At 47.5% G+C, this 564,829-nt stretch overlaps 2 protein-coding genes, 1 long non-coding RNA gene and 1 pseudogene across 13 annotated transcripts; 3 read left to right on the forward strand and 1 right to left on the reverse strand.

The window, feature by feature from the left end:
* Positions 1-10,514: 10,514 nt before the first annotated feature.
* CCDC182 (coiled-coil domain containing 182) lies at positions 10,515-10,976 on the forward strand (the record flags this gene model as incomplete). Its single annotated transcript, XM_081270518.1, has 1 exon — positions 10,515-10,976. One exon carries the CDS (start codon positions 10,515-10,517, stop codon positions 10,974-10,976), a length of 462 nt encoding a protein of 153 aa, XP_081126644.1.
* Positions 10,977-76,911: 65,935 nt separating this feature from the next.
* MSI2 (musashi RNA binding protein 2) lies at positions 76,912-444,762 on the reverse strand. Of its 10 annotated transcripts, none has more exons than XM_081270296.1 (14): positions 444,571-444,762; positions 444,228-444,268; positions 443,789-443,870; positions 442,977-443,061; positions 438,983-439,024; positions 318,539-318,631; positions 212,186-212,234; positions 151,118-151,200; positions 135,406-135,520; positions 126,402-126,476; positions 107,660-107,722; positions 85,556-85,710; positions 83,764-83,836; positions 76,912-81,328 (listed from the first exon to the last, which is right to left on the reverse strand). In XM_081270296.1, the coding sequence occupies exons 1-13, from the start codon at positions 444,630-444,632 to the stop codon at positions 83,795-83,797; spliced, it is 987 nt and encodes a 328-aa protein (XP_081126422.1). In that variant the 5' UTR covers positions 444,633-444,762; the 3' UTR covers positions 76,912-81,328; positions 83,764-83,794. The 10 variants fall into 10 exon arrangements, 8 of the variants coding, with proteins under 8 accessions (XP_081126422.1, XP_081126420.1, XP_081126419.1 ...); XM_081270294.1 differs by having other exon boundaries at positions 85,556-85,764; XR_014019236.1 differs by lacking the exon at positions 444,571-444,762 and adding an exon at positions 104,160-104,209 and having other exon boundaries at positions 81,179-81,328; positions 444,228-444,333.
* LOC308635780 (N-acetyllactosaminide beta-1,3-N-acetylglucosaminyltransferase 2-like) lies at positions 355,207-356,017 on the forward strand (annotated as a pseudogene). Its single transcript has one exon. The product of its transcript is annotated as an N-acetyllactosaminide beta-1,3-N-acetylglucosaminyltransferase 2-like (transcript).
* Positions 381,186-387,796, forward strand: LOC308636411. Its single transcript, XR_014019398.1, has 3 exons — positions 381,186-381,304; positions 381,758-381,808; positions 384,913-387,796. It is a non-coding gene; the product is annotated as an uncharacterized lncRNA (long non-coding RNA).
* Positions 444,763-564,829: the final 120,067 nt, after the last annotated feature.

Genomic DNA, 564,829 nt, shown 5'->3' on the forward strand with positions numbered 1-564,829 from the left:
TAAATATTAATGGAAGACCAAGTGAAGCCGCTTTTACAGGACACGCCAATCTGATTCAGCTGGGACAAAGACAAGCCTGGGCTCGTGTCTATGCCCGGGCTGGTGGCTCATGAGTTGAGAAGGGATGATGTCCCTGTGCCTGGAACATTGGAAGACACTAAATCAGTACCAGGAATTGTTATGATTTATTTTTAATCAACTATCATTCACAACACGCCGCTCACTGGATGATTATTCCGTGGTGTGCCCAGTTGGGAAGAAAGACAACCCAATTCAAGATCACCTGGGAAATGCTGAAAATTATCACAGAAGGAAGCATTCCAAGAGGGGGGGGGGACAGTGAGAAAGGGTGCCCCTCAAACATGAAGTTGCTTGTGCAGTTTCCGTCTTTGGATTCTTATTTGGGCTTTGAGTAACTGTGTTGAGAAGGAGGAGCCACCTGGAATGTCAAGGCCAGCCAAGGTGGAGCTTCCAGAAGGAAGGTGGAAAGGTGGCCTTGCCCGGGCCTCCTCTTCTCTCCTCCTCCCAGGCAGGCTGCCATGCGTCTGAAGAGTGGGCCTTTGGAGAGGGTGTAAATGCCCTCCCAGGGTCACTGGGTCTGGGGCATTGATGTTCTCTCTCCCTCCTTAGCTTCTTGGGTTGGCCAAGTTCGCCTCTGCCTGGCCCAACTACAGAGAACTCCCTCCTTCCTCTCCTTTAACACATGGTCCTTGAGTAAGCCAGGCCGGGAACTCTGGCCAAACCATCCAATTCATGCAAAAAGTACCCAGGGAAGATCTAGGGAGGAAGAAGGAAGTGATTTTTAAATTCTTTGTATGTGTGGTCCTGAGAATGAACCCAGGGGGCACTTTTCCACTGAGCTAAACCCCCAGCCCTTTTTATTTTTCATTTTGAGACAGGGTCTTGCTAAATTGCTGAGGCTGGTCTCTAACTTGCGATCCTCCTGCCTCAGCTTCCTGAATTGCTGGGATTATAGAAGTGAACCGCTGCGCCTGGCTTAAATTCTTTTTGTTTTCTTATGGTGAGGGGGATCAAACCTAAAATAGGATGAAGGAAAAGCAAAGAAGAGGAGCTTCTGCTTTATTTTTCAAGCAATAAAAAGGAGCTGTGACAGGGGTTAAGATTATAAATCTTGGGGTTGGGGTTGTGGCTCAGTGGTAGAGCCTAGCATGCGTGAGGCACTGGGTTCGATCCTCAAAACCACATAAAAATAAAATAAAGATATTGTGTCCACTTATAACTAAAAAAATAAATATAAAAAAATTATGTTTGTTCAGAAGGTTTTGGTGTTTGGTGTTACTCAGAGTCTCAGGTGTTGATTAGCTCAATGACTCTGACAGTTTAGCAATGGTCAGAATCATCTGGAAGGCTTGTTAACACACAAGACGGCTGAGTTCCACAGCCGGGAGTTTCTGATTCAGAAGGTCTGGGTGAGGCCTGATAATTTATATTTCTAACAAGTTCCCAAGTGATGTGGACAATACTGGTTTAAGAACCACATTTTGAGAATCACCGGATTAGCTCCTTAGAGGAGGGCATCAGAATTATTCGGGGAAATCATGTTAAAAAACAGCAACAATATCCAGGCCTCTTGTAACAGTCAAGTTGTGTTGGGCTACCATTGACAGAATACCAGATGATAGTTGTTTGGGTAAGAAAGATATTTGATCACATATCAATTAGACTGGAGGTAGATGATTTCAGGTGGGTATAATCTCAGTGATATTATCATTGGAATTGTTCATACTTAGCGCAGCTGAATTTTTATCCTTTGATTTGTTGCCTCCTGATTGCAGAATGGCTGCCACAGTTCAACCTTCATATTCTCAAATAACCGCATCCCAGGCAGAGAGACCTCTGTCTCACTTCTTTACTCCAGGTGCAATATCCTTTCTATAATCCTTCCCTTTGCAATTCATTGGTCACAAGTAGGTCATAGGTTCACCTTAAGTTAAAAAAAAAAAATCAGCCACAGGGAATGGGATTACCAAATGATCCACAGTTGGGTGAGTGCTCACCTTCCCTGAGCATATTACTATCTGATTAAAATTGGGATCCTATGACTCGAAAGGAAGGAGTGTTATTGGTCAGGGACTAACAGTGTCTGCTCTAGTTGGGGTGACCAACCTGTCTTGATCCTTCTGGGACTGTCCTAGCTTTAAGTGTGAAAGTCTCACATCCTGGAAACCCCCTCAGTTATGGACAAATCAAGATGATTGATCACCTTAACTTCTGATTCTCAAGCCCTTCTGAGTTAGAATCTCTTGGGAGTGAGACCTAGACCTTATGAAATTTTTTTTTAAAGTGGTAGAGCACTTGCTTAGCATACATGAGGCTCTGGGTTTAATTCCTAGTGCTGCCAAAAAAAAAAAAAGTTTTTAATACTCACCCAAGATGATTCTAATGCATGACAAAGTTTGAGAATCTCCAGGCTTAAGTTTTCCTGGAGCCAAAAGGAGACTCAAGTGTGACCTCTTTCCAGCATCTGGACAGGAGGAGAGCTCAGATGAAGTGAAGCAGGTACAGCTTGAGGCTGGGGATACTCATGGAATCAAATTGAACCCTGAGATCTTTGAATTCCATCCCCAGTTTGCTTCCTGTCTTTGATGTCAGAAGGGACAGTCTAATTCAGAGTTCCTTCTTGGGGTGATCTTGATGCCCAGGCAGCCTCTCCGTCAGGCCACTTACCATGCAGACTTTTGAAGCTGGACTTGGGAAGCTGTCCCCTGGGATGAGTTGCAAATTACTCAGGATGGAGGCCCTGGATGAGGCCTCTTCCATCCTGAGCATTCAGCATCAGGCCTGGTCTATCTCAGTCATTCGGTACGTGTGTGCTGAATACATGAATGAATGAGTGAATGAATGAAGCATGCTATACTTTTGAATGGTACAAAGAAAAATTCAGGCCACTAGACTCCAAACCAACGCTTGTAAGAGTCAAGTGGTGAGGTCTAGAAACCTTTCTGCCTCATTGGTGAGTGGGCAGGACTCTGGGTGGGACCGGGTGGGGCGTAGGAGTTGGGGCCCAGGTCTTCTCCAGGACGCCAGACAGCTGTACTGTCTCCCTGGCCTGGGCTCCCCAGACTTCCACTGGGAGTGGGTGTGTCTGCTGCGGTGCTGGGTAACTTTCCAGTGTTTGAGCTCATTACTCATCATTAGGAGTCCTGGTGTCTGGGGTTTCGCAGGTGATCAAAGCCTCTCTGTCTGGAGCGGCCGAGCAGGCCCTGGTGTGTGTCACCGGTAATCTCCTGCCTCGCCAGGCAGACAGTTAAGTAACCCGGGAAGGAGGGGATTTGGTTTTTAAGCTCAAATAATTCAGCCTGACACCCCGACATGCAGACAGTAGCTCCGGCTCTGCCCTGAGGAAGCTGTCCCTGGGTGGAGGGGTGTGGGCTAGCAGGAGCAGCAGCTTGTCTTCACCAGAGGTTATTTTGGAGTCTATGGGCGGCCGTCTCCACCTTGTTCTCCTGGGAGGGGTGGAAAGGAGAAGCTGTCAATCTCATGGCGCCTGGTGCTCCTTTCCTCCTCCTGGAGCTTGGTTTATTCTCCCCCAGAGACTCAATTTCAAACATCCCTACCTCTTGCTCTTCCAGACTTGAAACTCCTAATAGGGCTGTGTGTGTGTGTGTGTGTGTGAGTGTGTGTGTGTGTCTCCCTGGTCTCTGGCTGGGCTCAGGTTCCAATTTGCCTTCTCTGCCCCAAATCCTTCAATGCTCCCCACAATTTATGTCATTACACAGAAAATGTGCTGCAGGCCTGAACCCCAGAATTAGATCACAGCACCTGATATTTGTGCAGTCCTGACATTTCAGTAAGAATTGCAAATTCCTTCAATGATGGGAGAAACAAATTTAAGGATGCTTAGAACAATTTGCAAATATTGCATTTCTTGTTTTTTTTTTTTTTTTAAGTTGGATGGGAAAATGTGGCCTAGAAACATTTTTTCCCCCTGATTTTGCATAAACTTTGTGCAAAAGATTTAGCTCGTCTCTGCCCTAGTCGATGTGTCTCTACCGCTCTTCCTCTCTGTGTGGAAAGCAAAGTCTGAATAAAGAATACACTTGGGAGCTTCTTGGTCTGGGAACTAGGAACAGCTTTGCTTAAAGAGTTATATCCACATCCAGGGGCTGCTTCCTGGTGGGTCCTTTCAGCAAATCAGTGGGGCTGGCAATTGGGGTGATGTCTGTCCTTCCCAGCATGAGCAAGGAGTCACCGTGCTGGCCCCTGGGCTTGGGGTGGCTCTCTCGTGCAGATATTCTTGCCCCAGCTAAGTTCTGTGCCCCTGGAGTGTGTGGATGGTGCATCTTGGACATCACGGCCCCCAGCCTTTGGGAGGGTCCCCTTGACGGTCCTATTCCTCCTGGACTGGAGAAGGGCCAGCCCCAAGGGTGGGCAGGCCTGCCCTGCTCCTGTCCAGGGCGGGCTCCTGGTGTCTTTGGACCCAACCCCCACCAGAATCTTTTACATATTTTAATTAAAGTGACACCGTAGGCTGGCAGGGCCTCTGATAGATGGCTGCAATCCGAGTCACAGGGTTGCAGGGGTGTGAGGCGGCTTCCCAGATTCTCTCCTGCTCTAGAGAAGGCTTTGGCTCCCACCTCTGGAGGTGGGTCCACGGGGTTCCAGGAGGACAGGCAAACTTGGCAGGCGGTGGGCAGCAGGGGTGGGCAGGTGGCAGGCCCATCCAGGGTTGGGTAAGGCAGAGCTTGGGGAGGGGAGAAGAGTTAAGGTAGGAGCCCTCCGTGGAAGGGTTCAAGGACCAGCTGGCTGGTGGGCTGCAGATGAGTCCAGTTCTTGCCGACACACAGCCCTGTGGACACTCCTTAGCAGTGTCAAATTATGACAAATGGCATGACTAAAAGTTGCTGGGTGGCAGCTGCCGCATCTCAGAGGGAAGCAGGTATTTTTAGCACAGTGCCTTGGGGCTCTGGCGCTGGGTTAATTAATCATGGTGAACAGTACCAAGTTTTGTTTTGGATCCTGGTCCCCATCCCCAATCCCAGTCTTGTCCCCACTCCCAGACTGGAATTCCAGCTGCAGAGGCGAGAATTGCACCCAGTCGAGCAGCCGGCCACTGGGGCTACCACCCCCTTCTTGGCCCCTGTCAGCCTTCTCCTCCCCTCTGGCTTGGTGCTGCCTCCAGTCCATGGACGGGTCTCCTCTGAGTTCCTCCAGCCCGTTCCAGGCCCTTTAACTTCTTGTCCCTTCTTGAACATTCTGCCCAGCTCTCTGCGCCTTCCTGTCTTACCCCAGCTGCCCTGCCTCACAGAGGCCCTCCCTAGGGGCCTTTCTACCATCTTGCCCAGATATTTCCTCCAGGGACGTAGCCACCAGCCTCAATCGCCTTGTGCTGAATGCTTACTTTATTGTTTGTCCCCTTCTGCTGAAATGCCCACTCCCCAAGAATAGGTTCACTCTTGACCTAGCTCAGAGGGCCTAGGGTGGTGACTCCATGGCTGTCCCTGAGTAAGTGAACGGGTGAATGGATGGATAGGCGGATGGAGCCCTGGCCGGCTGGCTAGGGGGCTGCATGGGTGGAAGGCTGGATGGAAACCCTTTATGCCACACCTGGGAGGGTGCTGGTTGGCTAGGGGTATGCTTGCCCACCACGGGAAGCTCAGGACCAGGGGACTCTGGGAAGAGTGGTTGACTCAGCCTGGAAGCTCTTCCCTCTGCGTTAGAAACGTTCAATCACATGCTTCCGGGGTTTTGTGACAGATTGTTCTGAATTCTGGCCATTCTTTTTTAATCTTTTTTTTTTCTCTTGGAAATGGAGGAGAGAGAGATCAATTTTAAGGGACCCCTAGAAGCCTGTTCCCCGACTCTGCCTGAAAGCTGGCATGAGAAGTCGTCTTCAGGGATTGAGTAAGGTCCTTTCACTGAACCGTCTTTTAAAACACACCGATTCTTTATGGGAGACATGGTTGGTTGCCCACCCTCCCCCTTTCTTTTCTTTTCCTTCCAGTTGGCAGGGCCAGCTGAGGCTTTATTTTGGAAAAAACCAATGAATTGGTTTTGAGTTGAGGGCACAGGTAAGAGGGGGCAGCCCAGGCAAAAGAGGGGGTACCCCAAGGCTGGGAGAGGCCTAGGGCTGGGCCTGGGGTATGTTCCCCTCGATAGCTATTTCCACTGCAGACTCTGGGGCAGCTGCAGGGGCAGGGGACCATCCCCTCCGTTTCTTGTTTGAATACCGCACCCCCCCTACTGCCCACTGCCATTTGGTTCTGCACCAGCCTCAGCCCTGGCCCCAGGAAGGGAACTGTGGTCCTTTGAGCCACCTCTGGGCATTTCTGCCCCCTTGCCAGTCATGGGTTTGAAGGGCCAGAAATGCCATTCCCACGAATGGGACCTGGGGCTCTTCCAGCTTCTGAGCATTTTCTCCTTTTCACAAAGGTACACGTCGGAGGAGCACATATGTCATGTCCCTGCCGATCCTAAAAAGGATCACGGTTTACTTCATTTGCAAAGGTGCAAACACCCGGGGGTGGGGTGGGTGGGGTCCCATTCTTGGGTGGTGGGCTGGGTCCAGCAGGTGTCCAACCCATGACCTCTTAAAGCCTGTCCCATCCCATTAAAGTTGAATCTGACTCTTGGAGGTGGAACCGGGATCTCTGCTGGTACGGCATGTCCCTCACGAACCCTGTCATCCTGAGACACAGGAAGGCTGGGCCCTGCTGAAGTAGACCAGAGGCAGGGGCCCTCCTGACAGTGGGGTTCAAAGCACAGAGATGTCTGGAGGCCTTTCTCCCAATACCTGAGAGAGAACAGATGTGTCAGCTTTCTTCCTGGCTGGGATACAGGGGAGGCAATTTTGTGAGGAAGGCACAGATCCTGACCATGAAACCCCAGGTAGAGAACATTCAGAATGTGCACGCTGAGCTGCCCAGCTGGGGTCATTGTCCAAAAGACTCAGGAGGCCACCACACCAGGGGCCTCTGGTGACATTGCTCACCTGCTCTGGGTCTTTGCAGTGGCCTATGTGGAAATACAGTAGTGCCCCTCTATCCACAGGGGAAACATCTAAGACCCCAGTGGGTGCCTGAAACCATGAGTAGTACTGAACCCTATGTATAATATCTTTTTTTCCAAAATTTATAGGTTAACAATAATATCTTATTGACCTAAGAGCATGATTTCCCTTCTTTCCTCATTAAGGCAAGAAGTTTTGCTTTTTCACATAAAAGAAGCACTTAACATCTTAACATTTTTTTTTTTTTTTTTTTTGCATATCCACACAGCCAACATCACTACTCTTGTGCTTTAGGGCCACCACTGAATAAAATAAAGGCTACTTGAACATAAGCACCACATACCACAACAGTCGATCTGATAACTGAGATGGGTAGCATATACAGCATGGATATGCTGTACAAAAGGGGTGCTTCACATCCTCAGTCCGACAGAGTGGAAAGGCACAAGATTTTTATCACATTACACAGAATGGCACACAAGTTAAAGCATATTAATTGCTTACATCTGGAATTTTCCATTTAATATTTTCAAACCTCAGTTGACCATACTTAACTGAAATCACAGAAATCAAAACTTCAGGTAAGGCGGGGACTATACTGTCCTTCCCTCTGGCTCACAGAAGCACGTAAGAACCTCACTAAAAGGCACCAGGGAAATTGAGACGTTGCTATTCCATTTTGACGGTAGCTACTTTTCTTTCGCAGTTTTGATTGTGAGTTCCATCTTTCCCTGTGGGAGACAGAGGCAAAGAGTTAGAAAGACAGAGTTGGGGGGAGATTGGGTGAGAGAATGAGAGGCAGAAACCGAAAAAAACAGAGTAATAGAAACTGGAAGCCAGAGACACAGCCTGCCTTTCACTAATTCAGGAAATATTTATTGAGAACCTATTATGTGCCTGACATGCACTGCCACCCACCACCGACCCCCAAATTAAACACATTCCCCAAAACACAGGCTGTTTACATCATCTACCAAATCCCCATCTGGCTCTTAGGCAGAATTGGGAAGTTGCTATTTCTGCTAAGACCAGTAGGTGTCATCATGTCAGCAGAAAAGCTAAGGGTGCCTGCAATTTGGAAGCCACCTCCAGAAATTTGATTTCATCTAGTTATCTGAGTGCCATTATTGGTAGACACCAGGCAGAACACTGGAGGGTGCACAGAGTGAGATGCACATGGCCTCCATTGTCACTGTGCCTAACAGGTCCCAAGGAACAAAAAAGAGGGAGAAGGCAGCAAACACACCGTGTGGGTTCTTTGAACATGGTAGCCCTCAGAGGAGCCATCTCCCACCTCCCCACATTACAGTGAGGGAATAGGCTCAGAGATAGGAGGTGATGGACCTGGGATCACACAGCAATTGGATTCCAGATCTCCTGATTCCTAGACCAGTGAGTGCTCTTTCCACCAAATTTTTTTTTGTTTGTTTCAATACTTAGAGTTGCTTTTTCCATCTTGTGAATCACAATTCCACCTTAGTTTAGCCATGAACTTCCCTGCAAAATGCCCTCTTTGGTGCCTGCATGAGTCTCCCTAGATGGTCAGTCTGCATCTCAGAGAGAAGGCAGTAGCCCCCTCGTCATGGGTCCTGTGGTGCTTGTACAGGCTCAGGCAGGCTGATTCTAAGCCTCTCTTCCCAGGAACATCATGTTGGTAGCTTGCAACTGGCTGCACTAGGAGTATTTATTCCATGGAAATTGGCAATAGCTATAAATCAGAGCTTAACTTTTTATTTTTCTCCCCGAGAGCAGCACACCACTAAATTAGTATCCCTACATTACAGATAATGAAACTGAGGCTCAAGGATACAAAGTAACCTGCCAAAGAGACCTAGCTTATAGGTGATGGACCTGGGACTCCGAGCAGGTACTTTGATGGTGGAGTGCTCAGGGATGATAGATTGAAAAGAACTTAGAGCCACTTGGACGTAGAAGCGTCTAGGTTGATCCCAGTCGGCTTACTCTGCTGTGTTCTGCTAAAGCAAAATAAAATACTTGAGGCTAAGCAATGCATGAAGAAATTTATTTCCTTACAGTTTTAGTAGCTGGAAAATCCAAGATGAAGGTGTTGGCATCAGGTGAGGGCCTTCCCATGGGAGAAGCACAAAGGGAGAGAAAGAGAAAGAAAGGCGGGGGGGGGGGGGCAGACTCACCCTTTTTATAAAGAGCCCATTCCTGAGAGCAACTTTAAGAGGGCTCTGCCTCTTAAAGTCTCTCACCTCTTCATAAGGTCACAAAAGCAATTAGGATTTCAGCATGAATTTGGGAGGGAGCAGGTATTTGAACTGGGGCACTGGTTTCTCAGGTGAGTACCAGAGTGGGTGTTGCCCTAGGCTGATGTCATTAATCAGATAGCAACACCAGAACAGGAACCAGTCTGGGTGAAGAGGGAATCGATTCAGTTTTGGATGGACTGGATTTGAAGCTTGCTTTTGGGAAGATGTTAAATTTGGAGCCCAGGAGAGAGGTCTAGGCGGAGTTTGCAATCTAAAACATGGAGTTTGGTTCTTGGCTAAGCCCAATGTAGATGATGTTAGAAGCATTTTCTGAAAGTATAAAAAGTGCAAGGTCCACCTTTCTATATATATATATTTTTTTTTTTCTTATATGTGTCAACATTTGGGTATGGTGAGTAACTATGCACTCTTGTTTACATTTGTTCCCTGGTCCCAGTACACAGTGAACACTCAGGAAGTATATACTGAATAAGTGTGACTCATTTTCACCCTGCAAATACTGATTCAGCTGCTGTTCAGGATCGTACATCAAAATTAAATACATTTGCTAGGCACAGCGGCACATGCTGTAATCCCAGCAGCTCAAAGTTCAAAGGCAGCCTCAGCTACTTAATGAGACCCTATCTCTAAATACAACAACAACAACAAAAAAAAAAAGGGTGGAGTGGGGTGGGGTTGTAGCTCAGTTGATAAGTGCCCCTGTGTTCAATTTCCCCCACCAAAAAAATTAAGTATATTTCTCACAACTCAAAGAAAATCTAGAATTCTGGCGTAGGCATATGGATTTGGAATCATAACACTCTTATAGCATTTTAATGCTACATGTAGAACTAGGCATCCTGCCTGACAATGTCCTTGTTTTACTGGTCAGCCACTGAAGACCAGCTACGATGTCAAGACCATCCAGGGACAGAGACCACCGGGTCTTGGCAGCCAGTGAGCCTGGCTTGCCCTGCCATGTCTTGCCAGTTTTTCTCCCCTGCTCTGTGACTTGGCTTGTCCCTGGGGTTAAAGAAAAGTTTAAGCTCTGATTCTAGAAGGATGATGAACGAACGAGCATCGAATGAGCATCCACATCTCAGGAGGGTTAATTTGGAAAGATAAGTAGACGTCACTCCAGGTTACCAAACAAGAAGTAGCCATATGCAAATGAGCAGATTGTGGCTTTCCTCCTGGTTGGCCAAAGGGGTCTTGATGTCACAGTGCATAGGATCTCTGCACTCCAAATGATTGTGCCTCTAGGCGAAATAACTCCCTGATCTGGCTGGTCTTTGGGCTCCCTCTCTGTCCATCGGGGAAGCAAGGCAATGGATCCACTCTATCAGGCTGGGTCCATCCTCATGAAGGTGAATACCTTACAAGGGAAGAAGATGGTAGAGAGCGGCCTCCAGTCTGGAGACCTCTCCCTCTCCCAGTCATGGCCCTCCTGCCTCCCACTGCCGGCTGACTTGGAGATCCTGCAGCAGAAGGTGATTGGGATGCAACTGGAGCTGGAGGACTTTAAGAAGGAGGCGCTGAAGGCCATCCACTACCTGGAAGATTCCTTCTGCGAGATGAATAGCATCCTGGCGCAGCAAGGGGAGCAGGCGGCCCGCGTGAAGCAGCGGCTGAGGGAGGAGGAGGACCGGGGCATCGTGCGCAACAAGGTCCTCACCTTCCTGCTGCCTCGCGAGAAGCAGCTCCGGGAGCACTGCAAGTGGCTGGAGTACATGCTGCTGGGCAGGGGCCGCTATACGCTGGGTGCTCTCAGGAAGAGCCTGGTGGACTGAGCCGCCTGGGCCACAGCAAAGATTGTCACATGGAAGATTTTTTTTTTTTTTTAATGGAAGGACAAACCTAAGTCCCCACCCACTTTCTTCTTTTTCCTCCATTCCCTTTGCTTTCCTTCTACCAAAATAATACCTTGCTGAGGGGTTAAAAAAACCTTGGTTTTCAGACCCCCGTGACTTGCACCTGGAACTGTTTTCTGTTTGTAATGGTGATATGGCTTTGGATGTACAGCCTTTTTTCTTGTATATTCTTAAACTGATTGTGTTGAACAGATATTTACCTTTCTTGGGATGACTCAAAGCTCTCATGACTTGTTTCTTAATGTCTGGTCTCCCCAGAGGGGTCGGGTCCTGTGTCCAGGCCCTGAGATGTTCCCCAGCTTGCTCTGCGTTTGTAATTCCTGTCTTCTTTCACTTTTCTCTGCCTTTGCCCACCTCTGCTGCCCTCCATTTAGCCTGCAGACTGGCCCATCAGATGGACAGAGCTCGTTAGGACCCTGATGGGCGGAACTCTCTGGGCTGTAGGGTGCCGATGAGGCGACACCCATAAGATGGCACTAGACAATAGTGATGCCCATTTCCACGTTTGACTCACGGAGCAGGAATTCTAACTTTGCCCAGATATTTATCAGCCAGTGCACATACCCTCCACACGACTCGCCTCCACCGGCCCTCGCAGGGCACAGCGTAACACCAACGCAGGAAGTCAAGTTCTGTACCCCAGATCTCCATGCTGATAAGTCACAGGAGTGGGCTCACTCATCGTCCTGCTCACCCCCTCTCTGACTTGGGAACCACATCAGTCTGGTCAAGGACCTGTCGTGGAGGAACGAGATTGTCACGTGGGTGACTGGGAGTTCATCATCTGTCCCTGTGCCTTTAATTTCCAATTAGCCTTCTGTTTCCTTTCTGTCCTTTCTCTGGACCCCCCACCCCCAAATGCTGCCGTGCAGCAGAACTGAGCGGCCTGGAGGCCAGCGCCTTAGCAGAGTCGGCCTCTGTCTCTCCAGCCCAGGACCTACAGCTCGTCTATGCCCTCTGGCCTTTGAACTCAGCCTCAGCCCCCTCCTCTTTCTTTCACAGACTCTCCAAATAAAATGAAAACATCTGGAACTTGGGTTCAACTTTACAAAAGGCCCCCGTGAGCCATGGTTAATTTCAATATCCATCCATCAAGCAGCTACCCCAGAAGGGCTGCATCCCCTACTCTCAATTTAGGTCATTTCTACCACAGAGGGCTTAGCTGAAGTGATAGTAATGGTCGTACCAGCAATATTCACCTTGCTACTAATACCATGGCTTAGAGTCACCAAGAATATCATGTATTCCAGGCCCCACGCATGACTCTTTGTTGGTATCTACTATTAAAAACTTTTAAGATTCTGAGGAAACTAAGGTTCAGAAAAGCTAAGTAAGTTGCCCAAGGTTACACGGTGGGTGGGGTTGGGATTTGAACCTAGTAATGTCTAGCTTTAGAGCCCCTGCTTTTCACTAATATGTAGTATTTTTTGGAAGTTGTCTCATAAATACATCTGGACAAATACACAGGACAAATTGTTGAGCAAGCTCTTGGAGAAAGGATTGTTTGATGGAGGAGATACCCAAACCTCGTAGGGCATGTGTGTGTGTGTGTGTGTGTGTGTGTGTGTGTGTGTGTGTTGGGTTTAATGTATCGGAGAAGCAGAACTTTGCGTTCTAATAAGAGGTTTAACAAATATCCACTGTCCATGCAGAGGTGAAGGATCTAATGTGAATTCATATGGAAGACTTGAAGAACCCTCAGGTTCAGCCCTCTGCAACTGCCCAAGAGTTAAGTTCCTGGGAACATGAGAAGAAGTCAAGGGATCCCCATCCGTCAGACTACATTTGGAGTCATCTGTGTTTAGTTCTGATCCAACAGTTTAAGAGGGTCCTAGACAGCCGGGAGTGTGCGCAGAGGTTGGGAGAGACCAGGGAATCTGAGGGAAGGGCAATGCTGGACGACCTGGGGAGTGGGCAGGAGACATTTTGAGGGGAGATCCTTCCAAACACTGGAAGGACGGATTGTCTTTTGGGGTGTGATGGGGCTAATGTCATCCCTCTTTTTCCTGCTTGCGTAAGGAACCATTCAAGGGATAAACACAAGAGCCAGGCAAAATGGAGACAAAATATCACCTTTCTAGCTGAAAGAGCTGCTTGAGATTGGGGTTTAGGGTCTGTCAGTCACACGGACCGGCAGAGACCTTGTCCTTGAATCTGACCTTTTCTCCAGGCACAGTGCAGGCAGTGGTGAACAGCTGCAGGCTTCTGTGGAAGTGTGGAGTCATCTGTCTGCAGAGGGACAGCTTGGGAGAGAGGAAGGAGTATGCCAGGTGAGTGCAGATCTGACTCCAAACCCACCAATCAGAAGGTCCCTCCCCTTCCCTGGAGAGGAGTAGGTTGCTGGGGGTGGGGTGGGGTGGGGGGGAGAGGCAGCAGCTTGAATGCAGGTCCTTCCATCATAAAAGAGGAAGGGGAAATAAGAGCTCACCCTCAGCCAAGAGAAAAGGGGTTAGGTGAGCTGATTCAACAGGGCAGCCCTAGTGACACAGGACAGGTGCTTGCAGGAGGCAGACCTCAGCCCCATGTAAGAAACAAAAATGGCATTGGATGCCTATTACATCTGGGGGCCCCAGATGGGTTGCCTTAGCAGATTTGGGATGAGAACATCTTAGAAAACCTTACACATTTCAAAGACTCCTAGGTGATACCCTCTAAACCCTTGCAATATACTGCCTGATGGGAGTATCTTTGTTTCCCTGGGGTCTTGGTCTACACCAGATAGTTAATGCTAACAATGTGATTTATGGTGAGGTCCCTGGGTCATGCTATATCAGTTTGACCTCTGGAGAAGCTGCAGACTGAATAACTAAGGTCAGCCACGCAGGCACTCCATGCCTATGTGATAAAACACCTATAAAAACCCCGGACACCAGTACTCAGAGGAGCTGCTCTGGTTGACAATATTTAACACATTGCTGGGAAGTTAAGTGTCATCCATACAAACAGTGGGAGAGGGCAACCAGAAGCGGGCCTTGTCTCTCCTTGACTGTCCTATGTACCTTTTCTGACCTTAATCTGGGTCCTCCAGCTGTCGTAGACTGTAACCACCAGCACAACAGCTTTTCTTAGCTCTGCAACTTCTAGCAAGTTACTCTTGGGACCCACAACACAGAGTCAGATGCATTTGACCTGTGCTAAGGGGTTGTCCTCACAATAGCTATGTGAGTTAGGCACTGTTACCCCCAGGACAGAAGATGAAATTAGGGCACAGAGAGGTTAAGTTACTTGTCTAGATGTCCCTAGTGAAGATTCCAGAGTGCTCTCTCTTGACCACCACCCCACTCCAAAGGAAGGAACTTGGAGTAATGGGGTGTTTCCCCTTTGCTGGAAGGTCCTTTAGTGGGTGGCCCCATGGCCCTCCAGCTCCACATGAGTCCTGACCAGGTAGTGCTGGAGGAAGGGCCTGGAGGCTCATGGATTTCCTGTCTTGTGGGGCTCAGGTGTACATCTGTCCAGGTTGGGTTAGGTGTCCTACCTAGAGACCAGGCAATAGTCTAAGTGTCCTCTCACAGTCTTCTCTGCTACAGGGTTGAAAACCTTATAATTTATCGAGAGCTTTTGTTCTAAGCCACAGGATACCCATGACACTGACTTTATAAAGGAGTGTTGTTTTTTTTTTCCTCCCCATCTAACAAGGCATCCAAAGTGGATGTCTGATTCAGTGACTCAATAATGACGGTGCTGTGGGTTGCATTTCTCTCTTTCCTATCCCCCTTGTCTCAGGACCACATGATGGCTACAAAAGCTTCCAAATTGTGCTGCTGTTCCACCACTGCCAGAGAAGGAAAGCAGTGGCAGGCCTTTCTTTGAAAGCCATTTTTTTTTTTTAATCAGAGAGGAAACTCTTTTCTAGAAGTTTTCCATCAGTTTACGTTTGACACTTCTTCGGCCAGACCCGGGTTGCTCACCCACCCTAAACCAATTATGAGCGATAAGGGAAGCAATTGTCACAACTCAGCTCCAGGGTCTGGACACTTCAGTTACCCATTGTCTGAACAAAATCAAGTTCCATTAATGAAGCTGGCTGTTAGGTGGTGACCAGCCCTGCTGCCATCGCTCAGTCCTACATTCCCCACTTAGTTGATACTAAGGGCCCAGAAGATGAGACCTCTGTGTGCTAGACAGAGCTGTGCAGTGTAGTGGGTTGGGTGTTGGTGTAGAGGGACCTCAAGACCTTCGCTTGCTCCACCCTCATCTTCCTGATACTCAGCCTTTGTCCTTGAAGACAGAGGCTTGAGATGACCCAAAGGACGCCAGGGAAATTAAAAAACCCCTCAGTGCTTAAAATAGGCAGCCGCTCCGAAAGATGCAATTCACACATGTCTGCCGTCCCCATCCACAGTGACCAACCTGTCCTGGTTTAATTTTAAAACTGAAAGTCCCACTGGGTGTGGTGATGCATGCCTGTAATCCCAGTAGCTCAGGAAGCTGAGGCAGGAGGATCGCAGGTTCAAATCCAGCCTCGGCAAGTTAGCAAGGCCCTAAGCAACTTGGTGAGTCCCTGTTTCAAAATAAAAAATAAAAGGGACTGGGGATGTGGATCCGTGGTTAAGCACGCCTGGGTTCAATCCTTGGTACCAAAAAACAAAAGAACAACAACAAAAACTGGCTGGTCGAAGTGGCCCACGCCTGTAATTCCAGAAGTTTGGGAGGCTGAGGTAGGAGGATTGCGAGTTCAAAGCCAGCCTCAGCAACAGCAAGGTGCTAGGCAATTCAGTGAGACCCTGTCTCTAAATAAAATACAAAATAAGGCTGGGGATGTGGCTCAGTGGCCAAGTGCCTCTGAGTTCAATCCCTGGTAACCCCCACTACCACCAAAAAAAAAAAAAAAAAATTCTAAAACTGAAAGTCTGACATGCTAGGAACGTCTCAGTCCTGGGCAAATAGGTATGGTGGTCATCTTGCATTAGACAAAAGACACTTTGGGATGATCCAGGTGAGGCTGTGGGTGGGGCACATCACAGGAGGTCAGGGCAGGAAACAAAGATGGTGGTGGCCGTCTGCCAGTCAAGTGCATTTTTTTTTCTCTTTTTGGCAATGCCGGGCACCAACTCCGGGCCTTGTGCATAAACACTCTACCATGGAACCACACCCCCAGCCCTGGATGATGGAGCTTTGCATATTTTTAAGCACATTCAGTGAGCTGCCCACGCTGTGGCAGGAAGCACTTGTCCTCCACTGACTCTTGGATCATTGTCTGCAAGCTCAGGTTGGCAAGGAGGTTTGAGAGCAAGGCTTTTTTAAAAAACAAAAACCAACAAACAAAACATGGGGTCTCCCTATGTTGCTCAGGCTGTCTCTGAACTTGCCATCCTTCTGCCTCAATCTCCTGAATAGTTGGGATTATGGGCATATGCCACCATGCCCTGGCTGATCTGTTTTTATTTTATTTGAATTTATTCTTTATTGTGGTGCTGAGCCTTGCACACGTTAGGAAGTGCTACACCCCTGAGCTCTACCTCCAGTCCTATTTTGATTTTAGATGGAGTCTTGCTAAGTTGCCCAGGCTGGTCTCAAAATCTTGGGCTCAAGTGATCCTCCTACCTTAGCCTCCCGAGTAGCTGGGACTACACGTGGGCACCACCGTGCCTGGCTGAGGGACAGGCTTTTCCTGAGCAACTTTTGATATCCTTCTGGGAACCACTGGGGTTCCTGATTAGGTCACATCTTGCAGCTAATACCTAGTCCTGAAGGACAGAGGAGATTCACAGTAGCCAAAAAAGCCAGGGAGAGAAAGGTATTTTTGCAGCTTTGGAAGAGGTACGTTCCTCACTCCAACCCTTCTCCTCCCCACTGTGAACAATGAAGTTGAGCAGCCCAACTGCTCACTTGCTCTGAAATTCTAAGACAAATAGAAGACAAAATAACAGATGGGTTTCTCCCTGATGATAGCCACAGTTCTCCAAGGTTTCCTCCAAGCTGTGATACTCTGCTTGCCCCTCCTGAGCATTCCCAGCAGTGAGAGGGCTGCTGAGACTTTAGTGCACGGTTCCATCTTGCAAAACCCACAGCCGCTAAGGGAACCCTCCCTGGGACCGGAGTCCTGTGTCTGCTGCAAGCTGGGATGCTTGGGTGAGCAGAATGACAGCTGGGCGGGGGCAGGGAAGACAAGCACGGTGCTTGGCTTGGGGAGGTGGGGTCGTCTTATCTTTACTACTTAATTGATACCCAGGTCCAGGAGGAGGAGAGCTCTGGGGGAGAAGTGTGGCTGGGCAGCGTTGTGTAGTATGGGGATAGGAAACAGAGGCTTGGATCTGGAGCTGGCTTCATTGTACAGCAGAACTCTGCTTCCTGATCAGATCCAATCCATTTAGTGACCCACAGAGTGCTAAGAATAGCAAGCCTGGGCATCACACCTGACACTCACCAGGTGTCAGTCTAGGTGGCTTTCCCTGGGTTCAGATTTATTGGGTGTGATTTACATAGTAGACTCAGCAACTCCTTCCAATGTCAGAGGGGAGAAGGCACAAAAAGACTCGGGAGTGTTTGGCCATCTCCCTCCTCTTCGCCTCTTGTCTACTTCAAAAGTGAATGTGGTTCAAGTTGGTGCCCAGCAAGGAGTAGGTGCTCAGGAAATATTTGTTGCATGGAATAGAAAGTGGCTGCATCTTCCTGGCCTGTTGGTACCAGTGGTATTTATAAATGCAACCTTTGAGAGTGACTTCGGGTCATTTAACTGGAGTAGAAGTCTCTGAGGCCACATTTCATGACAGAGTATGGAGCTTCCGGTCAGAGGTCCTGAGTTCAAATCACGACTTTGAAGTTTCTTAGATACCCATGTAAGATGTGGCCCTTCATCTAGCATTCTTTACTTCTGTCATCCAGAGACTTCTGATTTTTCATTTGCAAAATGGGATTAGGGGAGTCCGTACCCCAGGCTTGTTTAAGAGTTAGTTGAGATGAGGCACAGATGCAAGTGACAAAAGAAAAGGCGTTAATTTATAAGATATTTCAGTCTTTCACGCCCAATCATCTGGGAGGGTCAGCCCAATTTCTGGGCTTTTTGGATACAGAACTAAAAAAGGAGGTTGAGGGTCTTGCTTCAGAAAAGGCTGAGGCTTATTAGTGGGGAAGAAAAAATAGACACAAGTAGAAAGAAACAGGGAGAAATAAGAAAGAAAACCCTGAAAGGCTCAGGTTTTCAAAGAGAAGTCTTTTCAGTGTCAGTGGAGACTGAGCCCCGAGGATGAAGCTATGCAGGGTTGGCCTGGGAGAGTGGGGTGATCTGGTGGATTGGAGAAAGGTGTTAGGAAGTGACAGGTGTGAGAGCTAAAAGGACCAAACTCTCAGAAGGAAACAGGAGTAAACCTTAGGCACTAAAGGAACAAGCAAGAAAATAAAAAAGCAGGTAAATCTGACTTCAAGATGAAAAGCTTTTGTAGAATTAAAATTGGCATATACAGTGGTACCTGCATACCGATGTTTACAGCAGGCAATTCCCAACAGCCAAGTTATGGAACCAGCCTAGGTGTTCATCAACAGACAAACGGATAAAGAAAATATGGTGTATATGCACAATGGGGTTTTACTTAGTCATAAAGAAGAATGAAATTATGTCATTTTCTGATAGATGGATAGAACTGGAGAACATTGTGCTAAGTGAAATAAACCAGACTCAGAAAATCAAGGGTCAGATGTTTTCTCTCATATGTGGGAGAGAGAAAGGAGGAGGAGGAGGAAGAGGAGGAGGAGGAGGAAGAGGAGGAGGAGGAAGAGGAGGAGGAGGAAGAGGAGGAGGAGGAGGAGGAGGAAGAGGAGGAGGAGGAAGAGGAGGAGGAGGAAGAGGAGGAGGAGGAGGAGGAGGAAGAGGAGGAGGAGGAAGAGGAGGAGGAGGAAGAGGAGGAGGAGGAGGAGGAGGAGGAGGAAGAGGAGGAAATACAGGAGGAGAGAGGAAGGAATGAAGGAAGAAACTCACAAAAATAGAAGGGAGACCTATAAAGTAGAGGAAAGGGATTAAAGAAAGGGAGGAGGAGAGGGTAAGGGGAAGAGAAGGACTGGGGAACAAAACCTACCAAATTATGCAGAGTCCATGTACCACAATGAGTCTCGCTTTTATATAATGCACTAATTAAAATAATAATAATACTAACACTAGAGGAGAGATCAGTAGAGTAGAGCAAGCATTGGGAGAGGGAGGAGGAGAGGGAAAGGAGGAGTAGAGGGGAATGAGATGGATCAAATTATGTAATGTGTGTGAATAAATATGGCATAAGGAATCCAACTACTGTGTGTAATTGTAGGATGCCAAAAAATTAATGGAAGGACAGAATAAAAGAGATTTAAGACTTTTGTCATGCAAATGATGCCATCAAGAAAACGCAAAGGGTCTGGGGTTGTGGCTCAATGGTAGAGCACTTGCCTGGCATGTGTGAGGCCCTGGGTTCGATCCTCAGCACCACATAAAAATAAATAAATAAATAAATAATCCATTGACAACTAAAAAAAAAGAAGAAGAAGAAATAAAAAGATAACCCACGGAATGGAAAGATATACTTATAAGTCAAATGTCTGATAAGGGACTTGTATCCAAAATATACCAAGAATTTTACAACTTCATAATAAAAAGACAATTAAAAAGCTGGCAAAGGATCTGAAGAGAGATGTCTCCCAAGAAAATAGGCAAATGATCAATAAGCACAGACACAAAACAAATGCTAAGCAGCCTTGGTCACTAGGGCAATGCATTTGGGTTATAGTTTTACATCCACTAATATTGCTATCGCAAGATACAGACAATAACAAGTGTGGGTAAAGATGTGGGAAACTTGAACCTTCACACATTGCTGATGGCAATGCAAAATGGGGTAGGCAAGCACTTTGGAAAATAGTTGGCAGTTTCTCAACATGTTAACAACACGTTACCAGATGACCCACATCAATGAAAACATATGTTCACATAAAAACTTGAACACGAAGGTTCATAGTGTCATCATTCACAACAGCCTAAAAGTGGAAACAACTCAAATGCCCATCATCTGATGTGATAAGCAAAATGTGGTATGTTCATACAATAAATGTTATTTGGCAATAAAAATAATAAAGTACCGGCACATGCTATATCAAGGATGAACCGTGAGAACATTATGCTAAGTAAAAGGAGCATGGGCGTGGTGGTGCATGCCTGTAATCCCAACAGCTTGGGAGGCGGAGGCAAGAGAATCAGAAGTTCAAAACCAGCCTCGGCAAAAGCGAGGTGCTAAGCAACTCAGTGAGACCCTGTCTCTAAATAAAATACAAAATAGGGCTGGGGATGTGGCTCAGTGGTTGAGTGCTCCTGAGTTCAATTCCTGGTACCCCCCCCCCAAAAAAAGACCACATATTTATTACAATCCCATATGTATGAAATGTCTAAAATAGATAGACACAGTGGAGAACTCGAAAGGGGGATCTATAAACACAGAGGAGAGTTGTAGTAGCTTGGGGCTGTGTGATGGCAGAGGAAGAGGGACTGCTAAGGGTATGAGGTTTCTTTTTAGAGAGATAAATATATTCTAAAATTATTGAGCACTTTATATAAGTGAATCATATGACATATAAATTACATTTCAACACAACTGTTCAAAAATAAGGTGTGGGGCTGGGGATCTAGCTCAGTTGGTAGAGTACTTGCCTCACATGCACAAAGCCCTGGGTTTAATAATCTCCAGCATCACAAACAAACAAACAAGAAAAAAAAATAAGGTGTAAGTTCCTATGCGCAGTGGGAAAAAAGAAATGATGCTATGATTTATTATAGAAGCTCCTTTTAATATTGAGAGATTTAAATAAAGACTGGGGTTCTTTTAAGTTGTTTTTAGTTTGTGGACAAAATTCTGGAGCCACAAGGATTCCAGAAATTATTTAAGTTATACAGGTAAAACTGCCCGATTCAGAGACTGGCACAGGACTGGTATGTCATAAATGATAATTGGATCAAAACTGCAGACCAAAGGCCCTGATTGTCCTCCACCATCTCCAAGCAGTCTCAGGAGCCTGACAATGTGTGTCAGACATTCTTTGTCCTGTGGGCTAGACTCTGATTCTCTGGGGACACAGGAGATAGAATCGCAGGAGAGAGACGAGCCCTGAGCCTCCCTCCTGGCCTGCCAGGGATCTCTGGTGGGGTAGAACGGAAGCATCACCATCAGGTGGCCCACAGTGCTGGTGACAGCTGTCATCAGACCAGGAGGCAGTCAAAAGGTTTCAAGCTTTCCAGGGGTACTGTCTCTGGGGTGTCTTCAAAAGTGTGCGAGGTCTGGACTATTCCCTGAAGACCTTAAAAGAGCATGCTACAGGGATACTGCCACATCGATGTTCATAGCAGCACAATTCACAATAGCTAGACTGTGGAACCAACCCAGATGCCCTTCAATAGATGAATGGATAAAAAAAAATGTGGCATCTATACACAATGGAGTACTATGCAGCAATAAGAAATGACAAAATCATAGAATTTGCAGGGAAATGGATGGCACTAGAGCAGATTATGCTTAGTGAAGCTAGCCAATCCCTAAAAAACAAATACCAAATGTCTTCTTTGATATAATGAGAGCAACTATGAACAGAGCAGGGAGGAAGAGTAGGAAGAAAAGAGTAACATTAAACAGAGACATGAGATGGGAGGGAAAGGGAGAGAAAAGGGAAATTGCATGGAAATGAAGGGAGACCCTCATTGCTATACAAAATTACATATAAGAGGTTGTGAGGGGAATGGGAAAATAAACAAGGAGAAAAATGAATTACAGTAGATGGGGTAGAGAGAGAAGATGGGAGGGGAGGGGAGGGGGGATAGTAGGGGATAGGAAAGGTAGCAGAATACAACAATTACTAATAGGGCATTATGTAAAATTGTGGATGTGTAACCGACGTGATTCTGCAATCTGCATTTGGGGTAAAATTGGGGGTTCATAACCCACTTCAATCTAATGTATGAAATATGATATGTCAAGAGCTTTGTAATGTTGTGAACAACCAATAAAAAAAAAAAAAAAGTGTGCGAGGTCTTTGTTGACTTCTGGCCCACCTGTACCTTTCCGTTCGAGTTCCCCTCCACAGCAGGAGAGGGGAGTGGACAGACAGACTGAAGGAATTCAGACGCCAGCTCTGCTACTCAGTTTCTGTCCGGCACAGGGATGCGACTTTACCCTCTGCTGCGCTGTCCGACAGCACTCTCTCTGTGGTGAGGGGAAATGCTCTATCATTCTGTGCTGTCAATATGGTCACCATTAGACATGTGGGCCTGTTGAGCATTTGAAACACGGCTAGTGGGATTTAGGAACTGGGTTTTAAATTTTTATGTAATTTTAATTAGCCATATGTGGCCAGTGGCTACAACCTCAGAGTCTCGATTTTTCCCTTTATCCCTCGTGAGGTTAATGACACTCCCTATGTCCATCTGGGAAAAAAGAACGCAGGGATAGCAGGACTGAGGTTATTAATTACACTTTGGTTTCCTAACATAAGAAGACAGGCCGTGTTCCCTGCCTCAGGGACCCTTGTTTGCTGGGTCCCAGACAGATGTTGCCATAAACCTAGAAGGAAACTTGGCAGTTGTACTTAGAAGCCTAGATCATCGTGAGGAATCATGCTGGATCCACCCAGCGTGCAAGGGAAGAGAAACAAGTGGTTCCATGTGCAGGAAGAAGAAGAGGCATGGTCCCAGGGAAGCCAGATCAGGCCCCCAATCTTCCGGTCCATCCTGTGGGCTGGGCTGTCTGTGTGGGAACAGGGTAGGCTTTTTTCTCAGGCTAAGGCAGGTTGAGTCACTATCTCTGTCTATCTCTGTCTCCCTCTCTCTCTCTTCATTGAAGTCATACCAATAAGCACACCAGGAGGATTTCTTTAAGAGACAGCCATCCTGTTGTCAATTAGAAAGGCCACGGAGCCAGAGCTCATTGGGGCTGAGGATTAAAGCCAGGGACTGTGTTCCTGAGCCAGAATTAGGAACCAAAGGGCAGATTACAGAGTCTGAAGGTCACAGTTTGGTCGTGATAACCCCTCAAAATAACACCTTGGGAGCAAGCAGAAGAGTTTCTGTGGTTCCCCTTTGGGGGTGGGCAGCACCTAGTGACCTTGACCTCCAGACATCCATTCTTATGGGAAAGGTTCTCAGAGGAGCTCTGAAAATCTGGAGTAAGACAGCTATCTGGGCAACCAGGAAGGCAGATTTTATCCCTGAGACTCAGAGCAAAAGACATAGGTTCCAGAGTCCTTGGCTTGTCTGTCACTCTCCTAGATGGTTATTGCTTCAGGAGGGGTATGGCCCCATTTCTGAGCTTGACAGTTCTGGAGAAGTCAAACATGTCCCAACTAAATAAGTTAGATCTCTCCAGGGCAGATCAATATTTAATGTGGGGCTTAAAAAGACTGACTCAGGAAATGAGTTTAAAAGTAGAGAATTTGCCTTAGGTAGCAATTTCTGAAATACAGTGGTATCAGGGGACAGATTATTCAAACCCAAGCCATGGATGATATAAAAACAGTTGAACAAACCAAGTTCGGCTTCCTGTGCGTCAGTGATTCTGAAGCCTTGGGTTTTCTGCGTGCCACTCACAGCCGACTAGCGCCAAGTCAGAGGAGGAGCTCAGAGAGCATCTACTCAAGGGAAGGCTCATAACCGCCCAGCTGCCTGACACCCTCACCTGGGGCAGACATCACTAATCAATCCCAGCACTCTTTCCTTTTAGTCATATGCAGTTTCAACTGTAGGCAGCTACAGTCTTTTAGTGATAGTGGCACTTGATATGACATATTTTTCTTACTGAGACCAATTCCTCATTTGGCAAAGGAGAATCTCAAGGTTACACAGTGAATTAGTGGCTGATACAGGACCAGGGCTCGGTCTTCTTGTTCCTAAGACAGACTTTTTTTTTCTACCCAGGAATGCATTAGAGGTTGGGTTCCATCAGGGACCTTTTGCTGACATTGCTGTGAGCAACACAAGGCTTTCTCTGAATGACATTGAATATTTTGTTCTAGAGATAAAATTATGACATTTCAGAGCTAGTAAGCAAATTAGAGATCATCTAGTTCTATTCTTTCCATCATGGGGAAATTAAAACTCAGGTCAAGGGACTTGCTTGGGGACATGTAACTAGTTGCTCTTTTCTCTATATTAACAATATCCAGGGCTGACTCAGTGGCAGAGCTCTTGCTTCATCACATGTGTGAGGCACTGGGTTCAACTCTTAGCATCGCCTATAAATAAAAAAAAATTATAAATAAAGGTCCATTGGCAACTAAAAAAACAATTAAATACACACACACACACATACGCACACACAAAACACAACATACATCCCATTCTTAGAGCTTTAATTTGAAGGTAGACAAGTCAAATTTTTAGAAAAATCTCATCTCAGTAATTTAGACTCCTAAAAGGCATATATTTAAGAAACACAGCATCTATTTTAAAATATATTTTTATGCTTCTGATACACCTTCAGATTTACCTTTTTGATTATATTTTGGTTTGGTTGATGCAAAAAAAATGGGTTTTTATGCCTTAAACAAATAATAACTGGGAATCTAGATTTGTGCTAGACTACAGAGGATTGACAGCTTTTGTTTCTATTTTTGTTTTTCTTACTGGGGGATGAACCCAGAGGCTCTTCACCACTGATCCACATGCCCAACCCTTATTTGTTTTTGAGACAGGGTCTTGCAAAGTTTCTGAGGGTCTTGCTAAGTGGCACAGGCTGGCCTTGAACTTGTGTATCCTCCTGCCTCAGCCTCCTGAATAGCTGGGATATCACCAGCAGGATCCACCATGCCCAGCAGTGGGTCAGTTTTATGTGGAAATCTTTCTAATGACTTTGGAGTGAGCAGAAAATGATAGTTTCTAAGGCAGAAAAGAATTGTTCTCTTTCTGGAGTGGAGGGGGCAGGTAAGTGGGTTTCTAGTCCTAGGTTAAGACCATTTCTGTGGCCTCTATTTCCCCATCTATAAAATGACAATAATGTACTTGTCTTCACGACCTCCCAGCAGATTGTGAAGGTCAAGTGGAATCGGGTTTGTGAAGGAATTTTGAAAAGTAGGGGATTCCAGAGCCAGCAGGTGGAGGGGGGTGGTTCTTAGGAGGGGGGGGTGTGGGAAGGAGGGGGAGGTAGACGTTGCTTTGGGCTGGAACGCCGGCAAGAATTCCCATGTCCTCATTACACTGAGTGCTCCTGTCAGATTTAAACCAGCCCGTTTTACAGTTTGAGATGTGGCGATATTTTAGAAATGGCAACCCAAAGGAAGGCCACATTTTAAAAAGGTCTCTTTCCTGAATTTGCCACCGGGTATTATTTTTATGCTACTGTTCTGTTACCCAGCTTCAAAATATAGATCATATTTGTATTGCCTCTGCTAAGCATATATTTTTATTTTATTGCTTACTATGGGGGTGACATTTGGTTATTGAATGTCTAGAGAATTGGACCCGGTTGTTGTTTTTTTTTTTTTTTTTTTTTTTTTTATTCTTCCTTTCGTAAGTGCTCTCTCTGATGTATTAATCTTTACAAAAGGAATGAGACAGGGACACATGAGCCTTCGCAACTCACACACACACACTAATCACATTGCCATTTTATCTCACTTTGCGGGCTTGTGGCTACATTTATAAGAGCCGACAGATCTGAAATAGGTGGTCTGAACTGATTCAGGTGGGGAGCAATGATGCCGGCAGCCTTCTGGGGAATCGGCCCAGGGAGGGAGCAAGGGAGGGAGGGGGGGAGAGCCTTTTGTCTTCTCATGGTGAAGGACACGCCAGGCATAGAGCAAGGAGGGAGCTATTGTAAGTCTGTGCTAGAAGGGACCCAGGGGATGTATTTATAAGTCTATAAAAATATAGACATATGTTTTATAGATATTTTATATCTTAGATATCCATATATCTATAGAGCATCTCGCAAATTCCTGATCCTGGGCTCCGTGAATGGTGATTGGATTAAGGAACAAAGGATAGTTATATAAGCCATTGCTGGAGGTTGTACAATGCAGGGTGCTTCACGTGCACTTTCTCTACCATTCCCAGCAACCCCTCCAAGTGATTTCATTATATCTATTCTTAAAATAAAGGAAGCTGGGTTCCTCAAAAAAGTTAAACACAGGATTGTTCTATGACCCAGCGATTCTACTCCTTTTTGGGTATAGAACTGAAGGAACTGAAAACAGGCACTGAAATAGCTGCTTGAACGTTAGTGCTACGACAGCACTATTCACAAGAACCAAGAGGGGGGCACGTTCCTCATGTCCAACACTGGTGAACAGAGACACAAACTAGAGCAGTTGCATGCAAAGGAATATTATTCAGCCGTAATAAGGAATGAAGTGTAGACACACGCTACAACCTTTGCTGGACCTTGAAAACCCTATGTTAAATCAAAGAATCCAGACACAAAAGGTCACATATTCTCCGTTTACATGAAATAGCCAGAATAGGTAAATCCAATAAAGCAGATTGAAGGTTGGCCAGCAGGGGCTGTAGGGTGGGAAGGGAAGTTGTAGGGTAACAGCTTCATGGTACAGGGCTTTATTTTGGGTGGGGGGGATAAAAGTTTTGGAACTAGAGACAAGTGGTGATTGGGTAACAATGTGGAAATACCACTGAGCTGTTCGTTTTAAAATGGTTCGTTTGATGTTATGTGCAATTCACCTTATTTTTTTTTTAAAGGACATTGAACTTAGAGGATATATGGCAGGTAGTTAAATTGAGAATCTGAATTACTAGAGCCTGGGTGGCACAGCCAAGGCCTTCCCAGATCGGCTCACCCCAGCCAGTCTGCCACCAGGGAGCTCCGCCAAGATCAGCCACGCCTGGCTCACCAGAACCACCCAGACTCAGAAGAGGGAATCACTGGGTGCTGTTTTAAGCCATTAAGTTTTGAAGTGGCTTGTTTGGAAGTAATAGCTAACTGAAGCAGAGAGGTTGAACAATGTGCCCGAAGCGTCACATTGAGTAAGAAAAGGTTGAGCAGGTCCCAAAGTCCAGTTCTAAGGCACTGTTCCACTTCGTGGTCACCTTCATTTTACAAGCCAGAGAGATGAGAGTCAGAAGGTTGAGGGTGATTGTAGAAAGACTTGGGGGGGAAGTGTTGTGCATGTTCTCTTTCTCTGTCCTTGGTAATGAAGGAATGTCACCTGCAAACCCTCCCAGACCTCCCCCCATATCCCAGCATGAGATCATGGAAAGACGTTGAGATGCTGGTGTGGGTTTTCAATTTGTGCTTCAAGTGGAATCTCTGTAGCTTTCCTCGGTGTTTGGCAGGGCTGCTATGGGCAGTGCCTCCGTGGTAGAAAGATAAGAAAAATAACTTACGGAGGTACTATTCTTCTCTCCTAAAATGTCTGCTTTGCCCAGACATTAGTATGACTCTTTCAAAGCTTTCAATTCTGCAGAGAGTTGCTAGGGTAATAGTTGCCCTAACAGCTATGGGAGCAGAGTCCTGGGAAGAATGTGAAACTCACGTGGGCTACATGGTTTAGTGCACCAGGATCCAAAATTATTAGTGTGGTGCTCTTCCGGACACACCTCTCATTCAAATCCTGAAATTTCCAGCCTGCTCCACCCCCTACCAAAAATGTTCCTTCTTGTGGGAAAAAAAGCCAAGCTGATCCATATATTAAAAGTGCTGGAGGTGATAGGGAGAGGAGAGGGGAGAAATTCATGGGCTGGGGGGCCAAGGAGCTTTGTTTTGTTTTGGTGCTGGGGATTGAACTCAGAGGCCCTTGACCACTGAGCCACATTCCCAGCCCTATTTTGTATTTTATTTAGAGACAGAGTCTCACTAAGTTGCTTAGGGCCTCACTTTTGCTGAGGCTGGCTTTGAACTTGCGATCCTCCTGCCTCAGCCTCATGAGCTGCTGGAATTATAGGCGCGTACCACCATGCCTGGCTAGGAGGGGATTTTTTAAGGGGCTAAGGAGAGTCACACCCAACTGCAGGAAGCAGATAGGACAATGGTTGGGATTTTAATAAGTGCTGCTGGAATCCAAGGATCTGCATCGACTGATGCTAAGAGAAAGGCATGGCATTGCACTGAGCTTCTGGGTCAGGATAGTGTTCTGAGACAGCCACGTGGCTCCAGATTTTGGAAGGGTTCCATTAGGCATGGAGCTGATCCCACGGTGAACTGGAGATGATAAGTGGGAATTCTATCCCCGGGTCATGTTCTAGCCACCATCCTGGCACCTGAGTGTGAGAAGAGTTAAAAATGTGAGGGGCTCCCCCTCCCACTGCCTGCTTCTGGGCCTGGGGCTCTGCCCATTCACAGGGCTCTCTCTGAGTCTCATTGGCCTTCCTGAAGCTAAATTCCCAGGTTTTGGGGATTTCTGCAGCTGAGAAAACTGGCTTCGCCTTGGTGGGGGGCACTGTGCCCGGGTTTTCTGTCCTGATGATGATTCCTGTGTCACTGTTGGGATGGGATGCCCCTGGTCTCAGTCTGTGGTCTCACCCACAGGGACAAAGGCTCCTACAGAGCCCAGACTGAGCTGAGAAACCAGAGTGGGCACAAGAAGGACTTTCTCTTTCCCTCCTCGTGCCACAGTCACTTATCTCATACCTAACACCACCCAGACACCACCCCCAACCTCACAGCAGATCATATGCACCTCACGTATTACTGGCCACAAACATAGCATGTGCCACAAATCACACGCCACAGCACAGCACTCCTCACACACACCGCATCACATATTAAGTACATGCCATGTCACCCACAGACCACACACTCTGTGCCCACATGTCAATGCACCGCACACAAATCACCCCATCCGTGTCCCACCTACAAGATACACCTGTAACACAATATGCACACACACCACACCCCCATGCTCCACACCCATGTGTCACTCGATGCCATGTCCCCTGCTCACAGCATCTGCTATGCACACTCACCCCCTCCCCCAGTTTCTTCTAACCAGAAAGGAAACTACAGGCATCTTTCTGATTAGCCTCATGTCACAAGACCCAGCGAGCAAGAGGGAAATGGTGGGGAGAGGGTGATGCATGCAAGCAACTGCATGCTTTTGACATTGGGCAGCCATCGGGTACGTTGAGCCCTTTACAAGCTGGGGCATTTGGGGGAAGCTTTTGTTTATTTTAGTCAAAATGACCTTTTCTCTTCCCTCAAAATAAAGCCACGGGTGCTGCCTTAAAGGGCTCACCAGGTGGTGGGGGTGACTGACAGGTAAACAGGTGACAAAGTCATTTCAGACACCTGGGGACTCAATGCTCACCTGACACAAGCATCTGCTTGAAGAGACCTGATAGAGACCCAGAGGACATGCCTGCTCTGGGACTTGCAGCCCAGAGCTTAGGGGCCAGCACAGAAAGCTTGTGAACACAGAGAGATCAGCCTGCTAAGGGGTGCCACGTCATGGAAGTTGACACAGGAAGAGCAAGGTGGTGCTGGAAAGGTAGTCTCCGTGATGGCTAAGGACGAGGTACTGGGGTCATAGTGCCCTGGGTCTTGACCCTGCCACCCAGTGGGGCTGGGCTTTGGGTTTTTACTTAATCTCCCTGGACTTCAGTTTCCTCACCTGAGAAGAAAGACAATAATAATAACCTACAGTTAAGGATCGTACTGAGAACTAAATCTAAAAAGAGATGATCCATGTGCCTGGTACATATCAATCATCAAGGGATTTTGGGAGAACAACCTTGATGATCATAATGTATAGCCCTTGGGGTCGACAAATGTTCAGCTCTATCAAATCCACCTGCTCGCAGACACAGCTCTCGAAGGAAGCTTTCCTGGGCCATCTCACCTCCTGGCCAGAGAGAACTTGTGTTGCCAGAGCACCTTGGCTCTCCTGCCTCTCGGCCTTTTAAATGTCCTGTTGCAATCTGCAATCTGCAGCCACCTGCTGTCATCAGACCATGAACCCTTTGGGAGAAGTTTCCGGGTTATTCTTATGTCTTAGTATCCCTGTACCTGGCAAGCTCTAGATGCTCAGGTAAGTTTATGCAGAGCCGGGTGAGCACTGGACGTCAGGCTTAGTTATCTCTGGGGTCTTGTCCCCCTCTAGGGCTTGGACGCTCTCCTGGAGTGAGGGAGGGGTTGGGCTCCAGAGCTGGGTTGTGGGACCTGCTTGTGTCTGGGGTTATGGGATGCTGAGGAGCCTCTCCTGGCCAGTCCCAGAGGATATGAGAATCTGAAACTGGTGAGGTGGCTAAGAGGATGGACGGTCAGAGGCCTCAGTCTCCCTGCTGAAGGTCAAGGTTGATCTGGTCACTTTCCCTGACAAATGTGTCCTTTTTCTCACTGGTGGCCAAAGATGGTGGCTGACACTATTCTCTCTTGTCACCTAGGGGTCAAGAGATGGGTTGGTGACAGCTTTGGCAACTGTCATTGTTGTCAAGATAGGTAAGTCCCTTCCTTCTCTGGTGAACAATGGGGTGGGACTCAATGGTGTGAGATGCTGGGACTTTTTCAGGATCTGAGGACAAGTGCAACTCTCTGCATGGTGACATGCTGCCTTGCTTGGGACCCAAGCTTTGCCTCCATGGTGACACACACTACACGGTGGCGGGCAGAGTATTCGCACCCCATTCCTACCTGATGGGGCAGGTGAACCCCTAAGGCTGCCCTCTCCCATCCTGCCCTCCACTTCCCAAGATCTGCTCCATGGCCCCTTTGGCTGGGAAGGTTCTGCTCAGAAACTGACCGAGTTGTTTTTTGGGCCCTGACCCTGAGAATGGAGCAGCCTTGGTTTGCAGCCCCCGGTGAGTTGAATCAGAGTGGAACGAATGCTCGGTGGTGACTCTGTCTCCTCCTCCAAGGCTGGTAGTAATTTGCAGAGGCCACCTCACAGTCCCAAGACCACAGGTTCAGGAAACCCTTCTTTCCCACCATTGTGACAGCACCCCCAACTCTCCCCACCATCCCCACCCTTGGGCATCTCCTGGTACTCCTTAGGGCACTCCTGTTTGGGGACAAAGAGCCAGCACTTCCTTGGGCCCAGCCAAGCCCAGGGTGGCAGAGACAGGTGGCAGTCCTTCTCTTCTTCCAACAGAAGCAATCAAGTCATCAGCCCGACTTTCTAATTTTTTAAAAAATCAATTCCCTTGACAAATGGGTCTGTGAAGGATGGCAGCCCGCCCCGGGAATTCTGTTCTCCACGGAGGGCAACAAAAGGAGCTGGGTTCATAGAACTATAATGCACTATTTGAGCATATTTCCCAGTAACTGGACCCTGCAGTCAGGAGATTGCTGGTACCCCCTGCCATTAAGGGAGCTGCTAACCCTTCACCAAGCACAGATGGGGCTGCTCCAGAGCCTCCTCTTGGGACCAGGAGCAGGTTTGTATGCTCGGCTGAACAGAGGGTGTTTGGGGGAGGGAATTGAGACAGTCAGGAGCGGGCAGGAACCCCCACTCCCAGCGGCTGCATGACCAGCTTGTCTGGACATCGGTTTCCTTGCCTAGAAATGGATTTTGTAGACATTTTCCTTCTGGGTGGTGAGAAATACACGCGTCTGGCACAAAGAGGACACTCCAATCCACAAGGCCTTTCTTTTTCTTTTTTTTTCTTTTTTGGTAATAGGGATTGAACTCAGGGCCACTTGACCACTGAGCCACATCCCCAGCCCTTTTTTTGGTATTTTTATTTAGAGACAGGGTATCACTGAGTTGCTTAGGGCCTTGCTTTTGCTGAGGCTGGCTTTGAACTTGCCATCCTCCTGCCTCAGCCTCCCGAGCTGCTGGGATGACAGGCCTGCACCACCACCATTGTGCCGGCTCATGCCAGGCCTTTCCATGAGCTTGAAGTGAGAGGGAGATTGGGAGCCGTCACTCCAACCCGACATGCAAAGAACTGAACAAACTGAAACCAACAACTCTTCTTAGATGCATCCCAGAATTGAGGTCACAGGGAAAACTGCTGTCCCCAAATTGTATAGACAGATAGGAAGATCCCAAGAATCACAGCCCGCCAATAGGAACCCCTGGAAGCCAGTGCTGGGGTGGGTAAACCTGAGCGGCAATTTGTGAGTTGCTCTGGGTTCAGTGTGGACAGGCCCCAGAGGTTGGAGCTCCAAGGGACCCAATCATAGACCTGGTTCTCAGAGTGAATAGTGGAGAAATAGTCCCCAGTCCCCAGTCCTCTGGCAAGGCAAACAGAGGAGGAGACATCTGAAATGCCCAGAACTTTCTGTTTCTGCCAAGACCTGTCCTTAGGGGAAACTAGTTCACCAGTCAAGCCTGGTGGGGTTTATCAGAGCCTCAGCTACGAAGGTGAATGGAAATAACCAACTTCAGCCCAGCTAGCTTCCTGTGCCACTAAGGCACTGAAGACCTGAGAGGCTCTTGTGCAGTTCACAACCCAAGACATAGGTTCACTAAAAGGCTAAGCCCTAACCCTGGGACTATAGAGCACCTCCTCTCCCAGCGCCTCCCTGAAGGCCTGTGCTCATGGACTCAGGCTTACAGACTGCATGCTCCCTCCTCCTCACCATCCTGAAAGAGGGGTGGTCACCTGCATTGTCCAGATGAAGAAGCTGATTCTCCCAGGGGAGAAGGGGCCTGCCCAGGCTCCATTCATAGCTAAATGGGAGCCAGAACCCAGACTGCATCTTCTTATTCCTAGACCTAGAATGGACAAGGATGCTCTGTTCTTTCCGTCAGCACCATATTGGATCTTTCTTGCTCTGGAGGAGGAAATGCCTCTAGGTCATTCACAGCTGCTCACTCCCATCTGGTTCTGCAACAACTCCAGTGAGTTTGGGCCCTGCTATTGGAAAGAGGTCTCAAAGGCATGGCCCTGCTCCTCTGGGTCACACCTGCCCCAACTGATGTCCTGTTCTAACCCCTTGGTTCATTCTGAATATCCAACTCAAGTCCTGGGCCAGGGGCTACAGAGATGCCTCAGCCAGTGCTCACTCCCTGCTCTCAGCACCAAGCAGACCAGCCTGGGGGCAGATGTCAGGAGACGGCCCAGGCCCTGATGCTCACAGCTGACCCTGAGCTCCTGGATAGATGAAGTCTTCCAGAAGCAATCTGTGCTCCTTGGCAGAGACAAATGGGTAGACTTCTAGGTTTCCTGCCTCTTTATCTGGAACAAGTAAGGAGACTAAGGGGCCTAACAGCATAGGATCTGATATTGGGCCATCTGGGTTCAAGTTCTGGTTTCTAGCTGTGTGACCTTGAACAAGCTCTCTATTCTCGGTTTTTCCTTATGAAAAGTGAGCATAAACTAGGCCAGGTGGCTTGAAATCCCAGCTACTGAGGAGGCTGAGGCAGGAGGACCGGCCTCAGCAACTTAGTGAGACCCTATATCAAAATAAAAAAATAAAAAAAGGGCTGGGGATGTAGCTCAATGGTAGAGGGCCCCTGTGTTCAAGCTCCAGTATTTTTAAAAAAGGGGGGATCATAATTACAACCAATTCATAGCAGCTGCCCTGATATAGCTCCCAGCAGAAGATGATTAGAAAGAAAACCTGTTATTTCTATAGGTGTTCCTTTCTGGGACATCTTTGAAGTGATGGGAAAGAGTCCACAATAACAAAACCCACTAACTTTCTGCTGGGTGACCTTGAGCCAGTCTCTGCCTGGCTGGCACAGGGGAGGAATGACCTCTTGCAAAGGCTGCTGTGCCCACCACAGGCCTGAGCGCCCTGGCAGGGCCTGAGAGAGCAGGGGAGCGGGCTGAGTCCTGGGGAGGCACCACCCTGCCACAGTCCAGGATATTATTGTTTGTGAGTTTGAAATTTCCTGACAGACAGGACGAGCCATCTGAAGCGAGAGTTTCATTTCCTTTGTCGTCCGACTCAGCCTCGGCCGTCTCCCGGGGAAGGCGCTGGAGTAACAAGCTATAATTAAAGCCTCCGCCGAAGTCCTAGCTGGAGGACAGTCTTGTGGTCAGGCGCACTGGCGAGGACAGGCCTCTCTGTCTGCAAGTCTGCAGGGACCTTCTCTTTGGCTGCTCCGTCTGCTGGAGCAGGTGTCCCCTATCCTTGTGACCTTTACTGACCTGGCAGGGGTTCCCACACTCCCAGGCTTCCTCCATCTGTTCATTTTCCCCAGAAGCCCTGCAGATCCACTCTGGGACCCTGCGGAGACCTTTGTGCTGAGACTCCAGGGAGACCACCTGCCTGGGGCAGATGGCACCTAGGAGACTCGGCAATCTGCGGTGGGGACAGGATTGCTCTCTCTAGTTCTGCTCTGCCTGCAGCTCCGGGGCATGCCTGCGGAGAATGGGGTACCCCTAGACGGAGGCTTCTAGATGAAGGGTTCCTCCCTGTCAGATGGGGCTGCTTGTCTGGCCTTGCCCTGGTCACCGCAGGGGCTATGTGGTTGGTGATTTTTTTCAAAGCACCAACCCTTGGTGTTTCCCTCTCTCTGGGGTCTTACTATTTCGTTTGTTCAATAAATATTTACTAGGGACCTGTGCTGTGCCCCAGAGACAGAATGCAAACAAGACAGACCTGCCCCCTCCTCCCCCCAGCTGAAGGGGAGACAGGTGACAACAGGCTGAGTCAGGCAGCTCAGGGCCCACACAGAAGTCCTGGACAGGGACTTCTGGGGACAGGCCCCTCCTGAGCCTGCAGGGTGAAGGGCACAGGGCGGGGTGAGCTGCTCTGTTAGTCCGCCGGCAGGCCGGTGGCATCTGAATCCCCCGCCACCACCTTACAGCCCCACTTCCTCTCCCCGTCTCCAGCCTGGGCCCTACTGTCCAATTGTTAGGGGCCATTGCGTCAGTACCCCGTCCACGCCCTTCCCCAGGTCACCCGGACCGCTGGCCTATTTCTGCCCACTGTGATTTCTCTATTTAGTTATTCCTTGGCAAGGAAGAAATATTCCTGTTTTACACGGGGGACGATGAGGCTTCAGGTGAGGAGGAGAGGAAGGGTGTCCCTGGCCACAGCCCATTCCTTTCTTGCGCACTTGTTTCTTTGTGGCACGTACAGATACTCCCGTGTCATTTTACCCAATTGTGGTGTCCTCATGAAACTCTAGGTCCCCAAGGAGCAGAAATGTTTCCTCCTCCCCTTAAAGAATTCTGATCAAACCTAGGTCCTTACATGTGCTAGGCAAGGGCCCTATTTTTGAGCTCCATCCCCAGCCCTGCCTTCTTTTTTGGGGGGTCCCTTCCTGAATGAGCATGCTGGAGGGGGGACATGGGTCTGTGCTGGGCAGTCCCCAGCTGCTGTTAAACCAGAGCGACTTCTGCAAATTGCCTCACCCTCTGCCTCTTGTTCCTGGGCTCCCTGTTGCCTTTGGCTGATGGGAGACACTGGGGGGCAAGGGGAACCCAGAGGAAGAAGAGAAGGAGACAGGGGTGGAGACATTTGTTTGCCCAGTTTTATCCCCTAGGGACAGTGATTGCCAGTAGCTGGGTCACCCGGCCTGTCAGGCAGTCCTTTTCCTGTGGACTGTTCCTCCGGGACTCCTATAGTATGTGCCCCGGGAGGCCGTTTTCTAGGGCTGCCGTAATAAAATAAAGCCAATAAGGTGGCTTCCAACAGCAGGATGTCCTGGAGACCAGAGCTCAGCCTTGACTTTTTCACCCTTAAAGTGGAAATGATATTCACACCCGCCCTACCTTTTTCACCATGTCGCAGAAGTCCAAAACCAAGGTGCCAGCTGGACGTTCTGAAACCCGTGGAGGAGGTGCTTCCTTGACCGTGCGTGCCCAGTGTCTGGGGCGCGCTGGCCATCCTTGGCTTTGCTTGACCTTCCCACTCACTTGCAGCGGCAGCCCTTCATTCAGTCACATCATCGTGTGCCCATCCCCATGCCTCTTTTTTTTTTTTTTTATAAGGACACCAGTCATTTTAGATTAAGCCCCTTCCCCAAGCATGACCTCATCTTAACTAATTACATCCCCCTCCCCAAAATCCTATTTCCAAATAAGATCACAATCGGAGATATTGGCCGTTAGGATTTCAACACATCTTGTGGGGACACAATTCACACCTGCTCTACCCACTTTGCTGTGTGGCTGGGATCATTATCATCCCTGGCATGGTACACAGGGCCACTGGGAAGGGCTGGGTCTCTGTCATTCTCTCTGAACAGAGCACCATGAGACAATACGTGCTCAATAAACGCTTCTTGTTTTTGATGACAGTGTCCCCTTCTTCCTGGCCAGGGCCTTCAGAGCATGGGCACCAGGCTTCTCCCCAGAATACAATTCACCCAGGAGTGGATTCTTAGGGTCCTTTTGGTTTGGCCTCCAACTGAACCCTGACATCACAGGAACCTGCATCACCAGTCCTGGGAGAAGCCAGCATCCCCCTGAGTGGAGCCCTTACTTTTAGTGCGACAGCTATTTTATCTGGGCCTCAGGGAAACAGAGATATTTTAAGATGAGTGTGTCAGCTGGGGTCAGTTTCCGGCTCAGCTATCGCTGGTGCTGTCAGGAAGAGAGAGGTTTCAGCTGTCCGGCGGGAGCCCATCAATCACTCCCGACAGCCCTTAATCAGACAAAGGAGCCCTCGCCACAGTGTTGCACAGAGAGAGAGAGAGACTGTATTATTGCTCACACTCAACAAATAATTTTGGACAGGAGTTTTAAGCCCGTAAATAAGACCCGTTGTATCTTCCAAGCATTTAGGTCCCTCAGGTAGCTGACGTCCTTCTTCTCTGATTTGGGTGTGTCCCACTGGTCTCTCCTTTCCCCAAATAAATTCATTCATTCATTCATTCATTCAACATTCACTGAGCTCTGACAGGTGTTGGGAAGCAGCAGATTGAGAAGCCCATAGTCTTCTAGAGGTGACAGGCTCATCAACAAAGAATCCCAATGGCCCACGAGAAGCTCAGGAGTTAAGACAGGTAGGGAGTGCTGGGGAAACCCAGAAGGAGTGCTCCCTCTCCAGGGAAGGTGGAGGCAGAGGCTTCATGGGGTGGCACCCTCAGCTGGGCTGAGGTGGAGTGAGGCATTCTGGGAAGAGAAAACATCAAGTGCAATGTTACAGAGACCAGAGGAGCACTTGGGAATTTTGAGGAGCTTGGTGGGACGAGACAATCTGAAAGGCAGGTAGATGACGCTAGATCATGAGGAGCCATGAACTTGGCAGAGTCCAAGTCCCACCTTGGCAAGCATCTCACTGCCTTGCTCACTTAGCCTTTCCTGCACCCGGGCAGCGCCTGGAAACTCCACGCATGTTCACTGAACAGATGAAGGAGTCATGAGTTCCCGGCAAGAAGGCGGAAGCCAAGTCAACCCTCCGTTGCTCACTTTGGTCTCATGATTCTCCAAGACTCGAATCAGCCATCTAGTAAAGTTCATTCCTCTCCTGTTGCTCTTCAGGCCTTTGTTTAATCTATCTCCCACCCTGACTCCAACTGCATGTTCTAAGTCAGGACTTGGCATGGACAGAGGCTGAGTCTGGCCTACCATCTGCTTTTGTAATTATTTTCGGAACAGTATCATCATTTGGATATGAGGTGTCCCTCAAAGGCTCTTGTGTCAATGCATTACTATTCAGAGGTGAAATGATTGGATTATGAAAGTTGTCGTAACTCTAGACAGGTGGAGTGTGGCTGAGGAGGTGGGTCACTGGGGGCATGACCTGGAAGTGTTCATCTTCTCTCAGCCCCTCCCACCTCTGTTTCCCAGCTGTCATAAATGGAACTGTACTTCTTCACCATGCCCTCCCACCATGACATTCTGCCTCGCCTTGGGTCCAGAGCAATGGAGTTGGCCTACCGTGGATTAAATCTCTGAAACCATGAGCCAAAATAAACTTTTCCTTCTCTAAGTTGTTCTTGTGGGGTATCTTTGTCACAGGTACGAAAAGCCGACTGACACAGGTATTGGTACCAGAAGTGGGGTCATTGCTGTGACTGACCTGACTGTGTCATTCAGAAGCTTTGGGAGCTGGTGTATGGGAGAAGTTTGGAAAAGTTTAGAGATACAAGGTGGAGAAGCTTTAGTATGATGTAAGTGGAACTTAATAGGCAATTCTGGTGGAAGCTCAGAAGACCAGAATGCAGACAATAAAGACTGTGTCCATGAGGTTTCAGAGAGGAATGAGAATTCTTTTGGAAATTGGACAAGTGGCAATTCATGTTATATTCTGGCAAAGAACTTGTCTACATTTTGCCCATATCCTGAGACTATGTGACGTTGAATTTTAAGATGGTGGACTAACTACTCTGGTGAAGGAAATGTTCAAGGCAGCACAGCATTCAGTCAGTAGCATGGATTTTTCTGGAAGCTTTTAGCCAGACGAATTGGGAGGAAAAAAAGCAGAGCTGAAGAATTTTTAAAACTTGCAGATTGGGAAGAAGAGGGCCTTATAAAACTGGGGATAAGGAAGGTGTGGTTATTGAGGAGATTATATCCATGAAAGACATGCTAAGTACTTTGTACAGAGACAATAGAGAAAAAATGCCTTAAGGGTTTTGCAGTAATTTGCAAGACCACAGCCAATACAGGCTCAAGGATATACAAGGGAAAATTCCTTTGAGAAAAGATCATGGGGGTACCCTGAACACATGGGGGTGCTTAGGAAGTTGTTTCACTGTGTTCAGCTGACCAGGCACTCAGAAGCCACCAAAGCCCTGGTTTCAAGGAGCCCAGTTATTGTGAGAACTGGTGGCACACTTTGGCATTATCCATGTGGTGCTGGTTCTGCAAGAATATGGGGTGCTAGAATTTAGAGGTCATAGAGACTTCCACTGAGATTTCAAAAGAAGGCCTGGGAGCCCAAGCAGAGTGTGGCAGGATTGGAGTCCCTGTGGGCTGCCCCTGAGAAGGTGATACATGAAGCTATGAAAGTAAAGCTTATGGTGGGATGGAGACCCCCCAAATTAAGAGATACCAATAATGTGGACTGTCTTCCAAGGAAAGTTGCTGGCTGCAGAGAGAGTCAGGCTAAGAGGGAGGCTATGAACACTATGACCAGCAAGGCCAAAGGGGTGGGACAGCTGAAGCCCTGTGGAGAGCACATCTCACTATCATGTGTCCTAGAGGCTGTGTTTGGAATTATGGGACATGTTAGCCCAACCAGGTTTGGGTCTTGTTTTAGTCCCAACCCTAATTTCTTTTTCTTTTTTTTTAAATGTTTATTTATTTTTTAGTTATAGTTGCACACAATACATTTATTTATATATGGTGCTGAGGATCGAACCCAGAGCCTCACACATGCTAGGTAAGCGCTCTACCACTGAGCCACAACTCCAGCCCCTCCAACCCTAATTTCTATGCCTCTATTCCTCACTTTGGGATTTGGAATGTTTACTTTATGCAATTGTATATTGGAGATATATCTCTATCTATCTATCTATCTATCTATCTATCTATCTATCTATATAATTTGCTTTTGATTTTTATAGGGACACATGGCCAAGAGTCTACTTTGCATCTCAGAGGAGAATTTGGATTGGACTCTTGGGCAATGCTGGAACTGTTACGACTATGGGGACTCTTAAAGATGGACTAAATGCATTTTGCCATTGTGAGATAGACGTGTGCTTTGGGGGACCAGGGCTGGAATGTTAAGGTTTGGATATGAGATGTCCCCCCCCCCAAAGCTCTTGTGTTAATTCAGGAATATTCAGAGATGAAATTATGAGATTATCAGAGATCATTAGCGCTTCCCATCCCAGTCTGAATGAACTAAGTGGCAACTGTAGGCAGGTGAGGTGTGGCTGGAGGAGGCGGGTCCCTGTGCCAGGCCCTGAAAGAGTTCATCTTCCTCGGTCCTTCCCTTCCTCTGCTTCTGGTCTCCTGTGAACAGAGCAGCTCCTCTCTCACGCCCTTCCTCCATGATATGCTGCCTGACTTTGGGCTCAAAGCAGTGGAGTTGGACCACCATGGACTAAATCTCTGAGACTGTGAGCTCCAAAAACTTTTCTTCCTCTAAGTTGTCCTTGTGGGGTGCTTTGCTCACAGCAATGAAATCTGAGTAACACAGTCAGAGTCTCACTCTGTTGGCCAGGCTAGCCTTACACTCCTAGCTCAAGAGATCCTCCTGCCTCAGCCTCCTGAGTAGGGGGGATTATAGGAACACCCCACCATATTTGGCTTATAAATAATTTTTATTGTCACATAGACATGCCTGTTTGTTTCATTTGGTCTGTGGCTGCTTCTGTTTCACAAGGCAGAGTTGAATAGTTGCAATAGAGACCTATGGCCTGCAAAGCTAAAAATATTTATTATCTGGTCTTTTACAGAAAAAGCTTGCCCACCCTTGTGCTACGTCTTTGAACCTAGCACCTTGAACATAATAGATGCTCAATACATAGTTGTTGAATGAATGAATGGATGAATGAATGAAGGATGAATGAATGAATGAAGTTGTGTAAATCAATTTAATGGAAAAATGCACCCCAGCTCTCACCTCACATGTTCCCCTACCTTTTGGCTCAAATCTCACCCTGCACGTGTGGCCATCTCTTACTGCCTGGTGACATTTCGGCAAGATAAACAGGAGACAGGGCTGGACACTTGTCCACCTCTACCCCTGCCGCCCCCACCACATGCACAGAGCCAGGATAGGTAGATCTCAGGAGGCTGCATTTAGGTGCAGTTGCTGATGGAAGTTTCCTTCATCTTGAAGGTGGGCCGAGTCTGCCGGGCCAGGGAAGCCCTGTGGCCATGAGAACAGCTGAGATCTTGGTCAGGACTCTGAGTTACAAGAGGCAGAAACTCTCTATTAAAAACAGCTTAGGAACAGGGGATTTGTTAGTGGGATGGTGGGAGCTGGTTTTCAGCTCTGAAGAAATGCTGTAGGAAAGATCCAGGGACCAGAGTAGAAGAGCCCATGAACTTCACACCATGGCTGAGTCTAGAATTTAGAGTTGGCATTGCTTCAGTCCCTCCTGCTTCTGCTTAGGATTTGTCCTGGGAACAGAGATGGGTCTGAGCCTGTAGGACTGAAAAACCAATCAAGTGCGTGTGCTCGTGCGCGTGCGTGTGAACTCGGAAAAGCACTATCTTTTCCAAGTGCTATCTTTACCCAAGTGCTGTCTTGCCAGGACCGGCAGAGAGGACTCGCTTCCTTTGAGTGTTAGGGTGCTTACAGGTAGAACATGACAGAAAAACCAAGCCAGAGGGGCTTAACCAATCAGGAAAATGTGTCACCTCCCAAGGAGAAGTCTCCAGGTGGAGGTTAGTTCAGTGCCTTTTCCATCTCTGCAAAGGTGTCCTCCACATTGGGCTGCTCATCTAACGAATGACCGATTCCTCAAGGTGCCCAGAGGGCTGCTACAGTTCCAGACCTCACATACTAACTATGTTTCAAGGTGGAAGAGGGGCACGGTGGGCAGCTGCGTCTAGGGCTTCTTTTTAAGAAAAAAAGAGAACTTTATTGGAAACTTTCCCAATGTACTTGCTCCCATGTCTTCTTGTAGGATGTGCGGTTTTCAAAAGTATTACTGGTGAGGTGAGAGGAATCCCAGTTATTTGCTTAAATTAACCAAAATTTACTTCCAGGGCAGGGGAGAGATAGAACATTAGCCCTGAATTCAAATTCTGACTCCATCACTGTGTAGCTTAACATGAATCTCTTAATAACTTGATATGAATCAGTCTGTTAACATCATTGAGCCTTGGTCTCCTCATCTGTAAAATGGGCTGGGGATAGTGTCTGCCATACCCGTGGTTGTACAATAATTTAAAGCATCTAGTCCAGTTTCTTGTACACTTAATAAATGCTATTTTCTTCTCTTTCTTCCTTCTTTTGATCTGAACGCTAACTGTGCCACACTGGCTTCTATCCAGCTATCCCTTTTGCCTTTAAGCCTTCTTTCTCGCATCTATGTTTAGGAAACATTAAAAAAAAAAAAACCTAACTGCAGGAATTTACATTTATCCCTTTTACATGTTTTCAGCCCATTATTTCAACCTGTCAAGATGTTTTTGAATCTCGATTCTGCCATTCTTTCTATTAACAATCCCCCGGCTTTGTGTCAACTGCAAATTTGATAAGCATGTCTTCCATTCTGCTTCATCTGAGATGCCAAGAAAGAGGCCGAGATGGACAAGGTCAAGGGCCGAGCCTTGGAGTATTGTTGAAGATGCCGGCTGAGCTGAAGGGGGCCCCCACCCCGGCTTCCTCTCTACCTGTGCCCCAGGGCAGGCCACTCTTGGCCTTCTTACTCAGGGCTTGGAGCGGCTCTGACAGATGTCTTACTGCAACGCTGCACCGTGCCCTTTGTCGAAGGCACCCTCGTCCCCGCTCTCCTGGGAGCCCCTTCGGGAGGGGAGTTCCGCTGTGCGGGGCTCAGTCCTGGTGAACTCAGGCTGGCCTTGAGGGACGGCTGATTTCCCCTTCTCTAAGTCCTTACTCTGAAATTTACTGGTGATTGTTATCAGGCTTGCCAGCATGTAACTGTGAGTTCATGTTCGATTTTGTTCTAAAATCAGAACATGGGCTATCGTAACTCAGTATTTCTTCTCTCTCTACATGCCTGCCTGGAGTTTTCTAGTTCCCCCTGAGCCTCTTGCCCTGGGTCCTTGTGACCACAGTACTGAAGTCCTGATGTGTCCCAAGTGTCTCTGAGGTCTAGTCCAATGTCTTTCCCTTCTGTCCCCCTTCTTCTTTTACCCTTTACTCCCTTTTTCTTCCTCTCTCTTTCCCTCCCCCGCTCTGTGAGCAGATGGGAGGCTGGGAGATGAGGAGATAAGAGAGGAGGCGGAAGGATCACAAATTTAGAGGCCAGCCTCAGCAACTGAGCAAGGCCTTAAGCAACTTAGCGAGATCCTGTCTCAATATTCAAAGTAAAAAGAGCTGTGACTGTGGGTGGCTCAGTGTTTAAGCCCTTGAGTTCAGATCCCCAGCACCAGGAAAACAAAACAAAGGAAAACGTAGATGGAATTGGGGAGTTGGCTCTGTGCATGTGGTAGGCTGGCATTACCCGGCCTCTTTACCCTCTTCCTTTTGTCCTGTCCCCACCCTGTGGGGTAGAATATTTTTTTATACAATCTGTCTAAGCACTGCCGCGCAAGGTGGTCAGAGTTGGTGGCAGAGAGACTGCTGTCTTGGAGCTGCTTCCTTTTGAGAAGTGGGGGTCTCAGGACCACTCACCACCAGATGGGAATCAGGAGAATATCTGCCCAGAATGTCTCAGCCTCAAGAAGCAAAGACCAAAGGAACTGGTTCCTAGGGGCGGGCTGAGGGAAGAGAAGGGAGAGACGGGAAGGCAGAGTAGAGGCGGCTCTTGGGCCTCATCGGAGGCTGTCTGAGAGCAGGGCCCATCGCTGCCCAGACTCCTGGTTCAGGGAGGGAACCCCCTGCAGCTTCCCTCCCACTCTCAGTGTGCTCACAGGCAGCAAGACCCCGTAGCTGGGAAGGAGGAGGACAGTCCACGTAGACTCCCAACAGGAGAGGACAGGAGAGTGGAGAAGTAGGGAAGGGGCTGTGGTACAGGGAAGAGGAAGGAAGAGGGGTAAAAGGGAAATAGGGGACTCACACAGGGGCCTCCGGTAGAACCTGGTAGAAGACCACTGACGATGAGGTGGGCCACCCAGAGCAGTGGTGGTGGGGACCGTGCCTTGCGCCTGCGTCTCACCTGGGTTCCGCCAGCTGCCCTCTGTGTGAGTTCGCTGACATCTTTCCCTTCTTGGAGCCTCAGTTTCCTCATCTGTGCAGCAAGGAGGGCCGACCTGCTGGTCAGCCAGGAGCCCCTCAGCTAGTGTCTCCAACGCCAGGGGACCCCTTCTCTGTGCAGCCCTTGGGGGCCGCCCCCAGCCTCAGCAGGCCTGCAGCGGTGGCCCGTGGCCCATTTCCTGGATGTAACTACCCATGTCACAGAGCCACTCTCTACCAAGCTGGGGCTGTGGCAGCTTTATTATAAGTTTATTACATGCTAATTCAAGCAAATAAATTTGCCCCAGCTGTGAAGCAGAGGAGATTAATAACCTCAAAGATTACTTTGCTGCTTTGATGAGTTTCTTGAGCAGAGTATATTTAGGAAGAGAAACTAGATTAGTCAAAACCCCCTTTAATTATTAGTGACACTGTGCGAACGGCTCTATACGACTGGAATACCAACGACTTCACTCCCTGACCTTCCTATTCAAATAAACACGTCTTATTACAGCAACATGCCTCCGGAGTCCATATACCATGGTAACTGCTGGCCTGGGGACCTGGCAGTGGGACAGCTGGCACGAGGACTCTGTGAAGGGTGGGATGATGGCCTTAAAGGTGTACGTCCTCCTTTCCTTATCTTCACCCCTGGGTTGGCTTGGGGCCAAAGGGAATGTTCTGGATGTCCTGGAGCTAGGAGAGTTGATTCTCAAATGAGGGGAAATGACTTGCCCAGAGTCTTGCAGTGAGTTAATTCCGTGGCCTCTGTGGCCTGCCACCTGTGTTTCCTCTCCAAAATCTATTTTGCTGTAAAAAGCTGAGTCTGCCTCCCATGAAGGTGATCCAGTACAGTTCCAAGGACACTCGGCTTCCTCTCTGTCCTCATCCCTACCTAGATAAGTGGGGCCTATCTTATGCTCTCCCTCCACCAAGCCTTGAGATGCTTGGGAATCTCCCCCACCCATATTCAGAGAATGCAGGGTTGAGAAATCATTTAGATGGCAGAGACGCTGGCATCTCTTGCTGGGGAGGTACAGGGATGCTCTTTATAAGTCAGCTTTGCACATGGTGGTGGGTAGCCACAGTGGGAATGCATGCAGGAAGAAGCAAGGATTCCATCTTAAACCAGAGCAGAGAGAAAGAGGTTGAGCAGGGCAGGGCTGGGCTGCTCCTTTTATAACAACCCTCTCGGGAGAACTACCAAGAGGGTCCCATGAGAAATACCTCAAGCCCCCCGTGTCCCAAGGACCTCCCATCCCACTAAGTCCCACCTTCTAGGAGGTTCCACCTTCTCCCAACAGCACCCAACCTGAGGACGAGCCTTTAATCATAATGGACCCTCCAGGACGCTCAAACTGCACCCAAGCCTCAGGTGCTCCTCTGTCCTCTGCTGTGCAAAAAACCCAGCACAAGACTCTGGTGCAGGTTCCAGCCACAACCTGAAGGAGGCACTGCATCATGTTTACTGGAGGAAGAAGGTGGCACTTGGAAAGCCTAAGCCCTGGGCCTGGAAATGCCCCTCCTACGCTGGTCTACCTGGAAGGCACACTCAAGACTGACCCTCCTGACTCAATTCAAGTGTCTCCTCCTTTGTGAAGTTCCCCGCATGTTCAGGTTACACTTGATGCTGCAGGTTTGGTTCATTTCCTTTTTCTATTGCCTCCTAAAAGCAAGAATTGGGTCTCTTTATCTTCACATCCTGAGATGCCAGACAAGCACCTGGTCTGTACTAAGCACTCAACCAACACTGACACAGACTTAGAATTGCCCCGGATAATCTTGGTCACATGGCAGACTATGCAAGGCCATCTGCCCCAAATCTGACTATACTAATTAGCAATTGAGAGAAAAAAAATAGCCCTAGTTCCCTGATACTATTCAATAAAAATCTTAAGTACAGAAGAAAAAGAAATGATAAAGAAAAGAACTGCAGAAAATCAATCTCAACATGTATGTCAACTCAAGTGGAAAATGACTTTCTCAGCATAGAAACAAAGGCAGATTTCATAAGAGATAGATTTGGCTATGTAGAAATTCAGGTCCCCCGCCCCCCCATAGAACAAGGGTAGATTGCCCTGTCATTTTCTGTCTGCTTGTATTCCTGTTTGGCCACCTGTCTTCATCCCAAACTTAAAAAAGTATTATCAAGGGCTGGGGATGTGGCTCAAGCGGTAGCGCGCTCGCCTGGCATGCGTGCGGCCCGGGTTCGATCCTCAGCACCACATACCAACAAAGATGTTGTGTCCGCCGAGAACTAAAAAAAAAATAAATATTAAAAATTCTCTCTCTCTCTCTCTCCTCCCTCACTCTCTCTAAAAAAAAAAAAAAAAAAAAAAAAAAAAAACCTTACTGGTAGAAATGCTCGGATCTTAAGATGTTCTGACTTAGTATCCAGAGGATATAACAGAGACAGTCCCCCTCTATATCTCACTCTCTTTTCCTTTTATAATAGAACTCAAAATTTAGCTGAACATCTGCTTTTGAGGAAAAAAAATTGTATTTCCCAGTTCTTCTTATAGCTAATTGTTCAATGGCATAGAAATAGAAGTTGTATGTGCCACAGCTTCAGGAGAACTGGCCTCCTCTTCCAAGTGGCTCTTTGCTAGCTCTGAAGTGGGGATGTTATGACAGGACCCGAGGCATTTGTGTAGATCCCAAGAAGGAAGCCATATGTGGAGGGTACCAGAGTAACAAGAGTCATCTATGTCGTCAGCCTTGGAAAGCCTAAGAACTGCTAAGTGAGAATGCTACATTATTGCTATTTGAGGGTCTCTATCACAAGGTCAAGTCAGTATTCTAATTATAGAATAACTGAAAATTGCGTAGAAGGTTGATAGTATAGAACCACAAGATTCTATACTACTCTGAGCATGATTAAGAATTTCTTTAACTCGAATAGGTTGGAATTTGAAGACTTCTTTTAAAACTGTACAAGACTCTGAGTTCAATCCCCAGCACCCCCTGCTCCCCCCACACACACACAAAAAAAAAAAGAAAAGAAAAGAAAAGAAAAAACCAACTTGTTCTGGTGAGCTGTGGTGGTGCATACCTATAATTCTAGCAACTCACAAGGCAGAGGTGAGAGGATTGCAAGTTCAAGGCCAGCTTCAGCAATTTAGCTAGCCTCCTATAAAAAGTAAAAAGGACTGGGGATGTAGCTCAGTGGTAAAGCATTTTTGGGTTTGATCCCCAGGACAGAAGGTGGTGGTGGTGGTGGGGGAACTTGTTCTGTAAACTTGTTCTTGACTTTGGAACTGTGAAAATATGTTTAAATAAATCTGTTAAAAGTTTAGAAGTCTAAATTGCAAAAGAAAAAAACCTGTGTATTGATTGGTATGGTGGCATAATGAACACAGAGGGAAGAAACTCTGTGGTGATGATCATTCCAACTAGAATCTGGGATGTACCCAAACAAAAGTAACTGCAAAAATTTCTTAAACTGCTTATCGATATGCATGTTGGTGCTGAAAGTGCCTGCACTGTTAATCTGAAACTGTTGGACTTAGAGTGTGAGATAGAGGAAGTGAGAAATTATGTTCCTTTCATTGGGAATTGGAATTTTCATGAAAGAAAGGAAATACAGGTGTAAGACATGAGACTAAGCCCTGGGATCTTAAATTGAAAGCATCAAAGTGAAGTCAGGAGTTATAGCATTACTTTCTCGTTCTGCCCATGTTCTGCCTATTTTTTTTTAATCCATCGCAAAGACCCGAGAATAATAGCCAACCCCATAAGACTGAATAATTCTAGAGACTGGATTATTACCGAATCTTTCTTTTTAGAGAAATAATACATTCTAGTCTAGGACACAGCATGTCCAAGATGAGCTGGAACATCTTGTTACATCAGAAGCCATCAAAGATTACTAGTTAGTAGCAACTTGAAGAGGTTCCTACCAGCCAAAGATGGACAATGTGATCATTGATAAAAATAACTGCAATGCATTGAAACAGGTCAAATATGTTTCAATCCACGAGTTTTATAAATCATTTTTTAAAAAGGAAAAAGAAAACCCACTCATTGATTATGCTTGAAAGACGTTCAGGTAACTACTCATCATTTTAAAAACTGGCAGATAAAGAGAAGGAATCAAGCCCTTACCTTTCCTGTGTGAATCACAGGTGAACCCACGGTTGATAAAAAGTATCTCTTCATAATCAAATTTGAATGATGTCATTTTGTAACCCTTCATGGATTTATGGACAACCAGTTATGTGCATGGGATAAAAACTTATGAAATTTTGTTGCCCCCAAAAATTGGACCTGAATTGCATCAACCTCTAGATGTAAATACCAATTTCTTTTGAAGAGGAGGAAAAACATATGTAAGGACAGAGGGGGTACAGTCAGCAATTCCCAGCTGTGACAAGACTACTGGATGAAGGACCCACCGTTTCCAACCAGCAAGATGGGTGCTTGTGTGGGATGTGGGGGTGGGAGGCATTGTAGGCATCAGTCAGCCCAGAGTGTCAGAGATGGAGCAGGTAAGAACGGTGTCCCTGTGAGGGGCAGATGGCAGTGGTTCAGGGTCCAACGTCAGGCCTGAGCGTGGTGAAGAAGGTATCTCTGTGGCACGGTGTAGGGGCTGCAGTCTGCTCTGGAGAAGGTGGGTTGTAGAGCCCATGTAGAGGGAGGCGGGCATCCATGTGGGAGTGGGGTGATGGGCCTGAGCAGGGGGAGGACTGTGTCCACACGGGAGGAGCATCCTGTTGGGAGGCCCAGTGGGGCACATGCTGTTGGAGCCTGAGGGGGCTGAAGTGGGACTCTCCACGGGGCCGAGCTGCTGACAGCAGGGGCCTCATGTGGGATCTTAGAGGCAGAGTTGGATAAGGAGAGTGTGCCTGTGCGGGTCCCCCCACAGGATGAGAGATTGGTTACACACCTGGGTTCATCCAGTAAGTGCGTGTTCAGAATAATGGGAGCCAAGTGTCTCAAGGTGAGAGGGAATCCCAAATATGGACAAGGGGGAGGTGAGAATGAACGCTGGCATAGGATTGGAATTAGAGGTGTAATGTGAATTCGTGTTTTCCAATATTTGTCTCCATATATGTGCATATGAACACAGATGTACGCATGGGTATGGATGTATATGAATACCTCTGCATGTGAGCGGGTGGTTCTTTAGCTCTTCCCATTGGGAGGGCCGAAGAAGGACAGCACCAATACGACCGGGTACAATAGTGCCCAGGTCTTGATTTCTAAGTACCATTCCTACTAAAAAGGAGCCAGGACTCCTTGGAGAAATGGATGATTCCAGGACTGGAGCAGATGAAGGGGGGCCTATAAGAGTATCCTGTGCCAGAAAGAGAGGAGGTGCACAAAAACCTAATGGTGACATATCAAAAGAATGCAGAAGTCAGCTTGAGGGGGGTCCCACTGGCTAAATCAGGGAAAATCAGAACATAAGCATAAATAATGATAATAACTGTAATGTCCAATTTAAATCATCAACTTGATTGGATTAAGAAATGACAATGAGGGCTGGGGATGTGGCTCAAGCGGTAGGGTGCTCCCCTGGCATGCGTGAGGCCCAGGTTCGATCCTCAGCACCACATACAAACAAAGATGTTGTGTCCACTGATAACTAAAAAATAAATATTAAAAAAAAATTCTCTCTTTCTCTCTCTCTCTCTCTCTTAAAAAAAAAAAGAAATGACAATGATCAAGAGGATTATGGGTGTGTTGATGAGGGAGTGTCTAGGAATGATTGGCATGTGGGCTAGCCAACTGAAATGGAGATCCCCCCTAAGAGTTGGAAGCACCAACCAATAGGATAATGGCTTGGACGGATTAAAGGTTGGAAGAACAAAGAAGTCGCAGCAGTTGAAGCTTGATTCTTCTTGTTTGGGTTCTTGTTTGCTGCTGCGATCATCTAAGGATATCAGATTCTCACTTCTTCACTTTTCCAAAGTGGACTCTGACAGGTATTCTCCAGAGGCTTAAGTCTCAGACCAGGGTGGCACCATTGATCCCTCTTTTTCTGGGCTTCATCCTCTTGGACTGTGCAGCTGCTGGTTCTCCCAGCTCTCCAGCCTGCAGATGGCCATGTGGACTATCCAGCTTCTGGTCCCATAAGCCAACCTAATAAGTATCTGTTTTATAATTATACTTCCTGTTGATTCTTTTCCTCTAGAGAACCCTAATACAATGAGCAACTGTAACACTTTCAGTAAAAATCTCTGAATCCATATTGATACACATAAATACATTTCTCTCAGGGTAAAATACCAATTGATAAGTGTAGAAGGAAAGATACAATTGAAAATTCATATTTGGCTGCCATCGTAGGAGTAATGAAGTCAGCCAAGTGGTCTTTGTTGATGCTAAACTTAGAACTTGATGGAGAATGGATATGTACTAGTGTCAGAGTGTCTCCCCAAAATATATTTAATAATTACAAGGAAAAAAAGTAAGTTTACTATGGTATGACCTAGCTGTGTTAGTCAGCTTTCTGTTACTGTCACAAAATACCTGACATAAAAAAACTTAGAGGAAGAACAGTTTATTTTGGCTCATGGTTTCAGAAGTTTCCATCCGTGGTTGTCGGACCCTGCTGCTTTGGGTCTGTGGTGGCATAGGACATCATTGTGGGAACAAGTGGTAGAGGGACCTGTTCTCCTCATGGCAGTCAGGAAGCAGAGGGAGACAGGAAAGGGTAAGAGATCCAATATTCCCTTCAAGAGCACATCCCTAGTGACCTGCTACCTTTCCACAAGGTTCTGCCTTCTACAGGTTCTATCACCTTCCAAGAGCATCAGAATCTGGCATGCAAGCCTTTACCATATGGGCCTCTGGGAGATGTTAAAGATGCAGACTACAGCACTAGAAGACCCCACCCAATCAAGCGATCAAAGTTAACATCCTGATAATAGGACAAATAGAAATCAAGTACCACCTGACAGGGCGCAGGTGAACATGCCATTGGTTCTGTGAGATTTCTGCTGAATTTACCATAGTAAATTTGCTTTTTTCCTTGTAATTATTAAATATATTTTGGGGAGACACTCTGACACTATGTATATATCCATTCTTCATCAAGTTCTAAGTTTAGCCTCAATGAAGGCCACTTGATTGACTTAATTACTCCTACCTGATTCTTATCATGAGGAATCATTCAAAATAATTGAAGGACTCTGAACAATAACTTTCCTAGAATTTTCCAAAGTGTCAAGGTCATAAAAAGTCAGTGAAAGATAGAGGAGCTATTCCAAATTGAGGGAAACTAACAAGAGGAATGTAATGCATGATCCTAGGTTGTTTCTTATACTCTAAAGGACATTATTGGGACGATTGGTGAAACTTGAATGAGTCCATGGATTATCCAATAAGAATGAATGGAGGTTAATTTCCTAATTTTGATGGTTATATTGTGTTTGTAAAAGAGTACCATTATAGGTATATACTAGATGTGTGTGTGTGTGTGTGTGTGTGTGTGTGTGTGTGTGTGTGTGTACAGGGGTTGTTAGTGGTGATGAACAGCCATGCCAGCCATTCTCTCTGAAATGGTTCAAGGAAAAAAGTTTCATTGTGACTATTCATGTGAAATTTGTTTGTAAATTTGAAATTCTTTTAAAATTGAAAAATATCTTTAGCATTAAAGAAGCAAGCTGTTTTATAAAGTTCAAAAAGTGGAAACAACAACAAACAAGTATCGATAGACTTATAACAACTGATAAATGGGTAAATATGTGATGTATCCATTCAATGGACTGTTATGTAGCAATAAGTAGGAATGAAGTGCGCACACACACTACAACATTAATGAACCTTGAAAACATGATGTTAAGTGAAAGAAGCCAAACACAGACTACGTATTGTATGATTCCATTTACATGAAATATCCAGAATAGACAAGTTTATGGAGTCAGAAAATAGATTAGTAGTTACCAAGAGATGGAGGAAGGGAATAAATAGGGAATAGTGATGGTGGCATCATCTTTTGGGGGTGATGTGGATGTGGTGGGCACCACCCTATGAATATACTAAAAACACATTGAACTGTACACTTCAAATTTAAAAGTGCATTATATGTTTACATGAAGTATATTTCAATAAAGTGTTTCCAAGGGACAAAATGCAAACTGGATGTGCATGATCCACCAGTATTCACTAATTTATTCACCCGTGAAATTCCAGTGTAATCCCAATCTGGTGAGATTTTTTTTTTAATTTATGGTGGGGGTGGGAATTTAATTAAATTCAATGTGTATTGATTGAGTGCCTACTTTTTACAAGGCTCTGTACCAGGAGCTTGGGGTTCAGAAATCGGAGACTCATGCCATCTATGCCCTCCAGGAGGGGCAGGTATGCAGCTTCACTGCTGTAGGGGTCGCTGGTGTCACAGAGGCAACATGAGGCAGGGGAGCCCAGTGGAGGGTGCTCCATCCACCTGGAGCATCTAGAAAGCATTTCCAGAGGCAGGTCTTGGACGGGGCTAGAGGGTGAGGAGGCGCCCAAAGGCAGGAGAGGATCCTGCTGGGAAAGACTATTGCAGGCAGAGGAAGCAACACGGGACAAAGGCCTGGCCCTGCCTGGGAAGGAGCAAGCATTTAGCGGAGGCAGGGGGTGGAGGAGGTACCCCGGGATGGAGGCCACTGTGTGCTTGGTAAAGGGGCCCTGAGAGTTCAGAACCCACCCTGCAATCAGAAGATGGCAATCGAAGGTCATTTTCAGCTTCCAGAATGCTAATGGCGAGCGGGGAATTAGAAGACAATTTATGAACCCACTGAAGCAGAGCGGGAGGCCGCGGTCTTGAGACTGCCTGTCCCTCCGTGGGTTAACTGGCCCGCCCTGTGCCCTGCTGAGCTCCCCAGGCTGAAGGCTCCTCTGTCACTATAGATCACTCCACCAGATTCGGGCTTGCCAGCTCGGTTCCCTGGAGTCTGGCTGTCACTTGATTCCCCTGGATGCCAGCTGCTGTGCGTGGAGGGCGAGCAGAACAGGGTTTCAGGGACAGGTCTTTGTGCAGAGCTCACGTCCCTCCAGATGGGATGCCGTCTTCCTCCCTGACCAGAATGTTAGCTCACCTTGGCTGCATAAAGAGCCCCTTTGATTCTTTGCGGGAGCCCAGAGCAGCGCCCCAGGTCAGGAGTCGGGGTGGCGGAGTTTGTATCGCCAACTATTCTGCAGAGGATTGTGAAAAATATTTACTTTCTCTTCCTATGGTGAAGCCAGCAGGGCTTTTAGAAAACCCGCCCTTGTCTCTGGTACAGTTGACACAAGATTCTCACTTCACAGCGACGCAGCTGAGGTCGTGCAGAGAGGTTCAGGTCAGGAACCCGGCTTTCCACCCAGGAGCACACTGGATTCTGAAGCCAGGGAGGGGGCGTGCAGGATACAGGGCAGGAGAGTCTTGAAGTCTCTTCTAACCCTACAGAACCAAGGGAAGCGTCACAGGAATGCTAAAATCCAGCAGCAGGCCCTGAAGGGGTGGGGGAAGGCTTCAGAGAGGGTGGCCTGAGCTCCACTTCTGAGAATGGGCTCAAATGTGGCCAGAGGGTCCGTCCAAAAGGGCTCATTCCATACATTTTATTTAAGGTTTACCATGCACCAAGAGCTGTTCTTAGCCAGCCCACACCCTTGCTGGGTTCAGGTGCGGGAGGTGAAAACTTGGTAAGCTGTGTGCCTTCTTACCTGGAGGCTGGGAGGAGCATAAGAAGCTCAGGAGGGCGAGTGCGCTCTGGTCCCAGTAAGAGCCAGAGAGTGTGGGAGCTCCCCAGAGGAGGGCTCCCAGGGGGCATTCATTCCCTAGTGGAATGCATTCCTGTGTCCAGGCCCTGCAGGGTCATGTCTGAGAGTAGATCTTTTTCTGCTCACTCCCCCAGCCCTTGAAATGGAAACTTCCAGAAGGCCAGCTTCCTGGCATGGTTCATGTCAGCCTGGCAAGCCAGAAGACAACCAGGGTGCTTGGCAAGTTACCAACCAGATCAAGGGGAGCTGGCTGAGCAAATGTCTAAGTGCAACAGCTGAGATGGGTTGGTGCTTTGTCTTTCAATAGAGGAGAACACCAGAAACCCATCCCTGTGCCCGCCCTCCGCCTCCAGCCTGCAGATGTCCACCCCATGGCTCAACACTTGGAGTTCACGGTTTAAGACATCATTTCCCCAGGAGGATGAATAGCCTCTTGAGACTCTCCTTTGCTCATGGCTGCAGGATGCTCCTCTTTCCCACCTCCTATTTTTATTTTATTTTAAAAAAAATTATTATTTTTTTTATTGTTCTACTTAGTTGTACATGACAGCAGAATGCATTTCAATTCATTGTACATAAATAGAGTGCAACATTTCAATTCTCTGGTCATACACAGTGTAGAGACGCACCATTCGTGCAATCATACATGTACCTAAGTTAATGATGTTCATCTCATTCCACCATCTTTCTCACCCCCCATAACCCCTCCCCACCCTCCCCTTTGCCCAATCCAAAGTTTCTCCATTCTTCCCATGAGCCCCCTCCCCTCCGCCAATCATAGATCAGCATCCACTAATCAGAAAACATTCAGCCTTTAGTTTTTTGGGATTGGCTTACTTCATTCAGCATAATATTCTCCAACTCCATCCATTTACCATAATTTTATTCTCTTTTAGTGCTGAATAATATTCCATTGTGTATATATACCACAGTTTCTTTATCCCATCTATTGAAGGGTATCTAGGTTGCTTCCACTGCTTAGCTATTGTGAATTGAGCTGCTATGAACATTGATGTGGCTGCATTGCTATAGTATGCTGATTTTAAGTCCTTTGGGTATAGGCTGAAGAGTGAGATAGATAGCTTGGTCATATGGTGGTTCCATTCCAAGTTTTCTGAGGAATCTCCACACTGCTTTCCAAAGTGGTTGCATCAATTTGCAGTCCCACCAGCAGTGGATGAGTGTACCTTTTCCCCTACATCCTCACCAATAGTTATTATTGCTTGTATTCTTGATAACTGCCATTCTGACCGGTTTCCCTTCTCCTATTTTATAGTTTGATTTCTCAAGAAAGATCTTGATCCCTTAGTTTGCAAGCCTTTTATTGAAGCCTCATAGCAACTAATCCTCATATGGACATACCCAATAACTGATTCTTCAAATGACAAACTCGACTAAATGTGACAAATTCTCTCTCTCTCTCTCTCTCTCTCTCTCTCTCACATATACATACGCGCGCGCACACACACACACACACACACACACTTACCCATACCTTGTTTCTATAATTCTTTGTGCAAGAAGATTATCCTACCCCTGCTTGTGACAGAACAAGATCTCTTTCCCACAACATGATGGATAGCTCCCTGGGGAAGTTGGATTGATCCACAGGCTTTTCCTCCACCCTTTAAGCACATCTTCCTTCATGGGGCCTGATCTCACAGCATGAGCGGCCCATGTCTCTGCCACAGAAGAGATCTTGGGACTGGCTTTCTTGAAGTAGATCCTTTATTGGTGAGTTTGAAAGAAAACTCTGACACATGGTTGAACCACCTTGCCTGAGAAGTTGCTTTCTCTTCTGGGCTGGGCTGTGGGGAGCGAGGACTCCGGGGTTCTGGGGGCCTTCAGACTCTTTCCTCACCCATCTGTTTTCCCACTTTCTGCCCCAGTCTCCCTCCCAGTCCCCAGTCTCCATCTGCTTGTGCCTTTACTCTCGCACCAGCTTGGCCACTAGGCTGAGCTGTGAGCTGATTTGAAGCTCTCTCTTCAGCAGAGGGTCCCCGGATCCTGCCTCACCTCTATCTATCATGATGAAGTCAAAAGAAACAAGCAAAAAGTGAGTGAATACAACCCCGGTGAAACCTTCAGAAGCTATTAAAATTGTTTATTCGAAGCTGATTACTGAAAACTTCAATAATAATGATAATAAGCAGTTTCTAACAAATGTGTTAACCTTGGCAGATTGGGCACTTGGATGATTGGTCACTCAGCATATTGGCCTGCTGCCACGAGGAGATGACAAACCAATCCCATGGGAAGGGCAGCCTGGAGAAGTGGCCTCCTGAGCTGACAGAGGAGGGACACCTGTACCCTGGACTCAAGATTTTTAACCTGGGTTGTGACTCTGGTGGGTCCCCAATTGTAGGGTGATTTGTAATGAAGAAGAGTCCAAATGCCAACCATCTTTCCTATGCCCATAACCCCTCCCCACCATTCCCTTTGCCCAATCCAAAGTTCCCCCATTCTCCCCATGCCCCCTCATCGTAGATCAACATCCACTAATCAGAAAAAAATACTCAGCCTCTGTACTGTGCCACATACACCATGCGCATCACAGGCAAGGCCCTCTGGGGGGCACTTCTGTCATTTAGTACTTGCTTTCTGGGGAGACCCAGCCATGGAGCTGCAGCTCACAAGGTGGACTTGGTCCCAAGGAGGAGGCAGGTGGGTGAATCCAAGCTGTCTGGGTGGGTGTGATGTGGGATGCTGGAGCGGGGTGAATAGGGAGGTGGGGGCAGCATGGGGCGGGAGGCCAGTCAACGGCAGGGATGGCAGGACCTATGCTGTTACCATGGCAGTTCATACTATAGACACTGGGTTCATGGTGCCAGGCCTGGTATGGGGTGGGGAGGGGACAGCTCGGTTGTCAGGCAAGGAGGGCTACAGCAGCAGACAGGCTGAATCAGAAGAGTCTGGAAGCCTTCCTAGCAGATTTAGGCAGTACCCCTTGAGCCTATCTGTCAGACTCAACACCTTCCTCATATAAAAGCCTCTTTTATATAACATCTAATGACCCTTTATCAGCCTTACAGAGAATCACCAATAACATAACTTGTGTACATATGTAATTTTAAAAAAACTTTAATGTAGGTATACTAATGCTTGATCTGTAGTATAAAGGAGAAATGTCATCAAAATGAAATTAAATGCATTTTTTAATATTTGTTTTTTAGTTGTAGTTGGACATAATACCTTTATTTATTTATTTATTTTTATGTGGTACCAAGGATCGAACCCAGGGCCTCGCACGTGTTAGGTGAGCGCTCTATCACTGAGCCACAACCCCAGCCTGAATTAAATATACTTTGATAAGTAAATATTTAGGGAGTCCTCCTGTCATTGCGACTACCAAGATACCTCTAGAAAATTCTCAAAATGTTTTTCAAAAATTTTTTTTAGTCATAAATAGATACAACGCCTTTTTACTCTTATTTACTTTAATGCCATATTGAGGATGGAACCCAGTGCCTCACATGTGCTAGGCAAGTGCTCTACCCCAGCCCCACCTCTATACCTTTCTAGACACCAATGTCGAGAATGGGCTTGAGGGAGAGGGACAGGGTGGGGCTTGTAGTGTGGAATGCACCTGGCTGCGGCTTGTGGGGTGGAGAGGACAGGCAGCGGAGGACACTGGTGGCCATCCCATCACTGAGAGGTCAGCAGTGGAGGGCAGGGGGGCTGTCTGTAGCAGAGCCTGTAATATACTCTGGACTCCCCGACTCCTCAGACTCATGGACCATGAACAGGTATGGGAGGGGCGGGTAGGGAAGGAAAGGATTGGCAGGGTGACATTCAGGCTCTGGCAGAGAGAGATATTCTCTTGGGCCTGCAGTTCCACAAAGTCCCTGCACTGGGTCCTTGACGATGGAGCCCTTGGTCCTGTGGCTAGGTCCCCGCACTGGCTGCATCATAACCCTACCCCATCTGTCTTCCATTCCCAGCTCACAGACACAGCCTCATTTGCCAGCCTTCTCTCTCCTGGGGAGAGCAAAGGGGGCGCCTAGCAGAGATAAGGGCAGCTGGCCCCATAACTCAGATTCAGACCAATTCATCTTTCATCTCTCAGGGTTGGGAGAAATGCACCATTGCCCTGCTCCTTCTGGAATGTTCCAGCATCTCTATTAACTCCATTTGGCTGGTGTGGTGGGGGTGAAGGCAGAGGTATTGGCCTCAGGTTGTTCTGGGGCTGACTTCCCAGGTTGGGCTCCAACTGTCCCTGATTCTAGAAATCCCTTCTCGGGGGACCTGGATGAAAGTCCCTGGCCCTAAAGGGTACCACTCTAATGGCCAGGTCTTCTGGCTCCTGACTTCTTATCCCTGTGACCACATGGGGGTGTATTCAAAGAGGTATCTACAGCCAAGTAGCATTGAAAGGCAATTTAAATCTTTCCTGAAGGGATTCAAAGAATGTCACATGGTGATGCTATCAAAACTTCTTTCACCAGACAGTGTGTATTTTAAAAAAAATTTTTTTTACAGGTTTCTAAAATAGAATGCCATAGGCTGGGGTGTTTTAAACAACAGACATTTATTTTTCACAGTTCTGAAAGTTGGAAAGTTCAAGACCAAGGAACCAGCAGGTCTGGTGCCTGGCGAGGGCCTGTTTCCTGGTTCATATGTTTATGAACCTTCTTTCTGTGTGATCCTGTGGCAGAAAAGGGATGAGGGAGCTCTCTTGGGTCTCTTTTATGAAGGCTCTAATCCCACTCACAAGGGCTCCACCCACATGACCTAATTGCTTTCCAAAGGCTCCACCTAACACCATCACTTTGGGGATTTAGATTTAAACATATGAATTTAGGGCTGGGGAATGCAAACTTTCAGACTGTAGCAAAGTCTGGGTGCCTTTTAGATCTCACAAGGTAGACACACACACACTCACACATACATACTCACAATCATGGTACCTGCTTTCTAACACACTCGACTTTCTCCTTCTAAACACAGATCATCTCCCCCAGATCCATCTCTTATCTGTTCATTTCTCTTTTGCCTGTTAAAGAGACTCTGTTTGGGGCCTTTGCTGGCCCAACTCTCCCACTCTCCTTCATCCAAATCTGCTCAACTGAGGTCCAAGTTGGCAAAGACCCAACTCTCCTTGGGAGCAGGCCAGCCAAGGAGACCTTGACTTTTTGACAGGGTCATTCTTTGGATGTGGTGATTGACAGTGTTAGACTCACACCAAGCCATGCTTCCCCACGCACACCAACACGCGTAGTCACGCTCACTCTCACAGAAGCATCTACCTGTGCTGGTTCCTAACATTTCCTTTGCCTAATTTTTCGATGGGCACTTTTACACTTGGTCAATATAAATTCTGATATTCATAACCAGGACTCTGATTAGTGCAAGACTTCAAAGTACCTTTTGACTCATTAAAGAAAGATTAAATTATGTTCAGGATAGTTTCAGTATTAAGTGGGGCTGAGCTCATTTGGATTCTCAGGAAATTGGCAAGATGATAAATTTCTACTTTAGACAATCAGCGCATTCAGATTAAACCCACGTAAAGCCCAGGCCAGTTAGCCTGCTCCAAATAGGATGTGAGTCCATGGGAGACCACAGACACACAGGCACATCTGGGAGCAGAGAGCCAGAGTCCCATCCAGCCAAACGCTGTCACTACCCCGTAAATCTCCTGAAAACCTAAATAGCCCTTAACATTCGCCAGTGTTGTAAGTCATGGTTTTACACTCACTACGATCTCTGTGGGCTGGGCTAGGGAAGGGGTCATTTGGTTAATGCAGGACTCCATCTTCATGGCTTCATAACTAGTTTATAATCACCAATGATTGCTGAAACGGGATGCCGAGGGCCAGCTTGCCCGCTCTTTCCTCGGAGAGTGCCCATTGATATGTCATAGCAATTAACCAGAGACCTGTGGGAGGGGGGGCGGTGGCAGCAGGAGAGCTGGGCTGGCTGGTGCAGACACATGTCCCATCCTGTCTCCCAGAGGCCTTCCAGGACCTTACTCAGCTTTAGAGTGTTGATGAAGGACGTCTGTTGGCCAAGAGATGCACTCAAAGAGGCGACTGTTCCAATGATTTCTTTCAACTTGCCCAACAATTTCATCTCCCAAGGTGATAGAAGATGACCAGCGGGTCAGCCACTCTGAAATCATAGCAGAATCGATGGGGCAACTACAAGTGATGGGAATCTTGGGGGAAAGGGTACAATGTTACAACCTTCGTAATCTCGTAGGTCATGGTCACTGAGGTGGGGAAGGCTTAGTACGTGGCAGTATCACTAGACTTGAGGAGACAGAATACGAGATGTTCAAAAAATGATATATATTTATTCCTTCATATTACAAGACTCTGAAAGGGAGAATGATGTGAGAAGGTTAGAAATTTTACAAATGTACTTCTGATTGGGCAGTCTCAAATGACCCCCATGAGGAGATGGGGAATGTCGTGGGGATGCCTTTGATAGCTGAACAAGATTACCCATGTAAAGCACGCATGTGTGCACACCCATGTGAGCGCACGCACTCACATTCACATGTGCATGTGCGCACACACACACACAGAGCCTTGTATATAGTTCCATAGCCTTTTGCAAGAAATTAAAAGGAGTTTTAAGGAGAGCAACGGGGTCACAGGGTTGAATGGAGAGGGAGACTTTTTCCCCCAGTATTTGTTGACTTTTAAAACATATTGTTGTATTACCAATTTAAATAAATACATCAAGATAAAATGGAATAAGGAACACTTGTAAAAGATGGAAATCTAAGGGAGAATGAAGGAGGGCAGCCCAAATCCACACAACTAGACCCCAAATGGCTGGAGCCCTGGTGAGTGGTCATACAAAACACACTCAGAACTTACAAGAAAAAAGGCTTTAATAGGAATTCAGAGGAAGATACAGATCAGAAAAAAGACAGGCCTGCTGCTGGGGTAACGCGATCCTAGGACACGGAGGTGCCTTCAGAATCTGGGAAAGACCCGAGTAGAGAAAGGAGGGGTAGATGGGAGTTTCAGGAAGAGGGACCTGGAGTGTCTGCAGGCGGACCAGGGAGCCCCCGGGGTGGGCAGGGTTCCCTGGGGGGTGTGCGGGTGCCCAGCCCTGCTGGGTAGGGGGAACCGGCAGCAGAGGGAGGAGGGTCCTCCGTAGTGGAGTTTGCCGTCAGCTCTATGTTGTCCTGTTTTCAGATCCTTACCCACAAGCAGGAGCAGGGACTGTGGCTCCTCTCAGAAAGGGAGCAGAAAGCAGACTCCCTGCACATTCGCCGTCAGCTCAGAGACCGCTCCAGTTTGTACCCATTTGCTGAGTGACGGCAGAATTCTGCTGAGAGGCGTCTGTCGCAGAGCTTGGGGAAGAGTGATTAGACTGGGCGAGCCAGAGAGAGGACGGAAGTGATGAGCGAGAGTGACAGCGACTGTGAGAGCAAGGATTTGTGTGAGCCGCGTGTGAGTGAGTGTGAGTGTGTGGGTGAGTGGGTGTGCATGGGTGTACATGGGAGTGAGTGGGTATGAGCATGAGTATGAGCATGTGAGTGGGTGTGTGAGTGGGTATGCATGAGTGTGAGTTTTTCTGAGTGTGTAAGCATGTGTGTGGGTGTGCATGGGTGTGAGTGTGTGAGCATGTGAGTGTGATTCAGTGTGCGCAAGTGGGTGAGAGTAAGTGTGAACACATGAGCAGGTGTGAGTGTTAGTGTGTGAGTGGGTGTGTCTGAAAGGGTGAATGTGAGGCTGAAAGCAGGAGTGAGTGTGGGTGAATGAGAATGTGAGTCTGTGACGTGAGTCATGTGGGATTAAGAGGAGATTGGCCTGCACACGTGTGTGTTAGAGAGGCTGTGAGTGAGGGACTGTGTGTAGTGTGTTGGGGATGGAGAATGTGTGAGTGTGTGTGTAGAAGTGACGGTGTCTGGTGAGGCACTTCCCCATCTCACTCTCGCCACATCCCTGAGGACCTGGTAAGATCTAAGCCTGGCCCTCACGCCTGTCCTCCCATGGAAGCTGCAGAGACAGCTCTGATTCCGTGGAGCCTTCTCCTAAGCACCTACAGCTGCATTTTAAATGGCTCATGCATATCAGATGAGCAGAGAAGATGTAAATTCAAAAGAGTGTAGGGTGAATCAAAAGTGTGGGGAAGAAGGATGGGTGGGACCAAGTGAAGACAGAGGTCATACCACCCCTTTGCTCAAATCCACCAGGCCATTGTCCACTCACCAAATTCTTCAATATGACATTCAAGATTTTGTAATCTTGCTGGGTGTGGTGGTGCATGTTGTAATCCCAGTGACTCAGGATGCTAAGGTAGGAGAATTGCAAGTTCAAAGCCAGCCTCAGCAACTTAGCAAAGCTCTAAGCAACTTAGCAGGACTCTGTCTCAAAATAAAAAATAAAAAGGGCTGGGGATGTGGCTCAGTGGTTAAGCACCCCTGGGTCCAATCCTTGGTACAAAAAAAAAAAATTTTGTAATCTTGAGGAGTGAACATGACTTTTGGCACATAATAGGTGCCCAATAAATGTTGGATTGTTCTAATTCCACAATCTCTCTTGGATGCAGAGGAAGTTCCTACTGAGGAACAATGCCAGTCGTTGGCTTCACACTCAGCCTACCACACTCTGCTGTGACATTGCTGACTTTGCCAGGCCCTGTCTATGGGAGGTGTTGAAGGACACCACAGGGCAAGAGATCATACTACTCTTCTTCCTATCTGCTTCCTGTTCCAGCCAGCTGTTAGCAGCAATGGGTTCCAGTCTCTGGGCCTTTTTATTTGGGATGAAGCAATATTTGGATTGAAGTTTTGTGTCTCCCTTCATTCAAAGGCTAAAGCCTTAATCTCTAGTGTAGCTAGAGATGGATCCTCTAAAAGAATAATTAAGGTTAAATGAGATCCTAAGAGTGGGACACTGATCAGATAAGATTATTATTATTATTTTTTGTACCAGGGATTGAACCCAGGGAGGTTTAACCATTGAGTCACATTTGCAGTCCTTATCATTTTTTAAATTTTGAGGCAGCGTCTTGCTGAATTGCTGAGGCTGGCTTTGAACTCCTGCCTCAGCCTCCTGAGCGACTGGGATTACAGGTGTGCACCACTGCACATGGTAGGATTAATCAGGATTAATGTCTTTCTCAGAAGAGATGCTAGAGAACTCACCCTTCTCTCTATGCATGTACAGTGAGAAGAGGCCCCAAGACGATCCAGGAGGTGACCATCTATCAGCCAAGAAACGACCTGTTACCTATACCCAGTGAGCCAGCACCTTGATCTTGAACTTCCAATATCTGGAACTATGGAAAAGTAAATGTCTGATGTTTAATTCCCCCAGTCTGTGCTATTTTGTCATAACAGTCCAAGAAGACTTCATGCAGGGAGTATCCCCCAAATCATTCTCATGAGGCCCCTCCGAAGTTCTCAACCAATTTCTCAAGTGTGTGTGTGTGTGTGTGTGTGTGTGTGTGCACGTGCGCACGCGCTGGGAACCCAAGGGCGCTTAACCACAAAGCCAACTCCAGTTTCTCATAGTAACTTCTCTTTGTTCACATGAGTCTGCTTCTGAATTCCTGATTAGATCCTGATCACTCCAGAAGCTGTTGGGAGAGACAGGAAGGGACATACCCACTGGTCAAGGTGGCCTCATCTTCAGAAAATGGAGGGAAGCGAGCCCCAGGTGACAGCAGGATCTCAGCATCACAGTTCCACCAAGATGCTCCCGTCCTCATGGATAACAAGAGCACGCAGCAAAGGTGGCTGCCTAGGCACTGGAGATAGAAGCCACACTCCCATGGCCCCAGCTGGAGGCCAGAGACAAGAACTTTGAGGCATTTTTCTTATCGGGTCAACGACGCTCACGGCTTTCCTGCTGCTTCCTTCAAATGAACCAGTCAGGCAAATGCCCGTGAACTTAAAGCGACTTACACTCTATTCCTCCAAACATACTCTACCTCTAGTTGTCATGCTCAGTCTCTCCCCCGGCTTGACTCTTTATTCCTGCCTCGTGTGATCCGGTAACAGGGGACTGTCCTCCTGACTCATTTCACCCTCCCTGCCCAAAATCTATAAGTAATTAATCTTTGGACTTATTTCCTATTGCAGTGATGCTTTGAATTTGAGCCAAGGCAGGGAAATACAAGGCAGGGTTTTTCCCTAGGATGAGGAGGTTGGAGGGGGACACAAGGGACAGTTGCAGAGCAGTGGGTCAGACTGGCATAAACTGGGTATGGGTCAGAGGAAAGCCACAAGGGCTCTGAAAGCATAAGCAAGTGGCCTGTGTGAGGGACCCCACTGGTCACAAGTTGGAAAAGTAGGAATCAAGCCACCCTCCAGGTAAAAGAAGTATCCCATGAAATATGCACCCATATGCAGCTCCCTTTATTTGCTGTTAGTCAGGGTGGCTAACTGCTCTGGTATTGGAACCCCAGTTTAGATGGGGGCTCCTCAAAACATCACCTCACATGGTCCACAGGTCTCCATAATTCCTGGCCTCAAATTGTGAGCAAAACTGTACCCAACAAAAAGGCTTAATGTTGCTAAAGAGCCATCACATCCCTCAGCTGAGTTAGTCCTGGGAAAAAGGCAGGACACTGAGGCACACTCACTGGCTAAACCATGCAGCTACTTAGCAACAGAAACAGGCCTGGTGCTCTTCTCTCCAATAGGCCTCTCCCCTCCCACAAAGACCGGGGGGGTTCCCTGCCTTCTCCCTGCTTTTAATTCAGAAAGTGCTCACTATTAGCTTGCTGTGTGACCTTTTGCATGTTACTTCCCTCTGAGCCTGGATTATCTCCTTTGTTAAGTGAAGGAGATGGACCAAATATTCTCAAAGTTTCCTTTCAGCTATGACCTTACTGTGATTTGATAACTTTTCCTCAATAAAAACCAAAGGGTTCAGTTTATCTCCCCAAATATTTTTCATGTTCTGTGCTTGCCTTTGATTGGTGTAATTATAGCACTTGTATTTAGTGCAAATTCACTGCATGAGTTATTAATTATTCTTGAGCCTTGACATAGTACTCACTGAAGCTTAGGGTGTGCATGTTGATTAAGACCAGGGATAAGTCAAGCATTCAGATGTGTCTGGGACTGGAATTAGTGAAGTCAGGGAGTTCATGGAACTTAACATTCTGGATAAACCAAAAGGGGGCTGGGATTCCAAGGCAGGTTGGAAGCTGATGAAAGACCCTGATCTGCTTACCCCTCCCAGGGTTGAAAGAAACAGTGATCATTGGGCTGGGGATGTGGCTCAAGCGATGATAACACGCTCGCCTGGCATGCGCGGGGTGCTGGGTTCGATCCTCAACACCACATAGAAATAAAATAAAGATGTTGTGTCCACCGAAAACTAAAAAATAAATATTTAAAAAAAAAGAATCAGTGATCACCTTAGCATGAATGTACTTTAATATATATCTTAATATTATTTACACTTACCCTTCTTCCAGAGGTGTTTAGTCAAAAGTGAAAAAACTGCTAACCTTCCTGCAGCCTGTGAAAACATGAAGCCCAGACTAGATTTTATCACCCGTGGAACAAAAGTCTTAACTTTCTGGAGGAAGGAAGATCAACTGGACCATGAGGAATTCCTACTACTAGGGAAAGGTGGATCACGGATGCCCAGAGACACAGGGCCTAAAGTTAAGATTGAAACAGAAACACCGGGCTGGGGATGTGGCTCAAGCGGTAGCACGCTCGCCTGGCATGTGTGCGGCCCGGGTTCGATCCTCAGCACCACATACAAACAAAGATGTTGTGTCCGCTGAAAACTGAAAAATAAATATTGAAAAATTCTCTCTCTCTCCTTCTCTCTCTCTCTCTCTCTCTGTTAAAAAAAAAATCATTACTTAAAAAAAAAAAAGAAACAGAAACACCAAGAAAAATCCTTTGGCAACTTTTCTTCCACCCTAAGAATAAGAGAGAGATAGAGGAACTTGAAGCTGGTGGCACACTGAAAGTGACATCCAAACCCAAGCAGCAAAACCCAAAGCCAGGTCAACTTCTGATTAGATTGACTCAGCTACCTCCATCAGTGGTAGGCAAATTGTGTCTTTCAAAGGCCTGATAGTAAATATTTTAGGCTTTGTGATCTCTGCTGCAACTACTAAACTTTGTTGTTAAAGCATGAAGCATGCATAGTCAATATGCAAACAGCAGGCATTGTTTGCTCCAATAAAACTTCCTTTGGAGACATTGAAATTTGAGTTTCATGTAATTTGCTTGTGTCTCAAAATGACATTCTTCTTTTTATTTCCATTCAACCTTAAAAAAAAAAGTAAAGACCATTTTTAACTCAAAGGCCATACCAAAAAAAAAAAAAAAGGCAGTACACCTGATTTGTCCCATTGGCCATAGTTTGCAGACTCCTGGCCTAGCAGAAGAAAATGTATACTTATTTACTTTATTCTACTGTTCAAAATGATGTTAAGTTTTCAATTGAAACTCATGAGACACAGAATAACAAGGCAACACAACCCACTGTCAAGAAACAAAGCAATCAATAGCACCAGATTCAGGTATGTCCCAGGGAAGCTATCAGACAGGGAACTTAATATATTAAAGGTTGTGGTGGAAAAAATGAACAACATACATAATAGATGGAAAAATTTTCAGCAGAGAAAGGAAAACTACAAGGAAGAGTAGCTATGGGGAAAAACAGGGAAAAGATGAAGACTCATCTCTGAATTTGTGGCTGATCAGTAGACTTGATACAATTGAAGAAAGAATCAGTGAACTTGAAAATGGGCCGGTAGAAATTACATAAACACAAGGAGATAAAAAGGGTGGGGAAAAAAAGAGGAAGTGGTGTAGGACAAAATCAAATGGTTTGGGGCTGGAGATGTGGCTCAGGTGGTGGCGTGCTTGCCTGGCATGCGTGCGGCCCGGGTTTGATCCTCAGCACCACATACTAACAAGGATGTTGTGTCTGCTGAAAAAGTAAAAAATAAATAAGATTCTCTCTCTCTCTCTCTCTCTCTCTCAAAAAAAAAAAATCAAATGGTTAAAATCTCTCTTTAAAAAATAAAATGGTTAAAAATCACCTAGCACGGGCTGGGGATGTGGCTCAAGCGGTAGCACGCTCGCCTGGCATGCGTGCGGCCCGGGTTCGATCCTCAGCACCACATACAAGCTAAGATGTTGTGTCCGCCAAATACTAAAAAAATAAATAAATAAATATTTAAAAAAAGTCACCTAGTACATATCGAAGCCCTGGGTTCGATCCTCAGCACCACATAAAAACAAATAAACAAAATAAAGGTATTGTGTACAACTAAAAAATAAATTTAAAAAATTCCAAAAGATGAGACAGAGAATGGGGCAAAATAAATATTTGAAAAAAATAGTAAACGAGAATGACTCCAAAATAATAAAAGACATAAAACTACAGATGGAATGCCAAAGAACCTCAAGTAAACAAAGAGGAGGGCTGGGGATGTGGCTCAAGTGGTAGCGCGCTCGCCTGGCATGCGTGCGGCCCGGGTTCGAACCTCAGCACCACAAAAGATGTTGTGTTCGCCCACTGAGAACTAAAATAAATAAATAAATATTTAAAAAAAAAAAAAAACAAAGAGGAAAAAGCTCATGCACGGATCTAGATAAATTATACTCAAACTGCTGAAAATCAAATCTAGAATAAAGAGAAATAGAGGTACATTTTTAAAAAGAGTAGGTAGATTTATCTTCCATGCAAGCTGGAAGACCATGAAGGTACTTTAAAGTGCTAAAAGGAGATAAAACCTATCGACACAGAACATCCCCAGAAAAATTCTTTATCAAATGAAGGAGAGACAAGTAGTTTTCCAGACAAACAAACCTTAATTACTAGTATATTTGCACTACAAGAAATATTAAAGGAAATTCTTAGGTGGAAAGAATGTAGCAATTCTTTTTTCTTTTTCTTTTCTTTCTTCTTCTCTTTTTTTTTTTTTTTTTTTTTTGCAGAGTGGGGGTACTGGGGATTGAACTCAGGGGCACTCAACCACTGAGTCACTCCTCAGACCTATTTTGTACTTTATTTAGAGACAGGGTCTCACTGAGTCACTTAGCAAGCCTCACTTTTTGCTGAGATTGGCTTTGAACTCTCAATCCTCCTGTCTCAGCCTCCTAAATGGCTGGGATTACAGGTGTGCCTCACGGTGCCTGGCTAGAATATGGAAGTTCTCCAGGTGGGAGAAACATTCCACATGAACTTGGATTTACACAAAGAAATTAAGGTCTTTTGAAATGTTTAAAATAAGAGATATATGAAAAATGTGTTGAATCTACAAAGATTTGTGGATTCAACACAATCACAACCAAAACTCTAGCCAGATTTTCTTGTAAAAATCAACAAGTTCAGTTGGGTGCAGTGGGGCATGCCTGTATTCTCAGGATTACTGGGGAAGCTGAGGCAGGAAGATGGCGAATATGAGGTGATCCTCAGCAACTCAGCAATACCCTGTCTCGAAACAGAAAATAAAAAGGGCTGGGGATGTAGCTCAGTGGTAAATTACTCCTGGGTTCAATACCAGTAATATTTGCATCCCTAAATCAACTAGTTTATTCTAAAATTTAGCAAATGAACTAGAGTAGCCAAAACAATATTGTGAAAGAAGACCAAAGTTGATGGAGTGACTCTACCTGATCTCAATGCTTACTTTTAAAGCACAACCAAGACTGTGTGGTGTAGAAGAGAGAACAAGAGAGAGTAACCAGAAAGACCCATACAAATACGTTCAATTTGAACCCAGGGGAGCCCTATCACTGAGCTTCATCCCTCATCCTCACCCAGCCTTTTTGTTGTTGTTGTTGTACTGGGGATTGAAACCAATCCCCACATTCCCAGCCCTTTTAATTTTGAGACAGGGTCTTATTAAGTTGCCCAGGATTAAACTTGAGATCTTTCTGCCTCAGACTCCCGATTAGCTGGGATTACAGACAGGTGCCACTGTGCCTGGCTGTTAATTGAGTTTTGATTATAGTACAAAGACAACTGAATTCAATAGAGAAATGACTTTTAAAAATCATGATGGAGCCAGGCATAGTGTCGAATGCCTGTAATCCCACTGGCTCAGGAGGCTGAGGCAGGAGGATCACAAGTTCAAAGCCAGCCTCAGCAACTTAGCAATTTAGCGAGACCCTGTTTCTAAATAAAATACAAAATAGAACTGGGGATGTGGCTCAGTGGTTAAGTGCCCTTGAGTTCAATCCCAGGTACAAAAAAAAAAAATGGTACTGGAGCATTTGGATTTCAATACATGAAATAAGAGAAGACCCTTAATCCATACCTTATACCATATATACAAATTAACTCAAAATGGGCCATGGACCTAAATGTAAAATGCAGGACTATTAAATATAGAAGAAAATATAGGAGACAATCTTTTGCCTTTGAATTAGACAAAGATTTCTTTCATATGACAACAAAAGTATGATCCATTAAAAAAAAAACAGTAAATTGGATTTTAAAAATTAATAACTGTTGCTCTTTCAAAGACTTTGATGCCAGGCATGGTGGTGTATTTCGTAATCCCAGCTACTAGGGAGGCTGAGGCAGCAGAATGGCAAGTTCGAGATCAACCTGGGAAAATTAGTGAGAGCTTGTCTCACAATAAAAATAAAAATTTTAAAAAAGGACCGAGGATGTAGTTTAATGACAGGATGGTGGCATGCTTGACTAGCATGCTCAAGGATTTGGATTCAATCTACAATTCAGCAAAAGAAAACAAAAAGAATAAAGGAACAAGCCAGACTGGGAAAAAAAAAAACATTTGCAAGCACATATCTTATAAAGGACTTATATCCAGAATATATATCCTCAAAAATTAATAAGAAAACCATCCAGTTAAAAAATTGATCAAGCCATGGGCTGGGGATGTGGCTCAAGTGGTAGCGTGCTCGCCTGGCATGCGTGCAGCCCGGGTTCGATCCTCAGCACCACATACCAACAAAGATGTTGTGTCCGCCGAGAACTAAAAAATAAATATTAAAAATTCTCTCTCTCTCTCTCTCCTCTCTCACTCTCTCTTTAAAAAAAAAATTGATCAAGCCAGGTGCAGTGGCACATACCTGTAATCCCAGCAACTCAGGAGGCTGACGCAGGAGGATCAAGACTTCAGCGCCAGCCTCAGCAAAGGGAGCTGCTAAGCAACTCAGCGAGACCCTGTCTCTAAATAAAATACAAAATGGGACTGGAGATGTGGCTCAGTGGTGAAGTGCCTCTAAGTTCAATCCCCAGTACCCGCCCCCCCAAAAAATTGACCAAAAGATTTGAACAAATACTTAATTGATGAAAATATACAAATGTTAACAGCACCCAAAAAGATGCTCAACATCATTACTCGTTAGAAAAATACAATGAAAATCACAATAAGATAGTACTCCCTGCTACCAGACTGACAAGCAAACTGAAGAATCAATAACAACAATAAAACACAAAACAACCAAACAAACCTAACAACACAACACTTCTTCCTGAAAAGAAATCTGATCCTCGGCTGGTGGGAATGTAAAATTGGGCATCCACCTGGCAAACGACTTGGCTAAATTTAAGCATTTGCTTGTTATAAAGCTCAGTGTCTTAGTTCTAGGTATTATTTAAGAGAGATGAAAACTTACCTTTCCCCCCAAAACTATCCAGAAACGGTTACAATGGCTTTCTTTGTAACCGCCCCAAACTGGGAACAAATGGAGTATATTCATATGATGAAAAAACCAACTCAGTAATAAAAAGAAATGAACAATTAACACAAACACTGACAGATCTCAAAGCATGTGCTTAGGAAAAAACAGAACAACAAAGCAACCAGATATGAAGAATCCATTCTACTTGATTCCAGTTATGGTTGGCTCTAGAGTTGGCAAAGGTAAGCTATAGTGACTGAAAAACCAGTTTTGTTGTTTTCCGGGATCAGGTGTGAGCATATGGGACTAAGAGATTTTTACATTGATGGAAACGTTCTCTATTTTGACTATGGAGGGAATTACACAGATGTGTACAATTCAAAATTCATTAAATTGTACACTTAAAATGAATGGATCTTACTATATTTATATTATATTGAGGTAATTTATACCTCAGTATGTTTTTTTAGAGATTACTATCCTTGTCTCTGGCAGGGGGGAAGGAAGGTGCCCTTGATCCTGTTGTATTCGGTGTTCACCTGAAGCCAGGTTTTCCCACAGGGGCGTCACTGCCCCAAAATGTAGACAGAGGGCTGGGTTGGTGGCTCAGTGGTAGAGCGCTCTTCTAGCATGTGTGAGGCGCTGGGTTCGATTCTCAGCACCACATATAAATGAATGAATAAAATAAAGATCTATTAACATCTAAAAAAAGAAAATATTTTAAAAAATGTAGACAGAAGAATATACCAGGAGGAAAAAAAAAAAAACCACTTACGTCCATAAACACTGCATACAATCTATTTTCTCCTCCCATGGACTTTCTTGAATTCCTTGTTTTAGACAGATAATTTAAAAATTGATTTTATTTCGGCTGAATATATAAAGCCATGCTTATTTGGGAGAGTTAGAAATTATAGATAAAGCCAGAATTCTCTTTGACCACTTATCTCAATCTTCTTCCCATTTCACCAGTCAAGATGCAATTGTGACCGGAATGTGGATTATTCTAGCTTTCTTTCTTTCTTTTTTTTTAAATTTATATTTTAGCTTAGGGTGGACACAGTATCTTTATTTTATTTGTATGTGATGCCGAGGATCGAACCCAGTGCCTCATGCATGCTAGGTGAACGCTCTACCACTGAGCCACAACCCCAACCCTATTCTAGCTTTCTTTTGAAAATATTTTATTTTTTGTTCTTTAATTTAAAAATTTAACATATCATGCTAATTTTTGATAAATTAATATTGCAACTCTTAAGCATTGTTTCCCGGTTTGCATTCTCTTCACCCTAGCTCATTTTTCGACTTCAGTCTTCCTTCTCATCCTGCTCCCATACCAGGTAACCATGTAAACAACATAGATCATACCCCTTTTTTGTGCTCATGTAATCATGTATGTAAGGTACATACATATATGTGTATTTCCACACGTGTACATATGTAGTTTTTTTTTAAGTATTGGGGATGGAACCTGGGTGTACTCTACGACTAAGTTACATCTCTGCCTTTCTCTTATTTTTTATTTTGAAAAAGGGTCTTGTTAAGTTGGCCAGGCTGGCTGCAAACTTCCAATCCTCCTGCCTCAGCCTCCCAAGTAGCTGGGATTATAAGTGTGCACCACCTACAAAAGGCTAATAGCCCCTCATGTGGGCAAGATTACAGAGCAACTGGAAATCCTCTTTGGTATTTCTGAGTATATAAAATGGACCCAACATTTTGAAAAATAAACTTGCATTTTCCATTTTTGTTTCTGAAATTAAACATAGACACCAAATGTGAGTCCCCAAAATTCCACGTTTTACCCAAGAGAAGTGAAGACATAGGTCACAAAAGTAGCATTTAGTAACATTTTATTCATAATACCTAATATTTGTAGTTTGGAGTCTACAAATAGAAAAGTAAATACATTCTGGCAAATTTACCTATACATTGGGTAGTATTTAGTGAAGTCCTTTAATGCCTACTGTTCCATGTACTATGAATTAATAATAAAACAAGATAAATAAAGTTTATTTAAATAAAAAAAATAAGTGTACACCACCATGCCTGGCTCATACGTAGTTTGGTTGGCTTAATCTGAACAACAACAACAACAAAAAGCATTTAATATATGCATTTTTGTAGCTAGTTTGCCTTATTCAATAGTACCTCACGAATTCCTTCAAGTCATCCATTATAATCTAGGTCTCTTTTGTTTTCATGGCTGCCTAATTTTCTGTGGTATGGATGTACCATACATTATTCGACCATCTTCCTAGTGTTGGGGAGTTCAATTATTATTATAGAGCATATATTTTCTTATAAAATTCATTCCTAAACTTTTTTTTCTATTTCCATTACTAGGTGATTGTTACTGGAGAGCAGGGCTTTTTTTTTTAATATATTTATCATGCATTTAGTCATCTTCCCAAGTTTAACATCAATTTCAGTGGCAATTTTCATGTGCTTATTTTGTTTTACTGGTGTATCTTGAAGTTTCTAGGAATATAATCACATTTTTGTCTTTTCCTTCTAATGTTTATGTATTTTATTCTATCACCTTTAGAAACTCCAAGACAATATTAAATATTACCAGTGACAGAAGCAACCTACAAATTTATTTTAATTAAAGTAGTTTGTTTTACTATTTATGATAATAATTAATGTTGTGTTTAGAAAATAGTCCTTATTATGTTGTATATAATTGTTTTTTGTTTCAACTTTTTGTGGTGTTTTAATTAGAAATAGCTGCCATATTTTTCAAATGCTTTGTTAACATTTATGTCATGACTACTTTTTTCTCCTTTAGATAATGGAGAAAAATAAATCCTTCCTTATATAATGGATTGTGATCAGAGATTTCTTGATATTGAAATATGCTTACATTCTTGAAAGGACTGCTTCATCTTATTATATTATACCCTTGATACATTGCAGTAGTCTACTTACTAAAATCATATTTGGAATTTTTGCATGTGAGCTCCTAAGTGTGTAGGTGTACTTTTTTTTTAGTACTGTATTGAGTTTATAGAAAAAACAACTAAATACATGAATAAAATAAAATGTTTAAAAATTTTTTTTTGAGTTGTAGATGGACACATTTTATTTTATTTTTCTGTGGGGCTGAGGATCGAACCCACACGTGAAGCAAGCACTCTACCATTGAGCTCCAACCCCAGCCCCTGTATTGAGTTTTGACATCAAAACATGTGCTTCATGAAATAGGAGTGCTTGCTATACCTTTCTATCATTTGGTTTATAAATGAGTTTGTTTAAATGGCATTGTAGTTATCAGTAAAATAAACTCGTTTGGCTACAGTCTGTTTTAGATCCTTTAATTACTCCTTCAGTATCCTTTGAGGTAATATCCCAGTTTTCTACTTATCTTACTGGTTTTGGTAATTTATGTTTGGCAGGATATTTTCTGATTCCTCTGCACTTTTTAGATTTGTTGCCATTATGAATTCTTTCCTCTGTTATCAATGACTTATGTTTCCTTTCTTGTCCCTAATATTGTACATTTTTGCTCTCTCCCTCTATTTAAGAGGATTTATTAATCTTTGTAAATATCCAGTTTTATGTTTATTTGCTATTTCACTTTTGGCCTCTATCCATTTCTCCTTTCTGGCTTTTTAAAGTTACTATCTGCTACCTTATTAATATGAATCATGCTTCTTTACTAAAAAAAAAAAAAGTTTCTCATCAAAGGCATTTAAAATATACATTTTCCTGAGTACAGCTTTGGCTGCATGTTATAGGTTTCCATACACTGTGTGCTTATTGTTGCTTTCTAGATAGTTTGTAATTTTCTTTAACTTTCCTCTTTGACCCAAGAATACATAAAAATTGTTTCTTAATTTCCATGCAGTTACATATGTATAGCCACATGGATAGTGATAGTGGAAGTTGGGCTGTAAATTGCTACCTATTTAAATCTGTTTTTTTTTTTCCTGCAAAATTTACTTGAGTAAATTTTTGTGTATGTTCTATGGATATATGTAAAAATAGATATTCTCTATTCAAAGTTTTATCACTGCTCTCTTGTTTTTAAGGATTGTGTCTAGGGTGCTTGCTAAAAGTTAAGTTCTATCCGGGTCTGGTGGTGTACGCCTGTAATCCAGTGGCTTGGAGGCTGAGGCAGGAGGTTCACAAATTCAAAGTCAGCCTCAGCAATTTATTGAGGCCCTAATCAACATAGTGAGACTCTGCCTCAAAATAAATAAAATAAAATAAAATACAAAGGGCTGGGGATGTGGCTTAGTGGTTAAGTGCCCTTGGGTTCAATCCCTGGCACCAAAAAAAGTCAATTTAAAAATAAAAGTTAAGTTCCATCACATCTGATACTGACACTTCAATTCCTGTCTTTTATTTTGGTTTGCATTTGCCTATTTTCTTTGTCACCCTTTTATTTTCAGCCTTCTTTATCACTTATATGTGTTTCTGTACCCGACATGGAACTGGGCTCTTCCCCACCAACTCCTCCTGCCACCAAACTGTTACTGTTTTGTAACAGTAGCAAATTCAATCCATTAGTATTGAGACAGTGCTGGATTCACTTAATTTCATTCTTTCCATCTTATTTTGTATATTAAATTGCCTATTGTTGTTTCTTTTCCTTTCCCAGTTTTTGATTTTTTTTCTATTCTCTTTTTAATGTTTCTCTATGAAACACTAGAGTGTTTCCTCTAATTGGTATTTTTCTACCTCTTCATTGGCTTAGGTGGGCACTTAGGTTCGAGGCCCCCACCCACCCCACCTCCCAGGCACACCCAGTCCGGATGCTGACACTGGTCACCAGCCTTGAACCCAGGGACAGCAGGATGTCCTAGAGATTTCATTCTGACCATGGACAAATTACCTGTTATTGTTTGGACATAAGGTGGCCCCCAAAAACTGATGTGTGAGATGACACAAGAAGGTTCAGGAGAAACGATTGGGTTATGAGGACCTTAACCCAACCAGTGAATTAATCCCTAATGGGATTAACTGAGTGGTAACTGAAGGGGATAGCATGTGGCTGGAGGAGGTGGGTCACTGGGGGTGCGCCTTTGGGGTACATATTTTGTGTCGGGTGAATGGAGTCCCTCTCTGCTTCCAGATCACCAGGTGAGCTGCTTCTGCCCACTGTACCCTTCTGATGTTCAGTCTCACATTGAGCCCTGGGGAATGGAGCCGGCTGTCTATGGACAGAGACCTCTGAAACCATGAGCCCCCAAATAAACTTTCCCTCCTCTAAAATTGTCCTTATCAGGTCTTTTAGTCACAGCAGTGAAAAGGCTGACTAAAATATGACCTATCTTCTTTGTAGACAGGCTCGCAGCAGGTGCAGGACTAACTAGATTGTGACCCGTCTGGCTCACAGCTGGTGTGCCTGTTCCCTGTGCTCCCTCTCTCTAGGCTCCTGGGCTGTGCTTCGGCCTCACCTTCCTTTGAGCTGAGCCATCAGAATGAGGATGGCCAAGATGGCCCTTTTCAGGTCTCTGGCCCACTCGGCTCAGAATTCCTGGAAGGCATTTCTCACATCAGTCCCCACAGTTCTTCTGTCTCTGGAAGACAGCAGAGATGATCCTTCAAGGTAATGGGACACTGGAGTGTTGTGGCCCTGTCTATAGACACACAGGAGCTAGCGTGGCACCCAGTGCTACTCTCTCCAGCCTCTCCCTAGGTCCTTGGTATAGTGGGGATGCTCATAAGATGGTTGTTAAAGCAGGAAATCAGAGGAGGGACCCAAGAAGGCCATGTCCTGGGGACCAGGGCTTTTCCTGAGGCCTTGAGGGAGTAGCAACAGGAATACTCTAAACTGTATGCTTTATTCCATACAAACCCGGTGCCTTGGCTGTCTGTGTCTGGGGCAACAAATCGGAGGAATCCCGCCAGGTCTTTGTCCTCAATGAGCTGTCGCGGTTCTTCTGCTTCTTCTCAATTGCTTGGTAAACAGGAGGTTGCAAACACTGCAGAGGATCTCTCTCTATACCTTCAGTTTTGTGATGCTAGTTATTTCTGTTTGGCAAAACTCTGAATTCCTTAAGGACACAGGCCAGGCTTCCAGTCCCATTCAGGCATCTGGAGTGTGCCCTGGCACCTTTTCCCACATACTGTTGGAAACAAGCAGAGGCAGGCAAGAGGGGGTCACTTAGCTCCTTCTATGCTGTTCCCCACTTCTGGGTCCTACAGTCTCATAGGACCTTTGCCATGTATTCCTGAACTCCCAGGGATTCTGAGCACCTCCACTATTAATCTGCCCTACTTTCTGGCCTGCTTTTCCACCTTAATGGTCTCCAGTCCCTCATTACAATGGCTCAACAGGGAAAGGACTTCTTGGTTGGAGGCCCCCAGATCAACACTCAAGCCAAAGGGCGAGGCGGGGCAGGTGGGACTCGGTGATATCCTCTCCCCAACCCCCAAAGCGGCTCTCCCCACCCCAGTCCTCTCCCACGGTGCAAGGACACCAGACAACTCTGTTCAAAACAGTTTATTTTATTTTATTTTTTGTCAGACAAACACATTGATTTCTGGACCACAGTAGAGGATGGAAACCTTTCACAAACTTATTTATTTGAAAATACAAATATAAAATTATACTTTCCACATCTGTGATGTGAGAGACTGCCATCCACATAGTAATTTTTTTACAACAAGGGCTTTAAGAAAGCCACACACAAAGACCTGAAAGATGCTTGAGATAGATATATATATAGATACATATATATGTATATATATAAAAAAAATACTCACTACCAAAGTTCTCATCGGTTTCATACTAAAGTATAAAAGTAAGGGTGAGGTCAGCCACAGTGCTAGGGAAAGTTTTATTTAGATACATTTATGTCCACATGAAACGCTTAGACTTGCAACCTATTACATATGGAATTCCGAGTTTACAACACACCGTGAACGGCAGATTGGCTAGTCCACGCTACTCAAGAGCACACTCACAGACTCCACACGGGATGGTACAGTATGTACAGAATACAGTAGCAGGAGCCTTCCACTGAGGCTCTGGAACTTTTGTCTCTCAGTCCCCGTTCCCTTCCCCTCTCGCTCCCTGCCTCCCGGAAACGAAATCCTGTCCGAGACAATACATTCTGATTATTAGATAGCCGGGTATTTGGATTAAGGTTGCTCCCCGAGAGGGGTGGGTTTGATTCACATGATTTTTGTATTTTAGTTTACTTACTTATTATTATTCTTATTTATTTTTTTTTTTTGGTGAAAGGAAAAAAAGAAAAAGAAAACGAACACATGACAGTATTAAAGTATTGCTTAACTTCCAGCATCATCTGGTGTAGTGTCCGTGCCCAGGACTGGGCTGAGCTGACCTCTGCTTGTTTTCTGTTCTAGGGTGAGGGTGGGCAACTCCCCAGTGTCTCTATCCAATGTGCTTGCCTGCAGCCGGTCCCTCTTCTCTACCCTCTACCCTCCTGGCTTTTGTCTTCCTTGGAAGATCACCTGGCTGGTAAAGCACATTCAAGATAAAAAAAAAAAATTCTCCCCTCCCCACCTGTTTCCCCTAGTCTCCCTCTGTCCCTGTGTGTCACTTCCAACTGATAAAGTATGAGTTAGTGTTTCTTTTGTAAACAATTTCATATGCAATATAATACAGAAAGCATGGCTGACCTTCAATAAAAAATGTAGTAAACTATATTGCTTTATTCTTGAATATGCTGCAGTGAGTGAATGGCAGAATGAAGCAGTGTGGTGGTGGTGGTGGAGGCTAAGTCCCTAGCCCTCGTTTGCACTAAAGATCAAAATAGGTTTTGTTTTTCTAGTTGGAACCAAAAATAAAAATTTTCCCCCAAAAAAGAAAAAAAAAATCCCAAATAAAACAAAACAAAATAACCAAAAATAAGAAAACTCGAAGATTGAAAAAAAAAAAAAAAGGAAAACAAAAACTGAACACCTTTCAGGTCATTAGAACCAACAATTACCCAATGATTTTTATACTAGTCTAGCAAGATGTGTGTAACATTCACTGGCTGTGAACTGCTGTGCAGTGAGACATTAAATCCACAGCAATTGAGCCATGCTACCTTAAAGCCCAAGCTACAAGTTCAAATTAAGATGATGGTTATGAAGGATAAAAATGCAAGGCCTGTCGGGGCTTCGTTTGAATCAAGCCAATGAGCGACTGGGATACAGCACGAGGCCGTCTGGTGGTCCAGAGCGGGATGAGGAAGGCCACCAACAACCTCTGCAGAGGCTCCTGGAGAGGAGACCCCAGCTTGCCAACTCCATCTACCCCACGGCCACTCACTCTCCTCTGCTCAGGAGAAGAGGAGGTCGGGGCTTCCAGCAGATGGATCTGAAAGCCAGGGTTCCCGGTGGCTACACCAAGAGCCATCAGCCAAGAGGGTTTCTCCCTCAGGGTAGGTGAAAGGTGGGTCCCAGGTTCGCCATTGAGCTTAACTGAAACAAAGACGAGGCGGAACATCAGTGCTAAAAGAATTCACAAAAATCATTTGAAATGGACTTCTAGATGAGGTGGGGGGGACTAACGTGAACCTTAACCTAGGTAGCCACATTAAAACATATCAGATTTCCACGAGATTTGTGCTATGGGCTACTGGGTCTCTTCAAAAGGTATATAAACATCTAAAACATATTCACACAGATTATCAATTTCTTCTGAGCATTCTTAAAAAAATATTTTTTTTCTCTTAGTAAAATCATTTTAATATACCATGCCTCCCTCTTTTAAAAAATAAATTAAAAAAATCCAGTTTTGCATATCTAGCATTAGCATTTAAGGTAGTATGGCACACCCCTTCACAGTGAGGGGGGGTGGGGGATCCACAAAATGCCGTAGAGTTGGTCGGCATTTGAACATTGTGAGACCTTGGGTTAGTTGAAACCACATCAGATCAGGAAAAATAAAAATTAAACTTGAAATTGAAAAAAAAATTAAAAGGAAAAAACTGCCCCCAAATTATCAGCATTTTTTTTTCTTTTCATAAATAAGAGAAAGTTCTATCCTTACTGGTCCTAAATCTGAATAACTATGTCTAGTTTTTTTTTTTTTTAAACCTTAATTACATTATACCTATCAATATGTACTAGAAGAAAGAGGAGAAAAAAAGTCACTACACTAGTACCAGGACAGCACGCTTACAAGATAGCCATTTTATACATTATTAACAGACAATGATCAACCAAGAATCTTCTACGAGGTGATGGGGATGCAGAGAAAAGGAAGGGGATACAGTACGTCACCAACATGGACAAAAGTAACTAAATCCCCTTGCTAGACACTGAATCTGGGAATTTATTGTCTCTTTTTTCTTAAAATAAAACTTCTATTTTGTTATTTTATGATTTGAGGAAGTTCTGATATTTTAAAAGCGTCCAGCATTTTACTTAACCTGGTTGTTTGGAAATTAATACATTTAAAAAAAAAATAGAAAGGAAAAAAAATCCCCCCTCCCCCCGCAAATCTCTCCAAACAACCTAATATTTTACTGGAAAAACAAAGAACATGATTCTCTCTTTTAAAAAAAATGCTGTAGCTGTTTAATAAGGATTGAAAAAGGCTTTTTTTTTTCTTTCTTTCTGAGTTAGTATTTTGAAGTCTTTAGTTTAAAGATGCTTTTGCCCTACCATGTCTGTGAATGTCTACATTAGTCTACTTTGTTAGTAAAATTTATAAAAATAGGAGTGCAGCAGCTCTTTATAATAAATGTCGCATTCAGTGTCTCATACTGGCTGTGCCTTAAGTACCAAATTTATAAACGTAACAATTTAAAAAATATTAATAAAACGTCAATATCACATCTTTTAAAAAGAAAAAAATATATATCCACACTACAATATGTTTTAATGCCATCTATTGAGTTGTACTTCTATAAGTTGCTGTTGCTGACCTATTACCAATATTTAAAAAAAAGTTAAATTAAAAAATATCCTTCATCATAAGTGTCTTTCCCCAACCGAGGACCATATATTATAACAGCCAAATGTTAAACATGTGCAAACAGGAAACTGTCAGTTTTTCCCACCAGTCACAGTGCAGTGATGTTTATACTTTTTATTTTTAAAATTCTGTTTACATCTACAATAAATTAAAAAAAAAAGAATTCTTCCATAGCCTCTCTGGTGATACTTGCAGCACTGAGGTATTAAAAAAAATATATAAACCAAAAGGTTGCTTTCCTAATTTGTAAATAGAAAGTGAATGGAGAAAAGGTTGTATTCATGCAGGTGTATCCACTCCTGGCCCAGGGGCCCCCAGATCTGGGGCTGGGGTCGGCAGGGGAGGGGGAGGAGAGAGGCAGAGAGTCCTAGGAACGTTTGGAGGTACTGAAATGATTGGACGATAGAAAATGATCAAATATTTAAAAATTAAGACTGAAAAAGAATGTCCCCTCCCTGACCCGCCCCCAAGCCAAACAGGTGTGCTTTGAAACTTTAAATATGTTAAATATTAAAATTGTAGCTTTGTCTTTAAAAAACATCTTGGGAAAAGCAGTTTTTCATATTTTAAATAAAAATCTAGCTAGACGGTAACATCTGAAGCTGTGCACAGACAGAGAGGTTGATAGGCTGGTAGGATACTAGTACAGTTCATAGGTCTATCGCACTGACGACAGAGCTCGACAGCGCCCTCACTTGTCCGGGGTCGTCCTGGCAGCTGGGTGTTCCTCAGTCTCAGTACAGGACTTGGTCAACCTTCCATCCATCCCCTCCTCCTTCCCGAGCATCAAACTGCCTGGGACGGACTCCCTCACAAAAATATTTTTTTTTTGATTCTCTCTTTCTTAATAGTTTCTATGTAGTTAATGGAATTGTATTTACAACATTTCTTTTTTTTTCTTTTTTTTTTTAGAATTCACAATTTCAAAAAACCTTATAATATGACCTCTTTCAACAGAAAAAAAGCACTTATAGAAAAGGAGGACACCCAAAACATGGTCGTCCTTACCTTATTGCCGAAAATAGATACTTAGGTTAACAAAGAGACATCACAAAAAAAAGAACCGCTAGAGAGTCTGTTAATTAGCCTACTACATCTCACTTCATCTACAACGCAAAACAGAAAGTTTACGCCCACCTCCCGCTCCCCTCCTCACAACAGCATCGTGGTGTGCTAAAGTTCCACCTGAAAAATTCATAGTCTCAGAATTGGTACCAAAATATGGAGAGCAACATCACCATCTCAGCATCCTTTAAAAGTGAGAACAGAATCAAAACGAGCAAAAAAAAAAAATTGTTTAAAGAAAAAAAAATATAACTCCTTAATATAACAATTATACTATGGTTAGCTTTTGACTAGATATTAAAGCTAGGTGACTACTCGACTAAGTCAAAATCACTACCAAATTGTGATTCAAAGAGATTTTAAAAGGAGGCGGGGAAGAGAGAAGGGGAAGGGAAACCATCAAGAAAAACAAAACCAAACCAAACCAAAAAATCATGGATTATATACACATTTAAAAGCTGTCGTCGTATATTACAGCAGATTTGTGAGATGAGATGTAGTCAACCCTCGATCCGAAGTGAGCCATCTCTGGTTGGGATGAGGAGTGAGGCTGTGGGGGTCCAGGTCTGAGGACATCACCTAAACAAAGGGCCACTCAGAAACTTCGCCCAGTCTTGCCTGGACATCCAGGTATGCTCTGCAGGGCCGGGAAGGTCAGAAGGATCCCGAAGAGAACAGAGAGCAGCGGGGGGGTGGGAGGAGAGAGAAAAAGGGTCAGGCAAGGGTGTGACTAACTGCAACTGTTCAACTACGATGAGTTTCCAAAGGCCTAGACTGGGAGACTGGGCACGTGTGACCAGGGTGGGGCTAACACCTTTCTGAGATCACAGCCTGGGAAATCTGAAGTCTAAGCCACGCCTGATGCCCAGGTGAGGGCAGCTCTGTGACTCCTTCGCTGATGGGCTACAGGACTGGAGGCTGCTTGTGGTAATGGCGGGAAGGGTCTCGCCAGCTAACGGGTTGTGTTTGGACTTCCAGCCAGCTGGTCCAGCTGCACATTGACCAGATACTTTTTCTTTTTAAACTGGTTTTCAAAACTAAGTGGTAAAGAAAAACTTTTGCCTTTAGTAGATACCCATGGATAACTGAAAGTGCAAATGTATACTAAAAAAAATTCATATTATATACCAAAGGATTGAAGGTTGGGATACTTAAAAAAACAAAGTACACAACAACCCACTCGGGAAGACCAAAACTAAGTACAAGACTCAAAGACTTGCTGACTGGGTCGCCCTGAATTGGCTGTGGGTCTGGGCCCCTCTTTTATGGATGGCACCAAATGTCAGAAGGGCACCTCTGCTGGGGATAAAGTGTATGTCTGGCTAGTCCCCAACAGCCACGGTGTGATCCTGTGACTCGACTGACTCACTTAGTTCCTTCTGGAAGGGGTAGGTTGCTGCCTCCATTCTCTTGGCTACGCCAGCCTTCTTTGGAAACTGAGTCCTAGAGTCGGGTGAGGGAGATGAGCTGACTTCTGCCTATCCCTACCCCTTGGAGGGCGCTGGGGGGAGGAGGTCCACACTCCTCTTCTGGGAGAGGAAGGGAAGGAGGAGCACCAGCATCTCTGTGGTGCCCAATGATTGTTTAATTCCCTCTTCATCTGACTCCATGGGGATGGGGGCTGGAGCTCTCTTCAATCCCCAGTCTTTGGACCTATCGGTCCTCCCTGCTCTACAGAGAAACCTCTCTGGGCCCCCAAACCCAGCTTAATTAGTAGCAAGAAGCTCTCCTTCAAACTGTTAGTGGCCTCTGGCTCTGGCCAGCAATGGCTGGGTCAGTGCTTGAAGGGGAGTGGAGGTGAGGGCTGGGGAGAATTCACACACATGGCTTATTGGGTTAAGAGAGGCAGCTGCGTTAGTTGAGGTGATTCCTTAGCAGCAACATGAGAGGAATCCAGAGATTTGTGGAGCTCAACTCAACCTGGTCCCCAGCTGGTCCCACCAGACCCAGTCCTGGCTGACTCAGGGCTGGGAGCAATCACTCTGCACCAGAGACCCAACACAGGCCTTTTCTATCCCACTCCAAGAGCAAAAGGCTCTTGTGCGCCAGTGGGATTTCTCCAGTGGAACCCATTCTCAGGCCTCAGCTGTCGCCCTCCCACTACAAGGAGACCGGCTGGTGTTCCAACCCACCCCCCTCAACCTCATGTAGTAATGCAGCACACATCTAGTGCTTTCCAGGATAACCCCTCTCCCTGCTTGGAGTTCTTCCCAAGAATGACAGACACTCATTTTTGAGGAGAATGTGGCAGGAGGCTTGCTCACTGCCCGCCCCAAACTCCCTCTCCTCTGTCCCACCCCCTCCATATCCCCATCAAAGTGATTTAAAAAAATGTTTAATTAACTTGAGCTCAGTTTAAAAGGTTAGGAAACTGGCAGGGATCCAAATCCACGTTATGCAGGTGATGTCGTTAATTTAATTTGCTTTTCGTGCGGTAATCTGGATAATTACTCAGTAGTTACTGGCAAAAATGTTTTCTTTTCACTAAAAGATGGAGTCTGGCTGTTTGACTGCATGAATCCCATTGGCTGAGCCCCAGACAGCCCTGGAGAGCTGAAAGGGCCCAGCAACCCACAAGGTCAGCTCACAGGACCTTCGGGAGTGGCCCTGGTCCCTGCCTCCTATCCCCAGGCTTGGCAGAAGTCCAGAAGTTCCCTACCTCCACCCCCCACCCCGCCCCATGGGCATAGTACAAAATCGCCTTCCAGTTTCCCACACTCTTGATTGTATTTCAAGACAGAGAAAGATGACGGTAGGGACGATACAGAAATGGAATCGAAAAAACCAACTGAAGAACCAAAAAAAAAAAAAAAAAAAAAACCCAAATAAAAAAAAAAAAAAAAAAGAGAGAGAATAAAAAAAGGTGAGGTCATGATTAAAAGCTGGAGGAAGGGATGAGAGATTAAAAGACTGGATTTGTTCTTGCCCCCACCCGCCTGAAAAGGGGTCCAGAAAGAGGAGGGAGAGATGTTGATGTGATGAGACAATGGCATGCTCATACATGTATGACCAGTGCACATACATGTACGGACACACCGGCAGGGCGGAGACACATGGCAGAGACGGTAATACCTCAGAGTGAGATGGCAACGAAAGCACCTGCTCAATGGTATCCATTTGTAAAGGCCGTTGCAATCAAAGGTCCCTAAAATTGCACAATTGTTAAGGTCATCAGTGCGCTATACATGGGAACAGATTGTCATATTCTGGGAAAGAAAATTATCTCTAGGACTAGTCTGTGGTTGCCAGCATGAATATGTAATTCTGAGACACCGTGCCATGAGGGACTAGGATGACATCCTCTCCAGCTCCAGTCCCTCCCTCCCCCATGACCCCCACCCCAGCCTGTCTGCTTACACAAGGGAAACCAAGAGCCAGATTCAAAGGGGTGGGTGTGTAGTGGGGCTCATGCCCCAAATGATGGGCATGGGGGCCCTGACCCCAAAGGGCAAAGATAAGGACCTGTGTCCTGGGTTCCAATGGTTCAAGCTGGGGAGAAGAAATCCCAGTGCAGACAAACTATGTTGCTATGTGGGGTTTTTCAGAGAAATCACTGTAGCATACGGGTCCAAAGACTCAGGTTTTCAAAAAACAAGTAGGGTCTGTGTTTCTGGACACTGAAAATGGAAATGAGTCGTGTTCTGAGTGGTGATAGACGGTTCCCCAAGTCGATGCAGCTCTTGGATGAATAATAACATTCTGGATTTGGTACTCCAGTTGATCCGAAAGGATTAGACTCATCAAACTACTGACTCAAGTGATACTGTCTTGGGAGTGAAACTGAACAAGGACCCAGGCAGCACAGATAGGACTGGCAGATGAGTGTGTGTGTGCAAGAAAGAGAGAGATGGGGAGAGAAAAATGTGTGTATGATTGTGTATGCACAAGTGTAATGCACGGGGGCATGGATGGGGCCGCCCTGGTGCCCCAGACTGTCTGCACAGGCTCTGTTCTCCCCAGCATAGCCCTTAAGGCAAAGCTTGCCCGCTCTCTCCCACACGTGAAGTCTGACAGGGACGTGACCTGGGACAGCAGTCACTCCCATCTCAGCTCAAAACCAAACTGCCTCCAAAATGCCGAGGTGGGCTAGGGCAGGGGTTGGCCAGTTTTCTGTTTCCAAAATGGAAGGGGAAGCGAGCAAGTGGGGCTCAGGCACATTCATGCTCACACACCAGGAGGGAGAAGAACAATACAATCTGAAAACAGCATGCAAATCTGTTAAGCAAATTTCCATTGCCTGGATTAGTCAGATTATAGAACCACAGAGCATTACAAATATCAAATGCATCTGGCCTTCGGGGGGCCACAGCTAAAGAACGCAAATGGGAACTTACTTGGAACCTGGAAACTGTAAGAAATGTTAGCAAAAGAAATGGCCTGGGAGGGGGCTCGCCCCCCACACCACCTCCCAGGTACCAGAGCTGCCAATGGACATCAGTCGGGGACTCTGCTGACTAAGATGACTACCCCTGATGGGAGGGGGGTGGCTTGACACTGAGGACCTACTATGTGCGGGGTGCACACTGTTTCTGCTCATTCTCACCCAATGTTTGGAGGGAGGTAAACTATTCTTGTTCTGCAGCCAGGTACGTGAGGCTCACGGGGTTATATAAGTGGTTCAAGGTCGCAAGGGCTAAAGGTGACGGAGTGGTGACATGAATCTTAACTGCTCACATACGTTCTAGTTCATCACAGGGCCACTTAGGAGGTCCTTGGTATATGTCTAGACAGAGCAGTGTCAGCCTTCAGTAGCTGGCGTGACCGTTGATGGGGACCCACTGTCCTCTCCTCTGCCCCTAACTCATGGGCTGCAAGGAGTTGGTCAGGTAGCAGGAGGCAGGAGGGCAGGAAGGCAGGTACTTACAGCTATGCCGTGGCCGAAGCCCGAGCCCGGCTGTGGGCTGGCCGCGCTTATGTAATTCCCCACTCCGGAGTCCTGGCTGGCAGGGCCATAGAGATCGGCGACAGGTCCTGGGCTGTTGGCCCCCGGGAAGCCTCCGGGCCGCGCCGGGTTGGAGCCTGCCGGGGAAGCGGGCGCGCCAAAATTCGGTTGAGCACTGTAGCTATTCAGGACTGGTGTGCAGAGAATAGAGCTGGGTATGAGGCCAGAAGCCAGGCATGCACCGATCATTACAAGCCAAACACTCGAGAAAAACAGCTGAGGCCCAACTTCTAACACTCAACCAAGGCCATGCGAAAACATGAGCAGGGACTCAAGAATACTCAGCCCAGGCTACTACTAAGAAGCTTGGAGCTCCAAAAATAGAGAAGAAAAAAACGATCATTCAACACACTACGGCAACCAACCGGAGGTGCTTCACTGCCCACCAAATTATCACAATAGAAATAGAGATATATATGGAGGAGAGAGAAAGAGAGAGAGAGAGATTTTTTTTTTTCACATCTGAATTGACGCTCATGCAGTCTTCTAGATTTGGGCACGTTGAGACAGCATTCACATCCCATGCAAACTACAAAGGAACTAGTTTTAGACTACACATTGTGTTAATATTGATATTAAAACGTGACAGGAAACAAAGCAATTTGTCTAGGAAAAAAAAAATCTTTGGGGAGGGGATTTTTAAAATTTTTTTTTTGTGTGTATGTTTCATTTTTCTTTCTTTTCTTTTGGATCCATTAAATGACAAATTTGTTTAAAGGAAAAAAAAAGACAAAAAAAGATCTCCATTCTGCATCCCTCCCCCACCCGCTCCCCCTCCCCACTGGCTACTCCCTCCTTTCCCACCCCTCCCATTTAGATCCCTGCATGAAAGTCATTAATACTGAAGTGGTCGGAGGATGGGTTATGTCATGGAGAGTTCGGGCATCTTAACGTAACGGTAATGATGGCGACAGAGGGTTCCCTTTTGGGGTGGAGAGCAGGGGATGGAGGAGGGGATGGGGTGGGGATGGTAACCTGAAGGTTGGGCTAAAGCTGGGGTGGAGCCAAAGGTCCTACAGGACACCCACACACTCACCTCCTGCAGGAGAAGGAAAGGGGGGATTTAAACCTCTTTTTCCTTTTGTTTAAACAACAACAACAAAAAAGACAAAGAAGTATGAATGCAGCATACCAACTAAACCAATTTACAGCTAAAGCTTATCTGTCCGAAATGCCTGCTCTGTTAGTTATCCTCAGGTATAAGCTCCACACTGAGAAAAAGAAAGCCTGGAATGCACCTTTGTGACAGAGGACCGACCTGACACCCACACACCTGGAGAATGGCAGGTTGTGTCTAGGAATGGGGGTTGGGGGTGGGGGGAGGCAGAGCGTGACGCTTCCTCAGGTTCCTCGGTCTGCCTCCCCCGAATCCCATCATGCCCTTCCCAAAGAGGGGCACAGTCTATCGACCAGATTAATTTTATCTTTTCCCTTTAGTAGTTTAAACTTCATTTTCTTTTCCAAAATGGAATAAAACAAAACAAAAGAATCACAAACTCTTTTCAATGGTAAAAGTTAAGTTCTCATTTCAACCTCAAGGTGAGTCTGGGGCTGGCTGCTTCGGGGCAACAGTCTGGTAGGAGTGGCCGGTCTCAGCATCACACACCTAGATATCTTTAGTTCCACAAGGCTGCAGGCTCGCCTCTCCCTTCTACCTCCCTCGGCATCCCCTCTGTCCATGACAGCTGCCTTCCAGGGCAGAAAGGAAAGAGCATCTGAAGTGGACAGCAGAGTCGCTCTTGCCTTGGGGCCTGTGCAGAGGCCCTCACTTCTCCTGGGGCTTTGAAGAAGCTACAAGTGGATTGATTGTCACCCACTTGTCACAGGTGTGGGAAGAGACTGATGATACCCCCTCACTGCCAGGCTGGCAAAAGACCAAGTGGGGACTTGAAGACACAAAGGAGACCAAACCAAGCTGAGCCTGGATCCGGACTCAGCAGAGAAAATAGAAACTGTTGCCTCTGGAAGCCCCAAGGTGAGCCCCTGAAGCTGCAGCCCATAAATGAACAAACAGGCTGATGGAGAGAAGAGGTTAGAGAGAAGGAGAAAAAGAATTATAGCTTAGAGCAAGCGAATGGCTTATTTGGGAATGTGCTGGAAGACAAAGGGGACTAGGATGTTTGAATATATAAGATTAAACTTGCAGATAACATTTGGCCCGTCTCACTCACGAAGGCAAATATCAAGCCGAGATATTCAAACGGCGGTATTATCTTGGTAGAACACCTCCCCCACAGCCCTCAGACATTGGACTTCTGGTTTCCCGGGCATTGGAACCCCTCCCTCTACAAAGAGCAAACTCCCTGTTCTGTCTTAGGGTTGGAGGGTGGGGTGGGCTTGGGGAGGCACAGTGTGATATGAAGGGGAACATTTTCACCTCTGGTGGGATGCAGATCCAGGAAGATGCTGGGCAGGAACACCTGTCTAGGGGGTGGGGAGGAGGAAGGTTTTGGTGCTGACTCCTTCTGGCAGGAAAAGGGCCCTAGATACTAATCCAGCCAGAGTAAGGAGCCTTGGAGACAGGACGCAGCATGGCCATGGAAGGACTACTGTCCAGAGATGCCCGCCTGCAGAAGCTCAGAAGGTAACCTGTGTGCACAGAGACCTGGCGTCTAGGAGTCGGCCTGAAGGGAATTTCATAATGAGCAGCTCATCTTAGGTCTGGATCACCCCTCCCTGCTCAGTCATCTTCCATCAAATGACACTAAAATCACCGTGGAGAAGGCGCTGTATTAGAATGCAGCTTTTAAACCCCCAAGTCCCATTTTATTATGCACTTGCTCATCACAATGCCTGAGCCCCAGCCCAAAGTCACCTTGCAAATATCCCTCAGCCAGGGGCGGGAGACTGGGCCACTGGGTCCCCACCAGAGGGCGCAATGGGCAGGCTATCAATGCTAGCTGTGGGCGGGTCTCCTCCAGGGGCAGTGGAAACTGCACCCTCAAGGGCTGAGCACCCAGGAGAGATGTCTCCAAGCTCCGCAGTCACCACCTGCCTCTGTCTCTCTGTGGCAGAAGAACCATGCCCCAGGGAGCGTGCTCAAGTTCCCCGTCAAGCCATCTGAAAATCCAGGCATCTTTGGGAAGACTCAAAAAACCACGGCTCTGGCTGGCAGGACAGAATGAGGATGGACACTTAGCACATAAACTTGTCAGGACTGTGCCTGCTGTCAGATGTGGGAAGCATCAGGGACAATGCGATTTTCTTCTTTCAGGAAGTCAGTGTCATTTCACGTATCGAACACTGGCTGGCTATATGGTAAAGGGGGTCATCTGAGGACCCCCTCTCCTGGGGAGCCAAGAGAGATAGGGGGAAGGCCTGCCGCTGAGCAGCATCTGCCGTGAGGGTGCTTTCTGCGGAAGCCACTCTCCAGTCAATCCTCAGTGTCCTAGGCGGAGGGCACCTTCCTCCAAGCACGTGGCTAGAATTGGTCCTATATACTAGGATCAGGTTAGAAAGAGGACAGAACATCACTCTTAATGGTCAAGGGCACCTTGTCCACTGCTCTGCTATGGTGTGTGTGTGTATATATAGGGAAGAAGCAAATATTGTTGAATAAACAGTGTTGAGATTGATAAACTGGATATTATAATGCCTGTCCCAGAAGAGGGCAATGTCTTGCAAATACCTTGGCATTTCTGCAATATAAGCTGTGAGTGTTAAGTGGCTTGGGACAAGCCTTATACCAGGCTGGTCGTTTGGGGGCTCATTCCTCCATCATGGGCTCTGGGCAGTGTCCATAGCAACAGCCTAATCCTGGGCAAGTTCCTTCTGAACCCCACACCTCTACCACCCAGCATCCTCTGGGCTTTCCCAGTCCAGGCAGTACCTTCAGGAGGTGGCTACAGTGTAGAGAAAGGGGGCACTGGACTTGGAGTCAGAAGACCTGTGTGTGACCCTGGCCCCGACCTTCCAGCTGTGTGCCTTGGTCCAAGCCCCTCCAGCCCATGCCATTGTTTGTAATGTGAGTGACGTTTGCCTTATTCAGCCTGACGCTGGGCTGCTTCGAGAGTGAAGAAGAGAAAGTGCTCTGTGACTTGTCAAGTTTAAAACAAATACTCTCATTTTTGAGATAGTTGTGTATGCAGAGCCCAGCAAGGCAGGTGCCATATGCAGATTTAGGAAAATCTGATATAGGAAAATGCAATTCACTTGCCATACAAATCAGGAGGTGATTTACAAAAAGATCCAATTCATCTGATTCATGCATATAATCATCTTGGACCTGAAGGAAGGACTACAGGGGTGGGGGAGGGAGACAGGAAGCAAGGACACTAAATCTCACTGAGGACAGCAAGAGGAAATGCACTTGAGTGAAAGGTGGAGGCATCTTACATGGACCAGAAGGAGGGGCTTCCTGTCAACCAAGGAAATGCCCTGATGGCTGACCCAGGAAAGCCCAAGAATCTTATCCTGGAGACCTTAACAGAGATGGGTGCTGTAGGCTCAGAAACTCAACAGTGCTAGACTGAAACTTGTGGGTCCCTTCCCCCAGGGTTAAAAAGAGCTGGGGGAGATGCGTGTATAGTCTGCAAGTGGCTCTCTGCCTACCTGTGGTTAGAAGGGGCTGGACTGAGAGTGAAGTTACTCTTAAGGGTAGGGAAGTGGTGGGAGTCAGAACAGCTTCGCTTAGGTCTAGGAACGGTGTGGAAGTCTAGACAATTCTATATCCTTCTTAAATATCTTAGGCAAAAAGCTACAGCCAAGGATCCTGGGGGGTACCCCTGGAAAGGTACCTCTGGTGCTAAGACCTGAAAACCGGACTATGAATGATCCAGAGAAAGCTACTGTGACAAAATCCTCTTCAGACGAGCTCAGCCCACATATCTGTGACAAGCCAGGGGTCCACTGAGTTCCAGCCCTAGGCCAGGCTCCTGGTTTGGTGGAAAACATGTTCAAAACAAGTTCAGGCCAGCCTCAGTAAATTAGCAAGATCCTGTCTCAAAATAAAACATTAAAAAAGGTGGGGATGTCACTCAGTGGTAGAGCACTACCATTGGATTCCCCAAAGGGCATAGCCACCCTCAAGACATTTCAGTCATTTGCTTTGTGAATCATCCATGACTGCCAGGTTTCATTTCAGGCAGGGGACCCTGGTGACCCCTGGCACTTTTCTAGGACAGAACCTCTTCCCTGCCCAGCCAGATGCTGCTGCTCAGGGCGAAGCCACTGCAACGGAGAACCCAACCTCTCTAGGTCCAGGGCAGAAGGGAACGTGCTACCAAAACAAAGTTAACTGCACTCTGCATTTCTGAGTGAAGCAGAAGGGAGTCTGGGCTGATTGGTGTCATGGTCCCTGTTCCTGGCCCCCAGCTCCCAATGGAATGGGTAACTGAGTGCAGGTATGGTCATAAGTCTGTGTGACACTCTTAGAAGGCAGGGGTCATATTAATCCATCAAACTGGATTTTTAGGGATTTTGTTTGTTTTAGAGAAATCGAAGAAACTAATTAAATCATGGCCCCCCTCCAACACTCACCTTGGCCTTCATCTTGTCTACATTGTGCTTCTATATTTACCTTGGCCTGAAACTCCACAGTGGCAGGACTGTCTCCTTGTTAGCAAGGAATTCCCAAGGTGGGCTATGGAGTTGTCAAGGTTCTTGCAGGACCAGGCAGGTTCCTTGATCAGATGGCATGGTCTCTGGAGCAAGATTGCTCCTCCTCTATTCCCCTACAACACTGGACACTCAGTGGATGCTGTGTCCACAGAGCCTGGTGGAGGCTGGTAGCAGAGACCTTCATAAGTCCCTCTCAATAATCAGCCACTCCTTGAAAAATGGCTGCTAAACAGCCCCAGACCCTCCCGGGGAACAGAGCTGGAGAGGCCACAGTGTAGTCTCCTTAATGCATCCTCTGAAGGCAGATGGGCAAATGGCAAGGGTCAGCAAGGAAAGATAAACCCGTAAGGGAAGGACAACACTCGGTTGTATGTGATCCCAGAGGGTCTCACGCAGAGCAAAGCAGAAGTCTGCCCAACCAGTATGTCCCAGGGATCCTTGACTCCAGCTTTCCTTTCAGAGCTTAGCCTGAAGGTAGGAGACACAGACAGTGAAGGCCAGCAATTTGTCCAACCCGGGGAAACGGTAGGACACGCTAAATTAAAATCAAATCAGTTCAGGGGCCCAGATGCAGGGACAATCAATTTTATCCACAATATATTTTTAAAGCTCTGCTGAAATTCAGGCAATTTCAGCTGAGAGAGGGAAGAATACTTTCAAATGGGGAGGTGGTGGTGGTGGTTAAGAGAGCAAGGTGCTGGTATTACTTTTCCATGGTCTCCATATGTGAACAGGTACGTTACAGAGAATAGCAAACTCAGCCTGGTGAGAATATCATGCCAGTCGTGGTGTACCCATTGATACCTGGCTCATCTGCATGCTTTGTGGGACACAAATGAGAATCTGCCCTTTCACATGCTAACAGGGCAGTTGTATGCTGGTCCAGATGTGGTTATAATAATGCCAACCAACCGCAGTTTCCACTTGTTTTCTTAAAATTTAGCCCAGTTCAGACCACTGTGGTTGGTGTTGATGCCTGCCAATCAATGTCAGCAGGTCTCAAGTAGTGAACCTAAGACTTGCTGGCTAATTCTTTTGTAGGAAGATCTTAGCTTCTGGTGAAGTCACACCTCACCCAACCCTCAAGAGCTAACTTCACTATCAGTGGATTCTAAAGCCCTCCTCTAACACAGTGATCATAAAGCTGGGGGGTTCTCACTATATTCAGAGCAGAATGGACCCATCTGAGGAAGGCTTTGTGGTTAGGACGATGCACTTTATATTGAGATTCAACCTTTTCTTTACAGCTTGATGCTTTTTCGTTATCGGCTCTGATCAGGGTCTGTGAGTGTGTCTCAAGCTCACAAAGAACATGCTGAGTGGGTTCTGGGTGGGTTGGCTGGGAAGGTGGGTGAGGGGAAGATGGAGGTTATCTGTTGATGGTATAAATCCTGGGAATGCAGCAACCTTCAGTGGACCTGGGCCTAGGAGTCAAAGAAACCAGGCCTTTTAATCAAGAGGGCAAAGAAAGATATTTCTGGAGTCAAACTCAAGTTCTTGCTTCTCTTAGCCCCCAGGGGACCTAGGGGCTCAGTTTGTCTACAGGGTTCTAGAAGGAAGAGGCCCTGGGAAGGGAAAGAGAACAAGGCCCTGCTGGTGCCTGAGCATCATGGAGCCTGTGACTGGCACTGGCACAAGAGCTTGCCCTTCTGTGTGAACTGTCTGACAAACATTTATGGTTCGGTTGAAGTGGGTGGGGTTTTAACATGAACACCTGCTACGTCTTCCCCTAGGCTAATTGACTTGAGAGTCCAAGCCTACACTGGTTAGAACCTGCAAGGAGTAGCAGACAAGGAGACCCAGCAGAGACCACAGCACCCTCGTACTGTTGCATTAAGCCATCCAATGGCTGGGCATGTCACCTGAGGTGACCCAGAGCCTGTGCTTCCTCACCCAGCCCCCTGGGCCCTGAGAAGCAGAAGGAAATAGGGAGCATGGTGTCTGGAAACAACTCCCTCCTCTCTCTTGAACAGTCTGGTGGCTCTGAGTCAGTCCTACTTCAATTCTGAGAATGTCCCTTGCTTTGATCTGGTGACTGCCTTTCTCCTCTCTCTAACTTTCAGAAAGAAATGAGTCTGGCTTTGCCCCATGTGTCCCCAGCCATCTTCTCTGTGCTCAGTATTTCCCACTCTTAATGCCACATCCCTGTCCCCACCAGAGGGGTCAGATCCTTACTTGTGTCTTGCACACATTTTCTGTACGACAAATACATTAAAATACTATGAAATCCAAGGCCAGGACTACAGGCTTAGGAGTTGGGCCTCATGTATTCTCCATCATAATGAAGTACTATATAAGAATCAGATGTCACCCTGTAGCTGTTAAGAAGCATGGGGCAGGGGACAAGAGAGGTGAAAGTGAACGAAACCAGAAGCACTAATCTTCTAGAAGCTGTGGCTTCAGAGGATGCCACCCTGCAGTGACAACTGAGACTTACTGGGCACTTCTGTGTTCCTGTTGGTAGGTTCTTCCCACCATTTTTTTTTTTTTCATTCACCTAACTCATAAGCTGGGCTTTATTAGCTGTGTGTTAAAGAAGGAAAGCCAGGGTTTGAGCAGCTAGGGAACATATCCAGTGCCACCCAGTGTCTCAGACAGGCCTGCACCCAGCTCTAACGTGAAGGCAACTGTGTTACACAGGGAGGGAGCTGTCCCTCCTGGGATCACGGTTGAACACATTTCTTCTGTTCAGTTGGATCTTTCTTTGCTCCAGAGAAATGGCAGATTTGAAGGCAAGGAATTAACTTCTCAACCCTGGTGTGGACAACCTTGAAGTGGGCTTGGGCCTTGTACCCTTTCCAAACTGGGAGCTCCATGGTAGTGCAGATGTGTTCCCCATCAGACTGGGGACTCTCCAAAGTTGGGTAGTATATGCCAAATGTGAAAGGGGACTTATCTCTCCTGAGGACTAGACCTGACCTGCATCGTGTCACATCCTTAGGATCAATGAGCTTCCGAGCACAAAGCAGCACCCAGTCAGTACTGATGGGCAAGGGCCCTGTGAGAGGGAATGTAAGCCCTGGACTAGCCTGGACTCCTGCTCCCCTCCCTGAAAGTGCCTGGACCCAGTGGGCACCCAGAGGGCTGATCTCAAGTGTCAAAAGACCACTCCACTCTGCTGAGGGCAAGTCCAGTGGGGAGCTGGAATACCCTAAGACTGATCAGCGTGTACTAGAAGCTGTGGTTTCAAAGGATGCCAGTCTGGAAAGTCATAACCAACAGCAACTCACTGCCCTGGGCTCCAGCAGCCAGGGGGTAGGGTGGGGAGGATGCCCAGGGGACAGCCCCTTGAGAACCTGTACAAAAGGCTTTCCACTTGAGCAGCCCGTCTTTAATGATTATAAAGGCACAGGAGTTTAATCCATTTTTGATGTAAGCGCTAATAGCTCTGTGTCCTTGAAGTTCAAAGCGGGTGCATACATGTCACTAATTAGCCAAGCATGGAGCCATTCAGCTCCCTCTCATGTTTCTAATTAGGTCTTTAATAACAAACAAACTCCGACCTTACCAAAAGGCCCCATTCGTCAGACAGTCAAGGAGGCCGGCTGCTTCCCTGTTTATGGTTGTATCAGGCTGCTTGTTCTATGTGTATAATGCTGCTAATTTCAGCCAGGACAGGCCTGTCCCCAAGAGAAGCAGGGAAGTCACTTAAGAAAAAAGATACCTTAGCTCATCCTGGACAGTGGTCTTCCTGGCCCTACTGTGAATACCCATGATAGGTGGGAGAGCCCTGGGCCCAAGACTGTGGGCTAGAGACCCTAGACCCAGGCAGGAGGTCTCTCCTGCCTGCTGTTAGAAGAGGCTGGGGTGCCAGTGACAGTCACAGAGATGATGTGAAGCTCTATGTTCAGCAAGAACCAGGTGGCACTTGAGCCTGTGGTTACACACTGCACTTGCCTGGGGTCCACCCTGACGGATTCTGATTTGATGGCTTCATAGTGTGGCCTGGATACAGGGAAATTAAAAAAAAAAAAAAAAAAAAAAAACCTCCTCAGGTGATTCTAACATGAAGCAAAATTCAGAACTATTGCACTGACTCCAATCTCAGGGCTGATCTGCTCATCACCAACTATTAACAGGCCCATTCCCCCCCACTCCCCACTTTTTGGGTACTAGAGATGGAATTCAATGGTAGTGCTCTACCACTGAGTGACATCCCCACCTTTTTTAATGTTTTATTTTGAGACAGGATCTTGCTAATTTACTGAGGCTGGCCTGAACTTATAATCCTCCTCCCTCAAACTCCCAAGTAGCTGAGATTACAGACATGTGCTCGTTGCTCAGCTAACAGGTCCACTGTTACTAATGAGAGTCAAACCCTAAAAGTTTCAATCAACTGCAATTAACGATGGAAATCTGACAATAGATTTTAAAAGCAATACACACAATTCTGGAAATATTCAGTCCCTCCCATTTCCTTGTATATTAAACAATGCATGACCATGTTCAAGTGCATCCCCACCAAGTTTCCTATCACTTGAAAGCTCATGGCTTTCTCCCCACTACCTCCTCTCAGATCTTAAACCACTGTCATTTGCCACTAATTTTACCCTCAAGGACAAGAAATTGGAAGCTTTGGAAACAGCAGCAATACAGAGCTGTAGAGTTGAAATGTCCCTGCCCCCTGACCAAAAGTTGGGAGTCAGAATCTGACTCCCCCTGGGAGTCTTCTGACTCCCAACTTTTTCTTCTTTTTCTCTGCACTTATGCTGCCTGCTTTTTTTTTTTTTAAGCCATTTTTCATCCTTATTGGATTAATCTACAAGGCAACCTCTCTCCCTAGGAGGGGGAACGGTTGTAAGGAAGAGAAACCTCTCAGCTGTTTGGACCTTAAAGGTCAGGGCATGGATAGTGGAGACAATCCCTAAACATAGGCCAATCCCAAGCATGTCACTCCCAACCCGAACTGAATGCATTTTACAAGACATGTGGGCAGGGAGAAAAGGCTGGGAGCTACTTCAGTGGAAGGTGTTTAAAAGACTATCGAATGAAACTTGGAGAGCTCAATAGACAACAGCCAGAAGAAAAACGTGGCAGGAACATAATAGCAAAATTGGTTAGGGGCTTCCTGGTCTATGTTATCTGGTTTTGCTGCTGTACTTAGGGTCTTTTCTTTGGAAGAGGGTGTGGCCTGGGTCTGTGCCTTACTGATCCCTTGATTCCAGGGCATTGCAGATCCTGTGTGAGTCTGTGATGCTAAGCTCTTCTCCCCAAATTCAGGAAAAAGTCCATCCTCTCCAGGTTAATTTCAGAAATAACTTCCAGAAAGAGGAAACAGAGCTGGGGAACCAGGCTGGGAAATGCACAGGGAAGCTGGGCCGGGCAGCTTTTCTCAGCCACGTTAGCCTTTACCACAGGCACCCAGGTTTGCATTGTTTATCACAGACCTGGACAGACCATTTTATTAATATTAATAAGTAGCCAGGAACAAAGGGCCCCTTTATTTTTAGCTTTCTCTAATTGTGTAGTAATTACTCATCTACAAAACAAATGAACCCGTGCTCGCTGTTACCATGGTATCAGGAATCCAGCCTCCCTGCAGAATGATTGGCTGAGGAGCCCGCTGCACCCTCCTGTGGACCCGCCCCTTTCTCCACCATTGGCCCAAAGCAAAGCCCCAGCAACTGGGCAGCCAATCGCTTCCCAGCGCTAGGGCTGGGCTGTGTTTCCCAGCGACCTTCCAGATGCAGTCCTCGCAGCTGTATCTAAGGGGATGTTGACTCTTCCCTGCGGATAACGTCGGTCTTCCCAGAGAATCCCTCCCAGGTTCCACCCCCTGGTTTCTTTTAGGTTGTGGCTAACTTCCTTTGGCCTTGTTTTTAGTTTATAAGGTTCCCTTCAAATAATTCCTTAAGCTCCCTCTTACTCAACCACGCCTCCTCTGGACCTCCACTGGCTGCCATTGGCCTGAAAAGATTCAGGGACCAGAAGTCAGACCAGAAATGTCAGCCAAATAAGGACAGGCAGAATCATGGCATTAAGTCTGCAATAATAGAAGCGGGTGCAAAAAATACCTATAATGCCTTTTGAAGCCACTTGTAAATGATTTGGGATTCTCTCCTAAAGATATTAAGAATTGGGAGCAGCTGTAGGTTTTTTTTTTTTTTTTTCTGTGCAGTTTTAAAGTTGCAGTCTTGTTCAGGCATTGCTGGGCTGGTACAGCAGAGCATCTGCTGATAGTGTTTGAGACAGGCTGAGGCTCAAATCCTATCCTATCTCTGCTACCTCAGATAAGATACTATCTTCTCTAAGCTGCAGTTTTAATCTTTAAAATGGGAATGGGAGTTGGGCACGGTGGCAAATGCCTGTAATCCCAGCAACTTGGGAGGTTGAGGCAGGAGAATCATTAAGTTTGAGGTGGCTTTAGCAACAGTGAAACCCTGTCACAAAATTTTTAAAAAAGCGGGGAGGGGGCTGAAGATGTAGTTCAGTGCTAGCATACACTAGGGTTTAATCCCCATTGCCAGTGTGTGTGTGTGTGTGTGTGTGTGTGTGTGTGTCTAATAAAAAGAGAATGGGAATGATAGTGCCCACTTGTGGTGTTATAAGAATTAACTGGGATAAGGCAGGTGAGCTTGGTATAGTACTCCTTGCTTTCAAATAACAGGTGAGCTTTTATTAACATATTACTATTATCACCATTTTATTGAAATTGGCTGGGCAGTGTCTCTAGCATTCGATCAACCTCTTTCAAGATAGCTTTCCTTTAAGGACTGCCCAGGCAGGTGTGAATTTTAAGATGCTGGCCAGAATCCTCCATTCCATGCCATGGAGTGGATATCATCATGGCTCTGCCATCCTCTGACAGACCTAATCCCAGCAGCTCAAAAATATTATTTGCCCACTTCCCAAACTAGAAAAGTGAGACCTTTTACTAAGTTTTTAAAAAACTTTCTTTTATAGTTGTAGATGGACAACATGGCTTTATTTTACTTGTTAAGTGGTGCTAAGGATCAAACCCAGTGCCTCACATGTGCCAGAGTAAGTGCCCTGCCACAGAGCTATCGGCCCAGCCTCCTTTTATTAATATCAATACACATCCAGGAACAAAGGGCCCCATCATTTTGTGCATTCTCTAATTGCATACTCATTATTTATCTATGCTAAGAACAAGGACTAGGCTGGCTCTGCTTCCTGGAGGACTGATGGTTTACAGGGTTGGGAAGGCTGTTGCTGACCTGAGATATATGTAAAATGTCTTTAGAGGACTTCTAACCCCACCTGTCATTAAGAACCAAGCAAGAAAAGAACTTAGGACATGAAGCAAGGGAGAGGATGCCCAGGTAGGACTAAGCAGGTGTGGCTTTCTGGCAGTCTGAGTCAGATTTTGAGGAAGGAAATACAAAGATAGAGGGAAATTAACTGGCAGGAAGGATGAGGGCAGGGGCTGCTATGTGAGCCAAGGAACCAACATCTATGGATCTATGGGTACAGAATGAATAACAACTTGTTGGCAGAAGCCAAGCAGATTACAGGAGGGTTCAGGATGCAGCTCAGTGGTAGAGCACTTTCCTAGCATGTGTGAGGCACTAGGTTCCATTGCAAAAAGTAATTTAAAAGATCATTTTAAAAAGGTCTACTATGATTTTAAAAAGGGGTTCATGGGAAAGTAAGGTAGAGTCCCCATCAGAGAGTGCTCTCCAGTCTATCTTCTCAATGCCTCACTCCTCTCCTCTTGCTCTGGGTTACAAGCCCAGCCCAGGACCCCTGGTTCAAAGGGGTCAAAATGTTTCATCTGGTTCTGCTGCACAGGTCATCTTCCCTACATGGTTCTATCCTTCCCAGGTTCCGCTCCTGTCAAGAATATGGACTTCCCTTTTCTGCCAAAGTGACCCTATTGATCTGGCTTTTAAGGTGTCCCAGAACCTTGTTGTCTCTACCCCCACTCTAAATTCCTCCAATGTCTATGCCACGTGTCACCTTCTGCATGGAAGAAGGTGGGCCCTGGCCATCTGTGTGCCCTGGCCCTGCAGGGACCCACCTATATGACAAGGTAGCTTTTACATCAGTTGTGTACTTGGTCTTCCTCAGAAGACGGGGAGCTCTGGAAAGACCACGTTGTGTAATTCTCCAGCATCCCACCCCAGATGCCAAAGGGCCAGAGTTAATCATCTAATGGGGGAGGAGCAAAAGCCCCACTGCCCACTGGGCACTTGCACACTGACCTGTATTGGGTGTTTATAATGTGCATGAATTATTTCTAACTTGTCTGCCAGCCTCCAATGTTGAGAGCCACAGCCAAAGGGGCCCCAGCAAACTTCCAGCTGCCAGCAACCAGCTGCCAGCTGATGATTGGCTCACAGCGGCCCCAGCAACATCTAGCTGATTGGCTCCTCTGCGGTGATGTTCATTGGGCTGTTTCCCTGCCCTTCAGACTGCCGGCTGATGATTGGCTCACAGCAGCCCCAGCAACATCTAGCTGATTGGCTCCTCCACGGAGCTGCTCATTGGAGGACTTCTTTGGCTCCGCCCACGCAACCCAGCCAATCGGCCTCAAGAACAGGAGGATTGTGGGAGGTGGTGAGGGTTGTGTGGGGGTGAGAGGCTTGTGGGAAGCCGGTGGTGGCAGTTGGGCTCTGAGGGGTTTTTCCTGAGGAGCTGTTTTGTTTGGCATTTGTAGTTCTAAAAATAAAGTTTGTTTCTTTTGACAAGTGGCTCCTGAATTGTGCCCAGCCAGACTGCGGCACTCCAATTCTGCCTCTCCAATCTCCCTGGGCACCATTGCCAGGACTTGTCTAACATGCAAATCCTGGTTTCAGGCCTCTCCAGGCTCCTTAGCATGGTACCAAGCAAGGACTCTCTGCTGTGGGCTCTGTCCATATCTGCTTCTCTTCCCTTACTTTATTTAATTCTCCAGCCAGAATGAAACTATTTGCTGGGCTTCAAATTCACTCTACTGTTCTGGAATATGCTATCCCCCCTGGCCCTTTGGGGAGCCATTTGTCCACTGACAGTTGAAATGTTCACTCCCCTGTGAAACCTTCCCTGACACCCAAGCAAAGCTAATCACTTCCTCCTATGTGCTACTTCTGTACATAGGACAGGTTTATGTTATTGGGCCTATGGCATCATACTGTCGTTGGTTACCTGTTAGTCTCCACGCTAGGCTGGTGGATCCTCAAGGTCATAGACAGTGCTTGAATTCATCCATGAACTTTCAGGGCTGGCTGTGGTAGATACCATTGGTTATCTCCTCAACACCATTTTCCCTTCCCCCTCTTATCAGAATACAAGTTTTCTTTTGGGATTTCATCCCCCATCACAGTGTAAGAGACACTCAATTTAGAGGGAGATGGATCCCTCAATGATTGGTTCTTGTAACCCAGGCCTTCGCCAAGCAGCACTAAGCTCTGAACTTTTGTTAGAATTCTGAACCATCTGACCACCTCTTCTTTAGACAGGACAGTGTGATGCAAGAAACAGCTGCAGCCATTTTGCCACCATGAGGGAAACCAACATAAAGATATTATGGGAGTTCGGAAGAGGGCAAAGCTTACAGAATTACAGAAAAAGGACCCTGAACAATCTACACATGGAGGATATTCGTCTAAGGATCTTTCAGAATATCAGCAAACAAATCCCTAACCGCACTGAGTTGGGCCTCTCTTATAGTCCAAAGTACCCTTGAATCAGGCATAGGAAAGTACCTGCCATGTGTAATAATAAGTTTTATACATTCGATAAATAGTTGGTGGAGTAAAACTCCATGGCAGATGTGTCCAAGGCCTAGTTCTGTGATCTTTGCCTGCAAGGTCTTAGGCTGGAGTCACAGCTGACCCAGAACCCAAGGACAGTTGGGCACTCCCAACATGGCCTTCATAGATGCTTGTGTCTGGGCAGCAGGTAAGTCCATCACAAACCAACATAGCTCCATCACAGGATTACTTTCTCCAGGGTTTAAATCCAGAGTTCTGCTTGACCAAAGTCTTGCTTTGCAGATAACTAGGTGTGTGATTCTAGTTTAGTTATATAACCATTCTGCAGTCCAGCTTTCTCACGTAAAACCAAGCCCCAAACTTCTGCCTTCCTCTCTACCTCAGGGGAGAGCTGTGGCAACCGATGTGATGGTGTCTGTATGATCATCAAAACTCTGCAGAAATATAAGGAACCACATAGGTCCTGGCTTGTCCTTTGATGGTTCTCATCAACTGTAAGGGGGGTGACTAGCTTTTGGGACTTCCTGGACCCAATAATATCCTGACCCAGTGTGGGGTGCAAGGAGCAGGTCTCCTGGTCACTCTCTAATGTGCTCTCCTAGCTTCACAGAGCTGGACAGCTGGGCCTGAGAGCTGGCGTGAGGGAGAAGGCCAATGAGCTCAGGGGAGGAGGCAGGAATGTGTCACCCACTGATTTAAGAGACCATTAACATTCTCCCACTCCATTCACTTTAGGATTAACTTATACTTAGGTCTGGGCTGCAAGGCAAGTCACTAATTGCACTAGAGTTGATTTATCAAGTGCACGGTATTTCTATTACAAAATTATTGATTGGAGTTGATGTATTTTATCCTGAACAGGGTTGGTCCAAAAGCCCTGGGAAAATGAATGAAGCTGAGGTCAGCAGCGGGTGCCTGTGCACATAATTATAAATTCACTGGGGTTAGTGAAATCCAGTGCTGGACTCTTCATGGTAGAAAGTCCTGGCCCTCCCAGAAATGAAAATTTTAATGACCCACTGGGATACAAAGTGCCATTCCCCACAACCAAAGGCTGTAGACTGAAAGATGTCTGTTCAGGTAAGAGACTTTGGGTAGGTCTGGATGGCTGCAGCAGCTGGTCCTAATGGTCACAGATTTGCTCTTCCTCGGGTCCACTGTGCTGGCTCTATTCCATGGCCACACATGTGGCTGCACCCTAGCTCAAGGGTGTCCTTGTGACCTTGCCCTCAGATGGGCCATCCTGGCATCGCAGTCGGCAGGACGCTTGCTGCCTGCACAGGGAGGCTGGTTGTGTTCCCACCTCCCATCCCCCCTTCTTGCTGATGAGGTACAGGAAAGCCACTTTCAGAAATGAAAAGTATCCATTTCCCTTCTTAAAATGAAGCCAACAGCAGACATTATCAAGGCAGAAACAACACATCATCTCCTACAATAGGGACTTTCAGGGAACACAACTGGGTTCCCAGACCACTGAAGGCAAGAACAGCTCTCTGTCTTTATGTCCCTTCGTTTCTGGAGTAGCAAATCCTCAATAAATGCTCATTGAAAGCAATAGCTGGGAACCCTGAAGCTGGCGCTACAATAGACCCCAGCAGCAGCAGATCCTCCAGCAACTGGAAGAGTTTTCCAAAGCCTCTCCCCAGAGCCACACAGAAGATTGAGGCAAGTTGGGAGGGGCGCTGTGCTCTCTGTCTTCTGCTGCTACCAGCTCCCCGCTTCAGGTCAGGGTGCATCTGCAGCAGCCTCGAAGACTAATGATCCTGGTCATTTCCCTCATGCCACCAACCCCCAGGCCGAGCCAGGAGAAGAATTCTTTCCATATTCCTCTGCCTGGAGCCTCAGTGCCCTCATCCAGCAGTCCCTGTGCATCCTGACTCTGCAGGTGACAGCCAGGGCAGTGTGGCTTCTCTCCATGGAGCTAACATTTCACTCTATCTCAACACATTCTTTGAGGACTTCATGGGCTCTGTGACCTTTTGTTGAGTTCTGTCTCCTGAAATACATAACTTACACCCTAAAGGTGCAAATTCCTCCTGTGTCCTGTAGCATTGGGTCAGGATCACTGACCACCTTGAGTTAAAGGGGCAAGTCCTACCTTACTTGACACCAACTTGTGCAGAGGAAAGGCACCTCCAAAAGCTCTAAGATTCCTCTGGCATTCCCTTCTGGCTTGTCACCACAGATACAGGAAAGACAGTGTGAGATGGCTGACTACACATGCCCCTGAGTGGAGGGCAGAGACTGCAGGACTGTGCCTGTTCTCCTTCCAGAAGGCTGTCCTGGAGAGACACAGGGAAACTGCAGGTGGCTCTTTTATGGATGTTCCAAGCCCTCCTCACTTCCCCTTCCCATGAAGCTGTGCCTGTCATCTCCACACTAGGATGCCACTCATCCCACGGGCCTCCCTCACCTTCACTAAACCTAAGAGCCAATGTCAACATCCACCTCCTGTGGATGCATGCCCCGTCTGCAGGATGCGAGCTCTCAATCCCTTCCCTACCCCATCTCATGTCCCTCCACTCCAGGGAGCAGACCACACAGACATGGCTTCCACCTGGACCTGTATCCCTGAAAGGCTGTGAGGGAGCTCACAAAGAACTCAAGGAGCAGAGGGCCTTCAGGGAGGCTCGCTGGTGAACCTAAAGAAACAAGAAAAGATCCGTCGCTCCGTTCAAGAACAGTACGAAGAACCCAAGAACAAGGAAGAACTTGGAGACTCCTTCCAACCCTGGTTCCATTCTCTTTCACTGAAGTTGGACCATTCGAAACAGATCTCAGTTGGGAAGGCTACAATAGAGGGTGGTGACCCAGTTCTGGACTGGGGGAGTGGGGAGCGTGAGGGGAGGTGGTGGTGGCTGATGGCGAGAACATGGATCCAAGCCCCTTGGCAACATTGAAAATATGGAGCCCCTTCTCTTCCTGGTCCCCGTGCTATCCTTCGGACGGCTGTGCTGGGCCGAGCCGTTGGAGACCCCTGTAATATCAACTCAACAATGCATGTTCTACAACTACAGCTACAGCTACCGGTACATCGACTACAGTGCATGCATTTAGTCAGTCCCACAGATACATACAATCTAAGAACAGGCAGGGAGGTGTGAAATGTTTTACTGGACAACAGGTGTTTTGGAGTTGTAACTAATAAAAAAAAAATCGAAAACGAAATTGTACAAAAAAAAGACATTTCTCGAGAGTTGGATATGAGTTTGTTTCTTGAACTGTTTCATCTGAACAAGCAAAAACATGCAAACCAGCTGGTACTAACAGGAAGCTGGACACTGAGAGAGGATTAATAGGTGTGGACAAACCTTCCCGCTGAGCGTGCTCAGAAGAGTGTTTGAGAGGAGGTGTGCAGATCCTAGTGTAAGAGAGGCGGGAAAGTATGCCTCAGAGACACTCTCTCACCGCAGCCCCAACCAAGCAAGAGAAAAGACAACAGAAACATGACTTCTCACACTCACCACCAGCATCGGGAGCTCACGTAACTAGATTGGGATAAACTGGCAAGTATAAAGTACAGTAAGGGGTCCTGGCTGGGGCTGGAGATGGGGTTGGGGGGGCACGCCAGGGGGCTCAGCAGCTCTAAGATTGATACGTGGGCCCACCCATAATGTCACCCTGAAATAAAGTAGCCCGAAAATCTGAACCACTTCCCTCACATTGGGCGGGGAGGGGGGGGGGAGTCGTTTACCAAACTGGATTTCGGATTGGGTGGGACATGATGGGGCCACTGGAACTGAATGAATACGATCAAAATAAACAAACAAACTCTTGACTGAGCACAAGAAAAGATGATATTTCAAACTACCAGGTGAAGGTAAAAGAAAAGTGACCACTGATAGTGAAGTTATCTAGGAGTCGGCAGGAACCTCCCTGGTGGGGTCGCCCGAGCCCTGCTCACCTCACGTTCTGGAGGAATTAGGCAAAGGTGGGCAGGTCGGCCCAGAGGAGTGGGCTGAGGTAGGTGCAGAGCTCAGGCCCCCCCCGGACCTCCTACCCTGACACCACAGCCCTGACAGAGACAAGTTGCCACCCGGAGCCAAAACAAAGCTGCCTCCCACCCCACAGCCCTTCCCGCCTCAGGAAGGGCCCCCAGTAAGTCAGAGTGGAAGGGGGACACAAACCAAAACGGTGGAGCTAGAGAAAAATGAAAAACAGAACAAAACAAAAAGGGCCTTCTGCAGGATGCCCAATCCCTCAACCAAGCCTGAGAGCCCCTGGGGAGCAGAGGCCACACTTGCTACTGTTTGAAGTCACCTGCTAGGTTAGCATGGTACCAAGCTCCAGGGAGGCAGTCAGTGGACTCTCTCTGAACAGGCACTGAGTTTGTGATGACCTCTCATCATCAGGCCGCTTGCTCAGGAGGCTGAAGGAGCATCCGGGTCCCCTGGGGAGGAGTTGGGATGTGTGGGGCAGGGCCACAGGAGTTGGTGCAGGTGGAACTGGGTCATCAGCATGCAGTGAGCCCTTCGGGGCCTGGACTGATGCCACCTACCCCAGAGAGTCTGTGTGGCCCCCTCTCAATTCATAGCAGAGAGCTTTTGCCACTCACAGGTAAGTAACTTGCTAATATGCGAGGTTTGAAGTCCAGGCCACTTTCCAGAGGCAAGAAGGTGACAGCTCCCCTATAGTCAAAATGTGTTAAAAGAAAGAGAAGGGCAGAGGCCTTTCTTCCCCAGCTTGGTTACCCTGCTCCAGGTCCACAGGTGCGGCTGGAGGCTGGGGTAGGTACCCTGTCTACATACAAGCAGGCCAGCCCAGGTTCTGACCACAGCAGGCAGTCTAGCCACTGCCCGGGGCACACCCCAAGTCCATAACCCCCAGGCAGTGCCGGGGACTTCCCCACAGCTTCTTGGGCAAGCCTGCACCCTGGGGGTGGGCATCTTGAGTTGAGGATTTACCCCTTGCACTAACTCAGGCTGGGGTGGGGCAGGTGGTCTGGGAGCACACTCCTGAATACAATTCACTAGCAGTGCAGGATGAGCATGGCTGACCTTGAACGGCCTGTGGGAGATTGCGCTCCCAATGGAAATGGCTACAAATAAAACACCATTGATCCTGGAAAAAAAAATGTGTGGTTGGAAATGACCTTGGAGGGTTAGGAGTTAGAGGATGGGTGGGACTCCCGCCTGGCTCTGGGGTCTGTGAGAGGGTGGGGGTGACAGAAGGGGGTACAGCCTGTGGGGGAGACCGCTCTCAGACTCACAAAGAACCCCATGCTGCCCTTTAAACTTGCCATGAAGTCAAGGAGAACAGGGTGGGGTGGGGAGAGAGGCAGGGTTAATTTTGGGTTAAAGTTTAGTTTCATAATCCAAGTTACAAAAAAAGAAAGAAACTGAACGAGGAAACAACAACCAACAACACTCAAAAACCTCAAGATGGTTCTTGTTATCTTTCCCCCATCCCAGGCACAGGGAGGACCGAGGCTTTTTTTTTTTTTTTTTTTTTTTTAATGATATCAAAAAGCACTCAAGTTTGAAAACCAAACGGAACAGGGAGACACGATGCAGCTGTGCACCCCACCCCCGGGGCCCGGGGTTGGGGTGGGGTGGGGGGACGAAGGGACACTGGCCAGAGGCAGGTGGGGCCTTTGGAGACCTGCTGGGTCAGATGGGAGTGGAGGGTGCCTGGCTCTCTGGACCTGCCTGCCCACTTGCTGCTTGCCAGCTCTCTTACAAATGCGCCTCAGCAGCCCCCCGAGAATTCCTGGGCCCCCTCCAACGAAAGCCCAGCGGATGATTCGGGGGAGTGGATCCTTTGTAGCTCCGAGGCAGTGCCAGTTTGCATGGAACGGATTTTTACTGATGTTTTTCTAATGGCCTCACTGTGCCAGTTTCTCATCACCCAGGGTTTGGGTTCTTGGCATTTGCCCTCCAGGCTTTTAACGCTCCATTTCCTGGTCCCCTTGCAGCACCCGTGCCCTGCCCACCCTGCCCTCCTCAGAGCCCAGTTACATCCAACTACAGCGCTTCCCCGTGCTCTGGTGCTCTGCCTAGGGAGAGGGGACCGGGAGCCAGCTGCAGACCATGGTTTAGGGAGGAGCAGGGTGGTGGAGGGAGGCTGGGGACAATGGCTACAAGGGATCCCAGCACAGGGCAGAAGCCCTGGCACCTTAGGAAGGCAGAGGGCACTGGGCAGGGGGACCTCTGGTCTGATCTCATAGAGCCACTGGGAAAGTGTTCCCACATCACTTGCAGGACTCTGGATCTCTTAAAAGGGTTGAATTTAGAGACTGAAGGGTTGGGGCAGAGAAGGCCTCCACTCCCTTGGCGGCTGGGAGCCCAGGGAGCTTGCTGAGAAGAGTCTGGGGGCAGCAGGGCTCCAGCAAACAGCAGCTCCATTCCTTCACCAATTTCAAGGGTTGGCCCTGCATCAGCCTTCGGGGGACCTGGGGGTTTAGCCAGAGCAGTAAGCCCACTTACTGAGTGCAGCAGGGGCCCAGAGGCCAACCCTGTACCTCTCTGGCTGGGTCAGAGGCCCAAGGAAGCCAAGGAGGTTAGTAAAGCCCACAGGTGCCCAGAAGCCAGTCCTTAGGTGAAGGAGGTCCACAGTCAAAAGGAAGCTGTTTTCCTTTGCCAAAGGGAGCATAACAGTCTACCTTCGGTGCAGTCTCGTGACTGTGACTGACCCCTGGTGGGAGCTGCCCTGGGTGGCCAGGCTCACCCATGCCTCCCTGTCCCCACCCCCTCCCCGGGCCGTGGTGAGGGGCATGTTGGACAGACGCAGCCACACAGATCCGACAGGGCCTTTACCTTCCCCCTGCACACTGGGCATGCCTGGGAGCCGCCTGTCCCGTACACCTTCCTACCTGATCCTCGTGCCGCTGCCACTGCCGCTGCCGCCACTGGTCCGTAAGCTGCTGCCGGGAAGCCTGGAGAGAGGGAGGGGTCAGAGTCAGGAGGCGGCCCGGCAGGGCCCTGGGCAGACCCTCTCACAGGGCTGCCCGACTCCACTCCAGCTTGCACACAGGGGAGGGGTTTGTGGGCAGCTCTGGGGGAAAGGGGGACGGGCACAGGTCAGTGGCTCTCAGGCTTCTGGAAGGCACAACAGCTCTGGGTGTGTTTGATCCTCACTCGCTTCTCAACAGAGAAACTGGTCCTGGAAGGACACAACACCTCAGGAGGAGGAGGAAGAGGAGGAGGAGGAACTTTCTCTTGAGAACCTGACTGAGCTGCCTACTGGCCCTGCACAGATACTTGGTGACCCCCTAGTGCCTGTCCAGAGCTGGCTAGGCATGGCTGGCCAGCCCGCTGCCTCTTGCAGGGATCCTAGCCGTGTGGTCAGCAGAAGCCACAGGCAGGAGGCACTTGGGACAGCCTTTTGACAGAACAGGGACTGTGGCCAGGAGACGGATTAACACCAGCTGTTCTCCAGAGGTTCAGCCACCTTAACTCTAGACTTGTCAAAACTTTATGTCAGCCGTGTCAGCCCCAGACCCGAAGGGTCCCAGGAGACTGTGAACACACGGAGCCAGATGTGGGGGCGCACGGGCTCTAGGTGAGATGAGCCCCGTGGCTTTGTTTGATCCCTCTCCATGTTTCACTCTTCCCAGGCAATTATGGGGACTTCGATGTGGCCCTTCTGTCTGAGCCCCAGGGTCAGATGAAGCTGGCTCCTTAGGGGGTCTCTGGAGTCCTTATTGGTCAAGGCTCATGTTATCTAAAAACACACTGGGCCACGGGAATAAGTGAGGAGGCCAAGGCGCAGGCCTACAGAATGTCCAGGTGAAGGAAGCAGCAGGCCAGGTCCCCTCCTCTCAGCTCCTCTCTGTCACTAGCTTGTGCACGCACAGCCTCGCACTGGGATAGACAGAGCCACTCCCACACATAAAGACAAACTTCCTCGGCCCTTAAGCAGACACTTTGGAGGCCGACCCCAAGACCCATTTCCAATGGCTGTGGTTTTTTTAATGAGGTGCCAGAAGCCAGCCACAAACTCGACAGACAGCCCCCAACAGAGCCACTCGACTTTAGCCACTGCGCCTTTTCAATAGGGGATTTCTACAGGAGAAGAGGGAGGAGTACATGCACCATTAATTAAGGGCAGGGAACAGAAGAGGAAAGAGGAGAGAGACACCCTCCAAACAGAGTGAACTAGGAGCCCACTAGATTCTAGGACTACAGTCCTAGCTACATGGTACTACTGAGGGGAAAGAAGTTCAAAAGGGAGAGAGCTACTCTAGAGAGGTCAGGCTAAGCTACTTAAAACGTCAATGAAAAGACACATACTTGCATTTAAATATGGTAATAGGGCTGTTGAAGGGGGAAAAAGAAAGATCCAGGTGAAATAAATGTTCACAGTTGTCCCAGGCTGGGAACAGCTCTCCCAGCTCCCACAAAGACTGTGTGACCCGCCTGGGGGCTGCTCCCTTCCCGAGAGTCAGCAGGAAACCCACGGGGGGGGGGGGGGGGGGGGGGGAGCAGCCCAGGATGGGACCCTCCTCCTCACACCTAGCCCTCCCCCCATGTATTCCAGGCAGGATCTGGATTTCTGAGGATGTGGATGCTGATGGAACATAAGTTAGAAGTCAAAAAGATTTTTCTCCTGGTCCCAACCCCAGTGTAACCTGGGCACCTGCTCAGGGCTCAGGGCATACTGGGGAAGGGAGGTCAAGTTATTCTTCTGCTGTTTCTTACCAGGACCTTGACACAGAACGTCTCCTTAGAAGTAAGAAAAGGTGGTGGTGGCTGGGGAATTGGGGTGTGGTCAATAAGAAGACTTATTAACAAAGGGCCTATTTTCCAGAGCTGGGCACATTTTGGACAAAAAGTTTAAGGGGAAGAATTAAAAGCCATATTCAATAAATGAAATCCATCCTCCATAGTCTCAGACAAAGGCTTCTCTTGGAGCCTGGGCACCAGACACGGCTGAGAGCTGGAATCTCCCCACAGCCTTCCAAATGGAGGGTGAGCCAGATGCTGGGCAAGAAGAGGCGGCGGCAGGTGAAGAGCCACCCTGTCTGCCCCTCGGCAGCACAGCCCGCAGCTCCACGGGCACCACGCCACGCCACCCCAGCCCCCTCCTTCTGAGATGCCAGGATCACTGGCCCTGGACCACTACCCCCTGGGAATGGGAACCTTCTAGGGAGGAGACAGTGCCAGCCCAGCATCCTGCACCAAGCCACCCGCCTCCTGCCCTGTTAGGCCATCCAGCCTCACCGGTCACCCTTCGCCCCAGAGGTGCTCTTCCTGACCTGGCAGGTGGATTTATGGGAGACGAGCGAGCACAGATACGGGAATGACGCACTAGATGTGTGTTCAGTGAGTTGTGTGTGTGTTTATATGGGGGTGCGTGTTTTGTGTAGCTGGGTGTATGAGTGTGGGGTGGATGTGTATGTGTGGGGTGGATGTGTGTTGGGGTCCCAGAGGTCAAGATACAGCATGGTGACTTCACCCTGAAGTGTGATGACAGGCACAGCTGGTCTCCAGGACAAGCCCTTTCTAGGAAGTCCTGGTGGAAATGACGCTCCTGGGCTGGCAGGGCAAGCTCCTCCCCGGGCAGCCAGAAGAGGGCCGCCCTAGGAGGGGGCGGTCGGAGGAAGACTGCACATGTGCAGGGTGGCAGGGATGTTGCAGAGGTCTGTGGCCCATGAGGGTCCACACTCATTGTAGCACCCTATGGCCTAGAGTAAGGAGGACCATCACACTCTGCTGCTGAGACTGGAGTGGGGGTCTGTCCCCCATACAACTTCTCTGGCCAAATCCATAATGGGGGCAACTGGGCTGCTCCTCATGGGGCAGGTTAGCACAATAAATAAGCACAGATTAGGAACCAAATAGGTTCAAATTCTGCCTCAGCCATCTACTGTGTGACTCTGGGCAGGTTGCTTAGTCTCTCTGTACTCAGATACGATGATTAGTGCAAGATTAACATACGCAAAATGCTCAGATGAAAGCCCAGGAGCAAATCAGCTTAAACAAGCATTAAGCTGAGGCTTATCAAATCTCTGTCCAGCCATCAGCTCCATCTTCAAGACAGGACTCTTCCCATGGCAGATGCCATGCTCAGATGGCCGTAAGCACACAGGGGCCTGAGTTCCTGACTGGTAGCAGTGGCCTGGAATCCTTCACAATGTCCCAATGTCATTATGGTAGGACTAAATTTCCACAGCTCCACATGAGAGCATGTCTCCTGCTCAGCTCTCCCGATGACAACTGGGCCAGGCAGACCGGCAGGTGTAGACCCAACAGAGAGGAGGAAAACGTTTTGCTGATCCAATCTCAGAAGGTCTAGAGCCACAGGCTGGCTACCTGCAACTCAGGAATGCAGATGGTTCCCCTTGTTTGTAACATGCCTGGGTACAAAAAAAATGAGGTGCTCATGGTGGAATTTCAGGCATGGACAGGCTGTCTGGTTAATGGAGTCAGACCCAAAGACCTGTCTTGCTAGCCTGAAGCTCCTCTACCCTGCGAGTGGGATAACAAAAGGTATCAAAGTCTGGCTGACCCCTGCTTTGCTGTGTGACTTGGACACAGTGCTTCACTTCTCTGGGTGCTGAGCAACTCCTCTCTGCTGCAATATAGTCTCTTCAGTCCTCTATAGTCCTCTATAGTCCCTTCTATAGTCCCTTCACCTCAGGCCTTGCCCAGGTCTGTCTAAGAGGATGACAAGCCTCCGTCCTACGGGGCTGGGGGTTATCTGACAAGTAACATCATGAGAAATGTGGCCATTTCACTCACAGCAAATGACACCCTTTGATGGACTCTATGGAGCTGTGATGTTTTACTGCTGATCAGAAGTCGATAGGCATTTCGGGGTTTCAGGTTCTTTTTTTTTTTTTTGAGAATTATATGATATAATACTTCTGCTATTTTTTTTTTATTGCTTCTGTGCACTTGCCGGTTTTTGCCTTACCTAAGCACAGTTATTTTTATATGCATATCTTATTTCGCTTGCTGGGTGACAGACTCTTCTGGGGCAGGGACTCAGTCCCACGTCCCACTGAGGATCCAGCTCAGAGTCTGCCCCCAGAAGACTTTTCCTGACACCAGCTGGTCAGGCCGCACGGATGCAGGGAATGAGTCAGGGCTGGGAGTCGCTGCCGCTTGGGTCAAGTGAGGCAGAAGGCAGCACCACCTGCAGGTCTGGCAGCCTCTGCTGCCCCAGGGTGGCCGGCTCAGACCTCCAGGAGTGGCCTGAGGGTGGTCAAGCCAGTGGAGGGTGCTAGGGCTATGGAAATGGGGCGCCCTGTCCCGCAGAGGCACGGATTCTCCCCCGTAAGCTGAGAACACAGGGCACCACCTGGGAGCAGCAGAAATGCTGATGGGGGGGGGGGTCAGGTTATGTGGTGCATCTGTGCAGTCTGTCACTACCTCCAGATGAGAGAGGAAAGGGCCTCCCGAGGGTACCATGGAGGATCTAATTCCTGCGACCTGTTTCCTCCGAGAGTCAGGGCAGAGGTCCCCATTCAGGGTCCCAGTCCTGCCTGGAAGATCTTCAACAACCCAGAAGCCCTGACCCCCCCTAATGGACAGAATCAGGGGGAACCCAGGTCTTTCAAGGCCTTTCTGATACCAGTGCAGGCAGAGAACCCCTGGCTGAGCACGCTCTAGGGGACTTGACTTCACACGAACACTGTCCTCTTGCGGGGGATTATTAGGTCACGAGGCTTTCTCTTTGTCTCCTCTCCCCTTTTTGGTATGACAAGACACTGGTCTGGGGGCCGGGGGTGGCTGCCTGGGGTCTGGTTCTGGCTCAGTCAATACTTATTTCCCCTGACTTGAGTCCATAGACCCCTCGGTGCCCCTCTCAGAAAGAGGGGGTGAGAGAATTTTGTGGCTCCTTATGGCTCCCAGAGATATGATTTTGAGGGGAATCTTTAAAAAAGTCCATTACAAACAATTTTTCTTATGCTGTGCTTGCTGAAAACACTCTCCGCCCCCTTCCTCCGGCACGCCCAGCATCTCCCACCAGCAATTTCTATAGATGGTTCAGACATTCTTGGCTAAATCTAATGTTGCTTCACTGAATCCAAACACTAAAAAATAAGCAACCAAAAGAAGAAACTGTCACCCAGAATGTGGGAAACATGTCCTACAAGAGTTTGGAAACACTACCATCTGTCAATCTGGCTGGCCCAGGATGCTCCCTCCTCCTGGGCAGGCCTGCTCGGGGTGCAGGGCTAGTTCTTTTATGGGAAACGTACAGCTCTGACTTCTGAGCAGAAGAAAGGGGGATGGTGGCTGTCAGCAGGTGAGGCTGGAAGAAAGCGGGGCGACACATTTTTGGAGTAGGAGGATCCAGGGATTCCCATGGGAACGGAGAGTCTAAAGAAGAGGCAAAATTGATCACTAAAGGGACACATTTACCTGATCAATGTAATGTTTTGATTTGATGGAAATGGATGTACATCCATTTGAAAGATAACAAAACAAGCCCTGAGTTCTTCACATTCGAAATAGGAATCTGACTCAGACACACCTTTCTAGGAGTGAGCCCAGCTTCTACAGAGGGTACCAACAGCATTACGCTGTGAAGACCCCTGGGCAGGGAGAGGGTGTGGATTGCTGCTGGGCACAGTGGCACACACCTGAAATCCCAGAGACTCAGGAGGCTGAGGCAGGTGGGTTGCAAGTTTGAGGCCAGCCTCAGCAACTTAGTGAGGCCCTGTCTCAAAATAAAAAGTAAAAATAAAAAGGGCTGGGGATGTGGCTCAGTGGTTAAGTGCCCTGGGGTTAGGGTTAGGGGCTCCAACTGTGGGACGGGATGGGGGCAGGGTCCCAGAACCAGGCTGCCCACAAACTGGCTCCCGGCTAATAAGCTGGGCCTTGGGGGAAAGGGGCTGTGGCTTGTGTGCCAGGAAGGTGGGAGACCTGTGCCTTGGAGTCCTTGGCTATCCCAAGGGTTGCTTGAAAATGGAGTTTTCTGGCAGCCACCAGAAAACTCAGCACTCAGGGACAGGAGGCTACTTGGCCCTCAGGTGGCTATTCCAACTAACTCCCTTCTCCAAGATAGGAGGGGGCGGGAGGAGAGGGAACAGGGGCATTCCCACGGCTGATCCAGCTCCAAGTTCTCCCCATTCCACTCCACTCAGTTGAAAGCATCACTGAGCTGGGCCTTGTGACACATGACCAAGACACAGATCCTTTAAATTCTCTCCGGCTATGACCTACAGAGTTGAGGGCAGAGGACTGGTCCTTGGCTCTGAGAGAGGACCTAGCATCACCCAGTCTCATTCATCCTCCGCCTGATCACCAGGGCCTTGGGGATGAGTGAGGCCTGAGGCCCAGTCTCAGGACCAGCCTTGGTCCTGGGAGTGCCAGCTCACTGCAAGGGCTCCTGGCCCTACTCTGCTCAGTGTGGTTCTCTCTCCAGCAGGATGTCAAGGGTGAGGATGGCCACATGGAGCTCACTCCAAAACCGGCCCTCCCTGCCCTCTGCCTATCACCTTTAGCTCTAGGCTGGCCCAGGAGCACCTACCGTGCAAACCTCTGCCTTATCTTTGAGACCAAAACCTTCAAAGTGAAGGGATTTCAGACTGCAGTTTCTAAGCAGGTGTCAGCAGACTATTTGGAGACTTTTTTTTACCCCTACCTGACCTTTCATTAAAACATCAATTTCTGATTTGGAGAGATTTTCTCCGAACTACTACCAATGGGTGTCAAGGACAAATCACAGCCGTGACCGCTGCCCCTCTAGAGCACACTACTCAAGTGGTGGGTACACGGTTTCCTAATTTCAAATGCCAAATCGCCAAAGGCAAAATCTTGCTCGCCCCAAGGGTTTCTCACCAAGTCACTTCCACCCTCAAATCCCACGTGCCTGCTGCTTGCTTCTCTGCTGCATTCCACATAGACTCGCCCGCGGATCTGCCCCAGCCGCATGCCCACTCCAGCCCAGGCTCCCACCTCTGCCACCAGGACAGCAGAACGCTCAAGTCCTGAGCACCCAGCACGGCCGGCAGAAAAACCCCAGGCGTCCATCTTGGCCCCATCCTGGGGGAGTGAGTCAAGAACCCTGGCAAGCTCAAGGTCCCTCTCCTGGGAGATCGAGACCCTCCACCAGTGTCCCTGAGCCTCATGTTTCAGGAGCTGACAGACCACCCATGTGCTGAGCACTGGTTCTTCTGCAGGGGACCTCAGGGTGGCCAGGGAGTCGGGGGTCAGCACCAGTGGTGGGGAGGGCACAGGGAGAGGGGGGCAGGGCAGTGGTACAGAACTAGTACAGAAAAACTTAAAAATGTTCAGAGGCAGCAGTCGTATGACCGCCCACCAACCAGCTCTTGTTGCAAGGGCGAATGGAAGATGGGCCTCCTCTGGGCCTTGATCTCCTCACCTTGAAATAAAGGACTTGGCCTTAAACGTGAGAGAGCAACCAGGACACTCAGAATAGTACCAGCGCCACCACGGAGTGAGTCCTATGGAGAGAAGTTTCCTACACCGCCTTACTCCCAGAGCTGGCCAACCCTCCAACAGATGCAGGGCTCCCGCCCAGGCCAGTTAGGGAGACAGTAGCCAACATTGCTAAAAATCCCATCTCCCACCTTCCTCCCGTGAGACCCGAGACCAGTTACTTATTGCCCCTCTCTGCCGCCTTTTCCCTCCTTCCTAAAGCCTCCAGGATTCAGGGAGATGAGGGCGTTAGGTGCTCGGCACAAGTGAAATAATTTTTATTCCTATTATTATTGTTCTTATTGCCCAAGGTAACAGCAGTGGAGCTGGGAATCCCGGAGAAATCCCTTCTGTGCTTCCAATTCTAAAATCCTATTAATTTGCACGACATTTGGGCTTTGTGAATGATAAGGGCAGTCTTATCTCAAGTGCAAACTAACCTTGGTGGGGTCACGTAAGGATAGGAGGCAAGGGTCTTAAGGGCTCAGGGAGGGCCTGGCTAGGGTGGCCAGAGCCCTGTGACACGGGCCACAGGTGTGAATGTGGATTGCTAGCCCCAGCCAGCCTGTCAGCTGGGTTGACAGTCTCTACCGCCCTCTAGCCTCGACATGCTGTCTTCCCAAACATCCTTCCCAGATCCTCCAGTGAGGCTGGGGTTAGAGGAGTCTTTCTGGGTCCTTCCGTCAAGTAGAATCCTGTTTGCTCCTTTGCGCCTAATAAGTGACCTATGAGCCTATAAAGGCAGAGATTCATCTTCATTCATCACCATCACCACACCCAGCACAGGGCCTGTGCTGTGGTGAGTGCTTAGTAACCCTGTGTTGAACATATAAGGGAAGGGTGGGTGGAGGGAGGCAGGCTTTGGACAGATGTGAGGGGGTGGGGAGAAGTGTTTTCTCCTGTTCCTAGTCTTACTTGAACTGTAGCCTGTCCGAGCTGGTCCCTGAGGTCAGAAGCCTTGAGAGGCCTGAGCAGGTATCATCAAGAGAGCTGCAGGGCTGATTCAGACCTTCCCTGCAAAACCAGGGGGCCCCTGGGCCAGCCAAACACCTTCTCTCTCCACGGGAGAAGTACAGGCTGCATTCATCTCTCCCTCCAGGATTGAGCAGGTCTGGGCAAGGCTTCCCACCTCAAAGAAGGCAGCTCCGGCCAGCTGGCACCCAGAGCCAGGGCCTGTCATCAGCATTGATAAAGTCCAGTTAGGGAACACCCTCCTATGGCAAGGGTGAGGTCAGCGTCCCTGCCTTGCCAAGTGTCTCCAGGAGGCTCGGGTCTTATTTGGCTTCCCAATGCCAGTCTGTTGTCTTGCTGTCTCGGCCAAGGTACAAGGACAGCATCTGCCCAGGTACAAGGACAGCATCTGCCCATAGGATCAAGAGAAGTAGGAATGTGAGGGAGGGAGGACATGCAGTACCTTCATGACTTTGCATCTGCAGGTCTAGGGAGACCTGGAATATCCTTCCCTCACCTTCTGCCTGCTGAACTTACACTTTGGAGGCCCCTCAGGATCGAGATTAGCATCTTTATAAAAGAGACCCCAAGAGAGCTCACTAATGGCTTCCACCAAGAGAAAATGGCCAGCTGTGGACCAGGAAGTGGCCGTCAGCGGACACTGACTCTAATGGTGCCCTGTGTTGTAGACTTCCCAGACTCCAAAACTGCGAGGGACATATTTCTGTTGTTTATAAGCCACTGCTGTATGGAACTCTGTCACAGCAGCCTGGATGGACTAAGACTTTGCGGCCCACTGAAAGCTGTCCTGGCACAGCCAGGGGCACCCTCTCGGCACTCATTGCTCGTGCACTGCTGCCATCGTGCTGGTCAAACTAAGGGGACACCAGGCTACTCATGGAACGCTCCTCAGGCTCTGACTCCTTGCTCCCTCGATCAGTGTCCCTGAACCCTCCTGGAAGGCCCTGCTTGAGACAAGTGCTGCTGATTGTCTGCACTGTGACTCTTGCTCTGACTGTAGGGACACAGAGCAGAGGGGATGACTCAGGCAGCTAGGGTCTCAGGGGCAGGGGGACTTGGTGGAAAAGTGTCTGAGCAGGACTCTTCGTCCTGGGCGGCAGGGAGCCTTTAAAAACCTCTTGCTCAGCCTTAACGATTCCGAAGGCAGGAGCTATCCCCTGCCTCAAGCCAGGCACCGCTATCTGCCCAGAATTTCATACTCTGAGTAATTGATGGGTTTCGTTGTTTTGTTTTTAAGCTGCAGGCTTTCACTTGCTTTTGCTGATGGAAATGAAAACTGAAGGCTTGAAGAAAGGTGATTAAGTTCCTGCTGGCAGATTTAATGGGGACTTTGAGGCTGGTCATGCAGACACCTAAGAAGGTATGGGGAGCTGCAGACTGTGGGGGAGATGGGATCTGGCCAGTCCTGGGTCTCACCCACAGCCTCCTCCGTCTCTCTACTCCTGGTGCAGGGCAAGGATCAACAGCCCTGTTAGACAGATGGGGAGACTGAGGCCCAGAGGTGACCTTACTCTCCAGCAAGCTAACAGCGAGGGCAAGAAGTCTGTTTCCCAGCTTCCCCCCAGAGAACGCTGAGCTCTAGGCTTTGCCACAGGGAGCTGAGCGCTCACTTAGTCACATCCCCTCACTTATTGCAGAAGAGCTTCAAGAGGCACAGAAAGCTGATCTCAAGTGAAACCTGCAATTCCTGTTGATTCCGATGGCTCCAATTCATTTCTGCAAACAGTTATTAAGTGCCTATTAGGCACTGTGCTCTGCTTTCATCTGGGAATAGAGTCAACTCCTGATTTTCCACGCCGAGGGAGGAACACGGCGACAGGGCACATCCACAGAGCCCCCACCTCCTCAGCAAGCCTCCAGCCAGGCCCGGCTGGATTTGGGGTGTACTGCTGAATTTTACTTCTCCATCTTCTTCTCCAGCAGCAGACGGGCCTCCTTGACTGAGCTCGCCTTTAATATTCAAATGAGAGGATAAGTCCCCAGCACACACAGGGCCAGGTGGTGCAGGAGGGAGCTGGGAGGGGACACTGGCTTGGGATTTAAAACAGGGTGGAAGGGGTGCACAGATTAGAGGGCGGGGATGCGACAGATGTGTGGGGCGAGGGAGGCCCTCCGACAGGGGAGCACTTCTGTTTACAGTGCCGTAACATCTAGGGGGTACTCACAGGCCTGAGTCTCCGTTACAACAGAATACCTGCAAAGCCAGCCTGAAATTTCAAGGTTGTTCCCCAGGTGGTGAGAACCCAGCCAGCCACTGCTCACTGAGCAGAGAGGGAGTGGGGCAGAGCCTGAGGGTCCACCACATTAGGGGTCCAACAGAATTCCCACCGAGGACACTTCTGGGGTGGTGGCTGAGGAAAGAGCTCCTTACAAACTGAAGTGGGAAGAGAGTCACGGAGCATGTCTGTAGAGGCAGGAGGGCCAAGAAAGAACACAGGAGGCCAGGAGAGGTCTCACCTCTCCTGAGCAGGGGCAGATCGCAGGGATCTCTGCCACTCTAGGAGGCTGGAGGAAGAGGAGGAAGGAAGGGCCCCGGAGTCACTCCCCCCCCACAGTGGACCAGATGACCACATCCTGGTAGAACCCCAGGTCTCTGGCGTGGCAGGCATTAGCACTTCTGTCACCTGGGCAGCACCGACAGGGCTCAGAAGAGCTGATCCAGCATACGGCCTGCTGCCGCGGCCAAGGCTCCTGAGCCATCCTGACCACTGACGTTCTTTGCGTGGCTTCCCACATTCAAGCAGGGCCCCTTGGGACACCCTGGGCCACGAAGCCTTGGTCTTTGCTCAAAGACCAGATCACTCAACCCAAGTGTACCAGGCAGCAGCCTGTCCTGATGATGGGCTAGAGGGGCCCCGCCCCTGCGGAGGGACGGGATGTCCTGGAGCGATGGCACCTCCCCTCAGACCACGGTTCCATGGAAACACTGGGTGGCTGTCTTTTTCTTGGAGTTACTGAAAGTCGGTCAACACAAGCAACGGCCACTAGATGGGAATAAGGAAGACAAAATAGACGCAGCCGGGCCCCGAGTCCTGAGGCAGTGGCTACCTGGCTTGCTCACCCCCGCCCTCCTCTGCTGAGCCAGGACTCGCCTGCACAGTCTGCAGCCAGTGCTCTGGGAAACCATCGGGAAGCCAGACCCCATCAGCACCTGACACCAGGCCTGCCTTCCATCGCCGAAGTGGCAGAGGCATGTGCAGGCATTTCCAGAACCAGAGCCCAGGCCAAGCTGGCTGGAGAAGGGTCTCCCTACCTGTGACTGCATGGCCCCTGCTGCGGGCACAGTGTCTTAGGGGGAGGCCCTGGGCCAGGAGATGCTGGCCCAGCTCTCCAGGCTGCCCCGAGTGCTCTGTCGCTGAGGCCACACAGCCAGCTGTTGAGACTTCTAGGCAGTCGGGGCTACATTAACCCTGCTGTCCCCAGCAGAGGTGGGAAATCCCAAAGGGCCACTAGCCAGCCTAAGGCAGGGACAGGAATGGGGCCAAGAGAGGGAGGGATGGAGCGGACAGGAGACGGGCGCGGACAGAGGGACATTCTGTGCCCCCCCAGAAGCTTCTTCACTGCCTCTGCCTCTCCACATCCTCCGGCTTAGTTTGGAGGTCTGACAAGATCCCCCCTCTCCAGGTGCTCCTCCTGCTTCACCTCAGGGACCCACTCTGACTTCCTGAGCCCGACAGGAGACCCAGCTCACTCCTACCTTACACCCTGCCTCCTCCAAGACTCTCCGGTAGCTCCCAGTACCCAGCATGCTCACGATCCCTCAACCTGCAGTGCGTCCTCTCTTGGGACACACTGTAGCAGAGACTGTCCCCTAGGTCCTGTTCCACTCTTCTTCCTCAGTATCAGAATTTTCTGTTTTTAGTGAGGTATACTGTTACCTGGAATGGAGACATTTTGGACACTTTCTTGCAGCTAAAACTGGCCACATGACTCAGCTCTGAGCAGAGGGATATAAGTAGAATGTCAGGCATGAGCTTTAAAATGTATTATTAAAGGAAAGAGGGACACTCCTAAGGGAAGAGTATGTGATTGGCTGGAGCTTGAGCAGCCTCCTTAGACCAGGAGGTAGAGTCTTACGCTGAAGAGGGTAGAATGACAAGAAACAAAAAGAACGAGGACCCCAATACTGTGCAGCCACATCCTGACTCCTTTTACACAGGAAAGAGAAACAAATTCTTATTTTGTTTAAGCCATAATTATTACTTATTACTTTTGTCTTTTCCTTGCTTCCTTCCTAAAATTATCTGATTTGATGTCCAGGCATGTCATTTCTCTGCCTGGGATATACCTCTTTCCCTTCTTTACCAGCCAATTCAAGACAAATTTTCAAGACCCACTTCTTACATCACCTTCTCTAGGGGGCCACTGGGTAAGTAGACAGCCTTTGTCTCCTGAATATCACAAAGAACTTTTCTTTCTCTAGCGGAGCACCTGCCCCATGATGCCTGGTTCTCTCTCCCTTAGTTGCACCGTGAGCATTTTGAAGGAGTGGGCCAGATACCAGGTTCCTAATCTAGTGCTTGATAGTGAAAGGGGAGGGCGGGGTGAGGAATGCCAGGGTATAGGGTGTGCAGAAGTCCCAGCCACTCTCTGGCTTTAACTGGGGATCCTGGACCACACCCTTCACTGCTGAGCAGGCCCAGGGAGCATCATCAGGGAGAAAAGGACATTCTCTTCTCCTCTCTCTTATACATACACACAATCCCTTAATTTTAACAACCTAACTAACCAGGCACTTTCTTTATCTCAGGCCTTAAAAAGTTATGCAACTTGCTCAAAGTCATCTGGCTCCTAAATGGCCAAGTGCAACCTGGAAATGAGCTTTCGACCTTCATGTCCAGCAACATTCCACACTGTCACCACAGGTGTCTCCTCCAGCCTGCACTGCTCCGGGCACTTAGGAAAGCAAGCGACCTGCACCCCCACATGCGGGCCCCCGTGCACAAGCACGTGCATGAGTGCGCACACACCCCTGGCGCACAGATGTGAGGGGCTCCAGATATTCCAGTGGCGTTTTCATTTGGGGGTGAAGTGATGGCAGAGGAAGGGGCATGGGGCGGGACCGTGCAGCTGGTGCATGCAGAAGCTCAGCCACTCTGCTCAAGGGCGGATCGCCCTGAGCAGGAGAGCTCTGGGCTCTTGAGGACCAGGGCGCAGGGAGGGCTGGGAGCAGGCGGCAGCCAGGGGGAGTGGACATGCACTGGGCTGGGCTGTCGGTGGTACTGGTTATTGAGTGCATTCACCTCCCCCAGAGCGAGAACAGGACACTGTCAGGCTAAGAGACGGCAGCACACAGCATGTCCATGGTAAACAATTTATTTTTCTACCTCAGTTGCTTACAGGGGGGAAAAAATAAAACGTCATTAGGGAGCAGCACAGATGAACTACTTACAGAGATGGAAGAAAATTCACAATGGCTGTGAGGCCATTGTGAGGCCAGCACATGAGGACAAGTTCACCAAAGCAAAGCAATTCATAGCAAACCAAAATAAGGAGCGGGGTGGGGGGAGATCCACACAGATAAAAAAAAAAATACTCATGAAAAAGCCCGGGGGAAAAAATAAAAGGAAACTAACCAATTTTTACATCAAGCATCTTTAATGACATGAGCCAAATGCACATGCTGGCTCTCAAGGACACGGACAGGCACAGGTATGGATTCGCTCACATCAGATGCACCAAATGGAAGCGCACAGGTCATTTCTCACAAACTAGGAGCATAAAGGGGTGACTCTTGAGGGTCCAGCCGAGCTGTATGCCCTCAGCCCAAGAGAGAGGGTGTGTATATCAAAGGGAGGATGGGGGGGGGGGCTCAGGATCATGGGAAAAGATCCTTCTGGGGGTGACCATCAGGGGTACCAGCCCTGAGATGTGGCCTGATTAGGGTGGACCCTCAGTGCCCCGTCTTGGCCTAGGACAGTGTGCACTGGCACCCGCGTGCCCGATACAGCGCCAGGGCAAGCCTACTGTCTCTTCTCAAAGACGGATGCTTCTTACGGTGACAGTCACTGAGAGACTGGCCACCAAACAAGGAAGACACTCAGACAAGCTGTTACAGTTGCTCTTCCGGATTACGTTTCTCGCACGTTTTCAGAGAGGGGTCTGTGTGTGCGCTCACTGCCACGCCCACCAGAGAGAACACAGATGCTCTGAGTCACACAGCCACAGCCCTCTGAAATGTCCCAACAAGCCTGTTTTGTCATTATTTTAAACACTTGACACCTTCTTCCTGGATCCCCCGAGGAGTCTCTACGAAGTTTGTGAGAAGTTCCCTTGGCCCCATTACATTCTGGGGAGCCGGGGGTGGGGTTGGTCACAATGTGTACAGGGGCAAACAGGAGGGGACTGGAGAAGTTAAAAAAAAAAAAAACTGTGAAGGAACAAGGTCTTTGCTAAGAATTAAATTACAGGAAAAAAGAATATTCATTCAAACAACAGGCAGCAGGGACATAGAGTCTCAGTCAGTGGGCACTAGCAGCAGCAGGGGTGGCCCAGGCCCGGACTGTGTCCTCTCTCTAGAAATGGTGGCAAAACCCCAATTTGCTATGCCTCTCTTAAGAGCTAGTTGATAAAAATAATGTCTTGTGAAATCGGCAAATAGTCTGCAAAGTGAAATAAGAACAGAAATTAACAGATTAAACTGAAATGAGAAGCCCGGATGGGCAGAATGAGGGGACCACTGATCACACTCCTCACAATTCGGACTGCACACCGATCCTGAGGCTGCTGGGATGGACACCTTGCATGGGAAGAAGAGACACTGCCGGTCAACACCCAGCCTTGCCACAAGAGAACGACTCCCCACTCAACTAAAGGCACCTAGCACTGGCCCCCTTGGAACACCTATCTGTTCTCAGAGTCCCGAAGCTGGGCACAGGTGTGGCCTGGGATGATGTGTTGCAAAGAGTGATAATGTGGACCCCCAACCAGAGGAGATGGATATTTGGAGCGGGTGAATGCAGGTAAAAAGGAGGGTGCTTTGTAAAAGGATTAACTGCATCTTCCTAAATGCTAACTGGTGTGAGTGACAGCAGAGGGCGGAGGCCACAGCAGCCCGGGGACCTGGGTGGGTTTGTTTTCCTTTCTCTTCACTAGCTGCCTCGAGTGGCCCTGCCGAGATGAAGGGGCTTGGGGGTGTGGTGTCCACACACAGCATTAAGGCAGGGCTGGAGGTGGGAATTGGGCACACAGTGAGGATACTGAGAAGACCACAGAGAAAATGGTTTAGTGGTGATGCAGCAGCTGGGCAATGTCACAAAGTCACAGGATTCCTGGGGTCCGGGGACAGGTCAACAGAATCCACCAGATAGGGTTAGGCTGGGCTGCTCCAGCTCTGGTCCCTGCTTTGCACTGTGCCACAGAGGCCAGAGGTGAGAGAGGGAGGTCAGAACATTCCAGAGTTTTCTTAACCCAGCTGCTAAGGAAGGGGTCAGAGGGAGAAAGCACCCACCAGGCTCTTGACTGGAGCAGCACAGTGGGCTGCCCCTAGCTGGGTGGTTAGCATGGATCTGCTTGGGGAGGCATCTGGGACTTGCAGCAGAAAAGTGCTCTACAAGGGGCAGCTCCTGCAGGATGGGAGCTGGGAGTGGGAAACCGGCCTGGCTCTCCACCAAGAGTGGTGGTGGCTCAGTTCAACCACAGGGGCCCCTGGGCCACCACTTCCCTGGTCAAGGCCACTCACACCCTCACCCTTCCTGAAAGCAGGTAGCTCACGCTTGTGGTCATGGGGCCCTTTTCTGGTTATTAGGTTAAGAGAAGGGTGTGAATGGGAAGGATGGAGACATGGAAAGCTGAGCAGCTGAGAGGGAACGGCCCCCCACAGCAGGTCAGGATGGTGTGGTGGTGATGCAGCAGCTGGCAATGTCACAAAGTCATGTCCACCTGCATGTCCACCTCCAGTTCCATTCAGACCCAGCCAGGGCACTAAGCTCAGGAGCTGGAACAGCATGAGCTCTGGGAGCATCACCCACTCGACCCCCAGCTCCAAGGCCTTCTTTGCTTTTGGTGAAGGGCTGGGCTCAGGGAGGCCCACTGCATCCGCCCACCTTCAGTCTGGCCACTCTTGCGTGCCTGTCTGTCTGGAGCAGAACTAGGGATGGAGGTCCTGGAGACAGTTTCTTGCCAGGTTTTCTGAAGCTGGCTCATAGGGTCCCCAAGAGTAGCCTCTCCGATGAGCCAGGGGCCTTAGAATGGGGTCCACTTTGTTGTTCCCCAAATGATTCCACACTAAGTTCTCCTGACTCTGCCCTCTTGGCACACACTAAGGGGCAATGGCAACCTGACTGTGAAGAGAGGCAGACTGTCAAGAGCACAGATCAGGACGGCACTCCCAGGGAGCCGAGCTGAGGGAGGCTGGGCACGTTTGTGTGGACAGCATGCCAGCATCGGAACCACTCTTCTATTAAGATCTGGAACAGTACTGTCCTGCAGAACTTTCTGTGATGATGGAAATGTTTTCCAATCCATACCATGGGTAGCCACTGGCCACACGTGGCTACTGGGTAACTGGAATATGGCCAGTGTGGTTGAGGAACTGAATTTGGTTTAGTTTAAATCTCAATTTCAGTGGCTGGTGTTTCCATCGTGGGCAAATGGATGTGAGAGAGATGGTGGAGTGTGGGTGCACTGCCTGGCTTCAAGTCCTGGCCCTGCCTCTGGCTCGCAGGGACCCCGCTGGACAGGGTTTGCTATCTCCCTGTGCCTCAGCGTCCCCACCTGCAGGGGAAAAGCTGCCTGAGCCTGGCTCCTCTCCCGGCGGTGCCTCTGGGCCATGCCCCTCTTTGCTGCAGGCTATAGGGAAGGCCTCCCCTGGGAGGCCAAGGATTCTTGCTAAGGGTCCCTCCCAGACAGGGAAACTCCCTTGGCCCCAGGGGACACCTCAGGGAGCCAACCCACTCACACAACTGACCCCAGACCTCCTGCTGCTCTAGCCCTCTCCTGGCCTGTGACCCGCACAGCTGGAGGGGTACACAGGCCCAAAGACCCCTCTCAATGCTTTGTTCATAGAGAAGAGAAGTGAGACCCAGAGAAGCTGAATGACCTGCCACTGACACCAGGCCAGTCAGTGTCACAGCCAGGACAAGTACCTGGGCTTCCATCCTGGGTGGAAGGTCACAGCGTGTAGCTCCAAGTGTCCTAAATGCCTCCATCCCCCGCCCCTTTCCCCACGCACAAGTGTGGGCTGAGGGCAACCCCCCGCCCCAGCCAGCGCTCTGCCCTCCTGCCCCTCAGCCTCAGAGCAGCCCACCCAGGTCACATCTCTGCTCCCTTTGTTCCCTGTTGTGCTTAGAGCCTGATGCTCCCAGGTGGCCAAGTCAAGGCGAGGCCACAAGCCTGGAGTGAAACTCCCCCAGATGTCCAGTTCCTGGGTGGCACCTTCCCTTCAACAGAGAGCCCACAGAGGACAAGACTGTGCTGAGCTCTTCTACACTCCTCAGCTGACCTCGTCCCTTACACCCTCAGGCACCCCGATATACTCTCATCTAGACCCTGAGTCTGGGGAAGGTGGGCTCATTTCTGTAGGGAAAAACAAAGCCCCATAAGATATCACTTCTTCAGCATCCTCCCCGAGCCCCTCCCCATCGACCATGCCCACCCTGGCTGGCCCCAGGCTGGCCCCAGGCCTGCCAGCTACCTCAAGCCACAGCAGCCCAGATGTGTGAATGGGCATCACCGTGCACTCTGCCTCCAGCTTTTGATGCCCAGAGAGAGGAAAGGGGACTCCACCCAGCCCTATCCAGGATGGACAGCAGGCCCTAACCCCAGAAGAACACCACCAACATACTCCAGAAGGCTCCCGAGCCTCGGTGGCCAGAGTCAAGCTGGAGGAGGAGAGGAGGAAGGAAGGAAGGGCAGGACCTCAGGCATGTGGATGCAGGGACTGGGAGCAGGCAACAGGGTAGTGGGGGTGAAAGAAAATCCTGGGCCTGGAGTTCAGTCCCCAGGGAGAAGAGACCCGAACAGGCTTCAGATAAAGGAGCCAGGGGGTGGGTCTCCTGCCTTGGTCTCTTCCTTTGCATTTAAAAGCTGTTATTCTCAAATACCCAGCACCAATGAAGCACTCCAGTTCATCAGAAATCCTGAGGCCCCTTGACCCTGGGCTCCAGTGAACTCAGAAGTCAACAAACATAGGGCATCTCTTCAATGGAGGCATGTATGTGTCGTGTTCTCTTTTAGGGTTCTCCTTCCTCCTCCCAAATGCAGTCCACCTCCCAAGTTTCCAACACCCCGGGCACCCAAGTAACTCACCTGGGAACTGATAGCCATAGCTAGGAGCAAATCCGGGGTAGCCTCGGCCATAGGTTGCCACAAAGTTGGGATAACCTTGAACACAGAAAGAGAGAGCTGTTAGTTGCCTCTGAGCTGGGTACATCCCAGGGTGGATGGTCATAAGGAAAAGCCTGAGTTATTTTCCTTCACGGAATGATTTGTCTCTGGGGAGGTCTTTACCCAGGACCTGGGCCACCTCTCTCCTGTGGCTGGGGGTGCTGCTGTCGGCCTGCTGGTAATTAACCCATATTTGGGCAGCCAGGCTTCCCAAAGACCATGCACTTTCTCAAACCTGCAGAGTAAATGTCATACATTAGCACCAAACATGGGGCCTGCGCCTGGCTCTGACATTTGGAGAGCTTACCCTCAATGTACTTTGCTTTAAAAGCTGTTGACAGTAGGAGATTAAAGTCCTTGTAATGCCTCTTCCCAGGGTAGTGGACAGTAGGGCCAGCACCAAACAGGTCACGGGTACCCAGGGATCACAGTTTAGTGAATAAACTTCGAGATCAACCCTGTACTTGTGGAAAATGCTGGGCTTAATGAGCCCTGGCCAGGGGGAGGGAGGAGCCCAGAGACCCACTTAACCAGCATGGACATTCCACGGTGGCATCAGTGTCTTTGAGAGTCTTGAGAAGCGGGGTTGGCTATATCAACATGTGTACCACAAAGTATGGCCCCAACTCAGAAGCCTCAGGCCACGTGTCTTCATGAGCATTTCACAGTGGTCAGTTTTTCCAGATCCTCGTCTCAGCAGATGATCTACAGGTGACTATCCGTGGGTGGGTACTTGGGGAAACTGCTGCTGGGCTGGGCATGGGGTGCAGAGAAACCCCTGCTGGTAAGTCCTGATGCAGATGGGACCTTGTCCAGTGTTACTAACGCCCTCACGAGATGTCACCTTAGCACCAGGACTTTGCTGCTCATATTCCTGCCTCTTCACTCTGGCTACAGTGAAGGTTGGTGCAGCCTCCCTGGACTGGAGACCAGTGAAAATGGTTTCACTGGCCACAGGAGATCTGGGGCCATTTCCTGTCCCTGCCCCACCAGGTTCCCTTTTACTTCCCTCCACTTGGGTGTATGATCAACTTAGGTCATTCATGCTCTTAAAATGTCACCACGGCTCCCCATAACCACTAGCCAGACTTTTGCTTTGTCCTCCAAGGTGGATGTCTGTGGTTGTTTTCAGGCTGCCCAGGACCTGAGCCTCCACCCTCTTGACCTGGTGAGAGGCCCGATGCCTCCTTCCAGCTTGGAGCTGGGTGGCTGGGAGGCAGCTGGTGAACTGGGCCCTGGACCAGTGGAAGTCTTCCCTGGGATCTGCTACTGAGCAGTGGGCAAAGAAGGGGGTGGCTCAGAATTTACCCTGGCACAGCTGCAGGATCCAGCAACCAGAGGTGGAAGTGGTGGTTGCCTGACCAGGTCATTCCTGGGCTGAACCATTGGCTGGGGCTGGAGCTTTGACCAATAGCTCCTCTAGCTCCTGCCTGTCTCCTGAGTCCTGTTCCACCTTCCTGTCAATCTGGGAGCACTGCCCATGCACCTTCCAAGAATCTCCTTTGTTGCTTATAGTTCGCTGCTTGTTGTCTGCCACCAAAACACTGGTGAGAAGTCACTTTGATGGGTGGATTTAGAACAGACTCCAGGTTCTCTCAGTGTGACCTTAAACAACACCCCTCAATGCAAGCCCTTGTCACCTTCCTCCTCAGTGAATCTTACATATCACACCAAACACTTTCTGACCTTATAAAGGTTACCAAAAATTCCATCTTTCTTCACTCTGCCATCATGAGTCAAAGACTTGACTGGTCTTCCTGCTGCCCATTCAGTGTTTTTGTGCCTCAGAGATCCTGGGACAGGACCCACTGTCCCTCTCCTCCCTGTGGATGTTGGTGTTGTGGCTTCTGCCTGTGACCAGTGGACCTGTTGTCCAACCCAGAACAGGACCTTACAGGTCTAGGAGTCAGAGGACAGATTCATTCCTGCCTCTGGCCTGACCGTGCTCTTGGGGGTTACTACGATCTGAATGCTCGTGTCCCCCCAAATTCCTATGTTGAAATTCTAACCCTTAACAGGACAGTATTAGGATCTGGGGTTTCAGGGAGATGGTTAGGTCACAGACTAGAGCATCATAAATGGCCCCAGAGACCCTCACCCCTTCCAATAAGTAGGACCCAGCAATAAGTGTTGTCTATGAAGAATGGGCCCTTGATGGACATGGAATCTACCAGTGCCTTGACCGTGGATTTTCCAGCCTCCAAGAACAGTCATAAATGTTTATTGTTCAAAAGCTGCTCAAGTTGCCCCAGCTAGAGAATTTTTTTGTTCCAGCCTGACACAAAGATGGGTCTTCCCTTTTCTTTTGGAGCCTGAGTTTTGCCACCTGTAGAAAAGTCTTGCAGGTCTCCTGCAGCACTGATACGCAAATTCTCAACGGAGACCAATTATGGTGTCTTTGCCTTGCTTCAGTCTCTCCAAATCTGTAGTCACATCAAACCCATGGGCTCAGTGAACTGTCTTCCAACGGGACCTGGCTACCTGTTCTGCTCCTGGGCCGCTATTTCCCAGTGCATGGTGTTTCATGCACAGATGAGATGGAATGGCCCAGAAGCTTTGCACTGACTGTTCTCTGAAGGGAGGAGCCCAGGGGGACCCTGAGCTCAGGTCCTGAAGGAGCAGTAAGAGAAGAAAAGGGACAGCAGCCAGAGCTAGATGCCTTAAATAGATGCACGCAAAATGACTCCTTCCTTGGTTATTTATTTCATGGCTGGGCAATTCAATTCTCTTCCAAATTAATCACCTGCTATCAAATCAGATCTTTCAGCACTAGATTTCTTATACCATTATTTCAACAATATTGATAAACGGATTATATGCAAACAGCCAAATCACTGCTGCCTAAGGGCTTTCCTAATGAAAAATGGCTCCTTTGCTTCTAACTTTAGAGCTGGGGGTCTTAAATATTTTAGTGTTAATCTGACAGCAAAAGCATAAGCCCATGTGTCACCTTCCCTTGGTGTGGGAGAGGACGGTAGAAGGGCCAGTGCCTCCCTGTACTCAGGCCACTCGCACAACCTGATTAAAACATGCTTTCTTCCTGGCATACCCAAAAGTCTCCAACAGGAAAAAAGAAAAGTGTGGTCAAGTTCACCCCAACTTTGGGCCTCACCCCACTCTTTCCAGACAGGTCCATACCATCGTCTCCTGAAGGAGGAAGATGAGAATTTGGCACCTGCCAGAGTGGGGGATCTCATCTCCATGCCCCCATCCCTGAACACCCTCGAGGTCAGGCAGATGAAATTATAAATTTATAATACAACATTACTTCAATTTTCCTCTTCATTTACTGCTGTGCAGCCCAGCTCTGCTCCAACGGCTCACAGCCCCAGCCACACGGGGGAAATTGGCTGGCTGCATATCAATAGCACATTACTGCAGACCCATGGACGCTCCATCAAGCCCCATTACAGCGGGATGACCCAGCCGCCACTTCCATTAGCAGCCGGGCCCCTCCCGCACTGGCCACTGCACAATTTATTTGCTCCAGTACTCTGGCCGCCTGATCAATCCCACAGTAATTATCTCTTGTCACTAAAGTAAAAAAAATCAAGCCTTCTGCCTGGATGACCACCTTTCTTGCAGATCGGCTTTCCATTGTGGCAGCAAAATCAGCAATCAACAACAGAATTTGGCTGTGCCCAGGGGCTCCTTTTGGGACTCATTTTGGGAATGCAGGAAAGGTTTTCAAGATTGTGGCTCTAGATCTTTGCTCCAAATCTTGAAGAAGAAATGCTTGTATTCTAGATGATTCTATGACTCATCCTGTTCTTGGCTCTGCTACTCAGCCACTCAGTCATGGAAAACTGCTCCCATCAAGCCACTGACTTGAAAGAGACCAGAGACTAGGGCTGTTTATCCAGGGAACTGCCACAGTGTGACATCTGCTGTATGACGTCCGGAACATTGCCTGGAGCATCACATCAACTCCATGAAGTCTGCAGGCAGACAAAACATCAAGTGCCCAGAGTTCTTCCTAGGCAAGTACATAAAAGCCAAAGTCTCTAAAGATGCTTGGCCCTTGGAAACATCCTGAGTGGCAAGGGCTCCTCCAGACCTGTGCTATGCAATTAAAATTTAATTAAAACTTTTATCTAATGAAAATATCAGTTCCTTCATTGCATAAGTCACATCTGAAGTGCAACAGTGAGGATGCACATCAGACTAGTGGCCACCGCGTTGGCTTGTGCAGACACAGGAGGTTCCCACCATCACAGCTGGATTAGACCGCACTGCTCTAGAGGGACGAGCGGCACAATTCTGACCTTCCTCTGTCCACCAGAAAACAGCTGAACAAACAGAGACCTACTTGGGAATGGCCCAAACAGATAATTTTAGGAAAGACAAATCCTACCTGAAATTATAAACGAGTCTCGAGGTGTGACTAAGTTCCTGCTGGTCTCCTGATGTGTTAGCGAATGCCAGCAGATCATGGCTCCTCAGCCCTACTCAATCAAGGATGATTGATTTACATTTTGCTTTTACTTCAGATGGAGCTTAATGCTGGGGAACACTGGGCTGGGATTTCATGGGTGCTTCCTGGTATAAGAGTGCCTAAGAATGCTTTTGGCTAAAGGGTTAGCCCATCAACAGTATCTCTCCATGCCTGGGCCTGCCAGGGTGAAGCTGCTCTGCACGCCTCAGCAATGTGCTATTTCTCTACCAACACGTTAAATAAATAGTATGTGCCCAACAAGGCCAAGAGAGTTAAAAGCAGTGGGATTATGGGGCGGAGGGCAGAGAAGGCCAAGAGGAATCAGATATATCAACAATCAAGTGTTTGCTTTTATTAAGTCCACTTTCATTAAGAAAAAGTGGAGGGTTGGGGATGTGGCTCAAGCGGTAGCGCGCTCGCCTGGCATGCGTGCGGCCCGGGTTCAATCCTCAGCACCACATACAAACGAAGATGTTGTGTCTGCCAATAACTAAAAAATAAATATTAAAAAATAAAAAAAAAAGAAAAAGTGGAGACTCCCAGATAACTGTGGATGCCGCTGCGACTGCAAGGCAGTGGGACAGTCTCAGGGGCTGCAGAAACACCTTCTCTAAGGGGCACAGTGGCTTTTGGTTTTTGTCTGGCTCCAAGGCAGGGGACAGGGCCTAGGATGACCCTTGTCTTCTCTTCTCGCCTACATTCTTTGTAAGAAATTCCCATTGGGCTGATTATTCCACAATTCTATCAAAAGCTGTGAAAGCTGAAACCCAAACCAGTGGAGGTTTTCCCAGAGGATATTTGCAGCCATATCAAGAGAGATCACAAATGAATAACTGGACAACTACACCTCATCGGTCCCCCTTTCATGAGGCCTCCCAAAGCATGAGGAAATCTTGTGAGGGATATTTGTAAAGTAGTTCAACAGTATCCAAGTCATTTATAGATCAGTATACTGATGGTCTCAGATTTCTCACCAGGACGTCAGCGTCCTGGGATCAGAGGCCCTGTTCCCTGCTTATTCCCTAAGTGTGTAGAATGGTGTCCTGGCCCTTAATAGGGACTCAGGAAATAACTTGTTGAAGGGATAAATTTTAATGGTTCATAGTTTGACTTAAGATCACAAGTTCAAGGCCAGCCTGGGTATCTCAGTAAGACCCTATCTCAAAATTAAAAAAAGAAAAGAAAAACGGCTGGGGATGTAGCTCTGTGGTAATGCAACCCTGGATTCGATCCCTAGTACTGCCAAAAAATAAATAAACAAAAAAATAAACAATCCCTCCCAAGGAGGTTAAGGCCCTGATACCTCATCTCATTCCATTCACTGATGAATTTTAAAAAAACATGTTTTTCTGCAGGAGCCAAGTTCATCAGCCACACTGTTGAGGGTGGTGACAGCACCGGTTCCAGGAGTGACAATGCGAACAGTGCACCATGGAGGTGGTGACTGGTGTGATCCACGGACGTCAGGCACCCTACCCAAGGATTAGACTCTGCTGAAGTCACACTGCCACTATAGAGGGAAGAAGCCAAGGGAAGCCATCTTTGATGAGGGACTTAAGGGCTTTGGTTGCAGCACAATGGTGGCAGCATCACAGCCTAGCAAGCCGAGAGGCTCAGTGCGGAGCTGAACCACTGTGCTCACTGAGAGCAGCCAGGGAGGCTGCAGGGAGAGTGCTGGAGGAGGCTGGGTGGGAGGTGCTGGGCTGCCTGGAGATGTGACAGGCCAGCCAGACCCCAAGTGCATGCATTCACCAGATGACTCTTCCTGTACTTTAGCCTGAGCTGGTTCCTGGTCTGGGGACACATTTTGGGACCTCTTAGGAGACCCTGCTCTGCAGGCATCTGGACACCTCATATAGTGGCTGGGAATTCAAGAGGCTCGGAGCTGGTGCTGCCTGGAGTCTAGCATGTGGATCTCTGGATCATCCCTGAGTAGCCATCTTCTGGCAAATTCCTTGGGTGGAGGCTGGGGCTGGAGGAAGAGGCTGCAACTGCCACAACACAAGTCACATAAGTTTTTTAACCATGGACTACTGGACTTTATTAAATCCTAGATGCCATGACTAATAAGATACACCTTCACGTATCATTCAGAAAGAAAAGAATGTGCTGGTAATTAAACTGCATGATGCTCTCTTATCACATGGACTGCAAATGGGTCCACAGAAGTGTTTAAAATATGGAGGCAAAAATGTGTGTCCTCTAATCACCAAGTTGTAGTAGTATGCACTCAAATTGGGAGCTGTTATTAATAAGGTATTAGGGAGCCCTGGGCAAATTATTACCCGGGTGAGGGCTGGGGACACAGCTCAGCAGCAGAACAAATGCCTACCATGCACAGGCCCTGAGTTCAACCCCAGCACCCCACCCCAACCCAGGATGGGGCCTGCAGTCGGGGAGTACAGACAACCTGCTGGTGAATGCCTCCTGCTCTACCTAGGCTCCCACGATGAAGCCCTGGTGTTCGTCCATGTGGGGACTCAGGCCAGGGTGTCGGTGGAGAGGTGGCTCAGAGTTGGGGATGCTGGATGTGGCTGGGCTTTTGCTTTTTATCAGTTACATGAATGGAGCTGGCTCTGCTTGACACCTCTGCTTCTCCCTGAAGAAAAACCAGTGCCTTCTTTTCCAGCATGCTAAGATGGTCAAGTCCCACTTAGGTGGAGCACTGTCTGAAGATCTGGACCCCAGAAAATCCCCTATGCACGCCCTAAGGCCTTTATGCTCATTTCAAATTCAAGACTCCCAAAGTCAGCAGATGGTAATGCCATCAGCTCTTTTTCTCTTAAAGTCTGATTTCAGCATTGAAAATCAGTACCTCATGTGGAGTGTTTCTGACATATGACATCAGATGAAGACCAAATAAAAATTATTTTTTAAAGCAAGAGCTAAGCAATTTTCATATTGCAACCGGGAAATGGTTCTCACTGATTTTAAAAAATAACAATTACTCTCACATAGAAAATATTTATTTTAGGCTTTTTAACTTTTTTAATCAACAAGTTTTCGTATTTCCATACATTCCTCGACTTACGATGGGGTTACATCCTGACATTGTAAGTTGAACATGTATTGAACACACCTAACCCACTGAACACCTGGGCTTAACAACACAGTATGCGGAGTCTCCACTGTTTCCTAGCCTGACAGACAGCGAGGCCGGCCAGAGCTGTCACTCACTACTGCCTCCATCACCTTGACAGATGCCAAGCTCAGCAAAAGAGCAAAGTTCAAAATCTAAAGCATAGTTTCCAAGGATCTATACTGCTTCCTCACCATTGCAAAGTAGAAAATTCCTAAGTCAAGTCATCCTAAGTTGAATACAATCTTGTGTACCACATCTTTAATTATTGCAGCTTTGTGCTATGTTCTGGTATTTGGTTAAACACCAGTTTAACCAAACTCTCATTTCTCTGTATTTATTCTCACCTATTTCTTCTTCCAAAATAAGTTTTCAGAATCATCTGCCCAATTTTTTTAGAGAATTATAATAGATTTTTTTTTCTTGGAAAGTCCGTTAAATCTTAAAAAAATCAATTTCAGAAAAAGTAGCCTCGTGGCCACTTTTAATATTCTCGATGGCATCCCTCTCCATTTTTTCAAGTTCATCAAAATAGCTATGCCTGCCCTTGTTATTTTCTCAGACAAGGAGATGTGATTCTTTATAAGATAAACTAGACCGCTCATGTGCCTGAATGGAATTTTACCATTAACTACCATTTATCCCATTTAATTAGTATTTTCCCGACACACAATAACTTGCACAAAAATACCGTTCTCTCGCCTTGAAATTTCTAATTATTGTTGCGACCCACACCATTACGCATGCCCCGGCTTTCTCCATCTTTCATGCCATTTAAGCGGTGAGATTTTCAATTATCTACGCAGGACGGACAGAGATACCTTTAAGGAAAGGGGCATAATATGCAACTCAATTTCTCTAAAAGCCAGGAGAGATCATTTTTAGTCAGAACAAACACACTTTGTCTTTCATCATTTTTTTTTTTTGCAAATAAAGAGTAAAACAGGCTATTTAAAACATCCATTTAAATGCAAATTTTGATATCCCAAGAGGAAAATGTTAATCATTTAAATAGACAGGATTATCGCCCACCCTCACCACCTCCTCTCCTAAGTTTTAGAAAATGTAGCCTGAGCCCACCCAAGCTAAGCCCACCAGGAGCCCAGAGGTCTGAAGAACTCCCGAAGGGAGAGACCTGTTCTCCTTTTGAGGAAAGGGTGGAAAAAAGAGGAAACAGTATCAAGTACCCTATGAGCCGGCTGGGGCAGGATGACTGACAGGTGGGCTCATCGGATCATCATGATTGTCCTGAAGGGGAGTGATTATCCTCATTTATATATAAGAAAACAGGCTTAGACAGGTAAACTGAGGCTCAGACAGTCTGCCCAACAGATAGGGGACCCAGGTGAGCCTACAGGTCTCCATAGCCCTCCCGGTCCACTGTGACCCCCCAGTCACTTGTCTAGACTCACCCAGCATCCCCATGCCAAGCATGAACGCATCCATGGTGTAAGGCAGCCCCCGGGCCCGGCCTCTTGTCCCAGGTGGGAACATGACTTCTTTCGGCTGAGCTTTCTTACATTCTACCTGTTAAACAGAGAGGCGAACAAATGAGATGCAAATGAATTCCACGTAAATGTCAAATGCAGAACCGATCTGGTTACAAGCGAAGTTATTTTTAGCCTTGCTCCTTACTCACTGTAAAAATAGCCTTGCCGAGGTGAGTAAATGGCCTGCAAAATAAATATTTAAGAAAACGCACCACTTGTGCAAACCCTACTTTGGAAAAACCTACAAGGATGAAATTAGGTTCTGGAAGGGCAGCAAGGACATAAGCTAAAGATACACACACACAGGCCAGCTCAGATGGAAGCTTGTGCAGAAAGCATGACAGTTAAGGAGGCCACCAATGGCTGAGGGATATGTCTGTGAGCAAACAGCAATAATCACCAGCCTTCGCGGTCATTGGGCCCTCTGTACAAATTCCTCTGATGTTTCTTCAGGCCAGGGATCTTCCCATCAAGCCATCAGATTCTCTCTCTTATAAAGTAGACAGGCCGCTCAGTCTTAGCTCTATCTCATAGATCAGAAAGCCAAGCACTGGAAGGCTTGGGTATCCTGCTGAAAGCCATCTCCAGGAGGTGGGGGCCTAGAACCCAGGTCTTTCAAAATTTCTAGGTTAGCAATGCTGCCATTTCCATAAAACCCACATCACTGCTCCCCTGAGGGCCGTCATAGAATTAAACACTGATCCTGATCATCTGGATTATAGGGTCTCTTTTTTTTTTTTCCATCTACACCTTCAAGCAGTTGCTCATCTTTTCTATCTTTTGCCTCTAAAATGTTTTATTCCTATAAGTGCACACCCAGAGGTCACTTAATTTAGCAACCTAAACTATACGAATATGACTCGGCAAATATTGCTTTGGCCTGATAAAGTTCCTACACCATTTTACCAGGGCACCTCAAGTCCTTGCTCAGGGCTTACTTGCTCTTTGAGTTTAAGGACAAATTTAACAAGCACTGTTAGCTGGTGATCTACCCGACTGCTGATGAAGATAGGCTATGGCAGAGGAAGGCAGGGACGCTTATAGCAACAGTAACAGCACGGCAGCCTGGCAATGACAGAGGAAAAAGGAACCAGGCATCTCATTTAAAAAGCAGTCTCGGGCAGGGCACAATGGTGCACACCTGTAATCTCAGAGACTTGGGAGGCTGGGGCAGGAGGATTACAGGTTCAAGGATTACAGCAAGTTAGTAAGACCCTGTCTCAAAATAAAAAATATAAAGAGCTGGGGATATAGCTCAGTGGTAGAGCGTCCCTGGGTTCCATCTCCATCAACTCCCTTTCGCCCCCACAAAAAAAAAAAAAAAAAAAAAAAGCAGTCTGGGGACATGGTATAGAAGCAAAAACTACACTTAGTATAAGAGATATGAGGTTTTGCTGTGACTCAGAAGACTGCTATTGCTCAGAGCATGCCTGAGATGTCAAGAGCTAGCTAAACTGTGTGCAGTATATATTGTTTAAAAAAATGGTTCACATGACTAATGACCAATGTGGTTAATACAAAGAGTAATTAGGAGATGGGAAGAGATGAGATGAGCATCCAAAAGAGAAATGGGTAAAAGACATGAACAGGAAATTTACAAATTGACAGTGACCACAAGAGTAAAGAAGCACACATTCTCCAAATAAGACATTTTTCACCTATCAGATTGGCAGTGATAAAGGACTGTTTGAGTAAGAGATCATGAAGGTATGGGGAACAGGGATAGGAATTGGAACATATTTTTCTGATACATATCAGAAAATGATACATCAAAACCTATAAATGTGCACATTCTTTAACCTAACAATCCTACTTGTAGGAATCTATACTGCACACATTGATGAGGCTGTTCACCAGAAGTAACAGTTTATAATAGTAATTTAAAAAATCTCCCGAAAGTTCTGAAAAAATTGGTTAAGCTGATTTTGGCTCATCCACACTGATAGAAGGCCACACAGCCATAGAAAAGCACACTGGAAAACAGAACGGATACAGGAAACCCTTAGTTCCAGGCAAACCAGGACAGCTGGTCACCCTAACGGTAAGATGAGATTGATTTGTAACTGTAAATTACCGTGACTTTGTGGACAACAAAAAAATGCATATAATGGAGAAAAAAATACTAAAAAGACATACTGAAGTGTCTCAGGATGGTCTTTTAAATAAAAGTTACCACTGTAAATTTTTTGGATATTTACTTTCCAAGTTTTTATAAGATAATGCAATAGCTTGTCACCAATAGGCCTACTAGGGTATTATTGCTGCAAGTAGGGGAACAAGGAGGAAAGGTAATTAAAAATAAATAAATTCACCAGATTAGCTCTTTTAGGTTTCTTTTATAAGCCTAGGGGTGGTGATTTGCTCCGGGACTCCAGGGATTCAGAGAGAGAAAGGCAGCTGAGGAATCTTATTTGCGTGAACCTGCCCCAGCCTGGGAAGGTGGGCGTGCCCTGCACAGGCAGAGAGATAATTACCTAACGCCAACACCAGGATGGGGAATAATACTGCTAACCAGCTTGCTTCCTAATAGCCCTATCGGTGACAATCTATTCCATTGTCTTATGAAAACCTGCTGCTGGTTCCTAGGCAACCTGATCAACGAAAATTTCAGGTTTATACAATTTTCATTTAGGGAACATAAAGGTTAACTGACTGTAATGGGAGTATTTTAAACAAACCCACCTACTCTTCCTCTCAGCGAACAGGGCTGGCGGCTCTGTTTAATTCTGCTCTATCTCTGCTGGTGTCGCTTTGGGCAGCACCGGCCACAAGAGTTCTGTCAACCACCTGCTGTGTCAATGGTAAGTGCTCCCTGAGGCCAGAGGCCATGGCATACGCACTCTCTGGGGGACCCCAGGCCCTTCCTGGGCATTTGAGCGACAGGGAGAGGCAGCGGTCACAGCAGGGCGCTTGGCCTGTACTGAAGGCTTCTCAAAAGATTTCTCCGGACCAGAAGGCCTGCCCACACTGCCCCCCCTCCTCCTAGAGGTCCAGGCTAAATTAATTCAACCATGCAGAGGAACTTGTGCCTGGTAAGAGTGAGGCTTTGGGGGACACGATGATGAACAAGGTCAGCCTCTACCTCTGAGAGCACTCCACTCATTCTATTGAAAAAGAGCCGGCACGGCCTGTCTTGTTCTCTGAAGATGAATGCAAGTATTCACACACCGAACTGCCCCTCACTACCTCTGGGCTTGTCATTCAGCAGCCTCTGGAGTTAAACCACATTTGGGTTTTCCTCCCTGGGGAAAAGCCAGAGAACTTGGCATGATAACCGGGGGGTAGAGTTGGACACCAACTGGGAGAAACCAGCCGACTCCTGGGCCCTGGTCATGGACTCGGGTCCTCTGGCTATCCACACGTTCCAGATTATCAACTGCTCCAAGCTCGGCGGCTTCGAGCGACCATTGATCATTCTTCCTTGTGGTTCTGAGTTCACTGTGGTCTCTCACGGAGCTGTGGTTGGATGGTGGCCAGGACTGAAGCCAGGGAAAACCTCGACTATGCTGGAGCCCAAGTGCTGACAGGGGCACCACCCACGGCTTCTCCAGGGCATGTGGTCCTCTCACAGCGTGGCAGCTAAGAACTGCGAGGGAACAGGGAACGTCCCAAGCACGAGCATTCTGGAACGACTCAGGCAGAAGCTGTAAGGCTCCTCCTAACCTCGACTTGGGATTCACCCCAAGCCACTTCCACCATCTACTGGTTCCACTGGGCCAGCCTAGATCCCTTGTGGGAGGAAAATGCACAAGGGCATGAATACCAGGAGGCCAAGACAGTAGGTGCCATCTTGGAGACGGCGCTCGTATGAGACCAATGAAGGGCTGTGAGCAGGCAGGGCAGGGGACACATTACTTGTACCCTGGTATTCGGCTGTCTGGGTTCTTTGGGCAGTGGGCATGGAGGGCTGCTCTTACATAGGGAAGAGGGCAGGACCTGGTGCTCCCCTTCCCACTGCAGCCCCAGAGCGGCCTGCCAGGCTCCCTGCAGTCATCAGAAACAGGTGGTCCTCACGGTGGCCTGGCCTCTTGCTCCAGCTGTCTCCACACCACCAGCTAAGACCCCTCTTTATGGTAGAATGCTCCTAGCACTCACACGGGAAGGAAAAGCACCCTCCCCAAGTGCTTTTCACAGGGCAGCCTTGGTGGCAAAGTCTGGAGGAAGGAACACCTGCAAGTCTAGCCCTGAGTCTGCCCCCAACAACCACTTTTCACAATGGCAGCACTGCCACTGTTTCTATCGGCAACTGAAGACAGCAATGGGATCAGCAGGCAAGAAACGGAGCAGGATCTTCCACAGAGAGTTGTGCTTGTGAGAAGCCTCAGAGGCCCCCTTGTGCCCAGCTGCTCACACCAGAAAGACTAGGCCTCCATTTCCAAATCCCACAGCTGGCAAAGCCACAAGACAACCCCACACCAGGGGCGAATGCCAGGGACGTGTCAACTCCCCCAGTGTGGATGGGATTTGTTTAAAAATTTCCTTCTCCTAATCTGCCGCCTTACTTGACAAACTGGCCTTGGAGGGAAGGGAAGGGCTGGATTCCTTGAATTCCCTGTGGTTATGGTTTTAGGACAGGGACCCAGTGGAAGTCCTTTACCCCTGGACAGGAAGCTCCTACAGACAACACATCAGGGCCTGCTGTGAGCCTGCACCTGTGGTCACTACACCCTTGTGCATGCTGCTTATCTGGGCGAGGGGACCTCTTCCCATCACCATCCAAAGCAACTTAGTAAGGGGCTTCTTGTACTGAGTGCTCTTCACCCGATTCAGCCACTGCTAACATTGGGTCACTTCTGCCTTACCATTTACACACTATGTCTGTATCCATAGGTTGTATTTTTTTCCCATTTGAGAGTAAGTTACACACATCATGGTTTGCCTTTCCTATACACGAGGGCATTTTCTTAGGGAACCACAGCTGAGTTATTCATGTCAGGACAATTAATGCTGATACAATAATTTACCTTTTTGTCAATGAACCCAATAATGCCCGTTATAGCTATATATATTCATCTTCTAAAACGGGAAACCAAGGCCCAGATTTCAGACACCTAGCCAATAGTCCAGATCAGTACTTGTGGGGCAGGGCTGGGATTTAAACCCAGGTCTGCCTACACCCACGGCTCATGCTGGGGAGCAACCCCTATACTACACCCTCTCCCTGGGGGGATGCTTGGCATTGGCTTTCAGGGAAGGTGCGGGAGCTTCTGAGGGCATGGCTTCCCTGCAGGCACTCTGAGTGGCCACTCCTGCCCAAGCAATCTGAAGGCCCTGAAGAGGCAAGCTCACTGCCAGGGTGTGTTTGTGGGAGAGGCGGGTAGTCAAGAGAGGAATGCCAAGCCCTGGGAAGTGAAAAGGCTTTTGTCTCTCCTGGTCTCTACACACAGGGCCCTAGTCAGCACGCAGCCCCGAGGGCTGGTGGGAAACCCAAGCACTGCACCCGTGGCCTTGATGTACCCCCAAGACAAGGAGGCTCTGTCTGGCCTGAAGAGGCCTGTGTTTGCAGCTTCATCTCTCACTGCAAACAGGTCCTGTTAGGAACTATTTGCTCCTCCAGGAAGAGAGGGGCCTATTTCAAAGGATAGAATTCCCCAGTACTGCAGACATGGACCTTGACCGTCTGGCTGTCTGGTTGAAGGGAAGGGAGGGAAGCAGAGGACCAGGCCTCTTGGGGGAGGGGAGGGCTCAGGGAGGGTGTCTTGTGGTTTCCAAGGTGGTACCTTCATTTCACGGCACTTCCTGAGAGATCCAACAACCCGGCCAGGCCTGCCAGTGATCAGGTTGCATCTCCTCTGCAGTCAGCTCTGGTGGCCTGCAGGTGAACACTGCTTCTCTGAAGCCCGATGTTGACCGAGATCTCCTCTGGCCATTAGATCTTTAGCTCAGTCCAAGGAGATTGGGAAGGGAAGGGGAGAAGACACCCAAGTGCAAAAACTCGGGACCTTGACTAACCCAAGTGCAGAAACTCGGGACCTTGACTAGAGTCCAAAGCCAGAGGCAGCAGTGTGCCAGCCTCGAGTCCCAAGACCACACACTGCCATCTGCCCACCAGCCTCTCGGCAGCCTCGGCCCCTCTTCTTCCCAGTTACTCCCTCTTGCCCTGCTTGTCCATCTCTGAGAGACCCCTTGGAAAGCAAGATTCTTTGTGGGGCTCTTACAGGTTCATTACCAAGATTCAGAGATCTGCCTTCAGGGAACTTGCAGGGCCAGGAAGTCACGCCCAAGGTGAGCTCCTTAAACCAGCCTTCGCTCCACCAGGGTGGGCTGGCACTATGCCTGGCCTAGAGCGCACCCGGAGCAGGGCCAGCTACAGAACGCTACAAGAGATGAGGGGACCCTGGTTCAACAACTGCTAAGAGTTTCAAGATGGCAACAGCAAAGCCATTAACCAGAACAGTTAATGGGCACATGCAGCTGCTCAGGTCTCACAACCAGGACGCTGGTCAGGCCAGCAGCAGAGGCGAGTATGGAGCAGCCATGTGAGTGGTGGCACGTGCACCAACATGTCCCCCCAGGAAAGGCACAGAGGGCCTGGAGAAGGAAGGAAGGCAGGACCTGAGGCTTTCTTCTTTGCACGTGGTACTCCTGCTTGAGATACATATTGGCCACTACTCTCTGTGTGGTTTTCAGAGTTAGGTCACCTCTTCTCAGTCCTAATGTCTCTCACAAGGTTCCAAATCCATCAAGATTCTCTTCTCACCCAGGGCCAGAGGCAGGATAAGTTCACAACCAGGTGAGTACAGGGCTTGGGAAGGGCAAGTCCTTGAGACAAAGTCATTGGTTAGGGTGAGGGACGGTGATTTCACTCCTGAAAATCCTGACAGCTACGCTGAGAAGCCCTGGCCCTGGAATCCAGCAGGGGAAGGACATTTAACCATTCTGCAGAACCTCTCCCATGGCACCAGCCCTTCTGCCCTCTGCAAGCTCAGCTGGGCTTCCCAGCTGGCTCTGGTGACACTGGAAGGTGAGCGCAAGACAGTTCTGTGTTCTGTCCCTCTTCTCTCTCCCCAGGCAAGCAAGGCACTGTCCTAGTGACCAGAGACTAGCACTAGACCAAGCACCAAAGCCCCTGGTGGGCATGGACCCCAGAGTCTGTGGAGGAAGAATTACTGTGCACAAAGCAATGGAAATGCCAGCACAGGAGGTGGTGGCGGCCAGCAAGAACATCTGTCTTCAGAGGACACATACCTGTCACAAATAGCCCGGACCCACTAGTGACAAGCACCAGGAGTCCTATGGGATTTAGGATCCTGACTCAGCAGGATCCCTCTGGGGAGGAAGGAGCAGAGTTTGTTGCACCCCACCCACGTGCTACATCACAACATCCCTGTGTACGTGTGTACGTATGTAGCATTCGGGAGATCTTCACAGGTTATCTTACACACATACACGATGGCTATCAAGCACAGGGAAAGGCACACAGGGTTCTCAAGGGACGTCTCCTACTCTCTGTTCCCTCACTGCACTGATTTCCTCATCATTAGTCCCCTTGTTGACAAGGAAACAAGGCTTGGCAGAGTGTCCTGCCCACAGTCACAGGCAAATCCAGGATTCAAATGCAGGTCCCCAACTTCAAAATCTCTGTTCCCTCTTCTGGGTCCTGCCCTCTCATTCCCTCCCTGCCCCTGTCTCCTCAGCCTCCAGGCTCAACTGGATGCTATTTCTCCCACGAAACCATCCCCGACTCCAGCTTCCAGAATTAATTTCTTTACCACTTATGGAATTAATTTCATCCACTGTTTCCTCTGCTCAGTGTTTTATTAAAATCAGTGATGGCAAAGTGAAGTAGGTCATAAACTAATAATAGTAAGCACCTACTATTTACCAGGCAGGCAGGCTGAGTGTGGACACGGATGGGAACATTGGGGATGTGGCTCTTCCCTGGGGGGTGCTCAGAGTTTGGCAACAGGTAGAGAGGAGCTGGTCCCCAATACCGTCCAAGACCCCCACTAATTGCATCCCCCCCCAACCCTGCCCCGATCGGAGGGCAAGCAGGGACCTCATCCATCATGAAGCAGTGTCTGCCAGTGGCCAAGTCCCCCAGCTCTAACTCTCTGCTGCACCTGCCACCTCCCTGAACTAAGAGCAGCTAACTTCTCTCTCTGCACTCAGCGTTCTCATCTGTAAGTGAGAGTGACAGTAGTGCCTACCCCACGGGGCTGTCGGAGCTGAGCCTACACAGTGCTTGCCCTGCACCAAGTTGGCTGAGACATCCCTGACCCTGCTCCACACAGAGCCCAGGTGAGTCTCTCTGAGGGTGATAATGCCAGCTCAGGTGTTCATGTAAATCCAAGAGACAGGAGTGAAAAGGAGAGCAGCTACCCCTCCCCCATGGTCAGCCTTTGTCCTAACCTCCCCCACCTGCCAGCCAGGTAGTCCCCACACCATGCATCAGCAAGGTGTGCTAAGGGAGCCTTGCAGGCTACAGTATTTGGGGAAAAAGCTGACGGTGGCAGCAGCAGCTGTTCTCTTTATTCCTGGGCACCTGCAAGGGCGTTTCAAAGTGAAAAGAAATTTTAGCCTCCAGCAGGTGCCCAAATCCTGCCAGGAGAGGAAGTGGGCGTCTACTCCAGCCCATGGTGGGCTTTGCGGGAGACCCTGCCAGGAGAGCCTCACCCAATTATTTAAAAGAGAGAGAACTTAAGCATCAGGCGCGACCCTCCCTGGATGTCAGGTGCAGCAGCTGTAAGGAGAGGTTTAAGTAAGAATCTGCAATAAAAGTCCTAAGCTATCAGGAAGGGCAGAAGAGAAGGGAGAGCCCCTCCAATGGTCTCTCTGCTCTCCCCTCACAATCCTGGACCTGGGCAGCTAGTGGCATCAGGTGTCCAGAGGCGCAGGACACCCACCCACCATGGCTTTCTCTGTGTAGACTTGGCCAGGACTCACACCTGGGTGCCCCCTCCCTGCAGACCAAGTGACTTCTGCCTAAAGAGCAACACGCCCTGACCCCCTCCACCCAGCTCCCTCCATCCCTCCTCCAGGGGCCCCAACACACAAATCACTCTGCTCCCATTAACTCTGCCTGTACACAAACAGTCCCGCGCCTGCATGCGTGTGTGATGCGTGGGCGCAGGATCTCTCCCTCTCCCACGTAAACACGGGATTCATTTATTAAATGCCTCTCTGGCATTTCCTTTTCTGCCTTCATCCTGCTTGTTTAATATTGCATTTGACATTCTCATTTTATAAATGGCAACAGAAGCAGAATGGATGGCTAAAATTAGCTCACGAGTGAGAGCCATGCTACAAACAGGAGGGTGAACACAGAAGTCCAGTTAATCCCACCCACATCACACCCCCCCCCCCCACTGCTGCGGGGCCGGTTCCCAACAGAGTTCTCGGTCTTCAGGGATGCAGAGGAGCGCTGGTGGGAGCCCAGTCATCCTGCACTCTGCCAGGGGCTGAGGCCCTCAAGCCCACCTGGCCTGGGATGACTCCTTCTTCCCAGCACCATAGTCCTGAGACCCAGAGGCCAGCTCTGGACTCTCCTCGCTCATCCTCCTGGCCCTCCCTCTCCAGAGCCCTGTCTGAGGCCCAGTCCCGAGGTGTGCCCTGAGCAGAAGAGGGCAGGCCTGAGATCTCCCTAGGCTTCGCTCCTGGAAGTGCTTTTTCTAGAACTTCCCCAAAGGAGGATGTGGCTGAAGAGTCTGCCTCAGCTTGCTGGGATCAAGAAGGTCTCAGGGTGCTTCTGCTGTGCTCAGAGGCACTGACATTGTCCCCTCCAATTGGGGTACTTGGGACCAGCCTGCACGCTACTCACTTCTTACCTGACAAGCACCTCCCCTACCCTCCCTCCCAGGGATTCCATATAGGTCCACTCAGGATGATTCTGAGAACCAAGGTGACTACACTTAACATCTACCCCTTTGGTGGAGGGTGCTGTGGCCCGGCTGTTCCAAACCCTTTACAGGCCCTAAGTCACCGCACTCTCTGAGCCAGGCAGTAACAATGCCCCTTTCTGTAAGAGCAGCTAGAGAGCCTGACTGATAGGAAGTCACCTTGCCCAAAGTCACAAAGTGGCAGTGAACTGTGGGAGGGCTTGTGGCACTCTGGGCCAGCAAGGCCTCTCAGTTGGCAACACCCCTGTGCTGTACTTCCTCCTGCTCAGAGCTTGGGGGGGAGTCCTAAGAATCAAGGCCCTGAGCTTCCCACAGGCTGCTATCCCAAGCCCCGGTGTCTGTCTGGGGTTCCCCTCTCTTCTTTGCCTCTGTCTAATAAAACACTATTCAATAGTGAACCTGGCCCCTGGAAACAAGCAGCCCCTGAAACTGGCTGGCTTCCTGCTTGATTGGTTTAGGCCCAGAGTTGCATACCATGGCCAGCAGGCCAAATCGGGCTGGCTGCCGCCTGTTTTTGTAAATAAGGTTTTATTTGAAGGCAGCCACGCCTGCTCATTTGCATATTGTCTGTGGTTCTGTTTGGTTACAATGGCAGAGCTGAATAGCTGTGCAGGGACCATATGGCACTCAAAGTCTCAAATATTTACTATCTGGCCCTTTACAGAAAGTCTGTTGGCCCCTGGCTTAGGCCAAGTGGAGGTCACTTGCTGTTACCAAGTGGTTTTCAGCACGCCTGACTCTCCCAAGCCTTCCAGATTATAGATGCAGCAACCGAGCAGGCGAGACAGGACCTGAATCAAGGCCTTAGAGGAGCCGTAGCAGGCAGCAATTCTGTGTTCACAATTTTGCAGAAAAGGAACCAGATGCAAACACGTTGGGAACTCAGTGGTGGTCACAGAAAACCAGTGGTGAACCCTCAGATTCAGTCTTGGGTTCCAAACCTCTCAGTGCCTCTACATGACCCAGCAGGTCCCAACGAGGGGACAAGGACACGGGCACTTTATCAGGAAGCCAGCCTACAGCTGTGCCTCATACATCGGCGATGCTCAGAGCACTAGACAGGCCTGGGGATCCAGTGCCAGGCCCAGCGAGGCCAGGCTTGCCCCAGCTCCACACTCCCCTCCCTCCCAGCTACCTTCTTTCTGACGCTGGATGAACGATTTATTACCCACAGCTCCCACATTATCCATCATTAGCAACGATCCTCGCCTGGTGCTTCTCAGACTTTAATGTGCACACAAATCACCAGGGGCTTGTCAGCGTGTAGCTCCTGACTCAGGGGTCTGGGTGGGCCCAGGCCAGCTTCCAGAGGCTGCCAAACTGCTGGGACACGTCCACCTGCTGACCACCAGGGCCAGGTCTCCTTTCATTTAAAGACAATGGGCCACCAAACTAGTTGTACCCACCAGTTGCTTAGCAAATTTCTGAAAACCTGACCACCTTAAAGGAATAAGAAAAAGGACTAAAGGAATCCTGTAATAGCCCTTCTATGAAGTGAATAAAATCTCTTCCTCATAGTCAGTTATCAACCCAGATTTTTTAAATATTACGTTTGCCAAGATGGCAGCAGGGTAGAGCGGGAAGAGCAGAGTCTGGAGCCAGACTGGCATGGGTTCAGATCTAGCACTGCCACTCAGAACTGTCCCACTGTAGCAGGCCCTTCTTCGCCTGAGCTCTCGTGTCCCATAGTCGGGGGGAACAGGACCCCTACTCAGGATGCTATGAGGACAGACAGGAGAGGGCATGGCTCGTAAACACTCATCCCTTCTGCTGAGCCAAGTCTAGAAGGCTCTACCCAGGCACCTCCCTGACATCCTTTTGGGGAAGGCCGTGCCAGGCCTCTGAGGAAACCTGGAGCTGGCTCTTTGTCAATTCCCACCTCCCTCCCTGCAGCTGCCCGGCTCCTCGGAAGCTGCCTGAAGGCTGGGCTCTGGCGACTAATCAAGCAAGTGTCCCTGCTGCTCAGGGGCTGTTTCAATCAGGGGAAACGGCGGGAGGCATTATTAGCTGCACCCGCCATGGGGCTCACAGAGTGGCCAGAGAGGACCGCTCTCAGAGCATCACTCCGTGAGTGCATTTGTGCCTGTTTATTGATAAAGAGCCACATTTGCATTTCCCTCTGGCTGGGGCTGTCTCTCGCTCTCGCAGGGTTGGGCCTTGAGCTCAGGTGGCAGGTAGCTTCCCGCCCCTGTCCCTTGCCACTGGCAACTCTGTGCCAGTGGGAAGAAGAGGCTGAGAGATCCGTGGCTGACTGGGACCCCTTCAGCCCCCAACTTGGCCCTTCTCCCTAGCCAGGAATCGGGCCCCAAGGGAGCTTGTCTCCTCTGCCCTTCTTCTAGAAGATCAAGGAAAAACATGGGCCACAATATGGCTGAGGAGGAAAGGAAAGGACACTGACTGGCCATGGGAGGCCCAGAGGCCAACAAGAGGAACTTTAGAGTCTCCTTCAGCCCAGACATGAAGTATGGCCTGGCAATACACACTTGAGCTCTGGAGTACGGCTTTCGGGCCCTGAATTCTGGGGCTGCCACTTACTGACTATGTGAGCTTGCCATCTCTCTCTGCCTTGCCTTCCCTATCTGTAAAATGGGGGTAATGACTACATCAGAATGGACATGATCATCAAATAAGATACGTAAAGCAACACGTTGGGTCTTTCTGGACGTCCTCCTGCCCCATCCTAGAGACCACACACCTTCTTGAGGCCTGCACAGGCAGTGAGGGGATGAAGTCTTATGATCCCAGCTTCTGGAAGACAGCTCTCCTGGGCCTCAGCAAGCAGGAGCACTAGGGCCTGCTCTGGTTGGTTGGATGGTACAGAAAGGCCCTCCGTTTTAAAAATGCCTGGGAGACTTATCGACGGGATTAGCCTGGAAATGGCTTCAGTAGCTATGACGTGCCTCACTGTCATGTGAACCCTCACTGGGTCCTTTATTCATTCCACAGTTACTCATCGTCTACCAAGTGCTGGGCACACATGATTGAATTAAAGGTCTGGATTCAAGTCCAACCTCTGTGACTCATCAGCCATGAGACCTCTCCTAGTAGGAATATCAGAATACCCTCCACTGCAGGATGCTGAGAGGGGCACAGCCACCTGCCAGCTCCTCTGAGACCCAGGGAGATAGCGAGGGCTGTAAGAGACTGGCCTTTCCAGTGTCACAGCACCTTCCAGCATACCAAACACACTACGAACATTCCAGCAGCCACCAGGGCTTCTGGCTGGTGGTCTCCGAGTTCTCTGCCTTTCTGGATCTCTCATTTGAATTCTGCCCATAGCAGAGTATAAATGCATTTCCTTTCTTTGGGTCTCAGTAGAGAATTCAAAGCAACTCAGGATGCAGGCTCCTCTACCAATCCCCTTTCAATCCCACCCTTTTTCAGAGGAGGGGGCGCTGGCTGGAGGAAGATCTTTCAGAGACAGGTGACCTGGACAATGGCAAGAGCTCATGTTCATCAAGCCTGCGCCCCGAGACAGGCTTCATGCAAAACTCTATGTTCATAGCATCTCCCACCTCCAATGACCCAAAGAGGTGGCACTGTTGCTAGCCCTGCTTTATTTATGTCCAGTCGCCTACCTCCAAATTCCCCCCCCTTGGGGCCCATAGTTGGTGGGGCTGGGCTGGGCATCGGGATCCTAGTCACTCTGCCCTGCTTCCTCCTCTTTGTCTACTTCCATTTCTGGCTTACCTCTTAAAGAGCATGTACTAGCCCCAGATTCAAAAGAAGACAGAAACTTTTACACCAGACTCACCAGTTACTCACACCTGCCAAAGTTACCACTCACCTGAGTGGAAGAGTCACCTAATGTGGGCGGAAAAGAAATGGCCACAAACTTCTCTGGCTTCTCTTGGTCACCTAGGGTTTGCCTTTCACCCCACACTCAGACAACTGTACAGTTTATCACACTAAAACTCAAGACCTATGGTCCTACACTCTCTGGGCAGCCGGGGCCTCAGTTTCTCCACTGGAATAGTGAGGAGGATAAAGTCCTTCCCTGTCTGGGTCTCAGGCTCGTTTCCAAGCCTGTCAATAGTCAAAGGCTGTATTTGCATTCCAGGTGGCACACAGAGCTGTTCTTCCTGCACTGGGCCTTTCCCGATGAACCATGAAGTCCTGGCAGGACAGGAAGGGCATCTGCCTGCACTCTCCACTGCTCCTTCTATTCCCTGCTGCCCAGGCAGCCTTCAGCAGAGCCTGTCAGTAGCATGCTCTGGCTAGGATAAACAAGGCATCCAGGCACTGCACACAGGTTTAAGTCCTCTGTCTCTCTAGTCTTAAAAACATCAAATAGTGACCTAATGAGAGAGAAAGGTACCATGGAAAGGCATTGGCATCTGAGGGACAAAGCCTACAAAGGGACCAGGGGTATTATCTCCTCGGTCTGTTTTAAAGCATGCACTGACGTCTCCAACATGCAGTATGCAAAGAAAGAGTATTTTCATTTCAGATGCGTATGATGGCTAGGAACAATATGAACAATATTATTTTAGTGCCCTGGGAAAAAATTAGCAAGTCAAATATTGAATCAGGCCTGTAGCACCACATGCTAAGCAGATTGCTTTGATCTTATCCACACTAAAAGCTCTATTATTGAATTTAAAGTTGGTGAACACACATCAGACCAATATACAACTCATATCTAAATGTATGTTTCAGAAGCAAGGAATGTTTTGACAAAAGGGAGAAAATATCAAAGTTATAGCGGAGACTGAAACATGAATTTGCCCTCCCTCTTCTCTGAGGGTTGGAAGCTTTGCTGGCCAACCAAAATGCTGGTGTACCAGAGGACTTGCGGATGGCTCCAGAAACAACTTCTGGAGCTCCCATTTTGTTCCAGAACCAACAAAGAAGGGGTTTCTCACCCCCTACCCAACTTGAAGAGAGGAGCCTGAGATAGCAAATAGGCACACACTGCATGGCATGGCGCCCTCTGGTGGCCACTTCTCTGGGAGGCCTACCTGGCTCCCCAGATCCCATAGTCCAACCTCCTCCCTCCTCCAGAGGCAGCTGTGGCAGGAAAAGGAACTTCAAAGAGCCAGAGGGAAGGAGGGAAGCAGCTGGTCCTGAAGGCAGACACAGTCTAATTGACCACCAGGGGAGGGGGTGTTAATTACCCAGCTGGGCCCAAAGAGAACTAGTTTGGTAAACTTCCTATCTATATGCTCCTCCACAGACTAGCGTGGAAAGCACATTGTAAACCAGGGGTCAGCCAACTACAACTCACAGGCCACATCCAGTGCCCCTGTCTGTCCTCGCAAGGCCCAAGAGTCAAAATGGTTTCTATGTTTTTAAATGGTTAAAAAAAAGATAGTATTTGGTGGGCTGGGGATGTAGATCAGTGGTAGAGAACTTGCCTAGCATATGTGAGGCAGGGGATCAATCCCCAGCACCACGTACACATAAAGAATAAGTAAATAAATAGATAAAACGGTAACACGGGAAACTTCCATGAAACCCAAATCTATAAACAAAGCTTTATTGAAACACAGCTCCACTTATTCACGGGATATACAGCCAATGGATGCTTCTGTGCCATGACTCAGGAGTGATTAGTTCCAAGAGTCGGCTGTGTGGCTACAGAGCTGAAAACACCATTTGGCCCTTTATAGAAGAGCACATTCCATCCCTGAGCTAAACCATTGCCATCACGCACAGAGCTGAATCCTGAGACTCTAGCCAGACCTTGTGCCCACCCCTGCCTAGCCTGCACACGATGTGGGGTGCAGCCAGGTGGCAAGCGGTGTGCGCTGGGGAAGGGGTGTCCCATATCACAGCAATCCCCCCAGACTTACCATTTTATTATTGATTTCATGGAAATGAATCTCACAGACTTTCTCCACAACATCTTCATTCTCAAAAGTGACGAAGCCAAACCCTGAAGGGAAAAGAAGGAAGAGAGAAAACAAGAGAGGTGGGGTGAGTTGGGCTGGGCAGGCCCTCCCGGGGGGTTTCTCTTGACAGCCTGCAGTCAGGATAGGCTCCTGATGGGGTGGGTGGGCGGGGTCCCTGGGAGGACCTTGAAGTCCAGGCAAGGATTCTAATTTGTACCCAGCTCCCTTCCAACAGCGAGGAAAAGTTAATGATTTCACCCACATGCAGCGGGCACTGTGTGGTTTACATTTGCCCCGAAGCAAACAAGAAATTGACTTGTCTGTTATTTACGAGGGTCAGAGCCCTGCGGCTCTGTGCGCAGAGGCAGGCGGGTGGGCGAAGGGCAGCCTCGCGGATCACTGCGGGGCCACGCTGGCCCTTTCCGGGAGCTGGAATGGTCAGCCCTCGGGTCGGCCTCCAGACGGAGGCGGTTATTTGTCCTTTTCTTCCTGAATTACTTCCTCTAATACCTCATCAGGACATCCTGAGGCCTGGAAGAAACTATTAAAAGTTGCAGGCCTCTGTTCTGCGCAGGCATCCTTTTTCTACTGCCGCTTCAAAAGCGCTGCGGATTTGGGGCAGTTTAAGGCTATTTGATGCCTGCTGTCAGCCGTCAGCTATCCACTGTATTTACTCGGCTGGAGACCGGCTTTGCTAGACAAGCTGCACTGAAGAATTTTGGCAGGCGACCGCGGCTCAGCATCCTGAGTGTCTCTCTCCACCCTCCTGCCCCTTCCTTTTTTCTCTTCCCACCCCCGACCGCTTTTCCTGCATGTGGCCGCAGCTGTGACCCGACTCAGTAAGCACCTCGGTCCCACATAGACCCGCACGAGGGGCACGCCCTGCATGGGATGGAACATGCGCAGTGCCGGCACCAACATGGGGAAGGGAACCGGGCAGAGGTGCAGACGCACCAGGGAGCCAGAGGGCCTGGGTTCCAGCTGCGACTGTGCATCTTGTCTCTGGGTAACCTGGAGAGCCCCTTCCCCTCTGGGCCTCGCATTATGCACCTGCAAATTTAGGTGGTGGGACTGGACAGGAGGTGCCCACACATTCGGCTCTCTGCTAGGGACTGAATGTGCTCTTGTCCATATGCCTGTCCCTCCCTATCCCCTGGTCCATATGTGGCACTACTTCCCAGTGCCACAGTGTCAGAAGGTGGGGCCTTTGCCAATTGATTCCATCATAAGGACATGAGGATGGAGCCCTCACAAAGAAGCTTAGTGTCCTTATCAAAAGCCATGAAGGAGCTAGCTTTCTGTCTGCCAAGGGAGGCTCAAGAGAGCGGTCTTCTCTAAGCCAGGAAGTGAGCCCTCGCCAGAACCAGCCATGTTGGTCCCTGATCTTGGAGTTCCAGCCTCTAGAACTACTGGGAAACTTGTGCTGTTGGTAAGCCAGGGTCCTCTCATATAGCAGCCCCCACAAGACACTGTCCTCCCCAAGGTTCCAAATCTGGCTGAATGCAATGCTGGACACACCAAACAGGAAGAAAAAAAAATCAGAATGACTTTGTATTATGCTCATAGTGCTTTCTATCCACGAGAAAAACAGATGCTTCCCATTCAACCTGGTACCCAAGGTGGAGAACGCTTCTCCCAAGTCCCTTCTGGCTCACATATCCAACTCCACCACACCTTGTCAGGAATCCGAGGTGCTGATACACAGAGCCCTTACACACAGCTCTTGCAGACTCTTCAAGATCCTTCAGGAAAAGATGAACACTCTCTGCTCTCAAACAATCTCCAGTAAAACAGAAGGCTGGGACCACCACCCAAAGGTAATCAGGACCTTCAGAGTGTGCCAGTGGTTACTATCCACCAAACACTGGGCCAGTGCTCCCAGGGCACACAGCCCAGCTCATGTCACACACAAGATGGACACCTGACCTTCCATAAGGAGGACACAGGCATTCACTACAGGGGCTCAAAGAGGACAAATTTCACCCAGTATCACTGGTAAAAGGTGGGTCCTCAGTTACCTCTGAGGCCTGAGGCAGGCAGGAGATACACAATGGGGTTATAATGAAATGAACCTTTCTCCAGGTTCACGCCCACTGCCCTCCTCAACCAGGTCCCTGGAGAGAAACAGAGCCACAGTGCTGCTGTTGGTTCCCCTCTCTGGGCGGTTTTCCTTGGCCTTTGGATGCGTCCCACACCCAGAGGCAGCGCCCACGGCATTTCTTTTGCTGTCATGTGTCTGCCCCCCTGCTTCCTTTGAAGGTTCTGAATGATGCTCAGCTCCCCCTCCCGGGGTTTGTTTCAGGAAAACTGGGTGGTAGGGGCTTTAAGACCATCAGGTTAGAAGTCCACCCAGGGAGGGTGCCCTTCCCTGCATCTCTTTGGTTAAGCCCCTTCCTCCTGGAGCTCAGATCCTAACTAGCCCTAGGAGAAGGGGTGAAGACCCTCGTCCTCTGTGGGGAACAGGGGAAGCTCTGCAGAGGGTACAAGAAGAGCCAGCACTAACTCAAGCCCTGGGCAAGGGCAGGGCTGGTGCCTCTTCTTGGGTCCCAGGCCCCTAACACACTGTGCTGAGTGAATGGCTGGCGGACCCATTTCTGTGCCTTCAGGGACAGGGTGTCTTGCCAATCCACGTGAGTCACTGCTTTGCCTCCAAATTGATGGAGCCTTCCTCCTCCTGCACTACCTGGCCCACTTCTGTGCCAAGTGCTGTTGGGGACACACAGAGCAACATGATTCTTCTTGAGTAGTTCACTCTTTAAAAGGCTCGCTTCAAGCCGGGTGCTGTGTTGCACACCTGTAACCCCAGCCAACTCGGGAAGCTGAGGCAGGGGGATCACAAGTTCACGGCTAGCCTGGGCAATTTACCAAGACCCTGTTTCAAAATAAAAAATAAAAGGGCTGGGGGCATAGCTCAGTGGGAGAGCAGCCTGGGTTCAATCCCCAGTACTGGAAACAACTTCAACAAAACAACGCAGCAAACTTGAGTCAGAGCATCCCTCGGAGAAAGCCTTTCCTAGGATGGACCTCACTTTCTGATGTGTCCCTCACTTCTCGCCCATGGGCTGCATCTGTCTTTGAAAGCCACCCCTCAGGCCTAGTCCCAAACCCAGGTACCTTGCAAATAAAACAAGCCTAAGTGGACCAGTTTTTCAGGGATTTCACTGCTAATCAGGGTGAGTGTAGAGGCTGGAATGTGGCCCTCCAGATAGAGATCCATGTCCTAATCCCTGGCAAGCATGAATGTGACCTTACTTGGAAAAAGGGTTCTTGCAAATGTAACTAAGTTAAGGATCCTGAGAAGAGATTATCCTGGATTTAGGGTGGACCCTAATTTAAATGACAGGTGTCCTCACAAGAGACAGGAGAGGGAGATTTGAGACTCAGAAAAGAAGGGCGTGTGAAGGCAGACATAGGCCAGAATGGGGTGATGCAGCCACAGACTCAGAAAGAGCTGGAGCCACCAGACACCAGAAGAGGCCAGGAGAGATGGTCTCCCACAGTTTTTGGAGGGAGGACAGCCTCAACCTCCAGAACGGTGAGCATCTATTTCTCTCCTTTGAGCCACAAGTGGTCATTTGTTATGGCAGCCACAGAACCCTAGCGCGGTGAGGTTACAGGTTTCAGCTGCCCCCAGAGAGGCGGGTCATGCGCCACCCCCTCCAGCTGACCCACCAATTATGCCACTCTGGACAGAAGGCAGGCGTGTGGATGTGTGATGGGGACAGAAAATGAAGTCAGGGCCGGAGAAAGACACCACTCACTCCGCAGGCCAGAGGACAGCCTGGCCTGAAACACATTTGACCCTGGGAGAGAGGCCAGGTTTGTCAGGCCACCATGGGGCCCAAGGCTGAGCTCCCTGTCCTGGATGCTGCATCTGTGCTCCATCCAACTCCTTCCCAGCCTACTGTGCAAAGCACGGGACCCCAAGCCCCTACGGTTTAGAACTCTTTGCTGCCAAACTTCCTCCTCTGCTACCACGCCCAGATAGGAGGGAGGGCAGCCGAGCTGAGGGACAGGAACTAAAACGCAGAGGGTTGTGGGGGCGGGCGCAGGCCTCCTCCCAGAATTTTAGGTTCTGATTCCCGTCCCTTCCCCAGTCCCACACGACTCAAAATGTGAATATCACAAAAATGATTCTCCTGACTAAAGGCGAAAGCCTGGATTTCAGGCCCAATCCGCCCTCGATGCAGAATAATTCAGTGATGTCAAGACTCGTCCATGGGATTTAAAAGATCTATATCATCTCAACATCCCTCTCTGTTAGGTCTGAAGGGAGAAAACAAACTTGATTATGTCTAAAATATTTATTTATTCCATTTGGGGAAGCAAGGAAGCAATGAAACACTTAATTATCAATAAGTGTTATTCCTTAACGTATAATCGTTTTTATTTCACAGGTGTATTATCATTTCCAATGAATGAGTAACTCAGTAGCAAACAACCTCCAAATAAATTAAACTGAGGAGTGGAGGACAAAAAACAATGGGGTCAGAAATTTGGGAGGGGTGGGTGGGTAGTGAGAAAACTCATGTTTGGTGTTAGTCTTTTCTTCTTTGAAATAAAATGTTTATGGTGTAGAAAACTCATGTTTGGTGTTAGTCTTTTCTTCTTTGAAATAAAAATTTTATGGCGTTAAAACAGACGTAACATAAAACTTACCATCTTAACCACGTTAAGGGTAGAACGAAGGCAGCGGCCACCACCATCCATCCCTCAACCTGTTTCACCATCCCAAACTGAAACTTTGCCCCCATTAAATAATAGCTCACTGGGTGTGGTGGTGCACACCTGTAATCCCAGTGGCTTGGGAAGCTGAGACAGGAGCATCATGAGTTCAAAGCCAGCCTCAGCAACCGTGAGGCGCTATGCAACTCAGTGAGACCCTATCTCTAAACAAAATTCAAAATAGGACTGGGGATGGGGCTCAGTGGTTGAGTGCCCCCCGAGTTCAATCCCTGGTACGACACCCCTCCCCGCTGACAAATAGCTCCCTATCTCCCTCTCCCAGCTCCTGGCAACCTTCACCTATTCCAGACACCTCGTATGTGTTCAATCATACGGTATCTGTTCTTCTGCGTCTGGCTCAGTTCACACTGTTTTTCAGGCTCTTCTGAACAAACCGCTGCACAGGTTCAACAAGGGCCTTGGATGTGGGGGGTGGGCAGTGGGCAGGCGTTGACAATTGAGTGATGATCACCTGCCACTCTCCCCAAAGAGAATCAGAAATGGAATCTTCTGAAGGCCCATCAAACTAAGGCACAGTAGCCAGAACAAAGAAACACAAGTTCTCCTTGCTCAAAAGCAAGGGCCAGATGAACTAGGCCCCCTGGAGAGTCCCTTGGCCTCTCTGGGCCTCTCAAAGCAGGCACAGCCTGGGGTCTGGACTGATCGGGGTGAGGACTCTGATCTGTGAGCATCCACAGGGGCTCACACTCCACTGGGGCCGTTTGGGGAGTCCATGAATACTGCCTGCTCCATTTCTCTTCTCCTTTGGTGCTGAGACACCACCCTGGAGCCAGAGACCCTCACCCTAGGTATTTAACTCTTGAAAGCCACCACTAAGAAGAGAGAGGTGCTCCAGAGACTGATGACACAGAGGGGCAGGTGTCAGGGCCAAAGCTTGGAGGATAACAGACCCATGTAGCAAATAAATACTTCTCACCTGTCCTCAGCAAATGGCACCTGCCCATCCTCTCTGGAAGCCCCCACCTTTAACTGCACCCCACACTGCTAAGGGGCCCCAGGAGCCAGCAGAATCAGGGGGCCAAGAGGGTGGTGAGGTTAATTCCCAGTACAAAGGGATTTCAGAACACACATAAGTAGGATAGCAGTTGACAAGGGCCATTTAAAAACAAAATTCTAGCATTCTCCTGAATGAAGCTATTATTGGAAACTAACAAGAAAGCTCTATTTAAGAGATAAGCATTTAACAGTCAAACCTCTTTTCCCTCTTTTATTCAAATGAATAAAACTGAATATTCATCGGAACAATGCAAGGTTTTAAAACGCAAGTGCGCGTGCACCTGTACACACACACACACACACACACACACACACACACACACACACCAGAAGAGACCATAAATCTGAAAACAAGATACTCAAAATTAAAATGACCTGGGGCTGGGGTTGTGGCTCAGTGGTAGAGTGCTCGCCTAGCACATGTGAGGCCTTGGATTCGATCCTCAGCACCACATATAAATAAATAAAATAAAAGTATTGTGTCCAACTACAACTAAAAAAATAAATAAATATTTTAAAAAATTAAAATGACCTGCTCCAAACAAATATACATTCATGGAGAAATGACTGATAGTTAACTTACAAAGATTTTTTTTTTTAAGGTCAGGGAGGGAAAGTTCTAGCCTCAAAAATTATTTTCTTCTCTTATCATATAGGTCAATGAACACTAATAGGCAATCAGATAGGGCCTGATGCTCCTTCAGTGGGAATCGATTCGAGCATGACTTAACACACTGGGTAATGGAGGGAAAAGGGGAGGGAGAAAAACCCCCCGATTGTCAAATTTATCTGAGTATCCCACGTGGAATTTAAGGTATGAGTATGCAGGAATATTTATAACACACGCAACCCGCCCTCTCTCCCCGGAAACCCAGGGCTGGGAAAGCACTGATAACTGTGGGTTGCTTCCTCATACACACAAATTTCTCAGGTGTGGGCCTGGGGAGAATCTTCTGGTTTTAAAATGCTTCTCACCCCTCATCCTAGTTGGTCCCCAAGGCAACCCAGCAGGAGGGGAGGCAAGACAGGCTCCGTCACTGTCACAGTGCTCGACTGCTCTGCACAGTTCAGTGGCTTGTCCACCGTGATGTGGCCACTCAGACCAGACCAGGAGTCATACTTTCATATCCACCCCCTGCTTTTCTGGAGCAGATTGTCTGTCCTTGGATCAGAACATTCAAAGGTGGATTTGGTGGCCACCTGGCCCAGAGAAGGAAGCAAGGGTGAGCCGGGCCACCAGGCATGGTGGTCTGCAGGCTCCTTTGGAGGCCACCCTGGATGGCCGTGTGTCCAGCATCATTCACCTTGGCTGCCCCCACCTCCTCTGGGCCACCTAGTGGACTACAGCGCCTCTGACAATACCCCATCTTAAGAGAATCCAGTTCCAGCTGCCAGTAGTGTTTCCCGGGCATTTTTGGATGTGAGGCCTTGGGCATGTGCTGGGGTGGCGGGAGGCTGGGCCTGCTTTCCCACCCAGACGCTACTGTGCACTTCAGAGGGGCAGGAGAGTCATTTCCCATAGTCAGGGACTGGATTCCTTCAGTCACCGCTCAGGCCTGGCACCCAGGGGTGGCTGTTCACTCTCAGTCCGCATTCTGCTTGATAATGTCACAAAGGGAAGCCCCTCTACTTGTTGAGCAGTTATTCCGAACTCAGTCCCCACCATGCCCTCCCCATCCATGAAGTTAAAGATGAAGGACGGTGGCCCAGGTGGACCCTGTGTCCTCCCCACCGAGTGCCCTTCTATGTGAGGTGGACTATCACAAATGTGTCCTGCACCCTGCTCCTCCAAGCTTCTCTGCCAGAACATTTATGGAGTAGGGAAGAGCCCCTTGTCCTAGCAACGCAGCCGAGAGAGGCCATCCCAGGGACACGCTGCTTCCTGGGCTGCCTGACTGCTCAAGCAGAAAGGCAGGGGGCGGGATGGGGTGGGGGGCACGAACCCGAGCCTTTTCAGAGAAATGTAAAGTAACAAAGATGTTCACAGAGAAAACAATGGAGGTATCTCCTTGGTCAGTCTGACCCGACTGGACATGGGCTAAGGGACCCGACTGGACATGGGCTGAGGGACATCTCTGAAGCCTTCTGGACCCCAACCACAGAAGTAGGGCCAGGGTGCCCAAGACGTGGCACACTGACCCCCCCCCCAGTGAATCAGCAGCCTCAGGGGATAAAATGAACCTCTTATTTCTCTAGCCTTATTAAGAACAGGGACGGGCAGGCTGACCCCTGCTCTGCCCCGGACTCAGTACAGGGGCTGAACAGAGCTGGTCAGGACAAAGACTTCAGGTCCAGAAGCCACTGGAGGCAGATGTTTGCTACCTCCCACCCCTGCAGTGGCCAAATAAGCCTGGAATGGGGCCTGCAGACGCCCCTCTCCTCCCACCCCTGTCCTCCTGTTGGCAGGAGCCAGCAGGCCACACCGCCTCTCAGAGCCCCATACCCCCCTCCCCACCTGGGCCCCTTCGGGTGGCATCATGGCATCCTTCATGCACCTGCTTCCTCGTTTACACCCGTAGTTTGGCAGCTGGTTGCTGTAAACTATAATAAAATGCCTTTCCCCAAAAAATGAAGGAATGTGACCAGACATGCCAGACATCATGGTATTAAAGCCGTGTCAATTAATTTCTCCCCTGCTTGATAAACGAGCCCCATTCCATCTCTTAATAATGAGGAGAGAAACAAGAAAAGTTGACACTTAGTTTAATTTATTTTCTCAACTTGCCTGGTCATATTTCTTTCTGCCTTGCAGAGCAGGCTGGGGCTGTGGGGAATCTCAAGCGGCTCGTGCGCGCAGGACGGGCAGCGATGGGTGTGAAGAGATGCGGGGCTCCTTTACTCCCTCACACCACTAATCAGGAGCGGGGAGCGGGAGATTGGCTCGGCGCGCCAGCGCACACCTGCGCCTCTCCAGCCACCTTTGGAGGCTGAGGTGGGAGGGTGTGGGGAGGCAGCCATCTCAGGTATTCAGGGACTCGGGTAACAGAAATGGCACTATCCGATTTCCAATCTAGTCCAGTGGAGCTGCACAAGCCTGGATTCCCTAAATTAATATTAAGCTGCGTGGGTGGTATTTGCCAGAGGGGAGCCGATTTCTCAAATGGAAAGGTGCTTTTCTTTCCTTTTCAGTTGGAGGATGCTCCAGCCAACACTTGACCTTGAAATGTGAGGACAGACCTTCCACAAGTCAGGTGCCCGCCAGGGACCAGCGAGTGTTTCTTCAGTTACAAGGAGCTTGTACTGTACGGTCTACCCTAAACTCAGGACCGTTCGGGGACACTCCTGGAACTCTCCTGGACCATACATAAGCCCAGGTGGGGTGTGCCCAAGTGTGCTGGGTGTGTCCTGCAGCAGGGCCTTCATCTGGGGAAGAGCTGGTGAAGATCGCAGCTCTCTGGGCTCTGCCTGTCTCCTAACGGGCAGGAATCTACATTTTCATCCAGGTTTCTGGTAACTCCGGTGCCCATGCATGTCTGAATGCTCAGTTTCCCAATTTAGGATGAGCCAAGCAGATCACTGGGTCAAAGAGAATCTGGAACTTTCCATAGGAAAGAGAATTCTCAGGATCCCTCTTCTATGAAACAGAAAAACCAATGATGTTTTTAAGAAGCCTCTGACATCCTTTTCATGGGCAGTCCTCATCCAAGGCAGACCCAAGAGATCAAGGACAAAGCCAGAACTCAGAAGCCCGCTCATACTACAGTGTAAAGGGCAGATCTTGCTTCCACTCCCAGAGGTATTGAAAGGCTACCTGATGGAAATCCATATGCAAAAGCAATTAAAAGCAGAATCAGGCACTGTGTGTGTGTGTGTGTATGTGTGTATGTATGTGTAAACTGCTGAGGGCACTTCCCTGAGTGTGTGACACTATACAAGTATACACAGCTTTCCAACATAAGAGTGAGAACCGGGATGGAGTACCCTGAAGACCCACCCAGGAAGGAGGAGGGGGAGGTTAGAAAAGGCAGGCCGAGTGGAAGGGAAAAAGAGAGAAGGTGCGTTGGGAGCAGGACCTCTGCTATCCCCAAACCGTTTTTCCAAGAGCAGAATCTGCCATGAATACTGATGGTGCGATTTCAAAGTGCCTGTGGCTGCAGGGAAAGGGTGTCTCATCCCAGACTCTTGTTAACTGAGAGGCAAAAAGCACCTGTGGTCCAGGCCAGACAACCCCAACCTCATTTAATTCCGAGTGCGCTCCATAGCAGCGATTCTGTGAATGACACTTGTCAGGGCGGCAGATTAGTTCACAAACCTATTTTTTTGTGCGTGGTGTTCCATCTTGGTCGGGAAAATAGTCAGTTCTTGGCGAGAGAGACACATATTACTGCTGTTAAGTGCCAATATAAACTCTGGGACGCAGTGGTAAATTCACCAAATTAAATCGCTAGACAACTGGCTCGGATCAGGACCCCGGCAGAAGGTGCCAGGACTGCAGCGTGCGCCCAGCGGGGTGGAGGAGGCTGAGGTCGGGCGCGCAGCTGGAGCAAGGGCACGAGGACGTGCCGCCTCCGCATCTGCTCTGGAAACCACAGAGCCTGGGTGGCTTCGGGGGCTCCACATGCTGGAGCGGGCCTTCCAGGCCTCTCCACCCCAGGGCTTTCTAGGCTCAGGGGATATGGATGCTGGCTGGAAGCCCTTCTTTAAAAAGAGGTGGGTGTTTGGGTGGGTACCCCCCAGCCAGGGTCCCAATGAGTGGATTTCAAGTCTGTCCCCTTTCCTGGCATTCACCCTCTAGCCTCATCCACGTAGGGAGAGACCCTGGAAAGGTGAGAGGGAGTTTCGATTTACTTAATGCCCCCACTGAAGTGTGTGTGGGGGGGAAGAGCTTGGACTTTGAAGCCAGGTAGATATGAGCCAGGTACATATGACTTCCTTTAACCACTCTGACTCTCAGTATCCTCTTCTGAGAGACAGAAATAATAAAATCCACCTCATCGGCCAGAACAATTGTTTGAAAATGCTAGGTACCCTCAAGGGGCTTAGCTACCCACTTCCACCAACCAAATGGGACTTCTGGCCTCTCCCCTGTGCCAACCTCTCTCTCCACACTCTCTCACCTTTGCCTCTACCCCAAGCCCCACTCATTAAAATTCATCAGCCGGGGAGATGGAGAGGTCTATAGTGCTTTTACCAGCTACCATGGTGGGAATGAGATTCAGGGGAGGGATGGGGCAAAAACAAGCCACAGGGTAAATTCCTGGCCCATCTTGTAAGCTACAAAGACCCATCTGTGTATTCAGTTTGGTAAAAAACGACAAGAGAATCACGGATCTTTGAGCATGGTGCCCTGAGCTGGCCGCCCTGACTCACGGGGCCTCCCCGCAGCCATCTCAACATGCCCACTTGCCTGCTTCTGACACGTTCTCGGGGAACAGTTACTGGCTGCAGATAAGGTTCCAAAACTCCATCAAAAAAACCACTGCTTGGAAGCAGGTTTTCAGCTCTGCCACAAATTATATGACTTTTATTATGAGGTATGGTTTCAGAATAGTCCCAACTGACAGAGCCCTGGCTGGCTGCCCGCCTCTCCCTCCGCCCCCCTCACAGGGTCATTTCTGCCGGCATCTCATGCCCCGGGCCACTGAGCTGCCAGCCAGCCCCATGGCAGCCCGCGGGTAGGTGGCTGCCCCTCAGGTGCCTCTGTCGGGTGGTCTGCACAAGACGTACACGCTCGCTCGCCATGGGGTGGGGGCTGCCTATTTAGTTTTATTTTTCCGGCTATTAAGGAGCTGTTTCAACATCTGGAGGCCAGATCTCTCTGAGAAGCGGAGACCAGCAGCCCAGGCAGTCTGGCTGGGGAAGCAGCTCCACAGGGAGGGACTGCAAATCTGCTCCCTGGTCCCTCCTGACCAAAGCGTGGGGCAAGGAGAGGAGAAAGGCAGTGGAGAGGCAGAGGGGTCCAGCCAGCAGCCTGGCTGGTTTGCGGCCACTCGGGGTGCTCTACCCGGGAGCATTAGCACCCCCTGGAAATGAGCTGCAAATGCAGAAGTCTCAGGCCCTACCTGGACCTACTGCACCCAAATCTGCCCTTTTAAAGTTCCTCAGGTGATGTTTATTAAAACTTAAGAAGCATTGCTCTGGAACAGTGATTCTCACATCAGACTCAATTAGGAACTTTGTTTTTAAATGAGGCTGATGTCCAGGTCCCCATCCTTAGAATTGAGTTAGTTAGGTCTGGGGTAACACCCCAGCACCTGCATGTTTAAAAATCTGCCCCCCCCCAGGCGATTCAGACGCACGGTTAGGGTCAAGAAACATTGGGAGAAGGAAAAAAAAAGCATAATGCTTAATTTTTTTTTCTTCTGAAAATAACTGAGGCTTCACTAATATTTAACATATGGATCGAATGATTCTGAGGCCCTCGAATCTCCACGTCAGAGACACACTTGTCTTAGACAGCAGTTTATAAATTGATAAACGAAAAGAGGAAAAGCTACAATGGTGCCCAGAGGGGCACCTCATCTATTCACCTGCAGCAGGCAAAGCTGTCACTGACTGTGTGTTGTTCACATGTGACAGTAAAAGGACATATAGATCATGTGACCTGGCTTCAAGTATTCACAAGGAAATGTGGATTGGAAATAACACGATGATAGGTGCACAGGCTACCTACAAGAAAATGACAGCTGACCCTCTTCTCCCTCTTAGCAAGGCACGTCACCAGCTGCACCAGGCCCCCAAACCATGTTCTGATCAGAAGGGACAAGGAGCAAGTAGCCGAATGAGTGAGGAAAAACCTGGTGCTGCAGAGGAAGCACTTGGAAACCCCAAGTTTGGGAAATATTTCCCTTGTTATGTGATTTTGTTGCTAAAAACGATGTAACTGGGTCATTCGCAAAAGCTCCTAAAATCTGTATACTTTTAAAACCCGGAAACAGAACTGTAAGGACCCATTTTTTAAAAAATGAAATGTTTCAGTGGATTCTGAACCCATTTGTTAAAAATATAAAAATGCAACACTTGATTAGTCTGCATGAAGAACTGATTGACATCAGGGAAGATGGAAATTTACAAGCTGAATTTCAACAAAATCCTTTGCATAATTGGAGGATGGGATTGAAAAATTAGTATCACGATTTAGTCAGCACGGCGAATGTGCTTCTTCCACTGGGAGCTGTGTATCTCGTGAGGTGTAGTTTTCAGTTGGGCTGGGCATGAAAACCATGTAGGAAAATAAATGACACTGAGAACCCACATTTGGAGCTGGATCACCAAGTGTTAAATTGAGAACATTTTTTTTTTTAAGCAGCATATTCAATCTCATTGTTCTCACAAAAGTATTGCTTTTAATTATTAATAAATAAAATCCTAAATATGGCTCACTGCAAATGTATCCTATTACATTCCTATTTCTGCAGGTTTTAATAAGTAGGTGATATATTAACAGTTGTATCCGTATATAAATGGAATATTAAATAATATACTGGGGGTGCATGCACTCTCTGTGTCTCTGTCACAATTAAGACAGTTTGGAAACTCTAGTTTTGAAAGATGATGGGGCCTTACGTTATGAACTCTGGTTCTGCAGTCATCCCTGAGCCAGAGACTGCTAAAACCAGGGCCGGGGTAGGAGCAGGTACCTTCAGCAAAGGCCAGCTGGTGTGGACCCCTCCCCACACCAAGGGAGGGCCTTTGGATGAGAAATTCACGGGAGACAAGAAACAGCCCATTCTAAACCTCCTGGGTCCTTCTGGGCTTAAAAGCATCTGGGGGCTTCCCCCTTCCAACCGAGACCCCTGCCTCATGCACGTTAGTGGCAGCCGTACCTGAATTCTTCTCAATAAATTTTTCATAGCATTGTATCTTCATTAAAATTTTATTCTATTAGCATTCTGAATCCAAACCACTAAGTACATAATTGCTAAAACATGTGTTAAGCGCTGACTTACAAAATGCCGGTTTTATCATATTGTTAATTAACAGAAAGTAGGATTAATACATTCACAGATCATTAGGAGCATTTGATGCTATTTCACTAGCTCTTTGGCAGGATGGGGGGGTGGGGGTGGGTAGCAACCCTGGGACTTCAGAGCAAGGGCAGCAGTACTCCCTGGGGTTCACCCTCAGCCCCAGATTCTGGGAGTGTGTCGAGGAGAAAGCCAGGAGAAGACGGTGACTCGAGGTCTAGTTTTCCTAAAGGAAATGATTCTAACCAAGATCTGATGTCACTCAGTGCCAACTCAGAAGGGCCCACGTGGGAAGGGTTTGGGTGGGAAGAGAAAGCAGCGCTTTCTTTAAAGCAGAGGATTGAGCCTCTAGTGGGGGTGGGATGGGACTGGGAGAGTTCAAATCTTGATGTGGTAGAAATTCTACTCGTGCTGCATACTGGCCGTGTGACTTGAGACAAGCCATTAACCTCCTTGACCCTGTTTCCCCTCCTGCAAAACAGGAATAAAAGAGGCTGACCTCACAGGGCTGGCACACGGATTAAATGAGATAATGCAAGCTCCCATTATCGTGTGTGCACAAGGTTGTAGCTCTTATGTGAGGATTTTGTACCCAGTATTGCTGGGAATAAGTTGGCCACTACCTAAGACTTGAAAATGCTTTAGCTATTGATAAATGTGGGCTGTGGAGGGATGGGATCTAATGGGCTCTACCCCGAGGTACCAAAGTCAAGCAACTGGGGCGTGTGTTTGGACGCACCTTGCTATCATCTCCAATGGAAACCTGGTCACAAGATCCTCAGGCCAGAGGGGGTTTAACTCAAACTTCTTGCTACCCCGTCCTGGGAATTACAGAGGTATCCAGGCATGAAATGGACTAAATGTCTTCTCTGTTCCCAGCCGTCCAAATTGCTTTAGCCTGGCCCGATGGTGGTGCTCCCAATTCTTCACGCTTAATAATGAAACAGCCCACTGGCTGGGCAGCAAGCAAGACCAGCGCTGGAAGCCAGGAATGGAAGAGCCACAGGCGGCCAGGGTGGACGGAAGGGGCCAGGCGTGGGGTGAGGCCTCCTGGAAGCTGGGGGCCAAGGCAAGATCGGAAGCTAGAAGCCACGGCCAAACGGAAGCTGAGGGCGGGAAAGGGGAAGCAGCCACTCAGCCAGGAAGTGACCAGGGTTGCTGCCTTGGCCATCATGCTTAGGGCTGGGCAGCAAATCTTCCCAGAGGAAGGAAGGACAGGGCCACAGCAAACTATTAGGAAAGACAACAAGTGGGATCCCCTTGCTGGAGACAAGCAAAAATCAGAGCTACAGGAAATCCAAAAATTAGGACAGACGAGCCTCGGTCAGGCCAATAGGAAGGGAAGGAGACCCAGCCTCCAGGTTTTTTTTTTTTTTTTTAAATTCCTGGAGCACTTAGTAATTTAAAGGTTTCCAGGGGCAAGACCTAATATGTGGGGTTTTATTTGTGGACAGTGACTGGAAAGAACCCCCTTATCTGTAGACCGTGAGTGGCCAGAGCCTGGGCTCTGCGTTCAGACGGGGCTTGTAACCTCAGGTCCACAGCTCACCTGCCTCAGTTCCCTCATCTATAAAATGGGATCATAACATCACAGAGTTGCAAAGTTTAAGGAAGGTGGTGTACACAAAGCTTCAGAGGCCGACACATTAGTGCCTCGCTGGAGATCTGCTTCCCTTAGATACCGACTTGCAGAAATGACTTAATAATTTGCCCGTGGAATTAGGGCTCCAGGAAATGCTGCGTCTAAGGGGGAACTGTTTGGAGTAACGTCTTCTCCACCGACGAAGTGGGGGCAGAGAGGGCTGGGGACGGAGCGGCGAAGGGTCCAGGGATGTCCTGACACTCTGCAGGGTGCTTGCTGCCCTTGACTGCAGATAGCTCTTTTCGTGGCCCAGGAGGGCCTGAGGGCACACCTGGAAGCCAGGTGCAATGGCAAGGCCTGGCTTTCCACCAGGAGCCAACCCCGCCTCCCATTCTCAAAATGGGAGCCAGATCTTGTCTGTGTGCCCCAAAGTCAGCAACCACAAGACAGCTGAGCTTGTCCCCGGACTTGGAAATCACAGTGCACAGACAGCTTATGTTGTGGCCAGTCTGCCGTTCGGCCGCAAAGACCAGTAACTCCAATTTATTTGTGTCTGGGGCCTTAAGGAACCTCAGCTGTCATCCTTTCCTCAGTTTATTACCAAATTTCTAAAATATTACATTCTTTATTATATCCAAATTCACTTTATTGCACTTGACAATACAGATAATCACATACCATATGCTCTAATGTTTTGAAACCAATGCATGTTGACAGCGGTTTTTATTCATGATGCATAATTCCGTCCTGAACTCACAATGAGGCATCTGAGCACCCAGCCTGGTGTTAAAAGACTTTCGCCTAATAACAGATTAACAATACAGCAAGTTTCCCAGATGCGCCCCTCCCTCCCCATTCTCTATTTACAATGCGAAAATGTACCTGAGCTGAAAAGATGGGTTTATGGTGTGTGTGGGGGGGACCCTCCACCACCACCCACCCGCCCTTCCCAGAGGGTTTATAATGATCCGTTATTGTTCCACGCTTATGAAACTTGATATTGAGAAGAGGAATTGGTCTTGCGCCAAGCGGCAAGGAGACTAATCACAGCAGTCCACGCTGCTGGCCCCCCGAGCTGCGAGCACAGAATGCCCCCCCCAGCTCTCATTTGGAGCCTTTCTTGTTTTTACTCTTGTCTTGCTACAAGCAAATATTTGTCACTCCTCTACCTTGGTGAGACCGTCCCTCTCTCGACCCCTCTTCCCCATCCCCTGGGCATCCCTTCTGTTCCCAATTAGCCCCAAGCTTCCAGGCAAAATGGAAACAGCTGGGGGTGGTTCCTGCCCTCAGCACCGGCACCTCCCATATGGAAGGAAAGGCCAGGCTGGCGGGAAACGTCTCTCCGACTCCTTCAGCCCCTCGACCTGCGGGCGGCTGAAGCAAAGGGTGGATAATGGAAGGGATGATCCTCCAGCTTCGTGGTGGTGCCGGGGAACAAACAATGCCATTTCACGCGTCCCCTAACTAAGCACTTTCATTTGCTTCGGAGAAGCACTCAGACGACTGTAAACCCATTCGGTTGTGTCCGACGCGGGAGGGAGTGCTGGGTGCTGTCACCAGCAGGGAATCAACTCAGATTTACAGATTCTCAAAGCTTTAATATATAGATGTTCGTCTTCCCCTGCACCTAGAGGAGGGGACCTGGGCAGGGGTGGAGGCGGCAAGAAGAGCAGCCCACAGCTCAGTGGCAAACAAGCCGGGGTTTCGCAATCATTCTCCCGGATAATGGGATTTCTCTACCAGGGGAGGGGCCCTGGGAGGAAAGTTGGGTCCTCACTTTGCTGAGCACTTGGTTGTTTTTCCCAAGCTTAGTTGGGTAGTGAAGGTGGAGGATCCAGATCATCAACATCCTCTGGAGGACCCAGTGACCTTCTGGGAAAAAGAAGCCCCATAGGATCTAGAGGGGCCTGGCATCAGAGGGCTTGGTCACCTACAAAGTGACTTAGCCACCAGCAAAGCAGGCCACAGGAATGCAGAGACATCTTCCCGTAACTCCTGTGCAGCTTGTTATAACCCCTTTCCACAAGAAAAACCCGACTTCCTTCTGGGCTTATACCACGACTCCAGGAAGAGCTTTCTCTTTTATTTCTTAATCATCTCCAGCAGAGAGGGGCTCCCTCCTCCTACCTCAAAGGATTTGGGTATTTTTATTTGTTTTTTGATGTTTGTCCTTTTGGCTTGTCTATCAGGTTTCGAGCATGGCCGTACATAACTAGTAGTAGCTCAAACCGATAACTACTAGAAAGACCAGAGCAAAAAGATATGATTTCATAAAAAATCCTTTTGAAATATTATCCAGGTCTCTATGGACTCGGATCCCTGACAATTGGGGCCAGGCTGGGCTTTCCTAAGGCAGGACCCATCTGGCTGCCCATCACTTCTATTCTCTGTTGGCATACTTCTGGGGCCACGGATAATACTCTTCCCTATCACTTCACCAGGATGGCCTGACTAGCAGGATCAGGAAATCCTTTATCCCAAGCTTCTTCACTCTCTTGGTAACTTCCCATGTAGCCATCTACAATTGGGAAAGCAGCCCCGGTCCCCTCCCAGAAGCAGACATGGCCACCTGTTTCTTCTTACTCTAGTCTCTTCTGGTTCCTCCAAAATTGCTCATGTGGTGTTGTCCTGGTCCCCATGGGACCTCTGTGTGGACTACCTTGCCAATGTCCCTCTAACACAGAAGCCTGGAAGGGGAACCCGACACTCCACGCGGGGTCTGAGCCATGCAGATGACCAGACGCTGGACTGGACTTCTCCATACACAGATTACACAGATGTCGGGGGCGTGCTCCATCACCCGCTCCCTCAAAGAAAGCTGACACTCAAACCCAGGACTCCTGGAAACCTTTACTGAAATCTTGCCTCACCCAACCTTCATTTGTTTTCCTCTCTAAAATAAGCTTTGGTTGTCATCTTCTAATTGTGACAGTAATGCTCAGTTTTGTCTTAGACAATGTGGAAACACTGATTCGTAATATACATTAATGAAATACCTATGATATGGGAGGAACGATGGAGAGTAAGCCCCCGCCTATCTTCAAAGGGTGGGAGAAACACATAACCCATAACCCCTACAGCCAGTAGGCAAAGAACAGAGTCACTGAGTGGGAATTCTAGGACAGGCGCTGGTCTGGTTCACCTCATCCCAGCCCCTTGATCAGTGCCCAGCACACAGCAGGTGCTCAGCAAATGCTGATCACGGCAATGAATGGCTTTGGAGGACGGCCCCAGGCTGCCTCCCTCTCTCACAACAAATGGGTTTTCCTTTCAAAGACCAAATCAGTTAGGACCAGAGGCAGTGAGTACCAGATCAGGTTTGAAGTATAAGAAAAGGAACCCACAGCCCACTCCTAGGTCCAACAACACCTTCCTTTTCAATTTCTTCCCACAGTCTGGTCCCCAGGTCAGAATCTGCTTCGCTAAGGTCTGAGGTGCAGAAGGGTAAGAGAACAGGGAGCAGAAAGAGGAAGAAGGAAGTCAACCCTAGGAGTCCTGGACTTGACCAAACAGAACGGGATAAACCAGCATCTCTGCTGTGCTTGGCGGAAGGCAGAAGGCAGCACAGAACCCCACTCAGAGAGCTGACCCAAAATACGGTGCCCTGTACAACATACCCAGCCTTTCATTCCAGGATGACAGCCCTTCATGAGAGGCTGGCTGGGTCCCCAAGGGGAGAGGGAACCCAGAATACCATTCCTAACCTGGCCCCTCTGCCCATGGGCCTAGCCCACCCCTCTGAGGCAGCCGCTTCCTCCCCGGGGCCTGTGCTTCAGCCTCATGACAGCCTGCATTCTGGTTCTTACTTCCTGGTTTTCTGCCAGGCAGAAGGCCTAATGGACCTACTTATTTTATTTCATTGGCTTGTAAAGAGACATAACCAAGTGGTGATGGAGAAAGAAGCTGGCAGTGGCGGAGGCCTGGGAAACGCCAGGAGTGAAGTAATGCCTTGGCCCCGACGCTCTCCCCAGAGGACCAGCAGCATGGCTGGGGCTGAGCTGGAAGGATGAGCCCTGGGGCTGGACATCCATTCTCATCCCAGACAGAACAATCCTGGCCCTGTGAGGCAGAAGCAGGGCTACCTCCTGACGTTCTCCTCCAGCGTGAGCCGCTTGCCTTTCCCACCTGGCTTCTTTTTACCAGGTCATCATCATTATCATCACACCCCCACCGTTTATTCCGCAGGAAGTTAGACTCAGCCCTTGCTTACTATGCATGATATCTAACCCTTCCAGCTTGCCCCGGAGGCAGGTAATGTCATCCCATTTTGATAAACAAGGAATAGGATACTCAGCAAAGTGAAGTCACTTGCCCATGGCTTCTCTCCATCTGTGAGTGGCAGAGCTGGGATGCAAGCCCAGGTCTGTCTGTCCCTAAAGCCTGGCTTTCCTCTCCATTAGCCCTCGGAAGGGCAACCAAAATAAGCAGAAGGCTTAGGGCTAACACAGCTCTGGAGAAGCTGCCATGCAACTGAGGCCAAATGACTGATCACTTGTCCCTGGGGCTAAGTGTGGGGCCCAGGATGCTCAGAGGGTCTGCGGGGAGGGAGGATTGACCCCCCCGGAACCACCTTCCTAGGCTCACCCCGAACAACTCACAGGACTGCAGCAGGCTCACTGAGGGCAGAGTTCAGTCTAGATGTTTCACAGCTGCATTCTCTGGTGCTTAAAACTTGCACTCAGTCAACACTTGTCAAAATGAATGAATGAATCTGAAAAATGGAAATCCCAGTAATATCCTCCCTACCAATGAGGCAAAGTAGTTGAGCGCTTTGCACAAAGCATGGCCACATTAAGAGATCAGTAAGAAGTTGCTGGCTACCAATACACTTATCATAGACTACTATAATATTACTATTAGTGCTTCACAAGGTCATTATAAGTAGCAACGCATTTGTGAACTTTACATTACATAGTAATCAATGCTGAAAAATGAGGGCAGACCTGGATGGTGGTCACCATGAACACGATGGAGCCCAGCAGAGGTGTACGGAAAAGCTGCCCTTACCTCTCCACTGCCTGTGTACCTGTGAGCTCTGCCCAGGATCACTGAGGCCATCTGGAATTCTCGGGCTGAACTGCTGCACTTGTTCACGTTTGCATGGCCAGTCCAGTGAGCATGCTTAGAATCACTGTGCTGGTCACTAACACCCATAAGTTATAGTCACCTTGGCCAGGTCTCTGCGTGGCTTAGTTAAAAATAGAGTTTACAACAGAAACCTAAATCCAGACTCCTCTAAATCAGGGCAGCGGGGGAGCAGGTGCTACCCAAGTGTGGCGCCATGGTGACGTGCAGAGGTGGAGGACGGCTCCCAGAGCCAACCCCCGAACTCTGGCGCAAGGAGAGCTCTTTGCACACAAGGTAGCATACTCTAAAGTACTAACCTTCTCAGAGCCAATCAATACTGGTTTAGCACCTGCTTATGTGCCAGGAAGTACCTGGGGCTAAATCAGCCAGGCCTCAAGGTGTCAAAGTGGACAGATAAGCAAGCACACAATCACTCTAATTCAGGACAGATTTCCCTAAAGAAAAGGTAAACAGATTGGTCTTAAGTAACTCCCCAGAAGCTTGAGTTCTGACCAAGGCCCACAGAAGCTCCTGGGTACCCGCCTTGGGGGCTCTGCCAATGCCTCTCATCCTGGAGGCTTATGTGGCAAGTCCCAGCTCTTTTCCAGGCTGCTGGTGCCAAATGCCATCTTGCTTAGCAAACCCAATGCTTCCGGAACAGGGTGAAGCTCAAAATAATTTTCACAGTTAGACTTACTGGGACCTAAATAGCTTTGCTGATTAAACCTCTGAATCCTTAACCGAACCTGCGACATTCCTCCTGGGTGATGCCAAATCCTTCGCTGATTCCCAGCAAGCTCTGGCCTGAGGATCTGATTCTGCGGCACACACCTGTTAAGGTCACCTGTCTTTACCTGTCTATCCACTGATCTCTTTGAAATGGCTGATCCTCTTTCCAGCTCTCCCACTTCCCCCACCAAAGCAGAGAAGAATGATTATTTGCCCAATTTATACAGCATCCTTCTCTGGGGCCTATAGAACAAGGATAGTTGTGGGCAGGTTGAGCGGAGATGGAAGGAAACAGGCACTTGCAGGGAGGCCTTGGGCTTTGGGAGGTGAGAGGCACATGGTCAGCTGTTCAAAGTATTGATTTTCCCCCTCTGGTATAAACTGCTCACCTGCCCAGCTGGAGGTGGAAAGAAAGAACTGACGAATGTCTGGATTTGCTCTTGGGTGTCATTATTATAATTACTGTTATAATTTAACCACTGTCTTTTCAAAACCATTCCCATAGGTTATATCACTGTAGTCCTACAATCATCCAATGAGGGATCTCAGAAGGGATGATTAGCCCTATGTCAAAACAAGAAGAAACTGAGGCATGGAGTGGGTGCCCTTGACCTTGGCCACATCATGAATCAAACGACAAGGACAGGAGGAGTCACCTCTGGTCTGGCCTCTTGCCAGATATCCAGTGTCCAGAGATAAAGGCAAGATTGACACCCTCAGGTCTGCTGGAAACGGGGCCTTCCACAGGGAGGCAGGCTCCTCAGGTCCTGGTGGGATGCCTTGCTTCCTCCGGGCACAGACTCTTGCACTCCCTTCACTGGGTCCTTCCTGCTCATGGTTCCACTCCCTCCCAAGTCAGGCTACTCCACCTGGAGAGCATGGGGAGACTTAACAAGTATCAAGATTTAACACCCCAGGTGTGGATGGATTCTCCTCTTGCAGGGAGCCTAGCCCCCTTCTCCACTGTGACAGGCAGCAGGTTAGTGGGGTGCTGCTTGCCTTGGGGTCCTCAGAGCACAATGATTAAATGATGTTGGGAGACTGGGCAAAAGCTCCATGCCCAGTTGTAGCTACTGTAGCTCCAGAAAGGAGACGCTGCTTGGCAGCCTGGCCCTCTGCTCAGAAGCTCTGAGCTGGACCCAACACATCAACGAGGCAGCCAATGATGGCCAATGATGGCACTGAGCCTCATTGGTGGGCAAGCAGGGTACCCAGCTGTGGCAGATGAAAGGCCCTCCACCCACCCCATGGCCCACGCTTTGCTTAAATCTGCAGGGGGTGGGGCCTCCAGAGGCTGTCCCTGCTGCCCCAACCCCCTTCTTCCTCACAAGTCCCAGGAGGAAGCCAACCCAGCTAGGCCTTAGATGCCTGGTCACCCCAGCAGCTTATCAGGAAGCCCCCTTAGCTCATCCCAGCACACATCCCACACTGTCCACAGTGGTGGCCCATGATCTCTGATCACATGCACAGGAGAAAAGGCGGAGAGGACTTTGTTCCAGGTTTCCCAAGGTCAGGTTTCCCCCTTTGTCTCAAGTAGGCTGTTTGTTTTCCTAATAGATATTATAAAAAGCCATTATGGCCCCATCACTAAGTGCACCAAAAGAAATGCCCAAAATAACAGGACTAGGGACAAGAAGGAGGGGCGGGGTTACAGAGCTTGACCCGGGTCTCCAGCACATTCCACCCTTACCAGTGGGCAGGGCCCTCATTGTAATTATGGCTCTCCAGTTCCCTGAAAAGTCCTGGAAAATTTCTAAGTGATTAAGGCACAGACTTGAACCCATCCCACGGCTCCTCCGTTGGAGAAGCCACTGGCAGCAGATTGGTGCAGTCATTCCCAGGCCAGCTGCACATCGGAGTCACCTGAGGGGGGGGTGAGGGGGGCTCTAAAAGACACCGACTCCAAGAGCAGTGGTGCCCACCTGTGACCCCGGCTATTCCACAGGCTGAGGCAGGAGGACTGTAAGCTAGCTTTGGCAACTCAGCAAGACCCTGCCTCAAAATGAAGTAGAAAAAAGGGCTGGGGAGGAAGCTGAGGAACGGAGCACTCCTGGATTCAATACCCAGTCCCAGTACTGGGCAAAAAAAAAGGGGGGGGTACACAGATACCCAGGCCTCCCCAGGTCCCCTAGAGACTGACGACTTGTTGTGAAATAGGGCCTGGGAATTGGTATTCTCTAAGAGCTCCCAGGTGATTCTAATTCTAATGTGATTCACAGTGTGTATAAATTTTATAGCTTTTTTCATGCAATATTATGTCATCAGCATTTCACATGTCATTTAAAAACTCTCTGTAAACATCATTTTAATGGATGTGTAATAATCCATCATATGAACATCCCATAATTTCCTTTCAGTTTGCTTTTATAAGTGTTCTCCTGAGCATGTGTCGTACATGGCTCGTCTGCAGACAGAAGGCCTCTCTCCAGCTCTCTCATGGCAGGCTATTTCCTGGCCCTTCCCTGAGGCTGCCAGTCAGCCTGGATGATGGCACAGACACTCAGGGCCCACGGGTGGCTATCAGGGTCATACACCATGCCCTGGGATTCTTTACCAATTGAATAACTGGTTATTTCTTCCATGAGGATCATCTTGGTTCCATTCACCCAGAATGAAGGCCTGTGTGGCAAGATTAATTAGGTGTTAATTCACTGGGCTCCATGTTTCCTGGTGAGATCCTTGTGCAATTTCCAGAAAGCTCTCTGCTTTAGGGTAATCACCACCTTAAAATGCATTTTGAATTGTTTTATTTTTGGACCAGAAATGAGATCTGGCTGCAATGAGTTGATTCTTCATCTTTCTGTACCTATGCCTCTTTGCTTCTTTCTCTGAGCATCTTAAAAACCCTGCCTCTCCCCACAAAGTGGAGCCTTGTCACCCCAGGCCTATGAGGTGCCTTGTTTTTGAGGTTCAGGCTCCATCCTGGAAGTTCAAACTCTAGGTCAGGTCCTACCAAGGAAGGGGGCATTTCAGAGGACTCTCCGGGTTCCTTTCTCCACCAGCATGTCCAGCATTCAGAGGATCCACCAGCAAGACAGCTGCCTAAGACTCCAGGCTGGGCAGAGATATCTCTTTTACCATCCTCTCTCCAGATGTTCTAGGAAGGAGCAAACACCTGGCAAGCAACTACAGCCCACTTCCAATTCGAAGCTACTTGCTCCCCACCAGGGAACTCTCATGCAAGGCCTTCCATTTCCCACTCCGGGAACATCTGGCAAGTAGATGATTAGAAGCACATGCTGGCAGTTACTAACATGCTTCCTGGCTCAATCCGAGCTTAGTCCCAGGAGCCCTATCTTCCCTCCTCTTTCTAATCCACCATCCCACCCCATTCACCTCCCATCCCAGCTCTGCAGAGCTTCACTGCCAAACAGATGTTGCACCTGACCCAAGATCTCCCAGGTGCCTAGCCAAAAAATATTTTAAAAAGAGGCTGCAACATGAAACAGTCTTCCCAAGTCCGAGATAGATCTGTAAATCTCACCCTCGGCCCCGCTTCTTCCCCCTTTACCGTCCAGGCCCAGGTGTGCTCATTTCTGCCTCCCGACCTTTTCTCTCGCCAATAAACACCATCGCAGCTCTCCAGCCTCCTGGAGGCCCGCAGTGGTGTAAAGCTAGTCATTTCCACTCAGCAGGCATGGCAATAACCCAGCTACAGGTACTTCCCCTTCGGTTGAGATTCTATGTCAGGTTTAACATGAAGGAATGTGTTGAAAAGAACTTGCTAGGAGTTTAATAACACTCATTTCCAGTAAACTGGGTTGAGTTTGAAGGCCTCTATCAAGAAAAAGAATCTCTAGGGAAGAAGGGAGACTGGAGGCTGGAGCTAGGGGTTAACTGTCAGGAGTTGAGCCATTAAAAGCCTCTAAGAAAGTTCTAGAATACGAATGATCCAACCACCTCCTGCTGGGAGGCTCTTTGGGGCCTGCCTCTCACACACTTCATATTGTAAGGCAAGGGAATCTTTGCTCTTGACTGGGGAAAGACTTGGGGGCTGGGAAAGGCCATCACCAAGGGATCAGGCCATGACCAACACTTCCCCTGAGGCATTCTCTTTATCCCAAACTTGGGTTGTTGTTCTGTGTTCTGTACCCACATCACTCCAGCTCATACTCAAGGATTTCAAGGAATGAAAATATGGTTTAATAATGATTTGGGGGCAAAATAATCCAAAGTATGATTCACTTTCCATTCAGATTGCTCCGTGGACTCTCCCACATCCTCTCAGAAGAGGGAAGACTCAGGTCCTCAGCTGCCTTTACAGGGAGCAGAGACCTCTCTTGCACCCAGTCTCATGCCCAATCTCCAGACTTTATTCTGGTTTGTTTCCCAAGTGCAGAAATGCTATGAAGGAATATGGGTTTGGGAGTTAGCTAGACTCAGGCCCTAGGACCTTAACAGGAGAGGGACTAATGAACAGTCCCAACACAAACCAGACAAGGCTGTGATGGGGGTGGGACACAAGAAGCATGGCTGCCTATGAGAATGGAGGAAAGCTTTCAGGCAGATGTCATCTGGCCACTCATCCCCTCAAGTGGAGTCCTGCACAGAAGATGAGGCTTCCAGGTCAAAGAGGCAGAGGAGCGCATGCCAGGAAGGGGTGAGGGCAGGGCAAAACTGAGAGGCCTCCAGGAGCACGGTGTGTTGGGATACAGTAAAGGCATTCAGTAAAGGCATTTGTTGTAATGCTGAGCATACAGCAAGGTGCCCAACGTTTCTGTCTCCTCCCTCCACCTCCCATAACCTGTCATAACTAGACACTCACAGACACTGGGGCCAAGCAGCAGCAGGAGCAGGACAAATTCATTCCACCTCTTCCTGAGGACAGGTAAGCAGCTCACCTCTGAGGCAATGGCTTCATCTATCAGAAGGACACCCAACTTTCCAATGCCTCTGCAAGCCTCAAAAGGAGCCCTGCCACTCTGTCACCTCCGGGGCACAGCCCTGTTGTATGAAGCACACACACCACGCTCGAGACAGAGAACTGGCGGTCGCTGGTTAACTGCCGGTTAAGGCAGCTGCACTTTACAGTAACCCAGCATGGACAATATTATGAATGACACTTGCAAGCTGCCAGCCTGGGGACTCATTACAGTCAAGGTACAACATGGCGGCCTGCCAAGCCCCCGGCTTTCACACTCGCTATGCCAGAACATCCACACACAATTTAATTGCATTATAATTTCAAAAGTGCTTTTCAAACTGGAAAAAGGCATTCCCTGATTAACCAGCGAAGAGCAAAATTGTTTATGAAATTGAATACAAAAAGCTACAGAAATGTAATTGGGTCGTTCTAGCACCTAATTTTCAAGCCATTTTCCCCACTTATTTAATCACGAGATACAAAAGGAGCGACTGAATTGACTTCATACTAATTAGATTACTCCCTGCGATACTCCGGGCTTATATTCCAACTGGTTGATAGCAATGTTTTAAACAGAAACGAAAATGCCGCAGCAGCTTGACCGTGGGACGGAAAGGATTGTTTCGAACAGACCCTTCCATCCGTTAATAAGAATGAGCATTTGTCCCCAAACCTCCTGAGCTCCCTGCTATATGCAAGTGTCCTTGGAGAAACATCACCCTCCAGGGTATTGATCGGAAGAATCTTCAGGTCCCTCTCCCGCACTCCCTGGAAGGATGGGTCTGAGCATGTCCCTTCTATTAAACGCTGCCACCTCCCCAGCAGGCGCGGCTGCTGCAGAGGCGGCAGAGAAAGCCACGAAGCGACTCTCCTAATTGGCTGTACAAGGCCCTTGGCGCGCCTCTGAACGCTTTTCTTTTCATTGTTTCATAAACCGACTGGTGGCCCTGGCTGCATAGGTGACAGCCTCATGGCAAGCAAGCTCTGCTGGCTTCTCGTCTCACTTCTGCCCTGAGCCTCATGAGATGAGCCAGATCCTCATTCCCTCAGTGACAGAGCGAGGAAAACCATTTTCATCTCAGAAAGCAATGCTGTGCTACATTCTGTGCCTCGAAATGATACCTTGGGGGTCTGGATCCCCCGCTTCTGAAAACACAGGTGCGGGAAGCTACAGTGAGCGGGGGCACAGGTAAAGGCACAGGTAGCTGCCCGGCTTTGGTGCCTGTTTGGGGCATGAAGGGCTTCTTTCCACCATCTGGGGACCTTCCTTTGAAGTGTGATTCAGTCTTCCCATGCCTTTTTTTTTTTCTCATTTTAAGAGTTTTATTAGGAGAAACATAATTGATTATATAATCAAATGTAAAACGTACATTATCAAAATATCTGAGCACTTCACAGGCCATTTAATCAAGACATCTGGGGCTATGCCAAAAGGAATTAACTTACATTAAGCCTCAAGTACGCATTACTCTGTCGTGTTTGTTTTCATGTTTAAGATGGGTATGAGAACAGAGCTCATCCATCAAGGACTGAACCGTATACAAGCTCTGGGTCTCAAGGTCCTCTGTGCCACTTCTCAACTTCTCCAAATGAGAGAACCACCCCCCCCCCAGGCCGCTCTACCTTGAACCCTATCTGCTGATGTTACATCTTCACACCGTCCCCGATTTCTCCAGTCTGTGAGGATGTCTTTGGGGATCTGCCCAAGTGCCCCAGTAACACACAGGCAGCAGAAAGAAGGAAAGGAGTTTTCGCTTCTGTTCACTCATCATACACTGCTACTCTCCCTGGGAAAGTAAACAGATATCATTTAGGAGGCAAAAGGGGTATCTCATGACTACAGCCAATTTGCACCAAACCCAGGGAGCCTGGGAAAGATGAGAATAGCAAGAAGGGGACAGCCTCAAGTGCTGTCCCCTCCTCTGGTTTTGAAGCCCAGGCAGATACAGCATCAATTGGCCACAAAGCTGCTCAAACTAACCTGTTCACTCAGGAACCGTCTGCTGAGCCTGGCTGGGATGCTGGTGTTAGACCTGACAGTAGAAAATAAAGCCAGGTCCCTAACTTTAGAGAGATCCCTGCCCCTTAACAGGAGAAGGACCAGTGAACAGTCCCAACACAAACCAGACAAGGCTGTGATGGGGGTGGGACACAAGAAGCATGGCTGCCTATGAGAATGGAGGAAAGCTTTCAGGCAGATGTCATCTGGCCACTCATCCCCTCAAGTGGAGTCCTGCACAGAAGATGAGGCTTCCAGGTCAAAGAGGCAGAGGAGCGCATGCCAGGAAGGGGTGAGGGCAGGGCAAAACTGAGTGGCCTCCAGGAGCACGGTGTGTTGGGATACAGGAGGCAAGACAATGTGGCTTTATGGGGCTAGCGTGGCTGGGAAGACTGGCTGGAATGGAACTCAGAGCAATCTCAAATGCTATGCTTATCCTGTCGAAAACTGGAAGCCCGTCATGATTCCTCCTCCTTCTCTGGAAGCATCGACGCTATCCAGGAGCAGTGCCGGGCGGCAGGGATCGTATAAGCACTCCTAGGATCCCAGGCCTAGGCTTAGAGCCAGGCCACCATGAATGCAGACTGTGTCATCGTTGGCAGGTAACCACCTGCCCACTGCCCCTCTGAGTCTCAGTGCCCTCACCTATCAAAGAGGAACTGTATGAGGATTAAATACGGTAAAGCATGTATGGCACTCCAGAAATGCTGGTTGCTGATGAAGTGAAATAAGACACACACACAGAAGGTAACTAAAAACCAAGGCATCATGACTGGCACCAGGAGATATCTGTTCAGTGAATAAAAGGCTGTGCAGAAGTGCTGGGAAATGTAGGCGAGAGCTCAGACGGTTCACTGCAGTACAGTACCAACTATGCGCTTGCACTATTTATTGAATGAACAAATTTAGACACAGACATAATGAGACTCCCAGTTCTGGAGGGAAGGAAAACACTCCATATACCTAGAGCTCCATAAACCCACTGGGTCATGTACCAGGGTAGCAGCTCCATCTCCAGAGTCCCCCAGTACTCAGCCTCCCCAGGACTGCAGCCCAGCTATTGAGTGTCCCTGAGCCTCTAACCTCAGGCCATGGCCCTCCCCAACGCCCAACCTCCTGTGCTTACTGGTGGTTTTCAGGCCACCCTGTTTGGATCCACTGAGGCCCAGAAACTCCAGAGCTTTCCCCCCAGCAGTAGAAGGACCCAAATATCCAGAAATTACTCAGGCAAAGAGAAAAGCACCAGAGGGCAAAGGAGACAAGCCAGCGCCACCACCACTGTTGATTCAGGAGTCATGTTATGCCTGGTCACTTGGCTACCTTCTGGGCTGTCCTGGGCCAATGTCTATAAATATGTTAGCTCCTGGGCAATTCTTTTTTATTTTTATTTTTTTGCATATTTTTATTGGCGCATTTTAGTTCTACATAATGCTGGGATTTGTTGTTACATATTCACACATGCACATAATATAACAATATAATTTGGCCAGTATCATTCTGCTCCTGGGCAATTCTTAATTACTCTATTGCACTCAAACCCAGCCATCTGTGCCCAGATCCAGCAAGAGGTCCACAAACACGTGGCATGCCTCTCAGACAGGTGGAGAGGATGGGCAGCTGGGGACACAGGGGTCTTTGTGTCTCCAGACAACGGTATGGCTATACAGTGAGATGCACACCAGGGATCGTGGTCAGAAAGGACATCCCATCCATCGGCTGTGCTTGGGAAATGTGACACGTGTCACAGGAGGCGCCCAGGCCTGTTCTGGCTCATGTGGGCTGTTCAGCAGAGCGTGAAACAGGCTAGACAATGGGATCTTTCTGAACTCCGTAACCACAGCATCCTCGGGGAGGGCAGCAGGCGTGGGGGAAGGAAAACGCAGAACCTGGATCTGGGGGACAGGGTTCATCTGCACACAGAGGGCTGTGTCCATGCATGTGTGCAAGTACGTGTGTGAGTCTAACAGAGAGAGGGAGGGAGGCAGAAATAGAGAAAGCCACTAATGTGGGGCCATTATTGATGTGTTAAGGCCACATCATCTGGAAGGCCACAGGACATCAGGAGGGATCAACGACTTCCTGGCAATGGCCGAGTCCTATCCGTTGCATGCTATTTATGGAAGTGGGTGGTGCAGTGGGAGGAAAGAGGCTTTGGGATTTGAGCTGAGCCCTGGGCTAACCTCCTGCTTCAGGCTGGCCTGCCTGAGGCCTGGGGTGAGTGCCAGAGCTGCTCTCAGTTCTTTCTATCTCTAAGAGAGGTCCCTACCTCACAGGGCCAGGGAGAGGCCTGACTGAGTGAATGTCCCCTGAGCAAATGTCCTCCAAGTATAGGGCTGGAGTGCAAAAGAACCTTCCATGGAACCGGCAGGAGGAACAATTAAAACACTAAAGAGAACAAGCGTCTAAGGCCTGCAGCCACTGGTATTGAAAACAGTCGCTGTGCCATTCAAACAGCAAGGCTCCTCTCTCCACTATGCAGGCCCCGAGGATCCGATCTGCAAGCCACCAGTTGGCTGTCGGTGTTAGAAGGGACTGCATTTTTCATAGCGGTGAACTAAGAACAGAATTATTTCCCCCCAATTTTTTAAAAGCTGGATCTGTTTCACCCTCCAGAAAGCTAGCCACCATGTGCGGGATGGGAGCATTCTACTGGAAAGCCAACAGCCACCTCCGCCATGTAGCTCTTTACTTCCTGTTCCCTAGAATAGTGCCATCCCTGGTGAAGGCCACAGGCAAAGCCAAGAGCAACACCTAGGCCTGTGCTAGGTGTTGGGGGCTAGCTGGAAACCGGCAAGCAGTGCCTCTGTGGAGAATGCTCCCTCTGTGTACAAGAGCTCCACAAGAGGAGACCATTAGGCCTGGGCAGGATGACCTTAGAGATGTCTTTAGACACACAAGCTTCTATTCCAGGATCCACTTTTAAACTTTTTGAGTGGTCACAGCACTAGGCATACAATAGGGGCTCAATAATTGCTTACTGGATGTGTGGATGAATGAATGAATGGGCAAATGGATGGATAAGCAGGTGGATTGGCGGGTAGATGGTTGGATGAATGGAAAACAACTGCTGTTATTTACTGGACCCTGTTATACTGCAGGCTCTCCATATATTCCCCCTCATTTACTCTGCAGCAATTATCATCCAAGGGACACCTCTTATCCCTATTGTAGAGACAAGGAAATGAAGGTTTAGAGAGGGTAAGTGGCTTACACACAAAGTAAGTAGAAAGAACCAGAACTGAACCCAGGCCTGTTAGGTCTCAAAGCTGCAAATTCAAATGATGAATGAACTAGCCCTCTCAGGATGTTAGTGTCCTCATCTGTAAAATAGATGGATGTGGTGGCACATGCCTGTAGTCCCAACAACTTGGGAGGCTAAGAAAGGGGGATCGCAAATTCAAAGCCAGCCTCAGCAACTTAATGGGGCCCTAGGTAACTCAGTGAGACCCTGTCTCAAAATACTCAACAAACCAATAAATAAATAAAAATGACTGTTGGCTGGGGTTGTGGCTCAGAGGTAGAGCACTTGCCTTGCATGTGTGAGGTACTGGGTTTGATTCTCAGCACCGCATATAAATAAATGAATAAAATAAAGGTCTATCAACATCTAAAATAATTTTTTAAAAATGGTTAGGAATGTGGTTCAGTGGTTACCCTGAGTTCAATCCCCAGAACCAAAAAAAAAAAAAAAAAAAAAAAAAAGCTCAATGATGGGTTGGGCATTGGGCATTGGGACTCATACTTGTAATTCTAGCAACTTGGGAGGCTGAGGTAGGAGGATCACAAGTTTGAGGTCAGCTTGGGCAACTTAATGAGGCCCTGTCTCAAAATAAAAAATAAAAAGGGCTGGAGATGTAAGTAAGAGGTAGTACCCCTGGGTTCAATCCCCAGTAACCCCCTCAAAAAGAACCCAAACTGCCAAGTGTGGTGGTGCACGCCTGTTATCCCAGTAGCTCAGGAGGCAGAGGCAGGAGGATCACGAGTTCAAAGCCAGCTTCAGCAAAAGCGAGGTGCTAAGCAACTCAGTGAGACCCTGCCTCTAAGTAAAATACAAAATAGGGCTGGAGATGTGACTCAGTGGTTGAGTGCCCTGAGTTCAATCCCTGGTACCCCCATCCCCACCAAAAAAACCCCAAAAAACCAAACTCCCTGTTGTCAGCTGTTGCTTTATAAGTGCACCTTCTGGTCCCCAAAAATGCCAGAAAAAGGCAGACCCCCTCACTGGATGAAGACTGCGCATAGTGACACATGCTTGGGCAGCAGGCTGTAGGTTTCCTAGTCTCTGTCCTCTCCACAGGTCTCCTGCCTTGGGGTTTCCGGTCCATGCTTCCTCATGAGCACAGCCACCTACACAGAGACCCAAGCAGACGACTCAGCATCTGGGCACACAGTTCATTCTGCTGCTAGTCTGCGGCCTGGATGAAAGGTCAGGTGGGAGTGGCCGTGGGAGACCCTCTGGCCCACAGGTGCATACACACTTCACACGGGATTTCTCAGCATAAGCCACCCAGAAATGGATAGGTGGGGATGGAAAGCAAGAGGGCAGGGGCTTCTACGATACCCAGGGCCTGAGACCTTTGGGCGGCCAAGATGGGCAAAGCATCCACATACAGACAGACTGCATCCCAGACAGGTGGGCAAGAACATCAAAAACTTCACCCATCATCTCAGCAGTACCCAGGCCACCATGATGGCATCTACCCATCTCGGGGCCCTGGTTTCCTGGCTCCCCTTGTGGGTCACGGGGTAGGTCTCCCCACCCTCCTCAGGCAAAGTCAGACAATGGAAGAACAAGAGGCTGACTCCCTTGACGAGCAGATCAGCTGGGTGGAGGTCTCTCATGGGGCTGCCGCCCTCACCACCTTTGTTTCCTCAGTGGAGTGAGCCCTGGGAAGTCACAGCCCCACCCAGCAGGACAGAGGCTCCCATATGGCCAAAGAAGTGGTGAGCTCTCCGTCCTCCACCCCACTTCCACTGGAGCAAAACTGGCTTGCCCCCTTTCCTGGGATGCTCACAGAATAGAGCCCCATAAGCCATCACCTGGTGGACCAGGTACCAAAATCAACCTGCCAGGCACCCGCGTGTCTGTGCCATCCACCACCTTTACTGAGTCCTCAATGGGCCTCAGCTGGGACTCCTGAAGTCAGGCAGTCTGTCAGGATCTTGCTTCTCAGTCACTCTTCTCCTAGAACATGGGGCTTTGGAGGTGGTAGAGGAAGTAGGGCACTAGAGAGCATCCATGCAACAGACCTGTAAGTCCCCGTGGGGTCTGGTTTCAAGCTCACCCCCGTCCTACTCCAGGTTTCCACAGAGGATCACAGGACACTTAGGTCCCCATTCCTGGATTTCTGTAAAGGGGCCAGGGCACAGAACCTTTCTCCTCTGCCACCTCAAAAAGTATTTCCAAAGAGCAAAGTTTCCTCCCCACCAAAGCCTAGGAGGCAAGCCAGCCGGCAGGGTGAACCACGAAGATGTCATTACACAATGAGCTGCTTCCACATAGCACAGCATAAAAGGTTTTCGTATTTGCTCCTGTACTCAGAGATACCAAACAGTGATTTTAAACCGTCTCCACATTGCCCCATCTCTAGTCTTCCACAATCACAGATTCTGCTTTAGAACCTGTTTACATGGTGTGTTCAAAGCACAAATCCAGATGGCCAGGCGCCCTCCGAGAACCCAGAGCATTCTGTTGAAGGACCGATTTTTTGAAGCCACCAACCAATCCCAGCTAAGGAGTTAGACTGGCAAGGTGGCCCCTGCCCAAGTCTGAGCTCCTGCTCCTGCTTTGTGAAGCCCCACTTCTGCAGGGATGTGGGGCAGCCTTTGGGGATGCTGATCCCTGGGCCACTGCAGCCACTCTCTCTGGACCTCCAGCCACCTTGGCCTGGACATGGCTGGTTCTGAGTGGAAGTTGGAGAGACACTGGGTTCAGCTGCCTGAGAGCAGGAGGAGGACGAAGCAAGAGCCTCAGGAACAGGCATCCTTTGGGTCGCAGGCTGCCATGGGTCCCTTCAGTTCTCCTCACCCCCATACCTGCCTAGCCAGTGGCTCTCAGGGATTTACATGTTCACCTCTGGGTCCGAACGTGCCTGTGGGCAGGGCTGAGAGAGCGCAGGAGTCAGAATCACACTGCTACCCAAGCACCATCATCTTCTGCCAAGGCCTGCTCCCATCCAGCCAGCCCCAAGCAGAGCAGCTGGGTTGCAATGGGACTGCAGCCAGCTGGATCAAGGTGACTTTGTTGTCTGGGACAGCAGAGGAGGGAGAGGGAGGTTGATAAAAGTACACTCGGCTTGTCCATCTTCTGACCACCATCCCATTCCACTGGCCTCATATTGGTGAGTCTGAGCCCAAGGGTTCCCTCTCAGTGGGCAGAGCAGATACCAGTCCATTTTGGCACTCGGTCGATGTCTGTGTGGTTCGGGGGCAGTTAAGTAATGTCCCTTTTATGGTTCTGAATTAGAGAGAGTATGAACCTCAAAGAACCTCTTGACACATGTGAGCAAAACAAAAGGACTGGAAGGTGCTGTGGGCTCAGTACCTCCACCAGGACACAGTGGAACCCAGTGGGCTGCTTCTGCTCTGGGCAGCTCGAGTGCTTCAGAACTGGCCTAAGGGCCGGTCTAGCCTCAGGAAAGTCCCAAGGGATGGACAAGGGACCTGAGATGGTGGCTGAATGTTGTCATGCTGCCAGGAAAGATGGCTCCCAAAACAGGCAGTGACACACATACACAGTGTGGGCCTACAAGGGCTTCATTCTTATCTGCAGGCAACCGGCTGGGTCTCACTTGGATCCTGGGGTCTCCAAGAACTCAAAGCCTTGGGGGGAGGCACAAACATCCCTGCCCCAATGCACTCACTCCAGGACATGGACCTAACAGGAGGCCCTAGAGGAAAATCAACCATCTTTGTTATTTGTTGGGAAGACACTATTTAAAGCTCCAGATCGTTAACTGCCTTTTAAAGAAGACTTTCTTGGGGCCAACTGCCTTTTAAAGAAGACTTTCTTGGGGCCATTTTTAGAGCGCCTGTCTTCCTCAGGAAGGCTGAGTGGTGACTAGAAATGGCAGTGCTGAATACGTGTAATTATAGGCGCACCGAATACATGCACTGTAAGTGCAAGGGGTCTCTTGAAAATCGAGGCATGTCCCTTCCCCCCAGAGCCTTTATTTAAATATTTTGTCAGCTCCCCAGGCCAGCAGGCCAGCTCCATCCCTGGCATATGTGGAAAATGGCAGGGGGCTGTGGTGAGAGAGCTACTCCTACCCCGTCCTTGGCCTTCTTGACAAAACACATCGGGGAGACCAAAAAGGGGGCAGTGGGGACGGCAACGTGAGCCTCAGCCCGGAGGTGCTGCAGCCCCCAGGGAGCCCCTTTCTGGAATGCCAAGACAATCCGCTGACTTAGCTGCCTTGGCGATAGACCTGAACAGTCAGAAGACATCTTTGGTGCCCAGGAAAACAGTGCTGTTTTGCCCCATTAACTCTGACCAAAATTGGGGCTGCTTCTCCCTCAAACAGTGCTTTGGAATCCCGAGAGACACCCTGTGAGACCTCCACTCCCCCCCCAAAAAATGGGGACTGGTGAGAACTAGTTGTGCATTGCATCTGGGAGAGGGAAAAATATCCTAAAGATATGTGAACCTACTCAGTGCCACGCTCCTTTGCCTGGCTTTTCTCCTGAAAGGGAAGGCGACCGAGGCTCTCTTAACGGCAACAGGCCACCCAGCCAGTCTGTCCACTTGGGAAATCAATCATATGACCTTTTCCCCACAAGGGCCACACAGGCTCTAAGCGAGTCTGATGACCAGGAGACTGTGATGTCACATGATGCCCTGAACTCCCTCTCACCTGCAAGACTGATGTCGCCTAAGACGCGTTCTGCTTCATGGACCCACAGCCCTCGTCTGTCCACCTCAAGGAAGATGTATTCTTGCATTTCTAACTGATGTCTCAGGGAAATAATTAGATGTCACTACTCCAACATTACATTACAACTTCCCTGCAGATCCTGGAGGAAGGGGAAATGAGTTACGACGAGCAAACCCAAGCTAAATACAGTTGGTAATTGAAAAAGTGGCCAAGGAAATCAGGAGGGGAAAAGCAAGCGAGCCAGACCTAAACGGATTATCAATCATTTCCTTTTAGGGCAAGCTCCACTGCAACTTAATCAATTGCTATTGCTTCCCAAATTCAATAAGAAAACTGATACTGTGGGGAAGAAGCAGGAGGAAAAAAAAAAATCAACTCACTAAATGTTTACCATTACATTCTTGATAGATACCGGACACCAGCCCCCATTCAATTCCAATCCAGTTCCAAGTTTATCAGCATAAAAGAAATTTACAAGCAACAAAACTCAGATAGCAGTCTAACATTACCAATAAGAGGGCAAAGTGTCTGAGATATGGGATCCAGGCATTACTGGGACCTGGGGTTTAACAGTCACAACACTAAGTGGCAGGTAGTCTGAGACTGGGTAGCCTGTCCTGGCTGCACAGATGGGGCTCAGAAAGGTAGCAGTGTGACCTTGGGACCTATAAGGACTGAAGCTTCTGTTGCCATAGCGACCTGGTGAGGATGAACACTATTACTCTTCCAGTTAATAAACAAGTGCCGAGCACCTATTATGTCCCTGGTGCTGGGGACACCAAGAGCAATAGAACAGTCCTACCCCTAGACTCCTCATAATAACTGGCACAGAGTGTACAAACGATGGGATGAAGGGGCGTTGGTCAAAGTTGAGGAGTCAAAGTTGAGAGAGAACCTGGTGGTCAAGGAGCTGCCAGGGAATGGGGAGGCAGATAAGGCTGAAAGTGGCGTCCTGGAAGCCACTGTAGGGTGTCTGGATGGGACATGATCTGAGTCACAGTTCTAAAAGATTCCCTTGGAATGGACTGGAGAGCAGCAGGCCTGGAGGCAGGAGCCCCCAGAGTCACTGCAGTTGCCAGGAGGGTGATGGGTGCTGTGCATGGCTGAGGATGCAGGACAGGGCAATGTGCAGCTGGACCAAAGGCCGGCTGGATATGTGGCAGGCAGGGCCCAGGATGAGGCCTCAGGTGTGGCTTGTCCAGCTGGGTACCTTTATCCAGGAAGTGGCCACTGGTCAGTGAGGAAGCCTGGGGACCTGAGCCTGCAACCCTACCTCCTCTCATGTCCCCCTCCTTCTCACCCACAGTCCATTAAAACAGACACCAGCAGCCCAAGGCTCTCCAAGGAGATCAGCACAGTGCCCACATCTGCTGTAGGGAAAGAGCATGAAGGCAGGGGCCCAGGCTTCCTGCGGAGTCCCAGCATGTTTGGGCAAAAGATCCCAGCAGGGCTTGCTGGAGTTGCTCCTGACTTTAGAATGACAATTACAGCATCCAGAGTAGGGCAGGAAGGGGCAGCTCTTGAGTATGTCTATAAGATTTGGTCCACAGGCCAAAGACCAGGCTTCACGGGCCACACCTGGGTTCAAATCTCAGGTCTGCTACTGGCTGGCTGTGTCCTCACAGCCAAGTTCCTTCCCCTCTCTGTTCGTTCATCTAATGAATGGGCATAATACCAGCTACAGGGCATAGGGTCATCGAGAAAGTGAAGTGAGATAAAGCAGGGGAAGTGCTCAGCCTGGTACTCCCACACGGGGACCGTTTTCTGGTTCGAGATAGTTATTGTCTATCATCCTTGTTAATAACAAGAACATCCCAGAGGTAAGGCAGGTGTAGAACATTCCCTCATACCTTTCAACACCAAGCAGGCAGGAAATAGAGCTTTTTGACACTTTCCAAGCAAGTGTGTGCACACACAGCGACGATTCGCTGAGGAGAGAGGGGGGACGGTGTCTCAGGACGCAGCGCCCCAGTTCACCAGAGCAACTGGCGGCAGATGCTGGCGGCTCTTAGTGATTATGCTGTTCCTTGTACTTGATGGAGGGTGACTTTGCAAGCAACAAGGCTCTCTAGTAATGCTCCGTAAAACTACAAATTTACTTTGAGAGCACCAAGTCTAATTACCTCGCCAAGACTCTCTGCATTTTTAAGAACCGTTTCCCCCCCCTCCTTAAACTCTTGATCATAAGGACTCTTGTTAGCAATACTCAGTGTCGTTCTTGTTTCGCCTGTTGCCATGGCAACAAAGCAGTGTTTACCAGCCCTTCCAAGCTGGTACATCTTTATTAGCACCCGATCCCATGAGGAGCAGGAAGCAGCGCAGAGGTTTAAAGAGCATTAATCCCCTTAAGCTTTGCAAACCTCTCTAGTTAGGGAGCCCAGAAGGGGGGGAAATTGAGGTCTCTGCCATTTGCAGGGCCCTCCTCGAATCGTTAAGCCTACATGAAGCACCAGACGGAAAAAAACTTATCTCTCTGGAGCTTCACTTTAAGTTTCTTCTCTTGAAAGAGACAAACTTGTGGACAGTCTTGGCTTCACAAGAAAAGTTTGCAAACCATCCATCAGAGAAGGGTCTCTGGCTCTGTTCTCACTGCCTCTGACCACGCTGCTGCACTCTCATGATAACCACAGGACTTTCAAAAACTGTTATCTCTTGGCCAGGCGGAGGGAGAGCCACAAAGCGCCCCCCCCCCCCCACAGCTGGCCCACCCCTGCACGGTCCTCTCTGCCCCTCTGTGATGAGAGCCGACAGATGATTCAGAGCTGAGATAGATTTCCAGTTTGTCCCCCGTCCCCACCAAAAAATAAATAAATAAAAATAACAATAAAGGAAAGAAAGAAAGAAATCCAACCTCAGAAAGTGGCGCAAGAAAGCTTCCCCCACCTGCTTAGCCTCTGCCTGTCTTGGAAGGTTTTTCAAAGTCGGCGTCTGGGCAGAAGTGGAGTTAGGGAGGAGAAGAAAGGGTTTATTTGCATCATTTAAAAGCAGTTCAGTGTCCCATTCCCCCTTCTGCCAAATAAAGATCTCTTTCATCTTTCATCACAGCTTAGGGAATCAAAACCCTGCTCGGGGGTCCAGGAAGACCTGAGGCTGAATTATGGAAACTTACCCAAGTGAAAGAGGATGCACTAACACTCGCTCGTCTCCCCAAATGGCATTCAAATGGGCAGCTGGAGCTGGCCTAGCCTTGGCGTCCTGCATGGTCCCCAGTTTGGTGCTCTTGATTATCAGTCTGGTTCAATCAGGGCCGCTCAACTAAAGACCAGGAGTCACAAAGAGCCTGGCCGTGTGTGTGTGTGTGTGTGTGTGTGTGTGTGTGTTGGGGTCCTCATGCTGGCTGGGGAACTAGGTAACAAAAGTTTTCAACCTGGCCATATTCCACTTTTCAATAGATCAGGTATCTCCTGTTATTCTGAATGGTGCTCAAAAGTCTTAAAACAACAACAAGAACTTCTTCAGTTATTGAGATCCCTTTTCATCTTCTGGTGGGGTAAAGAATTCATTCAAAGACGAGGGTCATTCAAAGACGAGGGTCAGCCTCTCAAGAGATAAGGCCTGCCCAGCCTAAAACCTGGGACAGCACGGTTCTCCCATTCAACAGACTCTAGGTGCTGTAGCAGCCATGGGATCACTGGGGTTTTCACACGTTGGTTACCACCTGTTTTCTAAAAATACTTGAGGTGTCTTATAATGCTTAAGCATGTGCAAAACAGGACTATCAAGACATGAACCAGTTGGGCATGGGTAATCCCAGTTACTTGGGAGGCTGAGGCAGGAGGATGGCAAATTTGAGGCTAACCTCAGTAACTTAGCAAGACCCTGTCTCCAAACACAAATAAAGGTCAGGGGATGTAAGCTCAGTGGTTGAGTGGTTGCCCGGCAGGTGAGGAGCGTTGGGTTAGATCCCTAGCACTACAAAAACAGAAACAGCAGAAAGCCAGTAAACAGGAGCAATCACATAAGAAGGGATTGATGGACACCAGTGTCAAGGTAAGGTTCTCCGGCTAGAGAAGCTGAAGACAGAAGCTGAATACCAAGTTTCTGTACCAACCCAAGGGAACTTGCCAGACTGTCTAACCTACAGAGCTACTACCGGGCAACAGGGCTTAAAACAGACTCAGGGCTAAAGAAAGCCCACCAACCAAGACCTTCACAGGGAGACAGGGCCCGATCAGTGACACTTATCTGGCCCAGCCACTTCAGGCTTAGGTCAGAGAGCACCTCAAGAGAGAAGTCCCAGGGCTGGGGATATGGCTCAAGCGGTGGCGCGCTCGCCTGGCATGCGTGCAGCCCGGGTTCGATCCTCAGCACCACATACCAACAAAGATGTTGTGTCCGCCGAGAACTAAAAATAAATATTAAAAATTCTCTCTCTCTCTCCTCTCACTCTCTCTTAAAAAAAAAAAAAAAGACAGAAGTCCCAGGGTCTGCACTCAGCAGGGCAGTGAGGTGTAGGGTTGGGCTGGGGTGCTGGCTGGCCCCAGGCTCAGAGACAAGAAGCAGGCAGAAAGCCAAGCTCGGTTCTCAGAAAGGGAGTCAGGAATTATAGACCGGAGAACATGACCCTGACTTAATTAAATGGCTGCAACTCCCCATGAATTACGTGGGTTAGCCTGTGGCAAGGATGGTCTGAGGAGCCCAAGAGGAAGCAGGAGGTCTGTGCCCTCAGGTGTGGCCAGTCTTGGGCCAGTCTGGAGAGAGGCCTGGTGAAGGTCACGTGCCTAAGTCCTCAGGAGCCAGGACACAGGAGCCTAGGTTCAGGTCATTCTCCATCACAGCACAAATGCCTCTGAGCAGCAAATGCGGGAGGAGCCAACCCTTCTGGAAGCTGGAGGACTCAAGGAAGCCAGGCTGCTAGCGTGGTCATGGTGACATGAGGCTGCTCTTTCTACAGGAGTGGTCAGCCCACTAGTCCACCTCCAGTAGACCCTTGCTCCCAGCCTTGGCATTTGTGGACCTTTTAAAACTTTTCCTTTCTGCCTTTGGAGCCCAGTAAGAAGCCCCTTGAGCAACCGGGTGACCAGAGGGTTTTTATCATTAACCTCAACAGTTGCACCGGAGCAGCTGAGCAGCAGTGGGGGAGGGGAGGCAGGTTCAAAATGCCAGGGTGTGTACAAGTGTGCCTCACAGATGCACGCAGATCAATAGCCAAAGCGGCAACCAGGGCGTTTCACCCATCTGATTTCTTCCCTTGGCTGAAACCCAGTTCCAGCCCAGTCCTCCTTCATCCTAGGCTGTGGCCAACATGCCTCCTCCACCAGCTTCCTCTCCTCTGGGCAGCCACAGTGAGCTCCCACCAGGTTGGGCATCCACTGTGGACCATCTCACTCTCCAACCCCGGGGGCTCAAGAGGGCCAGCCTCTCACTCAGGAAGGCAGGAGGAATTGAGGACGGAGCCAGGCAGGAAAGGTGAGCCCTTGGGTGCTCAAGCTCAGCTTCTAAGGAGGTCTCACTTGAGAGGGAACATTGTTCCCTTTGTCCCTTGCCTATTTACCTATAGTCACCACAAGAAGGGCATTTCAATTCCTTCCCAGTTCATGGCCCCATCCAGGGCACTCCACGGAAGCAAACCAAAACACTTGGAACAAACCAATGGAAATCCTGGTTTAAAAAAAAAAAATCACCAGGAAAGTCTGTGGCCTAGCTCAAGGCCTGGGTTCAATCTCCAACACAAAACAAAACACAAACAAAAACCCACAAGGAAAAAGGTCATTTGTGTGAATAATAGCCATTGTTTCTCTTTAATCAGTATAATAAACAAAGTTTAACTGCATCTTCCAAGAGCACCCCCCCTTCCCTCCTCAATTTCTACTTTTTAGTTGGATAGAAAAATAGCTCCTAACATATTCTGAGAGGTAAGGCTGGGTGAGCAGGGTGGCCCACCATGTGGTGTCCTTGTTCCCTCGTTCAGGACACTCTGAAGCTGTGGATTTTATCAGGCCCTATGCAATGGGACACTGGTGTGCACGTGCACACTGGTCTCGAAAACAGCCCTAAGCCTGCACTGGGCTTTTCTTAGGGAGAAGAAAACTGTCTAGAACCTCCCCTTGTTCCAGGGCTGAAAATGACCATCTTCCAGTCAGGTTCAAAACTTGTCACATGTTCAAAGACAAGAGGAGGTTAAGAAGAACAGACAGAGAATTGATCTGGATTTCTGCCTAACTTTAGATTCTGTGCCCAAAATTACTTTTGGAAAAGATAAAGGAAAAAGAGGCGTACGCACGCACACACACACACAAAGTTAAAGAAAGAACAAGAGACATTGTGGTCTTTCCCTATGACCCCCAAACCTTGCCCTTCTAAACAGAAAGAGTGCAGTGTGCACAGGGCACGCACCGGCCGAGGATGGCACCATTTACCTTGGGTTTCCTCTTCCAGCTCAACTTTTACTTCTTAAGCATTTCTGCAACAAAGGAGAAGAAAAAGGCCCAGATGGCTGAGCCTCAAGGACACCTGTGATTGCAGTGATCCTGAAGGTCGCTGGGACACTGGACCATCCTCCCCAGGTGCTGCAGGGAGGCCTTGCCCAGCACAGCCCTGTGGCCCCTCCATGGTGCACCAGCACTTACAAGAGGCTTCAGTGTGTGGCAGTGACTCTGAATCCTAGTGTGCTCTCTCTCCTAATTGGCTCACTGAAAACTGAGGCTGGGGGTAGTGGGGCAGGGGGAGAGCAGGCAGGGCAGCTTTCCTTCCTCAGGATAACCATAGCCATGGAAGATGCGGTGCTGTTCCAGCATCAGCCAGCCTCCAAATGGAGTACCAGTCCAAGGTCCTCAACCGACCTCCCTCTAGCTGCTCTTGGACTCCTTTCCCCTGACGGCCTGGACATCGGCTACCCTTCCTCTAAGGCCAACTGCAGTTGTTTGCCCCCAAGCATAAATGCAGGAGCCCCCTGGGGGTCCAGGTGATACCTTCACTTTCAGAGGCAGATGGTCTTACAGGTGAGGATGGGGTGAGGGTGAGGGGGACAGGAGGCAAGCTGCTACCACAATGGGGCCAAGGCGGTGAGGAACTACCAGAAAAGAAGGTCAACAGGATTCCTCCCCACACACTCCACCAAGACCTGAACTGCTGAATGGCAGGCCATGCCAGGCACTGTGAGACACAACCCACTGGATACAGATGGGGAGGTGAGATTGTTTTCTCAGTCCACAGACACCTCCTGGGTGGGGAGCGGGCACCTATAGCTGGATAAGTCTTAGATGGAGTCATGAATAAGCAGGTATGTCATGTATGCTCTTTAGCCAGTCTGTCTTTGGAAAAGTCAAAGTCTGGGGTCCATGCATGTGCAGGATAACTGCTGGGAAGCCAAAGACTGATCTCTGCTTTTTTTTTTTTTTTTTTTTTTTTTTAAAGGAACAAAAAGAAGAAGGAGGAAAAACTGAACACACAAACTGCTGAATGCCCGTGAGATGCTCTTCTTCCTGGGGGCTACTTCTGCTGTGTCCTCGGGTGACATGCATGGCCACTGCACCCAGGAAACCCAGACCCTGTTTCCTGCCGAGGTGGGGTTTGAGAGCAATCCGTCTCCCCCTTCTCAGCCCCTCCCGTCCCCAAGCTCCCACCCCAAACTCACTGGGCCCTAGTGTTTACAGCTCACTACACCACAAATCTTTATTTCCCGTCACCCACTGGCCCAAGCTGTCCCCACTCCCTGTTTCTCCCAGACAAGTTAATAAGACGGAAGGCTCCCTCGAGGCCTGGAGCCGCGAACATTATCACTTGGAAGCAAGGCAGAAATCCTGACACATCGGAAATGACTTCAAGCCTATTAATTACCCTTTCTTCTTTGGCAGATCTTTTGAAAGAAAGCTTGACAAATTGAAAGGAAGGCTAGCACTGCCTCTCCGCCCCAATTAAGCCCCCACTCCCACCCTGATATCACAAATCTGATTTCTGCTCTTTTTTAATTTTTTTGGGGTAACCAACTAATTTGTCAGAGTGTCACCCACCCTGGGTAGCTCCACCTGTGGTCTGCATGGCAAGAACCCAAAGGGTGAACCCTCTTTACAGATCAAGTCCTTGAAATCTGAGAGACCCAGGGGGCTGGGAAGAGTAGGGAGTGGTCAGGGCTTTGGGCCCAGGGGTCTGCCTTCCAGTGACCTTCACGGAGAGCCTGACTCCTCTGCACACACCCCTGAGAGGATGCCACTGAGCACAGTGAAGGCACCCACACTCCCCTTGGGGCGGGTGTAGTGATGCTTTGATTCTTGGGTGCAACAGCTTTCATCAAACCCTCTGCATGAATCACAACAGGAAAACACAGGGGATTTGGGATGCTGGGAAAACTGGAGCATTTAGGGAATCCAACAGTCACTCCATCTCCAAGATGCACTGTCTCTACAACAATGATGAATTCAAGGTCCCCTCAAACAGTCCCTTCCTTAGAGAGGCTTATGCAAAAATAATTGGGTAGGTTGTTTTAATTCTCTAGAGACTTGGGGATATTAGTGAACAGAACCCCCATACCCTCAGCTGCTCCACTTGAGAACCTAGGATTAGATCTAATTTCCCATGGCCCACAACCAATCATAGGAGCCTGTTGCGTCTTGTCTCTGAATGTGTACCCCGAGATCCAGCTTCTTCCCAGCTCCCCAGCTCTAAATGCACCTCTGCAATGGATACAAGTGGCCACTCTTTCCCAGCATGCACTGCTGCCTCCTCCTCAGTCCAGGGGCCGGTGGGGTCTTTCCAGAGCACAGCCCCATGCCTTGCCTGGCTCACCAGTACTTCATGCTCCAGCCCCTGCTGACCTCTCCACTCATCTCTGCTGCTCTCCCTCTCAGCGCCTGGCCTTCGCCTGTCCTAGTACCAAGCCAGATCCTTCCCATGTCATCTGCTTCACAGATGATGGCCTGCTCCTTGGAATGTCTTGCCAGCAGTTCTTTGCCTCCCAATTCAAATGCCCACTCCTCAGAGAGGCCACTCCCAGGGTCCTACCTCAAGGAAGCAGGGCAGCTCTCCTGCCAACAATTCCCTATTTTATCTTCTTCTTGGTACTTAGTAGCACCTGAAATTATGGGATGTATGTTCCTTCTCACCAAAGAACACAAGCTCATGGGGGGCTGGGATTTGTTCCACCTTGTTCCCTGCAGCGTTGCTAGAACTGGCACGGCTCCTGGAACCTAGGGGGGCTTCATATCCAGCGGTTCCAGGAGCAAGTACTAGGGGCTCACTCTGCCCCACAGCTGAGGCTGCAGCCCTATCAGCCTGGGGAAGTGCAAGGGGAGCACCTGGATGGATCAGTGCACCCAACCCATTCCGGGAATCATCAATGACTTGAGTCGGAATCCACCCAACGCCTGAAGGGTCCCTGACAACCCGGGAGAAGCCTTTCTCACTATTCCACACAGCCTTCCAAGGGCGCTCTGGATTTGAATCCCCACGCCTGGCTCTGATAAAGACAAGGCCACCCACCAAGGCCCTACTTTTTTCTGGTGCATTTCTCCGGTATCACATTTTTAAACTCAAACAAAATCTTTAAACCATTACCCAGGAAATCATCATTAAATCATTTGTTCATTTTTATTAGCATCCCAGTAATTAAAGAGAATCATATTTCAGAAATCTTCAGCTGCACTTATCAAAACCCACCCTCCAACCAATCAATTAGTATTACAATAACCGCGTTCCCTTGTTGCCGCCGCTATTAGCATTTTGATTGAATGTCTGTTGAAAAGTGACTGGTAACAGAAGATTGTGTTCAGAAAGTAATGTTTCTTTATTCGTTACCACCGAACCTTGTCTGGTTGTCTCCAGTCTCCACTCAAAAGAGACAAGGCAGTTTCCAAAAGCAGTCATTTTGGTGGTGGATTATATTTTCATGAGGTGTGTGATAAATTGGGCAGAATCGCTCCGGAATCGCCAGTTCCGGGCCTCCCGCACCCAGCAGCTGCACCTCGGCTGTCGAGCCCTGATGGGATGATGAGTGTCCCTTCTGCCGCCTCGCTCTCCCCCACCCCAATAATCTAGGGCCATAAATACCAGGTCGGCACACATGGCACTTGAGGCGACTCAGATATAATAATGCCTGTGGCAGATCCGCCGGGGGGCCACTGTTATTCCCACTGAAGATCATCATCATTATACACCCCCTTCCCTGCCAGGCACTCGGGAAACCTGTTATTCCAACATTCAGACTTAAGTTTCCCAGTCGTCATAACAGTAATAAAAGCACCAGTCAGTACAGAGATGGGTGAAGGAGCTCCGTTATGTGGAAAGAATGGCTGTCTTCTCCAAGACACAGGAATTAGAGACAAGAGTTCATCAAATCACTGTCTTAGAATTTAAACGGCCTGCTACGTCAGACAGCTCTATTTACTGATGCCCCCCAGTCGCTGATGTCTTTTGTGGATAAATGGAGAGCTCCAGACACACAACACAGTCAAATCAACACAAAAAAAGTCTCAATCTTCCTCTAGCAAGTCAGCCTCCATAGCTGCTGGTGCTAAAGGAGATTCCACTTTGACTTGGGTGGAATGGAACTGGGTGGGGTACAGGAGTGGGGGGTGTCTGGGGCTGGGAAGGACATGTGCTCCAAACTATAAATATGGTGGCTGTCCAAATGTTATGTCTGTCCCTCCATCCACTCAAGTATCTATCCAGCTCCAATCCACAGTAAAGTATATATATAAGCTTCTTCTTCAGTGCACATGACCTTGGCCCCACGACCCTGTCCCTGACCATCCAGTGGTGAAGAGCATTGATGAGGCTGTATTAATGTGCCATTTAAAAAATATTTTTTTTGTTTGTTTGTTTTAAGGCTTCCAGAATTCAGTGTGGGGGGAGAGTGCAACCCACTTCCTGTAAAAATCTGTCCCTTCTCTAAACTCAGTCTCCTTTTTCTCCTCCCCAGCTCTTGTTTCCTCCCCTGGCTGCCAGCCAACATTTTATAATAGTGTCAGGTAGCAATTTCATTTTTAAAATGCTCTTATCAAGGATTTAAGGTGAAAGATAAGAACAGCGCAGTAAATCATCATAAAGGAGTGTAGTTCGAGGCATAGTATTTTACAAATCAAAACAGTTAACAAAATGAAAAGGCAAGGACAGGGAAACAAAGTGAGTTTAAGCATCGGCTGAAAGGGGGAGGGTAGAGGCCAAGTTAAATAGAAAGATCATCCTTCAGATTTCCGAGCTCCCTTTGGTAATGGTCTTGGCATATTTGCTAAGAATTGCATGCACAGTCCAATTTCCATTTTAAAACAGGATGTTTTTAGAAGGCACATATATCGTCAAACCATTACGCACACTTAACTGGGGGTTTTCATCGAAGTCATCTGACCTGCAAGCATGTGTTGCTAATATCACTGCTTTATTATTTATCAAATCAATTTCTTCATGGAATGACTAATAACACAACCACAGCTGCTCTCCTCTCCCCTCCCCAGCTGCTGCCACCCTGGCAGCCACAAGATTTGCTAGGCTACCTGCGGTGCCTTTCTCCCCCACTTTACTCCTGTCCTTATAGAAAGAAGGAAAAGATGGGGGGTGAATTCAGGAGGTGCCAGTTCTCACTAACCACGTTGTGGAAGCCACTTTACGTGACCCTGGAGGAGTTAACACCAGCACGAATGACCAGGCCAGGGCACTGGTCTGTATTTTATTGGGGGATTTTAATCCATTTCACAATCAAAGAATCACAAACATAAAAAAAAAGTCAGGAGCTGGCACCTACTTTCCTACTTCAATAGTTCACAATGTCTTTGATTCTAGTTTTTTTTTTTTTTTTAACAACCAACGGTCACATGCAACTCAAATGTATCCACAACCTTCAACCTATACACAAACACACACCTGCATACAAAAACACCCAGAGGCATACATCCCACAAGGCCCTCTCTCTCTCTCTCTCTCTCTCTCTCTCTCACACACACACACACACACACACACACACACACACACACCTGGGAGGCAACCTCCAAAGTGGCTTCTAACTCCTAAAAATAAACTCCTTACAATGGCGTTTACTCTAACTCTTTACATATGCCTGCCAATCTCTCCGAGACCTACCTGCAAATTCACAATAAATACAAACATGCAATTAGATGATTTCCTATTTGCCAAGGAAATGATTCAATTGTCCATTAAAAGCTAGAGTTCTAAAAATAACATAAAGGGAAATTATTGGGTATTGTGGATACACATCTCTGTTGTAAAACAGATTTGCACGATGGGCAAAATACAAAGCCTCTTTAGTAAATTTCACTCACTTTATTTTTTTTTAAAGGTAAGACAGAATGGGTGAGGGAGCAAATTAAACCATAATTTTCAGACTACGTTTTCTTATTGTCACTCAGAAAAATTGCCAGGTGTTTCTGCATAGTTTATACATAAATATACCAGCTGAATCAGGAAATCTCTTTCCAGGGCAAATGAATCAACTTAATTAAAAGAAGACTTCAGATGCCAAGACCAGGGGTTTTGGAAGTGAGGAGGAAACTGAGAACTCCAGCCTGACGTGCATCCCTTTCTACCTGGCTCTGAGAGGGAAGCACATAATCTTTCTAAACCCTGGCGCAGACTCCTGGCTAACGCACAGGCCCCACCATCACCAGGGCTGCAGCCAGGCCTCAAGGGCTCAAGGTAGAAGCACAGAACTTTGAATTTTAAAATCAAACCAATAATTTCAGTCTCCGCGCCCCCTTCCCCAAATCAACTGTAAGAGGCAGCTACAATGAAACCAACGACATCTCTTCTTCCTTCTAAGCAAGTAATAACTCTGCAACAATTGCTAGATCCCGTAGGCACCAAGATGGGTCCTAAGGAAGAGAGGTCTTGACCTCAGGGTCCACGTGCAGGTGAGGGTCAAGGACCTGGTCCACAGAACACCAGGTCCACAGAACCTTTCAGCTATAAACCCCACCAAGGCAAGTGGGTTTTATACCTGGAAGGTTCTTGGTGATCATCTGACCCAGGCAGGGGTCCGGTTCCCAGCCCTGACTGCATATTAGCACCAGCCGGGGGATGGTAAAGACGATCAATGCCAGGGCTCTACCCCTGAGCCTCCCTTAATTGACCTGGGCTGGGACCCAGGCATCAGTGTGGTTTAAAAACTCCCCAGATGATGCTATCATGCAACCAGGGTCGAAAACCACCCATCTAGTCCAAACCTCGAACATGAAAACCATCGTTCATCACGTGGAGGATCTAAGGCTCGAATGTGGGACGAACCAAACCTTCCTAACTAACACCATGTCCATATGAGGACATAAAGCTAGCCACAGGAGTGAAACATAGTGATCTAAATTCAAAGTGGAGGAATGGAATGGGAAAGATGAACTCTGGGTAAGATCCCCTCTCTGCTTTCTTGTGCCACAGCACTGAAACATATTCATGGTCTTCTACTAAGGGGTATTTCCAGTGCGCTCCCCGGGTCCACCGTGGTTCCTGCTCAGAAAGCACACGGCAGCTGGGTGGGAGGGAGTCCAGAGCTGTCGAGACACACGGAACAGGGGCCACTGTGGCTTCTGTGTCTATTCTGGGACCAGAATGGATGATGTCACCTCCAGCAGCAGTGGAAAAGCAGAGTCATGAATCATCCATGAACCGGCGGCCCAGCCCTCTGAGATAATAAATCGGATGTCAGCGCTGCCACGTCCGCCGCAGAACGAGTGTGGAGGTGCGGCCTTGCCCAGGCTGCGGGGACACGGGCACATCCAGGAGGAAGGAGGCCCTCTCCGTTTTTTTCCCTGACAGCGAGATGGGTGGCAAGCGGAGGAAGAAATTCCAGATTTGTGGGGAGTGCTGAAAGGCCCACAACTTTGATCACTTTACAATCATGGCAGTTATTTTTATGCGCTGCCGGGTGTGCCAACTACACGCAAGGATTAACAGAAGCGCATCCCACGACTGCTATAATTACTCACTACCGCTGCGCCCACCGGCTTCCTTACAACCGGAGACCCGTAGGTGCTGCCATCGTGACCCTCCACCGCTCTAATAGCTGAAAAACTCACTCCAGGATTGAATTTGGCAGATGTTCCTGCCTGAAAGGGTTTCTGGGACAACATAAAGACATCAAGAAGTCTGTTTGGCAGCTTTTTGAAGTTCAGTGTTATCTTGCTGGGTTTTCTGATTTTTTTTTTTTTTTTTTTTTTGGTCGGTGAAAGCAAAGGCAGGTAGGTAGGGATACCAAGGTGGTGTTGCCATATGCATGAGCATTCCTGATTTCTTTTTTCTTCCTTCCTTTTTTCTTTTTAAAAAATATGCATTATTTCCCTAAATAGCCGAGTTTGATTCAACTGGAAACGGTGCTCTTGGTGAGTGTGGTTCGTACCAAGAGCGCCGGGGATTCTGACAACTCCTAACTCCTTGGCTTCTGAAGAAATGGCTGAGCTCTGGAATCCACTGGGCTCTACAAGGTCTTTTCTCTAATTCCTCCTGCACATAATTTTGCTGGGAGAGGACATGGATAGGAACACAGAGGGAGAGAGCTGTGCTTGGCCTGCAAGCTGATGGCGAGCAAGGGGAGGTGATGGACAGAAAGCACTGCGTGGCCCTGTACTGTTCTCCTAGGGCTGCTCTAACTAAGCACCACAGGCTGCGGAGCTGACAGCAACAGAGATTCATTCTGCCTCAGTTCTGGAAGCTGGAAGTCTGAAGTCAAGATGTTGGCAGGCCATGTTCTAGGAGGGCCCTGGGGGGAAGCTTGTTCTGTGCCTTTCTCCTGGCTTCCGGTCCTGCCAGCACTCCTTGGCTTGCAGCTGCACCACCCCAGCCTCTGCCTGAGGTCACATGGCCTTCTCCTTGCAGGTCTCTCATCACATGTCCATTCAGTCACCCTGGATTCACCTACTCCAGTAAGACCTCATCTTGACTCGATTACATTTCTAAAGAGCCTATGTCCAGATAAGATCAAGTTCTGAGCTACGAGGCATTAGTGCTTCAACATATCTTTTTGAGGACCCAGTTCAACCCATGGTGACCCCCGCTGTGGAAAGCTCCATAGCATCTGCCTGCCAATGGCTTCTAGAGTGCTAACACTGTCTCCAGTCAGCAAGCCTGAGCCCACACCCACAAGTAATGACACTAACAGTACTCTTCTTAGCAGTGAAATAACAATAGTTAACAGTGGGATAATAATAAAGTTAACATTTACAGTCTCCCTAAGCAACAGATGCTTTGCATATATTAACTCACTTAAATGTTACACAAGTCCACGAGTTAGTAACGTTTAATAGATGAGAAAACCGAGGTTCAGAGAAGGTTAATAACGTGTCCACCGTCACTCAGGCCGATTAGTGGCAGCTCTGGAGGTTGAACCCAGAGTGTGACTCCAGTCTGAGCTCTCTTCCTTTGGACCAGGCCTGGACACTTCCTCTGCTTCCTCAACAGGGTGGTGCCTGGACTCTTGAGCCATAAACAACAGAGACACCGAGGAGGAGTAGGCATGGGTCGCACTGTGTAAGGTTCCCACTTGTTTACTAACTTAAACTTAGGGTAAGAGAATGCTTAACCTTTGTTTTCCAGTTAATTACAAAGCACTTTGAACTCCAGGATGCAGGGCCTCCCCATTCTGAACTCTCTCCCCTCTGTCTTGAATCAACTTGAGCAAACAGGCTGGTCTGCAGATGGCGTGTGTGCAGAGCCGGGTTGGGGGGGGGGGGAGCAATCTGACTATTCTGATACTAGCACATTGTCTGGGAAGACCAGCAACTGCGAAGAAAATCCTCATCTGTCTATCAGATTCTGTGTATGGAAAGAAAAAGATGGAGGTGCCTCAGATGTAAAAGGCTCTCAGACATAACCACATCTTGTGGGTCTGGAGCCCTGGGGTTCTACAGGAGGCAGGATCCTTACCCTGCTCTGCAATGTACGAGATTCTACAGAATATACGAATCCCTAGATTCGTAGATTATAACCAACTTTAAAAGCATGTATGCATATGTCAGGAACAAGGAAGAAATGACAGTAGTTACTGTGTTAGGGTCCTAGCATCAGGTGAATTTTTTTCTTTTGAAAAATCTCTTTCATGTTGACATATCACTACACTGACAATTCAAACTGGGATGAAATTTTAAAAGCTTATGTTAAAACATAAATGTTTGAATATGTAATAAAGGTACATGGTACAAAAATCAAAAGGCAAGTGAGAATACAATAAAAAGTATACACCTGCCTGGGTACTTTCTGGTCATTAATCCTTAAGAAGCAAATGCCATTTCCTATGTCTGTACGTTTGCATTGACTATGTGAGTACACATGTGCATAAAACACACGTGAGTGTTTATTATGGCCAGAGAGACTGTGCTAAGCACTTTCTACTTATTAAATAATGTAAAAGCCTTGGGCTAACCCAAGGTCATTTTCCTATTTTATTTATCTTTTATCGTGCTGAGAATTGAACTGGGCATCGAGCATGCTAGGCAAGAACTCTACCTCTGAGCTACACCTTCTGCCCCTCACCTTCCTAATTTATAGATGATGAATCACGAGTCACAGAGAGGTTAAATAACTTGCACAAGGTCACACAGCTATTAAGATGTAGAGCTTACATTTGAACAACTGTCCGGCTCTGGAGTGTGCATTCTTAACCACAAAGCCACTGTAATAGTTTGCTACCAGTTTTGTGGCTGGCCTTTCAGAAATACCATATGTATAAGCAAGTATGTGTGTTGTGTGCAAAGCGGAAGACATCCATAAAGAAGTTTTATTTTTAAAGACAAAGATCCCTCAAATTCAAACAGATTTTAGTTAGTTTTCCTAGAGAAATTTAAGCAACTGTCTTATTTGAAAGGGAGGGGGAAGAACAAGGCCACTAACGTCACTCCACTTGCTGTGGACACTAGGCAAGGTGAGCCACCTTCCAGGCAGGTGTACAAACTCCCCAAGGGAGCAGTGAGGGGCTCAAAGCCGTTTGGCCACCTGCCTGGGGTCACCCATGGGGAAGCTGGGGTTCAAATCCAAGTACGACCAACCCTGAAGCTCTGGCTCTCTGTAGCATCCTGTGCTGATACAGAGGTACAGATGGGCTGGCGTCTGCCCTCTGACCTGTGCGGCTTAACACAGAAGCTCAGACCCAGAGCTCAGCTGTCATGAAGGGGAGTGGGGGAGGGGGGATGGGACTCCTTTGGGAACCTCTAGTCCCAACAGGAGAGCAGCCACCCATGGCTTTGGGTGACCCTTGGCCCATTCCTCCACGGCCCCCAGCAGCGCTAAGGGGTGCTGAGGAAGGAATGCTTTTAATCAAGTCGCCAACCCAGGGGTTCCTTTCTCTCCAGACCCCCACGCTGGCTGCACCCTCACCGAGCTCTCAGAACATGTGAGAGCCGGGGCCTCCGCCTCCATGGGAACGGGACCCAACAAAAGATGCATTGTCCCTCTCCACAAAAAAACCATTTCTGGGTCAGCGAAGTTTCTGACCCTCAGCCCACTCCCTTTCTGCTTCCGTGGGCCACAGCCAGGGGAAGGCAGGAAGGCCCATTAGCTCACCGCCCTTTTGGTGCCAGGGCTTTTATTCCAAAGGAAAGAAGTTTAAGATTTATACTTTGGCTAAAGAAAAACGCAGCTCCCCCAGGATGCTAATTCCCCTTGGCTCTGCTGCTCCCGCTGGCCCTGGGCACCCTGTCCCCAGCCCCGTTGCTAAGGAGTAGAGGGCTTTGTATCACTCCCTGTCTGCAAAGAAAAGCAGGTGAACAGAAACCGAGCTACTGTGTTGATTAATATCTCCAGAGACAGCGCCGGAATGGGCGCTTCCGGAATTGAGTTAGCTCAGGGGAAAAAAAAAATTAAAGCCCAGTCCTTGGTTTCCTGTCAGAAATAAAATTAAGGTCTCAGATCAATGTTGCCAGGGCTGGGGCATCTACAGGAATTTCTAATGGCCTCCTTTACATGTTTTCAAATTCTCATTCCCCTTCAACCCTGCCCTTTTAATTGGTTATTTGCGAGGTCATGTTTGCACCAATTTCTCGGGAAGGCTAATGGTGTTTATTTAACGAGAAAATAAAATTTGCAGACAGCTCTGGGGCTGGGGCTGGTCTCTGATCCTCGGCTCAGGATAGAGGCTGCGGCTCTTCAGCCTGTCCCACCTCCCCCTCAGAGCTACACGGGGGTGGGGCCTTTGGGGAGCCCTGTGAGGGAGTCACAAGGCCCCTGTGCCCTGCATGGTGGGGGACACAGCACGCCCAGCCCTTCATACAGCCTCAGTGTTCAAATGCACCCCACTGTAGGCACAGAACCTGGGGTCCTAAGAATCTAGCAGAAAGGAAGCAACTGTCCCTTTTTTGCCTCTGTTGGACTCAAGGACTCTCCCTCATTCCAACTGAACTGCACACAGCTTCCAACAGACTCTCTTCAAGTACCCAAAGGCATCCACATCCCTACTCCCCTGTTGTCTAAGCTGGAGCACAGGAGGTGCGGTCTTATGGCCTTTCTGCCCCATCCTGAGCATCCTCCCCTAGATCCCTGGGTTTGGCAATGCTTTTCCTAAGCAGCTGCCCCACACTGGGAGAGGCCCACTCTGAGAACAGGATTTTCACCTAACCCCATCCAGACTCCATACTTGCCTAATAGCCTAATTGACATTTTTTTGGGGGGTGGGGGGGGGGGGCGCTACATCACACTACAGACTAGATTGAGAGCTCTGTGAGACCAAGACCCTCAGTTGTGGGTGGTCTACAACAGACTGGCTGCTTTCTTGTTAACTGGATTCCAATTTGGGTGCAGCATTTGGAACAATACCAATAGCGATGACTATTGGTTTACAGGTTTTTAATAAACCCATGAACACACCTGAGACCTGGGACAGAATCTGATGGGTACTTAGCACTATCTGCCACCAACACCAAGGATGCAAGCAGATTCAAGAGGTGAGAAATTACCACTGGCACAATTCTAGTAGGGCACACCGGCAGCATATCTTGCTTAGATCCCCAGGGTGGGCACTGTGAGCACTGGAATTTTGCAGAGCGACCTCTTATCACGTCAGCTCAGGTGTCGCTCCCAGCTGAGATGCTACATAACCTCATTAGGCTTTGCACCCCACTGACCCTTCTCTTAGACTCAACTTAGGTCAGACACCCTTCCTTCCTCCAGCCCACAAAGTCACATTTGCAGCTTGTAAACCTCAGACAGCTTCCCCAGGTAATTGAAACCAGAAAACCAGAATTTCATCAGGAAAACCACACTTACATTGTCTTTGACATTCTACACTTATGAATGAAGAAATGCTTTAAAAAATTTTTAAATTTAATTTACGCCTTCGAGTAACTTTTCTTACATGCCTCCCCCCTCTACTTTTTTTTTTTTTTGAGAAATAGGCACCAAAAAAAAAAAAAAAACCCAAATAATAATTACCGTGCGATTCCTAATCATCTTTATATAGTATACATGAAAGAGTCAATCGGGACTTCAGAGGTCAATTTCAAAAGTGAGTGTCTGGCAGGTATTCAAGACATTAAGGGCTGTTTTTTCTCCTTAGAAAAGCATTATCTTCTATCACAGCTTCAGTTACATCTTACTGGCACCATTTTAATAAATAAACTGATTACGCAAATTATGGAGACCTTAAACTTGGCCAATGGCTTTCGGGACGGAAACTCTGAGCAAGCTTCAAGGAAGAAGCCAGGCTTTGGGCCCAATGCCCTTGAGGTGAGTGTGTGGAGAGTCCCTTCCTCTGGCTGGATTTGCCACTCCTGCACCTCCCCAGCTCCAGATAAGGCTTAACCACCCTGGGAAAGGACCCTCTCTGTCCAAGGGCTTGCTGTGGTGGCTTAGGGGAGGGGCCCTTTGGGAGGCTGGGGGGCTGTCTGGGGGACTGCTATTCCTCTCCAAAGCCATTAGCACTGCACTTAATAAGTGACTGCTGACTGTCGGGAGAAGTCATCCATCACACTGATCTTTATTTTTTCTCAGTGTATCCTGTTCCTTCGCCACTGGCAATGTTCCACAGCCAACAGGTCCACTGGGTAATGGCAGCTACAGGGATGTCCGTGGCCAGAAACCATTCAGACTATGTGATGAGCTTCAGAGACTTACTGCTCATTTCCCGTTGGTCCCCAATCAGCCCAGCACAGTGGGATTCAGGAGCCCAGGGCCTGGGGTCAGAGGGAGGGATGGGCTGAGGTACCCCTGAGTGACCCTTACGCTGAAGGACTCCCTTCCCCAAAAGGAAGTAAGAGTAGGATGTTATTTCAGCAACCAACACATCCACATTCCACTTTCTCAGGCAGGGCCTAGGTTGCAGGGATCATGCAGAGAACAGGGATACCCTGTCCCCGTCTTCGTGTCCGTCCCCCTCCCCCCCCCGCCCCCCTCCCGTGGCTCTCCATTCCCAGCTCCTGCCAGCAAAAGACCAAATTAGAAGGACAGCACCTTGCTTCCTCTCTCCCTGCCCCTCCCCACTCAGCCCCACCTCAGGATCAATACCTACTGCTGACTTCAAGATCTTATCTGAGTTTTGCAAGGATAAAGCGATAAACTCCCTGATAAACTCCCTGCACAGCACCCGCTATGCTTAAATCCTTTGATGATCCGCCCAGTATTTTTCAGACCACCTCTAACAACTTTTAGAGAGCAAATGAAATGACTGAGGTAGCCACCATTCCCTCTCTCCCCCTTGGGCACAAATTGTCTCAAGGGATGAAGTGATGGGCAGGGCCAAGGACGGTCCCAGCTTCTACCAGTAGCTCAGCAACTTGTGTGGCTCCAGGAGCCTGCTAAATGTCATCCTCAGTCGGTATGTGTCTTAATTTCTCCATCTGGAAATAGATAGCCCTGTGGTCCAGCAGGAAGGCCTGGGGTGCAGAGGAAATGCTCCAGCTCCTGATGTCACCAACTCCACTGCTTTTTCACAAGGGCCTCACATAGCACCAGGCCTGCAAAGTGGCTAAGAGCCTGGGCAGCGGGTCAGACAGGCCGATGAAGTCCCAGCTCTGCATCCACCTGCCTGCGACTCTGGGTGACTTGGTTCACCTGTGGCCACTTGCCCTACAATTCAGCCCCGTGTGCAGGTATGCGCTGGCTCAGCACTTGTATGGTGAGTGCACGGAGAGCACTGGCTACGTCCACTAAGATGGCTGACTTGGCCTGCTTAGACAGCCACAGAAGCCACAATGGCAGAAACCATGGCGGGTGTGGTGACAGAAGGCCCGGATAGTCTTCTAGAACGAGGGAAATCTTCCCCAGCTGCTGGGAGTGCGGCTAGGGGACAGTCCCAGCTATAGGTCCCCTACAATAGTTCCCCAGCACAACGAAACCAGGTCACAGCAGCTTCACTGGTAGCTGCATCCAGTGACTGATCAAGCGCATATAAAGGATTCTCTCACCTCAGGGGGGACAGGGGAAGGACCACCCCATTTTGGGACCACAGGGTGACTTCTCCCTCCCTCACTCCCAATCAAAAGCATGTTCTAATAAATCTCCTATACCCCATGTCCCCTCTCAAAGGCACCTTTCTGGGGAACCCCATTTGCAACAACTGCTCACACCACCCCACCTTATAAATTTTTTTAAAAAGTTTAAAAAAAATCCTCAGTGGCTCAAAAGCTAAAGTCCAGACAAGTACTTGGGGTCCTGGGGTTCCTCAATCCTAGCTCCTGTGTTTTCTCAAGGAAGAACCCCAGATGTTGGTTAGGAAGAGTGCATCACACAGCGAGGGGAGTGCCAGCCGTGCTCCTCGGGGATGGGAAGACCCCACACTTGTACCGCTCCACAGTGTGAGGCGGAAGCCGAGCTCTGACCTCAGCCTGCTGGCGGGACACAGCAAACACATGCAGGGAAGGCTCGTGGTCTCCCATGCCCAGGATTCTCTCCCTCAGTCCTAGCGAGGCCACAAGATGTACCTGAGGGCATCCCCGCTCACACAGGGACAACACCGAGCAGGGACAGGAGGTGGCCACTAGGGGCAAGAGTGGAAATTCTGCCCTGACCCCTGGCTCCTAATGTTGAGTATGGCCCAAGTGGGCTCAGTTTCCCTCAAGTTGTGGTGCTCTGGCTCTGAGGGCACACCTAGAGGTCAACATTCTGGGCCTGAGGATGAACTGGTACCCCAGCTGCCCAACAGGGCCGGGTGAGAGGCTTAATGAAGTGCCCACTGTGCTGTGTGTGTGACAGCACTCTGGATCATGGCTGGGCTTCTTAAAGGGGCTGGGGATGCAGCTCAGTGGTACAGCATTAGCCCAGCATGCACAAGGCCCTGGGGTTCAATCCCCAGGAGAAGGAGGAGGAGGGGGAGGGGGAGGAGGGGGAGGAGGGGGAGGAGTAGAAGTAGTTCCTTCTTGATGAGATGACAGCAGGCTGAACACTGAGCAGGTGGAGGTGAGGCTGCAGCATGGTGGCTACAGGACTATCTCATTCTCCTGTGCTCATCACCTGATTCCAAGTGCACACTCCCTCAGGCCTCAGGTGTGGGGCCTGTGCTCTATACACATGCCTTGTGCTTCTGCAGTGATGTGCTCTTTTCTCGCTGCTTCCCTTACTGCTCTGAAATTCAGGGCCCCGGCTTTAGCATCCAGGCCAAGAGAAGCTCCTCCTGGGCTGTTCTGAGGGGATGGAAAATGTATTCAAGGGTAAAATTTCCACCTGCACAGAAAGGACCCTGGGGAGAAGGGAGGCGGGTGCTAGGCCTTTCTTCTAGAAACTTCCCAGCACACCTTCCCCCTGCCTGCTCTTCCCTCACCCACCAGCACCACACAGGGGCTCACAGGCTGCATCCACTCAGGCCGGCTTGATGGTGTGCAGTTTTAAGCAACTGCACATGGCCTGCTCAGAAGGTTCTGCCTGGTTTAATCTTCTGTGGTCACCTCGAAATTCTTAATCATTTTTTTTAAAGAGGCCCCACCTTTCCTCTTGGTCTGGGCCCCATAAATCATAGTGCTGGTCCTGCATCTACCACAGGGGGCTTAACTGCTCACACAGGCTCGGCCTGCTCACCAGGCTCTGCCCAATCTTCCCCCAATGCCCACTGGAGTCTGGACTCCAGAGGGTCAGTGAGGACATCCTGAAGCCACTCTGAGCCCTAGCACTGAGAGTTCTCCACCTCCTAACAGGCAATATCTGCCCCACCAGTCATGGATGGACTGTCACCCCACCGCTACACCCAGTGCCTTCCTGTCTTTCTCCCCTCTGGAAACAGAGAGGCGGTTTCACCTCCTGCACGAGGCTCTGGTTAGCGGTAAGGAATTTTTTTCTGGCATCCTCTGGGCCTTTGCCCAGAAGTCCCATATCCTGAGTGAATCTTTGCCACTTCCTACCTGTGGGACCTCAACAAGTCACTGGCCTTCTCAGGATTCTTAGATAACAAACTTCTGTCCCTGTGTCACTGTGAGAATTGAGGAGATGATGACACGGTGGAAAGGGCTGGGTGCAGAGCAGATCAAAACCAATTTCTCCCACTGACCTTCAAACAACAAAGTCATGGGGCTGGGTGGGTAGCTCAGTGGTAGAACATGTGCTTAGCAGGCTTGAGGTCCTGGGGGAAACCAGCACAGGGGAGAGGGGGGCATAAAGAAGAAAGAAAGAACAAGATCATCCCCGGGGGTCGCCCAGAAGCCTTCCAGGTCTGTGAACCCTAACGCTGAACACTGGGTGCCACGTTCAGCAAGGCAATGCTCGCCTTGAAAAGAAATGGATGAAAATGCTCTTCTTAACAACCCTGGCCCATTGATTTGGACATCACAGAGGGAAAGCAGAATTTGGAATTAGCAGCCGTGGGTTTGAGCCCCTGCTAGACGGGGTACATCAGCCACCAACCCTCCCAGCCTTGATTACCTCAGCCCCCAAAATGGAGGTGACAACAATGATAATAACAAGAGCTAACATTCACACTCATTCCAGTCTGTGTCTGGCATTGCACTCTCCCAAGAATCCTATGTCACAGATGAGTAAACTGAGGCACAAAAGTGAAGCGATTTTTCCCTAAAGTTACAACCAGCCTCCTGCAGCTCTGCAAAGGCCCAAATGGATGGTGCATATACCACAGGAGCTTTGGAATCCATAATGGTGGACGGACACACTGCAGGTGATGTCCAAGGGTAATTACAAACTGCCCATCACCACTCTCCTCTCTCTCTTAGCTCTCTCTCTAGAGCAATGCACCAAACAAAGACTCACCACCCTCCCCCTCCCCCGCTGTGGGTCCCTTTCCCTCCACAAACACTTTCTGCAACTATGTCCTTCTGGCTGGGTACATGAGAAGCTGGGTTACCAGGCACAATGGGAACGTGCCCAGCCTTCTCCCACCCCCCGCCAGCAGCCACTCCCCCTTCACTCCTCCTGCCCCCCCCCCCCCCCCGTTTTTGCTCAGCTACCTTCTCCAAACAGGAAAGACATACAGTTAGCACCAGGTAGCTGCTTCTAATCACAGGTGACAGCAGGAATGTAAACAACGCAAGAAACATAGGAATGCAATCCAAGTGGCAAGGAAACACGGCTCATCCACAGATCCCTCCCTTGAGAACACCCTGCACCCTTTCCTGCCTCCCCCTTCAGAAGCTTTGCTCATTAACACCCTCTTAATAGGAACCCCAGAAACCTGGGGCTTCCGGAGAACAGGAGAATGAGACGCTAAATCCTAACCTCCTTTGACTACTCTCTCTGGGGAGGATTTTCTAGATTCCTCCAATGTTTCTGTTCAAAGCAATAATTTCAATGTGTTCTTCTGGGAGATGGTGGTTGGAGAAGTCGTGGGCAATCTGTCCAATGCTAAGGGTCCTTTCCCAAGAGAAGTGCATATCATTTCAAAGGTTCTTGAACTACAGGTTGAGACCCATTTTCTGTAATAGGGATGAGACAAGAGGAGCACAGGAAAGAACATACACAAGTACAGACTTCCTGTAAGTGTTCTGAGGTGCCGCAGAGTATTTTCCACATCTGCAATCGCTATTCATGGCAAACAAACCCAAGACAAGGCTTCTCGGTCTATCTCTAGATGGACAGTCTGCTTCTAAACCACCTCCTTTCAATGCAAGTTGAGAACTCAATTGAGTAATTGCTATGAATAATTTCCACTAAGATCACTTACTGCTGAGGTTAGCAAGGAATTTAAGAAAGCCAGGATCAGAAAGGTGTATATAAACACGGGTGCTGGCCTAGCTCTGTGATTTAACCAAGGTTCCCATGCCAAGAGAGAAGGGGGCTTTGACTGTCCACTATCTGCTTTCTTTGTGCTTTGATAGCCCTCCATGAATGCAGATCCTCAAAGATGGTCACCTCTCCCTGCTTCATTCTGAACTCTTCCCTGTATCATTTGTCAGTGACTCTGGAGGTGAGAGGAGGCGAAGGCTAGAAGAAGGTGGAGGGAAACACTTTGTATGCTGGGGTCATCTTACCTCTGTGCCTGTTGGTGGTTTTATCAAACATCAGCATCGCATCCTCCACCTGCAAAACACAGAAAAGAGGCTGTTTTAGGAATTTTCAAAAAGTATACATTATATATATACTTATACTGGGTGTTGGTGGAAGAGGCGGTTTCCATTACAGGAAATAATAGTTGCTCATTAAAGAATATTTGAACATACCAAGAAATAAAAAGAAAAAATACTGCTGATTTTAATACTGAGCACAGTTACAGCTAACATCTGGTGTATTACCTTTTAGTGTTTGCTTTAAAAAATATATATGGTTTAATATGGTCTAAATTATATTGTATGTGGAATTTCTTTCCTAGTTTTAGTGTGTGTGTGTGTGTGTGTGTGTGTGTGTTTTCTTACCAGTAACATTAGAAAATCACAAATAATTCCCAGGTTGCTACATCATAAATACTATCTTGCTTACTGTATAGCATTTCACGAAGCAAGATGCCATGGCTTACTTAATTATTTCCCTTCTGACAGATATTTAAATTGTTTCCCATTATAAACAATGGAACTCAAACATCTGGATTGTTATCGGATAAACTATATCCTCCTCCAAATTCACATGTTTAACTCCTAACCCTCAGTACTATATATAAGACTATATTTGGAGATTGGATCTTTAAAGAAATAATTAAGTTAAAATGAGGTCATTAGAGTGGGCCCTGAGCCAATATGGCTGGTGTTCTCACAAGAAGGGATTAGGACACAGGCACACATCAGAAAAAAGGCCAAGTGAAGAGACAGGGCGAAGAAGGTCATCTAAGGAGACAGGCCCTAGAAGAGACCAACACTGCCACACCTTGATGTTGGACTTTTCACTTCCAGATTTGTGAGAAAACAAATTTCTGTGTTTTGTTACAGCAGCTTTAGCAAACTCATACATTGGTGCTGGGACCTTTCAGAAAACATCAAGGAAAATACCAAAGTCATCCTCTGACTCCCTCCCCACACATTTTGTAACTGTTTGGGATATTTCTAGTAGGAAGATTTCAGGATCCACACTCAACTCCCATGAACATCTCAAGAGACTCCTTCTTAAAGAACCAGATCTGGCAATGAAATCCATTCTTTTTGTTTATGCCCAGCCCTTTGTTTCACAAGACACATCTGGAGCACAGTTCTCTGACCTAATCAACCAGCTACTCACTATGGGAGCACCTGGTCTGGCCAGGTGAGCACTTTTGTGCCCAAGGCTGCTGCAGCAGAAACATACCCCGACCTGAGGGATTGTGGGTGGACAGAACTATTGCCCAAGGGCTCTGTCCCTGGAGCAGTTTCGGCCAGGGATGTGGTTGAAAAGGACTGAGCACCCTTGATTTGTGCTCAAAGGCTCACAAATGAGCCTGGGACCCTGAGCTAAGCAGCTGGGAAAAGGAATCACAGGCTATTCATTCCTCACTCCTGCCAGAGAGGACACTGGGCAAAGCAATAAAATGAGGCTTAAAATTTTTCTATGTCATCAGATAAAAAAGAGGGAAGAGCAAAGTCCAGGTAAGAATGAGAGAGCAGGTAGGCAAGCCAGTCACCAACCCTGAAGGGACTGGCCAGGTTAAGAATCCCTTCTGGATGCAGGGCCCCCCTTCTGTCGCTAAGCAACCAGGCCTGAACAAATGGGTTCCTGGGGCCTTCCCCTCCTGGTCCCCACCCCTGAAGTCAGTTGCTGGGAGGAGAATAGCCTTGCCCTCCTGGTGACTCCTCCAGTGGGGAACTGCCCTCTCTCGGACACCAGCTGATAGGAGTAGATGATGCCAGTTTGGGGATCAATGAAACAGGGGTTCCTTCCCAGGCCCCTCCCGGGAGCCCATCCCAAGCCGACCTGAGGAGTCCTCCAGACCCTGCTGAGGTCACAACACACAACAACCACCCTGCCTATGAGGCCCTGCTCCAGCAAAAGCACCAGATCAACTGGTGTGTCTGTGCTCAGAGGAGTCGTCACACTTGAGCATATGGCAGCTCACACTCAGACCCTGGGATGGGAAGAGAATTCTAACACCTAGGGTGCAGGCAGGGGCCAGAGGGCCTGCTGAGGACCAGGCAGGTAAATGGGACATCTGTTTCGCACCCATCTCCACAGTTTTCTGAGATGCTTGCCAGATCCTTATTTTGAGCTGAAAATGCCTAACGGGAAGGAAAACAGCCCCCCTTCTGTGTTGGCCATGTTTTGGTACAGCAACTGAGATCCCCTTAGGAAATAAATATTTTGAATGAAAAAAAAAGTATTTTCAAAACCCCCTTTCAACAGGGCGTCATTGGCTCCCTCTTCTTCTTGCTAAGTTTGGATATTTTCTTACTCAGCTTCCCAACGCTCCCTCCACCCTGGTGAGAGTGGAGGAGGATCGGGGGCTGTTTTAGGGGCAACCATTGTCGAAAAGAATAGGGCTCCCCCCCTCTGTAGTCCAGCTGTACAATGGGGCTTGAAAAGACCCCCTCAACAGATAGTGTCAGGGTGAAAGAAAAATTCTATTAACACTTTACAAAATACAACATCTAAGAAAGTGGCTAGAGAGGAAAGAGAAAGGGGAAAAAAATCAATATGGATAAGTCCCAGTGCTTGGGGGGAGAAAACTTTTCAGCGGTTGCAAAACACTTATTAATTCAGAGAAGCCATCAATGCGATGGAAATCTGGCAGAACAGCAAGAGCTGAAACTAGAATTTGAATATACAAAGACTGAATAGAATGAAAAACACGGCCTCACATATGGGACTGTTTCTCACGGTTCTATGTGAATCAAACAGAAGCAGCTTGTGTGAGTCTCCATCAAGGGGAAGTAAGGGGCATGGCTGAGGTAACCGGTATCAACCCTGCAGCCAGCAAGCGGGTAACCACCTCAGTCTGGCTCCGTCTCATGCACATGCGCGCGCACACACACACGTGAACCCCAGGTAGATGAGGTGGCTGTGCAGAGTCAACACCAAGTCACAGGCCAGGCCTCATTCAGAGACTGGAATTTCACCAAAGGGCTGAGGGCTGCAAACAGGAGTTTTTCTGACGTGAGTAGAAGATGCCATTAACCTTGTTCAATACTCCTCAAGGGATACCAGCCTCATCCTTAGGACTGACGCTGCCATTACTGTGTCATGTGCTTTATAGATTTCTTCGTACCAGATGTGGAAACCTGCAGGCCTACTGGTCTTGTGAGTTCCATGAGGGAGAGAGGACAGGAGGTGTCTGAACCTCAGTTTGCGTTGTCTCAAGCCCTGGCATAGGCCTAGCATGTTTGGGAAGGGCTTACTCCAACCTTAAGATGCACCTGGTAATAACCAAAGGCAGGTTTATCAAGAGCCCTGTATGGTGTACCTCAGTGGTATACCCTCATGAATGAAAATACAAGGTGCAGTGGATAGGAATGGGACACTCCCAACCCCTGCTGGGCTTTGTCCTGACAAAAGGTTCTGTATGTATATTTCTGGCTATGGTGAGGTCCAGACTATGCTGTGCTGGGGTCTCCAGGGCCAGAGGGGTTGGGACAGAGGTTGTCAAATTTCATCCACATCAGAGTCACCCCAGGCTTTGCAAAGCTGCCTCTTGGGCACCCCCTAGGAGTGTCTATTTCAGTGGTATCTACCACTGCAGCTACTGGTCCATGGACCCCTCTTTCCAGTGCACACCTCTGAGGGGTGGGAAACAAGACACCGGTCAGAGGTTGCTTCTTGTAACATATACCGACGTTCAACACATGGACAAAACCTCTCGTTCAGAGGGTCCACTGCAGGGTGGCTGGCAGTAGCTCCCTCTCTGTTATTCCCCTTTTCTGGACATTTACACTGTAACATTCTGAAAGTGGGGGAAAGACAATAAGAAGAGGAATTTCTTAGTGGCAATCAAGCTACCCCTGCACCCAAAGTAGGAAAAATTCAGGTTCAGCTTGGATGTTATACAAACTTTCCTTCTAGCTGATAAACTCCTGCTAATGTGTACCTCATGCAGCCAACCCAATCTTGATTAGAAATTCTAGCTAATGGCAACTTTATTTACTTTTATGCAACCTATACTCATTAGGCATTCACTACTTGCAAAGCTTCAACCTAAATACAAATAAGAGGCAAATTACATAGTCCTATGGTAGACAAGCATCAAAGGCCCCCACAGCCTGTAGGCGATAATTTTGCTGCTCCCTTCCCCAAAGAGGAGAAGTCTATGTCCCCATCCCTTGAAATCTGGACTTGACTTGTGGTGGCCAATGAGGTGGAGAGAATGGTATGCCTGTTGGGGGCCTGGCCTTGAGGAAATCTGCACATTTCTGCTTTTTTCCTCTTGCACCTTTGTCATTATCATGAGAAAGGCATAACCAGGCTGGCTTCCTGGAGGGTGAGAAGCACAGGGCAGGGTCAAATCCCCCAGTTCCAGCTGAGGCCAGTCTAAGTCAGCTGACAGCCAATCATCCTGACACATGCAAGTGAGGCTCTACATGACATAGTTATTGACTGCCACCAAGGTTCTACAGTTTGTTACATGGTATTCTTGTGGCAATAGGTAAATTATATGTGTGCCCTGTTTGGATTTGTTATTTGTGTGTGTGTGTGTTGTTTTTTTTGTTTGTTTGCTTTTAGTACTGGGAATTAAACCCAAGGATGCTCTACCACTGAATTATTTCTCCAGTCCTTTTTATTTTAAGACAGCATCTTGCTAAGTGGCCTAAGTTGGCCTTGGACTTGTGGTCTTCCTGCCTCAGTTTCCTGAATAGCTAGGACTACAGGCATGACCACCATGCCCAGCTACACGGTCAGTCCCTGTTCTTTAAACAAAAACAAAATATCTCTTCCATTCCATAGATAAACAGACTGTCTGGAATAATACTAGAGAATAAACAAAGCAAAGAAAGAGGCAGAAAGAGAAGAAGTGCTCAATGTGAACCAGATAATAAATAATCAGTATTCCAAATGGAACACATTCCAAATGGAACCTTCCAAATGGGACCCAGGTATTAGGGTGTGGAGTGGACGCTTCTAAATCTTACTCTGGCAGCAAGGATGGAGACCCAGATCCTGGAAACACCAAGGGAAACTGGGCAACATGTTCCTCCCTAAATAAGCACCATGAAAAATCGGCAATAATTACCAGTCAAGTCCATGGGTGATGCCTCTCTAATCGTAATTCATTTTACAAATAAGCAAAACCTCTTTTGAATGAGTTGAAAGATTTATTGTGAGCCAGACATTCTTGATGGGGGATTCCAGAAGTAGCCAGATGGTGTTGACCGTGTCCACCAGAGGTTAAACTTCAGCCAGTCCAGCTCATGAACTGGCTGAGGAGGAAACTTTTAAAGTCACAACGCAAAGACACTCCTAGGAAGGGAGGTCAAACATTGTATTTGTCCAGTTTGTTGGCCACAGGCTGTGACCTGAGAGTATGGTCCCTCAGAACACGGCTTCTTCTGTTCAGGTTTGTGCAGTTTGGGCTCCACAAGTACAGAGTAGGTGAGTGATGTGAAGACACAGAAAACTTGTTCCCAGGAGATGGGCTAAAAAGGAGAGCTGCTGATAATGGCTGAGCAGGTTCTGGGGCAGGCAGCGCTGCTCGAAGGTGCCATTCCCAGTTCCACCTGCATCAAACAGAGGACAAAAAGCCCTTCCCTTCTTTGTCTTTAGGTCCCATCTGTGAAAGCAGGGAATTGAACTAGATGGTTCCTAAGATCCACAAGTAAGGACTCTACCTAGAATGCAAAATTGGGCTGCAGAGGCTGCTGGAATAACATCTGGGAGCATCAAATTCCCCACTGGTCCTCTGCAAACTCTGTTCTGTGAGGCTGTTCCAGAGCTTTGCTGTGGTCAACACACACCCTAAGAAATTTCCTACTCCTCCCAGGATCCACGCACCCACCCACACACCACACATATCAAGAACAAAGCAGGAAATGGCACTTCAAATGATTCTTAAATCATCTGGCCAAATACAAGGAGGGAGGGGAATGAGAAGAGGAGAAACCCGGCTCTTCCAACTCCCCCAGAACAAATGTCCTTGAATTTCTCTTCCTGCTCCCACTCAAACGCTTCAAGTGTTAGTTTAAATAAACACCCTCAAACGCAGGACCATGATATTATGGTGCGTAGGGTTTACAGGCCTTATTAACGCTCCATAAACTTGACACACTAAAACTGCAGAGCAGAGGTCTGTTTGATGTGGTGGACTGCCTGGGACACAGGTGCTGGACCCTGTGTGGTGACAATGGCTGTAGGTCCCTGGTTCTTTCAGAACATGGAAAGACCATGCTCACCAGATCTCCCTGGCCATCCTGGACACAGGGAAAAATCAGTGCTGTCCAGAAAGCTCAATCATAGTGTCTAATGTATAAAAATATGACTTTTCAGTATGGCCCTGCCTCATAAAAAGAGGGGTTCATCGTTGTCTAAAAGGGAGAATGGGGAGAAGAAATAGCTTGGAAAATCCCGTTGGTTCATGCTGAAACCCGTGCCTTTCAACCTGTGGAGCCCCAGAATCACCTGAAGAGCTTCTGCATCGCCTGCTGCGGGGGCCGCCCTGGCCTGGTAAATCAGCAGTTTTCAAGTTCCCTGTGATCCGGGGCAGTGCCCAGGTAGAGAACTGCTGTTCTAGATGGCCAAGGACAGCTGGGCTGAGCCTTAATCACAGCTTCAGGCCCCAAATAAACAAACAGGTACTTATGGGCTGTCTAGAGGAGGGATATCCACTCCCTGCTGGAAGCCAGGATCAGGCGGGCTCCATTAAGCATACTGCTTTCTTAGGGCTCTCCCGACAGAGTTCTGTCCTGACGAAGGTCAGAGGGACCAACAAAGAAACACGGGACTTTTAAGAAAACCTAATGGCAACATTTATTTCATTCCTCACTGCCACCAATACTTCCACGGAGATCACCACATCACCACAGCTTATGTCATTCATATATATATATATGACATAAAATTTACCATTTTAACCTTCTTTGGTCTTCAGGTCAGTGGCATCAAGTACACTGCCTACACTCTTCACAGAAGCCTTCCAGGTCTTACTATAGCCAGAGTATTCCACTCCCCACGAGCAGGATGCTGCTTTATCAGCCCTATTTTTCCCTTTTATTTATCTCTTTTTTATTCCCGCGGGCCATTCCATTTTCCCATTTAACTTAAATAAAACCCAATGCCAGTGTTTATCAGATTGCAGTTAACAAAGGGACACAGCTGCCCACAGGGACCATCGGGCAAGGAGTCTCCAGAAAACTCTACCCTGGAGATTTAGGCGGTTACCTGCCTGAGGCAACAGCTCCTGTTTGGGGATTCGGACTGCACCCTTACTTATCAGACTCGAGGTTATGACGCGTCTACCCACCCCCAAAATAACGATTATTGTAATAGCTACCATTTTACCGCAGCTTAATAGGCAATTTGCAAGGCTCCCTTAATTCTTCCAGTAGCTCTGAGGTAGATATTATCATACCCATTTTATAGGTGAGGAAATTGTGGCTCTTTGAGATTAAGTGACATCCCTAGGATCACATGCCTAGTAAATGCTGGAGCCAGCTTATAAAACTGGACTCATCCCTTCATTTCCTACTAGGCCCCCTTTATTGTGTTCTAGTTTTTAAATCCCTGGGGCTTAGTGTAGTGCCACGGTGCTGGATGAACCAACAAACGCTGCCTTAAAACTCGACAAGAAAGTTAAGAGACGTGATTAGGTAACCTTAAGAGACCAGCGTGTTCTGCCCTGGCAGGCTCAGAGGAGGCAGGCTGCCTGGAGAGGTAAAGGAGGAGGAGAATTCAGGGGTCTCTTTTGTTTAGATAGGCAGATTTTGAAAGATAGAGATCACAGGGCAATCTGACAGCAGAGCTGGAATTGGTAGGGGGCCTCTGGGCCTCAGTCCAGGGCTCAGCCCCTGAGAATTGACATTGTGCAGTGAGACCAGGAGTGCAGAGTGTCTCCCACCCTAGAGTGGGGAGGAGGGCCTATGTGGTAGCAGTGAGTGCCTAGTACTTGGAATGTGCTCATCAGAACAGATGCTGGCCCAATTCACTGCCCCACCAGGCAATCCCCTTGCTGAACAGGGCATACACACCTGCACATGCGCACACACAGACACACACACACAGACACGCGCACACACACTCTCTCTCTCTCCATTAGTTAAGCTGGGAGCAATACCCAATGCTGTATGTTTTCCTACTGCAAATGGGTCACACCAAGGGACAGCCACTAACAGGATTAGCATGACTTCGGGGGAGCAGTCCCAGGAGGCATGAGTAAAAGTCTGCACGGTTGGGGCAGAGGCTCCCTGTTAGCTTTGCGGACAAAGCCTGGGGTCCCAGCACCAGCTAGTGGGATGGCAGGAGGCTCTGCTTGGGGTTATCTGAGCTGAGGCTTGGAAAGGAGGAGGCAAAGGAAGGGAGGTAGTGGAGAGGGACACAGAGAGTCCGGGCACGAGCTGTTTGAGGAGAGGCAGTTGGATCCGGCAGGCTGACAGCTGTCACATGGAAATGGCATCTGGCCTAACGGCCTTTTGTGTGTGAGGCTCCTTCGAGTGGCGGCTGCTGTGCTCTGGAAATCCAGGGCCTGTTTGCAGCACTGGTTTGGAGTGCGTGCGTGCGTGCATGCAAGTGTGCTCTGGGGGAGGGGAGTGGCAGGCAGGCTGCCTAATGCTCCTTTCTCCCCCTCTCCAACCTCTCCCCATCAGGCCTCACCTACCGTGAAAAAGGCCCAAACCTGCCAGCTCCAGAGGAGAGAGGCAAATCATTAGGAGAGCACTGATGTGCCGTAACACTCTCTTGCATTCCCATTAAACAAATACTAAACTGCTAATTGCCAAAATGGATCTCCACGACTCTGACCGAACAGGGGAAGGGTTTATAATTACCAAGTGTGAAAATGCACAGCCTGTAAATAACCACCTCATCTGTCCTAATACGGGCTGATATTGATGGGCATGAAATAAACATCAGGACCAAATGGAAAAATCATCCACATCTCCTGTGGCCAATGCAATCGCAGACGGTGACAAGCGTGGCCGCAGCCATCCGCTTGGGAAGGGGGTGGGGAGGAGAAAGGAGTTTGGAAGGCTCGGAAAGTGTAGGTCCCAATCCCAATTTCTGTCCCTCCGGCCACTGGCTGCTTCTTTCTGCCTTCGAAACAGGGAGGGTACATTACATGGCTTGATGATGGTGTGGAGGGCTTGTCTGCATCTCAAAAAGGCTAGGACCCCAGAGGCAGGGGACTTCTGAGTGTGCGTCTCCAATGCAAGGCTCAGACACCCTCAGCTCTGCTCCCTAACAGACTAGCTGGTGAGAGTAAAGACCAACTGAGAGGGAGCGCTTAGCCAAGGTGACACATTATTCACTAAACTAGACTTTATGGGGGCTCTTCTGCCTGCCCAACAGAGCTGGCTGCAGATATGAAAAACAAATGTGGGTTTCTGACACCTTCACACCATGCCCCCATGCCTCCCTATGCCCTACTGTCCCTTTCTGCCACCCGGATGGGAGGCAGGCTCTGGGTCCATCAGATTCCAGAGCCCACCACCTGCCTTGACTACACGGAGGGAGGGGGAGGTGACGTGCCACAAGGGAGCTGCGATTTTGATTATCTCAGCTGGGACTTGGGGTGGATGTCAGGAACCAGAGGAGAGGAAGCTGCATCCGCCTCAGAATCAGAGACTCAGAGTTAAAAGTGACCCAGGGGTCAGCCCTCCACTTCCCACCCAGCCAGGGAATCCCTTCTCCAGAGGTCCTGGGGGGCGCCTCTTCTAGAGTTTCAAAGACTCAGAGCACCTCAGTTCCACCTCCCCCCACCCACAAGCAGTAGCACTTAGATGCCCGAAATAGCGGCTTCCTCTGTTCCACAGCCCAATTTTGGCACAAGGAAGAATTCTGTGAACTGTACAGCACCAGGCTCCCACCCCACCCATCCCGAAGGCCTCTCTGTTGGGCTTTAATGGTGCTCAAATTAGCTCCTGCTCCTTCCCTTTGGGTGCCTGATGGCCAGTCTCCCTGGCCCTCTTGTCCCTAAAGTCATCCCCAGAGTCCTGGGTCAAAGAGTCACTGGATTGCTCAGTTCTAGTCCTGACCCAAAGACCTTGTCAAAAATTAGCAAAATGAAGCAGCTCAACCCGACAGACTTATTTTTAAAGGCATTCTAGCTTGTTACTTTTACATTCCTGAGCATCGTCAAATAACAGCTAACATGGTGCTGCTGAGAACAAAGTTCAAGTGCATCTACAGGTGGAGGATTCGGGCACTTGGCAAAGTTACTTCTTGTTCCAAGAGGATCATAAAATCTCTGAGGCGGAGAGAAGCGAAAAGATAGAGGAGCCCAGCCCACTCATTCTCCAGAGGAGTAAATTGGCTCAAAGTGACTCTACAGCCAGGGGCAAAGCCACAGGGGAGAGTAAAGGGAACTTGAGGAGTCCTGGGTTCAAATTCCACCCCACTATTTCCACTTGTCCGTGGTCTTGGGCAAGGCTTCCCAAGGCGCTCGGTTTGAGACAGATCATCACTGTTTACCTTCCCCTCAGCCTTGACAAGTAGAAATTATTGATATCACACACAGGAAGGCATTTGGTCAGGGGGAAGTGACTGCCCTATGTTATTACCAGTTTATATCCCAGCCCCAGATGCTCGGCAAATATCTGCTAGGCAGAGGGCTGCACAATGGACTCACAGACTTTGTATTGATCAGTGCACATTCCAATTTAGTGAAATCAGTATGGATGAGTGAGGTCTGACCTTGTCAGGGTGCCTGGCTTTATGAACTGTGCTGCAGCGAGCTGTATGCAAATAATAGTATTTTAGAAGCACAAAAGGAACAAACAAACAGGGGTCCACCCTACCACAGAATCCTCAAAATAAAAAAGCAGCAGACCACTGGTACACGACATGGAAGGTTCTCAAGGGAATCATGCCGAGTGAAAAAAGTCAATCTCTAAGGCTCACGACATGCTGCATGACTCCATTTCTACAGCACTCTCAAAATGACAAGATTATTGTGCTGGAGAGCAGATCAGTGGCTGCCCGGGGAGGAGCAGGGAGAGTGTGACTATAAAAGTAAACCCAGGGAGCGTCCTGGTGCCAGTGGAGCAGTTCTGGGTCCCAACTGTGATGAGGCTCACTGGAACCCACATACAATAACATTTCAAGGAACTGTGCACATACATGCCCCCCACCCAAAGTACTTGTGAAAACTGATGATATGAGGATGAGCCAACATTGGTTTCCTGTTTTAGCAATATGCTAAGGGTCTGGGAGGTGCTATCATTGTGGGAAGCCGGGTGAAGGGCACGCCAGGGGCCTCTGTACTATTTTTACAACCTCTTGTGAGTCCTAAACTATTTGAAAATAAAAATGTATAATAATAATAAAAAGAAACCACAAGGGGGCTCATTATTTCAAGAAATTCTGGCAGATCGGTTTACAATGCAAACAATTATGCCCTAATTTCCGTTGATTTGGATAAAGTAGGCAAACAAGGCCCGCGTGTACTATAGTAGAAAGATATGTGCATCTTACCTGTTTCTGGTATTTGGCACGCATTATTTGGTCCCATGAACCTCTGTGTTTGCAGTCTCTGCCACCCTAGTCTTAGGGACCTTTCACGTATGGCCCTACATACCCTACCTAACACCTCCTAGAATACAGACGTGCCCAATAAGTGCTTGAGGATCACCAAGATTTTGCAGGACGAAGAAAAAAAAAAATTCAGAAGAAAGCATCAAATCTAGTGGTTTCCCACTTTTTTTTTTTTAAGACATCAAGGTTGTTTCTTTTTCGAAAGAAACATTGTGTTTTGAGATACTTCTTGTACCCAACAAAATGAATTTATTATCTTAAGACTACTGAGGTATAGAAGATTGCTTGTTAAAACACAACGTAATCCTCATGGAGGACTTTGGGACAGGGTGGGATGGAGCAGTGTCTAAAACAAGCACACTTGACCTGTAGTTGGCCTTTATGGGGTCTGGGGTGGGGATCCCAGGTGCCAGAGAGATTTCTTTTGAAGTCATGAAGTCAGCCCTGGGACCCTGCATTCCTTCGGTGCCCCCTAGGGTGGAAATCTCTAGCCTGCTCTTCATGTGGAAACCATGATCCAGATCACTATAAATGAGCATTGGCAGAATAACCAACTCCCCTTCTGAATCCCCAAGCCACACAACTCCCTAAAGGGGAAAAAGGGAAGGAGAAGGAAAAACCTACAGCTACCCTTAAAAAACAAACAAACAACAGGGGGGAAAAAAAAGCACCAATTCAAGCCGCTTCAAGACCCAACAAGCATGTTTTTCTTTCATTTATTTCTACATCAACACTCTGAAGGATAAAGATCTTTCTCATTTCAAGAGCTGTCAATTTGCTTTACTGCCGTGTTTTTCATCTGTTTGAGGTAAAGAGGAATTACAAAGCAGGCAAATGAAATAATGCACCACAATCTAACATATTTTGGCAATTCAAATTGGGACCAGGGAACAAGGAAATTAAACAAGGATGACAGGCCACATGGCACACCTGTGCTGTGCCCGCCGGCCCGCCCCCCGCCTTCCCTCTATGCTTGCTAACTTTATAACTTGATGAAGTCCTCAGTTCTCTGCTGCAAACTGTACAATGTGCTGCACCCTAATTCTTCCAATCATTTCTATACGCGGTACAACTCATAAGATATTTTGCCATCTGAAGCAGAAAATCTCAAGCTGCTGGTAAAGAGTCAGGTGCTGTTACTTTAAATACCCCTGTGAAATAGCCCAGGAGCCGGCAGCCTATTCCTGTAGATTTACTACCCTTCCCCATATAGATTAACAGAGACAAATGCTTCCCACAAGCCAGACTGTGTGGGAAATCCTCAGCCCACGAAGCCTGGGGGTTTGATTACAATGGAACTTAAAAATAAATAAAAGGAAACCATAATCTCCTCCTCTCAGGGTCCTCCCCTGCCAGAGAAGGTGCCCCATGAAGACTTTTGGCTAATTCATTTACATTTCCTTTTGTTTTTAATTAAATTGCTCTTCAGCTGCTCAGATCGGTAATTTTTTTCCTCTTAAGCTCCAGGGCTGGGATTTTCTAAGAGAATATAGAGACTTCTGGAGCCAAGATGCCTCCGCAGACCTCAGGCGTGGTGTGGTACTCAGGAAACAGCCCCTGGCTTTCACAGATAGGCCACAGGAATTGGCTAGAGGGTGGGAGAGCGCCAGGGACCAAGCGCCTTTGGGTTGCCACAGGAGTCCCTGGACTCCCCCAGTCACCACCAATTTAAAAATCAAATGACCTCCGGGATAATGGGCTTGAAGTACTGACTTCTGCAGAAGGCCATCTGTGTGCCAGGCTGGCCAATCCACTTCTGGGGCTAGACCACTCTCAAGGGGAAAGCACAAATGGCTCTGTCCCTCCCTGGACCAAGTGGTGGTGGTGATGTCCTATAAAGTCTCCAGGATCAATGCCCCCAGAAAACCAACCACCCAAGAGGCTGCAAGTCCCATGGGACTGAGAATGAGGAAGGAGAAGACAGGGATGCTTCATGGGACAGAGCAATGGGTACGATAAACAACCCAATTTAAGAATGAATTGACAATGGACAGGCAGACGCAGCACCTGTCACCCACATGCCATCTCTGCCTCCTGACCGTGTTGGAAAGGCTGGTGGAAGCAGACATTCAAGCCAATGGACCAAAACTGAGGCTGATGATGGCACAAGAAGGTGCTGGAATGGAGAAATTACCTTTTGGCCAAAATTCTTCGGAACTGAAGCCTGTCTTGAAGGATGGGAATATTCTAGAAAAGCAGAAATGACCTTGGGAAAGGGTTCACATGTGGGGACAAAGGAGTCCAGGAGGTTGGTAATGCCTTGGGCCTAGATCTAAGGAAGAGGCAGAAGAACACAGGGCACCCCCAGTCCATCATCGTAGCCGGGGACTCAACACTCCCTCCTTGGGGGGCCAGGCAACGCAGGTGACAAATGCTCCTTCAGAACTCTCCCCGCGCCTCCTTTCTCCTCGAGAGAAAAATAGTTAAGAGAAACCCTCTTCAGTCGGCTGAAATGTCCCCCTCACTAAGCCCCATTTAGTTATTTATCAGAAGACTTCAGAGAGGTTATTTTCAGACTTCCACATGAAATAGTAATACTTAGCACTTCCAATTCATCTTGCAAGCAGTTTTCAAATGCCAGCTCATTAATCGCCAACACCCCTGAGAAGCTGTGCTCTGTCCCATCTCGCAGACTGGGAAGATAGAGGCAGGGCTTCCAGAGGATCCCCGTCCCTTTCTCCATGAGTCAGGCCCTTCTGACTCAGGTGTTCTCTCACCTGGACCCCAGGAGCCTGCTCCACTTTAAGATGGCATTGTACTGAGGTCCTGAGTACTCTGTTCTAATGAATGGATCCTGGTCACAGCTCAGTGGCCCCTAACCCCTGCTGCATCTGCAAGAATCCGGAGACCTGCTCCTTTAGCACTTCACTCAGGCAGGTGTGGGTCTCTTCTCATTGAACACTGGCTTTCATAGCAGGTGTCTGTTAGCTCTGGACTCCTGTGCCCCCGCCATGCAGCTGGCTCACCTGCATATCTGTGTGCTGGGAGGTGCACTGTTTCCCCGACATCAATGGCAGGTAGAGCTAAAACATCACTTCTGGGACAGACCACAAGCTTCGAAGGAGGTCTCCAAAGGGGGACCCAACTCTTCTGGCATGGCTTCCCTTCTCTCCCTAAAAGAAACACCTCTGGATGTCTTCAGAGCCAGCACCAAGCCTTTCAAGCCCCACTGAAGACCCAGAACTTTAGTCTCCCAGTGTATTCTGCATTTATCACTTTAAAATGAGATGTAAGATTCCTGTCATCTGAGTCTTTACTCTGGTTTTTTACCCCTTGGAGCAGGACTTCAATGCAGATCCCCCAAATTCTGGATCCAGTGGGGCCTGATGGCTGAGAAAAGTCCATGCCTGGTGAGGGCGGTGGTCGGGGCAGGGTGGTCACAGTGTGTGGCCTGGAGGCGGAGCTGGGAGGCAGACTCACATCAGGACAAAATGGTGCCCAGTCCACTGGAGGTTCCTTCCCAGAGCTGCAGGCCAGTAACTGCCCACAGGGGAGGGCATGGCAATGAAACACTCGGGGCGGCCGTCCTTCACCTGGCCTCTGGTGCCACCACATACAGCTCCTGCCAACCTGCAGCAGCAGTTCCGAAGGGGCAATTTCTGCTTTTGATGTGCTCCCCAGTAGGACTCCACTGACTCACAGTCACCCTGCCCCTTTATCTAGCACCAGTCCCATGCGTGATGCAGAGCAAAGATCAAATAGAATACAACCTCTGGCTTGTTGCTTCCAGAACACAGTGGAATGGCCACCAAGTGGCCACTATCTCCTTCAAACAAATCACTGTGGAAGGCCCTGTCTTTATTCACTAAGTTGTTTTTTTGGGGGGAGAGGGGATTCCCTTCTACTCTATTCCCAAGTCATGCAAGACAACTAGTCTTATTATTTTATAGTCTTACTGCATTGTGGTCCAAAAACAGCATAATCAATCTTGGCCACAAATCATTTGGAGCTAAGGCTGGTGATGGTTTCCAAAAATTACATCCACTTTCAAAGGCCAAAGATTTATCACCAGTGAGGATATTCAGAAGAAAATGCCAGAGTCTGAATGTGAGTTCACAGTGAAAGCTTTGAAAGCGCTCAGCGTAAAGGCGGGATCTTTGGAATAAGCACACAGCCTCCCACTTTGAAGAGGACACATTGCATCTGCAGGAGAAAGCCCTGTCTTAAAGCTTCCAGTCATCACGGGGGCCGGGGAAGGAGGGAGGGAGGGAGACAGACAGACAGACACACACACACACACACACACACACACACACATACACGTCGCACGGAGAAACTGAGAAAGACTACATGATCATAAAAGAATCCTGAAGGTGAAATAAAAGGAAGAAAGAAATAAGAACGCATTCTTTGCAGCCTAATACCGAGTAACTGCAAGAACACATTCACATATGATGTACAACAAAATTAGCATCCCCAAGATGTATTTACCAAGCAGCAGGGAGACTTGTGAGTCTGGGCTAAAACTGAAATTGCTTGAAAAAAATCACCCTACAGACCCCCTGGCTCCAACCCACACACCATTCACATGCATTTTTTTAGCTGTCAGAAGATTTAGGCAGCTGCCTTCCTAAGATGCCCGGGTCTAACCCTTGCTGTCCCCGCAACCTGTATGTGGAGGGGGACACAGGAAGCTTTTGCCCCTCGACAGACACAAGAAATGACCTAATCTAACAGCATGAGCACATTCAGGTGTCCAAAAAGCTCTGGCAAAAGAGGCAGCCCTCCTCAGAGCATGGCCTTCTCCCGTGTGCAGCCTTCTCCGTGGCCCCTGGAAGGCCAAGGAAGACCTCTGAACGCAAAATGGCTGCTCTCAGGGAGCAAGGACCACAACACTCCCAGGGAGCACGACATCAGCAGCAAACCAAGGAGAGGACCCGCCGCCAACGAGCCAATGAAAGAAGGGATGTTTACCCCTTCATGAGACATCTGGAAAATGAAAGAGGCCACGAGCCATCTTTATCACATCTCTGTGCATACAAATACACAACGGAAAATTACAGATCCCTCTCATCTACCAAGTGAGCCATAATAACCCCACAGGTTTCCCAGAGTCCTTAAGACACTCTGCTTCGCACATTTATCACAGGGGAGACAGGCGTGGGGCTAACGAAACAAAAGAGGAAAGGCGAGGGCTGTCTTTCCAAGGGACAGAACCGGGGTACTGAAGCTCTGATCGTGGCTAATTGCCCTGTCAGGGTCTTGCCCGGACAGACCCAGGTGAGCCTGTCTGAAAAGAAAATGTCCAACCTCGGTGTCCTGGAGATATCTAAGGCCTGCCCACTGTCTTTGGTAAATGCCCGCTGGGTAAGTGTGCAGATAAGACGAGTATTACATTATGATGCTTCCTCATGCATGAAAGTCTATTTTAAAGAGAGTCTGCAGGGAAGGGGGCCTGCAGGAAGGGGGACGTGGCCTAAGGAGGGGAGGTAAAAAGGAAGGCTGCTTTATTTAGAAAAGTCTCAGCCATAGAATAAAACTGTGCTTTAACGGCAAAGGAAAACTCATTAAAGTTTCTCTTCGGTTCCAAAGAAAAAGATCGACAGCCCCTGAGCTTCACAGCAAACTGCTTTTATGTCCTACATGCTTGTCACCTTGTCCCCTTGTACCATCTCCTAACTCACAAATTAACTCCTGCATAAATACATGACACTCCCGCCCCTAACCAAGATGCCACTCAACCACACCAAAGAGCTCCTGATATAGCCTTTACTTTCAATCTCATCCTCTCTCTGGGTTCTGCCTCCCCTTGCAAAGTAGTGCAATCCTACAGAGTTGTAGGAGTATCTGTTTAATCAACTCTGGTGAGGCATTCTTTTGGAAAGCAAAGAATACATGAATAAATTAGGGAGGAGCAGCTTGCCTCTTTAATTTATTCACGTAAGTCTAGAAGACCTCCCCCCTTCACATTAAGTAGGAAAACTTAGAATTTACCCCGAATCTCAACCCTTCATTATACCCAGTGTTTCTAAGCAGCAGGTGCTCTGTTCCCCTATCTGTAACTTTTCCTGGATCTCCTTTCTTCTCCTGTCCCACAGATTTCCAAATTGCCATCCACCCTGCACTATCAGCTACCTTGCAGTCTCCACCTGAGTCCTACTCTATGCAAGAACACAGCTTCCGCAGCCACCTGGTTCTCTGTAGTCTCCTCCCATTCCTGTTCCAGAGCGCCAGCTTCACTTCTCTGTGGTTGGTTCTCTGCCATGTGGATACCCCAGGACCTTAAACACCAGCATGTCCTATACCCCTTCCCAACTCCATTTCTGCACCTTCCCTGGGCTGAGAGCTTAACAACCTCATAGTCTCTTCTCATCTGCAGTTTCAGTTTCCCAGTCAACCTGGGTCCAAACATATAAAATGGGGAATTCCAGAAACAGTTACTCTTAAATTCTGAACTGAGAGCCATTCTGCATAGCAGGATGAACTATAGCACCATCCTACCCAGACTGTGAATCATGCCTTGGCCTAGCACATCCACACTGTATATGCTGCCCTCCTGTTGGTAGCCATAGTTGCTGTTATCAGAGCAACTATTGTGGTATCACAGCACTTCTGTTCAAGTACCCCATATCTTATTTAACAATGGCCCCAAAGCACAAGAGCAGTGATGCTGGCGATTCAGAAATGCCAAAGAGAAGTCATAAAGTGTTGCCATTAACTGAAAAGGTAAAACTTCTTAATAAGAAAAAGAAATTCCTCACTGAGGTTCCTAAGATCTATAGTAAAAAGGTGATCTTTCTCCACAAAATTGTAAAGAAGGAAAAAGAAATTCATGCTACTTTTGTTTTATACCCGACACTGTAAAAGTTATGGCTATGGTGTGTGAAAAGTGCTTAGTTAAGATGGAAAAGACACTGAGTTTGTGTATGAATAGGAAAAGTCATCTGTGATTTCAGTAATTCATGGGGAAGGAGGTCTGGAATGTATCCCCCAAGGATTAGGGAGAACTACTGTATTTCTTCTTCTGATGTGACCCTGACCCACCCTTTCCTTGCTTTTTCTATATTTTCCCTAGTTATAGGACCTTGTCACCGTGTCTGGACCTAATGTGAGATGACCTCCTTCCCAGGATTGACTGCTACAGGTCCCCCTCAGTGCTGCCTGGTTACTCCTCCTCAAGACCACTGCAAACCTTCCATGTCCCCACTGTCCACAGGGAAATGTCCAAGCACGTGTAGCCTGAGGTCAGCTGGACTGACCCACCTTGCAGCCCTATATCTCTACCCCCCACAGGTGCATGCCCCTTGGTGCAGTGCCCTCGTCTTCTGCCCTCTGCGATTCCCTCCAGCCCCTCTGCTTATGGGAAACATGCCATGGTTCAACCTGCCGTCTCCAACAGTCGGGGAGACAGAAGACAGACCAGGAGGAGGTTCCCAGGGAACCAGCTCCAGGAGCTATTTGATGAGGCCATAATGGCTGGGCCCATAGCCCCGGGAGCTATCCACAAGGAGGCCGGAAGTGAGACCCCGGGAGGAGAGGGGATTGTGCAGAAAAATGCTGGATGAAAGGACAACACCCTGGCATTAGCTCCCTTTGCCTGTCACGAAGGAGACTTGAGAAGCAGAAGCCAAAGTGGGGAATCTGAGAGGTCAGGGCCATGGTCAGCAGAAGAGAAAGTGTCAATAAAAACCTCCCTCCCTGAGCCACTAGCACCTGTGAACAGGAATGGGACTGCATGCCTCCTCTGTCCCTGACCCCAGACCAAGGGCTCAAGGATTATTTTTTGACTGACTGACTGATGAAGGGCAGCTCAGGGGGCTGAACAATTGCTCTGAGACTTTAAAGACCCAGACTCGTGATGATGTGCAGAGTGACCTTGGGCTAGTTGACAAATGTACTGTGCCTAATCTGTCATAAAGGAGGGCTTGCAAAACATTTTGTTCTTTAATACATGCATTACATGTACATAGCAGAAACCACCAGTAGGCAAAACGAGGAAAATACAAATTACCACTTGTTAACATTTTGGTTTTTACTTTCCACCTTTCCTTAGCAAACTGTGTGAACTGTGTGTGCGTGCATGTGTGTGTGTGTGTGTGTGTGTGTGTGTGTGTGTGTAATAACATCTTTAATAAGAGAAATGAATTATGTGGGGGAAAATATAGTAAAGAATATTATTAAAGTAATTCATGCTCTGAATTATCGAGACTTCACCCCCAAGAATGTGTCACTCTTGGGTAGCTGAAATGTAACAAACCTTCCAGTCAGCTCTCTTTGATTCCTTGGACTCACATCAGTCTCTAGGCCACCCCTAAACTGTGATTTATATGACAGCTTGGGAAAAGCCAATTGGGGACAATCAATGGAACAGACGGAGACAGGCCTGGTGAATGTGCATGAATTAAAAGGAAAACTCCATTGTAATAGGAACAAGATTCTAATCACTACACCTAATTACAAAGAGGAGTAAATCACGGGGAAAAAATTAAGTGTCTCATACAGAACAAACAAAGCAATTAGTCATAAACAGCTCAGGTTCTGGTGAACAAGCCGGGACCCAGACCCATGCCTGGCTCTGCATCTGCTCCCAAGGCCACCTCAAGGCCATGGAGGGTGGGCTTGAAGGTCAGGCTCCACCCTGAGTATGTAACGGTGCCGGGGAAAGACAGGTGGCAGCCCCGGCTACACACGCACACACTCACGCACAGCCTCAGCACAGCCCGGCTACAGCAGTGACCCCGCATTAGGTGCTAGAGTCTGGACCTTCCTGGATGGCAGAAATGTAACTGATTCAAGAATGACCCGGCCACCTCCATTCTCGGCTGCCATTTCTCAGCTGTCAACAGCAATAACAGCAGCTAATTCTTATTACACAATTACTGTACACCTGACACTGGGCCAGGCATCCGACAATGTTATGTGGTTCAATTGTCACATTAAGCCTTCAAGGGAGATGTGATCATCACTATCTGTGTTTATAAGTGGGGAAACTGAGGTCCAGAGTGTTGAGCAATCTGTCTACACTCACCCCACTTATGAAGTGCAGAGCCTGGATTGAAGCCCAGCAACGGACTTTAGAGGCCGTTCTATTGAATCCCGAGCCACATTGCCTATAAAGGAGGAAAAGTAATGCCTGTATGTCACCAAAGCAGGACCCAGGAGCATAGTGAGAAGAACCTGGGCAGAGACCTCACCATCAGAGTCAATCTGGTTCTCAGCCCCTTTCCTCTGGTCGCCCCACCTGTCCTCCTCCCTATCCCCTAGGGTCTCCTTTCTTGCGGGCCCTTGGTGTGTGCCAAAGTCACACTGGCCTCTCTTGTCCTCTGCAGCCGGGGAGAGCAGGATGCTCCTAGCAACTTCCCATGCAACCTGGAGGTGTGTTCTGAGAGTCTGAACTCAAAACTCCACTTTTGAAACAGACCTATAGTAAATAACTGCTTTGTAAAGGTGACCAGAGTTACTTTAAATGTATCACCGGACACAGAACAGCTAAATTTCCACGAGAACCACAAGCCATGTGATGACTGGTACATGGCAAGCTTGCTCAAAGGGTCTGTAAATAAAATCTCCAGGAATTGTGGCTGCTGTAGGTCCCTCTCACTGCCAAAGGCCAAACCTGGGCTGACCCTGATGTCCGCAGCAGAGCTAAGCCAGCATAACGTGTACACTGTCCGTTTGGTTGTTCCAAGGAAACTTCCTTGGCACGGCAGAATGTGTTTTAGGCCCTGAGAGGTAGAGCCTACTAGAAAGACCTAACAACACTCTGTTCACATGCTGCAGGGAGGGAGCTACATGAGGCTGAGTCATCTCGGTCCTGGCCTAGAGTGGTGCATGTAGAGAGGTAGTGCATGTGGAGAGGACATCAGGTCCCAGTTAACAGGGCTTCCCCTTCAATCTAAACTCCATACAAGAGACACATGTGGCAGCCAACACACGTGTGTTTTTGACAAGTATGGTCAAGGAGCTCCAATTAACAGAGAAGCCTGCCACAGGGTCCTCGGCTAAGCAGCTTCTCCAGCCCACTTGAACATTAGCAGAGTGGTCAAGGGCCCAGACTGAAGGACCACAGAGATGGGACACTCTGGAACCACACAGTGACCTTGGGCAGGTGACAGAACTAGTACTTAACCCTCTGAGCCCCAGTTAAGGGAGTAAGTGTTCCTTGGCAGGGCTCAGTGGCACACACCTGTAATCCCAGCAGCTTGGGAGGCTGAGGCAGGAGGATCTCAAGTTCAAAGCCAGCTTCAGCAAAAAGAGAGGTGCTGATAACGACTTGGTGAGACTCTGTCTCTAAATCAAACACGAAAAAATAGGGCTGGGGATGTGACTCAGTGGTTGAGTGCCCTAAGCTCAATCCCTAGTTACCCCCCACCTCCTTTACATGTAACTGATGTAAATGTAAATCAGTTACATTTCTGCCATCCAGGAAGGTCCAGACTCCAGCACATGTGCGCACCAAAAAAAGTTTTCCTTAAAAGGGAACAAAATGAGACTGAGATAGTGACTATGGACATGAGCACCCATGGAAACACACCAGTGGCTTCTAATTCTCCAACTACTATTACTAATAATAGTGGATCATTTTTTATTGAAAGGTTACAGTGGAACCTGTCTTGTGCTGAGCATCGATGCCTTCAGAACTGACAGCCTGGCTATCGCACACCCTCTGTACATCCAAGTGGCTCTTCCTCACCTGATGGAACTAGCTGGTCTCCCAAGGGGGCACCTGCCCATCCTTTTCCTCCAGGCACACCCCTCCCACTAGTCCACCCTGCCTAGCTTCTCCCACTGCACCCAAGAACCAGTAGGAGAGAATAAAGATGCAACTTCTCTCATTCAGTGCTGGAAAGGGATCTGAGAAGAAAGCCAGTGACAATCCCTACCTCACCGGGGCTCCTAAAAAATGTCATCCAGAGGAGCTAAGCGGAATTGCCTTCTTTCCCCCCACTATGTTCTTCAGGCAACCTGGAGGGGTTGGCTGCTGAAGGTTTGGGTTCAAATTCCCACTTAGTAATTGAGCGACTCTGCAAACTACCTCTCTGGCAACAACACTCCCTACCCCATCCTAGTGTCTGAAGGTGACCACATGTGCCAGGCTTTATTTTCCAGAGATGGCCACAATTTCCCGGCGCCTCCATTCTTCATGCTATCTCCAATGTGATGCTGATTTGACCAATATGAAGGTAAGATCCATCCATGTTCCCTCCCATTTATTCTTCTTGACTCTGAGACTCACTTGTGTTGTATGACTTTTGAGGCTAGGTCAGAAAAGGTGAATACATGTCCACCTCATTCATGGGAACACTTGTGTGGAAGCCCTAAGCGGTTATTATTAGGGCTCTGACTGCCCTGAGGCCACCATAACGTGAGGAAGCTCAGACCAGGATGAGAAAAACACAGATTTATACTTAGCCATTGCAAATAAACACAACTGTCACTGAATGAAGGCTGTCAATATGCAAAATGACATCTCAATCCGTCAGTGGCATTCTTTTTTGTTTTGTTTATTTAGTTAATTCATTGATTTTTGTGGTGCTAGCGGTTGAACCCAGGGTCTTACACATGCTAGGTAAATGCTCACGCAGACAGACCACATGGAGAAGTCCTGAGGCCACAGGAAGAGAGAGTGGTGCTTGGCCAGACCTCTGGCCTGCCACTCTGGCCACCATCTGACAGCAACTGCAAGAGATGCTCCAGGTCAGAACCACTTGTAGAGCCCCTCCCAGATTTCTGGTCCACACAAACCACCAGTGATAACATAATGACTGGTGTTGTTTCAAGCCGACAAGGTTTTGGGTGAGAGAAGCATCAAAAGACAACTGGAACACCATGAGCATAAAAGCATGCTATAAATTGACGGGTGTAAGTGAAGAACTATGAATGCATCATAAGTTTTATGATTATGTCCCCTTTAAGTCTGTCCTTGATTTTGTCTTTAAGACAATATGTATGTTGGGGACAGGATGAGAAAAACACATATTTATACTTAGCCATTGCAAATAAACACAACTGTCACCACATGAAGGCTGTCAATATGCAAAAGGACATCTCAATCCGACAGTGGCATCCTTTTTTGTTTTACTTATTTCATTAATTCATTGATTTCTGTAGTGCTAGAGATCGAACCCAGGGTCTTACACATGCTGGGTAAATGCTCTACTACTGGGCTCTACCCCAGCCCTGGTGACATTCTTTAGAGACAAAAGTTCTATGAACTAATTAAAAATGACACATAACCAGAGCATTTCTCCCAACAAAGCCAAGCTAGTTTTATGCAAAGACCCTCAAACCCTGCCATGCTGTGTGCTGCTGGGAAGGTGAGTCCCTGTACAGCCTAAGAGCCCACCTCATCCACCCAAGGGGCACGAGGAGACTCGTGGCTGGTCGGCATAAGGACCAAAACAAGAAGTCTGGTGTTCTGTCCCACACTTTGGTACTGGAGTGAGGGAGATGTCCTCCACCAACCACAGAATGTGCGTGCCTAGGTGGCCACCTGCCTCAGAGCTCAAAACCACAGCACTCCCCATTCTCACTGCTGCAGTTCCGAGGAGCAAATTGAGATCGTAAGGCCGTCAGCGGCCTAGGCGCTCATCATCTTGACAGATACTTAGCTATTCATTTAAAAACAAGTGAGAGAACAAGCGTCAGCTGTATTTTTTAATTACTCCTGGATAGGACTGGGAATGCTTTGGCATAATTGGGGTATTGAGATTTTTTTTTCCCCTTTGAAGGCCTTGTTGCAGCAAGAAAAATACTGTGTTTATTCTAATTAAAACCAACCCTTCTTTTAAATAATCTTAGCAATGGGGAGGCAAAGGGTGACATTTACTTTGTAGTGGGCAGTGGGAGTTAACGGCCATCGGGGCCAGCTCTATCACGAACGTAATGTCCTTGGGCACAAGTTACTCTGAGTTATCAGTTCTCTCATTTATAAAACGGGAGATGTGAAGAAAATTTCCACATGTTCCCTTTGGCTCTAATGTAATTCAAGGACAATGCTCCCACTTCCTGTCACCCCAGCCCAGTGGGGTGTAAACATCCCCAAGACCAGCCCCCCACTCCCCCCCCCCACACAGATACAGAGGATTTCAGGACACATGGTATGCAAACTCATGGAGCTATCATCAGCTGTCCAGAGTGCATAGTGGTTCCCAGCCATCTGTGTGTCCATGAACCACACCTGGTAACCCTGTTCCACACACAAAGGTGAAGGTGAGGTCAAATTTAGCCACCAAGGAAGGAAGTTGTAAATGAGCCCCAGGCTGTGCCTCCAGAGGACATGATGCAGTGCTCCTGGGGTGGGTCCAGGTATGTTCATTCTGTTTAAGGGCCCTGAGCTCCTGCTGCTTAGGTATTTAGAAGGCCATACGTTGAACTATACAGGGCTGGCTAAAAAGCACAGCCTTTGGATGCTGAAGGACTTGGTCTCAAATCCTGTCCCTTTGACTTCCCAGCCACATAACCTCAAGCAACGTACTCCACCTCCCTGAGCCTCTCTGTTCCTGAAGATGTACAGCCTCCCAGCACGGTGGTAGGATTGTAGGAGAAATGTAGGCAAAGTCTCTCATCCACTTCCTGCCACATAGAAATGCCCGGCCAAGACAATTCCCTTTCTTTTAAAGTGGGGCAACTCGGAGTCACTTTTCATAAAGCCCCAGCGTGACCACCTCTCAGAAGACAAGTTTGGCAGGAAAAGTCACATTAAAAAGGACTCAGTGGAAAGCCTCTGACCTTTTAAAATGGCCACATCTCTCGTGGTTGATGGTAAAGGTGAAGGTGAGGTCAAATTTAGCCCCAGGCAGGTGGATAATAAGCTGTAATTGAGCCCCAGGCAGGTGGATAATACAATAATAATAATAATAATGGCTGCTATAAAAGAGCCTTTCTCAAAGCCTCTGGGTGCCTGGCCCTGCCCTGTTCTGGTCTGGAGCTGTCATGCTCCCACCAGGGCCCCTCAGACTGGACTCGACCCCTAGAGGAGTGTCAGAGCCTGGACTGATGACTGGTGCACTGGAGCCGGGGAGGGGTGCACAGGTGCTCCGGGCTCCCAGGCTGCCAGGCTGCCACAGCCTGTCCCGTGGGAGCAGATGGGGAAGCGGTTTACCTGAGCACGCCCATCCGCAGCCAGACACCTGGGCTCGCCCCAGCCCGCTCTGCAAACAAACGGCTGACAGAGCACATTAGCTGGCCTCCTTCGCTTGTCAAAACAATTAGACTCTGGAAGGTGGTGGCAGCAGCACCACCACCGGGCCGGGAAAATGCAGTTAGCGTATCAGCCTATTCATCAGCCTTGTGGATGGTGCTGCAGGCCAGGAGGGCAGAGGACCTGGATGGGGGACAAGGACTGGGCAGGCGGTGGGACATGGGAGTCATTAAAAACATCTGGCAGAATCATTATAAGACTCAGAAGCATCACACAGCCACAGATGAAAAAAGGTCCCCATTTCCGTGGCTCTGCAGGGCAGGCAGCCAGCAAGGTGCTCAGGAGAAGGGGCGGGAGTCCAGCATCCACCGGGTGACTGACAAGCCGGCCCTCCCGCACTTCTACTCTGCTCTAGTAACTACCCATATTATGCTGAAATGACACCAGCGACAATAATTAAGCCGAGATCTCTGTGGATCGTTCGCAGTGATAATTCCACCTTTGTAATTCAGCTTCAGATAAACCCCTTTTGTTCTGCCTTATAACACAGATTCTAGTATCATTCAAGTATATTAACTGTAGCCTATTACTGTCACAAAAAATGCTCCCTGAGCCATAGCAAAAGACTCCCCAGACAAAACTTTATGTCATGTTAATCCAAGCTTTAATAACTATGAGGATATATAACTGTATTCTAATTGTGCTCTGCATTCCCGCATACAAAAACAGTAGATATCAAAAATGACAGCCGCAGCTCTCTTCAAATAAAACAGCATTAATTCCCCACTCTAGGCAGTGGGATGCGGGAACGAAGGAATGCAGGTTTATGTTAGGAAGGAAGAGCTATAGGGCTTCGGAGGGTGGGGAAGACTTTGGGACTATTGCAGGACCTCTGGAAACCAAGACCACTGAAGCCGAAGGCCAGGCTGTGGAAGAAGGGGAGAGCAACGCGGAGACTTGGGAGTGGAACCTGTGACCTGTCAAGAGAACCAAGCCAGGGATTGCAGAGGACACAGAGGCACCAAGGCAGCTGTCTCAGTGTGTGACACTGGCTAGGCTGGCTCCACTCACCAGGCCTCCCTTTCTTCCTGAAAAGACGGCATCACCTCAAACCCCCATGTGCCTCTGCTGTGGCTCACTCCACCTCCTCCTTTGAGCTCACTCCCGAGATTCACCTGGACCAACTGATGTCAAATCGAGACCTTGGGGCTCACCTTAACCAGCTGATCAAACTGCAATCCGCCCCAGGGCTCCGGATCGCCTTCACCTGCTCCACTGTTCTTTTAAAAATGGTTCTCAATATTTTCTAATGTGTTGTGTCATTTACTTCTTCTCGTATTTGCTGTTTATCAGATATCTCCCTCCACTAGAACTGAGCTCTGCTACTGGCCAGGATTTGTTTCTGTGCTGTTCACTGATCTATTCCTGGTGCCCAACATGGAACGCGGCACACAATATGTGCTCAGTTTACTGAATGCTGCCATGGTACTCCCACGGTCCAGGCATGTGGCCTGGGACAAGCTTCTTCCAATCACTGAGCCTCAGTTTCCTCAAAGTGAGGGAAAAAGAGGAAGATTCCTAATTCCTAGAGGAAAAAAATTAAAGAGCTGATGTGAAAACAACTGGAATGGTGCCTGGCACAGCAGAGGTGCTCAGGGCAGGTTATTTGTGAAGAAAAACAAATTTTCCCTGAAGGCTACGGATGCAATTTCATAGCTCACACCAAAGGCAGGCCCCTATACACTTATGTTCTCATGACCCTCACAATGTCCCCTTCTTAGGAACCTCAACTTTCTCTACTTCTCCAACACACAGTTCCAATCCAGGTGCACTGTGTGGCTCTGGCACCAGCAACAGACCAAACCCATTAGGCTCTCTCTTGTGGGACGCTGATGCATCATGGAGACTTCTGGCATGGGAATCCTGATGCCCAAAATTAATTTAGGCACAAGAGAAACCTCTCAGCCTTGCAGTCACCTTCTCTATAAAACGAGGATACTATTTAATGGGTATTGCTCACTGCAGGTGGTACAACGCACATGCTCAGACAGGAGAATCATTACTCTCAGCTGCTTGGCCTGAGAGCCTGCTTTCCTTACCTGTGGAGAGGGGTACAACAACTCTCGCCGCCTTATCGCAGGGGGCAGTCATGAAGACCACAAGTGCCGGTGGAGGCTTCTGCTCATTAGAGAGCAACCAGGGGCAGAATGTCGGCAGCCAAGGGCACTCAGTGGGTGATGTGGAGACTGGCCATGCAGTGCCAGTGCCCAGACTCATGCAAATGACTTCTCCAACGAACCAGTTTCTTCCTCTGTCTAATGGGGGTTAAGACTTTCCTACCCACCTGCCTCAGTGCTGAGTAAGGCTGGGACAGGCACTTTGTAGCCTGTCAATCACTTTCATGCTCACCGGTGAAGGACAAGATCAAGCCCCCAAGGGTAGAACCGCAGTCCACCTCCCACTGCAATGTGGACCACTGAAGAGGGTTGTAGTAATCTCAACAGGCAATTGAGAAGATTCTCCCCCACCCCAACCCCAGCCACAATCTTCAGACAGTTCAAGATACATTCCCACCTGACCTTAGATCCTAAATGCCTTCTCCTGGTGGCTGAGACTTAGAGGACAACAGGACATAAAACTCTTTGGCATGTCACAACCCATAGGCAGGCAACATGCCTGTCTGTGCCAGATCTCCCCCAGGCAAGCGCTATCCTCTGAGATCTGAATAGCTAGCCTCTTTATTGATATTCTCTCCGCACTTAACCACCAAAGAATAAAAGACTAAAGGTGGCAAGCGAGGGCGGGGATTTCATTCGTCTTTTCCGTCTTTCTTTTTGCGGCAGATCAACTATACAACCAGATTTCATCAACTGTGCAATCAGATTTTATCACAAGACAAATCAGAAATCCCCAATGTAACAGGGCTGGGGTTGTGGCTCAGTGGTAGAGGGCGTGCCTAACATGTGTGAGGCACCACATAAAAATAAATAAAATAAAGATATTGTGTCCACCTACAACTAAAAAAAAAGTCTCCAATGTAACAGCATCGTGCCTTTTACCTGTCTTCTGAGTTAAGCACCCCGGGCTCCCACTCCCCACACATCCCTGAAAGGCAAACAGCTATTGGTGGAGGATGGAGGAGAGACAGTTGCTCTCTAGATCTCTGATGTGCCCACCTTTTAGTCTGCTGGGAGCTCAGAATTCTGGGGTCACAGTCCAGAGGGGAGTCCAGATTCCCTCCTGTTAAACAGGAGCCTGAGTTCTCTCAGTACCAATGGGGTCTGTAGTGGGCTCATTTCTCTGCCCCTGCTACCCTGGCTCATCTCATTTCAGTCAATTTTCAGCTCCCTAAAGTGGACAACTAGTAGAAAATAGAGGGGGGGGGAGAAGATATCCCCCCAAAGAATCCAAATGGGCCTCCTCTCCCACCCACAGGCTGGCTGGGGACATGTCACACACACACGGGCAAGAGGCCCACTTAGCTGCTGCAATCACTTCAACACCCATCAAAACTATTTCCCCTCGCCTCCCCAGCACTGGCTGCCAGCAACTTAGATATCTATTTGAAAACCCTCAGTATTGATTAGGTCAAATGCTGGGAGGTTTTTATTTCCTGATTTCTTAACCTTAAAGGGTCCCGAGGGACTTACCCAATACTGTAATGCCACCGTGAAAATAACTGTGGGGAGGAAAGATACTGGGTAATTTACACCGTCCTGGCTTTCACTTGTCCATCATCTCAAATGCTCATGTAGAACGTCTCACGTATCCTTCCCCCATTTTTCACAGGGATTACTGAGACCCTGACAACAGGACGGATGCCTCGCTTTACTAGAGGAATACTGTCGGGAATTACAAATGAAGGACTTAAGCGATTTGGAACATTATAAATCAGACACTATCTTTTTCATCTTTGTTAATATGTGAACTCCAGGCAGCCAACCTGGTGTTAAAAAAAAAAAAAAAAGGAAGAAGAAAAAGCTTTAATCACAACTGATTTAGGTGGTATCAGGAACAAATTAAAACCCTAATACAGTCCTCAGAAAGAAAACTAAGTTTTAAAAGAGCAAAATGGTGACTTTCAGAACAAAGCGCATCTTCCTTCTGGCCAGTGATGTGAATTCTTCATTCAGGGAGGAATATGGAGGTGAAGCCGCCAAGACAGAAAGGCTGAATGAATGGCAGCAATGAGGCTTCATGTGCCACATGAAAACAATCATCGTTATGGGGCTGGCCTTCCTCCCGCCTGCCACAGCGGTCACTGGTCCCTGCCTTCCCAAACACATATCTTCTCTGATGGGTAGAGGCCCAAGTCCACTTCATCTGACCCCAGGCCCTCCCAGGGACCTCCACCCCCGCAAAAGCCCAAGCCCCTCTGACTGCCAGAGTCCTGCACTACGAGGTGCGCCACGCCTACATGTACAGGAAGCCCAAGATCAGCCACAACCAGGCTGGCTGCCTCTGCCCCGAGTGTCCTCCAGGGCTGTTTTCTGGCACCTCACCAAGTCTGAAAATCACTTTTGCATGCAGCAGTCCACTACTGCCTTCTCTAGCTGCCCCGAGCGTGCTCTCTTTCTCAGAAAGGCCAGGTCTTCGGATAGAGAAAGGAATCAAGAAGGTGGTTAGGCCCCTCCATGGGAGAATCAGAACCAACTGCAAGAACACTCGGAGGTCCCCAGGGTAAGCCCTTTATCCTGGCGCTGGGGCAGCCACAGCTGTGAGTGGATGGCCCACGAGGGCAGTGTGGCACCTCCCAGCCTGGAAGCCTGGCCAGGTGGTTGGCAGTTGTTGCACCTTGGCTCCAAGGAGTCTGAGCCATTCTAAGTGACTGGCTCCAAGCACTAAGCTACTGCCCATGGCGGATGGGAAACAAACACAGAGTGTTGGGGGGGGGGGGGGAGAACGAGTAGGGAATGTCACCCCTCCTCCAGGGCATGCCCCACACTGAAAATCTGGAAGATGAGTTGGAAAATGGGGGCAGGTGAATACATTTCATCGAACTTCTTTGGGGATGTTCTCTACTTTTGTCCTACAGAAACCAAACACCAGGGTACCTCATCAAGATCATGGTCACTTTGGGGCCTGAGACATTCTGAAGCATGAGCCATGGCATTTATTCTACATGTACCTCCTCAGGCAAGGGTGATCACATGAGGGACCCCACCCCAACCACTCACTGGCTCTTCCTGGATGAAGGGGGTGTGACTTTGAAAGCAGGGGTCAACCATCAGTGTGAGGAATTACTTATTCCTCAAACTCTCCAGGCTCTAATTAGAAGTGTCTGCAGAATTCTTGCCAGTGGAGATGTGAAAAAAATGAAATTATGATACTTGCCAGGGACAAGCAATTCAGCTTGGTGGCCACCCCAAGACACCTGGCAAGTTTCGTTGGGTGTTAATAATAGGTCCAAACATCCTGAGCCTATGAGGACCATGGAGAGGTCTCCATGGTGCCTACAAGGAAAAACCACTGCCAAATATTATAAACAAGCAAAAGAAAGGACTAGCCTTTACTGAGTGCCATGCATGTCATGTACATTATTTCAGACACACATCTACCACAACCCTCCCAGAACAGCCCAGTGATCCCAATTTTGCAGATGAGAAATCAAGGCTCAGGGAGATGACTGCTTGCTAGGGAGCTCCAAGGTCCTTGCTCTCCCTGTACAGATTGCTCCCCTTGGGCACATTCTAGTTTCCTAGAAATGGAGGCTAACAGTGCTCCCATCAGAATCAAAAGTGAACACAGTTCATTCCTGAGGTGCCATCATCATCTGGACACTCCAACCACCCTCCCTTGACCATCCTGCTCAGCACAATTCCTCTTTTTTCAAATTATATGAAGTGTCACAGTTTCAGTGCCCACCTGGGCTATCAACCCCCACCTCCCCAGGTCCTAGACTTACAAGAGGATCCACTTGTTGCTTCTCTTCTTCTTCCCCAAGTCCTGTTTCTGAGAAAGGGCCTCACTGCTTGCAGAGTGGAGCTGGAACAGGGCATTCTGGGCCCCCACTCCAGTGGGTTCCTGCCTCTCCTTTCCCCATGGCTCAAGGTTTGGTGGTAACCAGGACGGGGACTGCATGGCAGCTCTGTCGCTGGTGTCCAGCCTGGCACCCAGGGGTCTCTTACTGATGCTGCTGGTGGTAAGTAATGGAGATGCTGCACAATTTAAGGGGAAAAAAGGTTCTAGGGATGGAAGGAAGTGGTTCTGGGAAAGCCGCTGGGTAGCACCAGCTGGCCTCTATGAGGCTCTATCCACTGAAGGACTGGCTGTGCCAGGAGCCTCTCCAGTCAATTTGGAATGCCAAAGGTCATGCTTGGAACCCCAGAGCCATTTGCCTCAAATTCAGGTGTGACTTCTTCCCTGCTGAGTGAACGTGCTGCTCTCTACACACCTTGCTTCCCTTATCACCTCCAAAGCAACTGAGAGCACCTTCCCCTAGACCCCTGCAGCCTCAGCCTTGGTCACTGGCCTACCTGACCCTTGCTGCTGCTCACTTCTCCAGTGCCACATTCTCCCTCGAGGGGTCCCACAGACTCCAATGTCAATCCCATGCCCCAGGGTCTTTCACAGACTTGTGGAACTGTGAAGCTGGAAAGATCCTCAGAGATTGTGTTCAAAGCCCTCCTTTGATAGATCATAGCTACCTGTGCCCCAAAAGCCACATGGCTTGCCCAAGGCCACTCAGCCAGTTGGCAGCAGATCTGGGACCAGAACCCAAAGCTCTTAATGACCCTTAATGGCTCTGATGACACATAAATGAGCACAGAGCTGAGAGTGAAGGCCTTGGGCCCCGCTGGCTCCTGGCAGAGCCTTCTCCCCCACAGAGAGGCTCTCACAGGAAGGACGCTCAGAGCTCAGCGCCAGCACATTGAATTTTCTCCCTTGCCATGTTTGCTCACGGCCCGCCTTGATGCACAATCATTCTGCAGGATCTGGACACGTTTATAAGCTGCATTTCTGGCTCTGAAAAGTGCAAGGTACACCCCACTGGACCCCCCCATAGGAAGAAGGATCAGCAAGTCCCCCAGTCTACATGCAGAAGTCCCAATGATAGTAAATAAGATTGGATATAATAGGACAGTAGGAAAAAAAGACCTGCCCAAGGAGAGGAAATTTCAACCCATTGCTGATTATCTTTCATTATTCAACTGAGCTTCCGCAGATGCTGAAGAGAGGCGGATGTTTAGGATGTATGGAAATATCATTTCCTCCTGGGACAGGAGGAGGGAGGCAGCGGAGTTATACACAAATGAGTTTTCCCCTGGTTGTCTTCTCCAGTGATCTCAGTCCTACCCCCAGGAGGAATGAGGCGAACTCAGAGACCAGCACGATCCTAGGGGCAATAAGAGGCTTGGGCTGCCGTCCTGGGCTTCTTTCTTCCAGGTCCCTCCATCGACTCCCTCCCAAACACATCTGCTGGGGGCTTACCACACAGGCCGGGGACAGAACTAAGCACTGGAAGGAGCTCACTGTTTAGTGATAAGATGGACAGGCCAAAAAACAAAGCCAAAGACAAGATGAAGGATTGGGCTGTGTGCACAGAAGGGGCAAAAGTACCACGGGAAAGGAGAGAGCGAGGCACAACTGCAAGCACTAGGTGGGGGAGGAAGGAGCGGGCTGGCAGGCCTGCAGATGTGCGCTGGCATAAGGATGGATATGGGGAGAATACAAAAGAAGAGTCCCAAGCAGAGAACACAGCCCCCTTAAAGAGACAGAGTAGAGAGAGAGTGCAGGGTACATTCCCTCTGGCATGGCTAAGGCTGGGTGTGGGAGAAGGCAGGGTGGATGCTGAAGGCCTCCCCTGCCTCGCCAAGGACCTGAGGCTTTGCTTGGGGGATGACAGGAAACTGAGAAAGCAGCTGGCCAGGGAACTGATGTGGCCAGCCCAGCCTTTCAGAACCATCCCTCTGGCAGCATGTAAAAGATGGGCTGGAGGAGACCCCAGGAGAAGGTCAAGAAGAGTTCTGTTACACGTAGGATGAGTGGGGAGGAAACAAGTGCCAATGGAAGATCAACTGAAGAGAGGCACGTTGTATTTTTAGGGTGCAACAGAACGTCGGATGACTGCAGATGTGAAGGACAGGAAAAAAGGAGGAGAAATTGAGAGGACTCCATTTCCAGGGACCACGGAGATGGAGGACACAGGAAGGATCTGACTATGCCCCTCGCCTCGTGGAATAGGGTCCCTACAGTGGAAGCACAAATCCTGGCTGAATCACAGAACTGATCTCTTGCAAGCACCTCCTCCCTTACTCTGGGATCCTTAAGTCCCTCTGCACTTCCCACATCTGTATCTAGGGCCACAAGGCTTCTTCTACCCAGTGAAATGCAACTTAGCCTTCAGGTCTAGCTCCAACGTCAGCTCCTCCCTCCTCACCTGAAAAGATTTATCTCCTTTTATAATCCCAGAGTACTGTGCACACACCCAGTTCTCTTGTGTTATTGGGTCTGTTGCTGCCTCGCCCATTAGATTCTGTGCTCCCTGCAGGCAAAGGCATGGACGGCTTGGTGTACCTCTGCAGCCCCTGTGGAGCTTTGGACAAACTAAGTACCTCCTCAGTATGTCTTGGCAATACACTGAAATACCATAAAAGACAATAAGCAATGTAGGCAGTGGAGATCAAGGTGTTCTTTTTCAAACTATCCTCATTACCGCACTCCGCACTGGCCATGGTTTGTATCCTCCCCAACTCGAATGAACAACGGAACTCAGAATTTATGGCTTAAAAGACAACTTCCCCAGAGCCAAAAAGAGAAGGCTGCTCACCAGCAAATCAGCTTTCCAAACACACATCCTCATGAAAGAAGATGAGTTTGAAAAAAAAAAAAAAGTGGGTGAAATAAACCCTACATATTATTTGCATATAATGTTAAGGAAATCACTTTCAAGTTCTCTGCAAGAAAGAGGTTATATAAACACCATTTCTTTCATGATTCCAATGACCTAAACTATTTTCAGAGTCCTATTTTGGCAGGAAGAAAGCCTTACTTTTGCTGGGTTGGGTTTCTGTTTTGTTTTGCCCTTCCCTATAGAAAGGAGACTCAGCTCATTTGGATTAAGTGAAGTGAAAAGAAAGCAATATCTCTGCTCTAATTCCACAAAGCTAGGAGAGCCCCTTATAAATGCATTTCTGGTTCTCAGACAAATACTCGTGAACCTGTTGATTAGAGGAAAGGTATTGCCTCGTTTGCTAGGAGAAAAAAAAAATGCCCCTGCCATGTCCCTCATTCACCAACTGGACAGATGAAACGCTGCTCCCACCCATGGGTGCTCAAAGTCAGAGAGCGATTTGCATGAGTGGGAAAAATTCATTTCAGAAGCAGCAGAAGCTATTATTCTGACACTACATCCCTGGGAGGGTGGGAATCCTTGGGACTGAGTGAGCAAGCCTGTTTGGAGAAATAGAAGCCCACCTCCACCCCAGGCTTTCCAGAAATCTGAGGGGAGGAAAGTGAGTCCCAGGCATGGGTGTGGGTGTGGTGCACTGATAGGATTCAGGCAGTCTCAGCCTGTTAGTTGGAATGAGCTCAGAACATGGGTGTAGGTGTGGCTGCCATTTCTCTGATGGCCTCCTCCACCTACTGATGCCCTCCCTCCCTTCCATGGCTGGAGAAGGAGGGCCGCTGGCCAATCTTCAGCTTGGTCTCCTCTCTCTCTCCTTGATCCCTTTGGTGACACAGTTATTATGGCAACTTGTCTCAGAGCTTGTTCCAAGGAACGCCAGTCTCATGAACTATACTCCTGTGGTCAAACTGACTTCACCTGGGGACTTAGCACACAGCTAAGGGTTCAGGAAGCTCATCATTGCAGGGTCTAAACACTCTGTGACCAGAGGGCTCTGCAGGAAGGGAGCCTGCTTAACACACACTTCCCAGACTTGTTACAGGACCTTCCTTCCCAGAACAGCTCCAGTTCTCACAAGAAACAAGCACTGGGGGACTCAGAACTGCTCCCTTCCATGTGCCCGGCTCCCATCTGCAGAAACCTTTGTTTCTACTTGTGCAAACATACCTATTGTGTTTTTCCCCCCTTTAAAGACACAGGCAAGTAGGAGAAATTAAAAAACAGATCAACAAGAAATTTTCTTAAATGAGCCAGGCAATCTCCAGAAATGAAAGGATTTTAAACTCCTGATTTGGAAGACAAGAAAGCAGGGTAGCAAGACCCCCAAGACAAACCCCTCTCCGTCCTACCATAGATTATGTGCCGAGACCAACAGTGTGGCCTGTGGCTCCACACCTAGGCCACTATTCCTGAGGCTGGAATACCAGCTCGAGGCTGGGCAGGAAGATTTCTGAAATGGCAAACAAAACGCCCTCTGGGTGGCACACATGAATTGGAAGCACCTGGTTCTGCAGTGAGCCCACACTAGGTACCAGAGCCAGAAACAGAGACGACTTGAGTCAGCTTGGGTGAAGGCTCCCCTTGCATCAGGCAGAGAGCAGGTGTGTGGGATGAGCACAAACAAAACACCAGGGAGACCGCAGACAGGAGACAATGTTTATCTGGGGGAGAACCAGGGAGGGCTGCCCCGGAAAGGCACAGGCCAGCCACGGTAGGAGTTCTGATGGTGTGGACATGCTGGCACTTCTGACACAGTTGATCTAGGAATTCTGGAACAAGTCAGAAGAGCCACCAGTGACCCACTGGGGCTGGAAAGGTTGGAATTGTGACAGGAACTGCAATCAAGCTGAATAACCAAATAATAACCAAAAGGATCACCCACCAAGAGATAGACACCTGCTTTCTGACGGCCTGAGCTTTGTGCAGAAGCATTTTCAAGGACAGAAATGAAGGGAACAAAGCTAGTGGAGGACTATTTCTCCAGTCTCTGTTTACTGGACAAAGTGAGAAAGAGGAGAAGCACAAAAAGAAGGCCACAGAGTCGGCTGCTGGGCCAGGGTCAGCCGAAACCATATTTCACATTTGAAATAGTTAAAGAGTTTTGAGGCCAACAGTACCAAAGTCAGAGAAAGAAGAAATATCTGAGGTAGCTGCAGAATATTTCCAGAGGAAATGTCCAGGAGATCACTAGATTCCTGAGCTCAGCATCCCCAAAAAGCAGTGAAGGGGAGAGGTGCAGATGCGATGTGGATCCATTCTAATAAAGGTGATGGTGGAGAGAAAGCAGCTCCACATAGAGACTGGTGGAGGGATGGAGGCCTTGGGGCCAATTACTTGGGATCAAATCTCAGCCCCGCCACCCGCTGGTCAGGAGATCTTGGGAAAGGGCCTCATTTTCCTCACCTGGACAGACAGCTTCATCTCCAAATATACCAACCTTTGTGCCTAGTGCTGGGACCCTGCAAATCTTTCTGCTTTGCCACTTGGGAGACCCCAAGGCTGCAGGAGGAAGGTCTTGCTCACTGGTCGGCTTCCTGGGGCCTGGGGACTTCCTGTCAGCCTGTGGTTCCTGAGCATAGCCCCAGGAATGCCTTTCCATCCTGGCATTTGGTGTTACAATACTGGCATCTCGAGTTCGGTTTGCATTTCTCCCGCTGGCTGAACCAGCAACATGGCACCCATTCCCCCAGAGACTCCAGCACCCGGGGCCAAAACTTTCTTCTAAGACATCTGGGCCCCCAAATATCTATGCTTTAATCATCCCAACTTGGTCAACACTCAGTAGGAGAGGGATTGGGGTTACTTCCCGCAGTTGCTATCTCTGCGGCACGTTACCACGCTGATTCTCAAAATGTGGCCAGCAACATCCGCATCAACTTGAACACTTGTTAAAAATGTGAATTTGAGGGTCCCCAGAAGCTCTGGGGCATGGCCCAGGAATCTGTGTCTGAATAAACCGTGCACATGCTTCCTGATTTTAGAGAACATGTCTCATCTCAGGATTCTTTTTTGCCCTTTCACTGACCTAGTTACTGTATGTCCCAGCGACAATGCTTTAACCCTTGGTACCAATAATTGGTATGGTTTCTGTTCCCTGACTGAATCCTAACACGTCCAATAGGGATAATAGTAATGGCCTCATAATGCTAAAACTTAGTATCACTAGTATATTAAGACACAGGAATCAAGAGCAGAAATAAGGGCAGGTGATGATCAACAGAATCAAATATCAAAGACACTGGGATTAGGTTATTGTTGCCCTTGCAGATCAAAATTCTAAGATCTGATTGGGGTAAAAAAAAATACCCTAACATACAAACACAGCCAGGCGATTAGAAAATGCTTCCTTTTTAGCCAATTCCTTCATGGCTGCCAAGCAAAAACTACTCCATCTATCAAGCTGTCAGAATGAACTGCTACGTTCTTTATAGTTCCACTCACATAAAATGTCCACATAGTCCAATGCATCTGGGGTTCTGGCCCTGACTTTCTAAATGCAGGCACTTTCAGATGGCCTTTAGGTCCTCCTAGTGGCACTGCTGTCCACAAGAAGAGAATCATTACAAATTACAGGCATGGAGTCCAGGGATGTTAAGAGAAGGAAGGGACCTCCCAAGTCATGCAACCCAAACTCCTCATGCTTCAGAGGAGGACACCGAGACTCCAGAGATGCAGGAACTTTTCCAAGGTCTACTCGTTACCAATGTCACAGCCAACTTCAGTACCAAGTCTCCTAACTCCCTTTGTACCCAAACTCCCTTTCAACTCCATTAGACATGAGTGACAAGTTTCGCCATAGCATTCAAATTTCTTAAGTACAATAATTTAACAAGCAGCAAGCAATCACACTGTAAATGGGCAGAGAACTACAAAAGTAAGGCCGGGAAGAGCTTGGGAAGGAGCATGACTGTTGGCAGGCTGCTTTCTTTGCCCATCAAAATAATAAACGAAGTCAGGCATTTACTGTAGCGTGGATGCCAAAGCGACTGTGAGCCCAGAGTGTTTCCAACATCTCTGGAGACAGGCACGCCACTGCAAGACAATGCATTCTTAACGCGTTCTTAAACAGATTCTGACTCAAACCCTGAGACGGCTGGGTCTCTTCCAAGAAATGTGAGATATCTCTTTCAGTTCTCTCCAGTAGATCTCCTTGGAATTTGCCAGATAAAGAGGCAATTTATCATGTGGCCGAAGGTTGTATGTAATGCATTATCTGCCTTCCACCAGGATTTATGCATCTCTGTTCGGCCCCTGGTTGGGCTGGTGGACCGACCCACTTCCATCTTGAGGTGCCATAGCAACATGAAATCAACAAGGAGCGAACTGTTAAATGAATAATTTACTGATTTCATAAGAACCTGTCTTGCAATTTATACTTCTATTATCTTTCCTACCCGTGTCTTAACTCCTCTGTATAAAAGCCGCAATCAAGCTGAATAACATCTGAGAATCTAATAAGCATATACAGCCCTGTACTCAAGCCGAGAGGTATAGATTGATTCTGACAGCAGTTATGGCCCTCCGAGGCCGAGTCCTACTATGGTTGCCTGAATTTCTTTGCCCCTTCTGCAAAAGGGTAAAAGTTAGGGAGCAAATGACCTCCACTAAGCTTTACGTTTTCAAATGCAATGTTTCTCTTCCTTGGGATATTTGAGGCCAATCAAGTCAGAGCTGAGTGGCATTCAGAAGTATTACGTGGAAGAAATACTATTGGCTACAATCTACCAATTGTCACTTTAAAAATTCCCAAAGAGACCTAGTTACTAGCAAAGGAGGGGTGGGAGCGGGGGAGCAAAGTATAGTTTCAATGACAATTGTGGTATTTTAAAGGCTTTTTCAATATCATCAGTGATACCATTTTAGTGGCAAAAGCACATCTTGTCATTCAGCTTCAATTTAAAGGATATTTATGGAGAAGACAATACAATGAAAGCAGACTTATTTGCTGACTTATTTATTTGGGTGGAATGGGTTACAGATTATTTCGGTGCTGTGCTTTTCAGCAGAACGGATATATCCTTTGGAAATGCATTACCTGCCAGCTGCGACTCCTGCAATCTCCCCCAGGAAACCAACACAAACGACAGAGAATGCAGACTTTAACACCTTGTCACTGCAAACCCAGACTTCCTCACCTCCACAATGGTGAACAGCCTCGGGGAGATCCTTGCAGATGTGCACAATTATCACAAACCCGGAGGAAAGGGTCTGTTTCCCCAGTGCGTGTGCACTGGTCCACCTTCTAGAACGAGCTGGTGAAATCTTACTGAGTTTCCCCATCACTGTCATCGTCAGCCTATTCCAAATGCAATGGCACTACCAACCCACTCCTTCCTCTCAGCATACTGCTCATGAACAAGTTCTGTAAGTGTCTTGGTCACATTTAGGGCAGAGGTTAAAGTCACCTTGTCCATGGTCACCTAATGGTAATGAACTATGCTTCTGTGACTGGGGTGTGGCCAGGCTGAAAACTAACTCTCTCAAGTCAATGTGTGGAAACTTCAGGGCCCTGAGAGTAGGACAGCTTGGCCCCAAAAGTAGAATGTGGCAGTTCTGAGAACACAGGACTGTTGTGCTAAGTCTCTTCCCCACATCTATTTATAGTTCATGCAGCTGAGGTCTGAAAGCTAACCAGGCCCAGGCAGGGGTAGGCCTGTTCATATGATCCAGTCTCAAAAGTTCTGCGTACATTACTCAGGGGCTCCGGGTAAAGCAGATACTCTGATGAAAGTGACAAGGATTCTCTTCCCTGGCTTCAAAACTTTCAGGCTGCTGGCTGGAGCCTGAATCTTGGCTAATGTCAACATGGAGTCTGTTTATTAGCTTAAGAAATACTATGGAAGTTATACTTTTTATTTTTAATTCTATTTCTTTTCAATGGTCGCTGAACGAATGCTAACACAAATTCTTCATATCTTGGGGGCGGGGGGCACTAGGGATTGAACCCAGGGGTGCTCTGCCACTGGGCTACATCCCCAGCCCTTTTTATTTTGAAACAAGGTCTAAGTTGCCGAGGCTAGACCAGAACTTGCGATCCTCCTGCCTCAGCCTCCTGAGTGGCTGGGATGATAGGTATGTACCACCACACCTGGTGAATTCTTTATATCTTAACTTCAGGCTCTGGTCAGAAATAGTTCTTTGCCCAGAAAGTGGAGCTCAGTCAATTGGTAATGTGAAGAAGGGTTCCTGGCCTTTCAGTCATTCTGCCCTGGGTTTGAATGCTGGCAGAACCTTGGACACACCACTTCATCTCCATAAACCTCAGATTCTCCATATGGAAAAAAAAAACATCCCACCTTCTCAGACTATCAATGAGGACCAAATGGACATTATATACAAAACTCTTGGGAAGGTGCCTGCCTAGCACATGACAGGGGTCAGTAATGACAACCTGGCTGTGGTCACTAGGACTTCGCTAGCCAAAGAACTATGAAGAACACATGTAAATCCCAGGCCCCGTGGCTCCCACTAATGCTCACAACCACGGTTGGGCTATCAGCCCAACTTTCCTGGAGCACCCAAATTCCTGATTCTGACAATTACAAATGTCCTTCCTGCTCTTCTTTGGAAGAAATGTTGAACGACCCATAATTAAATAGGATATGGCTTGGAATTAAAACTTAAATGTGAAAATGGAGTATTTGGGATGATTTATCCAAAGCAGGAGAGAGAAAACCAACTCTATTCCAAAAAAGCCAACACAGCTGGGACCACCGAGTCTGGCGTAGAGTCAGGACCAAAGGCCAGGGTTTGGGGGCCTTGCGGCAACTTGTGCTCCAGGCAAAGTGACCCATTCCCATTTCCAGATCTCCCGTGCAGGCGTGAAGAGGAGCTGCCGCAACCCATATCCCGACACTCAAAGCCCCATCCCCACCAACCAGCTTGAGACCACAGGACTGATCTCAGCCTGCCCTTTATTCATGTTGCCATCAGTCCTCCGAGCTCCCTGCTGCCCAGACTCCCAGGTCACTCCACAGGGTTCCATGAATCAGGAGGTGGCACTTGTCAGAACACTCCCACCCCTTCCTTCCGGGACTTTTCCAGCATCCCTGATCCCACTATCTTCTACTGGGGCTGGCAGAGCTTTGTCAGCACGTACGCTCCATGCAGGCTGGTCCCGTGCCTAGAAGGACACTGGCACGTCGCAGACACTCAATGACGATCTGAATAAATGAACAAACGAAAGAACCATGTGCAGTAGCAAAGAGACTAAGTAGCAACTCTCTCAAACGATTAAACAGCTGAGTCCTTGCTTGTTTTCCTGAGATCCGTATTTCAGGGATGGGAAGAGGGAATAAAGCAATAAATTGCTTGGCCTTTCGCCCAAGGCCAAAAACCAGGCTGCTCTACACCAAACCCTCTGCCGGCTTCCTGAATTCCTTCCGACTGAGAACCACTCTGGGCTTCTCCTAGAGCAGGCTGGGGCCTCGTGGCGGCCTTCATCACATCTCTGGCTCAATGTGAGAATTCAGACACCCAGTGACCTAACTGCTGCCCTTGAATGTAGCCGAGAGACGTCAGTGGTAATCTGTCTGTCTCCCTTGGTTTGGGGGAGTAGATAGTATTATAACACGTTTCTAAGGCCTGTGGCCTTTTCTTTCTGGAGAAAAGAAACAAAATATTTGGCAGTGCATCCTAAAGGCTTCGAGTCCTATAATTTGAAACAAAACAGAGAATTAAGGAACAAAGGCTTTTTTCCATCAGACATTGAACCTGGGCTTTCATACTGGGAAAATATCTTGAAGAATGTGCACAGAAGCCAACAGGGCACCAAGGATTCTAGAATCTGGGGCCCACTGGGCACCATTCATTCTGATACACGGATTCCGACAATTGGCCTCCTCTCTTCATCAGAGATCAGGCTCCGCCATGAGGAGGCCACCTGGATGGACCACCTATTGGCTTCTGGTCTCAGCTAGGGGCCTGTCTTCAATGTGCCAGGAAAGGCACACCCCCTACTGAGATCCAAGGCCAGTGAGGTGAGACCCCCAAAAGCTTCTCTGGGAGAGTCCTCACATGACTAGACTGGGCAGGGGCTCTGAGACTCTGCTTCCTAAATTCACCCCAAGCGGCAGCCAGCTTCCTTGCAGAAGCAGAAGGGAAGGTAGGTATGCCCCACCTCTACACTCCAGGCTGCCATAGGAGGGGCTGGTCAGGGGGACAGGACCAGGACCATGCCAGCCTCTGGCTTCAATCCTTCAAATGCCTCCCACTTATGAATGCCACTTGCTCTCAACCTTTCTGCCAGAAATACCCCAGGAGGGACAGGCATTCCAGATCCCCAACATCTAAGGAGAGAAAGCTTTCTCCAGGAGCCTCTGGGGACTCAGGGGCTGTTCTTTTTGCTTACCTCCCTTCTGCCCCCCACCACACAGAGCAGAGCCTCTTCCTGGGGCCTCCTTGGCCACATCTGCTCCCTTGGGTAGGTTTTGTATCAGTGCATAAGCAAAAGCCCCATTCTGAGCACTTGGGAGCTCTGCGGGGATGTGTGCAGCCTCTGCAGGGCTGCCGTGTGCGATCCCAGTTCCATTTTCTCTGCAGATGTCAACCAGGACATTTGCTTGCAGGAGTGGGGGGCAGGAGGAGGAGAATTCTAGGAGATGCCGAGGGATGGGTTTCGGTTAACTACGCTTCTGTTGTTTGATCAAGGCCATGTCGGGAGCAGTGCAGGGCGTCAAAAGGAAACCCATTTGTGATCGGTAGTGTCAAGTGCTGGAGCAGCCGGGCTCATTGGCAGTCGTCGGCTTTCGGTGGAACTGCCAGACTCTGAATCCATTAACAGGCAGTTGTGTCAGGAGAAAGCCCAGCTTGTCAAGAGACTCCTTTTGTGGGGCCCACATGCTGTGTTTAGCTCTCCAGAGTTCAGATAAACAGCTCCCCGCTTCCCGCCCCAAGCATGTGTGTGTGCGGCGCACACATACACACAAACACCCCTGAGGCCACAGGAGGCAGACCTCTGCACCCAACAAGGGCATGGTCTAGGATTCCTCTCCTGGCCCTTCTCTGCCTTTCCAAAGTTAAGGCCAGTCTCAGTGTGATGGAATTCCTCTGTCTCCCCTCCAAGCAAAAACCCCCAAACCCAAGACTGTCTAAGCCAGGGATAGCCAGCCATGTGAGTTGAGGCCATTGGTGGGGAAAATAATCTTGTTTTTCACATTTTAAATGGGAAAGAGGGTGAGAGCCAGCATGTCTGCTAATGTGGCTTGTGGGAGGGCAGGGGTGGGAGAATCAGGTCTTTCTCTGCATGGCTCTGGAACACTTGTACCTGTGATGCTCCCACAAGAGACCTGACAAGTGACTTGACCCAAGTCCCAACTTTCCCACCTGTAAGATGAAAACACTGCCTCTTTTAAAAGCTGCTTGAGGATTAAATGAGATACTAGGTCCAAAATATTTTGGCGATCAGCATCTAGCCACTCTGAGACCCTAAGGGTTGGCAAAGCCATAGACAGGGGGATCCTGGGTGCTTGTATCAGTGTGTGGAAGAAAAATCAACCAGTAACCCCCACACTGACTGCTTAGTGAGCAGGAAACAAACGCCTATCGTGTTAAGCACTGAAATTTAGGGTGTCGTTATCTCAGCAGCTAGCATTAACCTAACTAATACAGGCGGCAAAGACAGCATCTTGTTGTGATTTGTACCCAGACAGACCACTCCAGATCCCCTACTCTCAATGACTACAAACCTGCTGAATGGACGAAGGTTCCCCTCCATGTGAAGACTCCATCCTGAGCCCTCCCACCCCATGCCACCCCCGCCCAGGCTCAGAGGAAGGACACAGGAGGTTGCAAGTGGTTGGAAGGCAGTGTGGGTGCAGTGGAGGGGAGGGGAGCCTCGTCTTCCCCTGACTTCTGCTCAGGGACCCCCAGGAAACATGCACGGCTATTAACCAGAGGGAGCTGCTGATGCAAATCAGCCCGGATGGCCCTATATGTTGTGAGTGGCAGGCACTAACCGTCTGCATGACAAACCTCCTACAAGATGCCGGCTAAACTGCCCTTTTGTGCCAATTAAAGATTCTCCAGAACACAAAGATTACACACCATTCTGCGGTGCTGACAACAATAAAACAATTTTAAAGGCTATTCAGATCCTCAGTTCACAGCTGACACTGTCAGGAGGGGGAGATTGTCTGTGGCTTTGTTCTTTGTTGTTGTTGAGTCTTAAGACTTAACCAAGGATTTCTGGGGGAGGAGGGGAGACTGGCAGGCAGGAGGGGTCTGAAAAGGTTTCTTGAGTTTTTAAAGGAGAAAAATGAACAACCCAATGCTCTCTTCTAGTGTGCGTGTGTGTGTGTGCATACACAAGCCTACACACACACACACACACACACACACACACACAACTCTTTCTCACCAGCACCTCTCTGGAGAGCCTCAGAACAGCTCCCAAGGAACCCTGGTCTCTCCTGGGACGGACACCTTGAGATACCAGGTTATGGGTAACACCAACAATAACTGTTTGGCACCAATTAATTGAAACTACAAGGGCAAAGGCCCAGAAGCTTTCCTCATATGTTTGTTTTAAAGGCAAATTTCCAGAAACAGAGAGAGATTAAAACACACAAAAACAACCAACCAAACAAACAAACAAACAAAAAAGACTGTGTGTTTCAGAAGTGAGAAATGCATGTGAGCCTCTCAGAAGAACCCAAAGGGGCAGATTATTTCAGGTGACAGTATATTGCCTACAAGGTGCTGATGAGGAATGACCAGGAGCCCCAGAGATGTCATGTGAGTTTTATTCTTGCCTCTCCTGGTGTGTATGCGTGTGTCTCTGGGGGCACCCTCAACATTTGCCCAGGTTCCTTACCATCTGACCATCCAAGAAGTGAAAATGTGACCAAGAGGACCAAATGTCCTATTTTCTACTCCACAGACAGCCTTTCCGGTATTTCTTTCAGCTCCCGGGCACCGCAGGAAGCTCCTGCCTGTGGTTTCACTCTTAGCCCCAACACCTTGCTCAACACACAGCTGTGATGTTTGTTGAGTAGGTGCAGCACCTCAGATGTCCACCGATCACATCAGTATTCGCGTTGGCACATAGAGCAACAGGGCATGGGGCAGGTATGGGGTAGAAGAAAAACCATGGGTTTCAAGTGGTGGTTCTTAACTGGGGTCCATTTTGCTCCCAGGGGACTCTTGACAGAGCCTGAAGACATTTTTGATGGCCATGACTGAGGTGGGGGTACCATGGCATCTAGCAGGTAGAGGTGAGAGATGCTGGGAAATCTCCTACAGTCCACAGGACAGTGACCACAATAAAGAAGCACGTGGCCCACAGTGTCAGGAGGCCCAGGTGGAGAAAATCTGGTTTAGAGTCTAACCTGCCTGGGCTGCATACTTTCTCCCTGTGGGCAGGATATCTAAGGGAGATGTGGCTTCCAGATACGTACATTAAAGACACTTAGAGCAACTCTGTGGAAGGACAGAATGAGATGGTCAATGAATGAAGACAGCCAGAGCCAAAAGCCCAGCTGCTGGGATTACCGGTAGCCATCTAGAGGCCCAGGGACACCACCAGTGGCCCACTGTGGAGGAAGAGGAGGAGGAAGCCACCCTGGATACCAGAGGCCAGGGAATACCCCCAACTTTGCGTGACAGTCCCTGCATTTAATCATCTGCCTCCATCCTGAACTCTGTCCTCTAAAGCAAATCCCATTCATAAAGAAACATCTCCCCCACAAGGAAAGAGAGTGGGAGGGGAAAAAAAAACAGCCAAATCTTCAGAAGTCTGGGTCCGCTCCCATCAGCTGGTTGTGATCAAAACCACATTCATATTCTGTCTGTCTGTTGGGGCTAACAGAAGTCCTCAGACCATCTCAGGAATGTGAGCTCCCAGGCCACCCTTCCGCCCCCCAATTTACAAGAAGCAGCTTCCAGAGGACCAGGGAGGAGGTCTCTCTCCTCGCCATCTCTGGGCACTTGCCCGGTCATGGGGGAGCAGTAGCTGGATTCCAGGGGCACCCAGTCATCCTCCACTCTCAAACAGCCCCTCCCCCCCTACTTCAATGGTGAGAGGAAGATTCCGGAAGAGAGGCCAGAGTCGTTTCTGCCCATACCCTCCCCACAGAAACAATTAGTGAGCTCAGGCTATGGCTGCCAAGTTCCTCTGTCCAATTTGGTAGATATTTTAATAGAGGAGGAGAATTCCCAGGGGCCCCCCAACGGAAATGCCCCATGTCAGGGAACGTTTGTTTTCATTTCCTTTTGCCGTCAATGAATTCTACTCATGGCAACAGCTTGGGGCTGGATCAGATCCACACAGAAGCTAACCAGAAGCATTTGTTCCTTGAAATAAATCTCTCTTTGGGGAATGAGTTATATATACATCTGTGGGGGGGACCTACGCACACGTACTCACACAGGCATATATATTATGTATTACAGACAAAACACATGTGCAAATCCCCAGGCAGACAGCCCTGAGCTTCTGGGAAGGGGAGGCGATCCGCTGGTTGGCTTCAAAGGCCATTTAAAGAAAAGTGCCTTGGTGGGAAAATTCAATGACGGATAGAGCCCTGTGAGTGGGAAAACGGTCCGTGAAAGCAACCCTTGCTGCAGGGTACAGAGCAGTACTGTGTGACGGAATGAGTGACAGCCGCTGCCACTGCAGCCACACAGTGTTTCCTGCATGCCAAGGTCCACACTGAGCGTCCACACACATCGCCTCATACCCTTCCAACAGTCCCAAGACAACAGAGGCTGTTGAGTACTGCTTCCATTTCACAGTCGGGCAAAACAAGGCTCAGGAAGAGGAAGGGTCCTATTGAGGGTCATAAAGCTGGTGGGTGGCAAAGCCAGGATTCGAACCCCAGAGTGGCTGGCTTCAAAGGCAGTGCCCAACCTCTAAGACACAGCGATCCCCTTCCTTCCCATGGTTTCCTGAAGAGGGTCAGAAGGCAGCTCCTCTTCCCTGCCCACCGTGGCTGGGTATCTGTCTCCTGGACCCCCTGATCGCCACTCTCTCGCTAACAGGAGAAAAGCCATTAGGAAAAGCAAACAGGTCATGCTCTGCTCGGTTCAGCTCACGAAGGGCAGTCCTGGAGGAGTCTGGGTACACTGGCACCTGCCAAGCTACATGGGAAGCAATGCTGACGCAGACCTCATGAGTATGTCTTAAAAGACCACTTCCATGAGATGCCAATTCTTTCCAGATTTGTCTTTGTGGAGATCCATCACTTCAGCTCTCAGCCTTGCTTCAAGCAGGGTTCATTCATGAGCAGGAGCAAGCAGCAGCTGCGGTCTGTGGACAGACAGTCTCTTCCACCCACTCCCAGGGGGTGCTGCTGGAGGCGAGCACATGCCCATCCAGAAGGAGAGAAGCCGCCCAGCTCCTCATCAAGATCTACTGGACAAGCCTCTCACGGCAAGCCCCTGAGGTTCCGAGAGAGAAAGGGGCCAGGCATTTGTGACTGAGAACATCTCCCCTTCCTCCTGACTCTTCCCCTCCTCTCCAGATGCTCATGGCTTCCCAGGAAGCCAGTGATTTGAGGCATGAGTGGATAAACCTTGAAGTCCACCACACAGTCAAGTATTTGCCTGGCAGCTGCATTGCCCCCTGCAGCCGCAGGCCTTGAGCTGCCGCCGGGCTCAATATCCTCATCAGAAAAAAAGCAAGAAGAATACCAGCATGGCTTACCTCATGGGATAAGGGGCAGACCAAATGTACTCTTCATGGCATTTGCGGCAAACGGGTCATCTGTGAGTACAGTACTTGTGCACAGAAGGTATTCCATAAATGCCTTAGATCCACTGGCTGAGTCTGTTAGCAGAGCCGGTTTACGAGAAGCCCTGGGCTGAGCTAAATCAATACAGAAGGCATACATTCAAGTGCCCCAGAGGCCAGGTTGGCGGCACAAATGAGAGAATGGGGTGTTAGGGTCGGGGCCACCTACCTAAAAGGGCAGCTACCACCCAGATGGTCCAGTACCACGTGCAAACACTTTCTTCATGAAGGCCCCAACCTTTGCTCTAAGCAGGGCCTTCAAAGGGCAAGCTCCAGCTGGGCCAAGGCAGCAGAAGGGCCATAAAGAAAGGCCTCACTCACCTGATGGTCATGGCCCCAGGCTCTGTGCATTTCACTTTGACTCTTACCTCCAATTCCCACAACAGACCTGTCCAGTGGGCACTTTGATTAACCTGGTTTGCAGATAAGGACACTAAGGCACAGAGAATTTAAGTGACTTGCCCCAGGTGATGAGTGGGATGGGATTTGAACCCAGGGATGCTGGGGGAGAGGTGGGAAGAAAAGTTCCAGACAGAAGAGCAACATGCAGCACAGCATCACCAGGAAGCTGCAGGAGGGCTACTGGCGGAGAAGCAAAGTGCAGGTGGATGGCCCAGGACAGGAGGCTGCCACAGGGCCACTGGGTCCTATCCCAGTGTGGAATGCAAAATTCGACGTGTGCTTTAGAAGCTGGAGATGTGCTGTATCCCGCCACTTTAAAGAAAACTTGGGCCTCCTGCCCTTCCCATTGGGGCCCTAGCACCCCATCAACTCTTCCTTGTCCCTAACCTCCCTGGCTCTGCACACGGGAGGTTCACAGACCAGAGTCCAAAGATTAACACAACTGTAGAGGCAAAGAGGTGACCCCCAGGTAAGAACGGAAAGCACCCTCAAGCCTTAACCCTTTCCTCGGCACCGGCCACGGTCACGCACTCCCCATCAACTGAAAGCTGCTCAACAGACCACTGGCTCGGCACCCTTGTCATCTGTGTCTAAGTGTAATGGAAAAAATTGACTGTTTGCTTGGTGCAATAGGGCATGACACTGTTTACACAGAAATAATAGCCCAACTGCGATGGGTTCTAAATCTCCATTACAGTGAAAGATTTGAAGGAGCAAAGCAGTTAGAAAAATAATTGGTTTTCTTGTTTAGTTTAAAAATCCTTTATGCTTACAGATCATGGACTTCACACCTCCCTTCTTAAGGACTTTAAAATGGAAACGAATGGAGCTGGGAGACTAAGCAGGAGTCCAGAACTTGTGTCTTTCTGGAAGGATCCTCAGAGCTCACAAGAGCAGAGTTGTTCTGGATTTCAGAGTACCAGGAGAGCTCTGGCACTGGCTGTGAGCTCCTGGGGTGAACACCAACCTCAAAAGCAGCTTCTCTCTGAAGCAGAAACAAAGGTGAGAGCTGGTCCGGGGCAGTCGTACTGGGGTCTCTCCCCCAAAGAGGCACACACGCTGACTGCTGGGACAGTCTGGAGTCTTTGCTTTCAGGGGAGGAGAAACTACCAGAAAATCCTTTACAAGAACAAAAGGAGAAGAAAAGATGCAGTCCTAGACAATAAGTGAGCTAAGGATCCCTCTCTCAGGGCACTTTCTAGTATCTTCCCAAAGCTTGCCATCCTCCTCCATGTTCCTCAGAGCATACAGGATGCTCAGATCAGGCCTGGGAAGCCACCAACACACACACACACACACACACACACACACACACACACACACACAGATCCCTGGTGACAGCCCAGGATGCTTCAGCAAGCTGTGTGCCCAAACACCATCTCAGCAGCCCAGGATTCTTCAAACCTCTTCCTAGGAGACACCAGTTCCTCTACCTTCCATAATAATAAATGCAACATGCTGGCCCACTGATGGCTTCCAAAGACTCTGTGCATCACTCACAACACCCTTAGGAAGAGACTCCTTCCCCCATTTTACAGACGAGGAAACCAAGGCTCCAAGAGGTTACTCAGCTCACCTAAGGTCACACAGGAAATAAGGGGTGGTCCCAAGGATCTAAAGGCAGTTTCACTGGCCACTAGAGCCTGGGCCCTGGTCCACTCTACTCCACACTCCCAGCTTGAAGCGACTGCCGAGGCCAGCAGACCACACTGCCCAGATGACCTTTGTTGTCTGAACCCAGAGAGGACACCTCTGGCTCTTTAGCAGAGACCGTAAATACCTGAGTCATGAGCCAGAGCACATGGGCAGGTAGGTCCTATCACAAAGGGAAGAGGCAGAGGGGCTGGGGTACAAGTGCAACACATGCTTTCACCATGAGAATGGCCTTGGAGGGTCAGTCAGTCCAGGCAGCTATAAGGAAGTATTCAAGGAGGACAGGTATTGTCCAACTTCCTGGCAGTAGAGTCCAGGTCACCTTTCCACAGCTTTTAGGAGCAGGTCCAAGGAACGCCCTTTGGTTGGGTACAGAATGAGAGAACAGATACTACAGGGGCAACCAAGAGCCTACCATCTCTCCGTTCTCCCTTCACCCGTCATCCACCACCCCTCTATGCATCTGCCCTGTCTTTCCCATTAGCCATCCTTCACCTATCCTATTCACCTATCCATCCACTGACCATTTAGCCATTCATCTATCCTTCCTTCCTTTCATCCATCCATCGGCCCACCCATCTGTCTTTCCTTTTTACCCTTCCTTCCATTCATCCATCCATTCATATTTCTTCCATCCATCCAATAGTCTCAAGAACCTATCGCGTTCCATGTACAATCACTGCACCTGGTCAGTCAGATACCTGGACCCAGAAATCCAAATCTACATGAGAGTTCTTCCTGGTAGGGCAGAGCCTGTCTGCAGGGGCTAGTATTGGGTCCATCTGAGCGTTTTCCGATCTGTACACTTTTATCCCAGTCTAAGCTGCTAGCTCCCCGGAGGCCTGACCCAAGGTGAGCAGTCCTGGCTGAGTAAGTTTCTGGACAGTGACTCCACATATAAGATATCACTCCCTTCTGCTCCCTTTGAAAAGAGTTAATAGGATGAAAAATCACAGCAGCCAAGACTCACTCCACCCAGATCTCGGATGAAGGAAACAGACCTCAGGTTGGTCTGACTTAAGACCAGTATCTGAAATATGATTTTCATTTGAAAGTTGGACCTAAATGTTGCCGACAGCAACTTAAAAAAAAAAAAATCAATAAAGAAAAGAGGGGATGAGAGTCTAGTGAGAAAAATGCAGACACTTATGAGTTCAAGACCCTGCGGGACACTCCTGAATATTTTAAATATCTTGGGGAAAAAAAAAAACGAAAACAGTTTCTCCCAACTTAAACCAGAGAAGGGAGTCTCTTTCTAGTCTGTAAATCCTTTGAGGCAATTCTTTAAATTATTTACTAGCTTTTTGATTATATTTTATGGTGGGGTGGGTGGCAGGGGGAGGGAAAAGAGCTGGGTAAGAAGTAAGTGGGGGAACCAGGCCGCTGACATTTTCAATATCTGTCTGGGATATTTTAAAGCCGCAAGGCCCTTTGAAATCCCAGTCTCAGGCAACAATGGATGGCTGCCTCCAGCACTTCTTTAGGTCATATTTGCATACAAAAGACCAGCTGCTGAGCAGCTATTATGCTGTACAGCCACAGTGGGCCTGGGAGAGGCCAGGTTACCAGCAAGTGTAAAGAACCCACAGAGACCCCATTAATTTTTCAGGAATTCTCAGGCCCTGGCCTTTTAAAGGCCAGTGGGGAGAAATTCCAGTTTGAAGCCTCCCTACCGTCCCTGCCACGAAATGTTGAGTCCAAATTGAGAAATGAAGAGTGACAGGGCCTCTTGCAGAATTCAAGGGGCCTCCTATTCCTCGCGGCCGCAGCCAGCAGCACCTCTGCAGAGAGCTGTGTGTGCAGGGAGCTGGGAGAGACCCCCATGTGCGCACCCAACTCTCCCTCCGAGGTCCAATTTCAGGAAATTTATTCCAGTTGTAAGCCATTAGGTGCCAATTTTTCAAATCAACCTTATGATACCAAAGCCATGAAAGCATTTGCCGCCTAATAGACTTTGGAAACCTTCTATGGGGCTCGGAGCTGAGCGAATGTTCTCTAAAAGCATCGCAATAACGCTTCATCTTCTTCAGCATTCTCAGGTCTTAAAGATGCACTGCTAAGCACAGGCCTGGCTGCTGGGCTGCTTGAACCCAAGGGGGTGCAGTAGGGAGGGGGGCGGGAATGCAGGAAGGGAAGGGTGCTCAGGCTCAAAGGGCCTGGCCTCAGCCCACTCCAAGGCCTACAGGACCTTCTGTGGCTGCTGGAGGACAGGACCACACCTGCCCCCGCCATGGGCTTTGGGTAAGATCTGAATTCTGGATACAGAGCTAGCAGGATCCGGTCTCCCTTCCCCACCCTCAGTCCACCCCAGAATCCCAAAGTCCAACAGTTGTTTGGCCTCAAGAGCACAAAGAACAAGGAGGCTTCCGATCAAACCCAGACGGGTGTCTACCTCAAGGAGAGGGGTCCAGGAAAACCTCCGCCTTTGAGAGGGAAGTCTGTTCTGTGTCTCAGGACTGGCCCTTGTCCCAGCAAGATGCCTCTTCTGTGCCAGAACCAGTCACCCCAGCAGGCTAAACAGAAATATGATAGTAATGAAAGGGAACAGCTCAGTTCAGCTCAGGCCTGCTATTCCTGGTGGTTCCGTCGGAAGAATTACTTTTTCCCAGCTATGGGACACATTCAGGTAGTCCAAGATGGGGGGCATTTCCCAGGGGATATATGAGGTGGCAAGTGCCAGCAAGAAGCAAGGAAACCTCCCCATGCACTAAGGAGGCTCCAACACACTTTCTCCTACAGCTTCTCACACCAGGTGCACACTAGCCTGGGTCTGTCCACATCTAAGAATGGAGATAGACTAGTTTTTTTTTTTTTTTTTCCTCCTCCTTTTCTTTCTCCTTTCTGTGCCTTCTTCTTTCCCTCCCTCCCTCTTTTTTATTTTTCAGTGTGGGGATCGATCTCAGGGTCTGGTGAATGCCAGGCAAGCACTCTACCCCTGAACTCCAGCCCCATCCCAAGAGGGAGAGATGCTCTCTGCTCAGAACCGAGGACTTCCTGGCAAGGTCTGGCATCTTCCTGCCAAGCTGAAACAGAGGCCCTGCAGCACACACTGCACCAATCTCAGGGAGAGGAGGCAGGGACAGAAGACAGTGGCCTACTAGGAGCCCTCGGGGTCCCAAAGAGTAGACCAAGGGGCACCAGTGAGGGATGGCATTTCCTTCTTCTGGCTAACGAGGCTGGCCCACACCAGGGATGAACCAGCTGCCCTCTTCTTCACACCCTTTCTCCAAGAAATGGATCGAACCATACGGGACTCAGGGGACCCTCCGCTTGAGAGCCGACCACTTCTGGAAATGTGGCCTGTTGCTCTACCGTGCTTCCTTTCCTTCCACTTCTAAGACAACTGTGCCCTTCCACCTATAGGTCACTTCTTAATTTCTGCCTCCCTCACCCTCCACCCATCCCATTCCTCAAATATCAACCCAGGAGACAAAAAAAATTGTAAGTCCAGGAAATACTTATGAGTGTGTGTGTGTGTGTGTGTGTGTGTGTGTGTGTGTGTATTAAACTAAACTAAACTAGGAGGAAGGACAGAGACAACTTAGGGTGATAGAAGATATTCAGAGCATCATCTATACTATGTGGGGTACAGCCTACAAATCCAGAAAGTGCCAAATGAATGACAAAGGAGAGATGTGTCCTGTTGGGATCATGCAGAGGATGCTGGGGCAGAACTGCTGCTGAAGGATGGGTTGAGCCTGACTAGATCAGGAAGAGGCCAGTCTATGCCAGGCACATCTGATGCGCTGGGTGGGCCCTGGGGCAGACCAGGATCCTGGGGCAGTGGGATCACACTGTGGATCCCACAGAGATCAAGAAGGGAAAGTGGTTGGGCAGGACTTAAATGGAAAGGGCTGGAAGGCCAGGTCACAGCATGACCATGTGAGGTAATATTCATGGGGAAGCAGAGAAGCTGCTGGGGAGGAGGCCTGGGGTGGTGGGTGCCCAGGGTCTGGACCAGCCTTAGTGGGAGAGGCCCAGGTAGAGGGGAGGGAGATCTTAGAGACGGAAACTGGTGACAAGTTTGAAAGGGGGAGGCTTTTTCGAAGCCCTGAGACGCCTCTAGGTTTTACTCATACTGGAAATTCCCCAAGAGCAAATTTTTTCAAGTCATTTCAAAACTACTGGTTCTAGTCAGACACAGGTTCTACCCAACCTGCTTGTCTGTCACCCCTAATTCCTACATCCATGATGCTGGAGGACCCACCCCAATGCCCCCTTCAGATGGAAGGCAAGCCATCCCTGGCAGACCAGGAAGGCCGGGGTCTTGGCAGAAGAGAAGGCGAATGGATCCAGGTGTCTGTCTGGAGCGCGCCAGAGTTCAGGTCTAGGGTCCACCGAGCTGCAAGCAGGGAAAGGGATGCTCACTGCCAGGAAAGCCACAGCTCCTACATCCTGAGACCGGTGGCATGAGGCCCCCATGACCCCCACGGAGATCCAAGGGGGAGCCATCTAGCCTCTCGCCAGCTCTGGTACCACACAGGTGCCCAAAGAAGAAGTGACACCAGGAGACAATGTGCTCTTGAGCAGGACACCAAGTGCAGCAGGAGGGTGCTGCGGCATCCTGGCAATTAACAGGGAGGCAGGAACTCCGCTACCCAGAGGCCTCTGCTACATTACAGGCTTAATGGCCCATGATGCTTTGGGGGCCAACATTCCCCTCTTGTTGAATTTCACCTTGGCTAGCTCTGCACTTCGCCTAAATGGATTGCCTCTGAGGAGGAAATGCTTTAAATGATAAGGCTCATTCCGGGGAAGTCCCTGCCCTGTACAAGAATTTTTTTTTTTTTTTTGATCAATAAAAGGAAACTCTAAAGTATGCAGACTCACAGAGATACCTTTTTTTCCTGTCTACACCCATGTAGCCCTGCTTGGAACTGAACCCCAGATGAAGGACTTCTTCAAAATCCAGTGAGAAAAGTTTTGTGTGAGAATGGCGGGAGAACCTGTGGGCTGGGCTGATGCGGGCTGACACCCGCCACTGCAGAAGGCAGGCGTGAGGCTGACTCACAGGAGGACACCCACCCATCTCTGCTGGAGGGCTGAGACCCCCAAAAGATGGTGAACCATGAGGGTAGGACAGGGGAAGTGAGAGCAGAGAGACAAGGAGAGAGAAAGGTCAGAGGGAACAGAATGAGAGAGAATGAGAAGGAGCTGGGGAGACAGAGGAGGGTAAAAAGAAGAAGCAAGGGTGGCCGCAGCAGGCTGCATGGTGTCCCCTCTGAACTGGTGGGTTGTGATCCTAACCCCCAGGACACTAGAAGGTGACCTTATTTGGAAATAGGGTTGTCGCAGATATACTGTTAAAATGAGGTCATGCTAAAATAGAGAAGAACCCTGATCACATTCAACTGGGGTCCTTTTAAAAAGAGGGAATTTGTCACACACGCAGACAAGCACCATGTGTGAGAAGGGACAAGGCTGTGTGCGTGAAGACGAAGCAGAGACTGAGGCGGCGCACCTATAAGCCAAAGAACAGCCATGGCCAGTGACCAGCAGCGGTGGAGAAGGCCAGGCCCACCCCTCAGACTTGGGCTGGCAGCCTCCAGGACTGTGAGGCAGAACATCTGGGGGGTTGAGGCCACTCAGTATCTGGTTCTGTCATGGCATCTCTAGCAAAGTAACAGAGAAGAGGGAGGGGAAAGGAAGAGGAGGCGAGAAGGAAGAGCAAAGCGGGGAATCTACACAGAGCTGCCATCTCCTTCTTCAACCCGACCTTGGTGGGTGAGGCTGCAGGCTGTGCCACTGTTCCCACAGCGGGAGGGCCAGCAAGAGAGGGCCCCCCGACACTCCCTTTGCCTGCCTGCCTCCCAATCCCCTCTGCTAAAGCCACCTTTTAGGAGGATTAATTTTTAATAAATCAGCACTCTATTTTTCTGTACTTATTAAAATTTAAGACAATGAGTCATTGCACCTGTAAGGCTGGGCTGACTAATTACCAGCGAACAGCTGCCTGCCTGGCCCTGTGGCCCTGGGGGAGTGGGCAGGAGGCTGTCCACGCACAGAGCTGGGAGAAGAGCGGGTGACGACGCTGCTCTCATGTGATCTGTGTTGTCCTTCCAAGGCCGGGTCAGGGTCAGGGAGCAGTCAGCTGGCTAGTGGGTACATGTGCAGGTGTCACAGGAAGGTCACCCATCTCCCAATTCAGAGGAAACAAGAGGCTGAGATGAGGGGTGACTTCAGCCCCTGCCACAGGCTTATAGGACCTTCCAATCTGCTTTCCACTGAAGCACCCACAAGGTGGGGTACAGCCTCTGCCAAGAGAGGTCCTCAGCGCCGGGCAGGCTGGGGAGCAAGGTAGGGGAAACACGCAGGTTCCTCCCTCGTCTCTGGTCACCAAGTCAAGAACCACCCTGGACCTGTCACTCTCCCAGGACCATATCCTGCTCTCAGCCAACCTCACCTACTGTGTGCAGACCTCACCCTCTGCCTAGAAAGCCCTTCTCCTTTCCCAGACTGATGTGACCCCGCCGATGAAACTTGCAGAACCACAGCTCTTCTCTCCTGTGGATAAATACAAGCTTCCCAGCACCACGGAGGCCTGGCCACACCCATCTGCACCCCTGGGCCATCAGCCCCTGCTCCCTGAGCACCCAAGGAATGGAGAACTGCTGGCAGGTCTCCAAATTCATACTGAGTTGCCTCTCAAGGTCTCTGCATGTGCTGCTCCGTCTCTCTGAACCACTGACCACTGCTGGGGGAGGAGGAGGAATGTGACTTGTCCCTTCTGCTCCTGTCTAGTCCTCACATCCGTAATGCTCTCCCCAGATGAGTTCTTCCATCTCTGCATGTTTCTCTGCCCCTTAGGTGTTTTCTCTCACACACACCAGACTACACCACTGGTCCTGATTCTGCATGGCTCCGTCTGACCAGGAGGCCCAGAGGGTCAGATCCCTAGGACCTCGCACTGGGTCTGGCTCCTAGTGCAGGAATAAACAGACACATGATGGCAGTTACCGAACACCACTCTCACTGGGCATTAGGGTTCCAGTCTAACCCTAATGGTTCCCTGGAAACCTCAGGGGACTGATGGACCTGAAGCCAGGGTCAAAGGTTCAGGACCTGATATCACTCTGACGTCAGAGGACCAAAAGCCACAGATGACTCACAGCTCTCTCCCCACGTCTCTAGACCAGTGATACCCTTTTCTAGAACATCTCAGGGAACGGCCCTGTCCCAAATCTCTCGTCACCTGCCTCAAGCTCTCACCTCACTCCTTTCTACCTCGACCCCCCAATACAGCAGAGAGGACTTCTAGAGTGGACAGGGACCCCAGTTTAACGCAGAGGCAAACTACCAAATGTCTCAAGGATGCTTGTGAGAAACACTTAGCCTGAGTCCCCAAACACCACAAAAGACCTTAACTTCTAGGCCACATAAATACCCTAAAAACAAGTTTTGCTCAATACTCATTAAACAGGGGGAAAAAACATGAAATAGCACAGGCCCGCCTCCGCAAAGCTTCTATCCAGCTCTCCACAAAGAGGTGGGCATTCTTCTGAGCAGTGCAGCAAAACGGCCAGAGCTGAGACTGGGTCGAAATGATCTGGTGGCAATTAAAAGGAGCTGCCATAGTTACCCAAAGCAAACAACCCAACACACTTGCCAGGTGCCCAGCAACCAGAGCGCAGGAACAGGCAAGGGAATTCTCAAATTATCCTCCCGAGGCCCGCACAGGGAGCCTCACCCAACACCAAACCTGGTTCAGAACACGATATCAGGAGCAATTAAGAGCCCAATTATGTTCTGGGGTTTACAGGGCAGCTATTCTGAGTTATGGGCTAAAGCCATGGGGATTTTGGTCACTCCGAGGCAGAAACAAAGAGAGGGGGTCCCCACCCATGTATCCAGAGGTTCCAAGTCAGAGGCCTTGATTCTTACAAAAGACATCAACCAGCAAAGCTTTGCCAGCTTCCAAAAGCCAACCAGAAATTGCACAATGACCCCAGGGTCTCTGCTTCTGACTGAAGCATTAGTGACACTGGCCACCTGAAGCTCTGCTAGTCACTGAGAGGTTTTGTATGTAGTATAGAATATATCTCTGTACTTGCACATGTGTAAGTACACATCCACATAAAAATAAGCATGTAGGGCTGGAGTTGTGGTTCAGTGGTGGAGTGCTCACCAAGCATGTGTGAATCACTGGGTTTGATCCTCAGCACCATATAAAAATGAACAAAAATAAAGGTACTGTGTCCACCTACAACTAAAAAAAAATATTTAAAAAAAGTAAGGGTATATATCAAGTAGATCTATTTTATTTAAATATACACCACATGATGTCTGATATGTATTTATATGTCAGATTGACACAGACATATCTGACTTGAATCTACCAAATCAGAATTCATGACTTCCTGATATTTACTGAGTACTTGGTATTCCAGAGGGAAATCTATTCTGTTAGGACTGAGGGTCTCTAAGAGAAAAGTAACTTAAGACATGGTGGGGATGTTAAGAAGATTCAAACAATCCCTACTGTGTCACAGCTGGGGACTCTGAAGTCTTAGGACAGAAAGAGACTTAGTAAAGGCTCTGTGAAGTCCTGCATTTAGGGGATGTTTAATTTGGCAGCTGCTCCATCTATTTGGCTCTAGAGCCCCTGCGTTTTCTAACAACTCTTGATTCCTTGGAGAAATGTGGAACTAGGGAAATATCCAGTCCTCCATTTGGAGTCCAATTCTGCCCAGAGAAATGGTGAACTTGGCAGAGGTGGCTACTCTGACCCTACTTACAACCCTAGGCCTTGGGACAGGATGCTGTCAAACTTCTTGACCTCTCCTTACCAACAGCCCGGAACTCTGCAGGGGGATCCCAGTAAATCCACAGACCCAGAATGCACAGAGATCGGGAAACATGATGCCTTGTGCCCAGCTCAGAGGGTCTTGGTCCACTCAGGCAAGTTCTCCTGCCATGGATACTTTAAGGGCTGAGAAGCACCTATTGGCAACTGACTCCAAGATGACACAGCTCTGGGAACACGCCAGCATTCTGCAGTGCAGGTCTGCTGACCCCACAGCAGCAGGCCTGGCATTGAGTTCATTATGCCCCTGAGTGTGACCTTTGTTTATAGCCCTTGACCAAGACTCAACCTCCAAAACGACAGAAGTCAGGGGGCCCCTCGCTCCCTCCTAGAGAGGCTGTCAGGCTAAGCGGGGACATGAACATATCCGTGCCCCTGGGATCTCATCTCCCAGCCCCTTCTTCCCCTTGGTATCACGCGCTCCAGGTAAAGAACAGGGCTTGCTCTTCACATCTCTGTGTCCCCAGGAGTAAGCTCAGAAATGCTGATCTGCGTTACCGTTAAATGGTGCAAACGGTGCTGTTTGTTCCATATTTTTATTTTGCTGCCCAGAACCCCTCCCTTTGGGATGCTGCTTTTGTTGAGGGTCCCAGGAGGGCCATATCTGTGGGGTTTCAGGTCTATCTTCAGATGCAGGAAGAAGCTCATGATAAAAACCCTCTTGGGAATGTTTCTACCACACCTTTCCCCCCAGTTAATCTTCAGGGCTTTGTCCAAGGAACCTTCAGGGCTTTGTCCAAGGAACCTTCAGGGCTTTGTCCAAGGTACATGTGCATAACGTCCACAAGTGGGCATCAGCTGGGATGGGAGGGTGTGTGGAAGTGCGCTGGGGAGAGGCGAGGCCCAAGTCTCCCCAGGGTTATGCAGCAGATCAGCAGGAGGCAGGCGCTGCTGAGCGCGCCACCTGCCCTACTTCTCAGAGCGCACACAGGAGGCCAAGGATTCAAAGCTGCACCCCTGGACTCTCCCTCCCTGTGGCCTCTGCTGCCCTGGTCCCCCTGCTGTCTCAGGTCCCGGCTCACCAGGACTCTCAAGAACATCACTGTTTGTTTTGGACTCACTACACACAAAAACTTAAACACTCAGGGGGCATAGGGAGAGGGAGCTGTGGTTGTTTACAGACGATCTCTGCAACGGCTGTAATCTTTAATTCATAATGGCCCCATGAACCAGGCGAGCGTGGACAAGGGCCGAGAGCCACCCCCACCCCCACCCTTCTAGGGTTTTAAAACACAAGCGGCTGTACAGGAAGTTGGTTTTCACAAAAGCAAAAGAGAGAAAAACATGCTAATGCACAAGCAATGGCTTCAAGTCCTGGGATGGCTGCCAAGGGGTCCAACTGTGACCACAGCTCCCTGTGCAAGAGTTTGGGGGGCAGAGGCTTTTCTGCATTATCCAGGGGGTGACCGCAAAACCTTCTTCGGTGCAAAGTTACCACAGAGAGCAACCGTTGCGTGTGCAAGCTGCGACAGATTGCCCAGGCGGCTGGCTGTGCTCCAAAGGGAAAGGAAGTCCTAGCCCGGGCCCCAGGGCCACATGGAGAGCATAAGAGAGAACTCGGGGGCCAGTGAGCATCTCCTGAGCACATTGTGAGAACTTGATAAGTGGGGAAACCCAGGCACTCAGAGGTCACAGCAAGGTGACAGCGGTGGCAGGGTTTCAGCCAGGCCTTCTAATCCCAACACAGGAGCCACAGCAGACAGGTCCAGTCTGGAGAGATGGGCTGGAATCACAGATGGAGCCCGCGAGCACCCTGCTTCCAGGGCCAGAGGGCTGGACCATCACCTCTGCAGGCTTCAACCTAGTGAGGCATCCAAGGGTCCCATGTACTCCCTGGCTATGAAATAGTCCTTAGTCAAGGTCCCAAGCCACAGATGCAGGTCTTAAAAAAAAAAAAAAAAATGCCTTTGGGAACAATGAGGAGGATGAGGCAGGCTGGAACCACTCATGACCCCCCCTGAGAATAAATGGAAGCACATGGCCACCGCACACCAGCACCATTGTTGAGACACAGGAAGAGGGTGGGCGGGTGAGGACCCACAGTTCCAGGCTGTCCTAGGGGCCACCAATCATCGCCTAGCCCTAGATGCCTTCAGTTTGGTCCTGAACCTAAAGATTGTGCTCAAGATCTGCAGAGTCCCTGCAAGAAAGTCCTCTCCACACAGCCCTTGAGGGTGCGATGATACTCCACTGAGGGCTCACTCAGGGAAAGAGGGCCATCTGGGTGTCAGCCTAGGTAGCCAACAGCTGGGTAACAGGACGCAGGGCTCACGCAGCCCTTTCTGCTTAATGCAAGACCTCATCCAACTTGCAGTGGTTTTTGATGAGGAGCGGGAAGACATAAGCCCTGGGGTCAGACAGGTGGGATCTTGGCTCTGCCAACCGCCAGCTGTGCGACCACGAACAAGTCGCTCAGCTTCTGCGCCTCCATCTCCTCGTGCATAAAGTGGGAACAGTAACAGGACCTACCCTGATGATCACGGCAAGAATTACCCGAGCTGACAGGGAAGGGCACCAGGCATAGGACACACGCTCTTCTCAGGCCCGCACTCACTTCTGCTGGAGCCACTCTTCAGTGTTGGAATGAAGCGTCTCGTGCTCCCCCTCTCCTAGGCTGAGATGAGTGACGGAATCGCATGTCCCATGAAACCGCAGACTCCGTTCCACAATAACTTTTAGGGGCATGGCACAACACCAAATTATCAGGTTACAAATAAGACTGGGGTGCTCATCCTCTGGATGGCAAGAGAGGAGTCAACAGGCCTGGCAACTGCCCCCAGAGGCCCTGAAAATCTAGAAGGTGGCATTGCAGGGAAGTGACTGCAAGCCAAGGTGAGAAGTCCCTAGACCAGACACACCCCTCAGCCAAGGCTGCCCATGCAGTTCTGTTCTCTTGAACCGAATCCCCCTCCTAGCAGAGGTGAGACCCTTCGTCCATGCCCTAGCTCCCAGAGTCCCTGCAGGCAGGACAAGAACCCTTCCTGGTCCTCACCTGTAAAACGGGGATGACCTTATGGAGTGGTTAGAAGAAACAGGTAAACTAAAGCAAAAAAGGTACTTTGTTGGCATCGGGCACACTATAGGGATTGAATAAATGTTAGATTTTATTATAACTGCAAAATTGGGAGAATTTAGGCCTTTCTTCAGAGGAGAGTCATCTTAGATACCAGCCTTTTCGAGTACAAGGTCCTCCCTCCTCCTCTTCCCCCTAAGTTCGGAAAAGACAATCTATATTTAATCATGCAAATCTACAAAGAGAGAAAGTAAGCAGAGTGCACCTCAAAAGTCCAGGACCCACAGCTAAGGGGCTCCTGGCCTGAAGTGGGGCACATGCAACCCACGGGCAGAAGGTCTGACTTCTAGTCCTCCTCTGCCACTGGCAGACTTGTGGGCAAGGTGACCTGAGCAAGTCACTTCCCCTCTATGAGAAGGGACACTGTGGTCCTTACCATCCTGGTAAAGAAGAGAAGAAAGGTGCAGGTACATGTCCCAAAGAGCTATGGTGACGCAGGCCTGATGCCCCCGTCCTTCTTTCCAGGTCACAGCTGTGCAGACCTCCCCTGGGCATGAGGGAAGTCAGCTGACTGGTTAACAAGGTTCTAGTGATAGAGACCCTTCCCATGTTTTCAAACTGGAGCCTGATGAGGGTGTGGCCAGAAGTGCCCATCCTCAGCACAGATGGACTAGGAGGGAGGGAGACTCACTCTCAGGTAAGAAAGAGAGGGGCCATCAGTCATGGGAATGGCCAGCAAAGCTTGCAGGCCTCAGGGCTTCTCCCTGGCCCGACAGCCCCATGCCTGATGCTTGTCTTCCCCAGGCTTCATTTCTAGGACCAGAGAGGCAGCCGATGGCCCTCTTTCTGAAAGGCCCAGCTGGGCAGCAGTTGTGAAGAGTTTTAAAGACTGTAACTCACAGCCTGTGAGAACGAAAGCAGGCTGGGAGGCTGAGCCGGTCTCCCTGCTTTCTAAGGACCCACAGCTTCTGCTCTTCACCTTAAATCTCAGAGAGCAGCACAGCACCGAGGCCGTTCTCAGCCAGCAACGGCAGGAGCAGGTGAGAATGAGATCAGGGCCTGCTTCTCTGGGAAGACCCAGCAGCACCGAGGCAAAACTTCTGCTCTTGGAAAAAACTGTGGAGAGGCCCCAGGCTGGCATCTGAGACTGCAGAAATGTCACAGGACAGATGGGACAGAGGGAACTACTTTCAGAAGACCCTTGGAGCCCACTAGGGCAAACCAGCCTGCTGCTTCAGAGATACCAACTGGTTCTTTGAAGGTGCCTTCCTCAAGCACCAACACCCGCTGACCCGTTTTTGCTAAGGATCTCATCTGTCGGCCTCAGGACCAGCTTATTTGCTAGGGAGAAGGCAGCTTCCCCAGGAAAGCCCTGCTTTAAATGTGCACCCCCTCGCGGGCACACCCCTAGGCTCTCACATTCCCACGATCGAGCCACACAGTGGACAGGACTGCCCTGCATAGCTTCAACAGTCTTCGTTCTAAGGAGAGTCAGGATCTTGCTAAAGGCAAACAAAGCCTGAGCCTGAATCCCCAACACTGTTGACCACATCCCTGCATCTTTCACACCACCCCCCTCCCCAGAAGCAGCCTAGATTATGAGCAAGGGGAACTAAGAGAACTGTATAGAGACAACTCCTCTTGTAGCACCATCCAACCCCCTGTTAAAGAAAACCATCCTGGTCCATCGAATAGCACTCTTCTTCTGGCCACTGTCAAAGAAGAAAGAGGGTAAAATTTTGGAAAGCCTACAAAGCCAAAGATAATGCATTATGCTTGCTGAGTATATAGGTTAAAAAAACAAAACTGTACAAAAACAAAGGCTCTGTATGAATATTCACCAAAGTAAGAGCAAGTGGGGCAGGGGGAGGGGCAACCTGTGCAGAGGGGACCTGCACCTTTTCTATAAGGTTCTAATTTTTTTCAAGGGAGACTGACTTCCTGTACCACTTTATGCAATTTAACGCTGCTGCTCTTTTTTTTTAAGCTGGGGAATGCCATTTCCAGTAGCCACTTAGCCACAAAAGGAAATAAATCTTTTTTCCTCCCTCTCCTTTTTTTTCATTTTGAAGAAAGAAAAGAAAACCCTGTTCCCCTCGAATGCTGAATTTGCTGAAGGTCAAATTCTAGTGCCAATAAACTTTGATAATGTCTCTATAATTTACTGTTTCTTACAGGCTCTATAGCTTTTAATAGCAAAAGCGAATAATTTTTCACTGCTCATTTGCAGCACGCAAAGGGGAAAAAAATCTGTCGTGTCTGACGTGTCTAAGCTCAAACACTTCATTTTCCTTTCTAGTCAGTAAGTGAACTAAAAATTACTTCTTGCAAATAGATGCATATGTCTATAATGGACGCATAATGTATGTGTCTAAGATCAAGCCTGGGGAAAAACAGAATAAAACAAAGATAGCTACCCAGAGAGGGGTCGACACCACCCACTAACAGGGCTATACTTTATTAAATGCTTCTGTTTTTGAGAAACTCCTGGCCTACAAGGTCAAAGATTTGGGGGTGGGGTGGGGGGGTCAACTAATAAAAAGAAATAAATTCTAGCAATCCCAGTCCTCCACACATGTGAAAAAAAAAAAAATCCCAAGGTGGGGAACATCTGCCACTGTGGATTGACCCACGACAGGGGTGGAGAGGGGCTGGGGCTGGAGACAAGGTCAAGGGGAAGAATAGCAGCTCCATGTCTCTGAAGGGAAGGGCTTAACTCATGTCCAACAGCAGGCTGAGTGGGTGCATTTCTGCTCTCACACAGAGCGTTATGTTGGCATCCCTGCAAAACAAGACTGCAGGGGGCAGGGGTGGGGGTTACATCACAAAAAGGGCACTAGCCTCTGAGTTAAGTATCTACTTTCAATCCCAGTTTGGCCTCCAGCCAATGGTGCAATAATGAAGCCCTGAAGGATGAAACAAGAATATTCAACATTTATTGAGCGCTACCAAAACATATGTGCCAGACATGGCGCTAAGCAATCTGCATGTATGATCTTGTGGAATCTTCACTCCAACCCTCCACTCAACACCATCACCCTCATCTGCAAGATGAGGCTTAGGGCGATAACACAGAGGCCAGCCCGAGGTCCAAGCTTGTAAGAGGCAGATGGCAGCAAGACAGTACCACCTTAGCCCCTCCAGGCTTCCTCTGCTGCCACTCCCCTGGTCTGGGGCTCCCGGAACTAACATAAACTGAAGGTGAACAGCCAGGTGCTACCCTCCAGGCCTCTGGAGGTGAGGCCCAGAGACAAGCACACCCACCACTCAGGGAAGGTCAAGTCTAACAGCTATTCTAGGGAGGTCTTGACCTTGGACTGGTCCCTCACTGTCCACTCCTCTCCCTAACTCCTGGGAGCAGAAAACCAGAATGGAGTGATTGTTATTAACAGCTTTGGCAGCAGGAACCCATGCTTCCCGCCACCGTGTCACCAGAACGAGGATAAGGGCAACGGGAAGAGAAGCACGCTCCACACACCTACGGGCAGGCTCCCTGCCAAACCCGCCACACACTGGCTTCCTGTTCATTTTGCCTCATGGATGATTTTTAAAGCTTTTTAATTGTCCTTAATAAATTACCTACACGTGAACGATTGTTACAATAGTTTCATTAATTTTTCTCGGTGCATCTAAGCTGTTTATCACAGAAGTGTTAATGGAAAAGAAAAACATGTCAGGCGGGCTTTTTCTCACACACTCCAGGCTTGGGCAAATTAATGCTTATGGGATTGCTTTCCTACACCACAAACAATTAGGGACATCTTTATTTCATCCCAGCAAACCATCTTTCAGGAGGGCAAGAAGGAGTGTGCCCAACTGAGCGCCCTGGACCTGCCCGGCCTGCCTCGAGCTCTGTACCATGCAACTTTGTTTCCACTGTTCCTCGGCTGAAATCTAAACTGAGTCCATCCAAAGGGAAATGTCAGTGATATTTCAGACACTTGAGGCTTTCAATCCAAAGGGAATAGTCGGCGCTGGGGAGAAGCCAACCCTGTCATCCCAGAACAGCAGTGGCAGCGTGGTGCAATCCAGGGGACTGGCTGGCTGGTCTTTCAGTTGCCTGAGGAAGGGGGAGGGACTGACAGGAGCTTAGCTATAAAACTTGAGGCTCCTGGTGTTGTTCCATACTCTTACCACCTGACCAGGAGCTTGACGGGACACCTGGGCCACTTGGGCCTTACTTATATGACAGCAGGAGCCAGGACTGGGATACATATGGTGCTGGGTCCTCTGTGACAGGTCCCCACCTCCCCGGGAGTCACCCTTCCACAGCAGGGTGATTTAAAATTCAAAACTTGAATGGTTGGAAGTTGGCTTCAGAGTTGTGGGAGGGATGGTCCATCTCCTTGAAGCACATGGACGCAGGCAGAGCTTATAAGGGCGTAGCTACAGGACAAGGCCAAGCTGTAAGGCGTGCCTCGACCTGACCCCAGCTCTTCTTCCCCAAACTCCAGCTCTTACCATACCAGATCATGAGCCATTCCCCTAAAAGGCCAACCCCTTTAGCCAGTGCATGCTCCCTTTGCTCTTCTTACAAACTCCCACCCCTCCTCCACAGCCATGTTTCCCGTCCCCAATGGAACCAGAGTCATAGATACCCTTACTACATGTCCCTGCATCTCCTTTATAGTACAGCACTGTAAGAACACTCCCTCAGCAGGACGAATGGCCAACCTTATCCCCAAACCCCTGGGGCGTCAACTCTCAAGCACACTGCTGGGGCCTGAAAAGCTCACCTCCTGGCACCTCTGACATGGAGAACACGTGACAGAGTCCCAAAGGGGTCGTTGGTGCAGGGACAAAACATCCCCCTCTCTCCTGGCAACAGATCCTGCACTTCTAGCTTCTCAGTGCACTCACCATGAACCCAAACCTCCTGTGGTCCCCTGCAAGAGTCCACCTCTCCAGTCTCTTTTAATTTCTTGATCCCAGGATCTTTCAGATCCACTGCCCTTGCTTCCAAAGCTTGTTGTCTCGGGGACCACACGGGCCATGTCACAGTGCCTGGAAATCCCTGTCCTTGGATGGTTACATGGCTCAGACAGGCCTCTAAGCCTGTTCTGCCTAAAGGAGCCCCCTGCAGCCCCCTCTCTAATCCCTCTCCAACCCAACAGGATGCTCCATTTCCTCTTTCCACTGATCAGTGTCTGTAAGTAGTGCATTTGTGTATTTGGTATTTCATTTGTCCATTAGACGACATACTTCATGAGAGCAAAGAACTTGCTCTCTTGTCCCCAGTCCCAAAACAGTACCGGCACATAGTAGGGACTCCCAAATATTTGTCTCGTGAATAGAACTCATTTTGTCTCAGGACAATGTTTGGTCTCCTAAGCCCCTGGAGAAGAAGCTTCCATGTCCTGAAAAGTGGCCTGCTTCTGCTGCAGGAAGCCGGGGGAGCACACTAGGATGAGGAAGACTTTGGATTTAGGGGACACACCTCTGGGGAACACTGGTAAATACTTGGCATGAATAAACAAAAACTAGTTGCATGTTAATATATGCTGCCTCCTCCTTAAACAGCTTATGAACACTATAATTTTCTTCACTAAAACACTGTCTTACAGAACCAACTCCCCTAATTACAGACGTTTGTATGCATTATAATCTTTACACAATTAAACCTCCTAAAAAGAATAAATGGTTAAATGCCCCCTTGCCCTGTCGCTAACCCATCCCTCCCCAAGCACCAAAACACAAACAAAACAACAACAACAAAAAATCCCCAAAGGTATGGAGAGAGAGCACTAAGCTGAGTTGTAAACAGAGAAAAATCCTAGGAAATTGAAATTCGGGCTGATGCAGAACTTTGTCACTACAGGGGGCAAAGTCAACTTTCAACTTCAAACCCCGGCATCTGACAGCTCAGCATCTGCCTTCTGTGTCACATAAAAGGCTTGTCTGTACTGTACAAAATGTCTATCTCATTTCAGGGGCAAACATCTTCCTCACGCAATTCATCTCTAGACACAAACACACAGCTTGGTGACCCGAAGGAGGCTTTTCTAGGATCATCTCCGAAAAATTTCACAAAGGCATTCCTGGCCCAGGGGTATTTACCAGGAAGTCTGCGGCGACTGCTCTGGAGCCAGGCAGGTTTAACTGATACTCCTCTCTCGGGGACACTGACTGTGCATCCTGGGGAAAACACTCACTGTGGAATGCCAATGAAAAGGCCCGGCCTAAGTCTCCCTTTATTTTTAAGGTTCTGCACTGTGGGGAGAGAAGCTGGAGAACTGAGCTGGGTCCTCCTGTTTCCAGCACTGAAAGAGCTCTGAGCACAAAGTCCTGTTATCTGAACCCCTGAAAAGCTGGTGCTTGAAGAGGGCTGTGGGCAGAGAGGCTCCTGTATGGACCTGCCCCCACCAGGCCTCCTGCCACTCCAGGTGCTAGGAAAGGCCCTCGTTCCTGCCGGGGCCACATGCAACCCAAAGCTGCCCAGATGTGGCAGCCAGAGGCAAGAGAGGACACGAGGCATCAGAAATTTCACAGGGTCACTGAGGCCTTGGTAATGCTTGGCCCTAAAAGGTGCCTTGGGTCTCTTAGTGACTTGAAAGCAGAGGGGTTCAAGTAGGGGAAAGGGAGCAGAGTACAAGTATTTAGGTTAACCCGTTTTTCTCCTGGGTCTGACTTCACTCCTGGCTCTGCCCGCTGCAAAGGCCAAGGAGACCCCAGCTGCAGTTCCTGAAGTGTCCATCAGGGCATTCGATACAAACACTATTGGATTTATGGGGAAAGAGGCAAAGTGGCTGCGGCTGAGGTTCACTGCCCGCCAGCCAGGCACGTCATCCCGGGCTCTCCTCCAGGCTCACAACAAGCCTATATAATAGGGACAACACCTATCCCATGTAACTCTGAGGGAAGTCAGGCTCAGAGGTGACATGGTTTGCCTAAGGACACACAGCTAATGGGTGACAGTTTCCAGCCTGGGACCGTAAAAAGACTAATCTTGGGGCAGGCCTGCCTCACAAGGGCAGAACAGTTCCGTTCCAAGGGACTTCATGTGCTCTTTGACCTTCGGTGCCACTCCTGACACCAGGCTCTCCCCTTTACAGAAGAGGTTGGCTCTTCCAATACTGTCTTGTGGATCCAGAGTCACCAAGTTCTAGGGCTTTTCTGCACAGCAGCTTCTCACCCCAGCCCAGCCCAGCCCGCAGCACCTTCCCAGGCCTTCCTCGGCTGGTTGGGTACAGGTTGGCAATTGAGGAGAGATGCCACCACAGCTGCCAGGAAGTCTTGTTAGTCAGCACCAACAGCTGCTGCCCCAGAACACGTGGCACCAACAGAGGCATGTCTGAGACCCTGCTGAACCTTGTGGGTGGCTGAAAAGTGGGAAGAGCCAAGACTCCAGAACCTCCACGGGGCTCACTGTGCACCCCTTCTTCACCCATGGCAGAAGGCATGACTAAGTCACCTGAAGCCACAGGCCCTGTCAGCCCACACCCCCCAGTCTGGCTGGGTTCCTAATCAGGAATGGGCCCAGACACACAGACAGGCCTGAGGCATCCTCAGCCAGACAGAGAAGACGCAGAAGTACCACGCTGTCCCAAGGCCCTGCAGCCCTGTGTCCCCAAGGCTCAGGAGTTGGCCAGGTAGGAGGGGACTCCAAACTCACTGAGATTAGTTTCAAAGAGTCCAAGCCTCTCTAGTTACCACCTTTCCTCACCCCTCAAGTTCTGATGAGGGAAATTTCTATAAGCATTCTCAGGCTCTCCCATCCTCAAAGCATCCAATTTCCGGCACTTCTGCCAGAGATATCCCAGGTCCCGTGACTGCCAACAGGAGATGCCACTCAGCACACCTGTCAGGAAGAAAGGAAGGGGAACATGGCCCCAGGCCAGCGCCTTCCTGGCTCCCACCCCACCCAGCTCTGGGGGCCTTTCCAGGGTCTTTTCAACATCCTCTCAGTTTTCATCCAGTTTCATCTTCAGCAATACAACCTGGGGTTGTGGCTGTTTCCCACAAGAAAAAAAAAAAAAAAAAAAAAACACTGAACACAAAACACCCATTTCTTCTGGGAAGAACTGGAGAGGAGATGGCTGGCTTGTCAAGTTGCAGAAAACCCATGGAAGCCAGCAAGCGCAGTGCTGTTTAAAGAAAACAGTTCCCAAACAAAACCTCTCCAAGTTCCAAATCTACAGCAGCTCCCCTTTAGGGGAGGGAAATTACTTGGGCTTGAGAACCAAGAAGGGAAATGCTAGAACACCAGAGAAGGTTTAACAAAATTGGCTTTGTTGATGTATAGGCCATGAGCTGACATGGAGCCTAGTTTAAATGCCCAAAGATTTCAAGGGAGGGGAGGAGGGTGGGGCTGCTGCTCTTGGGTCCCTCCACCCTGGGACCCTCCCCCTGAAGCTAAAATAGTGAAATAAATAGTAAAATAAGAATGAAAGAAACTTCAGGTACGGCCTTCTGAGCAGGCCATCGCAAAGGGGCTTCATCTCCCGTGGTCCCCTTCTTCTGAAGCAGGTCAAGCTCTGCGAAGTTCAGAGGTTTACAAAACTGGGGAGTCCTGAGGGTGAGATTTAAGCCCAGTTCCACGTGACTGCAGAGGTCTGTGTCCACAGGACTTTAACACTTTTCTAATACCTGCCTCCCTGCAGTTAAAAACCAGCCCGGCTAGCTCTGGCTGCAGGGCACTGAGTGGCAGAGGCTGTGCAGGGGTGGGGGGACTTTCCAGGGGGTGCTAGACCCCTTCCACATCCAACTCCAGGCCTCCCACTACTCTGGAGCCTCGGGGCCCACGAGGAGCACTACCTGGATTGGAGAGTCAGCCTTGGGCCTTGGAGGGAGTGCCAGTGAGGTGCCCTCCCTCTCACTGCTTAGCCATCTTGTCTGCATGAGTCACCAGCCCAGGCAAGGGTGTGGGTGGTTCCGCAAACCCATCCCCGTCAATGGAAATAAAACATAAAGCCTCCATCCTCACATTTGTGAGTTACCAGCGTCACTGCCTCCTACAAAACATCCGTCTTTAGCAAGGCCAGGGACCCGAAGCCCCAGGGGAGCAGCAGGGGGCAGTGTTGACAGGAGTGAGCTGGCCAGAGAGTGGCCCTGACCTGAGGCCCGCCCTAAGCCCCACACCTCTCCAGCTTCGGTTTCCAGGTTAGTAAAAGGAGATCATCTGGCCACTCCCTTGGATGTTCCTGCAGCTCTAACAAACCAGAGATACCAACCCTCTGGGAATCAACAAGGGGAGACAAAAGGACCAAGGTACAGCCTGCGCCCCCACCTCTTCACTTTGGAGCGGGGGCAGCTGGGAAACCGTGTCTGTGCCCACAACACTGGCACGCTAATGAGCACCCTCAGGCCCGGCACACGGGTACGCGAGCCATTAAAGTTCTGTGGCAGCCTGCCAAATTACAGAGACCTGTTCGTTTTTAAGATGACCAGCTCTTCAGCCATTAGCAGTGGTGTGAGTCCTGCCTCCTGTTGACCTCTAGATGCTAGATGCTCCACAGACAGCCCTGCACTGGCCCAGCCAGGAGAGCTAAGCTTAGGCCCGCGTGTGTACGCAGCAAACCCGGGGAATGGCCGGCTGACAAACAGGATGGACTGATACTAAGTCCACAGATCCAAAGGCCAAAGGGCCTCCAAGTCATATGAGGGCAAACAATAAGCTATTTAAAAAGCAATGAGGGCTGGGGTTGTGGCTCAGTGGTAGAGCGCTTACCTAATATGCATAAGGCCCTGGGTTTGATCCCCAGCACCACAAAAAATAAAATAAAAAGGAATAAACAGCATGGCTTCCCATGCCCCAGCAAGCACCTGGCAGCTGGGCCCAGAGAACCATCCCACTCACTTCTCAGCCCCCGTAGTGTCTGGGCACCTTCCGCTCCTCCTCAGCTCATGGCAGGATGAGCCCTACCTCTCCACCCTTTCTGCACAGCCGCTCGGCACTCCGTGGCTTTTAGGTGGAGAACACTCAAGGGTGATCCTAAGCAGAAATAACCACCCAACTTGAGAGACTGAACCATACCACTCACTTACCCTACTACAGGTCTCCAGCCAGGAAACCCTGCTGGTCTTGAATCTCAGCCAGAACAGATCCCTGCCCCACTCACACCCAATGTCAGAAGTTTGCAGTGTTGTTCCGATCCCTGGAGACAGGCACATACGCCTTCATTTGGTCTGGCTATACTAACAATATACAACCAGCGTTTATGTTTGTGTGTGTGTGGGGGGGGGGGGGGGATCCTTTACCCACTGGGTTGTAATAAACCTCTAATTTTCTCATCTCCAACTCCCCCTCTGGCTCGCACAAACTAACCCAAGACTTTGGACGATCCCAGAAGAACCCTGAAGTTTATTCACTTATGGTAAGGAGTAAAGTCCTCGGAGATGGCCCCAAGTCTGGCCTTCTTCTGGCCTCCTTTGAGCCCAAGTCACCCTTCCAGTACTAGTGACAGTCGCACTCCACTCGATGACTGAAAGTCACCTCCAGGTACAACTTTGCGTACTGATGCGGAAGGCTTGGGTTGGCCTAGCTCTTTCCCCTCAAGACACCCAATCTCTCTCCTCGGCCAAGAGCTTTCTAGCTGGGGCCCAGGGGGTCCTCTGAGTCAGGCGAGACCACTAGGCAATGCCACAACCCAGGGCGAGTGCAAATCCTCACCCAGGTCTACAAACACCTGCAGCATCCCACAGATCACCCGGCTTGATCAGAGCCACGGAAAACTGCCCGCAGCTGAGAATTCACAGCAACCAACCAGGAGGACACAGAGCCGAGCCTCCATTCATGTCTCAGGAAGGTGACACCTAACCAAGGTGCCCTCTCCTTCACCAAGCCCCAAGGGACTTAAATGTAGAGACACGCAATGCCATTCCTTCTAACAGGAGAGCAAAACTCTCAAGCCAGCTCAGACCAGGATTCCCACGGTGTTTCCCTGCTCCTCGGATTAAACCCCTCATCTCAACCCACTTTCATCTTCCCCCGTAAGATACTGCACTTAAAAAAAAAAAAAATCCTTAGAGGGAGTGTTGTTGTTTCCTCAACTGAACAGTGGCTTTCAAAGTAGTCCTGACCTTCCTGCCCCTCCCCCTCCTTGTCACCGAGCAACAGAAATTAAATTGATTCCCGCTATCAGTGCTCTGCATCTCAGTGATTATGCCCAGCCACCAGAAAAGCCAGCTTTCTGCTCCATCCCCCGAACAGAAGCCCCGTTGCTAAATCCAACCCATGGCTCAGGAAGGAGGGGAACGCAGGAAGAGGGGGTACCCAAGGGGCACAGGTAACAATTTATGGCCCCCTTGTCCCTGAGGTCTTATCTCTGCCGTCAGTCCCTTCTAAGAAATGGCATCCGTTACTGAACCCCGGGAGGGCTGTCCCTCAGGACCCAGATGTTTGGGGCAGGTGGCCCAGCACACAACAGAAAGACTGCCGTGGAGAACCGCCATGCCCTGAGTCAGTCCCCACTCCTGGGCACACCACCACACAGGTGTCCCAGCTCAGGCAAACCTCCCACCACAAGAAGAGAAGGTTAAGCCTCCCCGGGGAGGCCCTTCCATAACCGCTCTGTCCATGCTCAGTCCTACTTTCCCCCTCCGGAACCACCCACTGTGCTTTCCTTTCAAAGCACCCATGACAATCTGTTATTTCACATGCATGTGTGTCTGTCTAATGTTAGTCTGTCTAATGTCAGTGTCCCCTAACAGATTAGGCTTCGTGAGGGTCAGGCCATGGCTGCATTCTTTCCCACACCATCACACACTCGATGCGTGCTGAAGAGGTAAGTAAAAGAAAGAGAAACTTAGCCGGGCATGGTGATGCACGGCTGGAATCCCAGAGGCTCAGGAAGCTGAGGCAGGAGGATCATGAGTTCAAAGCCAGCCACAGGAATTTAGCAAGGCCCTGAGCAATAGTGAGACCCTGTCTCCAAATAAAATAGAACCAGGGTTGGGGATGTGGCCTAGTGGTTAAGTGACCCTCGGTTCAATCCCTGATACCAAGTGTGTGTGTGTGTGTGTGTGTGTGTGTGTGTGTATATATACATCCAACAAATGCTGCCTGCACCCTTCCCAGAAACGTGAAACTCAATAGATGCAGTGGCACACACCTGTAATCCCAGTGACTTGGGAGGCTGAGGCAGAAGGATCATGAGTTCAAAGCGAGCCACAGCAATAGCAAGGCATTAAGCAACTGAGTGAGACCCTGCCTCTAAATAAAATACAAAATAGGGCTGGGGATGTGGCTCAGTGGTTGTGTTCCCCTAAAGTGAATTCCCAGTACCAAAAAAAGAAAGAGACGCTTTACTGCAGGGCACGAACTTAGTTTTCATTGGGCCTCCTTGGGGATCGTCTGATCCCCACCATAAAACCTGCAAGGCACTTTTTTCTTTCCTCATACCTTTCCTTATCTTGGTCTGCATAACAAGCCAGAAAAATGCATCCCTGCCCTGCACAGAAGAAAAGATAGAGCCAAGGACAAATATTTTGGGGAAAGCTTTGGTGCAGTGAACAATGGAATCCTCCACCTGGCCACCCACCCAAGCATGCTTTCCCTGTCTCCCCAGGCCTTCGTGCACATCCCCCTTGATCCCAGGAACAGCAGTCTCACTGCCCAGCCCCTCCCAGAGCTGGAATTTGAATTTTGATCTGACCCAAGTTCCATTACTGGCATCAGAGCTGTCTGGCTCATCCAGTCATCCTTCTGAGGGCCCCAGACCAAAAGCCAAGTGACTTCATTTATTTATTTCTACCTCATTTTGTTCCAAAAGGGATTGGAGGTGTCTTACAAAAAATGCCTACAACACAGAGTCAGAATGAGTTAGGATGGAAAATAACAATTTCAAAAAGTGAGCCCCCCCACCTCCACCCCAAAGCATGCATCCCACTAATAAAGGCATTCCCAAGAAATCCCAAATTCCATCCCTGTCAGGATGGTGGGCAATCCTTCAGCTGATCTTCAATAGCTACTTAACCCACCATTCAAATGTCTCAGTTCAACCTTGGAGATTCATCCACAAGGCACACACCAGGCTCGGGGCTGTAAGTGTCTGTGACGTCCTTGAGTCGGATGTCAAATACCTCTCAGCTGGGGAAAGCTGCCGGAGTCCACTCAGGAGCAGGGACAGGAAGGGTGGGGGAAATGTTTCTTTCTAAAACCTGAGCACTCTCCGCTCATCTCTGCGTGCACGATAACCCTGCCTGACCCTGGGCAGGGCTGGATGCTCTCTTTGTCCTTCCAATTCTAGAACGTTTATGATTTTGTGATTCACCACTGTCATATTTACAGGAGTGGCACTCCTGGAACGTCCACAGCAATCGGCTATCTGTTACTTCCAGCTTCGTCTTGACTTCCCAACTCTGCCCTCGTCCCTCTGAGGATGGGCTGCCCAGGACCTCGGACGCCTCTGTCCCAGACTCTTGGGTGGGTCAACCTCCATTTCCCAGACCTGCAAAATCCTCCCCCTTTGGCTGAGCCTGATCCACACTGGGTCTCACTCCCTTCACCCCCTGGCTGGGTACCAGGGGTTGGTTGTGTTCTGTTTTTTTGACCTGTGCTTTCCAGAGAACCCAATACCCAGAACACGAGCACAAGTTTTTTCCCAGAAATTTATGCACTTTCTTCCTCCTTCTATCATCTGTTCCCAGTCCTTGTTATAATAGAAAATATTTGCGGAGTGCATATCCTGTGCTACGCCCTCTCCAGTGCCCTTTTCGTGAATCCTCTCATTCAGCCCTCACCACATCCCAGCAAGAGAGCTGCTTTACTATCCCTCCTATCTCACAGGTCAGCACACGGGAGGCTCAGTGAGGTCAAGTCCCTTGTCCGAGGCCACACCAGGATTGAAACCCAAGGTTATGTCATTGCAAAGCTCTCACCTACTATGCCGTAGACTCATGTCTGTTTCCACATCCATTAAGAACTTTCTGGATCATAACTGCTTCATCCCTGGGCTGCCAATTTTTCAGACATGTGTAACCTCCACAAGCTAAGCCTGTGGCACTGTGGTACAAGGAAGAGACTATGGGCTTCCTGAGCTTATGAGAGGCCACACAGCCTGTAGCCTCCCAAGTGGACCCCCCATGTCTCCTTGGGCCACAATTTGGTTACGGTAGAAGTGTGGCAGTTCCAGGACAAACAGATTTTTACCTGTTCTTAAGAACTCACCTCCCATCCCTCCGTCAGCTCCACACAAAACATAAGCCCATCACTTAGGTCCCATCTGAAGAGCAATGGATCCATCACCGAGGACCTCAGGACACTTTAAAGGAAGCTCGTGTGCAACAGAGCTGCCCCAGGCCTGCCTGGCCATGCAGGCCTCGTGAAGGCACGGAAACGATTTTCTAATGAAGTGTTAAGTGTGCTGTATTGACTTTTAAGGACAAGAGGAGCTCAGAGGAAGATGTTGGATCAGAGATGTGTGACGCAAGGATTGAGCTGGGGCATCAAGGCCAGATTGCCTTCTCTGGCCCTGGCTCTCCCCGCTCGGTCTCTACGAAACACACGGAGTGGCCTTTAGAAACACTGATTCTGTCGTTTGGCGGCTTTAAACCTTTCAAAGCTTTCCACTGCACTCAGAACAAAACGCAAACTTCTTACTATGACTCACAAGACTCTACATGACCTATCTGACTTCTTCAGGTACCATCACACCTGTCCTCCTGCTGTTTCTTGAAAAATCAGGATCTTTGCACTGCCATTCCCTCTGCAGGCACTACTGAATGCCACTTCTGAGAGAGCCTTCCTGGGCACTGCATCAGAAGCAGCCCAAAGCGCTCTCTATTCCATGAGCCAATATTATTTTCATCATAGAAAAGGGCACAGTCCGGTATATGTATTTTCCTTTTGCTAACGGAGTGCCTTCCCCTCAAGTCTCCACATGTGTTCCATGAAAGCAAATCCTCATCCATTTCACAGCACCAGGCATATGGTAGCCACTCAACAAACACCATTTGGGAGCATGCTCAGTGCAGCACTGTTTACAACAGCCAAGACATGGAAACAACCTAAGTGCCCATCCAGGGATGAACGGATAAATAAAATGTGCATATGTGTGTATTCACAATGCAATCATTACTCAGTCTTTGAAATTCTGTTACATGTGACAATGTGGATGAACCTGGAAGACAATATGCTAACTGAAATAAGCCAGCCACAGGAAGACAAGTACTCACAATCTCTCTTATATGTGGAATAAAAGTAAACAGTGGTGACCAGCGGCCTGGGAGGGTTGGGGGCTGCTGTTGGGGAAAGGAGAGATATTGGGCAAAGGGCATGAAGGTTCGGTGAGCCAGGAGAAGACAATTCTAGGGATCTATCACAGCATGGCGATGACAGGTAAGCATACTTCAAAAGGGCTGACAAAGGAGACTTTTAAAGGCTCCCATCACAAAGAAGTGATAAGTGTGTGATAAGTATGAGAGGTAAGGCATCGGCTGATTGCCTTGATTGAATCACTCCAGCACACACACACACACACACACACACACACATAACAACATCACACTGCATGTTAAATACACACAATCATGTGTCGATTATAAATGAATTTGATTTTAAAAATCACAGTGCCCTCCGCATTTTAATTTTAAAAGTTATACCATTAAAAAAAAATGTTGGTGGAAGAGAAGGAGGAGGAGGAGGAGGAGGAATGAGCAGGACACATGGAGAGTGGGCATTTCTTCAGGGATGAAGACGGATGCTGGGTAATCCTCACAGTCCATGTTTCATGGGGAGGGTCCACACGGGGGAAGTCCAGGTAGGGGTGGGGTAGGGGTGGGGGTCTGTGTACAGTGAAAAGATCTCTGGACTTAGAATTAGGGGGCCTGGTTTCCACACATAGTCTCACACTTTGTTTCCTAGGGCTGCCATAATGAAGTACTGCGAGCATGGTGGCTTCAAGTTCCAGAAACCTGCTGTCTCACTCTTCTGGAGGCAGGAGGTCTGAAATAGATGCGTTGGCAGGTTGGCTCCTTGTGGAGGCTCTAGGGAGACCCTGTGCCACGCCTCTCTCCTACCCTCGGGTGGTTTCCACCACTCCTTGGTGTTCGCTGGCTGGTGGCCACATCCCTCCCATCTCTGTCCCCATTTTCACAGGGCATTCTCCCTGTGTGTGTCCTCTGGGCCCAAATTGCTCTCCTCTGCTAAGGTTATCACTCACTGCATTAGGGCCCACCCTTATCCAAGACGGTAACTAAGGTATTATTTTCTATTCCCAGAGAAGGTCACACGCTGACGTTCCAGGTGGACATCATTCAACCCAGAACACCCATCGACGTCACGTGCAACCTCAGAGAAGGCACCTGAGGTGTCCCGGCACCTCTCCCCGCATCATTCCATGGCAGGTCTCAAATCCTTTCCCAAAAGGCAGGTGGCAGCACTGGTCCTCACGCCCACCAAACCAAAGAGGCACCTCTGCATGCACGGACTCCAGGGACTATACTTCTGCTATGGCGGGAAGAGGGAGTCACTACCGGTTGGGGAGCAGAGGGCGGTCAGTGCACTCAGGGCCTAAGGAAGACACGGCTGGTGGGGAGGTCAAGACAGATTAGAGCTGGAGAGAGCCTGACAGGCAGGGGACCGTGTCAGAGAGCAGAAGTGGTTCAACCTGGCTTGGCACGAGGACAGAGGGCAGGAGGAAGAAGAGGTGAACACAGGAGGCACCTGGAGGTGAGCACCAGGCGCCAGGAACAAGTCAGGAAGAGCTCTCAGTGATGCCACTGTTCTCCCAGACAGGAGAATCTACAAGGTGAAGGCGGAATGGAAAGGCCCAGTAGTAGGGTGGTGGGAGTCGCAGGGAGAGGGGCGTGGCTGAGGTGAAAAGTGAGGGAGAGAGAGGGAGAGAGAGGGACAGTGGCTGAAGCCACTGTGGATGAAGGGGTTCTGGGGACAAATATCTCTGCAAAAGAGGCCAAGGGCAAAGGTGGACCCAAGGACAGCCCGCCTGACACCACACAGGGGCAGCCTTCCCAAATGCCCGGTGTGCACGTCTCCACCTAGACCACCTCCAACTGTGGGAGCGACTAGGAAAGCACCCCCCGCAGAAACCTGAGGCCACGGAGCATCAGGAACGGAGCCTGCTCCACCAAGTCCCATGTGGCAAGCAGACACACCAGGGCTCCGACGAGCCTGGGGGTGCCTCGGAGCCTAACACACCCGCCATGTCACAGCTGAGGAAACTTAAGACCCTTTCCAACGCTGAAATTTAGTGGTTCTCACCCACCAGAGCCACATTAAGTGCCTGGTAATTCAATAATTCAATTAAGAAAGCTCAATTTTTTTAAGGCTTAATATTTAATGGAAGGGTTATGAAGTGCGACACAATCCACTGTGATTAATAGTCACAATTAAAGGCTGAGTGCATTGAGGAGAGAGGCGGCTTAGTGGGAGCACACGGCTCTGCAAGGGGACACAGGGAGTCGCACCTACAGCTCAGGGGAAGCCTTCCCTCCAGGTTCCATGTCCAGCCAAGCCCTGGCCAGGGCTGCTCCAAGGGAGTGTTCTGTGTACAGAATCATCTGCAGGCTCAGTCAGGTACAGCTGAACACTACTGGTGGGAAGAGCACCCAGTAGGATCCATCCCCATCTCCCCCACCAAACCAGATCTCGCTCGCTATAGAGCTGGAAGGGTGCCCACCCTGAACGGCGGTCTCATCCTCTTTCATTTCAATCACGTGTTCCAGAAGAAGGAAAGTCAGAGAAGGAATACAATCTGTTGGACAGGAAGAAGGGACAGCTGAACCAGTCCAGGGGCTGCCAGAAGTTGCTGATATCTCTGCCTTCTCATGTCAGGGAGACCCTCACGCCAAGACCACTGGTGCCTCCAGCCTCCAGCCACCCAGAGGCAGGGTGCATGTGAAGACATGCCCCCTGGCCATGCTACAACACACCTGGCCTCCTGGCCTTACTGATACCTGTAAATTCAAGGGAAGATGTGGCCAACCACAGTGCAGGTACTCAAGGGCTGATTCCATTCATGACCCGTTTGATATTTGATATCTGAACCCAAGGCAGCGAAAAGTAACCTGCTGGGATCTGTCCACCCCTAACCACTTAGAGGTAAGTGCCTCTACTGGGCCTTCCAACTTACCATCCTCCAGTTGACCAGAAGGGCAGGGAACTGCTATCAGTCACACTTTTGATATTAAATGGGTTTCAGCAACTGGGGTCACTGATCTAACAGTGGAATAAAGAACAGGGTCCCCAAAGGCAGAGCAAATGAGCTTCTGTTTGTAGTTCCCAGAAGCACCTTCTCCATGCTTCCAAAACCACAGCTAGAGCCAGGTTCAGGAAGAAGAGGCAGGCAGGACAGCCAGCCCGACCCTCCCACCGTGAGAGCTCCTCTGCCTCTCTACTCTTCAGATCCCTCACCCACCCGCCACCTCGGCCTGGCCCCACTTCCTCCACTTCCCCAGTATGGCGCAGCCACCCTGAGCGAGAGGAGCTAAGATTGGACAAGCACAAAGGCCAGGGAAAATGACGAGTGGGTGCCCTGAGCCCTTCAGCCTTGAGAAGACAGATGAGGAAATCCGTTGAGTGCAGCCACGGAGGCTCTTTCCACGGGAAGGTATGGGGAGAAGGGGGGTGGACCAGAAAAGATCATCCCATGAAAGAAGCCTGCTGCCTGAGGAGCACGTGTGTCTGTGTTAGGTGAAGACCTCTGAGCGAGAGAACAGACAAATGGACAGCTGTCCCGGACCAGTAGCATATCTCGGATCCAATTCACCAGCTGAGTCCAAAGGAGAAACACCATTTCTGCCCACGAGGAATATGCCCAGAGGCAGTATGAACCCTTAGTTTCTGATATCAGGGGGAAAAAGTGAGCTTGGATTGGGCAGAGGAAAAAAAAAACATTTAAAAGCAATACTAATTAATTATCATCACTGATGTGAACTGTTTGCCATTCATCCCTAATTACTGTGCAGCAAAATGATGGTGTTTACCATTAAAAGTGCATCACATTAAAACTGGGGTGGGTTTTCTCCGGTGGCAACAGACTTGCCAATGAATGGGCAATTCATGGTCATCTGCTAACAACTTCAAGACTCTGGAGGGAGTCCCATCCTTATAAATAATAAGACACACATTATTTAAATAAGCACCGTATGGAGCATCACTGTGTGTGAGGTCTTCTGCTAAAGACTTAAGAAGAGTTCCAATCCTATAAAATAGACTCTATTTCATCGCCATTTTATAGGTAGATGAATTTGCCCAAGGTCACACAGTTGGGATGTGAGGGGGCCAAGAACTGGCAGCCAGGCCCGCCTGCCTCCAGGGTGCACGTTCATCACCAAGATGACAATGGCAAAGCAAATGCACAGAAAACAAGTCTGGAAGAACACATCCCCAAATTCTAAATGTGGCTGGCTCTCCACAAGACCCAGTTCTTCCTTCTGCTCAGCTATTTTTACGTAATTTTTCATAAACATTCTATAAGGAACATGAATTACCTGGGGGGTTGGTTGTTTCGCTGACTTTGTTTTTTAAAGACAACAGCTCTATCAGCCAGGACTCCCGTGCACCAGGGGCTGAATCCACAGTGGGGTGGGAGTCGGGGCACGTGCGGCACGAGAAGCCCTAGCTGGTCATCTAGGCCAACCTTCAGTGTGCTGCAGACGTCCTTGCTATCTGGTCCCTAACAGATGGCCCTCACTTCATCGCAGCCTCCCTGGATGTCGGATGAGTGGATGGAAGCTCCAAAAACATCCAGCCAGGAAGGACAACGGCAGTGAGAATCACTGGATCATCAGTACAGACGCTGCCCTGCGACCAGCTTTCCCAGCACCCAACAGCACACCATCCGCCTTTCCTCCTCTTACTGGGAGGGCAGAATGACTGAGACATAAGAAACAAAAACAGGTTCCAAAATTGAGCTCAGCCTTCTCCCCTTCCCAGGATCTTAGAGCAATGCTGCATGTTTGGTGGTCGTGTGGGATCAGAGTGAAATGCAGGGCTAGCTCAGAAGAGCTCAGGTACGTCTAAAAGGTCCTACCCAGCTATCTTAGGACACTATCAGATCCAGAAGGGCAGGTCCCCACTTAAGGAAGAGCAGGATATGGTGGGAAATACCTAGACGGCATCAGGGTGCAGCCTATATCTAAGGCACTGCATTGCTGAGTCGAGTCTGCTCCTTGGGACACACTGGATTCCCGACGCCCAGCTCTGTGCCTGGACCATGAATGCATCACAGGCACAGACTGACTCACAAACATATGCTGAATGGCAAAGAGGTCGTTGCCCGGGAGAGTGAAGGGCACTCAAATTCACAAGCAGGAAAAAAATGACGTAAACGGGCACAATTACCTTGGAAAACAGATAATACAGGAGGCACAGCAGGCAAAGGAAACCTCATAACTGTGCTTACGCCATTAAGCTTCGTGATGACAGAGACAAACATAAGATTTCAAATCATTACACTTTGGTTTGAGACCTAACTTTCTGCTACTCGGTTAATTGTGTGAACCCCTGGAAGAGGAAACGAACCCAACTGGTCTAAATATGAAAACAGGGAACCAGAGATTCCCAACCTTAGCTGTGCAACAGGGCTCTTAAAAACAGATGTCTTACCACCCAATCTGCAAAGACAGGCCATGAGTTTCACTGTTATTAAGGACTCTTTAGATAATGCTGACATTAAAAAAAAAAAGAACAGTGATATATCAAACCATAGATATGACATCTATTTTCTGTACCTATATCTATATATCTGGTCTATAAAATATCCTTATCTATATATATTAAAATACATATGTGGAAAGGGGGAAAGCTGTTCATGCAGAGAGCTCAAAAGGCCAAAATCAGGGGCTCCGTACCTCAAGCAGGGAAGCAGACTTTCGCTCCTGAAGATTCTTCCCCAAACCTTTAAATGCCATCAAAAGTGGAGGATGATACCTTAGGTTCCTAACAAATAAAATTTGTCGGAAATAATGCAGACAAAATTCTTCTGGACTTACATTGGAATTCACCCTGATTGGGTTTCCATCTGGAGAGGTTGGACTAAGGAAATTTTTAGTCAATGTATTCCTAATTGCTGGGGCCCTAACATTAATTAACCCTTGCTGTGTGTCAGGCACTTGGATGGTCTCTGAGTCCCTAGGACCACATGTTGAGGAAGCTGGCCTTAACCCTTGATTCATGAGCTGGTGAGAGCATGTCCCTTCTACAGCCATCTACTCCCACTGAGCTGTTTCCCCACACACCAGCCTCTGTTCATGCCCATCCTTCTCCCAATCAGAGGCCTTCAAAGCCATCTGAAGTCCCTTCTGCAGGACCCAGCCCACCCTGGCTAGATTCGGAAGCAGAGATTTCAGCACTCAAAAGCCCTGGGTCCTGCAAGGCCTCTGGCACTGCCTGCTTTCCCACTGGATAGAGAGAGTTTGTTTCCTCTTAATCCCTTTCCCAAACACATCTCTGGCAGGCAGTGCTTAACTAAAACCTTCCCTCTGAGCCTGAAGAGCGCAGGCCACTATTGAAATCGGGGCTCTGTGAACTTTAAACCTTTCTCTGGAGAAGGTTTTGATGAAATGCAGATGTGGAAGGTAACGGGAGATGAGAGAGACCGTGTGTGCCCCAGGCCTGCACCCTCAGCCTGCTCAGGGCACTCTGACACAGTGTGGAAATCCATTCATCGCCCACTCCCTCTGCTCTGCCTGTAGCTCCCACGAGGGTGGGGGCACTGTAACCACACCAGTCACCTTAGCACCTGGTCTATCAAAAGCACTCGGCAATTTATTTCTTTCACTCAATAAATGAAAACAGACAAAAGATCAAAAACATGACTACAATGGGAGAAAAGTCGCCCAAGAGCTTCCAATGCTGAAACTTTGTAATTGGAGAAAAGTCCACAGCATTGGCCCTGGGTGTCTGCTGGGTGCAAGGCGCTGTACCACATGCCACAGGGGACACTCACAAAAGCAGCAGTCTGCAGTCCCCACTAAGCTGGAGGGAAAAGATAAACAGGGAGCAAGCAGAACCTTTATCTTAAAAGAGCAATGCAAAATTTAAATAACAATAGCAATGCTTTCACAAGGCAGCATGTAATTGCCAAACGTATTATATGAAGGGGGAAAAAAAGTCACAATTTGTCTTCAGTTATGTCCTGTCTAGGACAAAACTGGTACGCAGCTAAGAACAACGATCAAAAAACCCACCGAAAATCATAACTAGACATACCCACTTGAAAACATTTTATCTTGAGCCATTTTTGTTTCAAAATGACAATCTGAAAGGCAAACTCAACTCGGATCCTATCCTGAAACAAGTCAAGGTTTCATAGATCATTAAGGAACAGAGAGGCGGTGTAAAAGCATTGAAAAGTCAAGGTAAATCAGATTCCTCACTTTTTAATATGTTGTTGTTGGTTTTTGTTTTTTTTTTTAAATCATATGACAAATTTCAGAGGAATGCAAATTTTAGAAAACTCAGGCATAAAAAATCCCAAGACCAAAAGCACAGGCTCCCAACGACGACAACACGGGTAGAAATGTAAATGAGTACAACCTCCCTGTGGGGCAGTTTGGCAATAAATAGCAAATTGTAAAATGTATTATTATCTCCTTATTGTAAATGAATTGCTGGGTCAAAGTCTAGCAGGCACAGGAGAGAAATGCATTCACAAGGGCGGTCCTGACAGCACTGCTTATAATTCCAAATAATGATCCTAATGATACTGGAAACAACCTAAACGTTCCTAACTAAGGGTTTGAGGAAGTCAATCACGGTACATCGATATCACAGAAACAATAGGGCACGCTGACATGGGGAGATGTCTCTGACACACTGTTGATGGGAAAAGCTGCCTGGCAAACACCACGCGCCATCCCATTCCTGGAGGAGCGCACGCCACCGCGTTTATCCACGCGCAGACAGGCCTCTGGAAAGCTGCACGGAAACATCACGATGGGTTCGCTCAGAGCCATGAAAACAGAGGGCACCTGTCAGCTCTTTGTTTACTTCTGCCTTTAATTTTTTTTAGGGTGCCTTTTGTTTTTCCAACAAAATCATAACACAGTTAGAAATAAACTTCCTTCATTTACAGATCATCTAGGACTGTGCAAAGTGTGGTGTTTTCTTCACCTCTGAGCCTAAGAGCTCTTCCAGAATGCCTCCAGGCAACCCACCTACCTTCCTGGCCCCTCTCCTCCTCAGGACTCCAAGTGATGGGACGTGAGGGCAATGTCACTCTGCCACTTGGGAAGCCCATGGTTTCCAATCATCACAAGTGTCCTGATCGAGGCACTACCTCCTACAGGGTGGGACACACTGGAAACAGACTCTGTCCCTAGAAGGAGATGGGGACCTCGCCAAAGAGCAGAAGTAGGGCCTCAAAAGACGGCTCCCAGGCCCAGCCCCCAAGGAATCCCAAGAGGGTCTGCAGGCCAAGGTCCTTTCCCTTATTTCTAAGCCACTGTACCTCCAAGCAAGGGGAAACTACCACCTGCCCTTAAGTCAACCATCAGACACAGAGGCTAGAAGCAGTCGGAGGGGGTTGGCAGGGGCTGCTGACATCAGCCTCTACTATCCCCTGCAGGAAGCACTTCCACCCACCTGGTATTCACCTGACAGGTGCAGCCTTCTGAAAACCACAGGATGCTCTGAAGCACACCAGGAGGTCCAGAGCCCAGCAGGCCATGACACCAAAATAATGCAGTTAAGAGTTGCTAAGAGTGGTTGGGGGTGTGGTCCAGTAGTAGAGTGATACCTTGGGAGAGGCCTGGGTTGCACTTCCAGCAAAAACCCAAACAAAAACACCAAACATAGTTCACAAGTCTCAGATCACATGGAGTCCAGGAGTCCTGGAGGCAGCTCTGTCTTCCAAATTTTGGAGTTATGAGAACGGCTTCAAAGGATCCTCAGAAGAAGAAGAATGAAAGGGGGAACCTACAAATCAGAATCCCCACTCTGAGGGAGTATGGATTCCTCTTAGCACTCAGGAAACAGAGCTAAGAGAAGAGGGCACAGAGGGCTCAAGGGCACAGAGCCACTAGTGGAAGGACTTCAAATGTTTGTCTGAGTTTGCTCTAAATCCCACAAGTCTCCCTTGCAGTACGGGAGGGACAGCAATTTTTCTCGCCCTGATTCATTTTCTCCTTCGTTCTTTGGTTTAAAGAGCTTAACAGAAGGTGTCTACAACCCAGGGCTCTTTCCTTTCTGGTAATGACGCACACTGAGCACGCCCCGGATAGTTCAGGGTTCATGCCGCCCCCAAAGGATCTCCTAGAACCAGCTCTCCACACAAGCAGCTGGAACATCACAGTGATTGCCCCTGCAGGAGATGTATATAATAAAAATTGAATGCTGCAGCATGAACTTCATACATACTTGTCCTCTTGGTTTATTCATCAGAAATAATTATCTGTGCTTGCTTTCACAAGAGCACATATTTTATAGGGTACATTAAAATTTAATGGATTTTTAATAATATTGTAACTACCGCAAGAGAGAAACTGGAAAAAGCCACACCACATGTCTTTGCTGCATTTTGGTGGTTTGGCGGCTGCAGCCTCGCAGAGGAAGAACTAATTTGGCAAGGAGGGGCAGGCGGGGAGGGTGAGGAACTCTGATGTCACACTCAGGGTGGGTGTGAAAGTTTATAGCTGACTCCTGGCATGAGAGAACCGTGGTCAAGGAAGACAAGACACCAAGTCAACAGACTGACAGAAATCATGCTGGACTTAACCGGAGAGGGCATCTTGGGACCCAGATCAGACCCAGAAGGAGGTTAACAACGAGGCCCCATAAAACAGACACTTCAGAGGTGGAAAGTCACTTGCAGGCCCAGCCAACAGAATGCAACCCTAGGGCAGGAACAGATCTGAAATGTCATTCAACTTCCATAAATCCAAAATGTATGGAAGGGAGAGCCAAGGACCAGAGAAGGATGTTGCTGCTCAAAGTCACAGAGGAAATTAGCAGGAGTCTGCATGGGGCTTTTCTATGGCCATGCATGGTGCAAGTTAAAAGGATATTCTTTAATTCAACTCTGATGACACAGATAAATGTCAAGTCTTTAATAATTATTTATTATTTTTATTATCATTTAATAATAAATCTTTAATAATATGCTGGATGATCAAAGTCTCAAATTTTTAGTCACTTCTGAAAGCAATTATTTTTCATGGGCCACCTCATGGTTTCTACTTTGATACGCTTTGATAAAGAACACTATTTGAAGGCTGGGACTGTGGCTTGGCAGTAGCGCACTTGCCTGGCATGTGTGAGGCACTGGGTTCAATTCTCAGCACTATGTACAAACAAATAAAATAAAGATCTATCAACAGCTAAGAAAAAATTGTTAAAAAAAAAATTTTAAAGAACACTATTTGAAATTTTTCAGGAGAACTTCTCTTTCCCCCATGGGATTCAAGCCCACACAGATGAAGAATTCTTTAAAGAAGAGTGTCCAGTCCAGAGACCAAGATGAGGCAGCTCCTGGGTCCCTCGTGCAAGGCTCCACAGGTGCCCAGTGCAGTTGCCCGGGGCCTCCTGACAATGTCACCAGCACAGAGACCAGTATCTATTTCTGGCCAAGGAAAGGAACACGTGGTCCCTGCCACCAATGAGACACCACAGCCAGGCTGACTCACCCATTGGCAATCGTGCTGCCAAAAATAACACCTTGCCAAATTTATGTTTCCTAATCTTTGACAAAGTTAATATCCAAATTAAAATGAAAAAAGGCTTAAATGTTAAGTGATGATGGTGATTTATCTTGTACTGATTGACATAATGCGCCACATCTGGAGGGGCAGATTTTTCCATGACATCAATTCAGGCCACAAGCAGGATGAGCGATGACCATGACGGCTGGAGAATCGCGATGGATTTGCAGCCCGCTAGTCCTGAACTATCTTCCTCTTCCTCCGCAGCTTCGCACCACTGCGCATGCGCCCTTCTGCCCTGAGTCTCACTTCCCTTACATGTGACAATGGGCACAAGAGTATCTGCCTTGCGGAGGTACTGTAAGAATTAAGTATTTATATGTTAGCAAAAGCCATCAGCGGGGACTGGGGTGGTGGCTCAGAGGTAGAGCGCACCCCTAGCCTGCGTGAGGCACTGGGTTCAATCCTCAGCATCACATGAAGTAAAATAAAGACACTGCGTCCACCTATAACTAAAAAATAAATATTTTTTTAAAAAAAGTCATCAGCACTCTGGCTACCACACAACAGAGATACGATTAATGATAACTGTCATTAAAAAATGCCTGGAATTGACTACCACTAAATACGATTTGGATGGGTTGATAGTTCCTTCTACTTTTCATATCCAGAACTGCATAAAAGCAAAAGCCATGTCATATTAAAGCTCCAAATATTGAACACTGGAGCAGTAACTGCCCAAGGGTCCCCCACAAGCCACTTCACCAACGTGTGAGTTTTATTTATTTTAAGTACTAATACAATGTGCCATTTTAGGAAGAGGAGACATGGAGGACAAGCAGGAAGAATGGGTAGGAAAGACACAGTGAGGAAGGCCACCAGCAGTCTAGAAGGTTCTGGACGCCCAGGCCTTGTCTTCTACTGTTTCTTGCAGGGCTCTCCTTCCGGCCTCCACACTGTACACACACCAGGCCTCCTCCAGTGATCCCCGTCCACAGCCCACATAAGAGCCATAACTATCTCCAGCTAGAGACACTAAGTCAAAGTAATCGCGCGACCTCTCAGTGTCAACACGCGCTTCGACGAAGGGCAGAGGACTGCCACGGGGCCATTAAGTGAGGACATTAAAAGCGTTGATGTAGCTAAAGCACATTAACCTGTGGAGGAAGCCAGGCTATAAGCTGCAGCTCCACCGACATAATAAAAAGTAAAGAGGCCTCGGTAATGGAACCAATATTACAGCCATTGATATAAATTATACCTCAGAACAGGGGAGAAGGGGGTGGGATGTAAAAATGGAACAAGTTCAAACTTCTTTTATTGTAATAGTCTCCAGTTGAGCATAATCACCAAAGCTATAGTGCGATACGATTGCCAAAACCAGACAAACATCTGTGAGATGGATTCATCTCCAAGGGGAGGCCAACAGCTTGTTATCATTAAAGCGGCGATGCTCGCTCTGCGATTGAACTGCAGGCCGCCTTGTTACTGCGTTTGCGGAGGCAATTGTACCAGATGTTGGCAACTATCTTCAGATAGATGACAGGCACCTGCTGTTGAGGAAATTAAGCTCCTCGTTGGCCTCTCTGATTTGGAGAGAGACAAGAAAGAATGACCCTCCCACTCACTCCATGGTGAGGCACCATCCTGACCCAGGGGGTGGGGGGGGCTTTCTGCCCCATGGCTCCCCCAGCTCCTCATGCCAAACACCCAAGAAGAACCCACGAGGTACAGAGGGAAGGTGGAAAAGTTTGGGAGGAATCAAATTCCGGCCCAAGACGTAAAGAGCTCTGCGTGATCAACCCCCTCAGCAGGTTGCTCTTGGTAACGGTCTCGGAGACTCTTCAAGAGATCCTAAATTTGAAACATGGCTATGGACATTAATCATCATTAAAAGCCAAACAGGCAATTTTCAGACCATGTCATGCTGACTCAGATGGAGACAAAGGCTGGGAGAAGGGGGGAGGACGAGGATAAGAGAGATAAATACCCCCCATGCCACCGTGGACAAATAAAAATCATGAGAGCCCGTAATTCATTTCTCAGAGCTCGGCCACGGTTACCTGACAGCAATGATTCACGCCAGAGTCAGCAGGGCTGGCCTGGGTCTACCTTGCTGAGAGGTGGCCCCGTAGAAGGACACCCATAACATGCAACCGCAGAGGCCCTGGGCCCTGGAGGTATCACCTGACTCCTCCTTAGAAGAGGGCCGCCCACAGAGCTGCTGAGGACCAAGCACATGGCTCCATCCCAGAGGGCTGAATTCTGCTGACAAGGTCAAGTCCAGTCATCTTCGCCTTTGCTAAAATGTATTTATGTGGCCCCTTGGATGACCATGGAGTTATTTCAGAGCGTGGAGTTGATTCTCCTTCCTCTTCTATGATCAGAGCTAAACTGGAATTGGGATATCCCACACACATGACTCATCCTATGGTGGTGGGGGCTGACCCAAGGACATCAGTGCTGACGACTTCCTCAAGAGACAGTAGCAGGCACTTGGGTGGGGCAGGCCCAGCCAAGCCCCAGAGTGTTCAGACACAGGTGGCTACCACCTTCTCTCTCTTTTTTTTTTTTTTTTAATCTTCATTTTTATTTTTTTATTTTTTTTTTTATTGGTTGTTCACAACATTACAAAGCTCTTGACATATCATATTTCATACATTAGATTGAAGTGGATTATGAACCTTCTCTTGACCTCGGTCTTCATCTTGTGAAAGGCTCTCCAATGCTCCCTCCAGACTCACACAGCTAAGAGTCCTAAGCTGTGCTAACCACAGCCCAAGAGATTAAATGACTTGGTCCAAATAATTGAAAATTTAACAGACATGTTAAATCCTAAGTCTCTACCTCTACTGGAAGTCCAATTTGGACTTACTCTAATATTTCGCCACAAAGTAAAATGAAATATCCTTCTTTAGCCTGTAATTATGGTTGTTTCGTGTCCTTAACCAATAAGGACTTCTTTGCTCTGTTAAAAAAAAGGGTGGGGGCGAATACTTCAAAGTTCCTAGGACAGAAATGACAAATTTTCAGAGAAACACTTACCAGAGAATACAGAAATCAAGGCATCAATTTAATTTCACACTCTACCTGCCTTGGACTAATTTGTGTAAATTACATTTCATACTAAGAACCTCAGCCCACGTGACCACAATGGAGAAATAAGCAGCTTGCATCAAATTGAGTTTCTTCAGGTATAAATATATAGCTCTTTTTAGCATGTGAAGGTTTAGCTTAATTTTCAGTACAGGTTTTATATAAAAATTTCCAAGTGTTAATTTCCACATTTTCATCCACACATCAATGTCATTAGGTTTTTACAGAGAACTTAGGAGTGCAAATTAATCCATGTGAATCCAGTTTTATCTTCTATTAGGAAAATGATGATAACCAAGTTCTCAGCTCACGGGCGTGAGTTAAGAGCCAAGGAGCCATTGCATGAAGCTGCACGAAGTTTCCACTCGGGCTTTCCATGTTCAAGAATGCAGGTAGACAGGTGGAGCATGACGTGCGAGCCTCTGCACATGGGTTCCTGGGGAAATGCTCTAGCCAGCGGCTGCCACAGCCACCCAGAGCACCTATCCCTCAGCAAGAGCACCCCATGGCCCTAGAGAAGCAAAACTCGAGGACCATCACTTCTTGTCATGTGACTGACATGGGCTTGCATCTATTCTACCCACCCACTGCCCAGTTTCTCTATTTGCAGCTACTTTAAAAGATTTTTCTTCAAATGAACTGAAGAGGTGGCAGCAGACACATCTTTCTGATGCATGTTTTAAAGGACTATTTTTCCACATGGGTATACCCATGTCTATGACTAACCCTACAACATCCTCAGTTCTATGAAATCGCTGAGTTCTTTGGGACTCAAGTTGGGGCGTGGGAATACGTATGGCAGTAACTTACGGCCCATGGGCCAAATGCAGTCTGCCGCCTGCTTTTGTAAATGAGAGTTAAATTGGAACACAGCCACGCTCATTCATTTGCATACTGTCTGTGGCTGTTTTGTGCTACACCAGCAGAACTGAGTGGCTGGGACACAGACTGCATGGTCCACAGAGTCTAAAGTATGTGCTATCTGGCCCTTTACAAAGTCTGTCAACCCCTGGGCCATACGAACATGGTGCTCAGAATAGGAATATGAATACTAACAGGAATAATAAACCACTATAATCCCTAGACACTGAGAAGAGTTGACACGTGAAAATAACAGAGTTTCTTTTCGTTGTCTTTTTAAAGAAAAAAAAGTTTTTTAAAAAGGTACAATTGATTTGGGACACTTTATACAAACTGTCACTGATGGCGTCTGTCATTTTCTCCTAAGTGCATCCTAGGTCCACTTCCTTGGCAGCACTTCCTTGGGCTGCCAAGTGCCTTCTCCGGCAGATTCCATGTGAAATGCATGGGGGAAGCAACAAAGAGACTGAATTATAACATATGTCGCCTGAGTTTGTCTAGCACTGAAGAGACGGTGTCCACGGCCCAACTCATGGGTCAGACAAGCAACCCTGGCTTATAGCTTCTGGTCAGCATAAAGCACAAGATGGCAAAGATGATATGGGACATGGCAAGAAGGGGAGAGTGTTTAAAATCTGGGCTGTGTCCTCAGTGGTTAACACACTTGGGCAAGGTGGAGGCAGGCACTGGGATATGAGCTCCCTCCTGACCCTGCTCTCCACCTGACCTCAAAGAGTCTCTACCTCAAGCTCACTGAAGTGGACAATCTTCACTGGGTTCTTTCCAATGTCGTCACAGGCAGGGCTGCTCTATCCAGGGGTGTGTGGGGCAAGCCAGGCCATGAGCTTCCTCCTACTCTCCAGGCCGACTTCTAATGCAACCCAGAATAAATGTGTGTCAAGCACTTTTCCAGATCAATGCTCAAGGCCACATGACCTGCCTTTCCAAGGTTGCCTTTGGAACCAATGAGATGGCAGACATAAAGGATGGGAGGCTCAGGAGCTCACAGCAAGTCCCCACCCCTCAGCAGCTGCTGCTGTCCTCTCTACCCTTTTAGACCACACCACAATTCTGTTCATTAGAATTTCCACTCCCTGCCTGCACGCCTCTTGTGGGCAGGGACTCCGCCTTGCTCATCTCTGTGAGCCCAGCATGGTGCCTAAGACAAGCACACCAACCAGGCGCATTTCAACATGGCAGATGGAGACCATTCTCCTCCCCTTCTGGCTGTTACCATGGTCTCTAGCATCTGGAGAGCTCCTGACCCTCCCCAGAAACTCCCCCCACTCAGCAGAAAGTCTCTGAGCAAATGCATAGAAGGCTACCCAGCCATGTGGAAACAGCTGAGGAGAATCAGCATAAAGCACCCCCAAAAAAGCAATTAACAACAGAAGAAGCTCTTCAACAGAGTGGTGTCAAACACACCCAGTCAAGAAGGGATGCTACCAGTAGTTTTGAAAAACTCTCAGCCTGCCAGCAAACAGCAACTTCTATCAGAACAGGCCTTATGCAATCACTTGCAAGGGAATTCTAGCAGCAACTTCCTATGGGAGGGGAAATTATTTTATGCGGCTTTCCTGTCTCATGTGCCTCCTTAATCCAAGTCATATGCAAGAAATATTTATGGAGGGTGGAAATCTCCCCATAGGTGTGTTTTAAGAGCAGGCAGCTCTGGAGCATTGCAGTTAGCTTTATAAAGCTGCCTAAAAGAACATTTTCGGTACGTGGTCTCATTTGCTTTAAACTGATTCCTCCTTGCAAACAAACCAACCCCCTTCAAATATCTGCTTTCCTGTGCAGAGCAGAGGCCTCTGCTGCCAGGCCTACACGGAGTACTTGGGGACACCACCATCAAGATGGTGGCTTTCCGTAGAAACTTGGCATTTATCATAGCGAGAGCATTATCTTCTCAACAGAAGCTGACAATTTGTCCCCTTCTTCCCTCAAGAGAATCCAGTGAGATCACATTTGCTTCCCCTGCATGCTGTTTCTCCTACAACAACATTTCTTTGCCTGGAAAGAAAATATTGTGACTCCTTGCCATATTCACTTCATTAGCATAAGAGGAGAAAAAGCCAAATCCTCCCATCGGCCTCCCCCCACCCCCCAGGAGCTCCAGCTGGGTTAAATCTAGCTGGATCTTAGATGCAGAATTTGTCAGAGAGCTGATGGTCGGGGAGCAGGGACAGGGACTAGGAACAAATAAGAAACTAGCCCCTTAAAAATTCAAACCCCATTCATTTGGCACAAGGAAGTGCTTTGTGCAGATGAAGGTAAGGAGTTTGTCACAGGGGGTGAACGTGGTGGAAGCCAACAATTTGGAAGTATAAAAACACACGGTGTGGGCCAGGTTTTTAATTCTAGCGACTCTGAAGGCTGAGGCAGGCGGATTGCAAATTCAAGGTCAGCCTCAGCAACTTAGTGAGACTCTGCCTCAAAATATAAAATAAAAGGGCTGGGTTAAGTGGTTAAGCACGTGGATGTGTGTGTGTGTGTGAGAGAGAGAGAGAGAGAGAGAAAGCATGTGTGTGAAAGAGAAGCAGAGAGGGAAAGAAGAGAGATTATCATTGAGCACCCAGGTGCCAGACACTGTCTCTTTTTATAATCCCCATAAATGAAATTATAGCCCTGTGTAACAGACACACAAGGTTCGGGGCGTTAAATCAACAGCGAAAGGTCACAATGCTCATGGCAAATGGGGATATCTGGATTCAAACTCAGGTCTACCTGATCCCAGAGTCTAGAGTGTTCGACATCATCCCATGTCATCCACACAATTCCCAGGAGTCTGGCAGTGACAATGATGTCCCTCTGTTCTTTGGAAAGGGAAAACACACCCGCTAAAGCATCCTTCTGATTCACAACCAGATCTTCCAGCGTCAGAGATGTCTGTCCTTGGGCTTACTGTCGCTGGACCCATTTCCATTCCCCAGCCTTCTGATCAACCAGTCTGAGGGAGAAGCACCCAGTGCCTGCCTAGACGCCCACCCTGGAGGGCACATACAGCTACAAACCTGGATGAACCAAGACTCCCACTGGATTCTAAAAACCTGTACACACCCTGAGACCCTCCACTCAGCAGGTCCATGGCTTTCCTTAGACCAAAGACAGAAAAAAGAGCAGGGGAGAAGACGACACACAACCTGATGCTGGCCCTCCCCTCATCCTTCCCTTCTCCTCTGCACCAAGACCTGCCTGGCAATCGACCTGCTCTGGAGGGCTTTGCTGATGAGCTCACCCTGCCCAGACATCCCCTGAGTTCTACTCTAAGTTTTGGCTGTGGGGTACAAATAGCTCATTTATCCTGATCAGCAAATGAATCATTGGCTCTACCTAAGGAAGGGCTCCAGATAATAATCCATTCTCTTGGGAGCTGGGGTTGTGGCTCAGCAGTGGAGCACTTACCTCGAACATGCGAGGGCTGGGTTTGATCCTCAGCATCACATAAAAATAAATAATAAAAAAAAAATAAAGGTATTGTGTCCAACTACAACTAAAACATAAATATTAAAAAAACTCCTATTGAAAAACATCAACAACAACAACAATACATTCTCTGAAAGCCCCATTTTAAAACAAAAACCCTAATTTTACTTTCAGAAACTCCTTCTCCAATGACTGGCATAGCCTTACCACTCTGACAGGGAGGATCTGTTTTTTCTACCAGGTGCTGGGCCACCCTGGGCTACATAGTCATAAACAGACCCAGCCCCACATGGGTGGAATTTGCAGTCTAGTGAGGCAAAGGGACTACACACCTTCAATTTTTTCCTTGATTCCCTCTCTCATGTTCCCATTTTGGATTCTCTCAGCTCCCGTGTAGTTCTTTCCTTTCTTATCTTTATGACACAATCTGTAATTATTTTTATGATTTAGTGCTTGCTTGGGGCTGACCCTTCCCCATCCCTCTCCAGGCTAAAACTTACACTATAGGTAAGTACAGACCTTGTCTGATTGGTCTACTAATGGGCTTCTGGCTCCTAGTTCAGTGCCTGGCATTCAGAAGATAATCAAGACCTGCTGAATGAATCAATGAACAAATGAGTGACACGTGAGGCTGTGGAGGCCATGCTTCCTGGGCCTAATGAGGACGGATGGTTGTCTCCCTGTACTAAACGGTCCCACGATGTGCCGCTGTATAAGATGGAAGGCTCTTTGCTTTTATAGGTTTCTCTCCCTCCTGCTTTACACTGACTTTATTAACATCTTCCAACCCCTTAATCTTTGCTATGAATTCACAAGAAGCCAGAAAGCCACCCTTCTGAGAATCATATGTAAAAGGAAAAAGAAAACTAAAATGAGGAAGTGAAAAGTCTTCCCAGAGGCAAAACAAATGCAATAAACACATCAGTGGGTCAATATATTTAAATGTATTTTAATAAACATCCGCTAAGTGATCCTGGGACGATTTCCAGATAATGCCCTTTACCCCCCAAAAGTTGTCTAATTATTCAAAAAAGTGAAGAGTTCCCCATGGGGTCCAGCCACAGGAACGCTCCTTTGGCCACCCCAGGTCAACATTTTCCACTAAAGCCGGAGCAATCCAAAGATCAGTTCCAAAAACTGGAAGCATCTGAGTGGCTAGACTAAACCTTGAGGTGCCTCCTACCAAAGATTACACCCCCAGAATTGGTGGAAGAACTGAGCAAGAAGCTCACCTGGGAAAAGATAGAAGAGTGTGTGTGTGTGTGTGTGTGTGGTTACATTAGCAAGCAGGCTTCCTGCTAGATAGGACTAGCGAAGCACCCCCCAGAATATCAGAGGACTGAGGTCTCAAAGGGGGAAAATACAACAGCAGCTAATGTTTCTAGTGTTTACTAAGCATGTACTCCATTTCTGGCCTGATGCTAAGAACTATAGGTACGTTAGTTCCTTTAAGCCTTGTGACAATTCTATGTGTTAAGTACCATCGTTGTCCCCATTTTTTCAGATAAACAGGTAGAAACAAGTGGAATGACCCATCCAAGTTGACAGAACTAGGAAACACATGAGCTGGATTTGACACCAGACGGTGTATGTGTAAGCAACCCAGGTCCCTGTCACCAAGCAATTTGCTAAACCAGGGAGTCAAATCTGTCGGCCTCCTTGTTTTTGTAAATAAAGTTTTTTTGGAACCCAGACACAGCCATTCATTTTCATACTGTCTTTGGCTTTTGTGATACAACAGCAGAGCTAAGTGGTCGTCAGAGACCCTCTGAGCCACAAAACTAAAACAGTTACTATTTGGCCCTTTACAAAAAAGTTTGCCGACCCCCAGGCTAGACAATAAACAGCAGTGATTCTCAACTTCTCTACTCATATACTCCTAAGGGCCAAGGAGGCCAGGTACAAAGACTGATGTAGCCAGCAGCTATCCCAAAGTGTCTCCAAGTCTCATTTTTTCAAAAGGAATTATGCGAGTTTTGTATTCTTGGCCCTACTTACTCAATATAACATGTTTTAAATAAAAAGCCATAAAGTAACAGTCACCTTCCTGGAAGATGTGCCGTAACAAATCTATAGCACTGCACACTGCTGGAGAGGGCACCCCACACACCCAATGGAGGGGTCCCTATGTGAGCAGCTCATGAGGAGCAACAAACCCAGAACTTCCTGCCAGCAGCTTTGACCCACTTCTATCTGGCCAGGGCGCCTTGAGAAATTCATTTAAACCCTTCCACTCTTCCTTTCCTACAAAAGGAGGACAATCTGTGAACAACCAATAAAAAAAAAAAAAAAAAAAAGAAAGAAATAATCACTGAAGGACCCAAAAAAAAAAAAAAAAAAAAAAAAAGGAGGACAATCCTTCTATCTCACAGGCTATTGGGACAATTATAAGCCAAAGGACACATGAAAGGTTAGGGCCAACAGGAATCCCTGAATCTGAACATAGGTGTCAATCTTCCTTTTCTTTTTTTTTTTTTCTTTTTGGCTACTAAAACAGATATATCAATAAAAGAAACAGGGTGGCCTTTTAAAAAGATTAAAATAAAAAAACACTTGTCTCTACATCAAAGAATCTCCGAGTTCCCTTACAGAGAACTCCAGCACTTCATCTCCCAGAGGCTTACCATACCCTTCTGACATTCCATAAGAAAGCTGGGAAAAGGTCAGCAAGCCTGTCTCTGATCATTCCACACTCTCATTTATTTTTCCTTAAGTGAAAAACACCTTAAAATGTTTTTTCATATACTAACATGCTGTAAGCAAGTCAGAAAATATTTACCTTTGCCGCCAATTATAAAGGACCGTTAGCGACCTCAACAACCCCAAATCTCTAATTCACAACTAATCCACTTGCACAAATTACATCTTCTACAACAGACCACCTAAAAACCGACTTCCTGTAAACAAACCACTCTGCTGGATTTTATTTTTTTTAAATCTAATTAAATCCTTATTTTGCTCTTAACTACAAGAAGCTCCCTTTTCACTATAGTGATAGGGCAGAATTTTTTTTATTTTCAAGAGTCAAAGAAATACTCCCTGAGCAGGAGCCCAAATGGGAGCCTGAAGGGGTGTGACCCTCCAAGTCAGTGGCGGGCCACTGCTTGCCCCAGGGAGGGGACCTCCAGTCTGGTTTCCCTGCCTTCCACTGGCCACTTGCTCACTTAACACTTACTTGCTTGTACTCAAGCAGGTCCTAAGCCAGCTCCTGTCTCAGTCACTGGGTTAAGTCAGGAAGGCAGAATGCAAATACGTATGAAGTGACACACACAGGAATATCTGAATCTGCCTGAAGGTGGTCACAGAAGGCATGACCCTCCTAGAGCACCAAGAATCAGACCAGGTGTCTTGATCCCCCCTTCCTTTACTTAGGGTGACAATTCATTTTGAGTTGCAAGTCTTCAGTCCCAGGCACACCAGGACAACTAGGCACCCTACCCTTACCCTGCCCAGCTTGTAGGCAGAAGTCCCTACAACCAGGAAACCATCAATAATATTGAGATTGCCCCCAAACAACAGAGTTTGATTTCTATGCCAAGATGACGTGAACTGGCTGCCTCTTCTCTCTCCTGTTCCTGTCTACAGCATCCTACTTAAAACAAGCAATCGTCAGCCCTTCCTGGCAACAGACCCTCCATCCAGAGGAACCTTCCACCCTGGAAGCACCCTGGTCCCACAAAGGACCGCCACCTAGGCTGTGTCTGTGGCCTTAAGGCAAATCAAATCCCACTTTGCCAGAAAGGCTACCCTAGGAAGAAAACAGCGTGGAGGGAAAATGGAAGCAGCATATACAAATTCAATCTCTCCAATCTCCTATTTATTTTATGCAAAGTTTTCCTGGTGCTTATTAATGCCAGCTTTCCCTCCACCATTTAATCTCTGCTTCTATTTCATTCTTAGAGGCCTGTGATTATTCTAATTCAGCATTTGGATGACTTCATTTCCGCTCAAGTACACCCAGGTCAACTTGGATAGAAAAGAAAGAGGAGGAGAAGAAAAATAATCAGCTAAAAGCTATTAAATATCAGCCGTGTGCCTCCTGATTGGTTTTAAAGGCAGTGGTGAGGTTAGCAACAGTCAGAAACTCAACCCTCCTGCTTCTTCCTGCATATTAACATTTTTTTTTCTGGGTCTCTCACTATTATGGCTTCGAATGTAAATAAAGCACAGATTGGCAGCCCACTTTGAGCTAATTCACAAATACCAAGTCTGAAAATACAGAGCTGTAAAAATTTAAGAGGGCAGTAACTTGACAAATCCTGCCCGTTCTACAGAGAGACTATTTCTCTGAGGACAAAAGAAGGGGGGGAAAGGAAGAAAAGAGAAAAGCATCCACAACCCATGTAATGGGGTATCCTATTGACAGGGTTGGGGGGCGGGTGGGAATCTCCATATCAATGTTCACTCCACCAAACAACAGAGTTCGATTTCTATGCCAAGTCTAAATGAACTGAGCTTTCTCTTCCACAAGAACCACCCCTTGCACCCACTGGCACAAGCCTGAACCGTGATTCCTGGTACACTTTGAGTTCCCACTGGACTACACTGAGGGAGAGAAAGCTTTCTTTTCTCATGCTAACAACTCCATTGTAAGTGACCTCTTCAGAGGCCTCCAGGAGGACTCTGGGAAGGTGAGCCTTGAAGTACTTCAGGCCCCCTTCACCCTCCCCTACCCAGCACCAGCCTCATTAACTCCTTTGTGCCCAAGGGGCTCCCCTGTCCCTAGGCCTCCCTCCTCTGGAGCCCACAGAAAAAAAATTAAGTAAAGCTAAAGTGTACTGGGGAATGCAGTTAAACAGCAACGTTGGAAAGTTTGGGCCTTGTTCCTCTACCTACTATGCAAATGAGCATGGCATTTGATTAGCATAATCTCAAAGTTTTCCCAGCTTGCTACCCAGAAGGCATCCTATTTTTCTATTTGTATATTTTAAAACACTGTTAACAGAGCAATAATAATGTCTGATGCCTTTGCCTAACAACAGCTGGCTATATTTTATACACTAAAAGGGAAATGGGAAGTTTTCCTGGAAACCCACTATCTATTTCAGGAACTCCTTTTTGAAGAAAAAAATAGGAAGATTTAGGCGAAGTGAGGTGAGGGTGCTGACTCTATTTCTAACTCGACAACCTCCACTGGCTGCGGCAGTAATTGGTCCAGGGAGGCAAAGCCAACAAGGAAAACACGAAGTTGTTCGGCAGCAAGAGGATATCTCAGCAAAGCCCAGGGATCGTGGTCCTCACGGGTGACGCCAGTTTGCTAGAGCCACCTGGCCTAGAAGGTGCAGGCAGGTGGATGAGGCAGCATTCTCCTGTCTGCTGAAGGGGACTTTTCCCATTTCAGGGGGCAGATAAAGTTCCCTCCTCACTTGACACACTTCCAAAGGAAGGGATTGGGACAAACTAGACAGAACGAATAAGACATGGGGCAGGGCTGTCCTCATTCTGGCTATCACGGGAAGAAAAATAAGACCAAAAGTAGCCTTTGGCATTCACAGCTGGGGAGGGGAAAATGATCCTTCCTGGTTCCTCTGTCCCGCTGTAACTGAAGAAGGCTGAGGAACATGCAGACTCTCCAGACTGAGGTCCAGCAGGTGACAGGCAAGCTAACTGTCCATCTCCCCGTCAACCCACCTGCACAAACCACTTCAGAAGACAAAGGCCTCCTGGGAGCACTGAGGCCCACAAAGGACACACACAACTTTGTCTTCCAGGCCTCGTGTGAGAGAACCACACACAGCGCAGAGCTCCATTTATCTGCAACGCACATTGGGAAGTGCTAAAATTCCACCTCGGGATCACAGTCCACTTCCAGGAGTATAGTAACTTGCTTATTTATTTTCTCACAAATCTCTTGCCTTTCAACTTCAAAGGCTTCCTAATACTTTCATTCTAGGTACTACTCTCCTCGCACGCACCGTATCAAAAGGACTATCTGAGCATCGGCTGTGGACAGGCCGCCATCACACCTGCACCTAAGACCTGTGGCTGGGAAATCACAGGCACCCACCCTCCCTCAGAGCATGCGCACCCTCCACCCCCCACCGGGGGAATAAATGAGTAGGTCTCCTATGTTAAAAAGCCAATTCATTCTTGTTTCCAAGTTTTCTTTTTTCCAAGAGGCTTTCGAGCACCACTCTCCAAAGCTCAAGTTAACTTTCGCAGGCCCACCCCCCAGCCGAAATCTAACACAGGGGGGTCCAAGGACCCTTCCACCTCTTTTCCCCAAGAACCGAATTCTGAACCACAGCCTTGCAGGCCTTTCTCCTGTTGCCATGAGAAGGGCTGGCCCAGGAAAGGGTTAAAGCCCTCATGTCAACCACAAACTCGGGCACTGGCCCAGAAGGGACATGGGAACCAGAGCAGGGAGTGATAAAGGCCGGATTGTAGCAGCCCACTGAATTGGAAATGACTTGTAGGCCTAATGAAACAGAACTCTGGCAGTAAAACAGAATGAAAGGAATGAGACAATAAAAGGCAGGACAAAGGGTGCAGAGTCGTTTCAGCTTAGCAAAATAAGCTCACTTTGTTGTTGGGGAAAGCCAAAGCCGATTAGGATAAACCAATGACTAAGCATAAGTCTTCCAAACTAATTACACAGTTCGCCATGTGAAGTATAATTGGAAGCCTCCGGACTCGGGCCGCCTGGCTTTCATGGGAGCTCTGTGGAGCGGCAACACCTTGCAGGTCCAGCGCCCAGGCAGCCGGATCATCGCTGAAAGGTGTGGAACCACTCCATCGGGGACGAGGCGAGGCGGAGGATCCATTAGGTGTAAAGGCCTCTTTCTGATCTCCAAATCCTATAAGTGAGGATGGGAGACACCAGTACTTGGAGGAGGGGCCTGCAGGGGAGAAGGGGCAAACCAGTGGACATGGAATCTCTCTGATCCAGTGAATGTTAATCACCAAGCTGGGCTGTTCTGGGTGGCTCTGTGTGGAGAACAGGCCAATTCATTGCCTGGGTCTGCGTGGGCACATCAGACATTTACCTGCCATTTTTTGGAATGGCCTGTATACATCATTCCTGAACGTATGAAATCATGATCACAGATAACATCCACTAAGAACCCAAGGCAGTTAAATAAATTACTGTAGATCAATGTTTTTGACAAATGAATAAAACCTGCTCCCTGTGAGAGGCTGCTTGGTGCCCAAGTGGGAGCCCGGGTGTTATAAACAATAGCAGAGGAAAGGGGTTGGCTGTATAAAAAAGAGTGACCATCTGGGCCCTACCCAGCATGGACTGCAGGACAACTCCCCCTTCTCGTCGCCTACATAGCAGGCACCCCACCTACCTCCCTTGACACCCCCGAGAAGCACATTTCAAAACACATTCCAAAGCTCAGCACCTAAGCACGCGTAACTAAAATTTAGAAACATGAACACACACTCAAAGCATCTTCATAGTAAAATCTGATCCTCATAATCCTGAGTTCTGTTGATTTCAATCTAGCACACGAAACAGGGAGATGGAAGTACTCTACAGCAGTTTTTCTGGGTCTTACTCACAGGATGAGGATTCCAGTTTATAAATAGTGGCTTTTTCCAAATAAAGAATCCCTTCACTTGTCCCTGTATCATGAAGTCTGAAAATAAATCCTAACATAGTTAAGTCTGTTTTGCTTATTACATGCCATGCTCACCACTGTTGACAATGTATTGTTTTTGTTACCATCTATAGATACATTGAATTATAACCTATTTAAACTTCCTGTATTACTGACTTCTCAAGGTTAAAATATCTTAGCAATAACTCAGTCCAGAGGTCAGCAAACTATGGCCCACAGGCCAAACCCAACCCACCATCTGTTTTTTTATAAATAAAGCTTTATTGGAAGACAAGCACATCCAACTGATTACTTGATGGCTACAGCTGTTTTCACCCTAGGAGAGCAGGAGTGAAGAGCTGCAACAAGGACCAGAAGGTTTGCTAAGCCAGAACTATTTACTCTCCAGCCCTTTACAATTTTTTTCAGAAGAGTAACTGAGGCCAACGAAGAAATAACTTGTTAACGTGTCATGCAAGGGTCACCCCACTGTCAGGCCCATCGCGAAGGCCTGGAATACCTCCTACACGACCCTTCTCCTAGGACACCACCTGAACAGCTCCCCAGGGTGAAGGACAACCTTTTAAGTTAGTACAGTTCTCATGCCAATGGCCACACTTCACGACCTCACCTTAAACATAGTAAGTAATGACGTCTCCAACCCGAGGGGGTAAATATTCTGGTAGGAAGATGGGAAACAGCTCAAAAGGAAGCCTCCAATTTGAGTTATTTTGAGCTCCCGGTGTGTCATTCTAGACCCACTCCACTCACCAGTAATGATATATTTAAACTCCCTTAGCTCAGCCCCTTGATGCAGTCATACCCATCTTAACTGCCACCTGAATAAACAGTTGGAGCAGCTGCCACCTCAGGCAGGATGGGAAGAGGAAGAGGCGAGGGGAATGACGATGAGAGACCCTAAAAAATGGCACACCTCCCATGAAGCCTGTGGAGGGACAAGAGTTCTGGACGGGGAGGAAGAGGAATTCTGGCTCTTGCACTGCTTTACCTGGGTGACCTTGCTGAGACTTACCCTGTGCACCCTTGCCAAATGGGCTGGGTGACACCGATGAATATACACAGACCTTGACCTGCCAAAGGGACGCCACCTTTTCCTCTCCTAAGCCACCTCCCGGCCCTAAGTCTTTCCTGAGGACTGATCAGCAGATGGCACCAGGCACAGAGTTCAGGTTCTGTTGTCAGACATGCCTAGGGACAGGGGGTCTGCATCCAACTCAGGAGGTTATAACCTGAATCAAAGACAAAAGCCCACCAAAACCCCATTTAACAATCTGCAACCTGAGAATACAACCAGCAGCCTCCCACAGGAAAAAATTCAACAAGATAATATAAGTGAATGGCCTGGCTCAGAATCTAACACTTAATGAGCACTCATTATCAATAATAAAATCGGACCTCACTAATTTGCAGTTGGTTTGAAGGTGGCCCAAAACAACTTCACATGTGCATGTGTGCCTGTGTTCACGCACGAATGTGAGTATACTTCAGGTGAGGGCCCACACAGGGGGCTTCCTTCACCCAGAATATAAACTGCCAAGAGGAAGAGTCAGTTTCTCAATTTATCTGTTACCTCTCTTCTCAGCTGCTGGATTTACTAGTGGCCCTTAAGGCCTAGCAGCAGACTCTCCGTACTTTGATCATCCTGGATTCAAATGAATTACACCAGAACCCTGAGAGGTGGTGAGCCCTGCCCAAGGGGCCAGAGACGTAATATTAGCCACCAGCAAAGGAGAAATGAGCTCTTCTGAAGACAGACTCAGATAATGTACAGAGCATATGTACAAAACAAGCTACTAACATGTGAGCGGAGACTGTTATGATTCTGGTACATTCAAAAGCCTCCTTAGTCCTTTAATGAAACACTTGATAAGTTTCTACATCCTCCCGGAATCCACAAACCTTAGTGCAAAATTAACTGGGCGGCGGCGTCAGACCCGGAGAGTGCTATGCCAGGGAAGATGGTCTGTGACTGCTTCCCAGACAAAAGGACAACTGTTCTCCGTGCAGCGATGGAAGCTGCCATGGGCATGGCCACGGCCGGCAGAGCACCCCCACTGCTGGCATCCTGAGTCACAATTAAAAGTGTTAATGAAAAACAACAGAAAGGGAGAAAGGAAGAGAATAAAGTGAGGAAGAAACTGGGCATCAGGGACGTGCAGAGATGTACCGGGTGCTGGCAAGTATGAGCCTGCTGGAACACTCTAAACACCCATCTGGGCATCGGCAACTTCCCTGACACCTGCAGGCCCAGGAGATTCCAAGGCAGGTTATAGCTCGACAAAGAAATCCCACCTCGTGTTTGCAAACACTACCCCTGGACTTGTTTTAAAGGCAGCAAAAAGGGCTCATCCTCCAGAGCTTTCCATCATGCAAAATGGACCTGTCTCATTTAATTACTTCCAATTCCTCTCCATCGGCAGGGTGGGGCCAAGTGATGAACAAAACCCCCTTGGTGCTTTAAATCAGTCTTGGGGAGAGAAGCACCGTAACAGGCATGGTCACCAACACCCTTAGCTATTCCTAGAACCAGCCAGAATGAGTCAGCCCCCAAATAGCAATTCCAGAAGGGGTGTAGGGAGGGCCTCTTTCAAAACCCACCTGGATGGCCAATTCAGTGCTATTTCAAATACACGTCTGGGCTGGAAGGAGCTGGTTCTCCTTGTTGCTTGGTCTCCGTCCATGCAGAAATAGATTAATGCTGGAGACAGGAAAATCTCCATTTCAAGGTTAACTAAAGGTCATGGCCCTCACCTGGGAATGGAGTCATAGCTGCCCATTGCCTTGGGCAAACAAATAAAAAGCACAGAACCTTCAGGCTGGCCAGTGGGCGACAGTGCCCGTGTCCTACCCGTGGTAAGTGTAACAGTCGCCGTGGGAGTAAATGAGCGACAGGGGTTAGAATACCGCCATGTCCTCTCAGAATGCCATGGCAGTTCTGCCAGGCCAGCCCTTTTAGAGAGAAGAGGCAGACTTGTTCAGGAGATGGTCACACACCTGGCCTCCCACAACAATGCCCACAGTGACTCAGAGTTGCAGGAAGCAGAAGGCCAGCTCAGTCACTCACCTGCCAGTCTCCTTGGACCTGACATTTCCACAGAAGCCAGAGGAGGGAGACTACAAAAGAGACCCCTGGGGCAACAAGGCCATCTGAGGAACTCATTCACTGCCTCCCCCAGCCAACTAGCGAGAGGCATGAGAACAGGACCCTTGGGTGCTCATCCTGTCTGTCTGCTACTCCATCTGTCACATGTGCACCTTCCCACTCTGTTTCCTGGCTGATTTGGGGATCTTGACCCCGGCCTGCACCAGCAGCAGAGCTCAGGCCATCATTTCGCTGCTGTCTCACAGACACGCAGGTCAGAGAATGCTGACAGGTACGGACTGGCACGTCTTCCAAGTCTCCTTGGGCATTTAACAGGGAGAATGCTGCTGCCAAGTGCCCCAGGGAGCAGCATCTCTCAACGCCTTTGCCAGAAAGGCACAGAAGGAGGAAGCCCCCGCTCTGTGAGTCACAGCCCCGCATCCCTCCCCAGTCCAGGCCCCACGTGGGCAGCAAATGCCTGTAAAGCCACATTGAAAGGCCACTCTGTCTGCTCCTGCTGGCATGTGAGGCTCTGTGCTGACCACAAGCAGACTCTTCCATTGCGGCTCCTGCAGAATTTCACTTAAATCATGATGGCCAAATTCAAGGAGGACAGTCTTCAGGACATAGCTGTGGCAGAGGCAGGGGCCACAGCGGCCTCTCCTAAGGACCGGTGAGGCTACCTCTGGCCTGTAATATCCAACCCCATGCAGTGCTTACCTTGCCAAACTGCTCAAAATATTGCTTTACATCTTCCACTACTGTGTTCGCAGATAATCCGCCTACAAATATTTTCTTTGTTCTTGTGACCATCTGCAAGAAATAACAAGAGGAGAGCACAAGTTAATAACCAGGTTATCTGAAGTAGTGTTCAGTAAGATGCTGAAGCAAGCCACACTCCACATTTATCCAGGAAGACAATTTTAAATCTGTGCAAGCTTCATGGTCCAGGCCACTGGATGTCTAAGGATGCTGGAGTCTGTCACTCTGTGTATCTTAGGCATTCAGTCTATCACCTAGAAGCCTGAGCTTGCCACAGGCTGAGGGGACTTCAGGACTTCAGTGGCCATAAGCCAGTTTCATTCTGATATGACCAGGATACAGAGAGCAATCCTATATCAAGCTACTTCAAACTTCAGAAAAACAAGCAAAGCAGAGCTACATGCATAAAAACTGCCGCCCAGAAATATTCCCAAAATCTTATTAATAAGAATTGCACACATAATTCAAAACTAAGTGTGGGCTCCCTGGCCTCCACTGACCTGATGCTGTGTCTGCAAACAGAACGCCACACACCCAGGGACCACCCTGAAAGCTCTGTCCTGTACTCCTCCCCCTCCAGGTTTTGTGTAATTCATCTTTACTCAAAACCCACTAATCCCCAGGTTTCCACATCTTTGTGGATACAGGTCCTTTCCCCTGGAATTCCTCTCTATTCCTAAGTGTCCCTGTGGCAAGTTATAACCATTCTCCAAGGTCCCACAACCTTCTCCAAAATTCAAAATATCTGCTTGGGGTCCCAGCAGGGAGCTATTGCTCCCTCTTCTGAAGTCCTCTAAGGCTGGATCCATCTCCTTATCAAGGCACTCACTACTCCATCCAGGTTCCTCCTGTCTGCGATGCAGAACACAGAGTCAGGCACAAAAGAGTCCGTGCTGAATGCTTAGTGCGTGCAAAAATGAACACATATGGCCACGTGTGGGGATCCCATCAGTTTCAAATGCTCAGAGTAAGGACCGAGAGTCTTAGACGTAGTGTCCAAAAATTAAGGAAATAAGCATCATTCTCTGAAGGCTGAATTTAGGCTGTGTGTGTTGGCTTTGATTTTAACATCAAAATGAAAAACTGAAAATTTTAGTGGGTGCAGGGTTCCACCAGTTGGGGTGACTAACAGTAATTTAAAAAATGCCATCTGTATCTGTCACAACTGGATGCAAGATGCAGAGCCCCTGGCTGCGTGGACTGGTCATCATCGGGACTCCTGGCAAGTTAGCCATGTGAATGAGATGAACTAACCCACTTCCAACAGGAGATCATCTGAGTAACACCAGTGAATTGCAGGAGTATAAAGGTACTAGAAATAGAACATCAGTGTCTAACTCTGGGTGTGGCCCTGGATGGGACTCATCTCCTTGGGTCTATTTTCTCCTCTGCTCCATGAGGTGCTAGATCAGAATCCCACATCTCCCCACTGCAGAACTCTCATGAATCTATGATGACCCAAGGGATAGAGGTTCCCAGACTTCCGGGAGCTCAGGTTTCGGATTAGTGGTTCCCAGGATGTACATAAGTTAACATAGCCCAAATTGGAACAGCTGGGAAATGGACTTTCTGCACAGTTTCAGGACGTTGTCCTAGCGACCGCATACTATCAGTCACCTTCCTTTTGGGAGTACCATGCAGTGGCTCGTCTAAGCATCTAAAGCTGTGATTTATTGACTTCCATCTCTTTTCAGATGACTGGGGAGCTTGATGAGATAATATGTGTGAGGACTTTCTACAAAGATCCCACCAGTGTCCACACTTCCCAAGTTCCAAGGTCCTCTCATTAGCAGGTGGGCAGCCCACTCTTGCTCCTTCTTGTCCATCTCCATTCCCTTCCATCCCCTCGTCTCCCTGGCAGATCAAGGTTGCCTTAATGGTGAAGCTCCATCAGGCCCTCTCCAGATTTAACTCTCTCATTAATAATCAAATTTTAGTGAACCTAACTTTCCTAATGTATTCACTCCACAGACACATTAAGTGCTAGGCACTGGAGCTTACGTTCTAATAGAACATAGAATTCAATCCACTATCAAATGTAGATATAATAATTAGCCTACCACACAAGATGCCCATTAGGGCTAAATTAAATAACCTATGCCAAAGAGGCTAATAGGGCACAGTATAGATGATAAATAAATGGTCACTGTAACTAAATCCAATGTCAGTTACTAAATTCACCCTCTAAGCTCAGAAAAAAATGTGCAGCAGGAAGATGTATAATACAAATGGCTTTGAAAAATCAACTCTTATGGCCCCATTATCTTCCCCTAGAATTTCAAAAACACCTCCCTCCATCTGTATGGTTTTCGATGCGCAGAGACTCCTAACAGATTAATTTTAGAATTTTTATTTATTTATTTTTTTTACCCTAGCCAAGTAACTATCCATAAAGAAACACTAACATGACCTACCAACATGCGCTGCAGAACTCGACCTAAGAAACTCTGGAGAGGCATTCTACAAAAGGAGCCCTGAGGTCTCCCTCCTGCATTGTTCAGAGCCAGGCAGGTCGACCACGGCAGCCCTATCTATCTTCAAACATTCGCGTGGACCCCAGAGAATGAAATGACCCCCGTGTCTTCATTCCAAATTACAGGAGTCAACCTAATGCTCGTTCCCCAGGAACTGGTTAAGAGAAAAGGCCTCTGCACACACCCTCCACTGTCGCCTTGCAGCCATAAACATGCCAAGACAGAACCCGCTACATGGAGGCAGACACCCAGCTATAAATCTACACAGGCCCCCAAAAAAGCCTTTAAAACACTTAAAAAAAAAAAAAAAAGAAGAAGAAGAAGAAGAAGAAGAATGAGAAATTCCAGGCCCCAGACAATGCACCTAAGTGTCTGCATTAGTAAAACATCCTCTCCGGGAACCAGCTCAGATACAGTGATGGATCCCACTCCCCAGCAACACTAAGGGAAACTGGTTTAATTAAAAGCTTCCAAATGTGAAAAGGCCGGGGGAGATGCGCAACACTCGGTTAGCTGCTCACCGGTGTCTCGGCTTCAAGAGATGGGAGCACAGCTGGGGGCTAGTGGGCTGTGCACAGTGACCTCTCTCCTGCCAAGGCCACATGGGGGTAGTGGGAGGTGAGGGTCATCAGCTCTGGGAATCCTGACACCATTACTGCCAAATGGACTGTGGACAGCTCTGTGATCTGCATTCTGGAGCCAGAGGACCCTAGAATCACGTTCGCCTCTTCATTTTCCTTCCATGGCAAGGTTGGTGTGTGCAGGGGCGGGGGGAGCACACCCCTTGAGTCCTGGCTTATATTTACCAGGAACCGTCCAGTAGCCCCCTGAATTTTAACCTTCTCCTGACCTTAGAAACAGTGAGCAGGACAAGGGAACATTGATCCCCTGGCTCTATAGTCCTTTGAGTTATAAAAGGAAAAAAAAAAAAAAAAAAAAACCTCTACACCCAATGGAAGGGGCCATCTCTGTTTCCTTTCACCATGCCCTTCAGTAACTGATTCCTAACCTTCAGCCTTGACACCAGTGCAGCACTTAACCCCTCGGGGTACAGGAACACCAGACACTGCACACCAAAATGCTGGGACAGTGCCACTTGGCTCCCATAGGACACCAAGATGAAAAGAGCCGCTCAGGGGTTCTAGAGTGCTCAGTCCAATGCCCACTAAGAAAGTGATCTTAAACAGCCTTTTCCGGGGGGCGGGGGGGTGTTGGGTGGCCAGGTTTCAGGAAACCCTTTTGTACAGGAGTGCTTTCTACCATTGGAGACACTCCATATCTCCCCAAGATCTGTGCATCCCTGGGCTACAGCTTCCCCAAGAGACCCCTCCCTTTAAGGTTTAGGGTGTCACTCTGGAAAGCGAGGGGTGTGTGTGTGCGTGCGTGTGTGTGTGTGCCCGCGCTCTTGCCAGTTTGCACGCAGGCAAGTAGGGAGTGGTCAAGCTCTCACATATCCCCACTGCAAAGTTTTGCATCTAGACCCATAATTTAACTAAATACCACTGCTCTCCACACGCCCCTTGGCTCCACAAAGAAAGCCCCAGCAGCCATGCCAGTTTGGAAAATTGCTGTTTACACGTAAGTACTGGCCAAAGCCAGCTGCTAACTACCACGGCAAAGAACCCCACTTTCTTGCCTCTAGCTGAGAGCGGGCCTGTTGGGTTTTCTTTTTAAGTATTAAAAATTCTCTTTAAAAAATATGCTTCTAGCTGGACTAATCATTCAGAATGGGGCCATTCCTTTGTATTTTTATGAAATATGATAAAGCAAGTGGTGCTTATGTGTGAGTGTGTGCACGCGTGTGTGAACACACAGGCATGTGCCGAAAGCAGAGAGGGTAAGGAGAGGTTAGTAAAAAGAAATCACTTAATTTTTTGCAGTACTGGGGATTGAACCCAGGGATACTTTGCCACTAAGCTACGCCTCCCAGCCCTTTTTATTTTGAGACAGGGTCTTGCTAAATTGTCCAGGCTGGCCTCGAATTTGTGAGTAGCTGGGATTACAGGCACACCCCACTGCACCAGACAGAGAAACTTTCAAGAAGAGAAGAAGGGGAAAACAGCTATGGCAAAACTGGCCCAAAGATATCAGTAAACACAGAAGAAAAAAACAATATCAGACAAATAAAAAAAATAAAATTCTTCATCCTGACCAATGAAGGGAAAGGCAAGAAATGGCTTGATGGGGAGGGGAGAGGCCAGAGAAATCAAATCAGCTCCTTCTATTATCATACCCTGAAAAGAGTTCAAAGTCCCCTTGGTGTAAACTATGAGCCATCTTTACTGCCAAGAGCACAGGCCCATTTTCCAACGCTCTTTCACCTATGGGGACCCAACGTAGACAAAGCAGAGGGAAAAGGATACAGAGAGGGCTAGTGTGGGATGGGATCTTGCAAACTTTCTAGGCCACCAACCCTGATCGTGCAGATGGAAGAATCGAGTCCCAGCAAGAAGAACTGATGCTAGTTAAAGGCAAGGTGGGTGGTTAGGAGGACTACATCCCTGGGGCCCAGACAAGGGCTCTGTCCACTACCCCATACTGTTAAGTGACCACGGAGAACGAAGATGCTCACTAAATTCAGAGTGAGGCATGAAACCCCTGCTATCCCCCAGCATGACAGTTCTCCCCCACTGCACTTGAAGATCAAGCCCCGTCTCTATATGGCAAAGATGCTGACTGAGGTCTCAAACTGCAGGTCCCAGTCTCCAGGGTGTTCCTCCAAGGGACATACCCTCTACAATTCCTATTTCTTCTGGGATTTTTTTTTTCCTTTCTTACCGTAACCTTCCACAAAATTACCACTCTCACCACCGCTGCCGCCACCACCCTTCATGCCACCATCAGGATTACTGTCACCATGACATGGGAATCCAAGGGTAGAACTCACTTAGCAAGCAAAACTAGAACATGGGGCAGGAATTGGGAATCTTCTCCAAATGTTTCTTGAGTCACATGTCAAGAAGAGACTAGGATGCATCCCCCTCCCCCAAATTCGCGGCCACCCAGAACTTCAAAATGTGGCCTTCTCTGGGAAGAAGGTCTTTTCAGATGTAATTAGTTAAGAACCTTGTTAAGAAATCCTCTTGGATGTAGGGTGAGTCCTAAATCCAAAAACTGGTGTTCTGCTAAGAGGAGGACAGGATATTCCGACAGAGGAAAAAGGAGGTCATGTGAAGATGGAGAAAGACCAGAGGGACACTTCTACAAACCAGAGCACCAAGGATTGCCAGCAACTACCAGAAGCTTGGAGAGGCCTGGAACCTATTCTCCCCGCAGAGTTTCCAGAGGAGCCAGCCCTGCCCCACTTCCAGGCTCCAGATCTGTGAGGGTACATTTCTGCTGCTTACCCCACCTGTGTGTGCTCATCCATCCCAGCAGCCCCAGGAGAGACCTGCACAGGAGAGGCTCTGGGGAACCACGGCCTCGGCCGCTCCTCTCCATGTGAGGTTTCATCTGGAAGCTCTGTGTGGTGAGGGACTGGGGGAATATGTTACTCCCACACGTGTGACAACTGGAATCTGTCCTGCCAAGGCAGGCAGGTGGCACCCACCACCTGTGTCCCCACTGCAGGGGGGGGGGGGGGATGCAGGGAGTCTGCCTCTGCCTTCTTGGAGGTGGGTGAGTAAAGAGAACAAGGCACCTTAAGTAGAAGCCGCCCAAATGCTGCACAAGGACCTCAGGCCCTGAGACAGAACCCAAGATAAAGAAGGGCCGGGGTTTACACAGGGCAGTTTCCTGCCAGGTAAAATCAAAGAGGAGAAAGGTCCTGTTCTCCAGGGAACAGCTTTCCTGCTTCTCTTTCTATGCTTTGAGTTCTCCTCCTTCACTGCAGGCCCTCTGTGGGCCAGGCCCAGGCTCTGCCCCTCCAACCAGTTCCCTTCGGTCATCCACACACCCCAGCTGCATCTTGCGCATGGAAACGGACGCTCAGGGATCCTAAGTATCCCAAGTCAACAGTGCTGCGCAAACAAGATGGAGGCCAAGACCACCCTTTCTGGTCACTGAAGTCCCTGGTACCTTCATTGGCAATGACATCGACTTCTTTCTTCCCAGCAGAAAAAAAATCACAACTGGGGAAAGAGAAGAACTGAGGCCACCATGAGGAAGACTTCGTGTGACTGTGCCCTTTTCAATTTTAAGGCAAAGGTGCCAAAATGACAAGTCAGATTTCACTGGTGGAAATGTAAAATGGTTTGGCTGCTTTGAAAGCAGTCTGGAGCTCCTCAAAGGATCCAACACAGAGCCATCAGAGGACCAATGGTTCTGCTTCCTGCTATACACACAAGAGGAACGAAGACTCTTCCATCCTAAAACGTTTAGTTTACACAAATGTCCACTGGCAGCACTGTTCATAACAATCCCAAAGCAGAACAGCCCTAATGTCCCTCAAGGGAGGAATGGATAAACAAAATGTGGTACATCCATGACAGGACGGTATTCAGTCATAAAGAGGAAGTGCTGTCAGATCCAGCGACACAGATGAACCTTAAAAACTTCATGCTAAATCAAAGAAGTCAGTCACCAAAGACCTCACAGGATTCCATTCATGCAAAAGTCCAAAATAGCAAAATCTATACAAACAGAAGTAGAAAGTGATTACCTGGGGTTAGGGGAGAGGAGGAGGTGACGGCCAAATGGTACAAGGGTTTTTATTTTTCTTGGGGGGTTTGGTGGTTTTTTTTTACCCCCCTTTTTTTCCCGGGACTAGGGATTGAACCCAGGGATGCTCTACCACTGAGCTACATCACCAGTCCTTTTTAATTTTTGACTTTGAGACAGGCTCTCACAGTTGAGGCTGGCCTCAAACTTGTGATCTTCCTGCAGCAGCCTCCCGAGTTGTTGGGACAATAGGAGTGCACCACGGCTCAGGCTGGGATTTTGTTTTGTTTTGTTTTTTAAGATGGTGAAAATAATCTAAATTGACTGTGGGAATGAGTGTACGTATCTGTGAATAGACTAAAAACCACTCAGATGTACACTTAACTGTACAAATGTATGGTGTATGAATTGTCTCAATAAAGCTGTCAAAAAGGTGGGGGTCGGGTGCTGGGGTAGGGGCTCAGTGGTAGAGCGCTTGCCTCCACATGTGAGGCACTGGGTTGATCCTCAGCACCACATAAAAATAAACAAAGGAAAGACATTATATCCATGTATAACTAAAAAATATTTTTTAAAAGGTGGGGGGCAGAGACCTTGAAGCCAAGAATCTGACCATTAAAAGGGCTTGAAATCCACTTCAGTGTCCAAGAAAATGTGCCTTATTGCTTCACCTTCATCTAAGTCCATGTGCCTCGATTCACCCACAGGTGACCACTGGGAAAAGGTGTAACAATACATTCTATTGCCAACTGCGGAAATTAATTTAACTTCAGAGGAAACTAATTACAAATATAACTCCAAATGCTTCTCCAACTTCTCCTTCCCCATCTATAGTTATTAGCCAGAGAGCACTAGGGTTCAAACTACAATATGGCATTCCTTCTAAATAGCTTTAAAATTGAAAGGAAAAAAAAAAAGCCTTCATCTATATGGGGCTTGAATATAAATTTACACACAATTATACAACATAGTCAGGTTACAACATTACCTCTGATTAAAACAACAGTAACTCACCAGCGGGAGGACACGCTCTCTCCTAATGAACCCATCAAGACGCGTCAGCAGGGAGCTCCCGATCCTCACCCTCATCCCAGAGCCCTTTCTGCCTGGCTCCCTCCCAGACTCATTTTAAAAATACTACTTCCTTTTACCCTTGGGGGGAAAATTGCAGCCGCAGGGGTGACCCGTCCACAGATTGTATCAGAGACTAATATCCTAGACAGTAGCAGTGAATCTTATTGGGGCCTGGGGGAGGGAAGAGAGAAAGGTACAGAGATGTGTGCTGCTTTGGAAAGCACAGGAAATTAAGGAGCATGATCCATGTGTCAACTGATGCTGAGCGAGGCGGCTGGCCAGCTGTCATCCCAGCCACAGGCTCCAGGCTGCTCTGCAGAGGTAGGTAGTTTCCTCCCCACCACTCCTTCCTTCCCAGAACACCCCTCTCCCGTCACCCAAAGCTCACCACTCAGTGAGCCAGACTCAAAACAGGGAAGGCCCCAGCAACTTTCTCCAGTGCGAATGATTGTCAATACGTCGATGCAGGTGAAACCCATCATCTTCTGCAGTAGCGAGATTAAGCAAAATTAAATAAGTACCCTTTATTGTTGCTGAACCTTCAAGGAGGCCCGCATTTCTGCTTACCAAAGGGGCGCCACCAAAGCCCCAGAAAGGGACAGGCAGCCAAAGCTGATTCTTCACAAACCTCAGAAAGAGGAGGAAAAGAGTGGGCCAGACAGGGTGGCGGGAGGGCAGGAACTCAGTCCTGGCACCTGTGCCTGTCACTCTGGCAGTGGGAGCCCAAGGCGCCCACCCAGGGCGGAATTCTGAAGATGTGTAGGATGACTCACAGGGAAGGGCAAAGCCCTAGAAATGGAGACACAGATGGTCTCGGGGCCCATGTCTACAGCACAGGCCCAAGGTGATGCAAATAAAACACAACCACCATAAAGAGCTTAAAATATCTTCTATCAGTCTACACGTGTGTGCACTGTCAAGCACTCTGTGTGTGCTGGGGCAAGCTAAATAACTAACCCTGGTTTGTCACACAGACTGGGTCAAGTTTCTTAACAGCTCTGGGCCTCATATCCCCTTCTTCTATAAAATGGGTATAAGACCCGGTGTCAGTAACACCCCCTGAGACAGGCAGTGTGACTCTGTAACTGGGAACACCCACAGTTCTCCCCCTCCTTCAGCACAGGCACCAAGGAGAACCCTGCCAGCTGTGTCCATGTCTGCTCCCAGGCAGCCCCCCCCCCCCCCGGGTCTACTTCCAGGCTGAACAATGCCTAAGGCTCCCCACACTGGAGGCCAGGCCACATACAGGTGGAGGGACTTGTGAACACACACCCTCTGGGAGACTGTAGAGCACCCTTCCTGCCTCCCTGGGGGGGCTCTTCTCTTAAAATGCTGTAGGTTACCTGGGTGGCCAGTAGTAAGAAGTTTCTACACAGAAGTTGCATTTCAAACTTCCTTGCAACCAGAAGGAAATCCCTATTCCTTGCCTACCATCTTGAAAGGCACCATATCCTCCCCACGACCTTCAGAAAACACCCAGGGAGGGCTGAGGAGCCATATTAGGAAGAAGCCAAGTCAGACCATGCTAGTCATGGGGTCAGGACTGCAGACCCTCGGATACAAGTTCAGGACAAACAGGTTTTAGGACCTATCACTGAATTCTGAGTACGACTGCCCACGAGAGGATGTGTAGAACACGTTCCCCCGGCAGCTCGGGAGCCACCTGCAAGAATGTGGCCTGTCTCGTCACCAATACGCTGACCTGCTCTTCTTCAGACAGAGAGAGAACAAAAACTTCGCTGGTAGGTTTTGAAGCCATGACATCCCATCCCCCAAACCCTCCAGTTGATTTTGTGAAAAGAACAAATGGCAGCCTTAACCCTTAGCCTTGATTACCGTCATTACCATATTTTAGATGTACATGGCAATCAGTTCCTGATGAGCGAGCTGTACCCACCTCATCCACAGCGCTGAGCCAGGCTGCCGCCACCGACACTCCTGGAGTGTGGCTGCTCAGCCCCGGCTGCACATCAGGATCACCCTGAGAACCCTGAACCAACCACCCATGCCTGGGCTCCGATCTCAAGGACTCCCGCTTCATGGGACCACAGTAAGGCCCGCGCATCGGTCTTTTTAACACTCTCTAGAAGATTCTAAACACACAGTCAGGGATCTACAAGGAGCTGCCTCTGTCTTCCCAGGGGAGGAAAGGTGAGGATGGGTGAGGATGGATGCCTCAGCAAAGGCCTGGCTCTCTCCCACCACCACCTTCACTGAGCATGAAGGGAGAAAGGCCACGGATGAATGGAAGGGACTGGGGTGTGCGCCAGGGAGAGCTGGGCGAGAGTCCCAGCTCAGCCTCCTCCCTTGCCGTGCAGCCTGGGATGAGCCACGTGGACAGTGGGGGCGATGATGCCTCCGCAGTAAGCACCACCAGAGAATAGTATGTGAAAGCCCGTGGAGAGCAAGAGTGTAGCCCAGGAGGGTAGGGTGAACGGCAGAAGAGCGTCGCTGGTGGACAGCCATAACCACTCTCTCATTCTCCCATCCAACACGGTCTCAGTACTACTATGTGCCAAGTACTCTGTTCCACTCAGTGGACATAAAGTCCATGAGACCCCGTCTCTGCCTTAGAGGTGCTTACAGCCAAGTAAAGGGCTGCACGTTGAGGTACAGGACTGGGCATGCCCTGCAGCCTGGAGGTCAGCAGGGGAGAGCTGGGGAGGAAAGGGGAGAAGAAGAGCCTCCCAGCAAAGGCTACAGCATCTCTCCTATCCAGCAGAAAGGCTGCTGGCAGCAGCCAGTGCAGTGGAATGTGAGAAGTAGGCAGGTGGACAGGGAAGACCTGCCGGCCAAGCTAGGAAGGCAGAACTTCCACGGGGGGGGGGGGGGGGGGGGGGGGGGGGGGTTAAACAGGGGGAGTGATTTCCCAATCTGGTTGTTAAGGAGAAAAGCCCCATTCCCCGGGCCGGAGGGGGGAACCTGAGTCATTATTAATGTTTAGATGTTGGCAAAAAGATTTGGGCAAAAGAAAGGAATGAATCAGAAGGAAGGGACTGGATACCATCCCAATGACCAGCCTGTGGCTTGGGGTCAGTTTCCCACACACAGATCTCTTCCAGCTCTGCCATTCTACTGTTCTAGAAATGTCCCCAGGGGTGGGAGGGAAGCAGGGGGCAAAAGGAGAGATAAGCACACTGTACCCTTGGCTCACTGGCCTCTGAAACTCAACCATCTGTTAAGTCATAAATTTTACCTGCCAAGGGAAAAAAAAAAAGTCTATCAACCTCCCCAGGATGTGCTTATGTGGTTCCCCCATCCTCCACAGTAACTTCCTTTGGGGAAAAAGGGGGAACCCAAAGAGGTGTTTATAAGTAGAGAGAGAAACCAAAAGAGTCATGAGCAAGAAATTCACCCCTCAAAGATGGAAGGTGATTTTCCTACACCCAAGAGGGTCCTAGAGGCTGGAAAGAACACCAGATTCAGAGATTTAGGACATGGCAAGGGCTGTGCCAACCCTATGAGCAGGCCAAGTGGTAGAATAAAAAGAGGAGAAATTGGGGGCGGGGGTGCTTCTGTCATGCATTTACTGGGTGGCCATGGCAAACGACTGAAATTCCCTGAACATCTGCTTCTTCCTCTACAAACCAGCCTTAAGAGAGTTAGCTCACGAAACACACTTCACCTAGGGCTGCAATGGCAGGCACACCGGAAGTTCCTCTTCCTTCTCCCTCCCACCATCCCTCCCACCAGTGACCTCACCTCTGTCTGCCTATAAATGGGGATCAAACCTTCCCTGCCTGGCCCACAGCCAAGCAGTTGGAAAAGGCACAATGCACACGTCCTTCATTTAGTGACTAATTATCATCAACCCTCCCTCCTTGGGTGTCTCAAGCGCTCTCTTGAAATCAGCCCACCTTCAGCCCTGGTGCTTGGCAACAGAGGCATTCCAAGATTTAAAATTGTTCCTGCAAAAAGGATGCTGGTGTGGTCCATGTGAGGCAGGGCCTTTATCTGCCTTAACCCAGGCAGCTCCTTGCCCTCTGGGGGGGAACTGATTGCCCACCACTTCGAAGGTCCTTCTCCACAGGAGATAGAGCTGCCCAGGCCTCAGAGGTAATATTTCTCAACTACACCAACATCCTAATACAGCATACTCTCCTCACACCAGAAACATATTTCTATAAATCCTCACATAAAAGAAAACTTTATTTTCCAGGGGGATAAACAAGAGGAAAAAAGGAAACAACCATCACAGCAAAAACATCACCAATCAAACAGAGCTCGGCCTGCCAAGAACTTTACTAAACACACAGTGTTACAGATGTTTTATGGCCGTGATGTCCGTTCTATTAAAAACACTTGCACCAGGCCAATCAGATGACGAGAGGGAGAAAAGGGAGAGCTGCGTTCCCCAGCTCAGGCCGGCTGTTTGTTGAGGTGAAGAGGCAACAGGGGAGTCGTAGCTGTCGGCCAAAGTGTGGAGGGCTCATTTCGCAGCTTGCTCCAGAGAGCTGTCAAATCAGCCACAAGGCCAAGCAAACGGCACCTGGCTCCCTCGGGGGAGCACTTCTGCCAGGAAGACCAGGGTCTTCTGAAGGGAAATCACTCTGCCCCTGGCAGGCGCTTTATGAAATCAAGCTCCCTTTCCCTCAGGGAAAAACATCTGCCCGGCTAAACCCCGTCCACCCAACAACACTAATTCATTCCCTCCAAGAACATTGGTTAAGGGTCTGCTATGTACAAGGTGCAGGACAGGGGTACATGGTCACATCAGCCATGGTCAGCAGGCCTCCCCAAGACAGAAGCTTCCTGAGTGGAATTGGAAACTTGGCTCTCTCTCCAACTTGTTCACCCACCATTTGAGCACTTGGGTACCAGTACATAGTAGGCACTCATTAAATATGGATTAAAACACGAATGAATGAGGGCTGGGGATGTGGCTCAAGCTGTAACACGCTCACCTGGCATGCGCGGGGCGCTGGGTTCGATCCTCAGCACCACAAAAAAATTAAAAAATAAAGATGTTGTGTCCACTGAAAAATAAATATATAAAAAAAAAAAATGAATGAATGAGTGTTCCCTGCTCGGGATTACTTTGAAGATGATTCAAAGTCCTGGGCACGTCACTCGCTTCCTCTTTCCTCTTGCGTAGTCCACACACTTGATTGCTGAGCTGGGCACAAGTCACGAGCCCCAGGGAGATAAAAGGCTTTGTTCCTAAGAAATCTCACTGGCCAAAGGTCTGTGCAAGAGCCACCAAGGACACAAGTAGAGAGCAGTGCTGTTGACAGGTCACACTGAGTCAGACCAACCCCTTCCTTGCTATTCAGACACACACACAGCTGGCCGCTTGACAGAGGCATCTTTACATGTAAAAGACAACCAGTGACTCTTGATGAGAAATCAGTTAAGGACCGGGGCTTGGCTCAGTGACACAGCACTTGGCTAGCTAGCATGCCTGCGCCTGGGTTCAATTCTCAGTACCACAGAAGGGAGGGAGGGGTTAAGGTCAGGTAACCCAGGAGAGAGGCCTAAAATCACTGGCATCCACAGATCTGGTGTCATTTCGAGTCGGCTGTGTCACCTGTGCTTGATAATTCCTTAACACCCACCATCAGTGAGTAGGTGGTCCTTACCAGGTCCAGGGAAGTCCTGGGACCCCAAACTAAATGATTTGGTTCTCTGTCCCTGAAGATCCCCCAAGGGCCTGACTAACACATACAGCAGTCTGAGAATAGAAAAGAGACAGAGGGAAATACAAGGAGCTCTGTTGGCTGAGGCAGGGAAGGCCTCACAGAGGAGATGCCCGACTAGGGTTTGAAAGAATGAGCAGGAGTTTTTCAGGAAAAATCAGGTGAGAAGGGCAGGCAGCGCCACAATGGCTTGTCTCAGACTAAAAGTTTGGCAATGCTAGAAATCAAAGAGGTAAGGACAGAGGCACAGGCAAGGTCACATCCCACAGAGTCTTGCAGACCACAACTGAGGAGATGGAGCTCAACGTGTGGATAAAGAGTTGGACCTGATCGGCCCAGTCAGTTCCAGCCTGGGGTGATAAGGCAACCTATTCTAACAGCCCTCTCTTGGCTTTGGCAAAAGCCCTCCTTCTGTTGCTAGGCAAATTCTGAATTCCTGAAGCTTGGGACACATCTGAAACTAGGATCATCAGGCAACTGGCTCTCCAAGTGGCATCTGCAGATCAGCCAACAAGTCTCTGAGTCTCCACTTGCTGGAAATGGGACGTCCCTCTCCCTGGTCACAAGTCCCGTCCTTCTCAAGGCCTGGCTGGTCTTCCACCCCGTTCCTGCTCACTGCTCAGAGATCCTGGCTCTTCCACTTTGCGTTGATCCAGGGCAAAGAAATGTGCAAAAACCCATGGGCTGCGCCCCCAGAAACCCAGCAGAGAGCTCTGCCTGAACCAAGAGAGACATAAAAACAGAATGAGAGCTGGGATACAAGGAACCCAGAGAAGAGATCTGAGCGCATCAAACTTTTTCTCTTTCAAAAATCTCTTCACAAGAGATTTTTGTCCCCTCATCAGCAGAGTTTTGGAGAAGCTCCTGGGAGTGGATAAATACTTGTGGGGAGAACAGAAGTCACAACTGGGACTGCTGTCCTCATCAGGGAGACAAGACCTCTGCAGAGATAGTGACAATCATCATCACAAGGTTCAAAGCACCACCACACTCCCATCTCCCACTCTGCTCTCCAGGTCCCAGGTCCCAGACAGGTGCTCTGCCCGCTGCATGCACCTCCACACCCCCAGGCATTACCCTGGCTGGCCCTGCCCCCAACAATACCATGCCCTGGTTATTGCTGCCTATCCAGATTCCCAAGCCCTAGAGCCTCAGGCCAAATGCCTTGACATAAATGTCACTTTCACCACTAGGTCTTCCTAGATGGCCCTGTTTAACACTTCAACCCCACCCCACACCCCAGCACACCTTCTCCTGGCTTCTCATTTACCAATACACCCTAAGAGTCACTTCTTTTATTAGAACCTGTCTCCTTCCAACTAGAAAGTAAGCATCGTGAGACCAAGATTTTTCTGTTTTGTTCAGAGATACATGCCCAGTGCATGCAAAACACATCTGCTGAATGAATGAATGACCGTTCTGAAGCACCCCCCACCCCCCTCAGTCACCCCAACCTCTCCTTTCCCTGCATCGGCCCAGGATGGAAATTGTTCCTAAAAGAGTGGCACTTTATTTCATTCTGCTTCCTATTATCATGAGATATTTACCCATTAGTTTTAAGTTCCTTGAAGGAAGAGACCACATCTTATTCATCTATGTATCCCCCAAAGCACTGGTGGTGCTCAAGTGTATAATCTTTTAACTTAAAAATCAAACTGCATGGAAAATAGGCAAAGAATACACAGGCTAACGTCGCAATAACTCTATATCTAAGTGATTCGTCTCATTTGGCAGTACAGTGTATTTATCAGGCTTTTCTGGTAGGCAGAGCCCAGTGCCAGGGCTGAAAGTACAAACATAAGGGAGACACACATCTGCGACAACCAACAGTCACCCGCCACACATAGCTACTGAAATTCAAATTAATTAAAATTAAGCCCCATTAAAAATTCAATTCCTCAGCCACAGCAGCCATACTTCAAACGCCCAACAGGCACAAGCACTAGAATGAGAATTTCTCTCTAGCAGAAAGTTCTATGGGACCAGAGTGAATTGCAAAGCTCTTGCCCTCCCCATGTAACTCACTAGTGAGGCACACAGGAGGGGAACAGGAAAGACCAGAAGGAAACGGAATGTGAGCCAGTCCGAGGAGAGCCAGTGGAAGCTTGTGGGGATAGAGAAAGAAGGCAGAGCTGTCTTCCTGGCAGAGAGGAAGCATGCAGGAGAGACTTCGAGAAAGATGACCCTTTAAAAATGGGGGGGGGGGAGGGCGCGGCAAAGAAGGGGCATCCTTCTGAGAGCCTGGAAAACAAGGAGAAGATCCAGGGCATCTCATGGGGCAGCATACAAGCTGAGCTGGAAGAGCCCAATGAGGACAGAATCCCCATTCCAGACTCCTGGGCAGTCAGGGCAGGGAGAAGGATGGGAGACAAGTGGTAAAAAGATGGGCCCCCAAAGAGAAAGCCCTCCATTAACCAGAAGAGAGATCTCAATATAGAGCAGATAGCAGCAAGCAGAAACAGAAGCAGGAGGTAGACCCACGTGGCAGGTAGCAGGGATAAGGCTAGGCAACTAATTATCCTCAGGGTGACAGATGTGTAAATTCAATGGACCCAGGGTGCTCACAAACAGGGAGGCCTCCTGCCCTCTTGGATGTAAGTAACTAAAAGGCAAAACGCACGTTTGCTTGGCACTCGGGTGGGGAGTGCACAGACTGCCCAGTCCTGCCAGTTCCCCAGCACAAGTCCTCAGAACCCCACTTCGACCAGACCCACAGCAGCCAGCCCCCGGTGGGCTTTTCCAGCAGGCCCCGCCTTTGCCCCCACGGTTAGGAAGGCAGAAGGAGCAGGGTCTTCCATGTTTCCACCCAGCTGGCGAGCACCACTCCCTGCCAAATCCAAGTGTGGAGAGCTCAGCCGGGAAGCCTGGCTCTGGGCAGAGGGGAACACGCTCTGCTCTGTTCCACAGGCCTGCCTCCCGCCCTGCCTGGCCACCCACTGCGGGTTAAAGACTTCTTTATGCACACTCTGGGGGCTCAGTGTGGACCGATTCCAGACGCTACTGCACAGGGCCTTAACCAGGTACTTAAGATGCAGGGCACAACTTGGTTAATGCTACTGTGGGTGGCTCCGCAAAGCCTTGGAAGCGTTTCACAAACAGCTAATAATAAGAGCAGGAGGAGGGGAGAGGTGGTAAGAGTCAACCTGGCATCTACTGGGGCTCATCCTCCTCCCACCCCCCTGCACGGGCACCTCTGTGACAACCTGCTTCCATCTCCAATTAGCCTATTTTCAGCAGCCAATACCCAGTATGCTGGGCCCTCTACTCAAGAGCCTTTTATCCAACATGCACATACTTTCAGAAAAGAAAAAGGAAAGAAAAGAAAGGATTTCTAAAGCTGCCAGACCAAAAAAACAAAGAGGACTGGGGAGGTGCTGTATTCAAGAACAAAGAAAACTCTGGAAACCACTGCCAGGCCCCTGCCTACCTCTTCCTATGCAACAGCCCAGAGCTGACCTGCACTGGACACGTGGCCACTGAGAGGTGTCAGAGGGCAGGGGCCACAGCAGGGGCCACCAGCCTCTCCCCATGGCCTCCCCTTATCACCAGCCTGCAGGACAGAGCGGGGCCTCTGCCTGTTTACAGAGGAGACTGCGGCAAGAGGTAAAGGAGGGAGAAGCCAATCCCAGAAACAACTTCCTGACAGGCTGACAGCTGACATTCTTAACTGAACACAGGATGTGCCAAGAAATTATCAGGCCTGGCTTTTCTCTCTCTGATAGATGACAAAGCAAAAAAAAAAAAAAAAAAAAAGAAGAAGAAGAAGAAAAAAAACCGAAAAAAACAACCGCAGCCCCACATGTCTCATAAATCACGACTTTTATTGAATGTTTCACCACATAACAGCAACAGTCAAATTAAATAAAGACACCCTTGCGCAAAGTTCCAGGGGAGACCACGTCTCCCCCAGCCCAGGGCCCTTGGGAGGAGAAACTGGATTCTGAGACAGAGATGAGTTTGGGGAAAGCCGATGCTGTGGTGCAGACAGGTGGTGGGTTTGTTATGTTATTCTTAAAACAGGGAGAGCCAGAAGCCAGGGGAAAAGAGGTGAAGCAGGAACAGAGCCACATGGTAAAGGTGCTAGGGTTTTGTTCCTTAAGGATCTGGGGACATGCTTGATGAGAGGGATAAAGAAGGAAACAACCACCTCTGGATGGGTCTGCCCAGTGTGCGTAGATGGTGGCGGGATGCTGACCCAGGGGTGTCAGAGAGGGGTGCGGTCCCGGTTCACCGTGGGGACGTGAAACAAAGACAGTCACTCACCCCAAGTGACAATTTGAGCCCATGTGGGCATGAGAAGAATGCAGTAATCTTCACAGGAGGCTGGTCCACTCTGGAACCTTGTCTCCAAGTGACCACATTCAAAGCCTGACATGCCAACAACCTTAAACTCAGTAAACTAAGAAGCAAAAAATAAGGGAAGAACTTCCCACAATGCTTCAATCACTGAGGCAGGATGAAGTGACAACATGAGAAAGTTTACCTCTCTCCTCTTCCATCCCTACTCATGGGGGGTGGGAGGTGTTTAAAAAAACATGCAAAGAAAGAAAATGAATGTATTTCTTCCTAAATTGGACCATTTGCAGAATCCAAGGAAATATATTTATGGTCCAATATATTTGAATTTACTTGTGGTAAAGACGACCACCTTCACAGGGCAAGTCCCTGCCCAGGTGAATAGGCACTCAGCTCTGTGCACAGCAGGCCCTCCACCATCTGCTGCACTTGACTGTACCACACTCACCCGCCACTGCCCCAGATTCCCTGGCCTTTTCTTGACCAACACGGAATTCCGGGTGAGTAGCCGGTCACAGTAACACAACGTGAAAGGGTGCTGTAACAGGGCAGAGGCATTTCTATGGAACTGCTGTGGAGAATTGAACGCCCTGATCCAAGTCAGAGTTAAAGACGAACTTCAATACCCGAGGTCAGCTTTGGTTCATTCCTTCCCTCTCCGACTCTCTCCCAGGAACCTTAAAAAGGGTATTGGGCCAGGCCCAATGGCATATCCCTGTAATCTCAGTAATTTAGGAGGCTAAAGCAAGGGGATTGCAAGTTCAAGGCCAGTCTGGGCAACTTTATATCAAAATAAAAAATAAAAAGGGTTGGATAGATATCTCAGTGGTAAGGTACCCCTGGGTTCAATCCCCAGTACCAAAAAAAAAAAAGGTCCTGGGAGGTCAAAAGGGCAGCCAGAATAACCATGAGCCTCACCTCCCAGTCCAGGGTGAAAGGAGCTGGGGAGGGTGGATCTCATTCACAAGCGGATCTTAGCAGTCCATGTGTCCCCAGGCAAAGGGCAGAAATTCTTGGGTGTGGAAAGCAGTGGCAATGCCCCATTTTCCCAAAAGATTAAGACTCTGCTTCTAAAATGTGAACATTTAGCCAATTAGCTACTGATAAACACAAGCTGTTCAAGGAGGTTAGGAAGATGGGGTGTGCACCTCAGAATTCAAATTCTAGAGAATTTTAAAATCCAACCTAAAAACCAGACCACCAGTGAATCCACCGAGCAAAAGTTTCTCCAACTCCAAAACACAGGGTCTCAAGTGGTCCACATCTCACATACCTGTTCTTACTTTCCTTTTTTCACCCTGGAGGTGAGGGGTAACTAGGGATTGAACCCACAGGTGCTTACCACTGAGCTACATCTCCAACCCTTTTATTTATTTATTTTTAAATTGTAGATGGACACAATACCTTAATTTATTCTATCTATCTATCTATCTATTTATTTATTTATTTATTTATTTTTATGTGGTGCTAAGGATCGAACCCAGTACCTCACACGTGCCAGATGAGTGCACAATCGCTGAGCTACAACCCTAGCCCCTATTTATTTTTAATTTTGAGACCGGGTCTCGCCAAGTTGCTGAGGCTGGCTCTGAGCTTGTGATCCTCCTGCCTCGGCCCTCCCTAGTACAGGCGTTCACCACCGCATCCAGCACATACCTGTTATTGAGCCATGGGACGCTGTGCTTTTCAGGGAATCCCTTGGAAGACAGAAGGGATCTGGCAGGTGGAAAGAGCAACACTGTGTGGTTGTATTGAGCTGTGTTGTGTTGAGGAAGCTAACACAGAGTGTGGGAACACATTTGTTGAGTTGAACTCAATAATAAATCCTTACCTGAAAGCCAAATCTAAGCGGACACTGGCTCAACCTGGAGGAGAGAGCAATGGGCTGGATCCCAGACCTGCAGTTTGCTGACTACCTGGCCCTGAGCAAGACCCTTGATCTCCCTCAGCCTTAGTTTCCCCATCTATGAAATGGGATGCTATTCCTGGGTATTCTGTGATTTCCCTCTGAAGACCAAATCGGATCTCGTGCGAGTGTGCTCAGCAAACCTGAAAAGGCACCGGCGGTATCAGTCTGTGTGGACTTGCCAAGCAACTCAGCCTTCACTTGTTTCAACATGTGACTGTTCTATCACAGACATCCTGTAACGGGGCCTCAGGGGAAACTGGACAGAGGCAGCTCTAATCCCATGCTGGCATCAAATAGCTGATCACCTGAAGGGAGAAACCTTCCCTGGGGAAGGTAAGGGAACCTACCTATCATCTAATTAAAGTAAGCAGGTGAGCACGAGTTCAAAGGCAGGACCTGCTGACTCAGTGGGCTGCTCCTAGGCGGCCAAAACCAAAATCAGCAAAGGGGGTTCACGGCTCTTGGCTGTGGGAACGGCAGCCTCCAGGTGTACGGGCCACACACATGAAAGGAGAAGGTGGGGGGGGGGGGCACAGCCAGCCCCTCATCCCTACCTTTGTCCTTGTTTGCACCCAACACAACTCTCCATTCCCACCAGGCTATTGTATCTGAGTGCCCCAAACATGTCCACTCAGCGTGGCCTCTGTGCCCACATTCTTGCCTGAAACACACGACCTAACGTCATTATTGGCTCTTAATTGTGGGATACTGTTCTGTCACCATGTCCTCCTCATCCTCAGCTATTCCAAGAAGCCTGCCTGGCTTAACAGCCCGGCTCCCAACCTGCTCAGCCCCTGGTCTCCACAGCTACTCAGAATTCCACGCCATCTGACACACAATTCTGTATTTCACCACAGTTTCTACACACTCAGATTGGTTTCTAGCTACACCCACCTGAGGAGTAAAGCAAACGACTCTGGAGTAGAACCCCATCTGCTCTTCCCAAGGCTTCTTTTCTCTGGGGCCCCTTGTTCTGGACCACCCAGGAGAATGCTATTCATGCAGCCTCCTGGGACAGGCTGCTGACCTACTTGACCAGCTCAAGCCTGGGAAGGCTGCTAATCACCTGCTAGTCTAACCTACACAGCCATAAATTAAGGCTCCAGCAGATTTTGTATCTTTTGGTGTCTTTACTCAATTGCTAAGTAGACAAGGTAAACGGGTGCCCATTTTCCATTCCAACCTTTGAAAAATTAAGGATCACTAATTCAGATTGCCCTGCAGCTAGGTATGAAAGGGGAAGTGGGGTGTTCTGTGCTTTAATTGCTTCCTCTGGCAGCATGGTGAGGGAGATGCTTGGTTATTCAGCAGCAATGTCCTGAGTCTTCACTGACCACCACCCCCACATGGCCAATCTGTTTTTCTGGACAGGATCATGGCAGGGCCATGGCAGCAATGGAAGTTTCCAGGTCAGAAAGCGTGGTGACAGTGGTTCTGAACCCATCAGCGGTTTTATCAGCTTCCTGATTTGGAGGGACTGCCAGTGACTGTCGAGATTAACTACTTTCAAGACCTATATTTCTAGCTGGGTGCACACTTGTCATCCCAGCAGCTTGGGAGGCTGAGGCAGGAGGATCCCAAGTTCAAGGCCAGCCTCAGCAACTGAATGCAGCCCTAAGCAACTCTGAGAGATCCTGTCTCAAAATAAAAAGGGCTGGGGATGCTGCTCAGTGGTTAAGTGTCTCCATTTTCTATCCCTGGTAGCCCGCCCCCCCCCCCAAAAAAAAATAAAGCCAGATCTGCTGTGTGGCTCTGAGGGGGGGCTCCTGAAAACACTGCCAACTGGTTTCTCTCCCACTTCTAACGATTCCTGCAGACATTATAAAGCCCTCCAACAATTTCTTTTGTGCTTACCTAGACAGGAACGGATTCAATTCTGCAAAAGAGACTTTTCTCTTTAAAGGCTGGAGGTATAGCTCAAAGGTAGAGTGCTTGCTCCAGCACTGCAAGAAGTTAAGTATTTTAAACGACATAACCCAGAACCTGGCATTTCAGTTTTGTTTCAGACTGGCTAACTGACCTGACCTGGGCAGGCACTTACTAATGTTTGAACTTGTGATCTGTAAAACGAGAACAGGAAACTAGATGATGCCCTTTAAAATCCGAATTTATTTTTGTAATTGATTAATCAATATAATCAATGCATCTCAGTGGGGGGAAAAAGAAACTGTTCTCGCTTCCTACTTGAGTGGTGACTTTCAAAATCATGGCCTGGGACAGACTTTCACCTGGCACTGAACATTTCCTATGAAGAAAGGGTACACATAGTAGGACTAGGAGGTGGAGGCAGAGGGTGTGGATAGCACACTTGAGAGTTTCTTCTAGAGAGAGTAGTGGTAGGACTTGTTTCTGTGTGACTTGTATTTTTTTACAAAGGAAAGTACCTGTTGCTGCTATGTATGATAAAATATAAAATACACAGAAAACAGGCAGAGCTCCCCTTGCAATCTGTTGATCTGTATGCCCTCCCCCCACCAAAAAAAAAAAAAAAAAGAAAGAAAGAAATATATCAACATGTTGACCATGATTCTCTGTGCAGTGAGACTGCAGGTCACCTTTTAATTTTCATACTTTTTGGCATTACCCAAATGTAAACAGAAGAGGGTAGGTAGAGCCTCCTCACACTCCCCTCTTTTCACCACGGTGGTGGTAGTTTCTGGGGATGGTTACAACGAAGGTTCTGATTCAGAAGAAAACTATTTCCATCCTCAAGCCTGGATAAATGTTAACCAAGTAAGATTCGCAGGTGGGTAGGCCAGTGTGCCAAAGATAAATAAGCAGGTCAACAAGCCCGAAAGAAAGAGCTGCAGGCCACACCGAAGGGGGGCAATGAAAGAGAATACACAACTGTAGCTGAGTTGAGAAATGCCCGTCTTTTAAAAATTCAGCTTTACTCTTTAGCACAAATGAAGATGCTTACCATAAACTTTTTTTTTTGGGGGGGGGGGGGTGCTAGGGATCAAACCCAGGGCCTCGCACGTGCTAGGCAAGTACTCTACCACTAAGCTATATCCCCCAGCCCTATTTATTTATTTATTTATTTAGAGGCAGGGTCTTCCTGCTTCAACCTCTGCAGTGGCTGGGATTACAGGCGTGCACCACCACGTCCAGCCCTAGATATCACTTTTATAAATACTTGGTTTTTTTTTTAAAGAGAAAGAGAGAGAGAGAGAATTTTTTTTTTAATATTTATGTTCAGTTCTCGGCAGACACAACATCTTTTTGTTGGTATGTGGTGCTGAGGATCGAACCCGGGCTGCACGCATGCGCTACCGCTTGAGGCATATCCCCAGCCCCAATACTTGTTAATATTTAAAAATTAAGTTAACTTTTGTGCCAGACATGGTGGCATACACCTGTAATCTTAGTGACTCCACAAGCTGGGATCTGAAGATCACAAGTTCGAGGCCAGCCTCAGCAACTTAAATGAGATTCTATCTCAAAATAAAAGTAAAAAGGAATAAAGATGCAGCTCAGTAAAACAACAGTCATGGGTTCTATCTCCAATGCCAAAAAACAAAAATAAAACTAAGTTACTCCTTCAAGCCTTTGGTTATGGTATAAAGTAGCACCCTTTACCCTTATGGGAGCAACACGAGATTAAAAATGAGTTTTAAAAGATTATATATAAATATACCTATAAAATACAATATGGCTATTTGGATATTTTTAAACATAAAAAGATACGTAATGTCATATAATTTTATTACACATGCACACACACTTATGTGTGTGTATATGTATAAAACCCCCTTTAAAATATGCATAGCCTTAGGGCTGGGGATGTGGCTCAGTAGTACATTAGTACTAGCATTCACAAAGCCTTGGGTTCAATCCCCAGTACCGAGAAAAAAAAATGGCTTTTAACCCAAAAATTCTACTTCTAGATGCCTGTTGCAGGCTGATGTAGTGGCTCACACCTGTAATACCAGCGGCTTTGGAGGCTGAGGCAGGAGGATTGCGAGTTCAAAGGCAGACTCAGCAAAAGTGAGGCGCTAAGCAACTCAGTGAGACCCTGTTTCAGAATAAAACACAAAATAGGGCTGGGAATGTGTACCAAGTGCCCCTGAGTTCAATCCCCTGCACACACACACACCCCAAAAAAAGATATCTGTTGCAAGGAGGGGACCAGAGATGTTGGTAAGGGGTATTGTACAAAGATATTCCAGTGTTTTATATAGTAATAAATTATTAACAAGCTAACTCAGAGTAGGCTTTGGTCACAAAATATAACCGTTACATCACAATACTCCACAGATAGTAAGAACCACATCATAAAAATAGCAAATGGCAGGGGGAAAGATTCATGATATAGCTGTAAAAGCAAATTAGCAAATAATCTCTATCTCTCTTTCTCTCTCTCTCTCTCTCCTTGAAAAGAAAAACAGGATGGCGGAAATGTTAATGATGAACACCTCTAAATGGTTAAGTCCTGGGGTTAAGGGAACTTCTACTCAGTTTTGGTGGTTTTCCAAAACGTCCCTACATTTTTGTAACTGGAAGAGGAGGGCAGAAGCAGTAATCAATGTTCTAAATAAACAAACGACCCAAGTCTCTCCTTTCTGTCAACGTCCAAGTTGGAGTGGAGAGTGGTTTTTATCGCAGGCCGATCTCATAAAGTGACCCCATCAGCTGTCCCAACGGAACAAACATTACACACTTGCCATGTGTGTGGTGGGAAGAGTATTTTATCCTATTTTTTAATTAATTGATTGCAGTCATGAGCATTTGAAATGTGACTATTTTATGGAGCCAAAATTTACATTTATCTCCTTTTTTAAAGCCCATTTAGCAAATTAACAAGAAAACAGCAGCACTCAAGGAAGTTACCGAGCCTTCCCGCATGTGTCATGTATAAAATAACTATATAATGGACCTCACAGGAGTCTCCTGGGGATCAAGTAAGACCATCTCATAAAGAACTCTGGAAAAAATTAAACGCTGTGCAAGTCGGAGTGAACTACTAGGATCATCAACAGCCCGCCTGCTTCGTGACTTCACCATGGGGTTTCTTGCCTCTGGTGAGGTCACCCATGTCCGGCACCAAGGATCTGCCCGGCCCCAGCCTCAGTGCAAAGCTCCCTGTGACTGCCACAGAGCATCTCTCTGGGTGAAGGGACCACCAGCTTTCGCAGGATCCACCAGCGGGGCAGGTTACAACCGCAACTCAGAAACTTAAATTTAACTGCAGCTGCTGCTAAATTGCATCTGGGCAGGGGTAGCAGGGTCTCTGCTGAAATCCCAACAGAAACATCTTGGGGTCAGGTGGCCATCACTGAATATCCTAGAGGTCTTGCTCCAGAGCAGATACCTTGGGGCTGAATCTGGACTCCCTCCCCTAGGACATGGCCTCTTGGGGCAGAAAACATTATCCAAGAGCAACAGAAGCAGCAGTTGACTGTGGCCTGGGACCCAGCACTAGAAGCCAAAAGGGTTTTGAAAAGGGTCCTTTCTCCCCACTGGATGCTGTGATATGGGGCAAAACAGTGGCATTTCTTCCATTAGGAAAGGTACAAGTAAATCCAACCCCTCAGTGACTCAAAGAGTCCTTTCCCATGATCTGTCTGAATTTGTGAGGTTCTGCCTAATGTTTAAGATATTCTGATTAAAAATGCAAACAGCAGCACCAGTAACTGCCAAGGCAGGCCCGAGCAGGAAAGGGCACACAAATTCCCCTTCTGCTAACTGTGGTTTTCACAGTGAACCTAAACTGATGGCTGGAAATTAACTCACTCGGTTAATAATTCAAACTCATGGGCTGGACAAGTTTTAACGTTTCAATGTGGGTTTACAATTAACCCAGCAACAGTGTTTAAAAGTGTTTGATTTTTAATTAGTCTATTGATTTACCAGTCTGGTTAACAATACTTCATTCCCAGGCCCTTTATCCTGTCTTCTATTCTTGTCAAGAAGGGGACAGTGAAGGTTATTCTGGCTCCTCTCTCCCCTGAACTCCTCCACACTACTGGTCCCCGCTCTCCCCAGGGACACAGGATAAGGTGTCAAGACCAGGAGGCATGAAACCTGACACCTGGATCCCGTGTGGCCTTGGCCAAATGCAAGTAACCACTCTCTGGCTCTGTTTCTTCATCCGTAAAATGGGATGACTACACCTCATAGAAACGCCGTGACCATTAAATGAGATGAATCAAAACCACTCAGAACAGTGCCTGACGACTACACGGGTCATGCAGCCTCTGGAAAATTCCACTGTATGCTGGCGAAAGGAGGAGAGTAAAAAAGACTGAGTCTTAGGATGATTATGGGGGTGGGATTTAACACTACAGACCCCATGAAAGGGTGGCAGAGATGGCCAGGGATTTCAAACCACAATTTGCAAAGCACCTTTTTAGTTCATTCATTTGCAAGACGTTGTTCTTGGTGTCCTGGGGGCTGCTTAAGAACAGAGTCTGGAGCTTACATTTTTCTGTGCTCTGAGTTCCCAAGCTGGTGAACTGCCTTTAACGCCACCCTCTCTGAACCCACCTAAGGCCAGAAACCTACAAACCAAATGCGGCTGCTTGATGCTGGAGGAGGATCTGTAGACTCCAACTGCCACTGGGCCTTTGGGACACTATACAGCTAGGAAGGGGGCGTCCCATGGGAACTGCGGGCACAGCTCTTACCATGGGTGACCTCTCTAGGAGGGACACTTCTTCACAGATAAGCAACCTGGATGACGCTCAGGGCGTGTATTTATAATGGCTCCTCCTGGAGCGCTCAGGGTACCTTATAGGTAGGGATTTAAAACCTCCTGGTTGGCCTCCCACAAGTCCCTCTTAACAAACCCCTGGGGAGAGACCAGGAGCTGGGTCCTGTTCCTAGGCTACAGGAGCAGTGTGAGGAAGCGAGGAAAGGGGCTGCCGGGGCCCACGCGGCCAGTTGTGGAAGCATCACTCTCTCCAAGGCCTGGGACTCTCCCAGCGTCCTCCTGCCCACGACCAGGGCACCCCAGGGCCAGTTCTGCGCAACATGACATCTGTGCCCGCACACATCCACCATGACCTCAGAGTACTTTCTATCAGCAACCAATTTCTCATTCTCTCTCCTGATACAGCTTAAAATTAAAGAAAAAAAAATTAATCACAATTCAGGAAAACACACCCACGCATCTCGTTCACCCAGCGTGAAGCCATCCCCCTCAAGCATAGCTCCGTCTCTGCTCCACGGCTGAGAGCGAAAGAGAAGGAAATGCCATTTTTGTACCAAAATGCTGCCTCATCCCTCCCTACAAGTCCCCTACCTGGGTGTGCGTTTGCAAGTCTAATTTGGATATCACTATTTGAATACACTTTCGAGCTGGGAAAACAAGCCAAGAGTTCAGAGGATCCAAGGCAAACTCAATCTGACAGCCACAGCCCTGACGGCTGCCAAGTCTGATTGACTAGTTGGATATATTTAGATACGGGGGAGGAAGGGGTTGAAACACTGTTGGGCCTCCGAACTCAAGAACACTGTGTTGGTACCGACAGACTAGCAAATAAACAGCCAACAGCCATTCAACCACATCAGCTGGCATTCCGGGCACAGGATCCTCGCCCCCCAGGGACTACGCAGAATTCTAAAAGCCACCTACGCCATGGGGGGGGGGGGGGGGGGGAGAGACAGAGGAGGAGGCAATTAAAAAGGGTTCTGCCGTGGCATCCCCACCGTCATACCTTAGAAATAAGCAAATATGATCTATTCTTTTGCCCCCAATCCCCTCTGCATTCCCGTTCTAGAACAACTTCAATATGGAGCAAAGACAGGCCACTGTCATCCAGTTAAGTCTTGGACCTGGCTGCCACTTGTGCAAAACTTCTGTTTGGAATCTGACCCTCTCCACCACTAACTGTTTCATGTGGGGTATTTCTTCTTTCTTTCAAGAGATGAAAATACTGACTTACGGTACAGGGTATCAGGGTTGTTAATTACAGACCCCAACACCAGGTGTGCACACATCATTCCTTTTAGGTGAAGGTAAAAGGCCCAGGTGGGGGAGATGGACAGACTCCAGCACCAAAACTGATCTGTTCAGAAGCCCCAGACCTAGAACAAATTCATCACCCCCTGTTGGCCTATGTTTCCCCAAATAAAAAGTCAGGATAATAATACCCATCACAGGGACGAATGGTGTAGTCATTCAACAAACACTGCAACTCTACTGTGCACAAGGCACTATAGAAGATACTGAGGTACATCCAGGAGCAAAGTATATAAAGTTCTGAATGGCACCAGGAACACAGTAAGTGCTCAATGCATGTGGGCTCTAATCTACCTCTATGACATGAGCCACCAGTCACCAACCTTCTCATGCCCTTTCCTCCCCCCATGTGCCCTTTTCTGGGCTTTTCTAGTACACGGAGCTCTCGAGCTTGCTCCTCCAGCCCTCCTGACCTAACTCGGTTCATGCTAAGTCCTTCCTCCCATGCAGTCACTCCTTGAAGCTCCCAACAGATGCCCCTTGGACTAGGCTGTCATGTCATTCCACCATTTCCTCCAGATACTCTGCAGGTTGTACTGATGCGTCCACTTGTGGCTTCAGCACAGTGTCTGTCCCCACACCTCCCTATGGGCTCCATGCAGGCAGGAGGAGCACCCTCCTTTCCTCTTTGCATTCAGAGAAGCAATAACAGTACCAGTGCATACTTGGTGGGACAAATAAATAAATGGAACCACCATTTAAAGGAGGGATCCCTGATGTGTTCAAAGGTCTCTCCTCCATCGGTAGGAACAACCCAGAACTTTTCCCAAGGCAAGCCATCTAAAACCACTGCCCCTCAAATTTCTCATCTGCAAAATAAAATTCTGGTAAACAGTCAAGACCTGCAAATTTTTCCCCCCCAAACTGGGTCTCAATACAAGAGATATTTCTCTGAACATGGCTGGACCTTAGGAGACAGCAAGTTATTTTTGTTAGTTTTTTTGTTTGTTTTTGTTTTTGTTTAAAAAAAAAATAAAAGTAAGTTAGTTGGGTATCAACTGCTAACAGACAGGAAGTACCGCGAGGTCTGAAAAACAGAGGGTTTTGTTGAATTTTTTTAGAAAGAATAAATAAATTGAGGCTTTTGTTTCGGGCAAAAATCCTGTGCCATGGAGGATAAAAGCCAGCCGTTCTAAAAAGGAAAAAAAAAATGAATAAATAAATAGCCCATGCAGGCAGATCTGAGCCACACATCCGGGTTAGCAGAGCAGAAAGGACACACAGGCCCAAAGAAGTCCTACTGTTCTTGGGACAAGGCTCTCAAATGGGGACTCTGGGCTCACAGGAAAAGAAGTCGGAGGTCCTCACACCGCTGAAGACCCAATGTCGTGTTTCCAGGGTGCTGTCTGGGGGAGCGATGTGGCTTTTCCTTGCGGGGACGAGGGAGCAGGAGTGGGGTAGGGGGCTTCGTGAGGCAATGGTTATTGTATGGGTGGAAATCGGGCTTAAATGCATGCCCATTAGAGAAGCAGAACCTTAATTTATCAATTAGACGCCATCTGTGGATTGTGTTCCTTGAAATAATTGTTGAATTTGACAATGCACTGCAGCTTTACAAAGTTTCTGCCATCCTTGATGCCGTTTAATTAAATTTCTGCACTTAACTTTGATTGCACTGAAAGCGCTGATGCCTTCCACAGATTGAGCTCCTCGGCCACCTGCTGTGTTGGAGCCAAGCGTGTTTCCAGAGCAGGGAAAATATGTATTTTCTTTTATTTTAAGCCTCGTCTTTTCTCAGCCTTCACCCAAAGGGAATCTAGTCTCTGGCTGCACGGGAGGGACGGTGTCTCCAAACCCAGCCGACCCAGCTCCAGCCCCTCCCCACCTACACCAAGTCTCTCTGTTCTTTTATTGTGTCTCACAGAGAGAGTTAACAAAAACAGAATCCCAGACACTTACCAAATGCAGAGAAGCAGCTTAAAATAGAACACAATAATTATCACGTAAAACAACCCAGAGAGCAGGTTTCAGGTGGGAGCTGCTTCTGCCCACCCAATCCTCAAAAGGAACATACGTACAGGTCAGCACAGGCTGGGGGCCTCGTAGCCAGGGGGCCTGGGGTCTGGGGTCCACATGAGTGGGCTCAAGTGGACAGACCAGCCTGGGCCACACTTTAGGATGTTCAAAGATGTTCAAAGCACATCTGGAGGGCAGCTTCTCACCAACCTGGTTGAAGAGAAACCTGACCACCACCCACTCAGGGCCTCCTACCTATCTTCACTTATTATGTTTTTATTGTGGAAAATATATAGATAATATCAAATCACCATTCCACTTTCTGTCTCTATGAATTTGGCTTTTTGAGAAACCTCATATAAAAGGATCACAAGTGCCGGGCGCGGTGGCACATGCCTATAATCCCAGTGGCGCACGCCTATAATCCCAGCAGCTCATAAGGCTGAAGCAGGAGGATCACAAGTTCAAAGCCAGCCTCAGCAACTCAGGGAGGCCCTAAGCACCTCTATGAGATCCTGTCTCTAAATAAAATATTAAAAGTCTGAAGATGTGGCTCAGTGGTTAAGTGCCTCTGGGGACAATCCCCAGTACCAAAAGTGGGGGGTGTGACTAGTCTATTCCCCTCAGAATAATGTCTTCAAGATTCATCCATCATGTAGCATGTGTCAGAATTTCCTTTTTAGGACTGAGTAATATTCCAGCTCTTGTATATGCCACATTTTATTAATCCATGATCTGCTGGTGGACATGTAGGTGGTTTCCACAACCCTGGTGTGCAAACATCTATTCAAGTCCCTGCTTTCTAATCTCTTGGGTATATAACCAGAGTGGAAATGCTGGGTGGGTGCACCTTTCTGAGGGACGGCCATACCATCTCCCAACTCAGCCGCACCATTTTACATTCCCATCACCAAGCAACACAGAAGGGTTCCAACAGCTTTGTTTTTTTATTTTTATTTATTTATTTTTTTTTTACTGAAAACTTTACAATTAAATCATGCACTTGGATTGAACATGGCCCTCTCCAGATTATTTTTTTAATACAAATATTCTGTGAACGGCATTACATCAAGATAAACACTTGAGCATGAATTTCTGTCATGCAGGAAATATCAAAGGGGTGGTGTGTAAAGAATGAAAAGAAGGGCAGAGCACACGGGCAGGAAAAATAAGCTTGGCGCTTTTTTGCCTTCCTAGAACCACATGGCTCCTCCAACTTGAAACCTCGAGTTCAAAAGATTTATGGACTCAAACTTCAGAACTATGAAATAAAATTCTCATGAAATGCAGTTGCAACAGTCAATGGATCATTACAACAGCCACGTAGCAAGCCATAAACTCACTCGGCAAACAGACTCGGGTCAGATATTAATTTCCATGGTGAGCCAGGTGACCACAGACAAGTGACTTCATCCACTCCCCTCTCAGATCATCCAGGGGCCTTTCCTGGCAAGAACACCAGGGGATCCTGGTTGAACGCTGTGCCACCAAACACAGGCAAGCAAAGACTTCTCTCACCCAGCACCGTGACAGAACAAAACTTCGATGGAGATGGGAATTTACATTTAATTTAAATGCCTGAGCCCGGCTCTGCTTCTACAAACTGCAAGACTGACGTCCATCACTCTCTGACAAGGAGAATGTGTTCACAAAGATCCTGCCTCCCCTGGGTTCCAGATGGTTCCATGGGCCATCCCCGCAGTTCTGGTCCCAGCCGAGTTAAGGGGTGCTCACCTCCAGAAGGAAAAGAACACAGGCCACCAGAGTACAGCCCCTTCCTGACAGTCAATTATTCCAGTGCCAGAAATAAATTCCATCTATTCCAGGAGAACTCGGTTTTGTGTATCTTCTATTTTCTGGCAATGACAATTTGCAAAATATATGAGAAAATGGGATTTCACTGTGCTACCTTTGGAAGATTGACCACATCTGCATATCCAAACTGACCCAGGAGAGAGATATTAGGGCACTTGTTTGAATTTGGGGTTCAGCTGGGGATGTGGCTCAGTGGTAAAGCGTTTGCTAGCTTGGTGCAGGCCCTGGGTTCAATCTCCATCACAACTAAAAATGAAAACAAGCAACTCTGAATTGGGGGCTTCAGAAAGCACAGGTTCACAACATGTCCCCCATGCAGTCCCCCCATCTAGGGAAGCAGACTGGAGACACTCAGTATCTCCCCCATGCTCTTTTCCTCTTGTTAAAATCCGTGACAAATGTTATGGACAAGTTAGAACCATCAAAACAAGGCAGTTCACACGGAATCTGCATTTCCCCCTTACCCGTGTGGCACCTACATGCCCTGTAATTAGCCTCTGCCCAATGCGTATTAAGCTGTATGGAGGTGCAAAGGGTCAATTATATCACCAAATGAAGGAAAGAAAAAAACACTTGTCTTGGCTTCTGGGTCTGCTTTAAATTAACTTTTAATATTGAGCAAAATATTATATTCACTTTTCCCATTTTCTGAAATTTTTCTTCTGTGGAAGCAATAAGGGATTCTTAAAATTTAATAGAACTAAGAACCCAGAGAAGAATCTCTCCGGGAGCATCAATGCCAGCAGTAATAGTTTCTTCTTGTGGGTTTGCACAAACATCCAGAAACAACACCCACCTCAGTACTACTACATCAGACTAGTGGGCTCCGGGCTCCTGGGGCCTTCAAGGGCCAGGAGAGCATCAGAGAACAAGGGCAAGTTGGCTTTGGAGCTAGAGAGTGGAGCCAGAGCCCCTAGATATATATTCTTCTCTTGCACCCAGCCCTGAGCCACCCTCTGCTCAAACCTTATATGCTTCCCAGGGAAGCCTGAATCCAGCAGGTGAGGGCCCTTAGCCATTGCCAAGGCAGTCTCCTCCCAGAGACAAGAGGCTCCACCAGGTAGGCAAAGGTAAAGTTTTAAAGAGGAATTATTGTTTCAACAGTGACACCCACAATCTTCTGTGAAGCAAGGCAGGGTACAAATTCCACCCAGATTCAAACTAAGCGGATATGCACTAGCGATGCATCAACAGCCCATCTCCTCCCCTCATCCTAAATCTCAGTCCACAGGAGTCCCCCCAGGAGTCCCATGTCTGCTCGGAGGGGCTGCAGAGCCCAGCCCTAGCACACAAAATGCAGGGCCAACTTCCATTCCCTCTTCCCACCATGCTCAAAGGCAAAGAACTTTCTGGAAGATAGCATCCACATCACCTCTTTGGTGCTGAGCCTGGGACACCAGGAGGGGACTTCCTGAGTGTAAGGTGGAGGCCAGGCTCTCAGTTTCTGCAAAGAGTTTCCCAGAACACACCAAGTCACGGACAAAAGGTGCTGAGTGACATCATGTGAGGTGCAGGGCAGAGGCGCAGCTAAGGCAGTGTGACCAGAAGAACACTCATAAGGGGATTAAAAACTATACTGTGCACAGGAAGAAAGCAGAGTAAGCCTACAGGAAAGGAAATGGGAGTGGGGTTCAGCTCGCACCCCAGAGCAGGTACTTCCCAGGGCAGGCAGCAGAGCATGCTATAGCAGACAGGGTCCTGCAATGTACATGTCACCGGCTGACCACAGCCACTGGACCGCACATGTGATTTCCCCACCCATGACTGGCACATATCCTGCCGTCCAACACTATTACCAATACCACTACCAGCTTTCCGTGAGGGCTCACCCACATGACCCTGGGGGAGCCCATTTTAGAGATGAAGAAGTGAGATTTAGACAGGTACCTCCCAGCCCACAATCACAGAGGCTGAGAGCTCAATTTTGAGCCCTGGTCTTTCTGATTTCAAGGTCCCTGCACTTAACTATCAGCGTCTTCCATCTCCCTTGCAGCTGCATTCATAGTAAGATTAAAATACCCACAGAGTCAGCCAAAGTGGGGACCTCCAACTGCTTTTGACTAGGTGGCTTTCCTAAAGGTCCCCCCACACATACACCTTGACCCAAGCAGCGGGATCTAATGGTTCTGGTTCCAGGAACTAGAGATGGGTACAATCTAAAGCGCTCCTCTGGGAATGCCTGGAAAAACGAAGGGCAACTCTGGCAAGGACGGAGGACCACCTGCTAACTGGTCTAGACAGCCATCCCCATTTCCCTACCCACATTCTGACAGACAACTGCATTAAGAGTCTTTGTGGATGGATCCAGATGCCCCCCCTCCCCGCGCCGAGGAACAACCCTGAAGAACCCAAGTTCCTAATGACCTGAATCACTAAACATGTGATCTGGCAAGTATTGAACCTTGATCTTTGCCATCTTCAGAAAAGCCAACTATGACCCATGACTGGAACCCATCTGGACAAAGATGCCTGCAGAAGTCATTCTGGCTTTACAGGTACAGACGCTGTCCAGAAAAACAAAACAAAACCCACAGCGGTCTTCCCCTTCCTTTCTTTGCCCTCAACTTTTCACTGTTGCTTTTCTTCAGGGGCAAACAGTCACCAAGGCCTGTAACTAGGAGCCTTGTGGGCCCCAAACAGCGGCCCCATACGGTGTTCTGGTGGGTCACTGAGTACCATTCACGACACAAGTAGGAAAAGAAAGGGTGACCCACTGAGCCCAGAGGGGAGATGGGATGTGCAGGAATCTTGGCTGCAGTCACATCCACGAAGGTCAAAGGTGAGGCCAGGCAAAGACTCAGTAAGAGCAATGAGGGAGCACCTTTAGCTTGCCAAAAAAAAAAAAAAAAAAGGAGGGGAGTGGGGGAGGGTGATTATTAATCTGAACTGCAAGCATTTCCCCCTGAGCATTTTCCCTTCGTATTTACTGATGAAATCTCTGTGAATGAAAACACAATCCTCTTACTGGGCAAAGAAAGACGACACATACACAAAAGCCCCTCAACTGAAAAATCAAGTCCGGCAGGTCGTGATTCCACCTTTAAGTGAACAGGATGCAGCCACAAGGGCCTGGAAAGGGAGCTGGCGTCATTGTTAATAAGTAAGCAGCAGCGGCCTGTACAAAGCTCTGCTAGCCTTGGCAAGCGCAGGGATCAGGGCCGAGCAAGCGCGACCCCATGGAGCCAAGAAAGCCCAAGGTCTGGGGCAGAGCAGCAGAGAGTGAAGGTCTTTGCCCAAGTGGGGTTCCCTAACCGGCCCCAGACCACTGCTTCCTAACTTGTTTTCCCCACCAGCAGCAGAGGGAGATGGGGGTTCCTAGAACCTGAGGGGTGCGTCCTGGAGCCTAAGGCTATCCAGAGGCTGTCACCTGGGGGACCAGAAGTTCAGAACCGAAACAAGGGGACAGGAGCTGCAGTCACCAATGTGCAGTTCTTGGCTGGAAAAGGAGTCCTCTGCTCCAGGGGAAGAGGCATCTTGGTATCAGGGAACAAGGAGGAATGGGGCCAGACCTCCTTTGTGTTCCCAGGAAGGCCTGAATGGTGAGGGAGAGGGCAAGCACCCAGCAGCTAGGCAGGAACTAATCTGCCTGGGAGAACTGGGGAAGGGTCCCCTGAATGGGCCTCCAGGCAGCTGGCCAGGAGGTGCCAGTGCTGGCTGGCTGTCTCAACCCGTCCAAAATAACCACACCAATTTGCACACGAATAAGCAAACACAAAACCCCTAAGCGAGGGCATTCAAAACCGAAAGCAGCTGCTAATCACCTGTTTTAATTTTTCCCCCTTAAATTAGCTGCAACTAAGAATTTTTCAAACTCTCAAGCACAATACACAGCTTAACATTTTTCATACACCTCTAAAACCACTAAGTTAAATCCCATTACAAAAGACTCCAACTTATAAAGGAGCAGTTCAAATACAGTTCTTATCAAATACAAACAATGGAAAATGATTTAGGCACAGAACATCAGTCACTGGAAATTAACATTTGAAAAAAAAAATTTTACATAAAAACCATCTGTGTATTGAGATGGTGCACTCTGCTAAACCATGGGCCTAATTAAGGAACTAGGAACCAAGGCGTTACATGGTAATGCATTAAGTTTTGGTTTTCTTCTTCTTCTTTCTTTGAATCTTGCTGAAATCTTATCAATATAGAACGGGCTGTCCTTTCCTCTCTGCAAATCTAAAATAATGTCTATGTCAAATTGCTGAGTGCTGTTGCTGACGGACAAAACACGACCTGTCTTAATCTGGGGTGGTTCTCCCATGCCAGCATCTGCACCCAAGGATTTCTCCTTAAGATCCCACCAGGGGAGTTGGGCAGGGACCAAGGTGGAGGTCGGGGCGGAACAGGAGAGAAGCATAATGGTGGTGGTGTTGGCAGCGGCGATGCAGGCAACAAGTGCTAGAAGCGAGCCAGCACGGAGCACACCAGACACTACCAGTCCCCGGCACCCGGCCCCACGCACAGAGCATTGAGTCGCCAGGTTGAGCCGTGTGCACGCGAATGATGCTGCTGGGCTCTCTCACCCCTGCCCTGCCGAACTGGTGCTGCTCATGGACAAGATATGAGAAATGAGTGTTAGACGTTGAAGAATCAAGTTATTGGGCATCCTGATAATGGCAAATGACTCCATTTGACTGTGGAAGTTTCCAAAAGCAGCTGCCAAAAGGGGTAAAAATGGAAATGGGAAAGTAATAATACCCTCCAAAAAGATTCTGGGAGTCATTTAGCTTTCCTTCCCATGCATTACTGAAACAGAGAAGGAGAAAAGCTGAACAAGCAGTACAATCCTATTCTGAGCATGTTGGCCAACCAGAGGGGGAATGTATACCGGTCTTTGAAAATAAGTCATCTGAATTATTGTGAACCTGACCTGAGAGGTCAGCTGTGACAGATTTTAAAGTTTGCTGGACAGACTGAAAGACTTTCTCCTGTATTTGAGTTGTAGAAATTATTCACTGCTTATAGATCAACTGAATGTGCAAAGTAACATGTCTTATTGCTGGCGATGAAGTCTCCCACTCCACATTTTCCCAGAAGGCCAGCCATTTGGAAGTCCTCGGGCAGAGAAACTCATGTGGAGAACCAGTCTTCTTGCTGGGCCACACCCTGACCTTTCAGACCTACTGAAATTTGAGAGTGAGAAGTGCAAAAACATTCTTACATGGAACTATGGAGACACTCTGTTCAACTTGTCTCTGAAGGAAGTGCTGTTTCTCAGGTGGGTAGGCACTTCCTGCCCTGACACTGAGCTCCTTTTCAAGGGCAATGATGATGCTTGTGTGAATACCGTTCACATCCTGAATTACCTGAACGGCTTACCCAAGCACAAAGCCAAAGATTTGTTTACAGGTGATGTGATCTACAATGCTGGCCCTCATCAAGTCAAGAAACTGAAGCATTACCTTCAAGAGGTCATGTTCTCTGGGGTCTACCCACCTGATGCAGGGGAAAGCAGAGTCCTGTCTAAGGCTGTACAACATAACTGACCAGGTCCATCTCTAACCTATTGATAGCATTTACACTGGAATGTGCCTTCAGAAACTCGGCCTCATTCCAAAAAAGTACAGGGGCTTCAAGATATTTGATATCAAGAAGAAAAACAAGAATGATATCTGCTCTTACATAGATCTGATGTTAGTACACAGTATAAAACCTCAAGAGATGATTGATATTTGGTCTCAGTTGCAAAATGCGCATTTAAAATGCTGAAATAGGGGCTGGGGTTGTAACTCAGTGGTAGAGCGCTTGCCTAGCATGTGAGACACTGGGTTTGATCCTCAGCACCACATAAAAAGGAGTAAATAAAATAAAGGTATTGTGTCCATCTACAACTAAAAAAAAATTTGTTTAATAAAATGAAATGCTGAAATATATATAGGCTAAATTTTGCATCAAAAGACATATCTTGCCTAGTTCCTATGTTGTTTGCTCACATTAGGATAATTTCTATGTTAAATCATCAGGATTACCTTTGTAAGTAGTATCCATTTGAGGGCCTCCAAGTCATTCAATGCTTTTGTGACAAGGGAAAGCAGAAGCTAATAATTTTTATAGATGATATGATGGAATGATTGGTTCTGATCTTTTCTACTGGCTTGCAGCCATTATTTTCTAAGTTATCCTCCTTTCTCTCTGAAATCTTAAGTTCCTGGAATGTGATCATTGTAAGTTATTTTTGTTTTTTGCTCTTCTATATGATAATATTCCCACTTCCATTATCATGACTAATTTATCTAATTCAGGTGTTTATGAATCTAATGGCTGCCAAGACTTTTCTATGCATGACCCAGTGGTTTTTGTGAAATGGAATTACATTTATTTTCATGAATTTTGGATGAATTTTTTTATATTATCTGTTAAAATGGACTTCAGTCAAGATTTCCTGTCACCCAGAAGTATTTTCTTATCTCCATTTAATTAGTTAATTTTGCAAAATGAGAATCACATCCAGTTTTACCTTGTTGTGATTTACGGTCATAAGGAGAGAGTGAGTTTAATTTTTTTTGTGTGTGTGTGTGTGGTTTGCTGGGTGGTATCTGAATAATCATCTGATTTTGATGTTTCTGAAATAATTATTATGATTCCATAATGGCTAACCGGAAATTGACTTGCCCATGACAACCATATGGGTTTATGAATTTTCACTGTGGACCAAGAGGGGGAAAAAATGTCATTTTTGAACTTGAAGTGAAAGGTCTGAAGTTGCAGACCTTTTCCTACATTGTCCATCAGTTTAAAACTCCGGAATTCTATTCTTGCCATATTTTCACATGTTGCTTATACAACATTATCATCTGGAGTAGTGATAGCTTCCCTGTCTCAGTACAGAAGTGCCTAAGTTTTTACTTATTGTTCAAATCAAAGACCAAAACATTTTCTTAAATATGTTTTGTGTGATATTTTATTTGTACGCAGTGTTGTTGGTGAAATATTTCACTAGAGCATGGTACTTTAAATTCTCTCGTGTAACATGTTCAATAAAGTTAATGGTTATTTTTTGAATTAAAAAAAAATCCAACCAGGGCATAAAATTATCAAGATGATAAAAATGAAGAAATATGCTTGCCCTGAAAGAAAAGTTATACAAAGAGGGGGGAGCTGGCATATACAGGTAGAAAGGTCCAGAATGAAAACACAACATCTTCCTTGCTTCTCATCTCTCTTCCCTGAGCAAAAGACTTTTAAAAGACCAATTCACAGCCATACCCTACAGGGCACTCTGCATCTTCCCAAGAACTTGGATGTCTTGGTCCATGAACCCAGCAACTCAGTGACTTGAAGAAAAGGAAACTAAGTCTCAAAAAGGTCCAGGGGCATATTCACTGAAAGGTCCCCAGTGGAAAAGGAAGAGAAAAATGAGGGAGTCCACAGAGGACAGACCACTGGAAACCCTTGACCTTGGGAGCCAACTTAGTTCTCATGGGACTGTCAATGGAGCATGGTCTAAGACCTGGGTCTGTGACCCCAGTAAAGCCAGTCAGTGCACTTCCCTGCACAGGCTCTGCAGAGGCGGGAAGCCCTGCCAAGCCATAGGAACCCAGGATCCTGAGGGCCATCTTCAACAAAATGGAAAACATTTATCTACAAAAAAGAGGGAAAGGGGCCAACCCACAGAGAGGAGGAGAGGGAGAGATGAGGAACGGAGAGAGCCACAATGATATCATGTGTGCCCCTGGAACCAGCTGTAACAAAGCCAGGAAAACCCTTGGACTTAACAGTTACATGGGCCAATTTATTCCCTTTTCTCCCTGAGCTCACTTTGAGTCTGGTCATTTGAAACCAAAAAAGGATCGTGACTTATATATGACCCAGAAGACTATATGGAATGCACGCTGACCACAGTCGCCATAGTTGTCAGACTATCTCTATTTTCAACACTAAATTCTGTGGCCCCAGAAAGCCACTCCCACCCCTGCCTTCTCCAGTCCTCTCTCTAGCCAGCAGCTGGAGTGATCTTCTTCAACAGTTAATCATATTGCATCACTCTCTGGCCCCAGGCCTTCCCTGGATGTCCCATCACAAGCTCCTTTGTATGAGCTTCAAGGTTCCTCTTATCTGGCCCTGGCCTCCTCTCATCTCCGGGCCCCTCCACTCCACCTCTGCCCTCCCAGGGCTTCAGATTCACCAAGCTTCTTCCTGCCTAAAAGACATCTATTTGCTGTCGTCTCACCCCAAAACTTGGGTGGTGCTGTTCTTCCCTTAACTCCCATCTCTAACCGCACTTCTTCTCTGCCTTAGTATTCTGGTTCTTTAACAAAGTATCTGAGATGTATTATTTTATTTCATTTTAGGGAACTGCAGATTGAACTCAGGGGCCCTCGACCACTGAGCCACATCCCCAGCCCTTTTTTGTATTTTATTTAGAGACAGGGTCTCACGGGTGCTTTGCGCCTCACTATTGTTGAGGTTGGCTTTGAACTCATGATACTCAGCATCCAAGCTGCTGGGATTATAGGTGTGCGCCACAGTGCCTGGCAGATCTGTTCATTTATAAAGAATACTTAACTCAGGGTTCTGGATATCTTGGTCCATGAACATAGCAACTTATGAATCCAAGAGTATGATGCTGGCATCTCTGGAGCACCTGGTAACAGCCTTCTTGCTCCTTCATAAGGTGGCAGAAAGCATCCCATAGCCAAATAGAGTAAGCATGCCAGCTCTGATCTCCCCTGTCCTCTTCTTAGATCCTCAGACCTTTTTATTTTTTATTTTGAGGCAGGGTCTCACAAGTTCCTGAGGCTGACCTTGAACTTGCAATCATCCTGCCTCAGCCTCCTGAGTGGCAGGGATTACAGGTGTGCACATCATGCATGGCTCCTTTCCTCTTCTAATGCCATCATGGGGGCTCCATCCTCATGACCGCATCTAATCCTAATTACCAAAGTCCCCAACTCCAAATACCATTAACGTACGAATGTGGGAATTAAGTACCTAGCAGATGAACTTTGGGGGAGACATATTCAAATCACAACGTCCTACAGAGGTGCTCGCTAAAACAACTCTTCCAACGTTGCTTATATCCCTGCACCTGACTCTTCCACAACGCTCATCGCTATGAAATCATATTTTATATTTACTTATCATTCCTCCAACTTTGAAGGTAAGGGGAAGGACCTTGACCATTTGGTTCACTTCTATAGACCCAGTGCCTGGCCTCTGCCACTATGTATTGAATAAACACAATTCCAGTACCATCGCATCCAAACAACGCCTCCCAGCCACTCCCACAAGGCACAGCTTAGAACCCGAGGCCTACATCTGTAGGTGCTCCACCCCACAACTAGTTATGCTGCTAACCAGGGGCTGGCAAGCTGCAGCCTACAGGCCAAATCTGGTCTGTTATCTGTCTTTATATGAACACCTGTAACTGATTTGATAATACAAAAAGATAACTCTGAACTCCAATTTGGCAAAACAATACCTCCCCCGGATAATACCCATTCTTCTCAACCACAAACTGGTATTACAAAAAAGCTGTACTCAATTACTGCTCTTGTATTTTCAATTTCATCAGTGAAAAGTTTGTGTAAATTTGTTTTCTCTCTTGTTATGGTGTAAGTATCTACATAATATCCTCAATATTGCTTCTTGGCCTGCAAAGCCTAAAATATTTACTATCTGGCCCCTTTACAAAGAGAAGAGGAGTTTGTCAACCCCTGCCATTGACTTAACTACTCATTAAAATGGGAAAGGAGACTTAACAGGTCAGTTCAACCCCGGCACCATCCAGGACTAATTGTTAGCAAGGAAACAAGAAGATGACCAAGTCCTAAAGTGATCTTCATGTCCTGGGACCTAGAAGGGAGAGTGGTGGTGGTGGGGGGAGGGGATCTGATTAAGTCTGCAATCTATTGAAAGCACTGAGATGAAACCCTGCAGAGGAAATAGGTATTTTTTTAACTCGGCAAATATCCCTACAGGTGAAATGACAACGAACACTAGCCTCCATCTCCCCCAGTCCTTAAATAAATAACTAAAGATGTAACTGCCCACATTTTACCTTAGACGCTCTTAGGAACTTTTGTTTATTCTGTTAGGACCATACATCACTGCACCAGGGCTTTCGTTAGCCACATGCTTATCAAGGGTCCTCCAGGACACAGGGGTCCTTAGTACAATCCCCCCGACTCCACGCTGCCACACATATCCCATGCCCCCCCAAAAAAACAAAACAAAACAAAAAAAATAGCAGTAGCACTTGGAAACCTTGTCAGATCAATCAACAAGCCTCCATCCAATGGGGCAAGCACAGCCACGCCCGCCTCTACCGGCAGTTGGCCCAAGGATGACGTCTGTGGCAGCCATGGGCTAAGGCTAAAATTCACCCCATCTCAGCCAGCAAAAGTCCAGTAATGGTCTGGGAAACACATGAGAGCCCAAGTTCTACTGGAGCTGCCAAGACACTAAAGGAACGAAATATGTCCTTCTCCGGAAGGGAGCACATTTTCAGGAGCCGTGTGGGGAAAGATGGGCCAGTGGGCTGTTGATATCCAAATCATCATTAAATGACTCAACTTTCCAGAAATAAAAGGCGTCACAGTGGGAAATTCTCCATCTTGACTTTGCTCTCTGGCTTCAGCAGAATAAAGCTGCAGAGCAGAGAACCAACTAATTTTTAAGCATTGCTTTAAAATTACAAGAGTCACCCTCACCCAGTCCAGTCATTACTAATTTCCTGCTTTCCACACCCTGATCCTTGCACCGCCCTGTGAAATTACTGAGTGCCAGGAGGGCTGAAGCGGCCCAAGAGGGGGCCCAGGAGGAGCCCTGCTGGCCTGAGCAAACTGCTGGCCTAAGGGGCCCCATCCAAGTTAACACAGGCCAGGAAGAGACAGAGAAGCCTGCACACACCAACGTGAGTCCTTTGAGGCCTAGAACCCCGTCCAGGCACAGCCATCACAAAGTACAATCATTCAGGGATTAGGTGACACTTATTCCTCTGATCCTGCCCTTCATCTCCCATCCAGGGTACCTGCATACCTCCTGCTAGAATCACAGACCCCAGCAGAAGAGCAAAGAGACAGGCGTGGTGCTGCCCATGGGCAAGGCCAACCACACGTGGACCCATTAGAAACAAGGGTCCCGGCCACCTACCACCTGGGAGCCCCCTTTATCTGCTTCCCTTCCATCCACCAAAGTCCTTACATCCTGTTTTCCCTTCTCCTTCCTGTCTCAAATGAGAGGAGCAAATACCAAGGGTTCTGTCCAGGTTTCTAAATTCTAGAAATCAAAGAACACAGTGGTTCTCCTTATCTGAATTTCACTTTCTACAGTTTCAGTGACCCGACAGTCAACTGTGGTCAAAAATATTACATGGAAAATTCCAGAAATAAACAATTTGTACATTTTCAATCATTTTATTTTAGTATACTGTTAAAACTGTGCCCTTTTGTTATTACTTCTTATTATTATTAATCTTACTATCCCTAATTTGTAAATTAAACTGTTATCATAGGATTCGAACCCACAGGGTTCGGCACCATCTGCTGTTTCTGGCACCCGAGGATCCTTAAACATTGCAGATAAGGGTAGACTACTGCAAACAGGACTCCAGGCTACAGATTTCTCTACTCGGGAAAATATCAAAGTGGTCTCAGGTTCCAAAAGAGAGATGGTGTCCCAAGACATCATGCATTGGTGAATCCCAGAAGGCAGCTGGTTAAAGAAGGAACAATGCAGGCTCATGACTTCACATCCAGAGTCACTCACTTGACTAACATCTGCTGACAAAATACCCACTATGTGCAGGCACTGTTTGGGGAACATAATAGCAAACCCACCAGACGAGAAATTCCTGCCCTCCTGGGCCTCGCTTCAGACGCCTCCTGCACCTTTAGGGTCTGAAAGGAATACCAGGATGGAGAAGCTGGGCTTGCATGGCCCTCCACCTCAGGACTGCATCACATGTTCACTGGCTGTCTCACTCGGCCCCTTATTCCTCCAATACAAACTTGGAGCAGGCACTGGGACTGGTGGAAGGGTCCAGAATTTACATACAAGAGGCCTAGGAACAGCAAACTCCTAGAGGGAGAGGAAGGTGCGTTGACCTGTGGTGGCTGGAATATGACAGAGATGAGGGAGGGAGCACCCCAACAACAGGCCCCGGGACTTCAGGGCCAGCGAGACTGGGCCAATGCCCTTCCAGGGATGACGGGGGGTAGGGAGGTGAGGGGTGCTGCTTATTCTGTTCTGGCCTCCAGAACCACTGTTGCTCTCTTTCTCGCTGCCCAGGGCCTTGCAGGAAGGACCTCCACAGGATGGTCTCAAGGCTCCCTCCCTCTTTACCTTCAGGCTGGGCCTGGCCCACATGAGTCAGCATCAGGAGACGCTAGGAAGAAGACGGCCTCCCCACCGTCCCTGCTTGCTGGGCCGTGTTCCTCTGCTCTGTACCCACAGCCCTGCAGGGCAGCCCTCCTCAGAGCTGAACTCCGGTGGAGGCTCCCTTCCCGGGCCCCTTGGGGCCTGGGGGACTTCTGCAGAGCGCTGGTGCCTGTTCCTCGTTCCTTCTTGAGCCTTTACCTCTGTCTACTCCTCTCAACAGTCAGCCCTTTCCATTACCCTCTCCCGTGCTGTTCTGTCCCCACAGGAACCCTGGCTGATGAGGCCGTGGGTGAACCTCAGTCTGGAAAGTGTCATGCGTACTGACGGGACGAGCAGAGCACATCAAGCACAGGAGGAGAGGACGAGGACCAGGAGCAGTTGACAGGCCGGTGGGGCAGCAGCCGGCTGGATAAGCAAGATGGAGGGAAGCGCACCCCAAGCCAGAGAGCCCCATTAGCAAGGGCAGAGAGGCATCAACAGCCACCAGAAGCAGGAACTGAGGCATTGAGACTTGACCCTAAGCAACGGGCAGTCTCTGAAGGCCAATCACAGGGTGACTCCATCCAGCACGCCATGTATTTTCAGACACATCCCTTCCCTGGACAAATTGGAAATTGGCATTCGCTTAGGACAAATAAACATAATCCCTAAAACTGCTATTCCAGAGCACTGTGTCTGGAATCGAAGGCAAAAAAATAAAAGCTATCAGACCATGAAATATGGTTCACAGTAATATCCTCCCGTGAAAACACACACTCTCTCTCTCACACACACACACACACACACACACACACCCTATTTCTGGCACTGTTAACAACAGGCACTGGAGCATTAACAACCTCAGGTGAAAACACACCAATCATTAACAACAGATTTTTGAGAAGTTTACAACCTAAATAACTATCAGTGGAACACATAAGTTACTTAATATAAAGTGGTTCCATATGGTTCATTTATAATTCACGTGGCATCAGTCAGCAAGAATCCACTGAAGTGACATCACCAGAACCACTAGATGACTTTAAAACAAGAGTGTATTCAGGAGATGTTCAGGTGCTACTGGATTCTACAATACTCTTGGGCTTAAATATTAAATTCTTAGTTTCCTACTGTCATTTGGGTTTTCAGGTATAGATACATATGTGCGAGAGAGCGAGCAAGTGAGAGTGTGTATGTGTATGTGTGTGTGTGTGTGTGTGTGTGTGTGTGTCCTGAAAGTGGATTAAAAAGGCTTCAAGTAAAATAAATCCTAACATTCCTCTGCTAATAAGCCCACCATGGTCAGTGTTAACTCCTTTTTATTGTTCTTGGTTGCAAGCAGACAGGTTGGAACACAAGCATGCATGTGTACCAACTTGACAACTGTAATTAAACTGATAAAAGGTGACCTATTGGCCTACTGAAGTATGCATAATCACTGTTACTCACTACACAGTACCTAGACACAGAAGCACACAATTCACCTTTCGAAAGCCAATCCACCACAGCATTTCGTTTTCCTCTTTGTTCTCCCCCCAGTATATATAATGGCCACGTATGTTGACAGCTTTCCCCTATTTCTTTAATCACTGTCAGAATCACTCATAAATGTTAATTATGAAGAAGAGTTCAATGTTCTTCCCCACCTGTGCCAATGGAGAACCTCTGAGTTTCCTGTACTCTTCCTTTGAGTCTTCATTTTCCAGAGCTGCTCTCCTCCACCTCTCCAATGAGCTCAGGGGCACATGCACATATGCCCATGCAGGTACATGCATACATGCACACACATACACACACACATATTCACACTCTGCACATCTCCAGTGCTGAGTCAGGAGTCAAACAGCATTCATTCAGAAAGGGAGAAGCAGGTGGGCAGAGGGGGGTCTTAACAGTAGGACAGGGGATGCTCGAGGGGGCAGCAGCCTGGACCCCCTCATCTCAGGCCTTGGATCCTGGAACAGAACAAAGGAGTGGTCGGCTAGGAACCATGATGGAGGGCCAGCCAGAGACTAGTGTTTTTCAGAAGATGTGAGAAAACTTCTCTGTGCCCCCAAATATCTCCTTGGTCTGCTAGCCAGGACATGAAGCTTTGAACTAGAGATAAAGCTTTTGGGTCTATAATTTGAAATGGGCGTCTTGCAGGCAGCACACTGGCACCTCAGAGAGTTCACTCAAACAAGTAGAAACAATGTCAGACCTTTCCTAATTCAAACAGTCAGAAGCTAAGAATCCAGAACACCGAGAGGGGATGTGACTTGGAGAGGAAAGGGACACCACCTTATAAATGCTGCCACTCCCTCATAGGGCATCTTCCCTGGCTACAAAAGCAACCTGAATCTGAGAGTTCCGGTGTCTGAGCAGTGGTCTCTAGTCCCAGGGGCAGCCTAGGTACCTGTCCCTCACTACCTGCTCACCTCTGGGACTCCCATCTCAGCTCCCTGGTCTAACAGTCCGCACACTCAGTGGCACAGGTATATGTTGGAGCAGGTGTGAGATACGCTGCAAGCAACTTGTGCTACTAGGAAAGAACCAAAGCATGTGAAGAACTCCACATTTAAGAAAGCAGAGCAGATTCTAGGTGTTTCCTATAGCAATGTCACCTTCCCCACCGGCTGCAGTGCGTGCACCCATGAGTAGACTAAGAAGGGCTGAACATGCAGCAAAGCACAGAGGAACCTAACCGTGAGCCCCAGGAAGGCAGGGACCAAATGCACTTATCTTGCTCCCGGCTGCGTCCCCACAGTCAGCCCTGGGCCCGGCAGAGGGCAAGGCCGGTAGTGTTGGTTCAGTGAATGAGAGAAAGAAAGAACACTCAGCCAACATCCTGAGAGCCGGACAGTGCGCTAAGACCACCTGAAGACGACCGATAATGACATCAACCACAGCTAATTCCACTGGGCACGCATTGTGGGCAAACTAGAGACAACCCACTCTGCCAAAGGAGGAACCCCAAGATCCAATTCTACCCCTCTGCTTCCAGGGGTACTGTGGAAGCTGTGGTGCTGACCTCACTGAACACCCTAGTCACGATGATGAAGACAGACAACCCCAATAAAAGAGCCAGGGGCCGCACCACGCACAATGCTAAGTGGGAAGAGCAAGGGAAGAGCGTACATCTGCTCTTCAGAAACGCCTACACCAAGGGTTTGTACGCACGGGGACGGCCTGGAAAGCAACGTGACCCACAGGCAAGATGGTGGGTGGACGTGTTCCTTTGCTTTGCTTAGAATTTGAAAATTGCTGCTGTAATGTTGCATTCATTATTGAAAAACAATGTTTAAGATATTTTTAAAGAGCTATTTTGGAGTCTAGGTCTCATAATTCAAATTTTGATGATAATACACTATAGAGTACTCAGTATACCAATTCCCACTCTTTTGCTAGAATCTTAGTCCAGGACACACCACATCCTTATTACCCATGGCAATAAGGCAATGGGAAGGACCAGGATGGTCACAGCGCATTTCCAGGAACAATGGTGAGCAGGAGCACTGTCTATTCATTGAGAAGCTGGCCTTGGTAAGATGCTGGCAAATTTTCTATAGGGAACTCCACGGCAGAGACATTACTGATATGTGTCTGGCATGGCTAAGATGTGGCCTGAATCCTTAAGGCATCATTTTAAAGATAACCAAGGTAAATTCAAAATACACGCGCACACCCATACACACACGCCTGGTACCACTCTCTATATTCTGTTCAAACACTGTATAAATTAAGACCCTTTGTAAAATGTCCTATCCAATGATTCAAACAATAACAACAAAGAATATCTTGTGGTCTTAAAAGCATTTAAACTCATCTAGTTTGGACTACAGTTACCACATTCACAGTTTTATTTCATTCCTCTGTAAGACAGAGCTTTCTCAAATCCCCTGAGAGGCCCAGTCGTAGGTTATTGCACATATTAAATCAATGGATGAGATCAATGAATTCAATGAGTTTACGTCTTCATTAAGAAATACTTTAAAAAAATGGGCATTATTTTCACATTTCAATTCCTGTTAAGAATAAATATTAGGGCTGGGGATGTGGCTCAAGCGGTAGCACGCTCGCCTGGCATGCGTGCGGCCCGGGTTCGATCCTCAGCACCACATACCAACAAAGATGTTGTGTCCGCCGAAAACTGAAAAATAAATATTAAAAAATTCTCTCTCTCTCTCCCTCTTTTAAAAAAAAAAAAGAAAGAAAGAAACAGAATTTACAGATACATTTGTGGTCTCCTAAGTCCCCTTCCCTGTTCTTAGACAGTACAATAAATTTGTTAAAAAAAAAAAAAAAAAAAAAAAGAATAAATATTAGGGCTGGGGATGTGGCTCAAGCGGTAGCGCGCTCGCCTGGTGTGCCTGCGGCCCGGGTTCGATCCTCAGCACCACATACCAAAGATGTTGTGTCCACCGAGAACTAAAAAAAAATAAATATTGAAAGAATTCTCCCACCCCTCTCTCTCTCTCTCCCTCCCTCCCTCCCTCCTCTCTCACTCTCTCTTTAAAAAAAAAAAAGAATAAATATTAAAAGGGGTTATTTCACTGTTACACTTTTTAAATTCCAAAAGGTTGCAATTTTTATGCAACTCCCAAAAAATCAAGCAGAGGGGATCTTACAAAACTACAAGGGAGACCAATAGAGTAGAGGAAGGAACCCAGAGAGAGGGACGACAGGAGGGAAAGGGAAGTAGTAGGGGATGAAACTGACCAAATTATGTCATGTGCATACACAAATATGTAACAACCAATCCCACTGTTATGACTAATTATAATGCACCCATTTTAAAAATGAAAAAAAGAAATGCACGTACACAAGTAATAGCTGTTTCTCCTTTACAGTAGCGATGTGAAATCTTCTTTAAAACAAATGTTCTTATGGTCATAGAGTGAATCAATATAAAAATATATTTAGTAATTCTGAAACACATCCCTTGAGAATATGGTTAAAAAAATCACAAAAGTTTGATAAAAAGCAGCATTTGGGGGGTACGAACCTAACATTTTTCATCTCTCATCTTTGACCTTCCTTTTTCTCCTCCTCCTCCATCGGCCACCCATTCCTCTATTTCAAAAAGATGCACCTATCACAACAAAGGGAGTCCACCAAGGCAGGACTGCTGCATTTCCTGTTTGCTCTGCATGGAACCCTGCCATGAGCTCATTTTAAAACACAAGGCAATGCCTTCAAGAGCAGGTGCTATGCTACCTCCTGCGCAAGAAAGAAGGGGAAATGAGGAAATAGGCACATATCTGTTTATCTTTACAGAAAGAAAAGCAAGAAAGACAAACTAGAAAACACTGAGGTTGGTTGCCTCCAGGGAGGGGAGATAGGGTAGGAGGGAAGTCACAGCACTTCTCTCAAGCTGAGTAAGATTAGATGAACAAGAGGGACAGCAAGAGGAGGAAACCCTGAGGCTGGAAGCAAACCGCGGTGAAGGGCGTGGGGAGAGCGAGCCCAGGAGTTCATGCTCACAGGATCTGAATGGATGAGCAAAGTGCACAAGCCCTGAACACTCAACAAGTCAGTCTTCCACAGTGGCCTGGGCACACCATGTTGACCCTGCTTTAGATGTGCTAAAGTGCAAGCTTAGTAAAGTGCTGAGGGTGACAGGGCCCTCACAGAGACAGAGATTGAGGAGGCACAAAAGGACTCTGGCAGAAGAGCCAGGACTGGAGGAATAATGTGGATGCTTGACTTCTGTGTGTGTGTGTGTGTGTGTGTGTGTGTGTGTGTGTGTACATTTACATACAAATGTCTCCCAGATCTCCACTGAAATGGCCTAGAAGCAAAGATACCCCAGTAACAACCAGCAAAGATGATCTACTAACACTGATTTATCTTGGCCTCTAAATCCATTCCTCACTAAAAGAAACAGGCTCCTTAGAGAAATGACTAACTCCAGGTCTGGGGCAGAGCAAGCATGAGAGGAACTTGGAGCAACGTGGTATGCCAGAAAGTTAAGAAGCACTTTAAAATGCTGGAAGGAATCAGAATAAAGGGCCTCCCGCTGGTCCAATTTAGGCACCAAAATGATTAACTACGGTAATGATTATAAGTCACTGAAATAATAGTCCACATCTATAACGGCAAAGAAGGAAGGGCTCCTTCTCAGTAGAACTGCTGACTGCCAACTGGAAGACACGGCAAGAGTGCAGGAGGGGGACGATCACCTTGTAACCACCAGTCAAGACTAGATCAGGAAAAAAAAAGACTAGATCAGGCAAGATGAACAGGCAGAGGCTAGGAAACTTGGACAAGGAGCAGATCTTACAGCGTCTACCCAAAGACTGCTTATTAGCTGCAAGAGAAAACCTAATTACCATACAGTGGAGAAATCAAACAACACCTTGGCCAGGTCATCAAAGAGAGGCAGATGGACATCAAGTGCCTCCAGACGTGATAGCCTGAGAAGGACATGAAAAACACTTAACATCATATTCTGGCCAGGAATGCATCATTTGCATTTAATCATGAGGAAATATTGGACAAGAATGTTCTCATGGAAAAAAAAAGGGGTGGGGGGAGGTGGATATATTCTTTATAAATGGCAATATCACGGAAGGCAAAGAGAGGCTATAGAAACATTCCAGAGTACACGAAAGAGACAAAAAAAAAAAAAAAAAAAGTGTCACACCTGCTCCTCTATTATGTCCTACATTGGAGGGAAAAAGAATTCCACGAACGACATTCGGGGTTGATGGAATGCGTATCAATGAGATCGACGTGAAGTTTCTAAGTATCCTGTAGCTGGGCCGGAGAATAACACTATTCTTAGAAACCAACCGAGTGAAGGACATATGGGGGTTCTACGTACCTATTCTTTAAGGTGTTCCCTAAGTCTTAAATTATTCCCAAACACAGAGCAGAAAAGGAAGAAGGAGGAGGAAAGGCAGCAATTTGGTAGACAAAGCTGAGGCCGCGTCCACTGACTCAGCACGTGGCTCAGCTGAGCTCACGTGCTCCTTCGAAGCTTTGCTCCATTTCCCCATCTGTAAAGTGGGTCAGATGGCTCAGCTCCTGCCTGCCTCACAGGTTCTGCAGAAAGATAAAGTGACACACAAGCATGCAAAGGCAGTAAAACTGATTTAAATCACATCTTCTGAGGGCAGTCATCACTGGGCTGTTTCTCTCTCCTATTGGGTATCAGATTTTGCAAGATAATAGCTGAACTCTGGCAAATGTGGATGACTTCAAAAAAGGGAGTCAAGGTCACAGAACTCTTTAACTGGGTGTTGTCGGATAAATATTTGCTTAAATACAATCCCCAAAGTCATCAATGTATTCTAGGATCATTTCGAAAAGTGTGTATTTGGAAGCAAAAGAATTACAATGGCCAAAGACGGGATAATATACTAAAATTAACCACAGCTGTTTAGAGTGATTGATCACAACTCATTTTCCTCTACTGCTTTTCAAAGTTTATACAGCGGTTTTGTACTTTCTAATTTGTAAAGACAGTTCTGTGGTTATGGGAAACGTTCCCAAAGGTCTTCAAAACTTCGCTCCACCTTCACAAGCCCTCCTCATACTCTCAGCTGGTAGTCAACCCCAGAAAGAAGACCGCGTAAGTGCATGAGTGGAACAAGCAATTTCTGCATATAAAATAAAGAATGGGCAGTCTGGAGGTTTTCAAGAGATACTCTACCAACTTCCTGGTCCAGATTTAGACCTGCTCCCTCTAACCAAGGGAAAAAAAAATTATTTTCAACTTCAAGTCCTCACAAAAATACCACAAATTAATGACTACGCATTCCTTCGGGAGAAGTCCAATCATCAACCACCAAAGTTTCTACTGAACTTGGCCCTTGGGGCTCCTGAAAATACCCTAGACTTCCTTCCTAGTAGCTGAGCAACCTGAAGACTTGGAGAAAGACCAAAATCTCAAGGTGGCCCCTCAGTGCATTCAACTAAGAAATACACCAAGTTTCCATACTGCCCATCTCCCTGCCGATGTGGGGACAGGATGTCCATGTCCCAAGGAGGTGTTTTGCCAACATCTCTCAGATCCACATCAAATATAATATTCAAACCAATTAGCTCCAACAGCATCAGGAGCAAGCAGCATCTCCAAGCTCTCATTACGGGGCCATCCTATTCAATTCCTAATGAGAGGAGAGACAAAGGCAGTGGATGCAATAGGGTCTACTTCAAAAATTATTTTTCTTTTAGAAAACAGATCCTCTTTTGTTCTGGTTAAACACCAATTACTCTGCTCTCTCTAACATGCAAATCAGCTGAAAATAGGGCAATACGTAGCTAACTCCAGTTCCACTGCAAGTTTGAATGAAGAAAAGAGAAAGAGGACAGGGAGGGAGAGGGAGAGGGTGAAAAGAAAGGGGAGAGAAAGAAGAGGGAAAGGAGAAAGGCAAGATGAGCGATAGAGGCAAATCCCTGGGGGTCTTCAATTCCAAGTACTTTGTGCTCAGATAAAGCTCTTTTCAAAAAGCTTTTTTGTATTATCTGTGCCGGTGCCCACAAGCGGTGATTTTGCCATTATCCAAAAAAATAAAGCAAGAAAAGAAAAAGCACATTAAAGTATACAATATAAGCAAGAAAAGCAAAAGTAGCCAACAAAGCTATTTACCCACAGCTCTCACTTGCTACAAACACCCTCCAAAAAAAGCGATGTTGCTGGCGTCACATACCAGAGCAGGGGAAGGAGGAGGAACTCACAAGTCCTACCAGCCCTGGATGGTAAAGGGTCCCCAGGCAGGAGGTGCTGTGAGGACCAACCCAGGAAGCATCCAGCTCAACCTCTGGCTTAGGCACTGGGATGCTTTGTTTGGCTTTTCCTCATTTTCATTGAGTTTAACTACTTTGAAATTTCAGTCCTCCACACACATTATTACTTTTCTTTCTTTTCTTTTCTTTTTTTTTTTTTTTAATGCAGGTGGGTATGTGGTGGGGTATATCTGGGTTCTCTCAGCTCCCAAGGAACAACACAGCACTTCTCAGTCCTCGCTGTACATCTGTCACCCAGGAGAGCTGGAGGAGAGGCACACCTGACTCTCAGGTCTGCCTGAGATCTGAGCCTCTGCATCTCTAACAGGCTCCCAGGTGATGCTGGGACCACTTGGAGCCACCTTCCTTGCTTCTGCCTCTCATTTCAGATTTTGTCTTGCTTGACCTTCTTCCCTCACCCACCACCCCCCAGTTGAAGTGAGGAGCCCTAAAACAACAGCTCCCTCATGCTAGGCTTGGATGGTCACGCTGCCCCGGGCACCACTGAGTTTCTCCACAATGCACCCAAGCGAGCACACTCAGGTCAGAAGGGACTTCAGGGAGGAATGCAAGTCCAGGGCCAGAAGTGACCCCGTATTACTGCTGAGGCTCCCCCAAGGACAACCAATCCAGGGCTTCAAGTCAAGGAAGGGCAGCCAAGGTGAGCAGCGACCAGAAACAGGGCTTCCTGCTGCTGGACTCAGGTGCACCCCGAAGAACGGGCGGCACACACTGGCACTCGGCAGAGGGTCAGCCTCCAGCGCCCTCTCTTACACCAACCCCAGTCTGAAGGACAAGCGGGCCCTCTCCACTCCACTCAGAACTCGAGTGTCCAGCTGACAACACTTCCCACTAAACACCCCCTCCAGGAGGCAGTTTCTCTCGGCCCGCCCCAACCCCAGAACTGCTAGCCTGGCAGGAAAGACTACAGGGTGAAATGACCCAGTCACAACGAGGGGATCCCCCCCCCGCATTTCCCCTTTCTGGATCTGCCCTCTTTACATCTGGGCTGCCAGTCAGGGCACAAATGTCCCACCCCTGTCCCAGGACAAGAAAATAAAGACACATTTGCTGGGATCCTTTAAGTACCAGGACTGATCCACTATATTTCATCTCATCTAGGCCTCCAGAGAGCCCTGCAGTGTTGACACTACCTCCATTTGGCAGGAGAGAAAATGGAGAGGCCAAGAGGTGACCCTCTGATGGTGCTAGCAACGACGGCGTGGTAGCAGAGGCGGCGCTGTGGTGGCTGGTAGGGTGGCTCTGGAGGCAGACTCCACAGGTTTGCATAATGGCCCGACACTTACTAACTGCACAAATAGGAGCCTCTTTCAGCCCCGGAAAACGGGCTAAGAAGCATGCTGTTCTCCAAGGGGAGTTGTGAGGACTGACTGAGACATCCTGGAGTTAAGGTGCCATCATTCAATGTTAACAAGCTGGGAAGGGCTGGACCCACCCTTGAAGGGAGGTGAGCTGGGGCTAGGGATGGGCTGCACCGTTTGGGACAGGCTCACAACTTTCAAGTGGTTAACTTCACTCCCATCTGGTGAGGGACACTTGGAGGACCACCACACACGCACAGGTGGCCTTGGGGACTCAACTTCAGCTGGGCAAACCACTTTCCAGGAGCCCGGAATGTACACTGTACAGACCATGGGAAGCTGTTAGAGTTTCCAGGAGTCACGAGGTCCAAAGGTCTCAAGTGGCAATGGAGTCACCGGTGGGCTGAAGCAGCCCTGCTGACTGCTCTATGCACCGGAAGCTAGCAGCTCACTCACACCTACCTCCTTTCCTCGCAGGGAAAATCCTCAGGAGGGAAAAATGGACCCACAGGCATCATGGCGGGGTGTAAAGTGCAGGACAGAGAACAAGGAGGGGCGGGGAAACCACTCCACCCTCTCCATCACACACCGCAACAGCAGAGCAGGTCCAAATCAGCACCAAACACCCAGGGCGAAGCAAAGGGAGGGGGCACAGAGCGCAGGGAACCCGCAGGTATGGTAAGACGGAAGGAGGGAAGGAATGGCACATGCAGACAGCCGCTGAGGGCTGGTCGGTGTCAATCAAACAGAAGAAAATGGAAATGGCTCTTACTTTTTAAGTGTGCGTGTAAGATGAGACAGGGAGAAAACTAGTTGGCTTTTAAGACAATCCTGAATCAATCCAAGAGACAATGACCTAAATACGCCGACCCCGCTGGAGGCTGCCCCCCAAAAGCGAGGCCACTGGTGCTTGGCTTGACGCTTTCCTTTCCTGGGAGACCTTGTGTGATGGACAGATCTAAGAAATACCCTATAATCTGCATTTATGCTATTTGTCTCTTTGATACATCAAATACAGATATTTGCATCATTTATTTTAACATGCGTGATTTTCTTCTGAAAGCCAAAAAAAAAAAGAGAAAGTCAGTCTGATCCCCAACCCCACTCCCTCCCCTCTCCTCTTCTTTAGAAGCCTGAAAACTTAAGCCTGGCACCCCTGACAAGCCAAATTGATCTGGAAAGATCTTCAGAGGCCAGTTGCATTAAAGAACAAAATAAAGGACTCTCCTGGCAGAGGAGACAATAAAGACAAAGGGGAGCCCAGGGGTGGGTCCCTCTCACCATTGGCAGCCCCTGGAGGTGAAGGCAGGGAAGGAGGGCGGAGGAGGGCGGTCACCCTAGGAGCTGCTCCAACCTCTACTCAGCCCACATTATCTGCTTTGTGGTGCAACTCAATTATGTACCCTGCCACCACAGCCTTCAATGAAAAGCCCTCGCAGGGGCCCGGATGAAGAAGAGAGGTTCAGCCCTAGTAATACTGAGAGGCCCACAGGCGGGGCCCACTGCCCCAGTACACGAATAGACACCTATGAGTTATGCAGCCTTCAGGGTCTCCAAGGAACTGGGGCACAATCAGTCTGTATGGGGGCCCTGCCAAGTTCCTTATCCTTTATTTATGCTCTCACAGACACCTGAACAGAAATATGGGCATGCAAGAGCCACACACCCCATATTTCACCACCAACAAACTCCAGAGGCACATCTTCTCAGCCTCCCACATAGGCTCCTATTTGCCAAATGCTACTGTGTGTCTCCTCTGTGCAGCAATCCCTGGGGCTACCCCAGCCCCGGAAGGGTAGGTGTGCCTCCCTGCTTGCTGGAGGAGCAAAATGCAACAGTGGGGGATGGTGGAAGTGAGGGCTGGAACCCAGATTCCACCCAGCTCTTCCCAACACCTGTGTCAACCCAGCAGGTGTCCCAATGCCTGCTCTGAACTTTCTTTTGTGCATCACTCGCCTCAGATCAAGCTGTTCATATTTTTCTTTGGCCATTTTTCTTTCCTAAGTCACGCACCCAATATTCATTTGTTGAGCACTTACATGTCAAAAAGTATTCTGGGTACTGAGAATAACCTGAACAAGACAGGTAAGGTAGATAAGAGTCTCAAAACAAACAGAACTGCTTCCACGCCACCACTCAGCATCCCCCTCCTTTCTCTTAACTCAAGATGGGCATGTGATCCCTGGTTTTCCTCCTAGAGAAGCCCTGCCACAAGATCAAAGATGGCGGGCAGCTGCAGGATGCTCCTCCTTGCAGAACACAGACAGCACACAATCACTGCCTGTGGGTCCTGAAGTCCTGCGAGGACAGACTCTCCATAGCCCCACTCCCTTCCCACCATTCCTGTGTCCTGGGAAGGCCTCTGTCCCTCTGATCCCTGTGGAACCAACAATACCTCAAACCCTGGTCACGTCAAGTTCAGCCTCAGCATGAGTGCTGGCCCCTGCTCCGGCCTCCTCCTCCACCACGCCTGGCCCTCAGCTTCTCAGAGGGACAGCCATCCAACCCAACAAGGCTGTCTCCCTGACACCTCTCCAACTTTAACATAACTTCCTTTAAAGGGCCTTCTGAGGACAACATACAGGGCAAACACGCAAATACCAGGACTCCAAAGAGCAAGTGCGGAGCATACAGAAGACGGACGTGAAGCCAGGAAACAAGGGCCTTTGACCAAAATGACCCAACTTGTAGTTTCTGAAATATCAGAACAGTATCTCTCTTATCGACTCTCACAACTATCATGTACCTAGTATTCTTCACAGGTCCCAGATAAGGAAACCGAGGCTCAGAATTTAAATGATTTGTCCAAGTGGCAAAACTGGACCTCAAAGGGGAGCCTGCTAACTTTAACATGCATCCCTCTTCCTCTCTGCCCTATGCTCTCTGGTGTGGAAGGAAATTAAATCCTTACACATCTCGTCCTTGGCAGCGAGGTGTATTTAAAGTGTGTCTACGTTTTACATTAAGATGATAGGATGTTATGCAGTGATTGAAAATCATGCTGTTATAACCATCTAGTGGACATGCAAAAATCATTACAGAGTACCATTAAAGACGTGAAGAAGCTGAATCTCCAGACATACACCCCACCCAACGATTACAATTCGGTTTTATTTTCCAGCTCTGGTTTTTAAATTTACATATTTACATATATTTATACATCTCTACATATACACAAAAGTGATGGCATCAAAGTATCCATTTTTTTTTTTTTGCATTTTTCAATAAGGAACTGGGCATTCCTTTTCTAATTTAGAAAAAGATATTAATAAACTTTACTTCTGAAAGGGAACCACTGTTCTAGCTTGGCAACAAACCAACTCGGAACATGAAGCAGGGGCCCCCGACCCAAGTCACCTCCTGGCCAAGGACGCAGCCACGGTGCCAACGCCAGCCACTGGTTGCCAAGGTGGTAAACATAACAGCAACAGCTGCCAGGGATCCTGGCTGTCACCAAGGCTGTCCCCAAGCCCCATGGCTAGCCTGCAGCACAGAGGCGAATGTCCTTCCAGACGAGAGGATCCAGCGTAGGGGAGGACCTAGCATTGAAGGCACCCAGTACGTGGGACAGAGGCTGAGGAGAAAGCCCTGAGCACAGGGCAAGGAGTGAGGCTGAAGACTGAGCCTCCACGGCCTGGGGTGATTTCTAAGCCATAAACACACGAGCCCCACCAGACAGCTGAAGGGAAAGGCACCTACACCCTAGGAATTCCCAGCACGGACCCCAGGTCACAGCTGTAGGAAAACTGTGAACAATGCATAGGTCCCTAGGAAGGAACAAGGACGGGGCTGGAGGCGTGGCTCAGTGCAGAGTCCCGGCCTGGCATGCACAAGGCCCTGCATTTACTCCATCCCCAGCAACGCAAAGAAAAAAGAGAGAAAACAAGAATGGAATCTGCTTATCAGGGACGTGCCCATGCGGCATCCCTGGCTCCTGTGTGACTTTGGGATAAGTTAACCAATCTCTCTGAGCCTGTTTCCTCACCTGGAAATCTAGGCTAAATGCCAACCCTAGAAGAGAATGCTAAGAGCTGAAAGAAACCGTGGCTGTTCCGCTATACTGCTGAGAGGACACGCAGGCAGCCGCTGGAGAGGTCCTCACAGGAAGGAACCCGCAGCCCTGTGGGTGAGCTGGGAAGCAGAGCCTCCATCCCCAGGGGAGCCTGCAGATGACGGCGACCCCAACTTCCCCTTGACCTCAGCCTTGTGAGAGACCCTGAGCCAGAACCACCCTGCTGACAAGCCCACTCCACACCCCGGCCCCTCAGGTGCCGTGTCTCAAAAGCCTCCAAAGCTGATCCTCCTGGAGCCCCCTGTGGGAGAAGCCCCCTGTGGGAGGAGAAGGCCTCCAGTGGTTCAGGCCACAAGCCTTGAACTTCCTCCTGATTCTCCTCCCTGCACTTCCACAACCCTGTCTCCAGCAAATCCCATGCCTCGACCTTCAGCACAGAGCAGGAATCCAGCCGCTTCGCATACCTCCCTCACCACCCTGTCCCTGGACAAGGCCTGCAGCTCTTCTTTGCTGTCACCTGTGCTCCTCAGCAGTCTTGATGCCACACAGGAACAGGTGACCCTTCTAAGATGCAGGTCCTCTCTTGGCGATCCTTGACCTCTACCCCCTTCTACACAGATGCTACATCTTTACTAGGATCTGATGTGACTGGCCCCCCTGCCTGTCCAACCATGGCCCCTTCCACGAGCCCCTACCTCAGCCCCTACCTTCACACACAGCAGGCTTCTACCTCCAGGGCTTTGCCCTCCACCTGGAGCACCATCCCCAGGCAGCACAGCACGCATAAGGGCTTGACCTGACAAACTGCCTGGAACACTCCTCCCACTCTGCTGCAGTCCCCTGCCTTGCTCTGTGTACCTTATCATATACCTCATTAGCACTCGCAAGTTGTCCCTGTAGCCTCCCCAGTGCCTAAAGCAAGGCCTGGCGTGGGGCAGACTCTGTGCGTCAGGAGGAAGCAGGCTTCTGGGAGGAAGGGCCAGGTGGGAAACATCCGGCTCTGAGCCCTGTCCACGCTCTGTCACAACTGCTCGACTCTGCTGTGGCACGCTTTTGTTTGTTTGACCGATGAATCAAAAGGATGCATTTGTCTCTCAAATATAAGATAAATACAAAAACACATGCTGCACCATAAGACACTGTAAGATAAATATAAAATATGAATCTGCTTCTCAAAATAAGCTACCATAAATAAATACACACACACACACACACACACACACACACACACACACACACAGTTTTCCATCTTCAAACTGGACGATGCTCTCATTGGGTGACGAGCTGGCTGGTGTGACGGGAAGAGGTGGGCCTGCCCACTTCCATCAGAGCCCTGAGGACAGCAGGGCAGTATGGGTCTGGGATGCTAGAGTGTCCCACTGCTGCTAGAATGACTTCGCCCAGCCATGTCTTTAGCCACTTTGGAGTAAAAGGTAGCAATTCACAGACACTTGCTGAGTTCTTAAGGAAAAGGCAGACCAGAGCAGAGGAGGGTGGGGGACAAGAACAAAGCCAAAATATGTCCAGAGGAAAACGTCCTGGCACTGACGGATTCCTGTGTGATGCAGAAGAATAGTCGTGAAAACAAATATACCCAATCTGGCAAGGCGGCCAGCTAGAAGACAAAGGCTATGCTTATTTTAAATTAACTACCAAGAACAAAGGATAACTAGAGGGCACTCTTAAAAAAAAATCACTTGCCCAAGTCTTTCTGCTTTAATTACCACTCAGTTCATAGCTCGGGGTTTCCTACCACAGTGGCCTGTTTCTTTCCCAAACCCTGCTCTGTCCCGGCTCCGTCCACTGGAGGAAGCATTTTAACCAGATCCTGAGGAGTGTTGCTTTCTAAGGCCTGAGTTGCCCAGCTGCCTTGCCTGGCCCCCACTGGTTCCTAGCACCAAGCCCCTCTGCACATCCACCGAGGGCGGCCACCACAACAGCCCTCCAGGGAAGCTGCAAGGCCTGGCACTTTTAACCACCACCTACCGAGAGGGCAGGGGGCCCAATGGGCTGCTGGTCAACCCTCCAATTTTATCAGTATTTTGCCACCATCAAAGAGCAGGGAAGAGGCTGAGTGCACGCCTACAATCCCAGTGACTCGGGAGGCTGAGGCAGGAGGATCCCAAGTTCAAAGCCAGCCTCAGACATTTAATGAGGCCCTAAGCCACTCAGCAAGATCCTGTTTCAAAATAAAACATTTTTAAAAAGGTGGGAAAGGGGTGCTGGGGGTGTGGGTCAGTGGTTAAGCCCCCGGGGTTCAATCCTTGGTACCAGAAAACAAACGAGGGTACCTTCAAACTTTCTGAACCTACTCACGCTTTGGTTATCTTAATGCCAACTTGAAAGCAGAGCCAAGGCCTAGCCCTCCATCCACATGGGGGAAGTGTGGTATCCTGGAGTCCCTGGAGGTAACAACAGGGTGGAGCAGACCCCTGTGGCACTGTAGGGAAACCAAGGCAAGGAGGAACAAAGTGGCCTCCCAAGGTGACAGATCAGGGTGAAGGCCCCACCACCACACCGTCTGGGTCATTTGGGCTGGGCAAGCCACAGGGTGAAATCACAGAAAGTAATCCATCCATTCCTGGATCTTCTGGGAGGGTATGCCAAACCAAGAGGGTAAATTTTTTGTTGTTGTTGTTTCTCGTTTAAAAAAAAAAAAAAATCTTGGTACAAACCACACCTTGGCTAATTATACCAAAAAAAAAGAAAAAAGAAAAAAAACTTGTCCTGGCAGATCAAGAATTAGTCTGTAAAGAAGCCAGAGTTGGAAGAATGGGAGAGAAGAGCTAAACAGCTCTGAGAGATTTCCAGAGGCATGGAATAGGTAATGCCAGAAAGCAATTTGCTAGAAACAAGTAAAACCCACAGACTTTCTATGAGCCGGATGCACTTCTTCAGGTCCTACCAATTCATCTAATCCCCACAGCGACTCTTAAAGGATAGGCGATATCCCTGTTTTACAGATGTGGAGACTGAGTAACAGAGAGGTTAAATAACTTGCCCAGATCACACAGCCAATAAACAGAACCAGGATGTCAGCTTTGGGAGCCTGGCTCCGGGATCCGAACCCTTAAATATTATGCTAATTAGTTAGTCTCTCACTCTCAAAGTTTTTCCATTCTAAAGTTTTCTTAAAACTTCCCCCTTCTATTTGTTGTGAATTTGTTTTTAAAAAGTTCTTAACCCATATTTTGCAAAGATTCTGAGATAACCAACAAGTGGTATAAAACCAACAGTAAAATTTTAAAAATCATGTTGGGGGAGAAGGGATATAATACACATAACAATAATAACACCAGGCGGAATTGTGACGCCTCTCCACACTGGACTCCGTGCTTCCTAGCAGCCCAAGTAAAAAGGCCAATTTGATCGACTAAAAATATCTCTTTATCAAAAGAGAGAACCTTTCAGTTCCAGAGAGAACCAGACATTCTCCATTACTGACTTTCCACAGAATTTTCTCATTGAGTATTAAGAATACAGAGAAGTGGTGGACAAATGTCCCTGCTGACATGTTCTGAGTACAATTTTAAAATTAAAATGTAACATGAAAAGCAACTCCAGAGAACGCAATTCCATAAAGAGCTAGCTAATACTGCCCAGGAACTAGCCTTCCAGTGAGATGCTGTTCTACTGGTACAAAGTTACCAAATGGACAAAATGACAAAAACCTGGTTCTCTCTAAGAGACAGATCCCTGGGTAGCCCAGAGGCCTTCACAGCCCAAGGGCACACCTGAGAAACCCAGGACATCAAGCGGTGAGGACGAAGAGGGGCTGCCCACCACTGTGCCCTAGTCGCTCCCACATCTCCCAGGATACCCTTCCAGGGCTCTCTAGGAGCATTCAGGACTCACCTGGAGGTGGCAGGAAGAGAGCCACTGCTCAGCACCGACAGGGCTCAGTCAGCACTGCCCACTCAGCTCACAGGCTCCTCTTTCCTGACATCTCAACTCTACTGCACTTACTCGGCTTTGAAAGAAGCTACTAGGAGCCCAAGTTCCCCCTCAGCCTGCACCTTCCCTTTCTGAGGCCTCAAAGAAGTGGTCTGCTCGTGCCCGTAACTACATCAAGTAACAACGTGGAGACACACAAGAAGACCACACAGCCAGTCCTGGGTCACTGCAAAAGGTTTCATCATTGCCAGATTTGATGGAGGAGGCTGTGGCAGGAGGATGGCAAGTTGGAGGCCTGCCTCCACCACCTAGCAAGACCCTGTCTCAAAATTTAAAAAAAAGAAAATGGCTGGAGATAGAGCTCAGAGGTAGGGAGCTTACTTAAAATCCATGAGGTCCTAAGTTAAATAGTGCTAATACTAAGAGAAAAAAAAAAGAAAGAGAAAAGTATTTCATTGTGCAGTTTAAACTGCTTTGGAACCCAACAGAACAATACTCTCTGGGCAAGGCATGGAATACACTCCGATCCCTCATTTTACCAGAAACAGAGATCAAAGCCTTGCTCAAGGTCACATGCGCTAGAAACTTGATCCCCAGGCCATGTTCCTTCTGTCACACCACACTAGGATGATCTTGAAATGGACAGAATGAGACGCGAGTGTGTTTTTGGAAAGTGTCCAGCCCCTCAAACACTGCAAGGCCTGAGGAAAGCAGCACCCGAGAGACAGAAGTCCTAACTGGACCTGAATCGCCCAGGTATCCTTTACCTGTTTACAAGTTAGCAATTAGTCAGAGGCTGTCGGGGTCAACGTGGGGAGGACCAGGGCAGCCGAGAGCGACAGGCACTCTGTGTTTAACGCCCACTGAACCCAGAGCCACGCTAAATGGCAGCAGCCACCCGAATGCACAGCCCCCATGGGTCCCCTCTGGACTGGACTCCTCCTGTCCAGTTTGTTGACTGAAAGAAGTTGGAAACCCTACCATCCACCCTCCGGAGTCATTATTCAACAACAAACAGGAGCTATATTTAGCACTGTTTCCATGAAGGCGCCATAGGCAAAGGCCACCAACCTCTGAGACACAGAAAGGTTAAATAAGGTTATCGGACCAAAAAAAAAAAAAAAAAAGAACTTTAATAGGCATGTTCCATTTTGTATTCATCTGTTCAACACAGCTTATAATTTTATAAATGGACCTTAAAATTAACAGGAGGACAGACCGTTTTTCCCAGGAGCCTCTGTGTCCGTTCTGCAAAATTACGTAAGTCAGAAAATGAGGGTTCTGATTTGATTACACTTCCAGCGGCCCTACCAGGGAGGGCCATTCACTGGGCATGCTGGCTCTGCACAGGGCACTCGGGAGAAGGCAGCTGGACGGACCCGTGTTCACTAACTCGTGTAAATAAGCCTTTGAGGAAAAAAATAAGCCTTTACACCCTCGGTGATCTCCCCCATCCCCCAGTAAAACCCCAGGATGGGCTGTGGCCCACCCAGATGGGTGAGAAATTACACATCTCTGAGTTTGGGTTTGCCATGTTGCTTGCCCTTGATGGAAGTTTATACATGCCTCCCACACAGGGGTATTGTTAGAAGGAATCAAATAATTTACTGTTGAACACTCTGAGTTTAAAGGACAGAGCACGCTCTTGGGAATGCAAAAATATTGCCGTTTACCTTTTCTTAAAAAAAAAAAAAAAAAAAAGATTATTTGCTTGTCTTTTACAACCAAGCCAAACGAAATATGCCTTGTTCCAAATGTAGCTGGAGGTGCTGAAAACCTCCTCTAATAATCCTATTTCTGCAAAATGTAGAGCTGTTTTGCAGAGAGAAATTCAAATAGGCCTGGAACACGTTCTTGGGAGGCCAAGTAGCCCTGTCGCGGGTGTCTAGGTGTCTTGTCACTGGAATGCCACCCATGGCACCATCTCTGGGCACACCCAGCTGAGGACTTTTCTCCCCAGCAGCCCTACAAGAAATCTCCTTTCTTAATTGTTCACGAGAATTTTAATTACAATGTGTTTATAGTGAGACCAGGGGGACCCCCAAGTCTAACAATGGAAGAATCCACAAAACAACTAAAGTCCCGCCACATAATCTGGAAAAAAAAAAATGTATAAAAGCCCCCCCTTCCTGTCCCTCTCCCTCTGCAAAAACCAAACACAGAAATTTTAATCCAGCAATTCCATATTGAGAACTGTCTTTACAGGCAAAATGACCAAACAAGTGGGGTTTTCTGTTTTTTAGGTCATCCATGGATGTTCACTGGGCCAGGGATATGGCTCAGTGGTACAGCACTTGCCCTGTATGGCCTCAAAAAAGGGCCTCAAAAAAAGGCTATTTACTGCCACTGCTGTTTGTATAGGCAGAGCTGAGCCACCCAGCAGCCCAACCACAGAGGATTAGGTAAATGAGGTTCCATCCACACAAGGGAGCATTCTGCCCCAACTGGAAACACTGGTGCTGGGTGTGTGTGGAGTGTACCCCCTTGAACACCATGCTGGGGGTAAGCTAGAAAGCTGTGTTTTTTATAACAGCCCCTAATTTTGTGATACGATATCAATGTATAACGTGTTCTAATTTTTTTTTTCTGATACCAGGGATTAAACTCAGGGGGTTCTTAACCACCGAGCCACATCTCCAGCCCTTTTTTGTATTTTATTTAGAGACAGGGTCTCACTGAGTTGCTTAGGGCTCTGATAAATTGCTAAGGCTAGCTTTAAACTCACAATCCTCCTGCCTCAGCCTCCAGAGCTGCTGGGATTACAGGTGTGCACCACAGCACCCCCTGTGTTCTAATTTTTGAAACAGAAATATGCAAAGTTGTATCTAGATATGCACTGGAAAGCCTAGGAGAGAAAACTTGCTAGTTGTGCTGGATGGATGGATGGATGGATGCATGATAGAAAGGAGTCAATACTGCTGTTGTATTAGTTTTTTTTTTTTTTTTTTTTTTTTTTTTTTGGTTGTTGGGGGGGATACTGGGCATTGAACTCAGGGGCACTCAACCACTGAGCCACATCCCCAGCTCTATTTTATATTTTATTTAGAGACAGGGTCTCACTGAGATGCTTAGTGCCTCACCATTGCTGAGGCTGGCTTTGAACTTTCAATCCTCCTGCCTCAGCCTCCCGAGCCACCACATCCAGCTAGTTGCATTACTTTTGAGATCAATGTTTTTTGCTTTTGGAACATAAACCTACTGAGGAAAACAATTAAATTAATAAAAAAGGGAAAATGTCCCCTGCCCCTCCAGAGCAGCAGCCTTGTACATACTGAGTTCTGAGGGGCAAAGAAGAGACACCTGACCCTGGAAAGGCAGATCCCAGACAGAGATGGAAGAACTCTCAACTTCAAGGGGTGTACGGCCCGGCCAGGGACCCTCAGACACATAAGCAGTCAAGGGCACACACACCTGCACCTGTCCCCCTGTGCACTGGGCCCTACTCAAATGCAGGCCACCTCCCCGCCACACAATCCCACTAACCAATGACCTCAGGGGCATCTCAGAGTGGCTCAGTTTTTGTGACAAGATTATAAAAGCAGCCACCACTCCAATGTCGAAACAGACACAATGAAACCTCAGTTTGTCTACCAGAAGCTCAGAGAGGAGGAACAAAGGATGGGGCTCCCCACATGGCATACCTTTGCTGCCCAGGAGAAGGCCCATGCTGAATACAACACTTGTGGTGTCGGGCAGCAAATCACCAGTCAGGTGGTCAGCCGGCGAGCTCACCAACCAAGTAAAGATCAAGTTTCCCTAGTTATGGGCTGACAACCACAGAACAACCCTGCCCTCATTCCAGAAGGCTCTCTGGAGCAAGAGACTCTTCTCCTCACATGGAGGAGTATCCGACTCAAGTCCCTGCAATATACACTGGCTGTGTGACCTCGGGCAAGTGACTGTACCCCTCGGGGCCACAGGTTTGACATCATCGTAGACAGCAGGCAAGATGATCATGAGGACAGTGAGAATGTCTATTGGATGGTCCATTTCTATTAAGTACTGAGTTCCATTTGGCACTCCAGAAAACACTCAATTTTTTCCTTTTAACTCCCACATCCAATCATTTTATCACTTTACCAAAATCACTCTCAGACGAGTGGTACTATACCAACTCCACAACGACACACAACAGCACCTGGGGCAAGGCAGAGTTCCTCCAAATGCTTCCACAACCTCTCTCAACTTCACTTCCACATCCTCATTCCTACTCCAAGACAGCTGGTGGTGAAACCTCGGGCTTCGAGAATTCAAATCTCACCTCGCTACTTCCCAGCCAGGTGACCCTGGGAAAGTGACTTAAGCCGACAGTCATCTTGAATTTTCCATCATCTACATTTTACATCATCTACATTTTTTTACAGGACTGTTGTAAAGATAAAATGAACGAAAAGAAAAGCGTTCGGAACGGAGCCTGGCACCCAGAGAGCACTTAATAAATGATGATGAATGTCAGCTATTGAAATCCACGCAGCCAGCAAACTCTATGTATTTATTCTCACGGTGCCAGTTACTCTCGAAGACTCTAAGGAAACATAAAAATATTGCCTAGGTCGGAGTCCAAGGCCTTCCCTGTCCAGAGGGGAGAAGCCAACGTGAGCAAAAGCCCTCCAGCATCCTTATCCAAAGTCCTCCGACCAAACAGGCTTGGGTTTAAAGGTTTCTGACTTCACACAGGTAACAGGTGAGTGTACTATACAGTGCCTATCCCCCACCTCTACCCCAGGGCCTGGATTAGCACCTGTGATCAAACGTGTGGGTATTTCTTCAGCAAAATCCATGCATAGGCACACTGAATGGGATCAAGAAACACTAGAGAGCCTCAAGATAGCTGGGGAGACGGGCTCAGGAACACACACCTGCAATTCCAGTGACTCAGAAGGCTGAGGCGGGAGGATCAGAAGTCTGAGGCCAACCTTGGCAACTTAGTGAGACTCTGTCTTAAACTAAAAAATAAAAAGGACTCAGGGCTGAAGGGCCCCTAGGTTCAATCCCCAGGACCGAAAACCAAAACAAATCAAGACAGTGCAGGTCAGAAACCACCCCAGCTGCCAGGCCTCAGCCAAGTGACTTACAAACAAAACAAAACAAAAGCCCCACAACAACACCCTGGGGGTTGACAGAAGGGAAGAGATGTCCAGGTGGGAAACTAGTCCAGTGGCCAGGAAAAAGAAGATGGTGATGCCAATGTAGGCAGCCAAGGAGGTAAGAACTGAGCGGCAGCCACCATGCCAACGCAGCCCAGGGCGTGCGGCCCCTCTTCTAGGAGTCTTTTCGAGAGGTCTGGTGCATCGAAAGACAAAGTGATTATTTTACCAGCACGAGAACAGACACAGGGCCAAGGAGGGTGCCTGGCAGAAACCAAAGGAGGAGGAGGAGGAGGAGGTCCACGCTGGAATGGAGTTGGACTCCCCAGTTCATGAGGAGGCTCTACAACCATCTTTTCTGAAGTGATTGGGGTTCGGGATGTAGCTCATGGTAGAGTGATTGCTTTACGTGTCCAAGGCCCTGGGTTCTATCCCCACACCACAGAAAAACAAAGACCAGGAAAAAAAAAAAAAAACTGACAAACTGCAACAGAACACTAGCTTTATTTTAGGTGGCAAGTCAGCGCCAGTGCCCAAGGGCCAGGAGAAGTGTCCACTTGGAAGACTGTGGCAGCAGCTTCAGCCATGTCACCTGCCAGTTCCTCCAAGAAGAGCCAAGGGCTAAGGACATGTAGACAAATGCACAGCTGGACTGCCAGGGGACAGAGGGGACTGTCACTGACGGGGGCAGCACATGACCAGCAGAACCATTTAGCAACTCAAAGACCCCCACCAGCCACCCCAGCTGCCAGGCCTCAGACTCTTCCCACAAAATCTCCTGCTCCTTAGGGACAGGGATGGCCTATTCCCCTCCCTATCATCATCTAACAATATCCTGATCATAACGGCTCAGAAATAATTACCTGGTGAATTGAGCCATCACAAAAAAAAAAAAAAAAAAAAAAAAAAAAAAAACCATCCCACAAGAACCCATGGGAAGAGAGCTCCTCATAAACACAACCAATGAGAGCAGCAAGGAAATGACAGATTCCGCAAGAACTCAAGACCCACCAGCCCTTCCCCATTAGCAAGCGCTTCTGCAAATAGCCACCCAAAAGGTCTCTTTGGACCCCGATGAGCAGATGGCTCATGTGTCCCAGGCTCCACCTGTCCTGATGACTAGGGAGAAGTCCTCCCAGAGACGCCCAGAACACTAGCTTAAGACACTGTCCCTCTACACAGCTGGACAGCACAACCATTCTGGGAGCGGGGACACCTGTCGTAAGCAGGAAAGGTGGCAGGGATGGCAGAGAAGGTCTCCGCTGGCATGGTGAACTTGGGTCTTAGGGCGCCTCCTCCAAGTGTACAGCTGGCCTCTGCGTGTCCCCAGACAGTCACTGAGCTCAGCCACACTTAGGAGCAGGGAAAACCCAAACTGCCTCCCAGGCATGTATCCCAGAAGTCCATGGGAAAAGCAACAGTCGCACTCAAAACCGAAAAGAGTCCCTCCCACGTTTTTCTCTTCCACTTTCCTACAGGATTCAGGACCTGGAGCTCTGCAGAATCCGTGCGTGGAGATCGGACGAGGGAGCAGACCTACATCTGACACAAGGAGGTGATGCTGAGGGGAAAATCTTGGGGTCACCTGCTTTTTTTTTAATTTTCCAACTTCGAATTATGGGCATTTGCAAGCTTTCACAAAAGTAAAGAGATTACTGCAATGAACCCCGAGTGCCCGTCATCCAGGGTCACTCATTGCGAACCCAAGGCCCATCTTACATCTTCCGTACACATACACCTACGCTGTATTATTCCACTCATCAGCTGAGTTTTCACAATCAACACAACACAAAACTCACGGGGGCCTCTGTTTTTACCTGGGAGCCCTCCAGGTGTCAGAATCATCCAGAGACCTGCAACCACCACAACGGGGTTTTCTGGATGGAACACAGTGGGAAGGCAGAGAAGGGGAGGCACAGACTGGGGACGAGGGCTCCCCAGACTTGTTCTGCACACAGCACTTTTACAGGTGGTGCTGGGGATGAAACCCAGGGCCTAAGCGCTTCTCTGCTGAGCTACCACCCCAGAGATCCTCCCTGGACAGCAAAGTCCTGTAGCCGCAGCACTCGCTCCAACAGCCAATCCCAAACCCAACAGCCCGAGGTGGAGCCACCAGCTCGGCAAGGGAACGTACATGGTTTGTTGTTTATGTTTGATTAAAGGTTGGTTTATGTTTCCTTGGAGAGTTTTTATTTCTATGCCGTTATTTCACCCCTAAAATTTACAGTGTCTGAATTCTTCTGCCCTGTTTGAATCAACCCACTCCCTCCTCTCTCTAGTCTGAGAATGGCCAGAAATAGTTTCCATTGTCATTGACTTAAATTTCCACTTTGATGATGGGAACAAATATTTTTCTTGCCCTTTCCTGCAACAGGAATAAATTTTTCCATTCAGGTTCTTCTAATCAAGACTCTGAGGGCCAAATTCTGACCAAAAATGCAAGGAACACCCGAGTAGACAAGGGACACCTGCCTTCTGTCCTTGGGGTCAAAGCAGTGGGCTTCGGGGCAACACCATGTGCCCCATTCCCTGGGATCAGCAGCTCTCTGCCTCACGCTGGGGACAGAGCTGGGAACAGACCTGCCCCTACCCTCACAGGGCTTCACTCCAAAACACAAGGCAAGCGGCTCAGCCCAACACAAAGGTTTCCTTTGGAGGATTTCCCAAGACTGGAAAAAAGAATACTGAGGAGCTCAGCCCTCCCCCATCAGACCACACCTCCCTTCCCAACTCACCCCTCCCCTGGCACCTTGTCAGCACAAATGCAATGGCTCCTTAGGTGAGCAGGCTCCCAGGTGAGCAGAGGCAAGCCAGAAGACAGACAGTCTGCCTCCTGGCCTCTTCCCCATGGGGAACTCTCTGGCCCCATCCAGAAGAAGGCTCAGTATGCGCTCTGGTGTAACAGAGCTGTCTCCAGAGAGCCCGGGGTATTTCCAGAACTAACATTTACACGGAATGCTAGAGTGCTGGGATGGCACAGGCTGGGGCGGGGGCTTCCTGGGATCTTTTCCTCTTCTCTAAATGTTGATCTCATGTTCAGAGTCACCTTGCCAAGCGGGGCAAAATGGTGGCTCCCAAAATGTTTGTAAGTACCGTCCCTATCTGGCAGTGCACAGTAGTGAGAGACAAGAACACAGCAGCCTCAGAAGCTTGAAGAAGAGACCCCTTGTCACTCTTCCCAGCCCATCTAACCAACCCACATATACAGGGCCCGGGGTACTCAGAATCCAGTGGAAGTTGCTAGAGCCCTCCAGGCCCCAAATCCATGGCCCCCTAGGACAGCCCAGGTACTACACCTTCCTTAACAGAGGCGGAGGGGCTCAAGGGAGTAAGGACAAGCAGACCCAGATGATAGGTTGGGGTGGCATGGCAGGAGGCCAGGGGAGGCTTTCATGTCTATTTCCATCCCTAGGAAACAGCTAGATGGCTCAGACAGCTGCCAAAGCCCTTGCTCCCAGGCCTCTGTCCTCTGCCTCCCTGCAGGACTCCCTCGCTGGCTGCAAAGACAGCAAGGGTCTGTTTAGTGTTTCCCTTTAGTTGTACCTGAAGCGAGGGTTGGAGGCATCCCACAGCCAGCTGCCTATTTTAAGGAGAGGAAGGCAGAGCAGAAAACTTAGAGGACTCAGAATTCTGGAAGAATTATTCATCCCCTTTGGGCACCACTTAGCTCTTTGATGAAACTCTAAGGACAGGAACCTCTGACCTTCCCCAACTGTCTCAAAATTATTACCTCCACACGCTGAGCAAACTGGCAGGGAACATCTGACAGCACCTTCCCCTTGGGTCTTCTCCCAGAGGATGCTCCAAACAACCCGGCATACCTAACCACCCTCTCCATTATCCTCCTACAAATTGGCTTGAACCTGAAAGAGGCCAGATGTCACCTCTGCCCAGATTCAAGTCTCTGCATGACTGTTTAAATTAAAAAAAAAAAAAAATGCCTCTCCTCCCTCCCAGAGAAAGGCAAGACAGACCATCCCATCCCAGCAACAGAGCCAACCACCGAGAGATCATCCTCTGCCCAAGATGCCTTTCCAACCCTCTCAGAGACACTCCAAGATGGTATTGAACAAGAAGGCAGGCTGCAAGTGTTCACAATTGCCCTCGAGTCGCAGAGAGTAATTGTGTTGCTTTCGATCGGAACACAGTTCAGCAGCAAGTGTCCAGAAAACTCGCAGGTGGCAGCCTGGTGACCACTCAAAGGAAGGAGGCATTGTCCTTCCAGAGAAGCAGACCGAGAGATGATGCACAGGGGAGCCTGGTGGTGGGAAGGAGCGGGGGGTCTCACCATCACCTCACTTGAGGCTGGCACGGAACAAGCCCCCCTCCCGGCCAAAGGAAACGCTGAGAAGAGGCACAACTCTGCCACTGCCCAGGGGCTGAGTATGGTTTCCCATCAGATGTGGATGATTAAAAAAAAAAAAAAAAAAAAAAACTCCCACTTGAAGGGATTTTATTTTGTTTGGGATTAAACTGAGCAAACGTATTCAAAGCAATTTGCAAAAATCAGATGGAACGCAAGCTCTCCATCAACAGTCTCTACCATATTTGATTGAATCTAAGGCCTTGTGGATTTTAAGAGTCATTGCTGTGACCCAAAGCCACCCACTGGTAAGATGCATCCTGATGTTCAAGCGCAAAACGCGAATGACAATGCATCCTGAATTGAGGAAATACGATGTTCCCAGCGGGAAGCAGGGCAGTGGCGTTCCTGCCCTGGGTGTGATGCCAAACCACTTGTGGGATCCTTGTGAAGGACCTTCTGCTTCTCAGAGTCTTGGCTTCCCTGGCATGAAGTGAAGGAAGGGACTTGATGATCATCTGTCCCTGGAAAAATGCTAACAGGAGCCCCCAGTCACCAGTGAAGCACAGGCTTCGTCCCTCCCCACTCTCTCCTCACACCCATCTGAGCATCTGGGTCAGAAGACCCTGATGGGCATGCTCACCAGGCGCTCCCCAGCCCCACAAGCTCACAAGGCCGCAGGCCCCTTGCCCTCTTTGCCAGGGGCACAGTCTCTTTTCAGGGCCCACATACCACCCCAAGGTAGAGGGCCAAGGCCAGCCCTGGAGCCACCAACACCACCCGGAGCTGAGTGGAGGACCCCTCCCCAGCCAGCTGCCTGCATCCCCCGACAACAGCCACTTGGCAGCCCACATTAGGAATCTACATCTAACAATCCAGCCCCAGCACCCCGAGGAGCACAGATGCTCCTGCAGTGCTGCATCTTCTTTGCACTTAACAGGCAAAACATCACGAGGAAAGAAAAAAGAGGAACTTGCTGCTCGGCTGCGCCACTCCATTTAGGACCTGGGCTCGGGGCAAGCTGTAAGTGCTGGCGGCCGGCTGCCCTGTTTCTCCCCGACACCCAGCCCCAGCCCCCTTTCAGACCTGTGTTTCAGACAGGAGGCCCCCACACCCTCTCCCTTCAAGCTCCTTATGAACAGCAGCACATACACCCTGCCGTGTCTCTGGCCCATTCGGATTCCTCATGATAACAGGAAAACTGGCCAGGGCCCATGGTGACCTCAGGAGCAAGGCAAGATCCCCAGACCAACATTTAGAACATTGCTGCATGAGGGGGACCCAGCGGCGGGAGGGGGACAGGGAAGAGTCCGAAATGGGGGACAACACCAACAGAAGAAGGTCTGAAGGATAGGGCCACCCAGCAGCAGTGCAAATCCTTACTGGACCCCCTACCTCAGGTTTAAGGTCCTCCTTCCCCATTCTGCTCTAAACCCCTCCTCAGAGCATCTTTCCTGAGAGGCACAGTCCAAGGTCAAGGCTCTTCCACCCTGAAAGCACACTGGCCCAGGCTGTGTCTGCCAGCTGCATGGCCTCAGGAAGAGTCCCTATCTCAGAGTCTTGACTTCTTTATCTGCCACATATGTTCATATCTGTGCCATCCACTCCATGTGTCAAAACTATAAAATAGGATACAGTGGAATAGGGCAGTTATTACTGAATTATGCTAATAATGCTAATTGAGAATGTTGAGACTCTAAAGGCATTAAGTCCTCTTTGTGCACATATTCTGCGTTTCTGATGGGACTCCAATTTTCCCCAGGACAGAGGTTATGTCTCTTTTCTTTTTTTTCAAAAATGCCTAAAATAGGATTCTCCACACATCACCTCAGTTGGTGGTGTAGGCTGATGAGATGGCAGCAGACCAAGCACGGCGGCGCCAGCCCCTCCCCTGGCCTGGACAGACATGGCTAATCAAGTGCACACTGCGCCCACTGATCACCAGTACTCCAGCAGGCGAGACGCTTGCGACAGATCAGAGGTGGCCAAGGAGGCAAAGACGGTTCGCCCCAACCCCAGGCCAGGCACAGAGTCTAACTACTACCAGGTGCTTTGAAAACACCGCCCACCTACACAGATGGCTTCCGGGCACTCCTGGGAGCAGTGGGGACAGTCTGATTCTATGTCTTCAGGTCCAACCCTACGCCCTTTCTTTTTGCTGCCTCAAATCCTTTTGAGAAGATCAGCAGGATGTAAATTATTAAATTATGAGTCCTGGTGTCATATCACTAACACGCAGCCTGTAATCTCTGACACCGGAGAAGGGGAACAAAGGACAGAATTTGTGATGAATCTGTTAAACTGGACACCACGCCTTCACTCAGTGCCTAGGGTCACCTCTCAAGTACCCCTGCAATCAGATTAACCTCCCCCCTCCCTCCATGTCCACAAAGCGCCAGACAAGTACGTGCGGAAAAGCATACCATGTCAGGAATGACCCAAGGCCATTACAAAAGACAGCCCCTAACGTCCTCCCATCTCTCAGAGGTCTACAAATTGTAAATTCATTCCTCTGCCTCATCTACTGCTCTGTCCCCTCCAAAGAGATTTCCCTTTGCGCTGATGCCACAACCCGGGGTGGATAACCCAGCAGGGCCCAGGGCTGGGCTTCAAGAGGCATGTAAGAAGGCCAGCCTGCAGTCATGTGACATCCCCCTCTCTCTGAAGAGCATCTCTACTCACTCAGTGGGACCTAAGATATTCCGTGATAATGATGAGGACAAGTGGCGGTTTCAGAGCCCTCTCCTGTTTACTGTCTCGCAGCCTCTCGATACCCCGTGTGAGTCTATATTCACGCATCCCGTGTACACCCTCCGCCATAGCAAAGACCTAATTTAGACAGAGGCAAATTAGCTCTGTGGGGTGAAATGCATTAACCAAGTCTCCCAAACAGCACAAATCTAATTAACTGAAAATCAAAATTGCAAAGCTGCCGAAAAAGATTTCCACGGAAGAAGTCTCCCAAGGATTGAAGGAGAGTTGTGGGCCACGTGACCTGCCTAATCCAAGTCTCGGCGCTAAACTGGGATAAACGCTGTTTGGGTGTTTGGGTTTGTTTGCCTTTTCACTGATGTTTGTTTTCTCTAGATCACCTTTATCACCAGTGGGCTTTAGAGGGCTTATCTGGTGCATGCAACAGCCACGGAAAAGCATCCTTCCCGAGGAGTGGGCCCAGCCTTCAAGAACCTTCCGAGCCATGGGAAATAAGAACACGGTTTCCAGAAAACCCAGCTGGGAATGCCTCTCCTGACTTCTTCACATCTGCCCCCTCCCCAACTGCCCACCCAGGCTCACCTCCACCTGACCCCCATCACCCAGGAAATGCTGCCAGTAGTGGGGTCAAGTGTCCCCCATCTGGGGCCCTTGAGATGACAGACCAGCAAAGCCAAAGCCTCCCCTTTGTGAGAAGATGAGCGTCTGCATTTGTCCTTCGGGCCCCTGACCTCCCACAGGCAGAGGATGGGGCAAGGTGGCTTTGCACTCCAAAGCCAATGAGCTCCTGCTCTTGGTATTTAGAGGGCAGAAAACCATTTCCCTCCCTCCCACCACCCCTATTTTAAGCTCTTCCCTTCCCCATCAGTCCACAGTGGTTCTCAACCCTGGCTGCTGCTGAGAATCACCCAGGGAGCTTTCAAAACCTTCCAAGGCCCAATCCACACCCAGACCAAGTAAAACAGATCAGACCTTCAGAGATGCATCTTCCCAGGACGATGCCAACCTGCAGCCAAGGCCAGAAGCAGCAGCTCCAGACCAGCACTTCTCAAGTTGCCATGTGCCCCTGATGTAGTCGGGGGATCCTGTTCAAACACAGACCCTTGGGCTGGGGTTGTGGCTCAGCGGTAGAGTGCTCGCCTAGCACACGTGAGGCAGCGGGTTCAATCCTCAGCACCACATAAAAATCAGTAAAATAAAGGCATTGTGTCCACTTACAACTAAAAAAAAATATTAAAAGAAAAAATACAGACACTGACTGAGTAGGTGTGGGATGGGGCCTGAGGTTCTGCATCTCGGATGGGCTCCAGGCTGACATGGTAGCCTCGGAGACCACACTCAGAGCTGTAAGGTTCTAGAATAAAAACCCCAACTCCTCAAGGCATGTGCAATCTATTTTTCTTCTTCCATCTCTCATCACTGCCCAACTCACAAACACCATCATGGGTGCAGCTCCCCACATACACCCTGCTAGTTCCTCAGTGGAACAAATGTGTGAGTTAAAACACGGCCAGGAGGGTGGGTGCTCATCTGATATATGGCTGTCCTTACAAGAAGAGGAAATGTGGATGCAGACACATGTTCACGTATACACATCTGCACATACAGAGAAAAGACCACGTGGAGACACAGGGAGAAAACAGCCCCTCAAGCCAAAGAGAGAGAGAGGTCTGGAACAGATCCTTCCCTCCTGGTTACTGGAACAAACCAATCCTACTGAAACCTTGACCTTGGACTTCCCAGCCTCTGCAACTGTGAGACAACCTATTCTTGCTGCGGAAGTCACTAGTCTCTGGTACTTACTGCAGCCCTAAGAAACTAATGTCCCCTTTTCAGGACCCAGGCCAGCCTCTGCCTCCCCTGGGAGGCTGCCCTGACTTGCCCCACAGGCTCATCTTCTTTGACATCCTTTGAGCCTCCAGGGTTCCCTGACCTGCTCATCTGATTCTACACTACTTATGAGCTCCTGGAGGCAAACACCGGGCCTGTCCCCCCTGTGCCTGTGCCCAGCACCTTGCAGAGTGCCAGGTCCCTGCAAGGTGCTTGTCACGTGAACCTGCTACATGGACAGAAAGCAGCCCTCACCCAGCCAACAGTAACCTCCCAGCAAGTCCCCCACCCCTGCCTGCCTGCCTGCCTGCCTGCTTGCCCAGTGCTGCCACCTCCCCTACTCTTGTTTCCCTCTAGGCAGCCAAGAAGGATCACTGTTTAGAGCTGGGTTTTGTTTTTATTGTGTGAGTAAGTTTTCTTCAAGCCACCACCATATTGCAATGCAAACTGCCAGGTGTTAAAAATGCTGCCCCCAGCCATCAGGGGCAGCTGGTTTCTGCAGACTTAGTATTTATCACATTTGCAGTAAATACACAAAAGGTCTTCCAGGAGGAGAGGGGAATTCTTTTGTCAAAAGGCAGTGATAACTAAACACTGGCCAGGGAGTGAAAGCAGATTCAGACCACTGCTCTCCCATCGCCGGGTGTGCACCTACGTTATGCCGGGGAAGAGGAGACCAGAGTGAGTCAGAGGACACAGCTGACAGGCACTAGATGGCCAGAACTTGCACAGCCACTGAGTTCAAGCTTCACTGCATCCCTGGGGAGGTCTGACGGGCACATGTGAGATGGTGAAAAAAAGAATGTCACCTCTGCAAGGGGAAATCTTGACCCTCCCTGGAATTAGGACGGAAAGAGCATTTAGGGAAGAAGGATCCAAAGCAGGTCCATTAATTCCTACGAATACAAAAATCCCCAAATCCTCCATGTTCAAAGAGCAGAGAGGAGAACCAAGTTAAAAGTTAGGGTGCCCTCCACGCCAGGAAAGAACAGCCTGGGCATCTTCATAGATTTTTTTTTCCTTTTCACACAGAACCTGAAATATGAAATATGAAAGGGTCACTTTCTCTTTCTTATTTATACTCTGAAGACTACACGTCTGCTCTTTTGAAGGTTATGAGGCTGGCCAGCCTTGAACCTCGTTTTATCTCTCATCAGGCACCTCCCTGGAGATCCTCCCCTCCCCTTCCCTCCTGGCCTGCGGCCTTGAATCCAGAGATCCGCACCCACCCTGGGCCTCTCGGGTGCAGCTACACCCCACTTCCTCCTCCGGCAGGCAATTTTGAAAAAGAAAACCTAGGAAGGGGGTGTAGAAGGTAGGCAGGAACCGCTTGCCACCCAATCCCACACAGGCTTCGGGTTTCAGACACTTTTCTCCCTGCAAAGTTGCCTTGAGGCACCAAGAAACTTCAAAATGGTGTGGTTCTAGGGAGATTTTGCTCTCGGTGACCCTCTGGGAGCAGGGTTGCCCTCTGCAGCAGCCACCCCTCCCTGGCCCAGCGTCTGTCTCCTGAGCTTCCCTTCTCTCCCCCAGGTTCCCGCCTCCCTAGAGAAGAAGGCATCACAGCCCCAATCCTCAGCATCTGGGGTCCCTCAAGAGCCTCCTAAAACAGTAATGGATCTCTTTACTGTGTGCAGGGCTGCTGTGATTTCTTGTATCAGTTAGCCTTTACCAAATGGAAGTTCAAATTCCAGGAACCCTGCTCCTGGCAAAGAAGAACCTCTGTTCCCAAGCTGTTCAAGAAAGACCCAGGACCCCTTTATCCTCTGCTGAAAAGACCTGATGCTTGGTTTCTGCAGCTGCGCTGAGGGTCAAAAGTCCCCAGGCACAAGCCACGGTGGGACAAGCCTGCAACCCTATTTCTACAGACAACGGTAACAACAGCCGCCACGTTCTGAGCATCTACTTGTTCCGGATGCTACAGGAATTTGATCGTGTTGTACAGAAACTATGGGCATCCCCACAACAGTGCTGCCATTCCACAAAATGTCATTCCTCAAAATGACATTTTATACAGGGGCCGGGGGCTGAGAAGGAATGAGCAACTTGTCCAGGGCCTCAGAGAGCAAGAGGCAAAAACGGACTTGAACCAAGGTCCAAATGGCTCCAAGGGTCTTCAGGAGCACCATGATACCTCAGGGGCTCTCAGCCTATCTCTGTCCAGCCTCCAACTGCAGAGCATCACATGAGGCAGAGAGGCAGGGGGCATTCTCATCAATATCTCCATTGCCCGGTGGATAAACTGTGGCCTGGTGAAGAACAAAGCCCTTCTCTTGGGAAGAAGAGACAAGTTCCTTCCTCTGCTACAAACACCAGTTGACACTGCCTTCGGAGACCCGGGGCCTGCCGACATCCCCAGGTGACCTGCTCCATCCCACAGAACCAATTACATACCAACTGCCCCTGGGCCCACCCCAGCAGTGACTCCTTGTAATCCCTAACCCAGGATGTAAGAATAGATGCAGGTCCAGATAGGCCTGGGGGGGGGGGGGCAGAAAGGAGGAAGGAAACAGTCCTGGAAAGGCCTGGCTTGCCCTCTCCTATACCAGCAGCTAGGTCAGTGAGGTCTTCACTTGCCAAAGCCCAAACCCTTCTAACTAACTCACTACCTCACGCCCCATCATCGGGGGAGAGTGGAAGCCCAGCGGACAGGGCCCAGCTCTGCCCACATCCTGTGGCAGGCCCACCTGCTTCTGAATCTTCCTTATGAACAGCTCTTCACTCAGCCTCAAGAACACTCCTGCCACCAAGTCGTGACTTCTCTCTGCTCTGCTCTGGCTGTCATTCACTGGAACTCCCAAACAGGGTTCACACACACACATACACACACACACACACACACACACACACACACCCCTCTTCTTCCCCAAATGCTCAGGGAACTGCCAGGTGACCATCTGGAATTCCCCTCGAGGACAATCAAATCACAAAAATGGAATCCAAGCTTATTTGTGTAAACATTTCCTGATATTCACAGCATGTACCTTTCTCCCAACCCTGCACTCCTACACAACCTGTGCAACACAGACAGACCCCCCCCTCCCATGTATACACACATCTTATTATATACACCGGTCCCCAGGGTAAGGAGAGATAGCAAGTGGTCGACAGATTTAAGTCACTTACTATGCAAGCCCATTTTGGAAGCTGACTGGTGACAGAGGGGGAAATGTGAGCTGTCAGAAAGGCCAAAGCAATTTCAGAATAAAACCGGCACCAGGGGGCATGATCCAAGTAACAAGAGCAGTCTGAACACATCTCCAGCTCGTGGGTAAGAGAGAAGCACTTGAAAGTTCCTTAGCCCCAAACTCGAGGCTAAAATTTCCTATGATGATTAAGCCCAGAACAGATGATCTATAGAAGTGCTTAAGTTCAAAGAGACTCTCTGCAGTGCCTTTTGACTTATTAAAGAATATCAACATTTCTTTTCAAAGCCTTTCTCCGGTCTGCATGGAAACTGGCTTGAGAAGACTCAGTCCAGTCCACGGAATCTCACAGGCTAATGGCTGAGGAGGTGGTACCCCCATGCACTGATGAAAACACAGGCAGCCCTCACCTGGGAGACCTGCCAGGGGACAGCTGTGACCCGAGACAAGTAACTGGGCTCTGGGCTTCAGTTTCGACAAGGACAAATAAAGCAATCCAATTGCAGGTCATCACTGAAGTTTCCCCCGTTATGGAGCTTTCAATGATTAATACCAAAACCTACCAGAAAAAAATAAAAGCAACATGGAGGTGGGAACTGGGGGCAGGGGGTTTTCCTCCTCATGAGTCAGTCTCAAAGAAAATCTCCCCAAGGGCTGGAGAGGGCAGTGGGGGTGCTCAAAGAGTGGGGAGCAGGCTGCATCCTTGCAGCCACATCAGGGAAGACAAGGAGGCCTGCTACGTAGCCCCAGGCCTCATCCATAGTAAGACCCCAAATTTGATGACTAACCTCTCCCCGATCTGACAAAGCTGCAGTTAGAACTTGGAAATGGTCCTTCATGCCCCAATGACCCACCCTGCCACCCACGTCTCACCCAGTGAAACCCACTGGCGCCCAATTCCTACTTCACTCCAGCTGAAGGGGTGAGGGAGACTCAGCCCAAAGAACGAAAGCATTAATTTTTTGTACTGTTTCCATGGGAATGGTCATCACCACCTCCTGACAACAAACTTATTAAAAAAAAAAAAAACTCTTGGGGGAAAAAAAAAAACAAAACTAATTCACACTTTTCAGTTCGAGGATGAATGAAAAGTCAAATGGACTCACAGAGCTGTAGACAAGGGCACGCCTCCCACACCCAGGGAAAGCTGCCGGCGATGAGATGACCAGGAAACCAGGGCCCACATCACAGGCCTCCAAAGCACATGCCAGAGGTGAGGGGTTGGTTCTGAAGGGGTACGAAGCTCAAGCCTCACAGAGGCACGTAACCAAGACCTGCCTGTTGGATTCGGAGTAAGCCACGAGCTCTAGGTCTTGGTTTCCTCATCAGTGATATGAAGTGATTGAAGCTGTTTCATGGGATTTGAATTAACATTAAATTTAACGAAAATATACATATTTTGCATTAAGAGGGCGGTACCTAGGAGGGAATTCGCACTTACAATGCTCTATTGTTTTGTAGAGATGCTCAATTTGTTCTCACTTAATCCTTGAAATGATCTTGCCAAATGATGGTGGTGGTGGCGGCAATGGTGGAGGCAGGCAGTGCAGGCTGAGTAGCCTTTACCCAAAACGCTTGAGACCATACGCATTTCCGAATTTTTCAATCTGGGAATACTGTGCACACATAATGAGGAATCTTGGGGCTGAGGCCCAAGTCTAAACACATGAAAAATTTATGTATGCTTCAAATATGCCTTACACACACAGCCTACAGGTAATTTTAGGTAATATTTTTCCTTCACCTGAGAGCTGACTGTGACACATCACATGAGGTCAGGGATGGAATCTTCCCCCTGCAGTGCCCTGTCGTAGCTCAGCAAAATTTCAGATTTTTGGAGTATTTTGAGCTTTGTATTTTCGGACTATGGATGCACAACCTGTAGCATCCCTAATGTTTTATTTACTTCACACAACTCACCGCATGCCAGACACGTCAACTCATTTAATCCTTACAACCAGTTGGGAGGCAGATATTTCTCCTCTGTTACAAATGAGGAAACTGTGGTCCAACAGCCTATCAATAGCGGAGCTGGGACTCCACTCAGGTTGACCTGACCACAAAGAAGCAAAATCCCACTGTGTCTCAGGGAACGTAATGCCTTCATTCACTGGTCAAGCATTTACTGAGGATCTTCTGTGCGTCTGCCTCCGTGGAAGACACTCGGAATACAGCAGGGAACTAGACAGACCTTGTCCTGCTCTCAAACAGGGTATGGCCCAACAGCAAGAAAGAGGCCATTGAACAAGCACTGCTATGACAGGGAGGAATTAGCCAGGGTTCTCCAGAGACACCAGACCAACAGAAGAGACAGAGACAGACGGGCTGATTTTAAGAAACTGGCTCGCGATTGTGGAAGCCGACAAGTCTGAAATCCCCGGAGCAGGCCCGCAGGCCAGAAATTAAGGTAAGACATGATGTTGCAACCTTGGGTCCTGAGTCCGCAGGGTGGGCCAAAAGCCTGGAAACTCACAGCTGCTATGTCACAGTCCAGAGGCAGAACTGTTCCTTTCCTGGAAAGCCACCATCTGTGCTCTGAATACCTTCAACAAATTACATGAGGCCCACCACATTATGGAGGGTCATCTGCTTTACTTAGAGCTAACTGATGGCCAATGTTAACCCCACCTCCAGATGCCTTCACAGTGACATCCAGACCAGGGCTCCACCCAACAACTGGGCACCATAAGCCAAGCCAGGCTGATGCATACAATTAATCATGGGGGGGGGGGGGGGGGCTATATGGAGTCTCAGGAAAAACAGAAGTCTTGCAAGGCCCAAGGAATAAGCAGGCATCAGAAGCTTCAAGTGTTCTTCAGAACTGCAAATTTCTTCTTTTCTTTTTTATTTTTTAATTGTAGATGGACACAATACCTTTATTTTATTTATTTATTTTTACGTGGTGCTGAGGATCGAACCCAGGGCCTTGCATGTGCTAGGCGAGCACTCTACCCCTGAGCCACAACCCCAGCCCTGCAAATTAATTTTCAGAGAACAAGCCTTCATCTAAACACACTGAGGGCTCCCTGGATAAAGGGGTCCCAGTGAACCCTTTGGAGAACCAAGTCACTGCTTGGCCTGTCAGTTTGCTTCTGGTATGATCTCGCACCCTCCCACATAAAGCGAGACAGAGTTGTGCACCTAAAGAACATTCCAGCTGGCAGCAGAGCACCTGAATACTGATGAACAAGAAAGGAGGATGCCCCGGTTCCTGGGAAGAGGAGAGGTGGGCAGGATCTCCTTCCTGGCCATCCACCTAGGACAAATGACAATGTCGCCCCTGACTCTTCCAACGGCACCCTCATTTGAGACAGTTGTGGAACCTAGACTGGAGCCTCAGGATCCACAGCTGGGGATGCGTGGAGGTATCCACAAAGGACACGTCACCTACATAAAGAGCTCGATGGGTCTCTGTTTTGTTTCTCAGTCACCGTAAGGTCATGTGCTTGGTGAAACTACAGATGACTCTAAATTTTAAAAAGCAGATCTCAGTGGAATTCAATCTATCTCTACTCCCGCCCCATTAGTAGGCAGGAAGGGTTCTTCTTTATAGGCAGCAGTGAACTCCAAGCCCCAGAAGGCTCAGAGGTGGTAAAGGACAGGCAGAGGGAGGGCACAAGAGGCAGCCAGATCAGTTCTTCCTCCCAGACCTAACCCCATGTCCCCAGCGGCCAGCGTTGCTTCACCGGCACCCCTGCAGGGGAAGGAGCCACACTTCTCTTTGTCCTACATGGACTGCGAGAAGGAAAGCCCGACAGGTCAGGGATCCTTGTCACTTTCATTCCCAGACACGGCCTGGAGCACATAGCAGGTGTCCAGTAAATACCTGTGGAATGAGTTGAGCATGTCCAGAGCTTCCTCCAGTGTCAGGCTCACATCCCCTTTAACCACAGACGGAATAATGGTTTGAAACACTTTCCTGTCAAAAGTGATGGTGTTCCCTGGGCCTTTCACACTACCTCAGGGATCATGCTACCTTTGTAAAAAGCTAGAAGAGGAGGAGGAGGAGGAGGAGGGCAAGTCAACTAAATGGTAGAGAAGGAACAGAATCTGCAACCCTAGCCTCGTGGAATATACCCCTGACCTCAAGTAAGTTAGTCCTCACCCGCACGCCAAATTCCCATCTGTAAAACAGGAGCACTCCCCCCAAGGAGCAGGGAGGGCTCAATTCAACACGCTGGCTTCTCTCTCTTCCTAATGGGCTCAGCACATCAACAATGAGCAGGGCCTGGAGTCTAAGGCCTGGGGCTGGCTGCCCAAAACCTCCTCAGCCATAAGGCCCAATGATCCACTTGTGTTCTGACTACAGCCTCTGGCCCGGCCGCTGGAGGCCTCACCGGCGCTGTGGCAGAGTCTTTTCCCAGAGGATTAATTTATTACCTCTTCCTGAAAGCTGTTTGTTTGGAAGAAGAATGCACAACCCGCTCCAGGTGAGCAAGTGTTGCTAAGGGGGAAAAGGGCCCCAGAAAACAATACCTCTCTTACCCTAACCCTCCATGCCAAGACCCCAGGGAAGCCCTGTCTGCTAAGAGGCCCTGGCCAGCAAGCCCACCCACCTTGTCTGAGCTTTAGACAGACACAGGATAAAGGGGCTCCAACTGTGGGATTCTGCATCTCCACCCGTTTCCGGCCAGGAATCCCAACTGAGGGCCTTTACTAAAGGCCAGGGCTGCTGACCACTCTCTTCCCAAGCATCTGGTCTACCTCCTAGCAATAGTACTCCCTGTCCTATAACGGCTCTTCCATGTCTGTCCTTCTCATTAGACTATAAGCTCCCTGAGGGCAAAGACTTGGCTTGCCCTGTTTCTGCTGTATTCCCCTCCCCAGGCTCCACAAAACACCTGGTATGCAGGAGGTGCTCAATACATATCTGTTACACTGATCGGGGATCTCCAAGGATGGACTGCATGGACTCCTTTTATATACATGCAAAACCCTCCTTGTGAGGGTTTCTTGTGAATCTAAGTACTTGTGTATGTCACCATCGTCCTTAGGAGACTGTCCACAGGCCTCATGATACGTTCAAAGAAGCCCTGACCAAAAATGGCTCAAGACTCCTGACAGGTGGTGAGCACTGCAGTTACTCCTCCCGAGAGCCTCCATGGGGAGCCTGTACTCCTGGCCACTTCCTTAGGCCATCATCTAGGTGCCACCTCCCAGGACCCCAAGACTCTAAGGGTTCTTGCCCACTAGTATCCCACAATAGAGTGCAAGCTGCCCGAGGGCAGGGACGAGAGTCTTCTTCACTCAAGTGCCTGGCATCCTAGAAACACAGTGAAAAGCGTGAAGAAAGGTATTCAGAGTTGTCCGACAAAGTAACGGGCCACCCAGCCCAGGCTTATTTTCATAAAGAATCTATTTATACAAAAATAATATAAGGATTCATTTTAAACTCCCACCATCTCACCCCACAACCAAACCAGCGGTGATCCTTTTTCCCTCGCCCATGAGCTCATGTACTATTTAGGTGGCTCTATTCCTAACGTTAGGACAACATCAGCCTCCAACGGTTTCCCCTTGGCGGGAGTTTCTAAGCGTGCTTCCACGTGGGGCTGTCCTCGTGGGGGTGGGAGGACTACTACAGCACAGCCGACCCAGTGTGTGATTCCACTCTGTTGTGACAGAATCTTTCTCCCCCCCATAGGCAGCTTCTCTTCCCCAGGTGTTAAAGCAGATTTTCCTTCTCATTTCCCAGCACATCAAAGGTCTGTTCTCACATGAAAGCACTCAACCGAACATGCAGTGAACAGACTGCCTCCCCCCAGAGCTTCAGCCATGGCAGGGTCCTCACTGGCCACCGGGTCCCTGTTCAGATTTGAGAACCGCCCGTGAGTACTCAGTGGGACCCCTGGGCACCTGCCCAACTCTTCTCAGGCCTCTGGCCACCCCCTGGATCAGGGTCCCTGTTTCCTCCTCTCTGTCCTAATCCCACACACACACACACACAGCCAGAGAGCCAGCCAGCCACCCTGGGGCACTGATGTTTGCCTGGGGCTGTCCCCAGTGCCTCCCCAAAGCCACTCTCTGGGCCAGGATCTGCTGCCACCAAAGCCCTGGGGACCCTGCCTGAACTCTGATTTGTCTATTTACATTAAAAGGAACAACATGCTCCCATCAGAAGAAGATGAAGCAGGCTTGCTGTCATCCAGGGGCTTTTAATAAAATAAAGGGTCAACAGGAACATCAGCAAGGTCCTCAAAACAGAACACAGAGAACCCAGGAGAAGGGACGCGAGGTAACAGACACTCCCAAATTCTCACGATAATGAAAAAAAAAAAAAAAAACTGTCTCGGTCCCAAGGCAAGAAGGCAGTCCTGCCAAAGCAGTCATTTCTGGGGCTGGGGATGTGGCTCAAGCAGTAGCGCGCTCGCCTGGCATGCGTGCGGCCAGGGCTCGATCCTCAGCACCACATACCAACGAAAATGTTGTGTCCGCCGAGAACTAAAAAATAAATATTAAAATTCTCTCTCTCTCTCTCTCTCTCTCTCTCTCTCTCTCTCTCTCTCTCTCTCTCCCCCCCCTCTTTAAAAAAAAAAAAAAAAAAAAAGCAGTCATTTCTGTGTCATTCAACGTGTGTTTTAGTGTCTGGAATCCTTTCCCTAAAAAAATAAAGCATGATGTTCAACCTCGTTAGTGATTAGGGAAATGCAAATTAAAACCACAAGATAAGGCAAAAATATATAAGTTTGATAATACCAATCACTGAGCAATGAAAACAACGACATGCCACTTGGGGGGGCACCCCTGCAAAAAGGGCATCTGCAGGACACCATGTCCAGTGGACGTGAGGCTGTGAACACCTGTGACTCTGCGATTCCACCCATGCCTGCGTGTTCTGATATGTACAAGGAGATGCACAGCACATGCACTCAAAAGTCCATTAAAAGGAGAAAAGGCACCCAGTGGCCCAGTCATACAAAGAACACTATACAGCACCGAAAACAGACACACCAGAGCCTCATGCGTCAGCACAAATGGTTGCCCCAACATGAAACCGAATGAGGAAATATCTGCTTATATAAGGGTGAGATGTAGGCAAATCTAAACATGGGGAAAGGATACTGGTAATCTATTTCTAAGCTATGTGGTATATAGGCAGGTGTCCATTTGATCGTTGTTCATGCCTCACATAAAATATCGTACATATGCAATACTTTATAGGTGGGGAAGAAATACTGAGCTTAAGTCAACACTCTGCTCCTCTCAGTACCATCATTCCTCCTCAGGGAACTCTCACTCCCTTCTCAAGAAACTCACTTGTTAAGGGCTCTCAAGACTTAACACCACCTTCTTCCCTTGAGTCGAGTCTCCTACCCAGGAGATGCCGCCAAACCAAAAGGGAAATGAGTCTGTTCACATCACCAAGCAAGAGGTATTCTACAAACTCTCTGTATCCACACCGCACTGCTAACTGGGCTATCCCAACACAGACACTGCTTCTGGGGCATTTTCCCTAATAAGAAAGGTCCCCACTTAGGAGCACCCCACATTGCCATAACCTCCCACAGAGAAGAAATGGGGGCTTCCAATGGCTTCCTAAGACCCAGTGAGACAGACTGTGCCCACCCATAAGCACATCCTCTTGAAGGAAGTGTTCAGAGTCGCCTTTGACAAGCATGTATCAGGGAGCATTCCTAGGGACATGGGTTCTGCTGAGTGAGGATCTGGAATGTCCCCCCAAAGGCCAATAGCCCCCAGCACAGCACCATTGGGAGGGGGTGCCTAGAGGAAGGTCTTTAGGTCACTGCCCTAAAAGGGGACTGTGGGACCTTCATCTCCTCCTCATTCTGCTTTTCACTTCCTGTCACGAGAGGAGCAGTTCTGGTCCACCATGTGCTCCCACCAGGATGCGCTGCCTCGCCGTCATGCCACACTGCGAGCCAACGTGAAGCTCTTCTCTTTATGTCGGGATGGAAAACTGACTGACCCGGGTCCCTTCTCCAAGAAATTCTTCAAAGGGCTTTGCCCCACAAATTCCTAGTCCTTTCTACTCAACTCATTCTTGCATCCCGCAAAATGTCCCTGCATGAGGATTTCTGCCTTCACTTCAGAAAGCCCTAAATGTTACTGGTGGCCAAATGTTGTCTGGCCCCTGCTAAAACTGCTCCCCTTTCCCCTACCCCTGCCCCCTTCCCTCCACCCATGTGGTTGAACTGATCCCTACTCCACTGACTTCAAGTCATCTTGTTCAATTCCCAACCATCAACTCCTCAGATGCCATCTCTGCCTCCACCCATGTCAAGTGATCTGGGATTCCATCTCCACCCTCCCCTCTCCCAACTCCGTCTTCACCCCATGTCACAACACTATCCCTGAAATAATAATGCTGCATCTGTTCAAGGGAACTGAGCACAGGTATTCAGCAGAGAAAAACGCCTCCTTCCCTCCCAGCAAAACAGAGCTGTCTCGCAAACCACCCTTGCATTTTTCTGGAGTCTGCTCTCTTGAGTCAGATGTGCTCTGAATCAAGTCACCTGATCTATCATAATAAATATCAACAGTAATCGTACATATTTACTGCAAGTGGACAAGGCACCCAACCCTGTGCTAGTCAACACGGGAATAGACAGAAAAAGAGAAGCAGTCCCCATAGGCGTAGCCATACCAAGGTGTTTCACAAACTGGGGGGAAAAAAAAACATACTTCAAAATGATTCGTATAATAGGATCTCATATTTATAAATCATAATATAAACAGGAAAAATATGGAGTAATATATTCTAATTCATCGACAGCAGTAGTGGGAGGGAGGTGGTAGCCCTAGGGGAAACTTTACTTAAAATGCTATAAATTCTCTAATGTTTAACTTTTTAATTATGAGCATGTATTATTTATAGAGTGGGGAAATTTTCTTTAAATTAAAAAAAAAAAAAGAGAGAGAGCAGGACTCAACTCTCGAGAAGCTTCTAATCTGGCTGTTGAAATAAAACTTCACACACGTGGAATGGGACTAAGAAAGACAGCATTAAAAATTTCAGTTATCTGGCCAGGCGCGGTGGTGTACACCTGTTATACCAGCTACTCAGGAGGCTGAGGCAGGAGGACCACAAGTTCGAGGCCAGCCTGGACAACTTAGCAAGACCCTCTCAAAAGAAAAAAGAAGACAACAACGATGACCAGTTATAGCTCAGTAGTAGGAGAACACCTCTAGTTTCAATCCCTAGGATGGGGGGTAGGGGGAATCCAATTATCTAGTGCTTATAGGGGAATCAAAGTCTATCACAAGATATGACTAGATGCCAGCTGTCCATCTCCAGCAATAAATGCCAGTGGAAATAGGAGAGATCGGCTGTGCCCAATATTCAGAAGGTGAGTGGGCAGGGAGGGTCTGCTGTTTGTGGGTGCTGCATGGGCTCCCCAGATCCATCAGGCCTTATTTTCTTGGTCTCCACAGCAGCAAAGGAATAATCCACCCTCTCCACAGGTAGATCATTTCAAATACATAAAAACTAAATTATAATCTCAACCAAGCCAAGAGAAAAACCTCAGATATACCTTTTATTTTAAAAGAATTTTTAAATTTTGAAATAACTTGGGGACAACAGAAGAAATACCATTTGAATGGTCCTTGGTACCTTTCACGTTCCTGTCTCATATGACCTCAGTGCATTGATCAAACTAAGAAATTAACATTGGCTCAGAGCTATTGAATTGAACTACAGATTTTATTTGGATTTCACCAATTTTTCCTCTGATGTCCTTTTTCTATTCCAGGATCCCATCCAGGATACCATATTGCAATGAACATAACTTGCTTTTAAATAAGCAAATATTTTACGATTATTTATTCTTCCTTGGTAAAATGTCCCGGAGCTCAGGGACGAGACTAAATTCCTTCTCCTCGCCATCAAAGAGGGCAATCTTTGACAGATCGGTGGCCTCTGAGGGAACAGAATTTGATCTACAGTGAGATAAAAACCCAGACAATGACCAAACCTCTTAACCCTCCATAAGCAGCCACAACTCTGGCCTTTCTCCACAGCAACTAACTAGTATTTAAAAGTAATTTATGTTAATTGCCATCGGGCATATATGAACACTACAAAGCAAGCTGGCTTCAAACAAAAAGGCTCAAGAGAGGAGCCTCACCAAAAATTTAATTTTGTGAAAGACCTAGTTCTATTCCAACTTGCTTTTAAATATATGTTCTGAGTCACACACCATTAACCATCTCAATTTATTAATAATCTCAGGGCAACCAATGATCTCAGCTCACGCAACGATGAAATCTTGCATAAAAAAAAGAAAATGAAATATCTGCAAACATTAAGCAGGTAGTCAGCTGTGGTGACCAGAGAAAGATCATGATTTTTTTAACCAGAACATGTGGTAGAGCAAACAGGAGGAGAGATGCGTGAACTCATAAAGAAAATTCTCCACCGAGAATGAGATTATTTTAGAACCGACTGGTTCAAAGAAAGTTCTTTGGAACTGCTTCCTCCCCTCTCCCCCCCACAAAGGTTGGCCATGGGAGAAGGAGGCCCCCATGTTCTCAAAGACCCTTCTTTTAGCCGAGGAAATGACAGTGCTGTTTTGGCATTTGAAAGCAAGAACAAATACTTGAGCTATAAAATCCACTTTGTAGATTGAATCAGCAAGACAGCTGTTTATACAGAAACCTTTTCCTCTCTCCCTCCAAGCCCCTCAGCGATTCATATCAGTAATAAAACACTGGCTAGAAGAAGGAAGAATGGAGTTTAAAAGCCAGCGAGATGCAGCAAGAGCACATGCCACCACCTGAGCACCACCTTCACTTTGTGCCTCCAGATGACCCCTCTCAACCTACCTCACTTGAAAAAGAAAGAGGGGAGGGAAAAAAAAACACCTCCCTGGAGTTGAGTAACTTTCTGCCGGAGCACCAGAAAGTGAGCTCTACACTGGAGGGAGCGCTCCCGGACTGTGACCAGGCTGTCACTGACATGCCCTGGTCTCTGACATTTGCTCTCTTCCACCGGCCACTCCACAGCCCCTTTCTCCCTCCCTTCATTGCCAACTGTGAGTCTCCCCCAGGCACCAGATACTGAGTAGAAGGTGCATTCGTTCTCCTGAGTGACAGGCGGGTAGGGCAGGGGACAGGAAGACACGGGACAGCATGGGAAGAACTCTTTGACCAGGGAGATGAGCAGTTCACCCCTCCCCCCCAACCCACTTCTTTCCCATTGGCTCAAGAAGGCCCAAGTCAAATGTCACTTCCTCTATGAAGCCCCCCAGCTCTCTCCAGCATTGACTCCCCTTGGTGGCCCATCACACCTTCTGCCACCTTCACCTGTTGCTTCTGCACCTTCCCAGACTGACTGGACCCTCAAACGCCAGGGAGGCCGTGACCCCATCTCTGTGGCTAAATGCCGCGCCCCGCACCCAGCCCGGAGCAGGGGATCAACAAATGTTTGTTCAATGAACGAGCACAACCCAACTACCCCAGAAACCACATTACTAAATGCTAATTACTACTAGCTGCATGAATAATGAATGAAGAAGTGAACTAACAAATGCCTCCTTGTTAGCCAAGTTGCCAAGTCCTTTGGGAGCACAAAGAAGGGATCAACCGACTTGTGGCTGTGGCAGGATGGTTCAAAGACGAGACGACTCGTCTTGAAGGGTGTGCAAGAGGCAGGGGATGAGGAGGGGTCCCGCAGCTGGCAGAGGCCTGGGGTGTTACCCATCGACTTCTGGACCGGTGGACTCACTTCTTCGCCTTCCCCACAGCAACTAGCTCCCCAGAGTTGATGTGGGTGGTGCCCTGGAAACGGCAGCGGAAGGGCAAAGAGCTGCCAAGGACAAGCACCTCCCTCCCCCATCACACCACCCCCGACGGTGACACATCTCCACTCACTCATCTGCCACAGCCCCGGAGAGGTGCCTGCCCCTGCACCTGCCAGCACTTAAAAAATCCAAGCCAGATGCTCCACGGGCACCCACTGAAGTGCTGCACCGGAGCAAACAATGAGGCAAGATTGATGGAGGAGGAGGCCCCATCTCTCCCCACTCCCTGGAACAGAAAGGTCAGACGAATATTCAATTTGTTGCTGGTCAGAGCTGGACACTCCCCTGTCTAGGATTCATTCTATCTGTCAAAAATAAACAAGTTCACCTCCAGAAGGCACCCTTTGGGTCATCTGCAGGGTCACCTCCACCCTTCTCCCCAGTCCCACACCCCTCGGGGGGGAGAGAGAGACCACAGAGGCAAACACACTTGAAGGTGACACAGGAACTTGTTCAGTTTCTTTGAATAAGCCTCAGAAACAGTAACTACATCTAACAAGCCACATTCCTTTAAAAAATAATAATAATAAAAGCCCTGCTCATATATTCAGAGGATGTGCTACGTGTCCAGGGAAAAGATTCTGATCAGATACTGAAGCCCTTTCTAATTCTGCAAATAATCAAGTAATGGCAAGGTAAAGCCGAGCACTGCTCCAGCCTCAGGAGGAGGTACTGACAGAAGGAGGGACACCTCCACCGTGCACGGCAGGCCTCCCCCAACAGCCCCAAAGCCAGGAGCTTCCCCACCGGCCTGCTGGGGTGATTGCTGCAAAGGACCTCATTCTGAAACCTTTGCTACTGGGAGGGATGATCCTTCCTTGACCTATCTTGATCCAGACGTCAGAGTTCTCTCTAGTGGGTTTTCTTAAAATGGGATACAACCGTGACAGGGAGGTTCCATTTCTTGTGGGCTGCTGGACACACCAGTAACTTTCTTCAGCTCCTGAAGTCTCATGGCCTGAAGAGAATGCACACAGAGGCAGCAGGATCTTCCCCAGGCTGTCCAAACCAGCCCCTGACCCTCCTATCACCCTGTGGAATAATCTACTCATGCCCAAGGGAACTTCAGAGCCACCTCTCCACAAGACACAGAGGTACAAAAGCTTCAGCACCCCTCGAGAACCTGGTTACAGCCACAGGTGGCCAGCCACCCCAGCAGGTGGAGATCCTGCCCTGAAGGACCCCCCACTCCATTCCTAACAAGCAGCCCCAGGGTTTTTACACTAGCACTGGCTCAGCACTAATCCACCCCACCTCTGGGTCCCCTGCCCACCCCTGGAGTTACCAGGTCCAAGGCGCACGGGGACCTTCTGCTCCCGCTCCTGTCCAGGCCCTGGTTTCCCTCAGTCCCAGAGCCACAATGCTACAAAGAGTTTTCCTTCAGAAGTATGAAAAGGGCCCTGCCTTTGCTCACCTGCTTCCTGAATTTCCAGGGAGGTCTCCCTATCTTGAGTTCCCAATGCAAAATCCCTCCTGTTCTTGCCCCATACCAGCTGTGCAGTCTCCTGGTCCCCACAACTCCTTCCACCAAGCTGCTGTCCCCCTGCTCTGCCCTGCCCTGTTCCCTAGGGCTCTCCCAGCCCTGGGTGCAGCAGGCTCTCCCTCATTCTCCAGGAAGTCCATTCTCTGTACATCTCTACAGCTACGTCTCCTCTGCTCTCTGTCACTCTACAGTGGTGCACCCACTACACCCTTGAGAAGGAGGCTACTTTGGTTTTTCTCTTCTGCCCCCTCTCCATCTCCAATACAGCCCCGCCTGTGCGAGGGGGCTCAATCCATCGTTTTACTCCATGACGGAATCCTCTTTCGCCTGGGCCGGTGAGTTAGAATGGCTTGCTCCTGAGGCCAGTGCTGGAGGTCCATGCCCCTGAGCTCCCTCACCCTGCACTGGGGAAGAGCCTGTTCAACCACCAGCCACTCAACTGACGGCTGATCACAGGAGGGACAAGGCCAGAGTGCACAGACAGCTCAACACAATCCAGTTCCCCTGTAGGGAAAACAATTCAAGTGCAGCCCCGCTGACAAGGGGCAGGTGTGTCACTCCACACAGAAGAAAAAGCAGCGGAGCAGATCCATCTTTCAGTATCCCCTAATAGTACTAAGCAGCATGTTTAGCTGTTATTTCAATAAGCCTTATTAAGACCCAATTTTCTTGGGTCTTCTTTCAGATTCTGCAGCATTAAAAGCCTCGCTGCTTAATTACATTAGGAGCACCTGTATATATTATGTGCAATAAATCAACTTTAATTTACCACCACACAAGGCTATTCATCTTCTCTGAGTTATTTATTGCTCGGTATTATTGGTGCTGAATTGTATCCTCTCCACTGTAAGGAAGAATAGTTGGGGTAAGAAAAGCCAGAGCTGGATTTCAGAGCACTCCAGGATGCTGATCACACATGTACACAGAAAAAAGGGGAAAAAAATAAGAAGAAAGAAACATATAAGCGATCTTGGCAATCTGCTCCTTGCTATTTTCGTAAAACACTCCCCAAACATTTTGATGTTTTCTTCTGCACGCACGCATGCACACACATACCAGTTACCCGCTGAAACGACACAACCTGTAAAACAGGCCCACAGCTCCTGCCCGCAGAGGGAGAGCTGGTGAACTGGGCGTCGAACATCAGCTTAGCCAGAAAGCAGGCACACTCCATAGACCAGAGGAGATGATTCTTCCCTGGCCCAATGCTGTGCCCCGACAGGATGCAGTCAGGACCTGAACCAGGGAGTAGTGATGAGCAGCTTGCAGCTAGTCCACACTCAGCACATGATCCCAGGCCCAAACGGGGCCTCTCAGAACGGGCTGAATTGTCTCCCAGGTAATCGGAGGTGGGAAAGGATTCCTCTTCTTATGATGACATGGGAATGCCTCATTCTTAGACAATCTGAGAAGGGCATTAGACATTCGGATAAGGGCTGGGGATGCAGCTCAATGGCAGAGCACTTGCCTAGCATGTGCGAGGCTGCAGCACTACACCAAAAGAAGAAGTCACCAAGTCATCTGCTGACACCCCACCCCCCCAGGATCAGTGCCACCGGAGATGTTAAACAGATTCCTGGGTCATGCCACAGAGACTCCAATTTCAACGTGTCCAGGGAAGAGCTCATGTGAATTTTCTGCATGGCAAAGTCTGACAATCACTATCATAAAACCTTGGAAGCCAAGCTAACCATGCACTACAGAATAATAATACTAACGATGATGTAACTGAAAGTGACTTCCCTACCCCCTGCTAATCTCTAGGCTGAGCCCTTAACTTGCATTAACTCCCCACAACCACCAATCGTAATAGGTACTGTTATTCTCATCCCCATTTTACAGGCCAGAAAACTGAGGCACAGAAAGACTGAAGAAACTGGCCCAGCATCCCATCTCTATAACTAATGGGACATCTGGGCTGTCAACCACTAGCCTCTCCTGCCTTTCCCAGGCCAGACTACTCACACCTGCTCCAGCAGGACAGGTCTTTTATCTAAATAAAAGGGAGGCACAATCACCAGGACTTCGTGGTCACACTTTCATCCCTTACGACCATCCAGTTACACCAAGTACAACACCTAAGACTGCTGCGTGGCAACCAGCTGACGCACCCCAGTCCTCTCTCTGAGCTTCCCACCGAGCCTACTCGAGAGCTTCTTGGTCACCCGCTTACCAAAAAGTCAGAGAACAAGAGCATGGTCCTCTGGGCTGACGGGCTGCATTCCTACAGCAGCGGAGCCAAATCTCTGGGAACGAAACTACATCACTGGGTATTTCACGGCCCTCCTCCTTCAAGCCACGGGAGCTGGGATGGATTTCATGGCACACAACTGACTTTTTTTACAAGCACAGCAGCAACATTCAACTTTCACTGGACAATTTACCTTTAATCAGGACCTAGGAAAAACCCCCGCCAACCAACCCCGCCAGGCTGCTCCTTCAAGGCACATTCGACAGACAACCGAGGGGAAGAAGAGGGAAAAGACGGCCCCAGCAGAGTCTTGGCAAGTGCAACTTTTTTTTTTTTTAAATGAATTCATTTCAAATAAAAGTCCATTCAGTGCATGTAAAAGAGCCAGTTCCCCTGAGTGACGAATTTGTGTGTGCCAAGGATGAGAGGGCTGAGCAGACTGAGGATCTTATAACCAAACTGGCCTGGGCGCCTGAGCACCTCGTCCCTCTGCTAAAAGAAGTTCCTGCTTGGAGAGGATCCACGGAGATGGTGGCCCAGGTGGAACTGTCCCGCTCCCTGCCCTTTCACTTAAACCAACAGAGAGGACTGTCAGGGCCAACAACGTCACACCCAGAGCATTCAGCTAGTCGCCCGAGGGAGCCTGGACCTGGACCAGGCGACTTTTCCAGGCACCTTCCTGCTCCTGAATTCCATGAATGTTTCATTGTTCCAGGTGCCAATCCACCCAGAACAGACCCTCCAAACACACACAAACCTCTCCCCTTCTCCAACAGAACCACTTCTGGGGCTAAACCAGTGATTCTCAACCAGGGGCGATTCTGCCCCCAAGGAGACACCACTAGTTGTCACAACGCAAGGGACACACAGCTACTGGCATCTAGTGGGTAGAGGCCAGGGTGCTGCTAAACTGCCTACAGTATGATGAACCCCAACGTAACCTTACCTCCACCCCACACAGCACACACACACACACACAGAACCATCTGGGCCAAAGTGTCAACAGCACCAAGGTTGAGAAATCCTAGGCTAGAGCACTAAAAAAAGTTTTGTTTTTTTCTGGTACCAGGGATTGATCACAGGGGCACTTAACCACTGAACCACATCCCTGGCCCTTTCTATTTTTCATTTAAGATGGGTTCTCGCTAAGTTGTTAGGGCCTCACTAAGTTGCTGAGGCTGTCCTTGAATTGAACTTGGGATCCTTCCTGCCTCAGTCTCCTGAGTCACTGGGATTACACGCATGAGCCACCATGTGTAGCAAAACTGATTTTCTTCCAGAACTGGGGATAAAACCCAGGAGCACTCTACCACTGAACTACATCTCCAGCTCTTCCTATTTTTTTACTTAGAAAAGCTTCTGGGGTCCCAGAAAAGGAGGGTTACCCAGGAGAAGTTGGGGTTCTGTGAGGTCAGCCCTCAATTCAGCAGAGATGGAGATGGCAGGGAGGGATTCTACAGAGAAGAGAGGGCATGCCAACCTTTCAGGCCTAGAAGCCTAAATAGCACACTGTGGCCTCCGGGTATAATATAAGGTCCAGTAACAAAACCTCTTCCCTGCACCAACCACAGCAGATCCAGACAGGCTGAACAAGCAGCGCTGGCTGAGTACCCACTGGACACCAGGCACGGTACTAGGCACACTACAGAAGTCACTTCACGTCTCACAGCCACCAGGCAAGTCTCATTATCCTCATTTTATAGACCACATACCAAGGCTCTCTCTCTTTTCCCGAACATCACATCGTAGACAGCAAGAGGAAATAAAAAAGGAAGAAGCCCGAAATCCAGAGCTCCTCAGCTGCTTCTCGTATCAGCAGCCTGGCCCGCTCTCCCACATTCCGCTCTAAAGAAAAACCTGACCACCCCTGTGTCACCCACAGGGTCTCTTCAGGAAGATGTTCCAGCACCTTCCACGGAGCTGCCCAAAGTTTCTCTGACCTGTACCCCTCATGCCCAGGTGTGAGTGCCAAGCGCTGACTCTATTCATAACCTGCTCCCTCAAGGCAGGACCCACCTGACTGCTTACCAACCATACAAGGCAGGCTACGAACAGGCCCAGCTCTCAAAAAGGCTTCATCAAGGCCAGGCAAGGGCTTCTCACTGCCCAAGGGAAGAGCAGAATGGTGGAAAAGCACCATGAGCCTCCTATCTGGGCACCAGCCCCAGCTCCCACCTGTCTGGACACCAGAAGCAAAGCAGGGCCACAAACCCCAACCCAGACCCATTACCAGACTCTAGGGCTGAGAGACGGAGTTAAGATCACATACCCCGGCTGTCAGTCATCTGCAGAGCACCCAACACGCCCTCTCCCATGCCCCCAGCAGCCCTGGGCCAGGGCCAGCAGGCCAACAGATCACCTGGTTCCCAAACTCAGCTGCAGCGCCAAGACACACAGGGCAGCCCAGCCCGGCCGCGTGCTCCCTGAGGAAGCAGTTCTGGGCTTCCTTTTCTTTGGCTGCAAGAATTTCCACACTGACGCTGCAACAAGGCGTTCTTGGGCTCCTGATGAAGGCCAGTTTAGTGAAAAAAAGAAAGAAAAGGAAAGGGAGGGGCAGGGCAGAGAAGGAAAGGAGATATACAGGACCACTTACACGCAGAGCACGACAAAGATCATGCACAAGGAGCAAGAGGGGATTTTTTTTTCCCCTTTCTCAAAAATACTTTGGGATGCTTTTTAAAAATGTCCGATGCCAAGAGAAAGGTTGCTTCCAACACCTCTGCAGCGGGAGCCACTTCTGTGCAGGCTGGCCCCCTCCTGCGGCCCCCACTTTGTCCCCAGGCCCTTGCTGTTCTCTGGACCTCCTGCTCTAATCTGCAGGTCCATGCTTTGTAACAAGCCCAACCCTATGTGGGCATTTTAATGAGCACCGCGGGTGCCCCTCTCCAGGTCGCCTGCTCCACCGGAAAAACACACCTTTCCACCTTCTGCCTGTTCACTTTTTAAAAAGGGGTGGGGGGGGCAGGTTTACTGGGAGGTCATTTTGCCTTGGGAAAGGAACAAATTAAGTTGAGGCCCACACAGGGCTCTCCATCATATCGGTGACCTTGGGCCCTCCACTTTTGGGGGGGGCGGGGGGGTCACAGGCATGGCTTCTTTAAAACACCAGGATACCCATGATGTGGTCACCTCCAAGGAGCACAATTAGCAACAGTGGCATGCCAGACTCTTTTATTGGTTACCTCTTAAAACACTCCAGAAATCTGTCCAATTCCTAGCAGAAGAGCAGAAAACAAAGTGCTCTCAGCAGGAGGGGGAAGCCACCAGGACTCACTCATGAGCAATTAGTGAATCAACCATTCCCAGAGACACTGATTCAGACCAGCAGTTCTTATTAGTGACCCCGGAAGAAAAAAAACACAAGGACAGGCAGCTTCCAGGGAAGAGTAAAGCTCAAATATGTGTGTGTACATAGAGAGACAGACAGATGGAGAGATCTACAGAGAGATAGAGATATAGCTTCTCGAAAACCACCTTCAGTCCCCCCCCCAAATAAAACACTTGTAATTTGTACTTAAGTCTGAAAATAAAAAATTTCATTTGTAAGTTGTTTCCTTAACAAAACAAAACAAAACAAAAAAACAAAACAAAAAAAAAACACACACGCACATACATGAAACTGTTGGCCCAGAGGAAATTATTCTCTCACAGTTCCAGAAATGGGATGAGGAATTCAGCATCAGGAAGAAGAAAAGAAAGAAAGGGGAGGAGAAGAGAGGGGGAGAGAGGACCAGAGTGCAGGCCTGAGGGGGCGGGCACCTAGTCCCAACAGCGTGGCCCTTCCCTGCCCTCCTCAGAGAGGCGGGTATATGATCCGTCCACACAAGAACAAAAGGTATCCAAAAGGTATCGATTCACGTAACAAGGGGCATCCTTCAGATTTTTTTTTTTTTAATATGACCCTTTATCCATCTGAACACCTGTTCAGGAAACCAGAACTTCACGACAGAAAGCATGAGGATGCTTTTGCTAACGGACAGGCAGTGAGAAATCAAAACATTTCTAAAAATACAATGATGTTTGCTGGGAAAACAGGGTTCCAGTGACACAGAAATTCACAGGAACACCTCTTTGGGGAGATGTTCCTGTAACTGCTTTTAAACATCCAATTCTAGACCACAGAATTCAAAACAGCTACTAAAAAACACAGAAGCTTCCCAGACACAACAGTGGGTGCCCCGAGCTCCCATAAACTTTATTCACAGGCTGCTAATGACACACAGCTCCGCATGCTTTCCCCTGGTCTCCCTCAACAGAGCCCCCACCACCACCTCCCCTTCCACCGCCCGACCCCCAATCTATGAGTACCAGGAGAAGCGGAGATAATGTGGTTTAATGTGAAAATGTAACAATGCAGACCAGCCTCCTAAAGGGCACCTTGTCCATGCCCACTGCGAATGTCCTCTGCATTTGTTCGGTTGGTTTGGTTTTCGCCAGGCTGCTAATCTATTTGCACTAAGCTGTCGAAAGACGATGGCAAAAGAAAACAAAAAGGAAGACTTTTTTCCCCCAGGAGCGGGGAGGGGGAATGGGTAACCTTGAACTCTCTCCCTGGTGGATACTCCAGCTACTCAGAATGTGTGCTGTGCTATCTCACCCTGAAAGTCCTGCCCGGCCAGCCCAGGAGCACCCACTTCCCCCCAGGTACTAGCAACCAGGCTGAGGAATCCTTATCTGCAAAAAAGAAAAAAAATTCAAGTTAGAAAGAAACCAGTCTATATCCAGAGAACTTTTCCTCTTTCCTCCTACAAGTTTCCAGAAAGGGGAGGGGTTGAATCCAAATCCAAAAAGGAATCTGTAGCCTTAATAAATCGTCACCGACTTGCCTTCCCACGGCAAAAATAGTCAGTCTTAATTCTAGCTGACCGAGGGCACAGGGCAAACCTTTTGGCCAACCTGCACTTCTCATTTCCCCATCAGCAACAGACTAGACAGAGGTCAATTCAAGGGAGGGCAATAGGCCTCCCCCACCCCATAAGGAAGATGATGACATCATTAAACACCAAGCTTCTCATCTCCATGGCAACCCAAATAAAATCCTACACGAGGAGAAACAGGAATTTTTTCAACGTAAAAACTTTCTTCTTCCCAATAATTCTTAACAATATTCCAATGAGAGGCTTTTCAAAAAAAAAAAAAATAGAGTTAGAGTGTTTTGTATCTGATTTACAGCTAAACCACACCTCCTCATCTCCACCTACTTACCTCAGTCACTTAAAATATAGATTTTCCAGATTTCAAAGTGGGCTATGACTGCACAGCTGTAGGGAACGAACTTGTCAAGAGAAACACACACACACACACACACACACCCCTCCAAAATACACACACAGGGCGCGCAGGTTTATTTTTTGTTTGGAGTGAGAGACACATTATCTTGAAAGGGTTCTGGGCCAGCAGCTGCACTGCAAACCTTGGAGGGGGTAGGAACAAACACAGGCCTGAGTCTCAAGGACAGCTGAGCAGAGGGCCACCTTGGAAACTGCAGGCCATGTCACCAGGACAACCTCAGGGTGGAGGCCAATTCAAAGGACTCTGGCTAAAGAAGGGAAAAATTCAACAGGGATGAAACGAAACCCAAACCAGGCCACAGCTCAACTCAGCAGGCCCCTTTGGAGAATGAAGGAGGAAAATAAATCTGGGGACTGGGCAGATCCAGAAAGTCAGAGCAATGCCCGTCCCTGTTGAGCCTAGTCCTCTGACAACTATCTGCCTGAAGCCGGCTGTTTTTGTTGGCACTGGGTCGCTTTAAAGGTTGTACACAAATACCAAGCAATTGATAGTTCCTAACTCAGGGTCTCCCAAAGAGAAGCACAGTCCTGCCGGGCACAATGACGCTCCCCACGCATCACCACCATCCTGCCACCCTCCCCTGGGAACCGGGGCACACCTGACCCTGAACTCTGGGGAGGCACCACCCCAAGACGCCACTTCCTGGAAGGACACTGTGTCCTTGGCCCTTTGGACATCCCTCACTGGGCAGTGCCTCCCCGAAAATGCTCCCCTTCTCCCCTTCCCATGTGCCTCCCCGAAAATGCTCGCCTTCTCCCCTTCCCATGCAGGCTGGACGGGGACTTCTGGCTTGGGGGATTGGGAAGAGGCTATTTCTCTTTCTCTCCGCGCCCCCCCCCACCCTTCCTTCCTTTGTATTTAAATATACTTTCACAAACTCTTTAAAAAGAAGCTTCAGGCTTGGCATTTGTCTCAAACACATCTATAATGGATCAGAAGCCCCAAATCTGTTTCTGATTATAACAGACACATCAAGCCCCCCCCCCCAGTCGAGAGCAGGGGGAAGGGGTAGTAAAAGTTACGGACTCTTTAAAGGGTCTGGGACTTCTGAGTTCTGCCCTCAAAGGAAGTACTGCAGCCCCAGGGGCTGACATTACTGACTGACCCTGGGCAGCCTCTGCTTATAAAACTCCCAACCACTCCAGAGGGTTTATACGAGGGGATCCCACCTCTAGCCAAGCAGTGCTTTCTAGAAGTCCCGGAGAGTTTGAAAGAGAAAAGAAAGGGAGCAAGGGGCACACAAGCCCACTCCAACCCTGCAAAATGGCAAGCCCTCACACCAAGAACACATCTGCAGGAAGATTAAAAAAATTTTATTGTTTAAAGAGTAACAGAGGGTTGCTGGACATGGGCAATTTAAAATTAAATACAACTCCCGTCACATCCGCTTGCAGTTAAAGGTGAACATGTTGTTTTCAAAGCAGAATCATCCCCGCCAGAGGAGCTGCCATGCGCTGAGGGACCCAGATGCCTCCTTAATTATTAAAGTTGTTAGCTGGCCACCCAACTGCCCCGAACATAGACACGATCCCCTGGTGGGGGAAAGTCTCACCCCACCCCACCCCCAGCACACAGTAAATGCTTTGGAGGCCGTGAGTAATGTCTTGTCACTGAAGTAAAAGGCTCAATTATAAAATCTCCCGGAAAATTCTCAAGGAACATCTACCTACGGTGACAGCGACTGACACAAACCCAACGATACGCTCAAATATTTCCCCTGTATCCACCCTCTACCTACTCCTGCCCCCACAAAACAGAAGAGGAGAAAGAGGAAGCAGGAAAACGGGCCAGAGGCTGTCATTAAAAAAATCGATTTTGAGACGGGGACACTCATCTGACATAAAGTGACATCCTACAATCCTACAATCCTAAGAGACAAGCTGGCCACACACGCTTCTTTATCATCTCAGCAAGAATTACGGCTCGGGAGGCGGGCACTCGATTTAGTATCAGATTTATTATGCAGCAGGAGGGCAGGAATTCTCCAGGCCTGTCCCCCATCTCTACATGGAGGACTAAACCTCCCTTCCTGATGGCTCAGAGTAGCAGCAGCAAGACCCACACGTGGTAACTTCTGGACCCCTGATATCCCACAATTCTTGGAAAATACAGCTCTGGCCCTCCAGGCTGCTTGTAGAGGGCTTTCAAAGCTCTTTCTGGATGTTTCTGTCTAAGCGCTCCCTCGGATGACATGGCCACAACACACTGCTCACTTTGTGTGAACTGAACCCGTCACCCCAAGCAAGGACACAGAACCCCAAGGTCATAAGGCAAGGGTACAACAATAGGGTCAGAAAACAAACCTAGGAATGACAACTCCTAGTGTCCCAGCTTGGAGCTCAATGGGGGAAATATAAGCAGAGCCAAGTTTTAAGTGTCGGTACCCTGGGTCAGCCACTCCACCCCACTCCACTCCGCCGTGTCCTAAAGAGAGGGCAGACACTTTCCAGGTTGATCTCACTCCGGCTTCTCCACCTCCTGTTTCTGGGCAACCTTTTGCCTGTGCTTGGCTCTGATTTTTCTCCAAGGTATCCCACAGAGCAGGGCTGTCACCAGCTAGCTCTGGCATTTGCTGGTCAATGTGACTACTTTACTGCCGAAGGACCTTTTCATACACAAGGCCAAGAGCAGATTCTATATTCCTTACATGAAGACCAAGCTTGTCAAGGACAAGTACGGCCTTCCACCACTGGAGAAGCAGCCAGCAGACCTTAGCGGGTGAGCCTGACCACACAGTCCCATCAGACCAGCACGCACAGACTAGCAGATATCAAGCTCCAAGGAGCCCTCACCACCTGGCGTGGTACAGCCAAGACACCTCTGGGGGATAGAAGCAACAGAGCAATATCACACCCTGCCTCAACTTGTCAGGCCACAAGGGCCACCAGGTCAAGTGAAGACCTCCCTTGGGCCCCTAACCCAGGAGAAGTGACCCTAAGGATTGCAGAATGAACCTTCCCCAACACCAATCTGCTCTGGACACTGCCATCCTAAAACTCATTAGTTTTTCTCCAAGGTCCAAAGCTATGGTACCCAAAGTAGGGTTTACTTATGTTTACTTGTTGCCTTATCCTATTTCATTTTTAATTATTTTATTTATTCGGCATATATTATGTACAGAAGTACATGTATGTCATTTATAAATAAGTAAGTATATGGTCTGTGTTTGAAATGATTACTGATGGGGTACCAATCAGTAATGCACCCAGAGGATGCACGTGGCCAGCTGAGGTGTCACATCACCCCTCTGAGCCAGTGCATGCCAATGTTCCCAATCTCCTCGAGATAGGAACTGGGTATCTACCCTCAAAGACAAGTCAAATTTCCCCTGTACCATTTATACCTCCTACTCCTCGGCTAACCAAACTACCAGCCTCCTGCTCCAACTCTCAACACATCTCACATCCATCTACTGGTCTCCACCTCCACCCCACCCCAAGAACTCAGCCAGGAGCAGAGCGGCACACGCCTGCAATCTCAGTGGCTGGGGAGGCTGAGGCAGGAGGATCGAGAGTTCAAAGTCAGCCTCAGCAACTTAGCAAAGCACTAAACACCTCAGCAAGACCCTGCCTCTAATAAAAAGGGCTGGGGTTGTGCTCATTACCAAAAAAAAAAGACCTCAGCCAGTTACCATCTTCCATCTTCCCTCATTCAGATGACTTCCTTACTGATTCCCCCCACATCTGTCTGGGGCTCCCAAATTCCATTTTCCATGCACATTATCTTTTTAAAACTCAAAACTGATCATTTCTTGCCCCCTCTGAAACCCTTAATAGGATCCCCAGCCCCTCCTCACTGCTCACTTCCTCACCGCTCACCTCTCACCTCCTCACTCTGCATTCCAGACAGCCTTGCTTCCCTTAGCACACAGAATGCATTCTGATGTGTCCCTCCCCAAGATGACTCTTGCATGCACCCTCTCAACTCAGCCTCAACATTATTCTCCAGGTGCCTTCCCAAACCCCTACGGGAGACCTGGCTTCCCTGTGGTAAAGGCTTTGACACCCACACATCTTTGTAGCATTTCTGGCCTGTTGTGCTTCAGTAACAAATCGTGCAATAAGTTGTTTAATGAACGCACCCCTGCCAAGATGCAAACTCCAAAGGGCAGAGTCTGTGCCTCCTTATCACCGCTGCACGGTCATTCCCGAGGTTTGGGCCTGGCTCAAGACAGAAGCTGCATATTTTCTGCATAATAAGCCACTCAATCTTCCCCCTGCCCTCCTTTATATGCCATGCTCCAGCCTAGGAGGAACAATGTGCCATGCTCCCCTAAAGCCACAGTGCCTACCTGCTCCTGCCACACCATGGAGTCTCCCTTCTGAGATGCAGCTCAAAGGGCCTGTTCTACCCTCTCCCTCATCTTCACCCCTTCTGCATGTGGTGCACACTTCCTGGTTTACACACCAGCCTCCCTGCTAGCCTGGGAGCAGCCAGAGGCCAAGCCCGTGTCCATTCTGTGTCCCCTTAGGGCCTAAGAGTACCCAAAGCAACTTTCTGTTTGTTCAATATAGCCATCCCTCAGTATTCAGAGGGGACTGGTCCCAGGAACCCAGAAGATGTCAAAACCCAAGGATGCTCAATTCCTTATATAAAATGGCCCACCTCCTGTGTACTTTAAGTCATCTCTAGATTATTTATACTACCTAATACAATGTAAGCGCTACATAAATAACTGTTACACTATATCCTTCAGGAAACAATGACAAGGAAACAAAAAGTCTATACATGTTCAGTACAGATACAACTTTTTTTTTTTCTTTTTTGGTCCTGGGAATTGAACCCAGGGTCATCAAGGCCTCACTAAATTGCTGAGGCTTGTGATCCTCCTGCTTCAGCCTCCTGAGTTGCTGAGATGACAGATGTGCGCCACCATGCCCAGTTCAGACACAATTTTTAAAAAAACATTTTCTACCTGCGTTTGTTTGACCCCTTGGATACACAAGCTGTGGATCCAGAGGGCTGACTCTGCGCAGCCTGTGCTACGCTCATTTACCTCCCGCCCTTCCTCCCCTCCCTGCAGTTTTCCAACCCACTCCTTTCAGTCCCTTCAAGGAAGTGACAATAACACTATGACAATAAGTGCTTGGCACCTGTCCCCCCAGACACCAACTCAGGCCTATCCCTGAACCAGAAGCTGAGTAGAGCTGATGCGAGCCACTGTCCACACTGTCCCTGGTCCCACGGGTGCCACTTCACTTCCAGCTCACCAACAGGGAGGACGACTTGGGGAGAAAGCAATAAAAAGGTGGCGCACGCCTTAATTCCAGCCATTGGGAGGCTGAGGCATGAGGATTGTAAGTTCAAGGCCAGCTTCAGCAGGACCCTACCTCAAAATAAAAAAATGAAAAGGCCCGGGGATGTGGTTCAGTGGTAAAGTGCCCCTGGGTTCAATCCCTAGTACCAAAAAAAAAAAAAAAAAAAAAAAGGCACGGCAGAACTCTGTCCGCCAAGCACACCCAGGAACACTATGAAACAGCAATCGGCCTTTGATCAGCTCTGCCGCAGTCAAGCAAGGCTTCTGAACGTCAGACAGTGCCAGATGTGGGTTCCGGAAACTAACGTGGGTCTCCAGGTCACATGGAGATTGGGCTTCCTCTTCTGCCTCCTCCTCTTATCCCACAGTAGATGGGAGAAGATGTCCTGCAAGAGGACCCCTTGCCCCCGCCCCTGGGAGCCATGTGGTACCAGGGCAAATGCAGTCTCAAGGACAGCCCAGCCCAAGCCTCCCTGTACCAGGGCAGACAGGCTATGAAACACAGAGATCCTGCCTGACGTCAGCAGTCCCAGTCCTGGCCCAGAGCTCTCTTCCTCACCAAAGTTCCAGACCCAGTTTCAAGGCAGGCCTCATCTCCTTGACCATGAGTCTGCCTATATAGGAGGCTCTGCCCAAATCAGATGGCCAGCCTGCAGAGCTCAAATATTTTCTTGATATGTCCCCATCCCATCCAAGGATTGGCTGAAGTCTCAGAACTTCTGCCACGTCGCTATACTGCTGTCAACAACAAAAGCAGCCCCACATCTAAGGTGAACCGCACCTCAGTGACTCTGTCCCACGCACTCCTTACCACAGCCCTGTGCCTACCATAAATGCCAAGACTATATCATCCCGCTCTACAGATTAGGAAAACTGGCAAAATTAACTGAACTTCCCAAGGTCACACAGCTAGGGAATTCTTAGGCCAAAAAGAAACCCTAAAACTGCCTGCCTCCTAAGCCTAGTCCCCTAGTCCCCACACACAGCTACTTCCCACCACAGGTCCCTATCCTTCCTCAGTCTCTAGATGGGGAAAGCAAGGCATCAGCTGCCAGGTAGCTCGCCTGAGGTCATGTTCAGCTAACTCACAGGGAGCCAGGAACTAGGAGTCGATCCCTCCTGCAGGCCTGGAACCGCCACCCATGGTCAGCAGAGGGTCACTTCCTCCCACCACAAACCACCCCCACCAAAAAAAAAAAACCACCCCAAACCCACAGGCCACAAGAAAGTGATCCCTGATGACAGGACCCCACCTGAAGAGACCCTGTGACCTGCTCTCCGGGGCTTCCTTGCCCTCACTGTAGAGTGGGGCCCGCTGGCTCTCTCCGCCCTTGTCCTCCTGCCACCCTCCCCTGAAAGACCGAGTCAGCACTGGGAGGCTTGGAGGCAAGGACCTTGAGCCTCAGCACAAAATGAGGCGCCTCCCTGTTACCTGGCACGCACCGGGGACTCGCCTCAGAGAAATTCAAGCATCACCCAATTTGGAAACTACGGAAATGAGTCATGACTCTTTCAGGAAGCCAGAGAGGTGACCTCCATTTACAGAAAAGGAAACTGAGGCAAAGAGCAGCAGCAGCGGCCAGCCGGAGAAGGGGACAGCTGGGAACCCAGGCCCGGCTCCTGCTCTCTGGCTCGGTCCTCTCCAGACCCAGGCGATCTGCTGCGTTCCTTTAGCCGCTCATCTCCCCTCTCTGTGCATATTTATTCCTTTGGCTTCTAAACCCAGAAACTTTCACCAAAAAACAAAACAAAAAAAAAAAAACAAAAAAACAGGGACACACACACACACACACACACACACACACACACACACAAAAAGGAACCACATTTGTTCCCACAGTTGAAGCTACCTCATCAAGCAACCGAGGTCTAACCCGGCTCCTAATTAATATTAACCCTCCAAATCAGAGTCATGCTCAGAAAATCTTGGATGAAGAGACACAGGGCAGGAGGGGAGTCTCCAATTTTCTTTTTACTTCATCTGGAAAATTAAGAGCACCGCTGATTTGAACAAGAAATCATCAAGGAAAGCAATCACAACTCCACAAGGCCCAGAACTCCACAGACTTGGATGTGGAACCTGCCACTTCCATGCGCTGAAATTAAAACAACTGTGGCGAGAATAGCAATGATGGCCTGGGTTTTTGTCTCTCCTCCTCCATCCTTAGAAAACATAAAAGCCCCCACGGAAGACCAGGAAGGAGATCAGGCATGAGATCTTCCCTTATTTGTCAAAATAAACCAGGAGAAAACTGGCCACAGACTTCCCAAAAGGATGCCCATCCCCAAGACTCCCTCAAAGGACAATCAAGGGAGCCGTGAACACATAGAGCCAGAGGGAGGGGCTCCCAGAGACCCTCCACTCCAAGCCCAACACTTATTTGCTGTTTCGGCATTAATTACAATAAACTGCTTCATAGCCTAGCGACCACTTAATGGAGCAGCAAATATGGCTTTTTCCCTATAATTAGTCAATGTAATCTGCTGCTATTTCCCTCCTCCTGACCACCCCTATTCTCCTTCCCTTCCCACCCTCCACAAGCGAGCACCCCCACCCACGCCCCACTCCCTGCAATGGGTCCACTTATAACCCTAATCTTGACCCCCATTCCCAGCAACCTGATGAATTCCAGCCAGCAGCTATCAAGAGGAGGGGCCTCATGTGAAAAAGAGCAAGGAGACGTAGACCCACACCCTGAAGGTGCCCCAGGTCACCCAAGGGCATGGGAGACCATCCCCGCCGTACGTAGTCTGAGAGTCAGTAGCTCCTGGACCATTGGCTAAAATCTTTCATTTCCCTGAAGTTTCTCCTTCCTTCCCAGCATCCCTGACCTCTCACCATCCAGCCCTGGGCTTCCAGTTTCCACCAAGTGTCAAAGCTGTGTGCACCATCTACAGTTCTGGACTAAATTATTGCCCTACTCAGAAAACACAGATTTGGTGAAATGAAAGCCCCCAGGTGGCCCCTTTGCATGCACATTAGAATAACACAGGTGGGTGGAGTGACATGTGCCTATCCCTGCGACTTGGGAGGCTAAGGCAGGAGGATCACAAGGTCGAGGGCAGCCTGGGCAACTTAGCAAGATCCTGTCTCAAAATTAAAAAAATAAAATAAAAAAGACTGGGACTGTAACTCGGTGGTGGAGTGCCCTTTGGGTTCAATCCCCAGTACTGGACGGGGGGAAAAAAAAGACTAGCACTCTCCCACAGTCTCAGTCTTCTGAGGACTTACCAACTCATTTCAGATAGTCTCATCACCAACAAGGACAGAACATTTTGTATCTTTCCCATTTTCAAGATGGCTTTGATTTTTTTTTTCCTTCTGGTTCTGGGGCAAGGAGTGAACATTTTCTAAGTGTCAACTCTACACTGCGTACCTTATTTATATTGTCTCACCTGACCCACACAACTGTATTATCCTCATTTTTTTTTAGGGGCAGAATCAAAGCTCAGAGAGATTTACAGACTTTCCTAAGGTCACAGAATGAGTGTCAGGACTGAGTTCCAAACTAAGCCCCTCTGAGCCCAAAGCCTGGACTCCCAACAAACCACATGCTTCATCCATCACAGCAATGCTCTTGTCTGAATCCAAACTGCACTGTAATTCTGCCCAAGTGGTAGGCATTCACATACAACACACACACACACCCCTGGGTATAAAGTCATTTGTATTCCTTAAATATTACATAAGAAAAACAGGTAAGGCAGTAGACTTGCAGCACTCACAACTTCAGCCACCACACGCACAGATGGCCCATCCCGTGTGGCAGATGCCATTCTAAGCACTTTATTCTGGGAAGGAGATACTATCATTCTGTCCATTTCACAGATGATAAAAATAAGGGACCAAACCTTTAAGATGACTTGCCAGAGCCCACACTGCTGTAAGGGGCACAGCAGGGACTCACACTCGGGGACCTGTTGAGGAGTCCCACCAAGCTGTACCACCTCCACATATAGGAATGCAATGCTCAAGCCCATGACTAAAATGCAGGGCAAGGGGCCGGGGTGGCTCAGGGGCCTGCGGGTGGAGCTTTGTTTTCCCATATTCTCAGGCCCCAACCTGTCTGAAACCAAGTCATTCATTCCCAAGCTGGCTTCGGGATTTCTCTGTCATGAAAAATTGTTCCTTTCGGTCTCTCCTGCGGATATTGGAGAGGAAGCCCAGAAGGCCCAAGGAGTCGTCTCTAGGCAGCTCTTTAAAGCCTTGCGCAGGGGGAGATGTCTGTGGGTTACTTGAGTTGCAACCCACAAAGCACTTCCCTGACACTTGGGGGTTTTGTCTGCACAGCCCTGAACACACGGTCATTTCCCATTAGCACAATCAGTCCTTCTCTTGGGAGGCCCAGGAGGTCTGCACATCCTCCCTCCACCATCTCTTTGCAGTTTGGGGAAGGGCTCAGGCGGCTCTCCGCGGTCCCTTCCACTCTAATCCACCAGGGTCACGCAGGAGAGGGGCAGCGGGAGAGCTGATGCTGGGAACGCTCAGGCTCTGGGCAAACAGGATGACGTGGCGATAAAGGCGATCACGACAGGCTAAACGTGGCAGCGTGCCAAACCAAGCTGCCCAGGCAGGACTTGTGCTCACAAGAACTTTAATTGAATTCTTTCAGCAAGTGCAGCAGAAAAATTCATAATGAGGTTCCCCACCACCACCCCCACCAGGTAGGTCTGCTCCACAGTTGTGAAGATCCACGAAAAAAAAAAAATTCATTTTTAACAAGGACATGGGACGCGAACGAACGTTAGTTAACCTGAACATCGTGTACTTCAGGGGAAAACAATGATCGGATCCAAGGATTTTTATTTTCAAAGCGATTTGAGTTAAGGCACTCTGCCATAATCAGCTTTACTACCCCTATTAGTACAGGAAAACAAGTTCCGAACCTGGCTCCCTAGTGAAAAATGCAAAATTTGTATAATTAAAATCATACTTGTGAAATTCAAACACACTTTAATTTCCTAAGGGCCCCCTAATCAAGTCAGAAGTTCTCACTAAAACCAATTATCTGCTTTGAAAACAGAAGAGGAAACATATATACATGGAGCAGTCAGTGGAAGTTCGCATCCCCATCCCTTCCCAGGATCCAGCATCCTCATCTGATCCGTCTTCCCCAGGTGGAAGAGACAGGGAACCTACTGGCTGGTGTTGGTAGAGCACTGCGCATGTAAGTTGAGACACTTGTGTGTTTGCCTCTAGCTATGAAAATGACATATTCGGGAGCTGTCCCAGAGGAAACAAAGTGGAGAGCTACAAAAAGGGGCAGTATCAGCAGCACACGCAGTTTCCACCCAGCCAGGCCCAGCTAGCTCTTGTCGTAAGAGCTCCGGGCAGGTTTGCAAACACTCGCCCATTGCAGGGCACAATGCTGAGCCAACCCATGATGGGGAAGGAGACAAAGGTACAGCTGCCTTCCTAACAAAGCCAGGGACTCCCTAGGGCTCGTCCAGGAAGCCAGGGATGCCTGGGTTTCTCATCTCCTTAGCCAGGTAAGTGACTCAGAATGTTGCCGTTTTTCTTGAGTAACTAGAAAAATCTTGCACAAGAACAACATGGAAATACAGAATCCTCTCCAAGACACTAAAATATTTAAGAAGAAGTTGTTGCAAAAATCCATTTATACCACCACTATGAAGTGCTATCCGTCTAGAGCCTTTGGGGGATTTGAAAAAAAAATAAAATAAAAAAAGGATTTTTTTTTTTTTTTTTTGTAAAGCTGTACTCCAACAGGTTTTCCTCTTCTCCTCTCCCTGGAATCCATGTTTTTCACACTCCCCACTGGGTGTTCCCACCGGGGAGGCTGGCCTCCTGTGACCCCCACCCTGACTGCAGCAAAGTGCCTCCAGGGTTAAAAACAGCAAGTGGAAACAGAGGACACCACATGTCACCCGTAGAAGTCTAAGTGGAGGACACTACAGTGCACCCATCGGAGTCGGGCATGAAAACTTTCATTGGGAGACATACGAAACAAAGTGTGTGTGCATGCACAAACACACATGGGCACCCACGCAGGCATGCAGGCGGGAACACGCTGCCGGGAGTGTCATGGGAACTGCGACTGGCTGGTTCTTTGCCTCCCTCCCACCAGAGCGGTCACCTCATTAATGTCACTCAGCATCACATTTTGCTACACTAGGTCTTTCTGCACTCTGTTCCCGTGGGCAGCCCGAGAGCCGGCTTCCATTGTAAACTTCTGTTCTTTGGGAAACTATCAAAAGCTTTGATTGGGGAAAAGAAAAAAAAACCTCTGCCAGGGCCTCCCTTCTCCCTCTCCCCCCTCCTCCAGTGGCTTCTCTTTGGTGCTTTATTCAACATAACTACTCACACAAATCACGCTCTGAAAGTCGTTTACAATATGTCAGCTTAAAAAAGGGGAGAAAAAAAAAAAGAGATTGCAGTGGCCCAGCTATTTGCAATTGCCCAAAGAGAATAATTCATTTCAGTGGAGGATATGGATGAAGTCCTGAATACATTCCTACACCATTTCCTGCCCTTCAAAACAATAAAAATGTAAAAACCCAGAGGAAAGAAGGCCCCCGAGGTGGCAGGAACGAGAATCTCTTGACCCCCAAGGAATTTATTCTCCTGGATCTTCTGAAGCACTCTCCCTAGAACGCAGCATCAAGACCATTTTATTAGATTTTTCTAAACCCTTGAAATTGTCACATAATTGAAACAGAAACAGCAATTTAGAGCTCTGAATGGATTTCTTAAAAAGAAGACCCTGTCCTGGCCCGGCATCCCTCCCCCCTCCCCTTGGCCATTCTTGCCCCTAACCTAAATTTAAGGCCCTTCTACACAAAACCCTATTTATCTTTTAAATCCTCCCCTGCCATAAAAGTTACACATTCCCCTAATGCCTTAGATTTCAGGACATTTGGGAGAAACTCATCCCAGACAACAGGCTAAAAAAAGAATCCATTAGCATTAACTTGCTTGTCACAGCCAGTGACAAATAAATGAATGTGATGCTTTCAGATCAGTCATTGGTGGAACTACCCCCAGGCAGATAAAGACCAGGACTGGGAGAGAGAGAGAGACCTCTCACACAGCAGGGTCTCAGCTCTTGCCTAGCTGCTTCCCAGGACTTTACTCTCACAGGCAGCAAAAACACAGGCATCCATACAGAAAAGGAAATGAAATCCTAATGCCCGTGGAGCATGCCCGAGATAAAGGGTGCATGCTATCTCGCCTGGAGAGCCAGGACCCCATGAGCAGGCCAAGCCACTGACACAGAAAGCTGTGTGCTATTTCATCCATCACGAAAGAAAGGGGCAATGTGCCCATCAACCCACAGGCTGCCAGGTAAGGTCTTCATATGATCTGAGCAGTGCCATCACAGGACAGTCACAGATAACTAATTCTTACACTGCACCAATGTGCGGCCACTCAGAGATGCCGTCTCATTTCACCCCCATCAATTCTACCAGGTAGGTACTACTGATCCCCCAGTTAAGAGATAAAAATGGAGGCACAAAGCCAGTAAGTGATCTGTCCAATATTCTATGGCTGGGTAAAGTGTCACTTCCTATGCTAAACAGGCTCTTAGAAAACTATAACAAATTCTCTTTCTTAGCCTGGGCATTTCACATTGGTCAGGCAAAGTGGGAGAGCTGAAACTCTACCTACGTGTGTTGGATGCAGTGGACCCAACTGTCAGGGATCCAGTTGTCTGGCTGGGATCCAGACAAACTTTGGTGCAAAGGCCAACCCCTTTCTTAGAATGGCCCCAGGAAAGCTGTTTACTGTCTCAGGCCTCAGTTTACCCATCTGTCAAGTGGAGATAATACCAACAACTGGAAAAGGTCATTGTAAAGGTTAAGCTAAAGGAGATTAATACACAGCTGGGGCTGGGGTTGTGGCTCAGTGGTAGAGTACTTGCCCAGCATGTATGAGGCACTGGGTCTGATCCTCAGCACCACATTAAAAAAATAAATGAATGAATAACAAAGGTACTGTATTCATCTACAACTAAAAGAACTTTTTAAAAATACAAAAAAGAATACATAGTTGGTACTCTAGCATACACTTTTAATTCTAGGCTGAGGCAGGAAGATCACAAGTTCAAGGGAAACTCAGGCAACTTATTAGCCAAGACCATGTCTCAGATTTAAAAAAAAATGTTTTAAAGGGCTAGGGTGTAGCTGAGTGGTAAAAGTGTCACTGGGTTAAATCTCCAGTTCTGGGGCAGGGGGAATACAGAGGCTTAATACTATTTTGGATTGAAACTTTTCTTTTTGGGCTGGGGATGTGGCTCAAGCGGTAGCGCGCTCGCCTGGCATGTGTGCGGCCCGGGTTCGATTCTCAGCACCACATACAAAGATGTTGTGTCCACCAATAACTAAAAAAAATAAATATTAAAAAAAAACACTTCTTTGGGATGGGCTATCTTTAAAAAAAAAGAAAAGAAACTTTTCTTTTTAATTATTCAAAGTCTTAGAACTAAAAGCAGCACAGCAGCCAGGCACCCACCCTAAGAATAACTTTCCAAAGAGCTGAAAGCTTGGGCTTCTTAACCTCAAAAGAAAGGGAGAATGGGGGATATTTTGTTATACTGAGGATGGAGAGGGACACCTGCCCCGGAGGGACCAATCATCCTAAGCTGCTGCTCCAACGTGCCACAGTGCCTGGCCCCAAGAACGCACCTCCTCACCTCTCACAGAAAACGAGATCTGATTCCTAAAATGCATGTTCCTCACATCAAGCAGCCACCAGCCACAGGAGACCCCAAGCACACACTACCCAAGCAGTCACGTGTCAGGCTGCTTGGAACAACAGGACATGAGTGTCCCACGAGGAATCTGTGATCTCCCCGTTGAAAAACAGCATCTCAAACTCAAGATCTCCTTTCCTCTAAGAGCTATCCCAAGCTCAGCGTATCCTTTCCTATAGCACAGGGTACCCCGCCCCCCAATCTGTAACAAACATCCCTAGGCCCAACAACTGTGTCTCCTTTGTCATTTTGCTCTCGTCCTGTCTAAATGGAAGTCTAGGACGTACAAAAGTGCAGATGTAAGAGAGCTAAGAATTAGCAAGATAAGCTTGTGTCCAGTGGAGGCAACCATCCATGAGCCTAAATACCATAAAACTCAGAACAATGTGCCTAACACAAACGCTGGTGCTGAGCAGAACCTGGTAAATAATTACTCAACTACCGAAAGTGACAACAGGAAGTATTAAAAGCTAGGTCCCTCCCATTCCCACCATCACGCTGACTGTCTGGGGCAGACATCTGATAGCATGCACTACACTTACCAGTTAGCTCTGAGCTTACTGCTCCACTAGAGGAAAAGCTCCATGAGGGCAGGGGCTTTGTCCTCTGCACCCTACCCCAAAGCCTCACACTGGTCTGGCATTGAGAGCCAGTGCTCAAGGGTATTAGGAAAATGAATGAGTGAGCGAATGCCTAACACCAGCCCTAACAGAGGTGCTTGGTGAGTTTTGCTACCTTATTATTGTTCAAAAAGCCACAACCAAAGAAAAGGTAAAGTGCTGTGGAAATCGAGAGAAAGAAGCATTACAATCATGCACCATGTCATGTTGTGGTCAGGGGTGGCACCATCTACACAACAGTGGTCCTGTTCAATTATGCAGCCTGATGACATCTTGGCCATTTTAGTTTGTGTATGCGCAGGACACTTTATGAGGTTTGCATGACAAAAATCACCTCATGACTCATTTCTCAGCATGTGGCCCCCCCGTCCTTAAGCAAGGATGCAGGGCTGTGCTTCCAAGAGGGAGTGGGGATGGCTTGAGCCAGGCTTTGTCAAAAAGGGATCTGTTGTGCACACCAGCATGAGGAGACAGGGGTCCACAAGGCACCCTGGATTCAAGGCAGTGAGAGGTAAGAGTCCCTCACACAGATCTTGAAGGACCTGAAGCATGAGGCTATGACATTAAGCCTGTGTTCAGTGGGCACCAGGAAAATCGGAGGGCTTCCCGAATCCCTGCACATGGAGTTCACACACAGAGGGAACCATTACCCAAGCTCCTGCTAAATAAGAATCCAACAAGAGCGGAGGAGATGAGGAGCAATATCCCCTGGTGTGTTCCCTGGGCTTTCCAGCAAAGAATGTCCATGTTTAAAAACCCAAAATAGGACCTGAGAATGCACTGCACGCCACTTAAAGGGGCACACAAGACGGTCAGCTGGAGCCTCCGCAGCTACCTTCCTCTCCCGGCTTTCCTGGGAGGAAAAGGAGACTCACCTGTGTGTCAAGAAACATCTGACACAGGGCCCAGGAGCTCTGTCATCTCTGCTGACTGACCTTAGCAAAGCAACGCCAGCACAGGAGGAAAGGCAAATCCTGGGAGAGGACATTTGTAGGACAAGGTGCCCCTCCTCCGCAAGCTGACACCTGCTCCCGACTTGGAAGGCAGGAAGGAGCAGCACGCTCTCCCTACGAGCAAGAAGCTAAGCCACTAATCCCTCCGAGGTCCTCACTGGTGTGGAAAGGGGCCGCAGACACGCCACCACATCCTCGCAGGGACAAGAAAAGCCACCGACAGGTCGGTTAACGGTGGCTGCCAAAATGACGGCTGCAGATCACCCAAAATGGCAAGATGCTAGAGTGACCCGACCCGCCGCAGCACAGCGAGGGAAAGCCAGATGCAAGAAGCTCACCCTTCGCCCCTGAGAAGCTGCCAAGAAACCATTCCCCCGGAACGGGAGGTGTGCGTGAAATCGCCCGCACTGCCACAGCACCCATCTGGATGCGTGCTTCAGAGAGAACCTTCCAGGGCCCTGAAGCCATATCAGAGGACAACACAAGGAACAGGAAAACCTGTTCACTAGCTCAACCCTTCCATACCTTAACCGTGGTGGGGACCTGAAACAACCAACGTAACACGACTAGGTGATAGATGTCTCCCCTGGGAAAAGGGCAGGCTGGACTCACATCATTCATTTAATTATTGAGCACTGACCGTCAACAGCTCCCTGCCACCAGGGAGCTTACGCTCCAACTGAGATTTTTTTTTTCCTGAGGCCATCCCAGTATTGTAATTTTTCTCATTGTTGTTGTTCTATTAAAATAATTCTATAACGAGCCGGACACAGTGGAACAGGCCTGTAATCCCAGCTACTCAGGAGGCTGAGGCGGGAAGATTGCAAATTGAAGGCCAGCCTCAGCAATGTTTAGCAAAACCCTATCTCCATTAATAAATAAATAAATAGTTCTGGGGATGTTGCTCAATGGTAGAACACTGTCTGGGCTCAATCCCTAGTACCACAAAATATAAGGATTCTATAATGATAGTATCTCCAGAAACTGGCCGGGTGCCACTTGGTACATGACTCTCAGCAAAGAATTTTAGATTCGTCTTCTAAACAGTTCCACATGATACATACAAATGTTCCCAATTTTTTTTTAACAGAGATGCAAACTGAGACTTGGAGGGGCTCAAGTGGCTCACCCACAGTGACCCAGCTGCAACAGAAAGCAAGTGGCAACAGGCTGAAGAAATGATCTCTCTCGGGGTCATCAGCTAAGGTTCTGGGCTCTAAAACCTTAAGGAGGCTCAAGATGCGCAAGAACTGAAGCGACACATGGCACCCCGTTAATATGGACGATGTTTATGTTTTTATGTATCAGTTTTTTTTAAAAATTAATTTAAATTTAAAAAAAACAAAACTAGAACTTGAGGGGAATGGCAATTGGGAGGAGTGGGGAATGTGTTTTTATACACAAGGATAATTAGAACAGATGGCGAGTGACACCAGGCTCCACTCTCGCCGATAGATGCTAAGTAGCCTCCTGGTTCTTCCACAGAAGAAAAAGCGGCCACAGACTCCAGTGAAACTCTTCCAGGCAGCCAACAGTTCATCCCAAAGGGGACAAAGGAAGGACATGGCATGATTGATCCCCATCATCCTCATTTCTCCAACAGCTTCAAATTAAGTCATCTTTTGAGAATAGCATGACCATTTTAATTTTTAAAAAGGCGAAGGAGGAGACTCTTACATATTTTACAAAATGAAGTAATCATCCGGAAAAAAAAATAGAAAGATATTGAATGGACCCTCTTCTTCTCCTGATCAAAATGTACTTCACTAATTAACGGTCACCGGTCTCCAAAGAGTTATCCCTGGGCTGGTTAATAAAGCTCATTATACCTCACTTGAGATGTGAACATGGACGTCCCGAAGGGTGATGACTGAATTGCAGGCTTCCAAACCCTTCCTTCCGTCCCTCATTAAAATTCTGGTCAAAACAGATTTTTATTTATGATACATTAAAGAATATTATGACAGTACTAATACAAAATCTGTTCTTCACTGCCACAGATTTCCCTGCGTCTTAAGTTACAGCTTCTTTCCACTAGCCTTGTTTTAACACCTCCATGGAATATTTCTCTGGGGCAGCTAGAAAGCAGACAAATGAGTTTTAACTGAAAGGCAAAGTGACTTATCCTTTACTAGGTCCTCAGCCAGTCCACAAGGAGGGGTCCAGTTCACTGTGCCACTGCGACCTTTAAAGCAGACTCGTAGAAGTTACATTGAAGGGAGATAAACAATCAATGCATAGGCTTTCTTTGAAAGTTCTATAGTCCTGCCAGCCAGGCTGTGGTCCCCCAAAGTAACTTCAGTCTGAAATGCTGGTGGCCAAGCTCAAATTCTGTTACAAAATAACAACAGACAGAAATGGCCCTTTCTATCCATCCTGTTCCAAACCCCAACCACCACACACCTCGACGGTTCTCAGGGTGCCTCACCAAGTGCAGCAAACTCAGAACGGTCTAAAAGGATCCCCTGAGTGGTCGGATGAAGCAAGAATACATGACAGGGGCTGGGGATATAGCTCAGTTAGTAGAGTGCTTGCCTCGCATGCACAAGGCCCTGGGTTCGATCCCCAGCACCATGGGGGGGGGGAGTACATATCAGGGTCACAGAGCAGGGGGAGGAGAATGACCCTAATCCCAAACTGCAGAACTTCACAGTCTGAAGTGTCTGGCTGTGGCTCTGCTCCTAGCACCCAGTTGGCCTCGAAAAGCCTGTCTCCTCCTCCGCGACAGAGCAGGGAGGCCCAGTGGTACCCCCACAGGAAAGCACACGGTAAAAGGTCCAGTTCTGGAGCAAAGTTATGCGGTGAATCTCCTGTACCACTTCTCAAGCCATCAGTGGCTCAGTTTCCTCATCTATACGCTGGAGATAATGCTAAGACCCACCTTATAGCCATGGTGGGGACTACCTGGGTTAATACACAGCAAGTCCTGACAACGGTTCCTGGCACATACATTCACTTAGTATCATCATTATTACCTGACCTCTCATAGTGCTGGGGTGAGGACCTAACAAAAAATAATAGTAAAAATGGCAGGTACTACATATGGTATCACTGTGCACCAGGACTTTTTTAAAGCACATTACCTTTATTTAATCTACAGAAAAATCCTGTGAGAAGGCAAAACTGAGGTTCGGGGAAGTTGAGTGATTTTTCTAAGTTCACACAGCTAAGGAGTGGCACAACTGGCATCTGAAGCCAGGCTGGGGAGCCTGCAAACATTACTACCCTCAGGATGATTAAAATGACAATCACAATGGTAATGATGAGTTGCAAAGCTCTTGCCATGAACCATCGTGATCTTTATTCTTCTCTAAAACCTTCTGAGGAAGCTACTGTCATTACTTCCTTTTTACAGAAGAGGAAACTGAGAAAGAGAAGCCCTTTGTTAGGTGACAAGTGTCATTATTACAAATTCCCCAGAATTCCATGCCCCTCCCAACTGATTTGATATTAATGCACATTGGACCATTCACCTCTCAACAGCACAGAGGGCTGGGAGATGTATGATTCCACAAGTTTGAGAAATAGTGTACCTTGTTTTCAAGTTGAATGTATCACTGAAAAAAACCAAATGACAGAATACATTAAAGTGAAATATTGCCTTCCTAGTTTAAAAAGAAAAAAATGAGGGCGGGGGAGAGGTAGGGATAACAAAGGGGAAGAGAAAACAGGTCAAACCCATGCTTTAACCAAGTCAGGGATTTTTCCAGCTTCCCTCTAGGGTAATCTGATCCAAGTTTCTGAGTGATCAAATGACTAACCTGGAAATTTGAAGATTCACACTTACGGAAGAAACAGCAGTTCTTCCAAACCCAGGAAATACCGCTAAGCCTGGGAAGCCTTCTTAAATGTGAAGGATCACACAGTTTGGAAAGCAACTACACACATTAAGATGATTCCCAAAGGCTGTGCTATGTACAGAAGTAATCTAACCTCATCAGTTCGTTAATTCCTACCGTCTACGTAAGCACTGGGGGGAAGAAAATACCTTAAGAAAATATGTCAGTATATTTACCTAAGGAATTCTGGTTCCATCTTTAAAAAGGAAGAGAAAGAATCACTCACTCGCGTAGCAGGATCCAGACGTGAAATTCTCAAAATATCATCCAAAACAGCCCACTTTTTTCTGTGATAATGTACAAAACTGTTTTCCCCTTTATAGTTAGAAGGTTCCTCTCCAAGAGACTGTGCTTAAAGAAGTAAATTGAATTTGCAAAGAGCCACATAACCCTTTTCCTTTGTGTCTTGCAATCTAGAACCTTCAACTCTTCCCCTTTCACCTGACAGGGTCAAGGCCACAGATATAGAAAAGTATCTCTTCCAAGGTTACACAAGGAAGCAGAAAGCATACCTCAAAAGTGTAAACTGAGCACATACCCCCTAAGCCCTTCCGACCTAACCGTGGACTTCACGCAGCTGTGTCCTCTGGGCCACCTAGCAGGCAGGCTTAGTAAGAACTATGTTAACTACACACTTCTAAAAAAGTGCAGCCCTGTCTCAATCCTTTCAGCAAGTCTTGGAGTATCACTCCTTTGGGGTTACAACATTTTCCGAACTTGTCCGCCCAGGCACAAAATAAGCAACACTGTTGGTTTCAAGTTTGCCCTGATTTATCCAAACAACTTGAAACCACGATATCCCCTGCTTCTGCTCTCAGACTTATGGCTTTAGGGGGTCTAGGAAGTTGTTTCCAAGCTAAATTCATTCTATTCCTCTCCAAAAACTCCAACTCAAGAATACCCTCCAGAGTGAGAGTCACAAAGAAATGTTCCACTTTTTCCCGATAGGATCTCAGCAACGCTTAAAAAATAAACAGAACACTTTCATAAATATTACAACAGACGGAGCCAACTCCTCCAGCTGAGGATCAGACTTGTCCCTCTCCCCAGCTGGATGCTCAGAACCCACCTGGGGACAGCAAACTTAGAGGCGCACTAGCCATGGGGTTATCCCATTGAACCGCTGACACCCTAAAGTACAGTGGACATTGGGTTTCAACACTGCATGGTCAAAGCTCCATGCGAACTTGAAATCCTTACATCCATTGCAAATCCTAAAAGCCTATCATTGGTTCTCCTACTTACCTTGGGTTGCGCTCGACGAGGAAATGCAACTTTGGGGTCAATCTGGGGGGGAAAATGGAAAAGTAGGAGTCAGTGAAATGCTAAGGAAAGGGGAAAAAATAGGATCAATCACCTAATTATTAATCACTCATTTCTCAGGCTTATATCTTGGCATTTATTAACTTCTTGGGCACCTGCAAAGTCCCTTCAATGCTGAGCTCAGCTTTCATCATCCCCCCAAAATTGGCCTTTCTGAAATGCCTCATGGTGCATCTCAGTGTGTGATGCTCTTCATAAACCGGGTGTCATGTACCCTTATTTAGACAAGGGATTCTCTTCCACAGACACTGCCCAGTAAAAGCTACTCACAGCTAATCTGCAATGTGAGTCCAGGAGAAAAGACGGGAGCAAGGTCATCACTGAAAAAAATCATAACCTGAAAATTCAACATAAGCCCTTCTAGCACCAAGTAATCAGATCCAACACAATGCTCTGCTTGAATTTTAGCAAAATAAAGTGACCCAGGATTAATCAAAAAGATCTGTTCTGTAGTTAAACCTCAAAAGAAAGCAGGTGTCCAAAACTGCGGAGCTGGACTTGGTTCTTAAAATAAGTATAATTTAAAAAAGAAAGAGAAAAAATGCACCTGAACTAAATACACCCGGATTTAAAAAAAAAAAAAAAAAAAAAAAAAAAAAAAAAAAAAAACACATATAGGGTAAAAATCTATGAGTGACCTAAGTTCAAATTCAAAAAGAAAAGGTCAGCCTGGCGATGGTGAAAAATAAAATGACTAAAAAAAAAAAGTCACAATCAGTGGTGGTTCCCACCTGTGATCCCACCAACTTGGGAGGCTGAGGAAGGAGGATCACAAGTATGAGGCCAGACTCAGCAACTTAGCAATACCCCTGTCTCAAAATGAAAAATAAGAAGGGCTGGGGATGTGGCTCAGTGGTAAAACATCTCCGGGTTCAATCCACAGCACCGCCAAAAAAAAAAAAAAAATTCAGAATCTAGTCTGAGAATTAGGGTATCCCCACCTCCACCTCCATCTCAATGGAAAAACTTCTCCACTTCAAATCAGAAGCCTGGAGAGCACATGATTCTCAATCAGAGACTAGTTTTTACAACTCAAAACAATTCCCACAGAAGCATTTGAATCCAACAGGCTGAAGTGAGGAGGAAAAAAAGTTACTGGATAGATAAAAAGAAGAAAAAAAAATCATTTTCCATTGTAGATTTTCATCAAAATTCTAAATGTCATAAATCTTTGGATAAAATCCAACTCAGGGCATGAATACGGCTGCAAGTTATTTATTTAAAGGCTTTGGCTTTTGCATTAAATTTTTTCCCTTCTAAAAAGCAAACCTGAATTTGTTTTCAGTTCTGTCATGGAGGAAAAAAATATAATGCTTTGGGAAAAAGAGCAAAGGATGAAAAGCTCACCACTGATAGCTTCTCTGTTCCCTGACTTAACATCCCCTAGGACCCCGGGCAGTAAAGACGCACAAGGATTTATCGCTTTTATTAAGGTAGTTTAAAGACCTAATAAAAGTCTGTTTCGTGTTTTCTACCTTGAAGCATCACCTGAGAAATGAGAGATTACTTTTCAAACGCTAAAAGAGACCCCAAAAATCTCTGATCTAGAAACTACCCTTTCATAAAGATTAACATTACTGCATCTACAGATGTGCCCAGCACTGACTACAGCTCATCTACAAGAGAAATACAACAGGTGTGGATTTTCCATTCTGTTGACCAAACATAGGACAGAAGCATCTGTTCAAAAACACTCTCCGATAGGATTTTATTTTATTTTATTTTTAGCTGACCAGCACACAATTGTAAAAGAAGTCCACCTTGTTTTCGGGACAAAAGGTAAAGGGCACATCAAAGGAGAGGTCAGGAGGTGAGGGGAGACGACACAAGGAAAAATGTGATAAGCTTTAAAAAAAAAAAAAAACTAAAATGACAAAACCAAAAGCCAATTCGGAACTATACTGTGTGTGGTGACATCCGCGCATGGCACTGAGGTCAGCGTGCAAAGTTTACACGCGGAGATCTCTAAAGGAGAGGAGGGTCAAGGCAAGATGGCAAATCCCAACCTTTTGTACATCCCTGTCAACTAGTTTTTAAAGATGAACAACAAAAAAAAAAAAGAAAACTACCAAAAATTAAAACATTAGTTAGTTAGGTACAACTCTACTTACTGCATCTACAGTCCTCTAGGAAACACTAGGGTACTAATTTGGATGCGAATGGCCGTTACCTAAACAAAGCTTTTAAGGTAAGGGTAAACAAGATCCTCGTTTCCATGTCAATAAACCAACCGCCTTCTGCCTCCGGCACTGAACCACTGAACGTTGAAACAAAGTCAAAAGCTAGGTTATACTAAATAATAGCTACCACAACACGTCTACAAACAATTAGGGAGGGAAACTGTAGGCTATGCCCTTGACGCTGAAGGATCCGACCCACCAGCCACCTCAGAAACCAAATTCTAATTCTCCCACCCAGGTGGGGAGAGGGGGGGTAGACCAGAAATTCAAGAATTTGCCTTGAGATGATTTTCCTCATTAAATTTACGAGTTTTTTTTTAAATATCTAGCCAAGAAGTCAAGGAGAAAAAAAAAATCCTCAGACATCCGTTATCACCCTACAAATGATTATTCCTGAAATTAAATTCTCTAAAAGTACAAAATGTCTGAGCCATAAGCTAAAATACTTCCAAGAAAATTAATAAAGCTACTAAGTATGTGAGGTCTTTTCCTGGGGAGAGAGGGCAGCCCCTGACCTCTTTGATCAGAGAAAGAGGGTAAATTTGCAAAATCAATAAGAATGCATATCAAAGGTTGTCAGTTTTTTTTTTCTTTTCTTTTCTTCTCTTCCATTCAGTGTTCCATCTCATTGGCTTTCAATGTTAAAGCCAAAAGAATCTAAAAGATGGCCTTGTTCTGTTTGTTTTACAGAAGAGGAAACTGAGGCCAGAGACAGGGAATAACTTGCCCAAATTCATGATGGACTACTAGAAGGAGAACCCCATCTCTAGCTCCATCCCTGGAGCCCACCATAGAGAAGTGGAGCCCCACGCTGCCCACCACTACATCCCAACATCACCTTGAGGCCTCGGTTTAAGCAGATATTAAAAAAAAAAAAATCGTGGGGAAATTACAGTAGACATACAGGGAAGGGAGGAGAGGCAGGAAGACAACACAGGGGCTTAAGTAAAACACTGTGAACTCCCCAGCCTCCCCTAACATTACATTTATTATTACAGACTGACAATTCTTTCTTCCCTTCCTCTCTGACCTCACCCTAGCAACTTTTCCCCCCTCTCCACTCTGGATTTTAAAAACTTCTAATGCTATAAAAGTACCCACACTCATATGAAAGGAGCCAAGAAAGAAAAGAAAAAAAAAAAATCACTTTGAAACCCAAGGCCTTATCAGGCTTCGGTTTCACACCATCTGGAGTCACCCCACTGGATGCCCAGCTTGGCTCTGCTAGCGACTCCTTTTCTTCTCAAACCGCATTCCAAATCCCAAGTGCACCAAGAGAAACCTGTTGCCTGGACCCAGGATGGGCACCCCCTCCCTCCCCCACCACCCTGGCTTCCCTCAGCCTGGAAGCAGGCTGTGCCTCCAACAAGCCATTCCCACAGCCACAGTTGGTAAGCGGGCAGTGCTGGCTGACAAAGTTCCCTCTGCTCTCTGGTAGTTTCTCTGTATGGTCCCCCTGGCCGGGAGAATAGCCCCTCGGGAGAGTCAAATCCCCTCCTCCCAGACTCCAGAAGCTGCAATGGGACAGGCTCTAAAAGAAAACCCCAAACCCAGCCAACGCAGCAAACTTCTGAGCCAACTCGCTAGCTAGCTCGGTTTAAAAGTACCCATTTCTAGCACAGAAGCAAAAGAAGGCGCTGTCCCTTTAAATAGGGCTGTCAATGCCCAGACCGTTCCTGAAAAGGGGCGAGCAACAACAACCACCACAACAAACAAACAAACAAAAAGCAACCTACCGTCTTGGAATCTAACTCATGGTGGGGCTGACCTAATACTTTATCTACACTTGCTGGGTCTGCGAACGTGACGAAACCGAAGCCTCTGAAAGGAGACAAAGAGGGAGAAAAACAAACAAGAAAATGTGACACCATTGAAAGCAACAAGAAGACCTAATGCAGAAGGGGAGCAAAAGTTGCCCCACACACACACCCATCCCCACGTCCCTCCCCTAAGTCTACTCTCCTGCCTACAGCCCTCCACCTCGCAGGAAGGAAAAAAAAAATATATCAAGGTTAATGGGGGAAGTGGAAGGGGGGGGGCAGGGCGGCTGGAGGTAACTTGGAAGAGGCTGGTGCCTCCACCCTGGGCGCCTCAGGTTCCTCTCCTCCTCCCTTTCTTAAGGCTTTGTTATATCCCGGAGGGGGTCCGGCAACCCAGAGAGATTCACCCACCTTTCCAAGAGGGGACTTCAGAGTTTGGGGAGCTGGGAGTATAAGGAAGGCACACATTGGGAAAAAAAAAAAACTATGTGGAAAGTGAATGAAGCTGAATGTCATTTTAAACAAGAGAAAAAGAAACAACGGGAAATGACTTCAAGCGAAAGAGATGGGCATCTCTGTATTCAGAGTTCAGCCCTAATTAACCATAACCTTTGGGGTTATAGTGGGGTGGGGTGGGGGAGAGTGACGTTCCGGACCAGCCGTGAGCCTGAGCCCCATTCTAAATCCGCTTAGCTACTTCCGAAGACACCTCCAAAAATAAAACTTAAAACTTTGTTCCAAAATAAAGGCAAAAAAAAAAAAAAAAAAAACAGAAGGGAATGGTTTACCTGGAGCGTTTCGTAGTGGGATCTCTCATGACCATACATTCTCTAATTTCTCCAAATTTGCTAAAATAGTCTCTAAGGCTATCTGTAGAGAGAGAAAGAGAGAGATGGGGGGGGGGGGAGAGAGAAGGTGTGGAGAAAAGAAAAAAAAGCAATGCAAATTTTGATCAAGGACAAAAACCAAAAGTAGTTTTCTGTTGTTATTCTGTTTATTTTTTGCATTTTTTTTTTTTGCACACGCGCGGGGGGGGGGAATTCGGCCACAGAGGTCGTGTAGAGGGCTCGGAAAGGATTTGCTATTTTAAAAAAAATAAAATAACCTTGCACAGGAGAAGTGGGGAGCCAATGGCGGGGGGGGGGGGTGCTCCTACACCGGGATAACAAAGAGCAATAAAGAAGCCAAGAAGGGGGGGACCCAGGCGTCCCCCCCTCCCTCCCTTACCTGGTGAGGTCTGCCAGCTCAGTCCACCGATAAACATTTTACTAGAGGGAGAAAACATAACAGAAGTGAGCACCGATGTCAGATCGGCCATTTTGACGTGTAACTTACAAAAGCTAAAAGGAAAGCGGGGGGAGCGATCGAGCGCGAGCCGGGAGGTGGGGTGGGGGAGAAGGTGGCGGCGAAACGCCATCCAAAGGTGTGTAACTTCCACTGGGGGGGGCGCGGAAGGGCGGGAGTGGGGGGGGCGCGGAGATGCCCGGCTCCGCGCACCGCCGTCCCCGCGCCGCGGCAAGGAGAGCGAGCCCGGCGGCGGCGGCGCGGTGGGCAGCGGCTGGAAACTTACCCGGGGTCGTGCTGGGAGTCGTTGGCGCTGCCCGAGGTGCCTTGGCTCCCATTTGCCTCCATATCGGAGCCCCCCCGCCCCCCCACCCCCGAAACACCGAGCCCCACAGCGATCGGAGCGGAGCGGCGGCCGGCTCCGAGCCCCGAGATCTCCGCTCCCTCCTCCCCCGCCTCCTCCCCCCCGCCCGGGCTCCTCCGAATCTCTCTGCGAGCGGCGGAGCCGGGGCAGCGGCGAGAGCCGTCACACGTGGGCTCGGCTTAGCTCAGCCCCGCCGCCTCGCACACCCCCCCGTCCCCGCCCCCCCGGCCCATCCCCACCTCTCCCCCTCCTCCTCCCCACCCCCATCTCCTCCTCCTCCTCCTCCTCCCCCTCCTCCCCGGCGCACGTGGGGCGGAGTTCTAGAACGTCGTGTAACCAATGCGGTGACGTCACGCACCCCGGTGCGGCCCCCGCCTGCCCGCGCGCGCGCTCACTCGGCCCCCCCCCCCCAGCTGCTGGACCCTTGGGGTCGACGCGCGCGAGCCCCGAGGCCCGAAGGGGGGCCCGCCTCCGGACAGACGGGCGTAAGAAAAAAAAAAAAAGGGGAGCGCACCCCGACTTCCCTGGGTCACATGGGCTGCGGGGGGCGGGAGGATCGGGGAAGGGGGAGGCGCGGGGAGCTCGCCGCGGCTCCCCACCCGGGCCCGGGAGAAGACGCCCCCCTCCCCCTGTTCGGCCTCTCCATTCAAGTTCGCTCGCGGTCCCCTGCCGCCGCCGGGACCTGGGGATGGCACTAGCCGCCCGCCCTGGTCTGCGCTCAGTTTCAAGCCACCGCGCAAAAATTTAGGTCAAGGACGTAGGGAGCAAGCCCACACCCTGGCGCTCCTCGGGCGGCTCCCGAGACACCCCTCCACCCCCCAGGATCTGGGGGACTCCGGGATGGTGGAGACCCTCGGGCACAAACACCAGCCACAAGTTTTATTTTCCCTTCGCGCTGCAAGTTCGCTGGCTCGCTCGCTCTCCACACCGGCACGTCTTGTGCGGCTCCCCGCCCTTCCCCGGCGGAGGTATGGATCTGTACCGGGGAAAGGTTATTTTGGAACTTTGAGAAACTGACGCGATTCCAAAGGCGAGAAAGTGCCCAGGAAAGAGTTTCCGCGTTAATCGTACAGCGTTTTAAAAATATAATAAAATCGGTTTTATAGGGGTCAAGGTCAAATGATCGGGATTCAGAGCCAGTGTTTGTACATAGTGAGAAGTAGTTTTGGAGCGTCTCTGGGTTGGCTGGGAAGGTAGTTATTTCAGGAAACCCCTCTCCAACCCGTCCGTTATAATATATTTTATTCTTTCTCAAGTTACCCAGGCTTTATATGCTGAGATAGTAAAATGCATGAGATTGAAACAGCCCAAGACCTCAAGACCTGGGGAGGTCATTGGGGTAGCAGAAGGCTTCAGACACACACACACCCACAGAAGCATTATGGCACAGCATAGATCCAGGCACACAGTAGGTGCCTAATAAATGCTTGATAATCCCCCCCACCCCTTGCTCAATGGAAAACCTCAAAACACGATGTTTGTAGCTTCCCAAAGGCATCGCACATTTCTCCAGCAGATTCCATTTAAAGCTGGCCAAATTCAGGCTGGATTCAATTTATGGGGTATTTAAAACAATAAGGATACAATTATACTTATTATTTTATATTATTACAGTAAACTAAGTTAATATGGCATGAGGGGCAACATAAAGTTGCGGTTCATCAAATATTCAGATTAAAGTTAAGTATGAATTGATGCCCAATTAACACTTTTCTGTTAATTTTCATTAGGATTAGAAGACAATGGAATACACTCAACACCAAAACTGCACCAAATCTACTGTGGGTCTTTAAACGTGGAACATTTGGAAAAACTCAACACCAGCCAAATCCTTGGGTGTCCAGACTCTCAATCTCCCTGTCCTCTGAATTGGGATAATTCCCCCTTGACAAGATTGATGGGGTGGGGGTGAAGTGTTTGACGTGAACAAAAGTTATAGAACTCTTCTCCTTGCAAACCTATCTATGTAGGGTCACGTTCATAACCAATCATTACTTAATCCGATTTTAGACGACACTTTGAGGCTTTAAATCATTTGCCATTGCTCCAAGCCCATTCTCAAATCATCTGGGGGTCTCATGCATTGAAGAGCCAGTTTTGATGATAATTGTTTATTATTATTCCCAGTAACAAAATGAGGACAATAGAGCTAATTGGATTGTGTTTTGGGTTTTTACAACTACCATACTCTGAGCTAGAAAGGCTTTTCCTAATCCAACCCCCTCATTTTACCCAAGATGTCAGAGATGTTACGCTGTCAGGCCCCATCCTTACCTCTACCAGTCAGTTACCAAGAAGGGGCCTGGTCATCAGTTCATGCCCTTGGCTCTGCTGCCTCAACATTTATTCTCTCCTTTGCAATGGGTGCTGTTCTTACTAGTGTAGACCTACACAAGCTGACACTTAGTGAACTGGAAGAAAACCCTGAGAGGGACCTGCCCTAAAGTGACCAACTCAGTGGCTGAGAAAGGACTAGATTTTAAGTCTCCATCACTATAGTGATTTTTTTTTTTTTTTTTTTTTTTTTTTTTTTGGTAGCAGGAATTACACCCAAGGGCATTTAACCAGTGAGCCACATCCCCAGCCCCTTTTTGTATTTTATTAGGAGCAGTACCTCACTGAATTGCTTAGGGCCTCACTAAGTTGCTGAGACTGGCTGTGAACTCCTGATTCTCCTGCCGCTGCAGTAACATTGTGGCTACCTCTTCTTGCTTTGTAATTCTCAGTCTTGACAAATGCACAGAATCCTGTAACCAAAGCCAGAATCAAGATGTGGAAGTTTCATTGTCCCAAGGAACACCTTCTCTCTGTCCCTTTGCACTACATTATTTATGATTATTGTGTATTTCTTCTCCACTCACTCAAGGTAGCCCCTGCATCAGGAAAATTCCACTAGTGAAATGTCAGAACTCACCCCTCTTAAAAGTCTCAACACTGTTGGGTAGCCCTGCTTGAGACTCCATCTTTGCTAGCTCTCCTAATACCCACTTTCTCCTGCTTTCCCTCATCGCTTACCAGCCCTTCCTTCTCCGACTCTGTCCAGACTCTCCCCTCTCTGCCTTTCCTTTATATTTGCGGGTTCATTCTAGACTCACCTCTAGTTACACACCCTCCCTGGATGACTTCTCAGTGGGATGGGTTTAAATGTCACCTACATGCTGATGTCACTCAAAATCTCTAGCCATGACCTTCCCAAAGATTTCCAGGTTCTGGTCAATTTCTTATTCAACATTCTCACTGAACGAGTCAAAAACCACTTGCATGCTCTTTTCCCCTACCTCTGACCCTCTTTTAGGGTTCCCTAAAAAAGATCCCAGCCATTTGAAAACAACACCCCTTCCTCATGCAACCTATCAAGAGAGTCCGCGGTTTCACCTCCTAAATATCTCTCAAATCTGTTTTTCTCACTACTTCATCCTAGATCCCCACCCGAGGCCCTGCAACAGCTTTCAAAAAAGTTGTCTCGGGCTGGGATTGTGGCTCAGCGGTAGAATGCCTGTCTCGCACGGGTGGGCCCTAGGTTCGATCCTCGGCACTACATAAAAATAAATAAATAAATAAGGGCATTGTGTTGTGTCCATCTACATCTAAAAAATAAATATTTAAGGAAAAAAACCAGTTGTCTCACAACCACTCTTAGTGCACTTATGTATCTGAAAGCTTTCCCAGACCTCTTTGACCAGTCATGCCCTTGGAGGTACACTGTTAACCTGCCAGAACGTCCTCTGTGTACCTGTGTGATCATTTGCTTTATTGCCCATCTCCTCCACCAAGCCACAAGCTCCCATCCCATTTTTACTCTCCTTGTACCAGAACAGTGCCTGCTGGTACATGGATGACAATAAATCATTATTGAGTAAATGAATGAAGGGATGAATGAATGAATGAAAGTCAACATCTAATTTGTATCCATGTTCAGAAGTCAAATTGGCTGCAATTTCCCCCTTTTCATAGTCCCGTTCTCTGGTTATACTGGCCTCCTAAAAGGAACTGGTTAATGTTCCTTCTTTTTCCATTTTCTGGAACAGTGTGTTTAAGATTGAAATTATGTGTTCCTTGAATGTTTCCTAAACTTGCCAGTAAAAATGGGTCCAGGAGAGCCATTTCCTAGGTTGATTTTTAACTACTGATTTCATTTCCTTAATGGTTATAGATCTGTTGAAGTTTTCTGTTTTCTTTTTGAATCCATTTTTGCACACTATGTTTTTCAAGGAAATTATCCATACCATCTAGGTTTTCAAATGTACCTGACAAAATGCAATACATAGTTTTCACTTAGTATCATTTGACCTGCTTTACCTATCCATAATATCCATTTTTCTCATTCCAAATATTATATGTATCTTCGCTTATCTGGATTAATTTTTCCAGGGACCTACTTCTTCAGTAGTGTTTTCTTTCCACTTTTCTAGTAGTGTTTTTGAAGAATCAGATTTTAGTTTTGCTAACACTCTTTTTCTGGTTCATTAATTTTTTTTCTTTTTCTTTTTCTTTTTTTTTAATTTTGGTTTTTTGGCCATACTGGGAATTGAACCCAGGGCTTCACGCATGCAAGACAAGTGCTCAATCACTGAGCCACGTTCCTAGTCCCTAGTTTATTAATTTTTTTTTAGAGAGAGAGAGAATTTTTTAATATTTTTTAAAGAGAGTGAGAGAGAGAGAGGGAGAGAGAGAGAGAGAGAGAGAATTTTTAATATTTATTTTTTAGTTCTCGGCGGACATAACATCTTTGTTTGTATGTGGTGCTGAGGATCGAACCCAGGCTACACACATGCCAGGCGAGCGCGCTACCGCTTGAGCCACATCCCCAGCCCTAGTTTATTAATTTTGGTTCTTACATTATTATATGTTACATATCTTAAATTTTTACTACATGAAAATAAGAGTATATCATATAATATTCATATATACCATATCATATATATGGTATTATTCCTTTCCTTCTACTCTTCTTAAGTTTTTTCTGTTGGTTTTGTTGTTGTGGTTGTTTGAGTTTTAGGGTTTTTGTTTTGTTTGTTTAGTACTGAGAATTGAACCCAAGGTTATTCTACCACTGAGCTATATCCCCCAGCCCTTTTATTTTTTATTTCAAGATAGAGTCTCACTAAATTGCTGAGCCTGGTCTTAAACTTGCAATCCTCTTGCCTCAGCCTTCTGAGTAGCTGGGATTACAGATGTGCACCACTGCAACTGACCTGTTGCTCTTTTTAAAAATTTTGACTTAGTGGCATAGGCAATAAATTTTGATTTTCTCTTTTCTGATCTTAACATTTAAGTCTACAGATTTCACTCTGGGTACCACTCAAACTACATTTCACAAAATATATAGACTTTTCATTAACATCTAGTTTTTAAAAAGGTTTAGATTTTCAGTATGATTTTTTCTTTGACCCATGGCTTAGTACAGGTGTATATCAGAATTTCTAAACATGAAAGGTACTTGAAGTTTTTTTGCTATTAACTGTTTCTAATTTAACTGAATCAGGGTCAGAGAATGTAGCCTATATGAAGCAGATACTTGTGATGTATTTAAACTTGCTATGGTACATGTTCAATTTTATAAATAATTTCCTGTGATCTTGAAAAGCATGTATATGACTTAATTTTTAAGTGTGACATTCTATATGGATCTAAATAAATCAAGCTTATTAATTATGTTATCTTGAATTCATATGTCCTTATTAATATTTCCGGTCTGCAATTTTTTTTAGAGAGAGAGAGTGAGAGAGGAGAGAGAGAGAGAGAGAGAGAGAGAGAGAGAATTTTTAATATTTTATTTTTTAGTTCTCGGCGGACACAACATCTTTGTTGGTATGTGGTGCTGAGGATCGAACCCGGGCCGCACGCATGCCAGGCGAGCGCGCTACCACTTGAGCCACATCCCCAGCCCTGCAATTTATATATATATATATACATTAAAATTTTTATATGACTAGACTTGTCAGTTTCTCTTAAAATTTCTCAGTTTTACTGTCTTTATTTTTAAAATATGTTATCAGATGCATCAAAAAGAACTGTTAAAATCTTCCAATATAACTGCATTTTTTCAACTTATTTTTTCCTCTTTTTGCTTTCTATATTTTAAGACAATATTATTGGGTGCATATACATTTAGGTTTACTATTTTCCTTGTGAATTATTCCTTTAATGTTGACATAGTTGATCTTCATCTTTGCTTTTTTTTTATTCCGTTCAGTACTGGGGATTGATCCAGGGGCACTTAACCACTGAGCCACATCCCCAGCTCTTTTTAGTTTTTATTTTGAGACAGAGTCTCACTAAATTGCTGAGGCTTGCTTTGAACTCAAGATCCTCTTGCTTCAGCCTCCCAAGCTGAAGTTACTTAGTGAGGCCCTAGGTAACTGGGATTACAGGAGTGCTCCACTATGCCCAGCAACCCCAATACATTTTATTTTTTATTTTGAGACAGAGTGTCAGTAAGTTGCCAAGGCTGGCCTTGAATGATTCTCCTGCTTCAGCCTCCACTGTAGCTGAGATTATAGGCGTGCACTTCCATGTCTGCCTATCCTTCCTTTCTGCTTTACAGTATAATTTATGATAAATATAATTACTCTGTTAGTTAGCCTTGCCTGGTATACATTTTTCCATCCTTTTACTTTCTACCTTTCAATGCCCTTATGTTTTAGTTAAATTTCTTGTAAACAATATATAGCTGTTTTTTATGCATTTGTTTTCTTAACTGGTATGTCCAGTTCATTTACATTTATTGTGATTATTAATATTTTTAAATAGATCTCAAGAGCACAAAAATATATTAGTCACAATCTCTTTTATAACAACTTTTATCATTGAGTATGCTTGTGGCTCCTTTTTTTTTATATGTTGGTATTGTGAATACCTGTAAACCTACTATTCAAACAGAGAACTAAAAAAGAAACAGTGACTGTATCTACCTATGTGTTCCTCCCTACCCCATTTCTCCAAGTACCCACCAAACCCGAATCTTACATTTATCTATCTATCTATTTATTGCTTTTTTCAAAAAGTTTTATCAGCTGAGCACAATGCAACATACCTGTAATCCCAGCAACTTGGAAGGCCAAGGCAGAAGGGTCACAAACAAGTTCAAGACCACTCTGGGCAACTTAGTGAGACCCTGTCTCAAAATAAAAAATAAAAAGGGCTCAGGAAGTAACTCAGTGGTAGAGCACTCCTGGGTTTTATCCCCAGTAATGGAAATTTTTAAAAAATCACATATTATCAATGACTGAGTTATATAATATTTTGGTTTTTCCTAACTTTATGAAAATATTCTGAGGCTGATTGTTTTACTTGCTATGGAATTTTTAATAATCATCTAGATCGCTGCATCAGGTTGTAGTTCAATGTTTCTTATAGTGGTATGATATTGCATTATGGGATGGTGCCACAGTTTTGTTAGTCCATTCTTCTGTTCAGTAGCTCTTTGTGTTCTTTCCAGTTTTCTGCTCTATAAATATTATTGTGATGAGCATTTTCACCTTGCAGTGTATGTGGGTCAGAATTGCTCTTTGGAGTGATTGCTGGGGGACAGGTATGTGAACGTAACACCTTTACCAAGTAATGCGGAGCTATTTTCCAAAATGATATTCCAAAACATACTTCTACTAACAATCTGTGAGAAAGCTGTCAATCCACTGATTTCTGTCATTCTGAAATTTACATCTTGATTCTTGTTTGGCATCTTTCAATTACTTTTCTTTTTCTAAACTTTCTTTTGCCATCTTTCTATGCTTCTCCTGAGATGATCACGAATTCTTTGTTTCCCTTTCCTCTTTTAACTAATCTAGAAGTTGTAAATTCTATTTCTACTCTTTCAGTGATGACGATTTTTAACACGTATGAGTGATGAAAAGTAAATCAAATTTCCTACAATAATCTAACAACAAATCAACTTCAATTACAACCTCTCACTTTACATACTATTTTTGCTCATTATTTTATTTTGTTAATTAATTAGTTGATTAATTAATTCTCTGCTGCAGATTGAACCCAGAGCCTGGAACATGTTAAGCAAGTGCTCTACCACCGAGCTATGTCCCCAGCCCATTGTTGTTATATTAGATCCTCTTGGTTTATATGTCCCTAGTTTTAATCCCTACAATAATTTTATGTACCATCAATTCATTGTTTAGATTTATCCATGTTTACCTGGGCACAATGGTGCATGCCTGTAATCCCAGAGATTGGAGGCTGAAGCAAGAAGATCACATGTTTGAGACCAGCCTTAGAAACTTAGTGAGGCCCTAAGTAACTTAGTGAGACCTGTCTCAAAATAAAAAGGGCTGGAGATATAGCTCAGTGGGTTCAATCCCTGGTACCAATAAAATAAAATAAAGAGATTTATTCATATTTACCAACTTGTTCACCTTTTCTTCTAACATCCTCTTTCTAGGTACCAGCTCTTTTAAAAAACCTGAAACATACCCTTTAGTAGTTCTTTCCAGAAAGTTATGTAAGTGATATGCTCTTTACATTAATATAAAAATGTCATATTTCACTGTCATTCTTGAATGATGATTTCTTTAGGGCAGTATTCCAGATTGACAGTTGCTTAACTTCAGCATTTTTTTTCTTTTTTTTTAGTATACTTTACACGTCTTATGTTTCTATCTACTGTTGAGACAGTTGCTATCAGTCTGTCAATCCTTTGTAGGTAATCTGCCTTTTCTCACTGGTTTTAATTTTTTTTTTCCTCCTTGTCTTTGGTTTGCTCCATTTTTTTCTTTTTTTTTTTTTATTGGTTGTTCACAACATTACAAAGCTCTTGACATATCATATTTCATACATTAGATTGAAGTGGGTTATGAACCCCCAATTTTACCCCAAATGCAGATTGCAGAATCACATCGGTTACACATCCACAATTTTACATAATGCCCTATTAGTAATTGTTGTATTCTGCTACCTTTCCTATCCCCTACTATCCCCCCTCCCCTCCCCTCCCATCTTCTCTCTCTACCCATCTACTGTAATTCATTTCTCTCCTTGTTTATTTTCCCATTCCCCTCACAACCTCTTATATGTAATTTTGTATAGCAATGAGGGTCTCCCTTCATTTCCATGCAATTTCCCTTTTCTCTCCCTTTCCCTCCCATCTCATGTCTCTGTTTAATGTTAATCTTTTCTTCCTGCTCTTCCTCCCTGCTCTGTTCATAGTTGCTCTCATTATATCAAAGAAGACATTTGGTATTTGTTTTTTAGGGATTGGCTAGCTTCACTAAGCATAATCTGCTCTAGTGCCATCCATTTCCCTGCAAATTCTACGATTTTATCATTTTTTATTGCTGCATAGTACTCCATTGTGTATAGATGCCACATTTTTTTATCCATTCATCCATTGAAGGGCATCTGGGTTGGTTCCATAGTCTAGCTATTGTGAATTGTGCTGCTATGAACATCGATGTGGCAGTATCCCTGTAGCATGCTCTTTTAAGGTCTTCAGGGAATAGTCCGAGAAGGGCAATAGCAGGGTCAAATGGTGGCTCCATTCCCAGCTTTCCCAGGAATCTCCAAACTGCTTTCCAAATTGGCCGCACCAATTTGCAGTCCAGCAATGTACAAGTGTACCCTTTTCTCCACATCCTCGCCAGCACTTGTTGTTGTTTGACTTCATAGTGGCTGCCAATCTTACTGGAGTGAGATGGTATCTTAGGGTGGTTTTGATTTGCATTTCTCTGACTGCTAGAGATGGAGAGCATTTTTTCATGTACTTGTTGATTGATTGTATGTCGTCCTCTGAGAAGTGTCTGTTCAGGTCCTTGGCCCATTTGTTGATTGGGTTATTTGTTATCTTATTGTCTAATTTTTTGAGTTCTTTGTATACTCTGGATATTAGGGCTCTATCTGAAGTGTGAGGAGTAAAAATTTGTTCCCAGGATGTAGGCTCCCTATTTACCTCTCTTATTGTTTCTCTTGCTGAGAAAAAACTTTTTAGTTTAAGTAAGTCCCATTTGTTGATTCTTGTTATTAACTCTTGTGCTTGGTTTACTCCAATTTTTATTATGCTGTGTTCAAGTCTGAACTTGTTTTTATTGACCTTGTCCATGACTCATTGTACATCCCCACTCTTGGGATTCATGCTTTCCATCAGGTCTGGAAAATGTTCCGCCATTATGTGAATGAAGTCTCTTCTTCTCTCCTGCTCTGGTATTTGATGTTCCATGCATGTTCTCTTTCTATCTAGCAAACTCCAGTCTCTTAGACTTTCCTTTGCTTTGTATCTCTGTGGGGCTTCCTGGGCAGTTTCTTCAAATCCATTCACAGTTCTTTCTTGCATTGTATCTAATCACACTATATTTAACTTATCACTGAATGTTTTCTTTTATTGACTGTGTGTGTCATTGCTAGAAATTTCATTTCAAATCTACCCTTTAAAATAGCATTCGGTTATTTTTCTCCTGGTTTCAAATATTCCCTTATGTCTTTAATAATTTTTAAACTTATTTTATTTATTTTGGCTTTTCTTCGGAATTATCCCCTCCTGGGTGAATTAGCATTGCTGTGGTCCTAAATGAGGCAAACACAAGTCAATTTGGCTGCATAATTTAATACAATTAATTTATTACAGTACTGGGATTGAACCCAGGGGTGCTCAACCACTAAGCTACATCCTCAGTCCTTTTTATTGTTTATTTTGAGATAGGGTCTCACTAAGGTAACCAAGCTGGCCTCAAACTTGTAACCCTCCTGCTTCCGCCTCCCAAGTTGCTGGGATTACAGATGTGCACCACCAAATATGGTCTGGGTGTCCCTTATAATCACCTGGGGAAATTTTTAAAAATACTAATGCTTGGTTCCACCCCTTAAATTCTGCCCTGGGGAACAGCCTGGACAGAGGGCTTTTTACAAACTCCGCAAATAATTCAATGTGCAACCCAGGTTGGACACGATTAGTTTTAAACACTGATGAAAACAGCAAAACAATAACAACACCTGGGCTCCACCTCAGAATGTCTGAAATATTTTGTTGGGATGTGTGTGTGTGTGTGTGTGGGGGGGTGTTCCTGGCATCACATTTTTTAAAAGTTTCCTGTTGTGAAGAGTCAAGGTGAAGAGTCAATGATGTATGAAGTCACTCATGCTCGGGGAGAAGAGTAAAAATAATTCAGAACTGGAAGCAAAAGAATCAAGTCCAGTGGTTTCTACTGTCTGCAAAACAATCCACCAGAAACCTGGGGCGCTTTTTTTTTTTTTTAAGAGAGAGTGAGAAAGGAGAGAGAGAGAGAGAGAATTTTTAATATTTATTTATTTAGTTAGTTAGTTCTCGGCAGACACAACATCTTTGTTGGTATGTGGTGCTGAGGATGGAACCCGGGCTGCACGCATGCGAGGCCAGCGCGCTACCGCTTGAGCCACATCCCCAGCCCCCTGGGGCACTTTTTAATGATACGGATTCCTGGAGATTGTGATCTTATAGATTTAATGCAGGGCTGGAGAGTCTTCAATTCCCCCAGCAAAAAGTGAAGGCCACCAAATTTGGAAACCCTTCAGCTAACCCACCTTGTTTTACAAAGGAGGAAACCATATCTGATTGAATGCATTTTTCTCAGGATCCTGGAGCTGATTAAGAGGAGAGTTGAGGGCTGGGTATGTAGCTCCATGATAGAGCACCTGCCTAGCATGCACGAGGCTCTGGGTTCCATGCAGCACTGGGGAAAAAAAAAGAAAGAAAGAGAGGAAAAAAGAAAGTTAACTCCTATCTTCCACTCACTGTTCTTTTCATCCATTTCCAAACAGAAGATCTTTGCTGCTGTTTTGAAAAGACATTGGACAGTTTAAAGACAGTTTAAACACTGCATTTGTGTGCAGTGATTTCAGGAATGGGAAGTTTTCTGTTTGACTTTGTGTGTGGACAGCAGAGCAGAGGAGATATAAAAAAAAAAAGTCTGTTACATTCTATGTGGGTCTGACTAGCTCAAGACCTTGAGCAGGTAAGCTACTATCATTATCAACTACCCCATCTGTAAGAGAGGATCATAAAACATGTCCACAAATTCTTTAATTCTCTAAGAGATGAAGATCTCTTTCTCCTTAAGTGTTGGCTATTCTTAGAAACCAGCTTCTAATGAGCAGGATGTGGAGGAGGTGATGGTGGGTGGGTTCTGAGGCTGGGTCACAAGATACAAGGTGGCTTCCTCTTTGCTTTCTCTCTTGAATCACTTGATCTGAGAGAAGCCAGCTGCCATGTCAGGAGGAGGCTCAAGCAGCCCTACAGAGAGGCCCACCTGGGGAATAATTGAGGTTTCCTGTCAACAACTCAAACTGCCTTTCAGGGATTGCAAGTTAGACAAGACACTTTACAAGTGGCTCTGCTGGCCCTGATTCAGGCTTCAGATGATTGCTACTCTTGCCATTGTCTTTTGTTGTTGTTGTTGTTGGGTGCTGGAATTGAACCCGAGTCTCATGCACATGTTCTACCACTAAGGTACATTCCCAGTCCCCCGTCAATGTCTTGACTATATCTTCATGACAGGCCTTGAACTAGAACCTCCCTGCTAAACCATTTCTGATTCCTGACTCTCAGATATGAGAAAATATGTACTTGTTTGAAATGACTAAGTTTGGGGATAATTTGTTACACAGCCCAAGTAACTAATACACAGATCTTTTAAATGCACTGGGATTCATATGCTAACATTTGTAGAACAGTTTAGTTAACTCGGACTAAATGAACTGCATATTCGATATAGAGTAGCGATCGTGTATTATTAATGTTACCAGATTGCAACACATTTCATGTTCAATTAGCTGAAATGCTCTTTCTGGAGCATGGCTTTGCTCATCTTCTTATCCCCACTGCATACTTAGGAAAGGTCACTGTCAAGATATAAAAGTATATATATGATTTAAATGTCTTGACTCAGTTACTAACAACCATGAGCGTGTTTTCAAATTGGAAAAGCAAGATTAATTTCAACTTGCTCTTTTTCACACAATGCTCTTTGTTTACTTTTCGGTATTGCATTTCACTGCCACGCCGGGCGCCTCTCTTATTAAAGAGTCTGTTCATTTATCCCTCGCCCTGTAGTCTCACAAGCCTTACTTTTAAAAACGGACATGCCAGACTCTGCACCAGAAAAGCAAGCCATATTTTTACTAGAAAATATTTAGCAAGATGAGTTTTTATTCATGAAAATTTCACCAAGTATAAATTCCACGTCGAAAAGTAATGGGCCCTTTGTATTTCCTTTAAATAAATAAATAGCTTCTTTCCTCAAGAATTATGACTTCTGAGCATGCTCTTAAATTCAGGGCTGGTTCGTTTTCTTCTAAGAAATAGAAAATAAGCCTGTGCATAGAGATCCTAAGTTGGTCCTGCCTCTGGTTTGGTATAATATGGAGAGTCAAGATGCTATCTTTCTAATAAAGTAATAACTGGAGGTATAAAATACCCGGAAAATCTAAAAAAACACAAAAAAAGGTGAAAGGTGGGAGGCCAAGGGAAAATGAAACTATATTTTTCGAATGCCCTTGACTGATCTAACATATAAATATCTTCAGGAATCATGTATTTTCTCCAAACACTGTTTGATGTATCGAGGGACACAGAGGTCTATTTTCTTGATATAACAGAGAAGTTGTTTCATATTTATTTCTTTTTCCAAATCGGGGAGGAAAATGCAAAATTTTCCCTAATGGAGGGGGTAAACAAACCTAAAATGTGTTTAACCAACATTTTTCTTTTTTTCCCCTTTCTAGTTTCCCATTGGGCATGGCTAGGAATCTAAAGAGCTTTCCTCCCCTTCATCCCCCTCTGCCTTCCTCCTTCCTTATAAACTCCAAATCATCCTGCCCAACCTAGGCGCATGCGGCTGAGTAGGGAAGTGGGGGGGGGGGCTGCAAATGAATATCACTGTGAATGACTGACCACCGCAGATGACCCACAGCAGAGGTGCAGTGAGGGTAGCGATCAGAAAGCTCTCACCTTTAGGAGCTGCAAAAGGTGGGCTGGGAGTTGAGGCTGGCTCTAGCCCCTCCAAGGGGTGGCTTCGTGGGGGAACCTGCCTTACCCATCCGGTGAGCCCCCTTCCCATGGCCCTCAAGGTATCTGTGCTGGTGTGGTAGGTGCAAAGACCAGCCTCAGGAATTAAACAGGAAGTTGCCTTTCTCATTAAAATATCCCAGGGCTACTCTCCCACGTCCCTTAAAACGGTTTAACTGCTGTTTGCCGTTCTGTCATGGTTATCCTGATATATGGAGGTAAATATTTTATTAAACATCCTCACTGCCCAGCAGTTAGGGAGCCCTTTGCCGCCTGGACCCGGCTGTGGCCCAGCACTGCCCGGGAGTGTGCAAGAATGGTGGGCTGACCTGACAGAGTAATGGCACAAGACCCCACCGTTCTGTCCAGTTCTTGCCACCTGGAAACTATTTTCTCGGTGGCCTCTCAGGTTTAATCTTCCATTTCTTCTTTTTTTTAATCAGTCACCAACTTCGTCTTGATGAAAGGTGCCGGGCCCTCAGAAGAAAATAGCTATGCCTTTTAACTCCAGCTGGAAACGGTTGACACGGTGCCACCGTCACCTTCCCTTACGCCTCTGTACCAGCCTTGGAACTTACCCCGTCTCCTCTGAGACCTACCTTGCCAAATAGAAATCTAAATATCACAGCTGGAAATACATAGGGCCTCCACACTCGGGCCCCTTCACACTCTCTACACATTATGCCCATGACCTTCCAACATCCCTATAGTCATTTTCACACACACACACCGCCCCTCCAGCCTCAGAGCCCCCATCCCCTTGTGGATCTGCCCACAACTAGCTCACAGACCCACAAATGACATGTTCTTTTGGGCCAACATTGGGCCTGCTTTTACAAAATTATTTGATTTTTACCATTTACAAAGTTGAGGTGGCCAAAGTAGCATGAAGTCCATGGCTATCGGGTCATCCCATCACATGCTTGGGTCTTCAGGAGGCCAACCCCACAAGATCTGTTTTTGTGTGACCAAGTCCCACTTTGGAGGATCGTGGGTATGAGCGCCCTCGTCTGGTGAGCAGAGGAAACGCCTTCTTGCATTTGAGTTCCCTCTAAAGGCAGAGCAGTGAAGCAGGGTCTAGCTTCACAGCCTCTAATTCCAGAGTTCAGGGACCTGCTACCAAATTCTGAGAGCACAGGCTCAGATATGGAGAGGTTTCCTGGAGTTGAGGCTAAGACCCACCACAATAGTCCACGCCGCATTTTCTGCAATTACCCATCAGCTAATTCCAAGAGCCTAAAAAAAAAAAAAAAAAAAAAAAAAAAAAAAACTAGGGGAAAGGAAGGAGAGGCAGAAAGCGCTGTGCTCTCTGAAGAAGGAATTCAAATGGGTCGGAATCCAATCTATTCAGCCAAGTCTGGTATTGACACACATAGAGGGACAGAGCCGGGGAAAGTGAAGGAAAAAGGAATGCTAGATGTAAGGACGACGAAGGATAGACTCCAGCACAAATTGCTGAGCAAGACGTTCATGCTAAAAATAATACTGCTTGGAGAGGGCATAAGAAAGAGAAGGGTGGCCTTGTCCACGGGTGGGGGGGGGGAACAAGGGGCTCTGTGTAGCAACACCCAGAATGAGAACAAGATAAAGGCAGCACCATCATCTGGGGGTGGGGGTGGGGGTGAGGTTAGGAATGAGCACGAAAATAATTTAAAATGAAACAAAATTAATTTCATCACCATCTTCTCACTTCTGTGGATGTGTTGGTGCTCCCCGGGCCCCCACCCCAGTGACTGGCCATGCCTCTGGGTTCTGAACAGGCGCCCCAGATCCCAGCACCCACTCAGCAAATGCCACATGAGGAAGGAGGGTAAGACCTGGTTTTACATCTGGTAGTGTGGGGCCCAGAAAATCATGAGCATTCAAAGAAATCAATTGCCCTCGTGTCTCTGATGGGGAGGCCTGGCCTGAGAGAAGGCGCTCGTGAGGAAGACCCAAGGGAGGGGGAAGCTGATCACCAGCCTGATGTGAACCTAGAGTGAGAGGAGGCTGTTGAGAACTAATGCAATCTTAGGCTCTATTAATAGCACAGCAGAGTGTGGAAGGAGGGAAGCAATAATCCCAGCGCGAGCCAGAGGGTCAGGCCACACGCAGTTTTATGCTCAGTCCTGCGGGCTATATTTTAAGAAAGACACTGGCAAATTCAAGCCTGTTTGGACGAGCATGAAAAGGATTGGACGTGGGTATTTAGACAGCAGCGCCATGAGCTTTACAATCCTTTTACAATTGGCAATATCGAAATGATTATTGCAGTGAAGCCACGGACTCTCAGGAGCCAGCACCAGGAATCCTGTTTCAGTGTTTACTTAACCTCCTTGAGCTTTGGGGTCCCCTCTCCATAGTAAGGGGATAAGACCCTACCCAGCCTGCTTCCAAGCCACGTTTGGAGGGTAGTCTGCTCAGTTGGGCCAGTATGTACTGAGCATCTGTGGAGGTCCCAGCTGTGTGCCAGGCCAAAGGGACACAAAGAGGAACACAGCATGTGTGTCTTTGAAGAGCCGGAAGTTTAGTAGGACAGACAGGCCCATAAGCAGGTACTTTGCATACAATGTGACAGATGATGATAGATACATGCATTGCTTTGAAATGAGAGGCAGTTAATTTCTTATAAGGAAAGAGTGACAGGAGAGAAAAACTGAGTTCCCTGTGGACATTGTACTACCAAGTGCAGAAAGAAAAGAAATCATCAGAGATCAGGGAAGAGAGGCTGTGAGCAAGAGAAGGGTAGAGCCAGGAAAGCTCAGGACCACCAAAGACAACCAAAGGGTCTAGATAGGGTCAGATGCCATCAAGAAGTCAAGGAGGGGCTGGGGATGTGGCTCAAACGGTAGCACATGTGGCCCAGGTTCAATCCTCAGCACCACATACAAACAAAGATGTTGTGTCCGCCAAAAACTAATATATATATATATATATATATATATATATATATATATATATATATATATATATATTAAAATTTTCTCTCTCTCTCCTAAAAAAAATAAGTCAAGGAGGAGGAAGAAGGAGACTAGAACATCTCTAGATTGTGGATGTGGAGATTAGGAATCCATCCTTAGTGATCAAGAAATATCTCTCAGGAAAATGATGAAGTCAGAGGTGGCCTTCATTTAGGAAGTTGGTAGAAAGATGCATTTATTGGGCACCCGCTGCATACTTTGAATGATGTCACACTTACAGAAATTCAAAAGGCAAAGGATTTTGTTGAAGCCCGTCTCAATCCTGGTGGTGACTTATGGCTAACCCTCTATGTTCACTAGGGAATAGTGGAAGACAGATGCAGCTGAGGGAGGCAGACAGAATGGTGGCTTCAATGACCAGTTGGGCTGACCCACGATGATGTTCCTTATAGTCACATTCGAGGGCCAGAAGAAAACAAACAAAAAAAAAAATGTGTTCGTGCACTCCAAATACAGCCAGCCTCATCCTCTTCTCCCCATTCCCCTAGATTCTTGGGTGGGTTCCTTTCTGAGAAGTGTTCCCAAGCACGATTCCTGTCTTAACACCACCTCTCGCGTTTGCTCCCATTTTGTTATTTACCGGTGAAATTAATATTACTCTTCACCCTGCTCACATTCCAGATCCAAGGCACGTTTTTTTCATCAGTAGGTTTGTGTTTGGTTGATTAGTTATTCATGTATAATGTAAGAGGACAAGAGCTGTAATACAGAGAAATGATTGTGGCGAAGGCAGGCAGATAAGCTCTGGGGTGGCTCCTTTTTTTCTTCTTTTCCTGTGTATGGGGGGTGGGAGGCAGGTTAGTGGAGGCATTTGGATTACTTGAAACTCTCCCCTCACTGAACTGGTAGCTGACACAAAATGGGGGATTCAAACAGCTGCCGTGGATGCCAATTTGCCTTCTCAACTTCCCCAGAATATCTGATTCCATCACAGTCAAAGAGGTCTTTAGACCAAGAAGGTCCCTCAGGTGGCTTTGCACGGTGTGGAATACCTTTTTGCTGTGACCTGAAAAATTCTGCATGATCTTGGTCTGTTTTTCCAACCCTAGGTTGACCCCTTTCCTTTCTCAAACAAAATGAGTAATTCCTCCTTCCAGTCTTTTCATACATGCTTGCTTTTTTATTTTTTTCTCCCCACGGTATTAAGGATTGAACCCAGCAGGGCTCTACCACTGTGCTACAGGCTTTGTAACTTTTTTTTTTTTTTTTTTTGGTAATTGCTCAGGTGGCCTCAAACTTCCCACCCTCCTGCTTCAACCTCCCAAATAGCTGTGGTTATAGGAGTGCACCACTGCATCAGGCTTGGTCCTTTTCCTGGATTATGTATCCTTTCTCCAGGGTATCTCCTTTTCCTTCCCAAACTCTTAGTTTAACTACAACCTTTCTTTCTTTCTGTCTGTCTTTCTTTTCTTTTCTTTCTTTTTAAAATAAGTAACTTTATTTTTTTTTAAATTTTAGGTGAACACAATATCTTTATTTTTTATCTTTATGTGGTGCTGAGGATCGAACCCAGTGCCTCATGCATGCTAGGCAAGCACTCTACCACTGAGCCACACCCCAGCCCATTCTTTCTTTCTTTTTTATTTTGCAATTTTTTTTATGTTAATGGACCTTTATTTTATTCAATTATTTATATGTGGTGCTGAGAATCAAGCCCAGTGCCCCACACATGCTAGGCAAGTGCTCTACCACTGAGCCACAACCCCAGCCCATTATTTTGTAATTTTTTATTTTATTTTTTTGCCACTGAGCCACATCCCCAGCCCTATTTTGTATTTTATTTAGAGACAGGGTCTCACGGAGTTGCTTAGCACCTCACTTTTGCTGAGGCTGGCTTTGAAGTCGCAATCCTCCTGCCTCAGCCTCCCTAGGCGCGGGGATTACAGGCGTGTGCCACTGCGCCCGGCTCCCAAGGTCTTTTCTGACCCACTTCTCTAAAGCTGCCTCTTCGTCTACTGCTTCCTAGTTCATTTTCTCCTTTATTTCCTGCACTGCACTCAACACCGTCTGAAGTCACCTTGCTTATTTATTTCTTTCCTAGAGAATTATCCAAAAACTCCATTAGAGGAAAGCCTCTTCTGTGCAGTTCATGCTGAGCCTCTGGCACCTAGAACAATGTGCACAGGGCAGGAGATCAACAAGTATTTGTCGAATGAATGAACCCTAAATTTCTATAATTCTCTTCCAAAGGGCAGCTCTATTTTAAGAAAACCCAACATTAAAATATCAACCGAGAAAAGGGACACACTAAAGAGGTGATTATTTAAATTATAAGGTGGACTCCTTGACGTAGGAAAGTTTCTTCCTCTCTTTTTTAACAACTGTCTATAAAGGCTAGGGGGAAGGGCAAGGTAACACGGGAACCTAGAATATTCTCTGCCCACCCCGCATCGTTTCCTATCACATTATCCTATTTTTTTCTTCTCCCTAGCACTTCTCACTCTCTGAAGTTATTGTGTTAATTTATGTTTCCTTGCTAATTGCCTGCTGCCTGCCCCCATTCACAGGGCACAGACCCGGCCTGTCTAGTTCCTGCATGTGCCTGGCTCAAAGTAGGTGTGCGGACAACAGTTGTTGGATAAGTGAGTGTCAAGCACTTAGGTGTAAAGAAACCAGGCAGGATGAGCATGTGATGCAATAAAATACCAAAACACGAACCTGTTCATGGAAACGAGGGCCACAGAGAACTCTGGAGAGAGAGGGCTGTGACCGGAAGGGTGAAGAGCCAGCTGCCACACAGGGAGCCAAGCGTGAATTCCATCTCATTTGCAACCTATTCCCTCCCGCTGTCAGGGTCATCCCAGAGTCGACAGGGAAGTGGGGCACACAGGACCCACTTCCCTGGATCAGCACACAAGGCCGGACCTGAGGGGGCAGCAGGCTGTGCCTGGATGTCTCAGGCCATCAGCAATTCCCTGAGGTCTACCAGGAGCTGCCAGGATCGCCCTACGTCTGGCATGGGAGGGCCTTGGTTGCTTTTCTTGCTCCTGAGATGATCTTGACTTAACCCTGTTCCAACCAGCACCTGCTCTGGGGAAAACATTGTGCTAGCTGCAGTTGGTGGTAGAGAGGCAACAAGTATGTCACCTGTCCCCAAGCTGCAGACTGCTGCGGTGGATTAGGGGGGAACAAAGATGGCTCTCAAACAGGATGGAGGAGCCAAGTGGCAAGGGACAGGGAGACAGCACTCTGAAGTGACAGACAGGGAAGCAGAGAGCCTGTGCTGGAGGTATCCTTGTGGAAAAAGGCCAGCCAGGGTGGTTTGGGGACCCCAGAGAGCTCTGTTGTTCTGGAGGCCAGTGGAGTCTAAAGGTGGATGCAAGAAGAGCAATTTATTACTAAAAGTTCCAGTAAAATCCCTCAGAACAGATACCTGAAGCCAGCAGCTGGAGTCATAAATGAGGTGGCTTTCCAAGGGAATGGCTGGAGAGCATTGTCACAGCTGTACTAAAAGGGGAGGAAAATTTGGCAGACAGGGCCAAGGCAGCACCACGGAAATGGAAAAGAAGTCCAGAAAGGGATTTGGGTGGGTCGAAATGGAACAAAATCATAAATGATCCTTGATAGGTATGTGTGTGGGGGGGGGGGTTGCAAGTAGAGGGATTTTTTTTTTTTTTAATTTCCTTGTTGTAGTTAATTGTAAGCGTCAACTTGACTGGATTAAGGAATCCCTAGAAGCCTGGAGGAGCATTATTCTGTCTTCAAGGGGGCTTCCAGATGAAGTCAGTCTGTGCGTCCAGGTGGATGGGGTGGGAGGACCTACCTTCAATGTGGATGGGTGCCACTCTACCAGCCAGGGGCCTGGAAGAGACAGCACAGAGGCAAATCCATCTTTTCTCTGAGAGCTGGGATAGATGTTTTTCTACTCCTTTGGATATCAGTACTTCAGCCATCCTGCCTTTGGACTCCATCTCTCACATCAGAACCCCATTGCTCCCTTGAGCTCTCAGGTGGGGGCCTCAAACCAAGAGTCACACTAGTGACTTCCCTGGTTTGAAGCCTCCAGACTTGGACTAAGCCACATTACCAGCACTCTAGGGTCTGCAGCCTGCAGATGGGACTACTCAGCCTTGGTGATCACATGAGACAATTCCACTAGTAAATCCTAGGTACCTGGAGTATTCAAATTCAAATGGACAGACAGTGGAATGGCCGATACCAGGACTTGGAGGAGGGGACAGGAATTACTATTTCATGGGTATAGGGTTGAGTTTGAGATAAATAAAGCTTTTTAAAAAAAATAGATTCAAAAGTTGTGGAAATAGATAGTAGTAACGGTAGTATAACAATGTGAATATTCTTATTATCACTTCATGGTACTCTTGAACGTGGTTAAAAGGGTAAATATTGCCAGGCGCAGTGGCACACATCTCTAACCCCAGCAACTCAGGAGGCTGAGGCAAGAGGATCACAAGTTCAAGACCAGACTCAGCAATTTAGCAAGGCCCTAAGCAACTTGGTGAGATTCTGATTCAAAATTAAAAAAAAAAAAATTTAAAAAGGACTGGGATTTCACTCAGTGGTAAAGTGCCTCTGGGCTTGATCCCCAATATCATTCTCATATATATATATATATATATATATCTTTTTTAAAATTAATTTTTTTGCAATGTGTATTTTGCCACAATAAAAGAAGTTAACATGGAAAAATAAACACGCCAAGAATATCCAAGATACTTCTAAAAAAGGAAAGAAGAGATTAAATACTTCCAGACATTAACATCGATAATAAAAACTCAAGAATTAAGATAGTGTGGCCCTGGCGCCTGGTGACACAGCCAGAGCATTGAGACAGAACAGCCCAGAAGCAGGCTCCAACCATCAGAGACTTTCCTACTTGAGAACAGTGGCATCTGGGAGCCGGCGCTGGGAATCACAGGAGCCATCCAGAAAGAACAATGTTGGATTCTTATCTCATACTTACAGCAGGAAGAACTCAAATGCAGAGAAGATTTCAGTGCAAAACATAACCCCGTGAGGGCTGGAGGGAGCCGTGGGGGCCTTGCAACCTCAGAGGGTGTACGTTGAGCTGTGACATCACGTCAGTCCTCTGCCTTCCCTGGGCCTGTGTCACAGGGGTGGGGTATGCCTGGTAGGAACTGATATGTGCCAAGGGCTTTGGACAATGCCTGGCACACACAAAGGACTCAGCAAGTGACCATGACCTTATCAAGACCACCCTCACCCCATCAAAGAGGAGGACTAGTGTGGGAAAAGTATCAAGATGCTAACTAAGTGAAAAAAAAAAAAGGCAAAATATAGAGCAATGTGTACAATATACTATCCTTGGTTTTAAAAAGGGACCACAGGAAAAAATGCACATGTGCATATATAGCTACTTATATTTGCAAGGGTACATTCAAACACACGTGTACCTACTTATATTTGCAAGAGTGTATAGTCTCCCCCCGCCCTTTCTCACATGCACTCTAAACATCTGTGGCCAGACTGTGGCACTGAACAACTCCAGGGGGCACAATCCATTGTATTCTATGTCAATGGCATCCCGGGAGCTCAATACAAACAGTGTCCCTGGGAGTTGTGCAATGTGGTCGCCCTGCTAACACGGCTGCATGAGGGTAACATATCTTTTGGAAGAATACAGAGAATGAAATAACACTGGTTGCCCGTGGGGAAAGGCATGTAGGTGGCCTGGAACACAGGTGAGAAGGAGACTTTGCACAGTACGGTCTTGGTGGCCTCTCAATTTGGACTGAGAACATGTGTAATGGAATATTCCTCCCCTAGAGAGTAAATAAAAGGAGTTGTAAAAATAAATACACACATATAAAAGTAATACATAAAAGTAACAGTACACATCAGAGAACTGGGGAGATACCAAAAATAATGAAGGGGGAAAATCCCTATGAAGAATGATTTTTGGTTTCCCCTGGTCTCTGTGTTGACTTGGGTCTGTCTGGACACAGAAGTATAGCATCATGTGGGCCAGGAGTGGGCAAGCTATGGTCCCTGGTGAGATCTGAGTTATTGTTTGTTGTTGTTTTGTGTTACAAGGGATTGAATCCAGGAGTGCTGTACCACTATACTTCATCCCCAGCCCCATTTTAAATTTTTATTTTGAGATAGGGATTCACTAACTTGCCAAGGGTCTAGCTGGCCCTGAACTTGCTATCCTCCTGCCTCAGTCTCCCAAGTCACTGGAATGACAGGCATGTGCCACAACACCCAGCTTCCCAGAACCTTTTATATTTCACTTTAAGGCAGGATCTTGCTAAATTCCCCAAGTTGGACTTGAACTTTCAATCCTCCGTCCTTAATGCCCAAGTTGCTAGGAATACAGGCATGCACCACCACTTGCAGCCCAGGTGTCTTTTACAGAGGATTTCTTCAAACCAGGATCCAGTCGAGAGCCATGCATTGCATTTCTGTGTCTCTTCTGTCCCTTAGAGATCACAGCAGGATGTTACCCCAGCCCCGGTCTACCACTCCCATCCCCATTTTCTTTAACCATGACTTGTTAAGGAGACCAGCCTGGATAAACAGTATATTATATAGTTGAATGATTCATACTTGTGCACCTATTTCCTTATTTCTGGATGCTTCTGTGGATTTTAGTGTTTCCCCCACATAAACAACGCTGTTTTCTTTTCAGTGCTGAGTATCGATCGGATCCTGTCACAGCGACATAAGCTCTCACCAGTAACTATACCCCCAGACCTTTTTTAAAATTTTATTTTGAGACTGGTTCTCATGAAATTGCCCGGGCTGGATTTGAACTTTGGATCCTCCTGCCTCCGCCTCTGGAGTAGCTGAGATTATGGTATGGCCACACCTGGCTTAAGTGGACATTTTATGAGAATCAGTAGTGTGGGGAGGTATGTCAAGCTACCCAGTGATCGAGCCTATTCAAAGAGCTGGGTGACCTTGGGGAAGTCACTGTACCTTTCTGAGCCTCAGATTCCTCCTTTATTTAAAAAAAAAAAAAGACAGAAAAAAACCACAAATATTGGTGCTGGAGGTATGGCTAAATGGTAGAGTGACTGCCTAGCAAAAGCATGAAGCCCTGGGTTTGATCCCTACTAATGCCCCCCAAACAACAACAACAATAAAACCCATCTACCTAATAGTTTTTAGGATAATAAAACAAAACATAGGTCTGTGTCTCTACCAAACTCTGTGAGACCTAATTTCAGAATGAATATTTCATAATGGGCCTCTTTTACTCTACTAAAATGAAATTCATGGATAATACACTTACAAACATAATTCCTTGAAAAAATGATACCCAAATTATGGCATAAAGGAAAAATAAATATATAGAAATTTGGATTTCAACCTGTGGATGCCCTAACATAATTCCACTAGAAAACATAAGAAGTGAAGTGATAAGGTGTACAGAATGAGTTGTAAGAATGTATTAGTTAAGTTCAGTGTGTACGGAAAACCAGGGAGCAGAGATACATTGTTCACTACAATGAGAAAAATGTCAGGACAAATGATAACAAACAGGACCCATATGTGTTTGTCATGTATGATGAGCAATGAGCATGCCTGGAATCAGCTACTTGGGAGGCTGAGGCAGGGGGATCACAAGTTTGAGGCCGTTCTTTATAAGTTAGTGAGATTCTGTCTCAAAGTAAAAAGTCAAGGCTGGGGATGTGGCTCAATGGTAGAGCCACCCTGGGTCTCCTCTCCAGTACGAAAGGAAGGAAGGAAGGCACAGAAAAGAATAAAAGAAAGAATGAGGGGGGGGGGGGGCTGGGGATATAGCTCAGTTGGTAGAGTGCTTGTTTCGCATGCACAAGGCCCTGGGTTCGATCCCCAGCACCACCAAAAAAGGCGGGGCCGGTGGAGGGAGAGGTATAACTGAAGTAAGAATAATGTACCAAGATGAATTAAAGACAATGAAAGTGGAGAAACTGAAGGAAATATTCTCACAAGTAAACCAGGCCTTACTAAAAAGTGAGGCACTAAAGCATCCCCTATGCTATGACACAAGACAAGGCACGCTGTCCAGTCTCTGAATGTCCCAAGGGGCATTTGAAAGTCATATAAGACAGGACAACTATTCTTTGGGTGGGAATTTCCTAGCGGGGTGGGAGTCCAGCATCCCTGGCATCTCCACTGGTCACCAATAATGGCCCCCTCCAGAATGACAACCCAAACAATTCTTTTTTGAGTTTTCAAAACACCCTGAAGGGCAGTCCTCCCGCCCCTGCCCCACGAAGAACCACAGATACATGTGAAAGCAATTTGAAAAGTTAAAAGCACTCTTCAAATATACAGTGCAATTAATCTACAAAAACTCCATTGATTTTCAGAGAATACTGTGTATTGGTATTATTTAAATGAAGACTATTAAATTATGAAACATGAGAGTTTTTATTTTTTTTTTAAGTTTCAATGGACTTTTTATTTTATTTATTTATATGCGGTACTGAGAATTGAACCCAGTGCCTCACACATGCTAGGTAAGTGCTCTTCCACTGAGCCACAATCCCAGCCCCTGTATTTTTTTATTTTTTATAAAACCAATTTCAATTTCTGGGAAAATGGCAAGCAAATCAATATAGTTATTGAAAACAACTAAAAATCCTGTATTAAGAATGATTTCTTGCGGCTGGGGTTGTGGCTCAGTAGTAGTGTGCCTGCGTAGCCATCCTCAGCACCACATAAAGATAAATAAAATAAAGGTATTATGTCCAGCTACAACTAAAAAATAAATATTAAAAAAAATAAAAATAAAGGTATTGTGTCCATCTACAACTTTAAAAAAAGGAAGAAAGAAAGAAAGAAAGAAAGAAAGAAAGAAAGAAAGAAAGAAAGAAAGAAAGAAAGAAAGAAAGAAAGAAAGAAAGAAAGAAAGAAAGAAAGAAAGAAAGAAAGAAAGAAAGAATAATTTCTTGCTGGGCATGGTGGCACATGCCTGTAATCTCAGTGACTCAGGAGGCTAAGGCAGGAGGATCACAAGTTCAAAGCCAGCCTTAGCAACTTAGTGAGGCCCTAAGCAACTTGGTCAGACCCTGTCTCAAAATAAAAAATAAAAATGGTGGGGATGTGTGAGGTAAGCATTCTCAGGGGTAGTGCAGAGACATGTGGAGCTCTGTGGTCCAAGGGCAGCTGCTGAACCTGGCAAACTGACCCTGTGGTTATCTTGGCATCATGGAACTTGTGAAAGAGGAGACAAAACCCAAGGTTTGCTGAAATGGGAGGTTCAATAAGTGACCCTCCAGCACAAAGATGGAACATCTCCAAAGTCTGTATCCTCAGTGTAAGGGTGAATTTAGAAGGATGTCCAATACTTGCCTAGAGACAGCAAAGAAAATCTCCCTCAAATTTGCACTAAAGAGCAGAAGGTATGTGTGTGTGTGTGTGTGTGTGTGTGTAGACATATGTGCCAGAAATTACCATAAAATGTTCAAACCACAAGCTGTCCATGACATGGTTTATGGCCAAAAAAAAAAAAAAAGTTGCCCTCTGGGTGGTCGGGATACCCCAAACAGCAAATGTGACTGGAGTGATCCCAGGAATAGCAATACCTCCAGGACCTGGCAAGAGCAAGTAGCAAGTGTATCCTCTTTATAGGAAGCCAAGTTTATCCCAGATCTCAAAATATCCCACATATAAAATATCAAGGAAAATGATCAGCCTAAAGTTAAATGGCAGTGCAGGAGACAAAGAAATGAACTAACCACAAAGTGAAGCTACTAAGGAGAAGCAGCAGAGAGCAGAACAAACCTGTAAGACTGCAGACCCTACAGCAAGAAGATGAGACCCTAACAAAGTAACCATGTTTAGTATGTTTAATAAGAATAAAATCCATTCATGGAAATACAAGAAAGCAAAAGAAACTATGAAACATAACTGAGTGATTTTTTAAAAGAACCAAAAGACTTAGGGGAAGAAAAGAACACAGAGAACAGATGTACTAGAATAGTAGCATGTGAAGATAAAAAGAGATATCTCTGTCATCTACCTATCCATCTCCATCATAACGAAATTGCACAACACCAAAGACAAAGAGAATATCTTAAGAACGGTGAGAGAGAGAAGACAGACAACTCACTACTCCTTAGCAACAACTGAAATCAAAAGACAATATGATATCTTCAACATGCAGAGAGAAAATGACTGTCACTTTCAATTCTATATTCATAATGAAGGTGGGGGAGTCATTTTCAAACAAACAAAAATTGAGAGGGCTGGGGATGTGGCTCAAGCGGTAGCGCGCTCGCCTGGCATGCGTGCGGCCCGGGTTTGATCCTCAGCACCACATACCAACAAAGATGTTGTGTCCGCCGAGAACTAAAAAATAAATATTAAAAATTCTCTCTCACTCTCTCTCCTCTCTCACTCTCTCTTAAAAAAAAATTGAGAGAGAGGTAAATATTAACAAACCTTCAATTTGGGTAGAAGAAAAGTTAATCCAGATGGAAGACGCGAGAAGAGAGAGGAAATAAAGCATACGAAAAAGTGAAAAGCTGGTGAAATATGTATTGTACAAAACAACTATAATAATAGACTCGTGAGGTTGAAAAGAAAAATGAGAGACTCAAATGCATAGCTCTAGCATGTACGTAAAGAAGGTATAAATGGAAGTTGTAAGGTTATTGTATTTTTCAAAAGAAGGGTAAAATTATTAAGTAACTGATTTTGGTGAGTTATTTGCTGCTATTTCTAGAAAAATCACTTATAGGATAGAACCAGTTCTTAAGCCAGTGGAGGAAAAATAATGGAAATGGGGGAAATAATAAATCAATTTAGAAGAGGGAAGAAGTATAGAAACAGAACGGAACTTTTGGGAAAGTCAAAACAAAAATGTGAAAGCTATAAGCCCAGAAATATTAATAATTATGACAAATATAAATCAACTAAATGTTCTAGCTAAAATACAAAGCTGGTCAGATGAAATTTTAAAAAAAAATCCCATTAGGCACTACTTCACACACACACAAAAAATTTATTTTTGCAGTACTGGGGATTGAACCCAGGGGCTCTCTTCCAGCCCCAGCCCTTTTTATTTTTATTTTGAGACAGGGTCTCGATAAATTGCTAAGGCTGGCCTTGAACTTGCAATGCTCCTGCCTCAGCTTCCAGAGTTGCTAGGATTACAGGCATGTGCCACCCTGGCCAGCAAGAAATATATAGAAAATAAGAATATATAGAATCTGAAAGTGGGGGATGGAAAAAGTTGTAATAAGAAAAGGGGTACTGGGTTTAGCCATGCTAATATTAATCAAAATAGCCTTAAGGCAAGAAGCAATGCTAGAGACATAGAGGGTCACTTTGAAATGTTAATTCAACAGGGCAGCTGATTATAAACTTATACATTCAATAGTTTTCAAAATACATTAAACAAAAAATTGGGGCTGGGGCTGTAGCTCAGTGTTAAGAGTGCTTGCCTAGCATCTGTGAGGCACTGGGTTCAATACTCAGCACCACATAACAATAAACAAATAAAATAAAAGGTATTCTGTCCACTACAGCTACAAAAAAAAATTTAAAAATCCTTAAAAGAAATTACCAAGTGCTATGGTTTGAATGTATCCCCCAAAGTTCATGTGTTGGAAGCTTAACATTTGTTCATGCAACTTTTTTTTTTCTTTTCTCTAGCAGTACTGGGGGTGGAACCTAGGGCCTCACTCATGCCAAGTAAACATTTTACCACTAAACTGCACTCCAGTCATTTAAAAAATTTTTAAAATTTGAGATAGGATCTCACTCAGTGGCCCAAGCTGGCTCTGAATTTTCAGTCCTCCTGTCTCAACCTCCCAAACAGCTGGGATCATAGGCATTTACCCCCTCACTTGCCCCCATGCAAAAATGGACCTTTAAGAGGTGATTAGGTCACAAGGGAGTTATGCCATTATTGTTGGGGTGGGTGATTTATCACAGCAGTGGGTTCCTGGCAGATTCAGTCCACCTCTGGAGGAGGGAGGAGTGGGCAGAGGGAGCCCTTATAACCACAGTGTTGATCTGAAGGGAGTGGGAGAAGGAAGGAGCATTGCATAGGAAGAGTCTCAGTCTCAGTGCAGAGCCATAAATAGCATGGCCAGGAGGATGGGGCACCTTGGAACCAAGGTTTTCAGGAGTCTCACACCCCACAGGAATGGGCCCCAACTCCTGTGACTGATGAGCTCAGTTACTGGCTGGGAGTAACCCAGGAAAAGAGTGATCCTAGCAGGAATGTGTGGGCGGATCCAGAGGAGCAGCAGGGAGAGCTGAGTTGCACTTGTTGGCCACACACTTGGAAGAGTTGAGTGCAACGCTTTCATTGCCACCCCAGACACAGCACAGCTTAGCCAACAACGGCAGTCACCCTCTTTTCTAGCACCTATTCAATATTTACAAAATCCGATTATACACGGGATCATAAAGCAAAGCAAACTCCCATGCTTTTATTTTTATTTATTTATTTATTTTGGAGTGCTGGTCATTGAACCCAATGCCTTGCACCTGTTAATCAAGCCACATCTCCAGCCCTCAATGCATTTCTTAAGGACTGAAATCGTACAGAATATGTTCTCTGCCAACAATGAAATGAAGCTGGAAATCAATATCAAATGGTGAATAGAAAACTCCTATCAGAACTTTAGGAATTAAGAAATTCTTGTTTAATAACCAGGAAGTCAAAGAAAACATAGTAGAAGTTATAAAATTTTAAGAATGGAATTCTAATAAAAATGCACAGCAAAAAAAATGGGGATAGGGTTAAACAATGCTGAGAAAAATTTGTGGCTGAAATGCTATGTTAAAGGAAACAGAAAAAATGAACACTAGTGAGCTAAACGTCCATTTTATGAATTTGGAAACACATCAGCAAAATAAACTCAAGAAAGGCAGCAAAGGAAATGATCAAGATAGGAGTAGAAATTAATGGAGTAGAAAATAAAAACAGTCAGAGAAGATTAGCCAAGCCAAATGCTGGCCCTTTGAAAAGACTAGTAAAATTGATAAATCTCTGGTCAGACTGATCAAAAAGTAAAGATTAAAATACTGACTAAATACAACATTACAGACTCCGAAATAAAATAATGAGTTTATTGCTGATTTTTTTTTTCTTTTGCTACCAGGAATTGAACTCAGGGGCACTTAACCACTGAGCCACATCCCCTGTCTTATTTTGTATTTTATTTAAAGACAGGGTCTCACTGAGTTGCTTAGTGCCTAGTGGTTGCTGAGGCTGGCTTTGAACTTGAGATCCTCCTGCCTCAGCCTCCTGAGCCGCTGGGAATATAGGTATGCACCACCACGCCCGACCCTAATTTTTGCATTCTTAATCACCATATAGTAAAAATATAATAAATTTGAGCAAAGAAAAATTAGCTCAATATTTGAAAATCAGTCAATGTAAACTTTTCACTCTAATAATAAAGGAGAAAAGTCATGGCAAAAGTTAACTACCAAAAACTTTATACTGGAGGTCCTACTCAATACAAAAAAAGGCAAGAAACAGAGATAAATAAGGATTATGAAGGAAGAAACAGTTAATACTTGCAGATATCAGCATTGTATACAAAGAAAATATAAAGAAATATGAACACACTGTTAGAATTTTTAAAAATAAATGTAACAAAGTTAATAGATACAAAGCAAAAATTACAAAACCCAATTGAATTTCTATAATCTGTGAACAAATTGAAATTAAATTTTAGTCAGGCATGGTGGTAATCCCAGAGATTTAGGAGGCTGAGGCAGGAGGATTACAAATTCAAGGACAGCCTCTGTGAGACCCTGTCTTGAAATAAAAAATAAAAAGGACTGGGATGTAGCTCAGTAGTAAAGTGCCTCTGGTTTCAATCTCTAGTATTAAAAAAAAAAGGCACAGGGCTAGACCACTTGCCTCGCATGTGGGAGACCCTAGGTTTCATCCTTAGTATGAAAAAAAGAAAGAAAGAAAGAAAGGAAAAAAAAGAATTTTAAAAATATATAATTTACAACTGCATCAAACACATAAAAACCTAAGAAGAAATCTTCATTAGATGTGGAAGATTTCTACACAGAATTATAAAAATTACTGATAAATATTAAAGAAGATCTAAATACATAGGATCATATCATGCTTGTCTTGCTATTTGTCCTTTTGATTCCTTTCTACTTACTTTTTAATTGTTTAAATACTTTTATGATTCCATTTAATCTTCACTATTATCTCCTTAGCCAGACCTGTTAATTAACTGATAGCTTCAGGTGGTTGCTCTCGAGTTCTCAGGATACCTCTGAAGGGAGTGTAATCTGTTTTTAATATCATTTTCATTCTGTGTTTTTTATTTTTGTCATACCATTTACTTTTACATGTGCTATAATTTCCACTTTTTTCCTTTTTTTTTTTTTTTGCTTTAAACAATCAATTGCCTTTTCAAGGGATTACAAAAATAAGAAAAAAGTCTGTTATATGTTTCTATTCACCATTTCTGTCATTCTTTATTCCTTTGTGTAGATCCTAATTTTCATCTAGCGTCATTTTCTTCGGTCTGAAGAATTCCTCTCAATATTTTTTATAGTACAGGTTTGCTTAGATTACTGTCTCTCTGATATCTCTAAAGAAAGTTTTTAAAAATTCCTTTTTGAAAGACATTTCTGTTGGTTATAGGATTTTAGGTTGACAATATTTTTTTTTCTTCAAAATTTATAGATGTTGTTCCATTGACTTCTGGCAAGCATAGCTCCAGGAAAGAAGTCTTTTGACCTTCTTATCTCAGTTCCTCTGCGAATAAAGCATCCTCCCTATCCCTCCAGCTGTTTTTAAGATTCTTCTCTTTATCACTACTTTCACTGATTAGTATACGGTGTACCAAGATTTGGTTGTTTATTCTGTATGGAGTTTGTGGACCTTATTGAACCGCTCGATTTATAGTTTTCTTCAAATCTGGAAAGAAATTCATTCACCATTTATTCAAATATCTTCTTCCACTTATTTCTCTTTCAGGGACTTCAGTTGCATGTATGATATGATATTGTTCCATGGGTCTCTGATAATTTGTTCATTTTTTCCCAATTTTTTTCTCTGCATGCTTTATTTTGAATCTTTCCATTATATGTCTTCAAGTTTATTGATGTTTCATTCTGAAGACTTTAATCTGTAATAAATTTTATCAGTATACTTTTTAATTAATACATATTTAGAGCAGGTTTAGATTTGCAGCAAAACTGAGGAGAAAGTGCAGAGTTTTCTGCCTCTACACATGCAGAACCTCCCTATCAACATTCCAAAACAAAGAGGTACATTGTTACAATTAATGAACTATATTGACCCATCATTAGCATCTATAAGTTAAATGATGGTTCATTCTTAGTGTTTATTCTGTGAACTAGCATATAGAATAGTTTAAATGCTCTAAAAGTCTCTGTGCTCTGCTTATTCACCACTCCTCCTGTCCCCTTGGCAACTACTAATCTTTTTATCATCTCTTTTTCTAGAATATCATATTAGTTGGAATCGTATGTAGCCTTTTCAGGTTGTCTCCTTTTGCTTGGTAATAAGCATTTAATCTCACTGCATGCCTTTTCATGGCTTGATAGCTCATTTCTTATTAGTGCTGAGTAATATTTCATGATGTCCCACAGTTTATTGATCCATGAACCTGCCAGGAGGACATCTTGGTTGCTTCTAAGTTTGGGCTATTATGACCAGAACTGCTATAAACATCCTTGGGCAGGTTTTTGAGTGGACATACATTTTCATTTTGTTTGAATGTATCCTGAGGAGTGTGGTTGCTAGATCACATGGGAAGAGTATGCTTAGTTTTGTTAAGGAACTGCCAAACCATCCTCTGATCAGGCTGTACCACTTTTTATTCCCACCATTAATGAATGAGAGTTCCAATTGATCCACATCCTTGTCAACATTTTTAAGTTTTGGATTTGGGCCATTCTAATAGGTGTGTAGTGGTACTTCAATGCTGTTTTCATTTTCAATGTCCTAATGACATATGACGTTGAACCTTTTCCCCTATGCTTACTTATCATCTATACATCTTCTTCAGTGAGGTATCTGTTAAGGTTATTGGCCCATTTTTAATTGGGTTTTTCATTCTCCTATTGTTTAGTTTTAAAAGTGCCTCATATATTTTTTTAAGAGAGAGAGAGAGTGAATTTTAATATTTACTTTTTAGTTTTCGGCGGATACAACATCTTTGTTTGTATGTGGTGCTGAGGATCAAACCCGGGCCGCACGCATGACAAGTGAGCACGCTACAGCTTGAGCCACATCCCCAGCCCCTCATATATTTTTAATAATAACCCTTTATTAGATGTTCTTTTGCAAAAATTTCTCCCACTCTATGCCTTGTCTTTTCATTCTAGACACCCTCCCCCTCCTTCTCCCCCTCCCCCACTCTCCTTATCCCACTACCACTTGGTACTAGGAATTGAACCCGGGGTGCTTTACCACTGAAATACATCCCTAGTCCTTTTCATTGGCTTCTATAATTTTTGAGACAGGGTCTTACTGAGTTTTCAGCTCTACATGAACTTCTTGATAAATTGTTGAGGATCTTCCTAATTTGCTGAGGCTAGCTTGGAACTTAAAATCCTCCTGCCCCAGCCTACTGAATTGCTGGGATTATAGGCATGTGCCACCATGCCCAGCTCTTAGAAATTCCCTTTGGCAGAGCACAAGTTTGTAGTTTTAATGACACCCAGCTTATTCATTCTTTCATGAATTGTGCCCTTGGTGTTTTATATAAGTAATTGCCATACCCAAGGTCATCTTAGTTTTTTCCTATCTTATTCTGTAGGAAGTTTACCATTTTACATCAAGGTCTATGATCCATTTTGAGGATTTTTGGTTTGTTTTGTTTGGGGCTTAAAAAAATCTGAATATGCCTATTTACATTTTCCATTTCTTCTTGTGTGAGTTTTAGCAGATTGTGCTTCAGGTAACTTCATTTCATAAAGGTTATCAGATTTGTAGACACTGAGTTGTTCATAATATTTCTTTTCAATTTTTTAAGGTCCATGGTATATGTAGTGATATTCTCCTCTTTCTTTTCTGATGTTAGTAAAATTTATATATTCTCTCTTTTTTTCTCAGTCTGGTTAGAGTGCAATTGATTTTATTGATCTTGCTTTTGGTTTTATTGATTTTTCCTCTTTAGTTTCCTGTTTTTTAATTTCATTGACTTCTTTTTTTAAAAAAATACTTTTTTAGTTGTAACAGGCCTTTATTTTATTTATTTATATGTGGTGCTGAGAATCAAACCCAGCGCCTCACACATGCTAGGCAAGTATTCTGCCACTGAGCCACAACCCCAGCCCAACTTCATTGGCTTCTATAATTTTTACTATTTCTTTTTTTCTGCTTACATTGGATCTAATTTACTCATCTTTTTCCAGCTTCCAAAGTGGAAGCTCAGCTTATTAATTTAGTCCTATTTCCTTTCTAATATAGGCATAAAATATTATAAATTTCCCTCTAAACATTGCTTTTGCTGCATCTCACATATTTTGATAAGTTGTATTCTCCTTTCCTATAATTGAAAGTATTTTAATTTTTTTCTTAAGATTTCTTCTTTGACCCATGTATTATTAAGAGATGTGTTATTAATTATGCAAGCAAATAACGGCTCTCATTCTGTTATTTATATCTAGTTCAATTCCATTGTGTTCTGACAGATGCTGCATGGTTTCTATTCTTTTTTATTATTCTTTTTATTTTTGGGTATGGAGGATTGAATTTAGGGCTTCTTTACCTCTGAGCTACATTCACAGTCCTTTTTAATTTTTATTTTGATACTGGGTCTTGCAAAGTTGCTGAGGGTCTTGCTAAGTTGCGAAGGTTGGACTCAAACTTGTGATGCTCCAACCTCAGTCTTTCAAGTTTGTGGGATTACAGGTATGAACCACGACACCTTCTCTGATTTCAGTTCTTTTAAAACAGCAAAGAAATGTGTGTGAATGTGTATACAAGTGTGTACATGTGCATGTGCTGTGTGTGCTGGCAGTACTGGGGATTGAATCAATGACCTAGCACATGCTAGGCTAGTGCTCTACCACTGAGCTATGTCCCCAGACCTTTTCATTTTATTCTGAGGCAGAGTCTTGCTAAGTTCCCCGGGTTGACCTCAAATTTGTGATCCTCCTGCTACAGCCTTCTGAGTAGCTAGGTTTGTTCTTCTTATGGACTGAAATGTAGTATATTTTGATGAGTGTTTCAAGTGAGTTTGAGAAGAATGTGCAACCTGCTGTTGTTGGATGAAGTAATCAATAGGTGTCAAATATATCCAGTTGATGGATGGTGCTCTTTAGTCCATTTTTTTCTATATGAATTTTCTGCCTATTGAATTTGTTATTTCTGATAGAGGGGGTGTTAAAGTCTCTGACTGTAATAGTAGATTGATTTATTTTTTCCTCCAGTTCTATCAGTTTTTGCCTTTTGTATTTTGACATTCTGTGTTTTGGCACATATACATTAAAGACTATTATATCTTCTTTAAGTATTTACCCCTTTATTGTTATGTAATGTTCCTTTTTTGCCCCAATAAATTTTCTTGCTCTGAAGTCTGCTCTGTCTAGAATTAATATAGCTACTCCCTCTTTCTTTTGATTGCATTAGCACGGTATATCTTTTTCTGTCCCCCCCCCCCTTTTTTTTGCATTGGGGATCAAATCCAGAGCTTCATGAATGCTAAGCACATGCTCTATCACTGAGCTACACATCCCAGTCCCCACCATCCATTTATTTATTTATTTATTTATTTATTTATTTATTTATTTATTTATGATATCGGGGATTGAACTCAGGGGCATTCAACCACTGAGTCACATCCCCAGCCAGCCCTATTTTGCATTTTATTTAGGGACAAGGTCTCACTGAGTTGTTTAGTGCCTCACCATTGCTGAGGCTGGCTTTGAACTCGTGATCTTCCTGCCTCAGCCTCCTATAATCACATGCTGGGATTATAGGCATGTGCCACTGTGCCTGGCTCTTAACTTTTAATTGATAAGCTGTCTATATTTAAAGTAGGTTTCTTGTTGACAACTTTTACTTGGGTCTTGTTTAAAAAAATCCATTCTGATAATAGCTGTCTTTTCATTGGCATATTTAGATCATTGATATTTAATATTATTATTGATTTAGTTGCATTAATATCTCTCATATTTGTTACTGTTTTCTATTTGTTGCCCTTGTTCCTTGTTCTAGTAGAATCCTTTTTCTTAATTTTTTTTTAATTGTTGATGGACTTTTATTTTATTCATTTATTCATATTCGATGCTGAGAATCAAACCCAGTGCCTCACACATGCTAGGCCACAACCCCAGCCCTAGTAGAATCCTTTTGAGTCTTGATTTTAAGCTTCGTTAAGGTGCCTCCTGAACAGCCTTCAGTAGGAGGTTGATTAATTCCTGCTACTAAGACAATGAGTTTCGGAGAACTCCATGTGTGTAGAGGCTCTCCAGAGAGCATGTCTGAGTCCTCCAGAGAAATAAAAATCAATAGAATCATTATCTATCCACCTACCTGTCTGTCTACTGTCTATTCATCCATATCTTTAGCTATATATATTTTATATAATGTATTTTGTGCATCTCCACTCTGGTTGGTGCAAACGTGAACTATTTCCAGTTCTACATGAATTTCCAGAATTGCTTGGCTCATGGCTTTCCCCAGCCTCGTGGAACTCTACCCCATCCAGTGTCGATCTCCTTCACTCGGCCTTGTGAAGACCTCTGGAAACCTCTGGATGGATCTCTCTCTCCCTCCTCTTCTCCAGTTCTTTGCCTTGCAAATTCTGGGTGTCTCAGTTTCCCCAAACTATATATCTCTTCCATAAATTTGGTAAAAATGCTGGGCTCTGTGTTTGCCATCCCTGAGCTTCAGCTGGAAACTATCCGTGGTGGGTCAGCTGGCATGATCCTAGGGTCACCTTATGGGTGTCTTTTCTCTCGGAGATCTGTCCTATGTGGCCTGTGGTGGTTCAGTGCCTGAAAAGTGTCATTTAATATATTTCATCAAGTTTTTTAGTTGTGTACAGTGGGAGATGATTGCTAAAGTCTTTCATCCTTCATGGGCATTTATTGAACTATTTTTTTTGTCTTAAAAATATCATCAGTTTCATGGGCTTCCGCCTACTCTTTCTTGGCCAGGTTGGTAGTTTTAGAGATTTGTTCAGTTTGTGATCATTCATTGAACTTTGCTCTTCAGATGTGTGCATTTTTTATGTGTGTATACATTTAATAAAACATAATTTAAAAATAAAATACATTTATATGAAAGCATAAATGACTTAGAAAGTAAAGCATGTTTGGGGTACTTGCCTTATCAGATAGCAACACTTATTATAAAGCTATTTTAGTTAAGAGACCATGATAGCAACACATAGTTAGAAAAACAGACTAGAAAAAAATAGAGAGATTTCCCAAAGAAACCCCACACAGTTGTGAACACTTAATGTATGTCAGAGACGTGATCCAGGAACAGCAGGGAAACACTGAACTTTTGAATAATGTGCTGGGAGAATTGGGTCTCTGTCATTCATAACACTTTGCCCCTACCTCACACCAAATACAGACACCCTACTCCAGTTGGATCAACAACTACTGTGAAAGGCAGAACCCTAAAGCCCTTGGGAGATAACAAGAAAATACATAAATGTCTTTAGGGGTAGGGAAGTGTTCTTAAATAGGACCAAAGAAGACACCAAACATAAGTGAAAATAATGTTACATTAGTCTTTGTTATAATTAAAAAATCAAAAAGTCACCATGAAGAGAATTAAAAGGCTGTAATTGGGAGAACATGTTTTCAACATATATAACTGTTAAAGGGAAAGTATCCAGGATATACATCTATTCTATCTATCTGTTTGTTTGTGTGTGTGTGTTGTGTGTGTGTATATACATATATATATATATATATATATATATATATATATATATATATATCCATCTACCCATCTATAACTGTATATATCTTATATATAAATGACTGTTATGAATTTATAAGAAAGAGACAAGGGCTGGGGCTATAGGTCAGTGGCAGAGCGCTTGCTTAGCACATGTGAGGCACTGGGTTTGATCCTTAGCACGGCATAAAAATAAACAAATTAAAAAAAAAGGTATGTTGTCCATCTACAACTACAAAAAAAAGAAAGAAAAAGATGAAAAAAATCCAAATTTAAAATGAACAAAAGACTTGAATGAGCACTTTACAGAAGAAAAACCCTGAAAGACCAATGAGAAGAGGCTCCATCTCTGATTACAGTCATAGTGAGATTCAATCACATACGCTATGACTGGAAAAATTAATTCTGATAACAACTGTGAAGGATGTGGAACACTCAGGAAAAAGTTGATCATCAAGTCGACTTGAATGTCTACGTACCTTACAACCCAGTGATTCCACTCTCAGGTGGAAAGCCCGGTGAAGCTCTTCAACACATGTACCAGGAGAAATGTAAGGAAGGTTCAGAGTCGCACTGTTGGTAACAGCCAAGTACCCATTAACACTGGGGGGAGGGGAGAGGAAGGAGAGAGGGGGAGTTGGGGGAGAGGTGAGCACAACTAGAAAGGGGCAGACAGATTCTCATGTCTGACCTGCTTGGTGGTCTCTTGGGTCTCACCTTATTATTATTCTTTAAGGTGTAGTTACATATTTATTCATTCATCTATAGGCATATTTCAAAACAATAAAATAAAATTAACCTAAATTCTCTATTTAATTTAACTTTATTTTTTTTACCATGCTGGGGGTCGAATATGGCATGCTAGGCAAGTACCCTTCCACTGAGCCACATCCCCAGTCCTCTATATATAATTTTCTTTATAGTCAGAGGTAATGTGATCATTTGAAGGTTTTGCATCCTTAATTCTTGATTTATTTATTTATTCCACAAACATTTGCAGTATATTTCCTGTATGTTATATACAGTAGACACCAGACACTTAGAGGTTAATTTATTATTTATCAGGGAGCTTTAAAAGAAAAACAATAATTGATGCTATTTGTAACAAATGTGTTAACTCTACACTTTACATAAATCACCTCATTTACTCCTACAGGCTATTTCCTTGATTTTAAAAACGAGGAAATTGGGCACAGTTGTTGTTAATAACTTGCCCAAGCTTAGCTCACAAAGGCAGAACCAAGATTTTTTTCTTAATAAATATGGGGTTTCAGGGCTGGGGGTGTAGCTCAATGGTACAGCTTTTGCGTAGCATGCATGAGGCCTTGGGTTCAAACCTGAGTACTGCAAACCAAATAACTGGGCTTTTGTCCAGCATCTTTTGCAGAATGATACCCTGATTTTCCTTTGGGAAACCATCCCTTCATATTTGATCCCTGTGGTTCAGTGGGAACTCACTGCCCAGTCCTGATCCAACAACTGAGTGATCTAGGCCTGGCCACTCAACTTCCTAGTTGCAGTGATGGCTTTAGGTATGAGCGTGTGACCCATGAAAACCCAACAGGATTTGACTCTGAAGGCTTTGTTGTCACTTCAGAAAAATGAGCTGCCTTTGCACATTGCTGGCTATAAAATAATTCTGGAGATTTGGGGAGATCTTCTATTATGGAGTAAGAAGTCAATCAGAAGCAGAGAAACAAAAAACAGAGACCGAATCCTTAATACCATGATCTGAACCTCATCTGGGTCTTTTCATTTAGATGGCTTCAAGTTGGGACTTTTTATACTTGCAAAACAGAAGTTTTATCTAATATAGAGATGCAGGTACACAAGCCCATAATTATTGTACCAGCTAAGTGACAAGGGCTAAAATAAATGTGGGCATTAAGGGTACACTTAGTTGTACTCAGGGAACATATAAAGTGAGCTGTTTTTCACTTTCTTCCCTCTTCCCATCCTAGGTCTGAAGCTCTGTCCCAGGCAGCATGCTTTCACAGTAAGAGAGAAAGAGCCCGGGATTACCCTGGTGCCCACACAGACCCACAAGTCATCCTTGACTGGGGGATGGGCATTGTGACCAAGGTCATGGATCATTATTGCAAAAGAGCCGATTTCAGAGATGACAATAACGAGAGTTGTTTAGGTCCTAGAATACATTTCACCCAGGTTTATGAAGCCCTTGGCAGCAAAATTAAATCTGACACCCTGGCTCCAGGTGACAAAACACTGTGGCAGCCTTTCCAGGAGAAATGAGCTCAGACCCGAGGGCCCTCTCTTCCCAAGGGTTGGATGTCACCTGCTACAGCTTGGCGAATGGTGACCGAGCCTCTAGACGATCCTTGTCATGAGGGACTGATGCAACCCTCGGAGAAAATGGAGCAACGTACCCAGGAGCCCAGGTGAGATGTCCCTGGAAGAGTTCCAAGGAATTTCCGGAGACTGGGGAGCTCGACCCAGGACAAGTGGGGGCCCTTGGTGTATGAGATGGAGAAGAATTTCAGCACACTCCAGTCAGAGACACAGAGAGGTGTCAGCACAGCAGACACACATTCAGGGGAGAATTCAGACCATCGCAATACGGTGACATGCTAGGGATCACAAGATGTTTTATGGTGGTCTGATCCTTCTGAGGATTCTTAGGCTGATGTGGTCTCCATTATTTGATCAATAGATAACACTGGAAAGTTCCCTAAATTATAGTTTTCTTCAAACGTCACATATTTCTTGGCTTAATCTATTTGTTGGTAGGCTAACAGTGAACAGGGTTATTTTCATAAGTGGGTGAATTAATGGGAATTCTAAGATCTACAGATTTCCCAGAAACTCAGGAGTGACAGGCCTGGGAGAGAGACTGGCTTGGAGGGTGACAGGTCTGGAAATGTATGCAAAACTTTAAGTTAAAATTATTCTGTCTTTTTATGTCTCCTTTCTTTCTATTTTTAATTTCTTCTTTTCCATCTCAGAGACTTAAACTCAACCTTGAGTTGAACTCCTTGGCCGTGGGGGGCAATCTGATTTTCAGACACTTCCCACCAGACTCAGAAAGAACTTTATATCACCTTCACTGTCAGATGAAGGGCAAACTTCAGAGTCAGCATGTAAGTTGATAGACCACGAGCACACCCCCACCAACACACACACACACACACACACACACACACACACACACACACATACACACACACCCAGGAGTGAACCCAGGGTGCTCTCACCACTGAGCTATATTCCCCAGCTCTTTTTAAAAGTTATTATTTTATTTTGAGAAAGCATCTTGCTAAAATGCCCAGGCTGGCCTCCAACTTGCTATCCTCCTGATTTGCCCCCCACCTCACTGTTGCTGGGAACACAGGGGTGTGTTGTGCCTGGCTACTGACATCCTTTCAAAGGAATGTATCAGCTGACATTAAGGTCATCACAGAAGGTGGCATATTCTCTCCCCACTGGAGAGGCCGATTTGCCCTGTTCCCACAGCAGAGCAAAAGCACTCTAGCATCATCATTCACAACAGGTGTGAGAAGTATGTGAATACCCACACTGCTCGGCACCCAGGCCTGTGGGCAGGTCACCTCCTCTATGCTGAAAGGTGACCCCTACATTCTGTAGCACTGTACAAGGTGAGGCCATGCTGCCTCTCCAGAGACAGAGAAGGAAAGGACAAAGAACTTTTGTCTCCTTGATAAATTTGAAACTGTAATAAATCAGAATTTAGACCTTTAGTGAATAATTTATGTTTATCTAAAAGAAAAAAAAAATGACTTTCATTCTATTTCATCTCCCTCTTATGGAGTTCTAGAAACTCCATGCCTGGACAGAAGCTTCTAGAAATCTACATAGTGGGTTTGCCTGATGAGTGTCCCTTGAGAATTCCTCTGGTTACCGCCACCCCCTTCACTGAGCCGCCTTTGGCTTCCCCAGGATTAGGGGGGGTTGGCTTCCCCAGGATTAGGGGGGAAGGGACGAAAGGCCAAGGGCAGGAAATCTGGGCTGACCTGCGTGCTGGCTTCTGTGGCGTCCTCCAAGTTCCCCTCCTGGGCCCCACGATGGCCTTAGTCTCTTAGTCTCTTAGTCTCAGTTGGGCACTGACAGTATCCCCTGCACCTCCTCCGCAGAGGGCTCCTCCTATGCAGAGAGTTGGGTGGGCAGGATCCTTTCAAAGCGATTCCTGCCCTTCCTAGACTTATTTGGAATTGCAAATTTTAGACCTCTGTGCAGAGGAAGGATTCCTCCAACACAGCGATTCCTCTGCTGCCGTGGGCTGCTTCAGCCAGACCTTCTGCTAGACTCCTCTCTCAAGTTTGAGTTAAGGGCTGGGGCTGTAGCTCAGTGGTAGAGCACCCGCTGGGTTCAATCCTCAGCATCACATAAAAATTAATAAAGATATTGTGTCCAGCCACAACTTAAAAAATATTTTTAAAAAAGTTTGAGTTAAAGTGCCACTGGGGAGAGGAAGGAGGGCTAGGATGTGGCTCAGAGCCAAAGCACATGCAGGATACTGAGTTGAATCCCCAGCACCACCCCAAAGGCCCTAATCTCTGCAGGCTCGCACCTCACAAACTCTTAGTGGATGGTCTGCTTGGAATTGAACCCCGGGACCCCTAACCACTGAGCCACATCCCCAGCTCTTTTTTTATATTTTATTCAGAGACATTGCTTAGGGCCTCACTAAGTTGCTGAGGCTGGCTTTGAACTTGACCTCCTCCTGCCTCAGCCTCCTGAGCACCTGGGATTACAGGTGTTGTGCCACAGTACCTGCCTAAAATTCACCTTTTTAGTGTAAAGTTCAGTGGGATTATTTCCCCTATATTTTTAAAATCAATGCATTGTAGTTGTACATAATGATGGGATTCATTCTGGAGTTTTTTGGTTTTTGTTTTTGTGGTGCTGGGGATTGAACCCAGGGCCTTGTGCATGCGAGGGAAGTGCTCTACCAACTGAGCTGTGTCCCCAGACCGAGTTCTGTGTTCTGATGAATGTGTACAGTGACATAACCCCAGTATTTCCTTCCCTCTTCATAATCAGTTTCTTCCCTCACCCCCACACTCCAGGAACCACTGACTTCTTATTTGTCCCTAAACTTTAGCCTTTTTCAAAGTGTCATATAAATGGATTCATTCAGCAAGTAGTTTTTGAGCTTGACTTCTTTCACTTAACATAATGCTTCTGAGATTCATCCATGTTGTGGGAATTAGTAATTTTGTGTGAACATCAATTTTTATTTCACTTGGCTAAATACCTAGGAGAACTGGGGATTGCTGAGTCATAAGAAATCACCAACTGTTTTCCACAGCAGCTGTCTACTTGGCTTTGCTTTCCTTTCTCTCTCTCTCTCTCTCTCTCTCTCTCTCTCTCTCTCTCTCTCTGTGTGTGTGTGTGTGTGTTTGTGTAGGGTGGGTTCTGTCACTGAGCTACATCCCCAGCCCTTTTTATTTCATTTGAGACAGAGTCTCACCAAGAGGCTGGCCCATCCTCCTGCCTCAGCCTCCCAAGTCATTGGGATTACAGAAATGTACTGCTTCTCCCAGCCTGATAATACCTTTATAAAAATTATTTCCCAAGTGTTCCTTACCATGATATGAAAATACAATTGATTTTTTAGTAAGTGATCTTACTAAACTTGCTTATTAGCTCTAGTATTTTATTTTTGCAGATTCTTTGAGATTTTTCTATGCAATTATGTCATTTTTGAACAGAAAGTTTGATTTCTCCTTTTCTGATACATATATCTTTTCTTTTTCTTGCCTTATTGCACTATCTAGGACCTCAATAAGATGTTGGATAGGAGTGATGAAAGCATACAACCTCATTTAATTCTCGGTTTTAGGACTTAGGCTTTCCTAGGACTTTCTCACTAAACTTTCACCAAGAGGGAAACATTTCTTAGCTCTCCCCCAGGGGAAGGATAAGCTCCTGTCTCACTGGCAACTCTCCAAAGAAATCTGATTTCAATTTCTGGTCTTTACAACTTCAGACTCATTTATACCTTTTAAGTAGGCAGAAGCTAGGGGTTCTTAGAACCAGTTCCAGGATGCCTCCTTGGAAGTCTAGTGGGTGTGTTTTAGTACCTTGCTTTTTTTTTTAATGAGGGGAACACTTTCTGTGTATTACTGTTTTCTGAATATTTGGGAGCCTGAGCCCAAATCAAGACATTCCTTTATAGATGGTATTCTTACTTTTATTTTACAAATGTGGAAAGTTAGTCTCAGAAAGTTTAAGTGACTTGCTCAAGGTCATAGAGCTAAGAAGTTGCATGATTCAAACTCAGATCTATCAAGATCAGAGAAGGTGTTCTTTCCACTGGCCCAAACCAGGATAGACAGGAGAATTCAGACGGTGAGTATCATGCCACAGACTCATATACAAAACCAAGAGGGCTAAAGTATTCTAAAGTTTAATTTAGCCATTCCAGAAGGCTATACTTTCGGCTGGTGGAATAAATAGTGCTGCATTTGTCCTCCAAATGGTCATGGAATGATAATCATCCTAAATCCTGAAGCAGGTGCTGAGGTCAAAAGCCAAGCATCTCTAATTATCAGCACCACTACTCCCCAGGCTTATTTGAATAATCCAGAAAACTGAACTGCCAATTTCAGTCAAGAAATTTGCCCATATGTCTCTAGGTCAAGGAGTCCAAGCCCAGTTTGCTTCCGTGACCACTTTAGGAAACCCAGGCCCACCTGGAAATCACTTCCTGATGAAAAGGAGGCAGACCACAAGCAAAAGCTGAAGAATTGAAACTGATTCCATTAAAATCACTATCATTCTTGATCCCTAAAGGAGATGAAGAAATTTAAGTTTTCCAAAAAATGAATTCTTCCAGGAGCTAAAAAATTTTAAATAAAAAAGAGGGATATCAACAATTCCATTTCTGAGTAAATATCCAAATGCATGGAGAACAAGTGTTTGAGTGAAAAAAAAATGTACATAAGCATTCATAGATGCACCATTCACAAAAATCAAAAAGTAGAAATAATGTAAATGTCCATCAACTGATGAATGGATAAATAAAATGTGGTATATCTATAAAATGGAATATTATTCAGCCATAAAAAGGAATGAAGGGCTAAAAACACTATACTAAGTGAAAGGATCCAGATGCAAAAGGCCACATATGTATGAGTCTATCTATGAAATATCCAGAATAGCAAAGCTACAGACACTGAAAGCAGATAAATGGTTGCCAGGAGACAAGGGTGAGGAGGTGGGCGGTGACTGCTTAATGAGTTTGGGGTTTCCTCTTGTAACGCTGAAAATGTTCTGGAACTAGATAGTGGTTGACAGTTGGTCAACTCTTTAAGTGTACTGCATGTGACTGAAAAGTGGTCAAAATTGTATATTATATGCTATTATTTTTCCATAATAAATACAAAAGATGGGTCTTTGCTGTGGAGTCAGGGTGTGGTTGAGGTTGACTAGCCAGACCATTTCCTGAAAAACCTCCCTTGCCTAGTTCAGTCCTCTGTCATATGCCATCTGGATTATTAACAGGTCCCCTGTCCCCCATTCAACTCATTTGTATACCATCTTTGGAAAGTTTCTATGGTGCTAAATTGTTAATGTCTCCTAATCTCCTACTGATGAAGGGCTCCATTCTTTTTATATATATTTAACTTTATTTTATTCACTCATTCATTTTTTTTAACGTGCTGCTGAGGATCGAACCCAGTGCCTCACACATGCTAGGCAAAGGCTCTACCCCTGAGCCACACCCCAGCCCCAGGCTTCATTCTTTCACACAGCTTTGGAATGGCTTCTTTCTCTGTGTGTCCCTCCCAGAGAATATGCATCGAAAGGGCAGGCACACAGTGGTCTCAGGGATCATTCTGTTCCCTGAATGGAAAATGGCCCCTGGTGCACAGTAGGTACTAGGTAAATATTTGCCCAATAAATTAATCAGACTTTATCTTACCTGTCCAGCTGCAACTCTCCAATACCCTGTATTCTTTTTTTTTTTTTTTTTAAAGAGAGAGAGACAGAGAGAGAGAGAGAGAGAGAGAGAGAATATTTTACTATTTATTTTTTAGTTATCGGCAGACACAACATCTTTGTTTGTATGTGGTGTTGAGGATCGAACCCGGGCCGCACGCATGCCAGGCAAGCACGCTACGGCTTGAGCCACATCCCCAGCCCCTACCCTGTATTCTTGCCAAACCAAGTTCTTCAACAAGCCAGGCCAATCCATGCATCTGAGCCTTTGTTATACTGGTCTCTCCATTTCAAAGTTTTTGGACCATCTGGAAATCTAAGCAAACCCTGATTCATCTTCAAGACAGTTTGAGTGTGGGCCTGGGGATGTGGCTCAAGCGGTGGCGCGCTGGCCTGGCATGCGTGTGGCCTGGGTTCGATCCTCAGCACCACATACAAAGAAAGATGTTGTGTCCGCTGAAAACTAAAAAATAAATATTAAAATTCTCTCTCTCTCTATCGTTCTATCTCTTTCACTCTCTCTCTTTAAAAAAAATTCTTAAAAAAAAAAAAAGACAGTTTGAGTGTACTCTTTTTTGTGATTGTCAGTCATTCGTGCCTGGGTGCTCCCTTAGCCCCTTCACAGCCCTTTGTGTCAGCATGGAGCCCAGGGTCCTGGAACCATCAATCAACTTCCCGATCTCCCCCAACACCTGCTGGACCGAGGATCCTGAAAGCCCATCTTAACCCCTTCTGCGTCCCCTCTGTGCTTGTCATCTTAGCGATGCTGATAAAATAAACACATGAGTAACTAAATAATATGTCTTTAAGGGTCAAGCAGGGGTGGCATGGACCAATGGCACGTCACACACGTGAGTCACACTGGAGATGGAGGGCAGCTGTCACAGACGCTTCAGCCCATTCTCTCCACGTGGCTGAGGAGAAAGGCGAGAGGAAGGTGCTAGGGAGCACCCACGGGGCGCCTCTCTTCCTGGGGGGGCTGGGGGGTACTTACTGCACCCCTCAGAGGTGAGTTCTGCCCTCACTCTATGAATGGCAAGAGAGGTGCAGCCGTGTCCCTGGGGGCGCTCCACTGGGCACAGGTGTCGCTTCCCGCTGAGCCTGGGAAATGGAGGACAATGGTGAAAATGAGATTCTGATTTTCCTTCACATCATTTTCCCTTTGTCACTTCATAACTTTTGTCCTCTGGGGTCAGGAGCACGTTCCACGATGCCTCCTCCTCACAGTGTTGGTCCTCCCTGTTTGGTCACACGCTCTGAGGTCCATTTCCTGTTTTGTTGCTCTCCATGTCTGCTGCCAGGTGCTTTTGGTGAATGTCACCTTCCCTTCCCCCGCACACAGGACAGCAGCCACTCGGAAGCTCCGCACTCAAGGACAGCACTTCTGTTCTCTCAGCACGGCTCTGAGCCCTGGATCCCAAGGATGATCAGGGGAGGGAGAAACCCAGGAACAGGCAGGGCCCAAGCACAGAAGCGAAGACACTGATACGGTTCTGTGCCCCTGTTCAGCGATCTCACTTGATTCCCTCCGTCCTGTGAGATGCCATTATTCTCATTGCCGGGTGAGGAATGGAGGCAGCTTCCCCAAGGCTACTCAGCTGTTGAGTTCCAGAGTCAAGATCCAAGGCCAGATCTGTCCGCTCCAGCATCGAGCTCTTGCCTTCTTCCCCACCCTCCACCTCCTCTGGCTGTGGGAGAGGGCTGCAGGAACAGAGAGGCCGGAGACCCTGCGGGTATCCAAAGGGGCCAGGGAGTGGGAGTGCGATTAAGGCCACAGGGGTCCAATCTGGTTATGGGATTTCTTGGTGCTCTTCATATCACTCTATGGCCCATTGGGTCTGTAAGTTTTAGGGCTGAGGATGCCCGGAGTTCCCAGCAGAGTGGGGGATGGTGAGGTTCAAAAGACAGAAGGAAAAGAGCAGAAGAAAGAAAGTGCTTGACAGGTTTGGAGAACAATGGAGGCTTGGTGAGTGGGACAGGGTGGGTTGTGATAACGCTCAGCGTGTTCAGCCCAGAGAATACCCCTGATGGTGCAGTGAGGAGTTAAATACGTGGATGGAACCAAGAAGTTATTTTCTGGTAATAAGGCCCTCATGATCTTTTCCATGTGCCTCTAATAGGTCCCTCTGTGAGGCAGAGATCTCCTCTGTGAGGTTCAGGTCCCCAGTGAGAGGGACAGGCAGGCCTGAGGGCACAGCCCAGGACCTAGGCTTGATCTCTTCCTTCTCCTTTCCACTCCTCAAGGACACTTGAGGGAGTAAAACCAAAGACAAGCCAGCTAACAGGTGCAGAGCGATTATTCCTTCCCAACCTTGAATTTGAACAGGACTCTGTTTCTGACCCAGGAGAGACAAAACCTTCAAGGCTCAACCCATGTGCCCTTTGGGCATTTCTGAGGTGACCAGAGTGGAGTGGGGCTTTGCCTGAGCCTCACCTTTGCCCGGTCTCTGCTGGGAGTACAATAAGTTACTTGTATAGTGAGGCTCATTTCTAAGGTCTGTTTTGGGGGAACCTGGCATAAGACACTTAGTTAAGAAAGATGGGAGGAAAGGCTGCAGCTGGGGTGGGTACCAGCCAGGGCCACCTTATGGCTTTCCTGCAGCACTGCCAGCTTCATTAAACAAAAATACAGGACGCCCCCTTAATCTGAATTCCAGAAAAATGGAAAAACTTTTTTTTTTTTTTTTGCCTGTGCTAGGGATTGAACCTGTGCATGCTAGCTAGGCAAGTGGTCTACTACTGAGCTACATCCCCAGCCCTTTTTATTTTGTTTTGAGACAAGGTCTTGCCAAGTTACCCAGACTGGTCTCGAACTTGTGATCCTCCTGCCTCCACCTTCCACCTAGCTGAGATTACAGGCATGTGCCACCACACCTGGTTAATGATTTTTTTTTTTTTTAGAATGAATAGGCCCCATGTAATATTCTGAATATATTTATACCAAAGTATTCAGTGTTAATCTGAAATTCAAATTTAACTGAGTATTCTGTATTTTATATGGCAGTTCTTAGAAAGGCCCCTGGATATTTTTGCCTTCATGGGCTTCTTTTCACTTAAAACAAAACTATACTTACAACACTGTTAAGAAGACAACTATAACTCACACTGTAATTGGCATTATACATTCATTATTGTTATATTCATTTTCCTTCTACTTTAAAAGACATTAAAATCAAATCATGTTCATTGGCCTCTAAAAGCATCCTGGGCCTCAACTATTATAAATACTGTGTCCATCAACTTTCTGTTATCATAAAGTACCTGGAGGGTAATAATCAAGGTATAGAGAGAAAAGGTTTATTTTGACTTGAAGTTTTGGAGGGTCCAGCCCAAGATCAACTGGCCTTATTACTTTGGGGCCTGTGATTAAGACAGCACATCATGGTGGAAACGTGACAGAGAAAACCACTCACCTCATGACCAGGAAGGAAAAAGATAGGAAGAGGAAGGGGCACACCATCCCCTTCCTGGGCACTCTCCCAGTGACCTAAAGACCTTCCATTAGGCTACCTCTTAAGGTTCTGTCACTGCCAAACAGAACCACACTGAGGACCAAGCCTTTAACCTAGGGGCCCTCTGGGAGTATTTAAGATCCAAACCATAACACTTATTGTTCCAATGGACAAGTCAGCCCTGGTGCCATTTTGTAAAGAGCCATGAATGCTACCATCAAACATGATTATGCTTTCTTCCTCAATCATTGTTCAAGCCAGAGTCCATGATCAGACTGTATTTCAGAAAGCCTGAGAGTGTGAAGAAGATGATAAAGAATATACTCTTGGACCAGAAGAAGGTGGTCACCATGACTGAGATGGGATTGCAGGCCTTCATCATTGGTGCGCTCATAACTGAGGGGCTACACCCTTGTTATGCTCACCCCCTTTCCATCATGCAAAGGCGTGGTCTATACACAGGTAGGGTGGTGTGGTGTGATGGACTTACCCAAGTGGATCAGAGGCATTGATGGGCTTGCCTTTCCTCACAAAAACAGGCAGGGCATGGACAAATGATTCAAGCTAGGGCTCTCGGGCCCACTGTCTGGGTTTATAAATAAAGTTTTATTGAACACAGGCATGCCTACTGGGTTCCATATTGTTTAGGGCTACTTTTGTGAAGAGTTGAGCAGTTGCAGCAGAGAGCAAATAGCCCATAAAGCCTAAAATATTGACTCTCTGACCTTTTACAGAGACAAAGTTTGCCACCCCTTCTTCCTAGGCTGTGTGGGAGACTCATGGGATGAGCTTTTGTGATGTTTCTGTGTGTGAAATTTAAAGCAAAGCCCCCTCCCCTTAGTCATCCCTGGCCTTATCTGGTCTGGTCTGCGTATCTCCTTCCCCACGCACCCTGATCAAAAGAGAAACTGTGCAAATTATCCTCAAGCATGTGGGAAATGGCTTATCTCTATGGGTTATTGGAGAAATGCAGAAAAAAAAAAAAACCTTGCCCAAACAGTGTGCATGGATTCCAGTGAAAACCCACCCCACAGAGTCTAGGTGTGTTCCTGGTGGGAGCCACCCCGGGTCAGGGAGGCGGGGAGGAGAGCTGTCTTGGGGGGAAGTAGGCAGAAAGTCCTGCTTGCCCTTTTACAACCACTTAAATCATCTGCAGCGCGCTCGATGGGTCCTTTACCTGACCTAATTAAAAAGTGAGATCGCTGTTTCAATGGAGAAAAATGGTACTTTTGACTGTTTTCCAAAGAAGAAAAGAATAAACATTATCAAGACCATCTCTTAGAAGATTAGGACCAAAAAAAAAAAATTCCAGGAGGAGAAGCTTCAAAGCTGTTTTTGTTTTCCCCAGCTTTGAAATACGGAGACAGTCCTGATAATTTTATCTTCCTCGAAATATAGCAAATAAAGTCTATTTACTACTCCCGGGCAATTCCATACATAAATTAAAACACACACATGCACACCACACAAAGCCCTTTAAACAAATCCTCCTGTGAGTCTCAAATCCATCCCTTCCCTTCCTGTGGCGAGGTTTTTATGCCACAGATCAGTGTGATTTGAAAGTTTTGGAGGTGATTTTTTTTTGTTTTTCATACCTCGCTATTTGATGAGTTTTCAGATGGGCGTTTAAAGAGCAGCTTGCATGCTGTCTCTCCTGGATCTCAGGGAGGTTTTCAGATGAGCCCGGAGTGTTGAGAGATGGTTAGCAGAGATATAAATACATTTTATCTCGTTTCTCTAAGTCAGCTTTTAAAGCTAGTTCCAACACACTACTAAGTGAAATTCAGGAAACATCTTTTTTTTTTAACCTCCATAAAGATATTTCTACTTCTCGTCATCACATTTGGCAGGAGAGATGCTTTCAGAAGCATCATCTTTCTTTCTTTTTTTTTTCCCCCTTAAAGACTTTCTAGGCACACATTGTGTTACAAAAAGCACATGGAAAGATGGTCAGATTCCCCTTAATTATGTTTCTGAATGTGGTGGGGTTTCAAATGGAATAAGACGAGGCAGAGTGGTGCACGCCTGTAACCCCAGCTATTCGGGAGGCTGAGGGAGGAAGAACACAAGTTGAAGACTGGCCTCCACAACATAGTGAGACATTGCCTGAAAATAAAATATTAAAAAAGCTGGCATGTAGCTCAGTGGTTCCTGAGTTCAATCACAAGTACTACAATAAATAAGTAAATAGGATATTCTGATGTTCCTAATTAGAATTTTTTTTTTTTTTGCGGCCAGCTACATAGAAGGTAGAACAGAAGGCAATCTTGGTAGAACATGCATTTAAAAAAAATTTTACATATAATTCATTATGTATATAATATTATATACATAATGAATTATATGTATAATCATATATTATTATATGCAATTATAATATATAATCATATATTATATATAATATATAATTATATATATAGAATTATAATCATATATATAAATTATATATAATTTATTACTCTTTTCCTTTACAAATCATCCTCAGGCCTCCTGTGTGGGCCAGATCCTATGCTAAACTCAGGGGTACAGAGATTAAAGAGGTTACTTGCCATTAAGCTACTCATAGTCCAACAGGGAAGATGGATACAGGAAAAAATTACAATACAGAGCAGCAAACGTGCCCACAGACCCTCTCCCTGAAGCCTCCTCTTGTTTCCCATGGTGTGTATCAACAAGATTGATTGGTTGACTAGGTGACTGATGGGTCCCCAAGCCTCATTTCTTACAGGAACACTATCAACGTGGCTCATCAAATGGCATAGCAAAAGAGCCAATGGACAGATTAGGTAGAAGTTAGCTGAAGCGCTTGCTTTCTGCCAAAGAGGATGAATTTCTATCTCAGCTCTTCCATGAAGAACAGATACAACACACTGATAGGGCTGCAATCGCTTCCCTTTCCAGGCTGCCGATGTTAGTTCGCCTTTTACACTACCACCACTTAAAAAAAAAAATGTATCAGGGAGCCAAGGAGCAGGAAAAGAGGTTATTGCCACCTAACAATTGCAAGGGACAGAGAAGAAACAGAACAGATGCTGATGGGACCATAGCCCTGGACGACCTGCAAGCAAGGTTCCCATATGCCCAGTTCAGACCTGGCTACCCTCTCTGATTGCCAACTGCAAAGCTAGAACGCTTTTGGTTGCAAGTAACTGAATATCCAATTAAAGTGCCTAAACCATAGGGGTTTGTTTTCACTACAGAATAATAAATCCAGAGACACTGGATTCCAACAAGGGGCAGGAATGGTATGTAAAATACTGAACTTGTATGGCATAGGCTTGGACCAATCAGATGCCTGGCCAGTCAGAACAAACTCTAGCTATAAACAACCATGGCTGCGGCATCAGCCCTCTGGCTACATCCCACCCCCAGTTCCAGGTTGACTTGCTCAATGATGTCAGCACTTGGGGCAGCTTCTGAGAGATTCTCCTGGCCTTCCCTTTGTGGTGACAGCATGGCTGCCACACCTCCGAACATCACTTCCTCATCTAACAATAGAGTCTAAAAGCAGGAAGGAAGGGATGAAGGTGCGCCTCTCTTTTCATCAGAGGGAACTCTTCCAGAAGCCCCAGGAAGACTCCCTTTTAGTATTAGTTGCCAGATCAGGTCACATGTCCCTCCCTTCCTCCCTCCCTCCCTCCCTTCCTTCCTTCCTTCCTTCCTTCCTTCCTTCCTTTTCTTTTCTTTCTTTCAGTGCTGGGGATGGAACCCAAGGCCTTGTGCATGTTAGCCAAGCTCTCTACCAATGAACTACACCCCTAGACCCCACATGTCAATTTTTGGAAAATGGAAAACAGTGATTAGCTTGGATCAATCATGGTTCATTCTCTGGGACTGCAGCAGATCCTACCTTCCCAAAACATACTGGTATCTGTTCTGGAACCCAATTAGGTTCTGTGAGCATGGAGGAAAACAGAAATCAAGCAACGGTGAGAAAGAGGCTACTGGGTAGGCAGCCAGCAATGTCTACCACATTGACCTTTCAGTTAGAAAAGCCATTTTTAATTGTACACCAAGCGGGGCGGGAGGGGATCAGCGAAACTGACCACCCACCAATGCTGCTCTTTTTCTCTCAGCGACGGAGGCAAAGCGATCCTGTGCTTGTGGCTCTGCAGATCTTGGAGGCCATGATTCAAAATCGGCTCATTCATCCAAGTTCAATGCTTGAAAGCACCGATCTCAGAAACTGTGAACAGGGCACCATGGTTCACTACTGCCCTTCGTGCCCTAGATTCACAAAGTGTGATTTATAGCCCTCAATGCCACCAAAGCAGAGGCCATCCCTCTTATTGTCTCCATGTGGGCAGCACTTGAGGAAGTCAGCAGTGACCCAGGAAACCACAGAACAGGCCAGGTCAACAGGTGTTTCCAAAAAAGAACATTTGGCGAGTTCAACCCCTGTTTCAAGGAGAAATATCCATGGGGGGGTGGGAGGCGGGGAACAGAACAAAGCAAAACAAAACCTTCCTATTGTGGTCTCCCTTTCTTCAAATGCAGGAAATACAAAAGCACCAAGAGAAGAAATCCTAAGTAATGGGTTTTGTTTTTGTTGAGAGCCACAGCCAAAGGGGCCCCAGCAAACTTCCAGCTGCCAGCAAACTTCCAGCTGCCAGCTGATGATTGGCTCACAGCTGCCCCAGCAACTTCTAGCTGCCAACTGATTGGCTCCTCTGCGGTGATGCTCATTGGGCTGTTTCCCTGCCCTTTCAGACCACAGAGCTGCTCATTGGGGGACTTTTTTGGCTCCACCCACACAGCCCAGCCAATCGGCCTCAAGAGCAGGAGGAGTGGGGGAGGTGGAGAGGCTTGTGGGAAGCCGGTGGTGGCAGTTGGGCTCTGAAGGTTTTTCCTGAGGAGCTGTTTGGTTTGGCATGTGTGGTTCTAAAAATAAAGTTCATTTCTTTTGACAAGTGGCTCCTGAGCACCAAGAGAAGAAATCCTAAGTAATTTTTTTTTTTTGTATTTTTGTTTTGTTTTGCAGTACTGGGGACTGAATCCAGGGTCTAGCACATGTTAGACAAGTGCTCTACCACTAAGCTCTATCCCCCAGCTCTCTTTATTTTCAGACAGGTTCTCACTAAATTGCCCAGGCTAACTAGAAATAGCAGCACATACCTGTAATTTCAGCAACTCTGGAGTCTAAGGCAGGAGGAGTCCAAGTTCAAGGCCAGACTCAGAAATTTAGCAAGACCCTGTCTCAAAATAAAATTTTTTTAACAATGGGGGGTGCTTAGGATATATCTCAGTTGTAAAATGCCCTTGGGTTCAAACTCAAATAAATAAATAGATAGATAAATAAATGCCCAAGCTAGCCTCAAACATGCAATCCTCTTGCCTCAGCCTCCTGAGTAGCTGGGATTATAGGTGTGCACCCTTGTGCCTGGCTCTAGGCAATATTTTCAATGTGGGAAACCCTTTGGCTCTACAACTGCCAGCTTAGGGACTCAGCCCTGTTTTGTGGTCAGGGCTGGCTGAGTCTGACTCCTCTATGGGTCTATTCATTTCATACTGAGTTGGGCTCTGTCCTAGGTCACATATGGAACCCATAGCCTGGGTCAGTTGTCTTGCAAGTACAGCCAGCCCATTTATGTACACAGATTACAAATATGGCCCTAAGGCTCTGTACCTGCTTTTCCCTGTGCCATGGATCATGTGAGTTTGCAACCCTTCCCATCAAGAGATGGAGCCCATGTTCTCGACTTGGAATCCAAGGTGCTGATGACCTCATGGCTTGCTTCAGCTCACAGACGGTAGCAAAGGTGTTACTGAGTTATTCCAAGCCCAACCCTCCGCCTTCCTCTCATTCCCTTGGAGCCCTGGCACCACTGAGAGAACAAGCCTGGGCTTGCCTGCTGTGTGACTCATGGCTCAGTCACTCCTATTGCTGCAGCCAAAGCCTACCCATCACCAAACATATGAGTGAAGCCACCTAAGACCAGCCAGGCCCCAGCCCATCCATCAGCAGGCAGGTGAGGACTGAGCAAGCCAAGCCGTGAACAGCCTGGTGTGGCCAGATCAGAAGAACTACAGTGGTCCATGGACTTGTGAAGAATACTAAAGGGGGGCTGGGGATGTGGCTGAAGCAAGCGGTAGCACGCTCGCCTGGCATGCGTGCGGCCCGGGTTTGATCCTCAGCACCACATAGAAAACTAAAAAATAAATATTAAAAAATTCTCTCTCTCTCTCTCTCTCTCTCTCTCTCTTGTTCTCTCTGTCTGTCTCTGTCTCTGTCTCTGTCTCTTCTCTCTCTCTTTAAAAAAAAATACTAAAGGGTTGCTTCTATGAGCCACTGAGTTTGGGGATGGTTTGTTAGCAATAATAGCTAACTGATAGGCCACCAGTTACAGAGATGACCTGGGCCTCTTCCCAACCCATCTTTGCTTTGAGAGAAAGTGCTTTAGATACTGGAAATCATCTCTATTTCAAGACATGTTGTGATGAATCCTCTCGAAATCTCAAGAGTGACGTTGGGGTTTCCTTCAGCTTTATGAATCCACAAGTCCTAAGGAAATCCAACCTGGATTCGCTTCTTAGTGCCACCGAACACCATTCTGTTAAATCTGTCCTTGGCAACCTAATCGGGATCAACAGTGTAACAGGAAGACACAAATCCTTGCGTTCAAGGCCAGGTGCTTCTCAGGGAAAATAGTCCTACTCCTCTAGGACACTGGGGCTCATCTTGGTGTTGAGACTTTTAGCATGTCCCAACATCAGACTTTTCAAGTGATCTCAGAAGCCTTGATCCCAGTCCAAACCAAAATATGACACCCTACCAGTCTGTGGCATCCATCACACCCACATGAGGGATCTAGTAAGGCTCCCTCCTCTACCATGCAAGCCGCAGCCCAGACTCAAATACCTATCCTTCACTCTTGGTCTTCGCCAGCCCATATTTGTAGACTCTCATTCCACCCCTTTAGCTCCCCAAGTTTTTTTTTCTGTATTCCCTATGCCAGGCCTTTGCCTAGTGGGGGAGGATGGTGGTCCCTTCCTGTACAGCCCAGAATAGGCATGGAGGCTGGGAAGAGCTTGATCAGAAAACTACACAGTCGTCCTTTTATAATGAACCTCTAGTTGGGTGTGGTGGAGCACACCTATAATCCCAGCCACTCAAGAGGCTGAGGCAGGAGAATGGCAAGTTCAAAGCCAACCTCAGCAACTTAGTGAGCCTCTGTCTCAAACTAAAAACAAAAAGGGCTGGGAATGTGACTCAGTGGTAAAGCACACTCCTGGGTTCCATCTCCAATACCAATAAAATAAAATGAATTAAACTTCCAGGGGGAGGGTGCAGAAGGGGAAATTGGGTTTCACCAGGGCTGGCTTATGTGGAAATATCACACTGAACCCACTGATACGTTCAATTAGTGCATGTTAATCAAATTTAAAAAATAATAAAAACTACAATACATTGTTAAAGATTTTAAAAATAAAGTGAACTTCCAAGAAGAGCAGGAAGCCATGAATCAGCTTTTTAAGAAGTGAAGTGAACCAGTTGTTATGGACCAAACCATTTTTTTTCCTCGTCATTAAATGTTACACAAATTATAGCCTGGAGATCTAGGAATCCATTTATGTAAAAGCTCAGGTAGGAAAAATGTCAAGACAAAAATGAAAGGTTCGGCCCGTGGAACTTTCAGTGTTTTTCCCTGCTCCCCCAGCCCCCACCATCACCGATATATGTGTTATTTTCTTGTTCGTGTTCAGATTTCTTGAATTGAATTCAAGGAATCCGCCTCTTCTCTCTCCTGCATTTCTTTTCCATCTCTCTCTTTCCCCCTTAAGGCCCTGTTTCAAAATTTGCAAGAGAGCCCTGAATAGGTAGGGTTCATGCTAGTGGGAGGATTCTGAACTTTTTTTTTCCCCTCCTGAAAAGTTTTGCTGTCTCCCAGGGAGAAGGTGGGATCGCTGGAGTTTCCTGAGGAAGGTGACCATTCTGCCAAACTCGAAAGTGTGAAGCAGACAGTCATTGAGTCCCCAGGCTTGCAGATAATGGAGACCCTGTTCTGCTAAACACACAGCCCTGAGATGTGAATCTAGCTAGAAGTCTAGAAAACCCGCACAAAGGTGAGACTGAGAATCACCTTCTCCCAAGTTCAGGAAGCCCTCTCTTTAGGAGGCCTTTCCTCTGGAGGGTATGGAACTTTTACAATGAATTTCAGCTTTTAGGCTAATTTGGCATTGGGCGTCAGACATTGACTGTGAAGGGTTTCTTCTTCTTCTTCTTCTTCTTCTTCTTTTTTTTTAAAGCATGGGAAGCTTTGGGGCTGCAGAAGCCTTATTATGTGATAAGTCCGTCAGACTCCAAGGATAACAGTCAGAAACCTAGTAACATGTGGTACTCTAGGTAAAAATGGAACCAAATGAGAAAACCCCCAGCAGCAGCCAGACCCCACACACTTCCCTGGTGACGGGCGGCAAGGCTTCTACCTGGGTCTCCCGCAGCAGCCTCTTGCAGTAAAATGAGCAAAGCATTTATTCTTCTGAGTTTGAAATCCGTCTCTTCCCCTCCTTCTTTGCTGGGCAATTCTGGGAAGGTGACCTAATTTATGTCGCCTTTGCTTTCTCAGAAAACAGGGTTAATGATAAGGCCAGAGTGGTGAATGACGACATATCAGATGGCATGACGCATTGTTACATGAAATACATTTTAGGCACTAGAACAGTTGCTAGGGCCGTGTTTGACTTTTGTTGTCAGTCTGACTATTGAATCAGGGTGATGGGTGCTAACAAAGGGCCCCTAAGGTCTCAAGGGGCTTGTGAGATTTAGTTCTTGCTCTAGTAACTGGTCCGTTTTGGATTGTGTTAGGCAGCTCTTTGTCCCTGGGACAAAAATACTCGAGAAAAGATGTATTTTGGCTCACAGTTTCAGAGGTTTTCAGTCGGTGATTGGCTGGCTCCCATCGTTTTGGGCCTGAGGTGAGGCAGAACATCGAGGGAGAAAGGTATGACAGAGGAAATCTCCTCGGCCCTCGGCAGCAGGGAGCAGAGAGGTGGAGGAAGGGAAAGGCCTCCCAGGGATAAGATACAGCTCTCAACAGCAAGTCCCCAAGGATCCACTCCCTCCAATTAGGTCCCACCTCCCCTAGTTTCCACTACCTCCCAATCGTCCATTTAGATAGGAATCCTTGGTGGACTTCATTGATGAGGTCAGAGCCCTCATGAGCCAATCACTCCCCAAAGTCCCACCTAGGAACATGGCTGCACCAGGGACCAAGCCTTCAAAGGGAGCCTTTGAGGAACATTTCAGATCCAAACCATGACGGGGGCAGACCCCATTCTGCCCCATATGCCCTTTCACTTTGAGACCTGGGCTGTCAGAGTGTCTCTTGACCTGGGGAATTGCTGGGCTCAGGGCATAAGAAATGACACAGTGGCTCTCAAAGCTTCTACTTAGAAGCAGCCCGGGTCACCTCTAAATTGGCCCAAGCCATTCATACACAGGTCTGCACCCTATAAAGTAGGAATGTATAAATCTTCACACAGGAAAAGCCAGGAGGAAATATTTTGAGCCATATCCTCTATTGTGACTGCATGGAACTCAAAGTCAGAGATACCAGAGGCAAATATGGAAGCCCTTCCTTTCTCTTATAAAATAGAAAAATAAATAAATAAATAAATAAATAAATAAATAAATAAATAAATAAATAAATAAATAAACCTCTCTGAAAGCTATGCACTTGGGCTCACATGAAAGCGTGCCAATTCTGGGCAGCCACCCCCACCTGTCTGTTCTGACGTCCCTAGTTAGCATGTTATTTTTAAACGATAGTAGAGAATTGCATGTCCTTTTATGAATGGAAGGAAACGGGGAGTCGCAATTAAGTGGGAAGTTCAGTAGCACCCCTCAGCTGAGCAGGGGAGAAGGCAGAAAATGAATCGAAGCTTCATCCCACCCGTTCAGATAACGGAACTGAAAAAGAGGAAACAACAATGTAAAAAATAATCAGCATAAAACGGAAGCAATAAAAGCACATTTATGGGCTTTGACACCAAATGGGTCCCAAGTGAGACCGTGGAATGGAGCCACGGCGGGCACGAGGGACAGGGAACATGAGTGAGATCGCACCTTTCTTGTCACAGCCAGCAAGAGAGGGGAGTCACTTGTCTTCCCGTTTCCTGAGGTCTCTGGTGGATTCATTTGTTGTTCTGTCAGCCTTTCTCAAGTGCTTTCCACAGATGGGGATGTGAGTGATACACTCTGAATTTCTGCACATCTGCACGTACCTTTTTGTTCTGTGCTTCTCCGAGTCTTCCGGTGGGTTCATTCATTTTGGGCTAATGCGGATGCTAGTCTCTATTCACTCGGCCCCAATTCCATTGGTCCTGATGGGAACTCTGCAGGAGTCAAGGCCCCAGCCCACCCAGCCAGCTCCTGTCTGACCACCTAGCTGTCAGGGATTCCTCTGGCTTCTGAGGCCAATCTTCTCTCTGGACCATAAGGTGACTCCCCCTTCTTGAGCTGTCTGAAGCTGAGCCCATCCCATCTCACCCACCCCCCATGGGAGAAAGTCCTCTTCTACTTCTTCCAAGGCCCCAAACCTCACCTCTGGCTGGCTCTCCCTCTCCCACAACATCCTGGCTCAGGAATGCAGGAAGCCCAAAGTTGGGTTCTCCGGTGATATTTTTGAACAGGTGAGTGCTCTGGGCTTCCAGTGGCATGTAGAAGCAAGGCTCAAGTACCTTCAGGCCCCTTGGAGGAGATGATTCAGTGACTGTTCCCTTTCTGAGGCAGCTTGCTGAGAAACACACTGCCACCTTGAGGCTGGGTGGGCACTCCCTGGACCCCAGCCAGGAGCCGGACCTCAGCCTCCCGGCTGTGGGTGTCCCACCCTCTCCTTTGGAAAGCATGATCAGGAAAGGTGACCCCCTGGCCCAACAGGATGGTGCCAGCTCTGCCCCACCCCCAGAGGGGAGGCCTGCCCCCACGGGGCCCCTGCATGGCTTTCAGCTTCCCGTGGCAACTGGTGAAGGAGCCCAGTGTCCCAGGGGATCAGGGCAGAGCCTGGAAACGCCCTTTTAGATGGCCTCACACAGTGGTCCTTGTGAGGCACGGCTCTCCACAAGCCTGCCTGAACGCACGCACAGTCAACAAGAAGGAGAACCTTTCATTTTTATTGGTCTCCAAGTATAGTGCTGCCTTTTATTTTGGGAAGAATTATGCAGGCAGCCCTGTCCTGCGGTATTGACGTTTGACTGCCATGCCCAATGAAGTAGATAGATTGAAAATATCTAACAGATATGGTGCCATTCCAACTGCGTGTGGCCTGCGGGCCATAGTTTAAATTCCAGCATTCAAAGTCAAGGTGAAATGTGCCCTGGAAGCCCAGCACTAACTCAATTAAACACCATAATTATATAAGTATAGATTTCAGGTCTCAGAACACTCCCTTTCCTGCTGCATGATATCATGATATGGCACCAATTGTGCTAGGACCGATTCTTGGGGGACCGCTTCCATCCCCATCCAAAGTGTCCGCTTGCCTAGGAACGTCAAGGGCAGCAGGTCTCCACGTGCTTCTGGCTGATCTTTATTTTATATAAAGAGCTGATTGTGCCTTGGTCTCTTGCTTCTCTGCCTCCTGGTCAGAAAGGAGCTCAGGATTCCCTGCTCCGGTCTTTTTTTCTAAGAGATTGGGCAGGACCTTCCTGGGGAGAGAAAGAAGGACCCAGACACAGAGAACAAGAACCGGCTACAAAGGTGGATGAGGCAAGGTTAAGTGCAAGGCTTGTGAACTAGTTTTCTAGGCCACATAACAAATCACCACAAACTGAATGGATTGAAACAACATACACACACATCATCTGCTTCTGTGGTCCCGAGGCTGGCCATGGCTTTGCTAGCTCCTCTGCCCAGGTCTCACAGGCTGCAAAGCCTTGGCCAGGCTGTGTTCTTATCTAGAGACTCGAATAGGATATAATTCCATCCCAGTTCAAGCACGTTGTCTGCTGCCTCCTGATTCTGTAAGGGTCCCAGCTTCCTGCTGGTCATGGCTGGAGATGGCTCTCGCACCCTCAATTCTTGTCACGTTGCCCTTCCAAAAGGGCTGCTTGCTTCCTTAAGGGAATCAGGAGACCCTTGCTTGCTGCACTTGTTTAAAACAGTTTTTATTAAGGTAGCATAATCCTGGGAGTGACATCTCCCACTGTTGCCATGTTCTATCGAATAGCCACAGCTTCTGCCCTCGCTCCAGGGGACAGGATCCTACATGAACTTGACTCACTGGAGGGCACCCTGTGAAGTGTCTAGCACTACCCACAAACTACTGCCTGGGTTCCCATCTTGTCTCTGCTCCGTGTGAGTCAGGTGACCTCAGGGATGTTGTTTAGCCTCTCAGCCCCTAGGTTCCAGCCCTCAGGATTCTTGGGAAGATGAAATAAAATATTCTGCCTCAACTATTCAGCAAAGTGCCTTAATACATAGTAAAAACACTCAATAAATGTTAACTGTGATGACAGTGGTGATGAATATTAATTCTGACATTGGGAGACTGTCAAGTCTGACTTGGATATTAAAAAGCAGAGATACTTGGGAGGCTGAGACAGGAGAATCAGATCACAAATTCAAGTTCAGCCTCAGAAACTTAGTGAGGCCCTAAGTTGTTTAGACTCTGTCTCAAAATAAAAAATATAAAAGGCTGGAGATGTAGCTTAGTGGTAAAGCACCCCTGGGTTCAATCTACAGTAACCCTCGAAGAAGAAGGAGGAGACAGAGAAGAAGAGGGAGAAGTGACAGACTGTAGCTACCTCTACCCCCGGCTATGAAACTCTCTGGGAAGCCCAGATCCACATCGTTAGCTGCTCCAAAACCCTGGAAGGAGATCAAATCCACCTGGGCTGGACCTAAAGCATCACGGGAGTCAGGCAATAAGGCCAACTTCTCAGCCACCAGAAACATGTTAAGTGATGAGCATGCTTAGAGAACACCAGGGCGCTTCAGCAAGATGCTCTGCTCATCTATTGTGAGCTCTGGAGCAGCCACGCTCACTGAGTGGCCTCACTTGTGCAAGCAGGAGAAGCCCAGTTGAGCATCTGACCCAGTTTGGCTCTGATTGGTGCCTCATCTACAGAAAGCTCTTCTATGTCCTAACTCCTACATTCCACATCTACAGCTCTATCACCTGTTCAACCCAGAAAAACAAGAGTCAGTGTTTCTTAGCACCAAAATTCCATGAATCCCATGAGAAGAATTTTTAAAAATAGCAAGCAAGGGGCTAGGTTGTCCCTAGTGGTAGATCACCTGCCTAGCATGTGTGAGGCACTGGGTTCAATCCTTAGCACCACATAAAAATAAAATAAAGGTATTGTGTCCATTACAACTAAAAAAATATTTTTTTAAAAAAAATAAGGCCAGGCACAATGGCACACACCTGTAATCCTAGCGGCTTGGGAGGCTGAAGCAGGAGAATCAAGAGTTCAAAGCCAGCCTCAGCAACTGAGAGAAGCCTCGAGTAACTCAGTGAGACCCCGTCTCTAAAGAAAACATAAAAAAGGGTAGGGATATGGCTCTGAATTTGAGGAGGTGGTTGTTTTGAGATGTGCAGGCTTGGAGAAACATGATTTTTTCAAAAAATCATGTCTCAGTGGTTAAGCACCCCTGGGATCAGTTCCCAGTACCAAAAATAAAGCAAGCAAAATACATATGCAACATCTCCATCCCTGTGACAACCTCCAAAACACATCTTCCATAAAACATACAAGCCAAAGATAAAAGAGTTATAACTCACATTGATAAAACAGCAACAATCATGATTTTTTTTTCAAGTTTTACAATAATACTCTGGACACTGGCTCATGGAGTGCTGGGCTGGCTGGGCCCCTTCCTGAGTCCTGCATCAGAGTGGCTCAGAGTCCTACTTATGCACTGAGATGGTGCCTCACTTGTGCAAAATCCCTCTAACACTGCTTGACCCCGTGCCTCCTCAATGCTAGCTCTGCAATTCTAGTGTTCCAATACCTGGAACATACTGGATAAAGTATTTTCCTTTTTTTTTAAACTTGGAGTTTTTATTTCTCAGGGATATAAAAGTATTTTTTTTTAATTTCTTTCTTTCTTTTTTTGGTGCTGGGGATTGAACCCAGGGATGCTTTCTTTACCAAGGAGCCACATCCTCCAGCCCTTTTTATTTTTTATTTTGAGACACGGTCTTGCTCAGTGGCTGAAGGCCTGGCCGAGTTGCTGAGGCTGACCTTGACCGAGCAATCCTCCATCTCAGCCTCTGGTGTTGCTGGGATTACAGGCGAGTGCCACCGCACCCGGCACTATTTTCTTTTCTTTTTTTTTTGAAAGAACAGCTGCACCATTCCTGGAATTTGAGGAGGTGGTTGTTTTGAGATGTGCAGGCTTGGAAAAACATACACATCATCGTCATCCTTGATTTCAAAGGAGAAAATGATCCTTCAATAACTTCCAAGAGAATTGGATGGGCGGTGTTGGTCGGCTTGTTTGGAATCCGTAGGCAGCTCCATTGTGCAAGGGGCAAGGGTCTGCGGTCTACTTAGCTTTCCATTTGGGGAAATTTCCTGCAGAGGATTTTCTTTAGATCCTTAAAGCCCATGTCTATGAGCCCTGGTGTTATAGAGCAGATCAGCCAGGATGTGCAGCTTGGGGCTGAAGCCTGCGCTTCTGACCAGAAACCCACGTGTCTGTTCTTTCATGCAACAAACAGGAGCGCGGTCCGTGTTCTGGGCAGCGCGGAGCCTTTGGAGGTGGAACCAGGAAGGAAGCTATGATGCACCTAAGCATGGCCCCTGTCCTTCTGGTGCACTCATAGAGGTCACGCAGGGAATTCCCAGCGTAGTGGGACAAGGGGCAAACGTGGGACCTCACAGAGCACAAATACAGAAGAGGGAGGGACGCCCAACTCAGCTTGGAAGAGGGACAGGGAAGGAAGGAATGGGGGTCAGGGTGGAGTCTGAGGCTGCGCTCCTGCAGCAAGAGTGGACAGGGGTGAAAAGCAGCTCAAACAGGAGGAAGCAAAGCTGCCAGGAAGCAGGATGTTCTGAGCAGCGGAGGACAGAGGCTCTGAGGGGAGAGAGGCTCCACCAGAGAGGTAGGTAATGGTCATTGCAAAGTATTTCCCTTATTTTTACATCATTAGGTTTAAACACACACACACACACACACACACACACACACACACACACTCACACTCACACACACACACACACATTATTCTTTTAATGCGTACATTTTTTAAAATTCAAGCAATACAAAACTACATGAATTTTTCTAAAAAACTGTACCCAATTCCTCTCCAGTTCTACTCTCCACTACTAATTCCTATTAAAAAATAATTATTTTCCCTTACATAATTTATTTCTATGCCTGTACCAAATGTTATCTGTCTGTCTGTCTGTCTGTCTCTCTTTCTCTCTCTCTCCCTCTTTGCTGGTACTGGGGATTAAACCTAGGGATGTTCTACCACTGAGCTACCTCCTTGGTCCTTTTTATTATTTATTTTGAGACAGGGTTTTGCTACATTGCTGAAACCGTCTCTAACTCGGAACCCTCCTTCCTCAGGCTCCCAAGTTACTGGGATTACAGATGTGTGCCACTGCACCTGGCTCATCGATGTTAATATTATGAAAGCAATAACAGATATTTAACAAGCACTTACCAGGCTCTGGAACACTGAAGTGTTCTCGTTACATACCTCCTACACTTATTACCCCCATCTTACACTTGAGAAAGCCAAGACAGAGATGTGAGGGGACTTGCACAAGTGGCAAGTAGCAGAGCCAGGATGCAAACCAGTCTGTGTATTTACAGTGTGCAAGGCCAAATGATGGAACCAGCCTAGGTGCCTGTCAAGGGATGAATGGAAAAATAAAATAGGGTCTATGTACACAACGGAGTTTCATTTGCCTATAAAGAAGAATGAAATTATGTCATTTGCAGGAAAATGGATGGAATTTGAGAGCATCATGTTAAGTGCAATAAGCCAAACTCAGAAGGTCAAGGGTTGGAGGTTTTCTCTCCTATGTAGAAGTAAGAGAGGAAGAAGGGAAAGAAAGGGGTGGGGGCAGGGATCTCACAAAAATCAAAGGGTGAACAGTAGACGAAAGAGACCAGGGGAAGGGAGGAAGGGAAGGAATGGGGAAGAATACTGACCAAATTGTATTGTTATACCATGTACATGCATGGATATATAACAACCAATCCCAATACTAAGTACAATTACAACAACAAAATATGGAAAAAGTTAATTTTATGTGTTTAACCACTATCCACTAAAGCTCCATGCATCTCTGTGCACATATACCCCCAGGCTGGTGTATGTGACCAAAATGGGACTGCAGACACATATTATTTTCAGTTAAAATAAATCATAATTTCAATTCAAATAGATGTTTGAATTCAAATAGATGTTCCTCCAAGGAAGATACACAAATGGCCAAAAAACACATGAAAAGATGTTCAACATCATCAAAGTAAATTCAAATCGAAACCACAAGGAGATACCACTCCATATGGCTGTAGTTTAAAAAATGGAAAATACTAAATGGTGACCAGGATGTAGAGAAATTTGAACCCTTGTACACTGTGGAATATGATTTGGCAGTTCATTAAAAAGTTTGGTATAAAATTACTATATGATCCAGCAGTTTCTGTCCTAGGCATATAGCCAATTGAAAATAGGTACTCAGATATTTATACACTCATATATGTAGCAGCACAGTTCACAATATTCAAAAGGCAGCAATAACCCAAATTGAACGTTTATCCAGTCAACTGATAAAAGGATAAACAAATTGTGATACACACACATACTAGAATATTATTCAGTCATAAAAAAGGAAGAGTGCTAAGGCACACTACAATATGGATGAACCTCAAAAACATGCTCAGTGAAAGAATCTGGACACAAAAGGCCACATATAAATGACCCCATTTGTATGAATTATACAGCACAGTTAAATGCACAGAAGCAGAAGAAGGTCGGCAGAAGCCAAGGGCTGTTCAATTGGTACAAAGTTCGTATTGGAATGATAAAAATATTTTGGAACTGGATAGAAGTAATGATTAAACAACACTGTGAGTGTACAGATGCCCCTGGTTATTTTATGTTGGGTGAATTTTATCTCAATGAAAACAAATGAATAAACAGATTGTGGGCTTATGATCCTAGCTACTCAGGAGGCTGAGGCAGAAGAATCACAAGTTTGATACCAGCCTGGACAACTTATAGACCCTCTGTTTCCAAAATAAAATACAAAGGGCTGGGGTACAGCTTTCAGCGAGAGTCCCTGAGTTCAATCCCCACCTAGTACCAAGGGTCAAAAATCATAGATTTTCCAGTTCCAGCCACGACTTGGTGTCTGGTTTCACTTTTTTTGATACCAGGGATTGAACCCAGGACACTTAACCACTAGGCCGCATCCCCAAACCTTTTTGTATTTTTTTATTTAAAGACAGGGTCTCTCTGAGTTGCTTAGGGCCTCACTAAGTTGCTGAGGCTGGCTTTGAACTCATGATCCTTCTATCCCAGCCTCCTGAGCGGCTGGGATTACAGATGTGCACCCCCGCGCCCAGCCTGGTTTTATCCTTAACTTCCCATTTGTAAGTAACTATAGAAATGAACAACAGCTGTGAAGCCACTGATTCTGACATCGAGCAAGTGCTGCACCGGGGTCCCTGAGTAAAGGGTAGCACAGGAGGAGCCCCACACGCAGCCAGCTTCCTGCCTGAAAGGCCATCAGCTGTGGGGCAGGTACACAGCCCAGGAACAGGGTTGCAATGTTAGAAAACCCTGGGACCTGAGCAAAGAGAGAGACTCCTGAGGTGGCAGGAACCTGTAGGGTATGGAGCAGAGGTCACTGCAGGAAAGGGACCCCAGAACTCTGTGAAGGCATTCCCCTTGGGTCCCTGGGCACATCCTGAGCTGCCCATGTTCACAGGTTCAAGTGGAAAGAGCTGTCAAAGGGCCCACTGTTGAACCAAGACTTCAGAAGCTGAAGAGTAATGGAAGAACTTAGAGTTAGAACTTGGAGATGGACAGAGCTGAGAAACACCAGTCAGGTACTGGAGACCCTTTAGAAAGGCCTCTCTTTAGGAATAAGGACCAACCATGCCCTAGGAGTAAATGCTGTGTATCTAAGACTAAAGACAAAGTGGAGCACGGTGGTGCCCTGTGCCTGTAATCCCAGAGGCTCGGGAGGCTGAGACAGGAGGATCAAAGCCAGCCTCAGCAATTTAGGGAGGCCCTAAGCAGTTAACTCAGTGAGATCCTGTCTCTAAATAAAATACAAATAAAGGGCTGGAGATGACGCTTAGAGGTTGAGTGCCCCTGAATTCAATCCCTGGTACCAAAAAAAAAAAAAAAAAAAAAGAATAAAGACAAAACTGAAATCTTTAACAAAGCCTACCACCAACCCTTACCAAGCGCAAGGTGACCCGTCAAAAATGCAACTGCCTACCCAAATAAAATTCAACATTCTTTAGAAAAAGATTAAAACATCCAGAGTCTCTGTGATGTATCAATCATAATACCAAGAATGTAATAAAAAATACTACCCATTTTTTTTCCTGTTCTTTTACTTTTGGCCTTTGTTCTGAGATGTGATTAAGTTACTTGGAAACAGTGCAGTTCTTTCAGGTTTTGTTTTTAAAGCTTTGTCAGAAGGACCAAGGCAGCATTTAGTCTAGGACTAACTTTGCCCCACTATTTTTTTTTTTTAAGAGAGAGAGAGAGAGAGAGAGAGAGAGAGAGAGAGAGAGAGAATTTTTTAATATTTATTTTTTAGTTCTCGGCGGACACAACATCTTTGTTGGTATGTGGTGCTGAGGATCGAACCCGGGCCGCACGCATGCCAGGCGAGCGCGCTACCGCTTGAGCCACATCCCCAGCCCTTTGCCCCACTATTTGAGACAACACTTTTCTGGGCACGTTGAATACTCTGGCTGAATTGCAGAAAGAGAGACGGTTTCCAGTCCTAGGGAAGCTTCCAAGATGGCTCCCCTCATGTTTGGGGTCAGCTCTTTCTTGAGACTTGGATAAGTTTGCAGGCATCTCCTAGGAGGTAGCTGAAGACGCAAGAAGATTCTCCCCAAAGCTCCAGAGTTCTCTCACCTTCTCTGTGTGTGTGAACTCTGACCACTTTGGCCTCCCCAGACAACCAGGGAAACTGCCGGGCTCCTCTTGGGTTCCCCTCTGGGTTCTGAGGTCTGGAATCTCTACAGGGACGAGGCTGGGGCAACTGGGGGAGGCTCATCCTGTTGTTACCAGACATTGTGGTCCAATACCCTCCATCTGGGTCTCTGTTATTCTGTCTTCACTCTGATATACAATGATAGATTCAAAAATGTAGAGGAAATGAAAAACAAACAATCCTTAAAGAACAACAAAATTTTCTGAAATTGATCCAAGAAGAGGTAGAAATAGGAATCATAAAAAAATGAATTCCAGGGCTGGGGGTGCAGCTCAGTGGGGTAGCTCTTGCCTAGCAGGCATGAGGCCCTGGGTTTGATCCCTAGCACCACACACACAAATTGAATTTATACCTTCAAACTTTCCTTCAAAGAAAGCTACAGGTTTGTATTTCTTCAATGGTGAATTCTATTAAAAGCTTAAAGGAGAAATCACACCAACTTCATACAAATGTTTTCAGAGAGCAGAGGAAGATAAAACGATTCTCAATTCAACAGAGACTTGATATCAAAATCTGATAAGAACATTAGGTAAGAAAAAGAATTTTAAATCGAAATCATTGTGGACACAGACATAAAAATTCTAAACGAAATGTTAGAAAATTCAATCTATCAATGTATAGAAAAATGCATCACGCTAAATGTGGTTTATTCTAGGAATGCTGATTTAGTAAAAAAATCAATCAGTGTAATTTCATAATATTAACAGAATGAAGGAGAGTAGCCGTGTGATCATCTCAATAGAGGCTGAAAAATTATATGTTGAAACTCAAAGTGATTCATGATAAAAAGAAAAAACTCTCAGCAAGCAAAGGGTAACATGCAAGTTGCTCATCCTAACAAATGACACGAATGAAAAATCTACAGTTAACATCATATCAACTGGCAAAAGACCAAACACTTTTCCTTAAGACTGGGAATAAAGCAAAGATAGACATTTTTTTAGTTGTAGATGGACATGATACCTTTATTTTATTTTTTTATGTATTTATTTTTATGTGCTGCTGAGGATTGAACCCAGTGCCTCACCATGTGCCAGGCAAGTGCTCTACCACTGAGCCACAATCACAGCCCCAAGATATACATTTTTTAAAATCTAAATACCTTTATTTTATTTATTTATTTTTATGTGGTGCTGAAGATTGAACCCAGGGCCTCACATGTGTTACACAAGGCTTTGCCATTGAGCCACAATCACAGCCCAAGATATGCATTCTTTTTTTAAAATATTTTTTAGTTGTAGATGGACACAATATCTTTATTTATTTATTTTTAATGTGGTGCTGAGGATCGAACCCAGTGCCTTACACATATGAGGCAGGCACTCTACCACTGGGCTACAGCCCCAGCCCCAAGATGTGCATTCTTGACACATCTGTTCAACATCATTCTGGAGGTCCTAGACAGAATAATACAAAAAAGAATAAAATATAAAAAGATTGGAAGGGAAGAATAAAACTGTCTTTATTTGCAGATAATATAACTTAATACATAGAAAATCAAAAGGAATCTACAAAGCACTTTGCTAGGTAAAGTCAACATAAAAATAAACTTTTTCTACATATTAGCAATGAATAACTAAAAATAAAATTTTAAAACAACATTTACAAAAATTAACTATTGAGGGAAAATTGCTGGCAGGAATTTTTAAAATGTAAATAAATGGAAATATATACCATGTCCATTGACTAGAAGACTCAGTATTGTTAAGATGTCAATTTTTTAAAAGATTTTTTAAAAATATGGATGTAATATCTTTATTTATTTATTTATTTATTCTTATGTGGTGCTGAGGATTGAACCCAGTGCCTCACATGTGCGAGGCAAGCACTCTACCATTGAGCTATAATTCTAGCCCCAAAACGTCATTTTTTTTTTGCAAATTGATCTATAGATTCAGTGTAATACAAACTGATATTCTAGCAGATTTTTTGTATTGTAAAAATTGGCTTGCCCATTCTAATGTTTAAATGGAAATGTAAATGACCTAGAATAGTCAAAATGATTTTGAAAAACAACAAACAGAAAATTTACATTACCTGCCTTCATTTCTTACTAGGGCATTGACATAAGGATACACATAAGGATCAATAGAAAAGGAATAATCTAGAAATAGATGAATGCACATATAGCCTCAACTAGATATGAACAAAGTTTCAAAGATAATTTTTATTTTTTTTAATGTGATATCAGGGTTCAAAACCCAGGACCTTGAGCTTGCCAGACAAACGCTCTATCACTGAAGTATATCCTCTGTCCTCAAAGGTAATTTCATGGGGAAAAGATAATCTTTTCAACATGATATTCATACGTCTACTTAGTATGGCTACTTAGTGAGACCCGGTTTCAAAATCAAAATGAAAAAGGGATGGGGATGTAGCTCAGTGGTAGAGCACCCCTAGGTTCAATTACCAGTAAAACACACACACACACACACACACACACACACACACACACACTTCAACCTATACTTTAGTGCACATATAAGAACTAACTAAATGGAGTATAAGCTTAAACACAAAAACTAAAACTACAAAGCTTCTAGACTAAAACAGGCAAATATGACCTTGGGGTAAACTGGCAAGGATTTCTTTAAACACAAAAATTACTAACAAGAAAAGAAAATAAATAAACAGTATGTCATCAAAATAAAGACTTCTGATTTTCAAGATGCATGAATGAGAAAATGAAGAGATAAATCACAGTCTACAAGAAAATCTATCTATCTATCTATCATCTATCTATCTATTCCTTCTAGAGATTGAACCCAGGGGTGCTCTACCACTGAGCTACATCCCTGGCCCTTTTTATTTGATTTTTTTTTTAATTTGAGAAGGGTGACATTAGGTTACCTAGGCTGGCTTGGAACTTGTGATATTCCTGCCTTATCCCCCCAGGGTAGTTGGGATTACAGGCATGTAACACCATGCCCAGCAAGGAAAATGCTTTTAGTGCATATGTTTGACAAATGATTCACATCCTGAATACATACAGACTCCTAAAAAAAATAAGAAGAAAAAACATTGCAAAAATAAAAAACAAAAGACAACAAAAAGTATTTTTAAAAAAGATATCTGGGGGCTGGGGATGTGGCTCGGGCGGTGGCGCGCTCGCCTGGCATGCGTGCGGCCCGGGTTCGATCCTCGGCACCACATGCCGACAGAGATGTTGTGTCCGCCGAGAACTAAAAAATAAATATTAAAAAAAAAAAATTCTCTCTCTCTCTCTCTCCTCTCTCACTCTCTCTTAAAAAAAAAAAAAAAAAAAAAAAAAAAAAAAAAAAAAGATATCTGAACCCTCTGGAGGTCCTAGACAGAATAATACAAAAAAAAGAAATAAGATATAAAATAATCATGAGAAAAGGTGCTCTGTTATTTATCATCAAGGAAATACAAATTAAAACCAAAAAATATACCATTATGCACACTAAATGGCTAAAACTAATAAAGATGGAATATAACCAGTGTTGGCAAGAATCTAGAACAACTGGTACTCTTATATTTCCACTGGGAGTGTGAAATCATACCAGTGTTCAAGTATCATCTTGAAAACTGTTTGGCAGTCTTTAATAAAGTTAAGCATGTACTCATAATATGTCAGAGCAATTCAATTCCTAGGTGTATGTCCAAGACACACACACACATATGTGAACACAAGTCTTGTCCAAACATTTAATGGATAAAAACTGGAACAGCCCAAATGTCCATCACAGGGACTAGAACTAGATAAACAAACTGTCTATACATTCAGCAATGTGTTAGTCTGCTCAGGCCGCCATGACAAAATACCACAGTTCTGGAGACAGGAAGTCCAAGATCAAGGTGCTGGCAAGATAATGGTGGGGAGGCAAACTCTTCAATGTCTCTTCTTGTCAGGACCCCGATTCTATTTGATCAGAACCTTCCCTTAGGTCCTCGTGTAATCTTAATTATTTCTGTAGGTGCCGTGTCTCCAAGTACAGCCACACTGGGGGTTAGTGTTTTATCATGAATTTGGGGGGGGGGGGAACACAAGTATTCAGTCCATAATAGCAACAAAAAAGGAAACTGCCATCACTTGCATGGTTCGATGCAAAAACATAAAAAAGACCCTATAATTTCAAAAATATGAAGTTTAAGAGTAGACAAATTGAGTCTGTGATGTTAAAAGGCAGTGTAGTGGTTGCTTTGGTGTGGGGGGAGGAATTGATGGGAAAGGTTGAGGGAATGGTGCAAACATTTTTCATCTTAATCAGAGTAACACTGATGCAGGTGAAGATATTGGTCAAAATACATAGAACCTTAGCCTCAGAATTGGTGCATTTACTGCCTATAAGTTATAGCTCAATAAAGTACCTTTTTCTCTATCAGTATATATAAAATTATCTCTCTCTTTTTAGCAGCTATATCATCTTCCATGGTATGAATGTATCATGATTTATTTAACTGCTTATTTCCCCATGGATGGACATTTAGAATCTCTCCAAGATTTTGCTATTATAAGCAATGCCATCATGAACATCCTTGACAGATTTCTAAGTGGAGTTGTTACAGATTTTTCTCTGTAAAGGTAAAGAGTTTGAAGCCCAGAAGGAAGAAGAGATTTCCCAAGGCCTACTGTAATTATGCACTGTGAGTTGTGATGGTAGAATCTGGAACTGAAGAGATTTGCATTATTATAGAGAAATACTGGTAAGCGGAGCCAGGCGCGGTGGCACATGCCTGAAATCTCAGCTGCACAGGAGGCTGAGGCAGGAGGATCTCGAGTTCAAAGCCAGCCTCAGCAACAATGAGGCACTAAACAACTCAGTGAGACCCTGTCTCTAAATAAAATATAAAATAGGGCTGGGGATGTGGTTGAGTATCCCCAAGTTCAATCCCTGGTACCAAAAAAAAAAAAAATACTGATAAGGGAAGATACTAGACTTCCAGGTGGAATAATATGAACTGTTTAATAATCTCACTTCTTTCTTTGTCTTAACTCCTATTCATTCTGTGAGTATACAGGCTCTGTGGCTGCCTTAATTTAACATCATGCTATTCACCTAGGATCCCAGAGTAACCTGTGCTTAACAACTCACTATGTGCTTGGCAGCGTGATAGCCCTTTATATGCATTATCTCATTAACCCTTATGACCTCACAGGGCATAGCTATTATTCTTGTAGCCTCTCCCACTTCTCCATGGGGGGATGTTCTGAGACACATGAAACTGCCTAATACCAAACCCTACATATACTGATTTTTCTTATACACATATATGTATATAACAAGGCTTAATTTATAAATTAGGCATGGTAAGAGATTAACAACATCTCATAATAAAATAGAACAATTATAACAATCTACTGAAATAAGTTTTATCCATGTGGTGTCTCTCTCTGCATACATTACTTGCTCACGGGTTCTCTGGCTTAGTGTGTTAGTCAGTTGTTTGTCGCTGTGGCCAAAATATCTGACATGAACCACTGAAAGGAGAGAAGATTTATTTTGGCTTGTGATTTCAGAAGTTTCCCTCCACGGTTGGCTTGTCGCATTGCTCTGGGCCTGAAATAAGGCAGGACATCATGGAGGAAGGGTGTGGCTCAGGAAAGCAGCTCAGCTCCTGGCCACAGGGAAAGAGAAAGAGAGGGTGGGGGAAATGACCAGGGACAAGAAATACCCTGCCAGGGCACACCCCCAGTGTCCTACTTCCTCTAACGAGGACCCACCTCCCACAGCCTCTGTCACCTCCAAATGGTCCATTCAGCTGTTAATGGATCAATCCACAGGAGGGTGAGAGTCCTCATGATCCAATCCCTTCCCCGTAGCCCCACCTCTGAACATCGCTGTATGGAGGCCAAGCTTTTAACACAGGAGTCTGTGGGGGACACTTCATGCACAAACCTCAACACTCAGGCATTGTGAGGTAGCGTCCGGCCACCACCGAGCCTACTCGAACCAGCACTGTGACATGTGGACGATGGTTCTGAGAACCAGGATGACGGCTCAGTGACTAATGGGCAGGTATTATGTACAGCGTGGATGGGCTGGACAAGGAGATGATTCACGTCCTGAGTGGGATGGAGTAGAGCAGAGTGAGATTTCATCATTCGACTCAGATGGCTCATCGTTGATAACTTATGGATTATTTGTTTCTGGAATTTTCCATTTAATATTCTCAGGCTACAGTTGACCACAAGTAACTGAAAACACAGAAAGCTGAAACCACAGACGGCGGGGGGGGGGGGGGGGACACTGTAATTCCATGCCCATTTTACAAAGGTAAAAACTGAAGCTTAGACCATTTGAGTAACTTATCCAAGGTTGCACAGCTCAAAGGTGGTATAAACAGGTTTCAACCCAAGTCCTTGATACAAAAGGCCCTATTATGTTACATCCCCTCCCAAGAATAATAATGTTTTTGTGAAGGTTTTACAAAATGGTCATGGGGCTGATTACTGGTCTCTTATTTCTGGAGAGTGGTTTCGGCATCTTTAGTTCTATCTTCTTAACATCTGGCACATAGAGGGCTTAGCGCTGTGCTGGACGCATAGTAAGCACTCAAAGAGTGCTAATTATTATTATTATTATTACTGGAACTCAATAAGCATTTGTTGAATAAGTAAACATTTGCATGAATAACTAATTGCCTAAATCATTCTTTTAGCAAATAAACAATCAACAGAGGGATAACAGGTTCCGAACTTCCTCTCCTGCCAAACATCTCATGTTGGGGGGCCGCTGAACCAGAAAGAATTGCCAGCCCTCTTCTGTTCACATGTCTGCTCCCTGAGGGACACAGAAACAAGAAGGGCATCTAATTCAAGCACAGTGTGTCGATGATCTGATTCTCCACAGGTTTGTGCATGAAGGAAAGAATCAGGGCTGGGGTGTAGCTCAGGGGTAGAGCTCTTGCCTACCATGTGTGAGGCCCTGGGTTCAAAATCTAGCACTAGAAAGAAAGCAAAGGAAAAGAAAAGAAAACCACTTGGGGTGTGTGTGTATGTGCTCACACATTCACGTCTGTGCATTTTTGTGCACAAAACCCTGTGCACTATCCCTTACGCTGTCTCACTCTGATGTCCAACCACAACGAGGGTGAAGTCTTGGGGGGCTTAATACAAAGCTTTGGCAATATCACAGTGGATGCACACAGGATCCCACAACATCAAAAGGCCCTTGAACTTCTACTGTGTCTTCTTATTTTGTTGTGTGGTCTTCACTGGAGGAAGTGGCTGCAGTTTGGTAGTGAAAGGTTTGGACTGTCAATGGACCAGGCGAATGCTGCTTCTCTTGACCTACTCGGCAGGTGCCCCATGAGCAGCGTAGCCTCTATCGCCTGGTCCATTGACAGTCAGTCAATCCTGACATCCACTCAACTACCCCAGGCCCTGATTCTTCAGTTGTCTGCCAGCTCCTGCATCCCCTGGTCTAGTGCTTCGATTGGCTTGTGTCCTGGGTAGGAAGACCCCCTGTAATCCTCAATCCAACTGCCTTGTCCAGAGAAGATCCCCTTACAGGCTTGAGATTCGACTCTTCCAGCTCCTCTGCCTAAAGGCAGACCCGACCCACTTCTAAGCAGGGGTCGGGGGCTGCATGAACCAAGAGCCAGTTGACCGGGGCAGCACGTGCAGGGGCTTGCTGAGATCATGGGGTTTTTTTTTCCTCCTTGCTGACTCCTGCCTCACCCAGTGCCGTTACCACAATCCTCATTCCGTGCCTCTAAAAGCCCTTCCTCTCATTTTGTAGTTATGTTTTCAGAGCCTTGCTCATTAGAGGCAATTTTGGTTTCTGTTTTTATGGTAATTTTTAAACTCTTAAGTGAAACTTGTTTGAAATGGCTGTCACTCTGTTATTACAGAAACAATATAACGAGAAATGCACTTTCATATAAGAGTCTATCTACGCTGCAACCGGGAAAGATAAATTGTTCTTGGACTTAAATGTATTTGAACTTGAAAAATATGAAGACAAAGAGATGAAAAAAAACAGGTGATCTAATAGGTAAGGGGTGTTAGGGGGTCTAATGGATAAGAGTTTCTGAAGAAAAAAAAAAGAGAGGAAATTAGATAATACAGGAGATTTTCTGAGAGGTCCTTGTGTTCGGACACAAGGCCTCGGAACAAGGCCCACACCTCATGTTAACACTGAAATCACAGGTCACCCAGGATAAAGGGAATTACCCCCAAAAGCTTCCACCGAAGACCAGTCGCCTTATAAAGCAATAAGAATGAGAATGAGTCAGAGCTTTCAATAGGAAAATCAATATAGAGGGCAATAGATTAGTGCCTTCAAAGTTTGAAGGGAAATTTGATTTATAACCCAGGAGTCAATGCTAACCCCAATTATCTATCAAGCAAAAAGGCGGAATAGATTTACAGCCACCCAGGGTTCAGAAAATTTGACCACCACACTCCTTTGTTGAGGGTACCAATAGTATGTAGTGGTAAAATAAGTAAGAAAAAGAAAAGATGATGACCTTAATCTCAGAAACTGGTTGAACCCAGGGAAGTCCCCAGATGGAGGAACATCGGAACGTTGTAGGAGGTAGATCTGGGGCAGGGGAGGAAACTCAATACAACCTCTATTGGAAGGGAAAGTTGGGCGGGGGAGGGGGGACGGCAGAACTTGAGAATATAATGAAGTCAAACAATGCTATTTGAAATTCCAGATCAACAGAAAGTATCGAAAGAAAGCAAGCATAATCAGATGTACTACTGGCTGGACAGAATCATGTGTATGGTCTCAATAACATAAGCATCATCTGCTGATTTTTACATGCAACTTATAAACAAAGCCTGGAAGACTTCATTAGAGTTATGGAAAAAAATGAGGAGGCTGCCAATCAAGACAATATAAAAGCAAAAACGATAGAGTGTGTCTCTAGGTATCTTCAGGGGATTGGTTCCAGGACCCCCTGCAGGTAGCAAGAACTCAGGATATGCAAGTCCCTTATATAAAATGACATAGTATCTGTCCATACCCTATGCACAGCCTCCACAGGCTGGAAACCATCTCTAGATTATGTATAATACCTTTTATGATATAAGTGCTATATAAATGGCTGTTATGATATATTGTTTAGGGAATAATGTCAAGAAAAAAGCCTGTAGGTGTTTAGTACAGATGCATTTGGGGGGAATATTTTTTGATCCACATTTGGTTGAATTATTGGATGCTGAACATCTAGATACGGAGGGCCTGCTGTATACCATAGAAACTCAGGGAGAGAAGGGAGAAGGCTGGGGCAGTAGCTGCCTCTTCTTAAGAAGCCCTGGACGAGCGGCGTTGGGAAACACGGGTGGGTGGACAGGAGGACAGCACATATCTAAAAGTGACAACTATAGCCAAAATGTTGATACCACTGTGTTGGGAGAATGAGAGGAAGGGAGAGGGAAGAGGAGGCAAGGGAGCTTTCTTTCTAACATTGCAGAAAGCCAGTGTGTGTGTATGTTTAAGATGTCGAATAAGGACACAGTCTCAGGAATAGGTAGACAACCTGCAGAAGACACAGCCAGAGGATGAGAGATGATCCCTCTGGGGCTAGGGCTGGAAGAACAGCTATGCCCTTTGACTAAAAAAAAAAAAAATCATTTTAAATGAGAGCACAGTCATGTCTCCCGTGTTCTGCTTTTGAAGGAATGTTAGTGTGTACCGAACAAATCCGAGACCTCCAAAACACAGCTGGCGGTCGACCTGAGAACCAAGCAGGCTTTGGAGACGGTGAGCTGCCCTGATGTGGAGCCCTGTCCCCTCTGCGGTTGAGGTGGGTGTAGGGACCCCCAGATTTGTCCAGTGGGTCCAGTGGATTCAGTACTTCCAAATCCACCAGCTCCTTTCATCCTCCAGCAGCTCTGGGGATTCTCTCCCCACTTGATAGAGTGAACCCAGGCTCAGGAGGGTGATCAAGTGGGTAGAATGTGACACGCCCAGCTTCTGGAGTTGCTAGGAGGGGTGCTGGGACCCCCCAGGGCTTGTAAGTGGTGGACTAAGCCAGGAAGGGCAGGCAGGGAAGGCCCCCTGGGGGATCTGCAGGAACAGCTCCTGGACTCTTACTAAGGTTTCATTCCATAGAGCTCCAAACAAGCCAGAATTCAAATGCAGGCCAATCTAACCTGATCTGTTTTTTAATTGTATGTGTGTGTTATCAAAGCAATATAATGGGGCTGGGGATGTGGCTCAAGCGGTAGCACGCTCGCCTGGCATGCGTGCGGCCCGGGTTCGATCCTCAGCACCACATACCAACAAAGATGTTGTGTCCACTGAAAACTGAAAAATAAATATTGAAATTTTTTAAAAAAATGACTATTAAAAAAAAAAGCAATATAATGACAGCCAGAAATGATGGTGCACACCTGTATCCCCAGCTACTTGGGAGGCTGAGGCAGGAGGATGGCTTCAACCCAGGAGTTCAAGACCAGAGTGAGAACACAATGAGACCCTGCAAAACAATATAATGATGTCTTTAAGGAAATATGTTTAGCCAGGCACAGTGGCACACACCTGTCATCCCAGCGAGTCAGGAGGCTGAGGCAGGAGGATTGCAAGTGTAAAGCCAGCCTCAGCTACTTATCAAGGCCCTAAGCAATTTTGCAAGACCCTCTTTCTAAACAAAATAGTAAAAGGGCTGGGGATGTGGCTGAGTGGTTAAGTACTCCTGTACCAAGAAAAAAAATCTCCTGAGTGGTTAAGCACCCCTGTACCAAGAAAAAAAAAATTTAGCCTGGCTCAGTGGCACACACCTGACATTCCAGTGACTTGGGAGACTGAGACAGGAGGATCACAAGTTCAAGGCTAGACTGGACAATAGGGAGACACTGTCTTAAAATAAAAAGTAAAGGGGCTGGGGATACGGCTCAGTGGTAGAGTGCCCTTGGGTTTAATCCTAGGTTCCAGTACCACACACACACACACAAAAAAAAAAAACGTTTTAAAATGTGTTTAAATCACCTATAATCCTCCCATGCTTAATTACCTAGATGTTTTTCTGTGATCCTTTCTAGCCTTTGTCTACATTGTACATAATTTTACATAGTTCTGATGCTTGTGCACATTCATAAGCATCCTTACCTCCCATAAATGGTGTTGCTTGTTTCATAATTATCTATTTTAATGGCTGCATATTATGCAGGATCATTTTTAATTAATCACAGTACCCTGGGTTCACAGTTCATTATTATGCTAAGTATTTTATTTTTTAATCTGCATTTTACTTTCCTGCTCGAGGCTGTTCCATTTACAGAACGCTTTCTCACCGACCTCACAACCTCACGGCACGAGGGGCAGGTGTACTCACCCCCACCTGACGAAGGTAAGTTTCCCCTTACACGTGGGGAAACTGAGGTCCAGAGCCATCAGGCATCACGCAGAAAGCGAGCACAGGAGCCGAGCAGAAACGGCCGAGGACTGTGGTCTCCATGGTGGAGGTGGGAGGGACCTGTGGCACAGTTACAGAACCAGGAAGGAATGATCGCCTCCCTATTTTACAGTTGAGGAAGTGGGGACCCTGAGAGGTAGAGTAACTTGCTCAAGATAACGTGGCCCATCCAGAAGGCAGATGGACTCCGAAGCCAGATCTCTGTCCAGTATCTACCCATCCTCCCCAGGTTCCTGACTCAGAGTGAACCCCTCTGGAAACTCCCTGCCTGAGCAGGTGGCCGCCCCACCTGGTCCCGGCCCACTTGCTCCTTCTCACACCTTAGCAAGGGGCTCACATTCGCTCTCTGGGAACCCTGGAGCCAGCCACAGGGCAGGCCCACTTGGCAAGCTGCCTTTCTTTCAATGGGAAAGTGTTTTTCTGTTCCGTTTTCTCCCATTTGGTTAACTGGTATTTAGGGACGGTCAGATATTCATAACCTAAATTCACTATCTTAACTACATTGTAGGTGTACAGCTCAGCGGGGTTGAGTACAGTCACCCCAATGGACAGCCATCACCACCCCCGGCTCCAAAACTGTTTTCATCTTCCCCCAACAAAAACTCTACCTGTCAAACCAGGACTCCCCGTCCCCTCTTCCCTCCCATCCCTCCCTGACACCCACCATCTATTTTCTGTCTCTATGAATTTGATTCAGTATCTCATATAAGTAGACTCCTACTCTATTGGTCCTTTTTATGTCTGGCTTATTTTCCTTAGTGGAAGTTCTCAAGGTTTATCTATGTTGTAGCAGGTATCAGAGCTTTCACTCTGATACCTGCTTTTTTTTAAAATTTTTAAAATATATTTTTAGTTGTTGATGGGCCTTTATTTTATTCATTTATTTATATGCAGTGCTGAGAATCCAACCCAGTGCCTCACACATGCTACGCAAGTGCTCTGCCACGGAGCCCCAGCCCAGTTCTCCATGGATCTATTAAGACAGTTTTTTTCATTGCTGCCACCAAACAACCTGACAAAAAACAATTTTACAGGAGGAAAAGTTTATTTGGCATTCACGATTTCAGAGATCTCAGTCCGTAGACGGCTGGCTCCATTCCTCTGGCCCTTGGTGAGGCAGAACATCATAGTGGGAGAGGGAAACAGCTCAGAATATGGTCACCAGGACACAGAGAGACCTCCCCTCACCATGGATAAAATATAAACCCCAAAGTCACGTTGCCAGTGACCCCCTCCTCCAGCCACACCCTCCCTGTCTACAGTTCCCACCTTGTTCATCCCGTCAGTATGAGCACACTGGTCAGGTAAGGCTCTCATAACCCTTGCATTTCACCTCTACACTTTCTTGCATTGCCTCAGACACAGCTCTTGGGGGACACCGCATATCTAAACCATAATGTCTATTAATGACCATTTGGGTTGTTGTCATTTTCAGTTATTGTGAATAATGCTGCTGTGAATATTGATGTTTATATATATATTTTTAGTTGTTGATGTTACCTGCTTCAGTTGATGATACCTGCTTCAGTGTCTACCATCAATTCTTTGGGGTATAAACCCAGAAGTGGGTGAGTTTTAAAAATCTTCTCCTGGCTGGGCGTGGTGGTGCACACCTATAATCCCAGCAATTCAGGAGGCTGAGGCAGGAGAATAGAAAGTTCAAGGCCAGCCTCAGCAACTTAGTGAGGTCCTAAGTAAATTAGCAGGACCCTGTCACAAAATAAAAGAATAAAAAGGGCTGGGGATATTGCTCAGTGGTTACACCCCTGGGTTCAATCCCCAGCACAAAAACAAACAAACAAACAAAAAACTGTTTCCAGTTTTGCAGGGAACAGGGAAGATAAGGGGTACACTATGTAAGAGTATACAGGTGAGAGAAAATATTTGAAAAACATCTGTTAAAGGGATTGTTTGTAGCAAGAATGTATTTTTTAAAAAATATTCCTACAACTCAATAATAAAAAGAAAATAATCCAATTGGGGGGTTGGGATACTGGGGATAGAACTCAGGATCACTCAACCACTGAGCCACATCCCCAGCCCTATTTTGTATTTTATTTAGAGACAGGGTCTCACTGAGTTGCCTAGCACCTTACTGTTTCTGAGGCTGGCTTTGAACCCATGATCCTCCTGCCTCGGCCTCCCGAGACACTGGGATTACAGGCATGCTCCACTGCACTCGGCCTAATAATCCAATTTTTAAAATGAGCAAAGGATCTAGATAGACATCTCCCCAAAGAAAATACGCAAATGGCCAATAGGCACTTGAAAAGATGCTGTGTTGTAGTCAGGGGAAAATGCAAGGCCAAAACACAGCAGGAAACCACCTCACCCCCACTCGGATGGCCAGAATAAAGCAGGTAATGACAGGTGTGGTCATGGATGGGGAGAACTGGAACCCTGGCAGAGTGCTGGCGGGAACGAGAAATGATACCGTGATACTTTTGAAAACAGACTGATGGGGCATCTTCTTGGATACAGTTTTTCAGATTGATAATTGGGCTTCTGTGCATTTCCTTACAAACGTTCAAATGTTCACGGAAGAGCTTGTTTTAAACGGCTCTCATTTTAAGGCAGTTTGGTTTTGATGAAAATAGAACTCCAAGGAGATTTTCACAGAGTGATCACGCCTTCCCTCTGAAGCCTCTGAGGCTCGTCCATCGCGAGTCTCAGTCTAAGTACCACCGGACGCCGAGAAAGAACACAGAACAACATCAGGTTCTAAACCAAAAATTAGATATATGTAACTTTAAAACTGATAAAAAAATTATCTATAGATTCTCTCTCAAGATGTTAGTTTGGTTGGAATTTGACTTTATTTTTTCCCTCTAATCACACCTTAATTTTATAAGATGGGGTTCATCCAACACAAAATTTAATTGACTACAATGCAATAAAATGAAATAATCTGGAAAAAAAAAAAGAAAACAGTCTGACAGGTCATCACATAGTTCAATATGAAGTTACCATGTGATTTGGAAATTGCACTCCTAGGCATAGACCCCCCCAAAACTGAAAACAATTCAAATCCCAATCAAACAAAAATCTATATAGGAATATTCCTAGCAGCACTATTCAAAATAACTAAAAGGTAGAAATAACCTGAAGGCCCATCAAGTGATAAGTACATAAATAAAGGTGGCATAGGCATATGATGGAATATTATTCAACTATGAATAGGAATGATATATAACAGCCTTATTAATATTTGCCAGAACTGGAAGTAACCAACAAGTCCCTCAGTGGAGGAATGCATAATAAACAGTGGTACTACCATATAATCAAGTACTATTCAGTGCTGAAAGGAAATGAGGTGTTCATACATGAAAAGACATGGTACTAAGCAAAAGAAGCCACTTGGGTACAGTGGCTTATACCTGTAATCCCTGCATCTCAGGAGGAGAGGCAAGAGGATTGCAAATTCAAGGTCAGCCTCAGCAACTTAGTGAGGCCCTAAGCTTACTTAGTGAGACCTTGTCTGAAAATAAAAAAATAAAAATGGCTGGGGATGTGGCTCGGTGGTAGAGCACCCCTGGGCTCAATTCCCAGTACTTGGGGGAAAAAGAGAGAGTTGTTCTAAGTGAAAGAAACCAATCTGAAAGACGCCACACTGTGTGAATCCAACTCTATTGCATCTAGAGAAGGGGAGACTATGGAGACAGTAAAAACATCTATGTTTGCCAAGGGCGGGGGTTGAAAAAGCAGAGCACAAAGGATTTTCAGGAAGGTGAAATATTCTATTCGATACTATAATGGTGGATACATGTTGTGTGTTTGTCAAAATCCACACAGTGTTCAACAGCAAGAGTGAACCCTAATGTAAGCTGTAGACTTTGAGTGTCAGCAAGGTGCCCCGGAGCTTCACTGAGTCTACCAAGTCCCCTCTGGTGCCTAACAAGTGTACCCCTCTAGTGGGGGAGGCTGTGCATGGAAAGGCCTGGTGTGGAGCGGGGATTCTCTGTCCTTTCTGCTAAATAAAGTCTAAAATGAGGAATGAAGAATCAATGCTACAACACAAATTCTGAAACCATCAAGCCAATCACAAAAGGCCACACATATGGTAACATTCCATTTACATGAAATGCTAGAATAGGGCAATCCACAGAGATAGACACTAGATTAGTGGTTGTGTAGGGTTAAAAGATGTGGGGTGAAGGGAACAGGAGATAAATGGCTAATGGGCAGGATATTTCTTTTTGAGGTCATGAAAATATTACAAAACGGAACCATGTACTTTATTTATGTGTAGTACTGGGGATCAAACTTATGGCCTCCCACATATTGGGCAAGTGCTGTACCGCTGAGCTACACCCCCAGCCCTTTTTATTTGAGACGAGGTCTTGCCAACTTGCTGAGGCTGGCCTGGAACTTGCGAGCCTCCGGCCTTGATCTCCAGAGTAGCTGGGATTACAGGTGTGCGCCACCACGCCTGCCTGAATCATGCACTTTAGATGGGTAAATTATAACATATATACATTATATCTCAATAAAGCTATTTTAAAAGGAAAGGACAGATGGGAGTAGCCTCGAAGAAGAAGTCCCTGCTAATGACCTTCACCTGTGGCTCAGAGATGCCCCCCACCCAGCCAGGCCTTTCCCTAAATGAACACTTTGGGCTCTGTGCCATGAGTGATGGGGTGGGGTGAGGTTTCTGCCCGAGGTCTCATCAGCATAGCTGCCTGGCAGGTCACCTGGGGTGGGCACCTAGACAAGCCAACTCTCCATCATGATACTGTGACCAAGACCATTACAGGTGGGACACGGCTGACCTACTCCCCTTGAGTCAGCACAATGGTGACAGGAGAGAAACGCAGATGGTCTGCCTTGATGTGGAGTTGGATTTATGAGCCTCCTTTTGGAGTGTGAGGAAGCAGCCAACCCTGCAGCCCTCCCTCTGCCTGGCCGTAACTGCAGGCCCAAGCAGAATCCTGAGGTCTCCAGCCTGTTACTTGACCTTTTCAGTTTAAAAAAACAAGAAGCTATAAAAGTTCAGCCTGGAGGCATCCCTTGGAGGTCATCCAAAGAGTGGCTTCTAGACTTTTCCATTTCACAGCTCATATCATTTCAAAAATACTTGCCAAGATGGACAACTTTTTATTTTGCTAAGCTAAGACAACTTTTAAAACTAACATCATTATTTGATTTTTTTAAAGAGAATCAAAAAGATAGAATATCAGATTAAAGATATAAAATTGGAATGGGAAACCATTTAAATTGAATAAATCTAGCTTTACAAGAAAAAACTCATTGCATTTCTTATTTTCCCTACCAGCTCTTATCTCCCAAGTAGTGAAACGTGACAAATATGAGTGACAACTTCATCCTGGGGCCCAGGAGGCTTTGGGCAACACTCCCGGTTTTGCACTCGAATCCTCTGGAAACCAGCTTCTGGCCTGGGAGGATTCTCGTGGCAGACACACACCTGTGTTCAAACCCTGCCTCTGTGACTGACTCATGGCTATGAACTTCTGCCTGTTTCCTACCTTCTCTCTGAATCTCAATTCTCTTATCTTTAAAAGGATTCTTATCTCTGAGATTTTGTGTGTGTGTGTGTGTGTGTGTGTGTGTTTGTGTATGAGAAACTTCAGAAAATAAAAATTTAAAATATGTGGGTAGCTGGGCACAGTGGCACACACCTGTAATCCCAGCAGCTTGGGAGGCTGAGACAGGAGGTTCGTGGGTTCAAAGCCAGCCTCAGCAACAGCAGGCGCTAAGCAACTCAGGGAGACCCTGTCTCTAATAAAATACAAAAAAAAAAAAAATTGGACTGGGGATGTAGCTCAGTGGTTGAGCACCCCTGAGTTCAATCCCCAGAACCCCCCTAAAATATGTGTGTGTGTGTGTGTGTGTGTGTGTACGCACTTGCATGCTTGCACACAGTAGGCATTACAGTGCTATTTGTATGCTGTCTAGTGGTGGAAGATAGTCTCTGAGCTGATTCATTCCATTGTCCTGGTCTCTCAGTTGATAAAATCTCTTTCCTGGGTGTAACTACACCTGCCTTCCTGTATAGCCACTCACTTAACTTTTGGATCACACAGAACAAATCTCATTCTTCTGACCTGACTTCCATTTCTATCTTGGCTTTTCTTTCTTCCAGACATAGCCTGTCACTGTCACTTACTCCTCTGAAAAGTCCTCACCATCCTGCTAGCCTGAGCCAGCTGCTGCCCCAGGGGCAAAGCCCTCCAGGGCATGTCACCTGCAGCCAGGCTCCATGGGGCTGGAGTCCAGGCTTCAGGTTAGGTCCTGGTCTGCTTCAGGTGTCTCTCCACCTTCCTGGGACTCCCCCAAGCCTTGTTCCTTCAATGACAAAAGGCAAGCACACAGAGGGTAGACCCCACAACACAGCACCACTACCTGTCCTCACGGTCACCTGTTGTAAGTCCCAAGGTCAAGCCAAAGTCAAGAGGCCGTAGTGGGAGAAGGACGTAGAATACGGAGGAATAAAACATCCAGACCAATAACCCCATCTGAGTCTACTGCCCTTGTCCTACTTCCTTGACCAACTCCACGGACACCCTCTTCCAAAGTCTCCTCATGCCAAGGGGAACAGGAGGCTAGGGAGGAGGGAACAGGATTTGGCCTGGCTGGCCCCTGCCTCCCTCCCTGCCTCTGCCTCCCACCATCTCCTGGCTCTCACACACGAGCTGCATGGGCTTCTTTCATTTCCTTAAAGGTCTTTATCTCTCTGCCACCCCGGGGCTTTGCCTGTGCTGTTCATTCTGCTTAGAACACTCCTTTCTTAACTGCTTCTGCTGATCCAAGGGGAAGAAAATAGAACTTAACCTGTCAGGTCCTTGAAAAGATGTCTTTCTAACCATCCATCCCAGTTAAGTCTCCCTTTCTTTCTCTCCAGCAAAGAGGATGTGTTTTTTTTTTTTTAAAGAGAGAGTGATAGAGGGAGAGAGAGAGACAGAGAGAATTTTTCAATATTTATTTTTTTTAGTTATCGGCGGACACAACATCGTTGTTTGTATGTGGTGCTGAGGATCGAACCCGGGCCGCACGCATGCCAGATGAGCGCGCTACCGCTTGAGCCACATCCCCAGCCCCAGAGGATGTGTTTATTGCTCAGGACTTCTCATGATTGGTTTGTTAATTAATTTTGATTTTTCTCCCCCTACTAGACTCCAACCTCCATGAAGGCAGGAACCTGTGGTTGCATCCCCCGAGCACACATCAGGCCCCTCCTGTGACAGATGTGGATACACACTGACTGAGTGCTGGAGGGAGGATCCAGGGTGAGGAATGCACATGGGATGGATTTCAACAGCTCTCTCTTCTCCTCTTTGTGCAGTGGTAAAGTGCAGAAGAGAAAAGCAAACAGCCCTGTCCTACTCACAGAGCTGTGCTCTCTCTCCCTCTAGCAGGGCAGCTGTCACCCACTGGTGCTCAGGACGGGAACCCGGCTTGGAGAAGGCTCCTAATCTTTTCTTAGGGACATGGCCTTTGCCACCACTGCTTGACTATTTGTGGATGAGGATCTGTTTCCACGACTCATTTGGCTCAGACACCTCCTCAGAGGTATTCACGCTGTCTGCCCACATGCCCACTGTCCACACAGCTGGACAGGGGGACGCCAGGTACTTTGGGATAATAAAATGTGCCACCAATATTTCACCGGGGAATAATTGACAAGGGTCAGCAGAGGGGAACTACAAATGGAGACCAGTGACATAAATGGTGACTTGAGAGTTCAGGATGCTAGGTTCTGATGGCAGAATCACCCGACCTGCTGAAAGCACCCACTCCTGTCCTTTCAAAATTCTTGTCTCTCCTCCCCTGGGGCCATTCAGCCAGCCTTTGCCCTTCATCATCCCCATGAACCCAGGAGAAGTTTGGGGCTTTCTGTCTGTGGTCTTTTGAAAATGTCTGGACCTGCTGAATGAAGTCCTCTGTAGCCCATCAGCCTAGACAAAGCAGTGCAGCTAGAGCCAGAAAGTCAAGTTCTGAGTCCCATCCCTTGCTGCCCCTTCCCATCTGGATGATACAGAGAGGTGACTTCACCGCTTCAAGCCTCGGTTTCCTTCACCTGATGAGTGGGTGTGGCTAAACCTGCGTGGCAGTGGCTGAGGACTGACCGGCAGAACATGAATGGCTTCCTGACTGTAAAAGACTATGGAGCACAGAGGGTTAAAGGTTCAGGAACCAAAAACAAAAAAACCAAAAAAAAACAGAACAAAAGAGAAAATAATGCCCACTTCCGGATGCACTTGAAGGACAGATTGCTTAGGATGGGATTGCAATCGGGTCTCCAAGTGAGAGAAATGATTGCTGCCCTCATCAATATTACTGCTGGCTAAGTCTACATGGGACTCAATCAGGTAATTGAGGTCTCAAATTTAGTTTTTATCCAGATGTCAAGATTAATAGACATGGCTTCCTGGAATTAACTCTTTGTAGCTTTCATGGGCAGCACAAGGAACTGTGGAGCTGACGTGAACATTTGGGAGACCTGAACATTTGGAAAGTAAAGGTCTCCTGTCTGACTTAGCTAGTCCAAATGTTACCACAGTCAAGGTCACGAGACTGCTGTGTACTTGTCAGCTCTGGTTTGACTCCAGAGGAGGTTCAACTCTATGACCCCCTGGACAGCTACTCTAAGAGATTGTCATGGGTTGGAAGGACCCTGAGCTAGAGGCCAGAGAGGACAGGAGATGGGCTAGAATTCACCTTAGTCACAACAGAAACAACGAAACTAACCACAATACACAACTAAAACACAACGCTTGCTGGTTGTCAGGACGGACGTTTATAGCATGATTTCCATAAACATTCACTGAATGTCTGTCAGGTACCTTGCCGGATACCTCTCTTCCATTTGTTCCTGAGTGGCATCCTTTATAATACACTGGAAATAGTTAAGTAAAGTGCTCACATGAGTTCTGTGAGTTATTCCCTGGGGGTGGGACAGGGGGAACCCCTGAATTTGTAATTGGCCTGGCAGAAATGAGGGTGCCCTGGGCATCCTGGTTGTGACTGGTGTTTGAAGCAGATCTTATGGAACTGAGGGAGCCCTTAACCTGTAGGGCCTGGGTGACTTTGGATAGTTAGTATCAGAATTGAATTGAATTGTCGGACACCTGGTTGGTATCAGATCATGGTAGAAGTGGAATTGATTTTTTCTTTTCCTTTTTCTTATTTTTTGGTACTGGGGATTGAACCCAGGACCTTGTGTATGCTAGACAATCATATTACTCTCAAACCCTGGAGAAATCGTATTGGAAAAGACATCACATATTTGATGTCAAGAAGAGGAGAAAAAATAAAAACCTCTCATATATTAATAGAAAAGGGGAAAAATGCATGACCCTCTCAATAGACATGGAAAAATTAATTGATAAGAATCCAAGTTTTTTCACAATAAGAGCACTTAACAAACTAGGTGAAGGGAAAACATGTATCTGCCTTCATAAGGCAGTGAAAATCACTGAATCTGTGAAAATCATTCACTAATGTGGTACTTTATGACGGACGGACTAATGAACGCTCTCCCCTGAAGATCAGCTATCAGACAGCCATTTCTTTTCAACGTTGTCCTCGAAGTTCTAGCCAAGGCAATTAAGCAAAGAGGGGAAAGGAAGCATCCAGAAGGAAGAGGATGAAATATAACTCTATTCATGGAACATGATCTTAAGTATAGAAAACCCTAAAGACAATAAATATGTACCAAAAAAAAAAAAAAAACACCCACTTTTAGAGTTAATATGTGAGTTCAGCTAAGTTGCAACTTCAATATAAAAATTTAGTTTTGTATTGTGTGTGTGTGTGTGTGTGTGTGTGTGTGTGTGTATGTGGTGCTGGGGATCAAACAAGATCTTGCACATGCTAGACAAGTGTTCTACTACTGAGCCATATCCTCAGCCCCACTTGTATTTCTATACATCAGCAATGAACAATCCAAAAAAGAAAACAATTCCACTTATTTTTGCTAAAAGAAAAAAAAGACTTAGAAATAAATTTAAGGAAGGAAGTGCAAAGTTTGTACGGTGAAAACTATAAAATGTGGTTGAGAGAAATAAAAGAGAACTAAGGATGTCACTCAGTGGTCTAGCACGTGCCTAGCATGCATAATGTCCTGCTCTGATCCCCAACTTAAATAAACAGAGGCCAGTCACTGGAAGATGAAATATGGTTAAGATGGCAAAATGGCAACACTCTCCAAATGGAGCTGCCACTTCAATAGCATTTCTATCAAAACTCCAGCTGACTTCTTTGCAGAAATGGACAACCCTTTCCTAAAATATATACGGAATTATTTTAAGGGACCCCCAAAGCCTAAATAATTTTGAAAAAGAAGAACAAGTTTGAGAGACTCACATGTCCTACTATCAGAACTTCTTACAAAGGTGTAATGATACAAATAGTGTGGCACTAGAGTAAGATAAAAATATAGATCAAGGGAATCGAAGTTAGAGTCCAGAGGGATAGAGTGCCAAGGTCATCCAATGTTGCCAGGACAACTAGAGATCCACCAGCAAAAGAAGGAAGCTGGATCCCTACCTCACACCATATGGACAAAATAATCAAAGACCTACATGTAAGAACTACTGAACTCTTAGAATGAAACACATAGGTAAATCCTTGTGACTTTGGATTAGGCAGCCATATTTTAAATGTAACACCCAAAGCATAAGAAGCAAAAGTAAAAGTAGATAAGTTGAACTTCATTCAAATTAAAAATTTTTGTTCAAACAAGAACACTATGAAAAACGTGAAAAGTCAAACCCATAAGAGAGAAAATATTTCCAAGTCATGTGACTGGTAAAGGTCAAGAAAAGATAAAGACTTCTTAATAATTCAACAATAACAACAAAACAAACAAAAACAGACAAAAAAACCCCGATTTAAAAACAAAAGACTTAAATCGACATTCCTCCAAAGAATATATACAGGTCACCAGCAAACACATAAAAAGATGCTCAGTATCACTAGTAATTAGGAAAATGAAAACACCAAACCACAATGACATACCAGTCCACAAGTACAGGAATGGCTAAGGCATAAAAGACAATAACAAACGTTGATGGGAATGTGGAAAATCAGAACCCTCAGATATTGTTTGTGGGAAGGTAAAATGGTTTAGCTACTTTGTTGGGGACCACAAATCAAGTCAAGATGGCGCCTGGCAGTTTGCCAGGAGGAGTGGTTTGTGAGGCAATGCCACGGAGCTATTAAGATGATGGGGATTCCTTATTGGCTGACTGCTGTATCTAGTTGATGCTAATTGAGACAAGCTGTGTGTAATCAGTAAGGTATATATACCTCTGCTGTCCCGCAATAAAGCGGCTCCCTCTACCTTGGGTGCCTGCTACCTTGAGTTCCCGCTCAGTTCCCACTGAGTTTCTCCGTAATAAAGCAGTTCCTGCTTCAACCTTTAAGTTGCTTATCACCTCCCGGTTATTTTGCCCAGCCAGACTGCAGCATATGGTGGCCAGTACGGGGAGCTCCAGGACACTTTGGAGTAAGTGACAAGGGAGAACAGCAGCCGATTTGGATTCCAGAGAGACTAACTAAAATGATTTCTACAGACCAAAAAGAAGATGTTTTGGCTCAAATCCATAACAGCTGATATCCAGAGCTCCAGCTTGACTATACTTACATCTGCGACAATGGTTCTCCCACACCAGGAGGCTAATGAATAATGAGCACCATTAAGGCCTATTTCAATGTAAAAAACCTTGAGGCTTACTTGTGGGAATATGCAAGTTACAGGAAGAAGGATGAGATATCAAAAGAAGAGTCAAACCCAGGTGATAGCCAGGATGCTTTTTTCTATTTTATTTTTTGAGCTCATACAGACCTAGGTTAATGTTTTTCTGATCAGTTTTATTTTTTGATCAACTGTGGAGTTTTTAAACATTGCAATGGAGATTTCACCTGTGAAAAGCTACAAGGCCTCTACTATTGTGTTATGTGTTGTATGTTATGTGTGCACACTTGTTATGTGTTGTATGTCTGTATGTGCATATGTCCATATATCATTTATGAGGAGCGCTCATGAAAATTTAAAAAAAAATGGATCCAAATATCTTTTATTCACGTGTTTCAAACAGTTTAATTTAAATTGGGTAAACAGATGAAAGTAAAGATGTCTTTAAAATTAAGCCTAGGGGGGCTGGGGATGTGGCTCAAGCGGTAGCGCGCTCGCCTGGCATGCGTGCGGCCCGGGTTCGATCCTCAGCACCACATACCAACAAAGATGTTGTGTCCGCCGAGAACTAAAAAATAAATATTAAAAAAAAAATTCTCTCTCTCTCTCTCCTCTCTCACTCTCTCTTTAAAAAAAATAAAATTAAATTAAGCCTAGTTTTTCTAGGTGTTCAAAATGTTGATGTCTATGAAATAATCTACCTAAATTCAGAAATTTAGAAGGATTGTTTTAAAATGTGAACAAAAAAGGAAGTTAACAGATCTGTTTGTTTACTTTCACCTTTCCTTTTCATTATATTTAATAATTTTGTTCAGGATAATGTACTAAATTGTTCAGAAAATTGTTTTCTTAGTGCCTGCTAGAATGCTACACAATTTTTTTTTAGCCATCATTGTCAGAATTCCTACCTTCATCCCAGTGCCAGTGAAGACAAAAATAGAAGAATTTCCAGTATTATTGAAAAACCAAATGAGACTTCGGAATTACAGCTACCATCATCACAACTGTTGCTGTTTCTGCTGCTGCTACTAGTTTCTGCGATAGCTATCACAACAAACTGTATTTACTTCAAGAAGGAATAGACATATTAATGGATTCCTCTGCTTTAAGCTGCTTACAGAACTTATCTGGACTGTGTATCACTTATATGTATTATGAGCTAATCTATTGATAATTGTAATAGTACCAGGGTATCTTTGCTGACAGTGCCATTAGTGGTACAATTTTTCCAAGGACTTCTTACTTGGAGCCGTCAATTGGCTTGGTATCATGGCATTTTGTATCCTCCTCCTTCTGCTTGTGGCAGGTTGTCTAAATATGTTGGACTGGAAGTCAAAGACGGGTAATTACAATGGTACCAACCTAAGCCAGGAGGCTGACAATTTGAGGTCAGACCATCCAATGATGGGTAAGGACCATATGTAGTATTGGACAACCTAAAACAGGCACGGTCCCTAAACCACATATTTGTTGTTTAATAAAACAAAAGGGGGAGATGTTAGGGACTGCAAATCAAGTCAAGATGGCTCCTGGCAGTTTGCCAGGAGGAGTGGTTTGTGAGGCAACGCCAGCGAGCCATTAAGATGATGGGGACGGGGCTGGGAATGTGGCTCAAGCGGTAGCGCGCTCGCTTGGCATGCGTGCGGCCCGGGTTCGATCCTCAGCACCACATACCAACAAAGATGTTGTGTCCGCCGAGAACTAAAAAATAAATATTAAAAATTCTCTCTCTCTCTCTCTCTCTCTCTCTCTCTCTCTCTCTCTCTCTCTCCCCCCCTCCTCTCTCACTCTCTTTAAAAAAAAAAAAAAGATGATGGGGATTCCTTATTGGATGACTACTGTATCTAGATGATGCTAATTGAGACAAGCTTTGTGTAATCAGTAAAGTATATATACCTCTGCTGTCCCACAATAAAGCGGCTCCCTCTACCTTGGGTGCCTGCTGAGTTTCTCTGTAATAAAGCAGTTCCCACTTCAACCTTCAAGTTGCTTGTCACCTTCCGGTTATTTTGCCCAGCTGGACTGTGGCACTACTTTATAGCATTTCCTCAAAAAATCAAACACAGGATTACTATATAATGACCCTGCAAGTCAATTCTAGGTATACACCCAAAAAGAAGTGAAACGGGTGTTGAAACAAAAACTTGCACACAAATGTTCATAGCAGCATTATTCACCATAGCCAAAGGGCAAAAACAACCCATATGTCCATGAACTGATGGACAAACAAAAGGAAGTCCATTCAGACAATGGAATATGATTCAGCCATAAAATGCAATGGCTGATACATAAAGTAACATGGATAAACCTTAAAAATATTATGCTAGGTGACAATAGCCAAAGAGAAAAAGACCACACATGCTACTAAATGTCCAGAACAGGCAAATCCATAATTACAGAAAGTAGATTGGTGTTTGCCAAGGACTAAGGAAGGGGGAACTGAGTGATGATTTAGTGGGGTTTCTTTTGGGATAGTGAACAGTTTCTGAAATTAGTGATCATGTTTGCACAGCACTGATGCTAAAAGTCAGTGACCTGTACACTGGAAAGAGGGTAAAATGGCGAATTTTATGTTGTGCTAATTCTACCTCACTTTCTTTCTTTCTTTCTTTTTGTACTAGGGATTAAACCCAGGAGCACTTTACCACTGAGCTACATCCCCAGGCCTTTTTATTTTTTTGTTTTGAGACAGGGTCTCACTAAGTTGCTTAGGGATTCACTAAGTTGCAGAGGCTGGCTTTGAATTTCCAATCCTCCTGCCTCAGTCTCCCGAGTTGCTGGGATCACAGGCGTGAGTTCAGCCTAGTTTGTTGTTGTTGTTCATTTGAAAGAAATAATAAATGGCACTTCAAGTTTCATTTGCTGGCAGAATCAGTTTGCCAAGGATGAGTCCACTTCTTGGCTCTCTGTCATGTGTATTGACACCAGCCTCTTGAGATTTGTTTTTTTGTTTTTCTTTTTTTGTTTGTTGGGGGGGGGTGTTTTGGGTTTTTTGTTTGTTTTGTGGTTTTGGGGAATGAACCCAGGACACTCTACCATTGAGCCACATCCACAGTCCTTTTTATTTTTTTTATTTTGAAATGGGGTCTCACTATGTTGCCCAGGCTGGCCTCAAACTTGCAATCCTCCTGCCTCAGCCTCCCTAGTAGCTGGGGATGACAGGCATGCACCATGACTCCCTGGCAGCCTCTTGTCTTTACTGGTGTGACTTGGACTATCTCTTCCCAAGATCACAAGCTTCCTGAGGGCAGAGACAAGAGACTGGATCCTAGAAGACTGTCACAGCACCAAGGAAATACTGAAAACAGACTTCAAAACTTTGAGAAGCCACGGAGACAACGAGTCCAGGGAGGAAATGGGACTTTATTCCGTCCAAATATCCAGATGGGCCCCCCACTAACACATGACAGTGCAGAAACCCTATCTGAATTTCTCTTCTTCCCTTCCTACAACATTCTAAGGCATCAGGGGGTGCAGCGAAATGGCACCGATCATGGAAACGCAAAGCTCCCTCCACGCGGCTCCAGGGAGCCCTTTCCACGGAGGAGTAAGGACTGACGGTGACAGAGCTCGGAACGTTCATTTCAGAGCAAGCAGGAAAAAAAACCCAAGCCAAAGTCGTCCTTCATCGGCTGACCAGTCGCCCTTTTCCCCGGGCTTGGCCAGAGTCCCCCTCTCGGATTCTCAGACACTTAACTCATCTTTTCCCCTCACCACTGTGAAAGTCCATCTAGGGCTGTGGGTGACCCAGCCCTCTCAGAACCGCCCGGGGTTGCTGGGTCTCCTGCCCTGAGCCTCGGGTTCTGCACCTGGGTTCAATCTTGCAGCTTCTTGCAGGTCGCTAACCATCCACCTCCCCGACCTCCCCTAGAGCCTCAGTCCTCTGCAAGACTCAGCAGAGGCTCCCTCTCTGGAAGGAGGTCTTTCCTGATCTGCAGGATGGGGGAGGCCACCCTCCTCCCTACTCTTCTTGAGTTCTGTCTTGAACTCTCAGATGATTTGACAGCATCAGGGCTCACATTGGTGGGTGGAGCCATGGACTCCCCCACTCTGTCAATCTTCTGTAGGTGTGGGATGTGACCACGCCCCCATCTCCATAGTCTGAGGCCGACTATGCAGAGTTCGAGTTTCCCTCTCTTTTTAACCAGTCAGCACTGGATAACATCAGCATCATCCTCATTTTTTTTTTTTAATTACATGAGACCAGTGGATAGCCAGCGTACAATTTTGGGGGGTCATTTTTAGGGTTTTGTTACTTTCCTTGTATTCTAAGGCAATAACCACCAGTCTCCCTATTAATTTCTTTCTTTTTTTAAATGTGATTTAATATAATTTTTAAATATCTTTTTAGTTGTAGATGGACACAATACCTTTATTTTATTGTTTATTTGTATGTGGTGCCGAGGATCGAACCCAGTGCCTCACGCATGCTAGGCAAGCGCTCTACCACTGAGCCACAACCCCAGCCCCCCTATTAATTTCTTAAACAAATGATCCCAAGACAAGATTTAATCATCCTTAGAAACAATTAATTCCAGTTTTCTGAAAAGCACCATTGCTTTTAGGTTATACAGCGCACACCCCTGCCCCTGCTCCTCCGCAATGAACCAGGCACAGCAAACTCCGATTTCAAAAGCACATTTCAAAGGCAATCCAACTGAATGTGGACTTTTTAAAAGTACATCGAATGCTTGAGCAAATCCTACCTATATGTAACCACTTAAGCAATTTCAAATACATTTCCATTGCATAATTATACAAGGACCTCGGTCATAGAACATGCTGCTGCAAACTTAAGTGAAATCACTGCAGATTATTATTTGCAAGAAAAATGCCCACTTGCAAGGTAGACCTGTCATCAGCTTCTCAATGGATTTCCATCTTGTCATTTCCCACCAACCAGCTGGCCCCAATCAGTTCACCCTCGGGTCATTGAAAAAGCCACACAGAATGCGTGCACCCAGCCCAAAAAAGGAAACTCAATTAGCATCTAGCTGGGGCTGAGCAGATTGGCTCCTAATGCTGGGGATTTTGAGTTTGAAAGCAGAAGTCATTATGTCCCTGAATGTTAGGGAAAAGGGACCATTATTTTCCTTCAGGAGCCTGCTACTCCTCCTATACTCCCTATTGACAGAACTTAGAGCAGCAGTCTTCATCCCTCGGTGTGCATTAGTACATTCAGAGGGCTTTTAAGCAAAAAATATGCCAATATTGGACACCATTGCAGACCAATCTAATCAGACTTTGAGAGAGGGGAGCCAGTTGGCATCTGAACTGGTAAGCGCTTGGGTGATGCCAGTTATAGAACCACTGGTTTATTTGAAGGCACTGGTTCTCAAAGTGTGGTCCTCACATCAACAGCGTAAACATCATCTGGCAGCTGCTTAGGAGTGCAAATTCTGGGGTCCCAATCCAGACCTATTGAATCAGAACCCCTGGGGGAAGCAGTCATTTGGATGTTAACAAGTATTCCAGGTGATTTGGGTATGTAGATGAATGTGGATCATAGGTTCAATCAGGCTTGCGTTCCCATCCCAAATCCACCATTTATGAGCTCCCTGACCTGAGGCAAGGGCTGGTCTAAGCTGAGATTCAGTTTTCACATCTGGGGATAATGAGGATTTAAATGCAACAGTACATCTCCAGCACTTATTTTTATTTTTATGTATGTGTATTTTGGGTACTGGGGATTGAACCCAGGGGCATTCATCCCACATCCCCAGCCCTTTTTTATTTTGAAACAGAATCTCACTAAGTTGCTCAGAGCCTCACTAAATTGCTGAAGCTGGTCTCAAACTTGTAATCCTCCTACCTCAGCCTCCCGAGTCACTGGGATTACAGGTGTGCACCACCACACTTGGCTATCCAGTGCACTTGATATCCTATATCTGACACAGAATCAGCACCCAGTTAAAATGCTGGCTAATCTTACCCAGGTGCCCAACCTGGAAGCCATCTTACATGTCACTTCCCATCATCCCCGGATCACTCCTTGACCCTGTCCACCCATCCTCCGCCCTTCATGCTTCTCTCCCCTCCTGCCGCTGCCTTAGAGTCTGAGTCTTCACTAGCCCTCATTGGAGTGAGGGACAGATATGCACCTTGGAATCCGTACCTCACTCGTTGGGCTCTGATTCCTCCCTAGGAGATGGGTCCACAGTTACAGAGCCCCTGTGGGTGGACTGTGTCAATTTCTTTTTCTCTTGAGATGTCAGGCTGGATGACAATAGCATGGTCCTAAAATATTGAGGAAACCCTTCAGACGGTGGACTAGCTGAGTGGAGGGAGTCCTGCAGCTCCCTGTGTTACTTGATGGAGCTGAAGGCATCCTTGAAACCCCATGACAATGTCTCTGATCTGTCCTTGGGGGCTACTGCCCAGAAAGCAAGTGTCATGTCAAAGACCTTAGCCACAGAGCCTCAGTTCTCTAGTGGGACCACGAAGCAGCACTTACAGAGGAGCCAAAGCTGAAAGAGCATGACTACCCATCAGGAGACGGACCTCTCATTGACCTGCTCCTTCCTAAGTGACCTTTCCCGACTTGTCTCCCCAGGCAGTGGTCACATGGTTGGAACAGGAAGAAAGGGAATCGGGATCCAGAGGGTTGGAGACACAGGGATGTGGCTTCATTGCCAGCCCAATGGCTCCTTATTCTTCCTCACGCTCAACAGGCCCACTCTTGTCGTGGGGCCCCTGTGCCAACTGCAACCTCTGTCTGGCTGTCCCGTCCCCCAGAAGACCCGTGGGCAGCCTCCTTTTTCCTCCACAGTTTGGCTCAAAGGCCATCTTTTCAAGAGCCCCTCATTGACCATTGTGTTAGCTTCCCAGTACTGTAACACAACACCTGAGATAACTTATAAAAAGAAAAGGTTCCTTTTGACTCACAGTTTTAGAAGTTTCCATCCACAGCCAAGTGGACCCATTGATTTTGGGTCTTTGAGCAGGCAATGTATCATAGCGGGGAGCACGTAAAACAGCAGAGCCATTCATCTTGTGGACAGAATGAGAGGGGGAGAGAGAAAGAGATCAGGGTCCACGAGCCCTTCAAGGACCTGTCCCCAGTGTCCTAAGACCTCCCCTAGGCCTTTCTTATTGTTGTTTGGTATTGTTTTTTGTGGTGCTACTGGGGATGGAACTGGGATGCTCTACCACTGAGCTACATCTCCAGCTCATTTTTATTTTTTTAGAGACAGAGTCTCACTCACTTGCCTAGGCTGGCCTCAAACTTACCATCCTCCTGCCTTAGCCTCCAGAGTCGATGGGAGTATAGGCCTGTATCACTCCACCCCGCATAGACCCCACCTCTTAAAGATCCACTACCTCCCAGGAACACCACTCTGGGGGGACAAGACTTTAACACGTGGACCTCTGTGGGACATTCCAGATTCCTACTGTGGTACTACCCAAATTAAAATCCACACATTTACTCCCTCCCTCCCTCCCTGGGCTCCTGTTCACCTGTGTGACTTCTTACCTTCAGCTCAAGACTTCTCAAAGGTAAGCTTCATCCGCATCACCTGAGGGACTGTGAATGCAGCCCCCAGGTTCTGATTCCAACAGGTTCTCAGGGAGGCCGTGTACCCAGAGACCTCACTCAGAAAACTCAAAGCCAGATCTTCCCAAGCCCTGCCACAATGGAAGCCCACGAGAGCCCATGAGGGCCTTTGTTCTTCTCTCTGGTGCATCCCAAGAGCCCAGGAAAGAGTTGGCCCTAGAGTAGGTACTTGTAACGTTACCGTTTTGTTTTTATCTTTCTATCTTTATTTATTTATTGGCCCTGGGGATGGAACCCAGGGGCACTTTTACCACTGAGCCTCATCCCCACCCCTTTTTATTTGTTTTTCTATTTTGAAATGGGCTCTAAGTTGCTTAGAGCCTCACTCGGGTCGCTGAGGCCGGCCTTTGAACCTGTGATCTTCCTGCCTCAGCCCCCTGAGCCGCTGGGATTACAGGCAGCGTGGCCATGGTGCCCCCCAGATTTCCTGTTTTGAGTGAAAGGCAGGATAACGTTGGGAAGTTTGACCTTGAGAGTCAGACAGTTCTGGTTCAAGTGCCAAAATCCCCTGTGCCTAGGTGTGAGCTTGGACAGGTGGTGTAACCTTTTGGAGCCTCGGCTTCCTCATTTATAAAGTTAAGTGTAATCATCATCACTACTGAACTTGGGGGGCCCATGGCTAAAGAAAAAGGCAGAATCCCTTGTTCAAAAATGCTTCAGAATTTCAAGGTGGTGACAGCAGAGCTTCGTCCGCCTCTGGGCCCAGGGCTCTGTGTGCTGCAGGCCATGATGCTGGGCTGGGCCTGGTGTAAATAGGATCCACGTCATGGGCTTGTTGTGAAGACCAAACAGGACAAGGAACCTGGCGCACACAGTTCCTGGCATGGACGAGCGTCCCTTACACCTTCCCCGCCTCTCCCACCCATCTGTCACCTCTCAGCACAATGAGCTTCTGGGCTCCAGTGTCTATAGTCCTTGCCCTTGAGCTTGGTCCTGCTGGGGACTCATAGAAAAGCCCTCTGCTGCTGTCAACTTGGCCTGGCCAGCTGTTCTGGGGCTGAAGGGGGGATGTCCCTCTGCCAAGGACACACTGATAATAGCACAAAGCCTGGGCAGTCCAAGGGAGGGGTACTGGGAGCAGCAGGCTGGGCAGCAGGAGAGACCCCAGCCCACACAGCCTGCCCAAAGCTGCTATTCTTGGATGGATGAGGGATCACCTTGACCGTCTGTAGGATGAGAGAGCCCGTCCCACCCAGAGCTCATGGCTGCTCCTTCCACCCATCCAAGGGTACAAACAGAAGGAGCGATTATTTTTGGCACTGGAAAACATGTCCCATCACCTTACTGTGTGTGTTAGCTTACCTCTCAGACTCCAAAATAAACAGACCTGGCGGGAATGATTGGCCCTTCCACGGGTGTTGAGGTGGGAAGGGGAGAGGAGAGGAGGGGTAGGGAGAGAACAAGAACCTCCCCTCAAAAACATCCTGAATCCTGTGGGCTATGGAGCCCTCCTAACCCCAACCTGGCTGAAGCGAAGAGCTACAACTGGGGACCTTGCCCACGTTGGGGTCACTGCAATCCAAGACAGAAGAACACTGGCGTTCTTGCGGTTGTACACTTGATAGTGTCGGATTGGGAGTGGAGACAAGAGGAGTGAGCCCTAGTAGCTTCTGCTTTAAGCAAATTCTAGCTATAAAGACCTATATATAGACTTACGCACAGAAGATATGATCACAGTTTCCAATGGCCTCAACCCAAGTCTCCTTTTAGATTTTTTTTTGCGTCAGCTCCCCTAGTAAATAATGTGATTCAATTTGCAATTTGCAAAACATCCATTTGTGCTCAGTCTTTTTTTTTTTTTTTTTGGTACTTGGAATTGAACCCAGGGGCACTTTACCACTGAGCCACCTACCCAGTCCTTTTTAGTTTTTATTTTGAGAAAGGGTCTTACTGAGTTGCTTAGAGTCTCTTGAACATGCTGGAGCTGGCCTTGAACTTGCAATCTTCCCCAGTCGCTGGGGTTACAGGCATGCACCCCCGTGTGCCCAGTTCTTATTCTTAGTCTTTGAGGTAAGCAATACTAGTGGTCAAAGTGGCTTCGCGTGCATACACCTGTGTTAAAGCGCATATCGAGCATGCCTAAACCTGCCAATAATAGAGGCTTCACTTCCAGGAAACCACAGGACTCCCAGCGGAGTCTGGCCCAAGGCCTGTGATGGCGCTTTTAATCATGTGAACCTACCAGAGCTATTTTGTCTTTCTGCTCTACTTTTCCCCCATTGGCCCATGGAGGAATCAGGAAGATGAGAGAGAAATGAATATTAACGAGGTGCCTGGCACAGAGTAATAGTTAATAATAGCAAATTTGCAAGTTTGTTGGACTGGTCACCTGGCATGTGCAAGTTGCCCCAAAATTGTCCTCTGAATGGAGTTGAGGAAACTCAGGGTCAGATAGCCACACAGCTTTCCCAGAGTCCCCCAGGGAGGGATTTTCATATTGGACAGAAGACCCCTCCTCCTACCCCTCTGGTTCTTTCTTTTGGGGTTTAGTTATTTTAGTTTAGTTTAGTTTTTGGTATGGGGGATTGAACCCAGGGGTACTTAACCACTGAGTCACATCCCTAGCTCTTTTTTATATTTTATTTAGAGACAGGGTCTTGCTGAGTTGCTTAGGACCTTGCTAAATTGTTGAGGTTGGCTTTGAACTCACGATCCTCCAGGCGCATACCGCCACACCCAGCTAATCATCCTTTTTATCACCACATTACAAATTAGTTAAATTGGTGGCAGTCAGTGCCCCCTCCCCTCCTCCCCCCAGTGACAGCTTGAGGATTGGGCAGAAGGGCTGGGGTGGGCAGCTTCTGAGACCCAATGCTGCCTCTATTTGGTTTTCTTATCAGATATGAGCCTAGTGGGCACCAGGAAGCTGCTCAGTGTCCAAGGACTTCCTCTCTAAACTTCAACATATCTCCAAAATGCTGCATTCAGAGTGACGCTAAAAGGACCGAAAGAAGATGGCCTTTGTACTACAGCTTTCAAAGCCTGTCCACACTCTCGTGTGTCACTATGGGAGGAATCCTTGGTAAATCCGTTATGGAAAACTATTTGGCAGAGTGTTGAAGCCGAACACGCATGTACTCTATCCAAGAGAGATGCATGCGCAGATCCACCAGAAAAGCACTCAAGAACGCTCACGGTACCTTGATGTCAGAAGCTGCAAACCAGAAACCTCCCAGGTGCCCGTCACAAGAGGATGAGTAAATTAATCGTAGATATTCATAATGCTGGGAAGCTGCACAAAGAAAAAGAATAGACCACCGCTCCATGCAGAAACGTGGAGGGGTTCGCAGATAGTGTGGTCCCTGGAAGAAACCAGACACAGAAGAATGTACCCTGTATTATTCCATTTATATGAAACTCGAGAACCTGCCAACCAACCCACGAGGGTAATCATCATGGTGGTTACCTCTTGGAGGGTACTGACTTTGAAGGGACTTTGATGTTGTAAATATCCTGAGTGGTGGTGACAGGGGTGCATAATAAAAACCATCCAATTGAGCTGGATGCCTGCAATCCTGGTGGTGTGGGAGGCTAAAGCAAGAGGATTGCAAGTTCAAGGCCAGCCTCAGCGACTTAGTGAGGACCTATCTCAAAATACAACATAAAAAGGGATGGGGTTGTGGCTTGGTGTTTAAGCACTTCTGGGTTCAATCCCTGATACAAAAAGTAACAAAAACAAAAAACATCCAACCAACGGAACACCTAAGATTAGTGCACATTTTTTCTTTTCTTTTCTTTCAGTGCTGAGGATTGAACCCTGACCTTGGATATACTAGGCAAGCACTCTACCACCGAGCTATTCCCTCAGCCCCAAGATTAGTGCCCTTTACACATACTTCACTGTTTATATGTTGTACCTCAATAAAAATGAAAGAATAATTATATTCATTTACCCGATCCTACTGTGAACTATCAATAAATTAACCCAGTAACTATCTTGGGAAAAACATGCTTATATTACATATACTGGTGTGTTTTGTGTGTGTGTGTATGTGTGCGTGCACATGCGCTAATGTCTTCATTTTTTAAATGTGGACCACAATTTTTTTAGTCCATTTTAACATTTCTTCATTGTTTAATAAACCAAGGCTTAAAGAAAGGGTGACAGTCTGGCCCCCTCTGAACCCCTGGGAGGCTCTGACACACCCATGGCCACAGGATGAGCGCAGACCCAGGCAGATGGGTACCCAGGACTCCGGAGGCCCAGCAAGGAGAAGAGTGGGGTGTGGCCACGTGCAGCCCTCGGAGCACAGACGTGGCAGGACGGTGGGCTCAGGGGTCCCGTCCCCGTGAGCGCCCTCTCTGCTTCTACCTGGAAGGAAACTGCAGCAGCCCCAGGTTTCGGGGTCCAGGCTGTGCCTGACTTTTCACAGTGGTCAAGGTGTCGTAGGGTCCATTTCCTGGGCCAAGATGGTTTTGTCCACCCACGAGGACACCGTCCTGGAAATGAGGAGCTGGAGGTAGTTGCACAGTCAGGGAACCACCCACAGGGGGAGTCCAGGCCAGCTCCCTGGGGGTGGGTCCTCTGCATGGCCAAGGCTTTGCGAACACCACCTTTTTCTTTCGGGTCCAGGGGCGCTTAACCACTGACAGCAGAACCAGGCCTTCTTGACACTACCACCTGCCAGTTGGTGGCCTGGGACACTCTCTGGGCCGCTCTGTGTTTCCGCTTCCTCTTCTGTAGATAAGGACCCTAACAGTACCCACCTCCCAGGGTTGTTGAGGACAAAGTGAGATCATATATGCAAAGTCCAGAGGACGGTGCCTGGAGCTTAGTAGTGGCTCAGTAAAGACCAGCTGCGGGTCCTGAGCCTCAAGCCCCTACCACAGCTTTGCAGAAAAACAGCAGTGGCAGCTTATTTTATTGTTATTTAGTCTGCCCCAGGACCTTTGGTTGGGTGGATACAGACCCCTTCTAGGAAAGCTTCCAAAGATAAGAGACCCCTGAGGACCACCAGAGATTTTGCCAAGACCTAGGGATGACTTCAGTCTGAGATTTCCTCAACCTCCCCTGCTCTAAGGACAGGACTGTAGAAATCAAAGTCATTTTAATGTTGGAACAGAAAAGGACTTTAGAGGTCAGTGAGTCCCCATTTTTCATTTACAGATGAAGAACTGGGGTCCAGAGAAGGCAAGTTGCCCGTTTTGCCACACAGGAAAACAGGGGCTGAGCTGGGAAGACGGCTCAGGGCTTATGGCCATGTACAGTCCTGCCCTGCCCCTTCCTGCCCACACCCCATTCTTTCTCTCCGGACGTCGTCGGGCTCCTGCCACTTCTCTGTCTCCCAGATGGGTTTCCTACTAGGTCATGGGCTCATCGAATTCTTGGTCACATCCTCCTGGAGACCCATTTTTCTTACTGAATCAGGCCGCCATGAGGTCCTGAAAGCCCCATAAGTCTTCTATGGATGAGCAGATCCTTTAATCTATTATTCCAGAGCCCTATTTATATATATTTATCCATATGGCTATATAAATAGGGCTTTGAGACGTATACGTGGCAGGTTATTGCTGTAGCATAGTTCCTCTCCCCAAGAGGAAAACAAAAATGATGTATGGCAGAGGCTCTTTTCCAGGCGGAAAGCTCCCGACTGATTTATGAAGAGTTAGCTTGCAGCCACATGCTCTCAACTGGAGATTCTATTGCAAAGTTATCTAAGAGCAGGATGCTCTCGGCTCCAGAGGCCAAAAAAAGGCAGGTCGAGGGCCCGGAGGGAGCTCAGCACCTTAGGACAGCCACTTCCCAGCACCTGCCCCGCCCCAGGGTGGGAAATAGGACTTCTGAGTTGCAAGTTTCAGCAAAAAAAGAAAAGGAAGTTATCATCAGGACGCTGGTGACCTCTGAGGACTCAGGGAGCGGATCCGGGCCGCGTCTCACCATGGCTGCGAAGGCAGGGATGAGCTGGGCGAGCCTCTTGCTCTGCCCCTCGCCTCTGCTTCTCTCCAGTCTTGGCCCCACTTTTCTGGCTCCCTGTAGGCTGACATTCTCCAGATCGGAGAAAACATGCAGCCGCCAGTTCCCAGGTTTCCGCTCCTGCAGCTTCCAAGAACTGACTTTTGGTGCCGGGGACAAAAAAATAAATCCCCATGAGATGGAACTCGTGTCCCCCGATTGACACAAGGGTGGTGAGGGACCCCAGCAGTCGCTGCAAGAGTCACAGGACTTGGATGGGGACTGGGAAGGAGCCCTCCCCCGATGCCAGTCAGCGCCACCCGAGATGCTTTTCTTCTTTATTCATGGACTTGAAAAAGGCCCTTGACCTCTCTGTGTTTTGGAAACACTGAAGTGAAACACTGGCCTAGGGTCCATCAGGGCAGCGAGTTTGACTGTTTTGTTCACTGATAGATCCCCAGTGCCTAATCCCAGTGCCGGGAACAGGATCGTGTTCAATAATTATCCACCAAATAAATAAATGGATGGTAACTCCCTTGTAGAATTATTAGGAGGATTAATTGAGAGAATAAAAAGAGCTAATACTTGTGTTCCAGGAATCGTCCTAAGCATGTAATATTAACGTGTGTCGGGTACACTTCGCACGGGGCCCGTGCACACACCAAAGACAAAACTCAGGTCCCAGGAAGTTAAGCAACTGGCCCAAGCTCCAGAGCCAGTGAACAGCAAAATCAGGACTCGGAATCTGGGGCTTTCTCAACCATGACGGTGCCCTCCCCCTGCATGGACATTCTCTAGTCCAGCAGTTGCTGACTGCAGGCCATGAGTTTGGGGATGCGGAGAAGGGTGAGAATAAATGTGGGGGATGAAGTCTGTGTTCACATGTATAAAATGTCCTGATCTTAAACCGCATGAACGTGCTGACCACAGACACTTTAGTGAGATCAAATCGAGAATATTGATCATCACTGTTCTATTTTCTCCGTCATCGAATACTACAAGCATACCTGCTATTATGGGAGAGATTTGTGAAATGTTAATTTTGGTAGAAACACCCACATAAAGAACCTCTGCGTTAGGACAACCTCCTTGTGTGACAGATGAGAGTCAAGGTCCTCCAAGGTCACACCGTAAGTAGGAGTGGACTCAGGACTAGGACCCTTGTCCCAGGACTCACATGATTTCCAGACGGACAGGGAGATAGATCTCTTCCACTCTGGCAGGATCGAGAACCAGAGAGGGTGCCAACTGCCCGGCAGCCAGGAGGGGGCGCTCCACTCTGGCCGGCCCTTGGAGGACAATTTGGCACTTTCTAGTGAAGCTGACCAGCAACTGCATTTTTAGGATTATACCCTGAGCATGCCAACAAGGAGACATGCTCAAGACTCTGCATTGGCACTTTAAAAAATGGAAATAGGTAAATGACCATCCAGCGAAGAGCACATAGAAGTAGTCAGTGACTTTCTATCCAGAAATTGGAAAGAATAATCCAGAGTCACGTCCCTCCACAGGAAAAAACCTCACAGTGGGAAATAAAACAATCTTGGCTGGTCCTTGACTGTTATTTATTTAATTTATTTTTTGCTGGGCTGGGGACCAAACCCAAGGCCTCTGTGCATGCCAGGCAACTGCTCTACCACCGAGCTATGTCCCCAGCCCATTGTCCTTGACTTCTTGTGAGAGAGCTTAGTCCCTTCCCCTGCCTGGGCCTCAGTTTCCTCATCTATAATATGGGGCCTTGTGATCAGATCAATGGTTTTCCAACTGTGTTTGGACGAAGCCCCAGGGAGGCCTCACTGGTTCCATGAATGTTTGATTCAAATGTCATCTTTCAAAAAAATATTGGAAACCTAGCTGGGCGCAGTGGCACATGCCTGTAATCCCAGCAGCTGGGGAGGCTGAGATGGGAGGATTGTGCATTCAAAGCCAGACTCAGCAACAGTGAGGCATTAAGCAACTCATTGAGACCCTGTCTCTAATAAAATACAAACTAGGGCTGGGGAGGGAGCTCAGTGGTCGAGTGCTTCTGAGTTCAACCCCTGGTACCCCCCCACACACACACACACCCAAAAAAAAATCAAACCTGGAAATCACCATGCACACTTCCCTGTGCTTTGTACCAAATGTCAGCCCTGTACAGATCAGCACAGTGATAATACATAACGTCCACTTTGCCTATTCTTCTAGAAAACCCGAATTAGCCTCTCCTGCCTTCTGGGTTTAATTGAATCATATCCTGAGACCGAGAGGAGAGCAGCTGTTAAAATCTGTTGCCTTTTCCCACTGTTTAGTGGGAAGAGTCAAGATTTTTTAAAAAATATTGTGTAACAAAAACAAAACAGCAATAATTTGTATGTGGTGGAAGATGATCACTGTCATCCATCACCATATTTCAAAATTGTACTTCTTCATTATTTAAACATTATTCACTAATGCAATAAAAGTTTTAAATACATTTTTTTCTTCAGGGATGATTTTTAAATAACAGAAAACTTATACAGGTAGTACTAACTGTTCCTATACCTTGGGGGTGTTGAATCCAGGAGTACTTTACCACTGAGCTACATTCCCAGCCTTTTATAAATTTAAAATTTAAATTAAAAAATAAATCTTTTTATATTTTATATCCATATATTTTTATAAAAATAAATCTGTTTTTTATTTTGAGACAAATTCTCATCAAGTTGCTGAAGCTGACTTCGAACTTGCAATCCTCCCACCTCAGTCTCCAGAGTCACAGGAATTATAGATGTGGGCCATTGCATTTAGCTGGTGCCAACAGTTTCTAAATAGCCCTGTGCTTGTGTTCATTTCTCCTAATATTATCATCAGACACAACATGGTACATTTGTCAAAAATAAGAAACCAGTTTGTCACGGTGGTGCACGCCTGTAATCCTAGCCTGTAATCCCTCCCAGACTCGGGAGGCTGAGGCAGGAGGATTGTGAGTTACAAGCCAGCCTCAGCAACTTCGAGGTGCTAAGTAACTTGGTGAGACCCTATCTCTAAATAGAATACAAAATTGGGCCGGGGATGTGGCTCAGTGGTTGAGTGCCCCTGAATTCAATCCCCGATACTAAAACAAAAAACAACAACAACAACAACAACAAAAAAACCTAAGAAACCAACAGGGGTCTATTACTACCAACTAAATTCCAGATTTTATTCTATTTCATCAGTTTTCCCACTAATGTCTTTTTTTCTCTCCCAGGATCCTATCCAGAATATCACATTGCATTTAGTGAAATCTATATTTTCATCAATCTTAATGTTTTCATATAAGTAATCCTGTAAGTGTAAGCATAGAAATTTATTATTTATTCATTACTTTTTAAATAAATACTACACATTGAACCCAGGGCATTATGCATGCTAGGCAAAGCACTTCACCACTAAACTACAGCCCCAGCCCAAGCATGGAAATTCATACAAATAAAATATTAATTTTTCTATTTTGCACAATGAAGTTCCAGGAAGATCTCTTTGGAGGAGGGGGGTCTACTGGTCTTGTTTTTTTTTTGTGTGTGTGAGTTGCTGGGATTGAACCCAGTGGTGCCCTAATACTGAGCTACATCTCCAGCCCTGTTTGTTTTTTTTTTTTTTTAAGAGAGAGTGAGAGAGGAGAGAGAGAATTTTTTAATATTTATTTTTTAGTTCTCGGCGGACACAACATCTTTGTTGGTATGTGGTGCTGAGGATCGAACCCGGGTCGCACGCATGCCAGGCGAGCGCACTACCGCTTGAGCCACATCTCCAGCCCTCCAGCCCTGTTTTATTATTATTATTATTATTATTTAATTTTGAGACAAGGGCTCTTGAATTGCTCAGGCTGAGCTTAAATTTGCAATCCTCTTGCCTTGGCCTCCCAAGTCACTGGGATCACAGGAGTGCACCACCACACCTAGTTCCACTGTGTCGAGATTGCAAACAATCGGAGGAGCTGTCCCTTAGGTGGGTCCCTGACAGGCTAGACACCACAGCTTCAGCACAGAGCTACTTTCCGTCAGGACTTACTAAAGGGAGCTGAAGACACCCAGCTCTCAGGTAGAAGTTACAGGGCCTTTTCAGGTTGAGTTTGCCTTTGGCCTTTCAACCTGGAGGGACTGCAGTGCTCTTTTCCAACTGAAAGACCATAAGTGGGTATTCTTCTATCCATTCGCTCTTTCAAAAAATCCTTGGGCACCTCCTATGTGCCAGGCACTCTAGGAACAGGGAGAGGTGAGGAACAGGCCAGACTGACCGCTGGCCTGGTGGAGCAGAGAAGCTACAGGATGTGCTAGACAGTGATGCCTGCCAAGGAGAACACTCCAGAAGCCGGAAATGAAAGGGCAGTGGAGGGTGGAGTTTCAGATACGGTGGACAGAGCAGGCTCCCCCAGAGGGTGGCTTCTGAGTAAAGGCCTAAAGGAACTGAAACCACAGGGGTCTGGGAGAAGAGCTTTCACATGAGTGTGCCCGAGGGTTCACCCCTAGGGAGGCTGGAAGAGCCGTGATGGTGGAGTGTCACAGCTGTGTCCCTTGCAGAGCAACCTGGCAGAGCGGGGCTGGCCCGGGCTCTGCGCTTGCTCTGTGTCTGCTGGGGCCCCTCCTGACCCAGCTCCCTGAGGATCGAGGGCCACAAGCACGCCTTCGCCTGCCTCGTGTCCCCAGGTGCCCCACCAGAGGGGCCTGGCAAATCTGCCTGTGCCAGCTGGGGAGAGTGACCCCTGCTGCTCTGGGGAAATGCTGAGAAACAGAAGAGAGAGAAATGGCATACAATTTGTGGCTAGACATAGGAGATGTTTTCATATGAATGTTAAACCCCGATGTCCTTCAGCAGGCCACTGGATGAACAGAGTGTGGCACATCCATCCCGTAGAACCCAGCAGTAAAAAAGAAAGAACTCTTGATACGGCAGGGCTGGGTCCCGGGGAAGTTCTGCTGAATGAAAGAAGCCAGACAGAAGTCCATGCAGGGTGATTCCAGGGAAGGCAAACGAATCCATAGCGACAGAAGGCAGGTCGTGGGTTGGCTGGCGGATGGGAGGGCCGGGGTGGGGGAGCCAGGGAGATTACAAAGGGTGCGGTGAACCTGTATGGCGGGGTGAGGGCCACGTTCATTATCCCCCTGACTGTGGCAATGAGTTTGTGGGTGTGCACAGATTTTAAAACTTATCAGGCTGGTCATGCATCCCAGTGGTAGGGTGCTCGTTTAGCATGGGCAAGGTCTGGGTTCACTTCCCAGCCCTGCAAATAAAACCCCCAATTTATGGAGTTGTGTCATTCATTCTATGCAAATCACACATGGGGAAAGTTCAAAATTGTAAATGAGCTAAACACTTGAAATAAAAGAGATTGTCAGGATGAGAAAGATATTTTATGTTATATGTATATTAGAAACAAGATTACACATTCTAATTTTATGTACTTTATATGCATGATTATATATTATGTACTTGTATCACATAAACATATTTGTTATATTTTATGTTTTATCTTTCCTAGGATTTTGGATCTTTGTACACTTCTCATATTTTATATCCATATATTATTTTGCTCTGATACATTTAAAATATTATAAGTACTGTATATTTGTGTGTGTGTGTTTATGTATAGAAAAGTACAGATGCCAGCTAGGGTCTCCTGAACTCTTGAGTAGGTGACACTGATTCTATCCGCACTCCACTGTCCAAAGCTCTCTCCAAGATTTCTCTAGATTCCCAGGGGCCTGACGTTCTAAATCTCCAGCTTGGCACTGAGTGTCCTGTGGGGTGGCTCTATCTCCACCCTGGCATCAGCTGATAAATGACATAATACCTCTTCTTCCACCCCCAACCCAAGCAACATCTAGGACAACAAGTTTGATGCTTAAAAATCAAATTTGGGGGATGACTAGGAGGCTTACAGCTGTGTGGTGGGGACCTCCTAACCCACCCACAGGTGCTCTGGGTCCTCCCTCCCTCCCCAGCTTCCCCTTCCAGTCCCCTTTCTCTTCGCCCCTCCCTGTTGGATCACCACCTCTGCCTCAAATTCCTCTCTTTTCAAAGCAGGGCAATTTTGCTTGCCCAGAACCTCCTCCCCAAACTCTCAAATGTTTGGCAGAACAAAAGACCAACACAGGGAAGGAGCCTGGCCACAAGTAGCTGTTTTTTCTGCCTCCTCTACACACAGGTTTGGAACTACGCGTGCATCTGTGTATATGGGCTTCTTGTACACACGCCCCTGCATGAACTGCGCAACCAGCTAACCCAGGAAGCAGAGCCCAGAGTCTGCAGTTCCCTCCTCCCTCCCCACGCTGCTCCTCAGTGATCCTAATCCCCACCCCAGGGGGCCTCAGGATTCCTGTCTGGCCTCCTCTTTCTCTGAAGTGTCTTTCCTTCCTGTCCTAAACTGTTGCTCTTCGTCCCTGAGCTTTGCCTCTGAGGGCTGCGTTTCCCGAGTAAGTAGCAGGCCAGCCAGTACAAAGGCTGAATAAACAGTCTTGGCAGAAATTAACTTGAACGTTCAGGGAGAAGAACAAAGACTTTCGAGCTGGGGAAGGAATTGTAATTGCCAGAGAGAGAGAAAGAGGGGCGGCCCAGACGCTCAGTTGCAAGAGACACAGAAGCTGGGATGTTGACAGTGGCGGAGACAGGCAGTCGCGATGCTGATTTGATAAGTAGAAGGGTGAGAATTCTAATGTAACGAAGATGCTGATGGAAAGGGGAATGAGACTCTGGAGGCTGAGGCAGGAGAATCGAAAGGTGGAGGCCAGCTGAGGCAACTCAGTGAGATACTGTCTCAAAATTTTTAAAAATTTTAGAAAGGACTGGGAATGTAGCTCCATGGTAGAGTGCCCCTGGGTTCAATTAACAGTCACACACACACACACACACACACAGAAGAAAGGGAAGTGAGGGTGGAGAGGAGAAGCAGGTGAGAGGCCAGTAGGTAGCCAGTTGAGGTTGCTGCACTGGGACCAGCCATCCCCGCAGTGGTATTAGGATGGTTATATCATTCTGGAGCCGTAATCTAAGCCATGGGGGAATTCCACTCTGATTCTGGGAGGAAGGTCAACAACATGGACAAAATGATGGATCCTGCTGGACCCAGAGAAAGGTGGGTAGCCCCCACCCTGGAACCCCAGAAGCAGACGTTGACAGCCCAGGTGAGAGACTTCTATAGAGGAGGATCTTGTCCTCATACCTACTCCATGTAGCAACTGAAGGACACAAAGAATAAACAAAAATATTTATCAAGTGTGTCCTTGATGCCCAAGGATTCACGTTTCCGTCCTTTGAGGTGACAGTTATTGGCCCTAGTTTACAGATGAGCAAACTGAGACCTTTATGGCTCCCTGTTTGGATGAGCTCTGTGGAATTAATGACCCTGCACCACTGATCTCCACCCACCCACCCAAGTTAAGTAACTTCCCCAACATCACACAGTTCTGAACCGGCATAGACAAAAAGATTTGCCTGCCCACGTTGGGAGGTTTCAGCCTTGACACGGACATGTGGTCAGAGATGTCCTACTCAAGGACCCAGCAGGATCCCACCTTCCCTCCATTATCACTCACACCTGGCCTGCTAGACCTAGAGGTAAACGCCTATCCAAAGGCTCCACCAGTCACCAGGGAGAAAGGGGGCTCCCTACTGGTGGGAGGTGCCCTGCACACATTTTCTTTTACCCTCGTCAGCCATAACCTGAAGGCCAAGTGGAGGACCTTCCAGACAAGGAGTTTGTGAGGTGCTGGACCTCAAAACCCAGCAGAGTTAAGGAGTTCCCCTTGGGGCATTTCACCTTCCGTCACTTGAGTCTCTGACTGCTTGGGGTCAAGCGTACTCAATTGTTCATTCTTTCAACACAGTGTTCTTGAACCCCCATGGATGTCTGGGAGCTCCCTGAAGAGCTCAGCCAGCTTCTGGGTTTCTGCTACCAGTCAGAGATGTGTCACCTAAAGCAGGGGTCCTTTAGTAACACCCCCTCTCCTCCATCCAGCTGATACCATTTGAGATGCTTTTGTTAGGGGGCAAAAATGCAAAATCTCCACCCAGTGTCTTGCTCCTTTATGGCTCCCTGTTTGGATGAGCTCTGTGGAATTAATGACCCTGCACCACTGACCTCCACCCACCCTCCCAACCTGTCCTTCCACCCCCTCGTCTACCCCCTGGTCCCAGGGCGCCCTCTCTCTCTCAAGGCTTACCACTCATCTCCCAAGCCAGCTGAGGGTGGGCAAGTTGATTCTAGTTCTTTTATACCTGGAGTCACAGAGGACAACACTCAGGCCCTGCTCTCAAGGGGTTTGCAAGACTAGGAGCCGATGTGGTAGAAAAAGAACACTGGGTGTGTTCTGGGGACACAGGGGACTGCCACCCACACCTGGGGTGAGGGCTCAGATATATGCCCTGGGTGGGTCCTGAAGGCAGGAACCCCGGAACAGAATCTTCAAGAGACGTGTGTTGGGCAGAGTGGGGGATGGCAGAGGGACAGCAGGAGACAGAGGCCTGGAGTGTAACAGGAACTTTCTGTAGCTGGAAGGACTAGAATTGAAGACCCAGGGGAGGTGAGCCAGAGGATTCTGGGGCCCTCATGGATGGCATCAGGGGCCTCTGGTGAGGGAGAGTAGCTGGTTCTCCATCCAAGAAATGGGATAAAAAAAGAAAGCTTTTGGGGGAATCTCTCCCTGCCATAATGGAAAAGGCTCCAAAAAACTGGAAGGACCCTTGGAGACCCTGTTTCTTGGGATCCTATGTCCTCATGCCAGTGGACGTGCCATACATATGCACGGCTGGGAAACCCAGACAATGGTGCCTGAGCTCCAGAAGAATCTATGAGAGGGCACCTGGCTTGTGTCCTTCAGGTAACTTTGCCTCCTGCCTTTAAATGCCAGGTCCAAGCCCCAGGAAGGGCGACACCTTCTAAAACCCTGCTTCCTTAATTTGTTTAACAAAAGACATCTCCAAGCTCTGTGGCCTCTTAATTTCCCATAGATGTTAAAGTGCAGAGAATTAAAGAATCAATGGGCAATTAAGGAAGCACTGGCAGGTTCTGGCCAAGAGCATATTATTTATTTATTCAGGCAGCCACACTCATTTTTAAAGAGCTAACTTTCCATTTTGTTTCTGACATCAAAAATAAATCAAACTAAACTGTACACGTCATAGCTGGAAAATAATATTTGCATGATACATTGCCCCTTTGAAGCCTCAGTAGCCACCTGCAAAAGGATTTTTTTTTTTTTTTTTTTTTGGTCAGTGTCCAAAAGAATAAGAGGAGAGAGAGAGAGAGAGAGAGAGAGAGAGAGAGAGAGAGAGAGAGAGAGAGGAGAGAGGGAGGGAGGGAGATGAATTCATTCTGGGACTGGCTTCCCCTTAGGATATAGATGGGATTGAAAAGCTAGAAATACGATTTTAATTCACTAGTGATTTTTTTCCACCCGGTCTCAAGCTTCTTTTTGATTTCTGAGCATCCATTTTCCTGAATTGTCTTGGGAGGGTTGCAAGATTTCAGTCCATTAACACAGTGGTGGGTTGGTGAAATTTCAGAACAGGCAGAGATAAACAGCGATAGCAGGAACACAGGCTGGTCCAGGGCTCCCCCAAAGAACTCAGCCAGCCTCTGGGTTTCTGCTCCCAGTCTGAGATCTGTCACCTAAAGCAGGGGTCCTTTAGTAACACCCCCTCTCCTCCATCCAGCTGATACCATTTGAGATGCTTTTGCTAGGGGGCAAAAATGCAAAATCTCCACCCAGTGTCTTGCTCCTTTATGGCTCCCTGTTTGGATGAGCTCTGTGGAATTAATGACCCTGCACCACTGACCTCCACCCACCCTCCCCAACCTGTCCTTCCACCCCCTCGCCTACCCCCTGGTCCCCAGAGCGCCCTCTGTCTCAAGGCTTACCACTCATCTTCCCAAGCTACCCCAAGGTTGAATCTAGGACAGCAATTCTCAAACTGAAGTGTGCATCAGAGCCACCTGCATCGTGTTACAAGTTTCTGATTCAGTAGGTCTGGGGTAGGATCTGAGTGTTTGCATTTTTGATAAGTTCTAATAATGAGACTTTCTTGGAAAAACCACTGTGGGCAGGTAGGTGGTGAGGCAGTGGAGGGAGCTGGTACCTGCAGTAGCTTGTACTGTGGCGCCATCTAGTGGTTAAAGGTCACAGCGGCGGCAGCCTGTGCCGAGTGTATTGGGTGAGCCTGAAAATCACCCCCCCTCCACACATCTGAAACCTTCAGGGCTTGTTTTGAACTCGTCACCTCATGATCTCTGTTTTGGGGTGAGCTTTTTACTGAAGTTAAATGATCTCTTTTCATTCTTCTGAACAACCATAGGAGAATAAGATCATTACAGACCGTGTGTCCTGCCCGAAGTCATGCGGTGGTAGGATTGAAATTGGAGGATGGGTGTTTTGAGTCCAGAAACTCTGATCTGTGCAAATAGACATAGTGTTTTGTTCTCCAGTTACTTCTTTTTTTTTTTTTTTTTGAGGAGAGAAGAGAATTATTTATTTATTTATTTATTTTTAAGAGAGAGTGAGGGGGGGGAGAGAATTATTTATTTATTTATTTATTTATTTAAGAGAGAGTGAGAGAGGAGAGAGAGAGAGAGAGAGAGAGAGAGAGAGAGAGAGAATTTTTAATATTTATTTCTCGGCGGACACAACATCTTTGTTGGTATGTGGTGCTGAGGATCGAACCCGGGCCGCACGCATGCCAGACGAGCGCGCTACCGCTTGAGCCACATCCCCAGCCCTCCAGTTACTTCTAACAAGGTTCAGCTAACACATTAGCAGATACCAAAACAGCCACCCAGATTACACAATAAATCCTAGTTGAACCCAAACTTAGTTCTGAACCCCTAGCGGCAAGACTCCATAGGAAATAAGGGCTCCATCTTTTTTCAACCCCAAACAAAAGAAAAATCAAATTGTTGAAGAGGAAAATCAAATTGCCACAGTTCCAGCTGGGCAGAGGGGTGCAGGCCTATAAGTCTCACCCATTCAGGAGACTATGGCAGGAATATGGCAAATGGAGGCCAGCCTGAGCAGTTTAGCAAGTTCTGTCTCAAAATAAAAGGTGCTGACAGCGTCCCTCAGTGGGTTCAACCCCTGAACTGAAAGGGGGGAAAATGCTACAAGTTCTAGGAGCAGTAGTTTCCAAATTTAAGACAACAGTGCTGACTCACAACACACCTTCATAGTTCCACTCTTATTTTTCTGGTACTGAGGTTTAAACCAGGGTCCACTATCACTGAGCTACTCCAGCACCCCCCCACACACACTTTTTCTCATAAAGTGTTTTACACTGACAACACATCTCAGTTTGGACAAGTCACATTTCCAGTGCTTGACGCAGTTCTAGATACGCAGTTCTAGATGCAGCAGGATCCCTGGATGGAAACATTCTACTCTGTGAGTTGACATTATTTACTGAGTACTTTCTTTATACAGGCCCTCTGCCAAATTCTTATGTGCTTTATGGCAGTTCAGCCTCCGTTAAGGGTCTTAAGATAAAGAGAATGTGCGAATCATCCACCACTACTGTGTCCATATGTGCAGAGGGCCCTGTGCAGCCTGACCCAGAGGGCTCAGGAGGAAGAACTGTATTGAGAATTGAGCAGCCGCACGCCTGTAATCCCAGAGACTCAGGAGACTGAGGCAGAAGGATCTCAAGTTCTAATCAGCGTAGGCAACTTAGCAAGACCCTGTCTCCAAATAAAAAAATAGAAATGGGCTGGGGATATTGCTCACTGGTAGAGCATCCCTGGGTTCAATCCCCTAATTCTGCAATAAAAAGAAAAAAGAAAATTGTTCCCTGGGTAGAAGGTATTGACCAGATAAGGTCATGAGAGAAACTCAATCTAAGAAATACCCCTCTGTAGTCCTCTGGTGAAGGTTACCCAGATGCAGGCATAAGTAAGAAGGCTTCATGTTCTGCTCCCGAGATCTGAGCACTGATGCACTTGGTGCACATATTATATTCCAAAGGTAGCGATTTTTAAACCCCTCTCAACGCACAGCTGCAGCCCAGGCCAATGAAATCTACATCTCTCAGAGTAGGTCTCACGCATCGGTAGGTTTCAACGTGAGTTCAATATGCAGCCTGAGCTGAATGCCACTGCCCTGGGTCAGCCCTCACTTAGATGGACATACAAATTGCCTGCAAGTCTTTAAAATGAAGATCAAGAACAGGGCACAAAGCAGTCCCAGCTACTCAGGAGGCTGAGGATCACTTGAGATCAGGAGTTCAAGGCCAGTCTGGGCAACACAGTGAGACCCTGTCTCAAGATAGGATTTAGAAGGGTGGGTCACCAGGACCACACTTTACTACCCCGAAGAGGGTCTTCCTGGTGTATCCTGGGTTATGTGGTCTATCCTCGGGGCGGAGGGTCCTGTGCCTGATCATTCTTTTAAGAGTGAGGTAGGAGGGAGGTCACAAGACACAGCTGCCCACTCCAGAGAACCTTATGGAAACAGAGTCTACTGTTTTCAAAGTCTGAAGAATGCATGATTGGAAAAGAGGCAGGGGAAAGTAAGGTTACATCCAAGTTTGATTAAATGGTGGGCGGGACTAGAAATGTACAAGAGTATTTACAGCAAGGGTTGGCATGCTGTCTCCGAGACTAGACATTTAGCTGGATGTGTGGGGCAGCACACTTGTAACCCCTGACTGGGGAGACTGAGGCAGGAGGATAGCACGTTCAAAGTCAGTCTGGGCAACATAGTGAGACCCTATTTCAAAATTAAAAATAAGAACTGAGGATGCAGCTCAGTGGGGAAAATAAACAAACAGAAAAAAAAAAAAAAAACTAGATATTTTGGACTACAGGGCCTATAGTCTTTGTCTCAGGTTGCCTTCCAGTGTTGGTAACACGATGCCATCAGGCAGTATGAAAATGTCTGTGGCTGCGTTTCAATAAAACATTATGGCAAACAGGTGTAGTTTGGGACTGTTGGTTTAAATTATGCTGATAATTACAGTCTCCTGGGAAGATGTGCCTGCAGGTCTGAGATGTTGGTGGCCAGCCCTACAGGATCAGCCCCCACCTCAGCAGGGGGGTGCCTACCCCAACCGGCCCCGCTGTGCAGCTTCTGCCTCGCTTCCACTTTTCTCCCCTCAAGGCCTCTCAGAGGCCACCAAGAGGAAGCTTCCCTCTGGTACATGATCCTGCCTCACCCTCACCCTTAAGGCACCTCTGGGACCTGAGTCGCCCTAAAGAGCAACAGAGGCACCATGGGCAGGAAGGACATGGAGGCTAGTGCCCACAAAACCAGGTTCAGGTCCTGGCTCTGCTGGCTGCGAGCCTGTGCCCTGCCCCACTGCCCCACCGCCCCACCCAGGAGAGCACCATCCATGGGAGTCCCAATGGAGGGGACTCCTACAGGCGCTGCGTTTGTCTGTCTTTGCATTCCCTCTAGCATGATGCTTGGCGTCCAGCAGGCACTCAGTGAACACTGAGAAAGACGTCACTGGGAGTAGTCGGGGCTCCTTCCTGTCACCAAGCCAGTGAAGCCAGGAAAAAACAAGAACTGCATCCAGCTCTGGGTAGGAGGTATCTGCCTTCGTTGCCCAGAGCATCGGAACACTGTCTGTCCCCACCAGATGTCAGTGGGCCCATCTCTAGCAAGAAACAGCCAAGATCCCTCTTAGATCATTTGCTTCGTAAAAATACAAGTCAGTCTCATTAAGAGGAATCTTCAGGAAGGTCCTTATTTGCAGATTTACAGGCGGGGAGTTTATGGGAACAGAAAGAGCAGGGAACTTTCCAGAAGTCAAGCAGAACTTGGTGTAGACAGCCTACGGGCAGGACTCTGAGTGCAGAGGGAAGATCTGGGGCCTAGAACAATACCACCAAAAAGGCTGAGCCAGGATGGGCCATGGGTGACACAACCCCAGTCTTGGTGGCTTACGACAGACTTTTGTCACACCATACATTGAAGACTGGCTATAGATCTTTTCCATAGCATCTTCACACAGGGACCCCGGTAGATGATGTCTCCCTGGGACACGGCTGACACTAGAGCAGCAGAAGTGGAGCACTGTGGCTTATGAAGTCATCAGTCCAGGTAACGCAGGTCACCTCTACCGCTACGTTTCACTGACCAGAATGAGACCTGTGGTCACACTTGAGTCCAACAGGACCAAGATGTACAATTCTTGCTGTAGGGAAGAATAACACAGTTTTTGGCAAGGACTGCTGGTATCAGGACAGACAAGCATGTTCAGATGTGCAAGCTTCATACATGTTCTGACTACAAAAATTCTGAGACATGCAGATGTGCAAGGACCCAATGTGTGTGTGTCTTTGTTTGGGACAGGGTCTTGGTGAGTTGCTGAGACTGGTCTTGAACTTGTGATTCTGCTGCCTTAGCTTCCCATCACTGGGAATACAGGGGTACACACTGTGCCCAGCTAGGACCCATTATGTTCTAACAACACACAGAGGAAAGGTGAGTCAAAATAAAGAACTTGGGAACACCGGTGAGGCAGAGTTGGGCCAAAATGCTTTTTATAACATTGACTGAAGTTCAATGTCACCATTAAAAGATTCTTGAGATAGATCCATTTGTGAAAAGAAGTCTAATAAGAAAAGATTATAGAGGGCTGAGGTTGTGGATGAGTGGTAGCGTGTTTGCCTTGCATGCATAGGGCACTGGGTTCGATCCTCAGCAGCACAAAAATAAATATTGTGTCCTACAACTAAAAAAAATTAAAAAGATATCAGAAAATTCTGAACCATATTCTATATGATTCTAGGATTCTAAGAGGGCAGACACGTACGTGCAAAGTGCTCTTACAGGAAGAACAGCAGAAATCAGAATTTCTACCAAGTTTTTCTATACCCAGAATAGGGAGAAAGGAAGGCTTTGATACACGAAACAAATATAAATCCAAATATATTTAAAACTGTTTATTGGTAACAAGAAATAAGATGTTGAAGGCTAAATTTACCATAAGAAAAAAATTAAGCAAAAAATCAGAATATAATAGGAAAATGAATGAAATAGCAAATAACATTGTATCAGTGATCATAATAAATGGGCTCATCTATTAGATTTTCCAGCCAGGTTCGGTAGTGCATACTTATAACCCCAGCTACTCAGTGAGGCAGGAAGATTTAAGGCCAGCCTGTGCAACTTAGCAAGATCCAGTCTCAAAATTATAAAAATAAATAAATAAATAAATAAATAAATAAATAAATAAATAAATAAATAAGACTAGGGATGTAGAGCTCAGTAGTACAACACTTGCTTCATATGCATGAGACCCTGTTTCAATTTCCTGTACAGAAAAATAAAAATTCCCTTTAAAAAATTTTTTAAAAAGTTGGCAATGTTCCATTTAGAAGCCACCCACCTAAAGTTAAGTGACAGAGAAAAATGATATCAACTTCAAAACAAAAAGCACTAAACTATATCACCAAAGATATTTACAGTGATGAGAAAATTCCATTCAAGGGCCTTTTTGAATGAAGAAGCATAACTGAAACTTAAATAACTGTTTAGAC

The sequence above is a fragment of the Spermophilus citellus genome, assembly GCF_964194105.1.
Source record: "Spermophilus citellus genome assembly, chromosome: 17".
NCBI classification, from domain to species: domain Eukaryota; kingdom Metazoa; phylum Chordata; class Mammalia; order Rodentia; family Sciuridae; genus Spermophilus; species Spermophilus citellus.

What these genes read in the sequence shown, in the direction of transcription:
- MSI2 (XM_081270293.1), bottom strand. Translation starts at nt 444,632, where the DNA reads ATGGAGGCAAATGGGAGCCAAGGCACCTCGGGCAGCGCCAACGACTCC. An exon ending in CCCACTACGAAACGCTCCAG is followed by an intron (nt 443,062 to 443,788) that starts GTAAACCATTCC and finishes GTCTCCTTTCAG; the next exon opens with AGGCTTCGGTTTCGTCACGT. An exon ending in CTCGTCGAGCGCAACCCAAG is followed by an intron (nt 318,632 to 438,982) that starts GTAAGTAGGAGA and finishes TATTTCTTGCAG; the next exon opens with ATGGTCACAAGAACAAAGAA.